The sequence below is a fragment of the Agelaius phoeniceus genome, chromosome W, assembly GCF_051311805.1.
Source record: "Agelaius phoeniceus isolate bAgePho1 chromosome W, bAgePho1.hap1, whole genome shotgun sequence".
In the NCBI taxonomy this organism is placed as follows: Eukaryota; Metazoa; Chordata; class Aves; order Passeriformes; family Icteridae; genus Agelaius; species Agelaius phoeniceus.
In genome coordinates this window covers 15,099,150-15,675,865 of record NC_135301.1, presented here as the reverse complement: position 1 = coordinate 15,675,865, position 576,716 = coordinate 15,099,150, and the positions used below count along the sequence as shown (strand labels likewise).

The 576,716-nt window shown below is 44.1% G+C and overlaps 1 protein-coding gene and 1 non-coding gene across 5 annotated transcripts; both read right to left on the bottom strand.

The window, feature by feature from the left end:
• Positions 1-127,898: 127,898 nt before the first annotated feature.
• LOC129132430 (protein FAM219A-like) lies at positions 127,899-388,512 on the bottom strand. Of its 4 annotated transcripts, none has more exons than XM_054651501.1 (7): positions 388,453-388,512; positions 283,084-283,120; positions 190,298-190,309; positions 152,078-152,180; positions 130,736-130,816; positions 130,307-130,361; positions 127,899-128,057 (listed from the first exon to the last, which is right to left on the bottom strand). In XM_054651501.1, the coding sequence occupies exons 1-7, from the start codon at positions 388,510-388,512 to the stop codon at positions 127,899-127,901; spliced, it is 507 nt and encodes a 168-aa protein (XP_054507476.1). The 4 variants fall into 4 exon arrangements, with proteins under 4 accessions (XP_054507476.1, XP_054507477.1, XP_054507474.1 ...); XM_054651502.1 differs by having other exon boundaries at positions 127,899-128,054; XM_054651499.1 differs by lacking the exon at positions 190,298-190,309 and having other exon boundaries at positions 283,024-283,120.
• Positions 388,513-454,532: 66,020 nt separating this feature from the next.
• Positions 454,533-454,605, bottom strand: TRNAK-CUU (transfer RNA lysine (anticodon CUU)). Its single transcript has one exon. It is a non-coding gene; the product is annotated as a tRNA-Lys (tRNA).
• Positions 454,606-576,716: the final 122,111 nt, after the last annotated feature.

Sequence of the window (576,716 nt, the reverse complement as noted above, 5' to 3'; positions counted from 1 at the left end):
CAGCTGAAGCCTCGTGTGTTTCCGTGTCACTCGTGGCACTGCCCGGAGTACATCTGCCGTCGTGACCTCTTCCTTTCACGTCTAGTGCTCTCACTACTGAACACGGACCAGAGCTGCTTCTAGGGTTGTCTTTTTAAGGATGCTTTGTCCCAATCTAAAAAAGGCAAAGTCTCTCCTTTGGGACACCTGTCCCCACAATCTCTCCTTTGGGACACCTGTCCCCCCCATATTTTTTCACCCCCTGGGGCCAAGTGGCACCAACACTGAACCCTCTTGGTTCTGAGGCATTGCCTCCCCCTAGATGCAGTCTCTGTATCACAAGGAACATGGTTCTGTCCATGGCTATACAAAAAGAGTCCAGCAAAAGCCACTCCATCCTCTCTTCCCACTAGGATTCTTCTCTATTCTTCCACTATCTCTCACTCACCCAGACCTCTCTCACACTTGCACATTTCCTTCCTCATCTTCCACTCTATCTTCTAGGAAAGGTCAATGTTCTGTAAAGTTCTCATTCTCCGAGAAGGGGTTAAAAGCTCTTACAAGCAGCCAGCTGCACCCCCTTCTTCTTCTCCTTCCCAGCCGTGGTGCCGGCACAGGCCTATGTTTATTAAGTTTCAAGGTTACAGTCTCAGGCACCGGCGCTCTCTCGCTCTCTCTCTCTCTCTCTGTGTCTCTCAGAGGGGGGCTGCCCAATGGCTCCCGGTGTCTCTCTCTCTCTCTCTTCCACCCTTCCATCCCCGGGGTCAAGCCTACCTCTCCCGGCCACATGGCTTTTCCCCTCCCCCTGCCCAGCCAGAAGCTGGGCCGGGGGAGAGACCTGAACTCTTTCCCGCCGGAAACCCAAGAGACCCTCCCAGGGGAGAGCTCTGCTTTTAACCCCGTGTTCTCAGAGGTGTGTCTAATGTCCTAATGGCCAGGTTAGATGCCAGTATTAAAATCTGAATATCTATTGGCCCAAACACAGCATCCTAAAAAACACATTTCCTGTCAAACCACCACACTCCCTTAATCTCTCTATCGCATTTTGCTGTGGTCATTCAATAAAGGTGCATTTGTTTTGATTATTACTGCAAATCCCCTGTGCCGTGTCAGTTTTTTGCACCCTGAGATCAATCCATGAACCATCATGAACCCCATTCGTAAGGACGGATCGTGACAGGTGGTCAATGTTTTCTTGGACTTGATAGTGTGTTCACATTTTTCACTGCATTCCACCTAGACTCTGTACCTGTTAGAATACAAGCAAACCTGTGCCCCTGCAGGGACTGGAGGATTTTCTCAAAATCCTGGAAGTGAAAAATGGGCCTTGATATGAGAAACAAAATATTTATTAATTCTGTTTTGCAAAATTGTATAGATATATGTAAGATAACAACATAAGTTGTCACTACTAACACCCTTTAATTATTAGCATGAGGAAACACTAGAGCAGAAAAATGTATGTAGAGAAGAAGAAACTGACAGCAATTAGGGATTAATCAGACAATACACCTAATCAATAACACATGTGAAATTATATAATTACTAAGCATTATAATACTGAACCATCATCCCAGAGTCTGCAACAGTTCATAAACCTCAAATCAATGGAAGATTGGATAATCATGTCCGGATAACAATTTTCCAAGCTCACTTTAAAAATAGGTTCAGTTTTCATTTAATAAGGTCAAATGGCCAAGCCAAAACTACTTAAATATAGTTTTGATGCAGAAAACATCTGGGTTTGTTGGCAAACATCCCTTCCAGGTAGAGTTAGGGGCCTGGCCACAGCCCAAACTCTAATTGGTGGATGTCACTTAAGACATTTTAAAACAAGGCTCTTGAGAATAACAGTTATGATTAAAGACCTTAATTGAATCCCTCCACAGTTTCCTTCAGGATAAAGATGCTTCAAACACAGCAAACCTCTTCTTCAAAGATCTGAAAGTAGTGGTCACAGACAGGACTGTGAATCTGGATCTGGACACCGAGAGTGCGAAGGTGGAGGAAATGCAGCTGCATGAGACTGATTACCCAGTACGAAACCCAGAAAATAAATTAATGTTGCAGTTGGACTCTATATGAAGTGCTTCTGTAATAATAACTGAGGAAAGCTACAAGACTAGCAGTCTGGAGAAGCCTTTCAATGAAGCTCAAATATCTTTTCTTAGAACTCTGAAAAATACTTATAATTATGAGACAGCATTAGATCAAACAATAGAGTTAGTGCAGGGACTAGCCAGAGAGTTAACCTGGTCTAAGAGATGCATAAGCAGCTAGAAAACAAAAAAAAAGGTAGGATCCTGAAATGACACGTGTCTTATAGGTGATCACACAAAGATATAGTAAAACATATGAATGACATCTGTAAATACTATGAGAATACCATATAAATAATTCTTATCACAAAAATCAGTGAATTCACATTATACAATCAATATATCAGCAGCAGGTGTTTGAGGAAGTTAGGACGACATTTTTTAAACATTCATGTAACATTAATAGCAGTTACTATTTATCAAAATCACCTATAAAAGACACAAACAGCAGAGAGTGTAATGAAGAATAGAACTTTAGATGAAATTGATGATATAACAAACTGTATCTTCCTCCACTCATGAACAGGTGTTTGTCAGCATCTCATCTCAGCTGTATTAATCAAAGCTGTCTAATCCCTCTAAGAAAATTAACTACATATCTTAGAGTTTAGACAAATAACTTTTAACAAAACTTAGGATAAGTTATATTAAACAACACTTAAACTTGGAATGAATGAATACTGATAGCAAGGAACAATAAACTTAATTTTAACAGAATATCAAAGTGAGAAGATGTAACTTAAGAGTAATTAGACTTAATGTAGTGAAACTTAACTTTGCTTGATCTTATCAACACTCAGCTTATTGAAGGTTATTATCTATAAACATTAAAGTTCCCTAAGTATTCTGTCTTCGGAGAAATTTCAGATGGTTGAGTCACTGGAAAATACTTCTCCCGGGAGATGATTTCCATCTATGCCATATTTAGAATGGCACTGATTTGCATGGTGTTTTCCCTTTTTGCATCTAGGACATCGATTAGGTTACTTTATATTTTTTGTGGGCTCAGAGCAATATTTGCCTATATGTCCAGGCTTCTTCATCTCTGAAGCATGTTTTGATGGCTTCTGCTCGCATTGCGGCAATGGCTTGGGTGAGGTGGTCTATGGATTAAATGAACGACTCAGATATCCCTTGTCTTATTTCTGTATCTGTGCCCTCTGGGCTTCCTGCTGGTTGGGTTGGCAGGATTGCTTCTTCTGAATGAGCACTTGATTGAAAATTCGAAAAGTCTCTGGTATCTGGAAGAAATAAATTGGGTTCTTTCTTTAGAGATGGTTGATCTGCATTCTATAGATTTGTTTCTTCTGCCTGGGCTCCTGTATAGAACTTTTTGTCTTCCCTTTTCCTTGCAATACATGAAGTGGCCAGAGGTGCTGCTGTAGTTGAAGGTCGGTAGTCTCAATGGTTACAAAATAGCATCTGCTGCACTGAGCATGCTTGGCACCAGGGGTCACCATCTTGTTGTACAGCAAATTCCTGTAGGGAGCGTCATTTTGTTGTACAGCAACTCCCTGTAAGGCACCACCATTTTATCCCAACGGAGCATACCCAATAGTGATGTAGGAGATATTGGAACAGCCTTCCGGGTTTTGGGACTGGGACACCCAGTTTTTTGCATGAATTTTCAGTTAAAAGTTATGGGGGGCTGCTACCTTCTTCAGGACTGCCACTCCCGATGCTGTAAAGTTTGCACACAAGGTCGAGGGAATCACCCGTGGGCTCGATATCACCCACAAGCTAACCTCCCCCCCCCTTTCTGGGCAGAGCTGCCCTTTCTATCTCGGTGTAATATTACAAGTGGCCGCAGGTGGCATGAACTCGACAGTGGGGGTCAAAGATGGCACCTGCTGCTATGCAGGAAAAATTCCAGAGATAAGTTTGCTGGCCATGCAGTTTGACAGAATCTCATTAATTACACAGCATGTTCGAAGGAAAACAGCTGCAACCTTATGTCTCTTAGTAGGAAGATAAAAAACCCAACACCAACAGAGTCCTAGAGTTCAGAGAAGTTCTTAATTGCCCAGAGTAGTAAATCTTCAAATCGAGAATTTAACCTTATCAGAGTCCTTATGATATAAAATTTCGATAACCAAACCAAATTTTATTTCTGTATCTTTTATTCTAAAGAAAGCAAGCAAGCAGCCCTGGGTGGACAGGGAGTCACCGCTCCACTCACAGCACACACCAATTACAAGTTCGGCAAAGTATATATACTGTTTTTAAGCCTACAAAGCATTTTCTAATGTGCTTGCTTAGTCCGAATCAGCAAATATCAATAAGCTGGGATCAGAAATTTCATAATCTTTCCAGGTGGTCATTGGCTTCCTGTCCTTCTTGTGGTCATCTGGAGGGAGGCCTTACACCAGTGTCTGCTACATGATTTTTGTCAAGTGCATCAAGCTTTTTATTATACATAAGCATTTAGTCACTTTGTTGCAATATCCCTTAGCTTTACCACAACTTCTTCTATTTTATTCTAAGCATCAGTCATTTTGCTACCTCATCTCTTTACTTCTTCTATTTCGATGCTATATTTGGCTATTTGGTCAGAAAGTTTCAAAACCATTCTTTGTAGTTATCCCAGGGAATGCATCCATTTTCGACACAGCAGATACAAGCATTTGCTGATTCCATTGCCAATTGACATGAATCACAAAAACAGGTTTCACAATCCTTCCCCTTTTTCTTTATGTTATTGATTTGTGTATTTGCTTCAAATCGAGCTAATACTTTTTGGGTCGCAGTTCTATTTGGTTCTGCTTTGGCCTTGACTATCATAAGGGAGTGAGTTTTTTCTCCCGTGGTTGTTATTTTAGGGTTTATATGCATTGCTGAAATCTGCATTCCCTGGATCACTGAATGTGTTAGCCTAATAAAGCATGGAATCGTGCATGGTATAAACAATAGACCTAATGCAGAACAAAGCAACATGAACCCCAACTTCTTTCACCAGGCTCCTTTAAACAAATTATTCTACCAATTGTCAGTTAATATGGAATTCCATTTCTGCACTGGAACATGTGCAACTTGTTTAATTTCGTCTGCCAAATTTGTAATAGCCTCTCCATTATCATCAATCTCTAAACAGCACTCAGAAGTATTACATTCTTAACAAAACCCCCCTTCTTCATCTAATAAATAATCTAGGGCTAGCCTATTCTGATATACTGCTGCTCTGGTCTGGGTTAGTTGTCTAGCTACAAGCTTCAATGCATCTGATGTTTGATTAGAAGTAATTTCTACAATGACCTGTAATCTAATAATTCGGTTAAGCATATAAATAGGGGTTCTATAACCCCAGCTGCCATCCTGAGCCCAGGAGGCAGGATCATAGTAATCTATGATCCGTTGGGAAGTCCATTCTTCATTATTCCGGGTCTGTTTTCCTCCTATTTCAGTTTGTTTTCTTCTGCGCAAAGTTTCATAAAGAGGTTGTCCTAAATATTCACCTTTGCTCTTCAGTAGCAAAAAGAATGCATGTTGTAAAATTCCAATTGTACAGGTACCTCTCCATCTCTTTGATAGTTCATTATAGGCCCTTTTACCACATATCCAAAATAATCCATCTGGAGCTTTCTAATTTTCAGCCGTCTGACCCGGATTTTCCCAATATCCCTTAAGATCTTTTACCTCCTTAAAAGGATTAGCATATGCTACACTTTTCTAGCAAACAGTTCCTTTGGTACAATTGATAGACTAATAACCTGTTGGTGGTTTCGGTCACCAGGTCGTAAAAGTGGAGTTGGTGGTATACATCATCTTGCAGAGCGTATGTCCTATGTATGTAGTAAAATTGTTTCCTTCCCTAGAAATACAAATTTGGCCTACTACTTCAGGACTCAATATCCACCCCTCAGGTCGAATTTCATTAGATCTATGTGCCCTGTTCCATAATATCAACTGATCAGGTCCTATCCCTTCTCCTCTCCATGGCCATTGCTCGGTCATTTGGGATCCCCCACAAATCCAACAGTTAGTCACATTCAATTCCTTAACTACTTTTTGCATCAGATCAATAAACAAATTTTTCCCTAACGTGGGGAGGTCCCAATCACTGAGTCTTTTCTTAATTTTTTCATACAGGTCACTTCCTGCTCATTCTCTTTTTTGGTTTGAATTTTCCCTAAATTCTTTGTGACGTTTTTCACTAATTCTTCCTTGAATTTATCTTGTACTCCCCCTTTATCCGAGTATCTCCACATTCCGCCTTTGGTAAAACAGAGGAATGGTTCTCCCCAGGGACAAAATTGATAGTTTTGAGGTGCCCATCCTCCCATTCCTAAATTTGTTGCCACCCAGTAACTCTTCTCTCCTATTGTACAGGTTTCAAGTTTTCCTGGGTCATAACATTCTGCATTAATACGAGTGTGTGCTGCAAAAGTTCAGGTCATGGTCCGATCATACTTCACATTTTGGTAGCACTTTAAGCCGAGATTGGTTATCCCATTCTGTGGAAGACTCAACAGTATCATAAGGCCCCACAGTTTTATTATCCCTCTGCCTCCCGGAATGCCCCCGGCAGCGAGGGGTACCATCTTCTCAGCAGCAAGGATATTCTTCAGGAGTTCCATGTGAGCTTTCCCAGATTTAGTGCCATTTTTTAAATACTTCCCAATTCTTTGCTTTGACTGGTTTGAATATGCAAGGGACTTGATTATATTTGTGACAGTCAATCTTTTTAATATTTGCCTCACTTGATAGTCCCCTTCTTAATCTGTATTTCCACAACATCCACCACTGATGAGAATCTAGTTCTAATGTTCCTTCCTCTATTGTCCTTTTTAAAATATATTTGGTTAAAATCTGTTCAATGTGTTTACACTCTGGACACAACCCACTTGGAGGATAACCCCTGCGACAATAATAATACCACCTCTCCTTACAATAGTTGCATTCAGTGCTTACAAAGGGATAGCAATTACAATCCTTTTCAATACAGGTTATTTTATCTCCCGGCATCTGATTTTTGTGTTATCTTCACCTTCAGTTCTCCTGGATGAGAGGTAATTTTCCAGTCTGCTTCCTTTGTTGTTATAGGTCCTTTTACTCAGCAGATGTGTGTCCACCCTTTCTCTGCTGTTGGGATTGCCATATCTGTGGTCAAGAGCACAAGGAAAGATCCATCCCAATGGGGAGTCAAGCTACTTTCTTTCCAACTATGGATTAATACTTGATCACCTGGTTTTATTTTATGAATTGCAAATCCTAGGGGAGGAGTTTGGTTCATTATTTCTTTCTTACAAAGTTCTTGAACATTTTTTTTCCCAAAGTCATGACATACCCTTGGATTGACATATCATCTACTATAGGATTTCCCACCGGCATCTCTTGAGAATATGGCATCCCATATAACATCTCATATGGGGAGATCCCATGCTCTGAGTTCATTGTTCAAATATTTAACAATGCCAATGGTAAGCACTTAATCCAAGATAGTTTTGTTTCAATCATTAGTTTTGCTAGCTCATGCTTTAGGGTCTGGTTCATTCTTTCTACTCTCCCCAAACTCTGAGGGTGCCAAGGGGTATCATATTCCCAAGAGATCCCTAGAGCTTTCATTACTTCTTTTAACACTTTCAAGGTAAAGTGGGAGCCCTGATCTGAATCAATCACTCTAATCATCCCAAATCATGGAATTATTTCTTCTAAAATAATCTTTGTAACAAAATGTGCTGTTGCTCGTGCCGCAGGGTAGGCCTCTACCCAATGAGTTAATTGGTCTATTATTACTAACAAATACTTACATCTTCCCACTTTTGGTAGTTCAGTAAAATCCACTTGTATCTTTTCAAAAGGCCTATACACAGTTTTTCTCCCTCCCTGCAGGGTCTGTCTAGATGTCTTCTTGTTAATTTTCTGGCAAATAATGCATCCTTGCGTCTCCTGTTTTGCTATATCAAAGATTCCTATACACCCAAAAATACTTTAAAAAGTGGTCTCTTAGTGCTTGTGTTCCGAATGAGTTCGTTGATGTAACAGATGAATTATTCTTCTAGCATAACTTTCAGATAGCATTTCTCTACCATCTGGTAAAAGCCACTTATCCCCTTCTAGCTTAGCCCCTAGTTTCTACATCTCTTGTATTTCCTTTGAGGTATAGCATTTTTGATACGTTATCTCATCCTCACTTTTACTCAAATTATTTAAAGACACGGGTAAGCATACTGCTGCCTTTTGTGCTTCTGCATCAGCCAAATTATTCCCACGAGTCTGATAGTCCATTCCCCTCTGATGTTCTCTTACATGGACAATAGCTGATGGACCTCTCAAAGCTTCTAATACGCTTACAGTCAATTCATGATGAACAAGTCCTCTCCCTCGGGTATTTACAAGTCCCCTTTCTTCCCAAAGGTATGTACTACTCCATAGGCGTACTTTGAATCAGTATACATAGTTCCTTTTTATCTTTTTAGTATTTCCAATCCTCTGTAGAGGGCATACAGTTTGCATGCTTGGGCCAACCTTGCTGTACTAAGTGGCCCGGATTCAACTATTTCCATCCTTTTCCCATCTACAATCACATATCCAGACTTTCTTTTTCCCTCTACCACTCTTGAGGATCCATCTATAAACAGTATTATGCCATCTTTTAATTCTTCTAAGTCAGGTCTGATCCTAGTCTGTAGCTCAATAACTTCTACACAATTATGCTCTATTTTCCTCATCAGGTCCCCAAACAAAAACTGGGCCGTATTTTGGGCTCTGGTCATTCTAATCTCTAAATCTTGTGAATTTATCAAAATTGTCTCATATTTCAATATTCTGCTATTGGTGAGCCATTTTTCTGCCTTTTGCTGCAATACTCCTTGCACATCGTGAGGAGTGTACACAGTTAGTGACCCGCCTTAGGTGACTTTTCTAGCCTCCTCTACTAATAAAGCTACTACGACTAAAGCTTGTAAACATGCCGGCCATCCCCTACTTACCGGGTCCAATAATTTAGAAAAGTATCCTATTGGTTTTTTGCTTCCTGCCCAATCCTGGGTCAATGCCCCATAAGCAGTTTGGTTCGACACATCCACAAATAATTGAAATGGCCTACTGACATCAGGCAAACTCAAAACTGGTGCTGTCATTAAGGCATCTTTCAGTTGTTCAAGCCATCTTTCATTGTCTAGGATCCATTTTAAAGAATTTAGTGTCAATTTTTTGTATAAAAACTTAGCTTTTTCACTGTATCCTTCTATCCACTGCCTACAACACCCCAATAGTCCCAATAGCTGCCTAATTTGTTTCTTTGTAGTTGGTGCAGGTAATGAAATAATACCTGATACTTGATCTGGGTCGAGTTTCTTTTTGCCTTTGCTAATCCAATGCCCCAATTACTTAACCTCTGGTTCTACAAATTGCAGTTTTGATCTTGATACTTTCAACACTTTTTCTCCAAGAAAGTTTAATCACTTAATGGTTCCTTCCCAGACAGTCTGCTCTGATTGTCCTGCTATTGATAAGTTGTCTACATACTGTAATAATTTAATTCCATCTGGAAGTTCAAAAGCTTGTAAAAGTTTCTCCAAGGCCTGTCCAAACAAATTTGGGGATTCTGTAAATCCTTGAGGGAGCACAGTCTACCTAAGTTGCTGTCTCCGTTTGGTTTCTGGATCCTCCTATTCAAATGCAAAGTAATCCCTACTTCCTACTTCCAAAGGACAGGCCGAAAAAGCATCTTTCAAATCAATTACACTATACCAGGTGTTCTTTGGGGATACTTGGTTTAATAATGTATAGGGGTTGCCTGCTTCTGGAAACCTTGTCATGGTTCGCTGATTTACAGCCCTTAGGTCCTGCACTAGCCGGTATGCGCCATCAGGTTTTCTTACTGGCAATATAGGAGTATTATGAGGCAATATGCAGGGTTCTAAGCTCCCTGGTTTTACCAGACCATCAATTATTGGCTTCAATCCCTTTCTTCCTTCCAAAGATACAGGGTATTGTCGTACTCTTATGGGAACAATTGGATTACTTATTTCTGTCCTAATGGGTTCAATTTCCAGCTTTCCTATTTCCCCTTTATGGTGCCACACCTTCAGATTAATTTTGTCTTCATCTTCTGATGTTAAAGCTGTACCTGTAGTTCTCCTTTTTTCACTTCTAAATTTACTCCGAAAGCTATAATTAAATCTCTTCCTAGCAAATTATTGTCTGCTTCTGGTACCAATAACAAATCATTCAAACAAATCTTATTTTCTGATTCAATTTCAACATTTTCAAGTATGGGTACTTTAAATGGTTCCCCTTTTGCTCCCACAACTAGAGCAGTTTATTTACTAATTTTACATCCTTTGGGGAGGTGCTGTATAGTTATCTTTCTGCTCTAGTGGCTACTAAAAAGGTAACTTCTTCCCCTTGGGGATCTATTTTTAGTTTTATCAAGGGCTCTTTCAATGTTCTGGTCCCCAAGATGTACAGCCCCTGACACCCCTATTTGTCCTCTTCAAACATTTTTTCATCTTTTTGTCATTGCTTACAGCTTTGCTTTGTGTGTCCTCTTCTCCCTCAGTAATAGCAATGATAATCTACAGGACCATCTCTGGGGTTTCTAATTTGGGGGGGTGCTTTGGTTCAGGGTAAATTTTGGAGAGAACTCTTAAAGGGGCTTTTTTAGGAAAGTAGATTAAATTGGTTTTTTTTATTGATCTGGGAGAAAGTATTTTTTGGAGAAAAGTGGAAAAGAACTTGTTTATTAAATAATAAAATTTAAATAATATTAAACAATAAAATTCTTTGTTGTTTTAAAAGAGATTACAAGATTACAAACTTAGAAAAGTTTTGTTTTTTTTTTTTTTCGGGTTGTAGCTTAGTTTATTTAGTTTATTATTTGTATTTTGGTGTTGGAAGTGTTGTGGCCCAGGCCTGGCCCGGGGGGCTACAGGTGCAAGTTGTTGGTGTTTTTTTGGTGTTTAGTTTAGAGCAGGTTTAAATAGGTTTAAAGAAAAGGGAAAAAGAAAAAATTATAGTCTAGGGAATTTTTTTGCTTCAGCTAGTTAAAATTAATTAAAAGCAAAGGAGAGCTTTGTCTTGTTGTCTGTTTATTTGTAGACCACATAGTTCAGGAGTAGAAATGTGGAGGAGTGAGTGCAGTGTTTGAAAATAGAGTTATATAATACATACATTATATATTCAATATACAGTTATATACAGACAATGGTAGGAATATTTGGTAAACAGTGATATTTACACAGAGTTTTCATTTAATAATCAAATTTTTTTGAGGTATACATTGTGTTCATCTATTTTTTGTATTATTTATTATGTGTAATTTGGTTTTTGAGTAAAAATAATTTTATGAATAGGTTTGTTTGTATTTGAGGCAGAATTAATGTAAATTGCTTTTTTAAATAAATTTTTGATATGTATTATTTGTGTTATGTTTTTATTTTATGTAAAGGTTTAGGTTAGGCAGGACTTATTCAGTTAGTAGAGTTTCGGGTGTTAACTAATTAGGTGGTTTTTGTTAGATGTTGTTTTTAATTTTTAAAAGATTTTTTATTTAATGTTTTTAAGGTGGTTTTTAATAGTCTGTTGTGTTTTATTTTTGTTTGTAGTTGGTGTATGGTAGGGGATATGGTATATTTATTAAATGTCATATTTTCTAGCTTAGGTGTTGATAAGGTTGTTTTTGAAATGAGTTTTGTTGTTTGACAATTTTTTTAGGGGTATTATGTTTTTATAGGACTTGTTTTTTAAGGTTCAGGATGGTGTTATGGGTCGTAGTATGAGGCACAGGGTAGATTTTTAATTATTTTGTGGTGGCTTCTATTATGGTTAGTATATAGTGTCTGTCTTGGTGTGTCTGGGGCAGTGTGATGTAGTCAATTTGTTAGGCTTCTTTATATTTGTATTTGGACTATCATTTATTATATTATAGGGGTTTTATTTGTTTGGTTTGTTTGATGGCAGTATACATTTTACAGGTGTGGATAATTTGAGAAATATTTTCTATGGTTAAATTTATTTTTTGGCTTTGTGTTTATTTATAGGTCATATTTTTATCTTGATGGTTTGAGGTATTATGGGCTTATTGAGTCAGGAATGATTTTTTTTATGTTGTTAAGTTTTTTTTTGACATTTTTATTTTTGTAGTTTGATTTATTTGTTCATAGTTTTGGTGGTTTTTATTGGTTTTATTTTTGGGAAAATGGGTATTTATATGGTGGATTTTTATAGGTAGCTTTCTATTTGTTTGGATTTTTTTCAGGCTGCTAATTTTATTTTTTTTTTGTTGGAGTATAGTTGGCTTCAGACTTGACATTTTTATTTTTATAGTTTAGTTTATTTGTTCATTGTTTTGGTGTTCTTTATTGGTTTTATTTTTTGGAAAATGGGTATTTATATGGTGGATTTTTATAGGTAGTTTTCTTATTTTGGTAGCAATGTTTTTTTATTTATCAGCAGTTTAAATTGGGGTTTTTTATGCTGTTAATTAGTGGGGTTTTTTTTAGTTATTTTTATAGAGCATTGGTTATTATTTATGAATTAGTGTAGAGGTAGAGTTCTGGTGGGGTTTTTTTGTAATGTCTGCGGTCAGTTGAATAGCTTTGAGTTCAGCAAGTTGGTTTGATTTATTTTTTTTTAGTGGCTTTTGTGACTTGTGGTGTGGGATTTTATATAGCTGTTTTTTATTTTTATTTCTATAATGTGGCAAGAATCATTTGTAAAAAGAGTGCAGTGTGGTTTTTTTGCTGGTACTTGGTTATATGGTGGCATTTTTTTAGCACGTGTTATTTTTTGTTTTCTTTATTAGTGAGATTAAAGTTTTTATTTTTTTCTTAGTTTCTAATTATTTTTAGAATTTTAGGACTTTAGTTTTTTAATATGGGCACGTTGTGTGATAAGAGCAATTCATTTGTTTCATGTAGTATTGGTGGCATGGTGGGTAGAGGTGATTTTTGTTTTGAACATTTACTTCAGTATTGGTAGTCAGGGTGTCAGGAGGACTTGTGTTTCAGTGCCTATTATTTTTGAGGTGGTTTGGATTTTTTTAATAGTCTGCTAAATTTTTTTTTTTTGTTGGAGTATAGTTGGCTTCAGACTTTCTGTAGCTTTGACTTCAAAATTTTGGTGGTCGGTTTTGAGGTTTTTTAGGCATTTTTTGTTAAAGGTTTTAGGATAAATTATGGGTTTTGGTTGCAGAGTAGAGTACGTTTTTTATATTTGGCTTTGTTTTGATTGGGTTAAAGGCTATTTTATGAGCAATTTTTTGTTGGATTTGGGTGAAGGTTTGTTGTTGTTCAGGGCCCCAGTGGAAAGTGGTTTTTTTACGGGTGACTAGGTAGAGAGGGTTTATAATTTGACTGTATTTAGGAATATGTATTTTTTAAAAACTTACGGCACTTAGGAAAGTTTGTGGGTTTTTTTTGTTGGATGGTGGAAATATTGTTGTGATCTTGTTGATGACATCGGTGGGAATCTGATGTCATCTATTTTGTTATTTTATTTTCAGAAATTGGATTTTTTTTGAGCAGGTTTTTTGACTTTGCTTTTTTTGATGGCGAAGTCAGCTTTCAGGAGAATTTGGATGATTTTTTTTTTTCCTCAAACACTTTTTCTGCCATTTTCCCCCACACAATGATATCATCAATATATTGTAGATGTTCTGGAGCTTTATTCTTTTTTAGTGTATTTTGGATCAGTCCATGGCAGATGGTAGGATTGTGTTTTTATTCCTGGAGTAGTCGGTTTTAGGTATACTAAACACTTCTTTAGGTGAAGATAAACTGAGGCTTGCATTCTGCTGCCAGAGGAATGGAGAAAAATGCGTTAGCAATGTCAATAGCGGCGTATTACTTCGCTGCTTTGGACTCTAGTTCATACTGGAGTTTTAGCATGTCTGGCACAGCAGCGTTCAGCAGTGGAGTTACTTTATTTAATGCATGGTAGTTCACAGTTAATCTTCATTTTTCTTCAGATTTATGTACAAGTCAAATGGGGCTGTTGAAGGGTGAGTGAGTCTTGTTGACCACTTCTTGGCTTTTCAGTTTACGGATCATTTTGTGGATGGGGATTATGGCATCTCGATTTTTTCGGTATTTTCGGCGGTGCACTGTCAAGGTGGCAATCAGCACTCGTTTGTTTAACTTTGTTTAACTTTGTTTAACTTTGGCTTTTGTATCAGTAATTGGTGTTGAGGGTCCTTCTCCCAGATCATCATCATCGGTCACTGGCCGATTGGTTTTGCTTGTGTGTTTCTTTTTTGCAGCAACTGCCAGTGGTTTAGGTTTACTGTTTGGTTTAGCTACAGCCTGAGTAGCTGGGGTGTTGTCTGCAGCCTGAGTGATTGGGGTAGCTGCTGATTTATGTCTCTGTCCCCCTGCCTCTATCTGTTGTCTTAGAGTATTTAGCAGTGTACAATAAGCATAGGCCAGGGCCCAGCTTATTGCAATGAGCTTTTTCTCTTTAGATTCATCATGGCACTTCTCTTTCAGGTATTTCCCTACTTCAGCTGGGTTCTGAATTTGTTTACGTGGAAAATCCCAGTCTACAGGATCTGAAAACTCTTTTAGGGTTTGGCCTATATTTTCCCATTCTCCACACTACTCAGGATTTTCCATGCCTGGGTCTACTTCTGGGTCAGGGGTCTTATCAGCTTCTCTGGATATCTTAGCTCTCATTCTAGAGAAGCTGCAGACCATATAGAGGAAGCTTACCAGATTAAATACCAGAAAGATGGTCTCTTTAACATTCAGGGGAAACTGAACATTCTCAAAAAGTGATCTAATAGATTCAAAGGAGAAGAAGGAAAGGAAAGGCTGGGAAGCCTCATTCTCTGCTCTTTTTCTTACAAACTGGGTGCAATTACTAATAAATTCCCAAATCATATTGCTGGAACTGGAACACAGGGTAGGATGAAGAAACCATAAACCATATATATCATAAACAGAATCCAGTATCTTTGTAAACGCCCTATAAATCATTATCACCAAGGCCAGCACAATAGTTATTCCAATCCGTGCCCCTCTACTGTAAAAATTACGTGTTATGGACAACAATCCTAGTGACCAGAAAGGTATTGAAACCTAAAAAAGGTCTAGAGACCAGAACCACATGAAGGCCTCTACCCCAAGAGACATTACGAATTCAAGCAACATGGCTACTGACTGTTTTAACCCACTGCAGAGCAAGCACAACTAACATGCAATCAATAAAGCCTTTTACCACTTTCTCGAGCCCTATGTTGGGCACCACTAGATGTATTTGTCCTGGTTAAGAGTAAATTTAGGAGAGAACCCCCAAAGGGGCTCCTCTAGGAAAGCAGATTCATTTGGCCCCTCTCTTTAACCAGTCTGGGAGAAAATACCTCCTTGGAGAAAAGTCGAAAAAAACCTGTTTATTAAACAATAAAACCTAAACAGTATTAAACAATAAAACCGCTTGCTGCTCCAAAAGAGATGACAAACTCAGAAAAGTCCCCTCCCCGGGTTGCAGCTCAGCTCACTCAGTCTCATATCAGTCTCTCCGGTGCTGGAAGTGCCGCGACCCAGGCCTGGCCCAGTGGGCCACAGGTGCAAGCTGCCAGTGCTCTTCTGGATGTTCAGTCCAGACCAGGTTTAAACAGGTCCAAAGAAAAGGGAAAAAAGGAAAAAAAACACAGTCCAGGGAACTTCTTTGCCTCAGCTAGCTAAAACTGACTAAAAGCAAAGGAGAGCTCTGTCCCGCTGACTGTTCATCCTCAGACAACACAGTCCAGGAGCAGGAATGTGGAGGAGTGAGTGCAGTGTCTCAAAACAAACTGTGTGCTTCTTCTCTCCCCCCTTTACTCTCTGGAATAAGTCTTGAAGGTGCAAAACTTATTATTCAGCATAAACAGAACACGATGATTGGGGATAAAAGCATCATATAGTCAACCTAGGACAGGAGGTTTATAATAATTTCCCCTAGGTTTTTGTCCTTCTGTTCTAAATGCTTTCTTTTTCCCCTTCTGACTCTCCCTCACAGCTGCTACAAATATCTTGGCTTTTGTATTTTGTTTTTCTTCATCTCTCCTCACATACACCTTTTGGGATTCCTGCTATAGCTCTTGGAGACCCTGGTCCTGCCAATCCTTTAATTTCTCTAGCTTTTTTTGTATGTCTCCCCATGATTTTGCCACAAATTGAGTTTTAAGCAATGCTGTTCCTACTGGGGAATCTGGGTCCACTCCCAAATACATTTGCAGGCTCTTTCTGAGCCTCTCAAGCCAATATGTAGGTGTTTCATCTTTTTCTTGGTGCACACTGAAGACCTTGTTAATATTTTGCCCTTGAGGTACAGCATTCTGTATCCCTTGTATAATGATATCTCTAAGGTCCCTCATATTTTGTCTGTCTTGCTCGTTCTGGTGATTCCAATTGAGTCTCTGATTAGGCCATTTTTGATCACCACGTGGACCCTGCTGGTGTCTCCTTTCCCAGTCTCTCATTCCTGCTTGCCTAATCATTTCCCTTTCCTCAGTAGTAAATAATATTCCTAATATAACTTGAAGCTCATCCCAAGTGTAGGTACTTGGGCCTAAAAATTAGTCTAACTTCTCAGAAACCCCTGAAGGGTCCTCAAGCAGCTGCCCCATTTCCTTTTTAAATTCTCTTACATCCCCAGTATTAAGTGGGACTGTTACAAACCTTATTCCCATTTTATTTCCTCCCAAAGGTACTTCTCTAAGGGAGAATAGTTTCTTCTTTTGATCTTCCTCGTCCCTACTAGAATTATTTTCCTCGCGTTGTTCTCTCCTCTTGCTATGAGTCCTACTAGATGGTGGTGATAATGGTGGAGCTGTCGGACTCCGGGGCCTCTCGGCGGAGGAGGGAGTTTTCTGTCCTTGATAGGGAGGGGGAAAATTGTCTAATGGTTCCCAAGGTTTTTCTTTTTCCTCCACCTTTCTCCCTTTTTTAGTTTTCAGGGAGTATAATGCTATCGCTGCAGAGGACCCCCTCCAAAGTGCCACATAATCACTTTTCTCCTGATGAAAGGGTTCCTTATTATTTACATAAATATTTAAAGCTTGACACATCCAATCATCAAAGGACCCACACACTGACCAATATAAATGATCAGGCCTAATTTCTTCCTTAGTCCATTCTACCATACAATAATGTACCATCTTTACTTTTTCCCTTCTGAGAGGGCATTGCATCTCAATGTGCAATCATTAACCCCAGGGGGCTGTCTAGGGGTATCTCTGGTAATTCACTCCCTTTCTTGTTTTTAGAGCCTCTCTGGGGGTCCCATAACCTTGAGCCTCTCTTGGGGCCCTTTGAGCCTCTCTGGGGGTTCATGGAACCTTTCTGGGGCTTCCTTGAGCCAGAGGTCTTATTATTCCCCTGACCCATTGTGACCAGTGTCTCACACCACTTGCTTCATCCCTTCACTGGCCAAGCCCCTCATGGGGTGATGGAACTGCAGATATAAGGACTCCTCAATAGTTTTGCAATAATATTGTGTCTCACTCACTTTCATTCAAACACTATCACGTCCACCCAACTGAACAATACTCACAGCCCGCTGTTCTCGTCCGGATCTTCGTGCACTAGAATTACAGGTGATTTAAACTGCAGTTCTCAGGGAGATCAATTCCTTGCTTGCTTTCTTTACCAGGTTCATGGTGCCGTTAGCTCTCCGGCTATTGGCTTCTATTGGCCACAAAAGTGGGGTGCCCCCCACAGTAACCTCAGTCCGAGAGATCCAAGGGCATCATCAGGTTGGTGTCACCAAATTGATATAAAATTTCAATAGCCAAACTGAATTTTATTTCTGTATCTTTTATTTTAAAGAAAGCAAGCAAGCAGTGCTAGGTGGACAGGGAGTCACCGCTCCACTCACAGCACACACCACTTACAATTTTGGCAAAGTATATATACTGTTTTTAATCCTACAAAGCATTTTCCAATGTGCTTGCTTAGTCCGAATCAGCAAATATCAATAAGCTGGGATCAGAAATTTCATAATCTTTCCAGGTGGTCATTGGCTTCCTGTTCTTCTTGTGGTCATCTGGAGGGAGGCCTTACACTGGTGTCTGCTACATGATTTTTGTCAAGTCCATCTGAAATGGAGGTTTTGGGGGTTTGCTTAAGTTAGCAATATGAATTAAGCATTTAAATTTTAGCTTATATAATTAAGTGTTGAATTTTAACCTTTTACTTCAGAAACCTCTGCCATGCTACAAAGGGCATAAGAAAATGCAAATTTCTGAAGCTTCTTGCAATAAAGGACAATAACAGGAGAAGACCAGGGAATGCAAGAAACATAGATAAAGGAGCTCCTCTGTCTCCAAGCTGATCAAAACTGACAGATGTACTCAGATAAGCACCAAAGGACCACAGTGCATGTGCAAAGGAGAAAAGTTCAAAAGTTCAGTCATGAAGAAGACCACAGCCTTTGGCCTCAGAGACCATCAAAGACTCCCGTGTGACCACCACAGCAAATAACGCATGCCTAGAAGGGCGTGGATCTAATTACCATGTGAGACGAGGACAGGTGGGGCCAGGGGTGGAATATGCATGGAAAAGTTGTGTAATGTAATGCATATGGAACATCTTCGTGAATAAAGATGTGGGTCAGACCAATGCTCTTGGGGCACAAGCTTTCACAAGAGTTATCTCGTCTGTGCTGGGCGCTGACATACATACCCACTTCATAACTACATGAGGTTGTGGAGTCTATTTATTCCACATATCGCTTCACATCAAGCTGTTTATCATACTTAAGTATGGCCACATTTCTCTTCACAGAGAAAAGCAAGGCACAATTCTTCCCCAGAATATTTCTGGGTTTCACATTCTCTGAACCTCAGAGAAAGGATAAACAATTCTTTTCTTACTTCCTGTGCCTGTGTTTGTGCAAAAGTAGAATGCAATATGGAGATTGTTTACCCAAAGTGATGGTATTTTGTTTCCTTGGCCTATCAGGGCCAAGTGTGTGTGTGTGTCGGGACTGTCAGCAGACAGTCACGAGATGCTGTGCAGTTGTCTGCAGTTGAGTGCTTGGCAGATTCAGTTTAGATGTAATGTAACATAGTGTAATATAGTATAAAATAACATAGTATAATAAAGTAATTATTAGCCTTCTGATAAGATGGAGTCAGATGCATCATTCCTCTCTTTCTTCGGGGCATTTCCCTGCAAATTCGATACATAAGTATTTAGTTGCTTTGTTGCAAAGCAATCTTTTCAAAACTTCAGGGTCATGTTTTACCTCTCTCCTAGAGAGAATATACTGGAGGACTTTTAGACCAGCCTGCTTTTCTTTTGAGAGCGCCTTCCCCGTCCTCCAGCCCCCGGTTGCTCATCTGTTCCAGTGCTACAGCTGCACCTCCAGTGAATTTTTTCTGGAGTCGTTTTCCTGGCTCTGTGGAGTCATCCTCTGACTGCTCCCCCCCCGCGATCACTCAGCAGAACCACCTTCAGAGTCCAAAGTGTTAGGAAAATTAATCCACAAATATCAGAGGTTTATGTCCAGAAAGGAGACAGAGGGGTCCTTTTACTTTGTTAGAATAAAGGGAGAGGCCATGGCGCATTCCCCTGGGATCTCTCAAATTTTTGGAGGACACAGCCTCCCTTTTTATCCTAATTTCCCGGCTGCATTTCCCTTCTCTCTTTCCCCATTGGCTGAGGTACTTGAGAGGTACAGACTTCCTGATACGCCTGATACCGAAGATTTGCCTCTAATGTATAACCCTCCCTTTTAATTTTTAATTTTTATGGAATTTAGGGGTTTTTCTTCCCCGTTGTGGAGGATCAGTAATGGGACATCATGCCATGATCAATATGATTGAGTAAAGCCAATTTATTGCAAAAGCAAGCTATATTTATACTGTTTTCTATTGTTCACGCCTCAAGCTTATACATGATTGGTTAAATCCTTCTATGCACGCATTTTAATATTTCAGTTAATTTTAGTTAGTCTTTCTTCTTCATGCATCTCACTGCGGTTTTCTTGTCTGCCTTTGCATCCTGAACCATCTGCTTCTGAGCGTGTTCTTCTTCTTTTGTGTCCTTCAAGGGCATTGCGACCTTACTCAGTTTCTACGAAGGCTGGATTGTGCATATGTTGCATATGTCCATTGTTCTGCAAAAAGCTCTCAACAATTCCCATCTTGTTCTTGCACAAGCCAGACTGAATTAATAGCACATTCAGTTATTCTTTGCACACACTGTAATAAGCAGGGTACCATAAGCAAAATCACTAAAATAATGCAAAAAACCATAATGCCAAAGCGAACTAAGTCTTTAAGCAAACCAGTAATGCCCCAAGATTTTAACCATTCATCAAAACAGTTATTAACAACTGTTTCTTCATGTTTTCTTTAAGTTGCGAAAATTTCTTGCGAATTGATTCAGAGTGATCAAAAAGGTTCATGCAGCACATCCCTTCAAAATCTTCACACCCGTGCCCTTGTGCTAGCAATAAAACATCTATGGCAGCCCTATTTTGTAACACAGCATGGCATATGCTATCAACATCAGTGGTGAGTTCATCTAGCACTGTGGACATGATGTTAATTTGTTTCCCTACCCAACATGCTAGTCGCCTTAATTGGGTGAGGGCCTGTGCTGAGGCTACTCCTGGCGTGAAAAACGATGCCAATATAACTGATGGTGAGTCTCATAATTGTGACTCATCTCTACATTCAGGGCCCAACTGATGCACACTATGTCTCAAGCATTGGGACTTGTGACTGATGTTAAGCATCAGTGGATGTTAGGGGTGAATAACAAACATAGCTTGCCAAAATAACATGGTCCTCCCAATGCTTTCTGGGGCACCGCAGGCCAGGGTCTATCCCCGCAAATGAGGAAAACCCCAGGAGGTAGCATTTTAGCTGCACCTTACTCTGTTGGTAAAGGCCTTATCCAATTGTTACAATAATCTGTGGTATTGTAGTACCATGAGGAGCCAGGGGATATCCAAGTGCTATCATTTTTTGGTCATCCCTCTTTTATGCCAAACAAATCTGAGCTTGTAAAATAATACCCAAAAAAATAGACAGTAATTGCCTGGCATAGAACTCAGGATGTCTAGCTCCTGTGGCTCCATGCTGGTGATATTCAATCCCTGGGCAATTGTAAAAGCTTGTGCTCCCAGGGGGTTCATTGGAATCCCAAAAGTGTCGCACCAATTTGCAGAGGTTGGTCCGCTCTGGATATTTCACCATTGGACCATGCACCAACTTTACCAAGCCTCATTCAAATTTTTGTGCACCATGGCTTTAGTCCAAGGTCCAAATTCTTCCATAGAATCTAATGGAACTTCAATTAAACAAGTACGAAAAGGATCAGAAGGCGTAGCCAATGATAAGCAAATTGATTCCTGCCCTGTTTGATTAGCCCATGTAACCCACATGTTTGTTCGCTGATCAATGTTATGCATTCCCTGCATTTTTCCTATTATCGTAATGATTATCATCAATATTATTTGCGGGACAATTGCCATTGTCGCCACCTTTGTTGATCACGTCTACGCTTTAGCCAATATTCTTTGGCCTCGTCCCACTGACTGTCAGAAACATGATGCTGTTGTGGCACTGTTATTCCTCTCCCACACTCTGCAGCTGTAATCTGACTTTGCAATACAATGTGATTTGCTATTGCCTGTTTTGCCAATTGAAATTGAATCCAAAGCAAACTTCGCTGATCCTGTGTTTCAATAAGGGCTAAATACTGGTTAAAATTCCAACGTTGTAAAAATATCCCTCTAAGAGGTTCGGGGGGAGGTTAACTTCTATGGCTAGGCCCTAAAAATATTTCTAGTGGGCTCTCAACATCAAGCGTATTAAGTACACTAAAACATCTATTGCAAGCTAAATTAGTAGATCTAAGTTTTTGCTTTTTCTTGCGAGTTATAAAGAGATTATTTTCCTGACGGACTTGTCGCCACCACTTCAACTTGCATTTAACACACAGGACCCTGATCCATGGTTTGCAAAAATAGCCATGAACAGAACAAGGTTGTTCAATTTGGTTTAAGACCCATATTGGAAGTGGTGGTAAGCTGTCGTTACTGGTTACCGTAACCCCAGGTCCAGCTAGTTGGCCTGCATCTGTTAATAGCTGTGGAAAAAAGTTCAATCGTTGTTCAACCGTCAGGTGCTGGAGTATCGGATTCAGCTGCGTCTGGAGTCAGTGTTGTTGCCGACGTTCTGCTTATGGACAGAGCATTAGCTGGCAGGTGTGACTTTAGGCAAGATTTTACCCACTTATCTGGAATCCAGGGAATTCCCTTATCTGTAAGTAAGCATATGTAACCTCTTCCTATTAATTTCACTGTGGCTGGCCCATCCCACATCCCCATTTCTGGGCTTTTAAACATGACTTGAATACCGTCAGGCAATTCCTCACTTGGCATGATGCACAAGAATAGGTGGTTTGTCCCTATCTCCTGTTGTTCTGAGATAATTAAGTACAAAGATAGCCTTAGCTGTCCTTTTTTCTGGGGATAACCCTATCATTCCTCCTTTTTGTTTTTGCAGCATGCTCTTGAACGTCTGATGGGCTTGCTCAATAATTGCCTGACCTGTAGGGTTGTGTGGAATACTGGTATCATGTTGAATACCCCATAAGTTGCAGAAACGTTGAAACTTTAAAGAACAATAAACAGGGCCATTATCCGTCTTGATGGCTAAAGGGACTCCCAACACTGCAAAGCAATTGTACAAATGTTTCTCAACATGACGTGCTGTCTCACCTGTTAAAGGGGTAGCCCATATAACACAAGAGTAAGTATCAAAGCAAACATGCACAAACTTCTTCTGGCCAAATTCTGCTACATGTGTTACATCCATTTGCCATAATTGCAAAGGTTGGGTACCTCTTGGGTAACACCAGTGCCTAAGCCAATGCCATCCCTTTGACAATCTGGGCAGGATCATACAATGCCAATGGCATCACTAAGAGGGATACCAAATTGCTTAACCAACATCTTTGCGTATTGATGTAAAAAGGCAGGAGAATTTTTTGCTTGTTGAAATTTATCAGAGGTTGGCATTGGCCAGACAGCGGCTACCAACCGATCAGCTCGAGCGTTACCTTCAGACAGACCAGGGAGATTCTGATGACTGCAAACATGAGTAATAAAATACTCCTGTCAGCGTTGGTTCAAGTTTCTCAGTAGTCAGCTTAAAAGTGAATACAAATGTTTGTTATTAACTTCCTTAACTACCACCCTTTCAAGGCGTTGTACACAGCCAACCACGTAAAGTGAATCAGAAACAATGTTAATAGCCTGATTGTTCCAATTCTCAAAGGCCCAAATAACTGCCTTCAACTCCAAGGTTTGCAATGTATCTTCTACTTCCCCAGGAATTATATGATGATTCCATGAACCCTTTTTCTGCCACGTACAAGCAGCCCTTTTAGACCGTTTGCCTGCATCTGTAAAGATTGTTAGTCCTAGTACTGGACACTCAGATTGCCACAATCTGTCCTCCAGCCACTGCTAAAAAGGCTGTGTAACAATTGTGACTTTCAGTTGACTTAACAAATCCCTGCCAATTAAACCTAACAAACTACCGGGAGTCTGCATGACATAGGGTCTTGTTGTTGAGCTCACTCCATCTGGTAAAGTAAGGGTAATTACGTCCCTGTTTAATCGAGTTGCTTGGGTTCCACCAATCCCTGCAATTCCCAAAACAGGATCAACTACTGGCCAATTTTTGGGCCATATAGTGCTTGAAATGATCATTATATCTGCTCTGGTATTGATTGTGAGTCTCTTGGTAATAGAATTACCATTGGGATGAGTCAAGGTTACCTGCTTATCTGATTTACCTCTTGTAATGTCCATTGCCCAATACACTTCTGGGTTACCTGTGGAACCAAAACTGCCAGTTCCCTTCTCCTTCAATCCTGTGCAGGGAACACAAGACTTAAAAGGAACAAGTTGAGCAATTTGTGATCCTTTAGGGATAGATACAGGAGGGAAAAATGTCCTAACCATAATTTTGATAACCCCTTGATACTCTGCATCAATAACCCCGGGAATTACATCCAATCCTCTTCTGCTAGCAGATGACCTTCCTAACAGGAAGGCACTAAGCCCAGCCCCCAGAGGTCCCTTTACATTAGTCTCTACCAGATGTACTTCAGAGTCAGTGATGGTAAGGTCTACTGTGGTTTCCACGTCCATTCTGGCGCTTCCAGGAGTTGCGGATTGGAGTGAGTAAAGTCCTCCAGAGGGGGTCAAGCCACCCATGCAACTCTTTTTGAAACGTGCCTAAAATCTGCCAAGTCTTGTCATTAGCATTGTCAAAGGCAAACATCTTAAACAGCTTCTTCTTTGTTTCCAGATGCAGATTGGGGTGATCATAAATAGCTCTATGCAAGCGGTCTATGAATTTATCAAAGTCCTAATTTCTGCCTTGACATATCTGTGTAAAAGCCTGAGTATGCAGCCCATCAGGCAATGCAAGGATCGAGTTGAATGCAAGTTGTTGGCTTAGATGCAAAACTTCATCGATACTTTGGGCTTGGGCAGTTGCTGTGGACCAGGGACCTTCTCCTAATAATTGTGCTGTAATTCCAAACAATGGGTCTCCCTGAGCCCGAGGTCTTGCTTCCTCTTCTTTACATGCCCCTTCCCAATTCCTATAAAACTGAATCTGCTGGTGAGGGAGCATGATTAATCTAACCAAAGTTTGAAGATCAGCTGGAATAAAGGTATCTGCTGTAAAAATGAATTGTAATAACGATTGTGCTAATTGAGATTTCAAGTCATATTGTGTAACAGTGCTTTTCAATTGTTCTAATATCTTCCAATCAAATGGCTCCCATCCTCACCCTGTGGCTTGGGTTGCCACAGGGAAGGCTTCTATAGTACTAGGGGAAAATGTCCCTTCAATTATTGCCTCAGTAATAACTCCTTTCCACTTTCTTTTCTGTGCTGTTTCTATTTCGGGATCTAGCTCTAACTCCCAAACTTCCATGGTCAAGGGGGGTATCCACCTCCCTCTTCGCTCGTTGAGAGCCCTTTCAGAGCTCAAAATAGCTGGCAGCGCCCTCCTTTCAAAAGAATAGTCCTTTTGGGGAGCAACTCAATCGCTTTGTTGAATTACTAACTGCTGCAAATTGTCTACCAAAGCTTTTAACTCCTCCTCTACTGAGGCAGATCCAAAATTGGTTTCTTCTTCAGCCTTATCTTCAGATGATGAGTGCGTTATTTCTAACACTTCACCACCAGCTGCTCCCTTTTCCTGAATACTTTTATTCTTGGGTCAGCAGCTGAAACCTCTGAGGGAGGCTGCTTCCTGACTCTGTTTCTCATCTGAGGGTCCTGAGGTTTTGAGTTCCTCTTTGGTTAGTAGAACCGGGCTACAGAGTCCTGGGCAGCACCAAGGAACATGTAACATAGTTGAAAATAACTTGCTAGCAGGAAATGCCTGTGGCTCAGGATCGGGGCTCAGGGAAAAAGCAACACAAGCTGCTGCTTTCTTTTCTGCCTTCATCGCCCGTAATACCTCTACAATGCTTTTCCACAGGGTAGCATATTTAGACGCCTCTTTAGCCTCACATACTCCCGAGGCAATACAGTCCCACAACATGCCGCCCACAGCTTCCCATGTCGATACCTCAAAAGCAACCTGCGCTCCTGGTATGAGGTTTTGTTCCCATGCCCAGTAAATAAGTCCCTTCAGAGTGGAAGCATCATATTTCTGCCCTCTCTTAGAGAGGATATGTTGGGGGAGTTTCTGAACCCCATCTCTCTCATGGTCCGACCCCATTCCTCCCCAGCCACTCACCTGATCAGGGTGAGATCAATTCTTCTTCAATTGGAACTCCTTTATCCACTTCTGCTTCTCGCCGGGGCAGCGAGGATACTTTCGACTGGCTTCTCTGCCTCCCAAAGGCTGTCACTGAACCTCATCACAGCAGTGAAATAGCCGTCTTCAGGTCCCTCATTCGGGCACCAAAAAATGCAGAGGATCAGTAACGGGACATCATGCCATGATCAATATGATCAAGTAAAGCAAATTTATTGCAAAAGCAAGCCATATTTATACTGTTTTCTATTGTTCACGCCTCAAGCTTATACATGATTGGTTAAATCCTTCTATGCACGCATTTTAATATTTCAGTTAATTTTAGTTAGTCTTTCTTCTTCATGCATCTCACTGCGGTTTTCTTGTCTGCCTTTGCATCCTGAACTGTCTGCTTCTGAGCGTGTTCTTCTTCTTTTGTGTCCTTCAAGGGCATTGCGACCTTACTCAGTTTCTATGAAGGCTGGATTGTGCATATGTTGCATATGTCCATTGTTCTGCAAAAAACTCTCAACACCCCATTGCTTCTTTCATCTTTCAATGTCTAATTTCATTTATCAGCAAACCTAAAGTTTATTTGTAAAAGCAAATATCTTTTTCCATTCATCAGTCAGTGGAATCCTTCCCATTGTTTCTTTATCTCTCAGTGCTAGTTTTATCTACCAGCAGACCCACAGCTTGTTTGTACAAGACAAATCCACTATTCCTCTCAAAAGGATTTAAGAACTCCCCTTTTAGAGTCCAAAAGTTTTAATCTACTTCATTAACACGTTCACTATTATATTGTGCATCACCAATATATTGCGGGAAATCCAGGACTGCTGTACAGCTGACCAGTATGATCAAGCAGAATCTGTTTATTGTTTACATTACATACATATTTATAGATTCTACAAACTACTAAGTACACACTTCTTGATCAGTGCATTTGTCTTGTTCACTCGTTTTCTGCCTGCATTTCTCGAAGTATATGATTGGTTGCAGTCCAGGTGTTTCACAGTCCTCTGTTATCTAGTTCTTGCGGTCTTGGTACCTGGTTTCTCAGCCTCTTCTTTCTTAACACAATTTATATTCCAAAAGCTTTGACGAATTCCTGAGGTTTTGATAACAAACTTAGAAGCAGGTTGACTAGTGCACACTATGGCCTAACCTTTGCTAATACATTGCAACATTTACTGAATACTAGTATATACTGAATTTCTCATGTAGGGGTCAGGATCATTATCGCTTTCTCTTCCCTGGACTCAGCTGCCTTTTTAGCTTCTAAGTCTGCTAAGTTGTTCCCTCTCATTTCTAAGGCAGTCCCTTTCTGATGCCCCCAAATATGCACAACAGCAATTTCCTCTGGCAACTGTATGGCTTCTAAAACTTGTGAGATAAGCCTTTCATGAATTAATCCTGTCCGTTTTGATTTTAGCAGTCCTCTTTCCTCCCAGATTTTCCCAAACATATGCACCATCCCAAAGGCATACTTGGAGTCAATACACACAGTCCCCCTCTCTTGTGTTAATATTTCAAGGGCTCATTTCTAAGCATACAATTCACATGCTTGAGCTGACCAATGGGGGGTAACCATCTCTTTTCTATGGTTACTAACCTTTAATCTACTATAGCATATTCTGACATTCGCTGCCCTCGAATCACCCTTGAGGATCCATCAATGTATAATTGTTCCCCCCCCCCCCCGCAGGCGTTGGTCTGTCAGATCCTCTCTCACTTTGGTTTGATAGTTTATGATTTCTAAGCAAGCATGCACTAGTTGTTCTACTGGTTCTCCATACAAAAACTGGGCAGGATTGAGGTGCTTATCTGAAATTAGTTCTAGATCACCTTTGTCTATTAGAATTGCTTTATATTCTAGTACTCAAGATTCAGTGAGCCACCTCTCAGCTTTCTGGTTCAGAATATTTCTAACTGTATGTGGGGTGTGCACTATTAATTTCCTCCCAAAAGTTAATTTTCTGCTTTCTTCTACTAGTAAGGCAGTGGCAGCTACTGCCTGGATACAGGTTGGCCACCCCCTACTAACAGGGTCTAACAATTTTGACAGATAAGCCACTGGTTTCTTGGATCCCCTCCATTCTTGGGCTAGGACTCCATGGGTGTTTTGGTTTGAAAAGATAGGTGTTTGCTAAGGAAGGCAGGAACTTCTCCTGAATTGGAAAATGTAAACCTCCTCCCTCTGAACTGTTATAATTTTGAAATTAGGGGGGTTCTCAGATAATGATATGGGAGCAGGAATAACAGTTTTTCATTAGGGAAGAAAATAAAAATAAAATAAACAATGCAGTAATACAAAACAACACTGACAGAGTCAGAATACAACCTGACACCCTGTTGGTCAGGATGTTGGTAGCAGTCTAATTGAAATGGTGGCTGCAGTCCTGTTGGAGTGGTATATGTGGTTTTGTTGAAGCAGTGATCTTGTAGATGGGCGTAGTCTTTCTCTGAAGATCTAGTGGTGGTGTAGATGGGCCTGGTCTTCTGGGAATCCAGTCGAAAAGGCTGTTCTGGTGTTTTAAAATCTCAGATTACATCTAGTTAAGAATGCTTGGCTCTTCCTTTTGGATGGAGCATCTCACAATGGGATGATGTAATTTTTATCAGTCATGCAGTGACACTCAATAGGTCATTAACAGCAGATGTCTCCCCAGCGGGAGGATTGGTTTGTGGAAGAGATAAAGAAAACTCCGCAATTAACAGAAGATAACTGCCACACCTATGACAGATGGCAAATAGAATACACACATTGCCTTGCAATCTAGGACATAATCTACTCTTTATTCTATTTCTATCTGCATTACAATGAAACCTTACATACAGTTCTCACTTAAGACTAGGCTTCTCTGTGGTACACAAAGGCTTTCTTTATCTTTCTGTATTACTTACTAAGCATAACTAGGTCCTTGAGCAAAAACAATCTCATGGATGGGTTTGTCTTTGCTTGAGGTGAGAATAATCTAAGCAGTCTTTCTTAAAATTCTTTTCATATATATTACAGGGACTTCATCTACTGTGTGGTGTGTAAGGGTTCAGATTGGGCGGGACCAGTTCAATTGATGGACCTTCGGGTGTTGACTATCTAGGTGGCTTTTGCTAAGTTCATTTCTCAATTTCTAGAAGTTCCCCCACTAAGTGCCTTCAGGGTAGTTTTAAGTAGTCTGTTGTACTGTTCAACTTTCCTGGTAGCTGGTGCATGATAAGGGATATGATATATCCATTCAATATCATGTTCTCTGGCCCAGGTGTTAATAAGGCTGTTTTTGAAATGGGTCCTGTTGTCTGACTTAATACTCTCAGGGGTGCCATGTCTCCACAGGACTTGTTTTTTTAGGCCCAAGATAATGTTCCGGGCAGTAGTGTGAGGTACAGGGTAGGTCTCTAACTATCCAGTGGTGGCTTCCACTATGGTCAGCACATAGTGCTTGCCTTGGCATGTCTGGGGCAGTGTGATGTAGTCAGTGAAAAATGCGTATTTTATGATTGGCTTTTCGCAAATATTAAAATGAATATTATATGTGTTATGTTAGAAAGTTATGCTGTATTAATTTTTTTAAGTAGTGTGTTAAATATAGTTTTAGGTTATAACATAATGTTAAAATAGAAAATATGCTATGTAAGACACTTTTTTTTTAGAGAGGACTTGCACCAAGATAGCAGCCACAGGACACATAAATCTTTCAGAGAAAAAGAATTTATTGCTCTCTTAGCAGAAGAAACTAACTTGTTCCTGCCTCGCTCAGCCCTGAAGATGCCATTAGGATTAAGAGGAAGAAGTTGACACTGACCAGACAGAATTCTGTGTTTGAATGGAATCTATGCATCATGTATGAGTTGTATGAATATGCAACAGGCTATTTTTTTTAAGGGTTAATCCTCTGTTTACGTGTGTCCTTTTTTGGGCATATTTTGCCTGGAAAGAGGTACCCAGACTGTCCGTAACTCTTTGTCTTTTATTGTCTCATATTGTCCTAATCCAAATTGTCCAAATTGTTATTACTCTAATTATATGACTATTTTTATAACCATTTTATTACTATTAAACTTTTAAAATTTAAAAACAAGTGATTGGTTTTTCACATAGTCAATCGGCCAGGCCTCCCCATATTTATATTTGGACTACCACCCACCATACTATAGGGGCTTCACTCGCTTGGCCTGCTTGATCATAGCACACGTCTCACAGTTATCCATAACTTGTGAAATACAGTCTATGGTTAAATCTACCCCTCAGTTTCGTATCCACGTAGAGGTGGCATTTTTGACCTTATGACCTGAGGCATCATGGGCCTATCGAGCTAGGAACAACTCTCCTTTCTGTTGCCAATTTAAGCATATCTTTGACATCTCTATCTTTGCTGCTTGATTTCCCTGCTCATTGTTTCGGTGTTCCTCATTAGTTCAATTTGTAGGGACATGGGCATCTACACGACGGACTTTCACAGGTAGCTTCTCTACCCGAGTGGCAATGTCTTTCTATTTATCAGCAGCCCAGATTGGCTTTCCTCTATGCTGTCAGTTGGCTTTTTTTCACCTTTCCAGCCAGCCCCACAGAGCATTGGCTACCATCTACGAATCAGTATAAAGGTAGAGCTTTGGCCACTTCTCTCTTTTAGCAATGTCCCGGGCAGGCTGAATAGCTTTGAGTTCAGCGACTTGATTTGATCTACATTTTCCTTCGGTAGCTTGTGCAACCTGTCGTGTGGAGCTCCATGCAGCTGCTTGCTACTTCCGGTTCATCCCTATGATGCGACAGGAACCATCAGTGGAAAGACCGTAGCGTGTTTCCTCTGCTGGTAGTTGGTTATATGGTGAAACTTCTTCAGCACATGTCACTTGCTCTTGTTTTTTTTCATCAATAAGACTAAAGTTTTCACTTTCTGGCTGATTTGTAATCATCTCTAAAATCCCAGGGTGATTCAGGTTTTTAATACAGGCGCGCTGCGTGATGAGAGAAATCTATTTGCTCCATGTGTCATCGGTGGCATGGTGGGCAGTGGGAACCTTTCTTTTAAATATCTACCCCAGCACTGGTAGCCAGGGTGCCAAAAGGAGTTGTGCTTCCATGCCAATCACCTCTGAGGTAGCTTGAACTCCTTCATAGGTGGCTAAGATTTCTTTCTCAGTGGGAGTGTAGTTGGCTTCGGACTCTCTGTAACTTCGGCTCCAGAATCCCAGTGGTTGGCCTCAAGTCTCCCTAGGCACTTTCTTCTAAAGGCTCCAGGACAAGCCATTGTTCCTGGCTGCAGAGTAGAGCACGTTCTTCACTTCTGGTCCTGTCCTGACAGGGCCAAGGGCAACCGCATGAGAGATCTCCTGCTTGATCTGGGCAAATGCTTGCTGCTGTTCAGGACTCCAGTGGAAATAATTCTTTTTGCTGCCTTGGACTCCAGCTCATACTGGAGTTCCAGCATGTCCGGCACAGCAGCACTCAGCAGGGGAGTCATTTTATTCAAGCCACAATAGTCTACAGTCAATCTCTATTCTCCGTTAGACTTGTGCACAGGCTAGATGGGGCTGTTGAAGGGTGAGTGAGTTTTGCTGACCACCCCTTGGCTCTCCAGTTCATGGATCATTTTGTGAATCGGGATCACGGCATCTCAAATCATTCGATACTGCTGGCAGTGCACCGTCGAGGTGGCAATCAGCACTCGTAGCTTTTCTACCTTCAGGAGTCCTACTGCAGATGGGTTTTGGATCTCTGGAAGGGTCTCATGGAGTGGAAAGGGGCATCCGTTTCCTGGAGCGATTTTGAAAGATTATTTCTGTGGGCCAGAGAGCAAGGGTTTTTTTACAGACCCTGCAGAGGCGTTCTCCAGGGAGGCGTGGTCTCTCGTGGGAGACCGTCTCATGGAAGCCCTGTTTGATGATTGTAGTATAGATGTGGGATCGTTGCTGGTGCAATGGAAAAAGTTTGACGTGGTTTGGCGGGGGTTTGGATTTTGTAGCTCTCGGAGTTCCCAGGGGGACCCTTCTGTCTCAGACGCGGACGAGAGGGAATTTGAATTTCTGCGCAAAGCAAAACCTTCCCCTCCCCCCTGGGACGATGAGCTGGGAGGCCGTTCCGTCTCGGATGGTGACGTTTGTTCCCCCGGGGTGGATTGGGCTCCCGGCCAACTGGTTCTGAGTGGCCAGCAAGTGGACAGAGCCCTGCGGGCTTCTGGGGGCCCTGTGGAGTTGGCTAAGCTGACCCCGCCCCCGCGGCACTGGGAGGGGCGGGGATGGGGAGAATCACTCTCCCTTTGTGCCTTCTCGGCGCTCGGGGACTGCAGGGAGCCCCTGGCTCAGCCTCCGCCTCTGCTTGAGTCTGATTCGGTGACAACACTTTGTCGGCATTGTGGCGTTTCCACGAGATACCCTCTGAGCACAGTGGGAGCGGATTTGTCCGGTTCAGCGTCGGTCTCGTCCTCGGGGGGGGGGGGGGGGGGGGGGAGTGGGGCGGTATCGACCGCCACGGAGTCTGCGCAGTCTGCCGGGCATGCGCAGGCGGTGGAAGCCACTGGAGGCAGGGCGTTGGTCGGTGTTCCGTCAGGCCCTGCCACGGTGGGCGGGAAGCCCGCCCTGCTCCGCTCCGGGGGGGCAGTGTCCACTGTGGGGTTTCGGGTCACGGGCGGGACCTTGATAGGGGCGGTCCCGGACACCCTCGTGCCGCCCCGCGTGGCCGGGGAGCGGGGCAGTGACGAGGCTCCGTAAGTCGCGTATCTCTCTGCGCCCCACCCCTCCCCCGCGCTAGGGGAGGGGGGCACCGCACAGGTCTCGCTCCAGTCCTCACCGGCTTTGTGAGCCCTGCTGGGACCTGCGTCCGCCGCGGCGTCCTCTGCCCATGCTGCAGCAGGCACCACTGCTGGGCTGCCGACGGGCACAGGTTCTGCTGGGGCTGGTTCGGCCCTGCCGCTCCTGCCTCCCGCGGATGCCGGGGCTGCGGCGGGAGCGGACGCTGAGGTGTTCACCTTTAGTGCGAATGCCGACGCAGCCGGCGGGAGACCAGTGGGTTCCCAGGGCCTTGGACCCTCCTCGTCAGCTTTGTGGACACTCCCCCCGTGTCAGGTGACCGTGCATCCAAAGGAACACGGGCGATTCGGGAGAGAAGTCCAAACTAAAGTTGAGGAGGTGGTTGAGTCTGCCTTCATGCAGCGTCTGCTGGATTGCGGAGAAGGCTCCTCTGGCCCTGCTAATGCTGCAGGGGGCACGGTGTCGGGTGGTGTTGAGCTGCCTCCCAGTCAGGCATCTTCCTCTGTTGCTGTGGGGCCCACGGGACGGGACTTGTCAGGTGCTGCAACCTTACCAGGGGGTCCCCAGGCCTTCCCTGTGCTTAGGGGTGTTACTCATAACACCTATCGACCTTTATCGTGGAAAGCTATGATGGAACTCTGTGATAAGGTTGGACAATATGGTCTGGGGTCTGTTGAAGTCATGCAGCTACTTTGAGTGCTTGCTGCTGCTTTGCTGACACCTTACGACATCCGCACTATGGTACATATTCTTTTTCTGCCTGTGGAATTCGACATTTTTGAGTCTAAATGGACTGAGTTGGCAGCCAGGGCAGTGGAGCGTGTGGAGAGTGAGGGATCTGCGTGCGGAAGATCTCGGGCTGTACGGGTAGATAAGCCCCCCCTCACCCTGCAGTCTGACTGTTGCTCCGTACCCAGCCACACCCAGCCGGACGTGAGCAGAGGGAAGTGACACAGACTGCCCAAGCCATAAATACCCCTGAGACCCCTCAATAAACGCCATTTGCTGTCCACCATATTGGTGTATGTAGCATTGGACTAAGTGACCCTGGGCTTTGGGTCACCATGCCGGACCTCCCGAACCAGGTCGCCACGCCGTAACGGCAACAGGAGCGGAATGCTACGCTGGGTCTGCAAGATCCCAGGTGTGTGATTGGCACTGATGTGCTGTTGGGCACAGGCAATTCTGCTGGTCCTAATGGGCAAGTTGGCTTCTATCCCCTCATGCTTGACCAGTTCCAGACAATAGGCATGGCAGCATTGGTTCAGACTATAGAACTGGCTGCTCCAAAGCAGTCATTTGCGACTGTTGCCCAGGGGGCTGATGAGTCTTTCCTACGATTTGCAGGGAGGCTGACTGCCTCTGTGGAGAAGCAGGTGGCAGATCCTGAGACAAGGAAGGACGTTCCAGTGTCCGCGTTGTTTTATTTCCTGTCCTATAGCGACACCAATACTGCTACTTCTCTTACCTGTTGGATCTCTTCCTCAAGGGGCTTCTAGCGTATTCTATGGTGGTGCTCCTGCATTCTCTCCCTGTGGACAAACATCTCTCTGACACTCATTAAAAGCTGCTCCCAGAGGGAAAGGCACTCTGGGTCCTTGACAAAAATCTGATTCATAACTTAGTCCTGGGTCAAGGGTCCCAAATTCCTTGCCTCACCACTATCCAGTTGGAAGCCTGTACTCATAAGGACCCAGACTGGAAGTAACCAGGTTGTATAAGCTTCCATGTCCCTGCCATACAATGTCTTTGTGCTGATTACGGAGACTTTCGTACGTCAGGGACTCAGTGATGGTTGCAATCTCTGGCTCCCCTGTGGGTTGTGAGGGCCCTCTATTCTTATCTTTGTCCGGGTCCTTTGATTTCATTTCAGATGTCTTTGTTTTTACAGGGTGTTGGAATCCTGGATGCTGCTGGCTGTGGCTGCCTTTGCAGTTCAGCTGGATCCTGGACAGTTGTAACATCTGTGGGTTCTACTGCTGCACTATTAGACTCTCCCTCTGAGGCAGGGGGAGGGCTTCTCACCAGCTCAGGAAATATGCTCCTTCAGCATCTGGCTTATCTCCTTTACTAGAACCCCCACCTAATCTGGGTAGTTCATATCTGAGGTGGGCTGTGGGGCAGGGTCAGGCGCTGGGGTGATATATGGTCTTCTTGAGCCAGGTCTCATAAGCTCTTGGAGATCTATATCACACCCAAGATAGCTCAGCTACCTTAGAAGGCATAAAATCAGCAGGATGGCTTCTGTGGTAGTGTTGGAAACAGAAAAGTTTTAATAAAAGGCAAAATAACAAAACTCTTTGCCGAGAAAAACCGAGCCAGGTGCAAGAAGTTCTTGCTTCTGGTAAAACACCTCACAAAAGCAATCAGTTCCTTTGTTCTCTTCTTTTTCTAGTAAATTGCTTAGGTGGGACTTTTTGGCTCCTGTCCAATTGGCTATTCTTAAGTTTGAGATGAAGTCCCCAAGGTTCTATGAGGTGTCTTTATACCTAATTGAGGAAAGAAACTTCTGGGCTTTTTACCTTTTTAAGGAGACAAAGGATAGTTTTGTCACTCCATCAACAGGGGGCACATTCCTATACTGGGGCAGCAGCATCCCTAGTCTCTGGTACCGTGTCAGGTTTTGTGGTAGCATCTCTAGCATTTAATCGTCAGCTCCCTTGGCTTATTATATGCCCTAAGTATTTTACTTCCTTCTCTACAAATCAGAGCTTTTCTTTCGATACCCAAAGCCCCTGGTTTCCCAAAGAATTTAGTAATGATATGGTGGATTCTTGGACTTTTTCCTCATCCTCTGTCACACGTCTCAGCTAGATGGTGACGGGGCGGGGCAACAGTCCCCCTCTTTCGGGCTCCGCAGAATCCCAGCTACCAGTGGAGGCGCAGCGCAGAACAAAAGAACAACAGCACAGACCTGGGGTGGCACTGGGGTTACTTTATTTGATGGTAAAATTCCCCGAGTCCAGGGTCCCAGGCCCCGAACTGGGGGCAAACAACAGCTTATAAACTGGGGGGAGGTCTCAGGGGAGGATACAATCTCTAGCTAATCAGAAAAGCTAGGGGTGAAATACAAGGCAGGGCATACAACATGTAAACCAATGAAGGATTTCAAGGGAGGGGAACAGCTTGGGATAGGAGGGGTTAACAACTGGATGGGGGGGGGAAGGGGGTTTGAAACTTGACAAGGAAGTAGCTAAGTAACGAACAGATAAACCAACACCTGGCTCAATTAAATAACAAAGGCAGGTCTGTGTCACTCTAAAAACAGGGGGAGAAAAAACCCAAAAGGACTACCAAACCACAAATCAAACAATAAAGATGCCAAATAAAAACACACTACAACAATCCTCTCCTGAGAGAAATAAGTCATCAACATGTTGAATAAGTTTTACCTCTGGTATTATGGGGAAACATTGTAGTACCTCTTCTAAGTCTTGTCCAAATAAATTAGGGGATTCGGTAAATCCTTGGGGTAATTTGGTCCATCTAAATTGTTGCTTTCTCCCTGTATCGGGATCTTCCCATTCAAAACCAAATATATCTCTGCTTTCTTCTGCAGAGAAGGGGCAGGGACAGGCCCCAAAGGCATCTTTCACACTAAACCACCAATGCCATGGGGGGATTTTACTTAATAGAATGTAGGGATTGGGTACCACTTAATATCGATCTATAGTTCATTTATTTATTTCTCTCAGGTCTTGGACAAGCTTGTATGCCCCATTTGATTTTCTCACTGGTAATATGGAGGTATTGTGGGGAGTCATGCATAGTTCTAAAGTTTGTAACCCTCTTCTCCCTTCTAAAGAGAGCAGGCATTGCCGTACTCAAATCAGCCAATCAGTATTAGTTATTTTGATTACTATAGAGGTTATGTTTAACTTGTCCCTATTTCCAGGCTTGGCCCAGACTACTCCTTCAATTTGCTTTTCATCCTCCTCTTTTAACTGGAAGAGTTTGACCACCATTTTATCCCCTTCTGGAAGCACCCCGATACCTAACTGTACTTCTAAGTCCCTCCCCAGAAAATTACATCTCGCCCCTGGTACAAACAAAATGTCCCCCATTCCTATCTTGTTTGTTCATTCAAATACCACGTTTTCTTACTGGTGCTCTAAATCCTTCCCCTTTTTCCCCCAGTATTTGAATTGTATTTTGGCTTTTCTTGCATCCTGTTGGAATTTTACAAACACATGTCCTCTCTGCCCCTGTATCTACTAAAAATTTAAATTCCTCCTGATAGTATAGGGATAAAATGTTTCTAAAATCATGAGATATTCAGGGGAGTTAGAAAGGAAGGATAGGCCTGGTAAGCCCTGGGAAAATGTTAGGCTTTACTGGATCATGCAAAACTGCACCTGTATAATCATTTAATGACTATGATAAATGATATGATTGTTAAATGCAATGATTGCATGGTAATTGGATATAGTTATTGTTTAATCGTAACAAGAATCATGAGAAACAATGTTTGGGGGGTTTGATGGAATTTACAAAATCCATGCTTAGATGAAATCAATGTATACAATAGAACAATGTGAGTTTAATAATTAATATGTAGTTATATAACGATAAGGGTACAAAAACATGTTTATCCCGAACCCATGTCGGAGTCAGATTTGGATCTGTACCCCTGACACCCAGAGCTCTACAATAAAAGCACCTGCATATAATCATTCTGTGATTGTGTTTCTGAACACTAACATTTTGGCGACCCAGATGGGACTCTGTGAGCGCTGCTGAGGACCCCGCGACCTGATCACGCTCCAGCTGGCACTGAGGGATTCTTGGGGAGGCCATTGGCACCGTGACCCCTGCGCTGCTTACAATGTCCCCTGGAGAGGTAAGGTGCTTTTCACTCTGGTCTGGTTGCCTGCCAATAAGTCACAGCAAAAGCTATACATGGTTGAGCTAAGGAATTCCTGGTATTGCCTAGGCGCCGTCCATTAGACAGTTGCGAAAGTGTTGCAGGTTCGTCATCTGTGGTGTATTGTAGCTGTAATATGGAGAAGCTTAAAGGGATTTTGGGTGGCAATGCCCCCATACCGTGTACGTCTCCTTTGGGGTGGTTATTAGCGCATTGGAAGCAGGGTAACTTTGGGGAAGAGTTGCGGAAGGCTAAGTTGATTGATTATTATAATACAGGGTGGGCAGAATATGTCCTGGAGAATGGGGAAAAGTGGCTGAGCAACGGGTCTTTGCAATATAACACCATCTTACAGTTGATGTTGTTTTGTAAGTGAGAGGGAAAATGGGATGAGGTTCCATATGTTGATTTGTTTTTCCATTTGTGAGATAAGCCAGAATGGCAGACTGAGTGTGGATTGATGGTGGTCAAGGCATTTGCAAGTGATAAGTGTGAGGTCTGTGTAAAAGGGAAGTGTCGTTTAGAACACCTGGCATTGAAAGAAAGTTTGTGTTGGGGAAACGATATGGATGTTGATTTACAAATAGTTCCAACAGGACCAAGAGCAGCTGGTCCTATTCCGCCTGCCCCTGCTCCACCCAGCCCACCTTCACCTAACCCTATTTCACCCTTCCCTCTCTACCCCCCTCTCCCGCCTTCACCTGATCCTTCTTCCCTGGGAGATGATCAAAATCTAACTGTGATACAAGGAAACGGGAGAAATGTGAGTGAGGAAGATAGCAGTAGTGGGGATGAATCAGCGACACCGGTATCTCATTGGTCTTGGTCAAAGATTGCCCCGATCCTGTCTAAAGCAGGAAAAGACTTGGACAGACAAAAGTGGACTGTGATTGCCCCCTTGAAACAAGGAATAGGAGTGGAGGGGCTGGTATTTGTAAAAGTACCTTTCTCTCCTGTGAACTTGGTAATTTGGAAACAATCAGCTGGGACTTATAGGGAGAATCCTGATAAAGTGGCAAGGATGGTAAAAATGATCATGAAAACTCAGAATCCGGACTGGGATGATATACAAGTAGTATTAGATACTTTAATGGATTCTACTGAGAAAGAGATGGTGCTTAGGGCAGCCAAGGAAAGAGTGAGAGAAGATATCAGAAATAGGCTGGTGACGGGGACCCTAGATGACATTTTTCCAGCCGAGGGTCCAGGGTAGGATCCTAATATGCCCGGGGGTATGCAGAAGCTAAAGAAATATCAGGAGTGGGTCCAGATAGGAGTTCAGAACGCTGTGCCTAAGACTATGAATTGGTCTAAATTGTATGAGGGATGGCAGGAAAAGAAAGAATCCCCTACTGTGTTTTTGGAAAGGCTTAAGGAAGCAGTGAGAAAATATGCAGACCTCCAAATTGATACAGAGCAAGCAAAAGTTCAGCTTGCTCTTATTTTCCTTGGCCAGGATGACATTAGGAAAAAGTTACAGAAACTAGAGGGAGGGGAATTAAAGAACCTAGATAAAATGCTTGAGGTGGCCTGGAAAGTTTATAATACCAGGGAGAAAGAGATTAACAAAGAACAGGTGCAAAGTCTTTTGGCAATATTACAAGGGAATTCAAGGGGACGTGGTAGAGACAGCCGAGGCAGCAGGACTATGGGGAGGGGTGGGTTTGGCAGGGGCTGCAGAGGACCAGTCATGCAAGGGTTAGGCTTAAATTAGTGTGCGTATTGCAAGCAGAAGGGACATTGGAAGAGCAAGTGCCCAGACCAGTTTAACCAGGGCAATCAGTTCCAGCAGGAAGACATTGCCAAGGTGATGGTGCTGGGAAATTATGGCAGCTGACTACAATCAGAACAGAAATCAATGCAGGAATCTGTAGTAACCATACAATTAAGGGATTAAGAAGTAGAATTCCTAGTGGATATGGGGGCCACGTATTCTGTACTAAATTATTTGAAAGGGGAATTTGGGGACAAAACAACGACAATAGTTGGAGCCACAGGGAAGGAGGAAAATCAGCCATTCTTGCAACCCTTAAATTTGTGTTTTGGGGACAAGGTTTTAACGCATGAATTCTTATATGTGCCTCAGTGTCCAATTCCACTTTTAGGAAGAGAGTTTTTGGCAAAACTTGATGCAGTAATAACCTTTGAGAACGGGGAACTTTTAATGAAAATACCGAAGTCAAAGACAGGATAAATTCTAATGATAAAAGAAAAACTGGTTCCTACCATCCCTAGGGATGTAGAAGATGCAGTGATCCCCTCTGTAAGGGAAACAGATATACCAGGAAAATCTAAATTGGCACAACCAGTACATGTGGAATTAAAAGAAGGGGTGAGGGCTGTACAGATCAAACAGTATCCCATAAAACCAGAAGCACGATGAGGAATAGCAAAAGACTATTGATAAATTCTTAAAGTATCAAATTCTAGAGGAATGTGAATCAGAATATAATACACCAATATTTCCAGTAAAGAAGCCAAATGGTGAGTATAGACTAGTGCAGGATTTGAGAGCAATAAATGAAATAACTAAAGATATTTATCCAGTGGTTGCCAATCCCTACACATTGTTGACATCCATAAAAGAGATCTATAAATGGTTTACTGTAATTGATCTAAAAGATGCCTTTTTCTGCATACCCCTTGACAAAGGAAGTAGGAAACTGTTTGCCTGTGAGTGGGAAAATCCAGGGAACGGAAGAAAAACCTGGTTCACCTGGACATGGCTTCCACAAGGATACAAGAACAGTCAAACCCTATTCGGAAACCAACTGGCAAAGGAGCTGGAGATTTGGACTGAGAATGGGCAAGTACCGAGAGACCAATACCTGTTGTTGCAGTATGTTGATGATATACTGATAGCTACAGTAGCAAAAGCAACCTGGATAAAGGTAACGATCGAGATTTTAAATTCACTGGGAATGGGAGGATGTAAAGTGTCCAGAGAAAAGGCACAAATTGCGCGACAGACTGTGATCTACCTGGGATGTGAAATTTCACAAGGGCAACGAAAACTAGGTACTAACCATATCCAAGCTATTTGTGCTATTCCAGAGCCCCAGAATCTGCATGAGCTGCGAGTCTTCCTCGGGATGGCAGGGTGGTGTCACCTGTGGATCATGGACTATGGATTAATTGTGAAACCCCTGTATGAAGCCCAGAAGACGCAGGCATTCACCTGGGGCAAACCACAGAAAGAAGCCTTCCTAAAATTAAAAGAAGCACTGACAACTGCTCCAGCATTAGGGTCACCTGATCTGTCTAAAGATTTTCAGCTGTTTGTACATGAAAGGCTGCGCCTAGCACTGGGAGTCCTGACCCAACTTTTGCAAAGTTGGAAAAGGCCCATGGGCTTTTTTTCCAAACAACTTGACAACGTAAGTGCCGGATGGCCCTCATGTCTGTGGGCAGTCACAGCCACTGTGATGCTTATACAAGAAGCCAGGAAGCTCACTATGGGAAGGCACATAGATGTCTATGTACTGCACATGGTAACCACTGTCTTAGAGCAGAAGGGGGGCCATTAGTTATCTCCAAGCAGGATGATAAAATTCCAGGTAATCCTGACTGAGCAGGACGATGTCACATTAAAGACAACCAACCTTTTGAATCCAGCCTTGTTTCTAGGTACCACAACTGAAGAAGGCCCATTAGAGCATGACTGTGTAGAAGTGATAGAGTACACCTATTCAGCGAGAGAAGACCTGAAAGACGTCCCGTTAGAGCAGCCAGAGTGGGAGTTATTCACAGATGGAAGCAGCTTTATGGAGAACGGAACCAGATATGCTTGATATGCGGTAACAACAATCAGCGCAGTAGTGGAGGCAAAAGCATTACCATCAAATACATCTGCCCAGAAGGCAGAACTGGTTGCCTTAACCAGAGCACTAGAATTGAATGAAGGGAAAAGGGTAAACATATGGACTGACTCAAAATATGCTTTTGGAGTAGTGCATGTACACGGAGTAGTGTGGAAAGAAGGAGGACTACTGTCTTCTCAAGGTACGCACATTAAACATCAAGATGCAGTCCTGTGATTGATAAAAGTGGTACAAAAACCTGAACAAGTGGCAATTACACTGTAAAGCACACCAATCAGGAAGCTCCAAAATTTGTGAGGGAAATCAAAAGGCAGACTGGGCAGCCCAACAGGCTGCTCGAGAAGTGCAAGCAACAATGGCATTAATACCTTTAAAACTTAATGTATCTCAATTCAATTTGCCTCCAAAACCAAAATATTCAGTAGAAGATGAGAAATTGGGATGCTTGCTAAATGCAGAAAAGAATTCAGAAGGGTGGTGGTATGTAACTATACAAGGGCAAATACTGTTACCCCCCTTGATAATGAGAGAAGTTCTACAAATTAAACATAAAAAATGCCATTGGGGTGCAGAGGCATTGGTAAAATTGCTAAAGTGAAATTTAATCTCGGTGCAGATGTTAACAATGGCAAAATCAGTAATGTCAAAATGTGAGGTCTGCTTGAAAAACAATCCAGTGGCTAGATGACAGGCACAGCTAGGAAGGATTCTGGTAGGAATAGAACCAGGAGACTATTGGCAGGTGGATTTTGTAGAATTGCCAACCACTCGAGGATACAAATATCTGTTAGTGGGGGTTGACACATTTTCTGGATGGCCAGAGGCCCTTCCCTGTCACACAAACCAAGCAAAGGAAACAGTTAAGTGGTTACTACAGGAGATCATTCCCAGGTTCAGAGTCCCTCTAGGGATATCATCAGATAGGGGCCTCCATTTTATAGCCACAGTAGTAAGAGAAGTAAGTAGATTGCTGGGAATAACTTGGGGCCTCCACACACTGTGGAGACCCCAGTCAAGTGGACAGGTAGAGAGGATGAATCAGACACTAAAGAGGAAAATCAGTAAAATATGCCAAGAAGCCAAACTGCAGTGGCCACAGGCTTTGCCAATAGCACTGTTGAGGATTTGGATAAAACCTAGGACTGGAATGACAATAAGCCCTTATGAGATATTGTATGGGAAACCAAATGAATCTCCTGAGTCTAACCCAAACGTACATGTCACAGGAAAGCAGGAAGTGTATAATTATGTTCTGTCTCTTGGGAAAACTTTCACTCGGCTTCGGAGCACTCTCATGTGGAATAGGCCACTGACTCTCGAGAATCCAGTTCATGACATATACCCAGGAGATGAAGTGTACATTAAGACTTGGAATGAAGAACCATTAAAAGAGAGGTGGAGTGGACCCTATCAGGTACTGTTGACCACTTTTACTGTAGTCAAAGTGGCTGGAGTGGATCCCTGGATACACTACACCCGAGTGAAGAAAGTCCGTCCTGGACAGTGGACTGCACAAACTGTAGGACCAACAAAGCTGCAGATAAGACGTGTTTAACTGTTTCAAATGTTATCAGTAGTTGTGCCAATGCTCACTTTATGGTTATTAATGTCTTTGGGATGTGGAATGCAAAAGATCAACTAACCACTCTTCATTCTTGAATGAAGAGGGAGGTACAGTCAGAAACACGGGTGATAAAGGTTTCCAACGCAATTAAGCTGATAATGTAATGATTGGATTAGTCAAAGACTTTGCCAAAATGCAAAACACCAGCAGAATAACTGCCTGTCTGCCAATACTGAAGGCAGCGGGAGACCCAATAAGTTGGGGAATTGTAATGTCAAAACTACCTGAAATACAAAAAACCAAAACAATTGCATGTAAACAGGTACCAGAGTCAAAGCAAGTAGTCAGAGAAACCTGGAAAGTAACAGGGGAGTGGATGAGGCCTCTGAGGAAACAGGACTGTATTTTAAGTCATGGCAAGGTAGGACAAATCATAGAGTGGTGGGTTGAAGATCAAGACATCGCAAATTGGTAAGGCTTCTTGCCACACTATAAAAAGATTAGAGAAAATATCACAGAGACCACTCTGGTGTGGAAGTGTGAGGAAAAACATTGGAAAGATCAAATGGAGCCCTGGGACAGTGTGTGGTCCATGAATATACTTCAGAAATTCCAATACATGGCAAACACCCTTTGGTGCATTAAATGGGAAGGCTCTGAGAACGAAACAGATCCAGCAGTAGCGAATACTGCCACTAGTAGTAGAATGAAGGCAGACAAAGTAAGTTGATGGTCATGTAATAAAACTTATGATTGCACTTCTGATGACATAGCGATAAAACAAATGCCACCACTGGCAGTAGCCTTACAAATTGGATGTGCCTGCAGAGGGATCAAACACAAACAAGGTAAAATAAATTATAAGATATTAGCGGGATGTACTTAAAGTACAATCTCAAGTCCAGGACAATTTGTATGGGCAACAAGTGATGGTACCTGGAGAGCACATCTGCCTGTAGACAGGAAAGTAAAAGAAATTACTTTGGGCCTCCCTACTTTATGTCCAATTTGGAAAAAGTCCCCATTCAATGGAAAACATGAACTTCTGCAGATAAGAACAAGACGAGAAGTTCTAGATAATGAAAATCAAGATGAAACTTGGCAAGAACCCTCTAGTGGAGTGAAATCTGGGTGGGCCCTAGAGTTTTTGTTCGGTCCTATAGCAAACTACCAGACTAGAGAAATGTTGCACAAACTTACAGGTCAAGTAGATAGACTGGCAAGAGTCACCCGGGAAGGATTTAAGGACCTAAATGTGCAATTACAAGCTACCACAAAAATGACTTTACAAAATCGATTGGCCTTAGATTTGTTACTCCTGAAAGAGCATGGAGTGTGTGGATTTTTAAAGGGATGGATTGATCACTGCTGCATCTACATCCCAAATGTAACTGCAGATGTAGAATATGATATCAATTAGTTGAAACAAATGGAGCATGAGGCACAAGAAGAACAAAAAGACTTGACTATGAGCTGGTTAGACAAAATCTTCAAAGGGTTAGGATGGGATGTGAGTTCATGGATTAAGTCTATCATTGAGAGTTTGATAATCATACTAATCATGTTCTTAGTAATTTGGTTAGTTTACAGTATCCTAAAAGGAGAAATACAGAAAAAGACGTCCTGGAGCCAAAAGATAATGAAGGCACTGACACAGGACAAGAATCCACATCCATCATCTTCAGGTCCTCCAGTCCGTGACAGCATCCATGACAACATTTATAACAACCACGGATTTGAAGACGAACATCAAATATTAACTCAGAAGCCAAAGGACTGTAACAAGTGAAAGCATTTACACTTATTATAGTGAAGTGAAAATACTTTCAAAGGGGGTGAAATTATAGTATAGGGATAAAATGTTTCTAAAATCATGAGATATTCAGGGGAGTTAGAAAGGAAGTATAGGCATGGTAGGCCCTGGGAAAATGTTAGGCTTTACTGGATCATGCAAAACTGCACCTGTATAATCATTTAATGACTATGATAAATGATATGATTGTTAAATGCGATGATTGCATGGTAATTGGATATAGTTATTGTTTAATCATAACAAGAATCATGAGAAACAATGTTTGGGGGGTTTGATGGAATTTACAAAATCCATGCTTGGATGAAATCAATGTATACAATAGAACAATATAAGTTTAATAATTAATATGTAGTTATATAACGATAAGGGTATAAAAACGTGTTCATCCCGAACCCATGTCAGAGTCAGATTTGGATCTGTACCCCTGACACCCAGAGCTCTTCAATAAAAGCACCTGCATATAATCATTCCATGATTATGTATTTCTGAATGCTAACATGTTGACAGCAGTGACAGCAAGTCAGAGTCTGATACAGAGGACATTGATCCATAGACTCTAATCAAAATGGAAGCAACTCAGGCAGGGGATTGGGAACTAGCTCAGAAAATATCTGCCTTCCCAGTAAATTATATAAAGGGAAGAAGAGGTGGTTCCACCACTAGAACAATGTGGGAACCTAACACAAATAAAGAACTTGTACAACTTCAAAATATAGCCAAAGAACACAGTTCACATATTTTTAGAAATTTCCTATAAGCTATTTTCTCAGCACATGTTTTAGTACCCCACGATGTTAAAAATATTGCCCACTGCCTTCTTTCCCTGGCAGAATATATGCTATGGGAAAGGCATTGGAAAAGACAATTAAAAACATTATCAGGCACCTATGCTGCAGATGCTGATAGGCCAGATTTTACAGTTGAACAGCTGGCTGGAGAAGGGGATTTACAGAAACCCTCTGACCAAGCAAACACCTTACCTAAGGCAGCACTACAAGACTTGGCTATTGCAGCAAAAACCTCCTTACTTCTTACCCCAGATGACTCTATTCCTACCCAACAGTTTTTTAATATTAAACAAGGAATAGATGAAAGCTTTATCAAATTTGTGCACAGAATTAAGGATGCGCTGGAAAAACAGATAGAGAGCACAGAGGCAAGAAAAGAACTCTTGTGCAAGCTTGACATGACTAACGCTAACGAATGGTGTAAAACAATTCTGAGGGCCCTACCCTTAGATACAGAAACTACCATAGAGCAAATGGTGGAAAGCTGTACATGTCATTTGTCCACTGAAAACACAGTGGCCCAAGCAGTTGCTAAGGGTATTGCAGAAGGAGTTTCTGGTGCATTTGCAGTAGTGGCTTCCAGAGACCAGGCCCACTGTTTTCACTGTGGAGAAGGTGAACATTTTATAAAGGACTGTCCAGACAGGTCACCTACCCGAAATTCTTGTAACACCTGCCAAAGACCCCAGAATCAGCGGCACTATGAACAGCGTTCAGGAAACTTCCAGCTGAGCGGGGTAGAGCCCTGTGCAAAGACAACAAATCAAAAGCCGTCCAGACCCAACCACCATCATCCCAGGAGATTCCAGATCACGTGAAGAGGATCCAACACACAGAACGATACAGATGGGAACCCGGCGCCAGCTGGTAACTGCTCTGTCCATTGACTTTAATAATGAAAATGTTTATCGTATCCCACAGGCAAACATGGGCCAAAAGGTGGTCCTTTTGACATCTTAATTATAGGTGACACTCTCCATTGCCCAGAGGAAATCTTTGTTGTTCCAGAAGTACAAACAGTGCACTTGGGACAAGAAATCTCTGTCCAGCTGTACTGCATGGACTTACCATTTTTCTTTTCACGGGGAACTCTGATCCCACAAGTCTTTCTCCTCCCAAAGAATCACAAGGAACAGCTTCCTCTCAACCCTAGAGCAATGTGGGAAGAAGTTGCAGGTCCAAGTAAGCCTACCATCAAGTGTGGTCTATCCTGCAGAGGAGAGAAGATCTACTGACCGGGGATGCTGGACACCAGTGCCAATGTGACCATCATCGCCCGCTCAGGATGGCCGGCACACTGGGAACTACAACTGGTAGCAGGGATGATTTCAGGGATTGGTGGAGCTACAGTTTCTATGTGAAGCAAGCACAACATCCTAGTTGAAGGGCCTGAAGGCAAGTTGTCAACCATCCGCCCATTTGCGGTAAGGGCCCCCATCACCCTTTGGGGCAGGGATGTTCTATCCCAATGGGGAGCTTCCCTACATATTCCCAGTTGGGATTTCTAATTGGGGCCACTGAGGAGCGCCCACTACCAGATACCCCTCGACTCACCTGGAAATGCCAAGACCCAATCTGGATTGAACAGTTGCCCCTTCTACAAGCCTTTGTGGAAGAACAGCTTGCCAAAGGCCACATCATCGAGACCACTAGCCCTTGGAACTCCCCAGTCTTCGTACTGCAAAAACCTGGAACGGACAGGTGGAGGTTCCTCCACAACCTTCACAAAAGCAGTAAGGTCATTGAGTACATGGGCCCCCTCCAGCCTGGCCTGCCTTCACCATCGATTCTATCTAGAGACTGGACACTTGCCATCGTAGATATTAAAGACTGTTTCTTCAGCATTCCGCTGCACCCCCAGGACGCTCCATGGTTTGCTTTCTCCATTCCCTCTCTTAACAGAGAGGCTCCACTCAAAAGATATCATTGGTGTTTTCTTCCTCAAGGAATGAAAACCTCGCCTATTATATGCCAGTGGTACATTGCTCACATTCTGTCCCCCATCCGAAACCAATTTCCAGATGCAATCATCTACCACTATATGGATGATATCCTGGTCTGTGCATCAGAAAAAGCTTACTTAGACAAAGCAGTTAAAAAGACCATTGAAACCATAGAAGAGGCAGGATTCGAGATCTGTGGGGACAAAATACAGTACACCAACCCATGGACTTATCTTGGATTCCAGACCCATGAAAGGACCATCGTACCCCAGCAGCTCGCCATCTGAGATGACCCAAAAACCCTGAGAAACTTACACAGTCTGTGCCAATCCATCAACTGGGTATGTCCCCTGCTAGGAATTACAACAGAGGACCTCGCTCCCCTGTTCAACCTTCTCTGTGGCAACGAAGACCTGGACTCTCCATGCACTCTCACAACAGAAGCCCAATGTGCCATCACCAAGGTCCAAGAAGCCCTGTCTTCACGCCAAGCCTATCGCTTTGAGGCCAACCTGCCTTTCCAGTTCGTTATTCTGGGAAAAGCACCCCAGTTCTACAGACTGATTTTCCAATGGAATACTCAGCTTTGAGACCCTTTATTGATACTGGAATGGATCTTTACAAACAACCAACCTTCAAAGATGATTCCCCCTTACAAGAATTCATGGCGCATCTATTATAAAAGGCCAGAACTCGCCTCCGCTCTCTTGCAAGGTGTGAGTTTACATGCATATACTTGCCACTGACCACTGGGGACCTAGAGCATTTGCTCCAGAACAATGAAAATCTCCAGTTCGCCCTAGATAGCTATACAGGCCAAATTTCAGTTCATATCCCAAAACATAAATTTTTTAATCCTGATGAAACCTTTCATCTGACCCTAAAATTAGTCCAAAATAAAACACCTCTCAAAGCTCTAACCATTTTTACAGACGGCTCAGGGTCATCCCACAAGTCTGGAATGACATGGAAAGACTCTAAGACCCAAAAATGGGAATCGGACACCCAAATAGTGGAGGGATCTCCAGAGATTGCAGAGTTAGCAGCTGTTGTCAGAGCCTTTGAGAAATTCAAAGACAAACCCTTTAATCTGGTCACAGATTCAGCTTATGTTGCTGGTATGGCTATGAGAGCAGAACATGCTCTTCTCAAAGAGGTTTCCAATCCAAAGTTGTACCAATTGATTTCTGCATTGATATGCTTAATCTCCAACAGAAAGCAACCTTACCATATAATGCATGTGAGGTCACACACCGACCTCCCAGGTATCATCACAGAAGGGAACAGGAAAGCAGATGCATTGGCCATGGCAACAGAGACTGCTAATGTCCCTAACATCTTTGCCCAGGCAAAGTTGTCACACGCATTTTTCCATCAAAATATACCTGCCCTTATTAGAATGTTCAAGATCTTGAAAGATCAAGCAAAATCTATTGTCGCCACATGCCCAAACTGTCAAAACTACCAGATACCATCTATGGGGACGGGAGTCAATCCCCAAGGCCTAAACAGCTGCCAGCTGTGGCAGACAGATGTAACTCACTTCCCACCTTTTGGAAGGTCAAAATATGTGCACATATTGGTCAACACGTTTTCTGGAGCAGTATTTGCATCAGCTCATCCAGGAGAAACTACACAGCACACCATTAAGCCTTTCCTCCTTGCCTTTGTGACCCTGGGAGTACAAAAACAGATCAAAACAGATTGTGAACCTGCCTATACCTGTTGTAGGTTAAGAGTTCTTCAGTGAGTGGGGAATAGAACACAAGAAAGGCATACCTGCAAATCCCACAGGACAATCCATTGTGGAAAGGACACATCAAACCCTCAAAAGAGTCCTCAATCAACAGTAAGGAGAAACAAAAATCATATCTCCAGTTGAAAGACTTTGCAAGGCTCTCTACATTATCAACTTCCTAAATTGTACAACATCAGAGCCTGACCTCCCAATACTTTGCCGTTTTGCAAATACCACCCAAGAAAAGCTCACCGAGAAACCACCTGTGCTAGTGAAGGACCCAGAAACACACCAAATTTCTGGACCTTTCCAGTTGATTACTTGGGGAAGAGGGTATGCATGTGTTCTACTACCATCTGGCCCAAGATGGTACCCAGGAAAAAACATAAAACCATACCAAGGCAATGCAAACACTACTCCCACAAACACTGACAGGAATTCCACTGAGTCAAATACAAGACCTCCTCAAAACCAGACCAGTTCTGCCTGGAGACGAAAGCGTCACCGAATGTCCGCATACAGAAGAAAAGACCGTCCCATCACGCGACAGCAGACAAAATAAAAAGCTGAACAACATTCTGCTGCATCAGTCAGGCCATAAGCCAGACACAGCCTGAACACAAACTATTCTCTGAATTACATGTCGTTACCCCTTTTTTTCCTAAAAGCCCTATTATTCCCCTTTCCCAACTCTTAGCAAAAACCCCTAACCTTATACCCACTCCCCCATCCTTAGCTTAAAGAAAAAGAAAAAAAAAGAGGGGGAAGGAATGGAGGAAAGGAACAAGGGAGAAAACCCTAACCCTCCCCTCCCACCATAAAGCCCCATTCCTGCCCAAAGATGAAAATTATCTCCATTGGTTCTGTCCTCACTACTGCCTGGATGTTCTTCACTGTCCTGTATGCCTTCGGCTGGATTAGCCCACAGCCTAGCCATTATGTTTGGGTAACCTTAGCAAAGACATTAAAACAGGATAACGTGCCTATCCATGAGAAGCCTTGATTACCCCCTTTCCACATGTCTGGTAGGGATTCCCTTCATAGCAGATGACTGGCCTGTCTATAATTCAGAGCTCCTCCACACCACAGGTAAGAGACCAAACCTGGTAGATACTTGGGACGAGTGGACAAAAATGTTGCCCAATGCTCTAGAGGAACCCCAAGAATTGGACCTGTTGGGGTCCTCCAAAGCAACATACTGTGTCAAATTTTACTTTAAACGTCCAAAGAATAATTGTCCAGAAATTGACCAGACAAAAAACACATATCGAAAAGAGATATCACCAATTAACAAAGCCTATAACTATCTCGATTGGAGTAATTACACCGTTCACGTGATCTCTGCATCCTCTCTTCACCCTAAAGTATTACCCAAGGGAACATTTCTCATCTGTGGTGACTGAGTATGGGCTGGGATCCCCTCGCAGCTCCAGGGAGGTCCCTGTACCCTTGGAAAACTTTCTACCCTCACTCCAAATATCACTTTGTTACATAATCAGAAAAAAGAAAGTGAATTAAAATGCCACAAAAGATCCTACATGGAATTTGATGAAAATTGCCATCCCAAATTATACGATTGGAACAAACCAAAAAAGATTGCTGTCTCCCTATTCCTACCATGGGTAGCTGCAGCTAAAGCCCTTGGTGAAATAAATCACCTCGGGTGCTGGTTCAGTAAGCAAGCCTATGCTACATCTGCTGCCCTGAGTGATCTTTTAAAGGAAGAAGAAACCACAAGACATGCATCACTTCAAAATCGAGCAGCGATTGACTTCCTACTGCTTGCCCATGGACACGGCGGCCAAGACTTTGAAGGGATGTGCTGCTTCAGTCTCTCTTCACACTTGGAATCTATTCACGCAAACATCCAGAAACTGAAGGAAGTTGTGAAGGATTTAAAAGTAGAAAACAACCCAGACTGGGTCAATGATCTTTTTGGTCAATGGGGATTAACAGGATGGGTTGCATTTTTGGTTAAGGGAATGTTGTGGATTTTCCTTGTAATTGTCATTGTATTAGCTATGATCTCATGCCTTTTCCATTGTTTTAAAAGAACTATTGGGAACGCCTTTTTACTAAATACAGAAAGTGGGGTTGTAGCAGGCACAGGGCCTGCAAGGCCTCCCTGGCAGTCAGCAACCTAAGATAAGAAATGCTTAGTCATGATGACTGGACCTAAGAAGCCCCTCCTCTGCCTTCTGACCCTTGTTATCTCTCTGTAAAACGATAGGTCATTTTCACCTTGACCCTTACTTTTGGACTGTTTCCCAAAACTCCTATACCCTATATAAACCCCTATTTCTGCCCAGTTCAGGAGAAGAGCTGTCACTGGGACCCTTCGCAGAAGATACAATAAAGACATCTCTGTGGAACCTCATATAGCACTTCTCCTTTCTCTCCCTGCATCTGCTGCTGAAGCAATTAGCAAGCAAAGAGCTGAAATCACTAATGAGCTGAAAATCACCAAAGAGCTGATCTCACTTCAAAGGTGAGCAGCTTGCTAAGATTGCCTGCGGCTTTGGAGCCTGCCTGAGGGGCCCAGACAGGTTGTGCTTAACTGGACTTTGCTCTCTGGGACACCTATGGCAGCTGGGGTTGGGGAGACCCCGAAAACCCCTGAGCTGCATTACAAGACAATCACGCAACAATGTTGTGCTGTCAGAGGCAATTAAAATATTGTTCACATACAATTACTCTCCTTAAAAGACATGCGTACTTCTGGGAACTTCAGGTCCCTTTTTATCCCCCTCTCAAATACATATGCATAGAATTTCACTATAGATTCATACATATTCATTTTTACGAATTTTGCATGACATTTGCTGCTAGTTCTTCTTTATCAGAAAGAATTCCTAGGTCAGGTTGACCTGCTTTCACAGCAGTCTCTCTGTCTCTCTTTATCACCCTCTGTCTCCCCCCCCCCCCCCCCCATTCCCCCCCCCCCCCCATCTCTGTCTTTCACTGAATCAGTTTCCCTGAGCCTAGGCTTTGCAGTCAGGCTACATAGCTATGTTTTCTAACCACAGATTCAAAGATGTACATTTCACATAAATCAAAATGGATTTCTACTCTGGAGAATTTCTACTCTGTCTCAGTGATACAGCAAAACAGATGGATATTTTTACTGTATTGGCTGTATTGCTGAATGACTGACAAATTGACAAATAGTTGAACTGTTTTTCATATCCTGGGGTAGGACAACCCAGTGGTATCATTCTGTGGGGGTTTGACGATTGACAGATGGTAAAGAAGAGGCTAATTTCAGTGCATTGTCAGGATGTAAAGGAATTTTTAAAAATGGTCTTTTAAATAAATTATTGCAAATTCCCAGTGTTCAGTAATCATAGTGTGGTTGGGTATTCCTGGTTGTAATGACCCCATAGGTGACATGACTGCATTGACTGCCCTGAGATCCTGTATAAGTCACCACTTTCCTGATTTCTTAAGAATAATGAAAATAGGTGTGTTCCATGGGCTAGTGGAGGGGACTATGTGACCCAGTTGTAGTTGTTCCTGTACAAGGATTCAGGCTTGGTGAAGCTGCTCGCTTCTTAAGGGCCACTGGTCTTTCCACACAGGCTTACCAGTAGGGTAAGTTTCAGGAGCAGCATTTTGTCAGTGGCCCGCAAATGTGTTGAAATTATCAAGCCCAATTGAGTCAGTAGATCTGGCCCCCACAAAGTGTCTGCACGCGGGAGTACATATGGTTGCAAGGTGGCAGTCTTGCCTTCTGGTTCAACAATGTGTAGTTCTTTGGATGATTGCCATGGTATCTGATGTCCACTGACTCCAGCAACAATCACTGTAGAGGGTGCCATGGGCCAATCAGGAGGCTACTCCTTCTGTGCTATGATGGATACTATGATAGTATCAACCAGTCCTGTAAAAGACTTAGAGTCTATTTGGCAGGTGAGTAATGGCTGTTGTGTTCCAATTACTTTGGACCAAAAGATCTGAGGAACACCTGTGCTCCCAAAGCTCCCATTGTTTCGTTGATGCTTCAATATTGGCACTGGATAAGGAATTGCTGGCAGTGGTATGAGTTGTACCAAGCATGTCCCTTCAGGCATGGTGCAAGGGAGGTTAGGAGTCCAAGCCATAATTTTGATTTCCCTTTATAATTGTCCTGGTTTAAGGCAAATTTGGGAGAAAACCTCCAAAAGGGGGCCCCTCCAGAAAGCAAACCCACACAGCCCCTCCCCCAACCGGTTGGGGAAAGATTCCTTGGAGACAAGTGGAAAGAACCTGTTTATTTAACTGGCAAAACACTCCCCAGCACACAAAATTAACAATACCACATGACAACACTCTTTCATCACTCTGAAAAAAGAGGACAAATTCAGAAAGTCTCTCCTGGGGGTGGTTGCTAGGTAATCAGTCCCTCCGGCCCCGGGAATGGCTGCTGCAGGCCACAAGGTGCAAACTCTTGGTGTTTCCCAGCTCCCAGTATGGAGCAGGTACGAGTAGTTCCAAAAAAGGAAAGGAAAAACAGTCCAGGGAAAAATTCGGACTGCTTAGCTAAACTAACTAATGGGCAGAAGCAAAAAGCAAGAGCAAAGCAGGAGCAAAGCAGAATCAAGAGCAAGAGCAAAGCAAAAAGCAAAGCAAAAAGCAAAAGCTGCATTATGTACTGCCCCGTCTCTGTGTCCCGCCAACCGTGGGGGAGCAGCTGATAACAAAACCAAAACAAAACATTCACTCTTCAGAGCCATACTTGAAGGCACAGAACATAATATCCAGCGTAAACAGAACAGACGACTGGGGATACAAGCATCATAATGTCACCCTAGGACAATAATCTGCATCAATAGTCCCCGGTAAAATAAACAATCCAGTTTGAGGGGTAGAAGAGAGACCCTCTAATAAAGCATGAGTTTGAAGTGGTAGCGGACCAAAATCAGCAGTGGGTAATAGATGAACAGAAGCATCTTTTAAGACTGTTGCAGAGATAATGGCCACGTCCAGGCTGGCAGAGCCTGGGGTGCCCCTTGCCAAACATGAGTTTGCATTGGGAGTTGGCTGAATTGGGCACTGTTGGGTTGAGGGGCCCCAGCCCATGTGCCCCTGTTCAAGTTTCCCTGCTTTTGAAGTGGCTTGCCATCCTTGTCAAATTTAAACGGGCATTGGCTACTCCAATGAAGGCCTTTTTTAGAGCGAGGACTGGCTTTATTTGGCTTTTTACTAGTTTTCTGCCCCTTTGGGCATTGTTTCTGAATATGTCCCTCATCTCTGCATGCAAGGCACTTAACAGTTGCTTTAGCTGCTTGCAATTGCTGGGAAATTGTAGTAGCGATTACTTCCACTTTATATTGTTCTGAGTCAATATTAGCACATACTTTGATATAATAAGCAAGTTCAACATCGGCATGGTTGTGTGTGGAATCTAGGGCTTTTTTACAGCCATTATTAGCAATTTTGTGAGTGAGGGATTTTAAACCAGCATCAGCTGCTGCTTGCATTTCAATTTGCCATCTGATCACTGATTGCAGATGGTCAGTAAAGGTGATATATGGTTCCTGGGCACCCGACAAATGGCCACAAATCCTGGCTCTAGGTTTTTTGTATCGGGTACTTTCTTTGGAGCATGCAAGGCAATAGCTGTGCTTTGGTCCCAGGCCTAGGGTTGTAATTGCAGCTCGGCACAGCCAGTGGCATACATGCCAGTTCCTGAGAGCTGGGGTGCTGTGATATTAAGTGGCGGATTTTAATGACCATTGTTCAATGCTTGGGTTTGAGCCAAATCGACAAATTCCATCCACCACACAGAGTATTGCCCCCCCCAGTAAAACTGTTTTATAAAGAGATTTCCAGTCCACCTGTAGCATGGTATGTGTTTCAGCTATAGCATCTATTAAATTCACAGTAAAAGAGGAATGCAAGCTTTTTTCCTTCAGAAATTTCCTTAGTTCTTTAACCATTTCATAGGACAACTGTTCATGATGTGGATTTTGATTACACTATATTACAGGCATAGATTGTAAAAATTCAGTATCTCCTTTTTGTAGAGCTCTCCTGTGGCAGCTATGTATGAATCTTTCTGGCTCAGGTTCAGTGGGTAACGTCTTCATCATCATTAGCAAGGTGACATGTGGCATAGGGAGGAGGACAAGTGGGTGAAAGGGTTGCAGCTGCCTTTCGGCATGCTGTCTGTAATATTTCTTTGGTGCTTGGAGCGGTGGCTGCTGTAATGTGTATTGGGGTCAGAGGAGGGTATAAATCTGGTTCTTGATCAGGATCAACTGGCCTCGGATCAAACAGATCTTGTCCTGGTTCAGGGCAAATTTGGCAGAGAACTCCCAAAGGGGCTTCTCTAGGAAAGCAGATTCAATGGGCTCCTCCCCCCAACCGGTCCGGGAGAAAATACCTCCTTGGAGAAAAGTGGAAAAAACTGTTTATTAAACAATAAAACCTAAACAATATTAAACAATAAAACCCCTTGCTGCTCCAAAAGAGATGACAAACTCAGAAAGTCCCCTCCCCGAGCTGCAGTTCAGCTCACTCAGTCTCATATCAGTCCCTCCAGTGCTGGAAATGCTGCGGCCCAGGCCTGACCCGGTGGGCCACAGGTGCGAGCTGCCGGTGGTCTTCTGGGTGTTCAGTCCAGACCAGGTTTAAACAGGTCCAAAGAAAGGGGAAAAAAGAACCACAGTCCAGGGAACTTCTTTGCCTCAGCTGGCTAAACTAACTAAAAGCAAAGAAGAGCTCTGTCCTCTGTCTGTCCATCTGCAGACAACACAGTCCAGGAGCAGGAATGTGGAGGAGTGAGTGCAGTGTCTCAAAACAAACTGTACACTTCTTCTCTCCCCCCTTCACTCTCTGGAACAAGTCTTAAAGGTGCAAAACTTATTATTCAGCATAAACAGAACACGATGATTGGGGATAAAAGCATCATATAGTCAACCTAGGACATGGATCATCCTCCTCAGGAGGAGAGGATAGTGGTTCGTCCAAGGGGACATGGTCCACTTCCTTAAATTGTTGCAAGGCAGAATAGATGACACGCCAAGTCACAATATCATCAGGGTGAATGTCATGGCAAGTAACCTGACGAGTCTGTAAACATTCCCCGACTTTTTGCCTATTGTGATTTATCAGTATTTAAACGCATTCACATTTTACTTTAAAATCACTATTTGTGTTTTTCCTTAAGTAGATGTTTAACTAGCCATTAGGAAGACGAATTCCTGCCAAAGTCCCTGCTACATCTGTCACAAAGCCCTTGGAAGCTGGACATGTATTAACAACAAATTCCAAAAGGGAACAGAAGATGAACTGGCAACATTTGAGGAAAAAAAAAAAAAGCAAACCTTTTAAAGAATGACATTGTCCTATATTGTTTTCTTCTGTGTGAAACACTGAACCCCAGTGAAGGCAGTTGACATTGCAAAGATTTTTGCAAATTCTACTGAGAAAGGCAAGATAACCCAGGAGGAACACATTGTCCTCTACATCTGTAATTTTTGCCAGCAATGAAGCAATCTGCCCTGAGACTTTGTTCCTCACTATCACCTCCGGATTTTTCTCAGCTTGCTCTGGTGCAGGAGCTGAGTTAGCAGCACTCCCTTGAAACACTGAGGAAAAGGGGAGAGGGATCACAACACTGCAGTACAGAAGGGTCTCCCTTGCACCTGTAAAATTTAGCAAGGGTATATTTTCTTGCAATGGGCCCTGACCAAATTCAGACTGAGGTGATGCTCAGAAAAATGAGGGCAGATAGGACTATCCTACAAAAATTGTTGGTCAGGTGTGGCGGGTTGAACTTAGCTGGCCACCAGATGACCACCAAACCATTCTATCATTCCCCTTCCTCAACAGGAAAGGGGGAGAGAATAAGATTAAAAACTCATGAGTCAAGATAAGGACAGGGAGACAACAATTATTGTAGGAGGCAAAACAGACTCATTTTGGGGAAATTAGTTTAATTTATCACCAAACAAATGAGAGTAGGATGATGAGAAATAAAACCAAATCTAAAAACACCTTCCCCCCCACCCCTCCCTTCTTCCCAGACATAACTTCACTCCCAACTCTTCCTCTTCTTCCCCCCAAGTGGCACAGGGAGATGGCAAATGAGTGTTATGGTCAGTTCATAATGCAGTCTCTGTTGCTCCTTCCTCCTCATCCTCTTTCCCTGCTCCAGCATGGGGTCCCACTCACAGGAGACAGCCCTTCATGAACTTCTCTAGCATCGATTCTTCCCATGGGATGCAGTTCTTCAAGACCTGCTCCAGAATGGGCCTTTTCCACAGGGTGTAGTCCTTCAAGAAATGGACTGCTTCAGCATGGGTCTTCCATATGGTCACAAGTCCTGCCAGAAAACATGCTCCTGCATAGACTCCTCTCCACAAGTCACAGTTCTTCCCAGGAGCCTGCTCTGGTGTGGGCTCTCCACAAGGTCACCGTTTCCTTCAGAGCACATCCACCTGCACATCTATTTCAGTTTAAGACAATTTAAGGGGTGACGCTATACAGGGGGACACTCTAAAATGAGTTACCTCCCCTTAGTTTTAACCAATCCCTTTCTACCAATAAGGAGAAATGAATACAAGTAGATATAAGTGAAAAAATAACAGTTTACTAAAAAAGCCAAAATACCAACAAGCTAAAATTGACTGCAAATAATCACTAGATACAAAATTGCTAGATCTCACCCCCCCCCCAGAACAAAGAGAAACTTAAAATGGTGGAGTGACCCCTTCCACAAGATGGCGCTCTCCACAGATAAGCGCATGGCTGAAAAGACAAAGGGAAAATGGCAGAAGCCCCTTCAGCAGTCCCATCTGGCCTGTGCGCAAGTCTGACAAAGAATGGAGATTGACTGTGGACTATTGTGGCTTGAATGAAGTGACTCCACTGCTGAGCACTGCTGTGCCGGACATGTTGGAACTCCAGTACGAGCTGGAGTCCAAGGCGGCAAAGCGATACACCACAATTGACATTGCTAATGTGTTTTTCTCCATTCCTCTGGCAGCAGAATGCAGGTCTCAGTTTGCTTTCACCTGGAGGGGCGTGCAGTACACCTGGAACCAACTGCCCCAAGGCTGGAAACACAGCCCCACTATTTGCCATGGACTGATCCAGACTGCACTGAAAAAGGGTGATGCTCCAGAACACTTGCAATACATTGATGACATCGTCATATGGGGGAACACAGAAGAGGTTTTTGAGAAAGAGGAGGAGATAATCCAAATCCTCCTGAAGGCCATTTTTGCTATAAAACTAAGTAAGGTCAAGGGATCTAACCAGGAAATTCAGTTTTTAGGCATAAAATGACAAGATAGACATTGTCAGATTCCAGTGGGTGTGGTCAACAAAATAGCAGCTATGTCCCCCACTAACCAGCAAGAATAAAACACAGGCTTTCCTAGGCACTGTGGCTACTTGAAGAAAGTATCTGCCAGAGTACAGTCAGATTGTAAATCCTCTCTATCATGTGACATGGAAGAAGAATGATTTTAAGTGGGGTCCTGAACAACAATAAGCTTTTGAACAAATTGAACAGGTGATTGTTCATGCAGTAGCCCTTGGGCCAGTTAGGACAGGACAAGATGTGTCAATGAGGATGGAATGCTCTAGTTATACCAGTCATGAACTCCTGATGTAGCTTGCAACCAGCCACCAATTACTCTCTCTTTTGTACACTTTTGTTATTAATATTTTTGCTGTTACTGTTTGTTTTATCTCATTGCTGTTCCCAGTAATTTTTTCTTATCTCAATCCATAATCTTTACCTTTTGTGCCTCCATTTCTCCTCTCCTGAGACCCACATGAGGGAAGGTGGGGAGGGAGCAAGCAGCAATGTGATTTAAAAAGTATCAGTTGTCGCAGACATCTTTCATGAAAAATCCTTTCTTAGGATTTTTCCCTTGTGAGAAGCTGCAGTTTCAGCAACCAAAAGTAAACAATGGTTATCTGCTGCTGTGGAATGCAACAGGTAGACCCGTGATTGGTCTCCTGTGGGTGTTTGGATTTCCTGACCACTCATGGCAGAGTTGGCTCTTGCTCTGTCTGAGACACAGATCTTTGTTATTCATTCTTGTCTATTCTTAGCTTAGCTAGCTTCTGAAGAAACCTTTTCCTTTCTATTTCTTTTTAGTATAGTCTTAATGTAACATATATCATAAAATAATAAATCAAGCCTTCTGATCATGGAGTCAACATTCTCGTCTCTTCTTCATCCTGAAAACCCTTGTGACCACGGTCACATATCAGTGGGAGCACTAAATCAGGGAGTACCATTCCTAAACCATGACAGACACCTAGAAGACTAATAATTTTGGACTCATGTCTTGTCCTAGAAAAGTTTCCTAGATTTTAAAGAATTACTAATTCAAAGCCAAAAGTCAGTATAGAATATTATTCTCAGAAAAATAGTTTAATCAAACATGTTTATAATATATTTCAGATTTTTTTTCAGTGTATAGTAACAAAAGAAACAACAGATTCAAAATAAGAAACCCTTCTGGATAAAAGCATTTTTAAAGAATCTCTTGATAATTTTAAAGCCCCAAATAAATATCTAAATATGACAATAACTGAATCTGATTCCTTGTCAACAGTTTTGATTTTAACAAATGGTGAATTTCAGAATTACATAAAATATTTCCAAATTTGCTTGACAATAAAACTTATGATTCCTTTTTTCCTAGATCTTATCTTTCCTTTCCTTTCCTTTCCTTTCCTTTCCTTTCCTTTCCTTTCCTTTTCCTTTTCCTTTTCCTTTTTCTTTTCACTTTTCTTTCCTTTCCTTCCTCTTCCTCTTCCTTTTCCTTTCTTTTTTTGCCTTTCTGGTCTGGCAGTTCTGCATAGAAACAAATTAAGAACTTCTGGTGGGGGGTGGGTTTAGACAACTAAAAAGACATATATTCTTTTGTAGGTAGTCAGATCACTCAGTGCAGATGTAAAATGCAATAACCATAAGTCTGTATTTGCTTTAGGTGTGTGGGAGGCAGGGAGACACAGCTGTGAATTTTGATAGCACTTTTACTCACTTTGATAGTTATAGAAAGCATGGAGAAACTACATAATTATTCTTTAATTTTGATGCACCTAAAGGGTTCTTTTATGTCTTTATTAGTCTCTTGTCAAAGACGATCTTTGGTCTTTATCCCTTTAACCCTATTCTTTAATTGCCTTTTTCTCATTTTCTGGAACACAGCACTGTGTTTTCAAAAGGTTTATGTTAGTGCCAAATTACTCATATAATCTTAGAAAAACCCATTCTTCTTTCCTGTACTATGTGTCCTTTTATTTTTAAGTAGTGAGGTAATTATTGAATTACATTTAATGTATTCATTTCTTCATTTATTTATTTACAATTATTTATTGTATTGCCTATTAAGATAGATTTGGACAGTGAGAAACAAAACCAAAATTAGAACAATAGCTGCCCCTCACCTCCCCCTTACTTCCCAGGCTCAACTTTGCTCCTTCAGTCCTGACTCCTTTAACTCCCCCCTCCCCCAAGTAGAATGAGGAAAAATGGCGAATGGTAGGTGGTCGCTGTGGTGCTCGATAAAGAAGGATGCAGGACACACTTTATGGCGTAAAAAAAAAGAAAAGGATCGACCCTGGTCCATTTTGCGTGTCTCTTTTTATAGAGTTTTTAAAGAACATCCCCTGTCCATCCCCAATTGGTCAGTAACAAGTTGCTGCCCTGTATTGATTGGTCACTCAAACCCCCAGTGTGTATGTCTTAGGTTGGAAATGGGGGTGTACATTCTATTCCTATCTGTTAGAGGGGGGGCAGTTATCTTCTGTTAATTGGGCAGTTTTCTTTATCTCTTCCAAAACCAATCCTCCCTCTGGGGAGATATTTTCTCTTAATGGGCCGTTGAGTCTCACTGCATGACTGATAAAATCACATCATCCCATTGTGAGAAGCTACATGCAGAGGGAGGAGCCAAACATTCCTACCTGGATATAATCTGAGATTTGGAACACCACAGCCAGCCTTTTCCCACTGGATTCCCCAGAGGAAGACTGTGGTATTCACATGTTCTTTGAACAGAGAGAGACATAATTCTCTCTCCCCGGCTTTTCCTGGGAAGCTGAAAGTCTGTGAGAAAGCTCAGACAAAGAAGGAAAACAATTCTTATCTCTACTTGCTGCTCCTGTTGTTTGGCACATGTGGAATGTGATATTGAGATTGTTTACCAAAAGTAATTTGTTAATTGGACACAGGTGATGGTTGTTTTGACTGATTGACCAATTAGGTCAAAGCTGTGTCGGGACTGTCTGGAAAGGGTCACGGGTTTTTTCTTGAGTATAGTTTAGTATAGCATTAGTATAGTATAGTGTAATATAGTATATAGTATAGTGTGTATTGTAATACAGTATAGCTTCATAAAGCATTTGTTCAGGCTTCTGAATCCTTGGAGTCACTGCACGTTATTCCTTGGCTAGGGGTTGTCCTGTATTGATAGAAGACCAGGCCCATCTACACTACCACTAGATCTTCAGAGGAAAACTACAGCCTTCAACAAGATCACTGCTTCAACAGAACCACATCTACCACTCCAGGAGGACTGCAGCCACCATTTCAATTGGACTGCTACCACCACCCTGACCACTACCACTAGATCTTCAGAGGAAAACTACAGCCTTCAACAAGATCACTGCTTCAACAGAACCACATCTACCACTCCAGGAGGACTGCAGCCACCATTTCAATTGGACTGCTACCACCACCCTGACCAACAGGGTGTCAGGTCGTGTTCTGACTGTCACTTTTGTTGGGTTGTTTTTTTGTTTGTGCTATTGCATTTGTATTTTTAGTTTTCCTAGTAAAGAACTGTTATTCCTATTCCCATATCTTTGCCTGAGAGCCTTTTAATTTCAAAATTATTATAATTTGGAGGGAGGGGGTTTACGTTTTCCATTTCAGGGTGTCCTAAGGTGACTTTATGATGCTTGTATCCCCAATCATGTGTTCTGTTTATGCTGGATATTCTATTCTGTGCCTTCAAGACTGGCTCTCAGAGTGAAGGTGGGGACAAGAAGAAGCACAGAGTTTTTTGTTATCAGCCTCAGTAGCTCACTCCTCCACATTCTGCTGGATTGTGTTGTCTGGGCACGGATGGGGGGAAAACACAGCACTCCTTTGCTTTTTAGTTAGTTTAGCTAGCTGAGGCAGAGAAGTTTCCCTGGACTGGTTTTCTTTCCCTTTTTTTTGGAACTGTTCAAACCTGCTCCGGACTGGGACATGGGGAAACACCAAGAGCTTGCACTTTGTGGCCTACCGGGACCTTCTCTGCAGCCTTTCCCAGCACCGGAGGGACTGATAACAGAGCAACTACCCACTGGAGAGATTTTCTGAGTTTGTCATCTCTTCAGAGCTTTGTCATCTGGTGTTGTTCATTTTGTGTGCTGGGGAGTGCTTTGCCTGTTAAATAAACGGGTTTTTCCACCTCTCTCTGAGGAAATTTTTTCCCGAACCGGTTGGGAGGAGGGGCCCCATGGGTTGTCTTTCTGGGACAGCCCCTTTGGAGGTTTTCTCCCAAATTTGCCCTAAACCAGAACACAGGGGAGGCTCCTGCCTTCCTTAGCAAACACCTGTCTTTTCAAACCAAGACAGTGTACGTGCAGGAAAAGTTGTTTGTGAGAGATCGTTTTCATTTTTCTATCTAATGGTGTAAAAACAGTTTATACAGGTGGCTAGTGTTTATCACAGTCCTAGAGCTCTTTCTCAGGGAAAGCAGGTTGGTTTTCACTGCTGCAGAACTGTGTTCTCACAAAGAGCTGTCAGCTTTCTCATGGCTTCTGTCCACTCGAGTCAGGATTCAGTTTGTAGGCCTTTGGCTTGCTGTTTCACCACCACAGTTTCCCCTTTCTGTTTAGCGAGTTCAAAGTTGATCTCCATTGTTCTCTGCAGGGCTCTGAAAACAGGACAACAGACATGGCACAGTGACTGAAACAATTATGGTGGCACAGAATAGCAACTTAGATACAATGAGGTTCTTTACCTGACTTCATAAACTTAATTTCTCTAGCTAATAATCTACTTAAAATCTTCTAGGAGCAAGCAAAAGAGAAGCAACAACAGTATGACAACGTAAAACAATGTATCACACACTACTTAGTTCTATAACTAAAACATTCAAAGTTAAGGAACCTTCATTCAGTCCTTTCATCACAAAACAACTTGGCTTATCCAAGTCACCTAACTTATCAGAATTAACACAACAATTTAACTTATTTAAACTGACAAAGAAACCTAACTTAACTAAATTGACAAAGGCCTTTGTTGTTACTAATAAAAGGTAGCAAAGATGTACTCTATAGGATTTCCAAAAAAGAAAGTGTGGCAGTGGGGGTTTGAAGATGTTTAGTCTCTCCCTGCCTGTGACAGTAGTTGTTTGAAGATGTTTAGTCTGTCTGAAGTTGTTTACCCCATGTCTCGCCGTGGCAGTTAGAATAATTCCAGATTCTTCCCTGTATATCCTCAAAAATACTGCCCCTTTGTCTAGAAGATTCTCTGTCAGTTATGATTTTTCCTTTTTGCCATTGGTCTGTGTCTTTCCCACTCCAGATTATGTTTACAGTTGTCACCCTAGACCCCTCCTAGCTAGCCAGACAGTCCCCTCCTGGATTTCTACCCCCCTCCTCAATAAAAGATGCTGTTTTCCTCTTTTTCCCACTCTCTGACACTGCCCCCTCTTCGGGCTGCATGGCACCCATGCCGTTCTGGCTCCCGCACCCCGCCGGCACTCGCACTGTGCAGCTCTTTTGCAGCCAGCCCTGCTCTCCACCGCGAGAAAGAAGAACGCCCTCGCGGCATCAGCTGCCCTGCTCCTGCTGCTCCTGCCCGTGCCCTGCTGGCACCCATGCCCCACGGCACCGATGCCACCGCCTGGGCAGCCACGACTCCTGCAGAGAGAGATTGCTCGTATGGCCGCTGCCACTTGAGCGGCCACTGCTGCTGCCATTGCTCGCGCGGCCCTCGCTGCATGGGGAAACACTGCCACTGCAGCCGCTGCAGCTGTCGCTGCCCATGGGTGTTGCATCATCTGCCTTGCTCTGGCACTGTTCCTGCCGTGGGAAAGAATAATTCCTGTGCCATGCTGCCGGTTCCAAGCAGCGCTGCTCTGGCACCACTTCTGTGTGGGAAAGAATTAAAGCAGCTCGAAGAAGCAAGCAGAGAGTCCTTCCTTTTTTCCTTCATCTCAATCCTTTGGTGTTTGGTCCATGTTTATCGACCACCTCGTCGGTTTAGGATCCCAGCCAGTGGCCGTACCGCGACCCTGCCTGCTGGAGGCTAAGGCAGGGTGTGGCCCCTCTTGGCGAGCGTGCCAATCTCCTCCTGCAATCGGGGCACAACATCAAGAAAGGAACTTCTTTAATCCACACAGTTAAAACTTACAATTGTTATCTATGTAAATGGTATGAATTAGCATCATTCAATAACGAGAGCAATGTTATTTAAAAATTGTTACTTATCTATGGCATCAGCTGCTGGGTTGTCAGGCGGGCATTGCTGGTTGCGACCCAGATCAGGGCATAGTGCAGGGTGTGCGCATCAGGCAGGCACCCATTGCACACCAGCATCTGTAGAAACAGAAGCATATCCATACCCCCAAGTGACAAGGTCCCATGGGCCTTCCCACTTGTTGGTAATGAGATCCCATACCAATACCTTAGGCTTGGAAATCACTAGAGGACTGTAATGACAGAAAATTATTCAAGATAACAGGATTTTGAGAGTCTGGCAACACTGTGAGATGATTCAACATGTATAGGGCTTTAGCTACTCTGTTTTGAGGAGTTTCACCATGCATTCCCCCTTTTTGTTTATCAAAGATGTATTTCAAAGTGCCATGGGCACACTCAACAATAGCTTGGCCTCTTGAGGAATGAAGAATACTAGTGACATGTGACACGTCCCATAATTGCAAGAACTGGTAAGCATGTTGAGAGATATACAGAGGGCCATTGTCAGTTTTAATAGTACAGGGAATGCCTAGGACGGCAAAGGCTAATTGCCACTGTGTGATAATATCATGACCCTTTTCTCCTGAATGAACTGAGGCCTATATAGTAGATGAAAAGGTGTCTATTGAAACATGAACATACTTTAGACAGCCAAATTCAGGAATATGAACTGACGTTTGTTTGCCAGATATGTAAAGCTTGCAGACCACAGGGATTTACACCCATCTGCAATGGTGCAGTGTGGCTTTGACAATCAGCACAGGTGTTAACAATATTGTGGGCCTCGGTATCTCTTAATGAAAACTGTCTTTGTAAGACTCAAACACCTTGGTGAAAAAAGGCATGTGATGCTCTCGCTTGTCCTAACATGTCTGGCTGTGGCACTGTCCAGGCAGGACTGGTTAGTAAATCAGCGCGGGCATTACCTTCTGCTATGAAACCAGGTAAATTGGTATGACTCCAAACATGTAACATATAATAAGGGTGATTTCTGGCTTGAATGACAAGCCACAAAGTTTTTAACAACTCAAACAGTGCTACATTATCAACTTCCTTCAGTAGTGCTTGGTCCAGTCACTGAGTGATGTCTACGACATAAGCAGAATCAGTTACAATATTCAAGGGATCATGAGGAAAGTGTTGGAATGTCATGATTACAGCACATAATTTGATCAACTGAGGTGACCTGCTATCGTGACCCTCTAGCGTGTGCCACCCATCATCACCTTTCCAGGTCACAATAGCTTTACCTGTTTTCTCAGACCCATCAGTAAAAACAGTAAGACCCTTTAAAGGTGTACAACTGCTTAGAGATTTTAAGGACAGCTCAGTGGTGTGACTTAATTGCAATAAGCGGTGACTGGGCAAATGGTAGTTGATTTGTCCTGTGTAATTTAGTAAAGTTCTCTGCAATGGTGTGCTGTTTATAAAGCTCCATTCAAAGTATTCCTGTCTCATAGGAATAATGATGTTAGAAGGATCTTTAGCATTCAACTGCAAGCGCCCGTGATGGTACTTAATTTGCAATTGTGCAACCAATTCAAAAATCGTAGGTGCTGTCTTTTTTGTCTGGTGGGGCAAAAAGACCCATTCCAGTATGTGAAGGGGGTCAGACCACTAAGCATGACACTGACCAATAATACCTGTAGGATGGAAATCTGTGTTGACAACAGATATTGTGATGGAAATTTCTGGACACATTTGATGAACTTGTCTGTTTTTGATAGCCCACTCTACCATCTCAAGTGTGGCCTTTTCTTCTGGGGTTAACCTTCTCTGGGAAGTTAACTCAGGGTCACCTTTAAGCATGTTAAACCAGGATGATAGTTATGATGTGGTCAACTCCAAATAGGATCTTACCCAAATGATGCTTCCCAAAAGTTTCTGTACATCATTCAGTGTCTGGATTTTAGTTGAAAATGGAATTGATTTGGGCCATATTGTTTGATCTAAAATTTTCACTCTGAGGTATTTCCATGGAGCTTCTTGCTGCACCTTTTCTGGGGCAATTTGCAGTCTGAATTCTTGCAATGCCTATATTAATTTTGACTGAATTTGCACAATGCCATCTTTGGTCAGGCTTGCTAATAAAATGTCATCCATGTAGTGATAGCAAAAGGCTCTGGGGAATTGTTCTCTGATTGAAGACAATGCCTGTGCAACATACCATTTGCAAATGGTTGGACTGTTTTTCATTCCTTATGGCAAAACTTTCCATTGGTATCATTTGGCTGGAACTGCATGATTGACAGAAGGCACTGTGAATGCAAACTTTGGGGTATCATCAGGGTGCAAAGGAATGGAAAAGAAACAATCTTTTAAATCAAAAACCAAAATGCCCCACGTGGGTGGTATCATGGTCGGGGATGGCATTCCAGGCTGTAAAGAGCCCATGCTCTTGATTACAGCACTGACCTTCTTTAAGTCATGGGGTAATCTCCACTTTCCGGATTTCTTTTTAATTACAAACACAGGAGTGTTCCAGGGACTGGTTGATGGCTCAATATGTCCTTGATCTAATTTTTCTTGAACTAGCATGTTAAGGGCGTCTAGTTTTTCCTTTTCTAGGGGCCACTGGTCCACCCACACAGGCCTCTCAGTGAGACACTTCAAAGCCAGGGTAGCATGCTTTACGCCCTTCATCACAGTGGCCCCCATTAAAAGTCTGTACTCAGCCAAACTCCCCATGCTGACAAGACATCCCTCCCCCATAAGTTGAGTGATGCAACAGTGATGTAGGGATGGCCTGTGGTTACCTGGCCCTCTGGATTTTTAGTTAACACTGAGTTTCTGCTTAAATGGCTTTTTGTGGAACCTCTTACACCAGAAATGAAAGATTCTGCAGCTGTGAGGGGTCATGATTGAGGCCATGCGTCGGCAGATATGATAGTAATATCTGCTCCAGTGTCTATCATTCCCTTAACTTCAATTTGGGGTGGGTTTGCTTGAGGCATGGTAAGAGTACAGACCATATTTGGTCTTCTATCAGACATGACCCGAGTTCAGTATATTTGAGGTTCTCCTGTTGATCTGGAGTCCTGATTTCCTAGCAGTTCTGAGTCAGTTTCTAAAACACAAGACTTAAAAGGCACAAGTTGAGCAATATGAGTTTTAGCTGGAATATTCACAGCAGTACTTGTCCATACCATAGCATATATCTGTCCAGTATAGTCCACATCTATAACTTCAGGGCAAACAAAACCACCTAATACTGCTGTCGCAGACATCTTTCATGAAAAATCCTTTCTTAGGATTTTTCCTTGTGAGAAGCTGCAGTTTCAGCAACCAAAAGTAAACAATGGTTATCCGCTGCTGTGGAATGCAACAGGTAGACCTGTGATTGGTCTCCTGTGGGTGTTTGGATTTCCTGACCACTCATGGCAGAGCTGGCTCTTGCTCTGTCTGAGACATAGATCTTTGTTATTCATTCTTTTCTATTCTTAGCTTAGCTAGCTTCTGAAGAAATCTTTTCCTTTCTATTTCTTTTTAGTATAGTCTTAATGTAACATATATCATAAAATAATAAATCAAGCCTTCTGATCATGGAGTCAACATTCTTGTCTCTTCTTCATCCTGAAAACCCTTGTGACCACAGTCACAACTGCAGCATTGTATTGTCCTAATAGTAATGCACTTTGTCCATTCCCTATAGGCCCGTAGGCGTCAAGGGGAACTTCATGTACCCGCAGTCAGTCTATAATGACGGAGGTGGCGGTGGAAACATCAATTCCAGCAGCCCCTCTTGCTGTCCTTGTGTGGATGCCGAGAGAGAGAAACGGATAGTTTCCCAGGCATCGTTCTGGGAAAAGCTGTGAGAAGCTCAGAGAAAAGAATTAAAACAATTCTTATCTTAAGGCTCTACAGCTGGTGTTTTGACCAGTTGTTTTTCATTAGATGTTTACCAAAGGGTGGTTCCACATTAACCAATGAGTGACAGGTGTTACTAAGAGCCAATCAGGTTCTGGGTGAACCATGTTGTTTATAAATATTGGGAGATTATAATAAAGTAAGATTTTATGCCTTCTGAAAATGCATGCAGTGTGTCACTCATTTATCCCTTCCTGACTCAACGGTGACATCCCTGTGAGTCGGTTGTACAGGCCTGTATCTGGGAATGGGAAGGTACTTGTGTCTTTGCTCTCCTTCCCTTCCTGCTCCTGTCACAGTTTCCCTGCTCACCAAGAAATTGACCATTAGCATGGAATTTAGACTTATATTGCTTGGCAAGATGACCAGGTTTTTCACATCAGCTGAAGTTTTCTACCATAGACGCAGGTTTGGGTCTCGGTCATGTCTCCAATGAATCAGAGCTGTTGGGGCAGTATGCTTTCATATGGCTTCACTGTCCACAATTAAAGTATTGAAGCAGCGCCTTCATTGCAGCTGCAATAGAATTGGCTAACAAAGCTAGGTTATGAGGTGCAGTCCCCACTTTAGAGTATGCATCAATTGTGGGAAATCCAGGACTCCGGTATGACTAAGCAATATGATTAAGCAGAAGCCATTTATTCTTTACATTATGCACTTATTTATAGATTCTACAACTACTGCACACGCTAGTCATGCATTTCTTATTGGTGCCTTTGTCTTGTCCATGCATTCTGCACGCACTTCTCAGAGTATGTGATTGATTACAGTCCAGGTGGTTCACAGTCCTCTGTTATCTAGTTCTTGTGGTCTTGGTATTCTGTTTCTCAGCCTCTTCTTTCTTATTTTACAACAGTTTATGTCTTAGTAACCTTGATGCATTCCAAAGGGCTCTGATAAGAAGAATTACAAGCGGTATGGCTGGTGCACAATGTGGTCTAAGTTGTTCAGATACATTGCTACAATCATTTTGTCTAAAGAATGGTTCTCTCCAGGCATTAGGTCAATAATTTTCCTGTATTCTTCATTAGTGTTATCTCTGGTTAATTGACGTATTATTTGTTCTTTGGCTTCTTTATTTACTATTTGTTTTTCTAATGCACCTTGCAATCGCTCTATGAACTGTAGATATGGCTCTGTAGCACCCTGTTTTATGGCTGTGTAGCTTTGAGATGATGTGAACATGTTATCAACTTTTAATATTGCTTGCAATCCCAGATCTTTGGCTTGCTCTAATATGAAAGGGTGGAGTCTTGCTTGTAACTGTGGATTCACTATGGGTGGCAAGCTCATGATCTGTGGAAGTCCAGAACCACATCGTGGGTCATCTATTGGCAAACTAGCATTAGGTAAGGCTCTCTCTCCTGATAGCCTTTGCCATGTAGATTCAAACATCATGTATTGAACTGGGTTACAAACCAGCTTTGCCAATTGCTTTACATCAAAAGGTATCATCTCCTCTGCAGTTAGAAATCCTAGTATGTTCTTTACAGCCAGAGATGCAAGTCCATGCTTTGCTACTAATTCCTGTAACTCAGAAAGCACCTTCCACTTAAAACCCACATGGGCATCAGGTGCTGTCCCGTTGTTCTGTATTATGGGACATGCTCCAGCTGTATTACTCATTGGTTCAGTGTCACCAGCTGGCATGGGCACAGTGATTTGCTGGGCACATTCTAAGTCTCAGTCAGTTACAGCCATCAATTTGGTTTGATTCCAGAAACTAATCAGATCCCGAACAGGGGTAGTAGCCGATCAGAAAGTAAAGGTACCAGCCTTATTAACAGGAGGGTGAAGGCTAGATTGCCCCAAATTCAGGTCTCTTAAGTCTATCAAAGAGGGAGTTTTACGCTCCTCTTTCTGTTGTGGCTGAGGGATTAACAAGTCAAGAAGTGGCCCGGCCGCTGTCGTTGGTACAGGTGCATTCTTAACATTCCCATCACTCATATGCAAAGAGGGATTAACCCATTTTGTAAGACTAGGAGATGCAGGAGAGGGTACAGTTGATGCCACCATTGCCGGGTTTTGTGTAGACATGAGCAAGCCCACCTCTCCCAGGCACCGGGGAGGGACAGACGGCACCACTGGTTCTGCAGACGTGGATGGCCCCCCCGCACCCACCCTTCCTGGGTGCTGGGGGAGAACAGGTGGCCCTGCCAGTTCTGGGCAGGGCGGAGGGGCAGATGGTCCCCCCACACCTGGGCACTGCACAGCTGCAGATATCACATCCATATCATGGCACCACGCATGCACGAAGATCGTGTCCATCAAACAACATGACACGTCCCTACAGGGGGACTGCGCATGCGCAGGGATGATGTCTGTACAGGCACTCTGCGCATGCTCAGATAGCACGCTCTGTTCCGCGACAGGCTCCGCACATGCCCCCAGCAGCTCCAAGTTCGCTTTTTCTTCCGGTGCCGCTCCACTGCTCCTGTCACTCCCCCCGGGTCCCCCTCCATCTTCCGGTTCTATGGGAACCCCCATTTCTGCATCCCTGTCTGCCTTTAACAGTTTCAAAGTGTCCAAAAGCAATCTCCAGGTAGTAAGGATGTGCCCCGCTGACTTGTCACCCCAAGAGGTGGAGTCCACATCTACTACTCCCGCCTTCTCCTAACAGGCTATGTTAAACGCATTTTCCAGATCGAGATATAAGCCTTGTTTCTTACACCATAATATCAGAGCTTGTAGCATACACTTATCACGTTTTTTGCCTTTTCTCCCCAGCATGCCAATCCAGATATTAACTATGGTTTTTTCTTGGGCTGAGACATGCTGACCCATTTTTCCTCCCCTGTATCACCCTCTATTCAACTTACAGTTTACACTTCTGCTGCTTGTCCTTTTCAAGGTTCGTCGACTGTACCCCCACACTCAGTGGCGTGATACCTTCTCCAGTTCATGACCTTTCTCCCCTGCCTCGGTGGACGGAATGCTGTCTCCGATCGGCGATCCCTTTTCCCCACCTCGATGGATGGAATCTCTTCTCCAGTCCGTGTCTTGTTCACTCACCATGGCTCTTGTCCACTGTTTTTCCATGTCTCAGAGAATGCGTGTAAAGTGACTATCTTTGTGTGTCATCTCCCTCTTGCCGAAGGCAAGCACTGTCCCGGCACTTCATGCCTGCTGCCCAGTGTTGTAGTGTGTTTTTACACCCAGGGTCCACACCACCCGCCTGCAGGTGGGTGTCTTTCCAAACCAAGACAGATTTTGGCACCCAGCGTGGGGCTCGAGGGCACAGAAACAAAAAGGGAATAACAGTTCTTGAGTAATCTAATTTTTTGTGTGCGACTATAGAAACCTTGATAAGTGACACCATGTGGTCCAGCTTACCCTGGTTTGGGTGGCACGTGATCATGGCTATATTTCTCCCATTTGTAGGCCCTTATCTAAACATGGGTCCTATAACCAAGGCTACTGTGGCTATTATCCGGTTTGTTTTATGGGTGAATAAGGTGAGGAATTCATGGATTTTTAACTTCCTCTGGAAAGCGGGCACATGGATTCCCAGCTATCACACACTAACTGTATGTTTTTGGGGTTACTTTGATAATGGCACTTGCTGTAAGGAAATGACACCGGGGGAAATTTTCTCCCAACCCTTTAACCATCTCTTTGGATCTGCCCAACCAGTTTTTGAAGGGTTCAGATCCACTCTAAATACTAATGATATCATACAGTGGCTGGTGTTGCTGATAGGCCTGCTCTATTTAGCATTTAGAGAGAAGGGGAGACTAACCTGGATAACTACCCTGACACCTACCCCAGAACCTAACAGACCACCAGAGCCTAGGGATGCTGCTGCCCTAGAGCCTGACCCTACCCCACAGCCCACCCCAGATACAAACTACCCAGACTGGGTGGAGGGTCTGGTGAAGGAGATAGGCCAGATGCTGAAGGAATACACTTCCCCAGCTGGTAAGAAGCCCTCCCCCTGCCTTGAAGAGGGAGAGTCTAATAGTGCAGCAGCGGAACCCACAGATGTTACAACTGTCCAGGTTCCAGCTGAACTGCAAAGGCAGTCACAGCCAGCAGCAGTTGCCCCTGTAGAAACAAGGAGATCTAAGATGAAAGCAGAGCACCCAGACAGGGGAGGGCCCTCACAAACCACAGGGGAGCCAAAGGTTGCGATCATCACTGAGTCCCTGATGTACGAAAGTCTCTGTAATCTGCACAAAGACATTGTACGACGGAGACGTGAGGCCTATACAACCTGGCTACTTCGGGTCTGGGATCTTATGGTTAAAGGTGTCCAGCTGGATGGTGGTGAGGCAAGGAATCTGGGACCCTTGACCCAGGACTCAGGTATGAATCAGATTTTTGTAAGGGAGCCAGGGTCCCTTTCCCTCTGGGAGCGGCTTTTAATAAGGGTCAGAGAGAGGTTTGTCCACAGGGAAAGAATGCAGGAGCACCACCATAGAATGCGCTGGAAGACTCTTGAAGAAGGGATCCAACAGCTGAGAGAAGTGGCAGTATTGGAGGTACTCTTTGGTAGGGAGGGGCAGCATGATAATGACCCTGACAAAGTCAGGTGCACAGGGCAAATGTTGGGGAGTCTGGCAAATCTAGGGCCATCTCAATGTACCACCTTCATTGCAATGATTAATGCTGATACCGAGAGACAGTGGGCTCTGTGGCCAACAAGCTTAGGAATTATGAAAGTATGATCAATGGCCCGATGCAGGCTCATGTCTCTGCTGTGGTCCAAGAACTCAGAGAGGAGATGAGGGAGATGAGGGAGGAGGCGAGGAGGAACAGTTCCCACATTGTACCAGTGCGAGTCACAGGCCCCAAAGTCAGAGCCCAACGTTCTCCAGCTAGAGAGAGAGGGTACACCCCACGGGCTGACCTGTGGTTCTTTCTGCATGACTGAGGGGAACACATGGGAAGGTGGGATGGAAAACCCACTTCTGTCCTGGCAGCATGGGTGCGTCAACTCAAGGAGGGAAACACTAACAGAGGGGACTCCAGTAAAGTGAAGGTAGCCTCAACCTCCCATGACTGAGCTGCTGAGTATGATCTGTCAGATCCCCTGGAAAGTACCTCTACCATGTATGCCCAGGAAAGAAATAATAACCAGGGTTAGCAGGGCCCTGCCTCTAGCCAGGGAGAGGCATGGGAAAACCGGATTTTGTGGACGGTGTGGATCCAATGGCCTGGCACATCAGAACCACAAAAGTACGATGCCTTAGTTGATACTGGTGGGCAGTGTACCCTAATACCATCAGGACATGTGGGGGCGGAACCTATTTCCATTGCTGGGGTGACGGAGGGATCACAGCAATTGACCTTGTTGGAAGCCGAGGTGAGCCTGACTGGGAAAGAGTGGAAAACATTCTATTTTGACTGGCCCAGAGGCCCCGTGTATTCTGATCATAGATTTCCTTCGGAATGGCTATTACAAAGACACAAAGGGACTCAGATGGGCTGTTGGCATAGCTGCTGTAGAGGCAGAAAACATTAAATAGTTTGACACTTTGCCTGGCCTATCTGCAGAAGGTCTCCTGAAGGTGGAAGAGCAACAAGTGCCGATTGCCACCTCGACAGTGCACCGCCGACAGTACCGAACGAATCGAGATGCCGTGATCCCCATCCACAAAATGACCCGTGAGCTGGAGAGCCAAGGGGTAGTCAGCAAAACCCACTCACCCTTCAACAGTCCCATCTGGCCTGTGCGCAAGTCTGACAAAGAATGGAGATTGACTGTGGACTATCATGGCTTGAATGAAGTGACTCCACTGCTGAGCGCTGCTGTGCCGGACATGCTGGAACTCCAGTACGAGCTGGAGTCCAAGGTGGCAAAGTGATATGCCACCATATACATTGCAAACGTGTTTTTCTCCATTCCTCTGGCAGCAGAATGCAGGTCTCAGTTTGCTTTCACCTGGAGAGGCGTGCAGTACACTTGGAACCAACTGCCCCATGGGTGGAAGCACAGCCCCAACATCTGCCATGGACTGATCCAGACTGCACTGGAAAAGGGTGAAGCTCCAGAACACCTGCAGTACGTAGATGACATCATTGTGTGGGGGAACAAGGCAATGGAAGTATTTGAGAAAGGAGAGAGGATCATCAGGATTCTGCTAGAAGCCGGCTTCGCTATCAAGAAGAGTAAAGTCAAGGGACCTGCCCGAGAGATCCAGTTCCTGGGAGTGAAGTGGCAAGACGGACGGTGTCAGCTTCCCACTGAGGTCATCAACAAAATCACCACGATGTCTCCACCAACTAGCAAGAAGGAAACACAAGCTTTCCTGGGTGCCATGGGTTTTGGAGGATGCACATTCCCGAATACAGTCAGATTGTGAGCCCTCTTTACCTGGTCATCCACAAGAACAAGTTCCACTGGGGCCCTGAGCAGCAACAAGCTTTTGCCCAGATCAAGCAGGAGATCGCTCATGCAGTAGCCCTTGGCCCAGTCAGGACACGACCAGAGGTGAAGAACGTGCTCTACTCTGCAGCCAGGAACAATGGCTTGTCCTGGAGCCTTTGGCAGAAGGTGCCTGGGGAGACTTGAGGTCGACCACTGGGATTTTGGAGTCGAAGCTACAGAGGGTCCGAAGCCCACAGAGAAGGAAATCTTTGCTGCCTATGAAGGAGTCCAGGCTACCTCAGAGGTGATTGGCATGGAAGCACAACTCCTCTTGGCACCCCAACTGCCGGTGCTGGGGTGGATATTTAAAGGAAAGGTGCCCACCACCCACCACGCCAGTGACACTACATGGAGTAAATGGATTGCTCTTATCACACAGCGCACCCGTATTGGAAACCTGAATCGCCCTGGGATTTTGGAGATAATTACAAACTGGCCAGAAGGTGAGAAATTTGCTCTCGCTGATGAAGAAGAACAAGAAGAAGTGACACATGCTGAAGAAGCTCCACCATATAACCATCTACCAGAAGAGGAAACACACTATGCTCTTTTCACTGACGGTTCCTGTCGCATTGTAGGGATGAACCAAAAGTGGAAAGCAGCCGTATGGACCCCCAGATGACAGGTTGCACAAGCTACCGAAGGAGAAGGTGGATCAAGTCAACTTGCTGAACTGAAAGCTGTTCAGCTGGCCCTGGACATTGCTGAGAGAGAGAAATGGCCAAAGCTCTACCTTTATACTGATTCGTAGATGGTAGCCAATGCTCTTTGGGGCTGGCTAGAAAGGTGGAAAAAGGCCAACTGGCAGTGTAGGGGAAAACCAATCTGGGCTGCTGTTGAATGAAAAGACATTGCTGCTCAGTTGGAGAAGCTACCTGTGAAAGTCCGCCATGTAGATGCCCATGTCCCCATGAGTCAGGCTAATGAGGAACACCGAAACAATGAACAGGTAGATCAGGCAGCAAAAATAGAGGTGTTGAAGACAGACTTAGATTGGCAACATAAGGGAGAGTTGTTCCTAGCTTGATGGGCCCATGATGCCTCAGGTCATCAGGGTAGAGATGCCACCTATAACTGGGCATGAGACTGAGGGGTGGATCTAACCATGGACAGTATTTCTCAGGTTATCCATGACTGTGAGACATGGGCTGGCATCAAGCTGGCCGAGTGAAGCCCCTATGATATGGTGGGCGGTGGTCCAAGTACAAGTATGGGGAGGCCTGGCAGATTGACTACATCACACTGCCCCAGACACACCAAGGCAAGTGCTACATGCTGACCATGCTGAAAGTGAGGCAAAGTGGAAATTTTCCAGGGTAGAAATCCATTTTGATTTAGATGAAATGTACATCTTTGAGTTAAGTCTGTAGTTTGAAACACAGCTATGTAGCCTGACTGCAAGGCCTAGGCTCAGGGATTCGGTGAAGGACAGAGATAAGCGGGGGGAGACAGAAGGTGATAAAGAGAGACAGAGAGACTGCTGTGAAAGCAGGTCAACCTGACCTAGGAATTCTTTCTGATAAAGAAGAACTAGCGGCGAATGTCTCGCGAAATTCATAAAAATGAATATGTATGAACCTATTGTGAAATTGTATGCATATGTACTTGAGAAGGGAATAAAAAGGGACCTGAAGTTCCCAGAGGTACGCATGCCTTTTAAGGAGAGTAATCTCCGCATGCGTCTGGCGCTGTAATAATAAACATACCGGCTTTACAACTTTCACAAAGTTGTGGAGTTTTTGGCTATCTCCGCAAAACAGAAGCCACCACTGGATGTTTGGAGACCTACTCTGTGCCTCACGCCACTGCCCGGAACACCATCCTGGGCCTGGAAAAGCAAATCCTGTGGAGACATGGAACCCCTGAGAGAATTGAGTCAGACAACAGGACCCATTTCAAGAATGGCCTTATCAACACCTGGGCCAGGGAACATGGTATTGAATGGATATATCATATACCCTATCATGCACCAGCTGCCGGGAAAGTTGAACGGTGCAATGGACTACTTAAAACTACCCTGAAGGCACTTGGGAGGGGGACTTTTAGAAATTGAGAAATGAACTTATCAAAAGCCACCTGGATGGTCAACCCCAGAGGGTCCATCAATCGAGCTGGTCCTGCCCAGTCTGAACCCTTACACACAGTGGATGGAGATAAAGTCCCTGTTGTACACATGAAAGGTATTTTAGGAAAGACTGTTTGGATTACTCCCACCTCAGGCAAAGACAAACCCATCCATGGAATTGTTTTCGCTCAAGGACCTGGTTACACTTGGTGGGTAATGCAGGAAGATGGAGAAAGCCATTGTGTACCACAGGGAAACCTAGTCTTAAGTGAGAACTGTGTGTAAGGTTTCATTGTGATGCAGATGGAAATAGAATAAGGGGTGGATAATGTTCCAGATTGCAAGGCAATGTGTGTATTCTATTACCATCTGTATGGCAGTTGTCTTTTGTCAAGTGGGCAGTTTGCCTTATCTCTCTCTCTGAGTGACCACAATCACTCCTCCCTCGGGAGGGGACATCTGCTGATAACAGGCTATTGAATGTCAGTGCATGACTGATAAGAACTATAACATCCCATTGTGAGATGCTCCGCCCAGAGGGAGGAGCCAAGCATTGCTACCCAGATATAATCCGGAGGTTCTGAAACACCAACATGGATTCTCCACTGGATCCCCCAGAGGAACAGCAGCTGCCTCTTCTTCCACTGGATCTTCAGAGGAAGAATACATCCTTTTCTACAGGACCCCCTGCTCCAACAGAACCACCCCTGACACTCCAGGAGGACTGCAGCCACATTACCAATTGGACTGCTACCAACACCCTGACCAAAAGGGTGTCAGGTTGAGTTCTGACTCAGTCAGTGTTGTTCTAGTGTACTGCATTGTTTATTTTTTCCTTTTATTTTTTTCTTCCCTATTAAAGAACTGTTATTTCCTGCTCCCATATTTTTTGCCCCTTAATTTAAAATTTATAGCAATTTGGAGGGGTGGGGGGGGTTTACATTCTCCATTTCAGGGGAGGCTCCTGCCTTCCTTAGCAGACTCCTGGCTTTCCAAACCAAGACAATTGGTCACTCAAACCCCCAGTGTGTACATGCAGGAAAAGTTGTTTGTGAGAGATCGTCTTCATTTTTCCATCTAACAGTGTAAAAACAGTTTATACAGGTGGCTAGTGTTTATCACAGTCCTAGAGCCCTTTCTCAGGGAAAGCAGGTTGGTTTTCACTGCTGCAGAACTGTGTTCTCACAAAGAGCTGTCAGCTTTCTCATGACTTCTATTGGCTCGAGTCAGGATGCAGTTTGCAGGCTTTTGGCCTGCTGTTTTACCACCACAGTAGGTTGCAGTCAGCGTGATGCCTTTTTCAACCTAGAAATGAAACAACACACACTGTCGAGATAATATTAGTATGGGAGGTGTAATATATGTTATAAAGTAATTCATGCTGAAAGAGAAAATGTATATTATAAATTTGTAAAATCCAACGAGTCTCTGACCACAAGCAGCCCAAGGACAGATAACTACTTTGGAATTTCAAAATTCCTGACGGCAGCAGGAGAACAATGCTCCATTAGCCCATGAATAGATGTGGCCAGCACGATTATGGGCTTCCTCTGGGGCCATCAGGAGACACCCAAGGGTGATCATCGCTTGATAGATACCATCAATCAAGATAACCAAAGTCACCAAGAAAGATACATCTGAATATGTGACTCCCCCTGACATGATCAGCGCCTGCCACTACTCAGGAAACAGCAATTGTCCAGCCCTGCACAGTGAAAGAAACTTTCATACATATGCAGGGTTACAAAAGAAATCGGGGCACCTCTGCCTCAGGCATAAAAAACTGTATAAAATAGCCTCACTGGAAACGGCATTTGTGAACAGAGGGAGATCTTGTGCGATAGAGGTTGGATCTAGGTTCACCCAGTGCCGATCCCAGGCTCGACGCTGTCTCTTTGGCTGTGGTTTTTGAGGACCATATTTTGGTCGGGAAAATAAAATCTTTCGCATTTATTAATTTGGAGTTCTGGCTGATCATTTATAACAGAGGTAATAAAAAGGTGGATCTTTATTGAAAGCCTTCAGGGGCAGTTATGGAAAAATTTCCACAAAAGCCTACCCCCCATGGGGGTGCGTACAGTTTTATAAGTTTGGTAAGTTAGCATAAATGACAAAAAAGCACCAATTAGTAGCACAATGGTGATGCAATTCCCCCCAGTCTAAGCCCCTTCTAAATTCTCCCCACCCTCAGATGGGTCTGGACTTTGTTGATGAAAATGTGTCTGAAGAGCTGTTTTTCAACCTTGGTAGCAAGGGAGAACCAAGATAGGATAGGGGCCCTTGGAATATGTTTTGTCTTTTTGCCTAGGGAAAGGGAATGGAAAACTACTGGGAAAACTAGCTAGAATACAATAATAGGCTACAGGGCTCCAAATATATGTGTAAAGAACACAGAGAATACATAAAAGAAAAAAGACAAAAATCAAAACGGCATCAAGCGCATAACACTTCCTCTCTTGCACTCCTTTCTCCTTACACTTTTAATCATCTCTAGAATGGGTCCTTTCCAAGGCCTGCTGCCTTTCAGGAAAATTCTTCTCCAGCATGGTTCCTCCACAGACTGCACTTCCTATCAGGAGCATCTGCTCTAGCATGGTCTCTCCATGGGCTGCAGTTCTTTCAGGAAATATTCACCAGCTCTGCCATGGGGTCCTCCACAGAATGCAATACAGGTATCTGCTCCAGCACTGTCCTCTCCACAGGCTGTATTTCTTTTTCTCTCTTCTTTCTGGAATTTTTGCCTTTTTTAAGATATGTTTTCTCAAAGGCACAACCATCTTTGCTGATTGTCTCAACTTTGGTGTGAGGTGTGTCTGTTTATGAGCTGGCTGGAACCAACTGTGTTCAGCACAAGGCACCCTCCGACCTCTTCTCACAGAAGTCACACCTGCAGGCTCCCTCCCCCTGCTGCCAAAACTTTGCATGTATACTCAATACAGCACAGAAGAACAGTCTGCTTTCATGTTTTATTCTTTATATATTTCCATTGCTGGATTCTCCTTTTATGTGTTCATGGTTATCCAAAGGTTAACAGAAATTCATTGGCTTGTATGTTACTTGAGGCAGATACCCAGTAAAAAAAATATCAACACGTATAAGAAATATTTTTAAAGTTAATATTCTTTGCTTATGATGGTTCAAACATGGAACAAGTCTCGGTTTTGGACAAATTAGGAGGAAACATCCTGAAATGAATGTGTCCTCTAATAAAAGGCAGATTCCCACAGCCCCTCCCCCACAGGTTTGGGGGGAAAAATCCTGTAAGAAAGTGAAAAAAACCCTAAACTGTTTACTTAACAAGCAGGGTGCTCACAGGCACGAAAATAATGTTAGATAATAAACCTTCTTGTTGTGGAGAAGAGCTGGTAGATTCTGAGTCCTTTCTTTGGGTGTGGCTCAGCTCCCTCTGAGGTCTGGAGCTGGCATCTGGGGGGCTGCAGTGTTGGGGGGGCCCTGGTAATGTTCTGGTGTTTCGGAGTGGAGAAAAGCTGAACAGTTCTAGAAGAAGCAGCCACAGTCCCAGGAAAAACTTCTTGCCTCAGCTAACAAGCGAGAAGCCAGCTAAAAAGCAAAGATGTCCTCCCTCTGTTGATGTTAGACAACACAGCCGAGAGAGAGCCTGGGGGAGGATGTGTGAAAAACTGAGCTGAAAGAATTCCACTGGTTCCCCCTCTTCCAGATCTTGCTTAAAGGTACAGGATCTGTGTCTGAGCATCAAGCAGATGATAGGGGATACAGTATCATTACATCACCCCAGGACATTCCATCCCTTATTCCATATTGTTGGCTTAATGCCCAAACTAATATATTTTAACACTAAACACACCCATTTATACATACATGCATACATATATACAGCTATATACAGGTAGTGGCAGCGGCATTCACTAAACAGTGGTATTTACGCATGGTTCTTACCCAACATCAAATCTCCCTGTGGTTCACAACGTGTTGCTCCATCCCTCTGCATTACCCACCATGTGCAACCTGGTCCCTGAACAAACACAATCCCATGGATGGGTTTGTCTGTACTCAAGGCAAATTAATCCAGTCTTTCCTAACAGTCCTCTGACATATACTACTGTGACCTTGTCTCCATCTACTGTATGCAGGGGCTCAAATTGGGCAGGGTCTGCTCGGTTGGCGGAGCCTCAGGTGTTAACTAACAAGCTGGCCTATGTGTGGTAGGCTAGGGACAGGCGTTCGGAAGATTTCGGGCTGTAACGGAAAATTACAGGAATCCTTCTACCCCCCTCCCCATAGATAAGGATCACCCTTGGAATGTAGCCAGACGTGTAGCCCCCCTAACCTATGCATGCCAGTAACTTTCCACTCCATACTAACCCTAGAAAGTATAGCCAAACCCCTGTCTGACGTAGAGAGACCCCTTAGTCCATAAATACCCTTGAGACCCCTCAATAAAGGCCTTTAACCATCCACCACATTGGTGTTAGCGTCCGTTATTGGCCACGAGGGATCCCACGGAGGAGATCGCAGTGCTGGACTCCGATACCAGGTCGCCGTCGCCTTCACAAGAAGGCAACATAGTGGTGCCGAAACCCGGGAGCGCAAGTCCGGGCGACGGGGGTACTCCTGGCCAGGGGACAGCACTCAACGCCGGAACGGCTATAGCGAAGAAGGGGGACGCCCCAGGACCCGCGATTCGTATGGAAGCGATAGCGAAGGTCGTAAGTTTGATACATATGCAATGGGGAATCAAATGTGAGCTCAAGAATTTTAATCTCGCATTGACGAGACTCTTAGAGCTTGGGGTTATTAGTCGACCCATAGATATATTGCACTCTGAAGTGTGGCAGAAATGTACTGTCGCGCTAGCAGAGGACACAAAAGCCACAGGCAGCAGCAAAAGCCTGAAAGCGTGGGGGAAGGCAGAAGCTGCCCTACGCAAAGCATTAGAAGAACGGGAGACGTGGAACACTGCGCGCTCCTGTCTGTTAATCACGCCACAGCTGGGGGAGGGGGCGACAACGCGAACCCCCCCCGGTGGCGACCCGATTGAAAACGGGGAAACGCGGGGGCCGGGCGCATCCCATCCCTCCTCGAGCCCGGAGCCCCCGGAGCCCCCGGGGGACCCCCTGACCCCTTTGGGGGACCTGCCGGGGCCCACACCACCTCCGGAGCCCCCCGGGGTGCCTGCAGACCCCTCGCCCATCCCTTCCCCGCCGATAGCCGACTTAGCGCAAGAAGCGGAGGGACTCGCACGGTCCTTTTGGGAGGGATTGGCAGCAGAAGCCCGAAATATCGAGAGGGCTGGCGCGTGGGCGAGCAGCGGAGGGGATCCGCCGCCCTACCCGTTTGAATATGGTGCGGGTGGCCGGGAAGAGGGGTGGAGCCCGCCGGCCCGCGGCGGGAAGAACCCAGAACCGCGGCCAGCCGCGAACACGCATGCGCGGGAAACCAGCGCTGAGCCCATGCCCGGCCGAGAGCCGTGGATCCCAGCAGACGCGCATGCGTGGGGGTGCGACAGAGGACGGGCACTCACTCGGGAGCCGCGCCCACTGATGCCACCATATATGGGAGAGATCCCTCCCTGCGGGAGGCAGGGCGAGCCCAGGGGGCGGGAGCGGCACTGGCACCGCCCCCGAGGGGAGGAGCGGGGCCGAAGCCGAACAAAACGGCAGCAGAAACCGGAAGTTCATTGGCAGTCGACTTCCGACTCTGAAGGGAGCCACAGCTCCCCAGATCGCTCTGTGGAGCCCACCGAGTCCAGCAGCGACTCAGAAGCAGAGAAAACAGAATCAATGCGGTTTCGGACGAAACCAATTAAAACTTTTAACACAGTCGGGAACCAGCCCCAATACGAACTCACCGACTGGGGTAAATCAAAATCGAATGTGCGGAATGGGCACCCGCAGCATCGGTGCATGCCTTCCCGGTGAGAATCACAGGACCCCAGGGGAACCAGCAAAGAACGTATACTCCCGTTAATTCCAAAGACGTTCAGACAATAGTAAAAGCTATTTCAGAAAAAGGAATTAACTCAGGGGTGGTTTCCACTCTCGTGGACGGTCTTTTTAGCAATGATGATTTACTCCCTTTCGATATAGTGCAAATAAGCCGTATGCTTTTTGATGGGGCGGGTTTGATAATATTTAAACAGGAATGGACAGACCGATGTACAGCCATGCTCGCTCAGACAGCGGGGGAAGGGCAGCCACTCCACGGGTTGAGTTTATCTAGGTTGTTGGGGAAACATGACGAAGTAGCCACACCCCAGCAACAAGCTGCACAGCTCCGGACTGAGGAAGTCAGGGCGACTTCCCGGACGGCCAGAGAAGCTATACGCGCCGCATCCAGGGTGGTGGACAGACCGACACCATGGTCGACCATCAAACAGGGGGAGAGTGAAGGCTTTACACAATTTGTTGACCGCCTTCAGGCTGTGGTGGACTCTTCTAACTTACCCGCTGTTGCAAAAGGCCCGGTGATAACTGACTGCCTTCGGCAGCAATGTAACACCGTAACCAAAGATATATTGCGTTCCCTGCCGGCCGGGGCCAGCCTGGCTGACATGATTAAGCATGTTGTGAGGGAAGAGCAGCTGACCCCACTTCAGGCAACCGTACACACCCTAACCAGTGTGATGGCCTGCTTCAAATGCGGTCAGTCAGGTCATGTCGCGGCTAACTGCCCCCAGCCAACACAGCCTCCCCAGGCAACACCCTCGCCCCAACAGCGTCCCAGAGGGGTCTGCTGGAACTGTGGGAAGAAAGGTCACCTCGCTAGGGACTGTAGATCCCGGCCCCGGGGAAACGGGAGGGGGGGGGGGCGTGCGGGCCATATTCAGCCCCCTCCCGCTATGGATGTGAGACGGCCCATCTATGTCAACCCACAGTGGGGCAGGGGACCTTCATACCCTATGCTCCCACAGGAGGCAGTCAGTATCGCACCCCCGCCAGTGATACAATGGCAGAGCTATGCAGTACCACCAACCGTACCCTCACACCCCCCATCATCACAAGCCACGCAAGCGCTACAGGACCAGCAGGGGACGCCCCAAACCGGGACCCCTGGGTGGCCCTGGCCATGAAAATAGGGAAGGAACCCCTGAGGGTGAGGGGGACATGCCGCCTCTATGGCAGTCAGGACCCCCACATCGTAGGACTTCAGTTTTGGGTAGACACGGGATCAGACTGCATGATTCTCCCCCAGCTGCATTGGCCCAGACATTGGCGGTTTAAGGAAGTCCCCCCAGTGAACGGGGTGGGGGGACAAACACGGGCGTGGAAAAGCACCCAGCTGGTGGCTATAACACTTCACACAAACAAGGGACCAGAACAGACAGTAGCAATTTACCCCTACATTTTGCAAAACTCTCCACCACTAATAGGAAGGGACGTCCTTGCTATGCTAGGAGTCAAGATTACAAATTTATCATGAGGGCCACTGCTGTACACCCTCAGCTGCCAATCAAATTGACTTGGAAATCATCAGATCCTATTTGGAGGGAGCAGTGGCCTTTGTCAGAGCCTCGAGTGGCAGCTTTGCTGGAACTGGTCAACCGTGAACTGCAAAAGGGTCACATAGAACCCTCCACCAGTCCCTGGAACACCCCTGTGTTTGTAATCCCCAAAAGGTCCGGAGAGGGTTATCGTCTCATCCACGACCTGAGAGAAGTGAACAAGACGATTTGACCCATGGGTCCAGTCCAGACACTGCTACCCATGAATTCAGCTATCCCTGAAGGACAGCCGTGTGCAGTACTGGACATCAAAGACTGTTTCTTCTCGATACCCCTGCATCCAGACGACAGAGAACGCTTTGCCTTTTCCATTGCGTTTCCAAACGGTAATCGGCCTAACCTCCGTTTCCAGTGGAGGGTGCTTCCACAGGGCCTAGTGGACAGTCCTGTTATCTGCCAGATCACCGTGGACAGAGCACTGATGCCAGTCCGACATTCCTACCCCGCCGCAACCATCATCCAATACATGGACGACATCCTAGTCGCTGCACCATCGACGAGCCAGGTGGACCACCTGGTGTCTGCGATCACAGAAACCCTCCGGGCCAACGGCTTCGAGATTGCAAGTGCAAAGGTCAAGAGAGGACCCTGCGTGACCTTCCTGGGAGTGGGAATCACAAGCTCCTACGTGACCCCTCCCAAGGTAAAGATCAACCGGGATATCAAGACACTTCACGATGTGCAATGCCTGGTGGGATCGCTGCAGTGGGTCTGCAATGTCGTCCTGATCCCCCCCGAGGTCATGGACCCCTTATATGACCTCCTGAAGGGACAACACCCCTGGGAACCCAAGGAGCTGACACCACAAGCGGCGAGCTCCCTCGATTTCATCGATCAGCAAATGTCCACTGGCACGCTAACCAGGTGGAACCCGGCCATGCCCCTGGACTTATACGTCCACTTCACGCCAAAGGGTGGAGTGGGGGCACTGGCACAAGGGCCTTCTGAAAAGGCCCGGCCGATCCAATGGGTGGTCCTCGGGAGACCTGCTCGTGCATTCTCCCCAGGAGTCGAATGCATCGCTAACCTCATCAGGAAAGGCAGGAAACTCGCCTTGAGACACCTAGGAACTGAGCCAACGAGAATACACCTTCCCTTTCGCAAGCAACCGTCTGCGGAGTCACCCGCAATTTCAGAGCACCTAGCCCTTGCTCTCACCGGCTTCAGAGGAGAAATCTCCTACTCTGCAAAACCACCCTGGACTCGGCTGCTAACCATCGTCGACATAGACATACCACTAAAGGTCAAGGACCGACCGCAGCCAGGACCAACGGTCTTCACGGACGCTTCCTCCACGACTTCTACGGCAACGGCAGTGTGGCAGGCAGGAGAGCAATGGCATTGCATCAAAGCATGTGACCCCACACTGTCAGTGCAGCAACTGGAAGCAGCAGCAGTGGTCTTAGCGTGCGGACTTTTCAAAGACGAACACCTCAATATAGTAACGGACTCTATATTCGTAGCGAGGCTTTGCCTAGCCATGGCAGGACCAGGTGTGTCAACATCTACAGCAGCCCTAATGCTGGAAGAAGCGCTCTCTTCACGACAGGGCACCGTATCCATCATTCACGCCAACAGCCACGACCCAATCAAAGGTTACTTCCAGACAGGCAACGACAAGGCGGACGCCGCAGCAAAAGGCGTATGGACGTTGCAGGAAGCTCGTCAGCTGCATGAATCACTCCATATCGGGGCCAAGGCCCTGGCGAAGAGGTGCGGGATTTCAACAGCGGACGCAAGGCATGTGGTGGCTACCTGTCCTCACTGCCAGAAGTCACCCCTGTGGACCAGTGGGATCAACCCGAGAGGTCTCAAGCCTTCACAAATCTGGCAGTTGGACTTCACCTTGTGTCAACTGCTGAAGCCCCGAGCGTGGCTTGCCGTGACGGTGGACACTTTCAGCGGAATGATCGTGGCCACACAGCACCCCAAAACTAACTCTAAAGCCACAATTCAGCACTGGCTGACAGCCATGGCGTGGCTTGGCATGCCCAAGCAGATAAAAACTGACAACGGTTCCAATTTCACCTCCAAACCAGTGCAAGAATTCGCCTCGAAATGGGGCATCACATTAGTACAGGGTATCCCGTATAACAGTACCGGGCAGGCCATAGTAGAGCGGGCGAATCAGACCCTGAAAACCAGGCTGGAGGTGTTGGCAAAAGTAGAGGGTTTTGCCAATTCTATTTCCCCGGGAGATCAGGCACGCATACTAGCAACCGCTTTGCTAGCGCTGAATCAATTTCCCAGGGGGGATGAAACAAACAGCCCCATCCAAAAACACTGGGCCACCAGAGCGCTAGAGGAAGGCCCACAGGTTGCAATTAGAAATGAGCTAGGTGAATGGGAACAGGGCTGGAGGTTGATGCTCATGGGACGAGGGTACGCAGCTGTCAAAAAGGACGGCGAAATTAGGTGGTGTCCACTTAGGTCAATCAAGCCCGACCTTCACAGTGGGCGGGACAAGACTGATGAGAACTGTGAGTTTCTATTTACAGGACATGCTTATGGGCCGTCCCCGGGATGCGTACGTTCCCCTCCCAGAGGAAAGTGACAGTCCACCGAGCCGCCGGACAGCACTCGAGAGACCCACACGGGCGAGACCCAAGCAACCACGGTGTTTCTGCGTGATTATGCTATTGGGGCTTGTCGCCGGAGGGCAAGCCAGCCCAGACTACTACCCTCATCAGCCCTTCAGGTGGGTCATGCAACATGTTGCTGGTGACAAGATGCTCAGAGTCATCACCACGCTGAACGCCCCATCCTTCGTGCTTCACATCACCGACCTGTTTCCAGAACAACAAAAGGTAGACCCCTATTCTTCGCATGCCACACACATGTACCTATCTTACTGGTGCCCAGCCTCAAACCCAGGAAAAGGCTATTGCAATCGCCCAGGGTGGGGATATTTTGGACACTGGGGCTGCGAAACAATAGTTACAGACGCCAGGCCGTCAGGACCTGGGTGGGACCCACAAGAGCCCGACAGATTCCTACAGTTCACCTGGGCACCCACAGGTTGCAAAACACCCGTCTTCCTTCAGGGAAGTTTCTATCGAAACCACCATAAAGTCCCCAAATTCCGGAAATGCACTCACTATAACATGACAGTTTTACAGCCAAATCACCCTAGCTGGGCCGTGGGCAAAGCATGGACAGTAGTCCTTCAAGGGTCAGGAAAGTGGGTGAATGTGCGAATTACCAGACTCCAACCGTCAGCACCCAGAGCAGTTGGGCCCAACAAAGTGATCAAAAGCACACAGAAAGGGAGAAACATGACCTACCCCAAACCCTTACCCACAAGGGTCACCGACGTCCCGACTGGCGATGAGGAAGCCTTCCAGATAGGCCAATCAGCCAGGTCAGGCTCGAACCCAATCCTTCGCATGTTAGAAGCTACCTTTTTATCCCTGAATGAATCTAACCCTAACCTAACAGATTCCTGCTGGCTTTGCTACGATGTTAAACCCCCCTTTTACGAAGGAGTCGCTTTAGATACCCCCTTCAGCTATTCCACAGCCGATGCCCCCCGCCAGTGCAGATGGGACACACCCCGCAAAGGAATTACCCTGAGTCAAGTCACAGGTCAGGGCAGATGCTTCGGCAATGCAACCCTAGCTAAGCGGAAAGGCGACGTCTGCACCGAAGTAGTTGAGCCCAACAGGAAGAATAATAAGTGGGTAGTCCCATCCACATCTGGGATGTGGGTTTGCCAGAGATCTGGAGTAAGTCCCTGTGTGTCTCTTGCCAAATTCGATAACTCTAACGACTTTTGTGTTCAAGTTCTGATCATCCCTAGGATCCTGTACCACTCAGACGAAGAGGTGTACCACCTTCTCGAAAATAACAACCGGCTCCACAAGAGAGAAATATTAACAGGTATAACTATCGCAATGCTGCTCGGCCTAGGAGCGGCTGGAACGGCAACAGGTGTCTCAGCCCTAGCAACTCAACACCAAGGACTGTCCCAGCTGCAGATGACCATCGATGAGGACCTGCAGAGGATTGAGAAATCCATTTCCTTTCTAGAAAAGTCAGTCTCTTCGCTCTCAGAAGTGGTCCTGCAGAACAGGCGAGGACTAGATCTCCTGTTCATGCAGCAAGGGGGCCTGTGTGCTGCCTTGAAAGAGGAATGCTGTTTCTACGCTGACCATACAGGAGTCGTTAGAGACTCCATGGCAGAACTCCGAAACAGACTGGCTCAGAGACAGAAAGACAGGGAAGCCCAACAGAGCTGGTTTGAATCTTGGTTCAATCAATCACCATGGCTAACTACCCTAATTTCTACCCTAATAGGTCCATTGGCAATGCTGCTTTTAGCTATTACCTTCGGGCCATGCCTGCTGAACAAGCTAGTCTCATTCGTTCAGGCCCGCCTAGAACGGGCTAGCATCCTGTTCGTGGGACAGCAACAATTCCTGTGAATTCAACAGGGAACGCTGCCAGTCACGAGAGACTTGCCTGGCAGAAACTTACTCAGGTTTCCCAAGACCCTTTTCCCTAGTCAGATCTCAACTTCCTACCTCATTTTAGTGCCTATGTATAAGACTACCTCGTTCATTTGTGAAAGAGGGGGGGGAAGTGTGGTAGGCTAGGGACAGGCATTCGGAAGATTTCGGGCTGTAACGGAAAATTACAGGAATCCTTCTACCCCCCTCCCCATAGATAAGGATCACCCTTGGAATGTAGCCAGACGTGTAGCCCCCCTAACCTATGCATGCCAGTAACTTTCCACTCCATACTAACCCTAGAAAGTATAGCCAAACCCCTGTCTGACGTAGAGAGACCCCTTAGTCCATAAATACCCTTGAGACCCCTCAATAAAGGCCTTTAACCATCCACCACATTGGTGTTAGCGTCCGTTATTGGCCACGAGGGATCCCACGGAGGAGATCGCAGTGCTGGACTCCGATACCAGGTCGCCGTCGCCTTCACAAGAAGGCAACACCTATGCTAGATGCAGCTCCCAATTTTTGAAAGATCCCCCACCCAGTGCCTTCAAGGCAGTTTTTAACAATCCATTGTATCTCTCCACTTTGCCTGCAGCTGGGGCATATTAAGGAATATGGTACACCCATTCAATTCCATGTTCTTTAGCCCAAGAATTTATAAGGCTATTATTGAAATGAATCCCGTTGTCGGATTCAATTCTCTCAGGGGTACAATGCCGCCAAAGGACTTGCTTTTCAAGGCTCTGGATGGTGTTACAGGCAGTAGTGTGAGGCAAAGGGTAGGTCTCCAGCAATCCACTAGTGGCTTCTACCATTGTGAGCACGTAGCACTTGCCTTGGCAGGTTTGAGGCAGTGTGATGTAATCAATTTGCCAGGCCTCCCCATATAGGAATAAATCACACAAGTCTCCATTTTCTTCATGGTGGAAAAAGCCTTGTCTTTATTCACATGACTCATTTTTATACAGTTTTACAGACCTCGTGTCTAACTCCAATTGGTTAGTAGCTTTCTTGCCAATCACTCTATTGGTTAGTAAAAGATATTTTACTTGTCCATCAAATCTCTCTACTCTTTAATGGTTTACATATTTTCTTTATTGGTTCTCATGGGATAGATTTAATGTTTATGCAGGTACTAGTTGTTTTTCACCCAGGAATAGATTGTTATGTTAACAAACTGTTCACACCAGGATTGCTTTCCCATGGGAACTTGCAAAGTGCTAGCTTGACAAGGCAAGCCACTGATTTAACAGAGCAGGCCTGATTTTGAGACCTTTCTTTATAATTTTTCTACCTTACTACATGTCATAGTTTGATGCTGGCACAATGCCAGTGCACCCATGAAAATATATTTTTCTCAAATAAGTGCTGTGAGATGCGACCAGACACAGAGCAGAGCAGGCTCAAGCTTAGGAATAAAGGAAGAAAAAACTTTATTAACCTACAATATAATCAGAAGAACACACAAAATTCAACATGAAAACCTTCCAAAACATTCCTCCTCCCCCCACCCAGTTTCCACCCAAGCACTGTGAGACATAACCTTAGATTCTCAGTCAAGTTACCACCCCTCAGACAATCAATTCTCAGTTCATCAAGGGAGAGAGGAGTCTCTCTTGTACCATAGTCTTCCCCAGGAAAACACAGTTGAAATCTCTTGTGTTTCCATGTCACACATGGCATCGCCCGGAGAAAATCTGCCATCATGACATCTTCCTCCCATGTACAGTGCTCTCACCACTGTTCATGGACCAAAACTGCTTATAGGGTTCCCCTTTTAAGGATACTTTGCCAAGTACCAAAGAACAACCATCTCTCATCTGGGAACAACAGTCCCCCACCATTTTCACTTCCCCTGGGTCAGAGGGTCTCGAGAACAGTGATCTTCTTCCCTGAAGCCAGAGGGCACCACCACACCCTCCTCATCTTTCTCTGTTCTCTTCACCCCTGCACTTGGCATCACTGCAGCAGGTAACTCTCTTGGCTCGAGCCATTGCATCCCCCTAAGTGCAGTCTCTAGGATTCTTCTCCATCTTCTTTTGACATCCTTCACTTGCTCAGACCTTCACCACACTTGCCCATTTCCTTCTATTTCATGTCTGTCTCTCTTCTCGTTCAAATCAAGGAGGACTCAACCCAGGCCACATGGCTTCCTCTTCCCCACCCAGCCCATGGCTGGGCAGGGGAGGCCTGACCTCTTTCACTGACCAGAACCAAGAGAATTTCCCTGGGAGTTCTCTGCTTTTTAACCCCCTGTGTTCTCAGAGGCGTATCCATGTCTTCCGTGATCACACCAGGTGCCAATATTCAAATCTGACCACTGATTGGTTTGACCACAATGTTCCGAAAAACCCACTTCCTTGTCAACCCAGGACACTACAACATCCCCATACTCCTATTTGGATCACCGTCCACCTTACCACAGGGACTTCACCCTCTTGACCTGTTTGATCGCAGCACGTCTCACAGTCATGGATAATCGGAGAGATACTGTCCATGGTGGTTAAATCCACCCCTTGGTCTCATGCCTACTTATAGGTGGCATCACTGCCTTGATGGCCTGAGGCATCATGGGCCCATTGAGCTAGGAAAAACTCTCCCTTGTATTGCTAATACAAGTCTATCTGTGACACCTCTATCTTTGCAGCCAGATCTACCTGATCATTGTTTTGGTGCTCCTCATTAGCCCTACATTTGGGGACATGGGTATCTACATGGCAAATCTTCACAGGTAGCTTTTCTACCCAGGCAGCAACGTCTTTCTACTCTTAGGCAGCCCAAATTGGTTTTCCTCTATGCTGCCAGTTAGCCTTTTTCCACTTTTCCAGCCATCCCCACAGAGCATTGGCTACCATCCATGAATCAGTGTAGAGGTAGAGCTTTGGCCACTTCTCACTTTCAGCAATGTCCAGGGCCAACTGAATGGCTTTGAGTTCTGCGAGTTGGCTTGATCCACCTTCTCCTTCAGTAGTTTCTGCAACCTATCATGTGGGGGTCCATATGGCTGCTTTCCACTTTTGGTTCATCCCTACAATTCGACAAGCACCGTCAGTGAAAAGAGCATATTGTGTTTCTTCTGCTGGCAGTTGGTTGTACGGCGGAGCTTCCTCAGCGTGTGTCACTTGTTCTTGTTCCTCTTCGTCAGTGAGACCAAAGTTTTCACCTTCAGGCAAATTTGTAATTATTTTTAAAATCCCAGGGCGATTCAGTTTTCCGATACGGGCGTGCTGTATGATGAGATCAATCCACTTGCTCCATGTGGGATTGGTGGTGCGGTGGATAGAGGGAACCTTTTCTTTGAACATCCACCCCAGCACCATTAGTAGGGGCACCAGTAGGAGTTGTGCTTCAATGCCAATTATCTCTGAGGCGGCTTGGACTCCTTTATAGGCTGCCAAGATTTCCTTCTCTGTTGGAGTGTAGTTGGCTTTGGACCCTCTGTAGCTTCGGCTCCAGATTCCCGGTGGTCAACCCCGAGTCTTGCCAGGCACCTTCTGCCAAAGGCTCCAGGACAGATCATGGCTCCCAGCTGGAGAGCAGAGCACCTTCTTCACTTCTGGTCCTGTCGTGACTGGGCCAAGGGCTACTGCATGAGTGATTTCCTCCTTGATCTGGGCGAAAGCTTATTGCTGGATATTGTTCTTTTTACAGGTGTAACCAGATAGAGAGGGCTCACAATCTGGCTGTACTCAGAAATATGCATTCTCCAAAAGCCTATGGTGATGCCTTGAGAAAGCTGACCTAGAACAGAGGCTAGACAGAGTTAAAGAATAAAGTAGGTATTTATTAAAAAGCCTTAATGGATACTCCTTGGGGAGTACAAGAGCCTGGCCAGGGCTACACCCAAGATGGACCCAAAATGGTCACAAAATGGATGACCAGTCATGAGGTCTCACACTTTTATAACTTTTGGTCCATTTGCATATTGGAGTTAATTGTCCAATTATAGCTTTATGTTATGAAGTTCCATACTCCTTGTTTTTCTCTCCTCAATTCACCTTTGCTTATACTTTGTGGCCTGGAGCTTGTAACAGTTGTCCTTGGTCTCAAGTTGGAAAAGGATTCTTTTGTCTACCAACCCTGTGAAGAGAACTTGCTAACACTTAATATGAAGCTCAGAGTTAGACACTAAAGAAGCACAGAATCTGAAAAATATGAAAGCTTAAACTTAAGGCACCTAGAAAAGCTTGTGTTTCCATCTTGTTGGTTGGTGGAGACATTGCTGTGATCTTATTGATGACCTCAGTGGGAATCTAATGCCATCCATCTTGCCACTTTACTCCCAGGAACTGGATCTCTCATGCAGGTCCTTTGACTTTGCTCTTCGTGATGGCAAAACTGACTTCCAGGAGAATATGGATGATTTTCTCTCCCTTCTCAAATACTGCTGCCATGCTCCCTCCCACAATGATGTTGTCAATGTACTGCACATGTTCTGGAGCCTCACCCTTTTCTAGTGCAGTCTAGATCAGTCCATGGCAGATGGTGGGGCTGTGTTTCCACCCTGGGAGCAACCAGTTCCAGGTATATTGCACACCCCTCCAGGTGAAGGCAAACTGAGGCCTGCACTCTGCTGCAAAAGGAATGGAGAAAACTGCATTGACAATGTCAAAAGTGGCATACCACTTGGTTGCCTTGGACTCTGGCTCATACTGGAGCTCCAACATGTCTGGCACAGCAGCACTCAGTGGTGGTCACTTCATTCAAGGCATGATAATCCGCAGTCAATCTCTATTCTCTGTTAGACTTGCACACAGGCCAGATGGGAAGGAAGGGTGAGTGGGTTTTGCTGACCACCCCTTGGGTCTCCAGCTCACGGATCATCTTGTGGATGGGGATCACAGAATTTTGAGTTGTTTTGTACTGCCAGTGGTGCGCTGTTGAGATGGCAATTGGTACTCGTTGTTCTTCCCCCTTCAGAAGTCCTACTGCAGATGGGTTCTCTGATAGTCCAGGCAAGGTGTTCAATTGCTTAATGCCCTCTGTCTCTACAGCCACTATCCCAAATGCCCACCTGAGTCTTTTTGGGTCTTTGAAATAGCAACTTTGGAGGAAGTCTATGCCCAAAATGCACAAGGTCTCTGGGCCAGTCACAATGGGATGTTTCTTCTGCTCATTTCCAGTCAGGCTCACCTCAGCTTCCACCAGAGTAAAATCCTGTGATCCCCCTGTGTCTCGGTTTACAAGACAGGTGTCTGCTAGGGAAGGCAGAAAGCCTCCCTTGAAATGGAGAATGTAAACCCCCTCCTTCTGAATTATTATAATTTTGAAATTAAGGGGCTCTCAGGCAAAGATATGGGAATAGGAATAACAGCTCTTTACTAGTATGTATAACAAGGCAAACAAAACAATAACTATGGCATTAACAGCAAACAGAACCAGGGACCCAGTAACAGTGCTCTTGACTGCAGGCACTCTCCCCTTTGGTACAGTTACCGTCACAGCCGGCAGGAATGAGCAAAAATCCTGGGCTGGTGGGCGAGATGTATCAGAAGTTTCGCGGTAGCTGAAAATGTGGGGACGTGCCGGCAAGGCAGCAGGGTGCGGGCTAAGGCGTGGAGAAACCCAGAGCAGTACCGAAGAAAACAGCGGGGGCGGGACAGAGGCGGCCCGGCTCCGAGCAGGGCAGGGAGAGGCAAAGTTCAGGATTCCTGGGGCACACGAGCAGATGGTGATAGGTCCCTCATGGCTGAGCTCCAGCGGTGCTGGTGAATTCTCCTCGCAGTAAGCGACAGCCTGGCCGTCGCCCTCCTCCGATGCCAAAGAGCGAGAGAGAGCGGCTGCCCCCAATCCCATCTCTTTTACCTGCCCCCCCATTCTCGCGGTATCTCTGCCCCCCTCCCCCGCTACCCCACCCCGAGAGAAACTCCCAAAAACCAAAGGAGTTCCCCCTCCCCGCCTTCTCAAGCACCTAGCCATCAGTGCTCCTTAGCAACTCAATGGGAAAAAATTCCGCAAGTAACAGGGAAAAAACAGAAAAAAAACCCATCCCCCAACACCGTGTCACACCAGCAATAGAAACAGGTTCACTGTGATTTGGGCTTGCCGGCTTGCTTCTCTGCCCCTCTGCCTCTTGGGAGCCCAGATCTCGTGCGTGCTATGCTGGGAGCCGGGAGCACTCCGTGTCGGGCCGCTCCCTCTGCACGGCAGCCCGACCCCGGGACCTGCCATCACCAGTGAGCTGTCCAAAGGAGCAATCCTCTACCCAGCTCCGCTGTTTTCTGCCGCTGCTTTAGGGCTTTTTGCTACATTTTAACTTGACACCCCGTGTCTGCCCAGACCCCCGCGGCTTCTGCCACGGCTTCAGAGTTTTTGCTACACTTTGCCAACCCGTGTGTGCTCGCCTCTGCTGTTCTACCCTGCTGCTCCGAGGTTCCTGCTACAGTCCATTCAGCTTCCTGAGTGGCACTGAGACTGGCTGCTTCTCGTGAGTTGGCAAAGGAAGCCCCTTTTCTCTCTCTTCCGCCATCTGAGCCGCCATTACCATGTGGAGAGCTTGGCTGAGCTCGCGCCACAGCGTCCCCTGTAGCCACGGGGGAATAATCGTACCTGTCCTGCCTAGCTGGGAGCCAACAGTCCCCCTGCTGGCTGTGGCCGTAACTGCACCAAAGGGGAAAGCGCTTGCCGGCCAAGAGAAGGCTGTTATTTGGTCTCTTTTTCTGTTTGTTCTTGCTGCCGTTGTTGTTTGTCTTGTTATACATACATACATACATACATACATATACATATATATATATATATGTATAAAAATAACTGTTATTCTTTTTCCCATATTTTTGCCTGAAAGCCCCATAGTTTCATAGTTCTAATAATTTGGAGGTAATGGGGTAATATTTTCCATTCCAAGAGAGGTTCCTGCCTTCCTTGGCAGACACCTGTCTTTCAAACAGGGCAAAAGAGGCTCAAATTAGAGATCTAAAGTGAATTTATCGCTAACAAAATCAGAGCAGGATAATGAGAAGTAAAATAAAACCTTAAAAATGCCTTGTCCCTACCCCTCACTCTTTCCCAGCCCTACCACCTACCTCAGTGGTGCAAGGAGACAGGGAATGGGGATTATGGTCAGTTCATCACCCATAGCTTCTCTCACTGCTCAGGGGGAGAAGTCCTTCCCCTGCTGAACCACGGAGTCTTTCCCACGGGAGACAGTTCTCCGCAAACATCTCTGACATGGCTCCATCTCACAAGCAGCAGTCCTCCCAAAACTGCTGCAATGTGAGTCCATCCCACGGGAAACAGTACCCCTCAAACTGCTGCAGCATGGATCACTGTTCCGTGGGGTGCAGTTCTCCAAGGTCAGGCAACTCCAGCCTGGGAGCAGGACCCCTCTCTCCACAGGTGCCCCACAGGATCACAGCCTCCTCCAGGAATCCATCCGCTCTGGTGTGGTGCTCCTCCATGGGCTGCAGGTGAATCTCTGCATCCCCATGGTCCTCCATGAGCTGCAGGGGCAGAGCCTGCTTCACCATGGTCCTCACCACAGCCTGCAGAGGAATCTCAGCTCTGATGGCTGAAGCACCTCCTCCCCCTCCTTCTTCACATACCTTGGCGTATGCATAGTTGTTTATCTCACATATGCTCACCCTGCTCTCTCTGGGTGCAATTAAAACTGCGTAACAACCTTTGTTTTGATTTCTTCTTAAATATGTTATTGATCCCTCAGGATTTTAACTTCTATATTTTTAAAATCCTATACTGCTTTAGTGTATAACTAAAACTCCATAGCCTGTCAGCTACTGTTGTCCCGTTTTATTCAGACAAAACAATCCCTCTAGGCCTGTAACTCAAGGACACTCTACTGCCTTAGGCCCTGAAAAGTATAAACAAAAGTGAGTTGCGGGGGAGCAAACTGGGGGTATATGGCTTCATTATCTGAAGCTGTAATTGGAGGATTAACACCTGATACGTAAATGGACCAAACTTATAATTGTCTGAAAAACTCATGACAGATGTCCATCTTGGGTGTAGCTTCTGGGAGGCTTCTGACTGCCCAAGGTGTACCTACTGAAGGCCTTTAATAAATCCCCACTTTATTCTCTTAAACTTGTCTAGCCTCTATTCTAGGTAGCCACTCCAAGGCATCATTATCACAGAGATATTACCACCATTTGTAATTGGCTCAGCCTTGGCCAGCGCCATGTACATCTTTGGACCCATCAGGGATTGGCTCTGCCAGACACGGTGGAAGCTTCTAGCAGCTTCTCACAGAAGCCATCCCCCACTACTGAAAATCAGGCCATGCAAAACCAATACACTTGTGATGTCAGGTGTTGTAATAAATCAGCCAGGACTCAGTTTTTTCATGCAGTAAAAGCCAAATCTTTATTGCATAGGTCATATTTTATATGATTATCAGAAGGCACCGTGTTGAACTTAATTGATCAGCAATACAGTAAAACTCAGTTCATTGGTTGAGAAGGGCTATTGTACATGTCTATCAAATTTTCTCCCTCTAGATATGTTTACATCTTTTCTTCACTGATTCTCATGGGACAGATCTATTGTTTGTGCAGGTGCAGACTTATTTTTCTCTCCAAGAAGAGGTTGTTATGCAAACAAATTCTCATTCCCCAGGTTGTTTCGCATGGGAACCTAGCTAACTGCACTTAGAAGAAGTGACAAGCTAGTTTGGCAATTCAGCAGAGCAAGGCCTGCTTTTATAAAGCATTTATTTTTTAACGTCTTTTACCAGTCTGTAACAGTCAGGGACGGGGGGGGGGGGGGGGATGGCCAGAGCTATTCCTCCTCTCCCCAAAATACAATTCCATGGGGCCAGAGGACATGTCAGACATGGTGCTTCCAGAGTCCTTGTTGGGAATTTGTGATAGGGATGATACCCACCACTTTCAGTCCATTGGTTGCTTATCCCTGCCCACGTGACCTTGGTCACTGGAGGCTGTGGTGTACCAGGAAAGTGTCCTGCAGGTAGTACTTACCACCAGGGGTCATTTAGGGGCCACTGGGTGAGTGAAACCTGGGGACTTGCAGACATCCCTAGGAACAGGACAGTCTCAGTGTGGGGATAGGAATGGGCAAAATCACAAGTGCCGGGGCTGGGGGAGGGTCTCTTCAGCACTGTGGGGAGGAACACAAAATGCAAAAGAGGGTATGAACAGAACCACTTCCACTACTCTCAGCCCCCCAACCTCATGGTTATGTGGCCTGTGTGATTCTGGGAGAGAAATAGTTGGGACCTCAGTGATACCCTTAGACCTGGCCAGCTGTTGCCACATATCACAGTACAATCTGGCTTGTACTAGGCAAATTAACCAGCCCCTGGGTTGACTGACAAGGGTTTCACCCAATCACATATTTCCTAAGGCTTCAGGCATATCACTGATCCAAGATTTGGGGGGCATAAAGATCAGACCAATAGGCTATCCAGACCAGGTTTTTCAAATGACCTTTATAAAGAAGGGCTTGAGAATAAATCTTCTCTGTTGTCCCATGAACATTGGGTGAGTGGTCTCTTTGTCTCCAACCCACTCCCCCATGCACTAACAGCCAGCCATCAGGGTCGATAACATTCCTGTATTACTCCTGCATCTCCACCTTAATCATTTGTTCAGGCTGACTTAAGCTTACCATATTTTGCACCGGGGGCATTTTTAGTCCCTAGAAACAGAAGCAAGTGGGGACAGATGCCCATGGCATGCGGCAGTGCATGTCTTCGTGAGAGTTGGGGCACATGGTGAAGTGGGTTACTGAGCAGGGTCTAATGCCAGAGACCTGCCACAAGTGCCAAGCCCCTCTTCTCTACAGTGGGTGGTCATGGGGATTGTAGCAGCATTGTGATTCCCCCCCCCCCCCCCCACCTCATAGCTTCACACTCACCCAAAACTGGGAGACAGAGGATGGCTTCTTTCCTGCTGCACCCAGGGTGTCTGTAGTCACCTGGGCTCTTTGCAGAGGAGGACACGGGATGGATGCACTGGGGCCACCAGGTATGGGGCCAGCAGAGGTTGAGAAAGGAGTTACAGGATGGAGCTAATCTACAGCTGACAAAGCCCGAGGGCTGGGGTCTTGAAGGGGAGAGGGGTTCCCTGGTTGCATGAGCCATTTCTGTCCCTGCACAGCAGTGACATCCCTCTCCATGCTTTCTACCAGCTCCCTTATTATAATGTACAGGCTAACAAGGCTGCAAGATATGAGCTGGTTTGCAGAGTGCTTTGCATCAGAGCCTGCATGCTTGCTAGCCCATGTGGGGACTACTGCATGTCCACAGCATACATGTGATGTACTACAGACACTCCTCCACAGTGAGGCCATGGTGCAGGGATTCCTTCAGGATCGGGTCTGGGAGAGGTGTTGAAGTGCTTAGATCTCCCCCCAGCCCGCACAGGGTCCCCCTGGCATGGAGCGCCCCTTCCTTCCCTCACCAAGTCAGAGCTGAACCAAGCCTGTGTACTGTGTGTTGGAGCTCTCAGGACCAGACAATCTGCTCCCCCATCATCATCATGTCATGCATCAGACCCAAGCTGAGCCTTGCCACTGCTTCAGTTTCATCTTCTGCAGCAAGATACTATCCTATGGAATATTAATCCAAATATTTCCGGGTGGGACGTGCCTGGCCTCGTCTGACCCTTGCTGCTGGACCAAAGGCGGCAGCTGTGATGTTTCACCTCAGAGATACCTTTGGCCGGCTGGATGCTGCAGCTAGGCACTTGGAACAAATCCAGGCATAGTAGAAACTCAGTTTACCTCTGGTGGAAAAGGTTCAGGCGACGGTGAAGAGAAACAGGAGAGGATTCTATCGTAGAGTTTTAATCCAGAGTTTTATTCCAGGATGATAGACCTCTGAATCTTGTAACAGCTCCCAACAGAATCCCAACCGCATGGTCCCGTCTCCTTTTAAGCCCGGGGACAGGGGGAGGGGAAAGGAGAGGTTCACACACCTGGGGGGTTGGGATAGGGGAAACAGGAAATGGCATCACACTGCAACATCTCCCCCTAGTTTTGTTTAAAAAGAAGAGGACTGGGTATGTGGTGCAGAATGCTTGCCAAACCATGGTTGGTAAATCAGTTCCTCCTCTACAGGAGGTTCAGTGCTTTCCACTGAGGCTTCCATGTCATTCATTGGAGCACTAAGGGCTTCCAAATGGTAAACTTCAGGAGGGGGAGATGAGCTTGAAATCAACTTGAGAACCATGCGTTTAACTAGTCCAAAAACAATGCTAACAACTACAACAATGATAACTAATATAAACAATACTAAAATTACAGTTTTCAGAAAAGATCTCAACCAGCCTGAGAGTCCCCAGCCTTTGAACAGTCCACTTAGCCAGTCGTCAGTTTCTCTCTTGATGTCCGAGGTCTTTTACCAAGGTAGTCCATATGTGCTTTGGGCTGAGGGACTATCCCGGAGATCGCTGGTGGGATGATCGCGAGTAGGACGAGGAGCAGGCTTGGTCTCATGGCGTCTTGAGGCTACGCACGAACCGTGGGATCTAAACTGGTACAAGGAACTTAAGACAAACATATATTATAAACTATTCCAGATAGGAGGCTTACATGGAATTTCCTCCAGAGAACGTGTGTGGCGTTTCCTTCTCCAGGCAGCCTTAGCAACCTGGAGCACTTCTGTAGATTTCTCTGAGACCTTGGGAACATAGGGCCTTATCCATTTGGAAGGAACCCACTTTAACCCAGAGGGGGTGGACACACAGGCATATCCATGTCCCCAAGTAACCAATTTGTAAGGTCCCACCGTCTTCCAAGTCTCAGGGTCCTTTACTAAAACTGGAGGCTTTTCTTTCATCAACGTATGACTGCTCCCCCCAAAGTGGCGTAGGATAGGTGGGTTCAGGCTGCCAAAGGAACAATTCAGAAATTTGATTGTGAACAGTGCCCTGGACAACTGGATGTGGGGAGGTTCCACCTTCAGAATCTGTTGTTGATGGTCCAGGACTCTTTTAATATCGCAGTGAGTCCTTTCTACAATGGCTTGACCTGTAGGGGAGTAGGGGATGCCAGTTTTGTGCTCTACTCCCCATTGCTGCAGGAAGCTCCCAAATTCCTTGGATTTGTAGGCAGGCCCATTATCAGTTTTCAACTCCTTGGGGATGCCCATGAAAGAAAAAGCCTGTAAGAGGTGCTTAATGGCATCATTAGATGATTCTCCTGTGTGGGCAGAAGCATAGACCACTCCAGAAAAGGTATCTACACTAACGTGAACGTATTTCTGCCGTCCAAATGACTGTATGTGTGTAACATCTGTTTGCCACAGTTCACAACTGTTCAACCCCCTTGGGTTTGCTCCCGTACTCACTGTAGGGAGTGCATGTTGTTGGCAATTTGGGCATGTGTCCACAATCGCTTTGGCCTGTTCTCGAGTGATGTGAAACTGACGAACTAGGCCAGGTGGGTTTTGGTGGAAAAGCTGGTGGCTGATTTTTGCCTGTTCAAAAACATTTGGGAGAGTGGCCATCACTGCAGGTGCAGCAAGAGCATCTGCCCTTCTGTTGCCTTCAGCGATAAACCCCGGCAAGTCGGTGTGTGACCTGATGGGCATCACATAAAATGGTTGCTCCCGGCGAGTGACTAACTTAACAAGTTTTGAGAGCAATTTGAAAAATGCGATGTTAGACACTTGTTGCAGTATTGCTTGATCTGCCCTGGATACTACTCCTGCCACATATGCAGAATCTGTAATCAGATTGAATGGTTCTGAGAACCTTTCAAAAGCCCTAACAACAGCAGCCAATTCAGCAACCTGAGGTGAACCTTCCATCTCAGCAATGTCCGTCTCCCACTGCTGGGTTTGAGGGTCCTTCCAAGTCATAACGGAATTGTGGGACCTCCGGGACGCATCTGTAAAGACAGTCAGAGCCTTTTTTAAAGGTCTCCTACTCTGAGCACTTCTCAATTTCAGAGTAAATTGAACATCATGTTCGAACATTTTGTGGGCAGGCCGCACTACAGAAATTTGTCCTGAGTAGGAATCCAGAGCAAACTGCAACACTTCATTTTCTCGAAACAATTGTTCCAATATTTGCATAGTATTTTGACCTGATTTTAACTCAATTGGAATGTGAATGCACTTAAAGTCACATCCTGCTAACTCCCTGATCCGGGTCCTTGCTTTCTGGATCAGTTCTGCTACCAGCTCCTGAGGCTTTGTCATTCTCTTGGACCTTTTGTGATTGAGGAAAACCCATTCTATGATCAAGAGAGGGTCCCTCTGGTCCCGGCCCGTTTTAGGTGTGCCCTTTGCCTTAGGAGTTTGTTTTTCCTCCCACTGGAAAATGATTCCATGGAGGTGTGGCAACTTACCTAAGATGATAAGTTTGAATGGCAGGTCAGGCCAACATCGGTGGGCCTGTCTTGTGGACATTGCAATCTGAACCTTTTCTAGAGCTTTCCGTGCCTCTGGGGTAATAGACCTAGGAGCACCCGGGTCCTCTCCCCCTTTCAATAAATTGAAAAGAGGGGCAAGGTCTTCGTTAGTCAGACCGAGCCATGGCCTTACCCAATTCAAAGACCCACACAACTTGTAGACATCCACAAGGGTCTTGATCCTTAGATTAATTTCTAGTTTTTGAGGAATAATGGTCCTATTTCCAATTTCTAAGCCCAAATATTTCCAAGGTTGCATCTTTTGAATTTTCTTTTCCTGGAGCTCGAACCCTGCAACAATCAATGCATGGATCGTTAGGTCAAGCACATGTGTGAGTAGATCATCATTGGGGGCACACACAAGGATATCATCTATATAATAATAGATGATGGCTTTCTCTGCAGCTGCACGCACTGGGGAAAGCAGGGAAGAGACATACCACTGGCAGATTGCTGGCGAGACCTTTTGTCCCTGAGGAAGAACTGTCCAATGGTACCTTTTCATAGGGGCTTCCATGTTGATGGTGGGGACCGAGAATGCGAAACGCGGTGCATGGTCAGGGTGTAGGGGAATATGGAAAAACCAATCTTTTATATCAATAACAGCTAATTTCCAGTCCTGGGGAAGCATTGCTGGGGATGGCATACCAGGTTGGGGAGAGCCCATATCTTCAGTGATATTATTAATTTGTCGGAGGTCGTGGAGGAGCCGCCATCTCTTTTTGTCAGTGTCCTAGGGTGATGTTATGATGCTTGTATCCCCATTCATGTGTTCTGTTAATGTTGGATATTATGTTCTGTACCTTTAAGACCGGCTCTGAAGTGGGAAAGTTTTGTTTTGGTTTTCTTATCAGCCTGGCGGGACACAGAGACTGCAGCTTTTGCTTTTGCTGCTTTTGCTTTTTGCTTTGGCTCTCTCGCTCTTGCTTGCTTTGCTTCTGCTTGCTTTTGCTCTTTAGCTAATTCAGCTAAACTGTCCAATTTCTTCCTGGACGGTTTCTCCTTTCCTTTTTCTGATCACTTCGAACCTGCTCCGGACTGGGACCTGAGAAACACCAAGATCCTGCACCTTCTGGCCTGCAGCAGCTGCCCCAGCGCCGGAGGGACTGAGAACAGAGTGACCACCCCCAGAGAGACTTTCTGAATTTGTCATCTTTTTTCAGAGCGGTGTCATCCGGTATTGTTCATTTTGTGTGCTGGGGGGTGCTGTGCTTGTTAAATAAACAGGTTCTTTCCACTCCTCTCCGAGAAATCCTTCCCGAGCCAGTTGGGGGGAGGGGCTGTGTGGGTTTGCTAACTGGAGGAGCCCTAATTTGGAAATTCTCCTCCAAATTTGCCCTAAACCTTGACAAAATCTTGGCGCCCAACGCTGGGCTCGAGAGAGTGAGTGGAAAAACCCTGTTTTGAGGGTATTTTGGTTGCCATTACTCTCTGTTTGAAGCAGTTAATAGCCATGCTTTTTGAATTCATGATGAGTGTTGGGGTGAAGGCTTGCATGTGCTTCTGGTCCCTAGGGTTTTTCGAGATTTTAATACCTCTGTGGTCCCTAGGTTTATTTTCCTATCCTGAAATAGTTCTAGTATTGTCCCTCATACGTAGTTTTTACAGTAGAGGGGCAGTGACCAGAATAGCTATCCTGCTGGGCTTGATGGCAATGATGTGCAAGAAGTTTATAAACATGTTGGGGCCTGCTCCAGGTATGAATGGTTCTTGGCTATGGTTATTCGTCCAGTTTGTTAGAGGAGGAGCAGCAGGGAATGAGGCTTTCCAGCCTTTGCTTTCCTTCTTCTCCTATGAATCTGTTGCATCAGTAGTAAAGGATGTTCAGTTTCCCCTGAATGTTAGAGAAACCATCTTTCTTGTATTCTATCTGGTAACCTTCCTCTATACAGTCTGCTGTCTCTCCAGAATGAGGGCTGAGATTTCTAGATGGGCTGATGAGACCCCTGACTTAGGAGTAGACCCAGGTGTGAAACATCCTGAGTGGTGTGGGAAATGGGAGGAAATGGGCCACATCCTGAAGGAATTCTCTGACCCTATAGTCTGGGATTTTCCCCATAAACAAATTCAGAACCCAGCTGAGGTGGGGAAATATCTGAAAGAGAAATACCAGGATGAGCCTAAGGAGAGAAAGGTCATTGCAGTGAGCTGGGCCCTGGCATATGCTTATCGCACTCTGTTGGAGACTGTAGGACAGCAGACGGAGGCAAGGGGGCAGGGAGATAAATCAGCTATCCCAGTCACTCAGGCTGCAGCCAACACCACAGGCTCAAAGCCAGCAGCCAAACCAGATAGTGAGCCTAAGCCAGCAGCTAAACCAATGGCTGTTGCTACCAGTACCAGAAGTGGGAAATGCACGGACAAGACCAATCGACCAGTGGATGATGATGATGATGATGATGCAGCAGAAGGAACCTCAATGCCTCCTGACATAAAATCAGGAGTCAAAGCAGCAGGTGCAAGACCAGATGCAAATATTGAGTCCTTTTCCCTGAAGGACCTTCGTGGCTTACGGAAGGATTACACCAGACGACCTGATGAATCTATAATTAGTTGGTTAGTCCGTCTCTGGGATGCTGCAGGCGAGGCTACAATTCTGGATGGCACAGAAGGGAGGCATTTGGGATCCCTGTCACATGATCCTGTCATTGACCAAGGAATGATGAGGGGGGCAAACCCTCAGAGCCTCTGGGCACGGGTCTTGGAAAGTGTTGCACAAAGATACCTGTGTGCAGATGATCTTTATATGCAACAGACACAGTGGAAGACCATAGAGCAAGGGATCCAACGCCTGAGAGAGATGGCAGTGGCAGAGATTATCTTCTCAGATGATGTGACAACTAGGAACCCAGACTTGGTGCCATGCACGTCTGTGATGTGGCGGAAACTTGTGCGACTTGGGCCACACGAATATGCTTCTGCCCTAGCCATAATGAAGCGGGATGAGAGGGACGAGACTGTGCTGGATATGGCAAGGAAGCTCCGAGCATATGCAGATGCTGTGCATGGCCCAACACATGCCAGAATTGCAGCGGTAGAAACATGTCTGCAGAACTTAGAGGATAAGATAGAGGAGAATCATAAGAAGCTCAGAGAGGAGATTAAAGAAGACCTTCTCCAAATCTCAGCAGTACAGATCAGAGGTTCTGGTATCCAAGGCAGACGTTCCCCAGATGGCCAGAGAAGGTACACCCCACGAACAGAGCTGTGGTTCTACCTGCGTGACTGTGGAGAAAATATGAGGAGGTGGGATGGAAAACCTACTGCTGTTCTGGCACGACGGGTGCGTGAATTGAAGGAAGCCACCAGGAAGAAAGCAGCTCCAGTTGCCCGTAGCCGAACCGCCAGGTATGATGCTGATGATGCCACGTCTGATCCCCTTGAAGGAACATCCAAGACATATGCCCAGGGAAAGAAGGATAACCAGGCTTAGAGGGGCCCTGCCTCTAGCCAGGTAAAGGCCAGGGAAAATCGTGTTTTCTGGTCTGTGTGGATTCGTTGGCCTGGCACATCGGAACCACAAGAGTATAAAGCTTTGGTTGATACTGGCGCGCAATGTACATTAATTCCATCGAGACATGTGGGGACAGAGTCTGTTTCTATTGCTGGTGTGACAGGGGGATCCCAGGATTTCACTTTGGTGGAAGCTGATGTGAGCCTGACTGGGAATGAGTGGAAGAAACATCCTATTGTGACTGGCCCAGAGGCCCCATGTATTTTGGGCATAGACTACCTTCGAAGTGGGTATTTCAAAGACCCAAAAGGACTCAAGTGGGCATTTGGGATAGCTGCTGTAGAGACAGAGGGCATCCAGCAATTGAACACCTTGCCTGGGCTGTCTGAGAATCCATCTGCAGTAGGATGTCTGATGGGAGAAGATCAATGAGTGCCAATTGCCACCTCCATAGTGCATCGACGACAGTATAGAACTACTCGAGATGCTGTGATCCCCATCCATAAGATGATCCGAGAGCTGGAGAGCCAAGGGGTGGTCAGCAAGACCCACTCACCCTTCAACAGCCCCATTTGGCCTGTGCGCAAATCTGAAGGAGAATGGAGATTGACTGTGGACTACCGTGCATTGAATGAGGTGACTCCACCACTGAGTGCTGCTGTGCCAGACATATTAGAGCTCCAGTACGAGCTTGAGTCCAAGGCAGCAAGGTGGTATGCCACTATAGACATTGCCAATGCATTTTTCTCCATTCCTCTGGCAGCAGAATGCAGACCTCAGTTTGCTTTCACGTGGAGGGGAGTGCAGTATACCTGGAACCGACTGCCCCAGGGGTGGAAGCACAGTCCTACCATCTGCCATGGACTGATCCAGACTGCACTAGAAAGGGGTGAGGCTCCAGAACATCTGCAATATATTGATGACATCATTGTGTGGGGGAACACAGCTGCGGAAGTGTTTGAGAAAGGAAAGGAAATCATCCAAATCCTCCTGGGAGCTGGTTTCGCCATTAAAAAGAGCAAAGTAAGGGGACCAGCTCGTGAGATTCAGTTCCTGGGAGTGAAGTGGCAAGATGGACGGCGTCAGATTCCTACAGACGTCATCAACAAGATCACAGCAATGTCTCCACCCACCAATAAGAAAGAGACACAGGCTTTCCTAGGTGCCATAGGCTTTTGGAGGATGCACATTCCTGAGTATAGTCAGATTGTGAGCCCTTTTTACCTGGTCACCCGCAAGAAGAACACTTTCCACTGGGGCCCTGAGCAGCAACAGGCTTTTGTCCAGATCAAGCAGGAGATCGCTCATGCAGTAGCTCTTGGCCCAGTTAGGACAGGACCAGATGTGAAGAACATGCTCTATTCTGCAGCCGGGAACCATGGCTTGTCCTGGAGCCTTTGGCAGAAGGTGCCTGGGGAGACTCGGGGTTGACCACTGGGATTTTGGAGTCGAGGCTACAGAGGCTCTGAGGCCAACTACACTCCCACAGAGAAGGAAATCTTGGCTGCCTATGAAGGAGTCCAAGCCGCCTCAGAGGTGATTGGTACAGAAGCGCAGCTCCTCCTGGCACCCCGACTACCGGTGCTGGGGTGGATGTTCAAAGGCAAGGTTCCTTCCACTCACCATGCCACCAGTCCCACATGGAGCAAGTGGATTGCTCTTATCACTCAGCGCGCCCATATAGGTAAACTGAATCGCCCTGGGATTTTGGAGGTAATTACAAATTGGCCCGAAGGTGAGAATTTTGGTGTCACAGATGAAGAACAAGAACCAGTGACACGGGCTGAAGAGGCTCCTCCATATAACCAACTGCCCCCAGAGGAAACACGCTATGCTCTTTTCACTGACGGTTCCTGTCGCATCTTAGGGATGAACCGGAAGTGGAAAGCAGCCGTATGGAGCCCCACACGACAGGTTGCACAAGCTACTGAAGGAGAAGGTGGATCAAGTCAACTTGCAGAACTCAAAGCCGTTCAACTGGCCCTGGACATTGCTGAAAGTGAGAAGTGGCCAAAGCTCTACCTCTACACTGATTCATGGATGGTAGCCAATGCTCTGTGGGGATGGCTGGAGAGGTGGAAAAAAGCTAACTGGCAGCGTAGAGGAAAACCAATTTGGGCTGCTGATGAGTGGAAAGATATTGCTACCAGGGTAGGGAGGCTACCTGTGAAAGTCCGCCATGTAGATGCCCATGTCCCCAAGAGTAGAGCCAATGAGGAGCACCAAAACAATGAGCAGGTAGACCAGGCAGCAAAGATAGGGGTGTCAAAGATAGACCTAGATTGGGAACACAAGGGAGAGTTATTCCTAGCTCGATGGGCCCATGATGCCTCAGGCCATCAGGGCAGAGATGCCACCTATAAGTGGGCAAGAGACCGAGGGGTGGATTTAACCATGGACAGTATTTCACAGGTTATCCATGACTGTGAGACGTGTGCTGCCATCAAGCAGGCCAAGCGAGTGAAGCCCCTATGGTACGGTGGGCGATGGTCCAAGTACAAGTATGGGGAGGCCTGGCAGATAGACTACATCACACTGCCCCAGACACGCCAGGGCAAGCGCTACGTGCTGACCATGGTGGAAGCCACCACTGGATGGTTGGAAACCTACCCTGTGTCTCATGCTACTGCCCGGAACACCATCCTGGGCCTGGAAAAGCAAATCCTGTGGAGACATGGTACCCCTGAGAGGATTGAGTCAGACAATGGGACTCATTTCAAGAACAGCCTTATCAACACCTGGGCTAGCGAACATGGCATTGAGTGGGTGTACCATATCCCCTACCATGCACCAGCTGCAGGCAAAGTGGAGAGGTACAATGGACTACTAAAAACCCAGCTAAAAGCTTTGGGTGGGGGATCTTTCAAAAACTGGGAGCAGCATTTAGCAAAGGCCACCTGGTTAGTTAACACCCGAGGTTCCACCAACCGAGCAGGTCCTCCCCAGTCTGAGTCCCTGAATGTAATAGATGGAGATAAAGTCCCAGTGGTACGTGTCAGAGGTTTGTTAGGGAAGAATGTGTGGGTCAATTCTGCCTTGAGTACAGACAAACCCATTCGTGGGGTTGTCTTTGCTCAGGGACCAGGTTGCACATGGTGGATAATGCAAAGAGATGGAACAACACGATGTGTACCTCAGGGAGATCTGATTGTGGGGTGAGAATGATATGCAATATCACTGTTCATTGGATGTTACTGCCATTGCCTGTACATTAAACCATACAGACATGAGATAGAAGGAAATGTGTAAGTGTTGAAGGTCTGGGCAAGTGGGAGATGGAGAAGGAGATGTGCAAGTGTCGAAGGTCTGAGCAAGTGATAGATGGAGCTTTGAGTGAGTAAGGTGAAAGGGGTGAAATCCTGCTGCTCTGTAGTATAGGGCATGGATTCAGTGGTCCAGTGTGGGGATGTGATGAGGACATAATGGGTGTTGCTTGTAAATTGTGGGGGAGCAGATGGAAATTTTGTATGAATAAATGCATGATGTGTGGTAGTATGTTGATGATATGGGGATAAGGGGTGGAATGTCCTAGGGTGACGTTATGATGCTTGTATCCCCATTCATGTGTTCTGTTAATGTTGGATATTATGTTCTGTACCTTTAAGACCGGCTCTGAAGCGGGAAAGTTTTGTTTTGGTTTTCTTATCAGCCTGGCGGGACACAGAGACTGCAGCTTTTGCTTTTGCTGCTTTTGCTTTTTGCTTTGGCTCTCTCTTGCTCTTTAGCTAATTCAGCTAAACTGTCCAATTTCTTCCTGGACGGTTTCTCCTTTCCTTTTTCTGATCACTTCGAACCTGCTCCGGACTGGGACCGGAGAAACACCAAGATCCTGCACCTTCTGGCCTGCAGCAGCTGCCCCAGCGCCGGAGGGACTGAGAACAGAGTGACCACCCCCAGAGAGACTTTCTGAATTTGTCATCTTTTTTCAGAGCGGTGTCATCCGGTATTGTTCATTTTGTGTGCTGGGGGGTGCTGTGCTTGTTAAATAAACAGGTTCTTTCCACTCCTCTCTGAGAAATCCTTCCCGAACCGGTTGGGGGGAGGGGCTGTGTGGGTTTGCTAACTGGAGGAGCCCTAATTTGGAAATTCTCCTCCAAATTTGCCCTAAACCTCGACAGTCAGCTTTCTGAATGACAAACACTGGAGAGTTCCACGGAGACGTGGTCTCCACAATGTGACCCTTTTTCAGTTGCTCTTCCACTAGCTCCTCAAGCGCCTTTATTTTTTGTTTACTGAGTGGCCACTGTTTCGCTTCAACTGGTTTGTCTGTTTTCCACTTCAGTTTTTGGGTGGGGCACTGTTGTTCAATGGCCGCTGTACAAAAATGCTGTGGAGAGTCTGGAATATCAATTGTGACACCCCACTGGTCCATTAAATCTCTCCCTTACAATGGTTCCAAATAATCTAACACAAATGGATGGATATTTGCCAATTGTCCGTTTGGTCCCTCAATTTGGATGATGCTTTTGGATTGTCTTGCCAATTGCAGGCCTCCTACACCTTGAACGTGAACGGCAACGTTTTGCAAAGGCCAATGTGCTGGCCAGTCTTGTACTGGGATCACTGTGCATTCTGCACCCGTGTCTACAAGCATCTCAATGCGTTTTGACTCCCCACCCCCACTGACATTACACCATAATTTGGGTTTGTCTTTCCCAATAACTTGGACCCGGGAGACTGTGGGCCCTTGTTTTTCGGTGCCTTCAGGCAAAAACGGCACAGGGATAGCTTGTGCAACAATTTGTCCTTTGGGAAGAAACAGGGGTGGGTGGAAACAGTGCAGCCCAAGAACGAATTGCTCAGGATCTGATGTTGTCATTCCTGAAGCAATTTCAATCTCATGTGGTGTGTGTTTGGTGTCCACAATGACGATGTACTTACAACGAATTTGGTGCCAAGTGCCCTTCTGTTCTGGACTGACAGAGACAAAATGCCAGTCTGTGTCTTTCAGGTGGAGTGATTCTGTCAGCTGCAACCTGTAAGGCTCATTGACAGAAGACGTGGTTAACATAGGTTCACCTAAATCATAACAAAGGTTATTTTATTTCACTTTCAACAGTGGACCAGCACCCGTGGTCTTTGAAGCATCTGCTTCACTTACAGAAATATTAATATTACTGCGTGCTTAGTTTGTTTTGCTTCCCTAATTCCCTTGGCTTGCTCTTTTTGTGTCTGCATGTCTGGCAGGCCGGCACTCCCCTTTCAGTTTTTTTGTTGTTGTTGACCCCCTGGGAGTGTTTGTAATTTCCCTCCTGTGCCATTTCTAAATTCATCAAATTGCCTTTTCAGGGGACACTGGCAACTCTAATGTCCAAGGTTATTGCAAGGCAGGCATGGCTTTGTGGGGTCAACCATTGCTGGTCGTTGCTGCTGCCCAGGGTACTGCTGTGCTGAGGGAATGGGTGCAGGACTGGCAACGGCGACACGCTGTGGTGGTCTTGGCAGCAGCTTTGGTCTGGTGTCTTCAGCAACACTCATCAGAGGCACTTTCCTGTTACAGACTAGAAGCATATCTTTTAGTGTAGGGGGAGGTTCTAGAGGGAGACTCAGAATTGCCGCTCACACTGTTCATTTGCATTTGTAAATGCCATTTCCTCTAAAACCTCTTCCCTTGCATTCTCTTTTTTAACTTGGATTTCAATGGCTCTAGTTAACCTTTCTACAAATTTCAGAAAAGGCTCTGATGGTAGCTGCTTAATCTTACTGTAGGGCTCAAAAGGCCCCTCAGGTTGGAGGGAAAAGAATGCTTTTTCAGCTGCTTCCTTTACTTTCTTGAGTGTTTCTACAGGAATTGCGGTAGCTTGGATTGAGGGTGAAGACCATTGGCCTTCCCCGGAGAGATGCTCAATGGTAATTGGCATGCCATTAGCATCTTTCGCTGTGTTTGGGTCAGCCTGCAAGCCTGGGAGAGCCTCTTTTAGCAGTTGTTTCCATGATAATTCCCATAATTTCAATTCTGTAGAGGTCATGAGGCACGAGAAAAGCTGCTTTAAATCATGTGGGACTACTACAGTTCTACTCAATTCAGAATTTAAAAGGCCACGGAAATATGGACTGTGAGGGCCATACTCCCGGTGAGATTTACAGATCTCTTTAATCAATTGTCGTCCAAAAGAGCTCCAATTAGCAGTTGGGGCTGCTCCTCCTTGTGCGGCAGGCTGATATGAAACAGGAGCGAATGACAAAGTGGGACCCTGTATTGAGTCTACAGCTTCCTGCCCTGTATCCTTTGAATTGGAAGCATTGAGATAACAGATACTGGTTTGGGGACATGCAGTGGGCGTGCCCCCACCATGGGAACCCGGGGAGGGGGCGGGGACAGGGGGAAGGCAGGGGGCGGGGACACCTGGTGACATCACATCAGCAGACGCCCCCTGGGAGGAGTAGAGGGGCGGAGCTGAGGGTACTGCAGGAAAGGGGGGAGGAGGGAAGGTGTCACGAGGAACAGGAGGAGAGGGGGATGGGGAAGGAATTTTGGGATGCTTAAGGGGATCTTGGGAAGAAGACGACCAGGTTTGGGATGGTGCCACGTGGCATCCTCCATCTTGTGTACCCCCTAGGCACTGGGGGCCATTTTGGGCATCACTGCTCTCAGAAAAGCTAACACATGCTCTGGGTTTCAGAGCAGGGGACACAGGGTTTTGGAAAATGTTCCACGTGGTCTGGCCAGGTCCTTGTGGACAAGGGAACTCAGGCATTTTAACATTCTGAGGGAATCGACTTCCAAGAACATGAGCAGAATTTGCTCTCTTTAAAATACCAAGTTTTGGGGTAAGAGGTTTAGGGCTGGAAGCGGGAGAAACAGGGAGAGCAGAAGTACATGGCTTGATATTTGGCTTTTTCTCGAATTCCCTTTGTTTGAGCAAGGCTGTTCGAATTTGTAAACTCCAGAACACAAATTTAGCTGAAGATGTATTCCCAGACTGTCCCAAGGTTATCAATTCATGTCCTACTTTATCCCAAAATTGAATATTGTGGACTTCCTCAGGAGAAGTTTGTGGGAAGTGTAGAAAAAGCCACCTTATAAACTGTTTCAATTTTCCTTTAGAGAACTTTACATTTACACTAACTAAAATTCCAACAATATGATAATACACTCCTTTTTGTGCTGTGCTTAACTTCGAGCCCATTTTAGATGTAAATGGCACAGAACAAAGTGCCGCCGACCGAATACAAAGCCAAAATCAGCTACGGATTTCTAAAAAGACAACGGATAGGAAAGCGATAACGATCAGACAAAAGCTTTTACAATACAGCTGTATATACTGGTTTTAAAAATGCCGCGGCAGCAGCAGCAGGGAATCGGGACCTGCTCTGCCGCGTGGAGAGACAGATAAAGCCTTCCCCGCCCGAGAATGCAGCCCCCCCTCGCCACATGTAGAGAGCAGCCCCCCCGCACCACGTGGCAAGCCGAAACCGGGACTGCTCCGCGCCGCGTGTAGAGAGCACCCCCTGCCCCCACACTGAGAGAGAGCAGCCCCCCCGCACCGAAAGAGCTTCCCCCCCTGCCAAGAGCCGAGCATGCTGCGCTGCCGAGCCGGGGGAGGGGCAGGCAGAGCTGTCCCGCTCCTCCAAGCCGGCGCCGCCAATTCTAAAAACGGCGAAAACACGCCACAGTGAGTTAAAGCTTTACAGGGTATTGCTTTCACTCAGCAGGGCTGCGCAGCCTAAATGCAAGAGCAAAAAAGAACAAGTCTCACGGCAGAGACGGAATTTGAGCTTCTACTCCCAAGGAGCAGAAATGCTCACCAAAATCGAAGCTGTTGCTGGCAAAGTCAGGCAGGAAGGTCTCTTCACTTGAATAGGACCCTTTGGGCAGGAGAGGCTCCCCTATTCTCCCCGGGAAAATTCGCTCACCAGAAAGGAGCTGCACTTTCCAGAGGCACCGAGCATTCCACGAAACTTCTTGTGAGATCAGTCCCAAAGTTTCTCTGGAGAGCTATACATCCACAGCTCTACCAGTGGACGCTAAGCTGCCTTAAAGCTTTTCCAAGGTTCTGAGATTCCTTCTGGGGCTTCAGGTTCATGCAGCCACACTTTTGGGCACCAATATATGGAATATTAATCCCAATATTTCCGGGTGGGACGTGCCTGGCCTCGTCTGACCCTTGCTGCTGGGCCAAAGGCGGCAGCTGTGATGTTTCACCTCAGAGATACCTTTGGCCGGCTGGATGCTGCAGCTAGGCACTTGGAACAAATCCAGGCATAGTAGAAACTCAGTTTACCTCTGGTGGAAAAGGTTCAGGCGACGGTGAAGAGAAACAGGAGAGGATTCTATCGTAGAGTTTTAATCCAGAGTTTTATTCCAGGATGATAGACCTCTGAATCTTGTAACAGCTCCCAACAGAATCCCAACCGCATGGTCCCGTCTCCTTTTAAGCCCGGGGACAGGGGGAGGGGAAAGGAGAGGTTCACACACCTGGGGGGTTGGGATAGGGGAAACAGGAAATGGCATCACACTGCAACACTATCCCCTGCTCACTCTGAAACCTATTGATGGACAGGGTTGACACATGAGAACTTATACTAGTGACTGCCTGCCCCGCAAGCCCAAAGCCAATGCAGGGTACAGTTCTAGCGGACAAGAAGACAGCAAGCACAGACCATGGGGTGTCAAATGCTTTGCTAACCAGGGAACATGACCCCTCTTTCCCCCTTCTCCCCATGCGACTTGCCCAGCAACGAGCATCCACAAACAAGTTAGTGTCACAGTACAGCTGGTCTGTAGCTGAACAAGATAAATCTGGCCATAACAAATCCAATTTGGCTGACCTGGCTAATTCTAGAAAAGAGGTAACAGAGACCTCAGTCAACCCTGTTGTAGTGGTTTTGGTTTGCTAACTTTAGATTTCTCTAATTTTGAGATTTCTTAATTCATTTGCTGATGAGTGTGGTGGGTTTCAGTGCTGGCTAATTACTGAGACAGAGTAGAAATTCTCCAGAGTAGAAATCCATTTTGATTTAGGTGAAATGTACATCTTAGAGTCTGTGGTTAGAAAACATAGCTATTTAGCCTGACTGCAAAGCCTAAGCTCAGAGAAACTGCTTCAGTGAAGGACAGAGATAAGGGGGGGGAGACAGAGGGTGATAAAGAGAGACAGAGAGACTGCTTTGAGAGCAGATCAACCTGAACTAGGAATTCTTTCTGATAAAGAAAAACTAGCAGCAAATGTCATGCGAAATTCATAAAAATGTATATGTATGAACCTAGTGTGAAGTTGTATGCATATGTATTTGAGAAGAAGATAAAAAGAGACCTGAAGTTCCCAGAAGTATGCATGTCTTTTAAGGAGAGTAATCTCCACATGCATCCGGCGCTGTAATAAACATACCGGCTTTACAACTTTCACAAAATTGTGGAGTTTTTGATTATCTCTGCAAAACATTCTGGTGAGCCAGGCAGGGGGAACCGTCTCTGTCTCCACAGAGGCAGGAGATAACAGACGGACTCCTAGGCACGCCCCGGGATTTTCCTGGAGGAGCTCCGCTCGTCTCGGCTTGCCTGCTGCAGAGACAGACAAGGACCTGCTGGTGTGCAGAGGATACGGTATGTATTGAGGGGCCCCCGGGGGAAAAGAGAGATAGGACAGCTGAATAAGTCACTAAGAGACGTCTGGGTGCTCAGCCTGCGCAACAGCCCAGTTGATAGAGCAACTGGGAGAGTTCACTGTCTGATAGAGCGGCTGCTAGCGACCCTGGAGGTGGGTTCGAGTGGACTCACGTGTGTGTGTGTGTATGTGTGTGGTGTCCGAACATTGTATCGTTGTGTAGTTAATGCATTGTGTTTTTAATCGTGCAAGTGCATGGTGTACAAAAGGGAGTATATCTACAGTGCGGGGGGGTTTCTACCTGTGACTGAAAGGGCCGAGTGAGGCCTGAAGCACCGGCTGGGGCAGGCTGTGAAGACAAGGAGCGCCCAGCAGAGAAGTAGAGCAAGTAGTGGAGAAGCGTGGGTGAGGACCTTCATTGAGGAAAGGTGGTGAATTGTGGTGTACATTGTGCATACTTTTACCGTGGCTAGAAGAACCCAAGGGCTTCCTCTGCCCCAGTGGTTTGGACTCGACCCCTGGGAATTTGTGAATCCTGTGAATTATTAGGTAGATAGAGGAGATGAACAAGTTCATTTAGAGGGGTGTCGCAGACATCTTTCATGAAAAATCCTTTCTTAGGATTTTTCCTTGTGAGAAGCTGCAGTTTCAGCAACCAAAAGTAAACAATGGTTATCTGCTGCTGTGGAATGCAACAGGTAGACCCGTGATTGGTCTCCTGTGGGTGTTTGGATTTCCTGACCACTCATGGCAGAGCTGGCTCTTGCTCTGTCTGGGACACAGATCTTTGTTATTTCATTCTTTTCTATTCTTAGCTTAGCTAGCTTCTGAAGAAACCTTTTCCTTTCTATTTCTTTTTAGTATAGTCTTAATGTAACATATATCATAAAATAATAAATCAAGCCTTCTGATCATGGAGTCAACATTCTCATCTCTTCTTCATCCTGAAAACCCTTGTGACCACGGTCACAGAGGGGCTTTACCAGACTTCAGCTGGTACTATAGTAAGTCTAGACTGGGAACAACCTGCTATAAAGGATTTAGAATTCTCTGTAATGAACGGAATAGCCTGCCTCTGCGAGCAATTCCTGAGAGCCTTTAGTGCATCAAGAGGCTGACACGCTGCGTGGGTATTATTGCAGTGCAGTTTGTGAAAGACGCTGGTATTGCTGTTCTAATAAGTGTCAAGGCACATGCCCCGAGTGTAAATTAAAGTTTCCTGATCAAGCTGATTCAGAACCTAAGATCTTAAAGCTTGCATGTGAGAAATGACATCTGATACCTGCCACCTGGAGCTGTGTGTGGGAGGAAGACTAGAAAACTACTGTGAAGCTCCGTGAAGAGAGGTTTAGTTAGAAGCAAGATAGAGCAAAGAGAAAGAGATAATAGGAACTAACCAGAGCAAAGAAGTTCCTCAGGCTAGCCCCTTGAGGTGCATCTTGGCCCACTGGAAGGAAGTCACTACTAGGGGGGGCTCTTGAGAATAAAAAAGATCTAATCCAATATTGCACACGCTGGTGGCCATTGCACAAGTTACAAGATGGAGCGAAGTGGCCACACACTGGAACTTTAGATTATAATACCTTACTGCAGTTAATGTTGTTTTTAAGACAAGAAAGTAAATAAAATGAAGTTTTGCATGCTGATATGTTTTTTGTTTTAAGAAATCACCAAGAATAGCAAAGAGACTGTAAGATCAGACCGCCCTCAGACCCACTGGTCTTAGCCCTTGAAAAGGAAAACAAGGCAAAGAGAGGGCAAATCAAATGTTGTTGTTCAGCATGCAGTATAAGACAACAGTGTATGAGATCAGACAAGGTTTATCATTCTGAAGAGCAAGAACGAAATACATTTGAGTAGATGAAAGCTCCTCCAAGGAGGAGGGAGGTTGAAGATGAAGAAGAAAGAGACTTCCCCAAAAAAGAAGAGGACTCAAGCTGAGAAGGCACATCCACTAAAATCCACCCCCCCCAACAGTCCAGTTGCATCTAGAACTAGAAGGCAAGCAGTGTTATAGGCCCCTCTGCAAGAGGCAGTGAGACCAGAAGGAGAAAGATTAATGATTAAAGTGCCATTTACCACTCTTGATTTAGAGGCATGAGAAAAGATTGCTAAAATTTATCATATTGATCCGATACTTACTGCCAAACGTCTACAATATGTTATCAAGCAACACAACCCAGATTGGGCTGTCATCCAGTTACTCCTAGATGCTTTCACTGAAACGGAAAAAAACCTGATCTTAAAGACAGCAGGCACTCCTTGCTGTGAGATAGGATTAGGAGAAAGGTAAAGCAGGTTCAAAACTTTTAAAGGGTATAAAGAAAATTTTATTAAAAGTAACTAAAAGGGGAAAAAAAGTACTAAGAATTAAAACAAACCCTTCAGACCACTTCTCCTCCCCCCACAACCTTTTCTATTGACAATGTAAAGAAACTAAACTTAAGATTTCTAGTCAGTTTACTACTTCTAAAATAGTCTTTCTTCGGTTGATTTAGGGAGAGAAGTTTTTTTTGTTAACGTGTCCTGGATTGCCAAGCAAATTGTATTCTATTTGCCATCTGTATGGCAGTTGTCTTCTGTTAAGTGGGCAGTTTTCTTTACCTCTTCCACAACCATTCCTTCCTGCGGGGAGACATCTGCTGATAATAGGCTATTGAATGTCACTGCATGACTGATAAGAACTATGTCATCCCATTGTGAGATGCTCCGCCCAGAGGGAGGAGCCAAGCATTCTTACCCAGATATAATCTTGAGATTCTGGAAGACCAACACGGCTTCTCCACTGGATTTCCCAGAGGAACAGCAGCTGCCTCTTCCACTGGATCTTCAGAGGAAGACTACACCCTTCTACAGGATCCCTGCTCCAACAGAACCACACCTGACACTCCAGGTGGACTGCAGCCACAATTCCAATTGGACTGCTACCAACACCCTGACCAACAGGGTGTCAGGTTGCGTTCTGACTCTGTCATTGTTGTTTTGGTTTACTGCATTGTTTATTTTATCTTTTTTTTTTTTCTTCCCCAATAAAGAGCTATTATTCCTGCTCCCATATTTTTGCCTGAGAGCCCCTTAATTTAAAATTTATAGCAATTCTGAGGGAGGGGGTTTACATTTTCCACTTAAGGGGAGGCTCCTGCCTTCCTTAACAGACACCTGTCTTTCCAAACTAAGCCATAAGGTTATGGAGACTTCTCTACAAGAAGAAAGAAAACAGTTCTTTCGTGGTTTTAAATTTTGTTACAAATAACAGCCGCCTGGGGAACCTTGCTATTGTGAAGTTTTTCTTATTTCTACAAGCTTTTTTACAGCTTGTTGATGGGCCATGTTGACTTGTGGGGTATTGTTTTAAAGATGCGCTGTTTAAAGGTAAAAGTTCCCATTATCTATGTCTAAAATTATCTTCATCCCTGGGAACAGAGATTTTATTTGTCTTCTTCTTGGGGGTATAGGGTTTCATCACTCTACTCTCTTTTTCTGTTCAAACTTTTCATGGGATCACAGTTACTTTAATATTTGCTTACTTTATTATGGAGGCCTTTACTTGATATGAATTTTAACATTTTCTCTATAGTTTCATGCAATATAAGGAAAAAGAGTATTTTCTCTATGGTTTATAGGAGGATTTCAGCTTTAAAAACAAGGTATCTCCTCACTTTTCTTATTTGGGACTTAACTTTTTCCCTACTGACTTTGAAGTCTTCATGTTGTTCCTTTATATGCTTGTATCTTGTTCCTTTCTCTCACTCAATCCTCCCTCAGAGGATTGAAGCACCGAAAGAGTTAACATTGTTTTGTATATAATTATAACTGTAGTCTTAGAGACTACCTCTATCCAAAGCAATGCTGATTGGTCTTGGTCCCAGGCTTTTAATCAGTATACTGGATCCATGGGAGAACCTTCTGAGAAAAATTTAAACCAATCCACTGTAGTAATCCACGGGAATCAGGTATATGAGGAGCAGGAGTGGCAGGAACGAGAGCTGTGCAAGGAATCAGAGGAGAAAGACTGCCTCCCATGAAAAATGAAAAAACTTAAACCGTTCATAAACGTCTCGCTGAGTGATGGTAGATCTCAGTTCCATCGCCCGGTCCCGGTAAGCTGGTGCCCTTACTGGGAATTCCCCTCTCTGTAAGCTTTTTACCCCATGTTCCTTTTAAGATAGGGATCCCGCAAGGTGTAGTTCAGCAGGTGACTTACGGGGTGCTGGTCGTGCTGTCCTAACTGGCTGCCCAGATTCTCCATTTTTTGCAGTGCTATGCAACTGAGTTCATCGTGTCCAAGGAGAGTGCAGCTGCTGTCCCCGCTTCCCCTGCTGTTTCGGCAGCGGGGATTCCCTTCCCCCCGCAGCCCCGGGTCTCTTTCCCACATCCCTGCGTCTCCCCACTCCCGTGGCTCCGGGTGTCCCCCCTACCCCAGCTCCAGGTGTCCCCCCGGTGGTAGCAGCCTCCGCCCCTTTCTACCGGCTGTCCCGGCAGTGGGGATTTCTTTTCTCCCCATCCCCTGCGGGACCCCCCCTCTGGGTCCTTCTCCTCCCCCGTCGGCTTTCCCCCCACCTCCGCTGGGTCCCACGGTTGCTCCCCTGGGTCTGCCCCCACACCCTACTGGGAGGGAAGCTAATCAGAAAAAGCCCTCCTATTTACACACCAAAGGCTCCAAGCATGAAGTGTACCCTGGCTGGGGCTCTAGTACTGATTCTAGAACATCTGTCTTTACCTCAGATAACAGTCAGACAGCGAATTTGAGGATCCCTGGGTTCAAATCAAAAGAGAAGCAACTTTGGATAAGAACGGGGAGTTCGCTGCAAAATTAAATGTCCTTGCCGCCCCAGTTAGATACAAAAGGGGGTTCCCCCCAAAATGAAAAACTATTCCTTATAAAGAGCTCAGAGAAATCTGCAGAATTTCCAAAGATTTTGGCCACTCTTCCCCATATTTCAAAAATCTCATACAAGTAACGTTCTCAACTCATGTGCTTGTCCCCTATGATCTCCAGCATGTTATGTCCCTCCTCCTATCACCTACAGAGCTACTTCTGTGGGAATCAATTTGGAAAAAACAATTAAAAACGTTAGTACAAAATTACCAATTGGAGGTTAGCCAAGCTTATCTCACTGTAGAGCATCTGAGTGGGGAAGGAAAATATGAAAATCCACAAGCGCAAGCCTGAAATTTATCCAAAGCTGTTTTAGAGGATATTAAAAATGCTGCCCAGAATGTTTTATTCCGAACACCTGATGGTACTACCCCACAACTAAATTTTGCTGACATTTGTCAAAGCACTGATGAAACATATATTAAATTCATTGACAGATTAAAAGATACTATTGATAAGCAGGTCGATTGCCCAAGGGCTAAAGAAGAGCGGCTCAATAAACTAGCAGTATCCGATGCAAATGAAAATTGCAAAAAAATCATAAGGGCACTCCCTCCAGACCCTGAACCCACCATTCATCAAATGGTGGAAACCTGTTCCCGCCTCACAACCACTGAACATATAGTAGCCATGGCAGCCAGCAAAGGAGTAGCTGAAGGCTTTGTAGCACAAAACAAACAAAATATGCAATGCTGTAAGTGTAATGAACTTGGTCACCTCAAGGTGGAATGTGATAAGGACTTTGTGCAGAGAAACCCTTCCACTGGTTGTCCGTCTGCAGCATGCTTAGACTGTAAAGAACATTTTAAACACTGTCCGCAGTCTCAGTATCACTAGCAGATCCAGCATCAGCCCTCTCAACAGCAGCACCAGGGAAACTTCCCGCGGAGAGCAGGGCGGCCCTGTGCGATGACATCAAATGCCAAGCCGTTCTGTACCCCTTTCCCCACCATCCCGGAAAGCCCGAGGACCAAGAGACTGTCTGTGATGATGAGGAAGAGATCCAACTCTCCGATGTCTACCAATACATTCAGGCAAGGACACGACGCACGCTGGTGAGCACCCTTTCCATCCAGATTGAGGATATGAAGATCTACAAAATTCCAACAGGTAAATTTGGACCCTCTGATGGACCAAGGGACATTTTAATCATAGGGGACTCTAGTATTGGACCAGACTATTTGCAAGTACTACCAGAAGTCCAAACTGTGGGACCAAGGGAGGAAATTACTGTGACTGTCTCATGTGTACACCCACCTTGGTAATTGTCTAAGGGTATACCCAGTGCCCAAGCTTTCCTCTTGCCCACCTGGACTGACATTTTGCCAGAAAACCCTACAGTCTCACAGGCTGAGACTGTGGGCTCAGACAGACCTATTATAGAGTGCAGTTTGTTTAACAAAGGGGACAAAGTTTATCTTCCAGGTGTAGCAGACACCAGCGCGGATGTGACCATCATTTCCCGCTCTGAGTGGCCACACGGTTGGGAACTAGTGCCAGCCAATGGAGTCATTTCTGGGATTGGAGGAGCTGCCACCTCTATGTGAAGCAAACAAACAATCCTTATCCAAGTGTAGCTATGATATTTTCTGAAAAATCCCTTTTCAGGATTTTTCTCCTGAGAAGCTGAGAGGCCTCAGAAACAAAATGTAAACAATAATTATCTGCTGTTGTGGAATGCAACAGGTGCATCTTTGATTGTTCTCATGTGGTTGTTTCTAATTAATGGCCAATCACAGTCCAGCTGTCTTGGACTGTCTGGTCAGTCACAAGATTTTATTATCATTCCATTGCTTGCTATTCCTTGCTAGCCTTCTGATTAAATCCTTTCTTCTATACTTTTAGCATAGTTTTAATATATCATTTTCTCTTAATATATATATATATATTAAAATAATAAATCAGCCTTCTGAAACATGGAGTCAGATTCTCATCTCTTCCCATGTCGGGATTGCCTGCAAACTTCCACATCCAAGGACCTGAGGGTCAGGTAGTCACAGTAAGATGTTTCGTGGTAAGGGCACCCATCACCTTATCGGGTAGAGACCTATTGTCCCAATGGGGAGCAAGGCTAGAAATCCCCTCACCTTATTTGTAGGAAAGGGGGGAATGAAACAGAGTGGAAATTTTCCAGGGTAGAAATCCATTTCGGATTTAAGTGAAATGTGCCGTTTTGAATTATTAAGTCTGTAGCTTGCTAGCATAAGTGAACCTGTTTAGTCTGCTAGCTTCGCTGTGCTCACAAAAACTGCCTCAGCTGAGGAAAAAGGAATGCAATTTCTAAGCTGAAGAGATAAGAAGGGCCCCTTGAACTTTGAATCAAAGACAAAAGCCTAAAGCTGAGGCTGCAAGAGACCAAGAGAGGGACAAGATGACCAGAGAGTTCTCTCTGTACAAGGACTGATAAGGACTAATTGCAAGTTGTAACGTGAAACCAGTAAAATTAATATGCATGAACCTATTGTGAAACTCTATGCATATGTACAACTAAGGGGGGATAAAAAAGGTTCAGGAATTCTCAAGGGTGAGTATGTCCTTTAGAGGGGTGTGATCCCCACATGTGTCCAGCCCTGTAATAAACATACCAGCTTTACAACTTTTACAAAGTTGTGGAGTTAGGGTTTTTTTTCTGCAAATCATTTCCCCTGATTTCAGTATCCATGATTGTTTGGGTCTCAGACGAGATGGTGTGGTTCGTACCCACTCACCACTGTTCACTCCAATGACAGTCTGGCAGGCTGGTTTTCATATGTATGCTTTTTAATATTAATTCTGTTACACTATACACAACCAGTAACAATGATAAATACTGCAATGGAAATGTTAAAAAAATATATACATAGTTCATGTTTTTGAAATCCCCCACTGTTTGAAATAAATTAAAGCATAAAATGGATGGTGGAAAAAAGAAAACCCAAAATAAACCACAACATGATTGATCTGTTTAATGCAGTACTCTACATGGATGGGAACAGAAGTACAGCAGTGTGCTACATGATCTGAACAGGAAAAAAGAAAGAAACACACCCCCTGCCCTATACAAGATGCAGATTGATGTTTCAAGAGTCAAAAATCTCCCAAACCTGGATAATAAAACCAATGGCCAAGTTAATGCAACATTAATGCACTCTGCATGTCAGATGATTTACAGGTTCCTTACATGAACTAAGGTCAAGCTACAACAAATTTATCTTCCTAATTAAAGGGTTATTCTGGTCAAACCCAATATTTAACTGTACTTTGCATTTGGATGTTTGAACAATGTTTCACTATGTGCAAGGACAACTGGAAATTAGTTTCCTGCTCTGAGATTTACACAAAAGTTGTGAGGTCTCCTCTCCTCCTGAAAGATATTTCCATTAAATACATCCAAAAAGGATCTTGCTTTTGGTGACCCCCAAATGCCTTCCACCATTGCCTCTCCTGAGGCACTAGACACCACATGGGGAAAGGAGACCTGGGAAGTATTTGGGTTGATTTTTATCCAAGCTAAGGGCATGAAATGAAAGTGCAGATTTGATCTGAACTCTGAGGAGTGCTGTCTGCCAGAAATGGCTATCTGGAGCCTGCTGAAAGCACTTTGCCAGCATGGGAGAAACCCAGCCTGTATCTAGGCTCTGGATAGAGATATGGTGTTTGCCATTAAGGTTGGTGTGAAGCTCCATACCTGTCTGGACAGTCAATTAACCCATTATTAATGCAGCCCAGAACTTGGCCACTGGAAGGTGGACAACAATCATAATACCAAAAAATCCCACTTTCTCTTAAAAAGGAAAAGAAAAGGGACAGTAGCTACTTCCTTCTGGTTTCTCCCAATGGATCCCAATCATTTGCCACCTATGCAAGATCAGCAGCACCAGATCTCACCATCATTGACAGAGTATATTCACAGTAAGGTTCATGTCTGTAAGGTGCTGCCAGGGGGAAAAGAAACTACTTGGGACATGGTTGGAGCCTCCTGTACTGCCCTGCTAGAGTGCGTGGGGAGGAAGCTATGGTACATGAGGAAAGAAACCCAAGCAGAGTTACTAAAAATTTAGACTTCTGATGGCTAACAACTGTCTGGGCTGCCTTGGGATTGGGTGGGAGAGGGGAGTGCAGAACTGGGCTGAGTCACTTTGGGTGCAACTGCCCCTGATGCTCATCACTAGTGCATAAGGGAGGGGGAAGATGATTGCTGCTTTGAGAAAAGAGGAGTGGAAAGAGGACGTCTGCAATATAACAAAGCTTGTGACTCTAGAACTATCCACTGGACATGGATACCAAAGTTTACCTGTGACAACTACCTATCTTTCTATGGTCACGACTGCTTTCCTTCCTTTCATGGTCTGATTCTTCTTCAGTTTGGAAAGCTGGGGCTGTTTGACATGATGGTCAGCACTGATTCTCCCATCCCAGTTCCCACAACACATGGTGACACAACTACAGTATGTACAATGAGGTCTGTAAGTCACATCTTAGGCACAGACCAACTGCATGCAAGTGGTGTCTGCTTTTAGAACCCTTCAGAAAGCTATTTAATGTTGGCTCATTTCCTTCTTTATTAAACTGAAGGTTCAATAACCCTTGTGGAAGGAGTAAAAATGGTTAAAAATGTGCAAAAAGGGGGAGAATAAATTTTTCTGAATTTTCTTCCCTGCAGACTTCATCCTTCATCTTTTTATCTGCACAACTACAGCCCTACCAGTGCACTCTGCCCCAGCATGGTGGGGACACAGCTGACTGGCTTTCCAACTGTGCCTCTGCTGTGGGTTTCCAGTCCATTTCACATGGGCTTATAGGCCTGGGACCTGGTGCTTGGGTCCCAGATCTCCCAGAGTGCTGAGCCTGGGAGGATGAAAGCAGCTGGCTCACACCAAGGTTTTACTTTAGCCTAGCTAACCCTCAGCCCCACTGCCTTCAGGTGGATGAAAAGAAACCCCAGTCTGCTCTCTGTCTCAACCACCATCACAGATGCTGGATGTCCTGCTGGTTTGATGGTTGCCTTATATTTGTCTCAGGACAGAGGCAGCTACAAGCCAAACACAGCTGCTATCCCAGCTTTTCCGTGAAAAAAAAATTACCCCAGAAATCAGTGAGCTGGGGATGGAGATGAAGGTGATAAAAACCAGAAGGGATGTTGTGAAGAGAGCTTGTCCAATTTTTACAGCTATCTCAGTGGGTCTATATTACATGCCCCAAAAAGCTTCACATTTCCTATATCATGTGAACTTGAGGAAGGTGAGTAACAGATGGAGAAGGTGGAGTTACAGCTCTTTTTGGACCAGTTCAGAAGGAAGAATGCAGCCCAGGTAGACAGCAGTTCTTCCTAGTGAACTCATCCAGGGCAGCTGGATGGGCAACTACAGAATGCTGCTCTGGGAGGACAAACATCTCGGCAGATAATAGCAGTTATCTCAGCATGGCCTTTTCTTTTCCTGGTGCTTACTCTGCTGGTTTCCAGTGACACATTTGAGACAGTCACATTTTAATGAGACTTCTTTTGCACCTTCCACTCCCCGATGCAACCCTACCACCTGTATCACCATTTGTTACTTGTAACGACTCCACAGTCCAGGCACAACTGGTGAGATGGGTTCCTTCCAGGAGCAAATCCATCTTTTACTGGAGCAGCTTTTTACAGAAAGAGAAAGGCTCAGTCACCACCAGTTTCTGCTGGCAACTGGGTCAGGAAAGCAATGGGAAGAGCTGCTATCCACAGGCATCAAGGAAAGATGCAACTTGTCCTGTTGCCCATGTTGCTCTACAACACTCAGAGTGCAACTGAGATAGTGAATGGTGATGGCAGGGAAGAGAGCATCGAATGGCTCCTTTGGGATATTCCCATGGCACTTTCATGCTCTTACTTTTAGCATCCATTTAATGATCTGAGGGTATAAACTGGCACTTTTGCCTGGGGTCTTCCTTTACTATTCTCCCTTAAAGCTCACACAGGGTATGGCCACTATTACCTAGAATGAAGTAGGCTTTATCACCTGGCTCCTGCTTGGCTCAGCAAGCACAGGCTACATGTGCCAATGTAAACATACCCTGGCTTTGACCTCTACCACCCTTCAGAGCTGACTCTTCACATGACCCTATTTCCACTTCTCACGTTTCAAAAGAACTATCTGAATAAATGGGTAGTGCCACAGGGCAAACTTGGCTAGGTTGAGCCTAAGGGGAAGGCATGGAAAAGTGCTCATTTTAAGGTGCTTTTCACCTTTAGAACATGGCATCCTTGTCACTTCCTTTCAAGGATTTCCTATGTAAGGGATCCTTCCAAACCTTGAACCACGTCTCATTATACAAACCCACATCTGTGACAGAGCTGCACAAGCCCTGTAGCAGAAGAGTCAGCAACTCAGCATAAAGGAAGAAGTTGTGATTTGGGATTACCTACACAAGATTAATGCCAGACTGACCAGGTGCATGTTTCTCACAGGGGCTGGCATCTGTATTTCAAGTCCTTGTTGGACTCCTAAGTTCCTTAACTTCATTAGCAGTGGATGGTGCTGTTGTGCCACCAAATCTTTTTATGCATTCTTTCTGGCATCATGTAGATTGAGAAGTCAGTTGTGCAAGTCAGCTGCCAAATGTGTGAGAAACACATCCTTCCCAAACATCTGCTCCCAAAGTTCTTTAATCTCTTTACTAACCTCCACTCTGCAGCCTTCTGATGCATGTAAACAACATCAGAAAATGGTAAAGAGAAGGAAAGCAGAATTATGCTGCTTTTCTTTGTAGTACTTTGAAAATACATGCAAAACTTCTACAGAATGCTTTTTGCATCTTACTTGCAGAACTATACTATCAATGGTGTCCACCACACACTTGGCAACATCCATGCAGATGGATGCAGAGTGGTGGTAGGATCTTGTGAAGCCAGCTTTCTCTCCTGTGCTGCAGAAAGGAATGGATGTCAAGAGGGAATGTGACTTGTCTGAGGTTAGAGCAAACGTAGTATGTGCCAACAGCAGTCTGACACCACCAAAGACACCTTTCAGCATTAATAAATCTCTCCCATGGGCACAAAGAGATGCCATGTCAAGACAATATCAACAGCCAAGCTCTGTGAAAATGTGCTTTCTTCAACTAGTTTTTCTGGCACTGACCTTCAGACTGAACAGTTCTAGTTCTGTCTTTTTTCTTAGCTGAACACACTTTAAGATTTCTGAAAGCACATGGGTCTCGCAGAAATGAAGTATTAGCTGAAGTCATTATACATGGCTGGTCTGAACTCAGGAGTATGGTATTCTTGGGCAAAGACTGAATCCCTGAACTGAAGAGCATAGATAGACTGCAGATTGAATCCAATGTGTTTGGTGATAATTTAATGTGGAGCTAAGGACAGAGTGCATTAGATATGTGACACAACAGCTCTAACTAGTATTGACTCACAGTGAAATATCACCTATTTGTCCCTTTTACAAGTAAATGAATTGCATCATGCTAATCCTGACTAGCCTTGCCATAAGAAAGGATGCCCTCCTCTGTTCCTATTTCTGTGTCCCAGTTACAGTATAAGTATAGTTATGCAAATGTATCAGGTTTAGTGAATCAATTAAGAACTGATCTTCTCCAACAGGTAAAATCCTCTGACACCTCAGACTCACCCCTGATCTTGTAGATGGACTGGTTTCAGTGGGCAGCAGTAACTGCAGCTCCATCTCACCCTTCCCATTCTGGAATAGACACCTTACAAAACATCTCCAGTGCCTACACAAACCAAGGAGGTATCTCTGGACCCTTCTGCATTTGCTCTCCAGACCAGTCCATTCTGCCAGGCAGTGCCTGGCACTTTGATCAACTTGTCTTTTGTTTTATCATAGTTTAAAATAACTTATTAACCAATCATAAATTTTTGAGTTTCTTCTGGCTCCATGAACACAAAGAGGTGCATGTCCTACCATAGGAGGAAGCGATGACTTAAGTTTTATAGTGGAAAGCACTGAAAGCACTGCTGGCCTCACTACTGGATGTGACAGGCGGTGGAAGAGGTGGCTTGGCAACACATGCAGGTAGGGTTCACAGATTTAGGGGGAATTAGGTCGAGGTCCTCATCATCTGGGATCTCATCTAACCGGTACCCATCCTTTAGGAGCTGGATGTTCAAGTCTTGGTTGATCTGCTACAGACAAACAGACAAACAGACAAACACTTGAGATTTCTTCCTTCTGATGGCTGGAAGAGGAAAGAAGTCCTTTATTCTGAAAAGATTTCCCTATCATTAGCAGCTGTCCCATCAATGAAAGAGTTCCAGTTTTTGACCACAGGTGAGGGCTGCTGTTGGGGTTTTAGTTCTCCTATTGTTTTTTGTGGGTTTTTTTTCCCTCATACATGTTGCTAGGAGACAATAACGACTGGCTACTTAAAAGGGACAAAAGAAGGTGTCACAGCTCAGGGGAGGGGTGCAGCTGGCTACTCTCTCTTTACATGGGGTTTCTCGTGAACAGCAGAGATACTGCAAGATTTAGACTGGGTAAACGGCATTGGGTGCAGCCCCTAACTCTCTTGTGCTCTCAGCATTCGGAGGGGAGAGACGCTGCGGTCGATGTGGAGAGAATTCGTCACCACTGCGGGATTCAGTCTCCTGCTGCCTGTCTTCTACCCTGAGTGGAGCTCTGTTCATAAGAGTAGCCGTTGTACTGGGACTTTTTCCTGCCCTGCTCAGAACTGGGTCTGCCGCTGCCCCGCCCCTGCCATTTCTTCTTCGTCACTGCTCCGAGCTTTCGCTATACTATAGCCCCGCACTCCCTGCCTGCCGAGAGGTCCCGCAGTTCCACCTACAGCCGTGGAGCTTCTGATACATCTCGTCCACCACCCCGGGATTTTTGCTCATTCCTGCCATTCCAGCTTGCTGCTTCCAAGAGTCCTGCTGGGGCACTGCAATCAGATGCCCCTGGGGTGTTTGTAAAGCAAGCCTTTCTTCCATGCCTTCTCATCTCGGTCAAGTCTGCCATTATCGCATGCTCCCCGAACTCGTGCCACAGCACCCCCTGCAGCCGTGGGGGAATCATCGCACCTGCCCTGCCCACCAAGAGCCACTAGCGCCCCTGCCGGCTGTGACCATCACTACACCACAGGGGAAAGAGCCTGCGGCTGGGAAGGCTGTTACTGGGTTTCTGGTTCTGTTTGTTGTTAATGCCATAGTTATTGTTGTTTGTTTGCCTTGTTATACATACTAGTAAAGAACTGTTTTTCCTATTCCCATATCTTTGCCTGAGAGCCCCTTAATTCCAAAATTATAATAATTCGGAAGGAAGGGTGTTATATTTTCCATTCCAAGGGAGGCTCCTGCCTTCCTTAGCAGAAACCTGTCTTTCAAACCAAGACACATGCCTTCTATTTTTTAAACTTCTTCCAGAATAGGAATATCTAGAGTAGCAAACTGATACAGTATTTTAATCTGGAATAATCTTTCCATAAAGATTAATCCCCATTTAAAGTAATGTAATAATAATGATAATAAACTGACTGGCAGCTGGGCAGTCCCTCCTTTCAGTCTGGGGCACTGTAGCAGTTGAAAGGTGGTAAAGCTTCTTGACTTTTTGTAATCTCAAATTCAAGTGCTGTCTAGCCAGATCTGGGTGAACAACACTTCATCAGGGCCCAGAGATGGTCCAGATCAGCTGATCTGGTCCCTGCTCTTGGACATTTCTCTGCATTTCAGAGGTATTTTGCCAAGGAAGAGATACAAATGGGAAGAGTTCCCAGTGGCTTGTGTGCATAATGGCTGTTCCACATCTTGGATGTAAAATCATATCCTGCAGAAGCAGTACCTGGAGCCTGAACAATTAATTCACAAGAGACCTTGGGAATATATTCAGAAACAATGCAAAGGGATTAATAAGCCAGAGCTTCCCTGCCTTTTCTATTTGAAAGTGCAGAAGTTCATATCTGCAAGTCCTCCCTAGAATTTCTGGTGCTCCAAATAAACATGCACTGGGTGACTCTGACTCCCACAAGAACTGGAAATCACAGCACACCCTCAGATCCTTTATTCGTGTCCTTGACATGCATACAGTTTCTTATCTGCTGTGACAGAAAAGTTGATGCATTTGCACCACATGGGCCAACACTGCACGACTGAGCAAAACTGGGAAAAGCTTGAGTGAATCCAAAGGTATCTGTGATAACAGCCGATGGGCAGATCTGTGTCTGTGCCATGGAAGTGTAGGGATGGAGCCAACTGGATCGCCAGGAAAGACAGAAATATGACACAGTTTCTGCCATGGCCCCTTCCAGGCTCATAGAGTCTACATCACTGGTAAATTCCTTGTGGAGCTGTTTCTGGCAGCACAAGGCCATTCTAAGTTGTTTCTGGCTGTTCAACTATTAGCATTCATGGCAAAGATTGCAGGAAAGAATGTAACTCACCTCAGCTAATGAGTATCCTGAGGAGGAATATCTGGACATGTCAAAGTCATCATCACTGCAGGGAATGACAAGATGCAGCAAAGAAGGAAACAACAGTTAGAGAGACCTGTATTCCCTGGTTAGCCCTATCTTTCTTGTGTCATGAAGCTGTACTTCATCCACAGAGGAATTACATCAAGGGAGTCTGGAGACCAACTTTCATCTGAAACCCAGAGACCTTTCCATCAAAGTATTCTTTACTCATGTCTCTTCCTACTTGTTTACACACACAGACTTGTTACAGCATGTGCTGAAGGGCACAGCAAGGAAGAGTGCAAGTGTCCCACAGGAGCAGTTTCAGCAGAAATTCGCTTCAGTGCTGCACTATAGCATGAAAACTTGCTTGCACTGTAATATATATACATAAAATCTTATTAACCCTTTGCATACCTGTCTGTATCCAGGGCTACCAGTGGCTTTTCATCTGGACTCTGATCTAATGACGAATAGCCTTTATTGGGAATGATGAGCCTGAAATAATTAAATGTTGCCCGTTAACCATACAGTAAAGCTCAGTACCACACATAGTTTAGAGCAAAGCCATATATTTTGCTTTCTCTGTTTCACTTATGTTTTGGGGAGGGCTCATAAGGTGTATCCCAGAATAATTTGTACCAGAAATTGTCACAGTTCCCCCTCGTTGTCGTCCCCACCCCCCCCCCCCTTTGTGGTTTGGGGGATATCGCAAGATATGTAAGCTTAACCAGGACCCTGCAGGGGGGATGGGGGCAGGGCTAGGTTGTCTCTTCCCTTCTGGTTCAGGGATCAAGGAGAGTGCCCACGTGGGTGGTGGAGTGTGTGTATCTGGCCAGGGGTACTACTACATTGTAACTTGGTACTAGGATTGGATCTGCCTGCCTTCACCACTCTTGCCTGCTGCCAGGGGTGGTACCTAAACTGATTACTGCCTGTGAGTTTACAAAAAGAGCAATTTCCTCTCTTCCCCTTCACCCAAACCTCCATCACCACATGATGGAGGTTGCCGAGCTCACATTGGAATGCTTCCTGAAGCCAGGCAGAATCATCACACCTTCCCTGCCTCACCAGAGACTGCTAGCACCCTCTGCTGGCTGCAAGGTAGTCACTGCAGCTGTTGTCTCACCATAGCCACCAGCACCCCCTGCCAGTTGTGGTCATAACTACACCAAAGGGGAAAGTGGTGCTTAACGTGTGGGAAAACTTTTGTTATTGGGGTTTTTTTGTTGTTTGTTCTGTTCTTATATACATATATATTTTCTGGTAAAGAACGTCTATTGCTTTTCCCATATTTTTGCCTGGAAGCCCTGTCATTTCAAAGTTATAATAATTTGGAGGGAGGGGGGATCATGTTTCCATTCTAGGAAGGTTCCTGCCTTCCTTAGCAGACATCTGATTTTTTTAAATCAAGACAACTTCCTTGCAAGTCCTCCCTTATCAGTGAAGACATTTAAATGGATGCAATTCAGAGGAAGCAGGCTGTGTGTCTGGGTAGTTCAGAGCAGTTTCACAGGGATGAACACTGGACATGCACTGAGAACACACTCCTCCCTGGAAGAAAAAACAGTTGGGACACTCCACACTTCATTCTGGTAAACCTGATCACTAGCATTGCTTGTTGTATCAAATTGCTCATTTTTTCCTCTAGAAATTCTTTTTTTCCCTCTAGCAATGAGTACATGACACTAGCAATAAATAAATGGGAGAAGGAAGCTGGGGAAATACAGAGGCTTGGTGCTCCTACTATTCTATTGAAAATCAAAGATTCAATCTTTCCTGCATGAGCTCCTACACAGACCTCCACAATACAACACTTTTGAGGTCTCACTCCTAAATTTAGTAATATGAGGAATATGAGCTGGTGGGTGCCGCACAAAAGTCCAGTCAGACTAGCTCTTTTAAAATTCTATTATTTTATAGACCTTTACTTCACCAGAAGTATAACAAAGGCTGATGATGACTCTGCACCTTTAATTACTTATTAGATTTTATGTGTTGAAAAACAGGCTTCAGAGCTGTTGTAATAAGGAAAATACATTAATTCAGTGCTACCTACTTCACAACAGTTCTTTCATGCACAAAACTGAACATGAGTAAACAAAACATCAAGGAATCTAAGAGAAGAGCCCTTTGTGGTGCTATTTAATCAAATTTAAAAAATCACTACATCTTTTTCTTGAGAAATGTCTTCATTCATAATAATACAGAACGTCAATTTTTCTGCAACAGACAAAAATTGTAATTGTGTCTTTGCCCTCAATCAAAATCTTTCTTTTGCATCCTGATTGTTTTTATGCTTGCTTTCCATTGTCCTTGGAAAAAAGCCAGATTGTAGTCAGAGCTGCTTTCATCTGCATGTGTCCTAGTATGAGATTCTTGTCTTGGTGGTTTTAATCACTTAATGTGAAATACGTTATGACAAAATCTGATTTTAGGTTATCCTCAGAGCAGGCTACAATATCTGTCTGTGCAGAAGTGGTGCAGATGGTGGTGTGGACTCTGCCTGTGTTACCAGATGATAAACGGCCTCTACCTGGTGAGCTAATACACTGCTTGTTCTCCAAAACTACTGGCCAATGGAAACTGCACAAGGCCCATTGTGTAAGAAGGAGAACTGGAAGTTCACCAGCCTCAGTGTCCCGCCACCTCAGCCAGGTCACCTGGAACATTGGGGTCTACTACCACCAAGGACGTCCAGAGAGACTCACAGGACAGAAGAACACATGTGTAAAGGGGAGGGGAAATATGTTAATGATTTCAGGGAAATGATTATCATGTGTATGTTTAGTCCAGGACAATCAATGAATATGTATGCAAAATACAGTATATAAACAGAAACTGTCCTGTACTCAGCATGCATGACTTTGGGAGGAGCTATCCCCCCATGTATCCAGCCAAATAAAGAATGCCTGCTTCTTAATGCTACACTGATGTTAAGGAGTTTTTTATTTTTTACCAAATTTTTGGTAACAGTTTTGGCAACCCAGGTGGAACATACTCCTGAATTTCAATGGATCCAAGGGATCACAGGACCTCCAGCCAGCACTGAGGGATTCTCAGGGAGAACCTTCGATCCCTAGTCTGAAGGAAATCGGAGCAAGACCCCTGGTAAGACAAAGGCATTCTTTACTTTAAAGGTGTTAACTTGCCTGTAAGGTGCAGCCAAAGCTTTGCAGGGCTGGATTTAAAGGTACCTAAGGTGGGAAAAGGGAAGGTTTAGAGTCCCTTCAAAAAGGGAAAGGTTAGAGTCCCTTCTAAGGAGCTCCTAAACAGTAATTGCTTATAATGGGAAAAAAAAACCTCGAAAGGGGTGTCACAGGTGTCACCGCTGGGATGCATCTTGAAACATTGGAAACAAATTGGGGGTGATCTCCTCACATGAAAAACTTACAGAAGTTTGTAATCAGTTGTGGCCACTTTACACTCTGTAAGATCAAGAGAAGTGGCCTAAAGATGGAACCTTACAGTAAAACACCATATTGCAATTAATGCTGTTTTGTAGAAGGGAAAATAACTGGGATAAAGTTCCTTATGTTGACTTGTTTTTCACTGTAAGAAATCATCTGGAGTGGCAATAGGAATGCTGGAGGATCCCACAAGATCCATTAATTTTAGCACTTGAAAAGGAAAAGAAAGGCAAAGGGTTTCAAAGAGGTGTTGTTCTGCATGCAGCATAGGGCAGAGGTGCTTAAAGTGTGGAAGAGAGGACGAGGATGATTTACAGCTGATGGTTGCTCTGAGGCAAAGAGCGGGTGGGGTGAATGATGAATTTCTGGGGAACATGGTTAGACGCATATGTAGGTCATGGGAGAGTGGACTGGAAATGGAGACAAGGCTTTAGGGGATCATTTGGAAATCAACTAGCAAAAGAATTAGAACAATGGAGGAAAAATAACACTGGATGAGCAGTTTTACAGTATGTGGATGACATTCTGCTGGCAGCAGAGACCCAAAAACAATGCCTACAAATGACCATGAGTGTATTGAACTTTCTGGGACAGAATGGTTACAGAGTAACTAAAAGAAAAGCTCAAATAGGAAAAACAACTGTGAACTATTTGGGCTTTGAGATCATTCAAGGGCAGAGAATTCTTGACCTTGACAGAAAGGAAGCAATCTGCCAAACTCCAGAACCGCAGAATATCTGAGAATTACCAGGCTTTCTGGGAGTGGTCAGGTGGTGCTGGTTGTGGATATTAAACTATGGACTTTTAGTCTTTTAGTGAAGCCCCTCTATGAAGCCCTAAAAAAAACAAAGGAAGGACAATTGGTGTGGACTCCTGAGTGCCAAACTGCCTTCTGAGAACTGAAGAAGGCATTAATGACAGCACCAGCTTCCTGACTAAACCAAGCCCTTTGAACTGTTTGTGCATGAGAGGCAGCATTTAGCCCTGGGAGTCCTAAAGGAAAAGCTGGGAACCTGGAGGAAACCTGTGGGCTATTTCTCCAAACAGCTGGACAACGTGAGCAAAGGATGGCCAGGATGCTTGTGAGCAGTTGCTGCAAACTTTTTACTGATCCAAGAGGCCAGGAAGCTCATGACTGGACAGCACATAACTGTTTTTGTCCCTTGTAATATATGTGAGAAATAATTAATGCTATAAAAGAATGTATTTTATAAAGATTATGAAATCCAAACGAGTCTCTGACCACAAGCAGCCTGAGAGGTGGATGTCTATTCAAACTCCAAAATTCCTGGAGTCGGCCAGATAATGATCGGCATTTAGCCCAAGAATAGACACACCCAGCGCAATGATCACTGTTACCCCGAGTCATCGGAAACTGCCTAAGAGCGATCATCGCCCTGTGGATAACATCGATCAAGATAGCTGAAGTAGCCAGAAAGATACATGTGAATACGCGACTTCCCGGGATTCAATCAATGCAGGCTATCAACCAGGAGACGGCAATTGTCCAGCTCTGCACAGTGAAAGAACCAACTATGAATGTGAAGAGTTACAAAAGAAACTGTGACTCCTTCTCCTCAGGCACAATAAACTGTATAAAACATCTCTGCTAGAAGTGACTCTCGTGAACGGGGGGGATTCAATGCGATAGAGGTCAGATCCAGGTTCACCCAGCACCAATCCTGGGCTCGACACTGTCTCTTTGGCTGTGGTGGTTTTGAGGACCGTATTTTGGTCGGGGAAAAAAATAAATAAATATTTTTGCATTTTTTTTGATAATTTGGCTTTTGATTGATCATTTATAACAATTCTGGTGACCCCGACATGATTTGAATTTGGGGTTCGGGGACCCCTCTCCGGTCAGGAGGCGCCCCGCTGATTTCAGTGGCCTGATGGGATTGGGAGTTCGCGAAACCAATCAAACACCGAACCGAAGCCAGAACTACAGCTAAAGAGGGATAAAACAGGCCTAGAGCTCTCAGAAACTTAAAATGATCCAAAGAGGGATCTCCAAGGCCACGATGCTTTTTTTTTCACTCAGAAAATTGGCGTGCATGAAGAATCCACGTGGGAAAGGAACCATGAGTACCGTGTGGTTGAGTGGGGTGTGATTGAGCATGTGTGTGAGACGTGATTCTATCACGAAGTGAGTGTGGACCCCACAATCGCAGTTCCAATCTCCTGTGAGGGAAGTGGTCGGTCACGGGGGAAGAGACTGTTTTTTCTTGTCACACGAGGGACCTGGGACTCATAGGGAGTTCAGGGGATCGATCACGGTTGGGTCAGGAGGGGAAAAAACGTTCCCAAAATAATGTGGGAGCCGGTCCACCTTCTGATCTGGAGAATCAGGTAAGAATGCTCCATACCAGTCAAAAGACCTGCGGAACGGTTCTCTGCGTGGCTGAGTAGACTGGTAGTGTTTCACAGACTTAGGAAATTGACATCAGACAGAGCCTTGGGACTTGTGTCGAGAATCCCAGCCAAAGGACACAAGGTGAGAAAATTAGCAAACGGGTTTTTTGGGAAAATGGCATTGAGAAAGAGTAAGTGCCAGAAAAAGCCCCAGGAAAAACCTCCCCAAGATCCCAAGAAGGTTCTGCCTGAAATTCCGAGGGGAAGCCCGTTGGGACGGATGTTAGAACACTAGGACGACAGCCACAGGAGGGTGGGAAAGTCCAAGGAAAAGGTGATACATTTTTGATGGGAAAATGGGGGGGAAAGGAGATTGCGAAATATGTGGTTTGGCCGGTGTTCGTCACTTTTGAGATATGGACATGCAAATCCCTGTACGGCCATGTAGTTGATCACTGCCCGTCCTAGGGTGACGTTATGATGCTTGTATCCCCATTTGTGTGTGCTGTTTATGCTGGATATTATGTTCTGTGCCTTCAAGACTGGCTCTGAAGAGTGAAAGTTTTGTTTGGGTTTCTTATCAGCTGCTCCCCCATGGCTGGCGGGACACAGAGACGGGGCAGTAGCTAGTGCGTCTTTTGCTTTTTTGCTTTTGCTTTTTGCTTTGCTCTGTCTCTTGCTTCTTTGCTTCTGCTTGCTCTTGCTTCTGCTCATTAGATAGTTTAGCTAAACAGTCCAAATTTCTTCCTGGACTGTTTCTCTGTTCCTTTTTTTGGACCTACTTGAACCCGCTCCAGACTGGGACCTGGGAACACCAAGAGTTTGCACCCTATGTCTGCAGCAGCTGCCCCAGTGCTGGAGGGACTGATAACAGAGCGAACACCCCCAAGAGAGACTTTCTGAATTTGTCATCTTTTTTCAGAGTGGTGAAAGAGTGGTGTCATCTGGTATTGTTCATTTTGTGCGCTGGGGGGTGCTGTGCCTGTTAAATTAACAGGTTCTTTCCACTTCTCTCCGAGGAATTCTTCCCAAACCAGTTGGGGGGAGGAGCCGTGTGGGTTTGCTTTCTGGAGGGCCCCCCCTTTGGAGATTCTCTCCCAAATTTGCCTTAAACCAGGACAGAGGAAATTGAGTACGCTGAGATGTGGAAATATGCTTGTTCGGGGTTATACCTGATCAGAGCTCTCAGATGCTCGGCAAACTGGGGCAAGGAGTGGGAACTGCTGGAAAACCTTTCATCTCCCTACCTTGTCCCTCCACCCCAGCCCACACCAGCCCAGGTACCTCCGCTGCCTGTGTTGCCTCCTGAGGCATCGATCCTGCAGGGACAGGCTTCAGCGTCGCCGCTCCCACCGGAGCTGGCCGCGGCACCTTCTCTCCCACGTGGGCAGGCAACGGCGCCTCCACTCCCATGCAAGCAACCCCAGCCACCGACCCTTCCCAAGACTGAGGAGAAACAGGTATTTTCCCCAAAGAAAGCAAACTCTCCTCCGGCCCATCGAATGAGGCGGAGAATGAGGAGGGCAACCACTGGAGACAGTGATGACGAGGAGGAAAAGCCCCGTCTCTTCCCTACTGATGGCTCTGGGAATTATTGGCTTCGTACATGCGCCGATCAACACCGGGGACGTGAGGGCTTTCAAGAAAGAGATGGGGAAACTGATGGACGATCCTTTGGGGGTGGCAGAAAGACTAGATGAATTTCTAGGAACCAGCACCTACATGTACGAGGATCTCAATGCGATCCTGAGGTCGCTGTTCAACAACGAGGAGAGAGAAATGATCAGACAAGCCGCAGTCAGGGATTGGGAGAACAGGAATCCCCAGGGGGAGCGAGGAGATCAGAGGTGGCCGGACCAAAAGCCATCTTGGAATGCCCAGACTGAGGAAGGGAGGCAGAAAATTATAAATTTGAGAAATATGATAATACAAGGTATCAGGGAGGCTGTGCCAAAGGGACAAAATATGAGTAAAGTACTCAGGGAATGTCAGGGAAAGGACGAAACCCCCACGGAATGGCTGGAAAGGCTCTGAAAGAGCCTGAGAATGTATTCCGGGATGGACCTTGATTCAAGGATTGGGGCGGTTTTGCTGAGAACCCAATTTCTGGCGAAATCATGGGAAGACATAAGGAAGAAATTGGAAAAGATAGATGGATGGCAAGACAGGGAACTGCAGGAATTGCTCCAGGAAGCCCAGAAGACCTACATGAGAAGAAACGAAGAAAAGCAAAAGATTCAGGTAAAAGTGCTAGTGGCTGCAGTGAGGGAAGCACAGAAACAGGAACAGGTCAGAGACTCAGCAAAAATGGCACTTGCAAAGAAGCAAAATCCTTCCCAGGGAAAGGGTTCAAACAACCAGAAGAAGGACATCGAGTGCTACCACTACAAGCAAAAGGGACACATTCGGAAGAATTGTCCCAACAAGGTCAAGGATCAAACTATGTTTCAGGAAGATTAGGGGTGTCAGGGGCTTTTCAGTTTGGGGTCCGGAACACAGAGGGAGCCCTTGATAAAATTGAGAGTGGGACGCCACAGACAGGATATTTGGTTTTTAGTAGATTCCGGGGCTGAACAGACCATGGTGCAGCAGTTACCACGAGGGTGCTCTCTGAGCGATGATGCAATGATGGCAATTGGAACAAAAGGGGAACCTTTTAAGGTTCTGATCATAAAGAATGTCGAAATAGAGACAGAAACTAAAAAGTGTATAGGAAATATGTTATTAATAAAAGATGCAGACTTTAATTTGCTGGGACGAGATTTGATGGTGGCATTAGAAATTGGTTTAGCAGTGGAAGATTCCCAGCTCAAGGTGAGATTGTATAAACTCACCACCCAGGATGAGGAGAAAATTAATCCAAAGGATTGGTATGTCCAAGGGGAGGCCGGGAGGTTGGACATAGAGCCAATCCACATTGAAATTGAAAGGACAGAAGACCCCATTCAGGTCAAACAGTACCCAATCCCCATTGAAGGAAGGAGGGGACTGAAACCAGTGATTGCTGAATTGATAAAGAAAGGAACGTTGGAGCCATGCATGTCCGGGCACAACACCCCGATTTTGGCAGTGCGAAAGATGAATGGTAGCTACAGGCTAGTGCAGGATTTAAGGGCTGTGAGTCAAAGGACTAAGACACTGTTCCCCACTGTAGTAAACCCCATAGATTTAGGAAAAGCACCATGGAGAATATGAACAATAGGAATGCTGAAACAGCAAAAGAAAATTCCTGTTTCCCTGTCCTCCGCCCTTAACCTATCTCTGTAACCCTATAAGGCAATGTCATGTTAACTCCTTACCATTAGTCAAGCTTGGATCCTTTCCAACCCTATAAAAGAAGCATACTGTACCCCATTAGGGGAGAAAGAAGAGCAGAGACCCTTCACAGACCTCCCCAAATAAAGCCATCTCCGTGGAACAGCCTGCGCCTTCTCCTTCTCCTCTCTCTCCGTCTGCTGCAGCCTCAAGCCCAGGGCACTATTACCTAGCAAGCAAAGCTGAAATCCTAAGAGCTTGCAATCACTATAGAGCTGATAATCACCATGCTTGCTAGATGGTAGCCCCGCGGCGTTGGCATGAGCGAGCTAGCCTCGGGCACCCGGTCCCTACTCAGGGACTGAGCTCCTGAGCCCTATTGCTCTGCTTTATAATAACGCCAATAAGAGGCTTTTTTACCCCACGGTCTCGAATCTTTATACCCTGCTAAATAACATCTCTCCCGAGGACACGTGGTACAGTGTGATCGATTTGAAGGATGCTTTTTGTACCTGTCCTTTAGCAGAGGACAGCAGACATTACTTTGCGTTTCAGTGGGAAGACCCAGAAACGAACAGGAAGCAGCAGCTCAGATGGATATTGTTGCCTCAGGGCTTTGTTGATTCCCCAAACCTTTTCGGGCAAGCACTCGAACAAGTGCTGAGTCACTTTGTACCAACGGAGGGAACAAAATTGCTACAATATGTAGATGATTTGTTGATTGCAGGCCCAATGGAGGAGGTTGTGAGGATGAGTACCATTGAACTTTTTGAACTTTTTAGGGGAAAAAGGATTGAAGGTGTCTAAGTCGAAGTTGCAGTTCACAGAGCCCGAGGTCAGATATTTGGGACATTGGTTAACCAAAAGGAAAAAGAAGTTGGATCCTGAAAGGGTGGCAGGGATTATTGCCCTGCCACCCCCACGGACAAAACTGGAAGTTAGGCAATTGCTGGGATTGTTGGGATATTTCCAGCAGTGGATTGAAGGATACAGCGAGAAGGTGAAGTTTTTGTATGAAAAACTCATGACAGACAGAATCAAATGGACAGAAAAGGACCAGGATGAATTCAGGGGGGGTCAAGGAAGCGCTCACAGCAGCACCAGTGCTGAGCCTCCCGGATGTGAGACGGCCATTCCAGTTGTTCGTGGATGTGAGCAATCACACAGCACATGGCATGCTGACACAGGACTGGGCAGGGGCCAGGAAACTGGTGGGTTACTTGTCTAGGCTTTTGGACCCTGTTAGCAGGGGCTGGCCCATGTGCTTGCAAGCGATTGTAGCTGTAGCACTGTTGGTGGAGGAAGCCAAGAAAGTAACTTTCGGAGCACCTTTGGTAGTATTTGCACCACACAATATGCGGGGCATACTACAGCAGAAGGCAGATAAATGGCTCACGCGTGCTAGATTGCTGAAGTATGAGGCCATTTTGATTCACTCACAGGATTTGGAATTGCGGACAACAACCGCACAAAACCCAGCTCAGTTCTTGTTTGGGGAAGCTTCGGAGGAACTCGTCCATGATTGTGTGGAAGCAGTCGAATTGCAGACAAAGATAAGAGTGGATTTGGAAGAGGAGGAATTTGAGGTAGGGGAAAAACGGTTTTTAGATGGCTCAAGCAGAGTGATCGAAGGGAAAAGGAAATCAGGATATGCAGTCGTGGATGGGCAAACAGGGAAAGTGATAGAAGCAGGCTCCCTGAACGCAGGTTGGTCTGAGAGCCTTGAAAGGACTGAAGGGAAAGAAGGGAACAATTCTTACAGACTCTAGGTATGCCTTTGGGGTGGTTCATATCTTTGGGAAAATTTGGGAAGAAAGGGGGTTGATCAACACACGGGGATGGGGACTGATGCACGGGGAATTGATCCGGCAAATTCTGGAAGCAATAAGGGATCCGGAGGAAATTTCGGTTGTCCATGTGAAGGGACATCAGGCAGGGATGCAGTTCTGGACCTGGGGAAACAACTTGGCAGACCAGGAGGCCAAGACCACGGCACTGATGACAGTAAGTACCCCGGAGATCGAAGGGATCAAGGTCCCCGACGACCCTCCTCAACCGTCCCCAAAGGAGATTGAAAGTTTTAGGAAGACTGGGGGAAAATTGGAAGAAGGTAAGTGGAAACTACCGGATGGGAGAGAATTAGTCTCTAAAGATTTTACCAGGAGAATTTTGAGGAGACTGCACCAGCGAACACATTGGGGGGCTCAGGCCCTGGCTGAACAGTTTTTGAAATTTTTTGGGTGCAGAGGAATCTATGAACTGGCCAAACAAGAGGTACAGGGATGCCTGATTTGCCAGAAAATTAACAAAACTAAGGCAAGACAGGCAATCTTGGGGAGTCGCCCCATTGTGTACCGACCTTTTGAAAGAATTCAAGTCGATTTTACTGAATTTCCCAAGGTGGGAAGGTTCAAATTTGTGCTTGTAATAGTAGACAAATTGACCCATGGGGTGGAAGCTTTCCCCAGTCCAAGGGCAACGGCTCAGACAGTGTCCAGGAAATTGCTGGAAGAAATTGTGCCCCAATATGGGGTGGTGAATTACATAGATCAAGGGACTCATTTTACTTTGGAGATTATTAAGCAGATGGCAAAGGCACTGGGCATTAGTTGGGAATACCACACCCCATGGCATCCCCAGAGCTCGGGACAGGTTGAAAGGATGAATCAGACTTTGAAGGCGCAGTTGTATAAATTAATTTTAGAAACCCGGATGTCCTGGCTGAAATGCCTCCCTCTTGCCTTGCTTAATATCAGGACAATGCCTCATTCAGAGACGGGGCTCTCACCCTTCGAAATGCTATATTGGATGCCATATAAGCACGGGATGCCAGTGGGACACCCCACATTGGAGGACAGCCAAATTCAAACATATTTGGTAGCGATAAACAGAAACTTACAGGAATTGAGAAAACAGGGGATAGTATCTCAGAGCACCCCTCTGGGATTTGCTATCCACAAAATTCAACCAGGTGAGAGAGTACTTGTGAACGTGTGGAAAGACTTACCCCTCTCCCCTCACTGGGAAGGCCCCTTTCTTGTCCTTCTGACAACAGACATGGCCATTCGGATGGTGGAAAAAGGTTGGACACACGCGTCCAGAGTGAAGAAGGTCGAGCATCAGGAAGAGGCTCCCGAGTGGAGGATCACCTCTTCTCCAGGAGAACTGAAGATCAAGCTCCAATGTCCTCGTAAATGACCGACGGTGAACATTTAGGTTGTATACTGTCAGATTGTGTATGCTATCCGTTTGTACACTTCAAGTGTGAATATTGTCAAGGGGATTTTGTTATACATTGCAGAAGGGGCAGAGGCCAAAGGGATTGTGCACCCAGTGTCTGGAAGAGGACCTTGAGCTGACTGACCGTATTCTAGCCTTAGCCACAAATTTAGGAATTATTGAATTACACTCACAAGAGTGGTTCCACATTTTTCAGAATGGGGTGCGTGGAAAACTCAAATCTAAGGCAGAGATTTTGGATGTGGAGTGTCGGAAGTCAATCAAAGTACTGTGTAGCTCAGATACTGTCAAGATCTCAAGGTGGGGCGCCTTTAAGAGGAGGTATGTGGCAAGGTCTGAGAATGTATTCCCTGAAGAATACTCCTGCTGCTGCGAAGATGGTCTTCCACGCCGCTGGTGGCACCCCAGGGGGTGGAGGCAAAGGCAGAGAAGTATGCCTGGTGGGAATCCTGATTGGCCTGAGCCTAGCCATGTGCGGGACGCAGAGTCTGCACATTGAGACCCCGATCCATGACAGAAATCAGAGCTCCGTGGATGAGTGATAGTAAGTGCACTCAGATGGTCCCATTGAGAAAAGGGACAGGGGGATCTCAGCATACCAAGCCCCGGAGGAGTGCATCAGGGAGTCTGGCAGGTACTGTTTGATAAACGGCACTCGGGTCAAATTGTGCAAATCAGGCAAAGAGATCTTGTGTTTGGATCTGAAGGCGGGGACGCAGAACGGGCAGTCAGACAAGCACCAACACCGAGTACTGAAAAGGAATGCAGAACCAATGTCAATCCCCATTTGCAGTCAATGTAACCGAACAATGTGGGTTGGGGGAAAGACAGAATCAATTTTTGTAGCATATCACCAGGTGAATCCATTGTGTTATGACAATTCAAAACTGGGAATGTGTGTGATGAATGGGAAAATGTATTGGGTGGAAAGAAATATAAAATTTGACAGCAAATTCACCCTGAACAGAGAGCCAACCATATTGGACTTAGCACAGGCAAACAATGATAGAGTCTGCCTGCAATATGATAGGGCTGTCTGTTTTGTGAGAAACAAAGATGGAACAGATCCTGAGGGAAAAATGAGAGAGATTGCTCAGGAGCTGAAAAGGAGGGAGTCAGAACTGAGAAAGAAAAGGGTGGAACAGGAAAGATTGAAAACTTTGGGGGAGCAGTACGAACTGCTCGAGAAACAATACGCTGACGGGAAACTACCTTCCCAGGACCGGAACTTATTCATTGATTTAATGCAGGAAATTGCCACAGAATTGGGATTGTTAAACTGTTGGATTTGCAGGGGGCTGAAATTGGCAGAGAAGTGGCCATGAAAAGGATGAAGGTTTGGCTCTGGAACAGCTTTTGAAATGGGACAACCAAGGGTCTCAAAATTGGCACAGAGACCTGAAGGATGGGTATTGGATCAACGAGTGATTGGGACAATCTGCATCAGTCGAGAAGGGAAAGAATATACCGAAATGGTGGGATACACTCTGTGTATAACCACTCTGACAGTAAATTCAAACAGCAAGAGCAAAGTTTGGCAACCAGAACCTCCTACAGGGTACTGGAGTCAGAAAAATGAAACAAATTGTGATTGGAATAGTCAAATAGGACTTTGCTGGGTCAAGAGTCGCGGAGCTAATCCTTACCAATCCTTGGCAGGCCTGAGAGGATATTGGGGAGACCCAGGGAAAACTAATATCAGATGGAAAGCCTCAGATGGAATTTATTTGATTTGTGGAAAGAAAGCATACAGTGAGTTACCTCCAAGGTGGAAAGGATCATGCACATTGGGCATAATCCGGCCAGTTTTCTTCACTCTCTCCCAAACAAAAAGTAACCTACTAGGGGCTCCTCTCTATGAAACCCTGAGGAGGGAGCAAAGAAGCTTGAAGAAAATACCTGTCATAAGTGGCAGGCAAACTTGGGGGGAGGAGGAGTGGCCAGCAGCAAGGATAATTGATTATTATGGGCCGGCCACATGGGCTCAGGACGAAAGCTATGGATATAGGACTCCAATCTATCTACTGAACCGGCTGATCGGGTTGCAGGCAGTGGTGGAAATTGTGTCAAATCACAACTCAGAGGCCCTGGATTTGTTGAGTCAGCAGCACACTCAGGTACGAGAATTTGTGTACCAGAATCGAATAGCTTTAGACTATTTGCTGTCCAAAGAAGAGGGAGTGTGTAGAAAATTCAATGAATCAGAATGTTGTATCGAAATTGATGATTATGGAGAAACCATAAGAAGATTGGCAGCTGAAATTAAGAAAGTGACCCATGTCCAAGTTCAGAAATGGAATTCGATCTTGCAGTCATCCTGGTGGGACAGATTATTTGATGGGGCCTGGTGGAACAAAATAATGTTTTTTGTGCTGTGTTCAGTACCAGGAATCCTATTCCTCCCATGTCTAATTCCTTGTTTTATTAGACTGATCCACTCTGTGGTACAGGGCATGGAGATAGCTGTAGTGCCCGTGGACCCAGAGTTGGCTTCCGGAAACAACATGTCCAAGATCATGAGCCTGGGAGAAGGGAAGTATGCAAGCAATGCTGCCGAGGTCTTGGCAAAATTTGAGAAACAGGTCAAAACAAATGGGAACAATTATAATGGTTATCAGGGAATCCCGCAAGGAGAGCATGGAATGAGAATTTAATAAAGCTTTCTCTTTGTAGGAGATCCTTAAAGGTGGAGGGTAGAAGTAGGAAGTAAATAGTAATTTGGGATATAGAGGGAGCATGAATTAATGGGTTGATATTAAAGGGGAGGGATTGTAATATATGTTAGAAATAATTGATGCGATAAAAGAATGTAATTTATAAAGATTGTGAAACCCAAAAGAGTCTCTGACCACAAGCAGCCTGAGAGGCGGGTCTATTCAAACTCCAAAATTCCTGGAGATGGCCAGATAACGATCGGCATTTAGCCCAAGAATAGACGCACCCAGTGCAATGATCACCGTTACCCCGAGTCATTGGAAACTGCCTAAGAGCGATCATCACCCTGTGGATAACATCGATCAAGATAGCTGAAGTAGCCAGAAAGATACATGTGAATACGCGACTTCCCGGGATTCAATCAATGCTGGCTATCAACCAGGAGGCAGCAATTGTCCAGCTCTGCACAGTGAAAGAACCAACTATGAATGTGAAGAGTTACAAAAGAAACTGTGACTCCTTCTCCTCAGGCACAATAAACTGTATAAAACATCCCCACTAGAAGCAGCTCTCGTGAACGGGGGAATTCGATGCGATAGAGGTCGGATCCAGGTTCACCCAGCGCCGATCCAAGGCTCGACGCTGTCTCTTTGGCTGTGGTGGTTTTGAGGACCGTATTTTGGTCGCGGAAAATGATAAATAAATCTTTTTGCATTTTTTTGATAATTTGGCTTTTGATTGATCATTTATAACATCCCTCACATGGTAATATCTGTATTAGAGCAAAAGGGGGGGCACTGACTATCTCCCAGCAGGATGCTTAAATACTAAGTTGTGCTTTTGGAACAGGATAATGTGGAATTGAAGACGACAGCAGCCACAAATCCAGCTGTGTTCCTTGATCCAAAGGCAGTGGATGAGGGAGCCCCAGCACATTATTCTCTCCAAACTGTCAAACAGGTATATTTCAGCAGAACTGATTTGAGAGATGAGCCAATAAAGAATCCTGATTTAGAATGATTCACAGATGGGAGCAGTTTTGTTAAGAAGGGAAAACAGATGGCAGGATATGCAGTGGTGACCATTACTGAAGTATTGGAAGCTTGATCTTTACCATGTCATCACAAAAGGCAGAAATAATAGCACTAAAACAAGCATTGCATTGGTCAGCAGGCAAAAGGGTGAATATTTGGATTGATTCTAGGTATGCATTTGGTGTAATTCATGGCCATGGAGCTATATGGAAGGAAAGAGGACTGCTATCAGGGCAACAATCAGCTATTAAACACAAAAAAGAAATTTTACAACTTTTGGAAGAAATTAAAAAACCAAAGGACGTGGCAGTGGTGAGTTGTAAAGCACATCAACCTGAACAAACTAATGTTATAGTGGGAAACTGATAGGCAGACAAAGCAGCTCAAGGACTAGCTTAAAAAGTCATCCTAGTGTTAGCATCAGAAATTGACCTATCTGAATTTAGGCTTAATTATGAAAGTGAGGATCAGTGCTTAGCAAACACATTAAAAGCCACTAAGAATCAGGAGGGATGGTGGCTAACAGATAGCCAACACATTATAGTTCCAACTTCTGTAATGAGAAAAATAATGGAAAAAAGAACACAACAAAACCTATTTGGGGAATTGCGTCCATGATACTAGTCTCCAAAGCTCTGTACTCAGCACAGGAAAGACTGAAATAGCCAAATCAATCCCAGTGAAATGTCCAATTTGTTTAAAAAACAATCCCATATATAGGAAGAGGCCACCTCCTGGAAATTTAAACAGGGAAATTTACCTGGAGATTATTGGCAAATAGATTTCTCTGAATTACCCAGGCAAAGTGGGTGTAAGTATCTTTTAGTATTGGTAGATACATTTTCTGGATGGTGAGAAGCCTTTCCCTGTCACACCAATAAAGCTAAGGAAGTGGTAAAAATCATGCTTAAAGAAATCATATCAAGATTTGGGGTGCCACTTGGGATGTCCACAGATAGAGGCCCACATGTCATAGCAGATGTGGTGCAACAGCTAAGCAAAACTCTAGATATAAAATGGGTCTTACACACACCTTGGCAACCACAATCAAGTGGGAAAGTGGAAAGGATGAATCAGACTTTGAAACGACAAATTAGCAAAATGTGTCAAGAAGCTTCCTTAAAATTGCCACAGACCTTCCCTCTGGCTCTTTTGTGAGTCAGAATTCAGCCAAGGTCAAAAACCAAACTAAGTCCCTATGAATTGCTGTACGGATGGCCGTATCAAACACCATCCATTCCCAGAGAAATACATTCAAAGGGACAAACAGATTTAAATCTATACTTAACTTCTTTAGGAAAAACTCTTGCTGTACTCCATTGGTTTATAACCATATCAGGACCAGTTGCTTTGAATGCACCCGTTCACCCATACCAACCTGAGGACTTTGTATATGTAAAGACCTGGAACTCTGAACCCTTGAAAGAAAAGAGGAAAGGACCCTTTCAAGTTCTCCTGGTAACCTACACAGCACTTAAGGTAGAAAGAATCGAACTCTGGGTCTATCACACGAGGGTAAAACCAGCAACCACACATTAAACACAGCAGAAACAAGATTAATTAACATTGTGCAAGGGTTTTTTTGTATATAAACCCTATTGTTTTAGGTATAAGATATGATTTTCTAGGGGGATATTATTTATTGGATCTAAATGAAGATGATAAATAATTGCATAATTATAATAATAATAGAAACTATGTTGGTAATCTCTGGGGAAGGGAAATGTGATCTTAAAGCTAGTGCAAGATTTTGGCAGATTACAGAATGTAACCTCTATAACAGCTTGTTTGCCAACACCAACCTCTGCAGAAAATCCAGTTCTGTGGGGAGCTTTAGTCAGCAATTTGACAAAAATTTGGGAATACGTGGAAAGGAAATAGCACCCATGCTAATTGGTCAGGGATGGAAGGAGAATATTCCTTATAATGGACACATAAGAATGATACTGTTGAGAATTGTAATATCTCAAAACCAGATCTGGAAATAACCTCAGGGAATATTTATTGGCTGACAGACTGCACTAATACCCCTTGGGGATGTCAAATACCAGAAATATGGAACATCCCTCAAATGGGACAAAGGGAAGATATTCATCCAGTTCAGTGGTGTCTAGACTGGGAAGAGAATTCAGGCCTCCCAGAAGACCCCTTACAGGTAGGTATAAAATATTCTGATTTAATAAGGTCAAGACAAAAGAATCCAAAGATAAAAAAAAAGTGTAATTGCACTCAAGTATACACTTGTACTAGTAATAATCCTGACATACAGTGACTCATGACTGTGGCTCAAGATCTAAGGTAAGGATGTGTTTGTAGAAATTATCCCACCTTTCTTAATGACACCTGGTGTCACCTAACAAACGAGACTTGGAAAGGTATAGACTGTCAACAAGACATGGCAAAATCATTAGGACCCACAGTATGGGTGGGAAGTAATGGAATCCGGCCCACACATTTGCCCCTGGGAGAATCAAGAGTACAATGGACACTGGGGGTATTAACGTGGTCCCTTGTGGAAGAAGTCACTACTGGGAACCCGACTACGGGGAAAAGTTAAACGTGATGGAACATGGAAATACCCTTGTACAGGAACCATAATGGGATGGATTCTAGAATCCATCTTCACTCCACAGATATCTACCTTCTGGAATAGACTAACCATACACAGTTTGACTCTGAAAATGGAAACTTTAGCAAATGCAACTCAGTTGGGGTTCACTGAAATAAAAGAACAATTGTAAGCCATAACTAAAATGACCGTACAAAACAGATTTGCCTTAGACTTAATGCTGCTACATGGAGTATGTGGATACTTGAATTTAAGCAACAATACTTGTGTCCACATTCCAAATGTGACTGCTGACTTGGATGATCAAATACAGAGGATAAAATCAGTTGATCCATCCAGCAGAGAATTAAGGGCAGGATTAGAAAGTAACTCATTAAACAAAATATTTAAAGGATTTGAATTTTCTCTAACTGGTTGTTGGCCTCTCTTTTCCAAAGTATAATTGTGATCATAGTAATAATTGTGATTATGATGCTTGCTTTAAACTACATAAAAACATGATTGCTAATGCAACATGAGGAACTTATATGATGTTAGTAAAAAGGCAAAGTGAGGCTTATGAAGGCTTGCAAAAGAAGACAAGCTTCACAAGCCTCAAAGGGGGGGAATGTTACCAGATGATAAACGGCCTCTACCTGGTGAGCTAATACACTGCTTGTTCTCCAAAACTACTGGCCAATGGAAACTGCACAAGGCCCATTGTGTAAGAAGGAGAACTGGAAGTTCACCAGCCTCAGTGTCCCGCCACCTCAGCCAGGTCACCTGGAACATTGGGGTCTACTACTACCAAGGACGTCCAGAGAGACTCACAGGGCAGAAGAACACATATGTAAAGGGGAGGGGAAATATGTTAATGATTTCAGGGAAATGATTATCATGTGTATGTTTAGTTCAGGACAATCAATGAATATGTATGCAAAATACAGTATATAAACAGAAACTGTCCTGTACTCAGCATGCATGACTTTGGGAGGAGCTATCCCCCCATGTATCCAGCCAAATAAAGAATGCCTGCTTCTTAATGCTACACTGATGTTAAGGAGTTTTTTATTTAGCCGAATTTTTTGCAAGACCAGTGCTCATAGTGAGTATGCCAGCAACACCCCAACCTTGTTCACATATTATTATTTGCTCTTAGGGAGACCAATTGTGTTATAGATTCAGAACATTTTACCTCTAAGGCTGGCTGTGCCCCTGACCCAGAAGACTGAATAGTGAACGCTACCTAGTACTAGAAGCTGAATGTAAGAAATTCATACAGAAAATACAGAACAAAAGCCTTAAGAAAGGAGGAAAAGGTGGAGTAGAGACTAGGAGAGGTAATGTGGTTTCCTTGAATGAAGGAAAACATTTGATGAGGAGAAGAGCAGAACTGTTAAAAATGTGGACATGGCTTGAGCTTATTCTCCTCCTGCAGAGACCAGAGGAAGTCAACAGTTTAGACTTTAAAGAACTACCATAACCTGATTGTTTTGCAGAGTATCCCACTGGAATATCTCCCATTGTACTGCAGTCATTATCCTGTGAAAAGTTGCTTGAACAAGCTTGTGGCATTTCTGCCTTCCTGGGGTTCCCTGTTTGTGGCACAACAGACAAAACTATTTTGAAGTATTACTAGGGCTATGCTTGTGGTGCTGCTTGGCTCTCAGAAAGCCAAGGGAGCTGGGAGATTAAGAGACATGGGCCAGTGAGACCCTGTGCCAGACATCTCCCAGCCATGTGGGAACAATGGAGCTTGGCTACATCTGCTGCTAAAACAATGGCTTCAAACCTCTGTTTTGCAGATCCCAAGGGATGCTTCTAAAAGCTGTGTGAAAAGTAACTAAGAAATGCAAGTCTACTGCCAACAGGCTCTGCTTGGCAGTGAAGGCATCCACATGTCCTCTGAACAGTGCTCAGGTGTACACAACTGACTGAACTGGCTGTTTAAAGCTTTTGTTGATGGGTGTCATTGCTCAGTCCTTTCCCACCTAAATCACTCTTCTTTTCATTGACAGCTCAGAAAGGGCAGCCTCTCCAAGGAGAAGTCACTAATTTTACAAGTAGGCACCTGTACATATCCCATCTTCTCTCCCTTAGCATCTTCCTTCACTAATTTCAGTGTTTCTAAACTTCTCAAGCAGCAAATCTTCTACCATTCCTCTTGGAAAACTAGCGTTCAGCCTATTGCCAAAAGAAACCATTTTTTTTCAGCTTGTATTTGGAAGACAAGAAGCATGGAAAAGCCAGTGGGAGCATCTGCCCAATTTCTTGCTGCCACTAAGGGTCTGCCTCCTTTGTATGATCTCAACAACCAAACAGAGCAGTGAGCAATGCAGTATGTTCCAACATCACAGGGGCTTACAAATAAAACTTGACAAAATCCTGGCATGATTTATGACTACTACTGTGGGGTTTGGGAATTAATTAATTAACAGAAAGGCTCTGATCTGCAGTTCCCTTTCTATGTAATATATGGTAATTCAAGCAACTTTATCATATTCTGCTGTTATTCTAAGTGAGGTCCTCCTCTAAAAACTGCAAAGCATATAATCCTGTGGACTCAGGGGAGGTTCCTTACTCCTGAATGCAGGTAAATGATACATTGGTGTACGGAAGCTTGCATGGAAACAATAGAAATATTCTAAATGAAAGTATTCATCCAATAACATCCTTTTTTACAGCAATTTGTGGCACTGTCTGATACTGTCATACAGAGATGTGCCAAAGTAGCTCCAGCAAAGTATGACCATGCTGTTTCAAATGAGGAGGAGGTATATGGCAAAGTACACAGAGATGGATTGTTAACAATCCTTTTTAAGTCAATAAGTATGGAGAAGGGGCCATCATCAAAAAGGAACAGGGGAACTACTGTAATAAAAGCAGCCAAAGCAGAATTAAGCTTTAAATCAGTTTGTGTTACATGAAGCAGCATCATACACTCTCCTGCTGTCAGGATTAGGTGTTATGTGAGACTACCCAGAACATGTAAAACAGTCATATCAAATCCCTAATTTCAACCAGGCTGGGCTTCCTCTGCCTCCTTCAGGCTGCATTGTCACCAGTCCTGAGCCCAGCTGTCCCTGCATCTCCCCAGGGGATGGAATGCAACACAGCATTTGGGCATGTCAGCACCAGGAAGGGTCATCACTGCTCTTGCAGTGTTTGGCAGTAGGCAAATAGCAATGACCATTATCCTTGCCCATCCTAAGATCATTAGGGATTGCAGCTTAAAGCACAGAGGAGTGCTTTTTCAGTCCTTTACCTTGTTCGTGCCATCACATTGTTCTTCTTGGGCTGCTGATTAACTGGGCTTCCCATGTTGCCATTCTTCAGGAAGCCCTTCTGAGCCAGCTCCCTCTGCTTCTCTGCATATGGGATACAAAGAGGGAAAGCAAAATTAGGGCAACAGCCTGGTTAGCCACCATACAGCTGCAGAAACTCAGATTTGATTGATGCTGTTGAGTCGGGGATGGATGAAATGACTCCATGGTTAAGAAGGTGAAAAAGAGGTACTTTATTAAGAGGTAGCATCCTTTTATAACCAGGATCGCTAAGGTGAAATCTGATTGGTCTCAAAGTAAAAACCTTTCACACTATTGGTGAACTATGGATAGCACACTCTGAAGGTACATATCTATAAACAACATGAACAGAAAGAGAGATAATCATTGTTTTCATTCTTCCTCTCTAAGTTTCCCAGGCCTGAAGCCTGGGAGAATTCTCTTCGACTGAACTGAGAATCTCCACATTTGATAGTGATAGTAAAAGATTTTAAAATCATAGAAAATTCCGGGAGTTAGAAAGAAAGTTAGGCTTAGTAGGCCCTGGGAAAATGTTAAAGGTAGGCCCTGGGAAATGTTAGGCCTTGTATTTGCTAGATCGTGTGAAACTGCACCTGTGTAGTCAGTAGATGATAAATGATATAATTGTTAGATGTGATTAGATATAATTATTGTTTAAAGAATAATGAGAAACTATATTAGGGGTTTCATGGGGATCATGAGAAATCCGTGCTTGGATGAAATCAATGTATACAGTAGAACAATGTAAGTTTAATAATTATTATGTAAGTTATATAACGATAGAATATAAAACATGTTCGGCTAGAAACCATGTTGGGTCAGATTTGGGTCTGTGTACCCCTGACGCCCAGAGCTCCTTAATAAAAGCACCTGCATATAATCATTCTGTGATTATGTGTTCCTGAACGCTCACAATAGCAGCAAAATTCATAGCAGAATTAATAGCAACAGACATTACCTCTCCATCTCTCAGGAAAGGACAGCTGGATGAGCCATGTCCCATTGTCTCCAAGGTCACCAAATGCTAAAGCTAACATACCCACTGTATTGGGTCTGACTGAGGTAAAGTTCACAGCCCTCATAGTGCTGTGCTTTGCGTTGGTAGCTGGACAGGTGTTGATAACAGACCATTGTTTTGGCTACTGTTGAGCAGTGCTGTCCCTCTGACATTCCTTCCCCCATCAAAGGGGGTGGGAGTGGGTAAGATCCTGGGAAGGGACACAGGGACACAACTGGGCCAGCTGACCCAAATTAGCCAAAGGGATATTCCATACCATATGATGTCAGCTCAGATATATAAAGCTAAGGGAGATGTGATGTGACTTGCGGGGGGGCAGGGGGGTGGGCAGGAGACAAAGACCACTCACCCCAGTGTTCATGTGGCAACAGAGAGAGTTTATTTCCCAAGCCCTTCCCTATACAGAGCATTTGAAAAACCCGGTCTGGATACTTTCATTGGTCAGATCTCTACATCCCTTCAGGTTCTGGCCAGTGAAATGCCTGCGGTCTTAGGAGAGATGTAATTGGACGAGGCCTCTGTCAGTCAACCCAGGGGCTCCTTAATTCACACAGTACAAGCCAGCCTGTGTAGCAGTGCGGGGGTTTAGATGGTGGTTGCTGCTACCTATTTCCCTAATAAGTATCTCCTGTGGAAATGCCACTTGGGTAAACATTCAGGCAAGGCAGTCAAGTCCACGCACACCACACTCACCACGGCAAGCTCAGCGAAGAGAGGCAGAAGGGCCTTTTATATAGTTAATTCCACTGAGGTTTATTTCTGCACACCAAAGGGGAAACCAGAGACAAAAGATCAACCATGTGCTCTCCACAAGGTTTAAGTAGGGGAGGCTATGGGGGCGGTACCAAGGAGCAGGGCAAAGGAGATTGGCTTTCAGGGAAGAAGGGGCTGGCCACCGTGGCACCACAAACAATGAGGAAACAGGGAAAGGAGAAACCAGGGGAAGTTGGGACATATGGAGAAAGGAACTGGGATGGATCAGTGTTGTGCAAGACTCCATAGGGAAGTCTTTTCTGTCTGCCCAGATGGGAAAACTCTATGGTAAGTCTCTCTAAGGGAGGCTCTGGGGAATTCCCTGAGGGGAAAAGATCCAGAGGATTCCACAATTCCCCTGTTTTTTCTTACTAAGAAGACTTCCCCAATGGACTTCTGCAGACACTTAACTAAACAGGGAAACATGAGTAAAACAATAAAAACAATGATTACAATTGAAAAAATTTCTTAAACAAAAGATGAATCCCATCCTGTCAACCCCCATTGTCCAAAAAGTTTATTAATCAAGAGAGAGTCTTATAATCTTTTGGAGCAGTAGAGAGTCATCTGCTTCTGTGACGAACATTTGTGTTTACAGTCTTTTTCCTTCTTCTGCTCCACACCACCCAAGCTTGACCTCTTTCCTGTCTCTGGGGTTCTGGGGAAGTGTCTCTGGGTGCTGTATTTGGCGACTTGATAAATGGCTTGACATTCTTGCCAGGAATCCACCTTGGGCCAGATTCTGTGGACATGCAAGCATAGCCTCTGCCCCAAGTTACTAATGGAATGGACCCATTATTTGCTTGAATTTGGGGTCTTTGATCAGCACAGGGGGTTTCTCTGTGAGCTGACCTCTGCTAGTGTTGGTGCAATGGGGGGTTTGGCTCCATAAATGAAGTATTAAGAAAATTGATGACATAAAGAGCGTTACATAATCTTTCTACATTTGGTAGTGTTTCAACTTCCCCCATGCTGCTGATCAAGGACTCTCTTGAGTGTACGGTGAACTCTCTACAATAGATTGCCCTTCTGGGGAGTGGGGTATGCCAGTGGTGTGCTTCACCCCCCATTGATCTAGGAACTGTTTGAAATTTTTGGAAGTGTAAGCTGGACCATTATCTGTTTTGGTGGCTTGGGGGATGCCTAGGGTGGAAAATGATAGAAGAAAATGCTTGATAATGTCTTTGGCCTTTTCCTCTGAGTGGGCAGATATGAATACAGCCCCAGAGAAGGCATCTATGGACACATGGATACATTTCTGTCTCCCAAAGGGTGCGTAGTGTGTGATATCTGTTTACCACAGCTGTAAACTTTTGAGGCCTTGGGGGTTAACCCCAGCCTCCATAGAGGGCAAAGCAAACTCCTGGCAATTGGGGCAGGACCCCACAATTGCTCTTGCTTGCTCCCTTGTGATTTTGAACATACGGACAAGGGCTGGTACATTTTGGTGAAAAAATTGATGGCTCAATTTGGCTTGATAAAAAATGTCTGGTAGGGTGGCCTGCACTGCCATAGCTAAAATATCTTCTCTCTGGTTCCCTTCTGTAATTGGTCCTGGGAGGTCAGTGTGTGACCTCACATGCATAATGTGATATGGTTGCTCTTGGTGGGAGAGGAGGTATGTTAACTTCGAAAGCAAGCTGTATAAATCTGGATTTGGCACTTCCTTTAATAAGGAATGTTCCGCTCTTTCCACTATCCCAGCAACATAAGCCGAATCAGTAACCAGATTCAAGGGTTGTCTGAACTTCTCAAGGGCTCTGACAAGAGCTGCTAATTCTGAAATTTGTGGGGATCCCTGAACAATTTGAACATCAGACTCCCACTCCTGAGTGTCAGGATTTTTCCAAGTCATAACTGACTTATGGGATTTTCTGGAGCCATCAGTTAAAACAGTCAGTGCCTTTAAAGGAGTTCAACTCTTAAATTATTTTGGAACCAAATTAAAACACCCATGTCCTGGATTGCCAAGCAAATTGTATTCTATTTGCCATCTGTATGGCAGTTGTCTTCTGTTTAGTGGGCAGTTTCTCTTATCTCTCACAACCACTCCTTCCTGCGGGGAGACATCTGCTGATAATAGGCTATTGAATGTCACTGCATGACTGATAAGAACTATGTCATCCCATTGTGAGATGCTCTGCCCAGAGGGAGGAGCCAAGCATTCTTACCCAGATATAATCTTGAGATTCTGGAAGACCAACACGGCTTCTCCAATGGATTTCCCAGAGGAACAGCTGCCTCTTCCACTGGATCTTCAGAGGAAGACTACACCCTTCTACAGGATCCCTGCCCAAACAGAACCACACCTGACACTCCAGGAGGAATGCAGCCACAATTCCAATTGGACTGCTACCAGCACCCTGACCAACAGGGTGTCAGGTTGTATTCTGACTCTGTCAGTGTTGTTTTGGTTTGCTTCATTGTTTATTTTATCTTTTTACTTTCTTCCCTAATAAAAAACTGTTATTCCTGCTCCCATATTTTTCCTGAGAGCCCCTTAATTTAAAATTTATAGCAATTCTGAGGGAGGGGGTTTGCATTTTTCCATTTAAGGGGAGGCTCCTGCCTTCCTTAGCAGACACCTGTCTTTCCAAACCTAGACAACTCATTAAATAGTTTATGTTTCTGTAGATGGACAGAGATTTGACCTGGGTATCTGCCAAGAGAGAACTGGAGGTGTTCATTGATCTGGAGCAAAGCTTCCAGATCACCTGATGTCAATGGAAGGTAAATACATGTGAACTCACACCCTGCTAAGGTTTTGAGGCGTGATCTGACTTCTATAATGAGCTAAGCCATCAACTCTGGGGTGTTCTGATAGTCTTATGTGGTTGGTGCAATTGGAACACCCACTCTATGATTAAAAGCTGGTCCCTCAGAGTGGGGTCCCACATGGATAATGAGCCCATGAAACCTGGATGACTTACCCAAGATGACAAATTGGAAAGGCAGGGTAGGATCAGCGCGGTGGGCTTGTCTTAAGCACAGTGCCTCTGATACATTTTGGATTCCTACCTGGGCTTCGGGTGTGATGGTTCATGGGGAGTCGAGGTCATCAGAGCCTCTCAGGAGGTTGAAAAGGGGTGCAAGGTACTCGGTCGTGATCCCTAGCAGTGAACAAACCTAGTTTATGCTTCCACGTAACTAATGTAGGTCCCTCAGAGTTCTCAGACTGTCCTTGATGGTGAGCTCCTGAGGTACAATGGTCCTTTCGCCAATTTGCAATCCAAGGTAGGTCCACGGGCAGGTGCGCTCAGTCTTCTCTGTAGCAATTTCAAATCCTGTTCCTTCAATGGCTTGCATAGTCTTTTTGAGAACCATCTCCAAATAATAGTCAGTCTCAGTGCATACTAAAATGTCATCCATATAGTGAAAAATAATGGCATGTGGGAATTTTTCTCGAATGGGCGAGACGACCATCATTGTGGAGTGCCCCTGTTCCTAAGTGGTGGGAATTTGATTGTACCCTCCTTGTGTTGCTAATAACTCCTCCCTTGACCCAAACCCTAACTCCACCCCCGTGATACCCTATAAAACCCCATGACCCTGCCTTTGCCTGGTGTTTTCATCTTTGTTCAGCCCCTCCTCCCCAGGGGTAATAAATGGATTCTTGAGCTTTATGAAACCAAGACCCATCTCGTTTGTTCCCATGCCCAGCACCAGCAGCTGCACCCTCCCTGGACACGATGAACTCAGTTGCAACGTAACGCAACAAACCTGCACTGTGATACATGGCAACAGGGAGAAAAGAGGAAGATGGGGCATTTGTGATTCTTCAGTGTTTGGCTCCTGGAGGAACCATTACGCATGCTGAAGCCCTGCTTCCCAGGAAGTGTCCGAACATTGCTACTGACTGACCTTTTTTTCTTTAGCTTATGCACACACAGGTTCTTGCTTATTACTGTCTTTTAATATTGGAAATATGTATGTTAATGAAAACTCAGAATTTTAGAAGCATATAATGTACTCAGGCAGGTGGAGGAAAACAGAAAGATATATATAACTTATTTAGCAAGTTTGCAAAATTACAGAACACAGTTTGTAACAGGAATGTAACTTGCTAGGTAGAAACAACTTGTAACAGAACACATAAGAATTTAGTTGCTAAGTAAAGGCCATAAAGATAAGAAAACTCAGTAAAGCAAGACTCAGGTATTGTTGAAACCCATAAAGCAGAACCTTTTGCTTAAGGAGCCAGCAAGAACCAGGCCCCTGCTTTTGGCCAGGACAAACTGACCTGGGAGAAAGCCAAACCTCCACTGCGCTTGCCCAGAAGAAAAGGTCAAGTGGCAAACACTGAAGAAGATGATGTTACTTCATCGAAGACCCCTACCCCTGACCACCAGGAGGCGTGCCACCACCAAAGACTAATTATAATATGAAGCGCAAGAAGGCGGAGAATGGGCGGGGAATGGGCTGGCAGGGAGGTGTGGGCTTGGGGGATCAATTTGCATTTAAACCTGAAACCTGTCTCACCAGGTACGCATGTATGGTGGAAATATCCCCTATGTGTCCCAGCTGGAATAATGCATACCTGCCTTACAATTTTAATTGTAAAGTCCTTATTTACTAACTCACTTTCACTGTGTTATAGATGGATAATGAGATGATTGGCTCTCGCAATTAAGAGATAACTATTGTGTGAATATTAGGAAAAGCTTTAGTGATGTATAGTTATGTTACTGTAGTTTAGATGTCCTCTGTTCTCCCTATAGTTCCCTTTACCCCCCCCTGTATTGTGACCATCAGACAGCTGGGGTTGTCTAGGGCAAGTTAAAGAAGGCGTGCACGAGTCCCTTACCTGGGGCAGTTGGGAATGGAAAAGCTTGTTGCTTAGGGGGCGCAGCATGACACCACCTGATCTCCAATCAAGTTACAAGAAAGATATCACTAAAAGAGAGGCAGGTAAAGAGATGAGGGCTGGAGAGTTGGGGACACGCTCTCTCTCTCCTATGCTGGGCTTCGGAGGAGGACGGTCAGACCTGCAACTTGGGGAAAGGAATTCCCTGCCATCACCATAACCCAGCAGGGAACTTTTCTTCTGCTGCTAGGCCCCACATACCCCTGCCCTACCAGGTCATCCCACAAGTTCCAGCTATTGCCGTGGAGTTCTGATACATCTCGTCCACCACCCTGAGATTTCTGCTCATCCCTGCTGTTCCAGCCTGCTGCTTCCAAGAGTCCTGCTTGGGGCACTGAGATTGACTGCTCCAAGGATTTGTGAAGCAAAGCCTCTGTTCCATCCCTTCCCGGCTGAGCCACTATTGCCATGCGCTGCGCGAACCCACGCCAGAGCTCCCCCTGCAGCCATGTGGGGATCACTGCACCTGCCCTGTCCACCAGGAGCCTGCCAGCGCCCCTACCAGCTGTGACCATAACTACACCAAAGAGGAAAGTGCTGCAGCCGAAAAGGCTGTCACTGGGTTCCTGGTTCTGTTTCTTACTTATGCTGTGGTTGTAATTGTTTTGTTTGCCTTGTTATATATACTAGTAAAGAACTGTTATTCCTATTCCCATATCTTTGCCTAAGAGGCCCTTAATTTCAAAATTCTAATAATTTGGGGGGAGGGGGTTTACATTCTCCATTCCAAGGGAGGCTTTCTGCCTTCCCTAGCAGACACCTGTCTTGTAAACCAAGACACACCACCATTTAGTGTTATCCCAGCCTAGCTTGACACCAGGCCTGAGTTATTACTGATTCCCTTTATGGCAACTCAACAGACTAACACACCTCACAACAGAAAATGTTGACCCTGCTTCTCTTCCTGGCAACCTGTGATGTCACCTGTGTGTCTTTCTCTTTTATCTCACATTGATTCTGGGAAGTGAAACATTCTGCAGCTGTATTTTTAAATAGTGTATTGTTTTCTTAGATTTTCAGAGTGTGAAAAATGCTTATTATATGATTGGCTCTTCACAAATATTAAAATGAATACTATATGTGTTATGTTGGAAAGTTATGTTGTATTAATCCCTTTAAGTAGTGTGGTACATATAGTTTTTAGGCTATAGCATAATATTAAAATAGAAACTATGTGATGTAAGATACTTTTTGTAACTGACCCAAGGAATGGAAAAGATAACCAAGAAATTCTTCTCATTATCCTCTCTGGATGGAGATACAACAGGATTCCAAGAGAAGAATTATTGCCTCCTTATTGGGAAGGCCCAGACTCCGAGGAACCAGAGAAGATTGATTTACAAGATGAGGGGGGAAGCTGAAGTTAAGCAGAAAACACCCTTTGTTTGAAAAGAATTTTTGAATCATATATGAGATATATGAATATGCAGCAGGCTACTGCTTTTAAGGGCTAATCCTTTGTTACCAAGCTATGCTTTTTGGGGCTTAATGCCCAAGAAGCATCCAGATGTCTGTAATTCTTTGTTTTTATTGTCCTTTATTGTCCTAACTCTGATTGTCCAAATTCTTATTCCTTTAATTTGTATTACTATTTTTATAACCATTTTATTACTATTAAACTTTTAAAATTTTAAAACAAGTGATTGGCATTTTTCACAAGAGCTTGTTCTACATGCTGCTGAAATGTACCTTAAAACTTTGACAGTACATCAAGATTTCTTTGTCTATTCAGTGCAAGAAGTATTTAAATCAACTTCTCATTTAGGAGAGACTGTTCTTAATAACTTCTCACCACAGATTAACAACTAGAATTCAGGTCCAAAATTTAAGCCTTCTGCAGATATGCAGTGTTTGTGATGCATTATTACATTCTTGCCTCCAGTAGGGATAGGAGCCCATGTACAATCAGTTATTATATAAACTGATATTCAGTTTTCTGGTTGAAAGTCCTTCCTTGTTTCTTGTGGGAAATCAGTTGGATTGAGCTAGCAATTAGTCACAAAAGTTGAGCTAACTGTTCCAATCTCATTCTGCAGTGCTAGACAAGGCTTGTAGGGAAAAGCCAAGCATGGAGCCAGTAAGGCAGGAAAGGGCCTAGTTAGAAACATTCTCCAGAGTGTGAAAAAATGTTGGGAACTATTTTTGTGTCATGCCTGAATAATAAGGGTTTACCAGACTGCTGGCTGGGTGTCTTGGGGATGATTTATTATCCCATACAATTTTTGGGGCTTTTGATCTGTTTTGTTTTGTTTGTGCCTGGAGTGGCTGCTGTCCCCACCCCACCCCCCATCCTCGCTGGCTCTGGGACTATGTTTGGGAGCCAAGTCAGGGTTTCTGGAGGGAGTTGGGGGCAGGGCGAAAGGCTGCCCTTCCTCTTTCAATGTGGTCTGTTCAACTGGACACATGCAGCTGGTATCTCTGACCAGGGATCCTGCTGTTTCTGTGAGTTTTGCCTGCTTCTTTTTGATTTTTTTGCTTCAGCCCTGTGACTGAGCTTGCTGGCTTGGCTTCTTTTGCTGCTCTGCTGTTGGGAAGCCCAGATCCAGTGCATGCCCCACCAAGACTTGGGAACACCCTTGTTTTCCCACCAGGGGCCTGCCCCCCTACCCTCCACACAGCCTGGACCTAGGGACCAACTAGTGCCGGTGACAAATCGCAAAGACCCTTTTCCCTACTGTGTTTGGGAGCCAGACTGTAAATGCCCAACCCCTGCCATACCTCTGCCACTGCTCTGGGTTTGTGCTACACTGCAACTTTTCACCCTGTGCCTTCCAGGAGGTCCTGCCATTCCAGCTTGCTTCTCCTGAGGTTCCTGCTACAGCTCCTTTTGCTATCCAGAGGGGGCACTGTGATCGGCTGCCCCTAGGGGTTGGTAAAAGAAGCCACTTCTCCCTCCCGTCCTGCTGACTGCATCCACCATTGTCCACGTGGGAGGGAGACGGCTGAAACTCCTGCCACAGGGCCCCCTGCAGCTGCAAGAGAATCATCAAACCTGCTCTGCCTGGCCGGGAGCCACCAGTGCCCCTGCCATCTGCAACCATAATTACACCAAAGGGGAAAGTGCTTGCAACCAAGAGAAGGCTGTTATGGGGTTTCTGGGGGAGGGGAGAGTAAGATTCCACAATTTCAATGTCTAACATTTATTCAATTTTTTAAATTTCTTTTTCTGTGCCTTATGAGCACCCTATTTTTGGTTAATAAACAGGGGTTTTTTTTCCTCTTTCACCCCCTGGTATCCATCTCTCTGATTAGCAAAATAAAATGGAGTTATTGAAGCCCTTTCTCCTTAGAGGAAACACTCATTCCAGTGCGTTTTCTCCTGAAATTTGTCTTGAAACTGAGACACTGGGGAACTGGTAGAGTTAATTTGTTTTGCTTCTGCTTCCCTGTAGTGTGTGAAATGTGCTGAAATAGTTTTTTTTTTTTTTCTTGTGGACTTTATTTCCTCTGGAGAGAAAAGCACCTTTTCTCACTTGTCTTGGGAAAGTGGCATGCCTACCAGGATGTATAAGTGTAAGATGTGCCAACTCATTCCTTTCCACATAGGTATAAGCAGGGGGACATATGTCCAAGGCCACCTTTTTGAGGCTCAAATAAACATCAGAGATGCCTAGAGATTGTGGTGATGAGCATGACTGAGGAACCTGAAAAGAAGACTACATACTCCTACAAATCTTGCCCAGCTTTCCTGCTGCCAATAGCTGCGTTGAACAAATGCTCATTGAACTTGGCAGGAAAAGGATCAGACTAATAACTCGCTGGCATGAGATACAAATTCAGACTAATTTTTTCACACTGACCACAAATACACAGCACTGAGACAAGCTGCCAATGCTTCAGGAGGCTGTATAATTCACAAAAGGCACTTGACTCAGAAAAAAGGTTACAGGTTTCATTTTCTGCCAAGACATTTAAGGCCTGATGAAGCCTTTTAAATGGACCATCACACTTTGCTTTCTGTTGAATGCTCAGTACAAGCACTAATGCCCTTTAACTCAGATTTCTCATTCGGTCAATGAATCTGGACTTTTATTAATTGTCTTTTTCCTCCAACAGATCTCCCCATGATTATTTCTATGCTCTTACTGAAGGCTATTGCAATGTGTGGATCTGAACAATATGAAATTTCTTATTAAACCCCTTCTTCCACTTGTAGGCTTGGAGTGAACATTCCTAAAGCAATGTAAGTGTGGTAGGAGCATCCATGCCAGTGTCCCCAGCTAAATATCTTAAGCATGAATCAACAGTTCATCTTCCCCTTGGATGCTATGAATCCTGAGTCACTGGTGGCCAAAATGTGAGGGCTACCAGGAGGAATGGAAGTCTCTCTGTATTGGATTTGCGGGCCAAGTTTTGGTAACGGGGGCTAGAAGGGTGGCTCCTCTGAGAAGCTGCCAGAAGCTTCCCTCATGTCTAATCCCTCCCTGTCTTTATCTCAACTTATGAGCCTTTTGCTTTATTTACTCTCCTGTCCACTTGAGGAGGGGAATGATAGAGCAACCTTAGTGGGCACCTGGCATCTAACCAGGGTCAACCCCACCACAGCCCTGGGATGTTGGGACAAGCTCCTAGAAGGTGGTAGAGATGCACATGATTAATTTCAGGCTTTGAAGCAAGGAAACCATCTTTCTGAGCCTTACAAATATTATGAACCACTACTACTTCCACCATCACTCAAAGAAGCTGTTTGGAAGACAATGTCCTGAAGTAATTCTGGGCTATAATTCCATCACACCAACCATCAGGTCCATCAGAATGGGGTAATGAAATTTTTAGTGCCCATTTTGTGCTCAGTGCTTCCTCCTGGCATAGCAGGTGGGGTTTGTGAACTCCATTTCTAGGTAGTGAGGTCGTTCCCAAGCTTCCAGCTCTTGGTTTTAGCCCCCAGATGTTTCTTTGAAGGCCAGGGCCCCAAACTCTAAGCACCTAAGTTCCTTCTAGAAATGTGACTGATTTAGGGACTTCTGAAGTTGTGACTTTTGGGGTCTGAGATTTTAACAAAAATCTGTGATTTCACAAATTCAAACAGTTCTCATATAAGCTGCAATCAAACACATAAACCAACACAGTGAATAGATGAAAGAAGGAACTAAAACCTAGCATTGATAAGTAAATGGCATTTTTCTTTGAAGTTTGCCCCATATTGGCTGATGATACACCCAAATGAGCATGAATCCCACGATCACAATTCTCCATTGACCCAACTGTGCTAACCTTTGTGTGAAACCTGGAAACTATGCACCTGGGGAATTCTTAGGGCATGAAAAGCTAAGATGCTCTTTCCTTCTCAGTAATTCCAGACACTCCAGTATGGTAATCAAGTATTCATCACTGGACTGCATTCCTACATGTCTTCCCCAGCCTTGAGGCCACTGTTTATTGGGGGCATGGCCCCATCAGAGAGAATAGGCAGTTTGCTCTCAGCCCTTGGCAGTTTCTGCCTCTGGCTATGAAAAGACTCTCCAGGTTCAGAACTGCCTGTGCTGCCTGCAGCATTCAGTATGTGCAATGAACTTCCAGGAAGGCTACACAGCTTGATGGAAAATTCTGTGTTGACCCTATTAAAATAGTTAACTCAGGGCAACTCTTGGGCACCAGAAGAATGAGGAAGGGTTGGTAACAGTCACTCCCAGCAAAATACGGGGGGAAAGGAACATACAAGAACAAATGAAGAAATAACAAATATCAGTGCTCAAATTATGCTATTTACATGGTATTTGCAAGTATTTGAAATAAGTTTTTTAGTTTCCATTTCACTTGGCTGTTCTACATTTTATCATTGTACCTAGCAAAATACACCCATGTGGTTTGTTGTCTTCCTTCCCATGAAGTGGCTATGGGTGACTATGCACACTGAGTACAGGTGTGATGGTTTGCAGAGCCAACAGGCAATCATTAGCAATGGCAGCAGGGCTGGTACAGTTTGGAGAGAGACAGCTTCCTGCTGGCTTTTCATGAATTTTCTCACCAGACATTTCTTTGAAGAAACAAGATAGAGCAGAGGAGGCTGAGAGGGCATGAAGTAGCCTGCATGTGCCTATGACATTGTCCTGCTTTAGGGCAAATTTGGGAGAAAACCTCCAAAAGGGCGCCCCTCCAGGAAGCAAACCCACACAGCCCCTCCCCTCAACCAGTTCAGGAAGGATTCCTCAGAGAGAAGTGGAACCTGTTTATTTAACAGGCAAAGCACTCCCCCAGCACACAAAATTAACAATACCGGATGACAACACTCTTTCACTGCTCTGAAAAAGATGACAAATTCAGAAAGTCTCTCCTGGGAGTGGTTGCTCTGTTATTGGTCCCTCTGGTGCTGGGAATAGCTACTGCAGGACACAAAGTGCAAACTCTTGGTGTTTCCCAGGTCCCAGTCTAGAGAAGTCTCGAGTGGTTCCAAGAAAGGGAAAGAAAAACAGTCCAGGGAAAATTCGGACTGCCTAGCTGTGACTGTGGTCACAAGGGTTTTCAGGATGAAGAAGAGACGAGAATGTTGACTCCATGATCAGAAGGCTTGATTTATTATTTTATATGTTACATTAAGACTATACTAAAAAGCAATAGAAAGGAAAAGGTTTCTTCAGAAGCTAGCTAAGCTAAGAATAGACAAGAATGAATAACAAAGATCTGTGTCTCAGACAGAGCAAGAGCCAGCTCTGCCATGAGTGGTCAAGAAATCCAAACACCCACAGGAGACCAATCATGGGTCTACCTGTTGCATTCCACAGCAGCAGATAACCATTGTTTACTTTGGTTGCTGAAACTGCAGCTTCTCACAAGGAAAAATCCTAAGAAAGGATTTTTCATTAAAGATGTCTGCGACACCTAGCTAAACTAACTAACAAGCAGAAGCAAAAGCAAACGCAAAATGCAAAAGCTGCCCTGTGTACTGCTCCCGTCTCTGTATCCCACCAACTGTTGGGGGACTGAGCAGACTGATAACAAAACAAAACAAAGTTTCGCTCTTCAGAGCCAGTCTTGAAGGTACAGAACATAATATCCAGCATAAACAAAACAACGACTGGGGATACAAGCATCATAACGTCACCCTAGGACAGACATGAAGAAGTATCCCTAATTTAGAGTCTGAAGATCTCATCTGGTCATTAGCAGCGTTGCTGTGTTGGGTAATCTACCTGGCTCTCCATGCTTGAGTGGAGCCAAGCAAGATTAGCTTTGGTTTCAGTGGAGAGCTCAGAGAACAGACAGCTGTGCTGCCAGCCTGATGCAATGGGGAATTTGGCTGACCAGTGTCATTTTAGAAAATCCTGGACATTGTATCAGAAGAGGAATATGTGGAGTGGCATGTGTGTGTTCATCTGTGTGTGTATGTGGGGAAGGGGTCCAGGATCCTTTCGATACCACTATACTACTCTGTACAGCATGAGGGACATGTCTTTGTCTGGATGTGCAAACCAACAGATCACATCTCACCCCTCCTTTCTTATCTATCTTGACACTTCATCTTTAAGGCACTTTATCCCCTTATGACATTAAAATAATTTAAAGAAAGAAGATAAATCCATTTAACAAGCTAGCTGCTAGCTTCACACTAGCCTGTTCTGCCTGCTGGCCCCATCTGGGCCATTTAGCATCTGCTCCAAGTGCTGCTTCAAGGTGAGTGCTACTGGTGACAAGACAACAGCCAAGGAAGCCCACAGAGCTTCCAATAAGACAGAAATAACACTGAAGTATATAGGAGCAAATACATGCTGCAGACACGATCAGGACCATAATCGGATCCTGTCTGGCAATGGTCTCATGATATAGCTGCACACAAAGGTCCTCAACAAGATGGTGCCCCAGCATGCTGAGCACTCAGCAAATCATTCCTGCCCTGGTGTGCTTTCACCTGCCTGATTCAGGATGTCAGAAAATGGGCAAGTAATAGAGAACACACTCCCATGGGGAACCTCAGAGAAAATTGCATGTAAGTCAAGAGGAGTTGAATTCCCCCCTTCCTACCAGGAACAGCTACAAACCTAATGAATTATTTCAATAAATACTGTATTACTCAGTGCAATTTAAAATGGTTAATTGTTTAACTTGCTGGATGTGTCTAGCTGCTTTATAATGAGCCAAGATAGTAATGGAGAATGGGAAGCAGAATGGACTTAATGTGAATGTTGTCTATGTTTAAAATCAGATTTAAATATATCCAAAAAATTATTCCCTGGTGTCATGGTTTGACACTGGCCAAACCCCAGGCACTCACTAAAGTCACTCACTCACCCTCCCCTGCCACAGCTGGGCAGAGGAAAGAGAAATTTAATGAAGGCTTCATGGAGTTGAGATAAGGACTGGGAGACAACACTCCAAGGGCAAAACAGGCTCAACTTAAAGTTGCAAAGCGAATTTATTACTAACAAAATCAGAGGAGGATAATGAGAAGTAAAAAAATCCCTTAAAAACACCTTGTCTTCCATCAGCCCCTTCCTTCTTCCCACCGACAGTGCAGAGAGATAGGGGGATGGGGGTTTTGGTCAGTTCATCACTCAAGGTTTTCTTTGGCTGCTCAGGGAGAGGAGTCCTTCCCCTGCTACGCTCTGGGGTCCCTCCCACTGGAGACAGTTCTCTGCGAACTTCTCCAACATGGTTCCAAATCTCACAAGCAGCAGTCTTCCCAAAACCGCTGTAATGTGAGTCCCTCCCACAGGCAGACAGTCCTCCCAAAACTCCTGTGGCGTGGCTCACTCTTCCATGGGATGCAGTTCTCCAAGGACAGGCTGCTTCAGTCTGGAAGCAGGGGCCCTCTCTCTCCACTGGGTCTCGCACTGGATCACAGCCTTCTCCAGGAATCCACCCACTCCAGCGTGAGCATCTCCCCCATGGGCTACCGGTGGATCCCTGCATCCCCTGTAGATCCCCATGGGCTGCAGGGGGACAGACTGATTCACCATGGTCACCACCACAGCCTGCAAAGGAATCTCAGCTCTGGCACCTGGAGCACCTCCTGCCCTGAAGCGATCAAGCTGGGGAAGGATTGTCCTTCTCGGACGTCCCGGCTAGCTATCCAGCACCGCTAGCAGTAGGGAGGCACTATCCCGATCTCCATGGTTTGGGACAGCACCTAAGGCAAACACCCTGTGCTATGACAGCAGCGCTACCTTGTGGTAGGACGTGGCTTGGCTTATGGCTACAGTCAGCAGAAAAAGAGAGCTCTCTCCAGCTGTGGTGAATCCAGGTTTATTGGGCCCCAGGGGAACTGACAGCTGAAGAGAAAAAGTGGGAGGTTGCAACAGCTTATAAGGAGGGACGGAGACGGGAAGAGTTGGTCCTCTGGCAGATAGAGTTTTAGAGGGGAGTGGGATACAAAAGATTGACTTAGGGAGAACACCAATGGGGATAACTTGAGGGTGGGGCCCCGGCCCCTGAACCAATCACTCGATGCTCTAGCTGGAAGTTTCTAGAGAGAAGGGTGGGAGCGCCAAGTGACGGACAGGGCACCGGGGAGGGATTTGAGAAAGGATACATTAGGCTACAAGGCAACTGGGGAGGGGTTGGGATAACTGGCAGCACAAGGGAGGGAAGAGAGAACCAGGGCAGAACCATTACATGATAGGGGGAACAGAACAGTCCAACTTATACAGACACAACACAACACTGCCCCTCCTTCTTCACTGACCTTGGTGTCTCCATGTTGTTTTCCCTCCTCCTCTTCTCTAGCTGGAATTCATATTGTAACCCCACTTTGCTTTGATTTTCTTCTTAAATATGTTATCACAGAGGTGTTACCACCATCGCTATTTGGCCCAGGCTTGGCCAGCGGCATGTCCATCTTCAGAGCCATTAGGGATTGACTCTGCCAGACATGGCAGAAGCTTCTAGCAGCTTCTCACAGAGGCCCCCTTCTGTGGCCCCCCCACTACCAAAAACCAGGCCATGCAAAACCAACACACTTGAGTTTCAGTCTTTAAATGAAATCATAGCCAGTTTTTATAATATTTTCCTCATTTTAAAAATGAAATTCTGAACAGCTTATTTGTTACATGTTGCTATGTGTGGCATTGATTTTGCCTACACACTGTCCAAAACCAGAAATGTCAAAAGTAGTCATATGCTTTGATCTCCTACAGAACTGCTCCTTTTATGATTTCAGGCAAAGCACATAAGCCAGGAAAATGGTGAACATCATGCATGTTATATGCTGAAGATCTACTTGGAGGGTCAGACCACCACCTAAATCCACAGTTTCCATTTGTCACAAGGTATTGAGATTTCAAGTGACTGACTATGGTTGGACAGTGGTAGGTGGAGAGTGGTTTGATGCCATCACCTCTCACTGCTTCTGTACTTGACCACTTACATCCTCCTCATCTGAGGCAGTTTGATCTGCATAAATGCCATTTGGTTGTAGACTAGGCTGATTTGCTTCCTTTGCACAGTGGGTTGGACTCATGCAGACTGACTGTTCCTGTCACTGCTGAGGGCCACTGCTGAGAGCCACTGGAGTCTGGGCCTTCCCGATAAGGAGGCAATAATTTTTCTCTTTGGGATTTTATTTTCTTGTTGCTGTTATCTCTGTGCAAAGAATTTTTTGATTATCTTATCCATTCCTTGAGCTAGTTATGAAAAGTATCTTACATCACATAGTTTCTATTTTAATATTATGCTATAGCCTAAAAACTATATTTACCACACTACTTAAAGGGATTAATACAACATAACTTTCTAACATAACACATATAGTATTCATTTTAATATTTGCGAAGAGCCAATCATATAATACGCATTTTTCACAACACATATATTTGTAGCTTTGTAGCTTCTTATTGTATCTCAGTTTCAATACTTTCCTAGGCAGAAAGACAAAAAAAATTCCAGGATCCCTATGTTATCTTGGTTCTAAGCAACCAAGTCTGAAAACAGCTTTTTGAGACATATTTTTGCAAACAGGGCCTGGATCTCATCCCAAGGGGGAAGAATCTAGAAGGTACTAGAGCTAGAGGGTTTACTTCACCAGGCAAGTTCCTAATTGGGGGGTTCTTGTCAGATATGCTAATTTGCAAAATCTATAAGAATTGTACACACGTCACTCACAAGGTGCTTCTTTGGCATTTTCCACCTGAAGGATTTGTGCACTTGAGGATCCTCATATAAAGGTATCCCTTTTTATCACCCTAACTGTGTCTAGCCCAAATTTTAGAACCAGAGAAAAGGGCATAATGGGGAAGCACCAGCACAGTCCCACACATCCTGAGGGTGTCATGTCTGCTAATGGGCCATAGTGAACTGAATGTTACCAGCAGAATAGGCAGCTGCAACAACCATCAAGGACTCAAAAAAATATCCTATGACTCAAAGGATTGCATCATTCCATTGTGAAACTCCTCTCCCTGGGGGAGGAAGTGAGCATTCCTGCCTGAATCTGAGCATATAAAATATCGAGGTTTGGGGACTGAGGACACCACCACCACTGGACAGATCAGAGGAGCAGAACTTCCACAGGACCACCACGTTTGACTGCAACCATCACTTCAACTAGACTGCAACCACCACTTGATAGGACTGTAACCATCACCCTGACCAACAGGGTTCCAGGTTGTACTCTGACATAGTGGGTTTAAGCCAGTTGTCTGTGTATCATTGCATTTATTGTAATCTTTCTTTTACAGAATCACAGAGTCGCAGAATAATGAGGCTGGAAGAGACCTCTAAGATCACTGAGTCCAACCTATGCCTTAACATCTCAACTAGACTATAGCACCAAGTGCCATGTCCAGTCTTTTTTTAAACACATCCAGAGATGGTGATTCTACCATCTCCCTGGGAAGAGTATTCCAGTACTTTATTATTCTTTTGGTGAAAAACTTTTTCCTAATGTCCAACCTATACCTTCCTGTGGAGACTCTGGGGGGGCATTTTCTGGTTTAGAGAGACATGAGAAGCTTCTCTCAAAAAGCTGTTAGACCCCATTGGCTCTTTTCCTTGTTCTTATGTCTGTTCTTATGTCCTTGAGCCACTCCTTCTTTATTCTTTGATTGGCCTTCATTTTTGTACTGCCTTGAGACTAGGGTCAGCCTTCGGGCTTTTGCAGAGAGAAAAGTCAGACTCTTTATGTATGTGTGTTTGGGATTTGATCATTTCACTGCGCAGCTGAATAAAACATTTGTGGATTTTTCTTCCTTACTTTGGACTATGCTAGTAGCAATTCAGACTACTATAAAAAAGAATAACACTAAGAAATATCTCTACAGTCTAGGAGATGGAGAAATTTGGAATTTAATATAATACAAAGAAGAAAATGCCCCCAAGCAGCCAATGTGACGACTTAGTAGAGTTCCAGTGCACAGTAGTAAATATGCACCAAACTGCAAACTTATGAAATATTACCCATGTCATAGAAGTCTTTTATGCACTTACCAAAGAAATAGAACCCAAAACCAACAACCATCAAGCCTTAGCAACAGCCTAAAAGCAAGAAGAGCACAGAACACCAATGAGTGGTCCTGCATTCAAAAGCCCATGTCGATAATGAAAGAACTTTCCAATCCGATAAGTCCCACTTCTTCTAATACCCTTCCCCAATTCCTGTGGCCTCCTTGCCCCTCTCCTACTTTCTCTTTTATTTTTCTATTGTCTTATTACCCCTTTTTTATGTTCCCACAAATTCCTCCCACCTTTTCCCCCTTTCCATAGCCTCCCTCCACTAATCCCTTCCCTCAAAGTTCCTTCATAATACCAGAGGGAGGGTGATTGGAAGTGAAAGAAAGTTTCCCTAATACTTTTCTTGAAGTTAATAATTTCTATTCAGAGTTTCCAACAGACACACCACCACCTACGCTACCTCATACAGAGCCAATTACAGCCAACAACACTGCCTCAAGTGGCAGAGAACCATTCCCTGCTAAAGGAACCTTCTCCTAACTCAGTTTCCTGATAAACCATACTAAGAAAACCCCGCATCCCTCCTACCAGCTCTAAGAAAATCTGTTTGGACATTAGGGACTCAGAATTGTTTGCATTTTGAAAATTGTCTTATGAGCGCTTTTGATTGTTTTTGTCATTTTGTGTTGATTCAGCTGATCCTTCAGGGCAGCTTTATTAATAATACAAAAAATGGGGAATTGTGGAGACCCTGGGGGTCATTCCATGGTCTAGGGAGACACAAGAAGCTTCCCTCAAAAAGCTGTTAGACCCCATTGGCTACTTCCCCTGTTCCTATGTCTGTTCCTATGTCCTTGAGCCACTCCTTCCCTATTCCCTGATTGGCCCTCATTTTTGTGCTGCCCCAAGACCAGGGTCAGCCCCCGGGCCCCGGCAGAGAGAAAAGCCGGACCCTCCATGTGCGTGTGTCTGGGATCTGATCATCTCACCACACAGCTGAATAAAATATCTGTGGATATTATGCAAAGGTCCTTTTTGCTTCCTTACCCTGGACTATGCTAGCAGCAATTCAGACTGCTACACTTTCCCTGACGTAGCTTGAGACTGTGTCCTCTTGTTCTGTCAGTTGCTTCCTGGTGGAAGACACTGACCCCCACCTGTCTACAACCTCCCTTCAGGAAGTTGTAGAGAGAAATAGGTTCACCTCTAAGCCTCCTCTTCTCCAGACTAAACAACCCAAGTTCCTTCAAACGTTCCTCATAGGGCTTGTGTTCCAAGCATCTCACCAGCCCTGTTGCCCTACTCTGGACGCGCTCAAGCATCTCAACATCCTTCCTAAACTGAGGGGCCCAGAACTGGACACAGTACTCAAGATGCGATCTCACCAGCGCCGAGTACAGGGGAAGAATGACCTCCCTGCTCCTGCTGGCCACACAATTCCTAATGCAGGCCAGGATGCCGTTGGCCTTCTTGGCCACCAAGGCACATTGCTGGCTCATATTCAACTGGTTGTCAACCAGCACCCCCAGGTCCCTTTCCACCTGAACACTGTCCAGCCACACTGTCCTCAGCTTGTAACATTGTAGGGGATTTTTGTGGCCAAAATGTAGAACTTGGCACTTAGACGTATTAAACTTCATCCTGTTGGACTCTGCCCATCCATCCAACTGATCTGTCTCTCTGAAGAGCCCTCCTTCCTTCCAATAGATCAACACAAGCTCCCAGCTTAGTGTCGTCTGCAAATTTACTAATGAAAGACTCAGTGCTCTCATCCATGCTGTCTATGAAAATATTAAATAGAACTGGTCCCAGTACAAACCCCTGAGGGACACCACTGGTGACTGGTCGCCAGCTGGATGCAGCACTGTTAACCACCACTCTCTGGGCCCGGCCATCCAGCCAGTTCCTAACCCAGCCAAGAGTGCTCCTGTCCAAGCCGTGGGCTGTCAGCTTCTCCAGGAGTATGCTGTGGGAGACAGTATCAAAGGCCTTGCTGAAGTCTAAATAGACAACATCCACAGCCTTTTCTGCATCCACCAGGTGGGTCACCTGGTCATAAAAGGAGACCAGGTTGGTCAGACATGACCTACCCTTCGTAAACCCATGCTGGCTGGGTCTGATACCCTGGCCATCCTGTAAGTGCTGTGTGATAGCAGTCAGTATGAACTGTTCCATTATCTTACCTGGTACTGGGGTCAGGCTAACTGGCCTGTAATTACAGGATCCTCCTTCCTACCTTTTTTGTAAATGGGTGTTACATTGGCCAGTTTCCAATCATCTGGAACTTCACCAGCGACCCACGACTCTTGATAAATGATGGAGAGCAGCTTCGCAAACTCATCTGCCAGCTCCCTCATCACCCTGGGATGGATCCAATCTGGTCCCATAGATTTATAAATATCCAAGTGTCTCAGCAGTTCTCTGACTGCCTCTTCTTGGATAACAAGAGGACCATTCTGCTCCCTGGCACCACCTACCAACCTCTGAGAACAGTTGTCTTGAGGACAAGCTGTCTTACCACTAAAGACTGAGGCCAAGAAGGCATTAAGCATTTCTGCCTTTTCCTCATCTTTAGTTACTAGGTTGCCTGCATCATCCAATAAGGAACAAAGGTCAGTTATACCCTTCCTTTTACCATTAATATATTTGTAAAAACTTTTTTTATTATTTTTAACAGAAGTTGCCAAGTTAAGTTCAAACTGAGCTTCGGCCTCCCTAAGTTTTTTTCTACATGCCCTAGCAGCTCCCTTAAATACTTCCTGAGTAATCAGACCCTCCTTCAAAAGATGATACATCTCTTTTTTTTATTTCTAAGTTCCTTCAAAACCTTGTTGCTTATCCAGACTGGATGTTTGCCTCGTCAACTCATTTTTCAGCACACAGGGACAGTCTGTTCCTGTGCCCTCAAGATCCCTGCTTTGAAGCACACCCATCTCTCCTGGACTCCTTTGTTTTCAAGGGCTGTTTCCCAAGGAACTCTCTGAATAAGTCTCTTAAATAGGCCAATGTTGCAGACATCTTTTTCACTAAAAATCCTTTCTTTAGGATTTTCCCTTCTGAGGAGCTGAGGCCTCAGAAAAAGAATGTAAACAATGGGTATCTGCTGCTGTGGAATGCAACAGGTGGATTTTTGATTGGGCCATCTTGAATGTTTATAATTAATGGCCAATCAAGACGGAGCTATCTCAGAGTCCGAGAGAGCTGCCTTTTGTTTTCATTCTTCTTATTCTATTCTTAGCTTAGCTAGCTTCTGAGGAAACCTGTTCTTCTATTTCTTTTTAGTATAGTTATAATGTAATATATATATATCATAAAATAATAAATCAAGCCTTCTGAACATGGAGTCAACATTCTCGTCTCTTCCCTCATCCAAGAACCCTTGTGACCACTGTCACAGGCCAAAGTCTGCCCTCCGGAAGTCCAACGTAGAGATCTTATTGATATTCTGCCTTATTTCACCAGTTATTGAGAATTCTATAATTTCATGATCACTGTGCCCCAAGTGGCCTCCAGCCTCCACATCACCCACCAGTCCATCTCTATTTGTGAACAACAGGTCTAACATAGTCCCTCCCCTGGTGGGCTCGCCCACCAGTTGTGACAAAAAGTTATCCTCCACACACTCTAAAACTTTCTAGACTGCCATTTTTCTGCTGTATTAAGTTCCCAGCAGATGTCTGGTAGGTTGAAGTCGCCTACAAGAACAAAGGCTGATGATCCTGAAACATTGTTCAGTTGCTTATAGAATAAGTTGTCCACCTCTTCATCCTGGTTGGGTGAACGATAGCAGACTCCCAGTAGGATGTCAGCCTTGTTGGCCTTCCCCTTAATACTTACCCATAGGCATTCATTTTCATTAGTTTAAATACCTATGACATCCAAAACCTCCACCTCTTCTTCCTTTTTGGTCTCTTCTGAAGAGCTTGTAGCCATCCAGAGCTGTGCTCCAACTATGTGAGTCATCCCACCACGTTTCTGTGATGGCGACTACATCATAGTTCTGCTGTTGTACCACGGCTTCCAACTCTTCCTGTTTGTTACCCATGCTACGTGCATTGGTATTCATGCACTTCAACTGGGCCACTGATTTCTCTCCTAACTCAGGCTTACCATCCTTGGGCCTGCTTCCAGACAGCCCAGATGCATCCCCTTCCCCCTTCAGACCTAGTTTAAAGCCCTCTCAACAAAGTCTGCCAGTTCATGAGCTAAAAACCTTCTGCCCTTAACAGAGAGATGTATCCCATCTGGTTCCAATAGCCCAGGTGCCATAAAAGTTGCCCCATGATCAAAGAATCCGAAATTTTGCTGATGACACCAACCTTTGAACCACTTGTTAATGATGTGAGGTCTCCTATTTCTTTCATCATTTTTCTCTGCCACCAAAGGGACTGAGCAGAACACTACCTGGGCCCCTGTCCTATCAACCACTTGACCCAGTGCCTTAAACTCCCTTTTAATTGCCTTGACACTCCTCTTTTCAATCTCATCACTGCCAGCCTGGAGTATCAGCAGTGGGTAATAATCAGAGGACTGAATCAACCTAGGAAGCCTCTCAGTGATATTTCGTACCTGGGCCCCAGGGAGGCAGCAGACCTCCCTGTGGGATGGGTCTGGTCGACATATGGGGCCCTCTGTTCCCCTAGTTAGCATTGGAGGCGATGAGATCTGTAACCAATAGGAAACCAAATACTGAGAACTGCATAACTTGGTACCAATGAACATTGAATGAATGAATTTCTATGAGTTTTGACTGTATAAGTATCTGAAAAATCTAGTAAAATTCATGTGTCATAGAATGATATTTTCTGCACACGTGGTCTATGAGTGGATGAAATTATTTCTGTTGCACATCCTGGCTAGAATAAAGTAATGCCTTGATTGTCTAAGAACTAAAAATGTTGTAGGAGGGATTTTGTTTTTCCCACAGTTTCAGTGGCAACTCCAACCGGAAATCTCTTTCAAGGTAATTGTGTGGGGTTAATTTCTCCTGCCGGTTTAGGTTTACTTTTTGTTATAGATACATATTATAATATTGGCTTTTTTCAAATATTAAAATGGATTCTATATGTGTGATGTTGAAGTAACTTTGCTATAAAGATACAGTTTTTATTTCTGTTGTTAATTAAGCTTAGACATAGTAGTGAAATAGCTGATATAAATATGCTTGTGTTAAAAATGCCTACTTGGATGGGATAACATCCAATGAACATATGAAGAGGACACCTACAACAGATATGCCAACTATCAGCACTCACCATCTGAAGACAGTGTGGGCCAGGGCTCAAAACTGAAGGTAATGATAAAAAAGGACTAAAACCACAACCAAGGAATATGCATGCTCTAAAAAGGTGGACCCAAGGAGGAGCCATGCTAAACAGTTCTTGGAACATATTAACTAGTTTGGGGAAATAGTTTACTATGCATAATTGTCTATGAATATGCAACAGGCTAATGTAAGGGAAAAGGTATTTAAGGAGTAGCCCCAAAGATAGCAATGTGGTCTTGGCTGAGTGCCAAGATGCACCGGGCCATAATAACCTTTGCTCTATGGTCCTTATCTCCTCTTGTCCTTTATTAAACTTTTAAATTTTCACAGGAGAGTGAATGTGTTTTTCACACTTTTCAAATCAGCACAGCAGAGAATTTAAATTCTACAATAAATAAAATTAATCTCTTTTCAAATCCTGATTAGCAATCAACAGAGTCTTGAGAAAACAGAGGAAGAAAGAACGAAGTGCTGACTACAACTTCCAATTTGAGACCAAGTCCCAGTTTCAGCTCACTTGCATCAGTTAGCTCAAGGACATTAGCCTGCTTCTAGTCAACGCTGAAATCATCACTACCTTCACCTCTGATAGAGAGTATTTGTCAGCAAGGACTGTGTTACTTCTTGGAGAGATTTCAAAGTATTTACATCATTAGGTGCTTTGCTTGCAGGCTATATAGAAAGGGAGATATAAAGAATGACATGTGCTGTGGCCATGCTGATCACAATAAGGACTGTGCTACCCAGGGAGATTTGGAGAGCCAAAATGCAACCACACAGGTGGGATTAGTGCAGCTGATGGCCATACCTCCATGTATTGTAAAGAAATGCAAAAGAAAAGTGCTTTTTACTAAACAGGGGTAGCAGAAATGAAAAGGATCTGCATGCTGCCAGCCCCCTCCTCTGAATATAGGAAATATGGTTTAAAGCTGATGTTATAGATGAGTAATGGGATGATTGGCTCTCGCAATTAAGGGATGAATATTGTGTGCATGTTAAGAGAAGCTTTATTGATGTATAGTTCTGTTACTGTGGTTTATTGTTTAGATGTCCTCTGTTCTCCCCATAGTCCCCTTTCCCCCGCTCTGTATTGTTGCAACTGGACAGCCTGGGTTGTCTAGGACAGGTAGAAAGAAGTCATGTACATGTGTTCCTTTCATGGGCCAGTTTGGAATGAGATAAGCTTGTTGCTAGGGGGATGTGGCACGACAACACCTGACCTCCAATCAAGGTGCAAGAAAGTAGCCTCCATCAATGAATGGCAAAGAAGAGTTGACTGACAGACTTCAGGAAGGGCCAGGATTGCCTGATGCAACCCCCAAGGGTATAAAAGGCAGAGCAGTCATTTTGTAGATGAGCTCATGGCTGCCGGGTCACCAATTTTCAGCACCCTGTCCTTTTTCCTTATTCAGTCCTTTGTTGTATTTTGTTAAGGTTTTTAATAAACCTCTGAAATTTTTAAAAGTGAGCATCGTTTCTCACACTGCTATGCGCTGGGTGCCAGCATTGATTATTCGGGACAGGTCTTATGAATCAAGATTTTTTTCACCCAGCTTCATAAAAGACTCTTCAGATAAGCAAGAGTGAGACAGCTAGGTCATCCAACTATCAACTTGAGCATGTTGTGCAAGACACTATTTTTAGCTCAAGTATGTTGTTTTGCTGACACAGCCAAACTTGGGGTAATTAGTGAACTGTGTCTGATTGTGAGAACTGGTTAGCAAAAACAGCTGTATAAATCTGTCTTCCAAGATCCCTCTTTGACAAAGTTTTAAGAGTCAAAATAGCTCAATTTTTGTGATAGATAAGTAATGTGATGATTTAGTCTCACAATTAACAAACAAATATCATGTATATAGGTTAAGAAAAGTTTTATAGATTTATAGTTATGTTTTACTCCCTGCGTTTTTATCAAGGAACAGCCAGGGTTGGGATATTTGGGAAGGTTGGCTTGTCACTATGGTGACATCTGACCTCCAATTAAGATTTGAGGAAGTAAACTCCACCACTGGACAGTGAAGAAGGAGTAGATGGACAGAATTTTGGGAGGGGTTAAAGGGTTAAATGGCAAAACCTCCATTGTGTGGATGAGCACATGGGGGGGAAAATCCTTTGCTCCTGGCACGGTAACATTTTCTCCATTCAGTCTTCTGTTGTATTTTTTATAAGGTTTTAATAAACCTTTCTAAATTTATGAAAAGTGAGTAGCCATTTCTCACAATTTTTGGGGACTCATCTGGGATAAACACCTCGCTCCTGTGGTGCTGGGAGTTTTCGAAAAGAGGTGTGCCCATGCCACAAATTTGGCGGAGTCTATCGGACACTCCCAGGGCCATGGGTGGTCGCAGGCTGAAGCCTGGAGACAACAGGAGGCTGGATAAAGAAAAGAGAAGGAGTGAGTCATAACTTTTTTTGGCCAGATAATTACTCTGTATTTCTGGTATAGGAAAGCAGACTCCATGCCAGTACTATACCAGACCCATCCTGGTCCATTGGAGTTTTAGGATATTGGGAGATTGGAGGGAACGGCGGGATGTGTGGTGAGGAGGAAAGTGAGAATTTTGAAGATTGAAGGGTTTATGAAGGGTTTCACAGCACAGAGCCAGCGGACACAAAGGGGGTCAAGCAGGGGCCCATGTGAGGTACCACCAGGCTCTGGTGCATGGCCGGTGCTGTGGTATTCTGGGCCGGCCAAGCAGCGGTAAGCAAGCGGCAGTTTCAGGGGAGGCACTGGCGAGCCAAGCGGTAACCGCGCCAGCAGTGACAGAGCCGGGGTGGGCCAGGGGCAGACCTTAGCCAAGCTGTGTCACAGCGAGTCAGGGCAGAGCTCCCAAACCAAGACAGGGCGGGCCAGGGGCGGACCTTAGCCAAGCTGTGCCACGGCGAGTTGGGGCGGAGATGCCAAACTGAGCCGGGACGGGGGCAGAAGCCCCCTGGAATGTAGGTGTTTTTTTTTGGAAGAGAGGTAAAGTTCCTTTTTTGGTTTTTTTCTCTCTCTTCCCCTTTTTTTTCCCTCCCTTTTTCCTCTCTCTCTTCCCTTTCTTTCTCCTTCCTCCTTTCCTGGTTTCTTTCTTTTCCCCCTTTCCCTCGCCTTTCTTAGGCAGGCAGGCCTTGCTGAGAGAGTGTGTAGTTGGCTGATTGGGGGAGGTGGGCTCTGTCAGAAGGGCTTGTGGTTATAAAGGAGGGCTCTGTTGGGGAAAGACCTGTGATCTGCTGGTCAGGATGGGATTATGGGTGAGTAGCAAATCCCCAAAGGAAGAAGCAGATATTGAAGAGGAACCAATGGGCATACCCCCAGATAGTCCACTGGGAAGGAAACTAGCCTTTTGGAAACATGATCCCAACACCAGAGATAAGGACGAGAGCAAAATGGTTCAGTACTGTGTATTGGAATGGACCAGAAGGGAAATTAGGAGTGATCACGTATACTGGCTGAGATATGGGTCAGAGGAGGGATGGATATGATGGGCATTAAATATGTATGTAAGAGCTAAGAAACAATTCAATCAGGAAGAGAGTGAATATGCTGCTTGCTGGGAAAGGGAAACCGCACCCTCGAAGATGTGAGAGACAACTGCTCACTTTAAAAATTTTAAAAGGTTTATTAAGCCTTAACAAAAATACAACAAAAGGACTAAATAAGGAAAAATTGCAGCGCTGGGAACTGCCTTCAAGGCTGTCTACCACATGGCTGGTTCATCTTCAAGATGGATGCTCAGTCTTTTATACCCCTGGGGGTTGCATCAACCAACCCTGGCCCCTCCCAAAGTCTGTCAGTGAACTCTTCTTTGTCATTTATTGGTGGAGACTGCTTTCTTGTAACTTGATTGGAGATCAGGTGTTGTCATGCTGCACCCCCTTAGCAACAAGCTTTTCCATTCCCAACTGTCCCATGGAAGGGGCACATGTGCATGCCTTCTTTCTACCTGTCCTAGACAACCCAGGCTGTCTGATGGCAACAATACTGGGGGGGGGGGGGGGGGGGGGCGGGGGCAGGGGAAGGGAACTATGGGGACTATGGGGAGAACAGATGACACCTAAACTACAATAAACTAACTATACATCAAAAAAGAAAAAGTTTGTCTTAATATTCACACAATATTCATTCTTTAATTTTGAGACCCTATCATCTCATTATCCATCTATAACAAAGGTGAGCGTGTTCAAGGTAGTGGAACATACAGAGTGGGACCCTATAGCAGGCACAGGGCCTGCAAGGCCTCCCTGGCGGTCAGTTGCCTAAGATAAGAAATGCCTAGTCATGATGACTGGACCTAAGAAGCCCCTCTTCTGCCTTTAGACCCTCGTTATCTCTCTGTAAGACAATAGGTCATAGTTGCCTCAACCCTTACTATTGGACTCTTTCCCAAAACCCCTATACCCTATATAAACACCCACTTCTGCCCAGTTCAGCAGAAGAGCTGTCACTGTCACCTTTCACAGAAGCTGCCAATAAAGACACCTCTGTGGCACCTCATACAGCCTTCTCCTCTCTCTCCCTGCGTCTGCCCAGGCACTTAGCAAGCAAAGAGCTGAAATCACCAGAGAGCTGAAATCACCAAAGAGCTGAATTCACCAAAGAGCTGATCTCAATTAAGAGCTGAGCTGCTTGCTAAGATTGACTGTGGCTGGAACCCTGCCTGAGGGACCCGGACAGATTGTGCTTAGCTGGATTTCGCTATCCCAACACGTACGACAGCCAGGGTCGGAGAGACCCCGAAAATCCCCGTTGTAATAAATACGACCCATTAGACCACTTGCCCCCCCCACCTCCAGTAGCTCCAACTCTACCTCCTCTACCCCCTGATGGGCCTAGCCACAACACCAGGGACAGGGTAGCACAAAGAGAGGAAAGGAGATCAGAGGATGGGAGCCAAGCGTTGGGGCTGTACCCCCTGAAGGAAGTACCCCTTGGGGGGGGTACAGGGAGGAATTGGATTTGTAACTGTACTTCTCAGTTCCTCTGATGTAAGAATGTTTAAAAAGGAACTAAAAGGACTATTAGAGGACCCCCTCGGGTTAGTGGAGCAGTTAGACCAGTTTCTGGGGCCCAATATTTATACATGGGAACAAATGCAATCAATAATGACTATGTTGTTTACACCAGAGGAAAGACAGATGGTCCGGGTGGCTGGGATATGGATATGGGAAAGGAAGCATGTGCAAGGACCTCCTGGGGATCTGAAAATCATCACTCATGCCTGGCCAGATATACGGAGAAAGTTAGAAAAGGTTGGCAAGAAAGGGGGTTAGAGGATCTTTTAAGAGAGGCACAAAAGGTGTATGTAAAGAGGGACGAAGAGAAGGCCAAGGCAAAAGCCAAGGTAATGGTAACTGACATTAGGGAAGGAAACCAGCGCGTAAAGAACTACCCATTTAAGGCAGGGGGACTCCGAGTACAAGAAGATAGAGTGAGGGGGGATGCAGCTACTTGGGACTGGGCACAAAAAGGAGTTTGGAAAACAGGGGAACCTAGGACCAGTTTGCTTTTACTGTAAAGAGAATAGACATATCAGAAAGAATTGCCCCCAGAGGGAAAAGGACCTGAGGGTCCATGAGACTGAGCAAAAAGGAGAAGTGGAAGATTAGGGGTGTCAGGGGATCTACCTCCGGGGGACAGAATACCATCAGGAGCCCTTGATAACTTTAAAAATAAGCCCCCAGGAGGAGGAATTTGAATTCCTAGTAGACACGAGGGCTGAAAGAACTTATGTTTGTAGAATCGCGAAGGGGTCCAAAAAGGCTCAAGATACCATACAAGCACTGGATGCAAAAGGGGAGGAGTTCAAGCTCTTAGTTATAAAGGAAGTAAAGTTTGAAGGGGCAAATACAGTAGGAATCAGGGATGTTCAATTAGTTCCAGAAGCAGGGTGCAATCTATTAGGGTGGGATTTACAGGTACAGTTAGACATTTAAGTACTCCCAGAGGAAGGAAAAATGGTAGTTAAGCTTCTCCAATAAAGGGATGAAGATGGGGACAAAATTCATGAGATAGTGCAGGCAAAACCTAAAAATCAGGGTAAATTTAACATGAAACCTATAGTAATAAAAATAGTTCATGAGAGCCATCCAGACTAGGTATGACAATATCCACTCTCCCTGGAGGGGAGACGAGGACTACGGCCAGTGATCCAGGACCTACTTGAGGACGGGACCTTAGAACCATGTATGTCCCCCCATAATACACCCATATTACCAGTAAAGAAGTCAGATGGGACTTATAGGCTTGTCCAAGATTTAAGAGAAATGAACAAAAGAACAGTGAATCAATACCCAGTAGTGCCTAACCCCTATCCACTACTAAGTAACCCCTCACACCAGTGGTTTAGTGTGATAGACCTAAAAGATGCTTTTTGGGCATGTCCACTGGCAGAGGACAGTAGGGATATATTTGCCTTTGAATGGGAGGACCCCAATTCCGGGAAGAAGCAACAGCTTTGGTGGACTAGATTACCCCAAGGGTTTTTCTAATCCCCAAACCTATTTGGTCAAGCCTAGGGAGAAGTACTACAACTCTTCTCCATCAAACGTGAGATAAAGCTCATCCAGTATGTAGATGATTTGCTTCTCTCAGGATGGGAAGAAAACGAAGTTTGGGAATGCACCAGAGCATTGTTAAATTTTCTAGGGAACCAAGGACTTCGAGTATCAAAAGGGAAAATCCAATTTGTAGAGAGGGAAGTAAAATACCTAGGACATGTGATTTGTCAAGGGAGCCGGCGGCTGAGCCCTGAGAAAATTAAGAGGGAAGTTAGAAGGTTTCTAGGCCTGTTGGGATATTGTAGGCTGTGGATTGATGGATACACACAGGTCATCAAGTTCTTGTATGAAAAGCTAGTAGAAGAAGACATTAGGTGGGAAGAAGACGATGAACAAAAGTTTGAAGCTTTAAAGCAAAAATCAGTCAGTGCACCAGCACTGAGTCTTCCTGCCTTAGACAAAGCTTTTTATCCGTTTGTAGATGTAGAAAGAGGGGTAGCTCATGGAGTACTAGCCCAGGACTGGGGAGGATCCAGGAAACCGGTGGCCTATTTATCAAAACTACTAGACCCTGTCAGCCAGGGATGGCCGACCTGCATTCAGGCGGTGGCAGCGACTGCTGTACTCATAGAGGAAAGCAAAAAATTAACCTTTGGGGGAAAATTGAAAGTATATACCCCTCACTCAGTTAGAAGTATCCTAAGCCAAAAGGCTGAGAAATGGCTCGCTGATTCCTGAGTGCTAAAGTATGAAGCCATCTTAATAAATAGTGATTTAGAGCTGATCGTGAGTAACCAACTCAACCCTGCCCAGTTTTTATATGGAGAACTAGGTGAGGAATTAATACGTGATTGTCTAGAAATTATAAACTATCAAAGTAGAGTAAGAGATGATCTAACGGATCAACCTCTCCAAGGAGGGAAATGATTGTACATCAATGGATCTTCAAGGGTAATCCAGGGGCACCGAGTATCAGGGTATGCTATAGTGGATGAAGGGTTGGTAGCCATAGAAAAGGGAAAGTTACCTTCCAACTGGTCAGCCCAAGTGTGTGAGCTATATGCCTTAAAACAAGCTCTGGAAATATTAGCACAGAAAAGGAGAACAATATATACAGACTCAAAATACGCTTTTGGCGTAGTGCATACCTTTGGAAAAATTTGGGAAGAAAGGGGGCGATTAAAATCAAAGGGAAAGGGACTGATTCATGAGAAACTTGTTTTAGAATTGTTAGAAACCTTACAATTACCAGAGGAAGTAGCAGTAGTATATGTTAAAGGACATCAAAAAGGAGTGACTCAAGAGGCGCGAGGGAACAATTTAGCGGATTTGGAAGCTAAAAATGCAGCGGAATCAGGGACAGAAAAACTAATGATGGTGTTAACCCCCATGGGAGAAATACAAGAAGTCCCGGTGTTTAGTAGGGCAGAAGAGGAAGAACTCCTCAGAATAGGAGCCAAGAAAGATAAAGAAGGGAAGTGGAGATTAGCGGATGGGAGGCAAATGTTGAATAAGCCCCTTGCCAGGAAAATGCTGGAAGGCATACATGGGACAACACATTGGGGTACACAAGTGCTAAGTGATCAATTTCTAAGGGATTGGGGATACATAGGAACTTTTGGGATAGCTAAGCAGGTGACTGAACGGTGTGTGATATGTCAACAAGTAAATAAGAAGGTCATGATGAAAACACCCAGGGGAGGGCAAGAACTAGCCTTAAGGCCCTTTCAAAACATCCAAGTAGACTTTACTGAGCTTCCCCAGGTACAAGGTGGAAGATTTTGCTAGTGATAGTAGATCACTTGACTTATTGCGTAGAGGCGGTACTCACTGTTAAAGCCAATGCCAATGCTGTGAGTAAAACACTCCTAGAATCAATCATTCCCCGATATGGCATGGTAAACAGGATTGATTCAGACCGGGGAACTCATTTCACATCAAAGATATTGCAAAAAGTGGTTCAAGCCCTGGGAATGAAATGGGAGTTACACACTCCATGGCATCCACAGAGTTCTGGTAGGGTTGAGAAAATGAATCAAACTCTTAAAAGAGCTCTAGTTAAGCTAATGACTGAAATCTGAATGCCATGGATAAAATGTCTCCCTTTGGCCTTATTAAGAATTAGGACCCAACCCCGGTCAGATTTGGGGGTGTTACCCTATGAAATGATGTTTGGGTTACCCTTCCTGACCTCATCCCAGAAGGCTGCCACATATGAGGAAGGGGAAACCAATGCCAAAAAAATATGTTTTGTCTATAGCACAAACCTTAGATGGGCTAAGACATAAAGGGGCAGTTCCTCAAACTACCACCCTGAATTTCAGAATCCATAATATTAATCCCAGGGATTGGGTTATGATTAAGTCATTAAGAGATCAGCCTCTAACTCCTCAGTGGGAAGGTCCCTTTCAGGTACTGCTCACCACCAAATCAGCCATGCAAACTGCAGAGCGGGGATGGACTCATGCCAAAAGAGTTAAAGGCCCAGTAGAAGAACCCAAAGAATGGACCGTAACATCCAGGCTGGGGGAAATGAGATTGACTCTCAAGCAGAGACCAAGCGACAACCAGAAAAACAACAGGATGCAAAAAAAATAGAGTCAAGTTTCCACGAGCCAGCCCAAGAACTGTTGTTTTTTTCATGTTTTAATGAGAAAGAATTATGAGCATCTCTTGAGGGGAAGTGCACAAGGGACCATAAAAGGTGATGGGGCAGCTTCCTTATGAAAATAAGACAAAGGAAGGAGGGCAAGACTGGGTTGGCCCCTTTGTTTGCTCCCAAGAAGACTCCATAGCCCTGCTGCAGGTAGCAACACCATAGGCATGGTAAGGTAGGGACAAAAGGCCATACTGGACCTCTGCAATTCCCCAACTGTCTTTGAATACAAAAGGGACTGGAGGGCAAGAATGAGTTGGCCTTTGTACTCATCACTAAGAGACACCTCCTATGGGTAGCAACTCCATAGGCAAGGTAGATGGGGGTAAAAGCCATACCAGACCTCTGTAATGTCCTTTTGATCATTCTGGTTAAGGGTATCTAGGGAAATTTTTGTTTCTTTTCCCTTTCGTTCCCTCTGTCCTTGCCCATATCAACAGATGCTAGTATGACTAATTGAGTTAAATTGTTTGAGCCAAATAATCTCTGGAAAAGGAAAAGGGGGGATTGTGATAGATGAGTAATGCGATGATTGACTCTCACAATTAACAAACAAATATCATGTATATAGGTTAAGAAAAGTTTTATAGATTTATATTTATGTTTTACCCCCTGTGTTGTTATCAAGGGACAGCCGGGATTGGGACATTTGGGAGGGTCAGCTTGTCACTATGGCGACATTTGACCTCCAATCAGGATTTGAGGAAGTAAACTCCACTACTGGACAGTGAAGAAGGAGTCGATGGAAAGAATTTTGGGAGGGGCTAAAGGGTTGTGAAAAGTACATATTACATGGTTGGCTCTTCACAGATATTAAAATTAATATTATATGTGTTATGTTAGAAAGTTATACTGTAATAATATTTTTAAAGTAGTTTTAGGTTATAACATAATGTTAAAATAGAAACTATGCAATGTAAGATACTTTTTTAAACTAGCTCAAGTAAGGGATGAGATGATCAAGAAATTCTTCACACAGAGATAACAGCAAACGACACCTAAATTCCCTAGAGAAAAATTATTGCCTGTCACCTTGTTTTTTCTAAGTTCTTCTGTCTTCTGATGTTTACATTCTTGTAATGAACTTTCTCACACACTTTATGTAAATAATTAATTGTTTTGCATTCTTTTATGGAGGAGGAGAAATTTGATGGACTGTTGGTTTGTCCAGTGTCATTGGAGAGGTGGCACTGTCATCCTCCAATCCACTGTCACTTTTGGAAATCCATAAATGTTGGAGTCAGAAATTAAACTGCCCCCTTTTTTACCTTGGACATTCCAGTGTTCACGTTGTTTTATTTTGTGTCCTAGAGTGACAATTGCCTCCTTCTCACCTTCAAGGAGCCAAGAGGATCAAGGGGGAGAAGTTGACAATAACCAGAGAAGACCCTTTGTTTAAAAATAATTTATGCATCATGTATGAGATATATGAATATGCAACAGGCTATTGCTTTAAAGCATTAATCCTTTGTTAGCGGGTGTGCCGTCGGGGCTTTATTGCCCAGGAAGGTACCCATACTGTCCGTATGTCTTTGCTTTTATTGTCTTTTATTGTCCTAACTCTTATTGCCCAAATTCTTATTACTTTAATTTGTATTACTATTTTCATAACCATTTTATTACTATTAAACTTTTAAAATTTTAAAACAAGTGATTGGCATTTTTCACAGGGTTAAAAGGTGAAACCTCCATTGTGTGGGTGAGCATATGGTGGGGAAAATCCTTTGCTCCTGGCACTGTAACATTTTCTCTATTAAGTCTTCTGTTGTATTTTTCATAAGGTTTAATAAACATTTCTAAATTTATGAAAAGTGAGTAGCCATTTCTCACATTTTCTTATGTTTTGCTGATCTGGCTGCTGCTCTGTCCCTTTGGCATGGATGAGAGTTGGCACAAAAACCAACAGGCTTTGAGTGGTTTTGTTGGAAAATGTACTAGTTTAAAAAATTTTGTATAACTTTAGTCAAGGGGTTTTGTTTGCCTTTGCCCTGGGGAAAAAGAATTTTAAATTTCGTTCCAGGACATTGTTCCACCAGGTGGAGTCTGATGAACTCAACATATCAACAGACTGGGAGTAGCCCAAAAGATCAAGGGCCATCAGAGGCCATCAACAAGCATCTACCCTCAGATGCTGCCTCTGGCAGAGTTGGAGACATCTGGTCTGGAAAGGACTGATAAGAAAATCAAAGAATGAAGATCTAATTAATCTTGGAGGGGAAGAGATTTGGATCCAATGGGAAACCGAATACTGGGGGTTGCTCAACTCTGGACCAATGAACTTTGAAACAGTCCATCTCTATAAGTTTTCACTGTATAAAGTTTGGGGGGAAATCCTGTAAAATTCATGTGTCATGGAATGATTCTCTCTGCACACCTGGGCTATGTGTGGATGAGGTGATTTCTGTGGTACATCCTGGCCAGAAAATAAAGTAATGCCTTGATTCTAACATTAAAAATGTTGTTGGAGAGTTTTTGTTTTTCCCACAGTTTTGGCGACAGTTTTAAGTTTCCCTGAAGGCCTGATCAGACACATAACTGAGGTGAAAAACGCCAAACACTTGTTTTAAAATTTTGAAAGTTTAATAGTAATAAAATAGTTATAAGAATAGTAATAAAAAATAGAGCAATAAGAATTTGGACAGTCAGAGTTAGGACAATAAAGGACAATAAAGAAAAAGCAAAGAATTACGGACGTCCGGATGCTTTGCTCAAAACAGTATGTCCGCTAACTAAGGATTAACCCTTAAAAGCAATAGCCTGTTGCATATTCATATATCTCATTGTCATGGTTTGACGCTGGCACAATGCCAGTGCCCCCATGAAAATACATTCTCCCGGTGTCTACTGTGAGATGTGACCAGGAAGAGCGAAGCAGGCTCCAGCTTAGGAATAGAAGGAAAAAAACTTTATAAACTTACGACATATAGAAGAAACACACAGAACTCGGGATGAAAACCTTCCAAACATTCCTCCTCCCCCCAAACAAGTTCCCAATACATCACAGTAAGACAAAACCTTGGACTCTCAATTCAGTTGCCATTCCTCAGATCACCAACTCTCAGTCCATCACCACCCTTCAGATAACCAATTCTCAGTTCATCAAGAGAAGAGGAGTCCTTCTTGTGCCATAGGCTTCCCCAGGAAACACAGTTGAAACTTTGTGTGTTTCCATGTCACACGTGGCACCACCCGGAGATCATTTGCCATCGTGACATCTTCCTTCCATGTCCAGTGCTCTCACCACTGCACATGGACCAGAGCTGCTTCTAGGGTTCCCCTTTTAAGGGTGCTTTGCCCAGTTCCAAAAAGAGAACAGTCTCTCACTTTCAGGACACCTGTCCCCCCCAAATTTCACCCCCTGGGGCCGAGGGGTCTCAAGAACAGAGATCTTTTCTTCCACTTAAGATTGAGGGCACCAACTGTAGTAAACCCCATAAGTTTGGGAAAAGCACCATGGAGAATATGAACAATAGGAATGCTGAAACAGCAAAAGAAAATTCCTGTTTCCCTGTCCTCCGCCCTTAACCTATCTCTGTAACCCTATAAGGCAATGTCATGTTAACTCCTTACCATTGGTCAAGCTTGGATCCTTTCCAACCCTATAAAAGAAGCATATTGTACCCCATTAGTTGAGAAAGAAGAAGAGCAGAGACCCTTCACGGACCTCCCCAAATAAAGCCATCTCCGTGGAACAGCCTGCGCCTTCTCCTTCTCCTTCTCCTCTCTCTCCGTCTGCTGCAGCCTCAAGCCCGGGGCACTATTACCTAGCAAGCAAAGCTGAAATCCTAAGAGCTTGCTAATCACTATAGAGCTGATAATCTCCATGCTTGCTAGATGGTAGACCCGCGGCGTTGGCATGAGCGAGCTAGCTTTGGGCACCCGGTCCCTACTCAGGGACTGAGCTCCTGAGCCCTATTGCTCTGCTTTATGATAAGGCCAAATCAGAGGCTTTATTAACCAACCACCCTCCTCACCCATCGTCTCTGTTCCCACACTCCTTCACATAACAACACTGAACTCTCTTGGCTCTGAGCCATTGCATCCCCCTAGATGCAGTCTCTATGTCACAGGAAAAAAAGGTTCTGTCCATGGCTATACAAGAAAAGTCCAGCCAAAGGCCACTCCGTCATCTCTTGCCACCTAGAATTCTTCTCAAGTTCTCTCAGACATCTTTCACTTGCACAAACCTGCATCACACTTGCCCATTTTCTGCTATTCATCCCTATCTCTCTTCTCATTCAACTCCAGGAGGATCAGCATTTGTAAGGTTTTCATCATCCAAGAAAAGGGTTAAAAAATCTAAGGCTCTGTCTGTCCAGAGCTACCACGCTGCCCTGCTGGGCACCTTCTAACTGCTACCCCCCCCTCCCCCTTCTCCTTCTCGCTGGCCATGCTATCAAATTTCATGGTGGCACAGGCACAGACACCGGCTCTCGCTGTCTCTCTCCTGGGGGGGGGTGGCTGCCCGATGTCTCTTGGTGCTCCTCCACCCTTCCATCCTCAGGGCCCAGGCCTACCTCACCTGGCCGCATGGCTTCCCCTCCCCTGCCCAGCCCACAGCAGCTGGGCAGGGGAGGTCTGACCTGTTTCACTGCCGGAACCCAAGAGAAAGTTTTCCTGGGAGTTCTCTGCTTTTAACCCCCCATGTTCTCAGAGGCGTATCCATGTCCTCAGTGGCCACACTAGGTGCCAATATTCAAATCTGAGCACCTATTGGTTTGACCACAGCATCCCAAAACACTCACTTCCTCTCAAACCACGACACTCATACATGATGCAAATATTCTTTTCAAACAAAGGGTGCTTCCTGGTTATTATCAACTCTCTCTCTCATCTTGTAAATCAATCGTCTTGGTCCCTCAAAGTCTGGTTCATCCCAATAAAGAGGCAATACTTCTTCTCTTGAGTTTTTGGTGTCTTGTTGCTGTTATCTCTCCTTGAGCTAGTTAGAAAAAGTATCTTACATCACATAGTTTCTGTAGCCTAAAACTATATTCACCTCACTGCTTAAAAAGATTAGTACAGCACTACAAAGAAGGATTAATACAACATAACTTTCCAACATAACACATCTAGTATTCATTTTAATATTTGCGAAAAGCCAATCATATAATATGCATTTTTCACAACTGATAAATTACCTAGGGACTATAAATACAATGTTTTCATCTTTTTTCTGAGGATACAGCTCTTAACTTCTCAGAGCTACTGCAACAAGAAGCCAGTTCATTGCATGCAGAGCAATGAAGGGCTCATTCTGGGGTAACACTCATCAAGTGTTGACTGCACAAGTTACAGAGAGGTTTCTGATGGCCAGGCTGATGTTAATTTTTGTGTTTCTCTTCAGAAAGCACACACCAAACAGAAGTGCCATGCTATTCCTCAGCACAGAGGAGGATAGGTAAATGACTGCTCTGGGCCTGACCAAAACTTAAACCATGAGTCTCCCAAAGTGGCTTTATTTTCCAGCAGTATGCACCAGTCTCAGTCCCAAAACTCATTTATCTGACCTTCATGTGATTATAGGAAGGAAGGACTTCTCTGTTTATATCCACTATTGGGCTTTGATGCATAGGAGAGCAGGGCATCCAGTGTAGTTAGCCAGTGAGCAAAGAAAACCTTATGGCTGTAACTTTAAGTAAAAATGTACTTCTTTAAACACAGAAAATATTGCTTCTTCATGGTATAGTATAATAATGAATCATCTTTGTGAAACAGTAAGCTGTATTTTACCGATGGGAGAAACTATTTAACTGATTTGCCTGAAAACCATGTTAAGCACCTGTGGCAGCATAGATCCTGAAATCCTACCTCATAGACACCTTCTGCCCCATAGATCCTGCCCTATAGATCCCCTGTGCCCCATAGACACCTTCTGCTCCATAGATCCTGCCCTATAGATCCCCTGTGCCCCATAGATCCTGTCCTCTGAGCTGTTATTGGGGCACACAAGGAGTACTTTGGACCTGATTAGCACAAGAGATTTGATAATGTCTTGGTTTAGGGCAAATTTGGTAGAGAATCTCCAAACCCACACAGCCCCTCCCCCCAACCGGTTCGGGAAGAATTCCTCAGAGAAGTGGAAAGAACCTGTTTATTTAACAGGCACAGCACCCCCCAGCACACAAAATGAACAATACTGGATGACACCACTCTGGAAAAGATGACAAATTCAGAAAGTCTCTCTTGGGGGTGTTCGCTCTGTTATCAGTCCCTATGGCACTGGGGCAGCTGCTGCAGGCCACAAGGTGCAAACTCTCGGTGTTCCCAGGTCCCAGTCTGGAGCAGGTTCAAGTCGGTTGAAAAAAAGGAAAGGAGAAACAGTCCAGGAAGAAATTTGGACTGTTTAGCTAAACTAGCTAATGAGCAGAAGCAAGAGCCAGAGAGCAAAGCGAAAAGCAAAAGCAAAAAAAGCAAAAGACGCACTAGCTACTGTCCTGTCTCTGTGTCTCGCCAGGCTGATAAGAAAACCCAAACAAAACTTTCCCTCTTCAGAGCAAGTCTTAAAGGCACAGAACATAATATCCAGCATAAACAGAATACATGAATGGGGATGCAAGCATCATAACCTCACCCTAGGACAGATAATCAGGATGCCTTGGCAAGAACAAACAGAGCTTTGAGGATTGAATCAAGGAAAGAAGATTGAATCAAGACTGGCTGACAGGAAAAGAAGATTAAATCAACTTCTGCAAGCAAGAGATGTTGCAAAATGTATGTTTGTTTATGTGATGATTAACCCAATCACTGTAGTAAAAAATTACTAGTCGTCCTAGAATAGTATATAAGCATATGTAGTCCACAATAAATTGGGATTCTGATCAACAGTCAAGTCTCCCTATCTCTCTCCATTGCCGATAATTGGTAGCCCCATGTGAGGAGCAAGGAAAAGCCTATCTGGCTGCAATCAGTGAGCCCCCCAGAACTGGAAGTGCTGGTGCAAGAACCAGGAGCAGGCCCGAAACAATCTCCCCACGGAGAAAGGAGGTGAGCCAGGGGGAACATAGAACAAAGTACATCTAAAGAAGAGAGAGGCGTTTTTGAACTAATGATTGCTTTGCTAGTGAAACATGGCAAATTTTTGCCAAAGCTGGACTCCTCTATTTTTACAGCTGCTGTTTGGGATGATGTGGGGGTTATGCTCTATGATTTAGCTGCTACAGGACATGAGCCAGCAATGTGTATGCTCCCATCCTGCAGAATAATTTTTGAGACATTGAATAAGCAGAAGCACTCTCAGGCTGTATCCTCTGTGGATAATACTGGCCCCCTACCCTGCTCTGTCTCTCCTCACGCTAACTCTCCCTGCCCACCTGAAACTGGCACCTCTGATACTGAAGTGCAGTGGCAGCCATCAACCTCACCCCTGCCCAGACAAAGGAGGGGAAGGCATCCTTTCTCATGGTCGTTAGCAGTTTATATTGCTGACCTCAGCTCTAGCAGTGAGGAGGAGGGGGAGCCCTTTGATCCAGGACCAATAGATTCAGATTATGAGACTGATCTATTCCTTCCTGACCCTCATGATAACTGGATGCAATTAAAGAAAAAGGCTCTTAAGGAGGGGGACCCCCGAACGTGCTTCAGGTGCAGGAAATCTGAGCATTTGAAAAATGACTGCTTCAAAAAGGGGGAGGCCAAATCCACAAGTCCCAGTATTTGCCCTTGGTGCCATAAGGGAAGGAATTATGCTAATCAATGGTGGTCCAAGTATGATTTTGAAGGGCGTCCAATATTGGGAAACCAGAGCCAAAGTGCAGAGCAGTACCATGCAAAGACACAAATGCCCCCGCTGATGCTTCAGAGCGGACCACCACAAGCTTCAGCCCAGCTGCCACCCCAAGCAGCCTTCGCCAGACCACAAGCAGCCTTCACCGGACCATCGCCAATTTACAGCCTGTCACACCAGGGAGTGACAGACTAGACCTAGCAACCTCCATCACAGTAACGTTTCTTGATTCATCTGTTCATTTGCTTCCCACAGGAGTTTTCAGACCACCTGAAAATGTTTTCAACACATGCATGCATTGCTTTTAGGTCAGTCATCTACCTCTTTGATGGGGCTGTTTGTTCTTAAACAGAGTGGAAATTTAACACGGTAGAAATCCATTTTGGATTTAGGTGAAATGTGCCACTTTGAATTATTAAGTCTGTAGCTTGCTAGCATAGGTAAAATATGCTGTTTTAACTTGTTTAATCTGTTAAACTCTGCTGCGCTTGCAAAAACTGCCTCAGCCAAGGAAAGAATGCGAATTTCCAAGCTGAAGAAATAGGAGGTGCCCCTTGAACTTTAAAACAAAGGCAAAGAGCCAAGACTGAGTCTGCAAGAGATGAACAAAATGACCAGAGAGTTCTCTGTACAAAGATTCATTGCAAGTTGTAACACAAAAACAGTAAAATAAATATGCATGAACCTATTGTGAAACTCTATGCATATGTACCAGTAAAGGGGAATAAACAAGGATCAGGAATTCTCAGGGGTGTGCATGTCCTTTAGGGAGAATGATCCCCACATGCATTCAGTGCTGTAATAAACATACCGGCTTTACAACTTTTACAAGTTGTAGAGTTAAGTTTTTTTCCCACAAATAATTTTGGTGAGCCAGGTAGGAGACTGTCTCATTCCTCATAAGGGCAGGAAGGGGGTCGGCCCTCCTAAGTGTGTGTCAGGATTTTCCCTGGAGGAACTCTACTCTGTCTCAGCTTGCCTCCTATGAGACAGACAACAGCCTACTAGTGTGCAGATAAACAGTATATATATCAAAGGGCCCCAGGAGAGAGAGAGATAGGACTACTGGTAGGCCACTCAGAAACGTCTGAGTGCAAAGCTTTGTCCCTGTGCATACAGGCAGCCATCGGCCAAGAACACAGTCAGCAACAGAAGTCCCCTGGTTGATAGAGCAAGTGGGAAGACTAGGGACAAATTCATTATTCGATAGAGCGACCACTAGTGACTCTAGGAGTAAGTCAAGTGAACCCAAACTTTGTGTACTTGTGGTGTCCAGACATTGTAATTAATGTTAATGTGTTTATAATCGTGTAAATGCGTAGTGTATGAAAAAGCAAGCAAATGAGTGCACCCATGATGTGCGGGGAAAAGTTCTACCCACATCTGAAGTGGCCAGGTGAAGCCCAGAGTGACGACTAGGGCAGGCTATGAGGGCAGGGAGCGCCCCACAGAAAAATGAAACAAGTAGAGAAGCGTGAGTGAAGACATTTATTGTGTTTAAAAGTAGTGATTTGTGTAAATTATACACATTTTAACTGTGGCTAGATGAACTCAAGGGGTTCCTCTACCCCAGTGGTTTAGACTTGATCCCTCAGAGTCTTTGAATCCTGTGAATTATTAGATAGATAAAGGAGACGAACAAGTTCATTTAAAGAGGCTTTATTTGGCTTCAGCTAGTAATATAGTAAGTCTAAACTAGGAACAACCCACTGTAAAAGATTTAAAAATCCCCGGAGTAATAAACGGAACAGCCTGCCTCTGCGGGCAGTTCCTGAGAGCCTTTAGTGCATCAAGAGGCTGACACCCTGCATGAGTACTATTACAATACAGGGTTTGTGAGAGGTGCTGGTATTGCTGTTCTAGTAGACAGCAAGGCACATGCCCCTAGTGTAAATTAAAGCTTCCTGATCAAGCTGATTCAGAACCTAAGATCTTACAACTTGTGTGTAGAAGATCACATCTAATACCTGCCACCTAGGGGTGTATGTGGGAGGAAAACTAGGAAAAGACTGTAAAGCTCTGTGAGGATAGGTTTAAGTAGAAAAAAATAGGACAAGGAGAAGGAGATAATGAGAACTAACCAGAGCAAAAAAGTTCCCCAGGCTAACCCCTTAGAGTATATCTTAACCTACTAAAAAGAAGTCGCCAGTAGAGGCGACTCAGACAATAAAAAAGATTTAATTCAATATTACACACACTAATAGCCATTATACAGGTTAGAGGATGGAGCGAAGTAGCCACCCACTAGAACTTTAGATTATAATACCTTATTACAGTTAATACTGTTTTTAAAACAGGAAAGTAAATAGAATAAAATTTTGTATGCTAATATATTTTTCACTTTAAAAAATCACCCAGAATAGCAGACGGACTGTGGGCTCAGAACTCCCTCTGACCCACTAGTGTTAACTCTTAAAAGGAAAACAAAGCAAAAAGAAAGCAAATCAAACATTGCTATTCAACATACAGTATAAAACAACGATGTATAAGATCAGACAAAGTTTATCATGCTGAGGCACAAGAACTAAATACATTTAATTTATTAAAAACTCCTCCTAGGAGAAGGGAGGAGAGGATAAAGATGAAAATAAAGAAGATTTTCCCAAAAAAGAGGAGAACTTCCCCAAAAGAGAGGAAGACTCAAACTTGGAAAACACATCCACTTAAACCCATCCGCCTCCTAACAATCCAATTTCATTCAGAACTAGGAAACAAGCAGTATTACAAGCCCCTCTGCAAGAGGCAGTGAGAACAGAAAAAGAGAAATTAATGATTAAAGTGCCATTTACCACTCTTAATTTAGAAGCATAGGAAAAGATTACTAGGAATTATCACATCAGTCTAATACTTACTACCAAATGTCTATGGTATGTTATCAAGCAACACAATCCAAATTAGGCTAACATCCAGTTACTACTGGATGCTTTCACTGAAACAAAAAAACAACTAATCTTAAAGACAACAACGACTTTAGCAGAGGATCATTACAAAAGCAAACAACTAGATGTAAAATAATATTTCCCCCTCCAAGACCCAAAATAGGATCCCAAAGAATCAACAGAAGTAAAGAAATTAGGAGATTATCAAAAGTAGATAACAACAAGAGTAGAAAGAGCTATTCCAAAGACCATAAATTAGTCTGCCCTATATTCCCTTAAGCAGGGGCTTTCCAAGACTCCGTCCGAGTTTCTAAAGTGTTTAAGGGATACTATACGTCACCATACATCATTGAATCCAGAGTCTGAAATAAGGATGAATCAGCTAGTTAATTCATTTCTGGACAGTCTACTAGAGATATTAGGTGTAAACTTCATAAATCCAGGGACCGGAAAGGAGAAACCTCAAAGTCTTACTAGAGGAAACATAGAGTATTTAGTAACCAGAAAAAAGGATATAAACAAAAAATAAAAAAGCTAGTGGCAGTAGTACAGGAGGAAAAGCAAAGAAAACACAAGCAGGAACCACCCAAACAAAATCCACCTCAGCTAGGCAGAAACCAGTGTACAATTGCTCTGGTTTAGGGCAAATTTGGGAGAAAACCTCCAAAATGGGGCCCCTCCAAAAAGCAAACCCATCTGCCCCCTCCCCCCACCTGGTTCGGTAAAAAATTTCCTCATAGAGAAGTGGAACCTGTTTATTTAACAGGCAAAGCCCTCCCCAGCACACAAAATGAACAATACTGGATGACAAAACTCATTCACTGCTCTGAAGAGATGACAAATTCAGAAAGTCTCTCCTGGGGGTGGTCACTGTGTTATCAGTCCCTCCGGTGCTGGGAAAGGCAGCAGAGTAGGCCCCAGCAGGCTACAAAGTACAAGCTCTTGGTGTTTCCCCAGGTCCCAGTCTGGAGCAGGTTTGAATGGTTCAAAGAAAAGGGAAAGAAAAACAGTCCAGGGAAAGCTCAGACTGCCTCAGCTAGCTAAACTAACTAACTCAAAAGCAAAAGGAGTGTGGTGTTCTGCCTTGTCCGTGCCCAGACAACAGTGTTCCAGCAGACTGTGGAGGAGTGAGTCTAGTTCTTGATAACAAAACTCTGTGCTTCTTTTTCTCCCTGCCTTCGCTCTCAGCCAGTCTTGAAGGCACAGAATATAATATCCAGCATAAACAGAACACACGATTGGGGATACAAGTATCATAACATCACCCTAGGACAACAATCTATAAAAACCTAATCACTAGAAAAACCAATACCCAGAACAAAGACAAGGTAACTGACAAGTGGTTGCACACATACAAAACAACTAAGGAGGACCAAGGGATTCCACCCCAGCGAATCCACTAGTTATAACAATAAGGCTAGGGAAAAAAAGGAAAAAAGGTAGAATTTTTAGTTAATACAAGGGCCACATATTCAGTTTTAAATAAAACTTTAATACCTGTAAAGAATAATTATATTTCAGTGTGAAGAACAACAAACCAGTCTAAGAAAACATACTTTTGCAAACCTTTAAAATAAAAATTAGAGAAACAATAGGGTATTCATAAGTTTTTGTATATACCCAATTCGCCAAAGGTGCTTTTAGGGAGAGACTTATTAGAACAGATACAAACAACCATTACATTCAAAAATGAGGAAGTTACTCTGGAAGTAAATAACCAAAAATACATTAAAGTTTAAAGTTTAACATTAACAACCATTAAATTAAGGAGGAAATTAGTGAAGAAATATTAAGACAAGTATTTCCCATAGTATAGGCCTCTGATGTACCAGGGAGGGCAAAAAATACCCCCCTCCCCCACAGTAATTAAACTTAAAGAAAGGATACAACCAATGAGAATTAAGCAGTACCCCCTAAAAAAGAAAACAGAGAAGGAATCAACCCAATAATTAAAAATTTTCTGCGGTTAGGGTTATTAAAAGAATGCCAATCTAATTTCAATACTCCTATTTTACCTGTTCAAAAACCTAATGAATCATATCAGATAATACAAGATTTGAGGACTGTCAATAAGATAACAGAAAATTTATATCCTGTGGTAACAAATCCATATACGTTACTAACTTGTTTAAAACCTAAACTAACCAAATGTACCATTTTAGATCTGAAAAATACCTTATTTTACCTCCCTATCCACAAAATCAGCCAGAAAATTTTTACATTCAAATGGGAAAACCCTAAAAGCGGACACAAAACCCAACTCACATAGGCCATATTGCCTCAAGGCTTCAAAAATTCCCCCACTCTGTTTGGAGAACAACTTGCAAAAAATCTAGGCCTAGGAAACTCCACAAGAAAAAGGAAAACTATTACAGTACGTGGATAATCTTCTAGTAACCACTCAGATGAAAGAAACATGTGTGACCTGGATGGTAAGCCTTTTAGATTTCCTAAGTCTCCAAGGATACAAAGTATCAAAAAAAGAGACACAGATAGAAAAAGAAAAAGTAATCTACCTGGAGTACGAAGTTAGTGCTAAGCAATGAACTTTAGAACAAACTCTCAAGGAAACAATATGCCAAACCCAGAAACCCCAGACAATAAAAGAACTCCGAACCTTCTTAAACATGACAGAGTAGTACCAGCTGTAAGTTTATAATTACAAACTACTCATCAAACCCCTCTATACTCTTATTACCAATAGAAATAAAGATCTCCGGGAGACAAAAGAAACCACACAAGCTTTTCACCAACTAAAAAGTACCCTCATATCAACTCGAGCTTTGAGACTTCCAGATGTAAGTAAACCATTCTTTCTATTTTCCCGTGAAAAACAGGGAATTACCCTGAAAATATTAACTCAGGACTTAGGTCCATATCAAAAGGCAGTTACTTACTTTTCCAAACAACTACATACAACAACCAAAGGATGACCAAGTTACCTCAGAACTATAGCAGCAGTTGTACTAAATATTCAAGAAACACACAAATTTACCCTAGGACTGAAAATGAGTATACTAGTGTCCCACACAGTGTCCACAGTACTAGAAGGGCAGCCACTGACTTTCACCACAGAAGTTCCTAAAATACCAAACCATCATAGTAGAACAAGATGATATAGAGATAATGATAACTAATATAATCAACCCAACTTCTTTTCTCAGTAGAAATCAAAGAAAACCAGTAAACCACAATTACCTAAAAACTATTGAAACTACTTACTCCAGCCACCCAGAATTAAAAAACACTTCTTTAAATGATGCAGAGACTTAATTCACTGACGGGAGTAGCTACGTTACCAATAGAAAACAACATACTAGATATACAGTCACTACCTGCAAAGAATAGAATCCAAACCTTTACCAACAGACACCTCTACACAAAAGGCCAAGATAATTACACTAACCCGTGCCTTAGAAATAACAAAAGGAAAAAGAATAAACATATATACAAACTCGAAGTATACATTCAGAATTGTACACACACATAGAACCATCTAGAGAGAGAAGAAACTACTAACCTCACAAGAAAAGCACATCAAACATACACAAAAAATAATTCGGCTACTAGAAGCAATTCAGCTACCTAAAAATATAACAATTATACATATTAAGGCACACCAGAAAGTGAACTCAGAATTAGAGAAAAGAAATAAACTAGCGGATAGAGAGGAAAAGGAAGCAATGAAAAGTAAAATAATTATTGAAGGAACTCTAATTCCAGATAAACAAATTTCCCTTGAAAGTAAACCAGAATATAATAAGAAAGACAGAAAACTAATCAAAGATCAAAAAAAGACATACAATCAAGAGGGTAGGCTACTATTGAAGAGAAACTAGTAATACCTTCCCATTTGTTATAGTCACTAATAAAAGAGGAGCACCAGAAAACACACTAAAAATAGAGACCTTGAACGCCTATTTGATTAAAAGAATCATTGCCAAGAATTTATATGTCACTATTACTCAAGTGACCCAACGATGCAATCTTTACCTCCAGACTAACCCCAAGAATACCCCCAGACCAAAACTTAATCAAATTAAGCAGGGCCATAAACCTGGACAGCAGTGGCAAATTGACTTTTCAAAACTCCCAAGGAAAAGGGGGTATCAGTATTTATTAGTACCGACAAATACATTTTCAGAGTGGCCAGAAGCGTTCCCCACCAGAACTGTCAAGACTTGAGAAGTAACCAAGGTAGTATTACAAGAAATGGTACCACACTTCAGAGTTCCAGCCACAATATCCTCAGACAGGATCACATTTCATTTCCAGAACAGTACAGCAAATTAGTAACCATCTGGACCTAAATTGAGAGCTTCATACTCCACACCACCCCCAATCGAACAGCCAAGTGGAGAAAATGAGTCATTCAATTAAACAAATTGTAAGACTGGGGCAAGAAATTAATCTACCCTAGCACCAAGCTCTTCCACTAACACTGTTGCGAATTCAAACTAAACCTAGAACTAAAAAAAAGCTAAGTCCCTTTAAAATACTTTATGGAAGACCATATAGAATACAAAAGGGAATATTCACCCACATTGGGAAAGTAATATTGGCCACCTATATGGTGGTTTTAAATAAACAACTCAGAAAATTTGAAAAACATGTAGCTGGAACTTGGAACAGAGAACTAGATAGACCAGTACGTAACATACAACCTAGAAATTATGTATATCTTAACTCTCTTACAGAAAAAACTTTGGAACCACAATAAGAAGGACCATTCCAGGTACTTTTCACCACCTTCACCATGATCAAAATCAAGGAGAAAAATGCCTAGATCTACCACTCTTAAGTGAAGAAGGCCCCAGAAACCCCTTAAAAAGTAACACCAGGAAACAATAAACTAAGACTAAAACTTACTGAAGCAAAATAAGTGTATTGTGACCAGGGGTAATTTGCAATTTCATTTACAGAATTTTTTTGTATATAATAATAATTAGAATCTTAGAATTAGAGAATAAGTTTAAAGTTATCTTTTATATTACTAATTTTTTTACTATTTACTAATTTGAGAATACTACAGCGAGTAACTATGCTAATCTCCTTATCAAATATACATGGTAAAACATTAAAGAACACATCGTAAGGATTTACATTAAGTAAAAGAATTTACTTATTTTCTAGGAAAGGGGGGAATGAAACAGTGGAAATTTAACACAGTAGAAATCCATTTTGGATTTAGGTGAAATGTGCCACTTTGAATTATTAAGTCTGTAGCTTGCTAGCATAGGTAAAGTATGCTGTTTTAACTTGTTTAATCTGTTAAACTCTGCTGCGCTCGCAAAAACTGCCTCAGCCAAGGAAAGAATGCGAATTTCCAAGCTGAAAAAATAAGAGGCACCCCTTGAACTTTAAAACAAAGAGCCAAGACTGAGTCTGCAAGAGACAAACAAAATGACCAGAGAGTTCTCTGTACAAAGACTCATTCCAAGTTATAACACAAAATCAGTAAAATAAATATGCATGAACCTATTGTGAAACTCTATGCATATGTACCAACAAAGGAGAATAAAGGATCAGAAATTCTCAGGGGTGTGCATGTCCTTTAGGAACAATGATCCCCACATGCGTCCAGCTCTGTAATAAACATACCGGCTTTACAACTTTTACAAGTTGTAGAATTAGGGTTTTTTCCCACAAATCAGTTCTCCCTGGGGTAATAGACTTTGACAATGAGATTATGATAATGGCCTGGACACCTCAACCTCCTTGCATTGTTCCCCAAGGGACTCAAATAGCTCAGTTGATTTTACTTCCCCAAACCACAAGCATACCCTTCACAGACCTAATGGGACAAGAGGGATTTAGGTTTACTGAGACACCCCAAGTATGCTGGGTACAACCTATATCAGAACAACGCCCCACATTCCAATGTACCCTGACATTAAAAAGACAAGAGATAACACTTGTCGGTCTTTTAGACACAGGAGCTGACATTACAGTTATCGCTCAACCCAAATGGCCCCCACAATGGTCCCTTGCTGAAGGTCCAAAGGTGCTCTCAGGCATTGGAGGGAGCAGCAGTAGCTATCAAGGCCAACACTTGATCCAGATCAAAGGCCCTGAGGGACACCTCACCTTAGTCAAACAGTTTGTTACCAGTTGCTTGCCTTTAACTCCAGTTTTAACAAAGCAATTTTATTGTGAACCTTTGGGTACAGTTATTTAGTATTATATAACTAAATTTTTATTGGTTTAGCCTTCAATGTTTATATCCCATTACTTTTATTAAGCCAAACTTGAATCTATCATACAAGTGTTATAGATACATATTATAATATTGGCTTTTCACAAATATTAAAATGGATTTTATATGTGTAGTGTTAAAGTAACTTTGCTATAAAGATATAGTTTTTATTTCTGTTGTTAATTAAGCTTAGACATAGAAGTGAAATAGCTGATATAAGTATGCTTGTGTTGAAATGCCTGCTTGGATGGGATAACATCCAATGAGCATAGGATGAGGACACCTGATACAGATATGCCAACTATCAGCACTCACTTTCTGAAGACAATGTGGAACAAGGCCCAAAAACTGGAGGTGATAAGAATGGACTAAAACCACAACCAAGGAATATGCATGCTCTAAAAGGGTGGACCCAAGAAGATATGCTAAACAGTTCTTGAAACTTGTAAGCTAGTTTGGGGAAAAGTTTACTATGCATAATTGTCTATGAATATGCAACAGGCTGATGTAATGGAAAAGGTATTTAAGGGGTATCTCCAAAGATAAGTGTGGTCTTTGAGTGCCAAGATGCACCCAGCCATAATAACCTTTGCTTTATGGTCCTTGTCTCCTATTGTAATTTATCAAATGTGAAAAACATGTTCACTCTCCTGTGAAAATTTAAAAAGTTTAATAAAGGACAGTAGGAGACACACATCCACATGTCCACACGTCCTTGCTCCAAACCATCCCCCTGACAGCTTGAACACCTTTCACTCTTCACAGCACAGGAAATCCTTCCTCTTCATTAGTATAATAAAATCTACCTTCCTCCACAAAATAAACTTTAAATCAACAATCTATATCACATATACTTTCCTTCATTCACACTCACTCACTTTTATTTCTTTAATATCTCACTCATTCTCACTCACAACAAGACAACAACAAGGTACCTTTAACTTTCAAGTCACTTGTTAATATTCACCCATGGGTATTGCAAAATCTCAAAATGTTGTTGGACAACCCTGGATTTTCTTGGGTACCCCTCAATCCAGCAGTGTTGTCCAAACCTGGATGCTTTTAGGCATCCTATTCCTCAATCCAGTAACTTTGTGGGGCACACGCTTTTGTCCCATTTTCCCAGTGGATTGTGCCAGGAAAACGCTCAGCTCCCTTCCTCCAAGGGGTACAACCTCTCCCTGAGACCCAGTCCCAGTTACCCCAAGGGTATCTCTCACTCTTTTTATCTCTCACTTAGTCTCCTCTCTGGTCGTCTGTCAGGACCCAGGACATTCCTCTGGCTGTCCTGAGCAGCCAAGACCCCTGCCAGGGGTCTCAGAGACCCTGGCACAGAGCCAAAAAATGCCTGTGGTTTTGATTATGACCCGTGGAGCAAGTTACCAACCTTAGATGAAGATCTGCAAGCCACGACAAATTAAGTAGAATGACAGTGAATTTATCACGGGGTGAAAAAGTAGATTTTCGGGTTTCTAGAATGGAGGTTCAGGGGGCAAGATGGAGGGATCTGGGCATGTCCAGTCTTTCTCCTTCTTCTTCTTGGCCTCCATCTTCTGCTGTGATGTTAGCACTTTTAGATTGGTTTAGAGTAGAAGCTCACTGTCTAACATAGGTGATAGGTATTGGAAAGTAATTGTAAACATTGTATATGTAGTTTTTAGTATAAAGACATAACACCACCCTGGGGGCAGGCAGAATGCCTCTGACTGTCCTGCTGAATGGACCTCAGCAGGACAGGAGAAAGAATTTTATAGATAAGATAAAATAAACAACCTTGAGACCGAGAAATGAAGAGCCCTGACTCCTTCTTCAATCTCCAGGCTGGGAAAAGAGACTTTCTAACATTTCTCTGGGTCACTCTGACCAGTTAGAGACCCCGACAATTGTCTTTCTCACAAAAGATTGGAAATGCAGCCCTCAGAGACCCCCCCCCATCAATTTGAAGGTCTGGAATAACCAGCCCAGGTCTCGTTCATACACATTCATCCCCTGTGGTTTCTGACAGTCTGGTCAGAGAGAAAGTCAGATAAACTTTCCCAGGCATTGCTCTGGGGAGTTATGAGAAAACTCAAAGAATTAAAATAATCCTTAATCTTTGCAGCTGGTGTTTTGAACGGGTTGTTTACTTGTAAGATGTTTACAATAAGGGTGTTGTTCCTAATTAGCCAATGATGTGAGGGGTGGTGATTGAGGACCAATAAGGTCCAGCTTCTTGGAACAATCTATAAAAGAATGGGAAGTCCAATAAACTTCGCATTTGTCTTCTGACAAAATAGGAGTCTATGTTGCTTCATTCAGTCGTCCCTAATACAACAGACACAATCCCCCATATTTGCCCCACCAAAAGAATACTCTACGGGAACTGGGTGGTAATGAACTAGGAAGACCCAAATGATCCTAGGAATGTACAAAGAATCACACCTAATTGGGAAATAAGGCCATGCTTATATCATTGCTTTCAAGTGCTGCCTGGACAAGTCCTGAGACACCTCTTACACTCCCCTTGGAGAGGAATACTTCCACTTCAAACTGGAGGATCAGGACTGGTTCGGTCAGAGAGTTCTCATATTCTGGCCTTAGCCTGTGACTTATACAAAGAAGAGGAGGAATTAAAATTTCCATCAGTGCCATACTGTATACTTTGTTTTATTTGTCCCAATACTGGACACACTAGCTGGGTTATATGCAAATGTTTAAATTGTGGGAAAGATTGGTATTGTAGTTCACAAAATCGACGGTCTCGTTGCAGGAAGTGTCGAGCACCAAATCTATCCCCTATCCAGATAGAACTCAAAACAAATAAAATAGTAACTTTGTTTTGTGGATGGGAATTATTTCTGCCTGTTGAATGGGAGATACCTGAGGAATGGTGGGAAACAACAGTTAAGGAGTGTCAAAAACGATTTGTCTAGAAATTAGTAAAAAGGAAGTGACAAGGGAAAAAGAGGGCAAGCCTGGGTTGACCACTGTACTTGCTACCGAGAAGATCATATACATCTGCTATGGGTTGCAACCCCACAGGCAGGGAAGGTGGGGGTATAAGCCATACCAGACCTCTGTTATTCCTTTTTCTTTTACTCATTTGTTGTCTTTTCCCTTTCGGGATACCAGCAAGATCGTGTCACATATGCTACCAAAAGCATTACATGGAAAAAAACCAAAGTTCCTTTTTTATTGCACATACCCATGTCAACAGTCACTGTTATAACCCATCCAAATTAAGTACTTGTAGGCAAAACATGGAAAAATATTGGATTGCAAGAAACTTAGGAAAAAGCGGTAATAGACAGGGAATTGAATGTCCAAAAGGAGAGAGATGGATTTGTTTCACATTTGACCTTAGGGATATAGTCCAAGATTTGGTAAAAGAGCAAGTAGTAAACAAAAAGGTAAAACCAGCACAGCAATCTAACTCTGTATTGGCCCCAAATTATATGCTGAATCATATTTTATAAGAGTCCAAGCAGTTATAGTGATGAAAACAAGCAAAGCTGCTTGGGCACTGGAATTAATATAAAGTCACCAAAGCCAAACAAAAACCGTAGTGTCTCAGAATAGGTTGACTTTAGACTATTTATTGGCTAAAGAAAGGGGTGTTTATGGAAAGTTTAATAAATCAGATTGTTGAAAATAGATGACAATGGGGATGTCACCCTTGAAAAAGCAAAAGATATCAGAAAAATAACCCAGGTACCGGTCCAAAATTGGGAAACAATGTTAAAAACTAGCTGGAGAGGTAATGTATTTGGGATAGAATGGTAGAAGAAATTAGGCTTCTACCTTTTATGTGTTACAACTGTCTTGATATTTCTTCCTTGTTTAATCCCGTTTTATTTGATTAATTACCAGCACAGTCTAAAGAATGCAAGTGGACAAGAAATATTGCTCAAGCCAAATATTTATAAAGAATAAGAGGGGGGATTGTTATAGATACATATTATAAGATTGGCTTTTTGCAAATATTAAAATGGATTCTATATGTGTGATGTTGAAGTAACTTTGTTATAAAGATACAGTTTTTATTTCTGTTGTTAATTTAGACATAGTAATGAAATAGCTGATATAAGTATGCTTGTGTTAAAATGCCTGCTTGGATGGGATAACATCCAATGAACATATGAAGAGGACACCTGCTGCAGATATGCCAACTATCAGCACTCACTGTCTGAAGACAGTGTGGGCTGGGGCCAAAACTGAAGGCAATGATAAAAAAGGACTAAAAGCACAACCAAGGAATATGCATGCTCTAAAAAGGCAGATCTGAAGAGGAGATACTTAAACAATTCTTGGAACATGTAAACTAGTTTGGGGGAAAATTTACTATGCATAATTGTCTATGAATATGGAACAGGCTGCTGTAATGGAAAAGGTATTTAAGGGATATCTCCGAAGATAAGTGTGGTCTTGGCTGAGTGAGCCATAACGTTTGCTCTATGGTCCTTGTCTCCTATTGTCCTTTATTAAACTTTTTAAATTTTCACAGGAGAGTGAACGTGTTTTTCACAGCTGTTTGGTTGGTGTGTGGGGCTGATAAAAACAGTAGAACAGAACAGCATTTTACTCTGATGAGGACAGTAGATCAGAACAGCACAGCCTTGTAGAAATCGAAAAAGGATGTAACTTAGGCAAACAGAAGTTATGCAAAACACAAACAATGCCAGCTCACCTCTACAAGGTTGACAATGTAGAAGTTATGCAAAACAACAATATTTCTCTTTCTCAAAAGTGGGGGTCAAGAACAGCCACCTCAAAAGGACACAGGACACTGAAGACAGATCCCAAAGAACCATATAAGGACTTCCAATAAGGGATGTGACTATGTAAAATAATACATATACATCAAGTAAGAGGGGATAGCTAAAGCATATGTAATCATTATGCATGATAAAAACTCTATTTACCCAATGCTCGAGGCACTCGATTAGAGGAAGGATCCTCCAAGTGACCAGCATGCTGTAATAAAGAATGCCTGCTTTCTAATACTCTCAACTGTATTTGAAAGTTTCCATCTGACTGCTGCCAGGTGGCCCCTGGAGACAGCTCAGCATTACAGCCCAGTCCTTATACCTGGTGCACCTCAAAGACTCCTCTCTTCTGAAATCTCTCCAGATGGTGTGGAGGGAGGCAGGCAGGGTTTTATGCAGTGCAGCTTGTGACCTCACAAGTACAGTTTCAAAAGGCCTAGCCTCTCATTTTGGTATCCACACTTCTCACATGGATTCAGGTGGCTGGCCCACCACAGGGGAGGAGCAATAATGTAGGAATGTGCTCCCTGTTGACAGAATGACCAAATTATTCTTTGTCTGCTTTAAAAGCCAAAAAGCCCAGAAGTTTCTCTCCTCAATTTGGAAAAAGACACCTCATAGGACCTTTGGGACTTCACCTCAAACCTGAGGCTGCCCAATTGGACAGAGGCCAAAAGGTTAATTCACTAGAAAAAGAAGAGAACAAAGAAAATTATTGCTTTTGTGGAGTGTTTTAGCAAGAACCTCTTGCCCCTGGCTTGGTTTTTCTCTGAAAGAGCTTTGTTATTTTGCCTTTTATTAAAACTTTTTCTGTTTCCAAAACTATCTCAGAAGCCATCCTGCTAATTTTATGCCATTTGGGGTAGCAGAGCTATCTCAGGTATGATAAGTTCTCTGAGAGCTCATAAGACCTGGATCGAGGAGAAACATATCACAATAATTCCTTTTTTCTTTCTTTTTGAAGAGGACTCAGAGAAAGCTCATGGCTTCATCTGTGACTTTCTGTCCTATGCAATGTGCTCTGAATGACAGAGTCCACTGAGTGATGTGATCTGTTTCTCATAAGGTACACCTGTACATAGGGACAGGATGCTGCCATCTTTCTCCTCCAACTTGCACCCTGCTTTGGCAAAGAAATAAGAACTAGGCTCAGGAATTAGTCCCAAACTATCATAATTATTGAATCTTCCCATCCTGTGGTGGGTTGACCCTGGCTGGATGCCAGGTACCCACCAAAGCCTCTCTATCACTGCCCTTCTCAACTGGACAGGAGAGAGAAAATATAACAAAAGACTCATGAGTTAAAGACAGGGAGAGATCAGTCACTGATTATTGTCATGGGCAAAACAGACATAATTTGGAGATATTAATTGAATTTATTACCAATTAAAATCAGAGCAGGATAATGATAATGAGAAGTAAAACAAATCTTAAAAACACCTTCGCCCCACCTCTCCATTCTTCCCAGGCTCTACTGCCTTCCCCTCTGTTACCAGATGATAAATGGCCTACACCTGGTGAGCTAATACACTGCTTGTTCTACCAAAACCACTGGCCTGTGGAAACCGCACAATGCCCATTGTGTAAGGAGAACTGGAAGTTCACCAGTCTCAGTGTCCTGCCACCTCAGCCAGGTCACCTGAAACACTGGGGTCTACTACCACCAGGGACCACCAGAGAGACCCCCCAGGACAGAAGAATGCATTCATAAAGGGGAGGGGAAATATGTTAATGATTTCAGGGAAATTATTATCATGTGTATGTTTAATCCAGGACAATCAATGAATATGTATGCAAAGTACAGTGTATAAACAGAAACTGTCCTGTACTCAGCATGCATGACTTTGGGAGGAGCTTTATCTCCCCCCTCCCCTCCGTGCATCTGACCAAATAAAGAATACCTGCTTCTTAATGCTGCATTGGTGTTAAGGAGTTTTTAATTTACCAAATTTTTGGTAAGAGTTTTGGCGACCTGTAGCAATGTGTCTGAACAACTTAGGCCTCAGTGTGCACGAGCCATACCACTTGCAACTGTTCTTATCAGAATTTTCTCAGGGCACAGTGAAATTCATCAAGGTTAATGTGGTGGTTTGACAGGAAATGTGTTTTTTGGGATGCTGTGTTTTTGGCCAATGGATATTCAGACTTTAATATTGGCATTTAACCTGGCCATTGGGACATGGACAAGCCTCTGAGAACACGGGGTTAAAAGCAGAGCTCTCCCCTGGGAGGGCCTCTTGGGTTTCCGGCGGGAAAGAGTTCGGGTCTCTCCCCCGGCCCAGCTGCTGGCTGGGGAGGGGAAAAGCCATGTGGCCGAGAGAGGTAGGCCTGAGCCCCGGGGTGGAAGGGTGCAAGAGAGAGAGAGAGACACCGGGAGCCATCGGGCAGCCCCCCCTGAGAGACACACAGAGAGAGAGAGAGAGAGAGCCGCTGCCTGAGACTGTAACCTTGAAACTGGATAAACATGGGCCTGTGCCGGCAGCACGGCTGGGATGGAGAAGAAGGGGGGGGTTCATCCGGCTGCTTGTAGGAGCTTTTAACCCCTTTTTGGAGAATGAGAACTTTACAGAACATTGACCTTTCCTAGAAGATAGAGTGGAAGATAAGGAAGGAAATGGGCCAGTGTGAGAGAGGTCTGGGCGAGTGAGAGATAGTAGAAGAATAGAGAAGAATCCTAGTGGGAAGAGATGATGGAGTGGCTTTTGCTGGACTCTTTTTGTATAGCCATGGACAGAACCATGTTCCTTGTGATACAGATTCTGCATTCTAGGGGGAGGCAACGGCCTCAGAACCAAGAGGGTTCAGTGTTGATGCCCCTCGGCCCCAGGGGGTGAAAAAATGTGGGGGGGACAGGTGTCCCAAAGGAGAGATTGTGGGGACAGGTGTCCCAAAAGAGAGATGGACAGACCCAAGTTCCTTGTGATACAGAGACTGCATTCTAGGGGGAGGCAATGGCCTCAGAGCCAAGAGGGTTCAGTGTTGATGCCCCTCGGCCCCAGGGGGTGAAAAAATATGGGGGGGACAGGTGTCCCAAAGGAGAGATTGTGGGGACAGGTGTCCCAAAGGAGAGACTGTGCCTTTTTTTGGATCGGGACAGAGCATCCTTAAAAGACAACCCTAGAAGCAGTTCTGGTCCGTGTTCAGTGGTGAGAGCACTGGACATGAAAAGGAAGAGGTCACGACAGCAGATGTACTCCGGGCGGTGCCACGAGTGACACGGAAACACACGAGGCTTCAGCTGTGTTTCCAGAGGAAGCCCATGGTACAAGAAGGACTCCTCTCCTCTTGATGAACTGAGGATTGATTGTCTAAAAGGTGCTGCTGGACCGAGAGTTGGTGATTTGAGGAACAAATGTATTGTGTTGGAAATTTGGTGGGGGGAGGAAGAAATGCATTTGTGAGGTTTTCATTTTCCCTGTGTGTGTGTTCCTTTTTATCTGTAGTTGTAGAGTAGTTAATAAAGTTCTGGTTCGTTTTTCCCTAAGTAGGAGCCTGCTTTGCTTATTCCTGGTCACATCTCACAGCAGAAACCAGGGAGAAGGTATCTTCATGGGGGCACTGGCATTGTGCCAGTGTTAAACCATGACAGTTACTAAAACATAATCTGTGCTAAAATAAGAGCAAAGAAGCTGAGAAACCAAATACCAGGATCGCAAAACTAGATAACAGAGGACTGTAGAACACCTGCATGGTAACCAATCACAGACCCTGAGAAATGAAGGCAGAGAATGAGGGAGCAAGACAAAGGCACCAGTCAAGAAGTGTGTACTTAGTAGTGTGTAGAATCTATAAAAGTGTGTTTAATGTAAACAAGAAACGGCTTCTGCTTGATCATATTGTTCAGTTGTACAGGAGTCCTGGATTTCCCGCAATAGCGACCCAGGTGGAACATACTCCTGAATTTCAACAGATCCGAGGGATCACAGGACCTCCAGCCAGCACTGAGGGATTCTCAGGGAGAACCTTCGATCCCTAGTCTGAAGGAAATCGGAGCAAGACCCCTGGTAAGACAAAGGCATTCTTTACTTTAAAGGTGTTAACTGTTAACCTGCCTGTAAGGTGCAGCAAAAGCTTTGCAGGGTTGGATTTAAAGGTACCTAAGGTGGGAAAAGGGAAGGTTTAGAGTCCCTTCAAAAAGGGAAAGGTTAGAGTCCCTTCTAAGGAGCTCCTAAACAGTAATTGCTTATAATGGGAAACAAAACCTTGAAAGGGGTGTCACAGGTGTCACCGCTGGGATGCATCTTGAAACATTGGAAACAAATTGGGGGTGATCTCCTCACATGAAAAACTTACAGAAGTTTGTAATCAGTTGTGGCCACTTTACACTCTGTAAGATCAAGAGAAGTGGCCTAAAGATGGAACCTTACAGTAAAACACCATATTGCAATTAATGCTGTTTTGTAGAAGGGAAAATAACTGGGATAAAGTTCCTTATGTTGACTTGTTTTTCACTGTAAGAAATCATCTGGAGTGGCAATAGGAAAGCTGGAGGACCCCACAAGATCCATTAATTTTAGCACTTCAAAAGGAAAAGAAGGAAAACAAAGGCAAAGGGTTTCAAAGAGGTGTTCTTCTGTGTGCAGCATAGGACAGAGGTGCCTAAAGTGCAAGCAGGAAGAGGAGGAGAGGAGGATTTAGATCTGATGGTTGCTCCACAGCAAAGAATGGGGGGGGGGGGGGGATGAATGATGAATTGCCGGGGAATACAGCTATATGCATGAGTAAGTTGGTAAGTTGTGGGAAATTGGACTGGAACAGAAAGAACGTTTTAGGGGATCGGTGGAGAGGATGCTGGGGGAGATGCCAGGGAAGTTCTTATGGCTTCCCTCCAGCAGGCAATCAGGAATCATGGTGCAGTAACCCCGTTTTCAATACTGGTTTTAATATCATGGAGAAAGGTGGCAGGAGTTTATATGGAAAATCCAGACAGACTTGCTAAAGTATTTGAAACCGTTTGAAACCGTAATTAGGACTCAGGACCCCTCTCACTTAGAAACAATTGGCTAACTGTTATAATAATTGGTGACTAAAGTATACTTTACTTTAGTAATGTGAAAAACAAGGTTCACTCTCCTGGTAAAATTTAAAAGTTTAATAAAGGACAAAAGGAGACAAAGCAAAGATATAAGGGTGTATCTTGGCACTCAGCCAAGAGCACACCTGCTATTTTGGAAACACCCTTTATATACCATTTATATTGCATCAGCCTGTTACATATTCATAGACAATTATGCATAGTAAACTTTTCCCCAAACTAGTTTACATGTTCCACGAATTGTTTAGCATATCTCCTTCTCAGGTCCACCTTTTTAGAGCATGCATATTTCTTGGCTGTGGTTTTTAGTCCATTCTTATCATCACCTCTAGTTTTGGGCTTTGGTCCATACTTTCTTCAGATGGTGAATGTTGATAGTTGGCATATCTGTAGCAGGTGTCCTCATAATATTTTCATTGGATGTTATCCCATCCAAGCAGGCCTTTTAACACAAGCATACTATATCAGCTATTTCTAAGTTTTAGTTAACAACAGAAATAAAAACTATATCTTTATAGCAAAGTTACTTTAACACCACACATATAGAAACTATTTTAATATTTGTGAAAAGCCAATATTATAATATGTATCTATAACAGTAATTTGTATTAATTAGTGGCTGAAGTATATCTGGCAATTTGTATTGTGATATTTAGTGGCTAAAGTGCATTTAGCAGTTTGTGTTGTGATAGTTGGTAGCTGAAATGTGTTTGGCAATTTGTAAAGAATGGGGACATTGGAAAAGGGAGTGTCCCCAATCCAGGAGAAATTGAACAAAGAACATAAACCAGGCTCTTCAAGCCAGCAAGATCAAGATCTTAAGTAAAAATTAAACCCCCCCCCCTGAAGGAACCAGGGGAATCATCCTCAGCTGAGCCCTGCTTACATTATTGCTGGGAATGAAAAGGTAAATTTATTAATTAATACAGGAACAACTTATTTAGTACTGAATATGTGCAGAGGAAAACTTAGCTTGGAACTTGTAAGTGTTGTGGGTGAGATAAAGAGGAAAGAGAACAGGCCTTTTTTTACAACTATTACTATTTAAATTAAGAAAACAGTGGAGGAAACACCAATTTGTACATGCCTGAATACCCAATCCCTTTGTTGGGGAGAGATTTATTGGGAAAATTTGTTCAAATAGCTTTCTAGGATGGGAAAATACAAATTCAAACACCAGAATCAAAAACCATCGAGGCAAAGACTTTATGTTACAGGACTCAGAAGAGTTGGAAGAAATCCCAGAGGAGGCAGAGACTGCTGTAACCCTGTTGGTATGGGCAACTGAGCTGCCTGGATGATCAAAGGTGGCCAGATCAGTGAGGATTACTCTCAAACCTGAAGCCAGACTGGTAAAGCAAAAACAATATCCTATTAAGTGTGAGGCAAGAAAAAAGTTGGAAAAATTCATAAAAACTTATAAAATAATTTTAGCATATGGGTTTTTGAAAGAATATGAATCAGAGTATATAACACACTGTCCTAGGGTGACTTTATGATGCTGTATCCTTGTATCCCCAATCGTCTGCTTTGCTTTACTGCCAAATATGAGCTCTGTGCCTTTAAGATCAGATCCAAGAGAGAAGCCTGGGAGAAGAGGTAGCGCGCAGTTTGTGTGCAGAAACTTCACTTCCTCCCCTGGATTCCTCTCTCCGGTGTGTTGTCTGCTGCACGGCCAGCAGGAGAGAGGCTTTCTTTGCTGCCTTTTTTTTTTTTTTCTAGCTTCTCCATTTGTTAGCTAAGACAGAACGTTTTTTCCCGGGACTGTAGCTTCTTCCTCTGGAACTGTTTAGCAGAGAGACTGAGCATACCTACAGAAAGTACTTTGGACTCTGAATCTCTGAATCTACCATCTCTTCAGAGCCGCGAAAGGTTAATTATTTAATATTATTCATTTTTTTCTCTTGTAAAATAAACAGTTATTTTTTTCCACTTTGTCCAAGGAAATCTTTCTCAAACTGGTTGGAGGAGGGGCTGCTGGAATCTGCCTTTTTAGAGGAGACCCCTTCAGGATGTTTCCTCCTAAATTTGTCTCAAACCAGGACACACACCAATATTACCAGTTATAGATTAGTAGAAAATTTAGGGGACATTAATTAAAATACCTGATATTCATCCAGTAGTAGCTAATCTGTACACACTCTTGACAGCACATTAAAGGGAATTACAAATGGTTCACGGTGCTTGATCTTAAGGATGCCTTTTTCTGTAATACCTCTTGACTCAAATAATTTGAAAGATTGCTTTTCAGTGGGGGAATCCCAACACAGGGTGAAATGCACAGCTAACATGAATTGTGAAAAAAAATTAATAATACCAGGAAAATCCCCTGGAAAATATTCTGCCAGCAATCAGGACTGAAAGTAAATGCCTCAATTCTCCAGTAAGTGTTACATTTCTTATGATAATCTAGATACAAAGTGTCAAAGAAATGACACAAATGGGCAAAGAAGAAATAATATATTCTAGTTTTGAGATCTCGCAGGAAAAAAGAACCTTGGGAAGCAGCTGAAAATAAGCTGTTTCCAGACTCCCGAGGCAAAGACTACAAGCTGCCTTGGGTGTGGCCGGGTAGTGTCGTTTATGGATTGCCAATTATCAAGTACTAGCAAAACCCTTGCACCAAAATTACTTGGTATGGGCTCCTGAGAGTTGGAGGGCCTTTGAAGCCCTAAAAGGAACTTAAAAAAACATTGGGACTCTCACACTTAACCAAACCATTTGAGTTATCTGTGCATGAAAGGAGGCACCTGGCACTGGGGGTACTGGCTAGTGTTTGGGGTCATGAAAGCATCCTGTCCAAACAATTGGACAATACAATTGAAGAATGACCTGAATGCCTGAGAGCAGTGGTAGCTGCAGAGAAGCACAAAAGCCAATATGTAACCCACATAGTAATCGATGGTTTTGGAACAAAAAAGAAAACATTGGACCAGGTTACTCAATTGGAGCAGGACAATGTTGAACTTAAGGTAACCACTACTTTAAACCCCAGCCATGTTTTCTCCAGGCTTCAGAAGAAACCCAGAGACCTTTGTGCCATGACTGCCTGGTAACCATGGAACAAGTGTGTTCTAGCAGACTGGATCTCAAGAGTGATCCCATCCAGGACCTGGAACTGAACTCAGCATGCATGGCTTTGGGAGGAGCTACTCCCCCATGCATACAGCCAAATAAAGAATGCCTGTTTTTGATGCTACATTGGTGTTAAGGAGTTTTTTTTTATTTTACCGAATTTTTGGTAACACCCCCAGCGGCACAGGGAGACAGGGAAAGGGGTTTATGGTCAGTTCATTACAAGTTGTTTCTGCGTCCTTCTCAGTGAGGAGTCCTTCCCTTGCTCCAGCTTTGGGTCCCTCCCACAGGAGACAGTTCTCCACAAACTTCTCCAATGTGGGTTTCTTTTTATACAGGCTGCAGTCTTCAGGAACAGGCTGTTCCAGCATGGGTCCCCCACAGTGTCAAAAGTCCTACCAGGAAACCTGCTTTAGCATGAGCTCCTCTCTCTATGGGTCCCTGCCAGGAACCTGTTCCAGTGCAGGCTTCCCATGGGGTCACAACCTTCTTTTGAGCATCCAGCCACTCTTTCTTGGGGCTTCTCCATGAGCTGCAGGTGGATTTCTCCATCCCCGTGGACCTCCATGGGCTGCATTGGCACAGCTGCTTCACCATGGTCTTCACTATGGGCTGCAGGGGAATCACAGCTCTGGCACCTGAAGCAACGCCTCACCTTCTTTCTTGGTGTCTGCATAGCTGCTCCTCTCATGTATTTTCACTCATCTCTTTTCTGAGCACAATTACATCTGCACAATAACTTTTAATCCTTCTTAAATATGTAATCACAGAGGTACTACCACCATCTGTTTGGCTCAGCCTTGGCCAGTGGCAGATCTGTCTTGAAGCCGGCTAGCATTGGCTTTGTTGGACATGGGGGAAGCTTCTCACAGAAGCCACTCCTGTAGCCCTCTCTACTACCAAAATCTGTCCACACAAACCCAATACACCTCCTCAAGGGATCCCCTGCCTCCTTTCTCAGGTAGGGCTTCTATCTACCAGTGTCAGGCAGTAGAGGAATGGCTGAGGGAAAGGTAGGCTGCTACTGCCAGCTATTTCATGTTCCTTAGTGTCTTCTTCCTTCCAGGGATGAGATACAAGGCTGAGTTTGGCAGCTGCCTTTTCCTTCCACTCTCAAGGAGTCTGGTGGCAAAACACAGCCATGCCTCAAATGGCACAGGGAAACAGGACTGGACAGAGAAAGTTTATATCCCTGATTAAACCCCTGAGAAAGGGGCTTGAAAGACAAGATGAAAGGGACTTTTTGAGTTCCAGGTTTCTGAATGCATCTGATTTGAGTGCTGAAGGAGGGAAAGCAGGTCTAGGGTGTGAGGGATGTCATCCCAAACCACAGATCACTGCACTGGAAATCAGACATGTGCACTGATGAGCTGAAGCATCTGTCAAAGGAGTGGAAGTTCTAGTCACACAGAGAGTTCAGAGACTCATGGAAGAGTTTAACATGCTGAAGGTAACAGTAATGTACAGATAAAGATGATGACAGTTCTTAGTATGAAACTCTGATGTCAATTAAATGGGATTTAGTATTTTAATGCTGATGTATTTTACATCTTTCTTACCTGTCAGGACAGTGCATGGGGCAACAATGCTCAGAAGCAGTTTGCTAACACAAGGTGTCATGTGCTGGTGTGCCCATTCAGGACTGTGGTTATAACACTGCCTTCCCAATGTCTCTCACTGCTGGACCACAGTCTCAATGGAGAAAGGATGGGTGCTAAAGCACTGCTGGCCCGAGCAAAGTTTAACATTGCCTTTTGGAAGGACTGTAAAAGGGAGCCTGGGTGGAAGGGAGGAAAGGTCAACCTAGATTTTGAATGTCAAACCCCATGTCTCACTCCACACATTACTAATCTTTTTGCAGACTCCTGCTTTTCTGTCTTGCCACAGCTCTGTTGCCATTAGTTAAGAATGGCTGAAGAAAGGTGACATTGACTCCATGCTCAGAAGGCATAAAGCGAGATTTATTAGGAACTTCACATATTTTATAGACAGGATTGTCCACCCAGAACCTGATTGGTTCTTAACAACACCCCTCACACCATTGGTTAATTAGGAAAAATACCTTCTGGTAAAATATCTTTCCATAAACATCACATACAAAGATTCCACATGTTCACAAACACCAGGTGCAGAGATTAGGATAAGAATTGTTTTAATTCTTTCTCTGAGCATTCTCACAACTTCCCTAGGACGATGCCTGGGAAAGTTATGTTTCTTTCTCTGACTAAACTGTCACATCCACACAGCTCAAGCCATCCTGAGATCCCATTGATTGGAAATTGAGCCCACCTCCCCCAAACAGCAGGCAGGGGATATTTCTGACTCTGTCTCCCAGCTGCCTGCTCTCACCACTGTGGCATTAAATGAGATTGATGACAACACTGCAACTGCAGAGTCCCAGATATCTGACCCACTCTCGTAAATGACCCAGTGAGGCAGAAATTCTGGCAGAACAACATTTTTACCTTCTTCCCATATGGCCAGCTATATGCACCAAAGGGAGGAAAAATCCTACCTTAAATTTGCTTATTGGAAGACCATTAGCTAAAGATTTCCTACAGCACTTTTAAGACAAAAAGGAGAAGACAAGAAAAAGAAATACAAGAATTATTGTAATTTCTGTGCCCCGTGAATGCCTGGGTCAAATTTTAGTTGGGGCACAGTGCACACATTTTCAGTTTCACTTGGCACATACATTTTTGTGAGCTAAAATCACCAACTACATACAAACATAAGGTTTATTGTGGTAGTTACCTGTTTGGATGCCCGACTGAAGCTGAAGGTGAGATGAAAGGAACAGAAGAGTTGTAAGAGTAGAAGAAAAGAGGAGAGAAACAGCCTGAGGGTCTCAGCAAGCAAGGCTGTATTGCAGTAGCACTAAGGGACTAGTGAGTGTGTATAGAAGATTTGTCTGAAGAAATAAAGACAGAAACCAGACAGTGCATAAGGAGTACAGACAGCTAAAATGGTAGATATTTTAGCAATCTATGGTTCCTTGTAATTTCAACTTCAGTTTGAATTATATTTCAATAATTAAAATTTACAACAGGTTTTAACTTGCACACACACAGATATTTAAGTACAGTGAAAGTGTGTTGTATTTAATGATGAAAAAATTGGAGTGAGGAGGGTCAGGGCTTTTCCCTGATAAAAACTTTGCCAAAGTCTGTGCTAATTCCAATCTCTTTTAAAGGACTTTGTAAGAAATTACCTGCCTGCCCCTCAGCCAGGTGGTGCTGCTGGCTGGACAGGCGGGGGAGGGAAGAGATGCCAGCAGCAAGAAGATCTCACATTTGCTGCTGGAATGGGCAGCAGGATGTGCAAGGAACAAACCCCTACAGACTGTAATTTAGAGGAAAAAACATGAGTCAGGGGTTGTTGTCACAGAATCACAGAATAAGCTGAGTTGGAAGGGACCCTCAAGGATCACTGACCCCAACTCCTGATCCTGCACAGCACTATTGTAAATCAAAGGCGACTCGGACAAAGGGGAGAGAGAATGATGCATCTGACTCCATCATCAGAAGGCTAATTAATTACTTTATTATACTATACTATGTACATTGTATCTAAACTGAATCTGCCATGCACTCACTCTTGCTCACAACTGCACTAATCTCTCATTCCCTCGTGACTGTCCCGTGACAGTCCGACACACACACACTTCTTGGCCCTAATAGGCCAAGGGAAGAAAACATCCTCACTTTGGGTAAACAATCTCCATATTGCATTCTACTTTAGCACAACACAGGCACAGCAAGCAAGATAAGAACTGTGTTTTCCTCCTTCTCTGCTTGTCTCACAGCTTCTCTCTGTTCAGAGGGCATGTGAATACCACACAGCACCATCCCCAAGAATCTCACCATGTGCCTCAAAGCATTATCCAAATGCTTCTTGAACTCTGTCAGACTGCTGTGACCACTTTTCTGGGGAGCCTGTTCCAGTGCCCAACCACCCTCTGGGTGAAGAACCTTTTTCTAATCCAACCTAAACCTCCCCTTACACAAGGCATGGTGCAATTTCAGAGATCCTTTGGAGATGCAGAGATGGAAGTCTGTTTTGTTTTTCTTTTTGCTACACATTTTTGTAAAGAAATGAACTTTGCTGTTTATAATCTATTTTGAATGAAAAAAAAAAAGCAGATTACCATTACTAACTGCATGACTGCATGCAGGGTTAGTAGTATCAACTGTTCTTTTTTCCCCCATTATTTGTCTCTGTACAAGCATCAGGTCACACTGCATCTTAAATCACCCAGGGGACAGAAAGTAAGGATGATGGGATTATCTGTCCCAGAGACAATTCCAGTTTGAAGCAACATCAGAAACCCTTTTTGAATACACAAGTTGAGACATCTGTAGTGTCTGAACCCAAGACATTGCTCTGACTGCCCTGGAGGACTCAAGACCCTGGCAGGGGGCTCAGAGACCTTGGTACAAAGTCAAAGACACCTGTGCCTTCGATATTAACCCATAGAAACAATTACCAACTTCGTGCAAAGAGTTACAAAACACAAGAGTTTGAATAGAATGATAGTGAATTTATCACAAGGTGAAAAAGTAGAATTTGGGGGTTTTAGAATGGGGGTTCAGGAGGCAAGATGAAGGGATTTGGGCGTGTCCTGTCCTTCCTCCTGTTTCTTCTTAGCCTCTATCTTCTGCTGTGATGGTGGCACTTTTAGATTGGTTTACAGTAGAGACAAACTGTCTAACAGAGGTGATAGGTATTGGAAAATTATTGTAAATAAAGTACACATAGTTTTTAGTATAAAAAGATAACACTGTCCTGAGGGCAGTCAGTGTGCTGCAAACCGACCTGCCAGACAGACCTTGGCGGGTCAGAAAAAGAATGTTATAGATAAGAAAAAATAAACAACCTTGAGAATGAGAGCCAAGAAATCCTGTCTTCTTCTTTGGTCTCAGGGCTAGGGAAAAGAGACTTTTGAACACCTCAAAGTCATCCCGACCTCAGAGACCCCATCACTGTAGGACACAGGGAGCAGAAGTGATGCACCAGTTCCCCCAAGGCAAGAAGTTTAAGCAAGGGCAGGGAGGATGAAAAAACTGTGGTGTGTGTACACACACAATCAATAACACTCTTAAGCCTGAAATCTCTTTCTCATGCACAATATGCTGGAAAGACCCTGGGTTTTGCCAAGACCCAATGTCTTAGGTTGCACTGCAAGATGTAACCAAATGTATTCTATTATCACCTGTTAAAACTAGGTGGAGGAGTGTTCTTTATCTCTTCCACTCCTCCCTCCAGGGGGATATCTTCTCTTAATGGGCCATTAAGTCTCACTGCATGACTGATAAAATTACATCATCCCATTGTAAAATGCTCCACCCAGGGGGAGGAGTCAAGCATTTCTACCTAAATATAAAGTGAGATTTAGAACACCACAGTCAGTCTTTTTCCACTGAATTCCCAAAAGAAGAGCAGACCCATCTACACCACCACTGGACCTTCAGAAGAAAACTACAACCTTCTACAGGATTACTGCTTCAACAAAACCACATCTGTCATTTCAGGAGGACTGCAGCCACTATTTAATCAGACTGCTACCAACACCCTGACCCACAGGGTGTCAGGTCGTCTTCTGACTCTGTCAGTGTTTTTGTACTACTGCATTTTATTTTAATTTTCCTATTAAGTTGTAAGGGGGGAAGTTGGTTTGGTGTTTTTTGTTTTTTTAAAAATTTATGCATACTAGTAAAGATCTATTATTCCTATTCTCATATCTTTCCCTGAGACCCACTTAATTTCACGATTATAATAATTCAAAGGGAGGGGGTTTACATTTTCCATTCCAAGGGAGGCTCCTACCTTCCTTAGCAGACACCTGTCTTTCAAACCAAGACAGATTTTGGCACTCAATGATGGGCAAAAAGGCATTGAGAGAAAAAGGGTGAAAAAAACCCAAAAACGAGTTCTTGAGTAACCTAATTTTTGTGTGCTGATATAGAAACCTCATTAAGTGTCACCATGTGGTCTAGCTTTACCTGGTTTGGGTGGCACATGGTCATGGCTATATTTCTCCCATTCACAGACTCTTATCTAAACATAAGTCCTGTAACTAAGGCTACTGTGGCTATTATCCAGTTTGCTTTATGGGTTAACAAGGTGAAGAATTCGTGGATTTTTAACTTCCTTTAGAAGGCAGGCACATAGATTCAGGGCTATCACACACTAACTATGTTTTTGGGGTTACCTTAATAATGGTACCTACCGTGAGGAAATGACATTGGGGGAAATTTTCTCCCAACCCTTCACCCAGCTCTTTGGGCCTACCCCAGCAGTTTTTGAAAAGTTCAAATCTTCTCTAAATGCTAATGATATCGTACAGTGGCTGGTGTTGCTGACAGGCCCATTCTATTTAGCATTCAGAGATAAGGGGAGATTGACTTAGATAACCACCCTGATACCTGCCCCAGAGAACAAGGATGCTGCCTCAGAAGCTGATGTGGCCCCAGAGACTAGGAATGCTGGCACAAAGCCTGATCCTGCCCCACAGTCCACCTCAGAAATGAACCACATGGATTAGATAGGGGTAATGGAGGAGAAGATATGCCAGGTGGTGAAAAAATAACTTCCCCAGCTAGTGGGAAACCCCCCCCGCCTTCAAGAGGGAGAGTCTATTAATAGTGCAGCAGTGGAACCCACAGATGTTACAAGCATCCAGGTTCCAGAAGAGCTGAAAGGGCAGTCACAGCAAGCAGCAGTCACCCCTGTGGAAAAAAAGAAGTCTAAGATCAAATCAGCACACCCAGTGAATAATGATGGGAAACAAGGACACTTACAACCCACAGGGGAGCTGGAGGCTGAGATTATCACCAAGTCCCTGTTGTACGACAGTCTCCGTAATCTGCACAAAGACATTGTGCAATGGGGGCGTGAGGCTTATACAACCTAGTTACTTTGGGTCTGGGACCTGAAGGGTACAGGCGTGCAACTAGATAGTGGTAAGGCAAGGTATTTGGGATCCTTGACCCAGGACCCAGGTGTAGATCAGGTATTCGTAAGGGAGCCAGGGCCCCTTTCCCTCTGGGAGCGGCTTTTAACGAGTGTAAGAGAGAGGTTTGTCCACAGAGAAAGAATGCAGCAGTACCATCATAGAATGCAATAGAAGACCCTTGAGGAAGTGATCCAACAGCTGAGAGAAGTGGCAGTATTGGAAATACTCTTTGAGAGAGACGGACTGCATAATAATGACCCCGACAAGGTCAGGTGCACAAGGCAGATGTTGTAGACCCTGGCAAAGCTAGGGCCATGTCAATACACCACCTTCATTGCAACGATTAATGCCGAGGACAACCGAGAGACAGCGGGTTCTGTCACCAACAGGCTCAGAAATTATGAGAATATGGTCAATGGCCCAATGCAGGCTCATGTCTCTACTGTGGTTAAGGACCTCAAAGAGGAGATGAGGAAGATCAGTGCGGCACCAGTGCAAGTCACAGGCCCCAGAGTAAGAGCCCAACTTCCCCCAGCTAAAGAGAGAGAGTACACTCCACGAGCTGACCTGTAGCTCTTCCCACACGACCATAAAAAAAAAACATGAGAAGGTGGGATGGGAAACTCACTTCTGTCTTGGCAGCATGGGTGTGTCAACTTAAGGAGAGAAACACTCACCAAGGGAGTTCCACTAAAGTGAAGATAGCCTCAGCCTCCCATGACCAATCTGCCAGGTATGATCTGTCAGAACCCCTTGAAGAAACTTGTAATATATATGCCCAAGAAAGAAATAATAATCAGGGCTAGAGGGGCCCTGCCTCTAGACAGGAAGAGGCACGGGAAAAATCAGATCTTTTGGACCGTGTGGATCTGATGGCCTGGCACATCAGATCCTCAAAAATATGAAGCATTAGCTGATACTAGTGCACTGTGTATCCTAATGCCATCAGGACATGTGGGGGCAGAACCTGTTTCCATTGCTGGGGTGATCGGGGGATCGCAGCAATTGACCTTGTTGGAAGCCGAGGTGTGCCTGACTGGGAAGGAGTGGAAGAAACATCCTATTGTGACTAGCCCAGAGGCCCCGGGTATTCTAGGCATAGACTTCCTCCGAAACGGCTATTACAAAGACCCAAAAGTACTCAGGTGGGCTTTTAGAATAGCTGCCGTAGAGGCAGAGGGCATTAAGCAATTGAAAACCTTGCCGATGACGGTATACCACTGGCAGTATCAGGCGAATCAAGATACCATTATCCCCATCCACAAAATGGTTCCATGAGCTGGAAAGCCAAGGGGTGGTCAGTAAGGCCTACTCACCCTTCAACAGTCCCATTTGGCTTGTGCACAAGTCTGACAGAGAATGGACAATGACTGTGGACTATTGTAGCTTAAATAAAGTGACTCCACCTCTGAGCGCTGCCATGCCAGACATGCTGGAACTCCAGTATGAGCTGGAGTCCAAGGCAGCAAAGTGGTACGCCACTATTGACATTGATAACGTGTTTTTCTCCATTCCTCTGGTAACAGAATGCAGGCCTCAGTTTGCTTTCACCTGGAGGGGCGTGCAGTACACCTGGAACTGACTGCCCCAGGGGTGAAAACACAGCCCCACCATCTGCCATGGACTGATCCAAGCTGCACTAGAAAAGAGTGAAGCCCCAGAACACCTGCAGTATATTGATGACATCATTGTGGGGGGGAACATGGCAATAAAAGTATTTGAGAAAAGAGAGAAGATCATACAGATTCTCCTAGAAGCCAGCTTTGCCACTAAAAAGAGCAAAGTCAAAGGACCTGCTCGAGAGATCCAGTTCCTGGGGGTAAATTGGCAAGACAGACAGCTTCAGATTCCCACTGAAGTTATCAATAAAATCACAGCAATGTCTCCACCAACTAGCAAGAAGGAAACACAAGCTTTCCTAGGCGCCATAGGTTTTTGGAGAATGCACATTCCTGAGTACAGCCAGATTGTGAGCCCTCTCTACCAGGTTACCCGCAAGAAGAATGATTTCCACTGGGGCCCTGAACAGCAACAAGCTTTTGCCCAGATCAAGCAGGAGATCGCTCATGCAGTAGCCCTTGGCCCAGTCAGGACAGGACCAGAGGTGAGGGATGTGCCTTACTCTGCAGCCGGAAACAATAGCTTGTCCTAGAGCCTTTGACAGAAATTGCCTGGGGAGACTCGAGGCCAACCACTAGGATTCTGAGGCCGAAGTTACAGAGGGTCCAAAGCCAACTACAGTGCAACAGAGAAGGAAATCTTGGCCACCTTTAAAGGAGTTCAAGCTGCCTCAGAAGTGATTAACATGGAAGCACAATTCCTCCCAGCATCCCAACTACCAATGCTTGGGTGGATGTTTAAAGCAAAGGTTCCCTCTACCCACCATGCCACTGATGCCACATGGAGCAAATAGATTGCCCTCATCACACAGCACGCCCATATTGGAAATCCAAATCGCCCTAGGATTTTGGAAATAATTATAATTTAGCCGGAAGGTAAAAACTTTAGTCTCACTAACAAAGAAGAGCAGGAACAAGTGACAGGGTGAAGAAGCTCCACTGTACAACCAACTGCCAGCAGAAGAAACGCTACACTCTTTTCACTGACAGTTCCTGTTGCATCGTAGGGATTAAACGAAAGTGGAAAGCAGACATATGGAGCCCCACATGACAGGTCACAGAAACTACTAAAGGAGAGGGTGCATCAAGTCAACTTGCTGAACTCAAAGCTGTTTGGCTGGCCCGAGACATTGCTGAATGAGAGAAGTGGCCAAAGCTATACCTTTATACAGATTCATAGATGGTAGCCAATGCTCTGTAGGGTTGGCTGGAAAGAAAGGTAGAAAAAGGCCAACTGGCAATGTAGGGGGAAAACCAATCTGGACTGCTGAAGAGTGGAAAGACATCACTACCAGGGTAGAGAAACTACTTGTGTAAGCTTGCCATGTAGATTCCCATGTCCCCAAGAGTAGAGCCAACGAGGAGCATTGAAATAACAAGCAGGTAGATCAGGCTGCAAAGATAGAGGTGTCAAAGATAGACTTGGATTGGCAACATAAGGAGGAGGTGTTCCTAGCTAGATGGGCTCATGATGCCTCAGGCCATCAGGGTAGAGATGCCACCTATAACTGGGTACAAGACCAAGGGGTGGATCTAACCGTGGACAGTATTTCTCAGGTTATCCATGACTGCGAGACGTGTGCTACAATCAAGCAGGCCAAGCAGGTGAAACCCCTATGATACCATGAGCGATGGTCCAAATATAAGTATGGAGAGGCCTGTCAGATTGACTAAATCACACAGCCCCAGACACACCAAGGAGAGTACTATCTGCTCACAGTGGCAGAAGCCACCACTGGATGGTTGGAAACTTACCCTGTGCCTCACGCTACAGCCTGTAACACCATCCTAGGCCTTGAAAAGCAAGTCCTTTGGAGGCATGGTGTTGTCATTATATTGCAAAGGTTCTATATTGTTGTCTCCTTATTGCAAATATTTCATACTGCCTTGATGTTTCTTATAGGCATCTCCTCTAAGCACTGACTCTTCCTTCTTTTTGCAGTAACCGACTCCAGTTCCCCTCTTAACTAACCAACCCACTCTTTTATAGCACTCTTCTCATTGTCTACAGCTGTGGCCTGTTAAAGTCAGGCCCGTTCCTAATCTCTAATAATTGGCTCAGCTGCAACTCCTTAGGGGTAAGATTACTTTCTATACTACCATTATTTTTCTTGTATTCTATCCCCCTACAGCATGGTACCCCTGAGAGGATTGAGTCAGACAACAGGGCTCATTTCAAGAACAGCCTTATCAACACCTGAGCTAGGGAACATGGCATTGAGTGGGTGTACCATATCCCATACCATGCACCCACTGCAGGCAAAGTAGAGAGGTACAATGGACTGTTAAAGACCACCTTGAAAGCATTGGGTGGGGGATATTTCAAACATTGGTAGTAGCATCTAGCAAAGGCCACCTGGTTAGTTAACACCTGAGGCTCCACCAACTGAGCAGGCCCTGCCCAATCTGATCCCCGGCATACAGGAGATGAAGTCCCAGTGGTGCTGAGACAGAGTAGAAATTCTCCAGAGTAGAAATCCATTTTGATTTAAGTGAAATGTACATCTTAGAGTCTGTGGTTAGAAAACATAGCTATGTAGCCTGACTGCAAAGCCTAGGCACAGAGAAACTGATTCAGTGAAAGACAGAGATAAGAGGGGGGGAGACAGGGTGATAAAAAGAGACAGACTGCTATGAAAGCAAGTCAACCTGACCCAAGAGTTCTTTCTGATAAAGAACTAGCAGCAAATGTCACGCGAAATTCGTAAAAATGAATATGTATGAACCTATTGTAAAATTGTATGCATATGTATTTGAGAGGGAGATAAAAAAGAACCTGAAGTTCCCAGAAGTACGCATGTCTTTTAAAGAGAGTAATCTCCGCATGCGTCCGGTGCTGTAATAATAAACATACCAGCTTTACAACTTTCACAAAGTTGTAGAGTTTTTGGCTATCTCCGCAAAACATTCTGGCAAAGCCAGCCAGGAGGAACCGTCTCTGTCCCCGTGGAGGCAGGGGAGAACAGACTCCTAGGCGCGCCCCAGGATTTTCCTGGAGGAGCTCCGCTTGTCTCGGCTTGCCTCCTGCAGAGACAGACAAGGACCTGCTGGGGTGTGGAAGATATGGTATGTATTGAGGGACCCCCGGGAGAAAATAGAAGATAGGACAGCTGAGTAAGTCACTCAGAGACGTCTGAGTGCTTGGCCTGTGGTTGCATCCGATAGAGCGGCTAAACTAGAGACGGGGGTTCACTGTCTGATAGAGCAGACCGCTAGGAACCCTGGGGGTGGTTCAAATAAACTTGTGGTGTGTGTGTGGTGTCCGGACACTGTATCATTGTATGGTTAATGCATTGTGTGGTTAATGCATTGTGTTTGTAATCGTGCAAGTGCATGATGTACAAAAGGGAGTATATCTACAGTGCAGGGGGGTTTCTACCCGCGACTGAAGGGGCCGAGTGAGGCCTGAAGCACCGGTCAGGGCAGGCTGTGAGGGCAGGGAGCGCCCGGCAGAGAAGTAGAGCAAGTAGTAGAGAAGCGTAAGGACGTTCATTGAGTAAAGGTGGTGAATTGTGGTGTAGATTGTGCACACTTTTACCGTAGCTAGATGAACCCAAGGGGTTCCTCTGCCCCGGTGGTTTGGACTTGACCCCTGAGAGTTTGTGAATCCTGTGAATTATTAGGTAGATAGAGGAGATGAACAAGTTCATTTAGAGGGGCTTTACCAGACTTCAGGTAGTACTATAGTAAGTCTAGACTGGGAACAACCTGCTGTAAAGGATTTAGAGTTCCCTGTAATAAACAGAATAGCCTGCCTCTGCGAGCAATTCCTGAGAGCCTTTAGTGCATCAAGAGGTTGACACGCTGCGTGAGTACTATTGCAGTGCGGTGTTTGTGAAAGACGCTGGTATTGCTGTTCTAATAAGCGTCAAGGCACATGCCCCCAGTGTAAATTAAAGTTTCCTGATCAAGCTGATTCAGAACCTAAGATCTTAAAGCTTGCATGTGAGAAATCACATCTGATACCTGCCACCTGGAGCTGTGTGTGGGAGGAAGACTAGAAAACTACTGTGAAGCTCTGTGAAGAGAGGTTTAGGTAGAAGCAAGATAGAGCAAAGAGAAAGAGATAATAGGAACTAACCAGAGCAAAGAAGTTCCTCAGGCTAGCCCCTTGAGGTGCATCTTGGCCCACTGGAAGGAAGTCACTACTAGGGGGGGCTCTGAGAATAAAAAAGATCTAATCCAATATTGCACACGCTGGTGGCCATTGTACAAGTTACAAGATGGAGCGAAGTGGCCACCCACTGGAACTTTAGATTATAATACCTTACTGCAGTTAATGTTGTTTTTAAGATGGGAAGGTAAATGAGATGAGGTTTCGTATGCTGATATGATTTTTGTTTTAAGAAATCACCAAGAACAGCAAAAGGACTGTGAGATCAGACCGCCCTCGGACCCACTGGTCTTGGCCCTTGAAAAAGAAAACAAGGCAAAGAGAAAGCAAATCAAATGTTGTTGTTCAGCATGCAGTATAAGACAACAGTGTATGAGATCAGACAAGGTTTATCATTCTGAAGAGCAAGAACGAGATACATTTGAGCAGATGAAAGCTCCTCCTAGGAGGAGGGAAGTTGAAGATGAGGATGAAGAGGAAAGAGACTTCCCCAAAAAGGAGGAGGACTCAGGCTGGGAAGGCACATCCACTAAAATCCACCCCCCCCAACAGTCCAGTTGCATCTAGAACTAAGAAGCATGCAGTGTTACAAGCCCCTCTGCGAGAGGCAGTGAGACCAGAAAGACAAAGATTAAAGAGCCATTTACCACTCTTGATTTAGAGGCATGAGAAAAGATTGCTAAGAATTATCATATCTACCCGATACTTACTGCCAAACGTCTACGATATGTTATCAAACAACACAATCCAGATTGGGCTGACATCCAGTTACTACTGGATGCTTTCACTGAAACGGAAAAACAGCTGATCTTAAAGACAGCAAGGACTTTGGCAGAAGATTACTGCAAGAGCATGCAGCTAGATGTAAAAGAATATTTCCCCCTCCAAGACCCAGAATGCGATCCTAATGTATCAGCAGAGGTAAAGAAATTAGAAGATTATCAAGAGTAGATAGCAACAAAAGTAGAAAGAGCTATCCCAAAACCCATAAATTGGTCTGCCTTATATTCCCTTAAGCAGGGGCCTTGAGACTCCATCTGAGTTTCTAGAGCGTTTAAGGGATGCTATGCGTCATCATACATCATTGGATCCAGGGTCTGAGATAGGGATGAATCAACTAGTTAATTCATTTTTGAGGCAGTCTGCTAGAGATATTAGACGTAAACTTCAGAAAATTCAAAGACCGGAAGGGAGAAATCTCCAAGTCTTGCTAGAAGAGGCCTAGAGGGTATTTAGTAACCAGGAAAACGGATATAAACAAAGAATGAAAAAGTTGGTGGCAGAAGAACAAGAAGAAAAGCAAAGAAAACACAACCAGAGACCACCCAGACAAGGACCACCTTGGCTGGGCAGGAACCAGTGTGCAATCTGCAAAAGAACTGGTCACTAGAAAGATCAATGCCCAGAATGGAGACGAGGTGACCAACAAGTGGCTGCACACATACAAAACAACTGAAGAAGACCAGGAGATTCTGCCCCAGCAGATCCACTGGTTATAACAATGAGGCTGGAAAAAGAAAGGAAAAAAGTAGAATTTTTAGTTGATGCAAGAACTACATATTCAGTTTTAAATAAAGCTTTAGTACCTGTAGAAAATGATTATGTTGTAGTGCAAGGGGCAACTAGCCAGTCTGAAAGAGCATATTTTTGCAAACCTTTAGGGTATAAATTGTGAAAACAATTGAGTATTCATAAATTCTTGTACATGCCCAATTCACCAAAGGCACTTTTAGGCAGAGATTTATTACAAGCAACCATTACATTCAAAAATAGAGAAGTTACTCTAGAAGTGATTGTTCAAAAGTACATAGAAGTATTAAGTTTAACCTTAACAGCTACTGAAATCAAAGAAGAAATTGATGAAGAGATACTAAGTCAAGTATTTCCCGAAGTATAGGCCTCTGATGTACCAGGGAGGGCGAAAAACACATCCCCTATAGTAATTAAACTCAAAGAAGAGACACAACCAGTGAGAATTAAGCAGTATCCCCTAAAGAAAGAAGACAAGAAAAGAATCAGCCCAGTAATTGAAAATTTTCTGCAGTTAAGGTTACTGAAAGAATGCAAATCTGATTTCAATACTCCCATTTTACCTGTTCAAAAATCTGATGAGTCATACCCGATAGTACAAGATTTGAAGGCTGTCAATAAAGTAACAGAAGATTTGTATCCAGTGGTAGCCAATCCATATACTTTATTAACTTGTCTAACACCTGAGCTAACCTAGTTTACTGTTTTAGACCTAAAAGATGCCTTCTTTTGCCTCCCCATCCACAAAGCCAGCCAGAAAATTTTTGCATTCAAATGAGAAAGCCCTAAAAGTAGGCGCAAAACTCAGCTCACATGGTCGAGATTGCCCCAAAGCTTCAAAAATCCCCCCACTCTGTTTAGAGAGCAACTTGCAAAAGATCCAGAGTCCTGATAAGCTCCACAAGAAGAAGGAAATATTTTGCAGTAGGTAGATGATCTTCTAGTAGCCACTCAGATGAAAGAAGCCTGTGTAGCCTAGACGGTAAGCCTTTTAAATTTCCTAAGACTCCAAAGATACAGAGTATCAAAGAAAAAGGCACAAGTAGTGAAACAGAAAGTAATCTACCTGAAGTACTAGGTGAGTGCTGAGCAACAGACTTTAAGGCAAGCTCGCAAAGAAGTCATATGCCAAACCCCAAAACCCCAGACAATAAAGGAACTCCGAACCTTCTTAGGCATGGCAGGGCGGTGCTGGCTGTGGGTTTATAATTATGGACTGCTCATCAGACCCCTCTATGCTCTTATTGCCGATAAAAACAGACATCTCCAGTAAACAAAGGAAGCCACATAGGCCTTTCACCAGCTAAAGAGTGCCCTCATGTCAGCTCCAGCTTTGAGACTTCCAGATGTAAGTAGGCCATTCTTTTTATTTTCCCATGAAAGACAGGGAATTGCCCTGAGAATACTAGCTCAGGACTTGGGTCCATACCGGAGGGCAGTTGCTTACTTCTCCAAGCAACTAGATGCAACAGCCAAAGGATGGCCAGGTTGCCTCAGAGCTGTAGTAGCAGTCGTGCTGAATATTCCAGAAGCACGCAAGTTTACCTTGGAACAAAAAATAACTGTGCTAGTGTCCCATACAGTATCTGCGGTACTAGAAGTAAAGAGTAGCCACTAGCTTTCACCGCAGAAGTTTCTGAAATACCAGGCCATCATAGTAGAGCAAGATGATGTAGAGATAGTGGTGACTAATATTATCAACCCAGCTTCCTTTCTCAGTAGTAATCAAAGAGAAGCAATATACCACGATTGCCTGGAGACCATTGAAGCTACCTACTCCAGCCGCCCAGACTTAAAAAACACTCCTTTAGACGATGCAGACCTAGTTCACTGACAAGAGTAGCTACGTTGCCAATAGAAAGCGACATGCTGAGTATGCAGTGACCACCTGCAGAGAAGGAATAGAATCTAGACCCTTACCAACAAGTACCTCTGTGCAGAAGGCCGAGATAATTGCCCTGACCCGTGCCTTAGAAATAGCAAAAAGAAAGAGAATAAACATCTATACAGACTCAAAGTATGCATTCAGAGTTGTACGTGCACATAGAGCCATCTAGAAAGAGAGGGGACTGCTGACCTCACAGAGAAAGAACATCAAACACACACAAGAGATAATCCAGCTGCTAGAAGCAGTTCAGCTGCCTGAAAAAGTAGCAATTATGCATATTAAAGCACACCAAAGAATGAGCTCAGAATTAGAAGAAGGAAATGAGCTAGCAAATAGAGAAGCAAAAGAAGCAGCAAAAAGTGAAGTAACTACTGAAAGAGCCCTAATTCCAGATAGACAAATTTCCCTGGAAAGTAAGCCAGAATATAACAAGAGAGATAGAAAATTAATTGAAGATCAAAGAAGGACGTATAACCAAGAAAGGTAGGCTACTGTTGAAAAGAAGCTAGTAATCCCTTCCCATTTATTGTAGTCACTAGTAAGAGAAGAACACCAGAAAGCACACTGAATATAAGATGCCCTATACATCTACTTGATTGAAAGAATCGTTGCTAAGGATTTATATGCCACTATTACTCAAGTAACCCGACAGTGTGATCTTTGCCTCCAGACTAACCCCAAAAATACCCCCAGGCCAAAACTTGGTCAGATTGGGAGAGGCCATGGGCCTGGACAGCAGTGGCAAATTGACTTTTCAGAACTCCCAAGGAAAGGGGGGTATCAGTATTTATTGGTATTGACAGATACATTTTCAGAGTGGCCAGAAGCATTCTCCACCAGAACTGTCAAAGATCGAGAGGTGACCAGGGTATTATTACAAGAAATAATACCACGCTTCAGAGTTCCAGCCACAATATCCTCAGATAGAAGATCACATTTCATTTCCAAAATAGTGCAACAGATTAGTAGCCACCTGGGCATAGATTGGGAACTTCACACTGCATACCGCCCCAAATCAAGCGGCCAAGTAGAGAAAATGAATCATTCAATTAAGCAGCAAATTGTAAGACTGAAGCAGAAAGTTAATCTACCCTGGCCCCAAGCTCTTCCAGTAGCACTATTGCGAATTCGAACTAAACCTCAAGTTAAAGAAAAGTTAAGTCCTTTTGAAATACTTTATAGAAGACTATATAGAATACAAAAAGAAATGTCCACCCACATTAAAGAAGTAACACTAGCCACCTACAGGGTGGCTTTAAGCAAACAGCTCAAAGAAATTGAGAAACACGTGGCTGGAACTCAGAGCAGAGAGTTAGATGAGCCAGTACATAACATACAGCCTAGAGATTATGTATATGTTAAGTCTCTTACAGAAAAGACTTTAGAATCACAGTAAGAAAGACCATTCCAAGTGCTTCTCACCACCTTCACTGCAATCAAAATCAAAGAGCAGAATGCCTAAATCCATCACTCTTGAGTGAAGAAGGCCCCAGAAGCCCCTTAGAGAGTGACACCAAGAGACAATGAACTGAGATTACAACTTACTCGGGCAAAATGAGTATATTGCAGTCAAGAGTAGTTCATACTTTCATTTACAGAATTGTTTTGTATGTAATTATAACTGAAGTTTTAGAGCTAGAGAGTACCTCTATCCAAAGCGATGCTAAATAGCCTTAGTCCCAAGCTATTAATCAGTATACTGAATCCATAAGAGAACTTTCTGAGATTTAAGATTTAAACCTATCCACTATAGGAATCCACCAGAATCAAGTATATGAAGAGCAAGAATGGCAAGAACAAAAACTGTAGACACTTCAAAAGATCAGAAGAGAAGAAATCAAAGTAAAGTGCCAAGTAGTCAATGAGACAGCTTATGAGAGACCAGATGCAATTAGTGTCTCAACCTCTCCTGGTGTATACAAACACCAGGAAGTTTGTGATAGCCTAAGTGATTCAGACTGTTAGTGTAATTTCACCTTGATACAACCTGTAAAAGTGACTTGCCTTTAGGCTCGAGATGCTATCAGACTTTCATTTAAATTTAAAGTAGACACTGCACATTTTACAACAGCAAGACTTTATACAACCCACACAAAGACTCAAATAGTTCAAACTCAATCCAAACTTGAACCTGAAGTGTATGAAATAGACCCCTATGTAGTGAAAAATGTGAGTGAACAAAAACTGTTGTTCAATCCAGAATGGTCTCTCAAGTGTGTTGAGTTGCTAATGCAAATTAACATCTCAAAAATCCAACCAGCCTGCTCCTCTTTCCTAAGAACATCCTTTGAGAGCTGAACAACGTAGTTACAAAGACAAGTATACCTCAAGAGCAGAATAAGAAAAGATATAACTGAGATATTAGAGACAAGATTAAGAGTTTTAAATAGAATTGATTCAAAAATACTGATGAATAAACTAGCCACTGCAGCAAGTAGCCTAACAAAATTTAAGCAGCCTTTACAGTCATCTCTATTAGCATTAAGAACTAGCCAGTAGCAGATTTCAAAAGTACTGCCAAAGTGAGAAAAAGCCAAAGACCAAGACCACAAGTTAATAATAGAAGCACTTAGCACAGTTCAAGATAATGTGTCTTTAGCTTTCAGTTGTATACAAGCACAGTTATGGATGCAAGCAACAGCAGCTCTGATCATACGGGAAGGGGGTGAAGGTAATTTTCCAACTGAAATTCAGAAAATTGTCTGAGATAATGCAATTGATTTTGAAAAGAAGTTTCAATCCTAGTAGACTATGGTAAATTTCACCTATGATCCTGCTTGTAATATGGCCACTGCCTTTGTGCTTACCATATGTAATGCCACTGTTTACATTATCCACCCCATCATTGCACTAAGATTAAACCATGAAAAAACAGTGCTCTACCCTTCAGAACATAGAGTGTAAGCACAAAAAGTGAATGAAAAGTATCAAACAGTAAACTTCGACTCCTGCATTACTAGAGAACAAATGAGATTCATTTGTAAAAGCAATACTATTAATGCCCAAGATGTGTGTCTAGAAACTGAACAGAGCATTTGCCACTTCGAAGTTCATCCAGTCACTGACCAGAAAACTGTGCTCGTATATACTAGAAAAGAGTGTATGTGCTTGAGAACTGCTTGTGCTGCTGTAAAAATTGATAGCAATGATGTTATTTTTTTCTAGTAGAAATCATTCTAATTTTTGTATTTGTAATTTTGTAAATATTATTGGGTGTGGTTTTTTGTACTTGGCCCCAGTGACATCCCACCAGTTGATTAAAACCAATTATACAATGCATCACAAACTATCACCTACCCCTATTGAGATAGACCTTACATTAGTAAAACAATTAATTAAGCACCAAGACCTACTAGAGATCTTGAAAGAAATCCAATAAAGCAGAAAGAAAACCTTAATTACTGTCCAACATGATACAAAAAAAATAACCAGATTCTACAAAAAATAAAACAAAATGCAGATCATCACTAGTAAAATGTGATCTTTAAGTAGTCACCAACTGCAAATAGAATCTTTAATAAGTTGTGTCATCCCATTGTAGTTTTGTTAATATTAGTTAGAATAAGTTTAAGATTATCCATTATATTGCTAATTTGGAATTAGAGAATACTACAGCAAGTAGCTGTGTTAACCTCCTTATCAAACGTACATAGTAAATCATTAAGAGACACTTATTGTCGTAAAGGTTTGCATTAAGTAAAAGAATTTATTTATTTTCTAGAAAAAGGATGAAATGAGACAAAGTAGAAATTCTCCAGAGTAGAAATCCATTTTGATTTAAGTGAAATGTACATCTTTGAGACTGTAGTTAGAAAACATAGCTATGTAGCCTGACTGCAAAGCCTAAGCTCAGAGAAACTAATTCAGTGAAAGACAGAGATAAGAGGGGAGAGACAAAGAGTGATAAAAAGAGACAGAGAGACAGCTATGAAAGCAAGTAAACCTGACCCAAGAATTCTTTCTGATAAAGAAAAACTAGCAGCAAATGTCACGCGAAATTCGTAAAAATGAATATGTATGAACCTATTGTAAAATTGTATGCATATGTATTTGAGAGGGAGATAAAAAAGAACCTGAAGTTCCCAGAAGTACGCATGTCTTTTAAAGAGAGTAATCTCCGCATGCGTCCGGTGCTGTAATAATAAACATACCAGCTTTACAACTTTCACAAAGTTGTAGAGTTTTTGGCTATCTCCACAAAACAGTGCATGTCAGAGGTTTGTAAGGAAAAACTGTTTGGATCAATTCTGCCTCCAGTACAGACAAACCCATTTGAGCGGTTGTCTTTGCTCAGGGACCAGGTTGCACATGGTGGATAATGCAGAAAGCTGGAACAACACGATGTGTATCTTAGGGAGATCTGATTGTTGGGTGAGAACTATGTGTAAATATCACTGTTTGTTGAATGTTACTGCCATTGTCTGTATACAGCTGTATACTGTATATATATGTATGTATAATGTATGTGTTTGTAGAGTTAGAATATATATTAGTTTTGATAGTAAGCTGATGATATGGGGATAAGGGGTGGAATGTCCTGGGGTGGCTTATTGATGCTGAATTATATTCCCATTCATTTGTTTAGTCCAGAAATAAGTTTTGCACCTTTATGACTGGTTCTGAGAGCGAAGGGGGAGGGAGACAAGAAGTGCACAGTTTGTTTTCAGAAACTGCACTTGCTCCCCCACATTCCTGCTCCTGGACTTGTGTTGTCTGTGGATGGACAGACAGCGGGATAGAGCTCTCCTTTGTTTTTTAGTTAGTTTTTAACTAGCTGAGGCAGAGAAGTTCCCTGGACTGTAGTTTTTCTTTCTCTTGGAACTGTTTAAACCTACTCTGGACTGAAAACTCAGAAGAGCACTGTGAGCTCACACCTGTGGCCCACTGGGCTGGGCCTGGGCCGCTGCATTTCCAACACCGGAGGGACTGATAAGAGACTGGGTGAGCCGAGCTGCAACCCACAAAAAGGACTTTCTGAGTTTGTCATTTCTTCAGATTGGGAAGAGGTTTTATTGTTTAATATTGTTCTTTTTTTTTTTTTTTTTTTTTTTTTTTTTTTTTTTTTTTTTTTTGTTCTGGTGAATGCTTTGTCTGTGAAATAAAGTTTTTTTCCACTTTTCTCCAAGGAAACATTTTCCCGAACCAATTGGGGGAGGGGCCACTTGAATTTGCTTTCTAGAAGAACACCTTTGGAGGTTTTCTCCCAAATTTGCCTTAAACCAGGGCAATTGATAAGGGTAAATAATTTGGTGAGGTGAAGTACCACAAAAAATGTACTCACAAATCTTCATTTTTAGATACCCAAATATTCTCTCCTTAATTGTTCACAATTCTGTGGTTCTGCCACTGTGTATTGGGTCTGACTGAGTGCTGTGCTTTGCATAAGTAGCTGGATAAGTGTTGATAACAGACCAGTGTTTTGGCTACTGCTGAGCAGTGCTGTCCCTCTGACATTCCTTCCCCCATCAAAGGGGATGGGAGTGGGCAAGATCCTGGGAGAGGGCACAACCAGGCTAGGTGACCCAAATTGGCCAAAGAGATATTCCATACCATATGATGTCAGCTCAGATATATAAAGGGGGGGAAGGAAGGGGAGGAAGGGGGGGCATTAATGATTCTTCAGTGTTTGCCTTCTGGAAGAACCATTACACATGCTGAAGCCCTGCTTCCCAAGAAGTGTCCAAAAATTGTTGCTGATAGGAAGTAGAGATTGACTTTTTTTTTTTCTGTAGCTTATGGGTACACAGATTCTTGCTTATTTCTTTCCTTTCACTGTAATAAAACTGCCTTTTCTCATCCGCTGGTTGTTCCCCATCTTATTCTCTCCTTATGGAAAAGGGAGTAATAGAGCAACTTAGTTAACACGTGGCACCGAGCCAAGCTCAACCTGCTACAGTCATTTTGGTGCCCAAAGAGGGACTTGAACCATAGACCCTCAGAAAAGGTGTGGCACATGCATTTTTTTCTAGCCAGAGAAGAGGAGGAGGTGAGAACATGTGAGGGAAAACAACATGGCAACACCAAAATCAGTGAAGAAGGAGGGGCAGGAGGTGCTCCAGGCGCCAGAGCTGAGATTCCTTTGCAGGCTGTGGTGATGACCATGGTGAAGCAGGCTGTCCCCCTGTAGCCCACAGGGGATGCAGAGATCAACCCACAGCCCATGGGGGAGATTCTTACACTGGAGCAGGTGGATGCCTGGAGGAGGCTGTGATCCAGTGCGAGACCCAGTGGAGAGAGGGGGCCCCTGCTTCCAGACTGAAGCAGTCTGTCCTTGGAGAACTGCACCCCATGGAAGAGTGACCCATGCTGCAGGAGTTTTGGGAGGACTCACGTTACAGCAGTTTTGGGAAGACTGCTGCTTGTGAGATTTGGAACCATGTTGGAGAAGTTTGCAGAGAACTGTCTCCCGTGGGAAATGACCCCACAGGGTAGGAGGGGAAGGACTCCTCTCCATGAGCAGCAGAAAACCTTGAGTGATGAACTGACTAAAACTCCCATCCCCCTGTCTCCCTGCACTGTCAGTGGGAAGGAGGGAGGGGTAGGGGGAAGAAAAGGTGTTTTTAAAGGATTTTTTTACTTCTCATTATCCTCTGTTGTATTGCACTAAATAGTTTATTTAGCTGTTGTTTTGCACTGGGTTGGTAATTTGCACTGAATAGTATGTTTGTATCCTCATGGGATTCCCCTCTTATATCACATGGTCTTTCCTTCCCCAAAGCCCCGGTGGTGGTGTCTCCCCAGGTTACTCCCTCCCCTCTCCCCTCCCATCACTTGTATCCCATTGGCTGTGTTCCCTCTTCTCCGCCCCCATTTCCCTGGGTTTAAAATCTCCCGCCATGAGAGATTCAGCCTCTTTTCCCCCAGGGACACTGCTCAGGCAGCTCCTATCCATGAATAAAGTGGGACTCAGGTCCCGAGAGGAAAAAGTGCCTCAAGTCTTTTACTTTTGTTCTTGTAAGGCTGCGAGGGGCCAGGGTCCAAAGCTAGCCAGATTGGACCTGAATGGCCCCAGAGATCAGCTTTACAATCTTCCTCTGATTTTATTAGTGATAAATTCATTTTGTACCTTTAGGTCGGGCCTGTTTTGCCCTTTGAGTATTTTCTCCTGGTCCTTAACTCCACAAAGCCTTCATTAAATTTTTCTCTCCTCTGCCCAGCTGTGGCAGGGGAGGGTGAGTGAGCAACTTTAGTGAGTGCCTCGCATTTGGCCAGTGTCAAACCACGACACTATTATAGAGCTGGTCTGTTGTTGGTATGTTGAGGGGCACAAGACACATGATGGACTTTGGACCTGGTTAACATAAGAGATTTGATAACAGGATGCTTTGGCAAAAGCAAATGGAATTTTGAAAATTAGACCTAGATTGCGAGAAGATTAAATCAGACAGGTTTACCAGAAAAAGAAAATCTCATTAAACTCTGCAAGCAAGAAACCTTGTTATATGCATACGTTTGTGTATGCGATTGTAACCTAATCATTGTAGTACACATTAGTAGTCTCCTGTTATAGATGCATATTATAATATTGGCTTTTCACAAATATTGAAATGGATTTTATATGTTATAAAGATATAGTTTTTATTTTTGTTGTTAATTAAGCTTAGACATAGTAGTGAAATAGCTATGCTTGTGTTAAAATGTCTGCTTGGATGAGATAACATCCAATGAACATAGGATGAGGACACCTGCTACAGACATGCCAACTACCAGCACTCACTTTCTCAAGACAGTGTGGACCAAGGCCCAAACTGGAAGTGATAAGGAGAAGGGGCCAAAACCACAGCCAAGAAACACGCATGCTCTAAAAAGGCGGATCCCAAGCAGGGATACATGTAAAATAGTTCCTGGAGAATGTGAACGAGTTTATGGATATGCATAAGGGTCTATGACTATGCAACAGGCTGATGTAAGGGAAAAGGTATTTAAGGGCTATTCCTGAAGGTGAAGGTGTGCTCTTGGGTGAGTGCCAAGATGCACCCAGCCGTAATAACCTTTGCTCTATGGTCCTTGTCTCTTATTATCCTTTATTAAACTTTTAAATTTTCACAGGAGAGTGAATGTGCTTTTCACACTCCCTAAAATAGTATATAAGCATTTGTATCCCACAATAAAATCGGATTGTGATCACTGAATCAGCCTCCCCATCTCTCTCCATTGCCGACAATTGGTGCCCCGTGTGAGGAAAAAGACCCAGCCTGACTAGCAGGCAGTCGGCACACCCCTGGAACTGATTGTGACAGTGAGAGAACTGCATCTGGGCCCACAATCACCTGTCTGCTGCAACTGACAGGTGAGCCAGGGGAACTAAAAATGGGAAAGGATATGTCCAAAGAGAGAGGCATCTATGAAACCATGCTTGCCCTTCTGGGCAAGCATGACTCTCCCATCTTAAAGCAGGACCTTAAGTCACTTTTACTCCCATCCTGGAGGATACTTTTTAAGACACTGAAAAGGTGAGAGCGGTCGGATGCCGCCGGCCCCCTACCCCTCTCTGTCTTTCCTTGCTGTGACTCTCCCTACCCACTTGAAACTGGCACCTCTGATACTGAAGTGCGGTGGCAGCCATCAACCTCACCCCTGCCCAGACAAAGGAGGTGAAAGCATCCTTTCTCACAGTCGTTAGAAGTTTATATCGCTGACCTCATCTCTAGTAGTGAGGAGGAGGGGGAGCCCTTCGATCCAGGGCAGATAGATTCAGATTATGACTGATCTATTCCCACCTGACCCTCATGATAACTGGATGCAACTAAAGAAAAAGGCCCTTAAGGAGGCAGACCCCCAAACTTGTGGGAAATCTCAGCATTTGAAAAAGGACTGTTTCGAAAAGGGGGAGACCAGATCCAAAACTCCCAGTATTTGCCTTTGGTGTCATAATCAATGCCAAGTATGATTTTAAAGGGCGTCCCGATATTGGGAAACCAGAGCCAAAGTGCAAAGCACGGCACCACGCAAAGACACAGATGCCCCAGCCAATGCCTCAGAGGGACCACTGCAAGCCTCAGCCTTTGCCGGACCACAGGCAGCCCTGGCCAGACCACAGTCGCTGACCTACATGGAGCCACCCCAGGGAGCGGTGGACTGGGCATATCAAACAATACCACAGTAACATTACTTCATTCATCTGTTCGTTTGGTTTCCACAGGAGTTTTTTCAGACCACCTGGACAGTGTATGCATACTTTGTTTGTTCTCCTTGGAGCTATTGACTCTGACTCATGGCATGGACTCCCCAGCTGCCCTGTGTTGTCCCGGCTGGGAGACATACAGCCCAACTCATATTTTTTTCCAGCAGCACCCCTATCTGCACCCTTGATAACTGAACAGAGGGAGGGAGATTTTTGCTTCTACAGGGGTCTCACAGATTTTTTGCTTCCACAGGTCTCAGCGTCCAACGTGCCAATGCAAAGTGACATTGAAAGGTAAAGACATACTCCTAACAGGACTTATTGGTACAGGAGCCGATATGACTGTTATCTCAAAAAGCCAATGGCCCAGTGATTGGCCATTATCTTTGTCTTCAGCGTGGGTGGAAATAGTGAAAGCCTGCAAAGCCAACACTTGGTGCAAATAACAGAGCCTGACGAGCGGATCGTCATAGTTAAACTTTTTGTGCTGTCTGTCCCCCTGGTTTTGTGGGGGAGGGATGTGTTAACACAGTGGGGAATTTTTATGCATTCAAATTTTGTACAGGAGTCATTGGGGACACTCAACACCCCCACAATGGTCCCTGGCTAAACTGCCCCAGGCGCTTTCAAGCATTGGAAGGAGCAGCAGCTACCAAAGGGACACTTGATACAGAACTAAAGCCCTGAGGGACACCTAACCCTGGTCAAACTGGTTATATTACCAGTCGCTTGTGGGGTTTTTTTAACAATGTATTTTGTTGCGAATTTTTTGGTACAGCTATTTAGTACTATATAACTAAATCTCTTTTATTGTTTTAGCCTTCAATGTTTATATCCCATTACTCTTATTAAGCCAAACTTAAATCTATCCTACAAGCAATTTTTAAAAGCTACTGCAGGGGGTGTAGCACCCCTGCCTGGCATCAGCCAGTGTTAAAATTTACCTTCTACTCTTAGTAACTTGTGGATTGTGATTTTTAACAGGATTGCTACTCGAAAAAATTCAAAGATGTTTGTATAGAGGTGGTGTCTTTTTACATATTAGTAATATAGCAAACCTGTACAGTTCACTGAGAGTAATGAGATATAAATTCAAGATTCTTTAGCTCACATTCAAGACAGACCTTGAACTTTATCTGCAGTAGTTATTTGAGACTTAACTATAATTAATATATAAACTCCACTGTCAGCTTTATTAGGTGCTTGCTTTTTACTCCATAGTTCTAACAAGGTAATTTTATTGTAAATATTTCAGTACAGTTCTTTACTTGCATAATTATCTTTATGTTTAACTGTTATATGACAATTTTTCAGTAACCTTTTTGTAATAATAGAGTATAAATAAGTTAATTCTTGTTAAGATTAATTTTTATTTAGTCTCAGTGATGTTAACTTTAAGTTCTTTTCAATATATTTTAAGGTTAAGTTTTAGTGAAGTTGATTTTACGTTTTGTTGAAGTATACCTGTTTGAATTATAATTCCTTTCCCATACAAATGAATGACATAAAGCCTAAATTAATTTTGTCCAAAATTGCTCATTTAAATTACAAGCTACAGCTATTTGTCAATGTTTAGCTGTTTAACTAACAATAAATGACAAAGCCAGCTACTTTAGAAACCTTCACGTATTGTTGTATAGCTATATAAGACATATTATTTTTCTAACTACTATTACTAAGAGGTTTTTGAAATATATTAAAGAGACACCTCCAGTTAAAAGCCTGGACCGTGGCCAAGTCCCAGCCTTAACTAGTAGAGAAATTTTTCTGCATCAAAATCCAAAATTATATTCAAGTAATTCTGACTTGCCAAATTTGGACTTATAATACCTAAACCTCCTTTTAAAGTGAATTTGGGAATCTTAGCCGGGAATGATTTTCCAAGCCCTCACTTTAAAAAAGAAGCTTGCCAATTGCTACAGACTCTAAGTAATAGTTCAATATTAAAGAAATTGATAATGCATTATTTTAAATCACCATTCTATTTTTCATGTGTGTGAAAAGTGCATATTATATGATTGGCTCTTCACAGATATTAAAAGGAATACTATATGTGTTATGTTGTATTAATTAGTAGTACTGTATTAATCTTTTTTAAGTAGTGTGGTAAATATAGTTTTAGGTTATAACATAATGTTAAAAAAGAAACTATGCAATGTAAAATACTTTTTCTAACTAGCTCAAGAACTGGATAAGATAATCAAGAAATTCTTCGCACAGAGATAACAGCAACAAGAAAATAAGATCCCAAAGAGAAGAATTATTGCCTCCTTATCGGGAAGAATGAGGCTCCTTCTACCTCCTTCCAGAATTTCACGGAGCCAAACCATGATTTGCAAGATGAAGGGAGGGGGAAGTTGACAATAAACAGAAAAATCCCTAGTTTGAAAGGAATGTTTGCATCATGTATGAGATATATGAATATGCAACAGGCTATTGCTTTTAAGGGTTAATCCTATGTTAGCAGACATGCTTTTCTGAGGAAAGCATCCAGACGTCTGTATTTCTTTGCTTTTTTATTGTCCTAACTCTGACTGTCCAAATTCTTATTGCTCTAATTTGTATAACTATTTTTATAACCATTTTATTACTATTAAACTTTTAAAATTTTAAAACAAGTGATTGGTGTTTTTCACAATGTGCTACTAATTGCATCTATTATGGCAGGGGTTTTCAGGGTCTGTCAAACCTTGGCTGCCATAGGTGTCTGGATGGCGAAGTCCCACTAAGCACAACCTGTCCAGATCCCTCAGGCAGGCTCCCAGCCGCAGGCAATCTTAGCAAGCAGCTCAGCTCTTAAGTGAGATCAGCTCTTTGGTGAACTCAGCTCTTTGGTGATTTCAGCTCTTTCTTTAAGGGCCTCAGCAGATGCAGGGAGAGAGAGGAGAAGGCTGTATGAGGTGCCACAGAGGTGTCTTTATTGGCAGCTTCTGTGAAGGGTGACAGTGACAGCTCTTCTGCTGAACAGTGTAGAAATAGATGTTTTATTTAGGTTATAGGGGTTTTGGGAAACAGACCAATAGTAAGGGTTGAGGTGAATATGACCTATCATCTTACAGAGAGATAACGAGGGTCCGAAGGCGGAAGAGGAGCTTCTTTGGTCCAGTCATCATGACTAGGCATTTCTTATCTTAGGCAACTGACCGCCAGGGAGGCCTTGCAGGCCCTGTGGCTGCTACAACTCCACTTTCTGTATATAGTAAAAAGGCATTCCCAATAGTTCTTTTAAAACAATAGGAAAGGCATGAGATCATAGCTAATACAATGACAATTACAATGAAAATCCACAACATTTCCTTAACCAAAGATGCAACCCATCTTGTTAATCCCCACTGACCAAAAAGGTCATTGACCTAGTCTGGATTGTTCTCTCTACTTATAAGTCCTTCACAAGTTCCTTCAGTTTCTGGATGTTTGCATGGATGGATTCTGAGCATGAAGAGAGATTGAAGCAGCACATCCCTTCGAAGTCTTCACAGCCATGTCAGTGGGCAAGCAGTAGGAAGGCAATTGCTGCTCGATTTTGAAGTGATGCATGTCTTGTGGTTTCTTCTTCCTTTAAAAGATCACTCAGGGCAGCAGATGTAGCATTGGCTTGCTTACTGAGCCAGCACCTGAGGTGATTTATTTCACGGAGGGCTTTAGCTGCAGCTACCCATGGATAGGAAAAGGGAGACAGCAATCTTTTTTGGTTTGTTCCAATTGTATAATTTGGGATCGCAATTTTCATCAAATTCCGTGTAGGATCTTTTGTGGCATTTTAATTTGCTTTCTTTTTTCCAATTATGTAATAGGGTGATGTTTGGAGTAAGGGTAGAAAGTTTTCCAAGGGTACAGGGACCTCCCTGGAGCTGCGAGGGGATCCCAGCCCATACTCGCTCACCACAGATGAGAAACATTCCCTTGGGTAATACTTTGGGGTGAAGAGAGGATGCAGAGATCACACGAGCGGTGTAATTACACCAATCGGGATATTTATAGGCTTTGTTAATGGGTGATATGTCTTTTTGGTATGTGTTTTTTGTCTGGTCAATTTCTAGACAATTATTCTTTGGACGTTTAAAGTAAAATTTGACACAGTATGTTGCTTTGGAGGACCCCAACAGGTCCAATTCTTGGAGTTCCTCTAGAGCATTGGGCAACATTTTTGTCCACTCATCCCAAGTATCTACCAGGTTTGGTCTCTTACCTGTGGTGTGGAGGAGCTCTGAATTATAGACAGGCCAGTCATCTGCTATGAAGGGAATCCCTACCAGACGTGGAAAGTGGGTTATCAAGGCTTCTCATGGATAAGCACATGTTATCCTGTTTTAATGTCCTTGCTAAGGTTACTCAAACATTATGGCTAGGCTGAGGGCTAATCCAGCTGAAGACATACGGTAGGGCGAAGAACATCCAGGCAGCAGTGAGGACATAACCAATGGAGATAATTTTCATCTTTGGACAGAAATGGGGCCTCTGATAGGGAATATAATGAAAATTTGTTATCTTTATGGTGGGAGGGGAGGGTTACGGTTTTCTCCCTTGTTCCTTTCCTCCATTCCTTCCCCCTCTTTTTTTTTTTTTCTTTCTTTAAGCTAAGGATGGAGGAGTGGGTATAAGGTTAGGGGTTTTGGGTAAGAGTTGAGAAAGGGGAATAATAAGGTTTTTTAGGGAAAAAAGGGGTAATGACATGTAATTCAGAGAATAGTTTGTGTTCAGGCTGTGTCTGGCTTATGGCTTGACTGATGCAGCAGAATGTTGTTCAGCTTTCTGTTTTGCTTGCTGTCGCGTGATGGGATGGTCTTTTCATCTGTATGTGGACATTCGGTGACGCCTTCGTCTCCAGGCAGAACTGGTCTGGTTTTGAGGAGGTCTTGTGTTTGACTCAGGAGAATTCTTGTCAGTGTTTGTGGGAGTAGTGTTTGCAGTACCTTGGTATGGTTTTATGTTTTTTCCTGGGTACCATCTTGGGCCAGATGGTAGTAGAACACACGCATACACTCTTCCCCAAGTAATCAGCTGGAAAGGCCCAGAAATTTGGTGTGTTTCTGGGTCCTTCACTAGCACAGGTGGTTTCTCGGTGAGCTTTGCTTGGGTGGTATTAGTGAAACGGCAAAGTATTGGGAGGTCAGGCTCTGATGTTGTACAATTTAGGAAGTTGACGTAGAGAGCCTTGCAAAGTCTTTCTACTGGAGATATTATTTTTGTTTCTCTTTGCTGATGATTGAGGACACTTTTGAGGGTTTGATGTGTCCTTTCTACAATGGATTGTCCTGTGGGATTTGCAGGTATGCCTTTCTTGTGTTCTATTCCCCACTCACTGAAGAACTCTTAACCTACAACAGGTATAGGCAGGTTCACAATCTGTTTTGATCTGTTTTTGTACTCCCAGGGTCACAAAGGCAAGGAGGAAAGGCTTAATGGTGTGCTGTGTAGTTTCTCCTGGATGAGCTGATGCAAATACTGCTCCAGAAAACGTGTTGACCAATATGTGCACATATTTTGACCTTCCAAAAGGTGGGAAGTGAGTTACATCTGTCTGCCACAGCTGGCAGCTGTTTAGGCCTCGGGGATTGACTCCCGTCCCCATAGACGATATCTCGTAGTTTTGGCAGTTCAGACGTGGCAACAAGAGCTTTTTCTTGATCTTTCGAGATCTTGAACATTCTAAAAAGGGCAGGTACATTTTGATGGAAAAATGCATGTGACAACTTTGCCTGGGCAAAGATGTTAGGGACATTAGCAGTCTCTATTGCTATGGCTTATGCATCTGCTTTCCTGTTCCCTTCTGTGATGATACCTGGGAGGTCGGTGTGTGACCTCACATGCATTATACGGTAAGGTTGCTTTCTGTTGGAGATTAGGCATGTTAATGCAGAAATCAATTGGTGTAACTTTGGATTGGAAACCTCTTTGAGAAGAGCATGTTCTGCTCTCATAGCCATACCAGCAACATAAGCTGAATCTGTGACCAGATTAAAGGGTTTGTCTTTGAATTTCTCAAAGGCTCTGACAACAGCTGCTAACTCTGCAATCTGTGGAGATCCCTCCACTATTTGGATGTCAGATTCCCATTTTTGGGTCTTAGGGTCTTTCCATGTCATTCCAGACTTGTGGGATGACCCTGAGCCATCTGTAAAAATGGTTAGAGCTTTGAGAGGTGTTTTACTATGGACTAATTTTGGGGTCAGATGAAAGGGTCATGATTAAAAAGTTTATGTTTTGGGATATGGATAGAAATTTGGCCTGTATAGCTATCTAGAGCAAACTGGAGATTTTCATTGGTCTGGAGCAAATGCTCCAGGTCCCCAGTGGTCAGTGGCAAGTATATGCATGCGAACTCACACCCTGCAAGAGAGTGGAGGCGAGTTCTGGCCTTTTTTATTAGATGTCCCATGATTTCTTGGAAGGTGGTAATTGTCTTTGAAGGTTGGTTGTTTGTAAAGATCCATTCCATTATCAATAAAAGGTCTCGAAGTTGAGTATCCCATTGGAAAATCAGTTTGTAGAACCGGGGCGCTTTTCCCAGAATACCGAACTGGAAAGGCAGGTTGGGCTCAAAGTGATGGGCTTGGTGTGAAGACAGGGCTTCTTGGACCTTGGTGATGGCATCTCTGGCTTCTGTTGTGAGAGTGCATGGAGAGTCTAGGTCTTCGTTGCCACGGAGAAGGTTGAACAGGGGAGCGAGGTCCTCTGTTGTAATTCCTAGCAGGGGACATACCCAGTTGATGGATTGGCACAGACTGTGTAAGTCTCTCAGGGTTTTTGGGTCATCTCAGATGGCGAGCTGCTGGGGTATGATGGTCCTTTCATGGGTCTGGAATCCAAGATAAGTCCATGGGTTAGTGTACTGTATTTTGTCCTCACGGATCTCGAATCTTTCTTTTTCTATGGTTTCAATGGTCTTTTAAACTGCTTTGTCTAAATAAGCTTTTTCTGATACACAGACCAGGATATCATCCATATAGTGGTAGATGATTGCATCTGGAAATTGGTTCCAGATGGGGGACAGAATGTGAGCAATGTACCACTGGCATATAATAGGCAAGTTTTTCATTCCTTGAGGAAGAAAACACCAATGATATCTTTTGAGTGGAGCCTCTCTGTTAAGAGAGGGAAGGGAGAAAGCAAACCATGGAGCATCCTGGGGGTGCAGCGGAATGCTGAAGAAACAGTCTTTAATATCTATGATGGCAAGCGTCCAGTCTCTAGGCAGCATTGATGGTGAAGACAGGCCAGGCTGGAGGGGGCCCATGTCCTTGATGACCTTATTGATTTTACAAAGGTCGTGGAGCAGCCTCCACCTGTCCATTCCAGGTTTTTGCAGTACGAAGACTGGGGAGTTCCAAGGGCTGGTGGTCTCGACAATGTGGCCTTTGGCAAGCTGTTCTTCCACAAAGGCTTGCAGAAGGGGCCACTCTTCAATCCAGATCGGGTCTTGGCATTTCCAGGTGAGCCAAGGGGTATCTGGTAGTGCATGCTCCTCAGTGGCCCCAATTAGAGATCCCAACTGGGAATATGTAGGGAAGCTCCCCATTGGGATAGGACATCCCTGCCCCAAAGGGTGATGGGGCCCTTTACCACAAATGAGCAGACGGTTGCCAACCTGCCTTCAGGCCCTTCAATGAGGATGTTGTTCTTGCTTCACATATAAAATGTAGCTCCACCAATCCCTGAAATCATCCCTGCTACCGGTTGTAGTTCCCAGTGTTCCGGCCATCCTGAGCGGGCGATGATGGTCACGTCAGCACTGGTGTCCAGCATCCCTGGTCAGTAGATCTTCTCTCCTCTGCAGGAAAGACCACACTAAATGGTAGGCTTACTTGGACCTACAACTCGTGCCCACATTGCTGTAGGGTTGAGAGGAATCTGTTCCCTGTGATTCTTCGGGAGTAGAAAGGCTTGTGCGATCGGGGTTCCCTGTGAACTGTAAAATGGTAAGTCCGTGCAGCACAGCTAGACAGAGGTTTCTTGTCCCAGGTGCACTGTTTGTACTTCTGGAACAACAAAGATTTCCTCTGGGCCATGGAGAGTGTCACCTATAATTAAAATGTCAAAAGGACCACCTTTTGGCCCATGCTTGCCTGTGGGAACACGATAAACATCCTTATTGTTAGTCAATGGACAGAGCAGTTACCATCTTGTGCCGGGTTCCCATCTGTATTGCTCCGTGTGTTGGATCCTCTTCATGTGATCTGGAATCTCCTGGGATGATGTGTGGCTGGGTCTGGATGGCTTTTGACTTGTTGTCTTTGCGCGGGGCCTGACTGGGCTCCGATGGACCGTTTCCCAAACTCTGCTGGTAGCAGTGCTGATTCTGGGGTTTTTGGTAGGTGTTACAGGGGTTTCGGGTAGGTGACCTGTCTGGGCAGTTGTTTATAAAATGTCCAAAGTCTCCACAGTGAAAGCAACGGGCCTGGTCTCTGGAAGCCACTACTGCAAATGCACCAGAAACTCCTTCAGCAATACCCTTAGCAACTGCTTGGGCCACTGTGTTTTCAGTGGATAAATGACGTGTACAGCTTTCCACCATTTTCTCTACGGTAGGTTCTGTATCCAAGGGTAGGGCCCTCAGAATTGTTTTACACCGTTCGTTAGTATTACTCATAGTAAGCTTGCACAACAGTTCTTTTCTTGCCTCTGTGCTCTCTATCTGTTTTTCCAGAGCATCCTTAATTCTGTCCACAAACTTGATAAAGCTTTCATCTACTCCTTGTTTAATATTAGACAAATGTTGGGTAGGAATAGAGTCATCTGGGATAAGAAGTAAGGAGGTTTTTGCTGCAATAGCCAAGTCTTGTAGTGCTGCCTTAGGTAAGGTGTTTGCTTGGTCAGAGGGTTTCTGTAAATCCCCTTCTCCAGCCAGCTGTTCGACTGTAAAATCTGGCCTATCAGCATCTGTAGCACAGGTGTCTGATAATGTTTTAATTGTCTTTTCCAATGCCTTTCCCATAGCATATATTCTGCCGGGGAAAGAAGGCAGTGGGCAATATTTTTAACATCGTGGGGTACAAAAACATGTGCCGAGAAGATAACTTCTAGGAAATTTCTAAAAATATGTGAACTTCTACTGTGTTCTTTGGCTATATTTTGAAGTTGTACAAGTTCTTAATTTGTGTTAGGTTCCCACATTGTTTTAGTAGTGGCGCCACTTTTTATTTTCCTTTATATAAATTACTGGGAAGGCAGAAATTCCCTTAACCAGTTCCCAATCCCTTGCCCGAGTCGCTTCCATTTTGATTAGAGCCCATGGATCAATGTCCTCTGGATCAGAATCAGACTTGCTGTTGCTACTGTCCTTAGTGGCGGAGTGAGAGTGAGCAGGCGGTGCAGTATGCTATTTTGGGCGTGTTGGAGTGAGAGTTTGCAGGGGTGTAGGGGACTGAAGAGGGTGTGAGGAGGTACCTGGCAGAGCTTGGCTAGAGGGAGGCAGAAGTGGAGAGTTAATGGCAGCGCCACATGTGGTGCAGACTGCACAGGACTGAGGTGCGTGGAGAAGTGGGGTGCCACCATGGGGGGTCTTGGAGGTGTGTTCAGGGGATCCGGAGGGTGGGTGGGTGGTTGCAAAGCCTGGGAATGCAGGCAAGGGAGAAGTAGGGGAGAGGAGGCAGTGGGATTGGCAGGGGCTGTTGCTGTCACAATGGGCACGACGGGGTGTGCGGCGTGGTTTGCCAGAGCTGTGGCAGGCAGGCAGGGAGAAGACCGTCTGCTGCAGCAGGAATGGTAGCGGGGGTAGGGAGACAGACAGTGGGGGTGAGAGGCACGGCGGCAGGGATGGGGGGGTAGCGGCATGGCTGGGGGGGGGGGGGGTTTTGGCGGGCTGCGTGGTGAGGTTGGAGTGAGGGGGGGCAAACCCGATAGGGACCAGCACAGTTACACCCTAAGGTAGCACGGGGGGAGGGGTGCAAGAATCATGCTGTGGATTGTGCAATAGGTGGAGTGGAATCCGCGCTTGCTGCGTCCGGAGGAGAAACCGAAGGATGGGCGGGTCCTGCGGAGTCTGTGGGCGTGGAGGGGGTGGGTGGGCGCAGTGTGAATTTCGTGTTCCCAATCTCAGGAAGTGGGCCCAAGGGTGGAGCGGCCCCAGAGACAGCGTTTGGACCCAGAGAAAGTGGAGGATAGGATTCAGAGGCTGAAAGGGGAGGAATGTTATTTGCATTTGAAGAGAGAGTCTCTGGTGGGAGAGATAAGGTCAGAATGCCCTCAGCAGGGAAAGGTTGCAAAGAAATTGAACTCTTTATATTTGTCTTTTCAATCGATTTGGATATAGAATGAAAAAGAGGTAAAAACCAAGTTACAGAAAAATCTTCATTAGTTTGGAGAGAATATATTCTTGTCCCTACTGTGTCCCAAAAAGAATCTAGAGCAATAATGTGTGTGTTAGTATCTGGAAACTGGGAAAGAATGCATTTTATAAATTTTTTCAAGTTAGTTTTTGAGACATTGCCTTTCGAGAAAGAAAAGCTGTTAGCGGATAGGATTTCTAGGATTTGTAAATATAAGCCTCTCTTGTTCTGGGATCGTTTTAATTTACTAGATTTTGATCCCATTCCCTTTTCCCCTCCAGCAGCAGAAAGAGAAAAAAAAAAAAAAAAAAAGAAAAAAGTACCCAAGGTAAAAGCACGCAAAAAAAGGCTGTTTTAAAACTTACACTTCTTCAGCCGAATGTGGGTCAAAAACTGCTGGTTGGTGGTCTGCCGTGTCCGACTCCTCAGGATCTCATCCCAGATGTCGATATGGAGAGTCGTCGGACGCCTTTTCAGATAACTTCTTCTATAACAGAGAACTTATCTTCAGGAGGTTGTAACAACCCGAGGCAGTGCCAATTCAAGAAGAATGCTTCTCTCTGCTGTGCTAGGGTGGAAGCACGCAGTTCAGTGCCCCTAATTTATTATGGCAGGGGTTTTCGGGGTCTGTCCGACCCTGGCTTCTGTAGGTGTCCAGATAGCGAAGTCCCGCTAAGCACAACCTGTCCAGGTCCCTCAGGCAGGCTCCCAGCCGCAGGCAATCTTAGCAAGCAGCTCAGCTCTTAAGTGAGATCAGCTCTTTGGTGATTTCAGCTCTTTGCTTGCTAAGTGCCTCGGCAGATGCAGGGAGAGAGAGGAGAAGGCTGTATGAGGTGCCACAGAGGTGTCTTTATTGGCAGCTTCTGCGAAGGGTGACAGTGACAGCTCTTCTGCTGAACAGCGCAGGAATAGGTGTTTTATTTAGGGTATAGGGGTTTTGGGAAACAGACCAATAGTGAGGGTTGAGGCGAATATGACCTATCATCTTACAGAGAGATAACGGGGCCCGAAGGCAGAAGAGGAGCTTCTTTGGTCCAGTCATCATGACTAGGCATTTCTTATCTTAGGCAACTGACCGCCAGGGAGGCCTTGCAAGCCCTGTGGCTGCTACATGCATCTATTATCTGATTTATTTTTACTTAATATAAGTTTATTGTTATGTTACATGTTGTTTTGCTTTTATGTTACCTTCATGTTCATAATGCAAAACACATGTTATTAAAAACCAAAATAAAAAAAATTAGGGGGGAATATAGGCCCTCCAGAATTTTACACTAATATTTACACTAAAAATTTTGAAAGCAAATCAAATCACTTCAAATTGGATCCCTTAGCCTCCTGAAACACCCTTGGAACTTCAAGAATTAGAGTTCTTGGGTTCTGTGAAATTGGATTTTTGTGTTAATTTTAGATACACATGAAGGAGTCAATCTAAAATGTTTCTCCCTTTCACCCTGTGTATAAGAATCAAACCTTTTGGTACAATTACACTTCTGGCAGTCTTTCTAAATACAGTAATGCGGCTGCCATCAAGAATGTTTTTAGTTTATAAAGATCAAGCCTGAGCCTTTTAGTGGCTGAAGTTTTTAACTAAAAGATTCTTTTTAACATAGGTATATATGTGATAATTTTGATAATAATTGAATTAATCATGATACCTTTCAATGTGTGCAGAGATTAATTAATAAGGCCATTAAAAGAGTGGTTTTGGTTGAAAGTAAAGGGGGAGATGTTGGTATGTTGGGGGACACAAGACACATGATGGACTTTGGAGCTGGTTAACATAAGAGATTTGATAACAGGATGCTTTGGCAAAAGCAAATGGAACTTTAAAAATTAGACCTAGATTGCAAGAAGATTAAATCAGACAGGTTTACCAGAAAATATCATTAAGCTCTGCAAGCAAGAGATGTTGTTATATGCATGTTTGTGTATGTGATTTTAACCTAATCATTGTAGTACACATTAGTAGTCTCCCTAAAATAGTATATAAGTGTTTGTATCCCACAATAAAATCGGATTCTGATCACTGAATCAGCCTCCCCCTCTCTCTCCATTGTTGACAGTCTGTGAGGTCTGACAAGTTGTTTTTCTTTTGTATCCTGCATTTGAAAAGTTTTAATATTTTTCTGTAACCACGTGTTCTGCTTTCATCTGGGATTGTTAATTTTCTTGTTAGTAGGTGGTACAGTGCTGCATTTTGTATTCAGTATAATGTTATCAGAATTTTATAGTCAGAATAATGCTGATAACACACTGATGTTTTGGTTGTTGCTGAGCATTGCTTACCCTGAGTCAAAGGCTTCTCAGTGTCTCATGTTCTGCTAGGGAGGAGGTGCACAAAAAGTTGGGAGGGAGCATAGCCAGGACAGGGGACCTGAACTGACCAAAGGGATATTCCATACCATAGGACATCATGCCCAGTATATAAACTGGGGAGAGGTGACTGGGAGGAACCAATCGCTGTGGGGGGGACACACTGGACATCAGTTAATGGGTAGTGAGACATATTGTGCAATACTTGCTTTTCTTGGATTTTCTCTCTGTCTCCCTCTCCCCCTCCTTTACATTACGATCATTATTATTGTTATTAATATAATTTGTATTATTATAATGTTTTACTTTGTTTGAATTTTAGAACTGTTCTTATCTTAACCCACAAGTTTTACTTTTTTCTGATTCTCCTCCCCCTCCCACTGGGGAGTGGAAGAAAGTGAGTGGCTGCATGGTACTTACTTGCCAGCTGGGGTTAAACCACAGCAGTAAGTTTTGGTACCCAATGTGAGGCACAGAGGGTTGAAGTAACAACAGATCTGACCAGAGAGTTGTAAAAGAATTTTTTTAGAAGTATTCATCGTATTGGTTTAATAGTAGATGGTCATGCATGATGATGTTTGCTCTCGGAGTTGTTGCGCTTGTTCTCAGGGTTGTGTTATCTAATACCATACTTGCAATATGTGTTTCCCATGGTGATGTTTATCTTCCATGGGGCCTGGACTGATTATCCTTGTGGTGTACTTTGTAGTATTGGCTTATGATATGATAGAATTGCTGGTCATGAAACTAATCTGGTTTGTGTACTCTGCGTTGTCATAATATCTGTATTTTGGGAGCCATCTATTGGTAATTATTAACAATTAAATTTTTTGCCTTTTCTTCTTGGAGAGCCTACCTATTGAGGATCCTTCCTTTCTCCCTTCCTCCCTTCCTTCTTCCCTCCCTCCCTCTTCTTTATCCTCCAGTCTGATTACAGGACCACTTGAGAATTTTAAAGATTTTTTAATATCCTTTGAACACCCTTGAAACCAACCTGCTCCTTTTGCTAGGAGCCAGCCTGTTGCTAAATATGGTTCAGGTCCTATTTGAGGTTAAACAGCTGTTTAAGAACATTGTGGGAGCAGTGCCAAACACTTGGCATCCTGACCAAGATTAGAACAAGAATATGTTAACTCCTAAGGGCCCTGCTAAATTGTGTGCTTGCTGAAGGATGCTATGGAATCTCATTTCTTGGCAGAACACTGCTGTGTGGCTTATTGTGATTGAAAAGAATCACATGCATGGAAAGCTTGAGTCATGTTTTGTGTGTTACAAAATTAACAGGACGCCCTAGGGACCAATGAGAAGATGATTGTTTATCTGTAATGAGATTTAATTAAAGGGGGCTCGCCTGAGAAGTGAGGGGATTGAGGAGAGAAACAGTACCTGTCAAGCCCAACACCACTATAACACTGTATCAGTGTGGTTTTTTATCATCACCAGGGCATGTGTATGTATGTGTGTGTGTGTATATATATATATATATATATATAATATTTAGGTTTTTCTTTGGATTTAAACTTGGTCATCAACAAACATCACCCAGAGATCTGTCTCTAGGTCAGATAGTTAGGAGTGGCAGGGTGTGAGAAATAGTATGGGCCTAGGACAGTGGCCACCTCCAACATTTTGTAATTTCATCCCCAAACAAGTGCAGAATCCAGAAAAAGAACAAGACCAAGAGGTAACCACTCAATCCTTTTCCTTGAGTAAGCTGCAGGATATACTAAAATATTTGAGCCATTATCCAGGTGAGCACATTTTGAACTGGGAGCTTTGATGCTGGGATAACAGGACTAACAGTTTGGAATAAGAGAGTAGGGAAGCCAAGCAGCTGGGATCAGTTTCTAAGGAAACAGGTATTGACAAGGCAATTAAAAGAGGGACATGAGTCCTTAGCCTCTGGAAGTGACATCTGTCAAATGTGAAGGAAATGTACCCCTCCAAGGGAGATGTTATATGTCACCCAGGCAAGTGGATTACAGTAGGGAAAGGTAGCCAGTACCTGACAGAATTAGCCATGCAAGAGATTATTTGACTTTAACAAAGTGCAGTTACCCACAAATCAAGATGTAGTCCATTGGCCATGACCTATGTGACAGAAATTTGCATAGAGTGGAGAGGACATGAGGAAGTGGGATGGAAAACCTACCTTGACCCTAGAGGCATGGGTATGTCAATTGAAGGGAAAAGCAATCACAAATGGGGGTTCTTCCAGGAAAGTTGCCGCTCCAATCTCCAGTAGCCAGTTCCACAGGCAAAGTAGAAGGGCTAATTTTACTCTTGATCCTATGAGAAGAAATCTCAGGAGAGGGTATTTCAAGGATCCAAAAGTGTACCGGTAGGCTTTCAGTATAGCTGCCCTGGAAATTGAGGAGATTAAGCAGCTGTCTGCCTTGCCTGGTCTCTCAGAGGACCCTTCTGTTGTGGGGTTGCTGAAGGTCAAAGAATAATGGGTGACAATGGCTACCACAGTGGTGCACCAGTGGCAATATCGCACCAACCAAGACTCCTTGTTTCCCATCCATAAGCTGATTTGTCAACTGTGGAGCCAAGGAGTGACCAGCAGGACCTGCTCACCCTTTAATAGTCTCATATGGGCAGTGTAAAACTCTAATGGAGAATGGAGACTAAGAATAGATTATTGTGGCCTGAATTAAGTCATGCCACCACTGAATACTGCTGTACTGGACATACTAGAGTTTCAGTATGAACTGGAGTCAAAGATAGCCAAGTGATGCCACAATGGATATCACTAACGTGCTTTTCTCAGTCTCTTTGGCAGCAGAGTGCAGGCCACAGTTTGCTTTCATTTGGAGGGGCATCCAGTACACCTGGAACCGCCTGCCCTGGGGGGGAAAACACAGCCCTAACATCTGCCATGGACTGATCCAGACTGCACTGGAACAGGATGAAGCTCCAGAACACCTGAAATAAATTGATGACATCATTGTGTGGGGCAATACAGAAGAAGACTTTTTTGAGAAAGGGAAGAAAATAATCCAAATCCTTCTAAAAGCTGGTTTTGCCATAAAACAAAGTAAGGTCAAGAGACCTACAGAGGAGATTTAGTTTATAGGAATTAAATGGCAAGCAATGTCTCCACAAACTAACAAGAAAGAAACACAAGATTTTTTAGGTGTTGTGGGATTTTTGAGAAATCACATTCCAAATTGCAGTCTGATTGTCAACCCTCTCTATCAAGTGACTCTGAAGAATTATTCCAAATGGGGCCCTGAGCAATGATAAGCCTTTGAACAAATTCAGCGGGAGATAGTTCATGCAGTGGGCCAGTTTGGACAAGGCAAGATGTAAAAAATGTGCTCTACATGGCTGCTGGGTGAGAATGGTCCTACCTGGAGCCTCTGTCAGAAAGCACCAGGGGACACTCAAGGTCAATGCCCAGGCTTTTGGAGTCAGGGATACAGAGGATCCGAAGCCTGCTCTACTCCATGAGAAAGAGAGATACTGGCAGCTTATGAAGGGATTTGAGCTTCTTTGGAAATAATTGGTACTGAAGCAGAGCTCTTCCTGGCACCCCAGTTACCTGTATTGGGCTGGATGTTCAAGGGAAGGGTCTCTATGCATCATGCAACTGATGTTACATGGAGTAAGTGTATCACAGTGATTGAAGCTCTAATAGGAAAACCAAGTAATTAAAGAATCTTGGAAGTGATCATGGACTGCCCAGACAGCAAAGATTTCAAAATGTTACCAGAGGAGGAACTGACACATGCTGAAGGAGATCCACTGTATAAGAAATTACCAAAAAGTGGGGAGTAAAATGCCTTCTTTACTGATGGGCCCTGTCAAATTGTAGGAAAGCCATTCACTTAAGAGATGGACTAGATCCTTATGGGTCCCTTTCAACTCAGAATATTCTGTGATTCTGTGAAAGCATCAGAGATGGAAGGTAGCTATATGGAGTCCCGTATGACAAGTCACAGAAACTGCTGAAGGAGGTGAATCCAGTCAGTTTGCAGAGTTGAAAGCCATCCAGTTGGCATTAAACATTGCTGAATGAGAGAAATTATCAATACTTTACCTCTGTACTGACTCGTGGATGGTAGCACATGCCCTGTGGGGGTGATTGAAGCAATGGAAGCAGAATAACTGGCAGCACAGTAGTAAACCCATCTGGGCTGCTGCATCGTTAGCAAGATATTGCTGCCCAGGTTGAGAACCTGGTTGTGAAGGTACATCATGTAAATGCTCATGTACCCAAGAGCCAGGCCACTGAAGAACATCAGAACAAACAGCAGGTGGATCTGGCTGATAAAACTGAAATGGCTCAAGTGGATTTAGATTGCCAACATATGGGTGAATTATTTCTGTCTTGGTGGGCCCATGACACCTCAGGCCATCAAGGAATAGATGCAACATACAGATGGGCTCACGATCAAGGGGTGGACTTAACCATGGACACTAGTGCACAGGTCATCCATTAATATGAAACACGTGCTGCAATTATTCTGGCCAAGTGGTAAAAGTCTCTCTAGGATGGAGGACGATGGCTGAAATATAAATATGGGCAGGCCTGGCAGATTGAATATATCACACTTCCACAAACCCACCAAGGTAAGTGCCATGTTAATACGATAATGGAAGCAACCACTGTATGGGTGGAAACATATCTCATGCCCCATGTATCTGCTAAGAACACTATCCCACAAGTTTTTAATTATTTTAGATTCTCCTCCCCATCCCACTGGGGCAGAGGGAGTGAGCAAGTAGCTTCATGGTTTTTATTTGCTGTCTGAGGTTGAACCATGACACCTTGTTGAATGTAACAATCAGGTTTTCATAAGTATTTCTTACTTCTGAACTCCTAAAGCATGAAAGAAAATTTCTTTATTTTCACCTATGGGCAACACATTGGTTTCTTCTAGAACAGCATTCATTTTTTCTCAAGGCAACCTCCACTTTTAACAGATTTGAACATTTATCTACTGCCTCCACTCCTCTCCTAAATTCCTTATAAGAAGATTTTCTGGTCAACCTAAAGGGCAAGAAGGAAACACACTGGCAGTGGAAGCAAGGACAGGTACCCTTGGGAGAGTACAACAATGCAGTTCAATTGTGTCAGGATAGGGTGAGGAAGATCAAAGCAAAGCTGGAGTGGAACTTGGCAAGGAATGCAAAGAATAACAAGATGGGCTTCTACAGGTATTTCAGCCAGAAAAAGAAGGTCAAAGAAGGTGTACCCCCCAATAAACAATGCTGGAAAACTGGTAACTACAGACAAGGAGATGGATGAGTAACTCAACAACTTTTTTACCTCAGTCTTCACTGGCAACCTCTCCTCCCACCCTTCTTGAGTGGATGGACTGCAAGATGGGCACTGGGGGGAGCAAAGTCCTTCCCACTGTAAGAGAAGATCAGGTTCATGACCACCTGAGGAACCTGAATGTACATAAGTCTACGGGACCTGACAAGATGCATTCCTGAGTCCTGAGGAAATTGGCTGATGTAGTTGCCAAGCCATTCTCCATATTTGAAAAGTCATAGCAGTCAGGTGAAGACCCATGTGGCTGGAAAAGGGGAATCATTGTACCCATCTTTTAAAAGGGTAGAAAGGAGGACCCTGGGAACTATTGCCCTGTCAGCCTCACCTCTGTGCCTGGGAAGATCATGGAACAGATCCTCTTAGAAACTGCTCAAAGGCACATGGAGGACAAGGAGATGATTTGAGATAGCCAGCATGGCTTCTCCAAGTGCAACTTCTGCCTGACCAACCTAGTGGCCTTCTATGATGGAGTGACTCCATCAGTGGAGAAGGGAAGGGCTACAGATGTCACTTATCTGGAGTTTTGAAAAGTCTTTGACATGGTCCCCTACAATATCCTCTCAAAATTGGAGAGAAATAGATTTGATGAGTGGACTGTTAAATTAATAAGAAAGTGGTTGGATGGTTGCATTCATATGGCAGTGGCCAACAGCTCAGTGTCCTGATGGACCTCAGTGACAAGTGGTGTTCCTCAGGGGTTCATACTGGGACCAGTGTTATTTCATATCTTCATTAATGGCATAGACAAAGGGATTGAGTGCACTTTTAGCAAGTTTGCATATGGCATCAAGCTGAGCGGTGCGGTTGACACACCTGAAGGACAGGATGCTATCCAGAAGACCTGGACAAGCTTGAGTTAAAAAGGTTAAAAAGGTTTTCCTTAACATAATTAAGGTGAGAAAACAAACAGGTTGGAAATGAAGCACCCACTAAATACTGCAGACATTTTACTGCCAATTCAGCCTTATTCATATAATTCCTCACTAGCACAGAGGAGGTTTCATATGAAGGCTTTCCACTTATCTTACAACTCTCTAGATTATCCTGGTCATCTCTCATCTGATGATCATTACCAGGCAAATGCAGACAGCTAGCACTTTTTCCTCTTTATTCCTGTCCTTTTCCCTTTCTCCATCTTGCCTTGCCCTGAAGCAGAGATTACATCCTGGTTCTAGTTCAGATTAATGTCCTGGAGACCCCTTGGAGATAATTCACTTCATCTAGTCAATGAGACCCAAAGCAGCCATAGCCTTTTCTAACATGGCCATGACACCACTTTCTAGGGAGGTGGAAACTCCCAGGTACCTATGAATTGCAGTTAGAAAGAAGAACATTGGCAACAAAGGAACCAAAATTACTTCTTTGTGTTACTGATCATCCCCTTCCCACAAAGTACAGTAAAACTCAAAGGACTCAAGCCAAATCCAAGGACTTCAAGTGTATCGTTGCTCTTCTGCACATAGTCAGGAGTCAGCTATGTGATCTGGGAAGCACTAAAAACATAACATTTGCCTGCATAGAAATATCTATGTCAAAGTTTTGTTTTCATATTTTGCAATTGCTTCATGCCCTGCTCCACAGATCAGAGGCTGCATAAAGCCACATTTCAGCTTAGCAGTTAAAGAATTTAGGCAGAAAAAGTAATCAGACTTGAGTCTTCCATGTTCTGTCTGAAAATCTATAGCTAAAAAAAGGCACAGCTGTTTTGTGACTTGAGCCTCCCAAACTTTTTATAGCCAAAATCACCTTGAAAATCAGACATTAATTTTGTGAATAGTTTTGAAATTACCAATTACATATTCTTTATGTGAAGTTAAAAAAAATAGTTATGGGGTTTACTAGAGACTTTAATCCCAAGATACCTGTTGATTGTTTGGCGGGTTTTTAATTGTAAGCAAAACCTGAAAATCTTGATTTTAAAAATTGGCCTCAATTCTGGACTTAAACTACCCATGCCTGAAAGCATCACTTTAAAAATTAAATATGCTAGCCTTGTCAAGACATTTTAGCACAGTGTCATTTAATGTCAAAAACTGCTTTTCAGATCAACTTATACCATTATCTCACTTTTAATATTTATTTGTTCTCCCAAATTTCTAGTCCTACAATCAGTATTTAAAATAAACCATATAAAATCTTTCTTTTTTGAAAATCTGTTCTTACTTTAAGGCTGGGTAGTGATGGGGGAACTGAGAGAGGCTGTATTCTGTCATGGTGTAGAGTTGCAGTGTAATGCCATTTCCTGTTTCACCTATCCCAACCCCTCAGGTGTGCCAACCTTTCCTTTCCCTTTTGCCCTCCTGCTAAGAGCTGTCCATCAATCTTAACATTACAGCAAGGGCGTCGTGTGGTTGGCAGAAGTTCAAAAGATGCCCCTCAGGTCCAGGCTCATTGGCCTGTCCAAGCGTCTATATCCCTTGAGCCTTCCCCTCCTCCCACCTGGTTGGTCCTCACCTGTCCTTTCCCCTCCCCCTGTCCCCGGGGCTTAAAAGGAGACGAGCCCATACAGTCAGATTCTATTGGGAGCTGTTTCAGAGGTCTACCATCCTGCAATAAAACTCTGGATTAAGACTCTACGATAGAATCCTCTCCTTTCTCTCCACCTTCGCCTGAACCTTTTCCACCAGAGGTAAACTGAGTTCCTACTATGCCTGGATTTGTTCCAAGTGCCTAGCTGCAGCATCTAGCCGGCCAAGGGTATCTCTGAGGTGAAACACCACAGCTGCTGCCTTTGGTCCAGCAGCAAGGGTCAGACGAGGCCAGGTGCGTCCCACCCAGAAATATTTGGATTAATATTGCATAGTGTAGCTGGTGTTGCTTGTGAGCTCTATAGCAGTGGAGAGACTGCCAGCAGCCTGTAGCTTTGAAACACACGGTGTGATTAAACTCTCTTCTTTTAGCCAGCTGGACATTTATTCATGGCAGAAAGCACTTTTAAGCTCTTGAACTTGAGGCTATTGACCTAGATGGGAGAACTGCATAATTCCTTTAAGAGATATCAACACCTGCTGTCTTGATTGTACCAGTTTCATAGAAGAGAGCAAAGAAGAGGGTATTTTGTTGTTTGGAAAACGCAGGGGTTATCTTGCATTCAGAGCAGAAGGTAGAAAAATTTGAAGTTACAGCAAACATAACATGATGGGTTTGGATTTATGGTAGAATTGCCTTAAAACCCTAATTCTGTCTTGGTAGTTATGAATCACTGTTATATCCTTTGTGTGGAAGGTAAACCGAAACCAATGGGCATGATGAAGTCTGTGCTAAGTGGAAAAAATAAAAAACTTAGTTTGTTGCTGCTGCTGCTTCTATCCAACTTCCTCACTGTTTAATGCTGTACATCTCCCTGACATTAAGAATTAGCTGTATCACTTACTGTACTTTGCACACTAGGGCTCTGCTGTACATAGCTGGGTGTAACACTGTGTCATGGTTTAACTCCAGACAGCAACTAAGAACCACAGAGCCACTCACTCACTTGCCCCTTCCCCTACCTCCCCAGTGGGATGTGGAGGAGAATCAGAAAAAAACAAAACAAACTCCTGGGTTGAGATAAGTACAATTTAATAATTGAAAAAAAGTAAAATATAGCACTAATGATAATAATAGTAACAGTTGTAATGAAAAGGCTACTGAACTCCAGTGAAGTCCTCTGTTCCAGTTTCTCTTAACGGCTTTGCTGTTTATCTGAGCCTGTGTCAGCTACAATGTACTAGCTCTTCCCTTCTTACCCCTCTATTTCTCCTCTAACTAATCTGCAATAATATCACAACTGTTTTTCCTTCCTCTAAGTGCCATGTCTACACATCTTTTAAATATGTCTAGGGATGGTGACTCAACAATTTCTGTGGGCAGCTGTCACAGACATCTTTTTGTGAAAATCTTTTCTTAGGATTTTTTCTCTTCTGAGAAGCTGAGGCCTCAGAAACAAAATGTAAACAATGGTTATCTGCTGCTGTGGAATGCAACAGGTGGATCCGTGATTGGTCTCCTGTGGATGTTTGGATTTACTGACCAGTCACGGCAGAGCTGGCTCTCTCTCTGTCCGAGCCACATATCTTTGTTATTCATTCTTTTCTATTCTATTCTTAGCTAGCCTTCTGAGAGACGAAACCTTTCCTTCTATTTCTTTTTAGTATAGTTATAATGTAATATATATATATATCATAAAACAATAAATCAAGCCTTCTGAACATGGAGTCAACATTCTCATCTCTAGCCTCATCCAAGAACCCCTATGAACACTGTCACAGATGGTGACTCCAAGTGACTGAAGAGGAAATTCATCACTTGGTGAGACCCTCAGAGGAGCATTGCTACATTTGGGTAAACCCCGAGTATGTGGCATTGATGGTCACCTCACAAGTGACCACAGAAGTGGATTCTAGCCAGGAGCTGAAGAACTGAAGATCCTGATTTAGACGGAGTACGCAGCAAGGCTGACCACAAAGAGAACCTTTTGAAAAGCCTCCAGGAAGATGTTCGGAAAGCTCAGCAGCACCATGCAGCTGGCCAGAGAGTGCTGGACACTGTCACAAGGTACTGTTAGCTTTTCCCTTCTGGACGATGCTGCCCTTTGCAGATTGTGGCTGCACATGTGGGGGGCCTCTCCCACAGAGGCAGAGGTTCCATTCTCCCCTTCAGAGGAGAAACTTATTGCCCTCTGGCAAAAATGGGGTGAAGAGGATGAAATTCTCCTGTTGGAGAGACATCTCTATGAGTTTTTTCGATTGGCAAAGTTCTTTGGGTTTTTTATGAATGTGCTCTATGCCCTTGATATGTTTGTATGGGAATGCATGGAATCCATTTTCCAAGACATTTTGAACTGTGGATTGGGGTAACCCCGCATTTATCCAGTGTTCAGGGCACTCTTCCCAGTTTTGAAACGGAGAGCGGCTGCCTTTCAGTGGATTGCTGACTGCAGGAGGCAAGCCCCATTCCCCCCAATTCCCACGGGAGAAGACCCTTTGGAGTGAGACGATCTGCTGCTTCCCAGCCCCCCTGAATTGCAGCGGGGGGGGGGGGGGGGGGGGGCGAGATTTTGCCCGCAGCCGAAGTTTTCTTTCCTGCGTTTTCGGAGCATGCTCAGACGGAGCCATCTTTCCACCCCCCTCGTCTCTCTCTGGGGGATGCTGAGTGGGCTGCGCCGCCCCTGGCAGCCCTGCAGGCCCCGCCCCGGCCGGGCCCCTGGACCCCACCCCGCTCAGAGCTGAGGGCAGCACTGGTCTCCGAGGTCCTGCCTTCCGGGCCCACGGGGCCGCCTCCCGAGTCTGTAGGGCCGCCCCAACTCTCCCCGTGGCCGCCTCTCCGGGCAGCCCCGCCCGCGGCTCCGCCGTCTTCTGTGCGATCTCAGAAACACCATTTCCTGCAGCTGCGCTGGTGTTGCTAGGCAACGCACTCGGCGGCTACAGTGATCGGCAAGCGGCACCGCCCCTGCCGCTTCCCGCAGCTGCGCCTGTGTTGCTAGGCGATGCACTCGGCGACGACACGGCTGCTGCTTCCGGCCCAGCCGGAGATGCATTCCCTCCGGCCTCGCCGCCCCCACCAGCCCCTCCGGCGGCCTTGCTGCCTTCCGCCGAACCAGTCCCAGTTCAGGATGCTGCTGAAAATGGCGCTGAGCCCGCGGGATCGTCTTCGGAGCTGCCCGTGGTCCTGCCACCCCCAGCGGCAGCTGCCGCGGCGCCTCCTGCAATCGGCGTGACTTCCCCCCCGAGTTTTTCGGGCTGTCCCAAGGCTGCCCCTGCGGGGGGAGCTGGGACAGGGGAAGAGGGCATCAGCCTCTCCTTCCGTGGAGGAGGCATGGCCTGACAGCTGGTTGCGGGCACAACCTGGCTGCCTGCTTTCAAGCTCAGCATTCTTGGCGGGTTGGGGGGTGTTTGGTCGGTTGTTTCCCCTTGGGGGGTGCGAATCTTTCTGCCGCCCCTCGCGTGCCCCAGCGGCAAGGGGGAGGGGGCTCCCGAAAGTTCTGCCTTTGGCCCCCAGCCCAGAGGGGGTGGTACCGGGAGGCAGATGGGAGGAACACATTTTGCATTTGCATTGCAGAGGCAGAGGGAACGGCGGAAAACCATCATTGCTTGTTTGCTGTGGGGAAAAAACATTCCCAGACCCGAGATGAAGATCCTTGGAACAGCTTCTGTCACCCCACTGCCGGCATGCCTTGGTGATTTTGGGGAAAGGAAGCGTTTGGTCACTCGTGCTGCCATTGTACTGGCAGCAGGGTGCAGGTCTGTGACAACGCAGAGCCTGCCACGTGGGCAAGGTCTGGAGTTCCTGATCTTTCCAAGGGAGCCAGGGTGCCCCAGGACCTCTCTGGCTCCTCTGCTGCTGCTGCTCTTTCCGACAAAAAAAAAAAAAAAAAAAAAAAAAAAAAAAAAAAAAAAATTAATTAAATAAAAAGAGTTGAAAGAGCTAGCAGCAGCTCAAAAGCATTGAAGGGCCAAAAATCAAAAATTAGCTTCAGCCCAAGTTGTTCAATAAAGGGCTGTGGCCAAGACATTCCAGAAATTTTCTCAAAATTGTTTGACATTGTTTGATGACTGTCAATGGATTTTTGATAACTATTGGTGGATTTTTCTGTAGCAATTTGTTGTTTCAGGATTCTGCAAGCCTGTTTCAGGACCAAAAGGAACTTTCAGAGATGTCAAAGAGGAACATCTTCAGTCCATGGACTTTTCCTGAAACTCAGCTGTTTGGACTTGAATTTCTTTGCATTGTTTTTGCATTTTCTTATATTGTAAAATTGTTTTAATGATATGATAGAGTTTTATGTTCTACATTCCACATCAGCACTTGACTGAAGTTTTGATTGGCGACAGATAACCTGTCAAGTGTTTGTTCTTTCCTCTGCATGAGCCCAGCAGAGAAAATTACAAACACTTTTCTTTTTAATTTAACTAAATAAAAAAAGGTGACATGTCACAGACATCTTTTTGTGAAAATCTTTTCTTAGGATTTTTTCTCTTCTGAGAAGCTGAGGCCTCAGAAACAAAATGTAAACAATGGTTATCTGCTGCTGTGGAATGCAACAGGTGGATCCGTGATTGGTCTCCTGTGGATGTTTGGATTTACTGACCAGTCACGGCAGAGCTGGCTCTCTCTCTGTCTGAGCCACATATCTTTGTTATTCATTCTTTTCTATTCTATTCTTAGCTAGCCTTCTGAGAGACGAAACCTTTCCTTCTATTTCTTTTTAGTATAGTTATAATGTAATATATATATATATATATCATAAAACAATAAATCAAGCCTTCTGAACATGGAGTCAACATTCTCATCTCTAGCCTCATCCAAGAACCCCTATGAACACTGTCACAGGCAGCCTCTTTCAATGCTTGATAACCCTTTCAGTGAGGAAATTCTTCCTAATATACAGTCTAAACCTCCTCTGGCACCACTTGAGGCCATTTCCTCTTGTCCTATCCCTGGTGAATTAAAGAACTCAAATCCAACAGCAAAATTCCATTAGATCAAACATTCCTTTATTACAGCGCTGGAGACATGCTGGGAATTTTTGCCATGAGCCTGTCCAATGAGACACAGTTTCCTGGGGTTTAAATACATTGCAACACTTAAAATTTCCTCACAGTCCCTCCCAGGGTCTGCCCAGTCCATTACATCAGAGGTGCTGTTTCCAATGTTGTCTTGCTGTTCTTTCATGGAGCAAGGCTGATATCTAGTGTCTTTTTCCCTGTATTATGTTAAGTAGGGGGCTCTGTTATTTCATCAGTGTCTTCATTATGGTCTTCATCACCTGTCCTCTGGATGACTCTTCCATGTTGGCAGCTCCCAGTTCATGCATAATTTACTTCTGCTGACCTCTAGTTTCTTATCTTATTGTTCTGTCACTACTAAGATACTACATTTATCTTTAATTAAACACAACCCAAAACTCCTCTTACCTAAACAATTCTTTATTGAATTTGCTTCCTTAGCTGAACAACCCTCTATTGATTAAGTTTTCTGAGGTGTATAGGTCTCTCGAGTTATTTCCTGCAGGTGCAAGCTCAGCTGTTCCTTAATTTTCTCAGGTACTTTATCTTGTTCTACTGACACTAAGTTAAACACACATTTAAGCAAAAATGGCTAAAATTTAAAAGCCCCAAAAGCCATAAATTCCTTAGTCAACTAGGGCACAGCTCCTTACAAAGTTCAGGGGACCACAGGATTCTCGGCTGAGATAAAACTCCTTTTCACTCATTTGGGAGAAGAGATAGACCCCCACCTTTCTGCAACCTCCTTTCAGACAGAGTGATAAGGTCTCCCCAGAGCCTCCTTTTCTCCAGGCTAAACAACTCAAGTTCCCTCAGCTGCCTTTCCTAAGTCTTGCTCTCCAGACCCTCCACCAGTTTCATTGCCCTTCTTTGGACATGCTCAAGCACCTCAATGTCACTACTTATTGTAGTGATGGTCAAAAACTGAACACAGTATTTGAGGTGCAGCCTCACCAGTGCTGAATACAGGGAGACAATCACTTATTTGAGGTGCAGCCTCACCAGTGCTGAATACAGGGAGACAATCACTTGCCTCCTCCTGCTGGTCACACATACAATCCAATACAGTCTAATACAATCCAGGATGCCATTTGATTTCTTGGCCTTCTTGGTCACATGGGCATACTGCTGGCTCATATTCAGCCAGCTGCCATCCAACATGCCCATGTCCTTTTCAGACAGGCAGCTTTTGAGCCACTCTTCCCCAAGTCTGTAGAGCTGCATGGGGTTGTTGTGATCCAAGTGCAGGATCTAACACTTCACCTTGTTGAATCTCATACAAGTGGCCTTGGCCCATGTCTTGGTTTTGTATTGGAGCTACCCATGATTTATTTTTTAAGAGAAACTGCTGAGAGCTTCTTCTGTGCTTAGCAAAATTAACTGTTGGTTAGTTTTAAGAACAGGCATGTTAATAGCTAATTAAAAACTAGATCTGCCTCTGTGAGATTCACATTTTAAAACAAAAAGAAATTAGGAATGTTATTTTTTTTCTTCTGACTTGGGAATAGGTAACAAGGCCGGTCCAGCCCCCCGGTCTTGGCTGGGTGAGATCTGCCAGGGGGCTGGGCTTTTTTCTGGGGAGCCTGCTCGGCTCCATCCCAGCCAGGCTGGGCCCCAGTGGCTGAAAGGCAGGGAGAGGGGAGGCTGCAGCTGTTAAGATCTTGCCGCTAGGTTGCTAGGTCTCCCCCTCCCCCCCCTCAACATGCCAGCACGGCCGCCACACAAAATTATGCGGCTGTGGCCAGAGGCGGCCCTGCTGCCCACACAGAGAGTGGCTCTGTTGCTGGAATTGAACGCAGCAGGGGCGGGCGACACAGCCCCCCAGTGCGGCCTCACTGCAACTGCTTCGGCTGCCACCTGGCAGGGATCACGTAACTATTTGTAGGCCCCAAGTGAGATATTATTGTTTCAGTGCACAGATAAGACTTACAGACTTCCAATCCTCCCTCGGGTGAGAGAAAGGGACAGAGTAAAGGCATGTAGAAGAACAACATGAAGACACCAAGGTCAGTAAAGAAAGAGTTCAGACCAAGATAAAAAAAGAATGAGGAGATGTCAATCTTGGGCTGAAATCTTCTTATAAGGCTATGGAGAAGAATGTAATTGATTCATCAGACTCTTTTTCTCTGTAAATCATTGAAAAGTATGGGGAGATGAAGCATTCAAATTGCAGATATGAGCAAAGGCATCTATGCTGAAGCAAGTAGATGTTAAAGTACCTGTGATCTTATGAGAAGTTTGAACAGAAAGAGAGAAGAGTGATGAAGACACTTTACCCCAGGGAAAGAAGAAGACAACCTCTATTCCCAGAGATAAAGATGATCTCAGAGATAGATAGCAAAGAAAACCTTTGCTCTTGAACAACTCATCCTTAAAATAGTACCCCATAAGTTGACATAGCCCATAAACGCAGCTGTTGGAAAGCTGTGAAAAATGAGAAAGACTTCACAACTACAGATTCCTGGATGGCTGCTATTCGTGGAAATTAAAAGTCACGAGAGAACTGTTTTCTTGTGGAGAAGTCTCCATAACATAAGAGAGACTCCTCTCCTTAAGTAAACTGAAAAAAAACTATTCTAGAAGTGATAAACTGACTAAATTGTTTCTGTATCTTGTTAGTAAGAAAGAAAAGATTGTAGGGGGATGAGAAGTGTTCTAAAAGTTTTATTCTAATTCTTATTATTCTTTCTTTTAGTCGTATTAATAAAGTTTTCTTTACACCCTTTTAAAGTTTTAAGCCTACTTTGCCTTCCTCCTAATCCTATCTCACAGCAAAAGATAAGTAAATAATTCTAAAAAGTACATAAGCATTTAGCCAGCACTGAACCCATCACATTAATTAGTGCATTAACCAAAAAAACTCAAATTAGCAAACCAAAATCACTACACGAAATTATTATTTCCACTCAAAACCAAACTAGAACCACCACAGCCCATCAATCCAGCCTGTCCAGATCCCTCTGTAGAGCCTTCCTACCCTCGATCAGTTCAACACTCCCACCCAACTCGGTGTCATCTGCAAACTTACTAAAGGTGCACTCAATCCTCTCATCCAGGTCCTTGATAGATATTAAAAATAATTGGCCCCAATATGGAGCCCTTGGGAACACCACTTGTGATCATCTGCTATCTGCATTTGACTCCTTTCACCACAACACTTTTGGCCTGGCCATCCAGCCAGTTTTTTACCCAGCAAAGAGTATGCCCACCCAAGCCACGAGTAGACAGTTTCTCCAGGAGAAAGCTGTGTGAGACACTGACAGAGGCTTTACTAAAAGTCCAGGTAAACAAAGTCCGCGGGTTTTCCCTCATCCACTAAATGGGTCACCCTGTCATAGAAGAAGATCAAGTTGGTCAAGCAGGACTTGACTTTCCTCAAACCATGCTGACTGGGCTTGATCACCTGGCTGTCTTGTATGTGCTGCATTATGGTATTCAGGATGATCTGTTCCATGATCTTCCCTGGCACCGAGGTCAGGCTGACAGGGCTGTAGTTCTCTGGATCCTTCTTCTGGCCCTTCTTTAGATAGGCATCACATTGGCCAACCTCCAATCAACTGGGGCCTCCCTGTTCACTCAGGACTTGTTGCGTATAGGTAAAAAATCACAAAATAAGAGCCTTGCTACCCTTGTAAAATCATGGCTCAGGCCTGTTACTTTGGCTAAGTGGAAAAGGACTATGGGAAAGTGACTGAGCTGAATTGGAAGTAGAAAAACAAGTTATATAACCACTACATGTTCACATCATAGTTTATGGTGTTGGTTGAATTATATTTGTTGTGCTGAAATGGAATGTAACTGATAACAAGCTAATTGCTTAGATAGTCCTGGTCTTTGCAATAAAGAGCTTTCTCTTGCACCTGCCTGGGGACTCTGTGTCACTCTGCTTCCTAACATTTGGCGCCCAACAATGGGAGATCAGATTGCAGTGAAGTGGTGGACTGCGGCACACAACACAGCCCCTCAGACCCAGAACACTGGGATACCAGACTGCAATAAAGAGATGGACTGCAACTCACCTAGGCAGCCCTTACGATCCTGGACCTTCAGATTGCAAGCAGAAAGCAGAGCTCAGACCCTTCTATAATTGTGGTGGTGTTCACAGGGGTCCCAGGATGAGGGAAGAGACAAGAATCTTGACTCCATGTTTCAGAAAGCTGATTTATTAGAAGAAAGGATTTCATCAGAAGGCTAGCAAGGAATAGAAAGGAATGGAATGATAATAAAATCTTGTGACTGACCAGAGTCCAAGACAGCTGGACTGTGATTGGCCATTAATTAAAAACAACCACATGAGACCAATCAAAGATGCACCTGTTTCATTCCACAGCAGCAGATAATTATTGTTTTTCTTTTCCTCTGAGGCCTCTGCTTCTCAGGAGAAAAAAATCCTAGCAAAAGGATTTTTCATAAAATATGTCTGTGACAATAATGACAGGGGACTTTCTTTGTAAACCACAATCCGACGGAGAGCAAAATGCCTATAAGGTTAGGTCAGAGGTATTCACTGGATGAAGAACCACAGGACTGTGAGTATCCTGGGACTTGGGAGGAGTCCCAGTAGTGTTGATGCAGCTTAAAGATATTGCAGCACATTCTCCACATTGAAGCAACTTTTATTATGGGTTGAATAACCCTGTAACTATTTCCTAAATGAGAGAGGCTTTGATGTTAAAAACTCCTGTGCATAGCTGCACCAGGGACTGCTGGAAAGGCTACTGATAATTAACCTGGGCACAGATCCAGGGCACGGATCCAGGGAACGGATCCAAGGAATGAATCAATCCTCAGTTTAGTGTGCAGTGTTGTGGGCACTAGCAAAGCCCGCCCGGAGCTCCCTCCGGAGCAGAACGCTCCCCCCAAAGCAGGATGCCCCCTCCCCCCTGCCACCACCGCTCTGCTGGGTCCCTCCCATGCAAGCGGCTTCTCAGCTGCCAGCTCCCCCACAGTGGCTCCTTCTCCAGCCGTCCCCCCAACGCCAGACCCCTCGCAGCTGCTCCCTTGGCCCTTGTAGGGCTCCCAGCCTCTGTTTGCCCCCCAGGCCTCTGTCGGCTCCCTTGGCACTTGTAGGCCCCCTTGGCCCTTGTAGGCCCCCTTGGCCCCCTCCAGCCCTGCCAGCAGCAGCTTCCCATGGTGAGACCTCTTTGCATACTGCCTCCCCCACAGTGGCTGTTCTCCATGGTGCCCCTCCTGCTGCGGCTCCTCCAGTGCCTGCCCCTCTGACCATGGCTTCTTTGCTCCCCACTCCTCTCATAGTCACTCCAGCCTCTGCAGCCCCCACTCACCTAGAGGCAGTTGGCCCTCAATAGCTACCCTGGCTCAGTCTACTCTTCCTACCCAGGAACCATAAATCATGGCACATGGCAGATTCACAGCTTACACAAAATGCTGGTGCTGCTGCACATTACTGTCAAAATGCCAAGAGGACACATTGCAACATGGAGATCTGGCAGTTATTACTGCGTGCCCACCCGCTTACAAAGACTTAGGCTACTCTATTATCAGAGACCTGTGGAAATTGGTACAGGAGAGTTTGTTGTTCAGTTAACAAGTGATGCTGCGTACTCAAACTCCAGAACGCAGACAGGCTATCCTGGCGATATTTGTGATATCATTACCCAGAACTCTGTTAAAACTAACCTTGTATTTTCAGTGAGCTGTGGATTTTGACAGGAGTGTTTATTGGAGAGATTCAAGGCTAGCTGTGTGGATGTAGTGTCTTTCCGCATGTGCTGAGGCTGCTTAGCGCAGTCTAAATTCTTCAACAGAAATGCTGATATACTGCATGATTGGTAACACTTGCCATGTGGGATGTATACTGCCTTTTCAGGAATTTTTATTTAAAAGTCTGATTGGACTGAATTAATATCAATTCTTTGCTCAGTTATAATGATGTTAGCTGTTACCATGAAAATTAGAAACTTATATACCTGGAAAAACATTTGCAAACTCAGTACCCTTAGAGCATCACTTATTGTTATGTGGCCCTTTAGAAAATTCGGTAGATCCCTCCTTGGAAATATTTCAAGTGGATATTAATGCAAAAGCAGTTAATGTTCAAGCCCAATGTCAAAACAAGTCATGATTTACATGGGTGAGGCCCATGCCACTCATAAATCAGGCATTCCTTTGCTCACTTGAAGGCAAACCCTGAATGTTATCTGCAGAGGCTATTCAAGAATTAGACATAATTAGCTCTTGACTCTCCACTGTAAAGGTAGGCAGAACTGTGCTGGCTTTGCCTGTTTGCTTGCTTTTTATCCCACAGTTTTAACAGGGTAATTTTATTGAGACTCTGTGACTGTGGTCACAAGGGTTTTCAGGGTGAAGAAGAGACGAGAATGTTGACTCCATGATCAGAAGGCTTGATTTATTATGTTATGATATATGTTACATTAGACTATACTAAAAAGCAATAGAAAGGAAAAGGTTTCTTCAGCAGCTAGCTAAGCTAAGAATAGAAAAAGAATGAATAACAAAGATCTGTGTCTCAGACAGAGCAAGAGCCAGCTCTGCCATGAGTGGTCAAGAAATCCAAACACCCACAGGAGACCAATCACCTGTTGCATTCCACAGCAGCAGATAACCATTGTTTACTTTGGTTGCTGGAAACTGCAGCTTCTCACAAGGAAAAATCCTAAGAAAGGATTTTTCATGAAAGATGTCTGCGACATGTCACCTTTTTTTATTTAATTAAATTAAAAGGAAAAAGTGTTTGTAATTTTCTCTGCTGTACTCATGCCGAAGAAAAAGACAAACACTTGACAGGTTATCTGTTGCCAATCAAACTCCACTCAAGTGCTCCTGTGGAATGAACTGGGAATTTCTTCACCTGTAGGACATAAAAGTCTATCATATCACTAAAACGATTTTACAATATAAGAAAATGCAAAAACAATGCAAAGAAAATTCAAGTCCAAGCAGCTGAGTTTCAGGAAAAGTTCATGGTCTGAAGATGTTCCTCTTTGCCATATCTGAAAGTTTCTTTTGGTCCTGAAACAGGCTTGCTACAGAAAAAGTCCATCAATAGTTATCAAAAGTCCCATTGACAGTCTTCAAAGAATTTTGAGAAAATTTCTGAAATGTCTTGCCACAGCCCTTTATTGAACAACTTGGGCTGAAGCCAATCCCTGGCTCCTCAATGCCTCTGCTCAATGCCTCTGAGCTGCTGCCAGCTCTTTCACCCTTTTTTATTCAATTAATTTTTTTTTTTTTCTTTTTTTTCTTGTCGGAAAGAGCAGCAGCAACAGAGGAGCCAGAGAGAGGCCCTTGGGGGCCCTGGCCCATGTGGAAGGATCAGGAACCCCAGACCTGGCCCACAGAAAGGTGGCCCAGGACCAGAAGGGGGAAGCAAAGCCCCCAAACCCAACAGGAGGCCGGGAGGTGGCCCTGCCCCAAGCAACCAAGCCAGACAGCCCAAGCCCAGCCCCCGAGGCAGGCTCTGCATTGGCACAGACCCGCACCCTGCTGCCAGTACAATGGCAGAAGGGGTGACCAAACGCTTCCTTTCCCCAAAATCACCGAGGCATGCCAGCAATGGGAAGACAGAAGCTGTCCCGAGAAACTTCGTCTCAGGTCTGAGGATGTCCTTTCCCCACAGCAGACAAGCGATGCTCGCTTCCTGCTGTGCCCTCTGCCTCTGCGATGCAAATGCAACAGGTGTTCCTCCCATCTGCCTCAGGGCACCACCTCCACCCCCTCTGGGCTGGGGACCAGGGGCAGAACTTTCGGGACCCACCTCCCCCTCGCCGCTGGGGCGCGCGAGGGGCGGCAGAGAGATTCGCATCCCCCAGGGGGAAACCCCGGACCAAACACCCCCCAACCCGCCAAAAATGCTGATCTTGAAAACAGGCAGCCGCGCTGCGCCCACAGCCAGCTGTCGGGCCATGCCTCCTCCACGGAAGGACAGGCTGACGCCCTCTTCCCCTGTCCCAGCTCCCGCTGTAGGGGCAGCCCCGGGACAACCCGAAAAACTCGGGGAGGAAGTCACGCTGGATGCAGGAGGCGCCGCTGCAGCTGCCGCCGGCTCCAGGACAGCCTCTGACGCAGACACGGAGGACAGAGTCCCCGCAGGGGCGGGCAGCGGGGCCGCCTGGGGAGGCGGCGGGGGCGGCGGGGGCGGCACGGGGTCGGCAGCTTCTTCTGCGCTGGGCTCTGACATCGGCCGCGGAACCGCGGAACCGCTGGGCTCTGACATCGGCGGGACGGCCGGGGGGAGCGGTGGATCGCTGTTGCCCAGCAACATCGGCGCAGCCGCGGGAGGCGGTGTCTCTGAGATAGATGCAGGCAGGGAAGCCGGCAGAACCGCGGCCGGAGCCCCCACAGGCTCTGCCGGAGGGGCGGCCGCGGGAGGGGCCGCGCGGGGAACCGTCCGCACCTGCGGGGCAGGTTGAGGCGGCGCTCGCGGCGCTGGCCGGGGCGGTGCCCGTGGCGCTGGCCGGGGCGGTGCTCGTGGCGCTGGCCGGGGCGGCACCGCCCACTCCCATCCCCCCTGAGAGCAACGGGAGGGGGGAGAAACCGGCTCCGTCTGAGCATGCTCCGAAGACGCAGTAAAAAAAACTTTGGTTGAGGGCGAAACTTTGCCCCCCCACTGTGGTTCAGGGGGGCTGGAAAGCAGCAGATCGTCTCCTTCCAAAGGGTCCTCCCCCGGAATCGGGGGGAACGGGGCTTAGCCCTTGCAGTTAGCAATCCAGGGAAAAACAGCTGCTCTCCGTTTCAAGACTAGAAAGAGCTTCAAAAAGGTTGAATAAATCGAGGGGCATCCGAACCCCCGGTATAAAAAGAAATGGAAAATGGAGCCCATACACTCCCAGACAAACACATCGAGGGCATATAGCACGTCCGTAAAAAAACCAAAGAGCTTCGCCCATCGAAAAAACTCATACAAATCTGTCTCCAACAGGAGAATTCTGTCCTCTTCACCCCATTTTTGCCAGAGGGCAATAAGTTTCTCCTCTGAAGGGGAGAATGGAACCTCATCCTCTAGGGGAGAAGTCCTCCAGATGAGCAGCCACAAACTGCGAATGGCCTCATCTTCAGGAGGGCAAAACCCAACAGTACCTTGTGACAGTGTCCAGGACTCTCTGGCTATCTGCACGGTGCTGCTGAGCTTTCTGAACATCTTCCTGGAGGCTTTTCAGAAGGTTCTCTCTGTGGTCAGCCTTGCTGTGAACTCTCTCCAAATTCGGATCTTCAGTTCTTCAGCTCCTGGCTAGAATCCACTTCTGTGGTCACTTGTGAAGCAACCATCAATGCCACACATACAGGGATTACCCAGTGCAGCAATGCTCCTCTGGTGGTCTCACCAAGTGATGATTGTCCTCCTCAGTCGAGGGTCACCAATTGTGACTGTGGTCACAAGGGTTTTCAGGGTGAAGAAGAGACGAGAATGTTGACTCCATGATCAGAAGGCTTGATTTATTATGTTATGATATATGTTACATTAGACTATACTAAAAAGCAATAGAAAGGAAAAGGTTTCTTCAGCAGCTAGCTAAGCTAAGAATAGAAAAAGAATGAATAACAAAGATCTGTGTCTCAGACAGAGCAAGAGCCAGCTCTGCCATGAGTGGTCAAGAAATCCAAACACCCACAGGAGACCAATCACCTGTTGCATTCCACAGCAGCAGATAACCATTGTTTACTTTGGTTGCTGGAAACTGCAGCTTCTCACAAGGAAAAATCCTAAGAAAGGATTTTTCATGAAAGATGTCTGCGACAAGACTCTTTAGCCATGAAGAAACATGTGACATCATTTCAGATAGGTACAGTTATTTAGTGATTCTATTGTAGTTATTATTCCTTGCCACGTATAAATTGAAATTGAACTTGATATCAAAACAGTGTAAGTACATTGATGGACCACAAGTGCAGTAAACAGTAGCTCACTCCTTTAGAATCATCCATACCATGACTTTGTAGCTGTTTATATACATGCGCCAGTCTTAGACACCCACTGACCTGAGTTACATGTGAAAAACTCATGGCAGTATTATATAACTAGGTCCTTGATGATTTATCCTTAAATGTTTATATCCCATTACCTTCAATAGTCCAAGCTCAAATCTATTGTACAGGCAATCTTGAAAAGCTGTCTTACCATCTGCAAACTGAGCAGGTCTGAAGTGCAATTTGCCAAGATATACAATGATGTCTTTTTCCTGAGGAAAGCTGCACTTTAAAAAACCCTAGCAAACTTATACTAGAACAGTACTGACCATGACCAAGCATTTTCAATAATATTTGCACTTACCATGAGCTATTCCCAAAAATAAATTATGTAAAATCATAACATATTTGCCACATCTTTATAATCTCTCCAGTAAATCCATGTTGCTGGAATTTCATTTCATCAAATCAGTCCTTTGCTTGCATATTGATCATTGATGTTTAACTGTGGTATGACAAATTTCCAGTAGCTTTTTTGTAAGGATGGAGTCAAAATGAGTTAAATTCTGTTGTATCTGAAACCTTTAAAGGAACACTCTCAACTCTGACTTTAGTTTTATTACATTTAAGTGATGTTAATTTTCAGTTCTGTTATGTTTCTGTTCTGTACAGTTTAAGTGATGTTAAGGTTCAGTTCTGTAAAGTTTAAGTGTTGTTAAATTTAAGTGATGTTAGGTTTACATTCTGTTAATTTGAAGTTCTGTTAAGTTTAATTTCTGTCAAGTTTAATTTCTGTCAAGTTTAAGTGTTCTTAAGTTTAAGCAAAGTTAAATTTAAGTGTTATTCAGTTTAAGTTCTGTTATTTTAAGTTCTGTTAAGTTTAAGTAAGTTCTATTACGATCAATTTCTGTTCAGTTTCAGTAATGTTAACTAAGTTCTGTTAGGTTCATTTTCTGTTGTGTTTAGGTGACGTTAGGTTTGAGTGAGTATAAGTTCAAGTTCTGTTGAAATCTGCTCCTTTAAATTACAAGATACAGTTCTTTTGTTATAGAGATAAGATGGAACTGACTGAAACAATTATGATGAAGAATTGGTAAGCAACTGTTTAAGAATATAAGTTGTGTAAAAGTATGTGAAGATGCAGATTATTAGATACTTAATTTCATTGAAGATTCTATGGGTAGAAATGTTCTGCATTGCTCAATTAGGATAATTATTCACAACAATCTTTGCTGTTTTATCTCCCATAAGTAGCACAGAGGAATGAGTAACAATTCCAAATTATGGCTGTTATTAATTGTAAACTGTTTAGTGCTTTCTTTCTTGCTTTTATTTTACTTTATTGTCATATATGCATAGATGTGTGGAAAAATATAATCACTTCTTAGGACAGTTACTGTTGCTATATTAATGATTCTGAATATGTTGTTAATGTCATAGCGCGAAATCACTGACTTCATAATGGGCATTATCCATAAGATATTATTTGAGGTTTCACAAATGCATTCCTTTGGTTGTTTGCAGTTTGTTCATCGTACCATTGACTACTTAGCTAAAGATAAATTACAAAGCCAGCTGCTTTACAAACTTTCCCATACCATTGTGTAGCTATCTGCAAGACATGTATGATTTTAATAGACTTTCCCAACTGCTATTCATAGAGGCTTGTTTGAAGGATATGTTAGGGAGACCCTTCTAGTTAAGGCCTTGGCTCTGGCCAAGCCCTGGCCCTAGCTGGTCAGAAGTATGCCAACAGACCCAGGTGTTTTCTGCAATAAAATTGTACTCAGGTTACTTTGACTTGCCAATTTGGGCTTATAACAGCTGGATCCTCTTTTGAGGTAAGCTTGGAAGCCTTTCCCAGGGATGGTTCTCCAGGTCCTCATTGTGAAACAGGGCTTGCCAGATATTGCAAACTCTGGGTGACGGTACAGTATTTAGGCAATCGATGATGTATCATTCCAAATCACTATCCTTTCTCTTGTGTGCTAATGATTACATGTATTACCTTGCTTATTTTTTCTTGATGTGAGTTTATTGCTTTGTTACATGTATTGCTTTACTTTCATGTTGCCTTCACGTTCATAGTGAGAAACGTGCACATTGTCAAAAAAAAACAAAGAAGAGGGGAATATGGCTCCTCAAGAACATTTAGATAATGCAATATTTACACTAGAAATTTTGAAAGCAGATCATCAATTTTGATCCCTGGCACAGCAATATTGCTCTGAAATTTGCGTGTGTAGAACCAGTTTCTGAAAGTTTTACATAAAGATCCACAATTGGGTGTGCAATGGCAAGGTCTAGCTGATTTACTAACCTAGGAGAGAAGGTACACGTGTTTTATTGCCAACAGGTCTAAAGTGGTTACCTTCTTGTCTGGACAAATATAGATTGCCTCCAAGAAGACGAGGCCCAGTGAGAGGAAAAATGCCCTAATCACCATCCAGCCCTTGTAGCCAAGGCAGGAGCAGGGGTAGGACTGCCAGGACATGGCTGTGTCTGGAGGCTTACAGAGGCAGCCTGCTGCCTTCCTTGTGTCCCACTATACCCACCACCATGTTATTGTGTTCCTGCTGACCTTCTTCAGTTATTCCCTGTTCCATACTTCCAGAAAGACACCCAGTAATAGCAAAGTCAGCATTTCCAGCTAATGGACTCCCTCCTGCCTAAACAGCATGGCCCCTGAGCTCCAGCCATATGAACTTTGGAACAGTAGCCATTTACTTCCACTTCCTGGGGACATTGGACACTATCTTTTTGTTTTCCTATGCTGCAGGTCTCTTTGTCAGTGTCATGGTTGTTTTTGATGGGGTTTTGTTGATTGTGATCTGTATTCCATGTATCTTATCCTGTGTCCAGCAGATGACCAGTAATAGTATTAATAAGATAATGGCCTTACAGGTGCAGACTGTTTTGACATTAGAGTACATGAACCCTTTGCACAAAAAACAAAGAAAGGGGGTTATGTTGCGTATAGGTAAAACCTTACAAAATAAGAGCCTTGTTACCCTTGTAAAGCCATGGCTCAGGCCTGTTACTTCAGCTAAGGAGAAAAGGACTATGGGAAAGCTGGACTCAGCTGAATTAGAGGCAGAAAAACAAGTTATATAACTATTACGTGTTCACATCGTGGTTTATGGTGGTTGGTTGAATTACATTTGTTGTGCTTAAATGGAATGGAACTGATAACAGCCTAATTGCTTTGAAAGGCCTGGTTTTTGCAATAAAGAGCTTTCTCTTGCACCTGCCTGGGGACTCTGTGTTGCTCTGCTTCGTAACAAGGACTGCTGGGAAATTATTGAAAGGGGCTTGGTGAGCACTTCTGCCAGCTTTGTCAGTACTCTTGGGTGGATCCCATCTGGCCCCATAGACTTGTGTGGGTCTAAGTGGTGTAGCAGGTCACTGACCATTTTTCCCTTAGATTATAGAGGCTTCATTCTGCTCCCTCTCTCTCTCTTTCAGCTCAGCAGGCTAGATACTCACAATTAGTCTTACTATTAAAGACTGAGGCAAAGAAGGCATAAATATCTCAGCCTTCTCCTCATCCTTTGTCACTATGTTTCCCCCGGCATCCAATAAAAGATGGAGAGTCTCCTTAGCCCTCTTTTTCTTGTGAATACATTTATAGAAACAATTTTAATTGTCTTTCATTGTAGTGGTGCAATTAAGTTATTGTTGGGCTTTGTCCCTGCATAATTCAATGATAACTTTGTAGTCCTCCTGAGTTGCCTGTCCCTTCTTCCAGAGGTCATAAACTCTCTTCCATCCCTCCTGTGTTCCAGCCAAAATGCTATGTCCAGCCATGTTGATCTTCTTCCCTGCAGGTTTGTCTTTCAGCATAAGGACAGCCTGGTCCTGAGTTTTTAAGATTTCCTGCTTGAAGAATGTCCAGCCTTCCTGGACTCCTTTGCCCTTCAGGACTGCCTCACAAAGGATTCTGCCAACCAGGCTCCTAAACAGGCCAAAGTCTGCCCTCCAAAATCCAAGGTAGCAGTTTTGCTGACTCCTTTTCTTACTTCTCTGAGAATTGAAAACTAGATCATTTCATTCTCACTGTGCCCAAGATGACCTCCAGCCATCACATTACCCACATTCTTCTCTGTTCACAAACAGCAGGTCCAGTGGGGCACCTTCCTTAGTTACCAGCTGTCACAAACTTATCTTCCACACGTTCTAAGAGACTGTTTCCTCTCTCCTGTATTGTATTCCATCAGACATCTGGTAGGTTGAAGTCCCCACTGAGAATAAGGGCTACTGATTGTGAGACTCCTCCCAGCTGCTTATAGAATATTTCTGTCTCCAGTAGGCCTGGTATTATGTAGACCAACCCATGACCAAAAAACACAAATTCTGCTGGTGACAGCAGTCACATAGCTAGGTATTGATCAGCTGAGTCTTTCTGTTTCTTCCAACATCATTCCTTGCAACTGAAAGGATAGAGGCAAAAAAAACCTTGTGCTCCTGATCCCTTAACCAGCTGTCCGAAGGCCTTGAACTCTCTTTTGATTGCCTGTGGACTTCTTACTACAACTTTATCATTGCTGTTATGATTAAATTTTCTTTCCCAACTTGTTTTTTGTGTCAAAGTCATTAACGAACATATAAATGAAATGGCTGTTGGACAATTCCATTAGCAATGTCCTTTTTTCCTGATACTTTCTCCTTCAACACCACCTGATGTGTTTGAGTTCCTGGGCTTTTTAATTTCCTGACTCTGCTTGAACTCTTAATTTATAAAACTTATTTTTGTTATAGATCTACTTCAAATTATCTTTTCATTTAATTTGCGTGGATTGTACTTGTTGTCCTTGAATCCAAAACTATTTCCTATGATCAGGTCTTCTATATCATCTTTGTGACTTACCAAAGCCAAGTCTATAATAGCACCATTTCCTGACATGTTAGTGAATTTCTGGAGAATATTTTTATTTTTAGTGCCTAGAAATACAAGAACATCTCAGACTTACCAGTCATAGAATTAATTGCTTTCCAACCTGATTCCTGATGTTAAATTATACAAAACAACTGCTGCAGTCGCAATTATCTCTCTAAAAATATTACAGAACTCTTTTGGCAGTGAAAAAGGATCATGGTGGCATATGGCATGCTGGAAGTGATAATCTTTTACTAAACTGCGAGTTGTGCTGTTATTAATACACACTGCTGCTCCCTGCATTTTCCTGAAAAGCAGCCACTGGTTTTCAGAGTGTTCATCACTGAGATTGCAGGAAAGATCTACTGTCCCAATGCATTCACTCATATCCTGTATCAGTAGCTCAAGGTCCTGCACTTTGCTGCATAATCTTGCTACATTTACATATTCATCTTTCTGACTTCTCCTCCCTAGCCACTCTTCCAGCAAGATCTTGCTTATTCAGCCACTTTATTTTCCTTTGCTGTCCATGGGCCTACTCTGTGACATTCTTTTCTGCACTGTGATGACCAGATTTGTGTGATTATTCAATTTATACTCAGTCAGAGCCTTGAGATTTCACAAGCACTTCCCAGCTTTTTCCTGGTGTTTCTTTAAGGTTTCTCTTAGAAATGAGGCCAACACCAGTGTTTGCAGGAGTACTCCAGGCCCTCAGGTGAAACCTATCTATCAGAGAACATGTCTTCATAATTATACACCAATGCCCAAACTTCCCCATATCTTCAAACCTTCGCTGTTTGCTGACCTTACCTGTGGTGGCTGAACAGCAGGCCTGTAAAAGCCTCACAGACTGAATTCTAACTTGAATCAACTGTACCAGTGAGAAATCTGTCAACCTTTCCTGAGAATGGAATCCTGTAATGGTAAAAACCAGCTTGTTTGCCTGAGAAAGAATTCTAGGACTGGGACTGTTACTTGCACCTGTATAAACTATTCTGAACCGTCCAAGAGAAAAAATGCAAACAATATCTAAAAACAGACACTTGCCAGCACGTAGGCATCTTTGGTGAACTGACCAATCCTTACAGGGTAACATCTAGTTATTGACCTATTAGAAGTTGGCATGATATGTTTGTAAAACTCTATAGAATGGGATGTGTGAGTAAACCGGGACCTTTTTTCACTGCATGAACAAGAGTGTGTCTTGTCTCTCTAATGCAAGGTCACAGAGACACTTCCCTGTCACTCATTTGGTAGTGGTCAGAGCTATTCCACTGAACATCTGGGCACCCACTTCTTTCAGAGCCTTACCTAGCATGGCATACAATCATAGAATGGTTTGGGTTGGAAGGGACCTTTAAAGGTCATCTAATTCAAACCTCCTGCAATAAGCAGGCACATCTTCAACTAGACTAGGTTGCTCAGAGCCCCATCCAATCTGACCTTGAATGTTTCCAGGAATGGGGCATTTACAACCTCTCTTGGAAACCTGTTCTAGTGGTTCACCACCCTCATAATAAAAAAAAATTCATCCTTATACCTAGTATGAATCTACCCTCTTTAAAACCATTATCCTGGGTTCTGTTGCTAAAGGCCTTATTAAAAAGTCTGTCCCAATCTTTCTTATAAGCCCCCTTTTTAGTATTGAAAGGCTGCAATAAGGTCTCCCCAAAGTCTTTTGTTCTCTAGGCTAAACAACCCCAACTCTCTCAACCTTTCCTGATAGAAGAGGTGTTCCATCCCTGTGACCATTTTTGTGGCTCTCCTCTGGACCCACTCTAACAGGTCAACCTCAACCAGCTCCAGCAGCATCCTGTCAGTGTCATTTGTTCTGATATGAAGGATAACCAGGGGACTGCTTCCTGCTCCTATGTGAAATTTTCAAGACTTAGATTCCCATTTTTTTATTCATGCTCAGAGCAAAATGTACACTTCCTTTGATCTCTCCCCTGTCAGGTCTTTGAGTCTGGTGGCACAATAGAGGCTCAGATTTTGGAGACTGGACAGTCATGTGTGGATTGCTGTCCTCTTGTAAGCATTAGCTTTGTGAGGAAGTAGACTATTGTGCTAATATAATTCTGCTTCCAGAAATTCAAAAATATTGCTCAGAAATAGCATGAGTATTTCTATGTGAACCTTTACAAACCTTCAAACCCTCCAGCTTGCAGTAACACTGCTCTTCCTGGTAGTCCAAGTCTCTGATCCTCTCCCTTTTGTTTGCAGTTATCCTGTCTTCTCTTCTATACACTCCCTCTATATTATATTCTTTCTTTTCCTACCCAAACCCTTGATAAAAATCTGTAGGTTTAAAAAGCTATATCTTCCTTTCAAGGCATAGTTTTCTTCCTCTACCACAGCCTGTGATAAAGTGCCCTTGCATATTTGCAGAAGAATCACACTGATAAAGTTCTCTGGACTTGTCTGAGCTGAGCTGGCATGCTCAGCCATATACATGAAGATCTCCATATGGTCCCACAAGCACCTCACCATATTTCAGACCTTGGATTCGGCCTTTTTACTCTCCATCAGCAAAGACTCACCTAATTTCACTTGAAGTGGGGATGGCTTACAGTTCATGGCTACAGTCTCTCCTCTCATACCACAATCTCTGTCCAAAATAGATGCAGCTGTTGGATCCTGTTGAGAAAGAAAATGAAACAAAACAATAATTAAACTAAAAGATCTGCAGACTGTTCTCTGACTGTTAGGTGAGTCCATTCCCACCCACATTCAGAGGGAATAGAGAACATGCCAGTGTTTTGAATGGCTGAAACCTAGGGAAACCTAGACAAAACTTTGGAAGCATGTTTAGTGTGCTATGTTTAGTTTCCGGGGTACTGTAAGTACCCCAGAAAACACCAGATTTCAACATCTGGCTTATATGATAGATAATACTGAGAATATAATATAGAGGGTGGGTTGCCAGTTCAAATTCAGCCTGCTCTCGCAGTAGTCCAAAACAATTTCCATGTGATGACTTTGGGGTGTTGTATGAAACACATTTGCAGTTTCAGCTGAGTTCCAAGTGGACCAGTCTGCCTCATGAGTAAAACTAAAAAACTCATGACCAGCTGTGTTAAAGTCCATCTCAGAAGAAATAAGGACTAAATGAGTAAGAGAATTCAATCTCCAGTCCCTCTTGGAGAGGATTAAAGAAGTCTGTAGTTCCCAACCTGGATCTATTTGGTTTTGACTAACTAGAAAGATTTAATTTCAGTATCTGTCAGCACAGCATTTTTCACTGCCACTGAAATCCCCCTGAAAACCAAAGTTCCTCAAACACTGAGTCCACCCCATTATGCCTACTTGTAGGCAGCCTAATTCAGTTAGTTTTGTACTCTATGGTACAGCATAGCAGAGGATTTAGATATACAAAGTGCCAATTCAGGCAACTCCAGCACTGATGAAAATATGATTTTTGAGTAGTCTTGGGAATCCAGAGAGGTGCCAGATGACTGGAAGCTAGCTAATGTTGTCCTGATTTTCAAGAAGGGCAAGAAGGAGGACCTTGGAAACTACAGGTCTGTGAGTCTCAGTTCAGTGACCAGTAAAATAATGGAAAAGATTATTCTGGGAGGTATTGACAAATGGAGGACAACACAGCACTGGTCACAGCCAGCATTGCTTCATAAGGAGAAAGTCCAGCTTGTCGAACCTGATTTCCTTCTACAACAGGATAACACACCTAGCTGATCAAGGGAAGCCAGTAGATGCAATCTCTTTTTATTTCAGAAAAGCTTTTAGTATTGTGTCGCATAATATCCTTCTGGACAAAATGTCCAGCACACAGCTGGATAACCATGTTACGTGATGGGTGAACAACTGGCTCAGCAGTTGGGCACAGAGAGTCAATGGGGTTAAATCAGACTAGAGTTTGGTCACTAGTAGGTTTCCACAGGGCTGCATCCTATGCCCAGTTGTCTTTGATATCTTCATTAATGACTAGGATGCAGGACTGTCTTCAGTTGGAAATAGGTGTGTGTATTCTATTCCTATCTGTGGAGCTTTCTTTATCTCTTCCACAACCAATCCTCCCTCCAGACAGATATCTTCTGCTAATGGGCCATTGAGTCTCACTGCATGACTGGTAGAATTACATCATCCCATTGTGAGATGCTCTGCCCAGAGGGAAGAGCCAAGCATTCCTACCTAAATATAATCTGAGATTTGGAACACCACAGGCAGCCTATTCCCACTGGATTCCTAGAGGAGCAGCTTTTTTCTCTACTGGATTCCCAGAGGAAGACCAGGCCCATCTACACCACCACTGGATCTTCAGAGGAAAACTACACCCTTCTACATGATCACTGCTTCAACAAAACCACATCTGTCACTCCAGGAGGACTGCAGCCACCATTTAATCGGACTGCTACCAACACCCTGACCAACAGGGTGTCAGGTCGTATTCTGACTCTGTCAGTGCTGGTTTTTTTGTTTGTACTATTGCATTTGTATTTTTAGTTTTTCCTAGTAAAGAACTGTTATTCCTATTCCCATATCTTTGCCTGAGAGCCTTTTAATTTCAAAACCATAATAATTCAGAGGGAGAGGGTTTATATTTTCCAATTCAGGGGAGGCTTCTGCCTTCCTTAAGCAGATGCCTGTTATTTCAAACCAAGACAAGGACTCAAAGGAATACTAAGTAAGTTTGCTGTCGACTCCCTTAAGGACAGAGAGGACCTGCAGAGAGACCTCAACAAATCACCAACCATATAAAGTTTAACAAGGACAAGTGTGGTATTTTCTGAGACCCCCGTTGAAGGGAGGAAATGATGAATCTGACTCCATGTTCTTAGAAGGCTAATTTATTATTTTATGATCTATATTATATTAAAGAATGCTATACTAAACTACACTAAAGAATAGAGAAAGGATACAGATAGAAGGCTAAAAGAGACTAATGAAAAACTCGTGACTCCTTCCAGAGTCCTGACACAGCTGGACGGTGATTGGTCATTAAGTAAAAACAATTCACATGAAACCAATGAAGCAAGCACCTGTTGGTAAACAATGTCCAAACCACATTACAAAGCAGCAAAACAGAGGAGAAGCGAATCAGATAATTATTGTTTTCATTTTTGTTTGAGGCTTCTCAGCTTCCCAGGAGAAGAATCCCGGGCAAAGCGATTTTTCAGAAAATATGACAGTGACAAACAAGTGCTGAATTCTGCAACCAGGATAGGGCAACCCTGGATGTGTCTATAGACTAAGCAACAAGAGGCTGGAAAGCAGCACAGGGCAAAGGGACCTTGGGGTTGATGCCTTAAGTTTTAGCTTTTTATATTTTTCAGATTCTGTGCTGCCTAGGTATGTAGCTCTGAGCTTCATATTAAGTGTTTGTAAGCTCTCTTTACAGGGTACTTAGACAAAACAATCCTTTTCCAGCTTGAGAACCAAGAACAACTGTTACAAGCTTCAGGCCCAAAAAGCATAAACAACGGGGAACTGAAGAGAGCAAACAAGGAGGATGGAACTTCATAACCTGAAGCTATAATTGGACAATTACCCCAATATGAAAATGGACCAAAACTTATAAAAGTGTAAAACTTCGTAACTGGTCATCCATTTTGTGACCATTTTGGGTCTATCTTGGGTGTAGCCCTGGCCAGGCTCTTGTACTGCCCAAGGTGTATCCTTTTAGGCCTTTTAATAAACACCTACTTTATTATTTTCACTCTGTTTAGTCTCTGTTCCAGGTCAGCCTTCTCAAGACATCAGGGTCCTGGTCGATGGCAAGTTGAATATGAGTCAGCAGTGCCCTGTCAGCCAGGAGGGCCAACTGTGTCCTGGGGTACATCAAGCACAGCATCATCAGCCAAAGGAGGTGATTGTCCCCCTCTGCACTGGTAAGGCCTCACCTCGAGTACTGTGTGCAGTTTTGGGCACAACAATATAAAAGACATTAATCTATTGAAGAGCATCCAAAGGAGGGCCACAAGGATGGAGAAGGGTCTACAGGGGAAGCCTTATGAAGAGTGGCTGAGATCACTTGGTTTGTTCAGCCTAGAGAAGAGAAGACTGAGGGGAGACCTCATGGTGGTCTTCAGCATCCTCACAATGGGAAGTGGAGGGGCAGGCACTGATCTCTTCTCTCTGGTGATCAGTGACAGGACTCGAGAGAATGGCCTGAAATTGTTTCAAGGGAGGCTTATGTTAGATATGAAGAAAAAGTTTTTCACCCAGAGGGTGGTTGAGCACTGAAACAGGCTCCCCAGGGAAGTGGTCACAGCACCAAGCCTGACAGAGTTCAAGAAGCATTTGGACAAAGCTCTCAGGCACATGGTGTCATTCTTGGGTTGTTCTGTGTGCGCCAGGAGTTGGACTAGATGATCCTGATGGGTCCCTTCCAACTCAGCATATTCTATAATTCTGTTTTATGATTCTATGATATTCAAACTCCTTTCATGGCAAACATCAAACTTCTTGTAACTGTCTCTATTTAGCACCATATTAAATAAAATTGGTTTTCAAACACATTCACTTCTTCCCACTAGAAGCTAGAAACTAAATTAAACATGGATATATATATATATATATATATACAGGATGTGTAAGTTGGTAAGTGGCAGGCCACCACCTGTGTCCAGGCTTCCCAGATAAGAACCTTTTCTCTAACAGTCTGGGAAGAGGAAATATACAGCTGCTTTTCAAAAACATGACTCCAAGAGCTGGATGCTTCCTAGTAGTACTGAAGAAAACTAAGTCCTTGGAGACTGTAGGAAAATGACTGAGGACCCTGTGGACAGGTAACTGGGGATACAATTAGAAGAAACTGAAGAGTTGTATTGGCATCTTAACAGGAGTTATAACAGTACAGAAATTATACAGTAAATCACTTGTTGCTCCCTGGATGGAATGTGGTTGGCATGACTTGAAACCTATTCCATGATGATTCCCCATACACACACATCTGCAAAGGGTGATGGAATGGAGGGTTGGAGCAGAGTGGAGAAACCATGGCCAGACTCTGGAAATCCTTGCAGGGTAGGGAACTCAATGATACTTTACAACTGATAAACCACATAACACCTGTCAGTCAGGGGCAATAGGGGAAGACATCCTACTGCTGAGCCAGCAACTGTGGGGAAATTCCTCTCCTTAAATGAACTTGCTTTATTAACGCCTAATAATAATGCACACCTCCATCCCAAAGTTACCTGCCTCCAAGGTATGACCACCCCTCACTGGGCATGCGCTCTATATTCTTTTTGACTGTATCTTTAAAAGCGAAGCTAAAGAATTTTACACCAATCAGTAACAAAGGTATGCCTGACTAGAGTCACTCAAGACTCATCTAAACACAATAAACACAAAGAAATAGTATAAAAATCAGTTGAGAATGGGGGAAAAGTTAGGGAAGACTCCATTATAACTACTGGGATCAGTTGATGGGCTGAACCTGTCTTCTCCCCCATATGGATGCCTATTGGGTAAGAATCATACTCTATGCGTGTGCTAAACATTTTATTGAAAATAAGAGCTTGCCTCTTGTGTTGGTTTTGCATGGCTTGGTTTTTTGTAGCGGGGGGCCACAGAGGTGGCTTCTGTGAGAAGCTGCTAGAAGCTTGCACCATGTCTGGCAGAGTCAATCCCTGATGGCTCTGAAGATGGACATGCTGCTGGCCAAAGCTGGGCCAATTAGAAAGGTTGGTAACACCTCTGTGATAAACATATTTAAGACGAAAATCAAAACAAAGTGGGCCACATGCAATTTTTTCTTCTAGTCAGAGAAGAGGAGGAGGTGAGAACATGTGAGGGAAAACAACATGGAGACACCAAGGTCAGTGAAGAAGGAGGGGCAGGAAGTTCTCCAGGTGTCAGAGCCGAGATTCTTCTGCAGGTCATGGTGATGACCATGGTGAAGCAGGCTGTCCCCCTGCAGCCCATGGGGATCCATGGAGGATGCAGAGATCTACACGCAGCCCATGGGGGAGATGCTCATGCTGGAATGGGTAGATGTCTGGAGGAGGCTGTGATCCAGTGGGAGACCCGGTGGAGAGAGAGGGCCCTTGCTTCCAGACTGAAGCAGCCTGTCCTTGGAGGACTGCACCGATTGGAAGAGTGACCCATGCCACAGCAGTTTTGGGAGGACTGTGTGCCCGTGGGAGGGACTCGCATTGCAGCAGTTTTGGGAAGACTGCTGCTTGTGAGATTGGAGCCGCACTGGAGAAGTTCGCAGAGAACACTCTCCTGTGGGAGGGACCTCACAGTGTAGCAGGGGAAGGACTCCTCTCCGTGAGCAGCGGAAGAAAACCTCGTGTGATGACCTGACCAAACCCACGTACCCTGTCTCCCTGCCCTGTCAGTGGGAAGGAGAGAGCAGGCTGGGGGAAGAAAAGATGTTTTAAGGGCCTATTTTACTTCTCATTATCCTACTCTGACTTTGTTAGTAATAAATTCACTTTGCAACTTTAAGTTGAGCCTGGTTGAAATATTTTCTCACGGTCCTTAGCTCATGAACTCTTCTTTAATTTTTTTTTCTCCTCTGACCAGCTGTGGCAGGGAAGGGTGAGTGAGCAGCTTTCGTGGATGCCTGGCATTGTGCCAGTGTCAAACCACGACACCTGCATATTTCTTCAAGTATATTTTTGCAGTCAGCCACTATCACCAACAACCTTTGAACCTTAACCTGTCATGATTTTATATTAATAGAGTGTTATTACATAAACTGTTTGTGTGAATCCTTTGTGGACACTGGCAGTTGCCAGCAGCAGGTAACACTAATAAAGACCTGCTGAGGGGTCTCCCTTATGCTGTTGATGTGTTACTCTAATTAAGTCAGTCAAACCACACTCCTATCTAATAGGACAGCTCAGTGAAGGATCCCTCTAACGGGACGCTGACAAACTGGTCAGGCACAAGGGTCTCAACTTTCCTGGGATGCTGACAGACAAATTAAACACTAAGGGTTGAGTAAATCTTCCCACACTAAGGGTCAAGGAAGCCTCCCCTTGTCAGACCACAGACCCTCAATCTGCTGGCTGCAGGAAGGCATGGGATTAGACATGTTATGTTAAATGATGGTGCAATGGCCAGATATTGCCTTCTGTGGTGGTGCAGTCTAGGACTGGAACATATGAGGTCCCACATGGAAGGAACACACAACCAGCAGTTCACGTCAGGGAAAGGGCCAAGCCACCTGGACTAGCTCAGGCTCAAACGGTTAAAATTCTACTTAAACTCTTTAAATGAAAACCAGACCCTATTTTTCTTACAAGTTGATATACTGACTGTAGCTTATCCTTGTGGGTAACCTTCCAGTGACATTAGACATTCATGTGCATGAACAGCAGGAGGTGAGAAATGTTCTGAGGTGCCTTTGAGGATCTGGACTCTGGTCCTGGACCAGAGGACTCTGCTAGAACAATGTCAAAGCTGGGCTCTAGAGCAAACAAATAGAAAGGGCTTCCTAGACCACCAGAGAAGAGGAAGGTGATTTTCAAAGAGTGATTTATTCCATTCTGGGTTAGACATTCATCTTAAAAGGAGACAAGTCCATCCCTGGAGATGTGTCTTCCTTTCCCCCTAGTGACTAGAAAGGTCTGGAAACTGGTAGAGACTGCATCTCTGCCCCTGCCCCTGGAGATGGGGATGATTAAAGACATACCAGCATGATAGTGGAGCCCTGGAAAATGTTAAAAATAGTCTTTGAAAATATTGGGCTTTGTGTTTTCTCAGATCACTGCACCTGCGTAAGCAGTATGATAAAAGATATAATTGTTAGATGTGGTGATTGTTTAGTAATTAAATATAATTATTATATAACCATAAGAAGAATAGTGAGAAACTATGTTGGAAATTTAAAGGGGGGCTATGTTTAGCTGAAATCTGTGTATACAATAGAACAATATAAGTTTAATAATTAACATGAAAGTTATGTAATTGTCATGGTTTGACACTGGCACAATGCCAGTGCCCCCATGAAGATACCCTCTCCCTGGTTTCTGCTGTGAGATGTGACCAGGAATAAGCAAAGCAGGCTCCTACTTAGGGAAGAAAAAAACCCAAAACTTTATTAACTACACTACAACTACAGATAAAAAGGAACACACACAGGGAAAATGAAAACCTTACAAATACATTTCCTCCTCCCCCCACCAAATTTCCAACACAATACATCTATTTCCCAAATCACCAACTCTTAGTCCAGCACCACTCTTCAAACAATCAATCCTCAGTTCATCAAGAGGAGAGGAGTCCTTCTTGTACCATGGGCTTCCTCTGGAAACACAGCTGAAGCCTCATGTGTTTCCATGTCACTCGTGGCACTGCCCGGAGTACATCTGCCATCGTGACCTCTTCCTTTCATATCCAGTGCTCTCACCACTGAACACGGACCAGAGCTGCTTCTAGGGTTGTCTTTTTAAGGATGCACTGTCCCGATCCAAAAAAGGCACAGTCTCTCCTTTGGGACACCTGTCCCTCCCCATATTTTTTCACCCCCTGGGGCCGAGGGGCACCAACACTGAACCCTCTTGGTTCTGAGGCATTTCCTCCCCCTAGAATGCAGTCTCTGTATCACAAGGAACATGAGTCTGTCCATGGCTGTACAAAAAGAGTCCAGCAAAAGCCACTCCATCATCTCTTCCCACTAGGATTCTTCTCTACTCTTCCACTATTTCTCACTCGCCCAGACCTCTCTCACACTTGCACATTTCCTTCCTCATCTTCCACTCTATCTTCCAGGAAAAGTCAATGTTCTTTAAAGTTCTCATTCTCCGAGAAGGGGTTAAAAGCTCCTGCAAGCGGCCGGCTGCACCCCCCCCATCTTCTCCTTCTCAGCCGTGCTGCCGGCACAGGCCCATGTTTATCAAGTTTCAAGGTAAAAGTCTCAGGCAGCGGCTCTCTTTTTCTCTCTCTCTGTGTCTCTCAGGGGGGGCTGCCCGATGGCTCCCAGTATCTCTCTCTCTCTCTCTCTTCCACCCTTCCACCCCCGGGGTCAGGCCTACCTCTCCCAGCCACATGGCTTTTCCCCTCCCCCTGCCCAGCCAGCAGCTGGGCTGGGGGAGAGACCTGAACTCTTTCCTGCAGGAAACCCAAAAGGACCCTCCCAGGGGAGAGCTCTGCTTTTAACCCCGTGTTCTCAGAGGCATGTCCAATGTCCTAATGGCCAGGTTAAATGCCAATATTAAAGTCTGAATATCCATTGGCCAAAACACAGCATCCCAAAAAACACATTTCCTGTGAAACCATCACAGTAATGATAGAGTATAAAACACGTTCACCTCGAATGTATGGTCGGAATCAGATTTGGGTGGAAATTACCCAGATTCCCAGAGCTCTTGAATAAAAAGCACCGCGTATAATCGCTTATGTGATTATGTGTTTTTGAACGCTAACAAGCAGAGTCCTTAACAATGCCTGTCCACACCAGGAATTCATTTCCAAGGTTTGGAATTATGCTTTTCTGCCTCAGCAGCACTGCTCCTCTACAACAGAACCCACAGAGGAACATGCTATTATCACTGCAAAAGAGACTCACAACTAGGGTAGAGGGATCACAAAGAACCATCAGTCTGGGCAATCACCACTGTATACATCGGCCAGGTCCATTTCCTCCAAAGAGTAAAATGGAACCAAAAGGAAACTGAACTAGGCCAGAGACAGCATCTGCAGTGCCAGCATGTATCTATCCCTGGTCTGTGACTGTGGTCACAAGGGTTTTCAGGGTGAAGAAGAGACGAGAATGTTGACTCCATGATCAGAAGGCTTGATTTATTATTTTATGATATATGTTACATTAGACTATACTAAAAGCAATAGAAAGGAAAAGTTTCTTCAGCAGCTAGCTAAGCTAAGAATAGAAAAGGAATGAATAACAAAGATCTGTGTCTCAGACAGAGCAAGAGCCAGCTCTGCCATGAGTGGTCAAGAAATCCAAACACCCACCGGAGACCAATCACCTGTTGCATTCCACAGCAGCAGATAACCATTGTTTACTTTGGTTGCTGAAAACTGCAGCTTCTCACAAGGAAAAATCCTAAGAAAGGATTTTTCATGAAAGATGTCTGCGACATGTCACCTTTTTTTATTTAATTAAATTAAAAGGAAAAAGCGTTTGTAATTTTCTCTGCTGTACTCATGCCGAAGAAAAAGACAAACACTTGACAGGTTATCTGTTGCCAATCAACCTCCACTCAAGTGCTCCTGTGGAATGCACTGGGAATTTCTTCACCTGTAGAACATAAAATTCTATCATATCACTAAAACGATTTTACAATATAAGAAAATGCAAAAACAATGCAAAGAAAATTCAAGTCCAAGCAGCTGAGTTTCAGGAAAAGTCCATGGCTTGAAGATGTTCCTCTTTGCCATATCTGAAAGTTTCTTTTGGTCCTGAAACAGGCTTGCTACAGAAAAGTCCATCAATAGTTATCAAATGTCCATTGACAGTCTTCAAAGAATTTCGAGAAAATTTCTGAAATGTCTTGCCACAGCCCTTTATTGAACAACTTGGGCTGAAGCCAATCCCTGGCTCCTCAATGCCTCTGCTCAATGCCTCTGAGCTGCTGCCAGCTCTTTCACCCTTTTTTATTCAATTAAATTTTTTTTTTTTTTTTTTTTTCTTGTCGGAAAGAGCAGCAGCAGAGGAGCCAGAGAGAGGCCCTTGGGGGCCCTGGCCCATGTGGAAGGATCAGGAACCCCAGACCTGGCCCACAGAAAGGTGGCCCAGGACCAGAAGGGGGAAGCAAAGCCCCCAAACCCAACAGGAGGCCGGGAGGTGGCCCTGCCCCAAGCAACCAAGCCAGACAGCCCAAGCTCAGCCCCCGAGGCAGGCTCTGCATTGGCACAGACCCGCACCCTGCCGCCAGTACAATGGCAGAAGGGGTGACCAAACGCTTCCTTTCCCCAAAATCACCGAGGCATGCCGGCAATGGGAAGACAGAAGCTGTCCCGAGAAACTTCGTCTCGGGTCTGGGGATGTCCTTTCCCCACAGCAGACAAGCGATGCTCGCTTCCTGCTGTGCCCTCTGCCTCTGCGATGCAAATGCACCAGGTGTTCCTCCCATCTGCCTCACAGCCCCACCGCCACCCCCTCTGGGCTGGGGACCAGGGGCAGAACTTTCGGGACCCACCTCCCCCTCGCCACTGGGGCGCGCGAGGGGCGGCAGAGAGATCCGCATCCCCCAGGGGGAAACCCCGGACCAAACACCCCCCAACCCGCCAAAAATGCTGATCTTGAAAACAGGCAGCCGCGCTGCGCCCACAGCCAGCTGTCGGGCCATGCCTCCTCCACGGAAGGACAGGCTGACGCCCTCTTCCCCTGTCCCAGCTCCCCCTGTAGGGGCAGCCCCAGGACAACCCGAAAAACTCGGGGAGGAAGTCACGCTGGATGCAGGAGGCGCCGCTGCAGCTGCCGCCGCCGGCTCCAGGGCAGCCTCTGACGCAGACACGGAGGACGGAGTCCCCACAGGCGGCAGAACTGCTGGGGAGGGCAGCGGGGCCGCCTGGGGAGGCGGCGGGGGCGACGGGGGCGGCACGGGGTCGGCAGCATCTTCTGCGCCGGGCTCTGAAATCGGCCGCGGAACCGCAGTCGCAGAAGGCGGCGTGACGGCCGGGGGGAGCGGTGGATCGCTGTTGCCCAGCAACATCGGCGCTGCCGCGGGAAGCGGTGTCTCTGAGACCTCAGATGCAGGCAGGAAAGCTGGCGGAACCGCGGCCGGAGTGCACACAGGCTCCCCGGCAGGGGCGGCCGCGGGAGGGGCCGCGCGGGGAAGTGCCCGCACCCGCGGGGCGGGTTGAGGCGGCGCTGGCGGCGCTGGCCGGGGCGGTGCTCGCGGCGCTGGCCGGGGCGGCACCGCCCACTCCCATCCCCCCTGAGAGCAACGGGAGGGGGGAGAAACCGGCTCCGTCTGAGCATGCTCCGAAGACACAGTAAAAAAAACTTTGGTTGCGGGCGAAACTTCGCCCCCCCACTGCGGTTCAGGGGGGCTGGAAAACAGCAGAGCGTCCCCCTCCAAAGGGTCCTCCCCCGGAATCGGAGGGAACGGGGCTTTGCCCTTGCAGTTAGCAATCCAGGGAAAAACAGCTGCTCTCCGTTTCAAGACTAGAAAGAGCAACAAAAAGGTCGAATAAATTGAGGGGCATCCGAACCCACGGCCCAAAAAGAATTGGAAAATGGAGTCCATACATTCCCAGACAAACACATCAAGGGCATATAGCACATTCGTAAAAAACCCAAAGAGCTTTGCCCATCGAAAGAACTCATAGAAATCTGTCTCCAACAGGAGAATTCCATCCTCTTCACCCCATTTTTGCCAGAGGGCAATAAGTTTCTCCTCTGAAGGGGAGAATGGAACCTCATCCTCTAGGGGAGGAGTCCTCCAGATGAGCAGCCACAAACTGCGAATGGCCTCATCTTCAGGAGGGCAAAACCCAACAGTACCTTGTGACAGTGTCCAGGACTCTCTGGCTATCTGCACGGTGCTGCTGAGCTTTCTGAACATCTTCCTGGAGGCTTTTCAGAAGGTTCTCTTCGTGGTCAGCCTTGCTGTGAACTCTGTCCAAATTCGGATCTTCAGTTCTTCAGCTCCTGGCTAGAATCCACTTCTGTGGTCACTTGTGAAGCAACCATCAATGCCACACATACAGGGGTTACCCAGTGCAGCAATGCTCCTCTGGTGGTCTCACCAAGTGATGAGTGTCCTCCTCAGTCGGGGGTCACCAATTGTGACTGTGGTCACAAGGGTTTTCAGGGTGAAGAAGAGACGAGAATGTTGACTCCATGATCAGAAGGCTTGATTTATTATTTTATGATATATGTTACATTAGACTATACTAAAAGCAATAGAAAGGAAAAGTTTCTTCAGCAGCTAGCTAAGCTAAGAATAGAAAAGGAATGAATAACAAAGATCTGTGTCTCAGACAGAGCAAGAGCCAGCTCTGCCATGAGTGGTCAAGAAATCCAAACACCCACCGGAGACCAATCACCTGTTGCATTCCACAGCAGCAGATAACCATTGTTTACTTTGGTTGCTGAAAACTGCAGCTTCTCACAAGGAAAAATCCTAAGAAAGGATTTTTCATGAAAGATGTCTGCGACACTGGTCCAGGAGCATCAAGGCAATGTCTTATTTCCCATCACTTCATATGCATTCTGTAGCAATGAACAATCCCTGGCTGTGGGAAGACAACTTGGCTGGAGTGCCCTCTTTGAATGAACATGCTCTGCTTCTGTGCATCCTGAATGGATGCATTTCCCTCTCTATAGCTCGTCCACCCAGAAAAACATTTACTTGACTAATTAGCCCCTTGCTTATGAAAGCCTACGAACACACTGAGACACCACAGGCTTTTGTTATTGAAATTCACTTGGCAATTCTGACAGTTTTTACAAGCTTCCCTAGACTGATGCTTTCAGTTCTGACCCCAACATCAAAATCTCAGCTTTGTGGTGTGACCAGCCCTGAGCCAGATGATGAAAATAGACTAGACTAGAATAGAATAGAATAAAATAGAATATTTCAGTTGGAAGAGATCTACAGTGACCATCTGGTGCAACTACATGACCAATTCAGGCCTGATCAAAAGTTAAAGCATGTCATTAAGGGCATTGTCTAAATGCCTTAAACACTGACAGGCTTGGTGCATCAACTACCTCTCTAGGAAACCTTTTCCAGTGTTTGACCACCCTTTTGGCAAAGAAATGCTTCTTAACATCCAGTCTAAACCTCTCCTGGCACAGCTCTGAACCATTCCCATGCATCCTCTCAGTGGACACCAGGGAGGAGAGATCAGCACCTGTAATGAGTTGACTCAGGCTGGATGCCAGGTATCCAACAAAGCCTTTCTATCACTCCCTTCCACAGCTGGACAAAGGAGAGAAAATATAATGAAGGGTTCATGAGTTAAAGACTGGGAAACATCACTCACCAAATGCTGTCAGGCAAAACAGACTCAAATTAAAGATATTGATTGAATTTATTACTAAAAAAAAAACAGAGCAGGATAATGAGAAGTAAAACAAGATCTTAAAAACACCTTCCTCCCCCCTCCTTCCCTCCTTCCTCAAGCTCCACCCTCCTCCCCCAGTGGTACAGGAAGACAGTGAATGGGGGTTATGGTCAGTTCATCACACATTGTTTCTCCCACTGCTCAGGGACAGTTCTTCCCCTGCTCCAGTGTGGGGTTCCTCCCATGGGAGACAATTCTCTGTGAACTTCTCCAACATGAGTCCATCTCATGAGCAACAGTCCTCTGCAAACTGCTGCAGCATGGGTCACTCTTCCATGGGGTGCAGTCCTTCAAGGACAGGATGCTCCAGCATGGGCTCCTCTCTCCATGGGCCTCCCAGAGGTTCACAGCCTCCTCTCAGGAATTCATCTGCTCTGGTGTGGGCCTCCTCCATGTGCTGCAGGTGGATCTCTGCCCCTGCACCGATCTCACAGAAGTCAACCTGGTTGCCAAAACCTGGCCATGCAAACTGAATGCCGCACCTCCCTCTCCACTTCCCCTCCTCAGGAAGATGGAGAGAGGAATGACATCACCCCTCAGCATCTTTATTTCTGAACTAGATGAGCCAAAAATCCTTGGCCACTCCTCTCAGGACATCCCTTCCAGCCCTTTGACCAGTTTTGTTGCCCTCCTTTGGATGTATTCAAGGACCTTAACATCCTACTTAAATTGTAGGACCCAGAACTACACACACGACTCAAGGTATGGCTGCACCAACCCTGAATACATCGGGATAATCACCTCTTTTGACTGACTGGTTATATTGTGTTGGATGCACCCCATGATGCAGTTTGCCCTCTTGGCCACCAGGGCTCACTGCTAACTTTTACTGAGCTTGCTATTGACCTGCACTACCAGTTTCCTTTCTACAGGGCTGGTCTCCAGCCACTCCTCTCCCACGTCATATTTGTGCCCAGCATTACTCCATCCCAGGTGCAGAATCTGGCATTTTGACTTGTTAAATTTCATCCCATTAATCATAATCTAATGCTCCAATCTATCTAGAGCAAGATATCTTGTCCCTTAAGGGAGTCAACAGCAACTCCCAGTTTGGTATCTGCAAACTTGCTAATGGTGCATTCAACTCCTGCATCCAGATCATTGATAAAGATATTGAACAGAACTGGCCCTAGAATTGAGCCCCAAGGAACACTGCTGGTGACTGGTTGACAGTCAGATTCGCTACAAACAATACAAACAATTGACAGTCCATTCACTACAAACCTTTGAGCTCTGCCCTTCAGCCAGCTCTTCACCCAGTGCACTATAAACCTGCTCATCCCACAGTTGGACAACTTGTCCAGAAGGATGCTGTAAGGGACAGTATCAATGGCCTTACTAAAATCAAGAAAACTACATCCATTGCCTTCCTTTCATCCACTAGGCAATTGACATTATCATAGAAAAATATAAAATTAGTTAATAGGACTTTCCCTTTGTGAACCCATTAATTGTGCCCGATGATTGCATTGTTCTTTAAATACCTTTCAATAGCACCCAGTATGATCTTCTCCATAATTTTTCCGGGTACCGAAGCTAGACTAACCAGTCTGTAGTTCGCTGAGGCTTCCTTCATGCCCCTCTTATAGATTGGAATAATATTGCCTAGCTTCCAGTCAGCAGGCACCTCCCCAGACTCCCACGACCTTTAGTAGATGATTGAGAGGGGTCCTGCCATAACATCCTCTAGCTCCTTCAGAACTCTAGGATGAATCCCATCAGGCCCCATATACTTATGAACATTCAGATGATACAGCTGGTAATTTACAGTTTTAGTGTCCTCAAAGGAAGGCAATGTTCCTGCAGTCATGGCTCTCCAACTCAGAGGATGGGGCAGCCCAAGGTCTATCAGTATCATTAAAGACTGAAGCAAAAAAACCCCATTTAATGCCTCTGCTTTTTGTTCATCTCTATCATTCAGATGACCATCTTTAACAAGTGCAGTCCAATGTTTTCTTTACACCTCCTCCTGTTATCAACACACTTTAAAAAAGCTTTCTTGTTGTCTGACCTAACACTGGCCAGTTTCAACTCTAATTGAGCTTTGGCCTTTTGTGTCTTCTCCCTACATATACTAACCACAGCTCTGTAATCTTCCTGAGAAGCCTGACCTCGCTTTCTGGGATCATACCATTTCTTTTTCTCTTTGAGCTCCAGGAGTTTCCTGTTCAACCAAGCTGGTCCTCTGCTCTGCTTACTTGACTTAGGACACAATGAGATTGCTTACTCCTGTACATTTAAAAGGTGGTTCCTAAAGATTGACCAGCACTCATGGACTCTTTGGTACTAAAAAGCAGATTCCTGGGGTACTCTGCTAAATAGCTCCCTGAGTAGCTTAAAGTTTGCTCTCTCGAAATCCAGGGTATCAACTCTTTTGACTTTTTTCTCGTTACACTGAAAATTTTAACCTCAACCATTTTGTAATCACTGTGGCCAAGACAACCACCATCACATCTCCCATGATTCCTTCTCTAGTCACAAAGAAGTCTAGGAGGGCATCTTTCCTAATTGGTTCACTGAGTACCTGTGACAAGAAGTTATCTTCCACAAACTTCAGGAATTTTACAGACTTGCTTGTCACAGAAGAATGGTATTCCCTGTTGATGCCTGGAAAATTGAAATCTCCCATAAGGACAAGGGCTACCAATCCAGAGACTTCTCCTAATTGCCTGTAGACTAACTCCTCAGTGTCATTGCCTTGGCTGGTTGATCAATAGTAGACACTCACCATGACAGCTGCTTTGTTTTCCATCCCCCTAATCCTCACCCAGAGGCTCTCAACCACATCAACCCAAACTGTAAATGGACATACAGTTATACCTCTCACATACAGTGCAACTCCTCCACCTCGCTTGCCCTGCCTAGCCTTCCTGAACAGCCTGTAGTCCTCCATCCTGGCATTTCAGTTGTGGGACTTATTAGACCAAGTCTCACTAACATCAATGACATCATAACTCTGGGAACTGACCAACGCTTCTTGTTCATCCTGTTTGTTTCTCATACTGCACGTGTTGGTGTACAATGAGTTCAGGTGTGCTTCTGAGCCCTCCATGCTCCCAGGAGCAGCATAAATGTTCCCACTAGCATTTCTACCCTCAGGCAATGCCATGAAAACCCTTGTCTTACCTTCAACTCTCCTGTTGGTATCCCCTTTCCCATCAATTCAAGTTCTTTATCAGCCCCATCATCTTATGTCCAAAAATGTGCTTTCTCCATCTGGACATCAAGACCCAGAATACTTTGCCTCTTGAAGGCTATTCCATTGCTTAAAACCCCAACATTTCGGTGCAGGCACCAGTCCTGCAGCCAGGTATTGATATTCTAGGCTCACCTGTTTCTTCCAAAGTTTCTCCCTATTATTGAGGAAAATCCCCCAGAATTGAGGAAAACACTACCTGTGCTCCTGCATATTTTATCATTCTTCCCAGGACTCTGATGTCACTCTTGCACTGAGAATGACACAGGAATAGGCAGGAGGCAATATTTTAGAGAGAGCAAAGAAGGTTTTATTAAAGAGAACTGCGCAGTTTTTATAGAGTGATACGATAGATTTTATTTCATTGGCTAACTAACAAAAATATCTTCTTCACACACTGTCTTTGAGAAGAACAGACAGATGAAGTAGAAAAACACTACTTGTAGATTGTTTATACTTAACAAGTTATCACATCCTTACAACTCCCTAAAAGTTCTTACAAGCCACTGTGAGAAATGCTTGCCGTTTCTCTCTCTGTCCAATGGCATCCACACTCTGAAGTTTATTTTGATTGATATTAGACTTTTTGTTGTGACATCATTTGTACCAACGTCAAAGTGCAGAAATGGATGGTAAATCGTCTGTGATTTCTCTCTACTCAGTGGGAGCAGAACACAACCTTCCCAATCAAAAGGCAGGTGCTGAGATGTGGCTGTAAAGGCTCTAAAGGGCTCTAGGTTCACATACATTTAAGGGGCTTTTTGTTCCTGAGGCCTCCTTATGTCTTCATTCTTAGGGAGAAAAATACATTCCATCAGGCCACTGTATAACAGTTGGCTGAGGCCAGAGTTTAATCAGTTTTGTCCCCACATACTCAGAGCTTAATTTTGTATGGTTGCTGCAGCATTCAAATGGTGGGGTGGTTCCTTATTTGGTTTTTCTATAGGCTTGACATGATGGGCCTTGAAAACTCTGCCCTCCTGCTAGGTACAGCTGTGTCGTACAGTGTGTACAATGTGTCATTTCTGAACATCAGAAAATAGTTCCAGTGAGCCTTCATGGAGCAGGAGTGCTGTGAATCCTCAGTATGCAGGGGCACAGAGAAGCTGAAATCACTTTAAACTGAAATCAGGGATTTAAGGAACATGGCATGCTCAGTAGAGTTTTTAGTCTTTGTTTAAAACAACCCATGGAAATACCTTCTTTCCTTTTGGCAGTACTGAGCAAGAAACACAAAATCTGCCATAATGCATCAGGTCAACAGTCTTTTTACACCCATCACCTGCCCACACTCTCTGTGGTGGGAAATAGCTCCAGACAACAGTGTGCACTTACACTCTGAGCAATGGATCTGGGTGCTGAGTACAAATACACCCTTGGTAGAACCTTAGAAAATGTAGCTTCCTTTGACACAGTAAACACCTCTGACATCTGGAAAGTTTGGGAAGTCTCTGCTTTCCACCCTGTAACTACTTTGGGAACCCAGTGCATGCAGAAAGGAATGGGAACACAGATTCTGTGGCCTTCAGATGCCCCTTAAAAGCATGGCTGGGAACTGGGATGTTGTTACGTGGGGTCATTGGTTGGAGACAGGGATGGCACAAACTCTCAGAGATCCATGTGACAACAGCGACAGTTTATTATGGACTCCTGCTTATCATATAGGTGGTTTGAAACTCCTGGGTTTAAGCAGCTGATTGCTCTGGTCTTAACACCACCCAGTTCCTTGACCAGTGAGATGTCTGCAGCTTAGGGTGGAACAGGATTGGGTGAAGTCCCTGTTTGGGTTTGAATGTATCCTATCATTGTTCACCCAGGGATCGGTTTATCAAACCAGGCTAGCTGAACTGGGTTTCTCATTTATGGCCAAATTATTGCCCAGTCACCGGCCAGCTGTGCTGTGACAGGATGTGTCTATTTGCCCACCCTTCCCAATTAATTTTTACAGCCCTGAGAAAATATTCTCCACTCTGGTGTCTGTGGGAAATTTTTTGATCATTAAAACAGATCTGCTCTTTGATAAAGAAGAAGAGGAAGATTTTCCTACCCTCCAATCTCAAGGAAAGACCCAATATACAGGGATTTACCCACCACTTCCCTCCAGAGTTCAGAGGCTTTGGTATGATCATCATCAGCTGAATTATTTTGAGCTGACTGCTCAGGAATACCAGTCATAGAATCATCAAGGTTGGAAGAGACCTTCAAGATCATCTAGTCCAACTGGCAACCCAGCACCACCATAATCAGCTCTAAACCATATCCCCAAGTGCCACATCCAGACATGTCTTGAACGCTTCCAGAGACAGTGACTCCACCACCTCCCTGGGCAACTTATTCCCATGTCTAACTACACTTTCTGTGCATTTTCTGTTCTAATATCTATTACAAACCCACTCTGACACAACTTAAGGCCATTTCCTCTCATCTTTTCACTTGAGACATGGCAGAAGGGACTGACTCCCACCGCACTACAACCTCCTTTCAGGTAGTTGTAGAGAGTAATGAGGACCCCCTGAGCCTTTTCTTCTCCAGACATAACAACCACAGTTCCTTCAGCTTCTCCTCATGCAATATGCTTTGTATACCCTTCAATAGCTTCATTGCCCTTCTTTGGAAACACTCCAGCACCTCAATGCCCTTTTTGAAGTCAGGGGCCCTAATTGAACATAGTATTCAATGTATGGCCCCACCAGTGCCAACTACAGGGGGACAATCACTTGTCTAGTCCTGCTGGCCACACTATTCTTGATATAGGCCAAGATGCCATTGGTCTTCTTGGCCACTTGGGCACACTGCTGGCTCATATCCAGCCCGCTGTCAACCAGCACACCCAGGTCCATTTCTAGTGGAAATCCATCAGGTAGAATCCTATCAATGCATATGTAATAATGGCCCATGCATTCTGATTCCAGTTGGTTCTCATCAACAATAACATTTCTAATAGATATGGGAGCACATCATTCAATATTAACACAGCGAGATGCTGAGAAGCTGGGTGTATGACCCTGTATTGGGTTTGCATGGCCTGGTTTTGTTAGTGGGGAGCTACAGGGATGGCTTCTGTGAGAAGCTGCTAGAAGCTTCCACCATATCTGGCAGAGCAAATCCCTGGTAGCTCTAAAAATTGACATGCTGCAGGCCAAGGCTGGGCCAATTAGAAATTGTGGTAACACCTCTCCGATAACATATTTAAGAAGAAAGAAAAATGAAAAGCTATTGCAAAGCTGTAATTGCGGTCAGAGAAGAGCAGCACGGGAACATGTGAGAGAATCAACTCTGCAGACACCAAGGTCAGTGAAGAAGGAGGGAGAGGAGGTGCTCCAGGCACCGGAGCCGGGATTCCCCTGCAGCTCATGATGAAGACCATGGTGAAGCAGCTGTACTCCTGCAGCACGTGGAGATCCACAGGGATGCAGAGATTCACCTGAAGCACATGGATGATGCCCATGCCAGAGCAGATGAATGCCTGAGAGAAGGCTGTGAACCAGTAGGAGGCCCATGGAAAGAGGACCCCTCTCTGGAGCATCCTGTCCTTGAAGGACTGCACCCTGTGGAAGAGTGACCCATGCTGCAGCAGTTTGAGGAGGACTGTTGCCCCTGGGATGGACTTACATTGGAGAAGTTTGTGGAGAACTGTTGTCCTGGTTAAAGGAGTAGAGCACCATTTTAACACTGTGGTTGTAACCCAAACTGTGTATTCTACTCTCCTCTATGTAATTTCTGACAAACTGTTAATAATGGGCTGTTTGCAGTAGCTGCCCAGTGCACACCAAACACCTCAGTCTACAAACTGGGTGTTAAATGAAATACAGAAAAAGAGGCAAACCCTGTGAGGCAGGGTAGTGTTTCTTTTTCCTCACAAATAACTCAGCTGTGATAACTCCCTCTGGGGAAGCACCAGCACAGTCCCACACATCCTGAGGGGGTCATCTCTGTTAATGGGCCACAATGAACTGAATGTCACCAGCAGAATAGGCAACTGAAATGACTCACAGGATTACATAATTCCATTGTGAAACTCTCCACCCTGGGGGAGGTACTGAGCCACCTGAACCTGGCCATACATAATCTTGGGGTTTAGGAACTTGGTATACCACCACTACTGGACGGATCCAGAAGGGGAACAGAACTTCCACAGGACCACCACTTTTGGCTGCAACCATCACTTCAACAGGACTGCAATCACCACTTGATAGGACTGCGACCATCACCCTGACCAACAGGGTGCCAGGTTGTACTCTGACTTTGTGGGTTTAAGCCAGTTTTCTGTGTATCATTGCATTTACTGTAATCGTTCTATTAAATTATAACTCCGACCTGAAATCTCTCTTAAGCTAATTGAGTGAGGTTCATTTCCCCCCTGGTTTACTTTCAAACCAGCATAACTGTCTCCCATGGGAGGTACCCCACGGTGGAACATGGGAATGACTCCTCTCACTGAGCAGTGGGAGACAACTGGTGATGAATTGACTGTAACCCCCATTCCCTGTCTTCTTGTGCCGCTGGGGTAGGAGGTAGAGCTGGGAAGAAGGGAGGGGTGGGGGAAGGTGTTTTTAAGGGTTTATTTTACTTCTCATTATCCTGCTCTGATTTTGTTTACTAGTAAATTTAATATCTCTAAGCTGAACCTGTTTTGCCCATGACAGTATTTGGTGAATGATCTCCCCCAGTCCTTCTCTGTCGGAACCCAGGACATCCCTCTTACTGTCCTGAGCAGCCAAGACCCCTGCCAGGAGGCTCAGAGACCCTGGCACAGAGCCCAAGATGCCTGTGGTTTTGATTATGACCTGTGGAGCAAGTTACCAACCTTAGATGAAGATCTGCAAGCCAAGACAGTTTAAGCAGAATGATAGTGAATTTATCACAGGGTGAAAAAGTAGATTTTGGGGTTTTTAGAATGGAGGTTCAGGGGGCAAGATGGAGGGATCTGGGCGTGTCCAGCCTTTCTCCTTCTTCTTCTCGGCCTCCATCTTCTGCTGTGATGTTGGCACTTTTATATTGGTTTAGAGTAGAAGCTCACTGTCTAACATAGCTGATAGGTATTGGAAAGTAATTGTAAACATTTTATACGTAGTTTTTAGTATAAAGACATAACACCACCCCAGGGGCAGGCAGAGTGCCCTGGATTGTCTAGCTGAACGGACCTCAGCTGGACAGGAGAAAATATTTTATAGATAAGGAACAATAAACAACCTTGAGACCAAAACCTGAAGAGCTCTGACTCCTTCTTCAAGCGCTGGGCTGGGAAAAGAGACTTTCTAACATTTCTCAGGGTCACTCTGACCAGCAAGAGGCCCCGAGACACTTTTCTCAACCCATGAACCCTTCATTTCATAAATTTCATAAATTTTCTCTCCTCTGTCCAATTGCAGAGAGGAGTGAGAGTGGCTTTGGTGGGTGCCTGGCATCTGGCCAGGGTCAACCTACTACAGACCTAGATAACAAAGAGCTAAAATCACTGGAGTAAGTGGAGGAAGTGTTACCTTACCACAGAACTGCTGAGGTTAATTTATGGGTCCTGGGTGAGAAGTGGATGCCAGCTACTCACTTTGAAATTAATGATCACAATTAAAACATTTTGGGTTTCAATGTTCTGAATGGTGGAACCTGGTGTCTGCTGGAAAGCAGCATGTGGTCCTTTGGTTTGAATGTTAACCCTAACCCTAAAATAAATCTGAGAATACAGTGCACTTACTCCATGCAGCACCTGCATTCCCAGATTCAAAAATTAGTAATGTACCACAATATCAAATTTCTGCTGCAGCACAAAATGGAATTTCTGAAGTCATAGCTGATTTGGCCCCATTAACAGCTGCAGTACCCAATATTGCAAACCTATCAGCCACAATACAAGCACCCTCATGCTTTGATGCCTAAAGATTTTTGACATTTATATACTTTATATATATTTGTAGCTTTGTAGATTTTTAATATATAGCTGTATAGTTTTTAACACTTCCACACGCTTTAGAATAGCAGATTACCCTTTCTCACACATTTGTGCCACCTTCTTGAATTTCTCTTATTTTCAAGAAAAAAATTTCTAACAAGGACACCCTGTTTTGCACCAGCACTTGGGAGACATAACAAAATAAGGGGCTAAGAACTCTTGGATATACTTCAAGAGCAGACCCAAGGGTGGGTTACGAGGGCAACTGGCCAACCCAGGACAGCAGGACAGGTGCGATTGATTCCCCCACAGCTGCAAGGGGGCGCTCTGGTGGAGTTCGGGGACCATGTGGTAACGGCAGCTTGACTGAGATGGGAAAGGATGGAAAAAGGGCTTGCTTTAGAAACCACCCAGGGGCCCCAGCAGGACTCTCAGAAGCAGCAAGCTGGAACAGCAGGAATGAGCAAAAAAAAAAAAAAAAAAAAAAGCTGGGGTAGTAGACAAGATGTAACAGAAGCTCTGCAGCTGTAGCTGGAATCGAAGGGTGTCTGGGCAGGGCTGGAACTGCGGGGCATCCCACGTCCCAGCAAGGCAGGGGGTTCAGAGCCACAAAGTAGTGAAAACTCAGACCAGTAGCAAAAGAACTGTGGGGGCGGGGCCGCAGCAGCCTAGTTCCCGAGCAGATGGTGAGAGTTCTTTTTTTTTTAGTGAGGTAGGTGTTAATAAGGCCCCAGTTAGATGGCTGCTCTCACAAGGAGAGGCTCACCCCATGGCAGAAGAAGCAGGACTAGGCTGGGCTACAGCAGCAGCAGCAAATTCCATCCCCCAAGCAGCAACTCCTCCGAAGCCAAGAGAGAGAGAGGGAGACAGACAGACAAAGACAGAATGGGGGCTGCAGTCCAATTCTCCCGGTATCTCTACCCTCCACAAGAAACCCCCAGGTAAAAAAAAAAAGAGTACCCAGCTGGACCCCTCCCCTGAGCTGTGGCCACTTTCTTTTGTCTCTCTTAAGTACCCAGTCATTATTGTCTCCTAGCAACACATATGGGGAAAAATTCTTTAAGACAAAGAAACAAAAGAAAGACTCTTAAACAGCAACAAGTACCTCAGCCTTCTCCTCATCCATTGTTACCAGTTTTCCAGCATTTTTTTCTCATATGTGGTACACCTTCTTTGACCTCAATGCATGTGTTGTGAGGGAATAACAAAGATTTATTTGGGAAAGTAACACCATTAAAGCCTGAGACATTTGTTTTGTCACTGAACATCATGTTTATCATTTTGAAAAACATCCTGATGAAAGCCCTTGTAATATATGTTATAAAGTAATTCATGCTTAAAGAGAGAATGTATGTTATAGAATTATAAAATCCAACGAGTCTCTGACCACAAGCAGCCCAGGGAAAGATAACCACTCTGGAATTTCAAAACTCCTGAAGGCAGCAGGAGAATAATGCCTTGTTTACCAATGAAAGAATGTGGCCAGCAGCGATGATTGGATGATTGGCCGCCTCCGGGCCATCAGGGAACACCCAAGGGTGACCATAGCGGTAGATACCATCAATCAAGATAACCAGAGTCACCAGAAAGATCCATCTGAATACACAACTTCCCCTGACATGATCATCACTGGCTGCTACTCAGGAAACAGCAATTGTCCAGCCCTGCACAGTGAAAGAAACCGTCATACATATGCGGACGGAGTTACAAAAGAAATCAGGGCATCTCTGCCTCAGGCATAAAAACCTGTATAAAACAGCCCCACTGGAAACGGCATTCATGAACAGAAGGGAATCCCATGCGATAGACGTCGGATATAGGTTCACCCAGCGCCTATCTCGGGCTCCACGCTGTCTCTTTGGCTGTGGGTTTTTGAGGACCGTATTTTGGTCGTGAAAATAAAATTTGTCGCATTTATAATTTGGATTTTTGGCTGATCATTTATAACAATTCTGGTGACCCTGACATGATCTGAATTTGGGGTCCGGGGACGCCCTGTCCGGTCAGGAGGCACCCTGCTGATTTCAGCAGCCTGACAGGATTGGGGACCAGTGGAACCAATCAGACACCAAACCAGAGCCAGAACCACAGCCAAAGAGAGGATAAAAATGGGCCCAGAGCTCTCGGGAACTCGGAGTGATCCAAAGAGGGATCTCTGGGGCTGTGGTGCTTTTCACTCGGAAAATCTACGTGCATGAAGAATCCTTGCAGGAAAAGGAACCGTGAGTACCATGTGGTTGTTGAGTGGGGTGTCATCAAGCATGTGTGAGTGAGATGTGATTCTATCACGAAGCGAGTGTGGACCCCAAGATCGCAGTTCCACTCTCCCGTGAAGGAAGTGGTCGGTCATGGGGGAAACAGACGCTTTTGCTTATCAAACACGTGAAGCCTGAAGCTCAGGGAGTTCAGGGGTTCAATCACAGGTTTGGGTCAGGAGGGAAGGGCCATTCCCAAAGGGTTTGGGAGCTGGTAAACCTTCTGATCCAGAAAATCAGGTAAGAGAGCTCGTTACCAGTGAAAAAGCCCGTGAAATGGTTCTCCATGAGGCTAAGTAAGCTGTTAGTTTGTTTCATAGACAAAAACCAGTACCAAACAGAGACTCAGAGTTCACGTCGAGAATCCCAGCCAAAAAGGACTTAAGGTAAGAAAGATCAAGAAAAGGGGTTTCCAAAGGATGGGACAGAAAAGAGCAAGTGTCAGAGAAAATCCCAGGAAAAATCCTCACAGGTTCCCAAAAAGGTTTTGCCTGAAATCCCAAGGGAAAGCCCATTGGGATGGATGCTAGAACATTGGGAGGCCAACCCCAGGAGGGTGGAAAGATCTAAGGAAAAGATGGTCCATTTTTGCATTGAAAAATGGGGAGGAAAGGAGATCAGGAGGTACGTGGTCTGGCCAGTTTTTGGCACCTTCGAGATGTGGACGTGCCAAACCTTGTACGACCATGTGGTCGACCAGTACCCACAAGACAGAAGAAATAGAGTACACTGGAATGTGGAAAAATGCTTGTTTAGGATTGTACCCAATAAGAGCCCACAGACGTTCCGCAACTTGGGCAGGGAATGGGAGCCGCTGGAGAACTTTCCACCTCCCTATTTGGTCCCTCTGCTCCAGCCTGCACAAGTGCAGGTGCCTCCAGTGCCCACGCCACTTCCAGAAGCGTTGCTCCCACAGGAGCAGGCTTCGGCGCCTCAGCTCCCATGTGAGCAGGCTTTGGCACCTCCACTCCCATGTGAGCAGCCCCAGCCCTCGCCACCTCCCAAATCAGAAGAGAAGCAAGTCCTCCCCATGAGTGGAGTAGACTCTCCCCCAGCCCGTCGAACAAGGCGAAGGACGAGGAGAATTACCACGGACCATAGCGAGGACGAGGAGGAAAAGCCCAACCTCTTCCCTTTACGGGAAGTGCCGACAGATCCAGAAATTATCGGCTTCGTAATGTCCCGATCAATACCGGGGATGTCAGGGCTTTCAAGAAAGAAATTGGAAAAGATAGAGGGATGGCAAGACAGAGAGTTACAGGACTTGCTTCGGGAAGCTCAGAAAGTCTACATGAGGAGAGATGAGGAAAGGCAGAAAATTCAGGCGAAAGTGTTAGTAGTTTCAGTAAGGGAGCCTCAGAAGCAGGAGCAGGTCCGAGACTCGGCAAAACCAGGGCCACCAAAGAAACAGAACCCTTCCCAAGGTAAGGGCTCAAACCATCAGAAAAAGGACATTGAGTGTTATTACTGCAAGCAAAAGGGACGCATTTGGAGGAATTACCTGAAGAAAGACAAGGATGAGAAAATGTTTCAGGAAAATTAGAGGTGTCAGGGGCTTTTCAGTTTGGGGTCTGGGACATCTAAGGATGCCTTGACAAAATTGAGACTAGGACCCCACAGGCAGGAGGTATTGTTTTTAGTGGACTCTGGAGTTGAACAAACCACAGTGCAGCAATTACCACGAGAATGTTCTATAAGTGACAATACTATGATGGTAATTGGGGCAAAAGGGGAACCTTTTAAGGTCCCAATTATAAAAGATGTTGAAATAGAATCAGAATATAAGCCTTGTATTGGAAATATGTTGTTGGTCGAGGAAGCAGAATATAATCTGCTGGGAAGGGATTTGATGGTGACACTAGAAATTAGCCTAGTGGTGCAGAATTCCCAGCTCATGGTGAAGTTATACCAACTCACTGCCAAGGATGAGGAGAAAATACACCCTAAGGTTTGGTACAACCAAGGGGAGGCTGGGAGGTTGGACATTGAACCAATTCACATTGAAACTGAGAGACCAGAAGACCCTATTAGGGTCGAACAATACCACATTCCCATGGAAGGGAGGAAGGGGCTGAAACCAGTGATCGAAGAATTAGTGAAGAAAGGAACATTGGAGCTGTGCATGTCCAGATATAATACCCCTGTCGCAGACAACTTTTATAAAAAATCCTTTCCTTAGGATTTTTTCCTCCTGAGAAGCTGAGAGGCCTCAGGAACAAAATGTAAACAATGGTTATCTGCTGCTGTGGAATGCAACAGGTGGATTTTTGATTGGCCCATCTTGGATGTTTATAATTAATGGTCAATCACAACCCAGCTGGCTCAGACTCTCAGCCGGAGCCACAAACCTTTATTATTCATTCTTTTCTATTCTTAGCTTAGCTAGCCTTCTGAGAGGAAACCTTTTCTTCTATTCTTTTAGTATAGTTTTAATGTAATATATATCTTAAAATAATAAATCAAGCCTTCTGTAACATGGAGTCAGATCTACGTCTCTTCCCTCATCCTAATACCCCTGTGACCACCATCACATACCCCCGATACTGGCAGTGCGAAAAACAGATGGTAGTTATAGGTTAGTGCAAGATTTAAGGGCTGTGAATCAAAGGACTAAGGCACTGTTCCCCACAGTTTCAAATCCCCACAGTTTCAAATCCTAAAACAGCAATTCAGATGGACATCTTTGCCTCAGGGGTTTCTGGACTCACCAAATTTGTTTGGGCAAGCACTCGAGCAAGTGCTGAGTCACTTTGTACCAGTGGAAGGAACAAAATTATTACAGTATGTGGACGATTTACTGATTGCTGGTCCAAGGGAAGAGGATGTAAGGATGAGCACTATAGCACTCTTGAATTTCTTAGGGGAGTGTCATGGTTTGAGAGGAAGTGAGTTTTTGGGATGCTGTGGTCAAACCAATAGGTGCTCAGATTTGGATATTGGCACCTGGTGTGGCCACTGGGGACATGGATACGCTTCTGAGAACACGGGGGTTAAAAGCAGAGAACGCCCAGGAAAACCTCTCTTGGGTTCTGGTCGGGAAACAGTTTGAACCTCTCCCCTGCCCAGCTGCTGCGGCTGGGCGGGGGAGGGGAAGCCGGGTGAGGTAGGCCTGGGCCCTGAGGATGGAAGGGTGGAGGAGCACCAAGGGACATCAGGCAACCACACCCCCCCCACCCCCCAGGAGAGAGAGAGAGAGAGACGGTGTCTGTGCCACCTTGAAATTTGATAGCATGCCGGCTGAGAAGGAGAAGGGGGTGCGGCGAGAAGGTGCCCGGCAAGGCAGCCATGGGAGTTCTGGACAGGCAGAGCCTGAGATTTTTAACCCTTTTCTTGGATGATGGAAACCTTACAAATGCTGATCCTCCTCCTGAATGAGAAGAGAGATAGGGATGAATAGCAGGAAATGGGCAAGTGTGATGCAAGTTTGTGCAAGTGAAAGATGTCCGAGGAAAGTTTAGAAGAATTCTAGGTGGCAGGAGATGATGGAGTGGCCTTTGGCTGGACCTTTCTTGTATAGCCATAGACAGAACCATTTTTTCCTGTGACACAGAGACTGCATCTAGGGGGACGCAATGGCTCGGAGCCAAGAGGGTTCAGTGTTGGTACCCCTCGGCCCCAGGGGGTGAAATTTGGGGGGGACAGGTGTCCTGAAAGTGAGAGACTGTGTTCTTTTTGGAACTGGACAAAGCACCCTTAAAAGGAAAACCCTAGAAGCAGCTCTGGTCCATGTGCAGTGGTGAGAGCCCTAGACATGGAAGGAAGATGTCACGATGGCAAATGTTCTCGGGGCGGTTCCACGAGTGACATGGAAACACACGAAATTTCAACTGTGTTTCCTGGGGAAGCCTATGGCACAAGACGAACTCCTCTCCTCTTGATAAACTGAGAATTGATTATCTGAAGAGTGGTGATGGACTGAGAGTTGGTGATCTGAGGGATGGCAACTGAATTGAGAATCCAAGGTTTTGTCTTATTGTGATGTATTGGGAACTTGGTTGGGGGGAGGAGGAATGGTTTTGGAAGGTTTTCATCCCGAGTTCTGTGTGTTTCTTTTATATATTGTAAGTTAATAAAGTTTTTTTTTTCCTTCTATTCCTAAGCTGCAGCCTGCCTTGCTCTATTCCTGGTCCCATCTCACAGTAGACACCAGGGAGAAGGTATTTTCATGGGGGCACTGGCATTGTGCCAGCGTCAAACCGTGACAGGGACAAAGGATTGAAAGTGTCTAAGTCGAAACTGCAGTTCACAGAGCCCGAAGTCAGATATTTGGGACATTGGTTAACAAAAGGTAAGAAGAAATTAGACCCCAGGAGGGTGGCAGGGATCATTGCCCTGCCTCCTCCATGGACAGAGAGAAGTGAGACAATTATTGGGGCTTTTGGGATATTGCTGGCAATGGATTGAAGGGTACAGTGAGAAGGTAAAGTTTTTATATGAAAAGCTCACCACTGACAGATTGAAATGGACAGAAAATGACGAGGATAAATTTAAGGGATTAAAGGAAGCACTCGTGGCAGCACCAGTGCTGAGCCTCCCCGATGTGAAATGGCCATTCCAGTTGTTCGTAGATGTCAGCAGTCACACCGCCCATGGCGTGTTGATGCAGGACTAGGCGGGAGCCAGGAAACCGGTAGCTTCTGGACCCTTCAAGCAGGGGCTGGCTCACATGTTTGCAGGCAATTGTAGCTGTGGCATCGTTGGTGGAAGAAGCCAAGAAAGTAACCTTTGGGGCTCTGTTGGTGGTATATGTGCCGCATAATGTGTGGAGTATACTACAGGAAAAAGCAGACAAATGGCTCACTGACGCTAGGTTGCTAAAGTATGAAGCCATTTTGATTCATTTGCCCGACTTGGAGCTACGAACAACGACTGTACAAAATCCAGCCCAATTTTTGTTCAGGGAGGTCTCAGAGAAGTTTGTACATAACTGGGCAGAAGTGGTGGAGCTGCAGACCAAGATAAGACCGGATTTGGAGGAGGAGGAATTAGAAGAAGGGGAAAAATGGTTTGTGGATGGATCAGCGAGAGTGATAGAAGGCAAAAGGAAATCAGGATATGCAGTCGTGGATGGCAGGAGAGGAGAAGTGATAGAAGCAGGTCCTCTGAATGCGGGATGGTCGGCTCAGGCATGCGAACTGTACGCAGTCTTTAGGGCTTTGAAAAGGCTGAAAGGAAAAAGGGGACAATTTTACAGACTCCAAATATGCTTTTGGGGTGGTCCACACATTCGGGAAGATCTGGGAAGAGAGAGGGCTGATCAACACTCGAGGACAGGGACTGGTGCATGGAGAGTTAATAAGGCAAATTTTGGAGGCGATAAGGGAGCCAGAGGAAATTTCAACAGTACATGTAAAAGGGTATCAGATGGGAATGCAGTTTCAAATCCGTGGAAACAAAGAGGCCAAAAATGCAGCGTTACTGATGGTAAGTACCCCGGAGGTCAAAGGATCCGAGGCTCCAGAATATCCTCCATATCCCTCCCAAAAGAAGATTGAAGGGTACGAGAAAATTGGGGGAAGATTGGAGGAAGGTAAGTGGAAATTACCAGAAGGGAGAGAATTAGTGTCAAAAGGTTATACCCGGAGAATTTTAAGGAGATTGCACCAACAAACTCACTGGGGGGCACAGGCCCTTGCAGAACAGTTTTTGAAATTTTTCAGGTGCAGAAGAATCTATGAATTGGCAAAACAGGAGGTACAAGGATGCCTAATCTGCCAGAAAGTTAACCAAGCTAAGGCAGGACAGGCAATCCTGGGGAGCTGACCCATAGCGTACCGAACATTTGAAAGAATTCAAGTTGATTTTACCAAACTGCCTAAGGTGGGAAGGTACAAATTCTTGTTAGTAATAGTAGATAAACTGACCCATTGGGTGGAAGCCTTTCCGAGCTCGAGGGTGACAGCTCAAACAGTATCTAAGATACTTTTGGAGGAAACTGTACCCCGATATGGGGTAGTGAACTACATAGATTGGTGTGGGAGCTCAGCACATCACTCCGGATGTCCAGAGTTACCAAGAGAACCCTTGGGGGGGGGGGCCTTGGAAATCCTGGAATGTTGCCAGGAGTGTTTGGTGGCTTGATTTTGATCCTTCTACGGAAGTGACACCTGTTTGAGGACGTGAGAATCACTTGGGAGTGAAGGGTGCAAGAAAGACACATTTATAGGGTGAAATATAGATTTTGGGGTTTTTGGTACAGGGGGGTTATGGAGACAAGATGGAGGGATCAGGGCGTGTCTCGTCCTTCTTTCTTCTTCTTGTCGTCCATTTTCTGTGGTGATGTTGGCACTTGGGGATTGGTTCATGGTGAAAGTGCACTTACTAATATGTGAAAGGTATTGGGAAATAAAGGTAAATATCATGTACGTAGGTTTTAGTATAAAAAGACACGACCGCCCCGTGGGTGGTCAGAGTGCCTTTGGCTGCCTTGCAGGTCAGACCTCTGTTGGGCAGACAGAAAATTCTGTAGATAAGAAATAATAAAAAATCTGAAGATCAAAAAACTGAAGAGTCCAGACTCATCCTTTGAAGCGCAGGCCGCCCAAGAACCACCCTACCCGTGTCCGGGCAGAGACAGACAGCCGAACCGGACAATTCGGACCAGGGAACTCATTTCACTTCAAAGATTATTAAGCAATTGGCTGAGGCTCTAGGCATCGGGTGGGAATACGACACTCCGTGGCATCCCCAGAGTTCGGGACAGGTCGAAAGAATGAATCAGACTTTAAAGGCGCAATTATCAATATTAATATTAGAAACCTGGATGCCCTGTCTGAGGCAGAGTAAGAATTTTCCAGGGTAGAAATCCATTTTGATTTAGGTGAAATGTACATCTTTGAGTTAAGTCTGTAGCTTGCTGTTTAGTCTGACTGCCTGTTCTCTCGAAAGGCCTGTGCTTAGAAGGACTGCTTCAGCCAAAGGACAAGAGATAAGGGGAGAGGAGGGAGGCAGACAGAGCAGGGCAACCTGACCCAGGAGTTCTTTCTGAAGAATAAGTAGCAAGTGTCACGTGAAATCAGTAGAATGAATATGTATGAACCTATAGTGAAATTGCATGCATATGTATTTGAGAGAGAGATAAAAGGAAATCTGGAGTTCCCAGAGGTACGCATGAAGTGCCACCCCCTTGCCTTGCTTAATATCAGGACTATGCCTCACTCAGAGACGGGGCTCTCAGGGTTTGAAATGTTATATGGAATGCCATATGAACATAGAATGCCGGTGCGACACCCTAGGTTAGAGGATAGTCAGATTCAACCTTACTTAATAGCGATAAATAGGAATTTACAGGAACTCAGGAAACATGGGATAGTATCCCAGAGTGCTCCTCTGGGGTTTGCTATCCACAAAATACGACCGGGAGACAAAGTGCTTGTGAAAGTGTGGAAAGAAGTTCCCCTCTCCTCTCACTGAGAAGGTCCCTTTCTTGTCCTTCTGACGACAGACACGGCCATTCAGACGGCGGAAAAAGGCTGGACACACGCATGGCAGGTGTAAAAGGTCGAGCATGAGGAGGAGGGTCCCAAGTGGAGGATCATCTCTTCCCCTGGAAATCTAAAGATAAAGCTATGCCGTCCAAGTAAATGACCGACGCTGGGCGAATAAGTTGTATACTGTCAAATTGTGTTTGTTATCCGTTCGTGCACTTCAAGTGTGAGTACTGTCTGGAAGTCTTTGTTGTACATTGTTGAAGGGGACAGTGGGCCAAAGGGGTTGTGTACTCAGTGTTTGGAGGAGGAACTTGAACTGACTGACCATGTTTTAACTCTTGCCACAGATTTAGGAATAATAGAATTGGACTTTAGAGAGTGGTATCACATATTCCAGAATGGTGTAAGAGGGAAGCTAGATTCCAACACTGAAATCTTGGAGGTTGAGTGTCAGAAGTTGATCAGAGTACCTTGCAGCTCAGATGCCATCAAGGTATCCAGGTGGGGCACCTTTAAGAGGAGGTATGCAGCTCGGTCCGAGAGTGAGATCCTGGAAGAATACTCTTGCTGCCAAGAAGATGGTCTTCCTCACCGCTGGTGGCACCCCAGGGGGCAGAGGCAAAGGCAGAGGAGTACACCTATGGGAAATCCTGATGGGCCTGAGCCTAGTCTTGTGCAGAACAACCAGTTTGCACACTGAGATCCCGTCTCAGACAGGAGGACAGAGTCCTGTTGAAGACTGCAGGCAATGCACTCGGATTGTCCAAGAGGGACAAGAAGGAGAGGGAGTCTCGGCATACCAAGCCCTGAAAGATTGCACCATGCAGCAAGGCAGGTACTGCATCATGAACGGCACTCAATTGAAATTATGCAGATTGGGTGAGGAAACATTTTGTTTCAGTCAAAAGGCGAGAGTTAAGGGCAGGCTGTCAGAAGGGTTCAATCACAAAAGACAAAAGAGGGATGTGGGAAAGACCTTGGTCCCTGTTTGTAACCAATGCAATCGAACTCTGTGGGTTGGGGGAAAAACTGAATCGGTTTTTGTAGCGTATTATCAAGTTAACCCATTGAGTTATGATAATACCTGATTTGAAATGTGTATAATGAACAGGAAAACGTACTGGATTGGGAAAAATTTTAAATATGAGAATAAGCTCCCCCTGAACAGCGAGCCTGTCATCTTGGACCTCCTTGAGGCAAATGATGACAGGGCCTGTCTGCAATATGACAGGGCTTTCTGCTTCTCGAAAAAAAAGAAGGGATAGATCCCGCAAACAAAATGAAACATATGGCTCAGGAGTTGAAGAGACAAGAGTCAGAGTTGAGGAAAAGGAGGGTGGAGCAAGAAAGGCTGAAAACTCTGAGTGAGCAATATGAGCAACTCGAGAGACAATATACCGACTGGGGACTACCTGCTCCAGATTGAAATTTATTCATTGACCTTGTTCAGGAAATTGCCACGGAACTGGGATTGTCAAATTGTTGGATTTGTCGGGGGCTGAAATCTGCCGAGAAGTGGCCTTGGAAAAGTGAGAGTTTAACCCCAGAGCAGTTGTTGAAATGGGATAACACCCAGGTCTCCAGGATGACACAGAGACCTGAGGGTTGGGTGTTGGACCAAAGGGTGATTGGAAATATTTGTATCAGCAGGGAAGGAAAAGAATACACCAAGGTGGTTGAGTATACCCCGTGTATATCCACATTGGCAGTAAATTTAAGTAGTAGGAGCAAAGTCTGGCAACCAGAGCCTCCTACAGGATATTTGAGTCAGAGAGACAAATTATGAATGGAATGATAAGATTGGACTTTGTTGGGTCAAAGGCTCCAGAGTTAACCCTTACCAATCCTTGGAGGAATTAAGAGAATATTGGAAAGAACCAGGCAAAACAAACATCAGGTGGAAAGCCCCTGACGGAATTTACTGGATCTGTGGGAAGAAAGCATACAGTGAGTTGCCCCCAAAGTGGAAAGGGTCGTGCACTTTAGGCATGATACGACCTGTGTTCTTCACTCTCCCCTGATTGAAAAGTGACCTGTTAGGAGCTCCCTTGTATGAGACTCTGAACAGGGGAAAGAGAAGTTTCAGAAAGAAATTCCCTACCATGGGAGGCAGTCAGACATGGGGAGAAGAAAAATGGCTGTCCAAGAGGATAATTGAATATTATGGGCCGGCCACATGGGCACAAGATGGGAGCTGGGGATATAGGACCCCAATTTACCTACTGAACAGACTGATTAGGCTACAGGCAGTGGTAGAAATAGTCTCGAACCACAACTCAGAGGCCCTTGAGTTTTTAAGCTGGCAGCACTCTCAAGTGCAGGCTTTCGTGTACCAAAACAGAACAGCATTAGACTATTTGTTGGCCGAGGAAGGGGGAGTGTGTGGAAAATTCAATGAGTCCCAGTGCTGCATTGAGATTGACGATTATGGAGAAACCATCAGAGGTTTAGCAGCAGAGATCAAAAAGGTGGCTCATGTCCCAGTCCAAAAATGGAATTCCATTTTGCAGGCAACTTGGTGGGACCGACTATTCAATGGGGCCTGGTGGAAGAAGATAATATTCTTTGTGATGTGTTCAGAAGCAGGGGTCATATTCCTACCATGCCTAATACCGTGCTTTATTAGGCTGATACACTCTATGGTACAGGGCATGCAAATAGCGGCCATGCCAATGGACCCAGAGCTGGCTTCCAAAAATAACAAAATATCTAAATCATGAACTTGGGGGAAGGAGAACAGGAAAGTAAGGCTGCTGAAGTCCTATCAAAATTTGAAAAACAAATCAAAGGTGATGGAAACACTTACAAATTATACCAAGGGGTCCCACAAGGAGAACAGAACACAGAAAGAATCTGAAAAGTTCCCCCTCTCCTTGTAGGAAGCCCTAAGAGGTGAAGGGTAGATTTAACCAAAATGTAGATAATAGATATAAGGGTTGTAGTGGGAGCATGAATTAATGTGTTTATATAGAAGGGGAGGGATTGTAATATATGTTATAAAATAATTCATGCTTAAGGGGAGAATATATACTATTAAAAATTGTAAAATCCAATGAGTCTCTGACCACAAACAGCCCGGAGACAGATAACTACTCTGGAATTTCGAAACTCCTGGAGGCAGCAGAATAATGCCTCGTTTACCAATGAAAGAACATGGCCAGCGCGAAGATGGGCTTCATCCGGAGCCATCAGGGAACACCCAAGGGTGATCATTGCTTGGTAGATACCATCAATCAAGATAACCAAAGTTGCCAAGGAACATACATCTGAATACGCGACTTCCCCTGACATGATCAGCACCTGCCACTACTCAGGAAACAGCAATTGTCCAGCCCTGCACAGTGAAAGAAACCTTCATACATATGCGGGGTTACAAAAGAAATGGGGGCACCTCTGCCTCAGGCATAAAAAACTGTATAAAACAGCCCCGCTGGAAATGGCATTTGTGAACAGAGGGGAATCCAACGCGATAGAGGTCAGATCTAGGTTCACCCAGGGCCGATCCCAGACTCGATGCTGTCTCTTTGACTGTGGTTTTTGAGGACCGTATTTTGGTTGCAAAAATAAAATCTTTCACATTTATTAATTCGGATTTCTGGCTGATCATTTATAACACCCCCCTTCTTTTCATACACGTCCCACCCTGCTTCCAACCATCCAGTATCCTGAAGCTTCAACAGACCAGGATGGATCTGTATATTACTACTGTGAAGCTCACGTTCATATACTGGAATTACAGAACTATATTCTGGCTAAAATAATTATGAGGATTTTTTTCTGTAAGCACAGTCCCAAAACTACTTCACTCACACTTATACTCACAATCTTCTAGATCCTTCTCCTTCTTCTTTTTCATTTTATAGTCCTTTGTAGTCCCCAGGTTTACCTGCAAACACTGATGGTCCCAAGAGAAGTCGTTCGATCTGCTAAAATCAGCAGCAGCGCCATTCGTCTGAAATCTCCTGGGCCACAGGCAAAGAGGCTTTATATCCCAGTTCTACGAGGCCCCATTGTGAGAAACAACTGATCACTTTGAAAATTTTAAAAGGTTTACTAAACGTTAACAAAAATACAACAAAGGACTAAATAAGGAAAAAGCTGCAGCCCTGGGAACTGCCCCTTGTGCATACCACACAGCCAGTTTGTCTTCAAGATGGATGCTTGGTCTTTTATACCCCTGGGGGTTGCCTCAGCCAGCCCTGGCCCCTCCCAAAGTCTCAGTCAGCTCTTCTTTGCCATTTATCAGTGGAAACTGCTTTCTTGTAACTTGATTGGAGGTCAGGTGTTGCTATGCCGCACCCTCTAAGCAACAAGCTTTTCCATTCCCAACTGCCCCAGGTAAGGGACACATGCATGCCTTCTTTTTACCTGTCCTTGACCACCCCAGCTGTCTGATGGTAACAATATAGGGGGGAAAAGGGAACTATGGGGAGAACAGAGGACATCTAAACTACAATAACATAACTATACATCACTAAAGTTTTTCTTAATATTCACACAATAGTTATCTTTTAATTGCAAGAGCCAATCATCTCATTATCCATCAACAACAATACATATGTGTATTGGGTTTACATAGCCAAGCTTTGGTAGCTGGAGGGCTAAAGGGATGGCTTCTGTGAAAAGCTGCTGGAAGCTTCCTCAATTTCTGGCAGAGCCAATCCATGGCAGCTTCAAAGATGAATGTGCCTCTGGTAAAGGCTGGGTGAATTAGAAATTGTAGTAATTCTTCTGTGATAACATATTTTTCCCATGTACTCAGCATAGGTTCAGCCGCACAGTGAGTACTGTGTCCAGTTCTGAGCCCCCTAAATTAGGAAGGATGTTGAGATGCTCGAACATGCCCAGAGAAGGGCAACAAGGTTGATGAAGGGTCTAGAACACAAGCCCTATGAGGAGCTGTGAGAGACAAGAAAAGTCTTATAAAATAAGTAAAAGGCCTTTGCTCACTTTTGTTCATTATTCACGAAAAGCACTTTGGGAAAAGTACAGCCGTCATGAAGACAAGAACAAGTTATGTAAGCTTTGCGTGGACAACACCGGATCAGAGTTCTAACTGGTCAGAGGAACGTGTGGACAGCAACAGAGGAGGTAGCATGCGGCAAATGCGTGTTTGTTTTCGTTAACAAGAATGCTAGCAAGTATAATTTTAGCCAGAGTATTTTTAGCATAGTATAAAAGCCTAGCATAGTCGTACGGTATATAAGGCCTTGCATGACGGTAATAAATTATTGTCTTAGTAAGAAACAAGGAAGTCCATGTCTTTATCATCACTACAAGGAACAGCTGAGGGAGCTGGGGCTGTTTAGTCTGGAGAAGAGGAGGCTTAGGGGAGACCCTATCACTCTCTAAAACTCCCTGAAAGGAGGGAGTAGCCAGGTGGGGGTCGTTCTCTTCTCCCAGGCAACCAGTGACAGGACAAGAGGAGAAAGCCTTAAGCTACACCAGGGGAAGTTTAGACTGGACATTAGTATCCTGGTTCAAAAGGACAAGTGCCTGCCAAGGAAGGTAGGAACCTTCCTGGGATGGAAACTATTAAACCCTTCTCTCCAAATTATTATTATTATAACTTTGAAATTACAGGGCTTTCAAGCAAAGATATGGGAAAAGGAATAACAGTTCTTTACTGATATATATATGTATAACAAGGCAAGCCAACAACAACAACAGCAACAACAACAAACCAAACCAGAAACCCAATAACAGCCTTCTCTTGACTGTCAAGCAGTTTCCCCTTTGGTGTAGTTATGGTCACAGCTGGCAGGGGCACTGTTGGCTCCTGGCCAGGCAAGGCAGGTTGCAATGATTCCCCCATGGCTGCAGGGGGCACTGTGGCACAAGCTCAGCTGCCTCTCCATGTGGTAATAGCAGCTCAGCTACCAGGAGAGGGAGAAAAAAAGGGGTTTCCTTTGCAAACTCACGGGGAGCAGCCAGTCTCAGTGCCACTCAGGAAGCTGAATGGACTGTAGCAGGAACCTCAGAGCAGCAGGCTGGAACAGCAAAGGTGAGCACACCCAGGGTGTCAAACAAAGTGTAGCAAAACCTCCAAAGCCATGGCAGGAGCCACGGGGGTCTGGGCGGACATGTCAAGTTAAAGTGTAGAAAAAGCCCGAAGCAGTGGCAGAAAAACAGCAGGGCTGGGCAGTAGCAGACAGGCTTCTGCAAGCAGCTGGGTGACGCTCCCTCTGGGGGAGGGAGGGGGTCAGGGTTCCCTTCCCAGTGAGGTTGGGTGTTGAAAAGGTCCCAGTTAAACAGCTGCTCTCGCAAGCAGAGGCTCACTCAGGTTAAGGACAAGCAGTGCAGGACAAAAACTCCGCAGGTGGCAGCAAATCCCCTGGGCAGCAAGTCTGGCACCAAAACCACAACTTTCTCTACTCTGATCCCAAGACCAAGTGTGTGAGGGAGGGCTGAGCCCATCCCCTCACCCTCCAGCCAAAATCTCGAGGTATCTCTGCACTTCACAAAAGAAAGTCCCCCATCAATAAATGGTAGCAAACTGCACCCTTCCCCCTTCTCCTCCTTCCAGCCACATCTTTTGCCTCTTAAGTATCGTCATTATCATCTCTTAGGCAACAAATGGGAGAAAATTCCCTGAGATAAAGAAAAAAAAGGAAAAATCCTAACCTCCAACAATTAGGAAAAAGTTCTTCACAGAAAAATTGGGCAATGGAATGGACTGCCCAGGGAGATGCTGGAGTCACCATCCCTGGAGGTGTTAAAAAAAGGACTGGATGTGGCACTTAGTGCCATGGTCTTGATGCCAAATGATTTTTGCCTTGTTCTTTTATATAGTCTTGTTATAGATACATATTATAAGATTGTTTGCTGTGGAAGAATGGCTACGTGACAGGGGCCACGTTCTGGACCAAGAATCGGGAGGATGCAGCTAATCTGGGTCCCTGCACTTGCAAAACACTGTCCTTGAGCTTAGCTGTGGTACAATAACAAGTAGTGAGAGAGACATGAGAAAAGAAAGATGTAACCCCTAAGGTATGAGGAAGAGCTGATATTGTAGTATAGCCAATAGATTGCTTAGCTTGCAGAATATGTATGAGCTTATTACTTGTGCATAAAAGTCTGATGGTCACTTCAATAAACGAAGTTTGCTAAACACTCATATTGAGCGTCCAAGTTTCCCTCACCGCGACAGTTTGCAAATATTAAAATTAATTTTATATGTGTGATGTTGAAGTAACTTTGTTATAAAGATATAGTTTTTATTTCTGTTGTAAATTAAGCTTAGACATAGTAATGAAATAGCTGATATAAGTATGCTTGTGTTAAAATGCCTGCTTGGATGGGATAACATCCAATGAACATATAAAAAGGACACCTGCTACAGATATGCCAACTATCAGCACTCACCATCTGAAGACAGTGTGGGTCAAGGCCAAAACTGAAGGTGATGATAAAAAATGGACTAAAACTACAACCAAGGAATACGCATGCTCTAACGAGGTGGACCCGACGAGGGGCCATGCTAAACAATTCTTGGAACATGTAAAATAGTTTGGGGAAAAGTTTACTATGCATAATTGTTTATGAATATGTAACAGGCTGATGCAATACAAATGGTACATAAACGGTGTTTCCAAAATAGCAGGTGCGGTCTTGACTGAGTGCCAAGACGCACCCAGCTGTAACATCTTTTGCTCTATGGTCTTTGTCTCCTATTTTCCTTTATTAAACTTTTTTAATTTTCACAGGAGAGTGAACGTGTGTTTCATAGTCTCTATATTCTTTACACATATATTTGTATAAAAAGTTTAGTTTCCATCTGAGGGGAGACAATTTAAAAGGAGCTTGAACCAGGGGAAATTGCATCACCATTTGTGCTCCTAATTGGTGCTTTTTGTCAATTATGCTAATTTGCTAAACTTATAAAACTGTATTCATCCTGTGCGGCAGGAGAGGCGCAGTTTGTGCACATTTTCCATATCTGCTCCTGGAGGCCTCCAATAAAGACCAGCATTTATATTGCCTCCTATACTAATATTATCTTGAAAGTGTGTAGTTTTATTTCTAGGTTCTTTAAGGCATCAGTTTAGTTGACAAGGTGGTGGTCGGTCACAGGTTGGGCTTGATGACCACAAAGGTCTTTTCCAACCTAGTTAATTCTGTGATTCTGTGATAATTAATAAGAAAAAAATAAGTTATTGTGCAGTTGCAATTGCATCTAAAGAAGAGCAGGGTGAGAATATGTGAGAAGAATAATTCTGCAGTCACCAAGGTCAGTGGAGAAGGAGGGGGAGAAAGTGCTCCAGGCACCAGAGCAGAAATTCTTCTGTAGCTTGTAGTGAAGACCACGATGAAGCAGGCTGTCCCCCTGCAGCACATTGAGATCCACAGGGATGCAGAGATACACCTGCAACCTGTGGATGAGTCCCACACCAGAGCAGATAGATGCCTGAAAGGAGGCTCTAATCCAGTGGGAGGCCCATGGAGAGAGAAGCTCATGCTGGAGCAGCCTGTCCTTGAAGGATTGCACCTTGTGGAAGAATGACCCATGCTGCAGCAGTTTGGGGAGGACTGTTGCCCATAGGATGTACTCATGTTGCAGCAGTTTGCCGAGAAGTGTTGTTCATGAAATGGACTCACACTGGAAAACTTCATGGAGAATTGTCTCCTGTGGGAGGGACACCACACTGGAGCAGGGGAAGAACTCCTGTCCCTGAGTAGTGGGAAAAACAATGTGCGATAAACTGACCATAACCCCCATTCCCTGTCTCCCTGTGCCACTGGGGAAGGAGGTAGAGCTAGGAAGGAGGGAGGGGTGGGGGGGAAGGTGGGTTTTTTTAAAGATCTTGTTGCCATGGGATTGATGCTTTCAGCTGACAGTAAACATCTTGCTGTGGAAGCAGATGTGGGGAGAGAAGCTGTAATTTCCAACCAACAGACACTTCACAAACTATAAAAGCTACACTATACTTTCACAAAGCAGAAGTCTTCTGCAAATTCCTCGGAATGTGTGGGGTCTTTTCCCCAAAGTCAGGATGCCTACTTTGTGGTTACTCTCCCGGAGGCTGAGTGAAAGGACTCTATGTGTACCCTATCATCAATTGGTGGTAAGTTACATGGGCTCCTAACCTACAATATCTCTTTGCTGGCTATAATATAGGTACCTTTTATGTTGTGCACTGTTTTATGTAATCTACTTGTAGTTCTTTGGTTTATCTTGTATAGTAAGTAACTCTGTTTAAGGCCTTTTGTCTGTTAATCTCCTGCCTATTCAATAAATAACTCATTTTATAATAGACCTGATCTGCCATTCTTGAGAACTTGCGAGCCAGAGCGATTTAGGTGCAGGTCACCTGAATAAAGCTGCTGCTAAAAATTTGAACCTAAGGCAGGGCTGGTCTAAAGTTTTCACTCGATCCATAATAGGCTATCACGGAAATGAGTCCTGTTGTCCAACTCCATGTCACCACAGGACTTGTGTTGCCACATTATATCACAGTACAAGCTGCCTTGTACTGAGCAAATTAATTCAGTTACCCTGCCGGCTCCATAAACCAGACCCTGTGTTGACTGACAGGGGCCTCACCCAATAACATCCTTCCCAAGGATCTAGCATATCACCAGTCCAGGACCTGGGGGGCGTAAAGATCAGACCAATGAGCTGTCTAGACCCGGGAGTTTTGAACTGTCTATAAAAGTAAGCTCCAAACAATAAAACACACTGTTTGCTGATGACCAACTGGTGTTTAGTTGTGTGTCTGTCTCCGACGCTCGACCACCGCGGTAACAGACTTTCTTTTCAAGGTCCAAGATGGCGTTCCAGGCAGTGGTGTGAGGCACAGGGTACGACTCCAGCCATCCAGTTTCCACCATTGTAAATACGTAGCACTTGCCTTGGTGGGTTTGCAGCAGTGTGTCGCAGACATCTTTCATGAAAAATCCTTTCTTAGGATTTTTCCTTGTGAGAAGCTGCAGTTTCAGGAACCAAAGTAAACAATGGTTATCTGCTGCTGTGGAATGCAACGGGTCGACCCGTGATTGGTCTCCTGTGGGTGTTTGGATTTCTTGACCACTCATGGCAGAGCTGGCTCTTGCTCTCTGTCTGAGACACAGATCTTTGTTATTCATTCTTTTTCTATTCTTAGCTTAGCTAGCTGCTGAAGAAACCTTTTCCTTTCTATTTCTTTTTAGTATAGTCTTAATGTAACATATATCATAAAATAATAAATCAAGCCTTCTGATCATGGAGTCAACATTCTCGTCTCTTCTTCATCCTGAAAACCCTTGTGACCACAGTCACAGCAGTGTGATGTGATCCATCAGCCAGGCCTCCCCATGTTTATATTTTGACCATCATCTCTCATACCACAGGGACTTTACCTGCTTTTCCTGCTTGATTGCAGCATGTTTCACAGTTATGGATAACCTGGGACATATGTTCATGGTTAAGTCCACCCCTCTATCATGAGCCCATTGGTATGTTGCATCCCTTCCCTGATGACTTCAGGCATCATATACCCACCAAGACAGTAATAATTCACCCCTGTGTTGCCAGTCCAAATCTACCTGAGACACTTTAAACTTGGCAGCTGGATCCACCTGTCCGTTGTTGTGATATTATTCAGTAACCTGACTCTTAGACATATGTGCATTAAGGTGACACACTTTTACAGCCAACTTCTCTACCCAGGCAGCGATGTCTTGCCCCACTTTGGCAGCCCAGATGGGTTTCCTTCTGCACTGCCAATTGTTCTTTTTCCATCAGTCTAGCCATGCTCACAGAGCATTTGCTACCATCCATGAGTCAGTGTAGAGGGAAAGCACTGGCCATTTCTCTCGTTCAGCCATATCTAAAGCCAGATGGAAAGCTTTCAGCTCTGCAACTTGACTCTATCCACCTTGTCCCTCAATAGCTTCTGCAACTCAACACGTAGGACTCGATACAGGAGATTTCCATTTTCGATGCATCCATGTGATTCTCCAAGAACACACAAATTTTACAATTTCACAAATTTTAAAATAACCAAGAGGATCCAACAAGCTAAACATATTTCTGCCTGTTCCACTAAATGAGTCACAGCAGATGTACGTGCTGGTGAAAAAAGTAAGATATCTGGGGCTTTTCCACAGAATGCTGTTGTCAGCTCTCCCTCCTGCAGTGTCTATGCCCAGTGCTCCCTGGATGCAGGGTATTTCAGATCACATTCTCCCAACAGCAAGGGCTTTAAAACAAATGAGACTTTATGTATTATAAAATACTCTCATGTGTGGCAGGACTTCTCCCTACCACAAAAAAGCTTATCTGTTATGTTGATCAGGTGGTGTGATAGTTCCAGGCATTCTTCCCCTCACATGAATGGTTGAGATAACCCAGGCCCGATAGGCATCTGCTAAAGGAGTTATCTCTGACTCCAGAGGGGTGAAATCCCTGCTGACAAGGAACAGCTTGCCTTGAGAACAAGATGTAGGGAGATAGATAAGCTGAATTTCTCACCGATAGACACTTCACAAAGTATAAAAGTGTCGTGGTTTGAAAGAGAGGTGTCTGCCGAGGGAAACAGGAACATCCCTTGGAATGGAAAATTTTACCCACTTCTCTCCAAATTATTATAACTGAAATTAAGGGGCTTTCAGGCAAAGATGTAGGGAAAAGGAATAACAGTTGTTTACTAGCATGTATATGTACAACAAGACAAACAAACCACAACAACGGCAGCAAAAACAAACAAAACCAGAAACCCAGCATCAGCCTTTTCTTGGCTGTCAGGCACTTTCCCCTTTAGTGTAGTCACAGTCGCAGCCAGCAGGGGTGCTGTTGGCTCCCAGCTGGGCAGGTGCGATGATTCCCTCGCAGCTGCAGGGGGCGCTGTGGCACAAGCTCTGCTGCCTTGCCCATGCCGTTAAATGGCAGGAGAGATAGACAAGGGGCTTCCTTTACAATCTCAAAGGGGTAGCCGATCTTGGTGCCTCTCCGTATGGCGAAATGGGCTGTAGCAGGAACCTCAGAGGCAGCTGGAATGGCAGAGGTGGCCACAGCCACACACCCAGGGTAGCAAGGAGTAGCAGAAACTCCTGTAGCAAGAGCTTCAGGGTGTCCTGGCAGGCACGGGGTGTTGAGTTACAGTGTAGCAAAAAAACTGGATCAGTGGCAGAAAAACAGCAGGGCTGGGCAGCAGCAGCTGGGCTCCTGAATGCATCCCCAAGAGGCTCCCTCAGAGGGGAAAGGGGCTTGGGGTCCCGGGTTTTCCCCTGAGGCACCCAAGCAGATGGTGAGGGTCCTTTTCACTAAGGTAGGGTGTTAATAAGGTCCCAGTTCAACAGCTGCTCTTATGAGCAAAGGCTCACCCATGATAGAAGCAGTGGAAAGACAAAAGCTCCACAGGGGCAGTGAATCCTCAGGGCAGCAATGGTCTGTTCCCCTTGGATCCTGAGAGAGAGAGAGAAGAGAGAGCGGAGGCCCAGCCCCTTGAGCCCCAGAAAAAATCTCTGCTCTTACAAAAGAAAGCCCCTCAGCTACAAGAGTGCAGCTGCACCCTTCCCCATACATTGGCGACTTCAAGTACCAGTCCTTATTGTCTCTTAGCAACAAATGAGACAAAATTTCCTTAGAGAAAGGAAAAAAAAGAAAAAATCCAAACTTTCAACAAAAAGCTACACAAATGTTCAGGGCAGCAGAAGTCCTACACACAGCCTGGAAACCTGTGGGGCTTTTCCCTGAAGTTTGGATGTGAATTTTGTGGTTACTTTTCCAGGAACTGAGGGAAAGGACTCTATGTGTACTCCATCATCAGTTTGGTAGTAAGTTACATTGAGTCCTAATCTATACTTTTTCTGTTCTAGCTGTAATATAGGTACCTTTTATTGTGCACTGTATTTTTATCTACTAGTAGTTCTTTTTGTTTTATCCTGTTTAGTAAGTAGTCTGTTTAAAGTCTTATGTCTGGTAATCTTGTGTCTATTCAATAAATAATTCATTTTGAAATAGACCTAATTGGCCATTCTTAAGAACTTGTGAGCGAGAACCATTTGGAGTGCAGGCCACCTCAAACAGAGCTACTGCCAGAAAACTGAGTCAAAGGCAGGACTTGTCTAAGCTCTTGTCTTCATTTGTAACAATACGCTATAGCCATGTGATGAAAACTACATTCCATATAACTTGCTGTATTCATATCTGCTTTAACACAGCTCTACCCTCAGCAGGTACTGGTAGCATGTACTGTAAGATCCACCTACAGAATGGAGGTGCTTAGATCAAACCTTAAGCTTAGATACATGTTACAGATACATATTATAAGATTGGCTTTTCGCAAATATTAAAATGGATTTTATATGTGTAATGTTAAAGTAACTTTGTTATGAAGATATAGTTTGTATTTCTACTGTTAATTAAGCTCAGACATAGTAGTGAAATAGCTATGATTGTGTTAAAATGCCTGCTTTGATGGGATAACATCCAATGAACACAGGATGAGGACACCTGCTACAGATATGCCTACTATCAGCACTCACCATCTGAAGAAAGCATGGACCAAGGCCCAAACTGGAAGTGATAAGGAGAAGGAGCCAAAACCACAGCCAAGAAACATGTATACTCTAAAAAGGCAGACCTGAGGACCATGTAAAATAGTTCCTGGAAAATGTAAAGCAGTTTATGGATATGCATATGGGTCTATGAATATGCAATAGGCTGATGTAATGGAAAAGGTATTTAGGGGTAGCCCCAAAGGTAACAGTGTGGTCTTGGCTCAGTGCCAAGATGCACCCGGCCTTAATAACCTTTGCTCTATGGTCCTTATCTCCTATTGTCCTTTATTAAAGTTTTTAAATTTTCACAGGAGACTGAACATGTTTTTCACAATGCACAATACTGTTACATTTAGAACAGTAACTGACTAACTTGCATCTTCCCAGTAATATTCTGCAGAGAGGAGGATTTTGTTTATTATATCTATGCAGCACAATTTGGTCTCAGTGTTCAAACTCAGTTATGAGAAGTTCCTCCTGCGTTATCAGCTGGCCATGGTCTTTTTAAGGTTCAGCACCTCTCTGCCATACAAATCACCTCTGCAGGATCAGCTACATGTCCCAAGATGGATGTCTTTGCTCTGAAGTAGTTTATTTTATACACCTGTCAAGTTAAAAACTTTCTGCAAGATACCCTGAAGCAGGAGCAGATTGTCTCTAGAGTTATGTTCTTCAGGAGTTAGCATTGCCTGGCATGTCAGCTAACACTGGGGCAATTTTATGCCTGAGGTGCTCTTGTCCTCCTTTCTGTCCAAGGCTCCGACAATCTTCCTACCTCCAGACTGGCCATGGTGCTGCATCATCATGGCAGAGGCTTTCAGCTCATCAGCCAGAAGAAACTGAGGGTTTTCTGAGGCCACTATTCAGGTTCTTCCTGAGCTTATCTCTGAGTCCAAGGGATAAAAGAGAAGACTTTTTTAAAGTCAGAGTAAAATGCTTGCAGATAGCACAGTTGTGGTAGCAGACTCCAGATGATGGAGATGCAAGGATAACTCTAAGCCATTCTGATACCAAAAGGGTTAATTAAAATTTTACTGTGCCTGTGAACTTTTAGCAGAAAAACAAGGCATGCAAAAACTGCTTTCCCAGAAAGGACAGTAGGAAGATAAGAAGGCATCTGGCTCAAGAATATACTGATAGACAAAACAAGAACCGAATCTGGGAACTCGGAGTAGATTTTATGGTAATGTGTAAATTGTAATATGCATGTAACCACTGTATATAGGCAGCACGCTTGTAAAATCATGTACCTGTGTAAGATTAGGAGTATCCCCCATTGGACCTCAAGCTTGAATAAATGATGCCCTCTTGAACACAACATTAGTGTTGTCTTATTCCGATATTTCGGAGATTTGGTGACAGTAATTGGCACCCCAGATGGGACCTCAGCCTTGGGCCTTGGCATATACATGGTGAATAGTCCAGCTGGCTCCAAGGGATTCTTGGGGAGACTGTAACTTCTGACCATCCGGACCTTGGGGCAAGATCTCTGGGTAAGTAAAGGCATAATTTAAATTATTTATCTTGGGGTTATTGACAAGGGGTATGAATCCCCACATGGAGTTACTGGTAAGGGGGTTCAATTCCCCCAGAAAAGGGTTTGAAACCCTGGGTAAGCTTATCAATGGGGGGGGGGGGGGGGGAATTCCCTCCCCTTAGGGAGTACTGAAAAAGTATTAGGGGTTCAAGACCCCTGGAGAAGAAAAAAAAAAAATTGAGGTCCAAGTTCCCTGGTAATATCAGAAGTTGCCCCCAGGAGGTAACATAAAACAGCTCGTAGTTTTGCTGTCCCACAGTGTGCTGCTGCAATCTTGACTTGGGCAGAGAGAAAAAACACCAGGCTCAGTATACAACTGGAGCCTGTTCCCAGCCTAGGCAGGAGTCTCTTTTGTCATTAAATGTGTTCAATTCCTTTGCATTCTTGAACTGTGAGGGTGTTTGTGTGAGAGTGGTGTGTTAATTTGAGTCTTCGGGGCATATGGCTGTGGGCATGCCCGTGATATAAATATTTGTTTACCGAGAGAGTGTTGATTGAATGTTTTCTGGGGTTTTGGACTATTGTTGGATGTTGCTTTATTTTTGTGTGTGCAGTCAAAATCGTGTTTGTGGGTGAAGTCATGTTTGTGGACTTGGGAGCATCCGCTTGTGTTGGTCTTAGTGATTGCAGGTTTGGTGGTCCCCCTTCTCTCCCCCCTTCCCCGTAACAAATCTGTGAACCCCATTACGCCATTTTGAAATATTAGCTTGTGTACTTGTAATTATTGAATATGGGGGAGGCTTCTTCTAAAACTGAGGCATGATATTCCAAATTCTCCATTGCATGTATATTGAACCACTGAAAAATGATAGGAGGAGACCCACTAAGTAAACCTAAACCTAAACTAATCCAGTATTGTAATCAGTGGTGGCCAGTATATAAACTTGACCACCAAGCTAAATGACCAGAAAATGTACCCTAAATCACAACACCATTTTACAATTGATACTGTTTTATAGAAGAAAGGGTAAGCAGAAAGAGAATGAGCAGGAGATAAGAATGAGAGAGTAGGAAGAGGGTAAGCAGAAAGTAAAAAGCAGAAAGAAGATGAACAGGAGAGGGGTAAACAAGGTGATAGCTATCAAGGAGATGGAAAAAGAAAGGGAGGAAAGAAAAGTAGCTGGAAAGATGAAGTGATGCAATGCTAATAGTCGCCCTGCAGAGGGTGGCATCTAAGTGCAGAGCAGGGAGAGGTCCTGCCCTGGGAGGATTGAAGCCAAATCAGCATGCATATTGTAAAGGTTTTGGGCACTGAAAACACAAATATCCCTGTAAGTTGAAGGGGGGCATCCCCTAGTTACCATAGAGCTAGGGAAAGAGAAAACTGACTTTTAATAGACACTGAAGCTTCTTACTCAGTATTAAATACAAACCAAGGAAAAGTAGGCTAAGAAACTGTAAATGTTGGTGCAACAGGGAAAGCCGAAAAACAACCCCATTATTTTTAAATATGGCAAAAGATGAATAGCACATCAATTTTTATATATGCCGGAGTGTTTGATTCCTCTTTTGGGAAGAGACCTGGTCTCAGATTATATTTAAAGATGGAGAAGTACATTTATTTGTATATAAGACTAAAAAACTATTGAGGCAAGAATTTTTATGTTGCAGGGAATACCAGAACTAGACAATTCTGGAGGAATACTGAAAGCCATAGAAAATGCAGTAACACCCTTGGTTTGGGCCAGAGGAACTCCAGGACATTCCCGATGAGCTCAGCCTGTAAGCGTTACCCTAAAATCTGGATCGAAACTGGTAAGGCAGAAACAATATATTCTAAAATTAGAAGCTAGATGGGGAATAGAGAGTTTAATAGAGAACTTCAGGGAATTTGGATTAGTGATAGAATGTGAATCAGAATATAACACTCCCATTTTGCCAGTTAAAAAGCCTGAGAGAGACAAATACAGATTAGTACAAGACCTACAAGCAATTAATAAATAGTTCAGGATATCCACTCTGTTGTAGCCAATCTTTATACCTCGGTAACAACCCTTATGGAATATCATCAATGGTTTAAAGTAATAGATTTGAAGGATGCCTTCTTTTGCATACCTATTGATGAGCAAAGTTAGAGCATTTTTGCCTTTGAATGGGAAAATCCCCAAACCAGATGAAAGACTCAGCTTACCTGGACTATATTACCACAAGGATTTAAAAATAGACCAACATTTTTTGGGAATCAATTGGCAAAAAAATTAGAGACCTGGAAGAAGGGTTGGTCCTGCAGTATATGGATGACATCTTACTAGCAACTGAAACTAACGAAAACTGTATGGAATTGACTATGACTCTTTAAATATCCTAGGCCAAGGAGGCTACAAAGTATCTCAGAAAAAAGTTTAAATCATGAGGAAGCACGTTACCTACCTAGGGTTTGAAATTATTCCCGAACAACAGAAATGGGAAACAGACAGAAAAGAAGCCATCTGCCAGGTACCCCAACCTGCGACTGCCCTAGATTTCAGAGCATTCTTGGGTGGGATGGTGTAGATTGTGGGTCTCAAACTAAAGAGGCCCTGGAAGGCCTGAGAGTGAACACGCAATCTGTAACTTAAAGATGGCCCTGATGTCCAACAAAGCCTTTTGAGCTTTTTGTGCATGAATGACAGCACCTAGCCCTTGGAGTTCTGGCTCAGAAGGTAGAAGATTTCAAGAGGCCAGAAGAGTACTTTTCAAAACAACTCAACAACATTAGCCAGCAAGGGCCTGGATGCCTGCAAGCTGTAGCAGCAACTGTTCTCCTCATCTAAGAGGCCAGGAAATTGACTTTGGGACAAAAGATAATAGTATATGCTTTGCACATAGTAACCACTGTATTAGGCCAAAAAGGGGAGGCACTGGCTTTCCCTGAGCTGTATGCTGAAATATCTGTTTTAATGGAGCAAGAAGATGTGGAGTTGAAAGTAACCCCAGTGGTAAATCCAACCCAATTCCTAAATACCCCGATGCAAGAAGAGTGGCTAACCTATGATTGCTTACAGATGTAAGTTGACTAGACCTACAAGATGCAACCATTAAAGATCCAGAGATAGATGGAAGTAGCTTGGTGCAAGATGGAAAATAAAGACCTGGCTATGCAGTAGTCATGGCAACCAAGATAATAGAAACTGCACCCCTGCCCACAGACACCTCAGCACAAAGGACAGAGCTCATAGCTCCGCAAAGATCCCTGGAATCGGCAGCAGGAAAAAGAGTAAGCATATGGACCGACTCAAAATATTATTTTAGCATTGTTTATGCCCATGGAGCTATATGGAAAGAGGTTTATTAACAGCACAGGGATCTCCAATTAAATATAAACAAGGAATATTTCCCTTCTCAATGCTATCCAACTGCCTAGAGAAGTGGCTGTACTACACTGCAAAGTACACCAACGTGGGGTTTCCGGAATTCATGTAGGAAATAGACTTGCAGATAAAGCTGCACGAAAGGTTGTGCAACAAGGCATCCTGGCATTATTACCTGAGAAGACTATTTCACTCCCAGAAGTTAGCCCTGGATATAGTCAAGCAGATTTAAAATTAGCTACTTATCTAAAAATCCAGAAAAAAGAGGGTGGATGACTAGTGATTCCCAACAATCAGGTTATAGTCCCACAACTGATATTACAAATTGTAAGGAAGAAACACCAGCAAACTCACTGGGGAATCAATGGTATGGCGATTGGTCTATGGACTTAGATGCTCAGTGTCTATATGACAAAAATTGTCAAGTCTGTTACAGAAAAATGTCCAATATGTCTTAAAAGAGGAAACATTCCCAGAGATTACTGGTAAATTGATTTTTCTGAGTTACTGCACCAACAAGGATAGACGTATATCCTAGCGTTAGTGGCTTTTCTGGGTGGCCAGAAGCTTTTGCCTGCTGCACCAACAAGACTAGAAAAGTCACCAAGGTACTCTTCAAAAAAATCATACCCAGGTTTGGAGTGCCTATAGGTATGTCATCTGATAGAGGACCTCATTTTGTATCTGAAGTGTTACAGCAGCTTAGGGAGTAGTTCGGTATTAGTTGGGATTTGCATACTCCATGGAGACTGCAATCTAGCAGAAGGGTTGAGTGAATGAATCAAACTTTAAAGACACAAATTAGTAAAACGTGTAAGGAAACTTGTTTGAAATGGCCACAGGTGTTACCACTAGCTTTGTTATGAATTAGAATGCAACCTCGAACTAACCTGAAGGTGAGACCATATGAGTTGATGTTTGGGAGACCATATTCTGTTGCAACTTTCCCTGAATCCAACCCTGTATCTGAAGAACAAATTTGGAATCACGAAACAGAGCAATATTTAGTTTTGTTAGGGAAATCCTAGAATGAATAAAAAAGTTTGTCATTCTCTCAGAACTTCTTACCCCAGATAGCCTAGTTCGTTCATTTCAGCCCGAGGATCAAGTATACATCAAGACCTGGAATTTGGAACCACTTCAGGAGCGGTAGAAAGAACTTTATGTAGTTCTGTTAACTACAAGAACAGCATTGAAATTAAAAGGACTTAGCTCTTGGATTCACTGCACCTGAATTAAGATGGCTCTCGACTCAGAGTGGACAGTGGAAAACACCGGACCTCTGTGGCTGAAAATTTCAAAGATATCTGTAGACAACTAGTGAAATGTATAGGCTAATGTTTATGGGAATATTTTTTATCTTTAGGTGCAGGTGTGGAAGAAAATTTAATATTGTCTTTAATCCAAGGGTTTGGTAAAATGCACTATCTGTCCATCATTACAGCCTGCCTCCCTATCCCTGGTTCAGCAGCAGAACCTATTCCTTGGGGAATTATCCCTATAGATCTGTCAATGGTAATTCAATAAGACAATCTAAGGCAATAGCAAAAGCAAGCAATGCACACTATTTGGATGACAGAGTTGTAGGTGATGGGGAGATGGCCTTCTTGAGGATCCAATAGCTTGGAGGCCAGGAGATAATAGAATTATTTTTGGAAAGGAAAAAGGTAAGGATGGCCCAACAGGGTCTCATAGTCTTGACCAACATTTTGTGGATTCCACCTTAGCAGCCTCAGGAAGCCAAGCAGCCAGGCTTTTAGATTTATGTGTTACTAAGAATTACACCCAAAATGTTTCAGACTGGCCAGAATGTCAAACCCTCCAAAGCAAGCCTCGTACTTGGAGAAAGCCCTTAGAAGGATGATGGAAATACTTATGAAAGGTAAAATGATGTCTGAATTGGGGAATCACACCTATGTATAATTAAGTGAAAATCAATGGAGGAGAAAAACAAAACCATGAAAGTTGTTCCAGCACCATAAGCTGAATGGCCAAATTAGTTCAAAATTGTAATAATAAACCTTTAGATTGTGTTAAATCTTTGAAAATTCCTTCCCCAGGTTACACTGTTTGGGCTACTTCGGATGGATACCGGACCACTCACCTCATGCTTGACCCAACCACCATGCAAGTTGCCTTACATTTATTAACCTTATGTCCATCTTGGAAAAGAAGCCCCATAAAAGCCCAATACTGGAATAAGGTAAAATAAGACAGAAATGGATGGACAGGGCCTTCACCTTCTACACAGTTTGAATGGGCTCTACAGAGTTTTCTCTTACCAGGAATGTACTAGTTTGAAAGCAAAACAGTGAGAAATTCCAAGTCAGAACTACAGTTTAATAGGAAAATTAAAATACAGGCAGAAAACACTGGCTTAAACCAACAGAGTCAGGATACAACCTGACACCCTGTTTGTCAGGGTTGTGGTAGCAGTTCGATTAAATGGTGGCTGCAGTCCTGATGGAGTGGTTTTGTTGAAGTAGTGATCCTGTCTGGTCTTCAACTGCAGGTCCAGTGACAGCTCTTGTTCTCTGGGAATCCAGTAGGTAGTGCTGCTCATGCTGTTCCAAACCTCATATTATATCCAGGTGGGAGTGCTTGGTTCCTCCCCCTGGGTGGAGCATCTCACAATGGGATTATGTAATTTAATGAGTCATACAGTGAGATCTTGATGGCCCATTAATGGAGATAGCTCCCCCAGAGGGAGTTATCAGGGATGAGTCATGGAGAGAAAGAACACTGCCCCACCTGTTTTAACAGTTTATGAAGATGGTAATAGAATACATAGTTTTGGTTACATCTTACATTGTAACCTAAGACAAGGAGCCATGGCTCTAGAAAACAGAATTTTGTTAGATAATATAACTAGGCGAGTAAGGAAACTATCTGAAGCCACAATAAGGGGATTTCAAATTATGAATAAGCAAATATGGGAAAATACTAAACTCACATTACAAAATAGACTGGCCTTAGACCTATTGCTGACCAAAGAACAAGGGTTTTGTGGGTATTTAAAATTAGATAGAGAACATATAGGTGTGTGCCCCCTGTTGACAGAGTGACAAAACTATCCTTTGTCCCCTCAAAAAGGAAAGAAGCCCAGAAGTTTCTCTCCTCGATTAGGTGGAAAAGACACCTCATAGGCCTAGGGGACTTCACCCTAAACTTAAGGATAACTAATTGGACAGAAGCAAAAAAGTCCCGCCTGGGCAATTTAGTAGAAAAAGAATTGAACAAAGAAACTAATTGCTTTTGTGAGGTGCTTTACCAGGGGCAGGAGGGCCTTTTGCACATGGATAGGTTTTTCTCTGTAAAGAGTTTGTTATTTTGCCTTTTATTAAACCTTTTTTTTTCCAACACTGCAACAGAAGCCATCCTGCTGATTTTTATGCCTCCAAGGGTAGCTGAGCTGTCTTGGGTGTGTTATAGGCCTCCGAGAGCTTATTAGACCTGGCTCGAGGAGGCTACTATATCAAGAACACTGTTGTGTACACATCCCAAATGTAAAACAAGATCCCCAAAAACAACTTAACAAAACGTGGCAAATTGTTGAAGATAGAAATGCTATCTAAAAGGCCTCTGAAACAAATTGGCTCAATAAAATTCTTCAAGGAATAGGGAGATGGCCCCTGAGAGGATGGTTGGCTGGAATACTGAAAACCATCATAACTGCAATTGTAGTAATTATTGTAGTAATTACTGGTTGTTAGTTGTGTTTGTAAAATAACTGATGGGGGTGTCATGAGAATGTATATGACTATAGATAGAAATTGAATTGAAAATTATCAAATGGCCTTGAGGAATTTGAAAAGTTTCAAAGGGGGTAATTGATACCAAAAGAGTTAATTTAATTTTTACTGCACTTGTGAGCTTTTAGCAGAAAAATAAGGCATGCAAAAACTGCTTTCCAACAAGGACTGTTGGGAGATAAGAAGACATGTGTCTCAACAATACAGTAATAGACAAAACAAAGGACTGAATCTGGGAACTTGGTGTGGGATTTATGGTAATGGGTAAATTGTAATGAGTATGTAGCGACTGTATATAAGTAACACACTTTTAGAATCACGTGTCCGCATAAGGTTAGGAGTATCTCCCATTGGATCTCAGGCCTAAATAAATGATGCCTTCTTTAACACCAAATTAGTGTTAAGGAGTCTTATTCCAATATTTCAGAGATTTGGTGACAAGTTCAGCAGTTTTAAGATAAATCAAATTTTAGGCCCTATTTTTTAAACAGACACTTGTGCCTTTCTTTCCATGATGCCTCCCCTGTAGAGTTATCTACAAAACACATCCTTTAGGACTCACATAAAACTCAAGTCAAATAAGTGAGCATCAAAAGAATCTCCCGTCCGGATTAATTTTCATAAGTAACCTCACTGGAAGCAACTTGAATACATTAGTAGGTGAAGACATATAACCATGAGGCAATACAACCTCTGCATGACTTGCACGCACCCTTGCATAACTTAGAGGCACATCTCTTCTATGTGGCTGAAAAGGTTCAGTGCTCTGAGGCACTCACTGCTATCTGAGTTACTGTAGCACAGCTGAAAGATAACTTCACTTTGCTTTAAAGAAGTTACCTGAGGTATATTTTCATCAGAAAAGCATGAAGCTTACTGAAGGCTAATTTACCTGCCTTCTGGGACAGATCTCACAGTCCTGTTGGGCTCCATGATAGGATGCAGGAACAGACATTTTTATTTTAACAATAAATTCAGGCATCTCTACACTATGATGGAGTTGTTGATGTGGTTACAGCACAAATGCACCTTCGGATGTTCCTGAGAATGGAGAACAGTACTGCACACTCACTAATTTTCCCACACAGTTGTAACAGCCATTACCACTGTGAAGCCAGGGACTACCTATGTAATACCCTGTTCCATACTGGACAGGAGGTACCTTCCGTGAAAGCGACTTAAGAAACCGATTAAAAGATAACGGTATGTTGCTCATAAGCAGAGAGTTACATCCCATGCCAGTTAGCTGAAAAATGCAGCCAAGTCATTTAATTGTAAAACACAAACATTGCTATAGAAATATTTTCTATTTCTGGTACAGACACATTCATATATTTCTGGTCTATATAAAAGGAAAACTGTGGCATTCACATTCTCTGAACAGAGAGAGACAATCCTCTCTCAGGGTTTTTCCTGGAGAAGCAGAGAAAAGAATGATCAAAACAATTCTTATCTCTTGCTGCTCCTGTGTTTGTGCGCAAGTGGAATGTATTCTGGAGATTGTTAACCTGAGGTGACCAATGGCATCCACATGTGTGTGTCAGGACTGTCAGCTGACAGTCACAAGTTTTCAGTAGTAGTAAGTAGTAGTTAGAAGAAGTTAGAAGTAAGTATGATGTAGTATAGTATGTATCTCTTTAATATAGTATAATGTAATATAATATCGTTTTAATAAAGCGAACATTCAGCATTCCAAGGCCGTGGAGTCAGATGACAATCATTTCCCTTCGTTGGGGGATCGCCTGATTTTACAATAGAAAACCATTCCAAAACTGTCGGTCCTACATTAATGCAGCTTGCAACATCTGTCTGTATAACCAGGAAGAGTGGTGATTATTCAGGGAGAACAGACATGACACTGATATACCAAAAGGTTCTTTCTTGCCTAAGATGGCTGCTGACTACCAACTGACTGAGGTGAGAACAACCAGATGGTATGAAGACAAAAATTAATGCTGTAATATCCTATTAGAGATTGTCTGTGGGACATAAGTGTCTAGCACTCTGGAGTTGTGATTTGGTTTGCTTGGCAAGACGGACCCACAGCTGGCCAAGACTGAACCAATCAGCAATGGTAGTAACACCTCTGCTATAACATATTTAAGAAGGGAAAAAAAGTTATTACCTAGATGTGGAGAAGCCCCACACCAGAGCAGGTGGATGCCCAAAAGAAGGCTGTGACCCCATGGGAAGCCCTTGCTGGAGCAGGCTTCTGGCAGGGACCCATGAACCCATGGAGAGAGTAGCCCAGGCTAGAGCAGGTTGCTTGGTAGGACTTGCAATCCTGTGGGGGAGCCATGTTGGAGCAGGCTATTCTTGAAGGATTGCACCCTGTGGAAGGGACTAATGCTGGAGCAGTTCATTAAGAACTGTAGCCCACGGGAAAGACTCAGGATGAAGAAATCTGTGGAGAACTGTCTCTAGAAGGTGGGACCCCATACTGGAGCAGGGGAAGGACATCTTCATTAACAACTTGGACGCAGGACTCAAAGGAATACTAAGTAAGTTTGCTGTCTACTCCCTCGAGGGCAAAGAGGCCCTGTAGAGAGACCTCAACAAATCACCAACCATATGAAGTTGAGCAAGGGCAAGTTCTGGATTCTGCACCTGGGATGAAGCAACCCTGGATGTGTGTACAGACTGAGCAACAAGAGGCTGGAAAGCAGCACTGGGGAAAGGAACCTGGGGGTCCTGGTTAATGGCAAGTTGAATATGAGTCAGTAGTGTCCCAGCAGCCAGGAGGGCCAACTGTGTCCTTGGGTGCATCAAGCACAGTTTCACCTCCCTGTCAAAGGAGGTGATTGTCCAGCTCTACTCTGCACTGGTGTGTCCTCATCTTGAGTACTGTGTACAGTTCTGGGCATGGCAATATAAAAAAGACATTAATCTATTGGAGAGCATCCAAAGGAAGGTCACAAGGATGGTGAAGGGTCTGGAGGGGAAGCTTTATGAGGAATGGCTGAGGGCACTTGGTTTCTTCAGCATGGAAAAGAGGTGATGGAGGGGAGACCTCATTACAGTCCTCAACTTCCTCATGAGGGGAAGCAGAGATGCAGGTACTGATCTCTTCACTCTTGTGGCCACTAACAGGATTCGAGGAAATGGCATGAAATTGTGACAGGGGAGGTTTATGTTGGTGTCATGGTTCTGTAAACCCCCCGCCCCCGAGACTCCAAAACCACATGCCGCTCACTCACTTCCCATCCCCTCCTTGTCCACTTGTGGGTGGCTGAAGAGGAGAGTTAGAGGCACAAATGGCAAAAATCACAGGCTGAGATAAGAACAATTTACTGCAAGCAGCCATGAGACAAGAAAAATTAACAGCAACAGCAACAATATTAATTAAAAAACATATAAGACAAAGGAACGATTTACACATAAAATAATACCAAACTGTTTCTCCCACTATGCTTTCTCCCACTGGAAGGGAATGCCCCCCTCTCCCAGAAGCAAGTCTCCCTTACTTCCATCCCCGAGCGATGACATGAGGTGGTATACAATAACAACCTATACACACTCACGTGGCTGCAAGCTACACCCCCTCACAGCTACTGCAAAAATAATTTACTCTCTCCTAGTCAAAACCAGGACAGTTGGATATAAGGAAAAGCTTTTTTACCCAGAGGGTGGATGAGCCCTGGAACAGGCTCCCCAGGGAAGTGGTCAAAGCACCAAGCCTGACTGAGTACAAGAAGCATTTCGACAACATTTTCAGGCACATGATGGGATTTTTGGAGTGTTGTATGCAGGGCCAAGAGTTGGACTCGATGATCCTGATTGGTCCTTTGAAACACAGTATATTTTATGATTCTATGACTCCTGTCCCTGAGCAGTGGCAGGAACAACATGTGATGAAATGACCATAACCCACATTTCCTGTCTCTCTGTGCCACTGGGGGGAGGAAGTAAGGCCCAGGAAAGAGGGATGGGTGAGGGGAAGGTGTTTTTAAGATTTGGTTTACTTCTCATTATTCTGCTCTTATTTTGTTTGGTAATGAACTCAATTAATTTCCCCAAATTGAGTCTGTTTTGACTGTGATGGTAATCCACAAATGATCTCTCTTGGTCCTTATCTCAACTCCTAAGCCTTTCATAATTTTTTTTCTCCCCTGTCCAGTTGCAGAGAGGGGTGATAGAGAGGCTTTGGTGGGTACCTGGCATCCAGCCAGGGTCAACCTACCACAAGCTGCAAGGTTCCCTACATTAAATAAAGTCTAATATTCAGTAAGTTTACAACATGGTTGCCTATAGCAACACAAAGGCACTATCACCAGACTCTACTTAATTGAGACTGCAGTTTTAATCAATATTAACCAAGTGCACATTCAATTAAAGGTTTTGGACTGACACAGAGCTGGCATTTAAGTACAGTTATCTGGTTAAGGAGCTATTTTTATAACAACCAGAGCTGGTTAATTAGATGAGCATACTTAAAGATACAGTATAGCACCACAAAATTATCATGTTCTTAATCATGTTATGTGATTCTGTGATCAACACTGAATATAAAAAATTTGAATCTTACAAAGCACGATAATATATTCTAGAGAAGAGAGTTTAAATTTTTGTTTTCTATGGTTTTCCACGTCTTCCTCTGGAAAACAGAAGTCACTACCCAGAAGTCATTACTTAGTTTCTTACATAGAACTCTTTCAAGAGAGAGCAGGGACCACAAAAGCCCAGCATGCCACTGTGGAGGGCTACAGCAGGGCTTTCCCAATACATCAACATGGTAACAGTTTTCACAATATGGGGGCATGTCCTGGGTATGGAGAGAAGGGGGTGGAGTTTTCAGCGCTGTTTATTCGAATACCATTCACATCATAGCCATGGGTGTGGTTTCAGCAAGTAAAAGACCATGGCCACAACTGGAAGGTGGTCCATTTTGTCTGGCTCACTGAAGCAATCAGCAGACCCTGGCACTGTACGACCCATGGGTGTCTTCCCATTTATGAGCCCTCCAGGACACTTCTGCAGGACAAGGGGTCTGAGAAGAGGAAGCAGGGCAGCTCCCAAGTCAACAGTGCTGAAGTGACATCTCCGAAACTGCAGCTGGGACAGGTGGGGCCAGGACCACAGTTTTCGGTGCCTGGCAGGACCATTTCTGCTCCCCCCCCCCCCCCCCCCCCGCCACCACCCACCATGGGGCTGAGACCTGAGACAGTGGCACCAACACCATCTGAGTCCAGCCGAGCTGAAAGGGAGTCCAGCAGGTGGCAGGAAGAGGCATATAACCTTAAGTGGGCCATAAACCTCTTTCCTGGAAATTTGGGCAAAGTCTCTTCCACTGAACATAAAATTTTACTGCTTTTGGCTCATCAGGAAACTTTTGTGACTCGTAACAAATTCCTAGACATTTTGGAACAGAACTAAATCCTTTCACCACCAGTTGTCCAGGTTTGTCCCTTTTTCAAGAGATCTCTTGTAGAGAAAAGGTCACAGATAGGATAAATTCAAACAAATTGCAGAAGAAATATTTTCTTTTTCTTTTAAAAATTCTTCCCCTCCAGCAGACCACAGTGGATGGAGCTTGGGTGCAATTTTTCCTTAACCAGGGAAGAACCTTTCCTTAGGGCAAGGCCAAAGGGGTAAAGCAATTTGACAGCCAACAGCAATGCAGGCAAAGGGGTTATAGCAGATGACATGAGCAGGTATCATAAGCTTAGTTGGTGGCCACAGATCAAACACACACTGCCTACACACCAAGTCCTACGCATGTGTTTTTGGAGTGGCCCAAAACACAATTTTTGATTCCTTTGTACAGCTATGCCAAACCAGCATGTCCTAGGGTGACATTATGATGCTTGTATCCCCATTCATGTGTTCTGTTAATGTTGGATATTATGTTCTGTACCTTTAAGACTGGCTCTGAAGAGGGAAAGTTTTGTTTTGGTTTTCTTATCAGCCTGGCGAGACACAGAGACTGCAGCTTTTGCTTTTTCTGCTTTTGCTTTTCGCTTTGCTCTCTTTTACTCTTGCTTGCTTCGCTTCTGCTTGCTTTTGCTCATTAGCTAGTTTAGCTAAACTGTCCAAATTTCTTCCTGGACTGATTCTCCTTTCCTTTTTCCGACCATTTCAAACATGCTCCGGACTGGGACCTGGGAACACCAAGAGTTTGCACCTTGTGGCCTGCAGCAGCTGCCCCAGCGCCGGAGGGACTGAGAACAGAGCGACCACCCCCAAGAGAGACTTTCTGAATTTGTCATCTTTTTCAGAGTGGTGCCATCCGGTATTGTTCATTTTGTGTGCTGGGGGGTGCTGTGCCTGTTAAATAAACAGGTTCTTTCCACTTGTCTCCGAGGAATTCTTCCCGAACCGGTTGGGGGGAGGGGCCATGTGGGTTTGCTTTCTGGGGGCCCTCCTTTGGAAATTCTCTACCAAATTTGCCCTAAACCAGGACACAGCAGTTAACAGGAAGACTACCTTGCAAGCCCTGAAGTATTCCAACTTACCTAAATTTGTCAGAGGCCTACAGGCAGCAAAGAAACCACCACAAATGCCTCCCTCCATCCACTGGATAATAGATCCCAAAAGGGTTAATTCAATTTTTACTGTGCCTGTGAAACTTTTAGCAGAGAAACAAGGCATGTGAAAGCTGCTTTCAGCAAGGATGGCTGGGAGACAAGAAGAAGACATCTGGCCCAAGAATGCAGTGATAGACAAAACAAAGGATTTAATGTCTAGGAACTTGGGGTGGAATTTATGGTAATGGATAAATTGTAATATTCATGTAGCAACTGTATATAAGCAACACACTTCTAAAATCACAGGTCCATGTTAGGTTAAAATCTCCTACATGCACCTTCAGGCCTGAATAAATTATGCCCTTTTTAACACAATTTTAGAGTTGGAGACACTCATTCTGATATTTTGGACATCTGGTAACATAATTAGCCAGATGGCAAGTCTGCAACAAAACCACCATGAGATAGTCAATACTGTTAACTGGACCTTGTAAAGCAGCTTAATTTATCCAATCTAAATACCAAGTTCTAAAAGCTCCTTCTCTTGCTCATTTTCCAGACAACAGTAGGATGAACCTGCTTTAGCAAGGGGGTTGGACTAGGTGATCTCCAGAGGTCCTGTCAAACCTCAGTCATTCTGTGATTCCAGAAGGGAGCTGTTAGCATTAAAAATAGGATCTGTCACATTAAGACATCAGTGCATTCTGTAAAAGCTGAGGAAAAGATTTGATGTAAACACTACTGTCTTGGGGTGATTTTATGATGATACTCTATTCCTGATCGTCTGCTTAATGTCCAGAAATGGCTGCTGTAGCTTTAAGCTGGGTCCAGGGGAGGGGCGGGAGTCTTGGAGCTTCTGCACGGGATTTGTTCAATGACTCACTCTGGAGCACGCTGGGCATGGCGCAGACCGTAGTTACTTTGCTGCTTAGGTAGGTTAGTTTTTTGCTAGCTGTCCTAGGGTGACTTTACGATGCTGTATTGTATTTGTATCCCCATCCATCTGTTTAGCCCAGAAATAAGTTCTGCGCCTTTAAAGCTAGATCCGAGAGCAAAGAGGGGGAGAAGGAGAAACGGTGGAATGTCTGAGGTGCTGTCTTCAAAACATAGAGATAAGCAATGCAGCTCTCTCAGAGCTGGCGGCAGTGCTCTCCAAGTTTCTCGGCTTCTGTGGAGAGAAAGAAACAAAGAGGGGTTTTTTCCTTCTTTGCTCTATTTTTTTGCTGGTTTTCCTTGTTAGCTAGGATAATAAAAGTTTTGTCAAGACTGGGGCTTTTTTTCTGGAACTGTTTGTCTTCTCTCCAGTCCAAAACATCAAGACAGTCACCTGCTCCCCCCCCCCCAAGCTGCTCTGCAGCCTGGAAACTGTGTCTGAGCCCCGAGGGACTGAAAGAGACTGAGCGAGCCGAGCCACACCCCACAAAAAGACTCTCTGAATTTGCCATCTCTTCAGAGCAACAAGAGGTTTTATGGTTTAATATTACTCCTTTTTCATGTTTTTGAGTACTTTGCTTGTTAAATAAACACTTTTTCCCATTTTTCTCCAAGGAAATTCTTCTCCCAAATGGATAGAGAAAGGGGCTGCTGAAATTTGTTTTTTAGAAGAGACCCCTTTGGGAAGTTTCCTCCTAAATCTGTCTTAAACCAAGACAACTAGCTTAAGCAAGAAGATTTTCTTTCTTTCTTCCCCTGGCCTGGAGAGGCTGCAGCAGCAATCTTTTGTTGGCTTCTATTTTGCTTTGTCTTGAACTGTTCAGCTTAGTTTTTGGTCCAAGATCAGACAATCGTTGAGACAGTAGACTGGGACCTGCAAGAGACTGGCGGGGGCTGCTCTGGCCAGCCTGAGACCTTGGAAAAAGCTGAACCAGCAAGAGAAAGGACACCAAAATCCATCATCTTCATCTACTGTGAGGAGGAGAACAACGCCGGAGGTTCAACAGGTTCCCATCTGTTTTGCCTGAGCTGCTGTGTGAACTCCTTTTTCCCTTCCCTGAGACAAAGCCAGCCACCATTTTTCCTTCCCTGCCATGCAGCCAGCCAGCATGTTTTCTTCTTCAGGCATTTTTGGGGTTTTTGTTCTGCTGTGGGTGGTGGGGTGTGTGTAGGTGGGGGGGGTAAGGTTCTGAAAGTTCAATATCTAGCATTTATTCAATTTTTTTCCCCATACCGTGCAGGCACTTTGGTTTTTCAATAAATAGTTTGGGTTTTTTTCACTTTCACCCACTGGCATTCATTTTTCCCATTGGCAAAAGGGATTACTGAAGCCCTCTTCTTAGAGGAAACACTCATTCCAGAGCATTTTCTCCTAAATTTGTCTCTAAACCGAGACAACTACAAATTTTACTAGTTTTTCCTCTTTCTGTTACTTGGCCTTTGCATTCAAGGGGTATTCAGCACAGTGAAAGCTGCCCTGTGATTGAGTTCCAGCAAGGAAAGTCTTGACCTAGCACCACAACCATAGCTAAATCTGTAGAAACTCTTCTCTGAGCTATGATTCTATGATATAAACTTGAAACAGCAGCTCCTCTGGAGATCAAAAAGAACCCCTTCTAGTTGCTTTACCATCAGCTTTTCACCAATGATTTGTTTTTGAAAGTATTAGCAAAAGAGTTACTTAATATTCAGCATGAACCAGCTGGGGCTGGTCAGTGTCCTGTGATATTTCCTGGCATTTATGGCCACAAACTCATCTCTGACTTGTGATGGTGTGCTTGCCAGCTTGCTTCCTTCCTTTGTCTCCCCGCCCCACTGTTTAAGTCATAACCACCAGTGGGAGTTATGATGACTGTATTTAGCTTACTCTGGAGTTTAGGGGATGAATAGCAACATGGTAGCCAAAGGCTGTGACCTAGGCATCTTTCCAGTATGCAAGTATAAGTCAATGACCTTTATTAAATAGTGGACAGCCCAGGGCCTGGTGAGCTTTCCTGCACAGCAGCAGGCTGCATGCCAGGATCTCCCCTTGAGTGGGGACAACTCCTAAAGTTATTCCTCAAGGTTGAGAAATCCCTTGCTGCAACAGATTAATAGCATACTAAACTTTGAAATTTCAACTAAGTCATGTAAAGGATTGATTGTGCTCATATAATCCTTCAGACATAAACTGTTGACCAAGTCTGGGACCAGGCTTGGATCCAGCTGCAATTAGACTCCTCTCTGAGAAAGCATTGAAAAAGCAAGGGGGTACTTTCTGCACCTCATGACCCATGGGGAGGGACTCCCTGAAAGTTTTTCCTGACCCTGTCTTCTATTTAGTAAATAATCAACTGTACCTTGTCATTGAATTTTCTTAAACCACTGTCACAGTTACCACTGAATTTTGCTAACTCACTATTTTATGTAAATTAACTATATTGTTGCTTTTCTCACGAGTGAACTGCATCACTCCATTTGCAACAAATTGGAGTAGTCAGCAGGATGGCAAGTGTCTTGGTTTGAAAAGACAGGTGTCTGCTTAAGGAAGACTGAAGCCTTCCTTGAAATGAAAAATGTAAACCCCCTCCCTCCAAATTATTATGATTTTGAGACTAAGAGGCCCTCAGGCAAAGATATGGAAATAGGAATAACAGTTTTTTACTAGGAAAATTAAAATACAAATGCAATAGTACAAACAAACAAACAAAAAAACCAAACAAAAAAACCCACTGATAAGAGTCAGAATATGACCTGACACCCTGTTGGTCAGGGCATTGATAGCGGTCCGATTAAATGGTGGCTGCAGTCCCCCTGGAGTGACAAATGTGGTTCTGTTGAAGCAGTGATCCTGTAGAAGGGTGTAGTCTTCCTCTGAATGTTCAGTGGTGGTGTAGATGGGCCTGGTCTTTCTTCTGGGAATCCAGTGGAGAAAAAAGCTGCTCCTCTAGGAATCCAGTGGAAATAGGCTGCCTGTGGTGTTCCAAATCTCAGATTATATTTAGGTAGGAATGCTTGGCTCCTCCCCCTGGGCAGAGCATCTCACAATGAGATGATGTAATATTATCAGTCATGCAGTGAGACTCAATGGCCCATTAGCAGAAGATATTTTCCCAGGGAGGATTGGTTTGTGGAAGAGATAAAGAAAACTGCCCAACTAACAGAAGATATAACTGCCCCACCGCTGACAGATGGCAAATAGAATACACACATATCTTACAACCCAGGACAGCAAGCAATAATATTTATAGAGGCTGAGACAGAGTGGAAATTATCCAGAGTAGAAATCCATTCTGATTTAGGTAAAAAGTACATATTTGGATTAAGTCTGTATCTTGTTAACATAGCTGTTTAGTCTGACTGCCTGTTCTCGTAAAAAAACCCCTATGTTCGAAGAAACTGCTTCAGCCAAAGGACAGAGATAAGGAGAGACAGAGAGGCTGCAGGAGGCAGGGCAGGATGACCCAGGAGTTCTTTCTGTACTTAATGATAAAAAAACCTAGCTGCAAGTGTAACTCGAAATCAGTAAAATGAATGTTTATGAACTTATTGTGAAAATCCATGCATATGGATTAGTAAGGGAGATAAAAAGAGATCTGGAGTTCCCAGAGGTACGCATGTCCTTTTAAGGGGAGCAATCCCCACATGTGTCCAGCGCTGTAATAAACATACTGGCTTTACAACTTTCACAAAAGATGAGTAGTTTGTTTCCTTTTCTGAAATTCAAGGCATAGAGTGAATGAATTCCAAATTCTCAGAAGAACAGGCTCGTAACAATTGGCATAATTAAGTTGTTGAAGACCACTTAAAGGCAATTAGGGGTCATATAAAGTATGGAAAAGGGAAAGGAGATGCTAGATACTGGTTTACAAGAGGCATATCAAGAAAGGGAGAGAAGACAAAGGAAGGAACGGGACCTAGAAAAGGAAATAGAAGATGTATATAGTGCTCTTTTTAAAAATGGAACTGCTGCAAAAACAATTAGAGGAAGATACCTTGCAGTGCTGTGCAATTCTTCAATAGGACCTGAACAGGTTGGAGAGTTGAGCAGAGAAGAATCTTCTGAAATTCACCAAAGGCAAGTGCAGAGTCCTGCACCTGGGGAAGAATACCCTCATGCACAGGCTGGGGGTGACCAGCTTGTAAGGAAACAGCAAAGCCTGGCACTGCAGAAAATTCCTGGGAAGCATGGAAGAACCAAGATTACACACTGAGAACAGGAAAGGCATCCTGCTTCTTCAAAGCCTGCAAACCTTGAGGAAACTAACAAACTGTCAGGATGATGGATTTATTACAGGCCTGCAACCAGGTTGCATGGGAAGGACTGAACAAAGATTCACTAAGTGTATAGGTACTGTCTTAACTCTGCAATAAACAAATTCATTTTGCTCTCAGTTTATGAGTGTCACATTCATACGCCACAAATGGCTCCAAAGTTTACAGGGACTTCATTACTACTGACCTGATCCAGTCCAGTGGCGTACCCCAACCGAATTAGTATGTTTGTGTTCAGCTGATCACGAAGGAGCTCCTCTCATAACTGGCTATAGAAGAGGTTAGCCTTTTGTGAATGGTCGGGCAGCATTTTTATAATGAGGCAAGGCGCAACTTAATCCCAAAAACTGCATAAAGACTGTCTGTTTTGCATCACCAGGGAACAGGGTTATAAACTGCAACCCCAAAGCCTCATCCAATTGCTTATATGGGTCAAAAAATTTTGTCCCTGGTATCTATTAGATGGTTCCTATGATCTTACTCACGGGCAAAAGGTTGGTGAAAGTTTACAAACCTGCCACATTTCTCATCACGATGTCCACCCTGATGACATTATTACTTGGCGTGTGGTATACTTGGCTTTGTAACAATTTAAGGAAGCAGATCACGTCCTTGTGGATGGTCCGCATGAATCACTGTCATATTCTGTTATTTTTATTAATGAAACATCACCTGAGGATAGTGATCCGGAGAAAAAGATCTGTTTGATCCCAGTCCTATTGATTCTGGACAAGAACCAGATTTATATCCTCCTTTAGCCCCAGTATGTGCTATGGTGGCAGGTGCTCCTAGCGCGGAAGAAATACTAAAAACAGCATGCAAAAAGGCTGCAGCAAATATTTCACAAATTCAACCACTGTCTTATACCTCGTCCCATTCCTCTAGCAACTATGATGAGGAAAGAATACCACCTATAGGACCTGAACCAGAAAGGTTTATACAGAAATGCCAGAGGTGAGCGTTGGAAGAGGGTAATAATGCATTTTTTCAAACAATGCCTGTTGTATATTGTAATCAAAACCCACATCATGAACAATTGTCATATGAGATGGTAAAGGAACTGAGGAGATCGGTGAAAGATAATGGTTTACATTCCTCCTTTACTATGAATTTATTGGATGCAATTGCAGAAGGACATACTATGTTACCAGTGGATTGGAAATCTCTTTTTAAGACAATTTTGACAGGAGGACAATACTCTGTCTGGTGAACGAAATGTGTAGATTTGGCTCAAACTCAGGCATTGAATAATGGTAATCAGCAACTACCCATTAATATCACTGCGCCACAGCTCTCTGGCACAAATGCACATGCACTGCTCAAGCTCAACTAAGACTCCCCCCCCAAGCATGGGATCAGTCTACTGTTATTGCCATGAGGGCCCTGCAAAAGTGGCAGGCAAGGCTCAATACTCACTACTGCCAGAAGGAGGCAGTGTAGGAGCATTTCACAAAGCTTCATTGGAATTACAGGGAAACTAAATTTCCATTTACTTCCAGTGAGCTTTTTAGGATATTTGAATTTGCCATGCTCTCACAGCCCACTTTTTAGAGGTGGTGCTGAGAGTTTCTTTTCTCGGCCTTGATCCTTAAATTTTGCAATAAATAACCATAACATAGGAGAAGGCCGATGGGGCATCAGCTGTTTCTTATGCACTGGTTGGAATGCTGCTGCGTCCCAGTCTCCCGGTAGTTTTAGCACATGTTAGAGTGGGGAGAGGGATGGGTTCTTCCCCCTCTAACGAGTCCAAATTTTTCACACAACAGGTTGCTTCCTGGGCAAAAGACCAGGACACTCTGTTATGTGCTTCCTCTTCGAAAAGCTTTATTTCATTCCTCCCATTAGTAAAATTTTTCAAAACATTGTCAAATTAATTTTCTTTGGGTCTATTGCAAGTGTTCCCTTGCGTAATATATGGTAGGGATAATTCATGCTATTAAAGAATGTATGTTATAAAAGATTGTAAAAATATAAACACATGTCTCTGACCACCTCAGCCCAAGAGCAGATGTCTATTCAGATTACAACGAATTCCCGCACACAGCTAAGATAATGATCGACACTTTAACGCAAAAATGGATGCTTCCAGGGTGATGATCACGATTATCGCCTTGCGGATTGCATCAATAAAGATAGTCAGCGACCCCAAACTTATATATCTGAATACACATACACGGCTTCCCTGGAGCCCATCAACGCTGACTGCACACCTGGATCCGACCTTTGTCCAGCTCTGCACATTGAAAAGAACAGCGATGAATGTGAAGAGTTACAAAAGAAATTTGGACACCTTTGCCTCGGGCACAATAAACTGTATAAAACCTCGCCACAAGAAGCAGCATTTGTGAACGGGGGAGACTCTGACGCGCTAGAGGTCAGGTCCAGGTTCACCCAGTGCCGATCCCGGGCTCGACGCTGCCTCTTTGGCTGTGGTGGTCTCAGGGACCGAAATTCGGTCACTCAGATAGTTTAATAAATCTTTTCGAAATTTTTGATAATTTGGCTCACGATTGATCATTTATAACACTTGCAATTTAACTGCTTCTATTGCAGAGTGAGATAACATTAGCGTAGGCTGTGCCTGCTGATAAGCAAATTCTGTCTACAAGAGGGCAGAGCTTGGGGTGAGGGGCAGAGGGGATTGGTTTTGCGGAGTCAAACCCCTCCTCCAGGGAGTGGAGAGAGGTGACATCATGCTCAGGGAGTCCCACCTCCCTCTCTGCCTCCTCATTTTTTACAGGCAGGCAGAGTTTAGGGGGAGGGGAGGGGTTTGACTGCGTCCAACTCCTCACAAAGGCTGAAGGGGTGACATGTTCAGGGAAGCCCAGCTCCTCCCCCAAGGCTGGAAAACCCTGGTTCATCCTCCACACCTCCCCCAGCAGTGTTAATTTGCAATTCTTTAGAGCTCTTTGGCTCTGGACAATCTTGTTAGACTGGTTTCTCAGGTTCTGAGCTATCTTCTTCTGGGATTTAAATTCTCACTGCCCTGAGGGGTCCTATTGTTTCAGCCTCTAAAGCAATTTGCAACTAAACCAGCTTTTTCTGTTTGCACTCCACAACATATTTCTCTCTGAGTTGGGCCTCCACTCATGTAGATTCCAGGCCTTGGCCCTTACAGGTTTTTTTCTTTCTTTCTTTTGCCAAAGTTCCGATTTTCTCAGCAAATAACTGCGGATTTTGCCAGTGTTTCTCAACCCACATCTCTCTGTCTGGGTCTGGACAAGCTTTTAACAATTCTATTAGCAGAGAGCAGTTCAGGTTAGGCTTTATACCCGGGGTTCCATAACCTTTTTGCCAGAGAATATCAGTTTCAACCGAAAATTATTTTTCTCCTTTATTCTTTGATGAGCAGTTAACTCCAAATAAAATACCTCTTCATCAACTCAATAATATCCTGCCGACTACACCATTTTAAAAATGTAAGGCCCCAAACAACATTGCTCGATGAGACACTTAAAAGGGCTTACAGTTGTTCATGTACTCTGAGTTAGATGAATGGGAGAAATACCAATTAGATATTCTCAAGAGGTCAAAACAACAAAAAGAGCTTTATTGGCAACTTTAGAAAATCAGAGGACTTTGGCAAAAGGATTAGAGTGGCATTCAATCAACATGAAACACTTCCCAAAGCATTAACTTAACCCATTTAACTTAGAAAACTTTAGGCCTGTTCACTTTTAAGTTACTCAAAAATTCCAAGGAGAGGGAATAAGAAGAAGGAAAGACAGAAAAGATGGAGAAAGGCACATATAGCTACTGTGAAAAACAACTGCTCACTTTGAAAATTTTAAAAGGTTTATTAAACCTTAACAAAAATACAACAAAAGGACTAAATAAGGAAAAACTGCAGTGCTGGGAACTGCCTTCATGGCTGCCTACCTCGTGGCTGCCTACCACATGGCCAATTCGTCTTCAAGATGGATGCTCAGTTTTTTATACACCTGGGGGGTTTCATCAGCCAACCCTGGCCCCTCCCAAAGTCTGTCAGTTAACTCTTCTTTGCCGTTTATTGGTGAAGACTGCTTTCTTGTAACTTGATTGGAGGGTCAGGTGTTTTCATGCCACACCCCCTTAGCAACAAGCTTTTCCATTCCCAACTGCCCCATGCAAGGGGCATATGTGCATGCCTTCTCTCTACCTGTCCTAGACAACCCAGGCTGTCTGATGATAACAATACAGGGGGGAGGAAAGGGGAACTATGGGGAGAACAGAGGACATCTAAACTACAATAACATAACTATACATCACTAAAGTTTTTCTTAATATTCACACAATAATTATCTTTTAATTGCGAGAGCCAATCATCTCATTATCCATCAATAACACTACCAACTCCTGGGTTCCAGCAGTGTTCACTCAGATAGAAATTCCAAGAGGAGGTAGGATCAAGACATTTGCTTGCTTTGTGTTTGGCCTTAAATACCCCTTGGCCTTCCTGCTTCAAGTTGTGTTAGAAAGTATGTTTCCTAGCTGATTTCGGTCTCAATACAAAAATTGGCAGACCTACTGTTTGTCTTAAAGTCATCGGTATCAGTAGCAGAGTATGCCTCTGAGACCAGCCCACAATAGGCACTACCCATATGCTCCTTATTTTGATCTCTATTCTCTTTATCTGTCCCTACCTTGATGTTATATGGGGGTGAAAAGAAGGAAACTAACATTCACACATGTTCAGGTTCATCCCCTCCACAACATACAATCCCCTTGCTTTACACCTCCTTCTCAATAAATGGTTGTGCTCTGATTTTTTAAGATTTTCTAAGCCTTCTGATGTTGACATTCTTGTAGCAAACTTTCTCACACACTTTCTGTAAATAACCCATTGTTTTGCATTCTTTTATGGAGGAGGAGAAATTTGATGGACTGTTGGTTTGTCCAGTGTCATTGGAGAGGTGGCACTTTCAACCTCCAATCCACTGTCACTTTTGGAAAACAATAAATGTTGGAGTCAGAAAATAAACTTCCCTTTTCTTCTTCACCTTGAGAGCAACGGTGTGCGCTTGTGTTTTTTCATGTCCTATAGTGACATCTGGTGACCGCCGAAGTGACTGCAGCCTAGGCTGAGACGCAGAGTCCGGATCGCCGGTGAGGTCGTGTCGTTCCCCTCCCCTGTTTGGTGCTTTGCCTGTTTTGGACCTCTGGAGGGAGGTCCTGGAGTGGAAACAGGTTTCCGTTTCCTGGAGTGATTTTGAGAGGCTGTTTCTGTGGGCCAGAGAGCAGGGGTTCTTTTCAGACCCTGCAGAGGCGTTCTCCAGGGAGGCGTGGTCTCTCGTGGGGGTCCGCCTCATGGAGGCCCTCTTTGATGATTGCACCATAGATGTGGGATTGCTGCCGGTGCAGTGGAAAAAGCGTGAGGAGATTTGGCGGGGGTCTGGTTCTTGTAGCCCTCAGAATTCCCAGGGGGGCCCTTCTGTCTCGGACGTGGACGATGGGGGGTTTGGGTTTCTGTGCGATATGAAGCCCTCACCCCCACCCCAGGACGGTGTGCTGGGGTACGGATCCGACTCGGGGGATGGCGATTGTTCCCCCGGGGTGGATTGGGCTCCTGGCCAGCTGGTCCCGAGTCCGGGGGGGCAGAGCCCCGTGGGCTTCTGGAGGCTCTGTGTAGCCGGCAGGCCGTCCTCGCCCCACCCCGCGCAGGCGGCGGGGCGGGGGGTGTGCCGCCTTCTCTTTGTGCCTTCCCGGCGCTTGGGGGCGGCGGGGAGTCTCTGGATCAGCCTCCGCCTCTGACTGAGTCTGATTCGGTGACGACTCTTTGTCTGAATTGTGGTGTTTCCATGACATTCCCCCTGAGTGCGGCGGGGGCAGCTTCGCCCGTCTCTGGGCCTGTGCAGCCTGCTGGGCATGCACAGTCGGTTGAAGCAGCCAGGGGCAGAGTGTCGGTCGGTGTTCTGTCAGGCCCCGCTCCAGTGGGCAGGCAGCCCACCCCGCTCCTCTCGGCAGGAGCGGTGCCCGCTGTGGAGTCTCGCGTCTCAGGTTGGACGCTCATAAGGGGTGTGCCGGGCTCCCTTGTGCCGCCCTGCAGTGATGTGGCTCCGCGGGCCGCACCTCTCTCGACGCCCCGCCCCACTTCCCTGTCGGGGGACGAGGGCCCCACGCTGGTCTTGTTCCGGTCCGCACCGGGTTTGCGCGCCGTGCTGGAACCTGCGTCTGCTGCGGCACCCCCTGCTAGGGCTGCAGCGTGACAGGGCGCTGAGGTATTTACCTTTAGCGCGACTGCTGATATGACCCGGATCAGCAGGTGTGGATGTCTGCACAGCAGCAACAGTTGTCTTAGAATCTTGTAAAATACACAAGGTTCCCCTGGATGCCTTTGGTCCCTTGGGTGGGGGCATGAGTGGTTTCCTGATGGGGAGGTCTAGTGCCACCCTTCAGGGCATCATTGTGCACCTGGGGCTCATTGATGCAGATTTCACAGGGCAGATTTCTGCCACGGTCTCCACACCCACCCCCCTCCCCCCCCCCCCCCCCCCCCCCGTCACGATCCGGAAAGGGACGCGACTTGCTCAACTTGTGCCTTTTAAGTCCTCTGTTCGCAGGACAGCTGACCGGTCGAGTGAAGCTGGCAGCTTGGTCCTGACCAAGGACCGTCCCGAGATGCTGTGTACCCTGTCCATCCCTGGTGCGACGCCGTCGGAGATCTGCCTCTGCGGGCTTCTTGACAGCGGTGCTGACGTCACGGTTCTCTCCCTTCCTGCCTGGCCCCCGAGTGGCCCCTGAATCCGGTGGAGACGTCTGTTGCGGGCCTGGGAGGGACGGTGCAATGCTACGTGAGCCAGCAGCCCGTGCTGGTCGTGAACCCAGAGACACAGAAGGCCTGGGTTAGGCCTCATGTTACTTCTACTCCTGCCAACCTCTGGGGGAGGGATGTTCTGTCCGTCTGGGGGTGCACATCGGGACGGGTTTTTGATGGGGGCCACTGCAGTGAAGGGCGCAGAGTGTCCTATGCCTCCTATATGGTGGCTGGTGGACAAACCTGTCTGGGAGAACCAGTGGCCCCTCCCTCAAGATAAATTGGTTGCCCTTTGAAATCTGGTGCAGGAGCAGTTGGACCAGGGTCATCTGGAGCCTTCTACCAGTCCCTGGAACACTCCTGTCTTCTGCATCAAAAAGAAATCTGGGAAATGGAGGTTGTTGCAAGACCTTTGAAAGGTTAATGCCGTGATGGAAAGCATGGGAACATCGCAGGCAGGCATGCCATCGCCTACCATGCTTCCCGCAGACTGGCCGGTCCTCATTTTGGATATGAAGGATTGTTTCTTTATGATTCCTTTGCATCCCAATGACAGACTGAAGTTTGCCTTCTCGGTGCCAGCGATTAACGATTAACAATGCTGAGCCCGCACAGAGATATCAATGGAGGACGTTGCCCCAGGGCATGCGGAATTCTCCTGCCATATGCCAGTGGTATGTGGCCTGTGCCTTGTCTGGAGTTCTCAAGCAGTTTCCTGATGCACGTCTGTATCATTATATGGACAACATTTTGGTGGCCGCGTCCACCCAGGATGAGCTGCTGAGGATTCAGCCTTGGTTGCTCAATGCTCTGCATGCTCATGGGCTGCAGGTGGCTCCAGAAAAGGTTAAACAACAACCACCTTGGAAGTATTTGGGGGTCAAAATTCTGGAACGGACAATCCATCACCAGGAGGTGCAATTTGTGCATTTTATGGAGACACTGAATGATGCTCAGAAGTTGGTAGGTGTCATCATTTGGTTACGTCCGTACTTGGGACTAACCGACACACAGCTGTCTCCTCTGTATGATTTGTTGAAAGGAGACTCTGATCTAAAGTCGCCTCGTACATTGACCCCTGAGGCGTGTAAGGCGCTGGAGGTGGTTCAGCAAGCTGTTTCAGCTTGCCAAGTTCATCACACTGATCCCTCTGTTGATGTCACTGTGTTCATTACCACTCCAGATTCGCATCCCACAGGCATCATTGGCCAATGGAGTGACAAATGGTCTGATTCCTTCCACATCCTGGAATGGGTTTTCCTGCCCCATCAGCCGCAGAAGACTGCAACCGCATTGTTTGAGCTGATTGCTCTCTTGATAATCAAATGCCGGCAACGGTGTTTGCAATTGATGGGTGCGGATCCTGCAAAGATCATACTCCCGGTGCAACGGGAGGATTTTGACTGGAGCTTTGCAAACAGTGTGTCCCTGCAGAGTGCTCTGGAAAACTTTTCAGGGCAGATCACTTATCATCTGCCCAGCCATAGGCTACTGCATATGGCAAAGTTCACACAAATCTCTTTGCGGCCCAAAAATAGCCAGGAACCCGTGCAAGGACCCACTGTCTTCACTGATGGTTCAGGGAGGACTGGGAAGGCCATTGTTACCTGGAGGGATGGATCTGAGTGGCAGGTTCTGGAAGGCCACAAGGATGGGTCAGCCCAGTTGGTTGAACTGAGGGCTGCTGTCATGGCATTTGAGAAATTTTCCCAGGAACCTTTCAACATGGTCACGGATTCCGCCTATGTGGCCGACATCGCGCAGCGGTTGGGTAATTCGGTTTTGAAGGAGGTCAGTAATCCTGCCTTGTTTCATTTACTGAAGACCTTGTGGTGTGCCATTCAGGCCCGACTTCATCCATTCTATGTTCTGCATGTGAGGAGTCACACCAATTTGCCAGGCTTTATAGTGGACGGTAACGCAAGGGCTGACAAGTTGGCTAACCCAGCATGGGTAGCGCCTCAGCCTGATAGACTCGCGCAGGCCAATGGGTTTTTCCACCATGGGTTTTTCCACCAAAACGCACATACCCTGCAGAAGCAGTTTCAGCTGACGCCAACTGAGGCTCGTGACATTGTTGAGTCATGTGATGACTGCCACGCACTTGCTCCGTCTTTGCCAGCAGGGGTGAACCCCAGAGGCCTTCGGGCCTTGGAGCTTTGGCAGACCAATGTCACCCAGATTGCCGAGTTTGGCCGGCTCAAGTATGTGCACATCATTATGGACACGTTCTCCTCTGCGATGTGGGCTTCTGCTCACACTGGAGAAAAGGCCCGCAATGTCCTTGCCCACTGGAGGCAGGCCTTTGCTGTTCTGGGCATACCTTCTGCTGTGAAAACCGACAATGGTCCTGCTTACGCATCGCAAAAGGTGCGGCAGTTCCTGCAGTTGTGGGGTGTCTCACACAAGTTTGGTATCCCTCATTCTCCGACTGGTCAAGCTATTGTAGAACATGGTCATGGTACTCTGAAGCGGGTTCTTCAAAAACAAAAATGGGGAATGCAAGGTGAAACCCCACACAGTCGGTTGGCAAAAGCTTTGTGCACAATCAATCATCTCACTGTGCCACAGAACTCAAATAATCCTGTCATTTTGAATCACCATCTCTCATTGCAGGCTGCGGACAAGGCACATCAGCCTCGAGTGAAGGTTCGGGTGTGGAATTTAGTCACCAAACAGTAGGAAGGTCCCTATGACCTTATCGCTTCGGGGCACGGGTATGCTTGTGTATCCACAGATACTGGGGTACGCTGGGTACCTTTGAAGTGTGTTCCCCCTGACCTGCAACTGCAGAGACAGAATCCGGCCGACAGGCAAAATGGAAACAGTGACCAAACTGAAAGGTATCAAGCAGGTGAATCATTGAGTGGTGACTCGGATGCAGACGACGCGAGTGATCACTCCGATGATTCCTCCGCAAATGGACACTGAACATTGTTCATGTTTTTCTTTTCACATTGTTCATTTTCTTTTCTCTTTTTCTTTTTTTGAACAAAAAAGGGTGAGATGTCACCCTTATTTTTTAAGATTTTCTAAGCCTTCTGATGTTGACATTCTTGTAGCAAACTTTCTCACACACTTTCTGTAAATAACCCATTGTTTTGCATTCTTTTATGGAGGAGGAGAAATTTGATGGACTGTTGGTTTGTCCAGTGTCATTGGAGAGGTGGCACTTTCACCCTCCAATCCACTGTCACTTTTGGAAAACGATAAATGTTGGGAGTCAGAAAATAAACTTCCCTTTTTTTCTTCACCTTGAGAGCAGCGGTGTGCACTTGTGTTCTTTCGTGTCCTATAGTGACACATGGTATCAGCATATTCCCCCCCCAATTTACACTTTTTCTGAATACCTGGATCTCTATACAATGTCATAAAAGCATCAACATAAAAAACATCCCATTTACGAAGTCAGTGCAAAGCAACATCAACTGTAAGATTTATATTAAACTGCAATAACACGTTCCCCATCGTCTGATTTATTAGGTGGTCATCATTGATAACAACAGCTCTTCATTTTATCTTTAGTCATTGGGTTAGCCCCAAACTTATTCTAATTTTTCAAAATACAACCCACAGGACTACAGAGAGCAATTATGGACTGTCTTGATACTATACTTAATAAGGCCTTTTCTGCTTCTCACACAACCCCACCAGCAAGTAGGCTGGGGGTGCACAAGAAGTTGGGAGGGTATAGCCAGGACAGCTAACCCAAACTGACCAAAGGAATATTCCACACCATATGGTGTCATGCTCAGTATATAAAGAGGGGAGGGAAGGAGGAGGGAGGGGAAGACATTTGGAGTGATGGTGTCTGCTTCCCAAGTAACCGCTACATGTGATTAAGCCCTGCTTTCCCAGAGATGGCTAAACACCTGCCTGCCCATGGGAAGCAGTGAATTAATTCCTTGTTTTCCTTTGCTTGCATGCATGGCTTTGGCTTTACCTGTCTTGTATGAGAACAACAAGGATTTATTTGTGAAAGTAACACCATTAAGGCGCAAGACATTTGTCTTGACAATGAACGAACTGTTTGTCAGTTTTAAATACATCCTGATGAAACCCTTGATACTATACTTGTATATATTGGAAAAGGATGTGCTTGTATGAAAACCGCTTGTTTTACTTGGAGAAACTGGTTGCTCATGGCTTGGATGGGCATACTCTGCTGTGTAAAAAACTAGCTGGATGTCCAGGCCCAAAGAGCAGTGATGAATGGAGTTAAATTCAGTTGGTGGCTGGTCACAAGGGATGATTCCAAGGGCTCAATATTGGAGACAGTTCTGTTTAATATCTCTATTGATGGTCAGGACGAGGGGATTGAGTGCACCCTGAGTAAATTTGCAGATGACACAAAGTTGGGTGGGAGTGTTGATCTGCTGGAGAGTAGGAAGGGTCTGCAGAGAGATGTATGTAGATAGGCTGATTGATGGGCCAAGGCCAATTGTATGAGATTTAACAAGGCAAAGTGCTGAATCCTGTACTTGGGTCACAACAAACCCCATGTGTTGGGAAGGATGAAAGTTTGACAAGAAAGTCTCACAGATATGTATGCTTGGCAGAAAGATTTTTGAATGTAGAATCTGAAGAAGGAATAGAAATGGAAGCAAGTTTTGATATAGAAGAAAAGAATTGCTGAGCCAGTCTTACTGGATAACCAAGAAGGCAAAGGGTATGTTAGTTAGAAGGGGTTTTTATGACTTAGAGCAAAGGATAAACCCACTTCAAAGAAGAAGATGTTTTTACCAAGCAGAAAGATAGCACAGGCAAACAAGACTGCCAATGCTGCAAGTAGAAAAAAGGTCTCAGAATTTTCCACTGCAAGAAAACTGAAAGACAACTTCTAGCTTAAACTGTAATGTACTAACTTTTAGTGATTGGAGAATAGTAACATGAATATGGTAATTATAGTAGTTTTGATAGGCTATAGGTAAAAGTTAAGGTATAGATTGGTTCTTCTGTATTAAGATGCTCAGCAAAGAAAAGTATATAATGCATTGTAACCAAAACTAAAGGATCTCCAGGCTTGCCTGCAGCTGGAGCTGACAGCTGTAGGCACAGGCTCTGTCACCCACGACCTTGGACTGCTGTAACATCTTGGATGTAATAAACTGCATTTTAAAGAGCTGCCTGGAGTCTCACATCTCTCATTCAGGCTCTTAATCCCATGGAATGCTAAAGGATTGGGTAAGAGTGGCTCAAAAGCTGCCTGGTAGAAAAGGACCTAGGGATGCTGGTTGACAGCCAGCTGAACATGACCTAGCAGTGTGCCCATGTGGCCAAGAAGGCCAGTGGCATCCTGGCTTGTATCAGAAATAGCATGGCCATCAGAGCTAGGGAGGTGATTGTCTCCCTGTGCTCGGCACTGGTGAGGCCACACCTCAAATACTGTGTTTGGTTTTGTGTCCCTCACTACAAGAAAGACATTGAAGCACTAAAGCATGTCCAATGAACAGCAACAAAGCTGATGAAGGGTCTGAAGAACATGTCTTATGAAGAGAGGCTGAGGGAACTGGAGTTGTTAAGTCTGGAAAAAAGGAGGATGAGGGGACACCTTATTGCACTCTACAACTACCTGAAAGGATGTTGTAGACAGGTGGGTGTCAGTCTCCTTTCCCAAGTAGCAAGTGATAGGACAAGAGGAAAGTGGTTGAGTCATCATCCCTGGAGGTATTTAAAAGAAGTGTAGATGTGGCACTCTGGGACATGGTTTAGTGGTGGACTTTGTAGCATTAGGTTAGTAGTTGGACTCAATGATCTTAAAGGTCTTTTTCAACCTAAATGATTCTATTCTATGAAAGAGTCAATTCTTGACAGTTAAACTTCAGTACAGATGTATTTATAAGGCATTTTCAAGAAGAGTTGGATGTCCTGTAACTCCTTTACCATACTGTTCCAGATTGCAAGGCAAGACGTATTCTATTACCAACTGTATGGCAGTTGTCTTTTGCCAAGTGGGCAGTTTGCCTTATCTCTCTCTCTGAGTGCTCACAATCACTCCTCCCTCGGGAGGGGACATCTGCTGATAACAGGATATTGAATGTCAGTGCATGACTGATAAGAACTATAGCATCCCATTGTGAGATGCTCCGCCCAGAGGGAGGAGCCAAGCGTTGCTACCCGGATATAATCTGGAGACTGGAATAACTGCACGGCTTCTCCACTGGCTTCCCCAGAGAAAAAGCAGCTGCCTCTTTCTTCCACTGGATCTTCGGAGGAAGACTACACCCTTTTCTACAGGATCTCTGCTCCAGCAGAACCACACCTGACACTCCAGGAGGACTGCAGCCACATTTCCAATTGGACTGCTACCAACACCCTGAGCAACAGGGTGTCAGGTCGTGTTCTGACTCTGTCAGTGTTGGTTTGGTTTACTGCATTGTTTATTCTATCCTTTTATTTTCTTCCCTATTAAAGAACTGTTATTTCGTGCTCCCATATTTTTGCCTGAGAGCCCCTTAATTTAAAATTTATAGCAATTCAGAGGGGTGGGGAGGGTTTACATTCTCCATTTCAGGGGAGGCTCCTGCCTTCCTTAGTAGACTCCTGTCTTTCCAACCGAGACACATAACCATTCCCTTTTATCCTAGAGTATGATTTAGATTCTGGTTTTGATCAATGTTTTCACACACACAGATTTAGAGAAACTGAATCACTAGCTAGCAGTTTCTCCTCAGCTTATAAACTGCCAAAAATCCAGTGTGAAGCACATTCTTCTGTGAAGACTACAGCACTTCTTCACTTTGAGGGGAAAAAAGGAATTTGCAGTACCTTAAATCTGAGAACACCCTCACAGAGGTACACACAGAAACATAAAAAATCCCAAGTTAGACAACTGTGCGTAGGAGTGAAATAAAGAACTGATGAAAACATAAAAATAACTCCATTTAAGGAAGATAAAGATATTCAGTCCACCAAGAAAAAAAAAAAAAGATCATTTATTTGCCAACCATAAAAGAGATTTGTTTGAAGGCAAGAAGCAGGAGAGGCCACCACCAAAGCAAGCCATTTCATACGAACTCAAAAGCTCCTCCAGTGCCTGTAGCAAACTTAGTGAAAAAACAAACATCATTCCCCTCCCCGCCATCCTTCAGCTTTACTGCCGAAAATAACATTTCTTGGTCCCTAACTAAGAGGACTTTACATCTCACTTAGTAAAAGCAGTTTGGATATAGTCAGTATACTTGGCATGCATTTAAGAGAACATTTCTTCCCAGAGAAGCAATAAACTGTTATTCTGTGAATAAATAGTGGCTATTTCCAAAAGCAGGTACTCTTTGAAGCTGAAGAAAACATCTACATAGAATTTAATTCTCTCCACCTTGCTAGCCTCAGAGTCAAAGGAAAGAAGCAAATGCTTGCTTTCTATTACATATTCCAAAATGGACACCAATCTGTTGTACAAGATTACTTTAAACCTGTTATGGTTTAAACCCAGCTGACAACTAAGCACCATGCAGCTGCTCACTCACCCCCCACACACCAGCAGAACAGGAAAGAGAATCAAAACTTGTAGGTTGAGATAAGAATAGTTTAATGATTGAAATAAAATTAAAATATAATAATAATAATAGTAAATATGTTTAAAAATAAGATTAGAAAAACCCAAGAAAAAACAAGTTATGCACAATACAATTTCTCACCACCTGCTGACTGATGCCAAACCCCATCCCTGAACCCTGATCGGCCCCTCTTCCAGGCAACTCCCTTTAGTATATATACTGGGCATGATGCTCTATGGTGTAGATTTTTTTGACCATTTCAGGTCAACTGTCCCAGGTGTGCTCCCTTCTAGTTTCTTGTGCACCTGCTCACTGGCAGAGCATGAGACACTGCAAAGTCCTTGACTCAGGGTAAGCACTACTTAGCAACAACTAAAACATGTGTTTATCAACATTATTCTCATACTGAATCCAAAACATAGCACTGTACCAGCTACTTAGAAGAAATTAACTCTATCACAGACAAAACCAGGACAAAACCTCAGAAAGGAGAATAACAGTCAGGGAGACCACACACGGCTAGAGCTGGAACTGACAGATTTACTAGTTGCAAGTGGCTGCATCACTACAATGTCAATTTTATAGTGACAGAATAACCTCACAAGGACCTTATTTTCAGAATGGCACAAGACTTCACTAAAGATGCATGCTGTGAGTGTATGAGGAAAGAGGTGCATTTCTACAGACTGTGAAAAGCAACAGATCTGCACAGAAGCCCAAAGACAACTACTCCAGACAAGGTCTTAAGATGTCTGGAAAAAACAGGTACACCTTCATGACTGACTCCAAGTCCTGCCATTAGCCAGCTCCATTCTTAATCTCCAACTCCACAGATCAAATCAGTGATGAGGTCCAGTCTTCTTCTCTTACCACATTCAATTTCACAGCAAGGATGATACAACTCAAGAGTGAAAGAGATATATTAATGTCCTGAGTTGGGTATATGATGCTTGTATCCCCAAAAATCTGTTCTGTTTATGCTGAATAATAAGTTTTGCACTTTTAAGACTTGTTCTGAGAGAGAAGGGGGGAGAGAAGAAGTGTGTTTCTTAGCTAAGAAACTTAATGATCTTGAATTTTATAAGGAACTATATTGAAAATAGTTAAGAAATTTGTTTCTGTGACTTTGCTATCTTAGTTTTTATAATCTTGTTGCTTTAGCTGTTCTTAGTTTTAGTGAATGGATAACTTTGTTCTAATAAAATAAGGATGTTGTGGGAAAGAACAGGGAGTAACTCAGGCTTAGACTGATGAATGTGTTATACCTGTGGTAAGGAAAAGTAGCTATACATCACAAGTTTTAGTCAAAAGAGAATTGTTTTAGCTAGAGGAGCCTTGGAGTTATTTTATAACTAGAGATGAATTAGATGTCTAAATAAGAAATTAGAACAATAAAATAATAAATGGGACATCACAAGAAGAAAAAGCACATGTGTGAGGCTTGAAAGGCCATGTGGAGGATGGCATGACAAAGATGATGGTGATGAAGTAAGAGATCTCCCCCCGACTCCTCCTCAAAATTACCAGAAAAGAACGTTAGATGGCAATACTGCTTCACAGAAAAACAGCGAGAAGAAACATGATACATCTGTATCTGACAAAATAGTGGGCTGAACTCAGCAGAAGGGGGATAAAAGTTGCAGTGTATATAAACCCCTCTCAGTCTTTGTTTCGTCAGTCACCCTTGGTGAATAAATGACTGCTTGTCCCCGATACTGGCCAGCGTTGTTGTTAGGGACATTACTTCAACAACTCATAAGTTGTTGAAGTTTTAACCTTTTGGTTCTCTCTGATTCAAGAGGCTGCATATACCTTACAGTCCATGTAGGTAAGCTGAGGGCTTTCCCTGAATGAAAGCTTTCAGAATTAAAAAGCACATGTTCCCCTCTCTCATCCTGGCATTCTGCTCACTTTGTCTGACCCCAGTGATAGGTAATGCAGCTAAATCAGAGAACCAACCCATACCATCATCAGTTGCCCCTATACACAAGAAGAAATGGACATGAAAGACAGGTCATTTAGTAAAGGAGGATGAAGCAGTGCCATCACAGGAACAGGAGGAAGAGGCAGAACCAGAAGAAGAGGTAACCACTCAATCCTTATCCTTGAATGAGCTGCAAGACATACTAAAATATTTCAGCCATCATCCAGGTACACATATCATCCCTGCATGAGAGCAGACAGGTGATAACAGTGCTAACAGTTTGGAATTAGAGGATAGAGAAGCCAAGCATCTGGGATCACTTTCTAGACAAAAAGGCATTGACAAGATGATTGGAAGAAGGACAGGAGTCCTTAGCTTCTGGAAGCAACTCCTATCAAGCATTAAAGGAAGATGTTATATGTCATCCAGGCAAGTAGAATGCAGTAAAGCAAGGTAGCCAGTACCTGAGAGAATTAGTGTCATGGTTTGGAATGGAAGGAAAATTTGGGGAAATAATGCAAAAGCTTTTTGTGTAACTGACAGTCTGTTGAACCACTGAGAAGCTGGACACACCTCTGTGAAAAAGACATGTAAAGACGAAAAAAAACGGGAACCTGTTCTCTCTTTTCCGGTTGGCAAGGAGGTGGCAGGCCCCGGCCCTGGCCCCCATCTTGCCCAGGCCGGGCCGGCTGGCCCTGCCGCGGGCCGGGCCCTTTCCTCCTTCCCGGACCGCCCGCCGGCCCCCCCATCAGCCCCGTTCTGGCTGGGCCGGGGCCCCAGCAGCTGCAGGGCAGGAAGGTGGAGGGGAGGCTGCGGAGCCCAGGCCGGAGCAGGGCTGACTGCGGCTGTTAAGATCTTGCCGTCAGGCCTCCTCCCCCCAGAGCGGCTGAGACCAGAGACCCCTGCAGCCCGTGCAGAGTGGCCCTGCGGAGGGAATTGAACACAGAGAAAAACAAAGACCAACCATGAGGCCGATCCTGACACAGTCCCAGCCGCGGCTCCTGCCACAAGTTACCAGCAGGTCGGGTAGGCCCTAGGCAGGATGTTAACCCTTTCAGTGCTTCAAGCCTCCCTCGAGAGCAAGAAAGGAACAAGATGCAAGCATGTAAAGGAACAACATGAAGACATAAAGGTCAGTGAGTGTGAAAAATGTGTATTTTATGATTGGCTTTTCGCAAATATTAAAATGAATATTATATGTGTTGTGTTAGAAAGTAATGCTGTATTAATTCTCTTAAGTAGTGTGGTAAATATAGTTTTAGGTTATAACAAAATGTTAAAATAGATACTATGCTATGTATGATACTTTTTTTTCTAAAGAGAGGAGGACTCACACTGAGATAGCAATCACAGGACACCTAAATCTTTCAGAGAAAGGGAATTTATTGCTCCCTTATCAGGAGAAACTAACTTCTTCCCGCCTCGCACAGCCAGGATGACACCGTTAGGCTTATGAGGAAGAAGTTGACAATGACCAGACAGAATCCTGTATTTGAATGGAATTTATGCATCATGTATGAGGTGTGTGAATATGCAACAGGCTATTGTTTTTAAGGGTTAATCCTTTCTTAATGGGTGTCCTTTTTCAGGCTTATGAAAAAGGTACCCGGATGTCTGTAACTCTTTGTGTCTATTGTCTATTGTCTCATATTGTCCTAATTCAAATTGTCCAAATTATTATTACTCTAATTGTATTACTATTTTTATAACCATTTTCTCACTATTAAACTTTTAAAATTTTAAAAACAAGTGATTAGTGTTTTTCACAGTGAGGAAGAAGTTAAGTCCCAGATGGGAGGGAGGAGAAGATGCCTTGGTCTTGGGGATGAAATCCTCTTGTAAGCTATGGAGAAAAGACTCTTTTTTTCCTATAATCCATTAAACTATGGGGAGATGAAAGTGTTCAAATTAATATCGAGCAAAGGCCTCCATGCTAAGATAAGCAGATGTTGAAATAGCTGTGATCCTATGAGAAGTTTGAACAGAGAAAGAGAGTAGTCCTGTGCTTCCAGGAGAAGAAGAAGATTTCTGTTCCCAGGCATGAAGATGATTTTAGAAATAGATAATGAGAACTTTTGCCTTTGAACAGCTCATCTTTAAAACGATACCCCATAAGTCAACATGGCCCATCAACAAGCTGTGGGAAGGCTTGTGGAAATGGGAAGGATTTCATGATGGCAGGGTTCCCCAGGCAGCTGTTATTCGTGACAAAACTGAGAGCCACGAGAGAACTGTTTTCTTTCCTCTTGTGGAGAAATCTCCATAACCTTAACAAGAGGGACTTCTCTCCCTAAGTGAACTGAAGAAAGACTATTCTAGAGGTGGTAAACTGACTGGAAATTTTAGGTTTGGTTTCTTTACATTGTCAGTGGGAAAGAAAAGGTTGTGGGAGGAGAAGTGGTCTGAAGGCTTTGTTTTGATTCTTACTACTTTTTTTCTTTTAGTTACTTTTAATAAAAATTTCTTTATACCCTTTCAAAGTTTTGAGCCTGCTTTGCCTTTCTCCTAATCCTATCTCACAGCAGGAAGTGAGCGCCTTGGTGATTGGCCAGCACTGAAGCCCACCACACTCATCAGCACATTGGTTGGGAAATCTCAAAATTGGGGAAATCTGATATTGGTGAACCAAAACCACTACATGAAATTGGTGTTTCTGCCCAGTTTTGAACTGAAACCACCACAATTAGCCATGCAAGAGATTATTTATTTTGACTCAAAAAATGTGCAGTTACCCACAGACCCAAAGTCCAATGACCCATGTGGTGGAAATTTTATGGGAGTGCACCATTGTTGCACACCAAACCACTGGCAACAACAGTAACAATGGGCCACCAACGGTGGATGAAGTGGGTCACCAGCTCCAGGAATACAATGACAATCTCTCTTCCTCCTTTGTCTTGGCTGTGGAGAAACTGGTCCAGCAACTCAAGAGGATAGATCCTACTCCCTCCCTACCTGTATGGACCAGCATCACAGCCATGAACACTAAGTGTCCTCCCACTCATGAGGAAGGATATGGAAAGTACACACCACAGGGTACTCTGTGGTTTTACCTGCGGGACCATGGAGAGGACATGAGTAAGTGGGATAGAAAACCTACTTTGACCCTAGAGGCATGAGTATGTTAATTGCAGGGTGGTAGAAAGGCTGATTTTACTCCTGACCCTCTGGAAAGGAATTCTACTGCTACAGGAAATGGAGAATCCTATGACCAGTAGGAGAGGAACCCTGCCTCAGGCCAGGTAGAGGAGAGGGACAACTGGGTTTACTGGACTCTATAAATCAGAGGGCCTGGAAAATCAGACCCACGGGGTATCCTTATCCTGTGGATCTCTGGTAGATACTGGTGTATTTACTGCCCATCTACTGCACAGTGTACCATAATGCCATCAAGCTATGCAGAAGCAGAATCCACTAGCATTTCTGGAGTGACAGGAGTATCCCAACAGCTGACTGTTACCTAGCCTCATGGAGGACCCTTCTGTTGTGGGGTTGCTGAAAGCTGAAGAACAATAGGTGCCCATCTCTACCATAATGGTTTACTGGTAGCACACCAACTGGGATTCTGTCATTCCCATCCTTAAGCTGATTCATCAACTGGAGAGCCAAGGAGTGATCAGCAGGACCTGCTCGCCCTTTAATAGTCCCATACAGCCAGCGTGAAAGTCAAATGGAGAATGTAGACTAAGAGTAGATTATTGTTGCCTTAATGAAGTCACACCACTGCCAAGCACTGACATACCAGACATGCTGGAACTTCCATATGAGCTGGAGTCAAAGGCAGCCAAGTGGTATGCCATGATTGATATTGCTAATGCACTTTTCTCCATCCCTTTGGCAGCAGAGGGTTATCCACTACACCTGGAATTGATTGCCCAGAAGTGGAAACAGAGGCCTACCTTCTGCCATGGACTGATCCAGACTGCACTGAAACAGGGCAAACCTCCAGAATATCTGCAAAACATTGATGATAATATCGTATGAGGCAATACAGCAGAAGAAAATTTTGAGAAAGGGAAGAAAATAGTCCCAATCATTCTGAAAGCCAGTTTTGCCATAAAACAAAGTAAGGTCAAAGGACTTTCACAAGAGATTCAAGTTTTTAGCAATAAAATGGCAAGATGGACGTCATCAGATCCCAATGGATTTGATTAACAAGATACTAGTTGTTGGAGACTGTGAGGAGGAAAGGGTTAAAAAAGGAAGATTGGTAAAGAGAGTTGTGCTCAAGATGACCTTGCAGCTGGGGGGTACTAAGAATATTAAGGCTGGGAAAATTCACTGTTGTTTCTGTCTATCTTGAGAAGTCAGATAACATAATGCTATAAAAAGACCTAAAAAGCATTCTTCACAGGCCTAGGCCTACTGTGAAGGCAGGGGGGAAGGGAAATAAGAAGCTTGTAGATTGTAAAACACAGCCTTGTGAAAAATTGTGCCTGTGTCAGGCCTTTGATATGTGAGACCAGGAACAGCCTGAGTGCTTTTTGCCCCTGCTAAAATGACATAAGCTTAGCAGTGTATTGGTCCCTGTTTTGCCAGCAAAATAATGGAATAAATCCTTTCTTCACACTTCACCTGTGGATCTGGCTGGACAGCAGCCAGGCAGAGAGGGGCCTGGGGATACTGACAGCAGACTGAACACGAGTCAGCAATGTGTCCACACAGCCAAGAAGGCCAATGGCATCCTGGCCTGTATCAGGAACAGTGTGGCCAGCAAGACTAGAGAAGTGATTCTTCCCCCGTATTCTACATTGGTGAGGCCACACCTTGAGTACTGTGTCCAGTTTTGGGTTCCCCAATTTATGAAGGATGTTGAGACCCTGGAGGGTGTCCAGAGAAGGGCATCAAGACTGGTGAAGGGACTAGAACACAAGTCCTATGAGGAGTGGCTGAGGGAGCTGGGGTTGTTCAGCCTAGAGAAGAAGACGTTCAGGGGAGACCATATCACTCTCTACAACTACCTGAAAGAAGGTTGCAGCCAGGTGGGGGTTGGCAGTTTCTCCCAGGCAACCAGAGACAATACAAGAAGACAGAGTCTTAAGCTGTGCCAGGGGAAGCTTAGGTTGGACATTAGAAAAAAGTTCTTCACAGAAAGAGTGACTGGGCCCTGGAATGGGCTGCTATCTTAGGTTGCAAATGCAAGATGTGGCTGGGGAGTGTGTATTCTATTGCCATCTGTTAGATGTTGCAGTAGTATTAATCAAGTTATAATAAGCAGCTCAGATAGTCTGGTACCCTGGGGGCAGAAAGAATCGAGTCTACCCGAAGAGATGGGGTCGGTCACATGGGATAACTGTCTCAAAGCAACTAAAACCAACATGTCCTCTCATCCAACCCAGCAAGGAGCCAGCCTTTCCCTATAAATGGATGATGAAGAAGAAAACAGACACCAATTTTCCACCCCTCAAGAGTCTCACAACCACTTTACCCCCTGATAAATCACAGTTGTCATGTTCCAAAAACTTTAATGGAAGCACTAAGGGGTTACCATACAAAAGTTAAAAAATGCGCAACTGTTTGTGAGATATGCCCTGGAACTCATAGTACAATATTCATTGTGGATATTTGGGATTGTTAAGACCAAAATCAATAACCCTACAGTCAGTAAAGTGTTGCATTTCTGACTCAGGCAATTACTATTATGCATCAAGGAAGCTTTAGTGTATGTGTTGCTATGTATCTTTTCAGTACTCTTGGTGATTACTGTTGCATTGTTTTGAGAAGGATGGGTAAGATCCAGGGGATATCCACTGAGATACTCATAACAAAATTAATTTGTCATAGGCAAATTTCAGTTGTGGGGTTCTTCAGCTAAAGTTCTGCCACTTGTCATCATTTTAAAAGATAAAAGTCATCTATTCTGGGTGTTAGATTTTTCTTTCAGGGATAAATGGGTTGCACTATCATTCTTGTGAAAATTCTTCTTACACTAGATGTCAATAAAGGCTTACTTAGGGGGGAAAAAGGGGTTGGGGTGAGGGTACACGCCCCTCTTTGAGGCTTAAGTAAACCATATAACAGTACAATGATCCTATGATAATTCAGCTGCCTAAAACCAAGATAAATGCATTACAATGAACATTTGAAACCACAGACACCAGTCGATGTCCCTTCATCAGACATCATGAAGCCATGTAACCAAAACAACTGATAACTACCTCATAGAAATCTGGGACTCTTAAAGTAACAGTTCATATAAAGACTCTATTTATTTACGAATTGCTTTATCTGTTAAGTTTGTTTTTTCTCACAGTTCTAAAGCTGAATATTTCAAAGTTATAAATTCAGCTTAGAGTTAAGATTTAACTTGCAACTTTGTTTACAAATTAATTTTCCTGTTTACAAACTGTTTTTCTGTTTACAGATTGTTTTTTCTAGTAGTTAGACTTTTCTTTAACAGTTTTAAGACTTGAGTGGTTTATTGTTTTTAGAGCTAAGTTGTAACTTGTAACCTAAACACTAAGAAATTCTTGCCTACAGACTCTAAACCAATATACTGCACCTTTACTGTATATAAGTCATACAAATTAAAACCATGCTGTTTTTCTGTCACCCTGTTTGATTGGGATTCCTGCAAATAGGTTACAGAGAACAGATCACAATTTTTAGTAAAAACAAAACGGTGAGATGTTGCAGTTGTATTAATCAAGTTATAATAAGCAGCTCAGCTCAGCTCCATGGAGCAGCCTCTGGGCTGACTGACAGAAGCTCACAACCAATGGGAGCTTTCCTAGGATGCAGACATTGTATTGGTTCAGAGTCTAGGGGCACAGGAATAGACCAATGAGATGTCCTGACCTGGGAGTTTTGAATAGGCTATAAAAGGTGCTAGACACAATAAACGATGCTGTTTTCTGATGACCAAAAGGGAGTTCTGTCCTGTGTTATGTCTCAGACATATGAACATCACGGATTCAGCTGTAATAGTTAGAGGTGGGACAGTTATCTTCTATTAATTGGGCCACCTGTTAAAACCAGGTGGGGCAGTTTTCTCTATCTCTTCCACAACCCATCCTCCCTCTGGGGAGATAGCTTCTGTTAATAGGCCATTGAGTCTCACTGCATGACTGATAAAAGTACATTATCAGCGAAGGGGTGTCAGGGACAGATAAAGGTGATACAGAGACTATCATCAGAAGGCATGAAAAGGCACTTTACTATTAGAAATTCACAGTTCTTATAGAAACAATGGTGGACCTAAGACCTGATTGGCCTTTAGAAATCTTCTCTCACCTATTGGTCAAGAAGGGACAATTCCTTCTTGTAAACATCTTTGACAGAGATTGCTTGCCAGGTGCAGAGACTGAGATAATAATTCTTTTAATTCTTTCTCTGAGCTTTCTCACAGCTTCTCAGGAAAATCCTGGGAGAACTATGTCTCTCTCTTGTTCAGAGGATATGTGATTACCACAGTACATCATCTCATTGTGAGATTCTCAGCCCAGGGGGAGGATCCAACCATTCCTACCTGGATATAATCTGAGATTTGGAACACCACAAGCAGCCTTTTCCCACTGGATTCCCAGAGGAACAGCTGTCTTCTCCACTGGATTCCCAGAGGAAAGACCAGGCCCATCTACACTACCACTGGACCTTCAGAGGAAAACTACACCCTTCTACAGGACCACTGCTTCAACAGAACCACATTTGTCACTCCAGGAATACTGCAGCCACCATTCAATCAGACTGCTATCAACACCCGGACCAAATGGGTGTCAGGTCATATTCTGACTCTATCAGTGTTGTTTTGTATTACTGCATTTTTATTTTCTTCCCTAATAAAGAACTGTTATTCCTACTCCTGTATCTTTGCCTGAGAGCCCCTTAATTTCAAAATTGTAATAATTCAGAGAGAAAGGGTTTACATTTTCCATTTCAAGAGAGGCTGCTGCCTTCCTTAGCAGACACCTGTCTTTTCAAAGTAAGACAGCTGCCCAGGGAGGTGGTGGAGTCACTGTTCCTGGAGGTGTTTCAGCAAAGACTGGATGTGGCACTAAGTGCCATGGTCTAGTTGACAAGGTGGTGTTAGGTCATAGGTTGAACTTGATGATCTCAAAGGTCTTTTCCAACCTAGTTGATTCTGTGGTCATGGCCATCTTGATGTTACATCCACATATTCAATTCACACAGAGATATTGCTGTTAAGTAAGACACTCAAGCTTTTTTAGGCATTGTGAGTTTCTGGAGATAGCATATTCTAAAGTACAGTCTCATTGTGAGTCTTTGTCCTGGTTTGAAAAGGAAGTGAGTTTTTTGGGAGTTTGGCGGTCAAACCAATAGGTGCTCAGATTTGAATATTGGCACCTGGTGTGGCCACTGAGGACATGGATACGCCTCTGAGAACACAGGGGGTTAAAAGTAGAGAACTCCCAGGAAAACTTTCTCTTGGTTCTGGTGAGTGAAAGAGGTCAGACCTCCCCTGCCCAGCTGTGGGCTGGGCGGGGGAGGGGAAGCCATACAGCCAGGTGAGGTAGGCCGGGGCCTTGGACAGAGAAGGGAGGCCAAGGCCCCTGCCGGATGGAAGGGTGGAGGAGCACTGAGAGGCATTGGGCAGCCCCCCCGGGAGAGAGAGAGAGAGCCTGTGCCTGTGCTTGTGCCACCTTGAAATCTGATATCATGTGCTGACAGCACGGCCGAGAAGGAGAAGGGGGGGATGCGGCAAGGAGGTGCCCAGCAGTCCTGGGAGAGTTCTGGGCAGGCAGAGCCCGAGATTTTAACACTTTTCTTGGATGATGGAAACCTTAAAATGCTGATCCACCTGGAGCTGAATGAGAAGAGAGAGATGAAATAGGAGGAAATGGGCCAGTGTGATGCAAGTTTGTGCAAGGGAAAGATGTCCGAAGAAGTTGAGAAGAATCCTAGGTGGGAGGAGATGATGGAGTGGCCTTTGGCTGGACTTTTCTTGTATAGCCATAGACAGAACCAGTTTTTTTCCTGTGACACAGAGACTGCATTTAGGGGGAGGCAATGGCTTGGAGCCAAGAGAGTGCAGTGATGTTATGTGAAGGAGTGGCATGAATAGAGACGATGGGTGAGGAGGGTGGTGGTGCCCTCAATCTTCAGAGAAGAAGATCTCTGTTCTTGAGACCCCTCGGCCCCAGGGGGTGAATTTGGGGGGGACAGGTGTCCCGAAAGTGAGAGCCTGTGCTTTTTTTTGGAACTGGGCAAAGCATCCTTAAAAGGGGAACCCTAGAAGCAGCCCTGGTCCATGCGCAGTGGTGAGAGCACTGGACATGGAGCAAAGAGGTCATGATGGCAAATGTTCTCCGGGTGGTGCCACGTGTGACATGGAAACACAAGAGGTTTCAACTGTGTTTCCTGGGGAAGCCTATGGTACAAAAGGGACTCCTCTCTCCTAGATGAACTGAGAATTTATTATCTGCAGGGTGGTGATGGACTGAGAGTTGGTGATCTGAGGGGTGGTAACTGAATTGAGAATCCAAGGTTTTGTCTTACTGTGATGTATTGGAAATTTGGTGGGGGGAGGAGGAATGTTTTTGGAAGGTTTTCATTCTGAGTTCTGTGTGTGTTTCTTTTTACATATAGTTGTAGGTTAATAAAGTTTTTTTTTTTTTCTTTATTCCTAAGTTGGAGCCCGCTTTGCTCTATTCCTGGTCACATCTCACAGCAGACACTAGGGAAAATATATTTTCATGGGGGCATTGGCATTGTGCCAGCATCTAACCATGACAGTCTTCTTTATCAAGTGATCCAGAAGAAGAATTATTTCAAATGAGGCCCTGAGCAACAAAAAGCATTTGAACAATTTTAACAGGAGATAGTTCATGCAGTAGCCCTCAGGCCAGTCCAAACAGGGAGAGATGAAAAAAACCCTGTGCTCTACACTGCAGCTGGGGAGAATTACCCCACTTAGGGCCTCTGGTACTTGAGGTCAACCCCCAGGCTTTTGGACTAAGGGATGCGGAGGATCCAAAGCCTGGTATACAGTCCAACTGAAAAAGAGATACTGGCATCTTATGAAGGGTTTTGAGCTGCTTCAGAAGTGATTGGTACTGAAGCACAGTTCCTCTTGGTATGCCAACTGCCAGTGCTGGGCTGGATGATCAAAGGAAGGGTCTCCTCTATACTCCATGTAGCATAAGTTGCATGATGTATGTGGGTCACACTGATCAAAGCTCAAACAGGAAACCCCAGTCATCCAGGAATCTTGGAAATGATCATGGACAGTCCAGAAAGCAAAGATTTTGGAATGTTATCAGAGAAATACATAATGTGCTGTATTGGGTCTGACTGAGATAGAGCTCATTTTTCCTTAGCAGCCTTCACAGTGTTGTGCTTTGCATTGGTAGCTGAAAGGGTATTGATAACACACCAGTGTTTTGGCTACTACTAAACAGCACTGTCCCTCTAACACTCCTTTCCCCCATCAAGGGGCTGGGAGGGGACTGATGCCTTAAGTTCTAGCTTTTATATTTTTCAGATTCTGTGCTGTTTTAATGTGTAGTTCTGAGTTTCATATTAAGTGTTGGTAAGCTCTCGTCACAGAGTAGGTAGACAAAATAATTCCTTTTCGAGCCTGGGACCAAGGACAACTGTGACAGTGGGGGTTTGGAGATGATATGTTTGGTCTCTGTCTGGAGTTGTTTGCCACCTGTCTTCCCACTTTTTCTCCGTGGCAGTTATGATAATTCCAGATTTTTCCCTGTCTATCCTCAAAAATCCTGCCCCTGCAGCTTGTCTGTCATAATTTGTTACACCCATTTATCCAGAAAATTCGCTGTCAGTTATGATATTTCCTTTCTGCCACTGGTATGTAACTTGCCTGCTCCACGTTATGTTTACATTTGTCCCCCCAGACCCCTCCTATCTAGCCATTGATTCATTAGACGATCTTCTCCCAGGAATCCACCCCCCTTCATAAAAGCTGCTGTTTTTCTCTGTTTCCCGCTCTTTGCCACTGCCCCCTCTTCGAGCCACACAGCTTCCGCGCCCCGCCTGCACCCGCACGGCGCAACGGTTTGCAGCCTCGGCACCGCTCTCCACCGCGAGAAAGAACACCCACGCGGTGTGGCATCAGCTACCCCACTTCGGCGCCGCTCCTGCCATGGGAAAGAATGCCTGTGCAGTGCTGCCGCTGCCTGTGCAGCTCTGCCACTGCCCGCGTGGCACTGCCACTGCCCGCATGGTGCCGCGTCACCTGCCTCACTTCGGTGCTGCTCCTGTGTGGGAAAGAAATAAAGCAGCTTGGAGAAGCAAGCAAAGAGTCCTTCCTTTTCCATTACTCTGATCTTTTGACATGGGTCCGCGTTTATTGGCCGCTCCCTGGTGGTCCGGGACCCCAGCCAGTGGCCGAACCGCGATCCTGCCTGTCGGTGGCTTAGGCGGAGTGCGGCCATTCCTGGCGTGCATGCTGATTGTCCTTCCCACAATCAGGATGCAACGTCAGAAAACCAATACAAATTTCCAGCCCAAGAGCATAAACAACAGTGAATTGAAGAGAGAAAAACAAAGAGGATGGAACTTCATAACCTGAAGCTATAATTGGACAATTAACTGAAATACGCTAATGGACCAAAACCTATAAAAGTGTGAGACCTCGTGACTGGTTGTCCATTTTGTGACCATTTTGGGTTCATCTTGGGTGTAGCCCTGGCCGGGCTCTTGTACTGTCCAAAGTGTATCCATTGAGGGCCTTTTATTAAATACCTACTTTATTCTTTAGCTCTGTCTAGCCTCTGTTCTAGGTCAGCCTTTTCAAGGCATCAGGACAAGATCCTGGGAGAGGAAACAACCAGGCTAGCTGACCCAAATTAACCAAAGAGATGTTCCATACCATATGATGTCAGCTCAGATATAAAAGCTAAGGGAGAGAGGAGGAACAGGGGGCATTTGTTATTCAACAATGTTTGCCTTCCAGAGCAACCACTATGCATGCTGAAGCCCTGCTTCCCAGGAAGTGTCTGAACATCGCTTGCTGATAGGAAGTAGAGATTAATTTTTCCCTTTGCTTATGCATGCACAAACTTTTGCTTGTTTTTTTCTTTGCTTTAGTAAACTGCCTTATTTCAACTTACGAGTTGTTTTCCATCTTATTCTCTCTGCCCTGGCCCACTGGGAAAGGGAAGGATAGAATGGCTTAATGGGCACCTGGCACCCAGCCAAAGTCAAACCAATACGTGCTGAAGAAACCCCATTGTATAAGAAATTACCAGAAAGTAGGAAACAATATTCCTAGTTTACTGATGAGCTCTGCCATATTGTGGGAAAAGATGGAAAGTAAACAGCAGCTGTACAGAGTCCCCTATGACAAGTTGTGAAAACTGCTGGAGGTGAAGGTGTGTTGACTCAGTTTGCAGAGCTGAAAGCTCTCCAGCTGGCTTTAGACGTTGCTGAATGAGAAAAATGGCCAATACTTTCTCTCTACACTGACTCATGGATGGTAGCAAATGCCCCATCCCCATGGGGTGGCTGCAGCAATGAAAGCAGAATAACTGGCAGCATAGGGGTAATCCCATATGGGCTGCTGCATTGTGGAACGATATTGCTGCCCAGGTGACGGTCACTGTGGTGGTGCATCTCCCCCCCCCCCCTCAGCCCACACTATGATCTGAGAAATGCTCCTTAAGCCTTGACCTTGATGAACAGCATCTGGACTAAGCTCCTCTTGAGCTTATCAACACTGTCTGCTCCCAGGAACTTTGGCTAACAAGCTCATGTTTTTTAAGGAACAGCCTTGGAAACTTATTTTTCTTGCCTGAATAACAATCCAAGTGGAATAATATTTTTGTTATAGAACTTTCAAAGGAAGTTACCAACCTAAAATGTGACCAGGATGGGAAATTACTATGACTAAAGCCCACTCCTGCAACTCTATAAACAGCGGTCCAAAGTGAGATCCTTTGAGCTCTCCTGGACTGCAGCGGGCTGTGACCAGCAACCTCCTTCTGAGTGGGGCCTCTCAGAGCCACCGAACACTCAAGTTTGTCACACTGGGAGAATCGCTGAACAATGCCGATGGATCCTGGGCTGATACCCCCCACTCCTCAAGGCTCAACCTTTCTCCTGCTGAAGAGATGCAAGTGCATCTGAAGTGAGTATTTCACTGAACTTAAGGGGAATTTTTCACAAGTACTTTGTACAAACACTAGGTTTGTGTGCATGCAAGTGTGCATATGCTATAGCAAATGTGCTAGGAATGCTGCTCTACTAGATTCTTAAGTACTTTAGATTTGTAAGTTAGGCCTGTAAGTAAGCTACTTTGTGGTATAATAAATTCTATATGAATCCTTTACTAAATTGTTTAACTTATCAATTAAGTTTTATGTTAAGTGCTGTTGGGCCTTTAGGCATAAACTGTTGATCAAATCCTGGCTCAGTTTAGCATGGGGATCTACCCTGAAGCTTGTGACTCAACAAGAGGGTCTTCTGTATTCCTTTTTATCCTTACCCTTTCATAGCCTTTTGTCTACCCCCCTCCAAGCCTCCACATAGATAGTTTTGGATTTATTTCAATTTGAGTTGATTGATTTTGGATTTCTGTTTGGTTTTTTCTTAGTGTGCTTTAACCATCTAGTTTTTGCAGATACTGTTGCCAGTGATTCTTTAGGTGACCTTTAAACATTCACTCACGACAGTCACGTAGATGCTTATGTATCCAAGAGTCAGGCCACTGAAGAATATCAGAATGACTAACAGGTGAATCAGGCCACCAAGATGGAATTATTTCTAGCTTAGCAGGCCCATGACACCTCAGGCCATCAAGGAAGAGATGCAACATACCAAAGGACTTGTGATCTAGGGGTGGACTTTACCATGGACACTATCACACAGGGTATCCATGAATGTGAAATATGCACTGTAATCAAGCAGGCCAAGCAGTTAAAAGCCCCTGTGGTATAGAGGACAATGGCTGAAATATAAATATGGGGAGACTTGGCAGATTGACTATATCACACTCCCACAAACCTGCCAAGGCAAGCACCATGTGCTTGCAGTGGTGGAAACAAGAACCAGATAGCTGGAAACTTAACCTGTGCCCCATGACACTGCCCAGAACACTATCCTGGGCCTTGGAAAGCAAGACTTATGGCAATGTGGTACTCCAGAAAGAATTGAGTCAGACAATGGGGCTCATTTTTGAAACAACCTCATAGACCCTTTGGCCCAAGAACATGGCACTGAGTAGGTATATCACATTCCCTATCACGCACCAGCCTCTGGAAAGATGGAATGATGTAATGGACTGTTAAAGACTACACTGAGAGCAATGGGTGGTGGTACCTTCAAACATTGGGATACACATTGAGCAAAGGCCACAGGGTTAGTCAACACCAGAGGATCTTCTAATTTGGGCTGTCCCTGCCCAATCAAAACTTTTACATACTGCAGAAGGAGATAAAGTTCCTGTAGCACACAATACAAATATGCTGGGGAAAACAGTCTGGGTCATTCCTGCCTCAGGCAAAGGCAAATCCATCCATGCGATTGCTTTTGCTCAAGGACCCACGGGCACTTGGTGGGTAATGCGAGAGGATGGGGAAGTCCAGTTGATAGTAAGAGGTTTTAAAATCATAACATTCGGGGAATTAGAAAGAAGCTAGACTTAGTGGGGCCCTGGAAAAATGTTAAAAATAGACTCTGAAAATGTTAGGCTTTGTGTTAGCCAGATCATGTGAAATTGCACCTGCATAAGCAGTATATGATAAATGATATAATTGTTAGATGTGATGATTGTTTAGTAATTAAATATAATTATTGTTTAATCGTAGGAAGAATCATGAGAAACTATGTTAGAAGTTTGAGGGGGGCCACGAGGAGCCCATGCTTGGATGAAATCTATGTATACAATAGAACAACATAAGTTTAATAATTAACATGAAAATTATATAACGATAGAATATAAAAACATGTTCATCCTGAACCCATGTCGGAGTCAGATTTGGGTTTGTACCCCTGACACCCAGAGCTCTTCAATAAAAGCACCTACATATAATCATTCTCGTGATTATGTGTTTCTGAACACTAACACAGTGTGTGCCTCAAAAGGATTTAATTTTGGATGAGAAGAGACAATGAATTTAACTATATGATGTTAATAACTATATAAACACTATTATCACTTCTATGGCAGCTATATGCCCATCTGTGCCACTCTAGATTTGGTGATCCGAACACGACTCCCCTTCAGTCACCACATTAATGATGAATGAATTGTGATGAAACTAAACAAGGGCAGCCTTGATGGAATCAGAACTGGCTTCAACATGTGATAAGACCACACACTGGTTTTCCTGCCTAAAAGACTGTTATGATAGAAGGATTCCAAGGTCATGGACTAAATGAACTCAACAGACTTTTATAGGGATGGCCCATCAACTGACGAAATTAAATTATATCTGTGTGTATATCTATCAAAAGACAGGAAAGGCAATGGTGTAGTGGACAGCCAGGCATCTGGCATGATGTAAATGGTGTGGAATAAGGGGTGGATACAGTCCCCATAGCAGCTGGGATAGAGTTAATTTTTTTCTTGGCTGCTGCTACAGTGCTCTGTTTTAGATTCAGTTTGAGAATAATGTTGATAACAGACTGTAGAAGCCCAGAAGGGGCTAATGTGAGCATTCTGGCCACAAGCCAGGCAAAACTGAAATCCAGCAAGTGGAATCCTATCAATGCATATATAAAAATGGCCCAGACATTTGGATTCCAGTTGGTTCTCATCAGCAATTAATAAAGTTTCTAATAGGTATGGGAGCACAACATTCAATATTAATGCAGTGGGATGCTGAGAAGCTGGATGTATGACCCGGGTAACAGAATTAAAATCACTGGAGTAAACAAAGCAAGTGTTATCTGCCAAGCTGCTACGGTTAATTTACGGCTCCTGGGTGAGAAGCAGATGTTGGCTACTCACTTTGCAATTAAAGATCATAATGAAAACATTTTTTGATGTTCTGAACGATTGAACCTGACATCTGGACAGCAGCATATGGTCCTTTGGTTCAAATGTTAACCCAAACCAGAGACTGCAGTGCACTCCATGCAGCACCTGCAGTCCCTGATCCAAGGACTGCCAGTGCATCACAGTGCCAGATTTTTGCTGTGGCACAAGGTGGAATTTCTGAAGTTCTAGTTGATTTGGCCCCACTAACAGCTGTGGTACTCAGTACCACAAACCTAACAGCCACACTACCAGCAGAAGGGTGGTAACAGATTTGGAGAAGAGAGGTATTATCACTGACTCACATTCCCCTTCTGATTCTCCTGTCTGGCTGGTGAGAGACAGACAGTTGTGGTTTACAGTTCATTACAGGCAATTAAATACCGATACTATGCCTTTAACTGCTGCTGTGCTGACTTTTGCAGAACTGGTAACTCAAATTCAGAGAACATCCTACTTATGGATGGCAACCGTAGATGTAAAAAATGGTTTTTATGATTCCACATCGGGAACATGACAAGGCTCAAATTGCACTTAACTGGAAAGGAGTGCAATACACCTTTCAAGAAACTCCTGCAGGGGTATAGGCATTCACCTATGATTGCACATGCTGTGCTTGCTGAACTTTTACAGACAGTCTCACTCCCTCTAGACATGAAATTATGTACTACTCTAATTGCAGGAGACTACCCTGAAAAGGTGGTGGAAGTAGCAACAGCAGTGCAGAAAGCACTTCATGAAGTGTAAGCTGAGATTCTACCTGAGGAATGTTAAGGCCAAACTGGCCCTGTCAGAACAAAAATATCTTTACTGTTCAACTCAACTGCATTTAAAGAGACAGAACAGAGATAGTCTGAGTGGGAAAAATTAACTTTGTCATTAGTCCAAGCTGTCAGACAACTTGAGCCACTAAGGGGTAACCTGTTCAGACTAACCCTGCCAAGACTTGTATTGTTTTCTCTTTCCAGGAATGATGCCAGCACACCCCCACTGAAGATGAAGCTAACCATCAAAGGACTGCTTATCCTTCTTGCAGGAACAATCATTGCCGGCATGAACTAAATCTGGTTCACACATCAACAAGCTCAACCCTGAGGGTGGAGACCCTCAGTTCTTATGCTAATAAGTATGGTAACTATAGTACATTCTACATCCCACATGCTTCTCAGTTGTGGGTGCAATTTACTGTGGCAGCAATTAAAAAGGAAGAAGATAAAAGCTATTTGTCCGCTGACATTCAGAAGATAACCTGGGCAAATGCAACAAAATTTGAAAGGGAATTCCACTCTTGGTGGTAATTAGCTAATTTCCCTTGTGACTTCACCAAGAGTAAAGCCACAGTTGTTGTTTTAACAATACAACAGTGCTTTGGTATATACTATATATTCAGTCATTATGTCAGACTTAAATCACAGTGGAGCTGTATTCTATCCCCTGGAACAGAGTACAGGCCAATGGAATGGATGAGCCTGTATGATAACCCCTTGTGATTTTGTACTTGTAGACAACTTTATTGTAGATACAAGTAATCACTCTAATATTTGTGTCTGTAATTTTTTTAACATTATGGGATGCAATTTTATTTACTCAGCTCCTGTTATATCTTATTGATTGTTATGATTTAATTATATACTGATTTAAAGCATACAGCCTATCCCTATTGGAACAAATCTCACCTTGATACGGACAAAAGACTTTGATTATCATTCATAATGATGTGGAAAAAATCCAACAAGCATTGCAACAAGAAAAACAGGGAACACCATTAGTAGGACATTTTATTTGGATGGTCACCAACAGCAATGGGAATTCTTAACAAGATGTTACACCCTGTGATTGTTCTTTTAATGTTAACCTCTCTGCTTTTTATTTTGGTAATCTAATTACACCTTAAGATGTAGGGGATTAAAATGAGATTATCCCCAAAATTTAGAGACTGCTTATAGAATGCATTTGCCCCTTTCTGTCTCTCCTTCTCGCTTCTTTTCTCTTTTCAATGGATCACCAAGTCTATATTGGTGTTTGAGCCATGGAGTGGTGTAGAATCCCAGAAAATAAGGGGCTAATGTGTATGTCTCAAACACCGATAGCCAGATAGCTGTGGAGCCAAGCAAGGATTGCTAGTAATAACAGTCGAGGATTGTTGGTAATAACACACCATGAGAAAGAACAGGTTGTGGCTGAACAAGGGGTCCATGTGGAGGTAGGGCAGCACTTTTCTGGGACAAACATCCTTGTTCTAGTTTCTGGAGGTAAGCACAACACAATACACCACAAATGCAAGAATAAAGTCAAGAAGCAGGCATGGACTGTGGGAGGGGGGAAATCAAGACCACCAAAGACCCCTGAAGCCATCCAACACACTTCCATAAAGGTCCAGAACAGATTGCACATGAGAACTAACTTGCATAGAAAGCAAGAAACTTATCTCTGGGGTGGGGAAAACCTATATATAAAAAGGTACTTCCACAAAGCCCAGATGGCACACCCAGGACCCTGGACACCCCAGCTGTATTGATGCTGGGACCAGAACAGGTGATCTCTTTTTCTTTTCCTCTCCCCTTCTTCAATTAATCTCTCACTTTCTCTCTTCCCTTTGCCCTACCCCTTTATTCAAAACCCACTGTCATGTACTTATATAGTAGGTCAGGGACTAGCATACCAATTCCCATGCTAAGTGTGTAGTTTACTAATAAAATTGTGAGGTTTTGTGGACCCTCTGACTTTTGTCATTCCTTTCAACCATGACCATCTGCAAATCTTGGGTGCTCCCTTCCCCTTAAGGGTAGGACATCATACACACTGATGTTTTGGTTGTTGCTAAGCAGTGCTTACTCTAAATCAAGGACTTTTCAGTATACCGTGCTCTGCCAGTGAGCAGGTGCATAAGGAGAGGGGGAGGGGGGGGGAAGCATAGCCAGGAGTGGGAGCCTATGCTGGAATCACTTCTGGAATTTATCCCTAGCCTGGGGGGTATAATAAAAATGCTCCTGTACCTCTGCACCTAAGACCTGATACAGGGCAGAGAAGGAACAAGACAATCCCAATGACAAAAATGAAACATGCAGGGAGGTAATTTTTAGGTTACTGCAATAAATGACACAGCAGCACATCAAAACAAGCTGTATAACTAAAAGCAGCACTTTCTGAATTATTTTAATTTCAGAACTCATAGTGCTATAGGCACTTACAAAACATATAGCTGTGTAACCCATGGGCTACATTAAAATTAATATACATAGGGATGACATTTTCATTTTAGAAACTTTTTTCCACCTAGAAAGGAATTTCTTGTGTATCTACGCTAGACCTAATGTTATATTAGCATACTCATTCTAAGCCCTACAGGTAGGCTTTTATTTTTGCTTCTTCATTACTCTTACTTTCTCATTTTAGGTTTTCCCCTCTCTTTCAGGTATGCATCAGACAAAACAAAAAGGTCTCAACGCATAGCACAACTTCCCTAGGATGAAACAGTCAATATGTTCCACAAATAATGAATATGGATTTGATAAGCATGCTGAACACTGATACTGTCCACTGACTAAAATGATAGTTTTGTTTTTAAAAGCTAAGCATACAGTAGATAGCTTAGTTTTTTTCTCTTCTAATGTTCAAAGAAAGCTGTATAGAAAAGCATCTTCTGTATCCTTCAAAGTTTCAGAAAATTTTGTACCTCCAGGAGCAGCACATATTTGGCATCTCAGCTAGAAAACCAACAACCTCACTGTGGGATGCAGCTAAGCAAAATCCTTGGATCAGCTGCAGTCATAGCAACTAGAGCTACCAGCCCAAGGTCCTACAGCCTGGCAAACATCTGCAAGGAAGCAGCGTGGCCACAATACTTCAGAACAAGATCTAAGAACTATTAATTCAATTTCTCCAGAAAGAGCTCCCACTTTTCATGTGGGCAGATAACTGACAAACTAAAATACTCTGTTACACATGTCGCTTTCAGAAAGCAAGCCAAAGTCTCATAAGTTTCTAGCAAAGCTCCTCTGAAGCTGCTGCACTTTGACAGGTGCTTTTTATTCAGAAAAGTCATACTGGTGCTGTGTGGGCAAGAGCATGTTTACTTCCATTTTTTTGCTAAGAACAGAGACTGTCTGCATCAGTGTATGGGAGCAACATGTGGTCCAACACCATCATTTGTCAATTTGCCATCATATGCCAGTCAGTGCTTGGTGTATGCTAGAGATACAGGCTCAGAAGGATTTCAGACAGCTGATCAATAGTGCCAGTATCGATGGCAGGTTTGGAGGCTGAAGGGCTCAGAAAAGCTTCAGACTACTTTCTAAGAATGGCTTCCCTTCAGCATTTAATAACATACCTATTGCTTCATTTTGAACATTAGCAGAGCAGCAGGCCTGCCTGTCACATTGTTTCTAGGCAGATCTCCGACAGTTATCCTGGAGTTCAGCATGTAGACATCAAAAGGTAAGATGACACTTTACCTACACAGATGAACGGACATTAAAAAGTATGCATGCTCGTCAAGAACACAAATTTTTAAGGATTTTGAGAAAAGCCTAGCTTTACAAACCTCACTTCAGGACCCTTCTCACACTGCCATGTACTGGCCAGACTCAGAAGAAACAGTGCTCTCTTAGGATACCCTCCAGCCTAAACAGGATGAAAAAATATTTCTTATAGCGTATGCACTTCAGACTGGTCAAGGGACCTTCCATTCTCTATTTGCTTTCAGCAAGGGATCATGTTTCAAAACAGGTTTTGATAGCTTTAATAGTAGTTATAACAGCTCTCAGGTTTTGCCTGGAAAACAAATTTCTACCTCAGCCCTTTGGATGGGGAAAATATTGCCAGACTCCTTTGGCCTTCAACACTGGACAACTCATCTGTCCCCAAGACCACGTGAAACTGAACACTTTTATACTGGGAAGAGAAAAAAGTCCTGAAATGCTAAGGTTATTCTCTACTTATAAGCATGTGATGGAGGAGAGAGAGAAGGGTCAAACGGTTACTGTAACAGAATAAAGCAGTAATATGGGACAGAACTGTGTGGCAAATCAGTATGATAAACCTCAGTCACCTTCCAAACTGCAGCGATTCTTACAAGCATCCAGTCCCTACTTGCAAAATACAAACCAGGAGCTACACAAAGTAGACAAAGCCCCTGGAAGCATTGTACCAGACTTGTTCTGTCCCACTTCTGAGCCCAATGCCAGCATTTCTAGGAACACAGAAAAATCACATATATCCAGTCATAGCAACAGCCTTCAACATAGACAAGCTTGTACTATGCATTCCATTAGTTAAAAATGAACTGAAACCCTGAAACAAAGTTTCAGAATATTCTTTTAATGCAAGTGTTAAATCTCTTTGTGAAAAATTCTTAATTATTGGCTGCTGAAGAAGAAGGAAACCTATTTCCAAATCTTACTATGACAGCTGCATAATATACCATCCTACCCTGCAACAGCAGGGCTGGACCAGACCATCGCTTTGGGTTCTGATCACTCCATGACCATGCAAACGTGCATGTACAAGCCAATTCCATCCCTCTACTATTACCATGAGGTTTCTAAGAAATACTTATGTGTATTTTTTTTTCATCTGCCAACAACTTTTCCAAACTTCCTAATCTCACTACCATGCCTACCGCTCTCAACACGAATAAAGAGGGTCAGCCTTGTGATGCCGGCTGTCTCTGCTTGACAAAACACACACACACCAAGTAAGGCATGCAACGAGTCTACATCAGCTTTTATGGATGGTTTTCTTCCCCACCACAAAGGTTAGAAGCTGAAAATATAAACAGGAAAACACCACCACCCAGCTTAAAATATTTTCACAATTTTTCAACACTCCCACCATAAGAAAAGTGGTTTTCCTGCCACTGAGGGGTAATTTAAATTTGTAAACTGTCTTTCTGTTCACAAGACAATTATTTTGTTCTCAACTTTTTTGCAAACACTAGCTGCAACAAGAAACTAAGGACTGGTACATGAACACTAAATTATGTAGTTTGATATACTGGAAATCTCAGTAGTATCTTCAGTGCTAACGTGAACCAGTCAATAACCTATCCTCACCTGCGGTCAAAAGGATCTGTACACGTACTTTATTAAAGTTATTTCCACTTCTCCAAATATTTCATATCATTGTCTCACGCAATCGGATGCCAAGATGGAATTTGCTTACTCCAGATGCCACAGGGAATCAGCATCTTGAATCAGCTCATATCCAGCTTTCACTTTAATGCCAAGGTGAACTGTATTTCAACAAGTCCCAGGTTGCACATAATAATGCACCTTCAAGTGAAGAGTGAGGCAGACTGAATTTAGTGGAGAGGAACACACAAAGGAACCTTTTCCGGTTAGGAAACAAATACATAACCACATTCAAGTGTTCTGCAGAATGCAGCTGGGGCACAACACACACAAGCAAGCCTGTAGCATCAAAGCAAAGCAACTACACACTCATAAGAAATCATCACCAAGACTACTTGGTGATGATCTAGCATCTCCCATGACTACCAGCCAGCTGGCCTTCCTTCATAAGCATCACTTCAGAAGATACCAAGAGCCCAGGACCACTACCTGCCCAGTTGTGCAGCTAGAAAGTCCCACAAGCCTGTATACTTCCTTCTCTGCAAAGATTCCTCAGGGTCCCATGTAGTAGTGTAACCTTTATGTGAACTTCCTCAGAGCTCATTAACTGGGTATAATTGTGGCCATGAAGTGGAAAAATAAAACAAAATGAAAAACATATGCCCTGGCGTGGGGGAAAAAATCCAACACCTTACAAATTGCTTTTTTATGTAAAGAATTTTACATGAGCAAAACTGTAATTTGACACAGATGTTTCTTTGCAGAACACCTGGATTTTTCACACGAGTATCTAATAGCATTTTTCCTCTAGAGCAATGGCTATAAAATCAGCCACAGAGAGTGTCCCACAGCTTCATACAACTCACGCCAGATAGGCGTATTTAACGCCCATCCCGTGCGGATATCTCGGTCCTAGGGAGAACCTCTCAGACCGGACTGCGCATAAGCATCGCTCAATTGTACCCCAGACCTCACCTATATTGTAAAAATCAACTAAAACCCCACCAATTCTTTACGCCTCCAGCTGCTCTGGCTGCCCGTCCTTACTTGGACGGGCTCCTCAATCTTTCCGCCGCTCCCCACTCCCCCGGAGCACTCCCCTCCCCTGCACTGGAGCCCACTGGCCGAGGCGGCGCGAAACACTCACCTCATGCACTAGCCAGGCCAGGGCGTTTCGAGACGTTACTGCGTTTGCAGAAGCGACGTTTCAACCGACGCAGGGGCAGAGCCCCTTTTGCCCACCCCCTTCCCTTCTACCCCCCTTCGCGGGCGGCTTCTGCCCTTGCCACCGACAACACCCAGGGAGATGACGGCCATTACACGACAATCGCGGCGCACAGGCACAGGGAGCACACACCCCCATGGCAAGGGAGCAGCTCCCGGAAACAGCGCGGCCTCTCTCACCAGCGGCTGCATCTCGGCCCGAACGGCTGGCACCTGGAAGCGGTCTATCTCCTCCATCATGATGGTAGAGACAAGGCGGAAAGAAAGAAGACCGAACACAGGGAGACTCCTCAAACGTCGAAAGATTACGACAACGCCGCCGCCTACCGCGGGTTCTGCCTTATCATCGTCGCCGCCGAAGTGACTCAGCCGCGCCGCTTCCGGGCCCGGCCCCCACCGCCCCGCCCTATATTTGCATATTCATGAAAGGCGGGAGTTCTGGCAATAATTCCGGGGTCCAGATGCTCGGTTCTCTGCAGCCCTCGCCTCACTGCCGCAGGGACGTACACTTTCCTCTCTCGGGAGGCGCGGGGACACTTCAGGGAGAGGTGGAGAGAAAAAGAATAGCCAACGCCGACAGCGTTCTGCGCCCGGATTAGTTGCCATGGTTGCTACTATCGACTTCCGTTGGCCGGAAGGGTGTGGGGCTGGTGTGAGGAGCAGCTGGTGACGGGGAGCCGCTGCGGTAGCTGTCATGTCAGTCAAGGTGGGCGACAGGCACCGGTAGTTAGAGGGTTTGACATCAGCGGGCATCGTAGCAGGGCTGTGTCGCCCTCTCGTGTGACAGCGCCGGGGTTGAGCTCACCACCTGTGCTTCGTTTTTCGGGGGAATAGTGATTCATACCAGGGAGCATCACTATGAGGCCCTGCTGTCTCTGCTGCCCTCAGCTCCTGCTCTGAGCGCGTGCCTCAGTGTCACTGGTGTGACACCAGGCCCACAATGAGATCACCATTCCCACTGTCACCACATGTTACATTGGCATGCACAGCCCAGCTCCTTTCCCTCTGGAGTGCCACATAGAGCTGTAATCCCCCAGGGCTGGGTGGGACATGGGGGCTTGGTACAGTCCCTCTTTGGCACTGCTTGCTGTGTTGATACTTCATGTTGCATCACTCTGTTCCTGCACTGAGGTATGTCATCACTCTGCCACTGATACCCTGCATGTTCCATGGCACTTCTATGTGTTGCCACCCTACTCAGGCAAACCAACATGTCCCAAAGCTGCAGCACCCCACACTGTTGCAGTACTGTTGCATCCCTATGAAACTACAAGAGTCTCTGGTCATCACTATATTATGCATTTTTGTCACTGTTACAGTGTATGACACTTCCAGTACAAGTTTTAATGCACTTGAGATATCCTTAGTCTGTCAGAAAACCTTTAAGGCTGCTAAATAAATAGGTTGAAATCCTGTTGTAGTTGAGCCGGTCATAGTTGAGACAGAGACAATACAAAACAACACACTCCATTTTCAGAAGGCTTCAAACCCCATTTTATTATAGCATGCATGCTTTTTATACATTCTTACAAGACTCATAAGTTTACACTTTACTCATTGGTCATGAAAGACCAAAAAAGTGCTTATTGGAATAGACAGTTGCAGTTTTCTCTTATTTATCCTTCTCTCTTGCTTGGTTTCTATGTCAACAACCTAGGTAGGAAATTCTTTCAGGGGTAAACATGGATCCTCTTATCAAACTTCTCTCTGGCTCACAGAAGTCGCTGTAAAACCTCTTCCACCATTCCCCCTTTTTTTTTGTATTTGAACCACAAACACAACTGCTAAGGACTTTTGCAGGGCTCTTGCAAAAATCTAAGCAGACAAGGGTGACCCAAAATGTGGGGACCCTGAGAGGCATTCCCTGGGTTAGGGAGACATGAGAAGCTTCCCTCAAAGCTGTTAAGACCCCATTGGCTGCTTCCCTTGTTCCTATGTCCCTCAGCCACTCCCTCCCAATTCCCCCATTGGCCCTTATCGTTGTACTGACCCGATACCACTGCTTAGCCCCTACCTCCGGACTCTCCCCATGAGTGTACCCTTGGACCCTGAACATCTCACCGCGTGGCTGAATTTAACATCTGCGGATATTATGCAAAGGCCCTTTTTGCTTCCTTACCCTGGACTTTATTAGCAGCTATTCCGGCTGCTACAACAAAACAATGACAACCACCAGCAAAATTAAGAGTCCACCTTCCAACAATACCCCAAGCCATTCAGCAATATCCCAACATACAAGGAAACTACTCAAACATTTCCATCCTTCATTCACCTGCTAATTACTGACTTCTTCCTTCAAATCCAAAACTCACATGAACTGATCCACTATGATCTAACAAGCCCATACAACACATACCCTCAAAATCCTGATGTTCATAACCATGCACCAACAATAAAGATGTACCAACAAGGCACATAGAAAATGAATTTTCAAATGCTGTTACAGATCCTGCAGTCCCTTAAAGACACATTTATGGCAGGATGACACTTTCACTTTTAGTTGAAAACATTTTTCTCCACACAGAATTCGAGACCAAGTCATCTGCCTAGTCACCACTTAGAACTAAGTAGCATCCACTTAACTTACAACTGGTTGCTGCTATCAGAATGGGCAGCTAACCTAGTTGTTCAACGTGTGAAACCTTAGCTACTATTTCAACACCCCTATGCAAAGGCAACACTTCTCCTCTAGGTACATTAAATTCCCCTATTTTGGGAACGTCAGTGCCATGCAAAGGGAAATGGTACCAGACACATTACTCAGCACTACCAACCTCTCTGTAGAAAAATACTAAGAACTAAAGTAAAGGTAACATCCACCAATTTAAATTCGAGTTTTCAGCGGGAGTCAATATACCCATTTGCTCTGCCTTGAATTATCATCTTCACAGCATGTTCTTTGAGGGTCCATGCTTCAATCCACCTAGTGGCCAGTGTCACCCACTCATTCTACTTCAGCTGCGGAACCACCCATCCTGTTCCTTCCTATATACTCCAAATAAGACTTAGCACAATGAGCAAAAACCCAACGAGGGCCATTCTCTGTCGGAACACACATGTCCCTTCCTTCACGTTATTAATTCCACTGAGCCAGTCCACCTTCCAGTAATCAAATCTTTAACCCATACCTTAATATTTTTACAAACATTTGACTATTTAGAATTCAAAGAAGAAAAATTATAGAATACAGGAGACAATTGTAAATCAAGTAAAGGACTGTCCTGGTTTAGGGCAAATTTGGGAGAAAACCTCCAAAAGGGGGCCTCCCCAGAAAGTAAACCCACATGGCCCCTCCCCCCAACCAGTTCGGGAAAAATTTCCTCGGAGAGAAGTGGAATAAAACTTGTTTATTCAACAGGCAAAGCACTCCCCAGCACAAAAAATGAACAATACCAGATGACAAAACTTGTTTGCCGCTCTGAAGAGATGACGAATTCAGAACATCTCTCTGGTGGGTGGTTGCTCTGTTATCAGTCCCTCCGGTGCTGGGAAAAGCTGCTGCCCAGAGTAGGCCCCGGTGGGCCACAAAATGCAAGCACTCGGTGCTTGCCCGGGTCCCCAGTTCTCAGAATCTCTGCTGGTCAGAGTGACTCTGAGATACATACAAGTCTCTTTTCCCAGCCCAGCAGTCGAAGAAGGAGTCAGGATTCCTCTGTTCTCGTTCTCAAGGTTGTTTATTATTTCTTATCCATAACATTCTTTCTCCGACCCGCCGAGGTCTGTCTGGCAGGTTGGGTTGAGGCACACTGACCACCTTCAGGGCGGTGTTATCTTTTTATACTAAAAACTACGTGTATATTATTTACCATAACTTCCCAATACCTATCACCTATGTTAGACAGTGAGTTTCTACCTTAAACCAATCCAAAAGTGCAAGCATCACCCGGAACATGGAGGCTAGGAAGAAGAAAGAAGAAGGACAGGGTACGCCCAAATTCCTCCATCTTGGGACCCCAAGCTCCCATTCAAAAAAACTCAAAAATCTATTTTTCACCCCATGACAAACTAACTATTATTCTACTTAAACTCTCTTGACTTGAAATTCTTCATATAAAGGTGGTAATTTGCTCCATGGGTCAAAATCAAAGTCACAGGTATCTTGGGCTCTGTGCCAAGGTCTCTGAGCCCTCTGACAGGGGCTTGAGCCATCCAGGACAGCCAGAGAGATGTCCTGGCTTCTGACATCCAGTCTAGAGCAGGTTCGAACAGTTCCAAGAAAAGGGAAAGTAAAACAGTCCAGGGAAAACTTCTCTACCTCAGTTAGCTAAACTAACTAAAAAGCAAAGGACAGCTCTGTTCTGCCCCATCCATGCCCAGACAACACAGTCCAGTGCAGAATGTGGAGGAGTGAGTGCAGTCTCTGATAAAAAACTCTGTGCTTCTTCTTCTCCCGGCCTTTGCTCTCAGAACCAGTCTTGAAGGCACAGAATATAATATCCAGCATAAACAGAACAGATGACTGGGGATACAAGCATCATAACATCACCCTAGGACAAGGACATGAAAGTTTAACACATAAACATCTTTATCTAATCTCACTTAAGGTAACTCCCTATACATTCTCCCTTTTTATTTTTAAACCTGGCACTTCAAAACACCATGACCATGTTCAAAAATTACTTGCCTTATTGAAATATGGGGAATGATCAACACCCCAGGGATGAAAAAATGTCTGCCATTTTTGTGAAACATATGCTGGGCCATTATCCGTCTTTTTTACGATGAAACACCTAAAATAGAAAAGGCATGGCAAAAATGATGAATAACACCCCAAGCTGCTTCACCTGCCAATACTAATGCAACCATGGCATGAGCAAAGATGTCAATTGTAGCATAAACAGACTTTAAATGGCCAAACTAAGGCATTTTATAACATCTGTTTGCCATTCTTACAAAGGCAGTAGGTGTCTAGGATTGGTACCATAATATTATGAAATATGAGTCATATGCCAGTCAGAACAAGAAGAAGTAATTGATTTTGTTTCACTTTGTGACAACTTAAATTATTGCTGTAGTGCCTAAGCACCTTGGTGAAAAAATTTATGAGATAACACATTAGGTACCGTTTTTACTGCCAAAGCAGCCACAAGGGAATCCACATCAACCAAATAAGGAGACCCTTGTTGAATCATAAATTCATATTCCCAATGACCATCCTTTTTCCAGGCTACAGCTGCTTTTCCAGTTTTCCTTGATCCATCTGTAAAAACTGTCGCACTTTCCAGTGGAACAGGAGAACAAATTTGTTTCCCCTAACAAGGAATATCCCAAGTCAAAGTCAAAATAGAACGAGAAGGTAAATTATACGTTATTTAACCTGTAAAATAAAATAAAGCAGATTGCAATTCATGATTATTTTGAAAACACCATTCAAAATACTATTGTTATACACATATCACAATAGTTACAGGATCATGGTCTAAGATTTTATGACACCTGTGACCCTTGATAATGATATCTGCAAAAAACTCATAAAGTCCTGAAGCTGTTTTTCAAGATCTGAAAGATAAATATATCCATTCCAAAGTATACAATTTATCTTCCCAATCATCATTCCATTGACACAATAGTCCACATGGTATTTTTGTTCTTTCAAAAGAAATAATTACACACAAACAAAAGCATTTATCCTGTTAACAAGTTTGCATGTCAAAGCTAATTCAACTTCTTCCATGGCCTTTTTTTTTTTTTACTGCATCAAATATCTCCCATCAGTAGAAGTAATCCCTGACAATAATTCAAACAAAGATTGCGTTTGATTAGTTATCCCCAAATGTGACCTAATCCAACCTATTGCATCAACCAATTTTTATACATCAGTAACAGTTTTAACTTCAATATCTAAGTTTACAGATTGAGACATAATTCGAGTATTGGTTATTATCAACCCCAAATATTTCCAAGGCATCTATTTTTGTACTTTCTCTGGGGCAATAACTAAACCCAAAAGTTTTCAAATTTGTTATAGAACATTGTTCAAGATCTGCCAACTGTTGTTTATTATCAGAAGCCAACAAGATTTCATCCATGTAATGATAGCAATAGTAATTACTAAATTGCTCTCACACGTTTGATAAGGCCTGTACCACAAACCATTAACAAATAGTAGGTAAATTTCTCACTCCTTGAAGAACTCTCCACTGATATGTTTTATTAGGTTCAGCATGATTTAAAGAGGGCACAGTAAAAGCAAATTTTTTCCTTATCTTGTTCAGCCAATGGAATGGTAAAAAGCAATCTTTTAAATCAATGATAATTATCCCCCATACCCGTGGAATCATTATAAGTGTTGAAAGACCTAGTTGTAAAGGTCCCATTGTAGCCATTACAGCATTTATCTGCTGTAGATCATGCAAAAGTCTCCATCTTCCTGATTTCTTTTTTATCACCAAAACAGGGGTATCCCATTAGCTAAATGACTCTTCATTATGTCCAGCTTACAGCTGTTGTGCTACTAATGCTTGCAGGGCAGTAAGCTTTTCAATAGGAAGGAGGCACTGGTCAATCCAGACAGGTTTATCTGTCAACCATGTCAGGGTTACAACTGGAAGCTTAAGGACTTGCATCACAGTGGTCCCTACTAAAATTCCATAGTAATTTTAACACCCCATTGGGATAAACAATCTCATCTCCACAAATTATGTAAGGCATTGGTAACATAAGGCCTGATGTTAGCTTGTTGGCCATCAGCTCTTTTTACATTAATCAGAATCGCAGACAGACCACCTGTAGTAGAGCTGCCCAGCCCCATGATTCCAAAACCTGCCTGACTGAAAGGCCATGACTGAAGCCAAAAAAAGATGTGAAGTTATAGTTACATCTGCTGTCATGTTAATCAAACCTGTTATTATTATGGTCTCTGGATGATGTCCCTTGGCTGTAATAATGCATTCCTTTTCTGGGCGTTGATCTTTCACTTTTTGAGTTCAAAATACTTGAGGTGGTCCTGTAGATCCAAGACCTCCTGTACCACGACTCCGATTCACTGCAACTGGAACATAACTCACAAAAAGAACAAGTTGAACAATACAAATTCCTTTTTGAATAGTAACAGGGGATTCACTAACAGATACCATAGAATGAATTTGTCCCAAATAATCAGAATCAATAATGCCTAAATGTACATTAATACCTTAAATAATATACAAATATCAAATACAATACATCACACACATTGATGATATAGGTTTTTAAACTAAGCAATTTCATTGTTACAATATTCAGTAATGTTCCCTTTAGATTTTTTTTTCTACTGTTTTTTATCAGACTCTAGAATCTAAAGATTGTTTCTTATAAATTTCTAAACTTTTCGACACATCAAAACTTGGTGACAGTAGACTAAGTACTGATTTTAAGCAAATATCTCTAGCTATAGGAAAGTTCACATCAGGGCCTCGGTGAGGGAGGGGTCCAGGTTCCTCTAGGTGGAGCAGCAACAGAGCTCTGAGCAGCTCCCAACACTTTCCGAAGTCCTGAGAGGGGCCCAGCGCAGCCATCAGCCGAAGGGGGGATAGAGAGATGGCACAGGACGGCTCCAGCCCTGCCCCCACGGAGTTCCTCCAACTGCAGCAGACACAGCCCCCACCATCAGGGCGCAGCTCCCGCCCCACCCTTGCACAGCCTCCGAAAGAGCAGCAAGGGCGGGGGTGGTCCCGGGGCGCTCGAGGGGGGCCCCGAACAGTCACGTCCCTCCCCCACACCCGCAGCACCCTGTCCTGGGTGCCGGCAGCCGCTCGGCGCAGGGTGGGGAGGGGGAAGGTCAAAGGCTCCTCCAGGAGATCTTATCACCGGCTTGTCGGGAAACGGAAGAATACAGAGTTAATGAATCCATTCATCTGTTCAGTTCGGGAGGGAGTGGAGGGACAGACGACTCGGGGGGGAGTGGGGGGATAAACAGCTCGGCTTGTTCTTCAAATTGTCTCTTCTGCGAATGCATTTCGGTAGAAGTAATATATTTTAACTTAGCATTCAGTTCTGTGAAAAACGCCAATCACTTGTTTTTAAAATTTTAAAAGTTTAATAGTAATAAAATCGTTATTAAAATAGTAATACAATTAGAGTAATAATAATTTGGACAATTTGGATTAGGACAATATGAGATAACAGAAACAAAGAGTTACAGTCCTACGGGTACCTTTTTCTGGGGAACATAAGCTCGAAAAGGGACACCCGTTAACAAAGGATTAACCCTTAAAAGCAATAGCCCGTTGAATATTCATACATCTCATACATGATGCATAAATTCCATTCAAACAAAGGATTCAGTCTGGTCAGTGTCAACTTCTTCCTCTTAATCCTAACGGGGCATCTTCATGGCTGAGCAAGGCGGGAAGAAGTTAGTTTCTTCTGATAAGAGAGCAATAAATTCTCCTTCTCTGAAAGATTTAGGTGTCCTGTGGCTGCTATCTCGGTGCAAGTACCTCATTCCTTTCTTAAAAAAATATCTCACATACATAGGTCCTATTTTAACTACAAAAGTTACCTTTTAACTACAAAACTACATTTACCATACTATTAAAATGTTAATACAGCACTACTAATCAGTACAACATAATACATATAGTAAATATCTGCGTAGAGCCATATAATATGCACTTTTCACAGTTCGATCAATTGCTGTGCCAAAGCAAGGCACACAGGCTGTTATAGATACATATTATAAAATTGGCTTTTCGCAAATACTAAAATGGATTTTATATGTGTGATGTTAAAGTAACTTTGCTATAAAGTTATAGTTTTTATTTCTGCTGTTAATTAAGCTTAGACATAGTAGTGAAATAGCTATGCTTGTGTTAAAATGACTGCTTGGATGAGATAACATCCAGTGAACATAGGATGAGGACACCTACTACAGATATGTCAAATATCAGGACTCACTGTCTGACGAAAGTGTGGACCAAGGCCCAAACTGGAAGTGATAAGGAGAAGGAGCCAAAACCACAGCCAAGAAACACGCATGCTCTAAAAAGGCGGACCTGAGGAGGGGCCATGTAAACTAGCTAATGGATGTGCATAAGGGTCTATGAATATGCAACAGGCTGATGTAATGGAAAAGGTATTTAAGGGGTAGCTCCAAAGGTAACAGTGTGCTCTTGGCACTTTGCTTTACTGTCTTTTGTCTCCTATTGTCCTTTATTAAACTGTTTAAATTTTCACAGGGGAATGAATTCGTTTTTCACAAATGGGCGCTGGACCTGGGATGTAACACCTCTCCTCTGAGACCACCAGGAGATCCCGAGTGGGGAAGGTGCGCCCTGCCAGGTTTAGGCAGCCTCGCTCTGTCTCTCATGGCATGATCGGTGGTTGCAGGTAGAACACCCGGTGGACAAGAGGAGACACATAAAGCAAAGGAAAGGGGGGGAAAAAAGGCTCTCTAAGAACTGTGGTAGCCCCATAAATTCTTGTGCAAATACTTGGTAAAGTATTCTTTCAGGGGGGGAAAATTTGGGGGATGAATGTGCGTGTGAATGAGAGGCAGGCTGGTTATCCCAGACATGCCAAGTCAGTGATGGGGTCTCCCACACTGCGGTTCTGTTCTTTCACGAGAAAAATGGCCAGTAAAGAGACAAAGTGAAAGATAAAAGGAGTGAGAGAATGTCCCGGGGTAACTGGGACTGGGTCTCAGGGAAGGGGTTGGACCCCTTGGAGGAAGGGACCCAAGGGTTTTTCTTGCATAATCCACTGAGAAAGTGGGATGAAAAGTGGAGAGGGCTGTGACGGTGTTCACAGGGGTTCTTGGATGAGGGAAGAGATGGAGATCTGACTCAATGTTTCAGAAGGCTTGATTTATTATTTTATGATATATATTACATTTAAAACTATACTTAAAGAATAGAAGAAAAGGTTCTCATCAGAAGGCTAGCTAATAATAGAAACAGAAAGAATGATAACAAAAGCTTCTGTCTCGGACAGAGAGTCCAAGCCAGCTGACTGTGATTGGCCATTAACTAGAAACAACTCTATGAGACCAATCACAGATGGACCTGTTGCATTCCACAGCAGCAGATAACCATTGTTTACATTTTGTTCCTGAGGCCTCTCAGCTTCTCAGGAGGAAAAATCCTAAGGAAATGATTTTTCATGAAAAGATGTCTGCGACAGAGGGCCCCTAAAAATTCTGCTGGACTGAGGGCTAAATATGCCCAAGAGCATCCAGGATTGAACCTGATGGGTTGAAGGATAAATATGCCCAAGAGCATCCAGGGTTGAACAAAATTCTGCTGGGTTGAGGGATAAATATGCCCAAGAGCATCCAGGATTGTGAATCGTTAAAACCTAAAATCACGGACAAAGACTAACTAGTCAAGTTCGAAAGTGGTATGTTTATTACGCCGGCGGGCGGCACCGTGGGGATCATCCCTGAAATGCGTGACCGCACTGCATAAGCATTTTTACCTTCTATTTATTTCCCAAAATAATACATATGCATAACCCCAGCACCGCCTATCCCCGCTTTGTATTAAAATGAAGTTATCAGTCTTTCACACATGCACAACTCTTCTCTTGAGTTGGGTCGGTGGTCTCGAATTGGGTCAGGGGTCCCAGGGGTGAAGTCAGGAAAGTCTTTGTCAGGTCTCTGTGACCCTCTGGCACGATCCAAGAGGCCCCCTGCTTCATGATGGATGAACATAGAGTCCAGGTGCTGGGCATTGTTCCACTGGTTTCAATATGTTCCTATAATGGTTCACTTGTTCCCCTTCCTTCTACAAATGAGCTCATAATATAACAATTAGATTATCTTAAGCATCTAATAATCATTAACCTATATAACCTATATCTAACTTCAATATGAATTGGTTTTAACCCTCAGCTAAAATCTTAAACCTTTAAAATCATTATTCATTTGAACCTGCTGGGTTGAGGGATAAATATGCCCAAGAGCATCCAGGGTTGAACAAAATTCTGCTGGAATGAGGATATGCCCAAGAGCATCCAGGATTGAACAACACAGCTGGACTGAGGGATGCCCAAGAGCATCCAGGGTTGGCCAATAACATTTTGAGATTTTATAATACCCATGGGTGGATATTAACAAATTACTTGAGAGCAAAGGTACCTTATTTTTGTGTTGTCCTGCTGCGGAGTGGGAGTGCGTGAGACATATTAAAGAAATAAAAGTGAGTGAGTGTAAATGAATGAAAGTATATGTGATTTGGATTGTTGATTTAAAGTTTAACTTTTCTGGAAGAAGGCGGATTGTATTTTTCTGTGCTATGAAGAATGGGAGGTTTTCAAGTTGACAGGGGAATGGATTTCTCATGGGGAAATGAGATGGGGAGTCAGAGAAAGGGGCTGGGACCCCTGGAAATGGTGCCTCTTCCTGTCTCCAGTTTCTCTGCTCATGCCAGGAGCTCCAGTCTCCCTACCCATATCAGTTTCTCTGCCTGTGTCAGGAGTTTCAGCCCTCCCCACCTGTACTGACTGTGATCACTTCCTTCCCCGCTGTGACTGGAACCATCTGCTCCTACCTCTGTTTCTTTGTTGATTCCGGCTTTCCTGTTGACTTCTGCTCCTAACTCTGTGCCTTTATTGGTTCCAGCCTCACTGCAGACCTCAGCTCTTGTCTCTGCTCCCTCAGTGATTCCAGCTCCTGCTGTTTCTATGAGAGGGGTTCAGAGCCCCAGTGTGGTCAGGGTCCCGGGAAGGGACTAGGGATGCCTGTTTCTGCTGTAGCGGGGGAGGGCACCCTCACTTAGAGGGAGACTTGGAGTTGCTTCAGGGAAGTGCCTAGTGAAGGAGTGGGAAGATCATGGGCTCTGTTTTCTGGGGGATAAATGCTGTCTGGAGCCTTTGATAACTTGGGAAGCAGGCCCCCAAGAGGATGTATTGGAATTTGTAGTTGATTCTGGGGCAGAGAGAATTTGTGTGGTAGAGATTCCAGGGAGATGTGATATGGGTGGTGACACGGTGGAAGTGGCAGGGGCAGAAGGAGAAAGGTTTAAAATCCCTGTCTTACCTGTCTTAGAGTAATTAGGAGAGAGACTGGCATGAATATAGGAGATGTCTTGTTGGTTCCTGGGGCAGGCATCAGCTTGTTGGGGAGAGACTTGCAGATGCAACTGGAAATGGGGGTTGTATTAGAAGATAAAAGGGCTGTGGACTTACTTTTAGAGATAAACTAGTTGTGTGTACACCTCATGCAGTCCAAAGTGTGTTAAATCAGAGGCAAAAAGAGGAAAAAAGAGGAAAAAAATGGAAAAAAGAAGAAAAAGAGAGGTTGAAAAAGAAAAAGAAGAAGGGTGGTTAACAGACTAAGATGTTGGAATGTGGAATGATGATAACTTGATAGTGGAGGAGGACGGGTTTGAATACAATTTCTGTATGAACAGCAAGGAGGTGCCTTAAACATGTTTGTTTAGAGGTTGTTCAGTGCTGAACTGGGGCTTGTCAAGAAAATTAATCCACAAACATCAGAGGTTTATGTCCAAAAAGGGGACAGAGGAGTCCTTTTTACTTTATTCGAATAAAGGGAGAGGCCAGACCATGGGGCATTCCCCTGGGATCTCTCAAATTTTTCGAGGACACAGCCTCCTTTTTATCCTAATTTCCCTGCCGCATTTCCCTTCTCTTTCCCCATTGGCTGAGGGACTTGAGAGGTACAGACTTATCACCAAAGGGGTGTCGGGGACGGACAAAGGTCATACAGAGACTCCATCATCAGAAGGCATGAAAAGGGACTTTATTATTAGAAATCCACAGTTCTTATAGAAGCAATGGTGGACCTAAGACCTGACTGGCCTTTAGGAATTTTCTCTCACCTATTGGTCAAGAAGGGACAATTCCTTCTTGTAAACATCTTTGACAAACAGAGATTGCCTGCCAGGTGCAGAGATTGAGATAATAATTATTTTAATTCTTTCTCTGAGCTTTCTCACAGCTTCTCACAGCTTCCGAGGAAAATCCTGGGAGAGCTATGTCTCTCTTTGTTCAGAGGATATGTGATTACCACACAGACTTCCCGACATGCTTGATACCAAAGATTTCCCTCTAATGTATAACCCTCCCTTTTAATTTTTAATTCTTATGGAATTTAGGGTTTTTCCCCATTGTTTCTTTCATCTTTAAATATCCAATTTCATTTATCAGCAAACCAAAAGTTTATTTTTAAAAGCAAATATCCTTTTCCATTCATCAATCAGTGGAATCCTTCACATTGTTTCTTTTATCTATCAGTGCTAGTTTTATCTACCAGCAGACCCACAGCTTGTTTGTAAAGACAAATCCATCATTCCTCTCAGGTTCGGGAAGATCTAGCAGGACAAGCCCTCCTAGAAGGGGAAAGAAAATATGTTAATGGTTTGTCCAAATGCCTACAAAAGAAAAAAGAATGATAAGTGTGAAAAATGCATATTATATCATTGGCTCTTCGCAAAGGTTAAAATGAATACTATATGTGTTATGTTGGAAAGTTATGCTGAAGTGTTGTATTAATCTTTTTAAGTAGTGCGGTAAATATATTTTTGGGCTATAACATAATATTAAAATAGAAACTATGTGATGTAAGATACTTTTTGTAACAGGCTCAAGGAATAGATAACCAAGAAATTCTTTGCATAAAGATAACAGCAACAAGACACCAAGTCTCTAAGAGAAGAATTATTGCCTCCTTATTGGGACAATACAGACTTCTTCCAGACTTCGAGGAGCCAAAACATTGATTTACAAGATGGGGGGGGGGGGGAGCAGAAATTAAGGAGAAGACACCCTTTGTTTGAAAAGAATGTTTGAATCATGTATGCGATATATGAATATGCAAAAAGGCTATTGCTTCTAAGGGTTAATCCTTTGTTAGCAAGGTGTGCTTTTGTGACAGAGTGCAAAAGCATCCGGATGTCTGTAATTCTTTGCTTTTTATTGTCTTTTATTGTCCTAACTTCAATTGTCCAAATTCTTATTGTCCTAATTTTTATTACTATTTTATTACTATTAAAATTTTTAAAATTTTAACACAAGTGAATGGCGTTTTTCACAATAAGAGCACCTGTGGACACCAGGTTAAAGGTTGTCAAGGTTAGGAGGTGTTTGGCCACTCTCAAGCGAGCAGCAAGGTCTCGGAGGCTGGGGTAGGGGCTGATTTATGGGGGTGACCCGGTGCGGCAACTCCCAGTGTTCTCCCACCTGGTGGAGGCGGCGCAAGAAGCGATTAGTATGGGGCACCGCTGGGGGTTGGGAGCTGGCTTGGTTGTGCCAGGGTCCCCAAGGGCGAGGTGTTGCTGAATGTGCTCGCCAGCCTGGCGGTGGTGCTGGGTGCGGATCGTGTGGGCTTGCCGCTGAGGAGCAGGCTGGCTCAGCGGCAGAGCTGCCGGGGCGGCTCCCAGCCTGCCGAGGTCCCGAGTCCAGGATGGTAGCCTTGGCCCCGGCAAGTGGGTTGAGGGAGAGAGAGAGAGAAAGAGGGGTGGAAGGGAGGCGAGGCACAGCCCCAGGGTCCCTGAGCAGGTGGCTGTCTGCGAGTTTCTTCCTGCTCCTGGAGCGAGCCGGGGCCACTGCAGTGCAGTGGCGGCAGCGGAGGAAGGGAGAGGCATGGCGTTGAAGGCACTGCTGTGAAAATAGGGAGAGGCACCAGCACGAGAGATAAGATCAAGGCAGAGATAGCCTTAATCTCTCACTGGCTCTTCAACCCTCACAAAGTTGTTTATGTTAAAGCAAGATTTCTTTTTTCTTTCTGTTTCTTTCTTTTGTTTTTTCTTGCTGTTTGGTGGTGGTGGAGGGGGGGGAGGGGGGTGGTCTTTTGTTTTGAGGAATGGGTCTGTGATGCTAAAACAGTTATATGTTGCCCAGAGGGTAAAAAGCAATACTTGTGATTCATCTTGTGAAGAACACATTCACTCTCCTGTGAAATTTTTAAAAGGTTTAATAAAGGACAATAGGAGACAAAAGACAGTAAAGCAAAGATTATTTTCATTACATCAGCCTGTTGCATATTCATAGACCCTTATGCATATCCATAAACTAGTTTACATTTTCCAGGAACTATTTTACATGGCCCCTATTGTGGCTGGGTGTCCCCAATGCAGGAAATAAAGAGCCTTGACTCCGTAATTGCAAGAAGGCTGAACAAATGCTTTATTAAGCTATACTATACTATACTATACTATACTATACTATACTATACTATACTATACTATACCATACCATACCATACTATACTACTACTATACTAAAGAAAAACCGGTGACCCTTTCAGACAGTCACGACACAGCTTTGACCTAATTGGTCAATCAATCCAAACACCATCACCAGTGTCCAATTAAGAAATCCCTTTTGGTAAACAATCTCCATAACACATTCCACATGTGCCAAACAAGAGATGCAGCAAGTGAAGATGAGAGTTGTTTTTCTTCTTTCTCTGAGCTTTCTCACAGCCTTCCCCAGGAAAATCCTGGGAAAGTTGTGCCTGCTGCTCTCTGTGAAGCAAGCTGTGGCCACAGGCCCCTCCTTGGGTCCACCTTTTTAGAGCATGCGTGTTTCTTGGCTGTGGTTTTGGCTCCTTCTCCTTATAAAATACTTTCAATTATACTTATTTGTAACTGTTATCACTTTCCTTTTGTTTTACTATTTGGTCTTCTCTCAGTTCAGACAATTAACGGAGATTATCTGCTAGCCTTTGTGGCCATAACCCTACTCTGGGAGCAGTGGTGTGGGTGGATGTATGTCTGTGAGACCTCACTGTCTACCATGTGCTCTGCATGGGCATCTCTGTATGCATCCTCTTACAGGATGAAGGGCTCAGATTCATTCCTGGATCTCATCTACTACTGGAGTATCAAAATATTTGCTTTAAAAGTAGAGGTTGACCTGGTAGATAAAACCTTTTTCATAGCAGGTTTAGGTCAATCTCAATGTATTTGATCTTTGGGTTGGGGAAAAGAGGGTTAGCATAGGCGGCCCAGAAATGACAGAACAAAGCAGCCTACTTCCTCAATCTAGAACATGTGCCAGAAATCCATAACTAACCAAGTGTGGCATCCCATCCTTAAGGGAAGGGACCACCCAAACTTTGTAAATGCCTGTGGTCAAAAGGAATGACGAAAGTCAGAGGGACTGCAAAAACTCACAAAGTTTTATTAGTAAATTACACACTTGGCATGGGAATTGGTATGTGAGGCCCTGACCTGCTATATAAGCACATGGCAGTGGAGTTTGGATAAAGGAGTAAAATGAAAAGGAAGAGATAAAAAAAAGAGATTAATTAAAGAGGAAGAGAGAGAAAGAGAGAAAAAGACATCACCAGTCCTAGTTCCAGCATTGATCCAGCTGATGGGATGTCTAGAGTGCTGGGGATGCTGCCCAGGGTTGGTGGAGCTACCTTTTTATGTATAGGTTTCCCCATCCTGAAGATAGGTTTCTCAATTTCTATGCAAATTAGTCATCATGCGTAGTCTGTTCTTTCGGACCTTTCTGAAAATGGGTCAGAGGGCTTTGGGGATGTCATGAATGAGTGTTTCAGGGTTGCATTAAGAATCATCAGCAAAGGTATTGGCAAAAACATGTTTAATATAAAAGTGAAAGCACGACAAAGTTCCTTGGTAAGGTTCACTCTACTTCTTACTAGATGGTTAAAGCACACAGAAAAACAGCAAACAGAAGTCCAAAATCAATCCAAATTGAAATAAACCCAAAACTATGTAGGTGGAGGCAGCGGGGGCAAGAAAAGGATAGGAAAGGATAAGGATAAAAAGGAATATGGAAGACCCTCCTGTTGAGTCACAAGGTTCAGAGTAGACCCCCATGCTAAACTGAGCCCTGGACTGGACTTCACCAACAGTTTATGCCTAAAGGCCCAACAGCACTGCTTAGCCTTAACACTTAAACTCGAAAGAACTTAACAGTACTTAATTGATAACTTAAGTGTCCTGGTTTTAGCCAGGACAAGATTAGTTTTTTGCAGTAGCTGGGAGAGGATGTGGCTAGAACACAGACTTTATTCTATACCACTCACATCATTGCTGGGGGTGGGGGCCAAAGGGACTCTCTCTCTTCTGGGGAGAAGGGGTTCTTTCTGGTCAAGAAAACATGAGCTCTACTGTGAGAATTTTGCATCACCCTCTCTTTTGTATACTTTTGTTATTACTGTTGCTTTTACTGTTTGTTTTCTTATCTCTTTGCTATTTCCGGGAAATTGTTTTTATCTGAACCTGTGATCTTTATCTTTTGTTCCTCCAACTGTATTGAGGGGGGAGGGGAAGCAGTACATGGTTTTAGCAGGAGTACTAAATTGGGGAATACCATTCCTAAACCTTGTCACTTAAATTAAATAGCTTAGCAAAGGATTCATATAGACTTTACTATACCACAACAATAAGTCACAGGCCTAACTTACTTAAAAATATGAAGTACTTTAGAATCTAGGAGAGCAGCATTCCTGATTATCCTGGTTTTAAAGACAGGTATCTACCAAGGAAGGTGGGAACTCTCCCAAAATGGAAAAGATTACCCCCTCCCTCCAAATTATTATAACTTTGAAATTATGGGGCTTTCAGGCAAACATATGGGAAAATGAAGAGCAGTTCTTGACTAGAAAATATATATACATATCTATATAAATACAAACACACAACAACAATGGCAAAACCAAAAAACCAGAAAACCCAACAACCTTTTACTGCCAGTCAAGCAATTTCCCCTTTGGTGTAGTTACAATCACAACCGGGAGGGGGCGCTGTTGGCCAGGGTGGGTGCAGAAAGGCTGTGGTGCAGGGGCACACTGATGCAAGATCAGGACCTCCCTGGTGGAGATGGCTGCTCAGAGAGAGAGAGAGAAGGGTTGATTCTTGCAGCCACCCACGTGGGTGGTGATCAGTCTTCGGCACCGCTAACAGCAGCCAAAACATGCTGGGAAGGGAGGCAGGGCTTTATTGCGACATTGCACTACTGTACAGAGAAGAGGTCTGACAGGGTGTTGGTCCGGCTTTAGGCAGCCCTCCATGCAGCGGCTCTGGGTGTCACCAAAAATCGGGGAGAAAATAAAACTCTCTGGAACTATATTTGAAGTGATAAAGAATCAGGCATTACTTTATTTTCTGGCCATGATGGGACAATGAAAATATTCCAAACACACATGTTTTTGCAGGATTTTCCCTAAACTTTATTCAGTCAAAACCCAGAGATGCACTGTTTCAAAGTTCATTGGTCCAGAGTTGAGCAACCCCCAGAATTTAGTTTCCCATTGGATCTAAAGCTCCTCGCCTCTGATGCTAATTAGATCTTCATTCTTAGATTTTCTTCTAAGTCCTTTCCCGACTAGATGTTTTCAACTCTGCCAGAGGCGACATCTGAGGGTAGATGCACTTAGATGGCCGCTGGTGTTCCATTGATGTTCCGTTGATGGTCTTTTATCTTTCTGGGTATCTTTGGGCTACTCCTAGTCTGTTGCTATGTTAAGCCCATCTCCTTAGAGTGATGCTTCATCTCCTAAAAAAAACTAAAGAAAATTCTTTTCCCCAAGGCAAAGTCAAGTCAAGCCTAACTAGAGAGAAAAAAAAAAAAAATTAAAGTTATATTGTTTCCAACACGGGGAGAAGGGGATAAGGGACAACTCCTCCAGGCACCCAAATGGATTGCATTTGTCTCTCAGTGCTTCTCTCTTGTGAGCAATGGGCTCACAAGCTGACAGCAGGCAGAGCTCCACCCCAACATTGGAAAAAAAAATCCCTGCACAGGAGAGATCCAAGAAGAAGAAGAAGCACCACACAACCATCTCTGCTCCAGACCAGGCAAAGACTGCCCAAGCCCCAGCTAAGAAACTGCCAAAACCACTCGCTTCCCCCTCAGTCATCACTCCTAAACTCTTGTTTCTCTGGCTGGGCCGATAGCGTGGTATGTGGGAACATGGGGCCATTTTCTTTTGTTTCCTAATTGCTCCTATTTGTCCCTTGGGCAACCCCCTTTCCCGCATAGTCTTTCTTTCCAGTAGAAGATGGAAGAAAAGATTCCCTGAGGAAAAAAAATCAAAAATCCTGACCCCCAACACTGGTATGTTTGCTATAGCATATTCACACTCACATGCACACAGACATAAAAAGTCTGTACAAGGTACCTGTGAAAAATTCCCCTTAAGTTTAGTGAAATACTCACTTCGGATGCCTTTGCATCTTCTCAGCAGGAAAAGGGCTGAGCCTTGAGGAGTGGGGGGTATCAGACCAGGATCCATCAGTGTTGTCTAGGAATCCTGAGTATAGCAAACTTGACTGTTCACTGTCTCTGAGAGGCTGCACTCAGAAGGAGGTTGCTGGTCTCAGTCTGCTGCAGTCCAGGAGAGCTCAAAGGGTCTCACTTTGTACTGCTGTTTATAGGCTTACAAGACAGTTGGCTTTAGTTGGTAATTTTCCATCTGAGAGGAAAGATGTGTGCTAATGTCTTTATAAATAATTTGATGGGTGAAGGTATGAGTGTTAATGTCTTTGAAATGGGTCTTAATGGTTCTACTGACTTTAGGCAGCAGGTTTGTTGCAGAGGCCAGATAGCTTACTGCCTGAAACTAACAAGGGTCTTCACAAACCGGAGTTTCTGATCTTTGGGGTAAAGTGGCAGGTTCAAGGGGGAAAATGGGGTAGGCAGTCCGGGAACACTGTACCTTCCTAGTACCTCAGCCAATGGGGAAAGGAAGAGGGCAATGTGCATCTGGGAGTTTAGGATAAAAGGAGACTGCATTCTCAGAAACCTCAAGTGAGAAAACCCCATGGGTGTGTGCACCAGTAGATTCTCCCCCTATTCTCGAATAAAGTTGAAGGACTCCTCTGTCTCCTTTTTGGACATAAACCTCTGGCATAAGTGGATTTTTCTGACAACTGGGGGTACGGTCCGGGATCTTTCCACCATTAGGGGATGGCACATGGCAAGAGGAGCTGGAGGTGCGCCTCACCCAGTTTCAGTGACCAGCTCCTTTCAGTGCTGGCTGGCACTGGGTGATTGATTGGATACCTAAGACTGTCAAGGAGACACATGAGAGGAGGACCGGGGGGTCCGTGAAGGGGTCCGCGGGGAGAGGTGGACCAGGGGGTTCCATGAAGAGTCCATAGGAAAGGACTACTGGACATGGATTCCCAGAGGGGGCAGCAAAGTGTTATAAAGAACTATTGTTAAAAAAGAGGACTGCAATATGATATTGGCTTTCGCATTTATACATATTCATTTTTGCATTGATCATAAGTATTCAGATATCATATAATGTATACTTTTATTTAGCTGTTTGTCAGTATAACAAAATCTATAAGTTTAAGTACGTATAGTAGTGGGGTGAATATACTATATATTATAGGCCTTAGCTGAACACTAGGTGTTAAAATACCTCTATGTAACTAAACAAATGGTGTAAAGTGATCTTGTTGTTCCCCTTTCCATTGACTGAATCCTCCAAGTGATAAGATAATCATGGCACAAACCAGAGCACTGGAGGACAATTAGAGAATACCATGTTAAATTTAAGGAGGACATACTAAATACTTATCAGAGGATGTGAAACGGCAGGATTGCTATAGATACATATTATAATATTGGCTTTTTGCAAATATTAAAATTGATTGATATGTGAATTGTTAAAGTAACTGTTATAAAGATACAGTTTTCATTTCTGTTAATTAAGCTTAGTGAAATAGCTATGCTTGTGTTAAATCAGCACTCACCATCTGAAGACAGTGTGAACTGTGAAAAATGCATATTATATGGTTGGCTCTTCGCAAATATTAAAAGGAATACTATATGTGTTATGTTGGAAAGTTATGTTGTATTAACTTTGTAGTACTGTATTGATCCTTTTTAAGTAGTGTGGTAAATATAGTTTTAGGCTATAATATAATATTAAAATAGAAACTATGCGATGTAAGATACTTTTTCTAACTAGCTCAAGGAATGGATAATTAAGGAATTCTTCGCATAGAGATAACAGCAACAAGACACCAAAATCCCCAAGAGAGGAATTACTGCCTCCTTACCCGGAAGAACCAGACTACTTCCAAACTTTGAGGAGCCAAAACACTGATTTACAAGATGAGGGGGGAGCAGAAATTAAGGAGAAGACACCCTTTGTTTGAAAAGAATGTTTGAATCATGTATGAGATATATGAATATGCAAGAGGCTATTGCTTTTAAGGGTTAATCCTTTGTTAGCAAGGTGTGCTTTTGTGTGGCAGAGAGCAAAACTCACCTAGACATCTGTAATTCTTTGCTTTTTATTGTCTTAACTCTGATTGTCCAAATTCTTATTGCTCTAAATTTTATTATTATTTTTATAACTATTTTATTACTATTAAACTTTTAAAATTTTAAAACAAGTGATAGGTGTTTTTCACAGGACCAAGGCCCAAAAATTGGAGGTGATAAGAATGGACTAAAACAACGACCAAGGAATATGCATGCTCTAAAAAGGCAGACCCAAAGAAGAACCATGCTAAACAATTCTTGGAACATGTAAACTAGTTTCAGGTAAAAGTTTACGATGCATAAGGGTCTATGAATATGCAACAGGCTGATGTAATGGAAAAGGTATTTAAGGGCTAGCCCCGAAAAGAAGTGTGGTCTTGGCTGAGTGCCAAGATGCACCCAGCCATAATACCCTTTGCTTTATGGTCCTTGTCTCCTATTCTCCTTTATTAAACTTTTAAATTTTCACAGAATGGAGACACAAGAAAAAATAAAATATATTGACGTGACACACAGGATGTCATGCAGATAAGCCAGAGTGTGAAGAAGCCAAAAAAAGGAGTTCTCAAAACATCAGAACTCCACAAGAATGTTTGAATAATATATGAAACACATGAATATGCATGTACCTTAGCAATGTAAGGATGATAACACTGCCTGTATATACCAGCCTGTTCTTTGGCTGTTCGCCAGGAGCATGCCAGCACTGGACTTTTTGCCTCTTATTTTATCCCTTACTAAACTTTACAAAAATTCTTCAACTCCATTTTTCACACTATATAGTTTTTGGCTTTCACTATTATGTATTGGCTTTTGCAAATTATTATTAATCACAACGATTTTGATATAGTACAGTTTGTAATCACTTTTACATGCTTTTGATATAGTGTGATTTGTCACATTTTTGTGGCCAATGCCCTGGTCCCTGTGTAGCTCATAATTTCAGAACATCATTTATGGATGATATTTTAGCTTGTGGACATCCTGATTGTAAGAGCGTCGGGGGATTGCACAGTCGGGACAGACAGAGATGAGAGATCTCTGAAGCCAGGTCATGGAACTTGCGGTTTATTGCAAAGGGCGTGGGTGCAGGGCCCGGCTGGGAGCTGCCAGCCGCAGCTCGGAGCAAGCCCGAGAGAAGAGAGGGGTAGAGAGGATGAGAGGGTAAGAGTGCAAAAGCATAAGAGAGTAAAAGGGGTAAGAGAGTAAAAGGCAAGAGCTAAGAGGGGCAAGAAGGGCAAGAGCTAAGAGAGCGAAGTTCCCGTTACAATACAATAAATCATCTTCTGCGTTGAATATTCTGATTCTCACTAACCAATCTAGTACAATATACAAATTCTATTGCATTTCCATACAGTCTATAAGAATCACTACATTACCATACTGTGCTACAGTTTAAACCCTAAAAACTACTCTTTGGACCCCTTCTGCCAAGCTGGCAGGGTCTGCTCGGACCCTTGGACCTGCCTGCAAGCAGAGGGTCTTGTTTCATTAAAAGGGGATTACCTTCAGCCAGCCACACCATTGTTTTCCCGTTATTCAGTAACAAAGGGATCTCAAAGTTTGCTTTAATTTCAATCTCGCTTATAGTTTCCATATTCTCAAAATCTTTTGCCAGGCAATCATATTTATAAGGCTTTCCTGTTTCATCTTCCCCAACACCTGATAAACATTGATTTGGTTTGAAAAGAGAGGTGTCTTCTAAGGAAGGCAGGACCCTCCCCTGAAATGGAAAATGTAAACCCCCTCCCTCTGAATTGTTTTAATTTTGAAATTAAGGGGCTCTCAGGCCAAGATATGGGAGCAGGAATAATAGTTGTTTATTAGGGAAGAAAAAAAATAAAATAAACAATGCAGTAATTCAAAACAACACTGACAGAGTCAGAATACAACCTGACACCCTGTTGGTCAGGGTGTTGGTAGCAGTCCAATTGAAATGGTGGCTGCAGTCCTCCTGGAGTGAGAGATGTGGTTCTGTTGAAGCAGTAATCCTGTAGAAGGGTGTAGTCTTCCTCTGAATGTCCAGTGGTGGTGTAGATGCACCTGGTCTTCCTCTGGGAATCCAGTGGGAAAGGGCTGCTCCTCTGTGAACCCACTGGGAAAAGGCTGGCTGTGGTCTTCCAAATCTCAGATTATATCCAGGTAGGAATGTTTGGCTCCTCCCCCTGGGTGGAGCATCTCACAATGGGATGATGTAATTTTATTAGTCATGCAATGAGACTCAATGGCCCATTAACAGCAGATGTCTCCCCGGAGGGAGGATTGGTTTGTGGAAGAGATAAAGCAAGCTGCCCAATTAACAGAATATAACTGCTGCACAGATAGGAATAGAATACACACACCCATTTCCAACCTAAGACAACATATATTATAGTTTTGGCTTTCACAAAATATTAAAGTGGATGCTATGTGTTGTGCATTATAATGTTAACTTTTGCCCAAGTTGCTGTAGTTGTGAAATAATAACTAATGCTTTTATCCTTGTAACTAACTGACAATTATGAGAATAATGCAGATATGTTTGTGAAATAGCTAATTTTGATTTAAAGTACTTGTGGAAACAGCTAAAACTATTTTCATGGTCAGATAACATTTAAGGAACAGATGTGATGAGGACCCCTGCCACTGACGTTTTTGACTGTCAATAACTTATGCCTGCTGAAACCATGGAACAGGGGGCCATTGTGAGGAAGTGACACACGACCCTCAAAACAACAATCCACGATTACTGAACGTACTCTAAAAAGGCCGGTGAGGGGTCTGAGACAAAGTAGAAATTCTCCAGAGTAGAAATCCATTTTGATTGAGGTGAAATGTACATCTTTGAGTTAAGTCTGTAGTTTGAAAACATAGCTATTTAGTCTGACTGCCTGTTCTCATAAAAAGCCTAGGCTCAGAGAAACTGCTTCAGTGAAAGACAGAGATAAGGGGAGGAAGATAGAGAGACTGCTGTGAAAGCAGGTCAACCTGACCTAGGAATTCTTTCTCATAAAGAAGAACTAGCGGCAAATGTCATGCAAAATTTGTAAAAAATGAATATGTATGAACCTATTGTGAAATTGTATGCATATAGATTTGAGAGGAAGATAAAAAGAGACCTGAAGTTCCCAGAAGTATGCATGTCTTTTAAGGAGAGTAATCTCCACATGTCGTCCAGCACTGTAATAAACATACCAGCTTTACAACTTTCACAAAGTTGTAGAGTTTTGTTTATCTCCGCAAAACATTCTGGCGAAGCCAGCCAGGAGGAACCGTCTTTGTCCCCGTGGAGGCAGGGGAGAAGAAGCCAGCCAGGAGGAACCGTCTTTGTCCCCATGGAGGCAGGGGAGAATAGACGGACTCCAAGGTGCACTCCAGGATTTTCCTGGAGGAGCTCCGCTTGTCTCGGCTTGCCTCCTGCAGAGACAGACAAGGACCTGCTGCTGTGCAGAGGATACGGTATGTATTAAGGGGCCCCCGGGGGAAAAGAGAGATAGGACGGCTGAATAAGTCACTCAGGGACGTCTGGGTGCTCAGCCTCGTTCCTGTGCCTGCAGGCAGACCGGTTGATAGAGCGACTGGGAGATGGGGGTTCACTTTACAATAGAGCGGCCGCTAACGACTCTGGGGGTGGGTTCGAGTGAACCTATGTGTGTGTGGTGTCTGGACACTGTATTGTTGTATAGTTATTGCATTGTGTGGTTAATGTTAGTGTGTTTGTAATCGTGCGAGTGCATGGTGTACAAAAGAGAGTGAGCCAGTGAGTATATTTACAGTGCGGAGGGGTTTCTACCCACGACTGAAGGGGCCGAGTGAGGCCTGAGGCGTTGGCCAGGGCAGGCTGTGGGGGCAGGGAGTGCCCGGCAGAGAAGTAGAGCAAGTAGTAGAGAAGTGTGGGTGAAGATGTCCATTGAGTAAAGGTGGTGAATTGTGGCGTAGATTGTGCACACTTTTACCGTGGCTAGATGAACTCAAGGAGTTCCTCTGCCCCAGTGGTTTGGACTTGACCCCTGGGAGTTTGTGAATCCTGTGAGTTATTGGATAGATAGAGGAGACGAACGAGTTCATTTAGAGGGGCTTTATCAGGCTTCAGCTGGTACTATAGTAAGTCTGGACTGGGAACAACCTGCCGTAGATTTAGAGTTCCCTCTAATAAACGGAATAGCCTGCCTCTGTGGGCAATTCCTGAGAGCCTTTGGTGCATCAAGAGGCTGGCACGCTGCGTGGGTATTATTGCAGTGCAGAGTTTGTGATAGACGCTGGTATTGCTGTTCTAATAAGCATCAGGGCATGTGCCCCGAGTGTAAATTAAAGTTTCCTGGTCAAGCTGATTCAGAACCTAAGATCTTAAAGCTTGTGTGTGGGAAATCACATCTGATAACTGCCACCTGGAGTTGTGTGTGAGAGGAAGACTAGGAAACAACTGTGAAGCTCTGTGAAGAGAGATTTGGGTGGAAGCGAGATAGGGCAAGGAGAAGGAGATAATGAGAACTAAACAGAGCAAAGAAGTTCCTCGAGCTAGCCCCTTGAGGTGCATCTTGGCCCACTGGAAGGACGTCACCAGTAGGGGGGGCTCTATACAGGTTAGATGACAGAGTGAAGTGCCACCCACTAGAACTTTAGATTATAATACCTTATTGCAGTTAATGTTGTTAAGACGGGAAGGTAAATGGGATGAAGTTTCATATGCTGATATGTTTTTTGTTTTAAGAAATCACCAAGAATGTCAAAGAGACTGTGGGCTCAGAGCCCCCTCTGACCCACTGGTGTTATCCCTAGAAAAGGAAAACAAAGCAAAGAGGCGGCAAATCAAATGTTGTTCAGCATGCAGTATAGGACAACGGTGTATGAGATTAGACAAGGTTTATAATTCTGAGGAGCAAGAACGAGATACATTTGAGTGGATGAAAACTCCTCCTAGGAGGAGGGAAGTTGAAGATGAAGAGGAAGAGGAAGAGGACTTCCCCAAAAAGGAGGAGGACTCAGGCTGGGAAGGCACATCCACTAGAACCCATCCCCCCTCGACATTTCAGTTGCATCCAGAACTAGAAGGTAAGCAGTGTTACAAGCCCCTCTGCGAGAGGCAGTAGGACCAGAAGGAGGGAGATTAAAGATTAAAGTGCCATTTACCACTCTTGATTTAGAGGCATGAGAAAAGATTGCTAAGAATTATCGTATCGATCTGATACTTACTGCCAAAAGTCTACGATATGTTATCAAGCAATACAATCCAGATTGGGCTGACATCCAGTTACTACTAGATGTTTTCACTGAAGCAAAAAAAAACATCTGATCTTAAAGACAGCAGGGACTTTGGCAGAGGATCACTGCAAGAGCAAGCAGCTAGATGTAAAACAATATTTCCCCCTCCAAGACTCAGAATGGGATCCTAATGTATCAGCCGAGGTAAAGACATTAGCAGATTATCAAGAGTGGATATCAACAGGGGTAGAAAGAGCTATTCCAAAAACCATAAATTGGTCTGCCTTATATTCCCTTAAGCGGGAGCCTTCTGAGACTCCATCTGAGTTTCTAGAGCGTTTAAGGGATGCTATGCGTCATCATACATCATTGGATCCAGGGTCTGAGATAGGGATGAATCAACTAGTTAATTCATTTTTGGGGCAGTCTGCTAGAGATATTAGACATAAACTTCAGAAAATTCGGGGACCAGAAGGGAGAAATCTTGAAGTCTTGCTAGAGGAGGCCTAGAGGGTGTTTAGTAGCCAGGAAGAAGGATATAAACAAAGAATGAAAAAGTTGGTGGCAGTGGTACAGGAGTAAAGGCAAAGAAAACGCAATCAGGGACCACCCAGACAAGGACCACCTTGGCTGGGCAGGAACCAGTGTGCAATCTGCAAAAGAACTGGTCACTGGAAAGATCAATGCCCAGAACGGAGACGAGGTGACCAACAAGTGGCTGCACATGTACAAAACAACTGAGGAGGACCGGGGGATTCTGCCCCAGCAGATCCACTGGTATAACAATGAGGCTGGGGGAAGAAAGGAAAAGGGTAGAAATTTTGGTTGATACAGGGGCCACATATTCAGTTTTAAATAAACCTTTAGTACCTGTGGAAAATGATTATGTTGTAGTGCAGGGGGCAACTAGCCAGTCTGAAAAGGCATATTATTGCAAACCTTTGAGGTATAAATTAAGAAAACAATGAAGTATTCATACATTTTTGTACATGCCCAATTCATCAAAAGCACTTTTAAGCAGAGATTTATTGGAGCAGTTACAAGCAACCATTACATTCAAAAATGGATAGCTTACTCTGGAAGTGATTGATCAAAAGTACATAGAGGTATTAAGTTTAACCTTAACAGCTATTGAAATTGAGGAGGAAATTGATGAAGAGATACTAAGTCAAGTATTTCCCGGGGTATGGGCCTCTGATGTACCAGGGAGGGCGAAAAATACCTCCCCCATAGTAATTAAGCTCAAGGAAGGGACACAACCAGTGAGAATTAAGCAGTACCCCCTAAAGAAAGAAGACAGGGAAGGAATCAGCCCAATAATTGAAAATTTTCTGCAGTTAGGGTTACTGAAAGAATGCCAGTCTGATTTCAATACTCCCATTTTACCTGTTCGGAAATCTAATGGGTCATACCAGATAGTACAAGATTTAAGGGCTGTCAATAAAGTAACAGAAGATTTGTATCCTGTGGTAGCCAATCCATATACTTTATTAACTTGTCTGACACCTGAGCTAACCTGGTTTACAGTTTTAGACCTAAAAAATGCCTTCTTTGCCTCCCTATCCACGAAGCCAGCCAGAAAATTTTTGCATTTGAATGAGAAAGCCCTAAAAGTGGGCGCAAAACCAAGCTCACATGGTCCGTGCTTCCTCAAGGCTTCAAAAATCCCCCATTCTGTTTGGGGAACCACTTGCAAAAGATCTGGAGTCCTGGGAAGCTCCACACGAAGAAGGGAGGCTGTTGCAGTACGTGAATGATCTTCTAGTAGCCACTTGGACGAGAGAAGCATGTGTGGCCTAGACGGTAAGCCTTTTGAATTTCCTAGGACTCCAAGGATACAGAGTATCAAAGAAAAAGGCACAGGTAGTGAAACAGAAAGTAATCTACCTGGAGTACAAGGTGAGTGCTGGGCAACGGACTTTAGGGCAGGCTCGCAAAGAAGCCATATGCCAAACCCCGAAACCCCAGACAATAAAGGAACTCCGAACCTTCTTAGGCATGGAAAAGTGGTGCTGGCTGTAGGTTTATAATTATGGACTGCTTGTCAGACCCCTCTCTGCTCTTATTGCCAATAGAAACAGAGATCTCCAGTAAACAAAGGAAGCCACACGGGCCTTTCACCAGCTAAAGAGCGCCCTCATGTCAGCTCCAGCATTGACACTTCCAGATGTAAGTAAACCATTCTTTCTATCTTCCCATGAAAGACAGAGAATTGCCCTGGAAATATTGGCTCAGGACATAGGTCCATACCAGAGGGCAGTTGCTTACTTCTCCAAGCAACTAGATGCAACAGCCAAAGGATGGCCAGGTTGCCTCAGAGCTGTAGCAGCAGTCGTGCTGAATATTCCAGAAGCACGCAAGTTTACCTTGGAACAAAAAATAGCTGTGCTAGTGTCCCACACAGTGTCCGCAGTACTGGAAGTAAAGGGTGGACACTGGCTTTCACCGCAGAAGTTTCTGAAATACCAGGCCATCATGGTAGAGCAAGATGATGTAGAGGTAGTGGTGACTAATATTGTCAACCCAGCTTCCTTTCTCAGTAGAAATCAAGGAGAAGCAGTACACCATGATTGCCTGGAGACCATTGAAGCTACCTACTCCAGCCACCCAGACTTAAAGGACACTCCTTTAGACAATGCAGAGACCTGGTTCACTGACGAGAGTAGCTAGGTTGCCAACAGAAAGCAACATGCTAAGTACGCAGTGACTACCTGCAGAGAGGTAATAGAATCTAGACCCTTACCAACAAGCACCTCTGCGCAGAAGGCCGAGATAATTGCCCTGGCCGGTGCCGTGGAAATGGCAAAAAAAAAGAGAATAAACATCTACACAGACTCGAGGTATGCATTCGGAGTCGTGCATGCACATGGAGCCATCTGGAAAGAGAGGGGACTGCTGACCTCACAGGGAAAGAACATCAAACATGCACAAGAGATAATCTGGCTGCTAGAAGCATTTCAGCTGCCTGAAAAGGTAGAAATTATGCATATTAAGGCACACCAAAGAATGATCTCAGAATTGGAAGAAGGAAATGAGCTGGTTGATAAAGAGGCAAAAGAAACAGCGAAAAGTGAGGTAACTGTTGAAGGAGCCCTAATTCCAGATGGACAAATTTCTATTGAAGGTAAGACGGAATATAATAAGAGAGATAGAAAATTAACTGAAGATCAAAGAAAGACATATAACCATGAAAGGTGAGCTACCATTGAAAAGAAGCTAGTAATCCCTTCCCATTTATTGTAGCCACTAGTAAGGGAAGAACACCAGAAAGCACACTGGGGAATAGATGCCCTATACACCTACTTGATTGAAAAAATCATTGCTAGGAATTTATATGCCACTATTACTCAAGTGAACCAACAGTGTGATCTTTGCCTCCAGACTAACCCCAAAAATACCCCCGGGCCAAAACTCGGTCAGATTACGAGAGGCCATGAGCCTGGACAGCAGTGGCAAATTGACTTTTCAGAACTCCCAAGGAAAGGGGGGTATCAGTATTTATTGGTATTGACAGATACATTTTCAGGGTAGCCAGAAGCATTCCTCACCAGAACTGTCAAAGCTCGAGAAGTGACCAGGGTATTATTATAAGAAATAATACCAAGCTTCGGAGTTCCAGCCACAATATCCTCAGATAGAAGATCACATTTCATTTCCAAAATAGTGCAACAGATTAGTAGCCACCTGGGCATAGATTGGGAACTTCACACTGCATACTGCCCCAAATCAAGCGGCCAGGTAGAGAAAATGAATCATTTGATTAAGCAGCAGATTGTAAGACTGGGGCAAGAAGTTAATCTACCCTGGCCCCAATCTCTTCCACTGGCACTATTGCGAATTGGAACTAAACCTCGGGCTAAAGAAAAGCTGAGTCCTTTTGAAATGCTTTATGGAAGATCATATAAAATACAAAAGAGAATGTCCACCCACATTGAGGAGGTAACATTGGCCACTTACCTGGTGGCTTTAGGCAAACAGCTCAGAGAAACTGAGAAGCATGTTGCTGGAACTCAGAGCAAGGAGTTAGATGAGCCAGTACATAACATACAGCCTGGGGATTATGTATATGTTAAGTCTCTTACAGAGAAAACTTTAGAACCACAGTAAGAAAGACCATTCCAGGTGCTTCTCACCACCTTCACCGCAATCAAGATCAAAGAGCAGAATGCCTAGATCCACCACTCTTGAGTGAAGAAGGCCCCAGAAGCCCCTTGGAGAGTGACACCAAGAGACAATGAACTGAGACTAAAACTTACTCGGGCAAAATGAGTATGAGTATATTGCGGTCGGGGGTAGTTCATACTTTCACTTACAGAATTGTTTTGTATATATTTATAACTGAAGCCTTAGAATTAGAGAGTACCTCTATCCAAAGCGATGCTGAACGGCCTTGGTCCCAGGCTTTTAATCAGTATACTAGATCCATGGGAGAACTTTCTGAGATAAAAGATTTAAACCTATCCACTGTAGTAATTCACGGGAATCAGGTATATGAGGAGCAGGAGTGGCAAGAACAGGAACTGAAGACACTTCGAGAGATCAGAAGAGAAGAAATCAAGGTAGCGTGCCGGGTGGTCAATGGGACGGCTTATGAGAGACCAGATGCAATTAGCGTCTCAACCTCTCCCATATACAGACACCAGGAAGTTTGTGATAGCTCAAGTGAATCAGACTGTTGGTGTAATTTCACCTTGATACAGCCTGTAGAAGTGACTTGCCTGTAGGCTCAAGATGCTATTGGGCTCTCATTTAAATTTAAAATAGATACTGCACTTTTTACAACAGCAGGACCTTATACAACCCACACTAGTACTCAAGCAGTTCAGACTCAACCCAAACTTGAACCTGAAGAGTATGAAATAGGCCCCTAAGTAGTTAAGAATGTGGGTGAACAACAACTGTTGTTCAATCCAGAATGGTCTCTCAAGTGTGTTAAGTTGCTAATGCAAACTAACATCTCAAAAATCCAACCAGCCTGCTCCTCTTTCCTAAGGACATCCTTTGAGGGCTGGACAACATGGTTAAAAAGACAGGTATACCTCAAGAGCAGAATAAGAAAAGATCTAACTAAGATATTAGAGACAAGATTGGGAGTTTTAAATGGAATTGATTCAGAAATACTGATGAATAAGCTGGCCCCTGCAGCAGGTAGTCTAACAAAATTGAAGCAGCCTTTACCGTCATCTCCATTGGCATTAGGAACTAGCCAGTGGCAGATTTCAAAAGTACTGCCAAAGTGAGAAAAGGCCAGGGACCAAGACCATAAATTAATAGTAGAAGCACTTAGTACAGTTCAAGATAATGTGTCTTTAGCTTTCAGTTGTATACAAGCACAGTTATGGATGCAGGCAACAGCAGCTTTGATCATACAGGAAGGCGTGAAGGTAATTTTCCAGATGAAATTTGGAAGGTTGTCTGGGATAATGCGATTGCTTTTGAAAGGAAACTTCAATCCTGGTGGACTATGGTAAATTTCACCTATGATTCTGCTTTTAATGTGGCCACTGCCTTTGTGCTTACCATACGTAATGCCACTGTTTACGTTATCCACCCACCCCATCATTGTACTAGGATTAAATAATGAAAAAACAGTGCTCTACCCTTCAGAACATAGGGTGTGGGCACGAAAGGTGAATGAAAAGTGCAAACAGTAAACTTAGAATCCTGCATTACTAGAGAACAGCTAGGATTCATTTGTGAAAGCAATACTATTAATGCTCAAGATGTGTGTCTAGACACTGAACAGAGTATTTGCCACTTTGAGATTCATCCAGTCACTGATCAGAAAACTGTGCTGGTAAAGGTTGTGTATGCTTGAGAACTGCTTGTGCTGCTGTAAAAATTGATAACAACTATGTTATTTTGTCTAGTAGAAATCATTCTAATTTCTGTATTTGTCATTTTTTTAAGATTATCGGGTGTGATTTTTCGTACTTGGCCCCAGTGACATCCCACCAGTTGATTAAAACCAATTACACAATGTATCACAGACTATCACCTACTCCTATTGAGACGGACCTTACATTAGTAAAACAATTAATTAAGCACCAAGACCTACTAGAGATCTTGAAAGAAATCCAATAAAGCAGAAAGAAAACCTTAATTACTGTCCAACATGATACAAAAGAAATAACCAGAATTCTACAAAGAATAAAACAAAATGCAGATCATCACTACTGAGATGTGATCTTTAGATGGTCGCCAACTGCAAATGGAATCTTTAATAAGTTGTGTCATCCCATTGTAGTTTTGTTAATCTTAGTTAGAATAAGTTTAAGATTATCCATTATATTGCTAATTTAGAATTAGAGAATACTACAATGAGTAGCTGTGTTAACCTCCTTATCAAACGTACATGGTAAAGCATTGAGACACTTATTGTTGTAGGAGTTTGCATTAAGTAAAAGAATTTACTTATTTTCTAGAAAAGGGGGAAATGAGACAGAGTAGAAATCCATTTTGATTGAGGTGAAATGTACATCTTTGAGTTAAGTCTGTAGTTTGAAAACATAGCTATTTAGTCTGACTGCCTGTTCTCATAAAAACCCTAAGCTCAGAGAAACTGCTTCAGTAAAAGACAGAGATAAGGGGAGGGAGACAGAGAGACTGCTGTGAAAGCAGGTCAACCTGACCTAGGAATTCTTTCTCATAAAGAAGAACTAGCGGCAAATGTCATGCAAAATTTGTAAAAAATGAATATGTATGAACCTATTGTGAAATTGTATGCATATAGATTTGAGAGGAAGATAAAAAGAGACCTGAAGTTCCCAGAAGTATGCATGTCTTTTAAGGAGAGTAATCTCCACATGTCGTCCAGCACTGTAATAAACATACCAGCTTTACAACTTTCACAAAGTTGTAGAGTTTTGTTTATCTCCACATGTCGTCCAGCACTGTAATAAACATACCAGCTTTACAACTTTCACAAAGTTGTAGAGTTTTGTTTATCTCCGCAAAACAGGTCAAACCAAGCTAAAGAATTCCTGGAACATGTAAATGAGTTCAAAGAAATGTTAGAATATGTATAATCTGAATGAATATGTATTTGACCAGTGCAATGGAAAAAGTATATCAGAAGAGTTGTTATGGTTAACCGGTATGCCTCTGGCTACGGCTACACACTTAGCGCTGTTATTGTCCCTTTCATCCCTTTTAAAAATTTTAAAGAGCGAGCTTTGTTTCTCACAAAGGGAAAGTAGGGAAGGGTCTCTGCAAATCTCACCAGTGAGTACAACTTTGGGGAGTAAAACATGGCAAGACGCCCAGTGTAGGCAACAAAGAAAAGTCGACAAAAGGGTCTCGACTATAGGGAAGACTATCCCAAAATACCTCCAAAGGGTCCTTTAGGAGAATGTTGAGATGGTTTGTACGTTCTCCTAGAAGTAGTAAAAAGGACATGGGCGCACAGAGCAGGCAATATGGGGAACGTGGATGCACAAAGGTGGCAATTAGAAGCACTGAGAAAGGGTCTCGGTCACCTACACCCAGAGGGGGCAATATGATGTTGGTTTGGGAAAGGATTGGTTGAAAGGGAGTGTGGAGAAATATGGTGAAGGCAAATAGCAGTGGGAGGCTATGTGATAAGGAAAGATGGGAAGTTCTCTGCCTTATCTTCAAAATCTGCAGTCTAATGCAGGGCTGGCTGCAAGTCTTTTGTATTCCTGGCTTCCAGGATAGGGAAAACAGGGAAGTACTGCTCCTACACACCCACCCCTCCCCAGGTCATTATGGAGCCATGGTGGAGGATTTGGGTTTGTCCACTTGCTATTCAGGACTTAAGGGCTTCTATTCAGGACTTCTGTCTGAGGCCAGGTGTGGGATCAGCAGCACGGGCTGGGGACCTCTGGGGGAGGTGCGGGACCAAGTTGAGGCTGTGGGACAGCTGGAGTTCAACTCCGGGAGGTTCCTGACTACTGCCACTCCCCCAGACAGGGGCTGCAGTGGGTCCCCTGTCCCATGAGGCTGTGGGACCTTCTGTCCGCCAGCCTGTTCCTGTGGCACCATCTGCTGTACTTGCTCATTGGGACCTGGTGCTTTACAGAGCTTGTGGTGCAGTGAGAGTGGCCCAGGGGCCTGAACAGGTGTGCTGCAGGGGGGTGTGGACACTGCTTTGGTGTGCAGTGTAAGGTACAGCGAGTGGTTTTGGTATATGATATAAGAGAAAATGTGTCACCAAAGCCTGTCCTGATACACTAAGAGATTTTGTTTGGATCACTGGAGAAATGAGTGATTTTGGGCTGTGGGAGAATGAATATTCTGAGGCAGTAGCAGGGGACTAGAGGAAGGACAGAATAAGCCCCTGGATTAATTGTTTAAGAGGTGTACATAAGAAGAGATGAGAAAAAGGCAAAAGCAAAGGCAAAAGTGATGGCAGAGCTTTTACAACCACCGACAGGAAAAAGTGCAGAGAGACCCTGGGACCAAAGGGAAGGGGGCAGTGTGGGTAATGTGATGATTTGCTCTCACAATTAAGAGATGAATATTATGTGTATGTTAAGAGAAGTTTTATTGATGTATGGTTATGTTATTGTAGTTTGTTGTTTGGACATCCTCTGTTCTCCTCATAGTCCCCTTCTCCCCTCAGTATTGTTGCCACCAAACAGCCTGGGTTGTCTGGGACATGTAGAAAGAAGGCGTGTGCAGCGGTGGCCGGTGGAAAGTAAAACGCCCAGGCTAGATAAGTGTCCAGCCAACCTCCAGCCAGTAAGGCACTTCCCCAACCCGAAGTCAGGGCCTTGCGCCTAAGGCGATGTCAAGCCTTGCGGACGTGTGGCCGCAGTAGAGAGCTCTGAAGTCGCAGGATGAAATGAAGAGGCGACTCTCAGTTTCTTCGGGGGGGGGGGTGGTTTTATTGGTAGGGAAACGTGGAGGTTTAGGTAGAAGGAGCTGAGGGCCCCGAGGCAGGGAAAGCCTCGGTTTTACAGAGGGTGGGAGGGGTGAAAGATAGCAAATCAGAGAAGGATACATTGAGGATTGGCATAATCGGAGAACCCATCAAACACAGTTGTGGGAGGGACCCTGGCCCCTAACCCAATCACCCGACACCCTGGCCCGAACTCTCTAGAAAAAGAGGCAGGGGTGTCGAGTGACAGGCAGGCTGCCAGGGGTGGGGAACAAGAAAGATAACCAAGACAACTGGGGAGGGGTTTGGGGATTGACACAAACTGGTAACAGGGCAGGACCTTTTGAGAGAACAATGGGGGGAAAACTGAACAAACATAAAACACACCACAACAGGCGTGTACATGTGCCCCTTGCATGGGGCAGTTGGAAATAGGGAAGGCTTGTTGCTAGGGAGGCATGGTATGACAATACCTGACCTCCAATCAAGTTGCAAGAAAGTAGTCTCGACCAATGGATGGCAAAGAAGAGTTGACTTACAGACTTTCGGAGGGGCCAGGGTTGGCTGATGAAACACCAGGGCTATAAAAGCCATTTTGTGAGCAAGCTCGTGGCAGATGGCCACACTCTCAGTGCACTGTAATTTTTTCCTTATCCAGTCCTTTGTTGTATTTGTTGAGGTTTAATAAACCTTTGAAAATTTTAAAAGTGAGGGGTCATTTCTCACAAATGGGGACTCATCTGGGATGAAAACCTCATCTCCGTGGCGTTATGATATTTTGAATGGGAGGCACACCGCACTGAATTTGGCGGCTCGAATAACTTCTCCTGAGATCATTGGTTGACATGTGGGGCTGAGTGTCTGAGATGGAACACTCGTTCATCAGCAAAACAGCCTTGTTTATTATCCGGAGCTTACTTTTATAGGCAATTCAAACCTCCCGGCTCTAGACAGCCATTGGTCTAATCTCCACGACCCCTAGACTCTGAACCAGTCAAATGCTTGCACTTTAGGAGAGTGGTTATTGGTTGAAACCTCTGTCAGTCAGTCCACAGGCTGGTTTATGGAATTGGACTGGGTTTCTTATTTATAACTGGATTAATGCTCAGTACAAATCAGCTTGCACTGCAACAATCAGTGACTTGCAGGTCGACACTCCGAGGACAACAAAGGAGTAAATAATGAAAAAGAAGAGGGGGAGGAAGGGAAAAAAGCCCCCTGAAAAAAACTGCAGACCAAAAGATCTGGAGGACTGCTGTTGCACTGCATGTTTTTGATTGTAATTTGGTCCTAGTAGTCAGTTTTATAAACCCTTCCCTCCCATTTTCTATTGTTATGGCATATTTTATTATCAGTGGATTGTTCCTTTTCCCTCTGTATTGTTAGTTTTGCCCTAGTTATCCATCTCCCCAAAGACCTGTCCTTTTGTTGCCTGTTCCTCCTTCCATTGAATGTCAATCCCTTCCCATGCCTGCCCGTTTCTCTAGAAACTTCCCTATCGATTTTGTATCCTTTGAGGCCCCATTGGTTTGTTTAAGTTGTTCTCCTCCCCTGTAATCCCCTATTGGTTTATACATTGTCTCCCCCGCCTTGTGTTCCACTCCCAGTTTCTCCCAAATGGTTAAAGATTGTATCCTCCCCTGGGACCTCCCCTGTATATAAGTTGATGTATGCCTTTGTTCAGTGTCTTTCTGTCCCTGACCCTCCTGAGAATAAACACCTTTGGAAAACATACAGAAGACCTCTCCCTGTTCCTTGTCCCTGCCCTCAAGGCAGTCCACCCATGCCGTAGAGCAGCTATGCCCTACAGCCGCACCCTGGATTCAACAGCTTTCTGGGGGGGGCCCACTCCCGCTGATGGTGTCGGGAGCTAGTTGGGCTGAAGAAATCTAGCACTGCAGCAGATTGTGAGTATTGTGCTTGTGGGAAACGGAGTCCTGGAGTGTGCTTGGGGTGTGATTGAGACTTGGGAGAATTGATTTGAAAAGGCACCATCACCATCCTCATAATTGGTCTGGCCAAGTTGCCCATAATGCGAGTGCACGAGCCCAGCTCCAGGCAGTGCTGTGCAGGATCCATACCAGAGTACGTTGGAACTAAAGGATATAGGACGGTTGGGAGGGACCCGGGAGTGGAGAGAACTGCAAGTGGGGGAGGAACTCAAGACCACCTGGGAAAGCCAGGTTGACAGTTACTGGGTTTAAGGGGTGTTAGATTGTCAGCGAGGACTGCCGATCAGCGGGGACCACGATTGCCAGGGACCAGTAGCAGTGGGGACTGCGGGCAGGGGCAGGTCCCCATGGGTGGCAGTGAACATGTGGTGGAGCTGACCCAGTTGTACAGGAGTCCCCGGACTGAGGGCAGGGGTGGGTCCACATGGGCGGCGGGCAGCAGGCCGTGCTCATAGAAGACTGGACAGCTCCGGGGCGCAGGGCTGCGGCCACTCCCCTGTGGTGCCTGCCAACACAAGGGAAGGTATGGGCCCCTCCAGTCTCTGTTGCCGCACGCACATTCTATCTGCCTCCGTGCACTCAGGTGCAAGTGCAGCGCACAGAGGCAGCTCCTGGCCTGCTGTGGTCCCAGGCACTTAGCAGTGGTTGCAGCACCTGGTAAGGGGGGGTTGAGAAGGGCAGAGAGGGAGAGAATGAAGTGAGGCATGGGCCTCACCCCCGAATTTCCCCTCATGCGGACAGCGTGGGCAGCTGGGGGGAGAGCTTTTCTTTGACAAAGCCGCACCGTGGTGAGGTGGCAGTGGCCGGGCAAAGCGAGGGACGGCATTGAAGGTGCCACCATGGGTCGAGAGAGAGAGAGACCTGGCACCAGCAGTGAGTGATGATGCCAGGGTGATAGGGTTATCCCTGGAAGAAAGGACAGCTAAGTCTATCTTTGCACTTAAATTATCTCAGAACAACAGGAGATAGGGACAAACCACCTATTCTTGTGCATCATGCCCTCATACGGAGGTCAAGTGAGGAATTACCTGACGGTATTCAAGTCATTAATTCTAGCATGTCAACAACCTCTGGTCCCTTTTGCAATGTGCCTAAAATCTGCCAAGTGTTGTCATTAGCATTGTCAAAGGCAAGCATCTTAAACAGCTTCTGCTTTGTTTCCAGATCCAGATCGGGGTTATCATAAATATCTCTATGCAAGCGGTCTACGAATTTATCAAAGTCCTCATTTCCCTCTTGATGTATCTGTGTAAAAGCCTGAGTATGCAGCCCATCAGGCAATGCAAGGATGGAGTTGTATGCAAGTTGTTGGCTTAGATGCAAAACTTCATTAATACTTTGGGCTTGGGCAGTTGCTGTGGACCAGGGACCTTCTTCTAATAACTGTTGTGCTGTAATTCCAAACAATGGCTACCCCTGAGCCTGAGGTCTTGCTTCCTCTTTTTTACATGCCCCTTCCCAATTCTTATAAAACTGAATCTGTTGATCAGGGGGCATGATTAATCTAACCAGAGTTTGAACATCAGCTGGAATGAAGGTATCTGCTGTAAAAATGAATTGTAATAACGATTGTGCTAATTGAGATTTCAAGCCATATAGTTTAACGGTGCTTTTCAATTTTTCTAATATCTTCCAATCAAATGGCTCCCATCCTCTCCCTGTGGCTTGGGTTAACACAGGGAAGGCTTCTATAGTACTAGGGGAGAATGTCCCCTCAATTATTGCTTCAGTAATAACTCCTTTCCACTTTCTTTTTTGTGCTGTTTCTATTTTGGGGTCTAGTTCTAACTCCCAAACTTCCATGGTCGAGGGGGGTATCCCCATCCCCCTCTGCTCATTGAGAGCTCTTTCAGAGCGCAAAATAGCTGGCAGCGCCCTCCTTTCAAAAGAATAGTCCTTTTGGGGAGCAACTCAATTGCTTTGTTGAATTACTAACTTCTGCAAATTGTCTACCAAAGCTTTTAATTCCTCCTCTACTGAGGTAGATCCCAAATTGGTTTCTTCTTCAGCCTCATCTTCAGATGATGAGTGCGTTATTTATAACACCACCACCAGCTGCTCCCTTTTCCTGAATACTTTTATTCTTGGGTCGGCAGCTGAAACCTCTGAGGGAGGCTGCTTCCTGACTCTGTTTCTCATCTGAGGGTCCTGAGGTTTTGAGTTCCTCTTTGGTTAGTGGAACCGGGCTACAGGGTCCTGGGCAGCGCGAAGGAACATCTAACATAGTTGAAAATAACTTGCTAGCAGGAAATGCCTGTGGCTCAGGATCGGGGCTTGGGTAAAAAGCAACGCAAGCTGCTGCAGTGGCTTTCTTTTCCCCCTTCATCGCCCATAATACCTCTACGATGTTTTTTCACAGGGTAGCATATTTAGATGCCTCTTTAGCCTCACGTCCTCCCGAGGCAATACAGTCCCACAACATGCCGCCCACGGCTTCCCATGTTGATACCTCAAAAGCGACCTGCGCTCCTGGTATGAGGTTTTGTTCCCATGCCCAGCAAATAAGTCCCTTCAGAGTGGAAACATCATATTTCTGCCCTCTCTTAGAGAGGATATGTTGGAGGAGTTTCTGGACCCCATCTCTCTCATGGTCCGACCCCATTCCTCCCCGGCCGCTCACCTGATCAGGGCGAGATCAATTCTTCTTCAATTGGAGCTCCTTTAACCATCTCTGCTTCTTGCCAGGGCAGCGAGGATACTTTTGACCGGCTTCTCCACCTCCCAAAGGCTGTCACTGAACCTCGGCACAGCAGTGAAATAGCCATCTTCGGGTCCCTTGTTCAGGCACCAAAAATGCAGAGGACCAGTGACGGGACATCACACCATGATCAATATGATCAAGTGAAGCTGATTTATAACAAAAAGCAGGCTATATTTATACTGTTTTCTATTGTTCACGCCTCAAGCTAATACATGTTTGGTTAGATCCTTTTACGCACGCATTTTAATATTTCAGTTAATTTTAGCTAGTCTTTCTTCTTCATGCGTCTCGCTGCGGTTTTCTTGTCTGCCTTTGCATCTTGAACTGTACGCTTCTGAGCGTGTTCTTCTCCTTTCATGTCCTTCAAGGGCATGGTGACCTTACTCGGTTTCTATGAAGGGTGGATTGGGCACGTGTTGCATATGCCCATTATCCTGCAAAAAACTCTCAACACCAGGGCAGAGATAGCTCTGCTGAAGCTCGTTCAGTCACGCTCATTGGCTCCCACTGTGACGGAGACAGTGAGTCAGTCTCTCATTAGTTCTCGGACCTCACCAGGCTTGAGAGAAATAGCTACTCACTTTTCATAAATTTAGAAAGATTTATTAAACCTTATCAAAAATACAACAGAAGACTGAATAGAGAAAATGTTACAGAGCCAGGAGCAAAGGATTTTCCCCACCATGTGCTCACCCACAAAATGGAGGTTTCACCTTTTAACCCTTTAGCCCCTCTCAAAGTTCTGTCCTTCGACTCCTCCTTCACTGTCCAGTGGTGGAGTTTACTTCCTCAAAGCTTGATTGGAGGTCAGATGTCACCATAGTGACAAGCCGACCCTCCCAAATATCCCAACCCCAGCTGTCCCTTGATAACAACGCAGGGGGTAAAACATAACTATAAATCTATAAAATTTTTCTTAACCTATATACATGACATTTGTCTGTTAATTGTGAGATTCAATCATGGCATTACTCATCTATCACAGGCTGTTTATTTGCTTTTGCTTTCCTGGAGGAAGGCAGAGGTTTCCCTTCCCTTCCCTTCCCTTCCCTTCCCTTCCCTTCCCTTCCCTTCCCTTCCCTTCCCTTCCCTTCCCTTCCCTTCCCTTCCCTTCCCTTCCCTTTCATGAAAAATGCATATTATATGATTGGCTTTTTGTAAATATTAAAATAAATATTATATGTGTTATGTTAGAAAGGTATACTGTATTAATCCTTTTCAGTAGTGTGTTAAATATAGTTTTAGGCTATAATATAATAATAAAATAATAGAAACTATGTGATGTAAAATACTTTTTCTAACTAGCTCAAGAAATTCTTCACACAGGGATAACAGCAACAAGACACCAAAATCCCCAAGAGAAGAATTATTGCCTCCTTATCAGGAAGACCCAGACTTAGTGGGGACCGAGATGACTGATTTACAAGATGAGAGGGGGTTGATAATAACCAGAGAACACCCTTTATTTGAAAAGAATTTATGCATCATGTATGAGATATATGAATATGCAACAGGCTATTGCTTTTAAGGGTTAATCCATTGTTAGCGTGTGTGTTTTCGGGGCTTAATTGCCCAGTAGGTACCCAGGCTGTCCGTATGCCTTTTTTTTATTGCCTTTTATTGTCCTAACTCTGATTGTCCAAATTCTTATTACTCTAATTTGTATTACTATTTTTATAACCATTTGATTACTATTAAACTTTTAAAATTTTAAAACAAGTGATTGGTGGTTTTCACCCTTTCCTTTCCTTTCCTTTCCTTTCCTTTCCTTTCCTTTCCTTTCCTTTCCTTTCCTTTCCTTTCCTTTCCTTTCCTTTCCTTTCCTTTCCTTTCCTTTCCTTTCCTTTCCTTTCCTTTCCTTTCCTTTCCTTTCCTTTCCTTTCCTTTCCTTTCCTTTCCTTTCCTTTCCTTTCCTTCTCATGGCTGTTGGAAAGGCAGGCTTTTCTTGTGAAGACCTCTAATTGGCTCTTGGAAAGGTGGGCTTTTGTGGCAACAACCTGTGATTGACTGTTAGAAAGGTGGACTTTTGTTGCAAAGGGCTGCTAGAAAGATGGGACTAGGAGTAAATAAAGAATCCCCAAAGGGAGGGAGAGATGAAAGGATACCCCTAGACAACCCCCTGAGAACAGGACTAGCCTGGTGGAGATGTGACCCCAACACCAAGGGTGAAGATAAGGTTATGCAGTATTTTGTGATAGAGTGGACTGAGAGGGAGATTGGGTCTGACCATTTGTACTGGCCGTGGTATGAGTCGAATGAGAAATGGATGTGTCAGGTTTTAAACATCCATATAAAAACTAAAGAACAACCTCAGTACAGATCAGAGAGAAGGGATTTCTCACTGAAAAACCCTTCTAACTCTGGCCTCTCAGTCATGAATCAAAAAGGAAAGCTATTCCGCACACCGCTCCATCCAAACAGAAAATCCTGTATTCGAGCAAAGCACTGGTTTGGGGTATGCTTTGTTTTCCTCCTTCCTTTTGCCACGTCCTACCTTTTTCTCCATGAACACTAATTTTGGTCAAGTGTAACACAGAACAGTTGTTCTCCTCTCAAATTTAACGCTATTTTTTTTCATGCATATACACTGATTTCAAAATAAATTACCTTTTCCTCTTTCAATCCGAGATGAAATCTTGAGGAACTGTTTCAAGGTCACTGTCACCCCTGCAGAGAGGCCTGGAGCTTTCCTTACCATGTGTGCCTGATCCCCAAGAGACGGTGAGCTGTCCTCCACAGTAATAGGGACCCCAGGTACCCTCCCCCCGCTTCAGTTAAAGGGTAAGAGGTGCCCCTTGACAAAACACAACAGTTAGGCTACTGCATTTCCCCTTCCCTTCCTCTCCTGAACCATAAAACAGCCCCACTGGGATAGCAAGACCTGGGGCTGGGAACTGCAGCCTTTGGAGTTGCATCTCCTCCTCTGGCAGCCAGTGCTCAAAGCCCAGAGGAGGTGCTCTGTGAACTTTAAGGTCCACCAGCAGGGTAAGAGCCTGCATGGGAGGAGGAGGGGTTCACCAGAGCCCTTCTGTGGCCATGCTGGCTCCAGGGCAAGGACTGAAATAGAAGCCAACCAAGGCATAAACCCCATCTGCTCTGCCAGTTCCTGTAAGAATAGACTGCTGCAGAGGAGCAGATTGGGGTGAGAATATGCCTCTCTAAGAAGGCCAGAACTAGATGCTTCCACAGAGATTTCAGCTTCTGGAGCAGTGGGGTAGGGCTGTTGTTGGTTCCTACCTCAGCATCCCATGATGATGTAAGGGGTGAGGAATGCCATATGTGCTATGCACTGGCAGTGATCCACAATAAATCCTTCTAATCCTCTCTTTCGTGTTGGTCAAGCTCCTGGGGAAGACAGGACAGAAAAAACGTGCTCAGTTTGTGCCCTCCTGCCCTTGTGCAGTGTCCTGGTTTAGGGAAAATTTGTGAGAAAACCTCTAAAAGCATTCCTCTAGAAAGCAGATTTAAGCTGCCCCTCCCCAAACTGGTCCAGGAAAAAGATTTCTTTGGAGAAAAGTGGGAAAAGACTGTTTATTTAACAGGCAAAGCATTCACTAGCACAAAAAATGAACAATATTAAGCAATAAAACTTCTTGCCAATCTGAAGAGATGACAAACTCAGAAAATCCTTTTTGTGGGTTGCAGCTTGACTCACCCAGTCTGTTATCAGTACCTCCGGTGCTGGAAATGTTGTGGCCCAGGCCCAGCCTGGTGGACCACAGGTGTGAGCTCCTGGTGTTCTTCTGGGGTTTCAGTCTAGAGCAGGGTTAAACAGTTCTAAGAAAAAGAAAAACTACAGTCCAGGGAACTGCTCTGTCTAAGCTAGTTAAAAACTAACTACAAAACAAAGGAGAGGTCTGTCTCACTGTCTTTTTGCAGACAACACAGTCCAGGAGCAGGAATGTGGAGGAGTGAGTGCAGTTTCTGAAAACAAACGGCACTTCTCTCCCCTCCCATTTGCTCTCGGAACGAGTCTTAAAGGTGCAAAATTTATTTCTGGACTAAGCAGAGGAATGGGGATACAATTTAGCATCATTAAGTCACTCCAGGACATTTCACCCTTTATCCCCATATTGTCATCTTACTGCCAAAACTAATCTATATATTCTAACTCTATAAACACATACATTATACATACATATATGTATATACAGTACATAGCTATATTCAGGCAATGTCAGTAACATTTAGCAAACAGTGATATTTACACATAGTTGTCACCCAACAATCAGATCTCCCTGAGGTACACATCGTGTTGTTCCATCTCTCTGCATTATCCACTACGTGCAACTTGGTCCCTGAGCAAAGACAACCCCATGAATGGGTGTGTCTGCATTCGAGGCAGAATTGATCTAAACAGTTTTTCCTAACAAATTTCTGACATGTATCACTGGGACTTTGTCTACTGTATGGAGAGGCTTAGATTGGGCAGGGCCTGCTTGGTTGGTGGAGCCTCAGGTGTTAACTAATCAGGTGGTTTTTGCTAGATGCTGCTCTCAAATTTTGAAAGATCCCCCACCCAATGCTTTTAAGATGGTTTTTAACAGTCTATTGTACCTCTCCACTTTGCCTGCAGCTGATGCATGGTAGGGGATATGGTACACCCACTTAATGCCATGTTCTCTAGTTTAGGCATTGATAAGGCTGTTCTTGAAATGAGTCCCATTGTCTGACTCAACCTTCTTAGGGGTACCATGCCTCTAAAGGACTTGCTTTTCAAGGCTTAGGATGGTGTTATGGCTGTAGCAAGGTACAAGGTAGGTTTCTGTGAGAGACAACTGCTCACTTTGAAAATTTTAAAAGGTTTATTAAACCTTAACAAAAATACAACAAAAGGACTAAATAAGGAAAAACTGCAGCGCTGGAAACTGCCTTCATGGCTGCCTACCACATGGCCAGTTCATCTTCGAGATGGATGCTCAGTTTTTTATACACCTGGGGGTTCCATCAGCCAACCCTGGCCCCTCCCAAAGTCTGTCAGTTAACTCTTCTTTGCTGTTTATTGGTGAAGACTGCTTTCTTGTAACTTGATTGGAGGGTCGGGTGTTGTCATGCCACACCCCCTTAGCAACAAGCTTTTCCATTCCCAACTGCCCCATGCAAGGGGCACATGTGCATGCCTTCTTTCTACCTGTCCTAGACAACCCATGCTGTCTGATGATAACAATACGGGGGAGGGGGGGCAGAGAGGGGAGGGGGAAGGGAACTATGGGGAGAACAGAGGACATCTAAACTACAGTAACATAACTATGCACCACTAAACCTTGTCTTAATATTCACACAATATTCATCCCTTAATTGTGAGAGCCAACCATCTCATTATCCATCTATAACAGTTTCCAACCATCCTGTGGTGGCTTTTACTATTGTGAGCACTTAGTGCTTGCCTTGGCAGGTTAGAGGTAGTGTGATGTAGTCAAAGTTCCAGGCCTCCCTATACCTATATTTGGACCATTGCCCACTACACCATAGGGGTTTCACCTACTTAGCTTGCTTGATGGCAGCACACGTCTCACAGTCATGGATAACCTGAAAAATACTATCCATGGTTAGATCTACCCCTCAGTCTTGTGCCCACTTATAGGTGGCATCTCTACCTTAATGACCTGAGGCATTATGAGCCATTTAGCTGGGAACAACTTCCCCTTATGTTGCCAATCTAAATCTATCTTTGACACCTCTGTCTTTGCAACCTGATTTACTTGCTTGTTATTTCGGTGCTCCTCATTGGCTCTATTCTTGAGGACATGGGCATGTACATGGCAGACTTTCATATGTAGTTTTTCTACCCTGGTAGAAACTACTCTTCAGCAGCCCAAATTGGTTTTTCTCTATGCTGCCAATTAGCCTCTTCCCACTTCTTCAGCCATCCCCACAGAGCATTGACTACCATCCATGAATCAGTGTAGAGGTAGAGCTTTGGCCACTTCTCTTGGACAGTGTCTTAGGTTGCAAATGCAAAGATGTGGCCAGGGGTGTGTATTCTATTGCTATCTGTTAGTGGTGGGGCAGTTATCTTCTGTTAATTGGGCCACCTGTTAAAACCAGGTGGGGCAGTTTTCTTTCTCTCTTCCATGACCAATCCTCCCTCTGGGGAGATAGCCTCTGTTAATGGGCCATTGAGTGCCACAGCATGACTGATAAAATTACATCATCCTATTGTGAGATTCTCAGCCCAGGGGGAGGATCCAAGCATTCCTACCTGGATATAATCTGAGATTTGGAACACCACAAGCAGCCTTTTCCCACTGGATTCCCAGAGGAACAGTTTTCTTCTCCACCGGATTCCCAGAGGAAGACCAGGCTCATCTACACCACCACTGGACATTCAGAGGAAGACTACACCCTTCTACAGGATCACTGCTTCAACAGAACCACATCTGTCACTCCAGGAGGACTGCAGCCTCCATTTAAACAGATTGCTACCAACACCCTGACCAACAGGGTGTCAGGTCATATTCTGACTCTGTCAGTGATGTTTTGTATTACTGCATTTTTATTTTTATTTCTTCTAATAAAGCACTGTTACTCCTACTCCCATATCTTTGCCTGAGAGCCCCTTAATTTCAAAATTATAATAAATTGGAGGGAGGGGGTTTACACCTTCCATTTCAAGAGAGGCTGCTGCCTTCCTTAGCAGACGTCTGTCCTTTCAAACCAATACATTCAGCAATGTCTAGGGCCAGTTGAATGGCGTTGAGTTGATCTACCTTCTCCTTCAGTAGCTCCTGCGACCTGTTGTCTGGGGCTCTATATGGCTGCTTTCTACTTTTATTTCATCTCTACAATGTGGTAAGAACTATCAGTAAAAAGGGCGTAATGTGTTTCTTCTGCTGGCAGTTGGTTGTATGGTGGATCTTTTTCAACACGTCACTTGCTCTTGTTCCTCTTTGTCCATGAGACTAAAGTTTTCACCTTTGGGCCAATTTGTAATTATCTCCAAAATCCCAGGGCGATTCAGTTTTCTAATACAGGCATGCTGTGTGATGAGAGCAATCCACTTGCTCTGTATGTGGCATTGGTGGCATGGTGGGTAGTGAGAACCTTTGCTTTGAACATCAACCCCAGCACTGGTAGTCAGGGTGCCAGGAGGAGTTATGCCTCTGTGCTGATTGCCTCTGAGGCAGCTTGGACTCCTTCATAGGCAGCCAAGATTTCCTTCTCTGTTGGGGTGTAGTTGGCTTCAGACCCTCTGTAGCTTTGACTCCAAAATCCCAGTGGTTGACCTCAAGTCTCACCAGGCACTTTCTGCCAAATGCTCCAGTACAGACCATGGCTCCTGGCTGCAGAGTAGAGCATGTTCTTCACCTCTGGTCCTGTCCTGACTGAGCCAAGGGCTACCGCATGAGCGATCTCCTGCTTAATCCGGGCAAAGGCTTGTTGCTGTTCAGGGCCCTACTGGAAATTGTTCTTCTTGTGGGTGACCAAGTAGAGAGGGCTCACAATCTGGCTGTACTTAGGAATATGCATTCTACAAAAGCCTATGGTGCCTAGGAAAGCTTGTGTTTCCGTCTTATTGGTTGGTGGAGTCATTGCTGTGATCTTGTTGATGACATTGTTGGGAATCTGACACCATCTATTTTGCCACTTTACTCCCAAGAACTGGATCTCTCGGGCAGGTCCCTTAACTTTGCTCTTCTTGATGGTGAAACTGGCTTTCAGGAGAATCTGGATGATTTTCTCTCTTTTCTCAAACACTTCTGCTGCTGTGTTCCCCTACACAATGATGTCATTGATGTACTGCAGATGTTCTGGTGAGTTGTTAAAACTGAATATCACAGACAAAGACTCTCTAACTAATCAAATTTAGAAAGTGGTATGTTTATTAACACTAGCGAGTGGCACGGGGGGTTGTCCCCGAAAAGCATGACCGTGGTCTACAAGGTTCTTTGCCCTCTATTTATTTCCCAAGATCTTACATACAATACATATGCTTAACCCCAGCACCTCCTATCCTCGCTCTGTATTAAAATGAGGTTATTAGTCCTTCACGCATGCACAGTTCTTCTCTTGAATTGGGTTGGTGGTCTCGAATTGGGTCAGTGGTCTTAAGGGGTGAAGTCAGGAATATCTTCATCAGGTCTCTGTGACCCTCTGGCACGATCCAAGGCCCCCTGCTTCATGACTGATTGACATAAAGCCCAGGTGCTAACCATTGTTCTACTTGTTTCAATATGTTCTTATAACGGTTCACTTACTCCACTTCCTTCTCCAAACAAGCTCATGATGGCAAACAATATAACAATTAGCTCTTGCTTAAGCATCAAATAATAATTAACCTATCGTCTACTTACCTAACTTACATTCTAATCACTATGAATTGCCTCTAACCCTCAGCTGAAATCTTAACTTTTTAAAATCATGCTTCATTTCCCCACTTCTTCTTCAAGGTTAGGAAATTCTTTTACTAATATATAGATTCTTCATCTAGCAAAATTGTGTGGTGGGTGTCTCTTAAAACCATATGCTCTTGATAGTGAAGTTAAAGCTGCTACTCATTGCAACATTTTCTAATTCCAAACAAGTATTATTACAGACAAAATCAAACTTATACCAACTAAAACAAGCAAAACAATAATTGGATGAACCAAGGTATTGAGCAAGTTGGTTGCTGTTGGTGACCACCCAAAAAGCACATCCCACCAGTGATGGGATGGGCCTACGTCTCATCTTTTGAACACTCTTCGTATAGTCTGTGTCATGGTGTACTGTAATCAAAGTTCTCTTTCCTTGATCTTTAATTTCTTTAAGAATTTTCTTTAGTTCATTATGTTTCAACAATTGGGTAACCAAAGTTAACTTCATTCCTATAGGCATGGGCAATATTTCTTGGACAGTAGTCAAATTTGCCTACATATGTTGGTACGATACAACAGGTGCCCTGACGCAACTACTGGAGTCTTTAGCTAGCTCCTTTAGAACACCAGCAGCCACACCAAGGTGTGTGGAACAATTCCAGGACAAATTCACCAGGAGCTGAACTTCTGGGCTGTGGCTGTACAGTGGGATTAGCTTTACCAGTGTCAGGGAGAAAAGTAAAAGATTCTACAGATGCTGTCCACCTGCTATTCCAGAAAGTCTTTAATCCAGAGATTCAGAAGTGAAAGAGGAAGAGCACAGCTCTGCAGTGGTTTATATACAGGCCAAAACCGGTGGGGGGGGAGGGGGGGGGTACAAACAGCCAGCCAATGGGATAACCTTAGGGGAGGAGTAAGGGGAGTGGTTTACAGAACCAGTTCCAATGAGAGCAAAGGGGAGGAGAAAGGGGAGGGGTTTACATCAGGGGTGGATACAAGTTAGGGAGAAACCAACTTGGAACAACATAGGGAGGGCTTTGGAAGCAACCATTATCAGCGAACCCAGATTATGAAACTGAAAACTGGGGTAACACAAACATTAACCACAACATCTCTTCCTATTTTTTTCAAAAAGAGGCAGGATCGGGGTTATACTCTGATTTTGGGCATAACTCTTGCAACCATTGATGTGGGAGGCTGTCATCAGGAGAATCCTTAGTATTGGGGTTATTGGCATGGGGGTTTTCAGAGTCAGAAGCATCAGGGGTCTCTATAACATTAATTTTAGGAGGGGAAAAGGTGAGGTATGTGGCAGTGGAAAGGCAATATCTTATTAAAATAGCAAAGGATATTACAATAAGGAAAACAGTTACAATAAACCAAACTATGGATTTAACAGTGGAAGAAAGCCACCCAGTCAACCTCCACCCTGAGAAACTGTTCCCCAGCCAGTCCTCTGATTCTTTTTCTATTTCAGTTATTAGTTCTTGCATTTTTGCAGGGATGGGTGGACATCTGGTGCCATTGATGTTAGGTTGAGGCAGCAGAGACCTTTGAACTCTTGACATTCCTGTCTGTGCAGCACCAGCAGGAAGTCAATAGCTGCCTGATTTTGTAGGGTAGCTTTCTTAGTGATTTTTTCGTCTGCTAGGAGGTCACTGATTGTGGTTGTTGTTAAATTGGCTTGTTTCAGTACCCAACACTCGAGGCAGCCCAATTCACCTAGTGCTTTAGCAGTTGCAACCCATGGTAAAAATAAAGAGACTGCAGCTCTTTTTAGCCTAGACCAATGTATTATTTCTAATTCACGGTGTTCGTCTAAATTATCAATGCTTTGCTTTTGGATTCTTACATTGTTTTTCTGTTGCCAATCCATAATTTGGGTTTGGTTGGGTGTGAACAGCGACAACCACTGAAATGCGCACGGACCTCCAAGCAGGCAAGAGGGGATACCTGCCTAAGCTCTATCCCCACAAATGAGAAAAGTACCTTTTTCTAGTCTCTTTGGTTGGTGGTCCTCTGTGGACACTATCTTAACATGCTCAATCTTATCGCACCCCCTGTTAGCCTGGTAATCTTTTTAATACTGGAGGACATTGGTGTACTGTTCTATGTGGTACCTTGGTTCATAGACAAACTGAATGCAATAGGCTGCACTCGAAGACCCTAAAATTTCAAGTTTTTGTGGTACATTGTTCATGTCGAGCAGCTTGCCTACCCACTCTCGCCAGAGCATGAGGGGGTTGTTAACAGGCAATTTACATTCATAGGTCATGCTAGGTGTTTGGTAAACTATGTGGGTGTTTTGTTTGCTATTTATGTTTTTTTTATGTTCTTTCAGGCTTTCAGGGCACTCCTTGGGTTTAAATGGGACTCTCACTAGTCAGGTTTACATAGGATTTTCTGCTGTTGTAGACAAGCATATATGGTCTTGCTTAAGGGCCTCTGCCAACATAACCTAGACATTTTTCCTGGTTTGCGGGATGATCCATGGATCAGAGGATTAGTTTAGGGCGAACAGGATGAAGCAAATTCCAGTGAGGGCTGGCCTGGGGAAAATGGCTTTTTTCTAAAATAATATAAAATTTAACAAAGGTTATTTAGCATTTCATAATCATCAGTGAACATATTAAGTGACGGAAAGTCAGGATAGAAGGAGGAATTTGGGTGTCCTTTTCCACCTAACAGACTTTTCCTCTTTTTAGCTGCTACTGCAATGTCTTTTTTAGCGTCAGCAGGCCTGTTAGGGTGTTTGGTAACATAGGGTTTAATCAATTTTTGTGGGATCCACTGCAGGCCTAGCAGAGTAGACACACAGGCATACCCACGTCCCCATGTTACCAGTTTATAGGGTCCTTCGATTTTGGATGTTTGTGGGTCCCAGATAAGGATGGGCGGATGTTCTTTGTATCTGTGAGCTCTGTGCGGTATTAAGTGTCTTACCACTGGGGGATTCAGGTTTTCAAAAGAACAGTTTAAGAAGTTAATAGAGAAGATAGTTTTGCAAAGTTTTTCCTGAGGTGTTCGTTTCTTGGTGCCCTCCTGTTGACATTCTAGAACCTGTTTGAGCGACTGGTGTGCTCCCTCAACCACGCTTTGACCTGTGGGGGAGTGAGAGGTGCCTGTCTTATGTTCAACTCCCCATACCTGCAGGAATTTGTTAAATCCCTTGGAAGTGTAGGCCGGGCCATTGTCTGTCTTAATTGCTTTAGGGACCCCTAACACTGAGAAAGCCTGCAGCAGGTGTTTCTTTGCATGCTCAGCCTTCTCTCCTGCGTGGGTGGAGGCATAGGTTGCCCCAGAGAAAGTGTCAATAGAGACATGCACATATTTCAGCCTGCCAAATTCAGATATGTGGGTGACATCAGTCTGCCACAATTCGCAACTGCCCAGCCTCCTGGGGTTAACCCCCTCTCCTAATGTTGGAATGGTGGTTGACTGGCAGTTTGGACAGGTTGCCACAATGGCCCGGGCCTGATCTCGCTTCAGGTGGAATTGTCAGACCAGCCTTGGCACATTCTGAAGGAACATCTGATGGCTCATCTCTGCTTGCTGGAAAATGTCAGGAAGCCTTGCTAGATCTACAGGGGCTGCAGCCAGGGAATCTGCTCTTTGATTTCCCTCAGCCACTGGTCCTGGCAGGTTGATTTGCGATCTCATATGCGTGATGTAAAATGGATGCTCTCGGTGGGAAACAGCATAAATTAATTTTGAGAGCATTTCAAAGAGAGTCTGGTTCAAGACCTCTTTCAGAATTGCATTCTCTGCCCTAGCTACTATTCCTGCTACATAAGCTGAGGCGGTAACTAAATTTAATGGCCCAGAAAACCTCTCAAAAGCTCTAAGGACAGTAGCCAATCAGCTATCGGCAGAGACCCCTCCACGTATTCTACATCTGTTTCCCACTGCTGAGTTTGAGGATCCTTCCAGGTCATTACTGACCTATGGGATGCTCCAGACGCATCAGTGAAAACTGTCAGAGCCTTGAGTGGCCTCTGGCTCCTTTTCTCTCTAAGGATCAAATTAAACTTTTCATGAAAAATTTGTGGGCAGGAGCTTGGACAGAAATCTGTCCTGCATAGCTATCCAATGCAATTTGAAGGGTCTCATTTTCTCTTAATAGTTGTTCGAATATATCTACCGTCAACCTCCCTGGGGATGCTGTATCTTCAGAGAGGTTGACTGGCAGATAAATGCACGCAAAATGGCATCCAGCCAGTTCCAGGATCCTTACTCGTGCTTTCCTGACCAGCTGAGTCATCAGCTCTCGTGGCCTTGTTATATTCTTGGATCAATGGTGACTGAGGAAAACCCACTCTGTGATCAAGAGAGGGTCCCTCTGGTCCTGGTCCCATTGGAATATTAAAACGTGTAAGTATGGCAATTTTCCCCAAACGATAAATTTGAATGGCAGGTCTGTTTTACAGCGGTGGGACTGTCTCTCTGTCAGAGCTTTCTCCACTTTCTCTAAGGCAAGCTTTGCCTCTGGAGTCAGGGTCCTGTGAGAACTTAGCTCCTCTCCTCCTTTCAATAAACTGAAGAGGGGGGGCTAGGTCTTCTGTTGTGATACCCAGCCAAGGCCTGATCCAATTCAAAGACCCGCACAAGGAGTGGAGGTCCTCTAAAGTTTTGGGATCACTGTCAATAGCCAATTTTTGAGGAACAATGGTCCTCACAGCAATCTGAAGCCCCAGATACTTCCAAGGGGGCACCCTTTGAACTTTTTCCTCCTGTAATTCAAAACCTGCAGTTATCAAAACATTGACCACTTGGTCAAGTGTGTGTTGGAGCACATTGTCACTGGGGGCACACAGAAGCACATCATCCATATAGTGCAGGATGATGGCTTCCCCCACCATGGTACGCACAGGAGACAGCAATGACGTGATGTACCATTGGCAGACAGTAGGAGAAGCTTTCATTCCTTGTGGCAACACTTTCCAATGGAATCGCCTCATGGGAGCTTCCCGGTTTTTGGTTGGGACCGAGAATGCAAAACACAGGGCGTCAGCTGGGTCAAGAGGAATTCTGAAAAAACAGTCTTTTATATCATTAACTGGCAGGTTCCAATTTTGGGGAAGCATCGCTGGGGAGGGCATCCTTGGTTGAAGGGGTCCCATGTTGACAGTGACTTAATTTATTTTTCTGAGATCATGGAGGAGCCGCCACTTGTCCTTCCCCAGCTTTCTAATCACAAAAATCGGGGAGTTCCAAGTGCTGAATGTTGGCTCAATGTTACCTTGGGCCAAATGCTCCTACACGAGTTCATTGAGCGCCTGCAATTTTTCATTGCTGAGCGGCCACTGAGCTATCCATACTGGCTCATTAGTGGTCCAATTCAGCTTCTGGGTAGGATGCTCCACAGTGGCCACTCTTAAAAATCCCAGTGGGTTTTCAGGATTTCAATGCATACCCCTCATTGTGACATGAGGTCCCTTCCCCTCAAGGGAACCCTGTAATCTGCAACAAACGGGCATATATGAGCCAATTGCCCGTCCGGCCCCTCAAATTGTACGACGCTTATTGATATTCTTGCCAATTGGGCACCCCCTATTGTCAGTGTCATATTTTCTGAAAAATCCCTTTGCCAGGATTTTTTCTCCTGGAAAGCTGAGAAGCTTCAGAGAATTATCTGATTGCTTCTCCTGTGTTTTACTGCTTTGGAATGTGGTATGGAGATTGTTTATCCCACATGTGAATTGTTTTTACTTAATGACCAATCATGCTCCAGCTGTGTTGGGATGCTGGAAGCAGTCACACGTTTTCATTATCATTCTTTGTAACCTTCTGTCTGTATCCTTTCTCTATTCTTTAGTGTAGTTTTAGTATAGCTTTCTTTAATATAAATACATAAAATAATAAATTAGCCTTCCGAGAACATGGAGTCAGATTCATCAATTCCTCCTTCATCCTGGGGACCCAGCAAATACCACACCCTATGCCCTGTATTTTGCCTGCTACGTTTTGCAGTTCCCAATGTGACTGCCATGCCCTTTCGGGTATGATCGTCACATCTGCTCCTGTGTCTAACAAGCCTTTCATCCCTATCCCATCCAGGCCTTGCCAAATGTGGCAGGGAATCATAAGCTTGTCTTCCCCCACCACTTCTGCCACCACTTCTGCCCAGTAGACTTCTGGTGCTTGATCGTCTACTGGGATCTTTGCTGGAATAGGAATAGCCTGGGAGATGACCTGACTAGGTAAAATGGTGGGTGGATAAACATGCCAAGAGAACAAGACTGCTTGGATTTGCTAAAAGCGTCACCGGAACAATCTCGATCTCAAGTGGTGTGTGGTTGGCATCACTCATGACAATATACTTACCACCATGTTCTAGAGGCATCAGTGTTTCCCCCAGTGGTTTGACATCTATCAGCATCCAGCTTTGGGACCTGAAAAGCTTTTTGTCAGATGTAAGAAGTAGCAGTGGTGGCTGAGGCAGCCACACTTTACTACAACTGTCAATATCAGCGGAGTGTGTGTCACGTCTTGTGTGGGTGTCATGTCCAGTAACGTTATGTAGTTCAGGTTTTATTTGTCCCACTCCCCCTTGCCCCTGGGACCCTGCTCTATTTATTTTTACATGTGAAGCAGGATCGCACTGCCACACTAGTTTTTGTAGTGGGTGCCCCTCCCCCATGGTTCTCTTTTGGTTCTGCCTGAGGGGGGTGGGGTGCTGGACAGGATTTGGCCGTGTGCCTGATTTGCCCGCAATGGTAACAGGTTAGTGGTCCCTGTCAAAAGGGTGGTGGGTCAACAGAGGCAGTGGTGGTTGCTGCAACAGTCCTGCCCAACGGTTGTGCTCTATTCCAGTCGGCTGCTATGATGTTCTCGGTGCAGGCCTTGATAACAGAGGGTAGAGGGTCTAGCAGCATCCCTCTGATGATTTTCTGGCAGGCCTCATTGGCCTTGACCTTTGCCATTTCCAGTAGAATCACTGGGTGTGAGTCTGGGTCCTCTACCTGTCTTTTGACTTGCACTTTCAATTTATTAATAAAATCTATAAAAGGTTCATTGGGCTGCTGCCTGACATGGGACCCATGGGAGAGAATTTGATAGAATGCTCTCTCAGCAGCTCCCTGGATTAAATCTAAAGTCAGCACAGCCAGCACGTTGGCTTGTAGCCTAGGCTCAGCCCATTCCCCCTTGCTACACAGGTGGTTCGTAGTAATAACATTTCTAATTGCGTCATGGGAATGATTTGGAATCTGCAAAAGGTCAGAAAAAATTCCCTGCAATGATCTCTTCCATGCCCCCTCCCACAGGAAGTATTCTGCTGGAGAGACAAGGCACGAAATCAAATCCTTGAGATCATGTGGCACTATTAGAGGAGAAGGTAGTTCTAAGCAAGCCTTTAAAATACTCACTCCCCCTCCCAAATTCGTTTTGTGCCTTGCAGATTTCTTTTTTACTTTGGTAGGACAGAGGCTCCCCTTCTTGGAGCAAACCTTCTTGGCCATCACTAAAGGTCACTGGTGCAACAAGAGGAAGAGCCTCTTGTTTTGTGTTGAGGGATTTTGGCTTGTAGCTTTCGGTTTTCATATTGTGGGAACTGGAAGGAGGAGCCTGGGATCTGGGAGGAGGGGCATGGGAACCGAAATTAAGAAGAGGGTGGTTACCGTGGAAGCTGACGGAGGAGGAGAAGAGGGGGTTAAGGGCAGGGCTAGGGGCAGAGCAGCAACATGAAGGGGTGAGGACTTTAGGAGAAGGGGTCAAGATGGGGGAGGAGAGACCCGAGGGAGGAGAAAGGGGAGGGGTTGGTGAAACAGAGTGGAAATTTACCAGGGTGGAAATCCATTTCGGATTTAGGTGAAATGTGCTGTTTTAAATTATTAAATCTGTAGCTTGCTTGTGCCCAAGACTGCCTGTTCTCGCAAAAAAACCTATGTTCAAAAAACTGCCTCGGCCGAAGGAAAAATGCGAGAGAGATACGAGGGACCCCTTGAACTTTGAAACAGACAAAAAACAAAGCCGAGGCTGCAGGAGACAGGGCAAGATGACCCGGGAGTTCTTTCTGTACTTTCTGATAAAAAAAACTAGCTGCAAGTGTAACGGGAAACCAGTAAAATGAATATTATGAACCTTTTGTGAAATTCTATGCATACGTACCAGTAAGGGGGATAAAAAAAGGATAGGGAGTTCTCAGGGGTGTGCATGTTCTTTATGGGGAACGATCCCTACATGTGTCCAGTGCTGTAATAAACATACCAGCTTTACAACTTGTACAAAGCTGTGGAGTTTTTTTCCTCTCCACAAATCATTTGGGAGGGAAGGATATTGGGAAAGGCTGGAAGAAAGGGGTTCTGGGGAAGGGACACACATGACTGAGACCCAACCACATGGTCGCCGCCATTTTGGCACCCGACCACGTGGTAGCCACCATTTTGGGACCTGGCCACGTGCTTGCTGCCATTTTGAATCAGGGAAGGGAGGGGATTGGGGAAGGCAGGACGAAAAGGATTGTAGGAAAGAGGAGCACATGTCTGAAAAATGACCATGCGGTCATCACCATTTTGTGTTCTTCGGGGGCCATTTTGAGGAGCAGAGAAAGGGTTAGGTTTTTGTGGGGAAGGGGAATAAGCTGGGGGAACTTCAAAATGAACAATTTTCTGGGTTTGAACTGGGGCAGAGGGTTTAGGAGAAGGAGCCCTTGCAGTTAGGCCGTTTCTGCCAGAGCTGGGGTGCTGAAGGAGATGCGGAGAGCTGGGGGAGTGAGGCTTGCTTGGCCACCCTTCTTGTCTGCTTTCCATCATTCCCCTGGGGTAGGACAAAGAGGCCAGGGAGGGGGGGGAGAGGATAACCGAGGGAGATAGCTGTGGCTGTTTCTCCCCTTCCATTTTCTCAACTAAAGCAAGTTGAATTAAACCAAAGAGTGGGATCAATTTGGATGCAGAGGTGTACCCCTGGTTCATCAAATCAGTCAATTTTCTTCCAACCTTGTCACCAAAGGGGATGGAGGTTATATTCATGGGGGACAGCCAGGGGGAGTGAAGGAACAGCCAGCAGACCAATCTTTGTAAAAACCCTTGAGAAAAATGCTTTTACCTAGCCGTCAAGGTTCCTGCAAGCTGGGTAAGAATCCCTCTCTGCTGTGCTGACAACTTAGCACTCATGATAAGATATTTACTTGGGTTAGCTCAGAAAACACTACCCTTGACTACAGCAAAAATATTAAATCAAAGAAAATAATATAAAAAAAAGGTCCAGAAGCAGCCCGGGGACAGGACACCACCCTCCCATGCTTCTAGGGGGTTCAGGACACAAAGTAAAAATGTCCCTCCCAGTCTCACCCAATTTCCCCCCTGGGGAATACTTACCACTGCTGCCTGGACAAGGGAAGTTGTAGCCAAGGTCCCTCTCCCGAAGATGGCCCCTGGTGCTTTGGGAGTTGTCATCTCTGTCCCTGGGGATGCAACTGGACAGAAATCAGCCTGCTTCTCACCAGGGTAGCTAACGACAAAGTCCTTAATTGCAGTCACCCGCAAGTGACTGCACAGGTTCTTCCATGAGGTCTCAGACCTATCAGGAGGCCTCACGTTTGGGCACCAGCTGGCACAACCACTGGAGTCTTTAGCTAGCTCTTTTAGAACACCAGCAGCCGCACCAAGGTGTATGGAACAACTCCAGGACAAATTCACCAGGAGCTGAACTTCAGAGCTGTGGCTCTATAGTGGGATTAGCTTTACCAGCGTCAGGGAGAAAAGTAAAAGAGTCTACAGATGTTCTCTGCCTGATATTCCAGAAAGTCTTTAATCCAGAGATTCAGAAGCTAAAGAGAAAAAGCACAGCTCTGCAGTAGTTTATATACAGGCCAAAACCAGTGGGTGGGTACAAACAGCCAGCCAATGGGATAACCTTAGGGGAGGAGTGAGGGGAGTGGTTTACATCAGGGATGGATACAACTTAGGGAGAAATCAACTTGGAACAACATAGGGAGGGCTTTGGAAGCAACCTTTATCAGAGAACCCGGATTACAAAACTGAAAACTGGGGTGACACAAACACTAACTGCCACAATCTACTTCTATGGTGGGGCATGCTGCTCTTAGGCATATACAACCTTGGCCTATATACACAAGCATAGTTGTCTGGTTAAGCAGATGAACCTCAAAATGACAGCTACTCTGGTTGATATCTAGACAAATATCTTGTTCATCTATCATGCTACTTTCACAAATGAATTCTAGCTGTTCCCTCGCAATACAAGATTCTATATTTACAGTTTGCCACTTCTCCTCAGTTTTTTGTCCCCAAGTTCTATGTTCAGAAGGATATAACACAGCTTTGTCATGGTTTAATCCTAAGGCAATGATGGGGTGGATCATGTGTATTGAGGCAGTATGTATGGCCAACACAAAAACAGTCACTATACTAGTGACAGGCTCATAAGTGAAATTTACTATCCACCAGGATTGATACTCTCTCTCTAACTCAGTAGCATTGTCCCAAACAACCCTTTGGATCTCAGTGGGGAAGGTGCTCTCCCCTCCCTCTCGTATAATTGAGGCAGCCACTGATTGCATCCATAATTGTGCCTGTATACAGCTAAGGGCTAAAGAAACATTGTTTTGAACTGTACTTAGTGCGGTTATTGTTAATTCATGATCCGGTTCCTCCGTATTTTCCCACCCTGGTAATACTTTAGATTGTTTCCATTGACTAGCACCTAATGCTAGTAAGAAAGACTGTAGAGGTTTTTGTAATTTAGCTTGATTGCTGCCTGTCACAGCTAATCTGTTCATTAGTACTTCTGAATCTATTGCATTTAAAACCCCTAGTCCTGTTCCCAGTGCCCCTGTAAGGTCTCTCTTCCTTCGAGTTTTGTGGGGCATAAGTTTCTGTAGCAAATTTATCCATTCTATGAAGGATGTCTTAAGGAACGGAGCACAGTCTTACTGGATGTTAGAAGCATTCACTTGCACTGCCATTTTGACTCGCCTCAGGGACCATTATGGGTTAATCAATAGGTTTTGAATTCTCATATTTTTTAATGGCATATGGCCCTATTTTGGAAATTACAGGTTGGAGCTCCTCCTTATGTTGGGGCTTTTCTTTTCTTGTTATGTTTTTATCAAGATCCTTGTCTTAATTTAAACAAATTTGTGTTATTGTATAGGAACTGCGTTGCCCCTGGTTCTCTGCTTTCAATGAGATTTCAGAAACTGTACAGTTAATTAGGCATTTGTTGCCAATCTCTGTTGAACGCATGGGCCCATATTTTGTCATATTGTAAAACATTTTCCCTGACCAGTTTGTTGTGTTCCCAGTAATACCCATACGTATAGACTTGTACAAGTCTGCCTACAACTTATCAACAGTGGCGGTGCCATTGCAGGTGCATGTGGGTAATATATTTTTTGTTTCTCCCGCATTCTGGCATCCTTTGATTAAAATTAAGATCATGAAAAGAGCAATTTTCCAGGATGTACTTGCGTGACCTTCCAGGAAGACTGTGGAACCTTTTTGATTCTGGTGTGATGTACCCATGATGCTTGTTCCTTGATCTTGACTGCTGTGAAGGAAGTGAGGAATACTTGGAATGGCCCCTCCCACTGTGGCTCCAGAGTTTTTTCTGCAAGAGACTTTACATACACATTATCTCCAGGTTGGATGTTATGCACAGGCCCATCCAAACCCCTACTTTGAATCCCAACCAGATTTCTCAGTTTTGTTGAGTTGTTTGCCTAATGCCACCATGTAGGAGGTCATAATTTTATCCCCAGCTTGTGCAGACATCCCTTTTTGTATTCCATAAGATCTCCCATACAAGATTTCAAAAGGGCTCAGTCCTTCTTTTCCCTTGGCCTAGTTCGTATGTACAAGAGTGCTAGAGGAAGAGACCGAGGCCAGGCTGACACTGTTGAGTCAAGGACGGACGAAATGACTCCATGGTTCAGAAGGCAAAAAAGAGAGATCCTTTATTAAGAGGTAAGCATCCTTTTATAACCAGGATCGCTAAGGTGAAATCTGATTGGTCTCAAAGTAAAAACCTTTCACACTATTGGTGAACTATCAATAGCATACTCTGAAGGTACATATTTATAAACAGCATGAACAGAGAGATAATAGCTGTTTTCATTCTTCCTCTCTAAGTTTCCCAGGCCTGAAGCCTGGGAGAATTCTCTTCGACTGAACTGAGAATCTCTACACCAGGCCAAGTTAGTTTCTTGTCCTAATTTCACAATCTGCTGTTTGATCAAGTGGTTAATCTTTTCTACTTGTCCACTTGACTGAGGGCAATGTGGGGTATGAAGTTGCCAATCAATATCCAAATGGCAGCTGATTTGCTGCACTATTTTTGAGATAAAATATGGTCCTCTGTCAGAAGACATAGTTGCTGGAACTCCAAAGCGCGGTATTATTTCTTGTATTAGTATTCTAATTACCTCCAGAGCCTTGGCTGTTCTGGTAGGGAATGCTTCTGGCCAACCTGAAAAGGTATCAGTACTAGTAAATATCTGTACCCCCCTTTTCTTAGGAGTTCCATAAAATTAATCTGCCACTGGTGCCCAGGCCTGTTGCCTTTCCCAATTTGGCCCATTTCTGGTTTGGGAGTATTTTTGGGATTAGTCTGGAGGCAAAGGCATTGCTGAGTCACCTGTTTCACAGTAGTGTATAAGTTTCTAGCTATAATTTCTCTAAGAAGGTGCTGCTATAAGGCTTCTACCCCCCAGTGCCTTTTGTAGTGTTCTTCCTTCCCTAACTAAAGGCCATATTAAATAGGAGGGAATGATCACTTGCCCTTGTGGGGTGAGAGCCCACCCTCCTTTATTTTATGACCCCTCTAGCTCTGTAGTAAGGCTTTGATCCTCTTTGGTATATTTTAGCTCACCTTCTAGGGAGATTTGCCCATCAGGGGTCAAAGCTCCTTCTGTTTTTACCTCTCCTTTTGTGGCCTGTTTCATGTGTCTGTTCACCAGCTCATTTCCTTTTTCTAATTCTGAGCTTCCTTTGTAGTATGCTTTGATGTGCATGATTGCCACTTTCTCAGGGAGCTGGACTGACTCCAACAGTTTCAGGATCTCTTCTGCATGTTTAATGTTTTTGCCTTGTGAATTTAATAGTCCTCTTTCTATCCATATTGCTCCATGTGCATGTATGACTCCAAAGGTATATTTTGAGCCTGTATAGATATTTACAGTTTGGCCTTGGGCCAGTTCCAAGGCGCGAGTTACAGCAATTATCTCTGCCTTTTGTGCAGAGGTATTGATGGGCAAAGGTCCTGACTCTATTATTTCTTGGCTGGTGGTGATGGCGTATTCAGCATGTCTTTTACTGCTTAGGACATAACTGCTTCCATCCATGAACCAGTTTTCCATGTTCTCCACAGGACTATCTTTCAAGTACAGACAGCTTGAATATGTCGCTTTGATGGTTTCCAGACAGTCACGATGCTCTGGTTCCCCTGTATTTCTGCTGAGAAAAGAAGCTGGATTGACAATGTTAATTATTATGATTTCCACATCATCTTGTTCTACTATTGTCGCCTGATTTTTCAAAAATCTCTGTGGGGAAAGCCAATGCCTACCTTTCATTTCTAGTACTGCAGATACTGTATGGGACACTAGCACAGCCATTTTCTGGCCCAGGATAAATTTTTGGGCCTCCTGGATGTTTAGTACTGCAGCTGTGACCGCTTGCAAACATCCGAGCCAACCTTTCACAGTTGCGTCCAGTTGTTTGGAAAAGTAAGCCACTGCTCAGCGATACGGGCCCAGATCCTATGCTAATATTCCTAGAGCAATCCCCTGCTTCTCGTGGGAAAAGAGAAAAAATGGTTTACTCACATCTGGGAGTCTCAAGGCTGGAGCCGATATCAGGGCCTTTTTTAGTGACTCAAAGGCTTATATAGCTCCTTTATTCCATTGAAGGTTTTTTTGTTCAGTGGTTGTGAGCGCATATAGGGGTTTAACCAGCAGTCCATAGTTGTAGATCCACAGCCTGCACCACCCAATCATCCCCAAAAAGGTTTATAACTCTTTCACTGTTCGTGGCCTTGGGGTTTGGCATATTGCCTCTTTTCTGGCTTGTCCCAGAGTTTTTTGTCCAGCACTGATCTCATATCCCAGATAAATTACCTCCCACTGCATTACTTGGGCCTTTTTCTTAGATACCGGGTATCCCTAGAGCCCCAAGAAATTTAGCAGACTCACAATCCAGGTCCTTTGTCTTGGTGGCAATTAGGATATCATCCACATATTGTAACAGCTTCCCTTCTTCAGATGGGGGCCTCCCAGGACACAAGATCTTTTGCTAGTTGATTGCCGAATATAGTGGGGCTGTTCTTGAATCCTTGGGGTTACACAGTCCAAGTAATCTGGGTTTTATGCCCGCTTTTGGAGTTTTCCCATTCAAATGCAAATATTTTCTGGCTGGCTTTATGGAGAGGGAGGCAAAAGAAGTCCTCCTTCAGGTCTAAAACAGTAAACCAGGTTAGTTCAGGTGTCAATACAGTCAACAAGGTGTAAGGGTTTGCCACCACTGGATAGAGGTCCTCAGTTATTTTGTTTACAGCTCAAAAGTCCTGGACTACTGAATATGACCCGTCAGGTTTATGGACAGGTAATATGGGGGTATTAAAATCCGACTCACACTCCTTTAACAATCCCAGTTGTAAAAATTTTTCTATCACTGGCTTAATTCCTTCCCTGTCTTCCCTCTTCAGGGGATACTGTTTGATTCTTACCGGCCACCGTTCCTCTTTGAGTTTGACCTTGATGGGCAGAGCATTCTTTGCTCTCCTGGGCACATCAGTGGCCCATACCCCAGGATATACCTGGTCTGTGATTTCTTTGCTGATTTTTTCCTCTGTAGGAACACTAGCTAGGGATAAGCTCATTATTTGTATATACTGCTGGTCATTTACCTCCAGAGTAATCTCCCTTTTCCAAATTTAATTACTGCCCCCAATTGCACTAATAAATCTTTTCCCAAAAGTGCCTTCGAGGAATTAGGCATATACAAAAATTTGTGAATGCCCCATTGTTTTCCCAGTTTGTATCTCAGAGGTTCACGAAAGTACGCCTTTTCACTTTGTCCAGTTGCACCTTTCACCATGATATAATAATTTCGCAGGGGCATCAAAGCTTGGTTCAAAACCAAATACATTGCCCCCGTGTCGACCAAAAGTTCTGCTTTCTTTTGCTCTTTCCCTAGCTTCATTATAACCAGTGGATCCGCTAGGGTGGATTCCTCAGGTCCCTGTCAGTCTTCTACAGGGGCCACTATCCTCATTTTCTGGTTATTCCATCCTGTCTCCTTATCCTTTGGTTTTTCCAGACATTCGTTTTTCCAGTGGCCAAACCTTCTGCATAACACACATCGGTCCCTACCTAGTCAGGGCGGTCCTCATCTGGGTTTTCTTTCTCCCCCCTCCCCGGCAACTGCCAGCACCCTTCCTTGTCCCCACTTGTGATTTTCTTCCCTGTCACTAAACACTCTCCATGCTTCATCCAGCAACACTTCCAGGTTCCTGCTCTTTGTAGAACACAGCTTTTGAAGCTTCTGCCTAATATCTCCTGTAGACTGGCCCAGAAACAAAGAAACTAGTTGTTGTATTCCTACCTCTGACCCAGTGGTGTGTTATGGTGCATCACGTCCCTCAGTTGATCCAAGAATTCGGATGGTGACTCAGATGGACTTAGTTTAATTGCACATAGCGCTGACCAATTTATGGTTTTGGGAATGGCCCTTTCCATTCCTTTTGAGATCCATCCCTGATATGCCTGTAATTTTTCCATATGTGCAGACCTGTACGCATGCCATTTTGGGTCTTGGAGGGGGAGATATTCTTTAATGTCTTCCCCCGTGGTTTTATAATAATCCTCAGCCAAATCCCCTGCAGTTTTTAGAATTAATTGCTTTTCGGTTTCAGTCATATATTCTAATAATAGCTGTATGTCATTCCAATCAGGATTGTGTTGTTTTACTATAAACTGTGTTTGGATACACTTACCGGGTTGTTCCAGTAATCCCTGGCAACTCTCTTCCATGCCTCTAAATCGGTGGTAGAAAAAGGTACCTTAATTAGCATCATCCCTCCCTCAGGTCCTACTGCCTCCCAGAGAGGTGCCTGCATGACCACTGGAGCTGACTTTTTTCTGGTGCAGGAAGACAAAGGCCTATTCAGGCGAGTGATGGTTCCATCTGAGTCTGCACCTTGTTCCTGTGATCGAGGGGGAAGCTTTAACAAATCAGTTAGATCCTGTTCTGGTACCTGGTGAATTTTATCTGTTCTAGTGCACCATTGGCCAATACTGCACGCCGAGCAACACTGCTTCAATGTACCTTTAAGGCTTTTGTTATTTTCCTTCTTGAGGGCGAGTGCAAGAGGGTCACGTGGTGGCACAATCCCACAGTCCCTCTGCCATTCCAGGTGGTTTCGGAGTGTGAAAAATGTATCTGCATATGATGCTTCATCCCATTTTCCCTCCCTCCTTAAGAACAACATTAACTGCAAAATAGCGTTATCATCAATTTTTCCATTAAGCAGCCATTTTGCCTCATTCCCTAATTTGTACAATGGCCACCAATGGTTGCAATATTTAATGAGAGTCCTTTTATTTTCTGTACCTCCTGAGCCAACTATATCTTTCCAGTGCATTAATATGCAACCTAAAGGGCTTTTTTGTGGGACCTCTTTACTCTGGTTTTTCCCCATCCTCTTTGTTCCTGAGCAGCCTGTCAAATACACAAATACACATTCTCTAGTTTCAAAGCCAGCTTAATATATTGTTGTTTACGGCTTGGATCCATGGTTTCCCGATGTTATAGGTATACAAACTGTTTACGGTACCAGACAAAAAATTTTTAAGCACTCTCACTTCGCAGTGATGCTGTGTTTCAAACACACACACGCACGCACACAAAAACAAGAAACATTGAAGTATTTAACGTAAAATACCCAGGCATTTACAAATTAAACATCCAATTATTATTCCAGTTAGTACTCCTCCAACAGCTGCAAATACTATCCAAGTAATCATTTAAAAGTGTCTGCTTACCCTTCTCCTGCTTCTTATACAATCATTAGCAGGTCTGTCCTGGCTCTCAATGCTAGGATGTAGCTGTAGCACCAGGTTTACTTGATCTACCCTCAAGATCACTAGTGGCCACTCTATCGGTCAGCAAACCCCTGACCAACCAACATACAGGGTACCCCTGTCCTATACAAGGACTATGCCATATGCCAGAAATCTCTGAGAAGTTTACCAGCAGCCCCGGCCAAGCACGGGCATCCCCTATAACTTACTGGCCCTTTTTGTTAAACATACCGTTTGTCCACAGCTACAGGAAGTTGTTCTCTGCTCCTGCAGTGAGCAGCTGGGAGTTCCTCTGAGAAAAGGGCTTGGGGTGTGCCTAGGATGTACGCTCCACAGTCGATCCTGCAGCCAAGCAGAGACTCTCCTGCCTGGCTCGCCAACTGACAACGTGGAATAGAGACTCCACAACCAGCGGGTTTGTGAAGTAGGTATGTTTATTCAGCACTGGGCGCATGGGGGATCACTCAACCACAAACATGAACACCAAAAAGAGCAGATGCTCTATTTATATACACTGAAGATCATACATATTTATGAAAGTTTCAGCATTGCCTATACATATTCATGACCTATCCCTGTAGTAAACCCCATAGATTTAGGAAAAGCACCATGGAGAATATGAACAATAGGAATGCTGAAACAGCAAAAGAAAATTCCTGTTTCCCTGTCCTCTGCCCTTAACCTATCTCTGTAACCCTATAAGGCAATGTCAGGTTAACCCCTTACCCATTGGTCAAGCTTGGATCCTTTCCAACCCTATAAAAGAAGCATACTGTACCCCATTAGTTGAGAAAGAAGAAGAGCAGAGACCCTTCACGGACCTCCCCAAATAAAGCCATCTTCGTGGAACAGCCTGCACCTTCTCAACTCCTCTCTCTCTGTCTGCTGCAGCCTCAAGCCCGGGACACCACTACCTAGCAAGAAAAGCTGAAATCCTAAGAGCTTGCAATCACTATAGAGCTGATAATCACCATGCTTGCTAGATGGTAGCCCCGCGGCGTTGGCATGAGCGAGCTAGCCTCGGGCACCCGGTCCCTACTCAGGGATTGAGTTCCTGAGCCCTATTGCTCTGCTTTATAATAACACCAATGAGAGGTTATTAAAGTGGTGCCCAACATGGGGCTCAAACCCACAACCCTGAGATTAAGAGTCTCATGCTCTACCGACTGAGCTAGCCGGGCTGGTCGGAGCCACTCCTTCTGTGAAGGGACTTTTCGTTTTAGAAAATCCTTTCCCCAGGAGGGTCAGTTCGACACTCAAAACTTACATCTGAACGAAAGTTCCGAGGAGAATTGACGCAGCAGACCCCTTCCACAGATCTTGGACCCCAGGAACTGTAAGTATTAGCTAATATTGCACGCATAACTTCGGGGCTCTAAAATTTTTTTCTTTTTTTTTTTTCCTTTTTTTTCGCATTTTTTCTGCTGGAAGGGCTAACCATTGACATGGGTACAATTTTTAGTACATTAAAACTAAGTAAAACCGAGAGAGAGATATATTTAACTATTTTAGAAATCTTATCTGCTAACAACTTCTCCTTTTCTAAAGGCAAGCTCTCAAAAACTAACCTTAAAAAATTTGTAACTTGGATTATTTCACAATACCCTGATACTGATAAGAAAGCAGTCATTAAAAACTCGTTTTGGGATATGATCGGGAACACAATATATATCTCCCAAACAAACCAGGATTTCTCTGTAACTAATTATTTGCCTTTATTCCATATAATAACTAAAACCGTTGAAAGATTTAACAGAGAAAAGATTTTGCAGTCGGTAACAGACACTTCCTCTTCAAATACTAAGATTGATAAGGACTCAGAGGAAAGTCACTTGCATATCTCACATCAGCCCCTAGGTCCTAAAGTCCCTCTCGCCTCCGTTACTCCTAAAGCAGAGGTTACGCTGCCCACCACGGTTCCCCCCCCCCCACATCCTCCACCCCTGCGGGACCTGCGCTGCCTGTCTTATCTATAACTCCACACATCCCCCCTACCCCCGGCTCAGCTTCCTCCTTGCTTCCGGTCCCAGGTGTCCCTTTTCCTGCCTCTGCCGCCCCCTCGACCCCTGCGTCGGCTCTGCCCCCCTCCGCTGCGGTCCCCCCCACCCCCACGCTGGTGTCCCCCACCATCCCTCCCGTCGCCGCGCCCACTGCCCCCGCTCCCCCCGCCCCAGCTCCGACCGGCCCGGCCCCTCCCGACGGCTCCCTGAGCCACACCCCCGCCACTCCCGAGCTCGTGTCCATCCCCGCCCCCTCCCCCTGCTCCCTGCCTGCCACAGCAGGGGGACCTCACACAAGCGTAGTCCCATCACACCACCCCGTAACCGTGGCACCCCGGACCGGTACCACCGCCTGCTCACCCCCGCCCCCCCCATGCCCGCACCTCCACCCCGCCCAGCCCCCCTGCCCCCACCATGCGTCCCCCCAACCCCCCGCCCACCCTCAATGCCACCCGAACGGAATCCCAGAGACCCCCCAAGGTGCTACCCCCGCCACCCGGTCCTGTGCGTGCTGTACTGCCATCCCAGCTCCATTGGCACCTCCCCCCGACCAGGTCATGCCATGTCTCCCCCCCCCAGCCACTGAAACCTTTGAAAAACGCTTCTAAACGAAAAAAGCATAAGTCACAGATAGCAAACCCCCCCAGTCCTCCTCAGAGGACCAGAGCTCTTGCAGTGAATCTGATTCTGATACGATCCACACAGATCCATGGGCTCTTATTAAAATAGAAGCGACAAAAGTTGGGGACTGGGAGCTGGCACAGAAAATAATTGCTTTCCCAGTAGAATATAAGCAAGGACGGAATGGTGGCGAATCCACTATAAAGATGTGGAAAGCTAACTCGAATAAGGAACTAGTGCAATTAAGAAATATAGCCAAAGAACATGGGTGAAGCTCACATATTTTTAGAAATTTCTTAGAAGCCATGTTCTCAGCACATGTCTTACTTCCCCACGATATAAAAAATATTTCACACTGCCTCCTGTCCCCAGCAGAATATTTGTTATGGGACAGGCATTGGAAAAGACATTTAAAAACATTATCAGATTCATATTCTGCGGATGCTAATAAGACAAATTTTACGGTAGTCCAACTAGCTGGTGAAGGTGACTTACAGAAACCAGCAGACCAACTGGAAACCTTGAATAAAGAGGCACTGCAGGACGTCGCTCTCACAGCAAAAACCTCTTTACTTCTCGTGCATGACGATTCAATGCCGACAATGCATTTTTCTACTATTAAACAAGGGATAGATGAAAGTTTTATCAAATTTGTGGACAGACTTAGAGATGCTCTGGAGAAACAGATAAAGAGCACAGAGGCAAGGAAGGAACTCTTATGTAAACTTGCCTTGAGTAACTCTAATGAAAAATGCAAAGCCATTTTGAGGTCTCTACCCATGGACACAGACCCCACCATAGAGCAAATGCTAGAATGCTGTACACGCCACATGTCCACTGAAAATACAGTGGCCCAAGCAGTTGCTAAAGGTATTGCTGAAGGAGTTTCTGGTGCATATGCAGTAATAGCTTCTAAAGACCAAGCTAAATGCTATCACTGTGGGGATCTTGGACATTATATAAAGGATTTCCCAGAGAGATCACACCCCCGATACCACCGCAACAATTACCAAAGACCCCAGAATCAGCAGCGCTACCAGCAGCGTCCAGGAAACTTCTTGCGCCGCCCGGTCGAGCCCCGGGCGCTGACAACAAATCAAAGGCCACCCAGACCCAACCACGCACCAACCCAGGACGTTCTGGACCACAAGAAGAGGATCCAACCCACGGGGCAACCCAGATGGGAACCCGCCGTCAACTGGTAACTGCTTTGTCCATTGACTTTAATAATGAGAATGTTCACCGTGTTCCCACAGGCAAATATGGGCCAAAAGGTGGTCCTTTGGACATTTTAATTATAGGTGACTCTCTTAATAGCCCAAAGGAGATCTTCATTGTTCCAGAAGTGCTGACAGTGCAGCCAGGACAAGAGATTCTCGTCCAGGTATACTGCATAGACTTAGCATTTTTTCTTTCAAAGGGAACTCCAATAGCACAAGCCTTTTTACTCCCAAAGGATCACAGGGAACAGATTCCTCTCAACCCTACAGCTATGTGGGCACAAGTTGAGGGACCATCCAAGCCTACCATCGAGTGCGGCCTCACCTGCAAAGGCGAGAAGACCCACCTACCAGGGATGCTGGACACCGGTGCTGAGGTGACCATCATCGCCCGCTCAGAATGGCCAGCACACTGGGATCTACAACCTGTTGCAGGCATGATTTCAGGGATTGGCGGAGCTACAGTGTCCATGAGAAGCAAGAACAACATCCTCGTGGAAGGGCCTGAAGGCAAGCTGGCAACCATTCGTCCATTTGTGGTAAGAGCCCCCATCACCCTTTGGGGCAGAGACGTTCTATCCCAGTGGGGAGCTTCCCTACATATTCCCACTCAGGATTTCTAATCGGGGCCACTGAGCTAAGCGCGCTGCCAGAAACACCTCGTCTCACCTGGAAAAGTCACAAGCCAATATGGATTGAACAGTGGCCCCTTAATAAAGCCAAGCTGCGCGCCCTAAACACCCTCGTGGAAGAACAGCTCGGAAAAGGCCACATAGTGGAGTCCGACAGCCCTTGGAACTCTACAGTCTTCATTCTACCAAAGCCTGGGACAAACAGGTGGAGGCTCCTCCACGACCTTCGCAGAATCAACGAGGTCATCAAGGACATGGGCCCCCTCCAGCCTGGCCTGCCCTCCCCATCAATGCTGCCTAGAGACTGGACACTTGCTATCATAGACATTAAGGACTGTTTCTTCAGCATTCCTCTGCACCCTGAGGATGCTCCATGGTTTGCTTTTTCCGTTCCCTCTCTTAACAAGGAGGCCCCGCTCAAAAGATATCATTGGCATTATCTTCCTCAAGGCCTGAAAATCTCACCCACTATTTGCCAGTGGTACGTGGCTCACATCCTGTCTCCCATTCGGAAATCATTCCCCGATGCTATCATCCATCACTATATGGATGACATCCTGGTGTGTGCTTCAGACAAAGCTTACTTGGACAATACAGTTAAAAAGACTATTGAAACCATAGAAAAGGCAGGAATGGAGATTCATGAGGACAAAATCCAGTACACCAAGCCATGGACTTACCTTGGAGTCCAGATCCAGGAAAGGACCATCGTACCCCAGAAGATCACCATAGATGACGACCCAAAAACCCTCAGGGACTTAGACAGCCTTTGCGGATCCATCAACTGGGTACGTCCACTGCTAGGAATTACAACAGACGACCTTGCTCCCTTGTTCAACCTTCTTCATGGACCTAAGGACCTGGACTCTCCCTGCACTCTCACAGAAGAAGCCAGAAGTGCCATCACCAAAGTCCAGGAAGCCCTGTCTTCACACAAAGCCCATCGCTTCGAGCCCAGCCTGCCTTTCCAGTTCATCATCCTGGGAAAAGCACCTCGATTCCATGGACTGATTTTCCAATGGGACTCCCAGCTTCGAGACCCTTTGTTGATACTGGAATGGGTCTTTACAAGTAGCCAGCCCACAAAGACACCACCTACCAGGAGGTCATAGCACATTTAATAAAAAAGGCAAGGACTCGCCTTTGCTCTCTTTCAGGTTGTGAGTTCAAATGCATATACTTACCAATAACTCTTACAGACTTTGAGGATTTGATCCAGACCAATGAAAGCCTCCAGTTTGCCCTGGATAGCTACATGGGCCAAACTTCAGTTAAGATCCCAAAACACAAACTTTTTAACCCTGATGTAACCTTCCATTTGATTCCAAAACAAATCCAAAGTAGAAAACCTCTCAAGGCTCTAACCCTCTTTACAGATGGCTCAGGGTCTTCCCACAAGTCAGTGGTTACATGGAGAGACTCCCAAACACAAGATTGGCACTCTGACATAGAAATAGTGGAGGGATCTCCACAGATCGCAGAATTAGCAGCTGTTGTCAGAGCCTTTGAAAAATTTAAAAACGAGCCTTTCAATCTGGTTACAGATTCAGCTTATGTCGCTGGGATAGCGATGAGAGCAAAACATGCTCTTCTCAAAGAGGTCTCTAATCCAAAGTTGTACCAACTGCTCTCTAAATTAATACACCTAATCTCCCACAGACAGCAACCTTACCATATAATGCATGTGAGGTCACACACAGACCTCCCAGGTTTTGTTGCAGAAGGCAACAGAAAAGCCATTAGCAATGGCGGCAGAAACTGCTAATGTTCCTAACATCTTTGCCCAAGCAAAGTTGTCACACGCGTTTTTTCATCAAAATATACCTGCCCTTATGATAATGTTTAACCTCTCAAAGGATCAGGCAAAGACTATCGTTGCTACATGTCCGAACTGTCAGAACTATAAGATACCATCTATGGGGATGGGAGTCAATCCCCGAGGTCTGAATAGCTGTCAGCTGTGGCAGACAGATATAACTCACTTCGCACCTTTTGGAAGGTCAAAATACGTGCATGTATCGGTCGACACATTTTCAGGAGCAGTATTTGCATCATCACACACAGGAGAAAATACCATGCACACAATAAAACACTTTCTCCTCGCTTTTGCTGCCCTGGGTGTACCAAAAGAGATTAAAACAGATAATGGACCAGCCTACACTTCCCGCAAGTTAACGGAGTTCTTCAATGAATGGGGAATAGCACACAAGACCGGCATACCTGTAAACCCCACAGGACAATCCATCGTGGAAAGGACACATCAAACCCTCAAAAGAGTCCTCGATCAACAGAACAGAGACACAAGAATCACATCTCCAGTGGAAAGACTTTGCAAGGCTCTCTACGTCATCAACTTCCTGAACTGTACAGCATCAGAGCCTGACCCACCAATACTTCGCCACTTTGCAAATACCACCCAAGCAAAGCTCACTGAGAAACCACCTGTGCTCATGAAGCACCCTGAAACACACCAAATTTCTGGGCCTCACCAGTTGATTACCTGGGGTAGAGGATATGCATGCGTGCTACTACCATCCGGTCTGAGGTGGTACCCAGGAAAAAACATAAAGCCATACCTAGGCACTGCGAACACTACTCCTGCAAACGGGGACAAGAACTCTCCTGAGGCAAACACAAGACCACCTCAAAACCAAACCAGCTCTGCCTGGAGATGAAGACGTCGCCGAATACCCACAAACTCAAGAACAGACCGCCCCATTACAAGACAGCAGACAAAACTGAAAGCTAAACAACAGTCTGCTGCCTCAGACCTTGGATAGCCTTAACACAAAAGTGTTCTCTGAACTATATGTTGTTACACTGGTTTTTTTTGTATTTAAATAAATAAAAAAAACCAAAAAACTGTTATTCCCTCTCCCTAACCTTTTAAAACCCCTTAACCTTCTACCCACTCCTCCTCACTTAGTGTAGCTTAGAAGTTAAAAGAAAAAGGGGGGGAGGAAGGGAACACAGAAAAGAACAAGGCAGAAAACCCTCTCATCATAAAGATAACAAATTCTGCTTATATTCCCTATCAGAAGCCCTATTCCTGCCCAAAGATGAAAAATATCTCCGTTGCTGCTGTCCTCACTGCTGCCTGGATGTTCTTCACCATACCACATGCCTTCGGCTGGATTAGCCCACAGCCTAGCCATAATGTTTGGGTAACCTTAGCAAAAATATTAAAACAGGACAACATGTGCTTGTCCATGGGAAGCATTGATAATCCACTTTCTACATGTCTAGTAGGAATTCCCTTTGTAGCAGATGACTGGCCTGTCTATAACTCAGAGCTTCTCCGCACCACAGGGAAGAGACCCAACCTGGCAGATACTTGGGACGAGTGGACAAAAATGCTGCACACTGCTCTAGAGGAACCCCAAGAATTAGATCTGTTGGGGTCCTCCAAGGCCACATACTGTGTCAAATTTTACTTTAGATGTCAAAAAAACAATTGGCCAGAAATTGACCAGAACAAAAACACATATCGAAAAGACATATCACCAATTAACAAAGCCTATAACTCTCACGATTGGTGCAATTACGCGGCTCGTGTGATTTCTGTGTCCTCTCTCCACCCCAAAGTATTACCCAAGGGAATGTTTCTCATCTGTGGTGACAGAGTATGGGCTGGGATCCCCTCCCGACTCCAGGGAGGTCCCTGTACCCTTGGAAAACTTTCTACCCTTACTCCAAACATCACCCTGTTACATAATTGGAAAAAAGAAAGCAAATCAAAATGACAAAAAAGGTCCTATACTGAATTTGATGAAAATTGCGATCCTAAATTATACGATTGGAACAAACCAAAAAAGATTTCTGTCTCCCTGTTCTTACTCTGGGTAGCTGCAGCCAAAGCCCTCGGTGAAATCAATCACCTTGGGTGCTGGCTCAGTAAACAAGCTAACGCTACATCTGCAGCCTTGAGTGATCTCTTAAAGGAAGAAGAAACCACAAGACAGGCTTCGCTCCAAAATCGAGCAGCAATTGACTTCCTGCTGCTTGCCCATGGACACAGCTGTGAAGACTTCGAAGGGATGTGCTGCTTCAATCTCTCTTCCTGCTCAGAATCCATCCATGCTAACATCCAGAAACTAAAAGATCTTGTGAAGGACTTGAAAGTAGAAAGAATCCCAGACTGGGTCAATGAACTTTTCGGGCAATGGGGATTAACAGGATGGGCTGCATCCTTGGTTAAGGGAATGTTGTGGATTCTCCTTGTAGTTGTTATTGTGTTAGCTATGTTCTCGTGCCTTGTTCACTGTTTCAAAAGAACTATAACGAACGCCTTTTTTGTAAAAACAGAAAGTGGAGTTGTAGTAAACCCCATAGATTTAGGAAAAGCACCATGGAGAATATGAACAATAGGAGTGCTGAAACAGCAAAAGAAAATTCCTGTTTCCCTGTCCTCTGCCCTTAACCTATCTCTGTAACCCTATAAGGCAATGTCAGGTTAACCCCTTACCCATTGGTCAAGCTTGGATCCTTTCCAACCCTATAAAAGAAGCATACTGTACCCCATTAGTTGAGAAAGAAGAAGAGCAGAGACCCTTCACGGACCTCCCCAAATAAAGCCATCTTCATGGAACAGCCTGCACCTTCTCCTTCTCCTCTCTCTCCGTCTGCTGCAGCCTCCAGCCCAGGGCACCACTACCTAGCAAGCAGAGCTGAAATCCTAAGAGCTTGCAATCACTATAGAGCTGATAATCACCATGCTTGCTAGATGGTAGCCCCGTGGTGTTGGCATGAGCGAGCTAGCCTCGGGCACCCGGTCCCTACCCAGGGACTGAGCTCCTGAGCCCTATTGCTCTGCTTTATAATAACGCCAATGAGAGGTCATTATATCCCCACCTACTCTCGCTTCGTATGTTAATCAGCCTTTCATTGTTCTACGCTTGCGCACTATCTTCTGGTAGTCTCAGGCAGGGGCCACTGGATGAAGTAAGAAGTCATCCTCATGATGTCCTCTGGATTAACCTGGTCCCTGCACAGGGTCTCTTGGTGTCTGGTAGTCCTTTAAGGCTTTTGGCCAGAGTCCAAACTAATGACCCAGTTTTTACTGGTTTTTAGTGCACTAGTTCCTGCTTTATCAGTGTTAAATAATAGGCAAAATCCTGTTGTTGCATAGCAAAGGATTATCTGTTCTTAACACACTTGATTACACAGCAAACTATAGTCGCATAAGCTTAGTTATAAGTTCCCTATATCACCCTGCTCTGCCTCTCGTCTGTCTCCTGGACAGTCTTGGGTATCCAATCAATTGCCCAGTGCCGGACATTGCCAAAGGGAGCTGGTCACCGAAACTCTTGCCGCACACCAGACCCAGACAATGGAAGGATTCCGGATGAACTCCCAATTGTCAGGAAAGTCCACAAATGCCAGAGATTTATGTCCAAAAATGAGAGAGGAGTCCTTCAACTTTCTTCGAATAAAGGGAAAGAGTCCACTGGGCCACATGCCCACGGGGTTTTCTCTCTTGGGCCTTCGGAGGGCGCAGCCTCCCTTTTATCCTTAATTCCCAGCCACATGTTGCCATCTCCCTTTCCCCATTGGCTGAGGTACTTGGAAGGTACAGCCTTCCCAAACTGCCTACCCCATATTCTGCCTTGAACCTGTCTGTGGTGGTTTTGCAGCTAGCAAAACTGAACCCACCACACTGTCATTTCCCCCCAAAGTTCAGAAGTTCAGGCTTGTGCAGACACCTGTCTGTTTCAGGAGCCAAACTGTCTGGGCCTGGTAACAAACCTGCCGCCCAAAGTCAGTAGAAACATGACGACCCATTTCAAACAGTTAACACACATCAGATTGTTTGTAAAGACATTAGCATACATCTTCCCTCTCACTATTTGTGGCAGGAAGTGTCCTCCCCCCTCTACCACAGATGGTTGGTGCATGTTAAAAAGAGGACTGCTATATGATATTGGCTTTCGCATTTATATGTTAGTTTTTTGCATTGATCATAAGTATTCAAATATAATATCATGTATGCCTTTATTTAGCTGTTTGTCAGTATAACAAAATCTGTAAGTTTAAGTATGTACTGCATAGTTTATACAAATAGTAGTGGGATGAATATACTATATTATAGGCCTTAGCTGAACACTAGGTGTTAAAATACCTCTATGTAACCAAACAAATGGTGTAAAGTGATCTTGTTGTTCCCCTTTCCATTGACTGAATCCTCCAAGTGATAAGATAATCATGACACAAACCAGAGCACCAGAGGATAATTAGAGAATACCATGTTAAATTTAAGGAGGACATACTAAATCCTTATCAGAGGATGTGAAACAGCAGGATGGAGACACAAGAAGAAATAAAATATATTGACCTTATACACGGGATATCATGCAGATAAGCCAGAGTGTGAAGAAGCCAAACAAAGGAGTTCCCAAAACATCAAGGTTCACAAGAATGTTTGAATAATGTATGAAAAACATGAATATGCATGTATGTCAGCAATAAAGATAACACTGTCTGTATATACCAGCCTGTTCTTTGGCTGTTTGCCACTAGCACCCCAGCGCTGGACTTTTGTCTCTTATTTTTAATCCCGTATTAAACTTTACAAAAATTCTTTATCTTGCACTCCATTTTTCACAGTGCATGTGGAAGACATAACCCAGGTGGCTGAAAGGCCCAGCAAGGGGTCATCTCTGATGCCAAAAGGTCTCAGGCCCCAGCTAAGAATCAACATCATCTGGAGAGCAAATGTGGGAAGAGATAAAAGAAAAATAACTATTATTGACTAAGAGAAACTCTTTTACAAAGACTTCAAAAGACACACAAATTATCACAGAGGCACAAGCCTCCTACACACATACCCTGACAAGGTTCATGACTTCTCCCAGGAGTTTGGATGCAGATTCTGCAGCTATTCTCCTGAGAATTGAGGGAAAGGATTTCGATTTGTACTCCATCACAAATTGGTTGGTAAGAAACACTGGATCCTAAGTTATATTATTTCCTTGCTAGCTGTAAAATTAATAGGTACCTTTAACCTTGCACTGTATATACCTACTAGTAGTCCCTTTTGTCCTTATTCCTGTGTAGTAGTTTGTTTTACATCTTATGTCTGTTAGTTTTGTGACTATTAAATAAATAATTCATTCTATAATAGACCAAATCAGCCATTATTAAAAACTTGTGAATGAGAGTGGATTTTGGGGGGCTGGTCACTTCAATAAAACTACTGCCAGCTGCTGGAGGCCTGGGCAAAAGGCAGGGACTTAACCCACACATCTAATCATAATGTCTTCACGTAGTCGAAGCAGGATTATGGCACGGTGTTAATCCTCTTCCAGCAGATGGCTGGTTTGAGTGGGAAAAAAATCCAAGATGTGAAAAATGCAATTCATTTTTGTTAAAATTTTAGAAGTTTAATAGTATTTAAAATAGTAATGAAAATAGTAATGACAATTAGAACAATAAGAGACAATAAAAAGCAAATAATTACAGACATCCTGGTGCCTGGCACTCTGCCACAAAGCAGCCTTGCTAACAAAGGATTACCCCTTAAAAGCAATAGCCTATTGCATATTCATACATCTCATATATGATTCAAACATTCCTTTCAAACTAAGGTGTTTCTGATTAATTTTAGCTTCCCCCCCTCCATCTTGTAAATCAATCTTCTTGGTTCCTTGAAGTCTGAGCTTTCCCGATAAGGAGGCAAAAATTCTTCTCTTGGAATCTTGTTCTCTGTTGCTGTTACCTCTATCCAGTTAGGATAATGTGAAGAATTTCTTGATTATCTTTTCCATTCCTTGAGCTAGTTACAAAAAGTATCTTACATCACATAATTTCTGTGAAAAATGCCAATCACTTGTTCTTAGAATTTTAAAAGTTTAATAGTAATAAAATGGTTATAAAAATAGTAATATAATTAAAGTAATAAAAATTTGGAGAATTAGGATTTAGGACAATATGAGGCAATAAAAACAAAGAGTTACTGATGGTCCGGGTACCTCTTTCTGGGCAAAATAAGCCCGAAAAAGGACACACGTTAACAGAGTATTTACCCTTAAAAACAATAGCCTGTTGCATATTCATACAACTCATACATGATGCATAAATTCCATTCAAACAAAGGATTCTGTCTGGTCAGTGTCAACTTCTTCCTCTTAATCCTAATGGCATCTTCAGAGCTGAATGAGGCAGGAAGAAGTTAGTTTCTTCTGATAAGAGGGCAATAAATTCTTTTTCTCTGAAAGATTTAGGTGTCCTGGGGCTGCTATCTTGGTGCAAGTTCTCTCTTTAAAAAAGTATCTTACATAGCATAGTTTCTATTTTAACATTATGTTATAACCTAAAACTATATTTAACACACTACTTAAAAAAATTAATACAGCATAACTTTCTAACATAATACATATAATATTCATTTTAATATTTGCAAAAAGCCAATCATAAAATACGCGTTTTTCACATTGTAGTTTAGATGTCCTCTGTTCTTCCCATAGTGTAGCCATGATATTTTCTGAAAAATCCTTTCCTTAGGATTTTTTCTCCTGAGAAGCTAAGAGACCTCAGAAACAAAATGTAAACAATGATTATCTGCTGCTGTGGAATGCAACAGGTGGATCTGTGATTGGTCTCATGTGTTTGTTTCTAATTAATGGCCTATCATGGTCCAGCTGTCCGGACTGTCTCGGTCAGTCACAAACCTATGTTATAATTCCTTTTCTATTCTTAGCTAGCCTTCTGATGAAATCCTTTCTTCTATTCTTTTAGTATAGTTTTAATATAATATATATCATAAAATAATAAATCAAGCCTTCTGAAACATGGAGTCAGTCTCTTCCCTCATCCTAAGACCCCTGTGAACACCATCACACCATAGTTCCCTTTTTCCCCCCATATTGTTACCATCAGACAGCTGGGGTTATCTAGGGCAAGTAAAAGAAGGTGTGCACGTGTCCCTTACCTGGGGCAGTGGGGAATGGGAAAGTGTGGGAACTCAGCACATCGTTCCCGATGTCCAGAGATGCCAGGAGAACCCTTGGGGGGTCTTGGAAATCCTGGAATGTTGCCAAGAGTGTTTGGTGGCTTGATTTTGATCCATCCACAGAAGTGACAGCAGTTTGAGGACATGAGAATCACTTTAGAGTGAAGGGTGTAAAAGGGACACATTTAGAGGGTGAAATATAAACTTTAAGGTTTTTGGTACAGGGGGGTTATGGAGACAAGATGGAGGGATCAGGGCGTGTCTCATCCTTCTTCTTTCTTCTTCTTGTCTTCCATCTCCTGTGGTGATGTTGGCACTTGGGGATTGGTTTATGGTGAAAGTGCACTTGCTAACATGGGTGAAAAGTATTGGAAAATAAAAGTAAATATTATGTACGTAGATTTTAGTATAAAAAGACATGACCGCCTCGTGGGTGGTCAGAGTGCCCTTGGCTGCCTTGCAGATCAGACCTCTGTTGGGCAGACAGAAAATTTTGTAGATAAGAAACAATAAACAATCTGAAGAACAAAAAGCTGAAGAGTCCAGACTCGTCCTTTGAAACGCGTGCCACCCAAGAACCACCCTACCCGTGTCGGGGCAGAGACAGACAGCCGGACCCGACATTTGGCGTCCCTGGGTGGGCACCCGGTGGGCAATCCGGGGGGCTACTCGGCAGCGACCGGCGACCCAGCAGCATCCGGCGAGCACTCGCTGAGCCACGGTGAGCTCTGGTGTGTACCTCTTGCACAGGGGCAGCCTTGAAGCACCGAGTGGGCAGCTCCTGAGCTGGACTCATTCCCAGGAGAGCACTGATAACTCCTTGGGAAAACAGCCAGAAAGCAGCCAGGAGAGTTTGGAGACGCAGCAGCCACTGAGAACATCGCACTCCACTTCGGCCGAAGAAAGTTCGTAGCAGGACAGCCCGGATCGGAATCGGAAAGGCGCCTCCGAATCCATCTCCTGTGACCTGCAGGCCAGAGACCAGGAGCCTTCAGACTGCTCTGACGACAAAATTCGGTGAGAAGGTCAAGAATTAAGAACATGGGGGGTACACTTTCCCAGGAACAAATAGAGATTCTGTCCGACCTACAGGGCGTGGCAGACACACACACTAAGGGTATTCCAAAGAAAAAATTTAGAGAGTTATTGTTGTGGGTGCGGTGTAATTACCCGTACTCAGAGACACGTTTGTTATTTGAAGTAGGTTTTTGGCAAGAAGTTAATAGACACCTATATTTTTTAGCCACCAATGATGATAAGACAGCCTTGAAATTGCTGTCTTCAGCAAGAATTATGTTAGAGGCGACCTCGACTCAATTTAGAGGGTCAGCCAGGCAACAACTTGTTGCGAGTCCCACAGGGGCAGAGGGAGCAGAGCAAGGCTCGAAACAGAGGTTGGCTCTGATCCCGATTGGCCCGGGGGAAAAAGTGCCCGAGAAAGGGGGACAAGGAAAAATGTCATTGCCTTCAGTCCCACCATCCCGAAGACCCAAGGGGACCCCAAAGCATCCTGAGACCCCAGAGAGTGCAGGGGTTTCAGACTCCGACTCAGACACAGATGATACTATTCCACTCCCTGATGAAACAAGGTTTTCTCCCAGCGACATCGAGGAGACAGGTCACTCTTTGGGAGCATACCGCCCCGATTCGCAGGAGTCAGAGGGAGAGGAGGTGGAAAAAGTGGTGGAGTCGGGGAGGGGGGGTTCAAAGGGAACAAGAGGGGAGGGGGGATGCGCTCTCTCGCGGCAGGCGCGGCAGCGCAGCGGCGGTGGCTGGCGGGGGGGGCATGGAGGCGATGGGGGACACGGGTTCTGGTGCGGCTTTTGCGAGCGCAACGCCGAGAGCGGCGGCAGCCTCAGCTGGCACGGTGCCAAAAGTGCGCATGACGAGCAAGGCTCCCGAGAGAGCGGGGGAGGGCTGTCAAGCCGACGCGGCAGCGTCAGACACGGGCAGTAAGGGCGGGGCAGCTGCAGGGCTCCGGCAGGCTACTGTGGGGGGACGCAGGGGACGCACGGTGGTGACGTCAGACCCGGAAATCTGGACCCGGAGATCGGCTCAAATTGCGGCGCCAAAGAGGGTGCCCCCAGGGGGACGGCTGCGCGCTTTGGCAGGGGGGTGTGGATACAGCGTCAGAGGAGGAGGAGAGAGGGACAGGAACAGACAATAGGGAGGAGACTTCGGAGGTAGAGCGGGACGGAGACAGTGACGTCAGTACGGGGGAGGCAGGGGGCGTTCCCGAAGGCGCGCATGTGCGGGAAGTGCGTGCGGAGCGAGGACGGGGGCAGGTCCGATCCCCTGTGACGTCTCGGGCAAAGAGGAGGGGCCACGCTCGGGGTTTGACATCCCGGGGCTCCACCCCCTCTCCGGTCTCGATGCCTTTAGTCTCAATCCCTATGGCTCAAACCTCTTCCACTCAAAAGAAACATTCAAGTATTCAACCCTCAATGCCAGCTCAGTTAACAGCCATGCAAACTCGGTCTCAAACACGATTGCAAGCGTTGCAGTCTGCTGAGCAGGAACCGATTGAGGTCTGTGTCGTCATCACGGTCGTCCAGGCAGGCGACAGCGCCACCTCGTGGAGGGACGACCACACTGCAGGACATGTCAGACCTGCTCAACAGCGCCACCACATCACCTGCTGGCCAAACTGCAACAATGCAACAATTTTTTCCAATGATTTATAAAAAGAAAACCACATTAAAGAAAACAAAAACAACAACAACACAACAAAAGGATAATTTTCCATCAACTTCAGGATTATATGAAGTTGAAGACAGCTCAGATGAAGCACAGCCTCAAGGAGAAGAAATGATACACATTACAGCAAGAGAGGGAATTCCAGCATGGATGCTTTCAGCAGCAGAAGCAGCAAGAAATCTTCTGCAGTCTTTTGATGCAGCAAAAAGAACGCATTCAAGAGAACCTCAAGTTTCTTTTTCAGATTTAGGAGCAAGACCGAAAACCTCAAGTCAAAGAACATGGAGCGAAGGACCACCAAGAGCCTCCACGATTCCATTGTGCAGGCAATGGCCAATGGAGTTTCCAGAGGAGGAAGAAGAACGACCGATAGAACCAATAGACTGGAAGGAAATTAGAAATGAATTATCAAAAGAAAAGGGTCTGATCAGAGGATCAGGAGACATAATAATGCCAGTGACATATGATGCACAAGGTCAAAATCCAAGGTGGGAAAGGTTGGGTCATGAAGTGATCAAAGACTTATCAAAGACCATTCAGAACAATGGGCTGAATTCACAATTCTTCAAACAGCTCCTGAAGGGGAAATTCAATACGTATGATTTCACGCCATTTGACATTCGATGTCTTGTGTCAATGATTCTCACTGACACACAAAGTCTTATCTGGGACAGAAGATGGCGAAGATATCTCACAGAGTTGAGAGCCAGCTATCAAGGTGGGCCAAACGCAAACCTCACAGAAGCACATTTGGCAGGAGATCCTCCAGATGACAATCCAGTGGAGCAAGCAGCACGGCTTCCACGACGGGTGTTGAATGACATCAAAGAAGCAGCACGCAAAGCGATCTTGCAGATTGCTCCGGCGGGAGTTCCGGACGTCCCATTCTCATGCGTCAGGCAAGGTCCCACAGAACCATTCTCATCTTTCATAGATCGACTCTCGAAAGCTGTGGATCGACAGGTGACGATTGACGAGGCGAAGCAACCTCTCATGGAAAGTCTAGCTTTCGGCAATGCCAACCCGGATTGTCAACGGGTCATCAGCGCAATGCCAGGATGGCCATCCTTGGCAGAGATGGTGGAGGCATGCAGCAGAGTGGGAACACCTCAGCACGTCGCGTCGATCATGAGGGATGAGCTGAGAGGAGAATGGGGAGAACAGATAAGAAGAAACCCGGAGAGGCAGTCAGAAGATAAGGACAAGGTAGTTGAAAAGATGCTGGAAAAGGTACTCCAACAACAGAATGAAAACATAAATAAAGTTCTTGCAACCATCCAGAAGAAGAACAATCTCATCGGGAGGACAATGCTACAAATGTGGAGCGTTTGGACATTTGAAGAAGAATTGTCCACATGCACACGCACAAGTGCAGACACAAAAGCCTGCAAAGCCACTCTGTGCGCGGTGCGGAAGAGGAAGACACTCTGTGAAGGAATGTTATTCCCAGACAGACGTGGAAGGGAATCCTTTACCACTTCCGGGAAACGGGAGAAGGAGCGCGCCCGCAAACCGTCAGCATGCGTCGACACAAGTGATGGCGGTGACACAACAACCAACAGGACAATCATCGGGGATCATCAAGCAGACACCCTCAGCAAACTCCTCAGTCGATTCTCAAGCGACCCAGAGTTCCTTCCACCAGGAGCACAGTGCACACTGGCAACTTCCAAATTAATTTGCTTTCTGGATGAAAGTCATGCGGAGGTTCCAACAGGGATCCGCGGAGATTCATACAAAAAACAAGATTTCTTAATAATAGGACAGGACAGGAGCAGAATCCTTGGACTTATTGTTTATCCATCAGTTGTTTCCGCAGACAAAAGTACGGAACTGACAGTTCTGGCAAAAGCACTTCGTCCACCATTGACCATGGCGGAAAACACTCAGATCGCGAGAGCTTTTGCTCTGCCACCACACGCCATTGAAATCATGTCAATCTTCGATGAAGAAGGGCTTCCTTTGAGGGAACATGTCGAAATACATACCACATGGGTAAAACACATAGGTTGAGATCAACCCACGCTCACATGACAATTAACTTGTGGAGACAGAACAATAGAGGTCAGAGGCATGCTCGACACAGGGGCAGATGTCACAGTAATATCCTACATCTTTTGGCCTCGCAATTGGAGCTTGATTGCGCCCTTGGGATCTCTCTCAGGCATAGGGGGAGTTTCTCTGTGTCTGCAGAGTGAGAATGCCATCGTTGTCGAAACAAGACGGCGATCATTCGTCCTTTCGTTGTGCAGAAGCCAATCACAGTTTGGGGACGAGATCTCTTGGCACAATGGGGCACGAAGATCGAGGTGGATTTTTAGTTGGGGTCACTGTGGCACTCGCCACATTGAAGTTGACTTGGAAAACGGATGATCCAGTCTGGGTGGATCAGTGGCCCCTGGAGCGAAAAAGGTTGAGTGCATTGAAAACCCTGGTCCAAGAACAGTTGCAGAAGGGACACATCAAGCCAACAAACAGCCCTTGGAATTCTCCAGTGTTCGTCATCAAAAAGAAGCTGTCAGGCAAATGGAGGCTGTTGCACGATCTCAGGAAGATCAATGAAGTTCTCAAAGACATGGGACCGCTTCAGCTGGGTCTTCCATCTGTTTCGATGATTCCCAGAGATTGGCCGCTTGTGGTCATTGACCTCAAGGACTGTTTCTTCAGCATTCCGCTTCATCCGGATGATGCTCCGAGGCTTGCCTTTTCAGTTCCAAGTATCAACAAGGAAACGCCTCTGCAGCGGTACCATTGGGTGGTCCTTCCTCAAGGCCTCAAAAACTCGCCGACAATCTGCCAATGGTACATGGAAAGAGCTTTGTCACCAGCGCGGAAGAAATTCCCGAAGGTGAGCATCATTCACTATATGGATGATTTGCTCATTGGGGCATCAATACAACAAGAGCGGCAAAAGGCTCATGACTGTGTGATTGCAGAAGTGCAAAAGGCAGGTCTGGAAATCAGTGTTTCAAAGATTCAGGAGGTCGCGCCTTGGAAATATCTAGGGTGGAAGATCTTGGAGAAAACAATAAGGCCTCAAAAGATGGAAGTCAGCACAAAAGTCAACAATCTGCATGATTTACAGCAACTTCTAGGGGAAATCAATTGGATGAGGTCGATTTTGGGAATCACAAACAGCGACATTCCAGCGTTACTTGATCTCTTGAGAGGAGATGCAGACATTCGATCTCCCAGGACGCTCACAGAGGAAGCGAAGAAGGAGTTGGAAAAAGTTACAGATGCCATTCAGAAGAGACAGGCACATCGATTCGTTGAATCGTTGCCTTTCCAATTAGCAGTGTTGGGAAAGAAAGCACAATTCCATGGTTTAATCTTCCAATGGGATGCGTCTCAGAGAGATCCTTTGATAATCATAGAGTGGATTTTCTTACCATATAGGCCTTCAAAGACAATTCTGACAGATTTGGAGATGGCAGCACAGATCATCATAAAGGGAAGAACAAGATTGCTGACAATGGCGGGACGAGAATTTTCAAAGATTTATCTGCCTTTGAAGAAAGATTATTTTGATTGGGCGATGCAGAAATCAAAAGATTTGTTAATTGCGTTGTTAGCTTTTCCAGGAGCTTGCACCATCAACTTTCCGCAACATAGAATGTTGCAGTCGCAAATATGCTACAGAGCAAAGCCAAAAATAAGTGAAGAACCTCTGGACGGGATCACAGTGTTCACTGATGGCTCAGGAAAGGCACACAAGTCAGTGATCACATGGATGAACTCAATGACAGGGGAATGGGAATCAAACGTGAAGACGGTTCAAGGCTCTCCACAAATTGTGGAGTTGGCAGCTGTTGTCCGAGCATTTCAGTTGTTCCAACAACCGCTCAATTTGGTCACGGACTCTGCATATGTTGCAGGTGTGGTCAAACGATTGGAAGGTTCGCTCTTGAAAGAAGTCAGCAACGAAGTTTTATATTCCTATCTAGCGAGCATGAAAACAGTGCTAGAAAGCAGGGAAGAAGAATATTTCATCACTCACATCAGAGCACACACAACACTTCCAGGATTTCTAGCGGAAGGGAATGCTCAAGCAGACAGATTGACAATGCCCATTTCACAAACACTTCCGGACATTTTTGAGCAAGCACGACTGAGTCATGCATTTTTTCATCAGAATGCGCAGGCGCTGATGGAATCCTTTCGTCTCACAAAAACTCATGCGAGGGAAATCATTAGTGCTTGTCCAGATTGTCAACTCTTGCAGCCACCTGCTTCAACAGGAGCAGTCAACCGACGAGGACTGCAAAGTCTTCAGCTGTGGCAAACAGATGTCACAAAATATCCATCATTTGGGAGACTCAAAAATGTTCATGTTTCAGTAGATACATTCTCAGGGGCAGTCTTTGCTTCAGCATATGCAGGGGAAACAGCAGAACATGCTTGTCGACATTTTTTACAAGCGTTTGCATCATTAGGTGTACCTCAAGAAATAAAAACAGATAATGGTCCAACATATACAGGCAGGGTGCTTGACAGATTCCTGAAAAGATGGGGTGTCAGACACACATTTGGCATTCCACATTCACCCACAGGTCAGGCAATCATTGAAAGAACACACCACACCCTGAAATCCCTTTTGGACAGGCAGAAAAGGGGGGAGCCAGAGGCGACACCACACATGAAGTTAAACAAAGCATTGTATGTGTTGAATTTTCTTAACAGTTCATCTTCAGAACCCAATCCACCAATCGTGAGGCATTTTTCAAACAGCTCTCAGGCAAAACTAAGGGAGAATCCTTTGGTTTTGATGAGAAACCCAGAGACAGGACAAATAGAGGGTCCTTTCAAACTAATCACTTGGGGCAAGGGTTTCGCTTGTGTTTCCACAGGGCGAGGGCTGAAGTGGGTGTCAGCGCGACACGTGAAGCCATTTCGGACAGGAGAGCAAGAGAGCACTGATCCCAGAAGCAGAGAAACGAGCACGCAGATGGAGGAAGAAACTCAAGTTGTGAGCAACGACTCAGAAGAGGGACAAAAAGAATAAAAACTTTGGGGGTTTTTCCTTTGTGGCTTTGAGTGAGAGCATGACAATGATTTTTCATAAGGATGAAGTCATGGGCTTCATGATGCTCATGCTTACATCTGTTGCTTTAAGCAATGGAGCAAATCTACCCATCAATCAACCAAAACAAAATGTTTGGGAAATGTTAGCCCAGGCAGCAAATTTAGAAAGCATCTGCCTGACACATTCGAAACCAGGGAAACCATTCACAGCATGCATGGTTGGGTTGCCAGTGGACGAATGGCCAATTCCAGGGCAATCTCCAATGGAGCTTTCGCAGGTCATCAAAGATCCTGTGAATGAATGGTGTGCTTGGACACATCTTTTACCTGTGGCTTCTACCGAACCGCAGGAATTGGAAATTTTCGGGTCCACAACAATGAAACTATGCATGAAATTCGAAATTTCGAATGTGTCAAGGACAAACAAAAGCATTGATGTCACTCCAAATCACAAATTTTATAGAAACGCGTCAGCTTGGTGCAATCACACCCAGACGACGGCCAAAGGATCAATCCAGGTCCCAGTGCAATTGCCACGTGGGTTGTTTTTAATTTGTGGGGACAGAATTTGGCACGGCATTCCTGCAAATGCCAAGGGAGGTCCATGCAGCATTGGGAGGATTTCAATGTTATCACCAGATTTGAAAGTATTGAGAAAGCAAAAACATAAAGAGAAAAGGTCCTTGAAACATTACAGTGCAGACTGTGATGATGAAGTATACACCTGGGACAAGGCAAGGAGAATTGCGGCAGCAATTTTCTCACCTCAGACAGCGTCGGGGGTGGCCTTGACTCAACTGGACCACATGGGTTGTTGGTTGAGCAAGCATGCTCAATCAGTCTCTCTCGCTTTGAGTGATATGTTAAAAGACATAAGCAGTGTGAGAGAGGCAACTCTTCAAAATAGAGCAGCAATCAATTATCTATTGCTTGCTCATGGACATGGATGTGAAGAGTTTGAGGGAATGTGCTGCATGAATCTCTCGGATCATTCAAGATCAATTCATGAAAGTATTCAAAATATAAAAGACAGTATAAAGAAACTAGGTGAAATCACTGGGTCATGGATTGATGATGTGGCAGGATTTTTTGATCTTTCTCCCTTATGGAGAGGGTTTTTAAAAATGGGATTTTATATTTTAATGGTACTCTTAGTCCTCATGCTCATCGTCCCATGCATCTTTTTATGTGTGCGACGTGTCATGAGTCAAGTTGCCAAAGAAGTCTTCTTGGTGCAAACAGAAGGGGGAGATGTGGGAACTCAGCACATCGTTCCTGATGTCCAGAGATGCCAGGAGAACCCTTGGGGGGTCTTGGAAATCTTGGAATGTTGCCAAGAGTGTTTGGTGGCTTGATTTTGATCCATCCACAGAAGTGACAGCAGTTTGAGGACATGAGAATCACTTTAGAGTGAAGGGTGTAAAAGGGACACATTTAGAGGGTGAAATATAAACTTTAAGGTTTTTGGTACAGGGGGGTTATGGAGACAAGATGGAGGGATCAGGGCGTGTCTCGTCCTTCTTTCTTCTTCTTGTCCTCCATCTCCTGTGATGATGTTAGCACTTGGGGATTGGTTTATGGTGAAAGTGCACTTGCTAACATGGGTGAAAAGTATTGGAAAATAAAGGTAAATATTATGTACGTAGATTTTAGTATAAAAAGACATGACCGCCTCGTGGGTGGTCAGAGTGCCCTTGGCTGCCTTGCAGATCAGACCTCTGTTGGGCAGACAGAAAATTTTGTAGATAAGACACAATAAACAATCTGAAGACCGAAAAGCTGAAGAGTCCAGACTCGTCCTTTGAAACGCGTGCCACCCAAGAACCACCCTACCCGTGTCGGGGCAGAGACAGACAGCCGGACCCGACAGGAAAGCTTGTTGCTTAGGGGGTGCGGCATGGCAACACCTGATCTCCAATCAAGTTACAAGAAATCAGTCTCCACTGATAAATGGCAAAGAAGAGCTGACTGACAGACTTTAGGAGGGGCCAGGGCTGGCTGATGGAACCCCCAGGGGTATAAAAGACTGAGCATCCATGTTGAAGACAAACTGGCCACGTGGTATCCACACAGGCAGTTCCTAGCACTGCGAATTTTTCCTTATATAGTCCTTTTGTTGGATTTTTGTCAAGGTTTAATAAATCTCTTTAAATTTTCAAAGTGAGCAGTTGTTTCTCACATGCATAAGCTAATACATAAATGTGAAAGCCAATATTATCTGGTAATTTTTCATACTTTCAAGTATAACTTTGGAGATTTTGTGTCAAATTAACACTGCTGAAGAGTGGACAATATACTAAAATCCTCTTGCCTGGGGGAGAGGTTAGACCAGTTTCCTCTGTCTCTCAACCCCTCCATACTGCCTGCTTCCAAAGATTTACATAACTAAAGTCAAAGCTGATGTTGGTAATATCTCACTCTACAGCAAAATTAGTTAATGAATACCCCTGCATTTATAGACATACAGAGCAATAGCTCTAAATATTGAAATAAGAGTACAAGTGATTAAAAAAAAGACTGGGAAATTTACCCATAGAAGAATTAAAAGTGGTAATACTGGTAGTAAAAAAAGACAAAGACTGTATGATTGGTTTCGTATTTTTATCTGGGCTGGTGCCACATGGTGATTGTGTAAGAAGAAGTGTTAGATTGGCAAGTCAATAGAAAGAAATTTAACAAAAGACAAATTTGAATAGTTGTTTTTACAGGCTCAGTACTGACAAATCCATACAGGTTGAGTTAAGACTCATGCAAAAAACCGAAATATTACAAGCCTGTTATAACAAAGTAAATTAGCTGACAAAAATCAGAAAGATAAAAATTAATCCACAATGCTGATATCAATTTAGTAAATAATTGCTTTATAAATTAGGCATACTAGAAACCTTATTTTTGCAGCACAAACCATAGTCTGGCCAATAATAGGAAGATGTATAAAAATGTTCTCACACAGTGTCCTCAGTGTCAGCTGAGTCTTGAACAGAATCACAGAATCACCCAGACCTGGCACCACCTTTACGCATCAAAAGTAAGAAGACACTGTGGTCAACCTGGCAAGTAGATGATATTGGACCTCTGAAAGCATCTAAAGGTTACAAGTACATACAGGTATAGAAGTTATATCTGGGCTATTAAGGGCCACAGAGAGCGGGCATGATCAATGCAGAAACTGTGTCAGGGCCCAGCAACTGGTTTTCCAACCTCCCTATCCTAGACTATACAGAGTGAACATGGATCACACCTCACCAGCATGGTGGTACAGGATTGGGCTGGGAAGGAAAGTGTCAAATGGATTTTCCATACACCCTATTATCCCCAGGCAAATGCGATTGTGGAGCCTGCCAATGGTTTGCTAAAACGCTACCTTAAGCCACGCAAGGCTGGGTGGGATAAAAGACTGCCTTCTGCACTGTACCAAATAAACAACCGATATGGGCTGATGGGCAGCCCAGTTTCATGAGCTTTCCTGAGTTCTAGGTCTTTTGAAACAACTCCAAATAACAAAATTGAAACTTTTCAGAATAATTTGACCATGGGCCAACCAGTCATGGTAAAGTTGCCTCAAATTGGAATTGTACCTATGACTCTGACAGACACTCGAGGGCCAATGGCCTTGGTGGCTACTGATTCTAATGGCCACCAAAACAAGATTAATTCCCGATGGGTATTCCCCATATTCTAAACTGTCCCTGTTTCCGTAATAAACCTGGGTTTGTTCTGAACAAAACCAATTTCCCAATGAAGCCTCGCAAACCTTTCCTACACTGCCCCCGTGTGGCAGCAGTGAGCATAGCGACATGCTTGCAACTAGAGGCCAGAAAGGGAACCACTACCATAACTCTTTATAAAAAGCATAACTCTTATTGCTTCAGTTCTGTTGTTTTGATTTCCTCTAATAACCTTGAATGTTAAAGCATACCCTCACTAGACAAAAGCTAGGTGTGTATCCAGACATGGAACAAAAAAACATTCAAGCAGCAGTGAAAAGTGTCCACTACCTGCACAGCTGTGAAAACTACCTAAATTCCTGGATTCTTGTAAGCAAATAAAACCAGCTTTGGACCCAGAGAAGCAATAATGGGCTGCACAGTAACTAATGAATCAGCTGTAACCAGAAATGTTAATTGTCTGCATTTTTATACTTACAAGTCAATGTTTGCAACAATGCCGCATAGCTAATTAGCCATCCCAACAAAAACTAACAATGTTGTTTTTCCTAAAGACATATACAACAAATGTTACCTGACCCTTGGAAAGGGTAGTTTACATGTAAAGTTAATGCAAGATGTGACACTGATCACAAATTACAATTATTTGTTTGTTCTCAGGCCTCCATATATTTCATGGAAATATTAAAATAGTGAGAACTCCATACCAAACATATTTTCTAAAAGCCTTCTTCCAACTAGTGACTTTATCAGACATTGTTTTGCCTTCTTGTGCTAGCTGCTGCCAGATACTGAGGTCTGGGTGCCTTGGTGGAAAGGCTTGTGAGAAGTGTTGAGGCAGAGCCAAACCTGGTGGTTGTGCTTTGAGGCAGAGACCCCCTGAGCTGCCTCCTGATGGTTCTGGACAGCAGGAGCTTGGTAACGGTTCTGATGCTCAAGAGCCATCAATCATCCACATGGCAGCTGAGAGCTCCCACTCTGCATAAGGCTGGAGATTTGGTGGGCTGAGGTGTGCTGCTGTGGTTGTTGCCTTGTTTTGAGGGTGACTTTGTTTAGGGATCCTACAGTCTGTCAGAAAATGGAAGCATGCCTCAAGGCTTTCTTCAGCTGGCCTTGTGTCTCCTACAGCAGCTAGAATACCCCTGGTCAGTGCAGGTTGCCAACCCTAGAGCCGGTGTCAGCAGCTTTCTGCACCGTATGTAGCTAGGCAGCTCTCCATGCTGGGGAGACTGCAGACTTCTGCCAGCAATACAGCAAAACCTGTTGCAAGGGTCATTTTGCTGCTGCCACAGGCTGTTTAGGTCAGCTACATGTGGCTGGGGGTTGGAGGACAGCTTCTGAAATACCAGCTATGTCATCAGGCCAGGTGTGAAGGGGATCTTGTACTGATTCCCAGCCACAGTTAATCTTTTCCAATCAAACCTTTTTACAGGTATTTTGAAAATATTTACTTTAAAACAAATGTTACCCGACTTCAGTAGTAAATTGAATTTTAAATTATGTCAATTATTCAAATAAAGTATCAAGCATCTGCCATGAGCATTACTAGTCTTTGTTTCACCTGAATACAAAACCCATTTTAGTTTGATATTTATTTGATTGTACATGGCCAGTCTCTTTAAAGCTCTCAGACTGCTGTAATCACACACTTTGACATACGTTCCTCAAGTTGAAATGAAAACCTTTCATATAAGGTGTCAGTATGATATCAAACAACAGAAAGGGGATGACTCTTTTAAGATGCTTATTTAGCAGATTTTCACACAAGAGTTAAAGTAGCATCTAGGTAAGAACCTTAAGAGTGGAGAGGAGAACACTACATTTTTGACAACAGCTTTGGTAGTTTCTGTTGCATACTGGGAGCCCACATTTGGTATCTCTTGGGTATGCAACACTTCAAGTATGTCTGTAGTCCTTTTATTACAAAGAATGGGTGGATTTTCACATACAGGGATGCTTAATCTTATTCTTTTTTTTTTTCAGTCAAGTCTCACATTCAGTAGGGAAAAATTAAATTCTGAGAACAGACTGATTGTAAAACCTCACATTTAATATGGTAGAGTCTCATGCATTGGCTGGATGGCTCCAGTTTAAAAAATATTATCACACCTTGGAAAACTGCTCTTTTGTTTTCTTGTTTTCTTTATGTGAGGGTGGTTTTTTTTTTGTTTCTTGGCATTCCTGGACATTCCTCCAGAGAGCAAATAGTTCCTGCTCAGAGAACTTGCATTGGAACTCAAATGTGCCAGACAGTCTTGCCTTTTTCACAGTAGACTGAATAGGAATCACAGGGGGCTTAAATCTGACATGTGACTTAAATCTTGTCTAATTTCCTTATGGAAATTTTTGGTCACTCATCTGTCTTGTCACGACTACCTCTGAAAATACCAAGGTTAGTGTTATAAATAGGTAATGAGATGGTTGACTAACAATTAAGAGATTAATATTATGTGTAATGTTAAGAGAGGTTTTATAGATGTATAGTTATGTTATTTGTATATGTTCTCCCCATAGTCCTCTTTCCCTTCTCCCCTTGTATTGTCACTAGTCAGAGCATTTAGGGGAGGGAGAGCTTGTTAATAGGAGGCACGGCATGGCAACACCTGACCTCCAATCAAATTGTAAGAAAGTGATCTCCACCAATAGACGTCAGAGAAGGAGTTGACTGACAAGACTTTGGGAGGGGCCAAGAGTATAAAAAGCAGAGCATTCATTTTATAGATGAGCATGTGGCTATTGATTACAGAGACTATCAGTGCTGTAGTTTTTCCTCATTCAGTCTTCTATTGTATTTTTGTTAAAGTTTAATAAATCTTCGACATTTTAAAAGTGAGCATCGTTTCTCACAGTTAGGACACAGCACTATTGGTTGTGTGAATGGTTCTTCCTTATGTGTTGTTTTAGAAATGGCCAGCTTAGAAAAGAGACTGAAAATGCCTGCGAATGTACTTTGCTAAGCTGCTCTTTAAAAAACCCTGAAATTATTATCAACCAACACTCATCTCCCAAATATCAGCATATTTAGAGGGAAAATTTTCCTCCCTTTCACTGCATTGCTGGCTGGGCATCTCATTTTCCTGTGACCTGTGCACATGTCCTACAGTCTGACATTTTTCTCAGCTCCAAACTAAGTTGCAAAACTCCTCAGCAGCTCCCTGATAGCCCTGTTTTCTGTATGCTCACTAAAAAAGTGCTGGGAAAAATACTTTAAGTATTCACATCCATTTATGATTTCAGAAGATATAAGGGCTACCATATATTCTCTTCACCTTATGCACAGAAAAGCTCTCCCTTCTCCCAGGAGGTGAAGGGCACTTTCTAAGAGTTGCTTGTTTTAATTGAGAGCTTGGTCTAATGTCTGTTCTTCCCTCTATGGTATAACAAGATGCTGGGTGTGCCACTACTTTATCTCTCTTGGCTGTCAAGCACCACTCCTCTGCATTGTGTACAAATGCCACTGACACTAGGAGTCCTCCCCTTGCACTTCTGTTCCTCAGAACTATTGTCAAAAATAGGATCAGACTCCCAGTACTAAAAGTGATTTCGGCATTTATTATAATAAATAAGGAAGGCCTAAAGCATGGGGGCCTGTGGCCTAAGCAGGAGTGTTCCTGTCGAGGATGCTGCAGTGCCGGTGCTGGGTCTTCTTCAGCAGCAATGTCCCCAGTGTTCCAGGTGGAGCGGCACAGATTCAGTGGGTCAGATGCCCCTTTTTATCCTGATTTTGTCATTTTGAATTGGTTTATTTTTGGATCCTTCATTTACATGAAGGTTTAAGGCACTTGATTGGCCCATTACAGTTCTGTCCAGGCTGGCTCATTTTGCTGGGGGGTTGTCACTGTCATATTTTCTGAAAAATCCCTTTGCCAGGATTTCTTCTCCTGGGAAGCTGAGAAGCTTCAGAGAAAATTGAAAACAATAATTTTCTGATTGCTTCTCCTGTGTTTTGCTGCTTTGGAATGTGGTGTGGAGATTGTTTATCCAACATGTGAATTGTTTTTACTTAATGACCAATCACGGTCCAGCTGTGTCGGGATGCTGGAAGCAGTCACGCATTTTTAATTAGTATCTTGTTAAGCCTTCTGTAAGGATCCTTTCTCTATTCTTTAGTATAGTTTTAGTATAGCATTCTTTAATATAATATAAGTACATAAAATAATAAATTAGCTTTCTAAAAACATGGAGTCAGATTCTCAATTCCTCCTTCGTCCTGGGGACCCAGCAAATACCACAGGGGGAGGTGCTGAGAAAGAGTGGAAATTATCCAGAGTAGAAATCCATTCCAATTTAGGTTAAAAGTACATATTTGAATTAAGTCTGTAGCTTGTGAGCATAGCTGTTTAGTCTGACTGCCTGTTCTCACAAAAAAAACCCTATGTTCAAAGAAACTGCTTCAGCCAAAGGACAGAGATAAGGAGAGACAGAGAGGCTGTGGGAGACAGGGCAGGGTGACCCAGGAGTTCTTTTTTGCTTTCTGATTAAAAAACTAGCTGCAAGTGTAACTTCGAAATCAGTGAATGAATATGTATGAACCTGTTGTGCAATTTCATGCATATGAATTAGTAAGGAAGATAAAAAGGGATCTGGAGTTCCCAGAGGTACACGTCCTTTTAAGGGGAGCTATCCCCACATGCATCCAGTGCTGTAATAAACATACCGACTTTACAACTTTCACCAAAGTTGTGGAGTTTGTTTCCTTTTCTGCAATTCATTGTGCTTTACTTAGGTGTATTATGGTACATTGAGTACCATATTTCTTATAACTACCCTTTTAAACCCTTTTACCATAGCCAAACTAACAGTACATGCTTAACAATCTATCAACTATTTTACAACAGCTTCTAACCTTTTAACACTATGCTATGTGACTTTTTTTGGAGTGTTTGCACCAAATATGCAACCCAGATTACTGAATGTCACTGTGATTATTCACTCAGCCAAACCTGGGCTCCTTGGGGTTGCTAGAGAAGCAGGCAGTAAAATCCACAGCTAGTCAGACAGCAATGTTCCATTACCCTTGGCATTTTTGCCTACTGAGCGGGCTTTGATAGGGCTACTACAGGCATTACTGAGGAGACACTGAGACTGATGAATGTGCTGGGACAGCCCTAATTTTGGAGTGGGAGAACTCACACAGCATGTTATCAGTGAGCATGTTTCAAGGTCACTTGTGCCTTCAGCAAGTGGACTCACTTTGTGGTTCACATGTAGTGCATGCAGCAGCAGAGATTTTGCAAGGCTCCCCAGCTGATTATTCTGTAGTTCTTGATCCAAATATGTCTTGGTTTGAAAGACAGGCATCTGCCAAAGAAGGTGGGAACCTCCCTTGGAATGGAAAAAATGTGACCCCCCCCCCCAAATTATTATAACTTTGAAATTAAGGGGTTTTCGGGCAAAGATATGGGAAATAGTAATAACAGTTCTTTACTAGTATGTATATGGATAACAAGGCAAACAAACAACAACAGCAGCAACAACAAACAAAACCAGAAACCCAAACACAGCTTTCCCTCAGCTGCCAGGCACTTTCCCCTTTGGTGTAGTTACAGTTACAGCCAGCAGGGGCGCTGGTGGTTTCCTGGCTGGGCAGGGCGAGTGTGCTGATTCCCCCATGGCTGCAGGGGGCGCAAGTTCAGTTGTATCTCCCTTGGTAATGGCAGATGGGCTGGATGGCGAAAACAGGCTGCAGCAGGAACCTCGGAGCAGCGGCTGGGACAGCAAGGACGAGCAGATTCCAGAGTAGCAAATGAAATATATCAGAAACTCTGCAGCTGTAGCAGGAGCTGTGGGGTGTGCTGGCAGCCAGGGGGTGCGAGGCTACAGTGTAGCAAAAAACCTGGAGCAGTGGAAGAGAAGCAGCAGGGCTGGGCAGTGGCAGCCTGGCTCCCAGACACAGCCAGGAGATGCTCCCTCAGAGGGGGAAGGGGTTCCCGGGTTTCCCCTGAGGCACCCGAGTAGAGGGTGAGGGTGGGACCTTTCTAGTGAGGTAGAATGTTAATAAGGTCCCAGTGCAACAGCTGCTCCTATGAGCAGAGCTTCACTCATGGTAGGAGAAGACAGTGGGAGACAGAGCCTTGCAGTGGTGGCGAATTCTCCCCACAGCAACTGCAACCTGTCTCCCCTCCAATGCGGACCGCTAGAGGGCAAGAGGAGCCAAGCCCTCTCACCACCTGGCCAAAAATCTCACGCTATCTTTGCCCTTCCAAGAAGAAAACCCCCCAGGTAAAGAGAGTAGCCAGCTGCACCCTTCCCTTCCCTCCTCCTCCCAGCCACATCTTTTGTTCTCTTAAGTATCAGTAGTTATTGTTTCTTAGCAACAGATGGGACAAAATTCCATGAGAGAAGGAAGCAAAAGGAAAAATCCTAACCCCCAACAAAATACCAGCTTCACATAACAGCTCTGTTAACAGCTTCTGAAAGCCCACTGCCTCTAAGCAGACCCTTTTTTGATGTGAAAATCAATTCTCTAAATCCAGATGATGACCGCTCTACAGCTGTTAGACTGCCGTCAGACATCGTTTGCAGCAGGTAAGCTGTTGGTTTTGCACTGTTATCAGCAGTATGAAACCTACATGCTTATTAACACACTGAATGAATCTTTAGTACAAAGTCCCTGCTAACCCACTTGTTGCCCATTACTTAAGCCACCTCTTTCAGGAGTATTCGTCCCAAACACAAAATTAATGCAATGATAACCTTCCTCCTCCTGAAAGTGACAGCACTTCTTGTCCTGCCTTGGCTTCCATTTACTTATGGTCTAGTTATGTTAGTGTACATAACAAACAGTGGCTCTTCTGTCTTTCCTGGCTTCTGTTTCCAAACACTGTTCTGGATAGCTATTGAGTATTTCTGTTCAGATCTGTCTCTTCAAAGTGTTTTTCCTTTCCTTTTCATTTTCTTAGCAGCAGAGAAGTGCCTTTAATATGTGAGAAGCTGCTATGATACATGAAAAAGACCGCCTGCTGCTTGGTGAGATATTTAAAGACTGCTGAATCATTATTCTTAATGTGAAAAATGCCAATCACTTGTTTTAAAATTTTAAGTTTAATAGTAATAAAATGGTTATAAAAATAGTCATACAAATTAGAGCAATAAGAATTTGGACAATCAGAGTTAGGACAATAAAGGACAATAAAAAAGCAAAGAATTACAAACGTTTGGATGCTTTATTTAAAAAATGCACATCCGCTAACTAAGGATTAACCCTTAAAAGCAATAGCTTGTTGCATATTCATATATCTCATACATGATGCATAAATTCTTTTCAAACAAAGGGTGTTCTCTGGTTATTGTCAACTTCCCCCCCTTAACCTTGTTGGCTCCTCAAGTCTGGAAGGAGGTGGAAAAAATTTGGTCTTTTCCAATAAGGAGGCAATAATTCTTTAGGTGTTGTGTTGCTGTTATCTCTGTTATAGGTAATAAATTATAAAGCCGAATTAATAATCAAAAAATAGGTTTTTATTTTGAGACTAAGATTTGGTCTCCGATGGCCACAATCAAAGGGACAACGTCGAGCCTGGGATCCACGCTGGGTGAACACTGATCTGAACTCTACCGCTTCGGATCCCCTCTGTTCACGAATGTTGTCTCTGCCGGGTTAGTTTTATACAGTTTTTTTCGCCTGGGGCGAGTTTCTCCTATTCTTCTCGTGGTCGCTTCACATATTAATGTAGTTTCCTTTTTTCTGTGCTGGGCTGGACAAAACCGTTTCTGGGGAGCGATGAATGCTGATGTCAAGTTATGGGAACCTGGTATTGGGATGCACGCCCTTGACTACTCTATCTTGATTGTAGATACTTATTTAGTATTCAGTAGATACTTATTGAGTATTCATCGCTTGGGTGTTTTCTGGACTGTCCCAGGAAAGGGCCCATCTCCGCACAGAGCCATGTCTTTTCGTTTGCTAATTAGGTCTTTCTCTCCACTGGCCATCTGTGGTTTCGCGGCTTGTGGTTTTAAATCTTTAAAGATTTTTTTGTACAAGCCCAAGTTATTTCATGTATATTTTACACAAGCACGAATTATTCCATAACATGTATCACATCTCTATGCAAAGAATTTATTTATTATCTTGTTAGGAAAATGAATCCACAGACACCAGAGGTTCATGTCCAAAAAGGAGACAGAGGAGTCCTTTTACTTTATTTGAATAAAGGGAGAGGCCATGGGGCATTCCCCTGGGGTCTCTCAAATTTTTGGAGGATGCAGCCTCCCTTTTTATCCTAATTTCCTGGCTGCATTTCCCTTCTCTCTCCCCCCATTGGCTGAGGTACTTGAGAGGTACAGACTTCCTGATACGCCTGATACCGAAGATTTCCCTCTAATGTATAACCCTCCCTTTTAATTTTTAATTCTTACAGAATTTAGGGGTTTTTCTTCCCCATTGTTTCTTTCATCTTTCAATGTCTAATTTCATTTATCAGCAAACCTAAAGTTTATTTGTAAAGGGAAATATCTTTTTCCATTCATCAATCAGTGGAATCCTTCCCATTGTTTCTTTTATCTATCAGTGCTAGTTTTATCTACCAGCAGACCCACAGCTTGCTTGTAAAGACAAATCCGCTATTTGTCTCAATCTCATCCCTTTCTTGAGCCAGATAAAAAAAGATCTTACATCACATAGTTTCTATTTTAACATTATGTTATAACCTAAAACTATATTTACCACACTACTTAAAAAATACAGTACTACTAATTAATACAACATAACACATATAGTATTCCTTTTGATATATGCAAAGACCAATCATGTAATATGCACTTTTCACATTAACTGAAAACTCTCCTCATCCACACTCTGCAGCATCATGTGTGGCAAAATGCTGGCTGTTGTTTTCTGTAGTTGTTCTTGTGCATGTGCTCGAGAATAAAGGTTTAAACTTGTTATAAAAAACTATGTAGTCATTGGGTTTCACTATTATGTATTAGTTTTTGCAAATTGTTATTAATCATGACATTTTTCATATAGTACAATTTGTAATCACTTTTCATTGCTTTAATATAGTATAACCTGTTAGCTTTTGTAGCCAATGCCCTGTGCAGCATATATATACATCGGCAATGAAGAGAGAGACGGGGAGTAAGTGAGACGGTCAAAAAAATCCAACTTTATTGTTGTGATAGATGAGTAATGTGATGGTTGACTCTCACAATTAAAAGGCAAATATCATGTATATACATTAGGAGAAGTTTTATAGACTTACAGTTATGTTTTACCCCACCTTGTGTTGTTATCGGGGGTGGGGGGGGGGGGGTGGCCTGGGTTTGAGACATTTGGGAGGCTTGGCTTGTTACTATGGCAACATATGACCTCCAATGAAGGTTTAAGGAAGTAAACTCTACCACTGGACAGTGACGAAGGAGTCGATGGACAGAACTTGGGGAGGGGCTAAAGGGTTAAAAGGCAAAACCTCCATTGTGTGGACAAGCACATGGTGGGAAAAATCCTTTGCATCCAGTGCTGTAATATTTTCTCTATTCAGTGTTCTGTTGTATTTTTGATAAGGTTTTAATAAACCTTCTAAATTTTTTAAAACTGAGTATCCTTTCTCACAATGGGGCTCTTGTCCGGGATTTACACCTCGCCCTGGTGGTATTAGGAGTTTTCGAAAGAGGTGCCCCCTGCCACATATTTGGCAGAATCTATGGGACTCTCCCAGGACTACCGGCTGTTGCAGGTTGAATGCCCGAAGACACCAGGAGACTGGATAAAGAAAAAAGGGGAAGGGGGCTGAGTACCATCCTCATAACTGTTTTGTGGCCAGACCATATTTCCGTAATTCCGATATATGAACGTGAGCTTCACATCAGTAATATATACGGATCCGTCCTGGTCAGTTGAAGCTTCAGGATAATGGACGGTTGGAAGCAGGGCGGGATGTGTGGGTGAGAAAGGCGGGGGGGTTTGGGGGCCCGTGACGGAGACACCGTGGCCGGCGGGATGCATGAGATTGAAGGATTTGTTGGGACTCGGAGTGGGAGCGGCTTCTGGGTGCAGACAGTGCTATAATTTGCAGAGCCAGACGAGACCGGGCTGGGGAGCAGGGTGACCGCTGAGGGGTTGAGGGGTCGCCCAGGAGTAGATGTAACACTACACATGGTACGGCGGCTCACGCACCCCCGAGCCAAAGGGGGTCGGGGCGGGCTGGCCATGGAGCTGAGTCGCAGCGGGCCAGGGGGCGGACCCGCGGCCACTGAGTCGAATCGGGGTGGGCAGAGCCACCAAAGCTGAGCTGAGCTGAGTGCGATCGTGGGAGGGAAGCCCCTTGGATTGTAGGTGTTTTTCGGAAGAAAGGTAGAGGTTTTTTTACCTTTTTTCTTTTTTCTCCTTTTCTTTCTTTTCTCTCCTCCTTCCTCCTTTCCTGGTTTCTTTCTTCTCCTCCTTTCCCTCTCCTTTCTTAGGGAGGTGGGCCTTGCTGGGAGAGTGTGTAGTTGGCTGATTGGGGGAGGCAGGCTCTGTTGGGAGGGCCTGTGGTTGGAAAGGCGGGCTCTGTGGGGGAAAACCTGTGATCTGCTGGTCAGGATGGGCTAATGGGTGAGTAGCGAATCCCCAAAGGAAGAAGCAGAGACTGAGGAGGTACCAATGGGCGTACCCCCAGATAGCCCACTTGGTAGGAAACTAACCGGGTGGAAATATAACCCCAACGTCAGAGATAAGAACAAGCTTAAAATGATTCAGTAATGCACGGTAGAATGGACCAGAAGGGAAATCAGGGGCGATCATGTATACTGGCCGAGATATGGATCAGACAAGAGATGGATATGCCGGGCATTAAACATGCATGTAAGAACTAAGAAGCCATTCAGTTAGGAAGAGAGTGACTACGCTGCTTGCCGGGAAGGGGAAACCGCACTCTCGAAGGTGAACGTGTTTAAGGTAACAGAACATAAAGAATGGGACCCGTTAGACCACTTACCTCCCCTACCCCCTGATGGGCCTAGCCAAAATACCAGAAACAGAGTAGCACAACGAGAGGAAAGCAGATCAGAGGATGGGAGCCAAGCCAAGCATCAGGATTGTACCCCCTGAGGGAAGTACCACTGGGAGAGGTGCAGGGAGGTATTGGAATCAATAGAATATATAGGATGTGACAGACCACAATTGACTAATAATGAGCTTTTTTGCTTTTGAGTTGTTGAGAGGGAACTGTGATATTACTTCTCTGAGATTTTTAATACCTCAAAGGGCTCCTCTGGATTGCAGCAGGCTGAGGCCAGCACTTCTTTCTGAGTGGGGCCTCTTAGTGCAAAAGAGCTCTCAACTTTACTGTTCTTGTAGGACCAACACCAAATCACCAGGACCAACACCAAACCACAGCAACAAAGCCTGGGACAGCTCAGATTATAATCAGAGCAAGAAAAAGATTGTTATCCATAAATCAAATCTCATTTATATTTTCTTTAGCAAAATAGTTTTCTTTTAAATATAGGTTGCTTAGATTTTTAATATCTTTTGTGTCAATAATATAGAAATAAGTTAAAACATTTCTAGATAATGACCTTTGATAAGTTAAGTATTCATAAGATTAAGTAAAATTTCACTATGTTTAAGTACTCTTAAGTTATATTTTACCATTTTGATATTCTGTTAATATTATTATTCTTTGTTATTAGAGCTCATTTATTCTAAGTTTGTGTTGTTTAATATAAAGCATTTTAAGTTTTGTTAAAAGCTATTTATTTAAACTCTAAGATATGTAGTTAAGTTTTTAGAGAGATAAGACAGCTTTGATCAAAACAGCTGAGATGAAACATTGATACACCTGTTTGTGAATGGAAGAAAATGCAGTTCATTATGTCATCAATTTCATCAAAAGTTCTATTCTTCATTACAGTCTCTGCTGTTTTTGTTTTCCAGAGGTAACATCAAAAGATAGTGATTGTCATAGGTATCAAATTGTTTAAAGCTTTTGCTTTGTCTTTTTGATACATGAATGTTTATAAGATGTTGTCTTAACTTTCTTAAACACTTACTGTTGATATATTGCATAATGTGAATTTATTGATTTTTTAGAATAAGAATGATTTATAGAGTATTTTTATTTCAGCTAGATTTCATCTGTTTTACCATCTTATGTGATCACTTATAAGACACGTATTGTTTTCAGGATCCTTCTTTTTATTCTCTGCTAACATCTTATAATTGCTATTATGAGAAGACTTATTTTTTAAAAATATTTCAGGTAAGCCCCTCCAGGTAGAGCTTGGGCTGTGGCCAGGTCCTGGTTTTATCTAAATGGGATGCTTGATGCCAACAAACCCAGATATTTTCTGCATCAAAATAATATTCAATTTGCTTTGGCTTGGTAATTTGATCCTCTATATATGACAGCTGAATCTACTTTTAAAGTGAGCTTGGACAATCATTATTCGGACATGATTATCCAACCTTCCACTGGTTTGAAGTTTATCAGCTGTTGCAGATTCTGGGATGATAGTTCAGTGTTATAGTGTTTAATAATTATCTAATTCCACATGTGTTATTGATTGTGTATAACATTTGAATAATTCCCAATTGCTACAGCTGATTTCCAGGATTTCTAGCAGAACGTAATGCAAGAGCTGATGAACTGACAGTGGCTGTTGCTAGTACTCTGCCCAACATCTTTGAACAAGTAAAACTAAGTCATGCCTTTTTTTCATCAAAATGTATAAGCACTTATGCGAACATTCCATCTTTCTGGAGATCAGGTAAAGGCAATTATAAGTGCTTGCCATAGTTGTCAGCTTGTGCAACCTCCTGTTTTGACAGGAGTGGTCAATCCTCAAGGATTGCAAAGCCTGGAATTATGGCAAACAGATAGCACCAAATACTCATCGTTTGGGAAACGTAAAAACATCCATGGGTCAGTGGACACTTTTTCAGGTGCAGTCTATACCTCCCTACATACGGGGGAAACAGCCAGTCATGTATGTCAGCATTTTCTGCAAGCATTTGCTTCATTAGGGGTGCCTCAAGAGATAAAAACAGATAATAGCCCTGCATACACAGCCAAGAAATTGACTGAATTTTTAATGGATTGAGGTGTTCAGCATACTTTTGGTATTCCATACTCTCCCACAGGTCAAGCAATTGTTGGAAGAACACATCGCTCTTTAAAACATATTTTAGATCAACAAAAGGGAGGGTTGACACAGGTAACACCACAAATGAGATTGAGTAAAGATTTGTAAGTTTATAATTTTCGAACAGTCCTTTTACAGAACCCGATCCGTCAATTCTCAGACATTTTTCCAACAGCACAAGGGCAAATTGAAGGTCCATTTCCTCTAATAACGTGGGGAAAAGAATTTGTTTGTATTTCAACAGGTACAGAATTCAAGTGGACTCCAGGAGGAGATGTGAAATCCTATCTAGTGCAAGAAAACGCTGATCACTCCACAACCAAAGAAGTGGGGACACAGACATGAATTACTCAGGGATTCCAACTTGCACCTGATGTCGTTTGCTTCACCCACAGAAGACTGTGAACTTTGGGTTCCTTTTTAAATGTGGGAATCAGTAGTGTTATAGAATTTTTGTTAGATAATAGCTTAAGGGAAATATGGGGCTCAATCAAGTATGCTTTTGCCTTTTTACTTTACTTGCTTTTAGTAGTACAGATTTGCCAATTAGCCAACCTAGAATAAATGTTTGGGTGACTTTAGCTAATGTATCAGGTCTGTCTAACACAACCCTGGAAAAAACATTTTTCACCTGTTTGGTTGGTGTGCCAGTGGATGCTTGGCCAATCCCAAAAGAAGTTGATGAAGCCATGCAAGGTACATTTGCAGGGTCATCCACATGGGATCTTTGGTCCCCAGTAGATGTGTGGGATTGGTGGGTTACTCACCATCCCAAGGCATCTTTTGAACATCAAGAATTGGAGATCCTTAGTTCTGTAAAAATGCCCTTTTGTGCCAAATTTAATTATCCAGGGAAAAATCAAGCTTAAGTCATAGATGTTTCTCCTTATTATGCTACATATAAAAATCAGACCTTTTTGTGTAATCATACTTCTTTAGTTCAATCTGCATTTAATAATATCTCTTTTCAATTACCACAGGGAATGTTTTTCATTTGTGGAGATAGAGTTTGGCCTGCCATCCTGATAGTGGAGCCCTGGAAAATTCTAAAGATAGACTTTGAAAATGTTAGGCTTTGTGTTTTCTCAGATCACTGCACCTGCGTAAGCAGTATGATAAATGATATAATTGTTAGATGTGGTGATTGTTTAGTAACTAAATATAATTATTGTATAATCATAAGAAGAATCATGAGAAACTATGTTAGAAATTTAAGGGGGGAACCATGAGAAGCTATGTTTAGCTGAAATCTGTGTATACAATAGAACAATATAAGTTTAATAATTAACATGAAAGTTATATAACGATAGAGTATAAAACACGTTCACCTCGAATGTATAGTCGGAATCAGATTTGGGTGGAAACTACCCCGATTCCCAGAGCTCTTAATAAAAAGCACCACATATAATCGCTTATGTGATTATGTGTTTTTGAACGCTAACATTTTGGCGACCCAGATGGGACCCTGCGGGTGCTGCTGAAGTGAGTTTTGTGACTCAACCACGATCCAGCCGGCACCAAGGGATTTCTCGGGGAGCTCGATCGGCCACGACCGCTTCTGCCGCTCCCAACGTCCCCGGGAGAAAGGTAAGGTGCTTTTTACTTTGGTTTGGGTGCCTGCCAATAAGACGCAGCGAAAGCTACGCTTGGTTGGGCTAAAGGAATTCCTGGTGGTACAAGCCTAGGCACCGTTCCATAAGACAATCGCGAAAGCGTTGCGGGTTCAGCAATTTGTGGTATATTTGGAATGGAGAAACTTAAAGGGATTTTGGGCGGCAACACCTCTATCCCGCAAACTTCTCCCTTGGGGTGCTTATTAGCACATTGGAAACGGTAATTTTGGGGAAGAATTACGTAAAGCTAAGTTGATTGATTATTGTAATTCATGGTGGCCAGGATATGCCTTGGAGAATGGCGAAAAATGGCCAAAATACGGTACTCTGCAATATATTTCGCAGTTAATGTCGTTTTGTAAACAAGAAGGAAAATGGGATGAGGTTCCGTATGTTGATTTGTTTTTCTATTTATGGGGAAAGCCAGAAAGCTTGCCCCAGTTGTGGATAGAAAAGACATAAACAGACAAAAATGGACTGTAATTGCCCCCTTGCGACAAGGTTTAGGAGTGGAAGGGCCAGTATTTGTAAGAATGCCTTTCTCTCCTGCAGATTTAGTTATTTGGAAACAATCAGCCGGAACTTATAGAGAAAATCCTGATAAAATGGCATGAGTATTAAAAATGGTTATAAAAACTCAAAATCTTGAGTTTTGATGACATACAAGTAATATTAGATACTTTGATGGATTCTACTGAGAAAGAGATGGTACTTAAGGCAGCCAAAGAAAGGGCAATACAGGACATCAGAAACGGACTCGTAACAGGGAATTTAGATGAGAATTTCCCAATTGAGGATCCAAATTTGGACCCTAATTTATTTTGCGATATGGGGAGACTACAGAAATATCAAGAGTGGATCCAAATAGGAGTTCAGAATGCTGTGCCCAAAACTATAAATTGGTCTAAACTATATGAAGTTCGGAGGAAAAGAAAGAATCTCCAACTGCGTTTTTGGAGAGGCTTAAGGAGGCAGCAAGAAAATATACAGATCTCCAAATGGACACAGAACAAGCAAAGGTTCAGCTCGCTCTCATATTCTTGGGCCAGTCCCAGGACGATATTTGTAGAAAATTGCAAAAATTAGAAGGGGAAGAACTAAGGAATTTGGATAAGCTACTTGAGGTAGCCTGGAAGGTATATAACAATCGCGAAAGAGAAGCTAATAAAAGGCAGCAGCAGAATCTTTTGGCAGTAATACAAGGAAAAGGGAACCCAAATTTCAGGGGACATAACAGGAATGGTCGAGGTAGGAGACCAGTTACGCAGGGGTTAAACCTAAATCAATGTGCGTATTGCAAGCAGGAGGGCCATTGGAAGAGACAATGTCCAGACTTGAACAACCAGTTTCACCAGGGCAATCAGTTCCAGCCGGTTACCAAGGAGATGGTTTTGGGCGAGTATAGCAGCTGACTAGGCAAGGAACCGGTAAAACAGGTTCAAGAGCCTGTCATAAATATACAATTAGCACATAAAGAGGTCAAATTTCTAATAGATACAGGAGCTACTTACTCGGTATTGAATGATTTGCAAGGACAAATTGGGGACAAGGAAACAACAATAGTTGGTGCTACAGGGAAAGAGGAAAAACAGCCATTCTTGCAACCCCTAGATTTGTGTTTTGGGAACAAAGTTATAACACATGAATTTCTATATGCACCTGAGTGTCCAATTCCATTTTTAGGGAGAGATTTGCTAGCGAAACTTGATGCGGTAATAACCTTTGAAAATGGAGAGCTTATAATGAAAATACCTGAATCAAAGACGGGACAGATATTAATGATCAAAGGAAAACCTGTTCCCTCTATCCCTAGGGAGGTAGAAGATGCAGTGATTCCCTCTGTATGGGAGACAGATATACCAGGGAAATCTAAATTGGCACAACCAGTGCATGTAGAGTTAAAGAAGGGGCGAGGGCTGTACAAGTCAAAGAGTATCCCATAAAACCAGAAGCATGGCAAGGAATAGTAAAGATTATTGAGAAATTCTTGAAATACCGAATTTTAGAAGAATGTGAATCAGAATTTAATACACCAATATTTCCAGTAAAGAAGCCAAATGGTGAATATAGATTAGTGCAAGATTTGAGAGCAATAAATAAAATAACAAAGGACATTTATCCAGTGGTAACAAATCCCTACACATTGCTGACATCCGTAAAGGAGATATATAAATGGTTTTCTGTAATTGATTTAAAAGATGCCTTTTTCTGCATCCCCCTTGACAAAGAAAGGAGGAAACTGTTTGCCTGTGAGTGGGAAAACCCAGGGAACGGGAGAAAGACCCAGCTCACCTAGACACGATATAAGAACTCGCCGACCCTATTCGGAAACCAACTGGCAAAGGAACTGGAGATTTGGACCGAGAATGGGCAAGTACCAAGAGACCATCACCTGTTGTTGCAGTATGTTGATGATATACTAATAGCTACAGAAGAAAAGCAACCTGTATAAAGGTAACCATTGAGATTTTAAATTCCTTGGGAATGGGAGGTTATAAAGTATCCAGAGGAAAGGCACAAATTGCCCAACAGACTGTGATCTACCTGGGATGTGAAATTTCACAAGGGCAACGAAAACTAGGTACTAACCATATCCAAGGTATTTGTGCTATTCCAGAGCCCCAGAATCTACATGAGCTGCGAGTCTTCCTCGGGATGGCAGGATGGTGTCGCCTGTGGATCATGGACTATGAACTGATTGCGAAGCCCCTGTATGAAGCTCAGAAGACGCAGCCATTCACCTGGGGCAAGCCACAGAAAGAAGCCTTCCTACAATTAAAGGAAGCACTGACAACTGCTCCAGCATTAGGGTTACCTGATCTGTCTAAAGATTTTCAGCTGTTTGTACATGAGAGGCTGCGCCTAGCACTAGGAGTCCTGACCCAACGTCTGGGGAGCTGGAAAAGGCCGGTGGGCTACTTTTCCAAAAAACTTGATAGCATAAGTGCCAGGCGGCCTTCATGTCTGCGGGCAGTCACAGCCACTGTGCTTCTGATACAAGAAGCCGGGAAGCTTACTATGGGAAGGCACATATATGTCTGTGTACCACACATGGTAACCACTTTCTTAGAGCAGAAGGGGGGCCATTGGCTATCCCCAAGCAGGATGATGAAATTCCAGGGAGTCTTGACTGAACAGGATGATGTCACATTAAAAACAACTAAGCTTTTGAATCCAGCTTTGTTCCTAGGTACCACAACTGAAGAAGGCCCATTAGAGCATGACTGTGTAGAGGTAATAGAGTACACCTATTCAGCAAGAGAAGACCTGAAAGATGTCCCACTAGAGCAACTGGAGTGAGAGCTGTTTACAGATGGGAGCAGCTTCGTGGAAAACAGAACCGGATATGCAGTAACAACAGTCAATACAGTAGTGGAGGCAAAGGCATTACCACCAAATACATCCGCCCAGAAGGCAGAACTGGTTGCTTTAACTAGGGCACTAGAATTAAGTGAAGGGAAAAAGGTAAATATCTGGACTGATTCAAATATGCTTTTGGAGTGGTGCATGTACATGGAGCACTGTGGAAAGAAAGAGGATTACTATCTTCTCGGGGTACGCACATTAAACATCAAGATGCAGTCCTGCAATTGATAAAAGCAGTACAAAAACCTGAACAAGTGGCAATTATACACTGTAAAGCACACCAATCAGGAAACTCTAAAATCTGTGAGGGAAATCAAAAGGCAGACTGGGCAACCCAACAGGTTGCTCGAAAGGTGCAAACAACAATGGCATTGATACCTTTAAAGCTTAATGTATGCCAATTCAATTTGCCTCCAGAACCAAAATATTCAGTAGAAGATGAGAGACTAGCACGTTTGCTAAATGCACAAAAGAATTCAGAGGGAAGGTATGTGACTGCACAAGGACAAATAGTGGTACCCCCCTTGATAATGAGAGAAGTTCTACAAATTAAACATAACGAATGTCACTGGGGAGCAGAGGCATTGGTAAAATTGCTAAAGCAGAGTTTACTTTCAGTAGGGATGTTAACAATGGCAAAATCAGTAATGTCAAAATGTGATGTCTGCTTGAAAACAACCCAGTGGCTAGGCGACAATCACAGCTAGGAAGAATTCAGATAGGAATAGAGCCAGGAGACTATCGGCAGGTAGATTTTGTAGAACTGCCAAGAACTCGAGGATACAAATACCTGTTAGTGGGGGTTGACACATTTTCTGGGTGGCCAGAAGCCCTTCCCTGTCGCACGAACCAAGCAAAGGAAACAGTTAAGTGGTTACTACAGGAGATTATTCCCAGGTTGGGGGTACCCCTAGGGGTATCATCAGATAGGGGGCCCCATTTCATAGCTACTGTAGTAAAAAGGTGAGTAGATTTCTGGGGATAACTTGGGACCTCCACACACTGTGGCGACCCCAGTCAAGTGGACAGGTAGAAAAGATTAATCAGACACTAAAAAGGAAAATCAGTAAAATATGCCAAGAAGCCAAATTGCAGTGGCCCCAGGCTTTGCGAATAGCACTGTTGAGGATTCAGATAAAGCCTAGGAGTGGGATGTCAGTAAGTCCTTATGAGATAATTTATGGGAAACCATATGAATTTCCTGAGCCTAACCCTAATGTACACGTCACAGGAAAGCAGGAAGTGTATAATTATGTTCTGTCAATCGGGAAAACTTTAGCTCGGCTCTGGAGCATCCTCGTGTGGAATAGACCACTAACTCTCGAGAACCCAGTTCAAACCATACATCCAGGAGACGAGGTGTACATCAAGAACTGGAACGAAGAACCCCTGAAAGAAAAGTGGAGTGGACCCCATCAGGTACTGCTGTCCACCTTTACAGCAGTCAAAGTAGCCAGCGTGGACCCCTGGATTCATTACACCCGAGTGAAGAAAATCCATCCTGGATCACCAACTGTATAAACTGTGGAACCAACAAGGCTGCAGATAAGATGTGTTTAATTGCTTTAAGAATGCTATCAGTAGTTGTGCTAACGTTATGGTCATTAATGTCTTTGGGATGTGGAATGCAAAATGATCAACTAACTACTCTTCATTCTAGAATGAAAAGAGAGGTACAAGCAGAAACACAGGTGATAAAGGTTTCTAATGCAGTTCGTGCTGAGAATGTAATGATTGGATTAGTCAAAGATTTTGCCAAAATGCAAAACACCAGTAGAATAACTGCCTGTCTTCCAATACCAAAGGCAGCAGGAGACCCAGTAAATTGGGGAATCATAACATCAAAACTACCTGAAATACAAAAGAACAAAACAATTGCATGTAAACAGGTACCCAAATCGAGGCAAGTAATCAAGGAACCTTGGGAGAAAATAGGAACATGGATGATACCCATGGGCCAGAAAGACTGTATTCTAAGTGATGGCATACTAGGAACCCCTATGGGAGAATCAGGAGGCATCACACAATGGCAATGCTATTTACCACACTATAAAAAGATTATAGAAAATGTTACAGAAACCACTCTGGCATGGAAGTGTGAGGCCAAGGATCGGAAAAATCACATAGAGCCTTGGGACAGTGCGTGTTCTGTGAGTATTCTTCAAAGATTCCAATATATGGCAAACACCCCTTGGTGTATTAAGTGGGAAGGCCCCGAGAATGAAACAGATCCAGCAGTAACGTACACTGCCACCAGTAGCAGAACGAGGGCAGACAAAGTAAGTTGGTGGGCATGTAATAAAACTTATGAGTGCACTTCTGATGATGTAGAGATAAAACAGATGCCACCCCTGGCAATAGCCCTACAAATTGGTTGTGCTTGCAGAGGGATCAAACATAAACAAGGCAGAGTGAATTATAAAGCAGTTATAGGATGTACCAGGAGTACAGTCTGAAGTCCAGGACAATTTGTATGGGCAACAAGCGATGGCACCTGGACAACACATCTGCCTGTAGATGGGAAAGTAAAGGAGATTACTTTAGGCCTCCCAACCTTATGTCCAATTTGGAAAAAGTCCCCATTTAACAGAAAACATGAACTTCTGCAGATAAGAGCAAGATGGGAAGTTCTAGACAATGAGAATCCAGATGACACTTGGCAAGAACCCTCTAGTGGAGTGAAATTTGGGTGGGCCCTAGATTCATTACTTGGTCCTATAGCAAACTATCAGAATAGGGAGATGCTGTACAAACCTACAGGTCAGGTAGATAGACTGGCAAGAGTCGCCCAGGAAGGATTTAAACATACAATTACAAGCCACCACAAAGATGATTTTACAAAATCGATTAGCCTTAGATTTGCTACTCCTGAAAGAGCATGGAGTATGTGGATTTTTAAAGGGACAAGTTGATCATTGCTGCGTTCATATCCCAAATGTAACTGCAGATGTAGAATATGACATCAATCAGTTGAAACAAATAGAGCGTGAAGCACAAGAAGAGAAAAAGGACTTGACTACAAGCTGGTTAGGAAAAATCTTTAAAGGGTTAGGGTGGAATGTGAGTTCATGGATTAAATCTATCATTGAGAGTGTGATAATCTTACTAATTGTATTCTTAGCAATTTGGTTAGTTTACAGCATTTTAAAGGGAGAGATACAGAAGAAAATGTCCTGGAACCAGAAAATAATAAAGGCACTGACACGAGATCCACGCCCACCATCTTCTGGTTCTCCAGTTCCTGATAGCATCCACATCAACCCTGGATTCGAAGAACGTCAAGTATAAATTGAGGAATAAAGGACTGTATCAAGTGAAAACATTTACACCTATAGTGAAGTGAAAATGCTTTCAGAGGGGGGAGAATGATAGTGGAGCCCTGGAAAATGCTAAAGATAGACTTTGAAAATGTTAGGCTTTGTGTTTTCTCAGATCACTGCACCTGCGTAAGCAGTATGATAAATGATATAATTGTTAGATGTGGTGATTGTTTAGTAACTAAATATAATTATTGTATAATCATAAGAAGAATCATGAGAAACTATGTTAGAAATTTAAGGGGGGAACCATGAGAAGCTATGTTTAGCTGAAATCTGTGTATACAATAGAACAATATAAGTTTAATAATTAACATGAAAGTTATATAACGATAGAGTATAAAACACGTTCACCTCGAATGTATGGTCGGAATCAGATTTGGGTGGAAACTACCCCGATTCCCAGAGCTCTTAATAAAAAGCACCACATATAATCACTTGTGTAACAGTCCCACCACACATCAAAGGTGGACCATGTAGCATTGGGAAACTTACTCTGCTAACACCCAGTGTAAAAACAAAATATAAAAGAAAAAGGTCTATCAGTCAGTATAAGCCAGGCTGCAAAGATGACTTTGAACCTTGGGGGTTTGGAAAAAGGTTCTTGGCATCCCTTCTTTTGCCATAACTCAGCTCAGCAGTGGCACTGAAACAATTAGATCGATTAGGGTGTTGGCTGAGTAAGGAGTTCAATTCTACTTCTCTTGCATTGAGTGATATGCTAACAGATGTCAACAGCGTTAGACATGCAACCTTGCAAAACAGGGCTGCAATTGATTTTCTCTTATCAGCACATGGACATGGATGCGAGGATTTTGAAGGAATGTGTTGTATGAATCTATCTGATCACTCAGAATCTATTTACAAAAGTATACAACTCAAGGAAGATGTGTCAAAGATTAGAGTTGATGATGGGACTTGGTTAGATAGTCTGTTTAATAGATGGAATTTAACATCATGGGTGAAAGAGCTTCTAAAAATGGGTTTATATATTTTAGTCATCATAGTAGTTGTGCTAATCATGCTGCCTTGTTTTCTCCAATGCATTCAACAGATGATTAATAAAGTAATTAAGGGAATCTACATGGTTCAAAGAGGAGCGGGAAATGTTGGAATGCAAGCCTCTCTGAGTTCCTCAGAGAAGGAGAGGAATGCAGGGGTTGAAATAAAGCCTTTAGAAAAACTAAGATATATTAAGCCACATAGATATGAAGTAGAAGTGTAAGTTTAAGTAAATAGAAGTGTAAGTTATAGTTTTAAGTAAGCTTAAGTTTTAGGTTTTAAGTGAGTAGAAATACATTCTTAGTGCCTTAAAAACTGTATTAACTAGCAAAGGCCCTAAGGCCTAGTTAAAAGTTCAGCAACTTAGCCCTAGACATAACAAAAACATAGCAGAACCTTGCCACTAGAACAGATAGAATTATTCACGTAAAATACTTAAAACTACATGCATAAATAGATAGAACTCTTCATGTAAATAGATAAACTTATCCACATAAATTTTAAGTAAGAAAGCATAATACATTTACGTAAATAGATAATATTATATGCATAGTTTTTTAGGTAAGAACTGACACTACTTCCGTATTACCATCGCACATTAGAATCAAGTTCAGATTGGTTTAGAAAGAATGTTTTCGAATCATGTTTTTAGCTGATTGGATGTTTTATAGATAAAAAGTCCCGTAGTGGGGTACAAGGATCATCATTATCGGCAACATCTTCTTCAGCATCAGCTTCACCATCATCATCATCATCATCATCGCCCACCACAGCATCAACAAATCAGCAACCACAAGAAGAGGACAACAGAAGAAGAAGAAAGAAGAAAAGCTGTGGCCCCTGCTGCTGCTGCTGCCTGGAACAGCAGACTCTCTTACTGCTGCCACTGCCCAGGACATCGGACTCTATGCCCGAGAACAACTGTTGCTGCTGCCGTTGTTCCTGCACGGAACCTGGGACTCTATACCAGAAAGCAGTCTTGCAGCTGCTGCTCCAGCTTGGGACTTTATGCCAGAAAGCTTTAACACAGACTCTAACACCTTGAACTCTTTGCCTTAGAGATTAATGCCTTCATGCAATAAACAACCTTATAGCAACCCGGAACTGCTAGTGTCTCTTTGAAGACCCTAGATCCAGGAACAACCTCAACAACTGTACCTCTCAGTTCCTCTGAGGTAAGAATGTTTAAAAAGGAATTAAAAGGACTATTAGAGGACCTGATTGGATTAGCAGAGCAGTTAGACCAGTTTCTGGGCCCCAATATTTATACATGGGAAGAAATGCAATCAATAATGACCATGTTGTTCACACCAGAGGAAAGACAGATGATCCAGGTGGCTGGGATATGGATATGGGAAAGGGAGCATGTGCAAGGACCTCCTGGGGAGCTGAAAATGCCCATAGTGCGCCCCAATTGAGACCACAACAGCACTGGGGGGAGGCAAGACATGGAGGAATATAGAACATTGATTATAAGGGGTATCAAAGAGGCAGCTCCGCATAATCAAAATGCCCGTAAGGCTTTTGATGAGCAGCAAAAGAGGGAAGAAACCCCAACAGAGTGGTTAGAAAGATTGAGGAAAAATATGAGGCAGTATTCAGGGGTTGACCCTGACACAGTGGCCAGACAGATCTTTTTAAAGATAAATTTTGTCACTCACACCTGGCCAGATATACAGAGAAAGTTAGAAAAATTAGATAATTGGCAAGAAAGGAGGTTAGAGGATCTTCTAAGGGAGGCACAGAAGGTGTATGTAAAGACGAATGAAGAGAAGGCCAAGGCGAAAGCCAAGGTAATGGTAACTGCCATTAGGGAAGGAAACCAGCATGTAAAGAACTACCCAGGTAAGGGAGGGGGACTCCGAATGTGGGAAGGTAGACAGAGGGGGGATGCAGCCCCATGGGACTGGACACAAAAAGGAGAGTTTGAGAGATGGGGGAACCAAGGACCAGTTTGTTTTTACTGTAAAGAGAATGGCCATATCAGAAAGAATTGCCCCCAGAGGGAAAAGGACCTGAGGGTCCATGAGACTGAGCAAAAAGGAGAAGTGGAAGACTAGGAGTGTCAAGGGCTCTACCTCCTGGGGACAGAATACCATCAGGAGCCCTTGATAACTTTAAAAATAGGCCCCCAGGAGGAAGAATTTGAATTCCTAGTAGACACGGGGGCTGAAGGAACTTGTGTTTGTAGAATCCCAACAGGGTGCAGAAAGGCTCAAGATACCATGCAAGTAGTAGGTGCAAAAGGGGAAGGGTTCAAAGTCTCAGTTATAAAAGAGGTAAAGTTTGAAGGGGCAAATAAAATAGGAATTGGGAATGTTTTATTAGTTCCAGAAGCAGGGTGCAATTTATTAGGACGGGATTTACAGGTTCAACTAGACATTGGAGTACTCCCAGAGGAAGGGAAAATGGTGGTTAAGCTTCTCCAATTAAGGGAAGATGATGTGGAGGAAATTAATGAGATGGTGTGGGCAAAACTGAGAAATCGAGGTAAATTGAACATGAAACTCATAGTAACAAAAATAGTTAATGGGAACCATCCAGTCCAGGTATGACAATATCCACTCTCCTTGGAGGGGAGATGAGGACTGCAGCCAGTGATTCAGGACCTACTTGAGGACGGGACCTTAGAACCATGTATGTCCACCCATAATACACCCATATTACCAGTAGTCAGATGGGACTTACAGGCTTGTCCAAGATTTAAGTGAAATGAACAAAAGAACGGTGAATCGATATCCAGCAGTGCCTAACCCCTGTCGTGAACGGCGGGAGAAATGCGACACACCATATGCGTGAATAGCAAATCCCGAAGTTTATTGAAAACCCACACATATTTATATTGGTGTTAATGAAGCTTATACATATTGCAAAAGCTGAGCTCATTATTGGTTAAAGCACACTTAGATCAACCACACCTACTTCTATCTTCTAGTAATTGTTTTGCTTCTATGTTTGCATTCTTCTAGCTTCTCTACCTGCGATATCTACATTTTCTGGCAAGCGATCTTCTCCCCTGTCTTCCCGTTTCAGAGAAGGTCACTGTGACATTTGTCAGTGATTGGACACTGGTTGCTCAGTTCCCAGCTTGTTTCCCCTATCCTTATCCATCGGTATCACATCAAAATGTCCTTTCTCAGCTAACCAATTATCCAAAAAGCTCTCTACAAACCCCTATACACTACTGAGTAATATCCCCCCAGCACACCAGTGGTTTAGTGTGATAGACCTAAAAGACACTTTTTGGGCGTGTCCACTGGCAGAGAAAAGTAGGGATATATTTGCCTTTGAATGGGAGTACCCCGATTTCAGGAGGAATCAACAGATTTGGTGGACTAGATTACCCCAAGGGTTTCCCGAATCCCCAAACCTATTCGGTCAAGCCTTGGGAGAAGTGCTACAACTCTTCCCCATCAAACCTGAGATAAAGCTCATCCAATATGTAGATGTCTTGGTTTGGAAAGACAGGTGTCTGCTAAGGAAGGCAAGAGCCTCCCCTGAAATGGAAAAATGTAAAACCCCCTCCCTCAGAATTGTTATAAATTTGAAATTAAAGGGGGGCTCTCAGGCAATGATAACCCTACACCCTTTCTACAGGATCCCTGCTCCAACAGAACCACACCTGACACTCCAGGAGGACTACAGCCACAATTCCAATTGGACTGCTACCAACACCCTGACCCACAGGGTATCAGGTTGTATTCTGACTCTGTCAGTGTTGTTTTGATTTACTGCATTGTTTATTTTATCTTTTTATTTTCTTCCCTAATAAAGAACTGTTATTTCTGCTCCCATATCTTTACCTGAGAGCCCCCTTTAATTTCAAATTTATAACAATTCTGAGGGAGGGGGTTTTACATTTTTCCATTTCAGGGGAGGCTCTTGCCTTCCTTAGCAGACACCTGTCTTTCCAAACCAAAACAATATAGAAAAAGGTGTAGCTCATGGAGTACTAGCCCAGGACTGGGGAGGATCCAGGAAACCAGTGGCCTATTTATCAAAACTGCTAGACCCTGTCAGCTGGGGGTGGCCAACCTGCATTCAGGTGATGGCAGCAACTGCCGTACTCATAGAGGAAAGCAAAAATTTAACCTTTGGGGCAAAATTGAAAATATCTACCCCACACTCAGAAGTATCCTAAGCCAAAAGGCTGAGAAATGGTTCACTGATTCCCGAGTGCTAAAGTATGATACCATCTTAATAGATAATGATTTAGAGGTAATCATGAGTAACTAACTCAACTCTGCCCAGTTTTTATATGGAGAACTAGGTGAGGAATTAATACATAATTGCCTAGATGTTATAAACTATCAAACTAGAGTAAGAGAGGACCTAATGGATCAACTACTCCAAGGAGGGAAATGATTGTACATTAATGGATCTTCACGGGTAATCCAGGGGCACTGGGTATCGGGGTACTCTGTAGTGGATGAAGGATTAGTAGCCATAGAAAAGGGAAAGTTACCTTACAACTGGTCAGCTCAAGCATGCTAATTATGTTCCCTAAAATGAGCTCTGGAAATATTAGCACAGAAAAGGGGAACAATATATACAGACTCAAAATACGCTTTTGGCATAGTGCATACTTTTGGAAAAATTTGGGAAGAGAGTGGGCTATTAAATTCAAAGGGAAAGGGACTGATTCATGAAAAACTTGTTTTAGAAGTGCTAGAAACCTTACAATTACCAGAGGAAATAGCAGTGGTATATGTTAAAGGGCATCAAAAAGGGGTGACTCAAGACGCATGAGGGAACAATTTAGCGGATTTAAAAGTGAAAAATGCAGCTGAATCAGGGACAGAAAAACTAATGATGGTGTTAACCCCCATGAGAGAAATGCAAGAAGTCCTGGTGTTTAGTGGGCCAGAAAAGGAAGAACTTAAAATAGGAACCAGGAAAGATATTGAAGGGAGTTGAAGATTAGCAGATGGGAGGCAAATGTTGAATAAATCCTTGCCAAGAAAATGCTAGAAGACATACATGGGATAACACAAATGCTAAGTGATCAATTTCTAAGGGACTAGGGCTGCATAGGAATTTTCGGGATAGCTAAGCAGATGACTGAATGGTATGTGATATGTCAACAAGTGAATAGGAAGGTCATGAGGAAAACACCCAGGGGAGGGCGAGAACTAGCCTTAAGGCCCTTTCAAAATATCCAAGTAGACTACTGAGCTTCCCCAGGTACAAGGTGGAAGTTTTTGCTAGTGACAGTCCATCACTTGACTCATTGGGTAGAGGCAGTACCCACTGTTAAAGCCAATGCCATCGTTGTGAGTAAAACACTCCTAGAATCAATCATTCCCCAATATGGGATGGTAAACAGGTTTGATTCAGACCAGGGAACTCATTCCACATCTAAGATATTGCAGAAAGTTGTTCAAGCCCTGGGAGTAAAATGGGAATTATACACTCCATGGCATCCACAGAGTTCCGGTTGGGTTGAGAGAATAAATCAAATAATGGGTTTTTCTTCCAGCCAGGTCTTATGAGCTCTCAGAGAAACCAATCACACTGGAGATAGCTCAGCTACTGCGAATGGCATAAAATTAGCAGGATGGCTTCTGAGGTAGTGCTGGAAACAGAAGGTCTAATAAAAGGCAAAATAACAAAGCTCTTACTGAGAAAAACCAAGACAGGGGCAAGAGGTCCTTGCTCCTGCTAAAACACCCCACTGTCTTAGGTTGGAAATGGGGGGGTGTATTCTATTCCTACCTGATGGGGCAGTTATCTTCTGATAATTGGGCAGTTTTCTTTATCTCTTCCACAAGCTATCCTCCCTCCCAGAGTGATATCTTCTGTTAATGGGCCATTGAGTGCCACAGCATGACTGATAAAATTACATCATCCCATTGTGAGATGCTCTGCCCAGAGGGAGGAGCCAAACATTCCTAACTGGATATAATCAGAGATGTGGAAGACTACAGGCAGCCTTTTCCACTGGATTCCCAGAGGAATACCAGGCCCATCTACACCACCACTGGATCTTCAGAGGAAGACTACACCCTTTCTACAGGATCACTGCTTCAACAGAACCACACCTTACACTCCAGGAGGACTGCAGCCACCATTTCAATTGGACTGCTACCAACACCCTGACCAACAGGGTGTCAGGTCGTATTCTGACTCTGACAGTGTTGTTTTGTATTACTGCATTGTTTATTTTATCTTTTTATTTTCTTCCCTAATAAAGAACTGTTATTCCTGCTCCCATATCATTGCCTGAGAGACCCCTTAATTTCAAAATTATAACAATTCAGAGGGAGAGGGTTTACATTTTCCATTTCAGGGGAGGCTCTTGCCTTCCTTAGCAGACACCTGTCTTTTCAAACCGACACCCAAAAAAGCAATTATTGCCTTTGTTCTCTTCCTTTTCTTGTGAATTACCTAGGTGGGACCTCTTGGCCTCTGTCCAATTGGACAGCCCCAGATCTGAGGTGAAGTCCCAAGGGTCCTATGAGGTGTCTTTGTCCCAAATTCGGAGAGAAACTTCTGGGCTTTTTGCCTTTTTAAGCAGACTAAGAATAATTTAGTCACTTCATCAACAGGGAGCACATTCCTACAATCAAACTCGTAAAAGAGCTCTAGTTAAGCTAACGATTGAAACCCAGATGTCATGGATAAAATGTCTCCCTTTAGCTTTGTTAAGAATTAGAACCCAACCCTGGTCAGATCTGGGGGTCTCACCCTATGAAATCATGTTTGGGTTACCCTTCTTGACCTTGCCCCAGAAGGTTGCCACCTATGAGGAAGGGAAAACCAGTGCCAAGAAATATGTCTATAGCACAAACCTTAGATGGGCTAAGACATAAAGGGGCAATTCCTCAAACTACCACCCTGGATTTCAGAATCCATAATACTAATCCTGGAGACTGGGTGATGATCAAGTAATGGAGAAATCAACCTCTAACTCAGTGGGAAGGTCCCTTTCAAGTACTGCTCACCACTGAATTGGCTGTGTGAACTGCAGAGCAGAGATGAACTCATACTAATAGAGTCAAAGGCCCAGTAGAAGAACCCAAAGAATGGAGTATAACATCCAGGCCAGGTGAAATGAGATTGACTCTCAAGCAGAAACCGAGTGACAACCAGAAAAACAGCGAGACGCAAAAAAAGTAGAGTCAATTTTCCACCAGCCAGCTCAAGAACTGTTTCCCTGTTTTAATGGGCAAGAATTACAAGCATCTGTTGAGGGGAAGTACACAAGTGACCATAGAAGGTGATGGGGCAGCATCCTTAAGAAAATAATACAAAGGAAGGAGGTCAAGACTGGGTTGGCCCCTTTGTTCGCTACCAAGAAGACTCCATAGCCCTTCTGTGGGTAGCAATCCCCTAGGCATGGAAAAGTAGGGGCAAAAAGGCCATGCCGGACCTCTATAATTCCCCAAATGTCTTTTAATACAAAAGAGACTGGAGGGCAAGACTGAGTTGGCCTCTGGACTCACCACTAACGGACACCTCATATAGGTAGCAACCCCATAGGCAAGGTAGACAGGGGTAAAAGCCATACCGGACCTCTGTAATGTCCTTTTGTTCATTCCAAATAAGGGTGTCTAAGGAAAACTGGGGATTTCTTTTTCCCCTTGGGTTCCCTCTGTCCTTGCCCACATCAACAGATGCTAGTATGACTCATTGAGTTAAATTGCTTGAGCCAAAAAACTTGTGGAAAAAGAAAAGGGGGGATTGTGATAGATGAATAATGTGATGGTTGACTCTCACAATTAAAAGGCAAATATCATGTATATATGTTAAGAGAAGTTTTATAGACTTATAGTTATGTTTTACCTTCCCCCCCCCCCCCCCCCCCCTTGCATTGTTATCAGGAGCTGGCCTGGGTAGTCGGGACATTTGGGAGGGTCAGCTTGTTACTATGGCAACATCTGACCTCCAATCAAGATGTTAGGAAGTAAACTCCACCACTGGACAATGACGAAGGAGTTGCTGGACAGAACTTTGGGAGAGGCTAAAGGGTTAAAAGGCAAAACCTCCATTGTGTGGACGAGCACATGGTGGGAAAAATCCTTTGCATCCGGTGCCGTAATATTTTCTCTATTCAGTGTTCTGTTGTATTTTTGATAAGGTTTTAAAAAACCTTCTAAATTTTTTAAAAGTGAGTATCCTTTCTCACATTGTGGAATATCTATACTTATATACTATTTTAGGAAGGCTAGTAATGTTTTGCTACAATGATTGGGTTAATCATCACATAAACAAACTTATGCATTTTACAATATCTCTTGCTTGCAGAACTTGATGTAATTTTCTTTTTCTGCTAAGTCAGTCTGATTTAATCTTCTTGCAATCTTCAAAGCTGTTTGTTCTTGCCAAGGCCTCCTGATTGTCAAATCTCTTATGCTAACCAGAACCAAAGTCTATCACCTCTCTTGTGTGTCCCAATATATATATATAGTAGTGTGATATATATATTATAGCTTAGGCCTTCACAAAATATTAAAATAGAGACTGTGTTGTGCCTTTATTTATATAACTAACTGACAATAGTGAGAATAACTCAGATAATGGTGATTTAATGTACTTGTGGAGTATCTTATCTGAATGACAAGATAACATTGAAAAGAACCAGGAAAATAAACACCAAGAGAAAAAAATGCAAGGAGGGATTTACTACTGACCCTCCAGTAATGAAGAACTGTCAAACAACAGAAAAGAACCTCGAGAAGAAATAAAATATATGAATATCATCTACAGGATGGCATGAAGACAAGTCAAAAGTCAAACCAAGGAAAAGAATTCCCAGAATATGTAAACTCAAGTATGTTTGAATGTGTATAATCCTCATGAATATGCATTTAACCAATGTAATGAAAAAGTATATAAGAAAATTGTTTTAAGCTAACTGGTGTGCCCCTGACAGTTTGCCAAGACCCCAAGGCTGTGTACTGTCCGTTTTAACCCTTATTAAACTTTAAAAAATTTTAAAAAGTGAACCTTGTTTCTCACAAACTGATGGTGAGACATGGGGTTAGGAATTAGAAGGGTATTGATTAGAAATAGATATTTAGATGATATTGTTTAATATTTGCTGCATGTTACTGTGCTAACTGCCTGTAAAGGGAAGACAGGGTGTACGTGGGACACAGGGTGTACGTGCGAGAGCAATATGAAAAAATGCAAGGATGTGTGATCAGGGAAGGATGATGTTCAATCAAAACAAGACAAAGTTACAAGGCTACCAAGATAACAAGGCTCCTCAGACCCCTGAACCAGATTAGACCATCCTCATGGTTTGGACTGTGACCAAAGGATCAGTAAACATGAGCAAGAAGACGGGTTAAGAAGGTCAACTTTGATGAAGACCACTTACTTCATCCCCCTGCGACCCCCAAGATGACCACCAGGGACAAGTACGCAGGCGCAAGGGACTGATAAGTTAATTAGCATACGAAGCAGGACAAGGTGGAGGCAGGAAATGAATATGCATAGATGTATTGCAAATCCTAATGTAGATGCAACATTTTAGAGGATGAAAACGAACACTAAGATGCGCATGCTTTTTCGGAAGTATCTCGCATGCGCCCGGCTGAAAAAATACATACCTACTTTATAACTCACTTTATCTTTGAGTTTTAGAGTCTTTCCATTTATCATTTCTGGTGACTCTGGTGGGACGTTCTCTGCCAGCCATAGGATCGACTGAGTGGCGGACTTCCTAAGGCACGCCCCTGGATTTTCCCTGGAAGGGATTGCACTTCTTGGATCGCTCACTGTGGGGACAGACAACAACCTCCTGAGCAGCGAGGAAACAGTATGTATTTGTTTTTAAAAAGGGGGACTCTGTAGGGACCACTGATATGCCACTTAGAGATGTCTGAGCACACAGAAAGGGTCCTGGTGGGTTTGGGCTTGCAAGCAATATTGTATTTGCATTTCCCCCAGAAAAAGGAAGGAATGATAAATCTGACTCCATGTTCTCAGAAGGCTAATTTATTATTTTTTGTTACTATATTATATAAAAGAATACAAAACTATATTAAAGAATACAGAAAGAATACTTACAGAATGCTAAAAGATAATAATGAAAACTTGTGACTCTCGCCAGAGTCCTGACACAGCTGGGCACTGATTGGCCAATGAGTCAAAATAATTCACACCAGAAACCAATGAAAAAATCACCTGTAGGTAAACAATCTCCAAACACATTCCACGTGTGAGCAAAACAGAGGAGAAGCAAATGAGATGAAATTGTTTTCCTTTTTCTCTGAGGCTTCTCAGCTTCCCAGGAGAAAAATCCTGGGCGAAGGGATTTTTCCAGGGAATGTGAATATGACACAAGCAATCATTGGTTAGATGTGCAGCTACCGGGGGAAGGGGTTCACTGACCAGTGGAGCGGTCGCTACCGGTTCTGGGGGTGAAGCGAGTGAATTCCTCTTTTATTGCTGATATATTGATTGCGTGTGAGTTCTAAAAGTTCGGATGTGTGTTTTGTTTGGTTGTGTGCATGCCTGATACCCACCTTTGGTGAAAAGTGAAGCTGTGGAGTTAACTTGTGTGAGGGTGACCATTGTTTCGGGAGCTGTGGTGCATTTATGAGGTAATACTGCCATTTTGTGTCAAAAGTCATAATTGCAGCAAACTGCCATCTAGATATTCTCTTTTACCGTGTGCTGTCTTTAGGGCTTTTTTGGTGTTGCTTGCCAGGAGTACTGTTTCTTTAAGGGTTTTGTGCTTTACTTTGGTGAAGTGTTGTCTGTAAGGTTTGTTTGGCTTTGCTTGCTGTCAGTATTGTTTTAGGGTTTGCCGTGAGGTGTGTTTTAAGGAAAGAGCAAAGGCATATGGGAGGGTTGCAGAGTTGCAGTTGTCCCAACTGCAGCGAGATGTGTGGAAGGAGTCCCTCTCTCCCAGTGGCTTGGACTCCATTCCTTGGAATTCGTAACTCCTGAGAGTAATTGGGTGATAAGTGGAAATGAGCGGGTTTATTTAGAGGGACTATATAGAACCTCTGCAGGGAAAATAGTTGCATTAGACTGGAACAGCCAGCACCAAAGGATTTGAATATCTAGACAAATAGGAGAGGTGGAATAATCTGTTTCTGCAGGTAAGGGCAACATCTTGCATGGGTGTTGGTTAAGTGCAGGTCCTGCAGAGAGCATTGGTACTGTTCTTCTGGTAGAAGACACATTGCATGTCCTCAGTGTTAGCTGCAGGGTCAGGGGGACCCTGAACCAGAAATTTTAGAGTATTTCTCTGGAAGATTGCATTTAGTCCTAGAGATTTGGAGTGCAAGGGAAGAGGATTGGGAAGGATTGACTGTGCGAGAGTGTGAGAAGAGATTTGGGTGGAAGCGAAACAGGACAAGGAGGAGAAAATAATGGGATCAGGAGAGAGTAAAGAAATCCCTAGGGCAAGTCCTCTGGGCTGTATTTTAATCAACTCGAAAGGAAATTGCAAGCCCGGCAGGCATAGAGTCCAAATGCACATCTGTGAAGTACTGCACACAGTGGTGGCCCTTATACAGACTGGAAACTGGAGCTAAATGGCCACAGACTGGGACCTTAGAATATAACACCTTGTTGCAGCTTATGCTTTTTCTCAGGTGTGAGGTTTCATATGCAGACATTCTTCTCCCTCCAAAATAATCCTGAATGTCAGAGGGATTGTGGAATTAGAGCCTCCTCTGATCCCCTAGTATTAACCCTTGAAAAGTAAAACAAAGCTAATAGAGGGAAACCTAAACGATGCTGCAGTACATGCTCAATCACCCAGCGCTGCAAGCATCATGACAAGGTTTATCAAGCAGAGACACAAAAAAAGAGTCACTGGGCCAATTTGGGCCACCCCCTGAGGAGCAAGGGAGACTAAGGGGAAAAGCAGATTCAGCTCCCTTGGAAGGAAGACAAACTGGGCTTTCTGCTCCTCCACTTACTTCCAAATTACAAAAAACGCTTGTATTCCCCATTGCCTGATAGTGATGATGAGGAACCTTCCAGCGAGCGGTCCCATAGCATCCTGGACTAGAAAACAAACAAGGGAAATAATACAAGCCCCTTTACAAGAGGCAGTAGGATCTGGGAACCAAAGGATATTAGTGAAAATTCCTTTTTCTACAATTGACTTAGAGGGCTGGGAAAGAATTGTCAAGAACTATAGAAGTGATTCGATAGGAACAGCCAAAAGGTTAAGATATATGATTAAGCAACATAAACCTGCCTGGTCTGACCTACAGTTATTGTTGGAGGCGTTAAAGGAGACAGAAAAACAGTTAGTTCTGAAAACAGCGGGGGACTTAGCAAAGAATGCTTGTAGAACAACACAAGAGGATCTTAAGGATGTTTCCCCTCTCCAGGATCCAAATTGGAATCCAAATGAACCAGGGCAATTGGTAAAAATACAAAACTATCAAGAATGGGTAGCAAAGGGGATGGAACAGGCCATCCCCATAACTATAAATTGGTCAGCTTTGTATGCCATTAAGCAGACCCCCTCCGAAACGCCTTCTGAGTTTTTAGATCGCCTGAGAGATGCGATACACTGCCATACACCATTGGATCCTGGATCCGAGGTAAGGATACAGCAGCTAGTAAGTTTATTTTTAGGGCAGTCTACGGGAGACATCAGAAGAAAACTTCAGAAGCCCCAGGGACCAGAAGGAAGGAATTTAGAGGCCTTGTTAGATGAGGCATGGAGGGGTTTTATCAACCAAGAAGAAGGATATAAGCAAGGGATGAGAAAGTTAGTAGCAGTAGTAAAAGAAGAAGGGAAAGGAAAACGTGGATGGGAACCATCTAGGCAAGGACCTCCCCTACTGGACAAGAATCAGTGCATGATTTGCAGAAAATTTGGACACTGGCAGAATGGATGCCCTGAACAGAGAAGAAATGGGAAAGGGAACCGAGGAAGGGAGGTGGTGGTTGCTCATGAGAAAAATGACTGAGGGGGACCAGGGGGATCTTACCCCAGGAGATCCACTGGTTATAAAAATGGAACTGGGGATGGAGGGAAAAAAGGTGGAACTTATGGCAGACACAGGAGCAACATTTTCAGTTTTAAATAAAGCTTTGGTACCAGTGGGGAACAATTATGCTAGGGTGAGGGGGGCAACTGGCCAATCTGCAATAGCATATTTTTGCAAGCCACTGAAATATAAATATGGAAAACAATGGGGCATCCATAAGTTTCTATATATGCCCAACTCTCTGGAGTCACTCCAAGGGAGAGAATTGCTGGAGAAATTACAGGCAACCATTTCATTTAAAAATGGGGAGGTTACTCTGGAGGTGAATAAGCAAAATGTGTAGAAGTGTTGAGTTTAATATTGACAGCTATTGAGGTTTAAGAGGAAATTAGCGAGGAGATACTGAACCAAGTGTTTCCAGGAGTATGGGCTTCCAGTGTACCAGGAAGGGCAAAAAATGCACCCCCAATACAAATTAGCTTAAGGAAGGAAAACAACCAGTTAAAATTAAACAGTAACCTTTGATAAAGGAAGATAGAGAAGGGAATAGCCTGATAATTGAAAATTTCTTACAACTGGAGTTGCTGAAGGAATGCCAATCTGATTTCAACACTCCATCTGTCCAGAAACCTGATGTGCCATACCGAGTTGTACAGAATTTACAAGCTGTTAACAAGATAAATGAGGATCTCTACTCTGTGGTGGCTAACCTGTACACTTTGTTAACGTGTTTAACACCAGAGCTAACTTGGTTTACTGCTTTAGATTTGAAGGATGCCTTCTTTTGCCTCCCTCTCCATGAAGCCAGCCAGAAAATTTTTGCATTCGAATGGGAAAATCCCACAAGCAGACACAAAACTAAGCTCACATGGTTGGTCCTTCCCCAAGGGTTCAAAAACTTGTCCACGCCGTTTGGAGAACCACTTGCAAAGGATTTGGAATCCTGAGAAGCTCCACCAGGAGAAGGGAAACTGTTGCAGCATGTGGATGACATCCTAATAGCTACCCCAACAGAAGAAGGATGTGTGGCTTGGACGGTAAGCCTTTTAAACTTTTTGGGGCTTCAGGGGTATAGAGTGTCAAAGAAAAAGGCTCAGGTGTTAAAGCAGAAGGTGATCTACCTGGGTTATGAGGTCACTGCTGGACAACGGACTTTGGGGAAAGAGCACATAGAATCGATATGCCAAACCCCGAAACCCCAGACCATAAAAGATCTAAGGACCTTTTTAGGAATGGCGGGATGGTGCAGATTATAGATTCATCATTATGGATTACTTGCAAAACCTCTGTATTCACTCATTGCAAACGGGAACAGAGACCTCCAGTGGACAAAAGAAGCGACACAGGCCTTTGATCAACTGAAAAAGGCCCTTATTGTCAGCTCCAGCTCTAGGACTTCCAGATGTGAGTAAACCATTCTTTCTCTTCTCCCATGAGAAACAGGGACTATCCCTGGGGATACTAGCACAGGACCTGGGCCCATATAGAAGGGCAGTTGCTTATCTCTCTAAGCAGCTGAATGCATCAGCTAAAGAATGGCCAGGCTGCCTCAGAGCCATTGCTGCCGTTGTACTGAACATTCAAGAAGCCCACAAGTTCACCCTGGGCCAGAAAATGACTGTGCTAGTGTCCCATACAGTATCTGCAGTACTGGAAACAAAGTGAGGCCATTGGCTTTCCCCACAACGGTTGCTAAAATATCAAGCAATCATGGTTGAGCAAGATGATGTTGAAGAGTGGTTACTAACACTGTCAACCCAGCTTCTTTCCTTAGTGGAAATCAAGGAGAGCCGGTACATCACGACTGCCTGGAAACCATTTGTCCTGGGTTGACTATATGCTGCTTTTATCCCCAATCGTCTCATTCTGTTTTATGCTGAATAATAAGTTTTGCACCTTTAAGACGTGTTCCAGAGAGTGAAGGGGAGAGAGAAGAAGTGCGCAGTTTGTTTTCAGACACTACACTCACTCCTCTGCATTCCTTCTCCTGACTGTGTTGTCTGCAGATGGACAGACAGCGGGACAGAGTTCTCCTTTGCTTTTAGTTAGTTTAGCTAGCTGAAGCAAAGAAGTTTCCTGGACTGTGGTTTTTTTTCCCTTTTCTTTGGACCTCTTGAAACCTGCTCTGGACTGAACACCCAGGGGAGCACCGGCAGCTAGCACCTGTGGCCCACTGGGCCGGGCCTGGCCTGCGACATTTCCAGCACCGGACAGACTGATCAGAGACTGAGTGAGCTCAGCTGCAACCTGGGGATGGGGTTTTCTCAGTTTGTCATCTCTTTTGGAGCAGCAAGTGGTTTTATTGTTTAATATTGTTTAGGTTTTATTGTTTAATAAATAGGTTTTTTTCCACTTTTCTTCAAGGAGTTAGTTTCTCCCAGACCGGTTGGGGGGAGGGGCCAATTGAATCTGCTTTACTAAAAGAGCCCCTTTGGGGGTTCTCTCCCAAATTTGCTCTGAACCAGGACACCATTGAAGCCACTTACTCCTGCTGCCCAGATCGGAAGGATACTGCCAGTTTTTGGCTTCTTTTCTGCCTCTGTCAAGGTTGGGATTGAAGCTCTCGAGACCATATTTTGTGTTCAGACTCAGGTGTTTATTATTTCTCATCTATATCACAGTCTCACAAGGTGTGACTTCTGCAGTATTTCACTAACAAGGCACAAAATGGCTAACTATCTTTCTCTACAAGGTCTTTTAAGGCTAAACTATCTATTTAAGAAATGACACCTAAATTATTTTTACTTTTACCCCAATAACTAACCACTTGTGTCTCACAATGTGGACTTTTCTGTCCAATTACAAAATACCACCCAAACCCATGAAGAATAAGGTGTAGAAGAACAACCAGCCACTGCCCTAAAACCTCCATCTTGCTTCATATATATTACTGTATTCTAAAATCTTAAACTCTAAGATTTCCACTACTTGCTATTACACACTTCTAATCAAACTACACACCCATAATCCCAGTTCTATCATTCAAATCTAGAAGCCTTCTCCACGGCCTCAGGTCAAATGCAGTGCTCTCCTGGGGTCAGAGTCTGTCAGCACAGAAAGTCTAAAATTCTCAGCATCCAGAGTTCCAACAAGATACCCATCTGGATGATGCAGAAACCTGGTTCACAGATGGAAGCAGCTACGTCATCAATGGAAAATGACATACTGGGTATGCGGTTACCACATCCAGAGACCTAATTGAAAGAGGACCTTTTCCAGCAGGTAGTTCTGTGCAAAATGCAGAAATAATTGTCCTAACCCCTGCCTTAGTGTTATCAAAAGGGAAGAGAATAAACATTTACACAGATTCAAGATATGCATTTGGGGTGGTGCCTGCTCATGGAGCAATCTGGAAAGAAAGAGGACTGTTAAACTCGCAAGGGAAGAACATTAAACACGCACAAGAAAGAATACAACTGCTGGAAGCAGTCCAACTGCCCTCGAAGGTAGCAATCATGCACATTAAGGCACATCAGAAGGTGAGCTCAGAATTGGAAGAGGGAAACAAGCTGGCAGACAGAGACAAAAGAAGCAGCAAAAGGTGAGGTGACAGTAGAAGGAGCCTTGATTCCCGATGGCCAAATCTCCCTAGAAGGTAAGCCAGTGTATAATAAGAAGGACAGAAGGCTAATTGAGGATCAAAAGGGAATGTATAACCAGGAGGGATGGACTGTTACTGCAGAGGGAAAACTGATTATCCCCTCCCATTTACTATGGCCATTAGTAAGAGAGGAACATCAGAAAACACACTGGGGAATTGACGCTTTGTATAGTTTTTTGATTGGAAAAATCACTGCCAGGAACTTATATGCCACTACCACTCAAAGTGGCCTGGCAGTGTAAACTTTGCTTCCAGATTAACCCTAAGAATACCCCTAAACCAAAACTTGGCCAAACTGGAAAGGGCCATGGTTCTGGCCAGCAGTGGCAAATTGATTTTTCAGAATTACCAAGAAAAGGGGTGTACTGATATTTGTTAGTACTAACAGATACCTTTTCAGGATGGCCAGAGGCTTTCCCCACCAGGACTGCCAAAGCCCGGGAGGTAACCAAAGTGCTGTTGCAAGAAATAATACCACGCTTTAGAGTTCCAGCCACAATATCCTCAGACAGGGGACCACATTTTATTTCAAAAATAGTACAGCAGGTCAGTCAGCTTCTGGGCATAGATTGGGAATTTCACATGCCATACCATCTCCAGCCAAGCGGCCAAGTTGAGAAAATGAATCATTTGATCAAACAACAAATTGTGAGACTAGGGCAGGAGGTGAATTTGCCTTGGCCCCAGTCCCTCCTGCTAGCATTGCTACGACTCCGGACTAAGCCCGGAACTAAAGAAAAGCTGAGCCCCTTTGAAATGCTCTATGGGAGACCATATGGTGTGCAGAAACGGATATCCACCAAAATTGGAGAGGAAAGGCTGAATGCCTATATGGTGGCCTTAGGTAAACAACTTAGAAAAATTGAAAAACGTGGCTGGAACTCAGAGCAGAGGCCTACACGTACCAGTGCATGACATACAGCCTGGGGATTATGTGTATGTCAAGTCTTTTGCAGAGAAGACCTTAGAGCCACAGTGGGAAGGACTATTCCAAGTGCTTCTCACCACTTTCACTGCAATTAAGATCAAGGAACAGAACACCTGGATTCACCATTCTCTAGTGAAGAAAGCTCCAGAGACCCCTTGGATGGCAACACGGGGTGATAATGAACTGAAACTAAAACTCACTCAAACAAAATGAATACATTTCGGTTGGGAATGTTTAGTAATCTAGATTGCAGGAATTTAATCAAGAAAATTGTTTTGTTTGTAATCATAATTGCAATCCAAGAATTGGAAAATACCTCTAGTCAGAACAAAGCTGAGTGGTCTTGGTCCCAAGCTTTTATTCAGTACACTGGATCCATGGGATGATCTGATATGAAAGATTTAAACCTATCAACTGTAGTAATGCACGAAAACCAAGTATATGAAAGGCAAGAAAGGCAAAAACAAAGGTTATGGTCACTTCAAGGGACTGTAGGAGAGGAAATTAGAATAGGATGTCAGATGATTAATGGAGCCACTCATAAGAAAGCAATCCAAATTTGTGTTTCAACCGCTCCCACAGACAAACACCGGGAGGTTTGTAGTTGTTCAAGTGAATTAGACTGTTGGTATAACTTTACGTTAATACAGACCATTGAGGTGGTTTGTCTTTGGACCCATGATACTATTGGGCTCTCCTTCAAATTTAAAATAAATGCCACAACTGAGCCCGTTACAACTTATGCCAGCACTCCAGCCCAAACCCAAATCACGCCACCTAGGTTTGAACCTAAAATTTATGAAATTGGCCCATATGTAATAAGGGACACGGGCCAACAGCAGTTGTTTAATCCAGAATCGTTGCAGACACAAGACCTGCAATGCCTCCGTGGCGTTCAGCAGCCTAAGATAGGAAATGCCTAGTCATGATGACTGGACCTAAGAAGCCCCTCTTCTGCCTTTGGACCCTTGCTTATCTCTCTGTAAGAGGATAGGTCACTTTTGCCTCGACCCTTACTATTGGACTGTTTCCAAAAACTCCTATACCCTATAAAAACCCCTACTTTTACCCAGCTTGTCAGAAAAAGCTGTCACTGGGAACCTTTGCAGAAGCTGCCAATAAAGGACATCTCTGTGGAACCTCACACAGTGCTTCTCTCTCTCCCAGCGTCTGCCAAAGGCACTTAGCAAGCTAAAGAGCTGAAATCACTAATGAACTGATAATCACCAAGAGCTGATCTCACTTAAGAGCTGAGCTTGCTAAGACTGCCTTCGGCTCTGGAGCCTGCCTGAGTGGCCAGGACAGGTCGTGCTTAACTGGACTTCTCTGTCTTGGACACCCATGGCAGCTGGGGTCGGGAGACCCCGAAAGCCCTAAGAGCTGTCTCGCAGAGTGGTCTTTCAAGCGTGTTGAATAACTAATGCAAACTAACATCTCTCGAGTCCAACCAGACTGCTCTTCTTTCCTAAAGACATCCTTTGAGGGTTAGACGACATGGTTGCAAAGGCAAGTATGCACGAGGGGCAGAATGCAAAGGGATCTGACAGAAATATTAGGGACAGGGCTGGGAGTTCTAAACAGAATTGATTCAGAATTATTAATGAATAAATTTGCCACTGCAACAAGTGATCTAAGAAAATTAAAACAACCCTTACAGTCATCTTTGCTGGCATTAGGAACCAGTCAGTGGCAGGTTTCAAAAGTGTTACCAAGTTGGGAAAAAGCAGAGGACCAAGACCATAGGTTAATCATAGATGCACTTGCTATGGCTCAGAGTAATGTCTTTGGCTTTTAGCTGTATACAGGCACAATTATGGTTGTGTCCTGGTTCAGGGCAAATTTGGGAGAGAACCCCCAAAGGGCTTCCTCTAGAAAAGCAGATTCAATTGGCCCCTGCCCTCAACCGGTTCGGGAGATAATACCTCCTTGGAGAAAAGTGGAAAGAACTGTTTATTAAACAATAAAACCTAAACAATATTAAACAATAAAACCACTTGCTGCTCCAAAAGAGATGACAAACTCAGAAAAGTCCCCTCCCCAGGTTGTAGCTTGGCTCACTCAGTCTCTTATCAGTCCCTCCGGCACTGGAAATGTCGCAGCCAGGCCCGGCCCAGTGGGCCACAGATGCAAGCTGCCGGTGCTCTTCTGGGTGTTCAGTCCAGAGCAGGTTTCAAGAGGTCCAAAGAAAAGGGAAAAAAACCCACAGTCCAGGGAACTTCTTTGCCTCAGCTAGATTAAACTAATTAAAACAAAGGAGAGCTCTGTCCCACTGTCTGTCCATCCACAGACAGCAACAGTCCAGGAGAAGGAATGTGGAGGAGTGAGTGCAGTGTCTGAAAACAAACTGCCTGCTTCTTCTCTGCCCCCCGTCACTCTCTGGAACAAGTCTTAAAGGTGCAAAACTTATTATTCAGCATAAACAGAACAAGACTATTGGGGATAAAAGCAGCATATAGTCAACCCAGGACAGGTTGCAATCAACAGCTGCCTTAATTATAAGAGAAGGAAGTGAAGGAGCCTTTCCAATTGAAATTCAAAAAGCTGCCTGGGACAATGCTACTGATTTTGAAAAGAAATTTCAGTCTTGGTGGACTTTGGTAAATTTTACCTATGATCCTACTGCTAACATGGCTACTGCCTTTGTACTCACTAAACGCAATGCCACAGCGTCATGGTTTGACACTGGTGTAATGCCAGTGCCCCAATGAAAATATAGTCTTCCCAGTGGCTGCTGTGAGATGTGACCAGAAATAGACCAAAGCAGGCTCCAGCTTAGGAATAAAGGAAAAAACTTTATTAACTTACAATATGTAAAAAGGAACACACACAGAACTCAGAATGAAAACCTTCCAAAACATTCCTCCTCCTCTCCCCAATTTCCACCACAGCACAATGAGATAAAACATTAGATTCTCAATCCAGTTGCCATCCCTCAGATAATCAACTCTCAGTTCATCACCATCCCTCAGATAATCAACTCTCAGTTCATCAAGGAGAGAGGAGTCCCTCTTGTACCACAGGCTTCCCCAGGAAACACAGTTGAAACCTCTTGTTTTTCCATGTCACACGTGGCACCCCCTGGAGAACATTTGCCTTCGTGACCTCTTCCTTCCATGTCCAGTGCTCTCACCACTGCGCATGGATCAGAACTGCTTCTAGGGTTTTCCTTTTAAGGATGCTTTGCCCAGTTCCAAAAAAAGCACAGTCTCTCACTTTCGGGACACCAGTCCCCCCGCAATTCACCCCCTGGGGCCGAGGGGTCTCGAGAACGGAGATCTTTTTCACTGAAGACAGAGGGCACCACCACACCCTCTTCATCTGCCTCTGTTCATGCCACTCCACATAACATCAGTGCACTGTCTTGGCTCCAAGCCATTGCCTCCCCCTAAATGCAGTCTCTGTGTTACAGGAAAAATGGTTTTGTCCATGGCTATACAAGAAAAGAGTCCAGCCAAAGGCCACTCCATCATCTCCTCCCACCTAGGATTCTTCTCAACTTCTTCTGACATCTTTCACTTGCTCAGACCTTCACCACACTTGCCCAATTTCCTTCTATTTCATGTCTGTCTTTCTTCTAGGAAGGTTAATGTTCCGCAAAGTTTTCATTGTCCAAGAAAAGGGTTAAAATCTTGGGCTCTGCCTGCCCAGAACTCCCATGGCGGCCAGGCATCTTCTCGCTCCACCTCCCCCCTCTTTCTCCTTCTTGGCTGGCCGTGCTGCCAGCACATGATATCAAATTTCAAGCTAGCAAGTTCTCTCTCTCTGGGATGGGGGGGGGCTCTGTCTGGGGCTGTCCAGGACATCTCAGTGGTTCCCCACCCCTCCGTCCTGCAGGGGCCTTTACCCCCCTTCTCTGTCCAAGGCTCTGGCCTACTTCAGCCGAGGCCGCATGGCTTCCCCTCCCCCACCCAGCCTGTGGCTGGGCAGGGGAAATCCGACCTCTTCAACTGACCAGAACCAAGAGTGAGTCCCCCTGGGAGTTCTCTGCTTTGTAACCCCCTGTGTTCTCAGAGGCGTCTCTATGTCTTCGGTGGCCACACCAGGTGCCAATATTCAAATCTGACCACTGATTGGTTTGACCACAACTTCCTAAAAAACTCACTTCCTTATCAACCCAGGACACTCAGTTTATGTTATTCACCCCATTGTAGCATTAGGATTAAATAATGAGAGATCAGTGCTCTATCCTTTGGAATACAGAACATGGACACGGAGAGTGGATGAGAAATGGTAAACTGTGAATCTAGAATCCCGTGTTACCCAGGAACAACAAGGGTTTATTTTTGAAAGCAACACAACTGATGCTCAAGACATATGTCTTGATACTGAGCAAAGTGTTTGTCACTTCAAGATTCACCCAGATACTAGTCAAAGAACCGTACTTGTATATATTGGTCAGGGCTGTGTATGTTTGAGGACTTAGTGTGCTTTTGTAGATATAGACAAAGATAATGTATCTTTACTCAGTAATAATCATTCCAACTTTTGTATTTGCAATTTTGTTAAGATTGTAGGATGTGACTTTCAGTATTTGGCACCAGCTGTATCCCACCAGCTAATTAGGTCTAACCACACAATGTATCACAAGTTGTCACCTACACCTATTGGAATGAACCTCACCTCAGTGAAACAATTAATTAAGCATCGGGACCTTGTCAAAATTCTAAAAGATATTCAAGAAACTGGGAAGAAAACTCTAATCACCGTCCATCATGACACAAAAGAAATAAACAAGGTCCTGCAAAGGGTCAAACAGGACGTGAGTCACAACTGGTGGGATTCACTTTTTTGATGGTCTCTGACTGCGACTGGGATTCTAAATACATTATGTCACCCCACTATTTTTTTATTGATATTATTTGGTATAAGTTTAGCACTGTCTTTTGCAATACTTATCTGGAATTGGAAGATGCTGCAACGAGTAGCGATATTAACCTCTTTATTCTGAGTACATGGCAAGGCATTGAGAGACATATCATAGAGATTGGAAAGAAGAATTTATGTACTAAGTAAAACAATTTATTGCCTTATAGAAAAAGGAATTGAGACATGGGGTTAGGAATTAGAAGGGTATTGATTAGAAATAGATATTTAGATGATATATATATTGTTTAATATTTGCTGCATTTTACTGTGCTAACTGCCTGTAAAGGGAAGACAGGGTGTACATGGGACACAGGGTGTACGTGCGAGAGCAATATGAAAAAATGCAAGGATGTGTGATCAGGGAAGGATGATGTTCAATCAAAACAAGACAAAGTTACAAGGCTACCAAGATAACAAGGCTCCTCAGACCCCTGAACCAGATTAGACCATCCTCATGGTTTGGACTGTGACCAAAGGATCAGTAAACATGAGCAAGAAGACGGGTTAAGAAGGTCAACTTTGATGAAGACCACTTACTTCATCCCCCTGCGACCCCCAAGATGACCACCAGGGACAAGTACGCAGGCACAAGGGACTGATAAGTTAATTAGCATACGAAGCAGGACAAGGTGGAGGCAGGAAATGAATATGCATAGATGTATTGCAAATCCTAATGTAGATGCAACATTTTAGAGGATGAAAAAGAATACTGAGAGTGAGTAGATGCGCATGCTTTTGCGGAAGTATCTCGCATGCGCCTGGCTGAAAAAATACATACCTACTTTATAACTCACTTTATCTTTCAGTTTTAGAGTCTTTCTGCATATCAATGGAAGCATTTGCAGGGACATATCAGTGCCAGGAGAGGCTAAATAAAGCTGAAGCTGGGAACGCATCATTTGGATACGCTTTGACTTCAGTACCAAGATTTCATCCAACTTGATAATGAAATTCTAAAAATCCTGGTGAGGAAGTGAAAGGAATAAGAGAGATTTGTCTATACAAACAAACTGTGGGTCTGCTGATTTTCAGAGACTGAAATATTATAGTTTATAACTTAAACATTTTCATGAAGGACTTTTGCCTATTATAGCAGAACTGTATTACAAAATCTGCTAAGAATACCACCCCAGCCTGAATAGGTCATCAGGGTGAGGCTCTTGCCAGTTCGCTGATGAAGATAAAGTAACAAATTCATTCTTTCTTTTTCTTTCTTTCTTTCTTTCTTTCTTTCTTTCTTTCTTTCTTTCTTTCTTTCTTTCTTTCTTTCTTTCTTTCTTTCTTTCTTTCTTTCTCTCTCTCTCTCTCTCTCTCTCTTCTTTCTTTCTTTCTTTCTTTCTCTCTTTGCCTCTTTTAATATTAAATAAAAGATATAAATTTTTTGGCACCAACATCTAACCTTGTTTGGTTTTAATCTTGTTTTTGGGTATATTTTGAACCTTCTAAGTTCTTTCCAGTTTATACACTGAAACTTAGCTTTCTTTGCTTTTCTGGATTTAAATGATATCATAATACTGATAAATAAAGTTAGATACTGAGACATGAAAGAAACAATAGGAAGAATCATAAATTCCATAGGAATTCCACTGATCAACACAAGGAAAAGAACAAGGGGGGTATGCATTAGAAGGGGGTCTTAAGTATGAGATGATTCATGAAGTTTGTACCTCTCAAGTACCTCAGGCAATGGGGAAAGAGAGAGGGAAATGTGGCCGGGAAATTAGGATAAAAAGGAGGCTGTGTTCTCTAACAGTTTGAGAGACCCCATGGGAAATGCCCATGATCTCTCCCTTTATTTGAATAAAGTAACAGGACTTCTCTATCTCTGTTTTGGACATAAACCTCTGAGTGTTTGTGGATTAATTTTCCTGACAGGAAGGCAAAATGAAAGTTTTGGGAACAACAATAGCAGCAGGTTGGAGAAAACCAGCATATTTTATGCACTGCAGAAGTACATAAAAGCATGTTTTTCATTCTTCAGTCTAGTAAATAACTTCTAGATATCGAACTGCTAAATCTCACAACCCTATGGGAACAAAGAGAGACACAAAATGCTGGAAATACCTGTTCCCAAAATGGTGCCAGCCAGAGGTGGCCACATGGCTGAAGGACAACGGGAAGATGATGTCACACCCTGCTCTTCCAAGATGGATCCTCCCATGCAACTGTGTTCCCAGGAATAAAGAGACAAGATGGTGTCAACTCCTCCCAGGAAGGCAGGAGCCTACAGAGCAATTCTAGAGACATGAAAAACTTGCCAGCTCATGTAAGGTCTGCCCTGCTGCTGCCACTTCCTCTTGCCAGTCATGGGCAGAAAGAAAAGGACTTCCCACGGTTTCTGTTTCTTAAATGTGTTATCATAGAGGCTCTTCCAGCTTTTCCAATTGGCCTAGCAGTGTGTCAGTTCTCAGAGCTAGCCAGTTATTGGTTTTGCCAGGCACGGAACAAGCTGTAAACCCGCCTGCCTGGTGGTCTGATCTTGCCCCCAAGCAGGCAGCATGAGCTGGATAGCTCAATCCCTCCCGGGGACAGAGTGTCCGAATACCCAGGCCGCTCGTAGCCGTGGCTATCTTAGCAAGCTTAGTGGATATCAGCTCTTTAGTGATTATCAGCTCTCTTAGGATTCCAGCTCTTTGCTTGCAAAGGTACCTGGCAGGCTAGTGGGGAAGCAGACGCGAGAGAGAAGAGAAATCATCCTGGGGTTCCACAGCGATGGTTTTATTGAGGGGTCTGTGAAGGGTTCCAGCGATGGCTCTTCTTCTGCCGAATGGGCTAAAACAGCCCCTTTTTATAGGGTATAAGGGGATCCAAACTTGTCCAATAGTAGGGGTTAGGGGAAAGTGACCTATGGGGTTACAGAAATAAGCTAGGGTCTGAAAGGTGGAAGACAGGAGCTTATTTTGCTATTTCATCATGACTCAGCAATTCCCATCGTTAAGCCTCAGCCCTCCATGGGCCCCTAGCCAACTCCATGAAGCCTGCTACAAAGCTGTTAGCAGCTCCTTACAGAGAATCATTTCCATGGCTGAATTTTTCTATCTTCACCAAAGACCAATTAAATGCAAAACCAGCACAACGTATTTAGCCAGGAATCTTGTAGCCCTCTCATTTTTTACAAGGAGCTCTATCGTAGTTAGCTAAAGAATTTATGTTTTGTTATTTTAGTTGTTTTAGGTTTAAATCTGTGTTTAGTTTAGCTTTTATAGAACATGATAAAGCGTCCTGAGAAAATTTGGAGTATCCTTGCTTCACCTGCAGTGGGGAGTCACTCCATGGACCTATACACCTCAGAAAGCTTAATCGATAGGAATTGTTTATCTAGGGAAGCAAATTTAATAAAGTATTATTTAGTTAGAGGAACTATGAGTTCTCATTTAACCAAAGATAGATGGAGTGTCTAATAGTAATTAAAACAATATGATTAAAAATTGGGACTCAGCAGAAATATACCATGCATGAGTCAGAAGTTGCCAGCATAAAAGGTCAACTAAAGGATAAAATGATGATGACTCTGATGAAGTAATGAGAAGCCCTCCTACACAAAATAACCAAAAAAGGATGCTAGACGGTAGTCTAACTCCACAAAAGAATAGCAAAATGAAATTAGAGAAGGAATTTTATCGTGATGAATCATGCAAGATTCCATTTTATTCATGCAGGAAAAAGCCCATTCTTTATTCACACAACTTGTTTTTATACAGTTTTCACAGACCTCGTGTCTGACTCCAGTTGGTTAGTAGCTTTCTTGCCAATTACTTTATTGGTTAGTAAAAGGTATTTTACTTGTCCATCAAATCTCTCTATTCTAAATTGTTTACATATTTTCTTCACTGATTCTCATGGGATAGATCTATTGTTTATGCAGGTGCCACTCATTTTTCTCCCCAAGAATAGATTGTTGTGCAAACGGATTTTTCTTCTCAAGATATTTTCACATGGGAACTTAGCTAGCTGCTTAGCTGTGCTTAGAGGAAGTGACAGGCTAGCTGGTAATTTAGCAGAACGAGGCCTAGTTTTATGAGGCGTATCTTTTATAGTTCTTTTACCTATCACAACAAAATTTTATGTCATAATGGACTAAGGTGGAATTCGGAGGCTGGGGGGAGTGTGTTTCTGGGTGTTGTAGTGTATTTAAACCTCTGGAAGTCATCTTTCGTCAGACATATTTTGACAAATAAATTCCCATGAGTCCCCAACCTTGGTCAATGTTGTTATTAGGAATGTTCGGTCCACTAACCTTTGTTGTTGGATTTAAAGTTATTTGTTTCAATTACCAGTACTATCTTTAACATCAGCATCACACTCTCGGCCACCTCAGCATTCTTTGTATGTTGATTTACTGAGAAACAAACCACACTCTCTCTCTTCCCTGATGTCATGGTTTAATCCCAGCTGGCATCCAATCCCCACACAGCTGCTTGCTCACTCCTCCCCTGTAGCAATGTATCTGAACAACTTAGGCCTCAGTGTGCACCAACAATACTATCTGCAACTGTTCTAATCAGAATTTTCTCAGGGCACTGTGGAATTCATCAAGGTTACTAAGACATAATCTGTGCTAAAATAAGAACAAAGAAGCTGAGAAACTGCATACCAGGATTGCAAGAACTAGATAACAGAGGACTGTAGAACATCTGCATGGTAACCAATCACAGACACTGAGAAATGGAGGCAGAGAACAAGGGAACAAGACAAAGGCACCAATCAAGAAGTGTGATCTTAGTAGTTTGCAGAATCTATAAAAGTGTGTGTAATGTAAACAATAAACGGCTTCTGCTTGATCATATTGGTCAGTTGTTCAGGAGTCCTGGATTTCCCGCAATACTCCCCAGTGGGATGGGGGAAAGAATCTGGAGGGTAAAAGCAAAAAAAAATCTCGTGGGTTGAGATATAGACAGTTTAATGGGAAAAGCAAAAGCCATGCACACAAGCAAAGCAAAGCAAAGCAAGGAATTCATTCACTACTTCCCATGGACAAGCAGGTGTTCAGCCATCGCCAGGGGAGAAGGGCTTCATCATGTGTAGCGTTTACTTGGGAACCCAAATGCCATAACTTGGAACATCTCCTTCCTTCTTCTTCCCCCCAGCTTATATACTGAGCATGATGTCATATGGTCTGGAATATCCCTTTGGTCTGTTTGGGTCACTTGTCCAGGCTGTGTCTCTTCCCAAATTCCCATGCACCCCCAGCCTTCTCGCCAGCGTGGCAGTAAGAGAAGCAGTAATGGCCTTGGCTCTGTGCAAGTGCTGCTCAGCAATAACAAAAACATCTCAATATTATCAACCCTGTGTTCAGCACAAATCCAAAACACAGCCTCATACCAGCCACTGGGAAGCAAATTAACTCTATTCTAGCCAAAACCAGCACACCTGGAGCCGGTGAATTCAGCTGCAGCTATTTCTGTCAGGTCATATCCAACAAATGGACTGTGAATGACTCCTTACGTTTATGAACCCAAGCCCAGAAGGCAGCAGCATAGCTTTACATCACAGCAGGTGGGTGAAAGTCATCTGACCCTTGTTTGTGAGAAATGCAGAAGAGTGCAGTGTGTTCCTCCACAATGCATTTATTTCCCCAGGTCCAGCATGCTGTTCAACAGAGCTCTGCTTCTCATACACTGCCAATTTTCTTCCTCAAACCTTTTCTGGGAACCATGTATGTTCTTGTCCACAGGGCAGCGTCTCTCGTTTAGAAGACATTTTCTCTGTATCACTTGTTTCCTCGTAGTCAAGAAGGGACACCATGAGAGGAGCCATTAGCTCAGAAGTTAATTCTGAGGAACAACTGGATAATCTGGAATGGTTAACTCCATTTTTTCAAGCTTTCCATTTTACATCTCCTGCAAGGGCAACTTGTGTATCCAAAGTGCATTCTTCCTTCTCTTCATGCTGGAGGTGTCTGCCCTCTGGAGTTCCTGATTTCAGTACAGGAGAAACACATAGATTTGAAGCATCCTTTTCTGGAGTCAAAGTGGCTTCACTGGAGTAAATGAGACATCTGTGTTTGGATTTGTACTGTTTGTGATCAGCTAGGAAATATTTGTCATTTTTTCCAGTTACAAGCAGGATCTTGCAGGCAGTAAGGTTTTTCTGCAGTATTGCTTGTAGAGGACTCAATAGTTAAGTCATAGCTCCAGTCTGATGGAGTTTTGCGGCAGCCTGCATTTTTAATGGATTCCTCTGTCTTTGGGCTGCCCTCACTACAATCCCAGCTGTCATCTAGTTCATGTTCTTGAATGGGTATTGCATATTTAAAAAATAAATCCCATTGATTTTGGCCTTTTTGCTTTTCCTCATTTCCTTGTTCTCTTTGATGAAGGAAAAAAATTAATGCTATCTGCATTTGTTGGTATTTCTTCTTTTCACACTCTTTTGACTACAGGCAGATAAGAAAGAATTTTCACTGAAATCACAGTCATCCAGATCTTCCAACTGCATCCCCTCTTCATACTTCTGTGGGAGTAAGGCTCAGCTCCTGCTTCATTTGAATCTCCTTTGACTTGTATTTAATTAGAAACCTCTCAAGAGTTTGATAATTCAATTTTTGCTGTAGAATAGGTGTCTGCTGAAACTGCTGGTGATAAAGACATGAATTTTCTTCCCTTTCCTTCTGAAATGGAGGCAGAACTGTCCAGATTTCAACACACTGTTTAGCACAGTGTCCTGGTTTAAGTCAAATTTGGGAGAAAACCTCCAAAGGGGTTCCTCTGGAAAGCAAATTCAAGCGGCCTCTCCCCCAACTGGTTTGGGAAAATATTTCCTTGGAGAAAAGTGGAAAAAAACTGTGTATTTAACAGGCAAAGCATTCACCAGCACAAAAAAAAAAAGTACAATATGAAACAATAAAACCTCTCACCACTCCAAAGAGATGACAAACTCAGAAAGTCCCCTTCGTGGGCTGTAGCTCAGCTCACTCAGTCTGTTATTAGTCCCTCGTGCGCTGGAAAATGCCGCGGCCCAGGCCAGGCCCCGGTGGGCCACGGGTGTGAGCTGCCAGTGCTCTTCTGGATTTTCAGTCCAGAGCAGGTTCAAACAGTTCCAACAGAAAGAAAAACTACAGTCCAGGGAACTTCTCTGCCTCAGCTAGCTAAAAACTAACTAAAAAGCAAAGGAGAGCTCTGTCCCGTTGTCTGTCTGTCCGCAGACAACACAGTCCAGGACAAGAATGTGTGGGAGCAAGTGCAGTTTCTGAAAACAAACTCTGCACTTCTTTTCTCCCCCCCTTCGCTCTCAGAACCAGTCTTAAAGGTGCAAAAGTTATTTCCAGGCTAATGTGGCTCCAGGGTTTTTGGGAACTCCCTGAAAATGGCTCCCATGGATGTTCCAGACAGCGAAGTCCAGTTAAGCACAACCTGTCCCGGCCCCTCAGGCAGGCAATCTTAGCAAGCTCAGCTCTTAAGTGAGATCAGCTCTTTAGTGATTCTCAGCTCATTAGTGATTTTCAGCTCTTAGCTTGCTAAGTGCCTCAGCGGCAGACTCCGGGAGAGAGAGGAGAAGAGCTGTATGAGGTTCTACAGAGATGTCTTTATTGGTATCTTCTGCAAAGGGTCTCAGTGACAGCTCTTCTCCCAAACTGGTCAGAAATAGGGGTTTATATAGGGTGTAGGAGTTTTAAGAAACAGTCCAATAGTAAGGGTCAAGGTGAAAATGACCTATCGTCTTACGGAGAGATAACAAGGGTCCGAAGGCAGAAGAGGGGCTTCTTAGGTCCAGTCATCATGACTAAGCATTTCTTATCTTAGGCAACTGACTGCCAGGGAGGCCTTGCAGGCCTTGTGCCTGCTACACTGGGCTAAACAGATGAATGGGGATACAAGCATCATATAGTCACCCCAGGACACAAAGGCATTTCCCCATTCCTGTGTGCTGTCAGAAGACAGATTTAGATCTTCAAAAGAAAATATGTCTTAGAAACAAGCTGTTTCTGAACAGGCTGCACTGTCTGGACTTTCAGGCACTGGACAGGTGGTCTGTGTTGTGTATACTTGTATCTCTGGCCACTCTCTTTTGTTTCTGCCATGGCAGCATTTTTGATGAAATCTTTTGCAGTGGGATTCTTTTCAGAGTGGGGAGACAGATCATCAGTTTTCTTCTTCAGGGGATGTGCTAGCTGTAGGGCTAGTGTGTTGGAGCTATGGTGAGCTGGGATTTCCTCTGTAGACGTGCACTTTGTTGATTCCCCTAGGGACAGAGGTAAAAGGAGCACTCGGTGGCTGGAGTGCTCCAGTCCCCTAATCATCTTTGTAGTACTCTGCTGAACCTGCTCCAGGAGCTCCATGTCTTTCTTGTACTGGGGAGCCCAGAACTGGACACAGAACTCCAGATGTGCCTCACCAGAGCTGAGTAGAGGGGCAGGATCACCTCCCTTGACCTGCTGGCAATAGTCTTCCTAATGTACCCCAGGATCCCATTGGCCTTCTTGGCCACAAGGGCACACTTCTGGCTCAGGGACAACTTATTGTCCACCAGGACCCTCAGGTCCCTCTCCACAGAGCTGCCTTCCAGCAGGTCATCTCCCACCGTGTGCTGGTACACGGGGTTATTCCTTCCCAGGTGCAGGACCCTGCACTTGCCTTTGTTGAATTTCAGATGGTTCCTCTCTGCCCATCTCTCCAACCTGTCGAGGTTCTTCTGAAGGGCTGCACAACACTCTGCAGTATTGGCCACTCCTCTCAGCTTTGTGTAATCAGAAAACTTGCTGAGGAGTCATCTGCCCCTTTGTCCAAGTCATTCATGAATAAGTTAAACAATACTGGGCCCAGTATTGAACTCTGGGGGACACCACTAGTGACAGGCCTCCAACCCTGTGCCACTGATCATGACCCTCTGGGATCTGCCACTCAGCCAGTTCTCAACCTACTTCACTGTCCACTGATCCAGTCCACACTTCCAGAGCTTGCCTATGAAGATGTGAGAGACAGTGTCAAAAGCCTTGCTGAAGTCCAGGTAGACAATATCCACGGCTCTCCCCTCATCCATTCAGGTAGTTGTTTCATTGTAGAAGGCAATCAGGCTGGTCAAACATGATTTCCCTTTAGTGAATCCATGATGACTGCTCCAGATCACCTTCTTGTCCTCCATATGGGTAGAGATGGCCTCCAGAATGAGGGGTCTATCCCCTTCCCAGGGATTGAGGTGAGGCTGACTGGCTGGTAGCTCCCTGGGTCCTCCTTCTTGCCCTTTTTGAAGACCAGGGTGACATTTACTTTCTTCTAATCCTTAGGAACCTCTCCTGATCTCCATGACCTTTCAAAGATGATCTTGAGTGGCCTTGCTATGGTGTCTGCCAGCTCTCTCAGCACTCCTGGATGCATCCTGTCAGGGCCCATGGACTTGTGGATGACAAGTTTGCCTAGGTATTCTCTGACCCAATCCTCCTTGACCAAGGGAATGTCCTCCTCCCACCATTCCTTTACCCGGGTCTCCTGGGTCAGAGATCCCTGAGGGCTGGTCTTGTAGGTGCAGACCAATACAAAGGCGTTGTTCAATAACTGCCTTCTTTGAGTCCTCTGTCACCAGGGTCCCTGCGGATTTAGTAACGGGTCCATAGTATCCTTAGTTTTCCTTTTGTTATTGTATTTGAAGGAACTCTTCTTGTTGTTTTTAACATCCACGGCCAGATTTAATTCCAGATAGGCCTTGGTCTTCCTTTTCTCATTTCTACTTACTCTGACAACCTCTCTATATTTATTCCAAGAGGTCTGACCCTACTTCTATCTTGTCTGTCTCCTGCTTATGCTTGAATAATGACAGGAGTTCTTTATTCATCCATGTAGGTCTCTTGCCCCCCTGTGCCCAATTTCTTACTCATTGGGATGCGTTGCTCTTGACCCTGGGGGAAGTGGTGCTTGAAAATGCTGGGATGGACAAGGAGGAACTTAAGAATAAAAAGAGGATGTATCATCTTTGGAAGGAGGGTCAGGTTTCTCAGGAAATATTCAAGGGGGCTGCTAGAACATGTAGGAAAAAAAAAATAGGGAGGCCAAAGCTCAGTTTGAACTTAAAATGGTGACTTTTGTAAAGGATAATAAAATATGTTTTTACAAATATATTAATGGTAAAAGGAAGGGTAAGACCAGCCTTTGTTCTTTATTAGATGTAAGAGGGAACTTAGTAACTGCAGATGAGGAGAAGGCAGAGGTGCTTAAGGCCTTCTTTGCCTCAGTTTTTAGTGGGAAGGCAACTTGCTTTCAGGCCAACTGTCCTCTTGGGTTGGTAGATGGTATCAGGGAGCAGAATGGTCCCCCCGTTATCCAAGAGGAGGCAGTTGGAGAACTGCTGAGATGCTTGGATATTCATAAATCTATGGGACCAGACGGGATCCATCCCAGGGTGATGAGGGAGCTGGTAGATGAGCTTGTGAAACCGCTCTCCATCATTTACCAACAGTCTTGGCTCACTGGTGAGGTTCCAGATGACTGGAAGCTGGCCAATGTGACACCCATTCATAAAAAGGGTGGGAAGGAGAATCCTAGTAATTATAGACCAGTCAGCCTGATCTCAGTACTCGGTAAGATTATGGAACAGTTTATACTGAGTGACATCACATGGAACTTACAGGATGGCCAGGGTATCTGACCCAACCAGCATGGGTTTAGGAGGGATAGGTCGTGTTTGACCAACCTGATCTCCTTTTATGACCAAGTGACCACCTGGTGGATACAGGAATGCCTGTGAATGTTGTGTACCTGGACTTCAGCAAGGCCTTTGAAACTGTCTCCGTCCTAGATTGCAAGATAATGTGTGTATTCTATTTACCATCTGTTAGAGGTGTGGCAGTGTCCTGGTTTGGAATGGGAGGAAATTCAGGGAAGTGATGCAAAGCTTTTTGTGTAACTGACAGTCTGTCAAACCACTGAGAAGCTGGACACATCTCTGTGAAACACACATGTTAAAGATGAGAAAACCTGGGAGCTCTCTCTTTCCTTTCTGGTTGGTGGGCCAGGCTGGGCGGTTCTGCTGCGGGCCGGGCCCCTTCCCCCTCCCTGCCCCCCCCCTCCCCCATCCGCTCCAGTCTGGCCAGGCTGGGCTCCAGCAGCTGCTGGGCAGGAAGGCAGGGGAGGCTGCAGATCCTGGGCGGGAGCAGGTCTGGCCGCGGCTGTGAAGATCTTATCATCAAATCCCCCTCCTCCAGCATGGCTGAGACCAGACACCCCTGCAGCCCATGCAGAAAAGCAAAGACCAACCATGAGGCTGCTCAGCCATAGCTCCCCACCACAAGTTGTAGCTTCCTGCCACAAGTTACCGGCAGGTCAGGTAGGCCTCAGGCGTGATGTTAACCCTTTCAGTGCTTCAATCCTCCCTCGAGTGAGAGAAAGTAACAAGATGCAAGTACATAAAGGAACAACATGAAGACATCGAGGTCAGTGAGGAAGAAGTCCCAGATGGGAGGGGGAGGAGATGCCTTGTTTTTGGAGCTGAAATCCTCTTGTAAGCTATGGAGAAAGGACACTTTTTCCTTATAACACAGGAAACTATGGGGAGATGAAAGTGTTCAAATTGATATCGAGCAAAAGCCTCCATGATAAGTAAAGCAGATGTTGAAATAGCTGTGATCCCATGAGAAGTTTGAACAGAGGAAGAGAGAAGAGTAGTCCTGTGCTTCCAGGAGAAGATTTCTGTTCCCAGGGATGAAGATGATTTTAGAAATAGATAATGAGAACTTTTGCCTTTGAACAGCTCATCTTTAAAACAATACCCCATAAGTCAACATGGCCCATCAACAAGCTGTGGGAAGGCTTGTGAAAATGGGAAGAATTTCATGATGGCAGGGTTCCCTGGGCAGCTGCTACTCGTGATGAAATTGAGAACCACGAGAGAACTGTTTTTCCTCTTGTGGAGAAGTCTCCATAACCTTAACAAAAGGGACTTCTCTCCCTCAGTGAACTGAAGAAAGACTATTTTAGAGGTGGTAAACTGACTGGAAATCTTGGGTGTGGTTTCTTTACATTGTCAGTGGGAAAGAAAAGATTGTGGGGGGAGGAGAAGTGTTCTGGAGGGTTTGTTTTGATTCTTACTACTTTTTTTCCTTCTAGTTACTTTTAAAAAAATATTCTTTATACTCTTAAAGTTTTGAGCCTACTTTGCCTTTCTCCTGATTCTATCTCACAGCAGTAAGTGAGTGTATTGGTGATTGGCCAGCACCAAACCTGCCACAGGCAGTTATCTTCTGTTAATTGGGCAGTTTTCTTTATCTCTTCCACAAACCAATCCTCCCTCCGGGGAGACATCTGCTGTTAATGGACCATTGAGTGTCACTGCATGACTGATAAAAATTACAGCATCCCATTGTGAGATGCTCTGCCCAGGGGGAGGAGCCAAGCATTCCATCCTGGATATAATCTGAGATTTTAGGACACCAGGGCTATCGGAAATCAAGCCAACCCCGATGAAGGGAAGAAATGATGCATCTGACTCCATTGATATCAGAAGGCTAATTAATTACTTTATTATACTATATTATTCTATATTGTATTACACTGAATCTGCACAAGCACTCAACTCTGCTCAACTGCCCAGAATCTCGTGACTGTCAGCCGACAGTCCTGACGCACACACGTGGATTCAATTAGTCAATGAATCAAAACACTCACACCAGAATCCAATTACCAAGTCCCTTCAGGTAAACAATCTTCCACAATGCATTCCACTTGTGAACAAGAGGAGCAGCAATAACATAAGAATTGTTTTTTCTTTCTCTGAGGTTCCTCACTGTGATTCCCAGAAATATCCTTGGGAAGTTGTGCCTTGCTTTTTTCTGTGAAGAGAAATGCAGCCACACAGGGCAGCCTTTTTTCCCACTGGATTCCCAGAGGAGTAGCTGTCTTCTCCACTGGATTCCCAGAGGAAGACCAGGCCCATCTACACCACCACTAGAGGAAAACTCTACCCTTCTACAGGATCACTGCTCCAACAGAACCACACCTGTCACTGCAAGAGGACTGAAGCCACCATCCAATCAGAGTGCTACCAACACCCTGACCCACAGGGTGTCAGGTTGTATTCTGACTCTGTCAGTGGTTATTTGTTGATGTTTGTACTATTACATTTGCATTTTTTTAGTTTTTCCTAGTAAAGAAGTGTTATTCCTATTCCCATATCTTTGCCTGAGATCCTTTTAATTTCAAAATTATAATAATTTGGAGGGAAGGGGTTTACATTTTCCATTTCAGGGGAGGCTTCTGCCTTCCTTAGCAAACACCTGTCTTTTCAATCCAAGACAGTCTCCTACATCATACTCCTGGAAAAGCTGGCAGCCCAAGCTTGGACAGGAGCACTCTTTGCTGGGTTAAGAACTGGCTGGATAGCTGAGCCCAGAGAGTGGTGGTGAACAGTACTGCATCTGGCTGGTGGCCAGTTACCAGTGGTGTCCCTCAGGGATCTGTGCTGCGGCCTCTTCTGTTCAATATCTTTATTGATGACATGGATGAGGGTATTGAGTCTTTCATTAGTAAATTTTCTGATGACACTAAGCTGGGAGCATGTGTCAATCTATTGGAAGGGAGAAGGGCTCTGCAGAGAGACTTGGAACAGTTGGATGGATGGGCAAAGTCCAATAGGATGAAGTTTAATAAATCCAAGTGCTGAGTCCTGCATTTTGGCCACAATAACCCCCTGCAGCACTATAGTCTGGGGATGGTGTGGCTGGACAGTGCCCAGGCAGAAAGGGACCTAGGGGTACTGGTCAACAGTTGACTGAACTTGAGCTAGCAGTGTGCTGTGGTGGCCAAGAAGGGCAACAGCATCCTGGCCTGTATCAGAAATAGTGTGGCCAGCAGGACCAGGGAGGTCATTCTTCCCCTTGGCACTGGTGAGGCCACACCTAGAGTACTGTGCCCAGTTCTGGACCCCTCACTTTAGGAAGGATGTTGAGACACCTGAGCATGTCCAGAGGAGGGCAACAAGGCTGGTGAGGGGCTTGGAACACAAGCCCTATGAGGAATAACTGAGGGAGTGGAGGTTGTTTAGCCTGGAGAAAAGGAGACTCAGAGGTGACCTTATGTTCCAGATTGCAAGGCAAGACGTATTCTATTACCATCTCTATGGCAGTTGTCTTTTGTCAAGTGGGCAGTTTGCCTTATCTCTCTCTCTGAGTGACCACAATCACTCCTCCCTCGGGAGGGGATATCTGCTGATAAAAGACTATTGAATGTCACTGCATGACTGATAAGAACTATAGCATCCCATTGTGAGATACTCCACCCAGAGGGAGGGGCCAAGCATTGCTACCCCAATATAATCCGGAGGTTCTGAAACACCAGCATGGCTTCTCCACTGGATTTCCCAGAGGAACAGCAGCTGCCTCTTCTTCCACTGGATCTTCAGAGGAAAACTACACCCTTTTCTACAGGACCCCCTGCTCCAACAGAACCACACCTGACACTCCAGGAGGACTGCAGCCACGTTACCAATCGGACTGCTACCAACACCCTCACCAACAGGGTGTCAGGTTGAGTTCTGACTCTGTCAGTGTTGTTTTAGCGTACTGCATTGTTTATTTTATCTTTTTATTTTTTCTTCCCTATTTAAAGAACTGTTATTTCCTGCTCCCATATTTTTTGCCTGAGAGCCCCTTAATTTAAAATTTATAGCAATTTAGAGGGGTGGGGAGGGTTTATATTCTCCATTTCAGGGGAGGCTCCTGCCTTCCTTAGCAGACTCCTGTCTTTCCAAACCAAGATAGATTTTGGCGCCCAATTTGGGGCTCGAGGGCACAGAAACAAAAAGGGAATAACAGTTCTTGAGTAATATAATTTTTTGTGTGCGGCTATAGAAACCTTGATAAGTGACACCATGTGGTCCAGCTTACCCTGGTTTGGGTGGCATGTGATCATGGCTATATTTCTCCCATTTGTAGGCCCTTATCTAAACATGGGTCCTATAACCAAGGCTACTGTGGCTATTATCCGGTTTGTTTTATGGGTGAATAAGGTGAGGAATTCATGGATTTTTAACTTCCTCTGGAAAGTGGGCACATGGATTCCCAGCTATCACACACTAACTGTATGTTTTTGGGGTTACTTTAATAATGGCACTTGTTGTAAGGAAATGACACCGGGGGAAATTTTCTCCCAGCTCTTTAACCATCTCTTTGGGTCTGCCTAACCAGTTTTTGAAGGGTTCAGATCCACTCTAAATGCTAATGATATCATACAGTGGCTGGTGTTGCTGATAGGCCTGTTCTACTTAGCATTTAGAGAGAAGAGGAGACTAACCTGGATAACTACCCTGACACCTACCCCAGAACCTAACATGCCACCAGAGCCTAGGGATACTGCTGCCCCAGAGCCTGACCATACCCCACAGCCCACCCCAGACGTGAACTACCCAGATTGGGTGGAGGGTCTGATGAAGGAGATAGGCTGGATGCTGAAGGAATACACTTCCCCAGCTGGTGAGAAGCCCTCCCCCTGCCTTGAAGAGGGAGAGTCTAATAGTGCAGCAGCGGAACCCACAGATGTTACAACTGTCCAGGTTCCGACTGAACTGCAAAGGCAGTCACAGCCAGCAACAGTTGCCCCTGTAGAAACAAGGAGATCTAAGATGAAAACAGAGCACCCAGACAGGGGAGGGCCCTCACAAACCACAGGGGAGCCAAAGGTTGAGATCATCACTGAGTCCCTGACGTACGAAAGTCTCTGTAATCTGCACAAAGACATTGTACGACGGGGACGTGAGGCTTATACAACCTGGCTACTTCGGGTCTGGGATCTTATGGGTACAGGTGTCCAGATGGATGGTGGTGAGGCAAGGAATCTGGGACCCTTGACCCAGGACTCAGGTATGAATCAGATTTTTGTAAGGGAGCCATGGTCCCTCTCCCTCTGAGACCAGCTTTTAATAAGTGTCAGAGAGAGGTTTGTCCACAGGGAAAGAATGCAGGAGCACCACCATAGAATGCGCTGGAAGACTCTTGAAGAAGGGATCCAACAGCTGAGAGAAGTGGCAGTATTGGAGGTACTCTTTGGGAGGGATGGACAGCATGATAATGACCCAGACAAGGTCGGGTGCACAGGGCAAATGTTGTGGAGTCCGGCAAATCTAGGGCCATCTCAATATACCACCTTCATTGCAACAATTAATGCTGATACCAACTGAGAGACAGTGGGTTCTGTTGCCAACAAGCTTAGGAATTATGAAAGTATGATCAATGGCCCGATGCAGGCTCATGTCTCTGCCGTGGTCCAAGAACTCAGAGAGGAGATGAGGGAGGAGGCGAGGAGGAACAGTTCCCACATTGCACCAGTGCGAGTCACAGGCCCCAAAGTCAGAGCCCAACGTTCCCTAGCTAGAGAGAGAGGGTACACCCCACGGGCTGACCTGTGGTTCTTTCTGCGTGACCATGGGGAAGACATGGGAAGGTGGGATGGAAAACCCACTTCTGTCCTGGCAGCACGGGTGTGTCAACTCAAGGAGGGAAACGCTAATCGAGGGAACTCCAGTAAAGTGAAGGTAGCCTCAACCTCCCATGACCGAGCTGCTAAGTATGATCTGTCAGATCCCTTGGAAGGTACCTCTACCATGTATGCCCAGGAAAGAAATAATAACCGGGGTTAGAGGGGCCCTGCCTCTAGCCAGGGAGAGGCACGGGAAAACCGGATTTAGTGGACGGTGTGGATCCAATGGCCTGGCACATCCGAACCACAAAAGTACGATGCCTTAGTTGATACTGGTGCGCAGTGTACCCTAATACCATCGGGACATGTGGGGGCGGAACCTGTTTCCATTGCCGGGGTGACGGGGGGATCACAGCAATTGACCCTGTTGGAAGCTGAGGTGAGCCTGACTGAGAAAGAGTGGAAAAAACATTCTATTGTGACTGGCCCAGAGGCCCCGTGTATTCTGGGCATAGATTTTCTCCAGAACAGCTATTACAAAGACCCAACGGGACTCAGATGGGCTTTTGGCATAGCTACTGTAGAGGCAGAAAATATTAAGCAGTTGAACACTTTGCCTGGACTATCAGAAAGGACATCTGCAGTAGGTCTCCTGAAGGCGGAAGAGCAACAAGTGCTGATTGCCACCTCGACAGTGCACCGCTGACAGTATCAGACAAATCGAGATGCCATGGTCCCCATCCACAAAATGATCCGTGAGCTGGAGAGCCAAGGGGTGGTCAGCAAAACCCACTCACCCTTCAACAGCTCCATCTGGCCTGTGCGCAAGTCTGACAAAGAATGGAGATTGACTGTGGACTATCGTGGCTTGAATGAAGTGACTCCACTGCTGAGCGCTGCTGTGCCAGACATGCTGGAACTCCAGTACGAGCTGGCGTCCAAGGCAGCAAAGTGGTACACCACTGTTGACATTGCTAACGCGTTTTTCTCCATTCTTCTGGCAGCGGAATGCAGGCCTGTTTGCTTTCACCTGGAGGGGCGTGCAGTACACTTATTTTATCCTTTTATTTTTTCGTCCCTATTAAAGAACTGTTATTTCCTGCTCCCATATTTTTTGCCTGAGAGCCCCTTAATTTAAAATTTATAGCAATTTGGAGGGGTGGGGAGGATTTACATTCTCCATTTCAGGGGAGGCTCCTGCCTTCCTTAGCAGACTCCTGTCTTTCCAAACCGAGACACCTTATCACTTTCTACAACTTCCTAAAAGGTGGTTTTAGTCAGGTGGGGGTTGGTCTCTTTCACCTGGCAGCAACTGACAGAACCAGAGGGGACAGTCTCAGTGTCACTATAGGACACGAAAGAACACAAGCACACACTACTGTTCTCAAGGTGAGGAAAAAAGGGAAGTTTATTTTCTGACTCTAACATTTATAGTTTTCTAAAAGTGACAGCGCATTGGAGGGTGACAGTGACACCTCTCCAATGACACTGGTCAAACTAACAGTTTATCAACTCTCTTCTATAAAGGAATGCAAAACAATAAGTTATTTACAGAAAATGTGTGAGAAAGTTCACTACAAGAATGTCAACATCGGAAGGCTTAGAAAATCTTAAAAAACCAGGGTGACAGTCTCAGGCTGCGTCAAGAGAAATATATGTTGAATATTAGGAAAATGTTTTAACTGAAAGACTGATAAAGTACTGGAATGGCCTGCCCAGGGAGGTGGTGGAGTCACCATTGCTGGATGTGTTTAAAAAAAGACTGGATATGGCACTTGGTGCCATGGTTTAGTTGAGGTGTTAGGGCATGGGTTGGACTCAATGATCTTTAAGGTCTCTTCCAACCTAGTCATTCTGTGAATAGTGACCAGCTCTCTTGGACCTCCCTTCCCTGCTGTGTCCCTTCCCATTGGATTCTTCCAAGAAGATCCCTGATGATACATGGGGTTAGAAATTAACTTGTGGTAGAAATCAATTTTGAATTTAGAGGAAGTGTTCTGTTTTGAATTGTTTAGTCTGTAGCTTGCTCACATAGATGAAATGTGTTGTTTTAGCTTGTTTAGTCTGTTGACTTCCTGTGCTTGCAAAAGCCTGTAGCTTGCAAAACTGCCCCAAAAAAGTGGAAGGAATGTGAGCTTCCAAGCTGGAAGGAGATAAGAGAGGCTCCTTGGACCTTGAAAGAAGAAGCAAACCAAAACTGAGGCTGCCAAGATACTGAGGAGAGTTCAGACCAGAGAGCTGTCTGCACAAGGACAGATAAGGCCTAATTGTAATGTGAAGCAGGGCTAGTAAATGAATATGCATGGACCCTTTACGACAATTAATGCATATGCAACAGGTTAGGGGACAAAGGGGGATCTGGACTCTCAAGGAGTGCATGTTCTTTGAGGAGCAATCCTGCATGCGCCTGGCGCTGAATAAAAATACATACCTACTTCACGACTTTTAAGAGTTGTGAAGTTTTTTCCATAAATCATTTTTCTGGTGAGCCAGCCAGGAGATTGTCTCTGTCTCCCACAAAAGGAGAGTGGGGAGGTGAACCTCCAAAGGCACACCCCGGGGGACTTTCCCTGGAGGAGCTCTGCATCTTGGCTCGCCCCACCTGTTGAGACAGACAATGGCCTGCTAGTGTGTGGATAAATGGTATGTACCAAGCTTAAAAAGGGGCCTTGGCCAAAAGGTCTGCTGGTAAGCTGCTCAGAGACATCTGGCATACAGCGCAGTCCCTGTGTTAGTAAAGGTTTGGGGCTTGCAAGCAGCCACCGGCCAAGCATGGCTGGCAGGAGGGGGAAGGGTCCACTTGCTGATGGAACTGCTAGTGAAGGGATTCAGTGCTCGACTGTGTGATCCCTAGCGGCTCTGGGGGTGAGTCAAGTGAATCTGGATCTTAGTGCTGCTATTCTACTTACTGCTATTGTGTGGTTGTGGTGTCCGGACATTGTGGTTAATGTTAGTGGGTTTTTGTGATTGTGTGAGTGAGTGGCTTTGTGGGCTCAGTTATATAAAAGAGGGGGCAAGTGAGTGAATGTACCCATGGTGTGGGGGGAGACTCTACCCACGACTGAGGCGGCCGAGTGAGGCCCAGGGTGGCAGCTGGGGTGCACCGGCTAAGAGGTTGTGGGGGCAGATAGCATCTCGTGGGGTCCCAGCTGGGGAGAAGCAGAGCAAGCAAAGAAGTGTGGGTGAGGACACGTATTGGTTTTAAATGGGTTTGAGTAGATCGTGTATATTTTAACCGTGGCTAGATGAACTGAGGAGATTCCACTGCCTCAGTGGTTTGAGCTTGACCCCTGGGAGTTTGTGAATCCAGTAAATCACTGGATAGATAGAGGGGATGAATGGGTTTATTTAGAGGGGCTTTACGGGACTTCAGCTAGTAATATTGTTTCTCTGGATTGGGAACAATCCACTGTAGAGAATTTAGAAATTCATGAAGAAGTAAATGGAATACCCTGTCTTTGCAGGCAATTCTTAGGAGCCTTGGGCACATCGAGAGGCTAGCACCCTGCATGGGTACTATTGCAGTGCGGAGTTTGTGAGAGGCGTTGGTATTGCTGTTCCAGTAGGAAGAGGGGCATATGCCCTAAGTGTGGATTGAGGTTTCCTAATCAAGCCAATTTTGAACCTCAGGTTTTAAAGGTTGTGTGTGGAAAATCACATCTGGTAACTGTAACCTGGGGTTAACTGTGGAAAGAGAATTGGGAAAGGACTGTGAGGCTTTGTAAAGAGAGGTTTGGGTGGAAGCGCGATAGGACAAGGAGAAAGAGATTATGGGAACTAACCAGAGCAAAGAAGTTCCCCAAGCTAACCCTTTAGGGTATATCTTAACCCACTGGAAAGAAGTCGCCAGTAGGGGCGGATCTGAGAACAAGAAAGATTTAATCCAGTACTGCATGCGGTAGTGGCCATTATACAGGCTGGAAGATGGAGCAAAGTGGCCACCTGCTGGAACTTTAGATTATAACACCTTATTGCAGTTAATGCTGTTTTTAATATGGGAAGGGAAGTAGGATGAGGTCTCTTACGCCGATATATTTTTCGCCTTACAAAATCATCCAGAATGGCAGAGGGACTGTGGACTCAGAGCTCCCTCAGACCCACTGGTATTAGCCTTTGAGAAGGAAAACAAAGCCAAGAGAGGGCAAATTAAGTGAGGTTGCTCAGCATGTAGTATAGGACAGTGATATACCATATCAGATAAGGTTTATCATGCTGCAGCTCAAGAACAAGAAACAATAGATTGCTGAAAGCTCCTCCCAGGAGATGGGAGAATGAGGATGAGGTGGACTTTCCTAAAAAAGAGGACACAGGCTTGGAAGGCACATCTGCTCAAACCTACTCCCCTTCTTGCAGTCCAGTTTCGTCCAGAACCAAGAGGCAAGCAATGTTACAGGCCCCTCTGTGAGAGGCAGTGGGACCAGAAGGAGGGAGACTAATGATTAACGTACCATTCTCCACCCTTGATCTAGAGGCATGGGAAAGGATTGCTAAAAATTATCTCATCAATCCAATACTTACTGCCAAACGTTTATGAAATGTTATCAAACAACACAAGCCGGATTGGGGAGACATCCAGTTATTACTGGATGCTTTCACTAAAATGGAAAATCAGTTGATCTTGAAAACAGCTGGGACTTTGGCAGAAGATTACTGTAAAAGCAGGCGATTAGATGTAAGAGAATTTTTCCTCTCCAAGACCCAAAATGGGATCCAAATGTATCAACAAAATGAAAGAAATTAGCAAATTTTCAAGATTAGATAACAACAAAAGTGGAGAGAGCTATTCCTAAGACCATAAATTGGTCTGCCCTATATTCTATTAAGCAGGGACCTTCCAAGACTCCGTCTAAGTTTCTAGAGTGTCTGAGGGATGCTATGCATGGCCATACATCATTAGATCCATGGTCTGAGATAGGAATGAATCAGCTAGTTAATTCATTTTTAGGACAGTTTACTAGAGATATCAGGCGTAAGCTTCAGAAAATCTGAGGGCTGGAAGGGAGAAACCTTGAGGCCTTGCTTAAAGAGGCATGAAGAGTATTTAGTAACCGAGAAGAAAGATACAAATGGGGAATGAAAAAGCTAGTGGTAGTGGTACAGGAGGAAAAGCAAGAGAAACACAAGCAGGGTCCACCTCAGTTGGGCAGAGACCAGCGTGCAATTTGCAGGAAGACCAGTGTGAAAAATGCCATTTACTTGTGTTAAAATTTTAGAAGTTTAATAGTATTGAAAATAATAATAAAAATAGTAATAAAAATTAGGACAATAAGAATTTGGACAATCAAAGTTAGGACAATAAGAGACAATAAAAAGCGAAGAATTATGGATGTCCGGGTGCCTTTGCTCTCTGCTACAAAAGCACATTTTGGTAACAAAGGATTAACCCTTAAAAGCAATAGCCTATTGCATATTCATATATCTCATACATGATTCAAACATTCTTTTCAAACTAAGGGTGTTTCTGCTTAATGTCAACTTTCCCCCTTCATCTTGTAAATTAATCTCTTGGTCCCTCAAAGTCTGGTTTGTCCCGATAAGGAGGCAATAATTCTTCTCTTTGGGATTTTATTTTCCTGTTGCTGTTATCTCTATGTGAAGAATTTCTTGACTATCTTATCCATTCCTTGAGCTAGTTACAAAAAGTATCTTACATCACATAGTTTCTATTTTAATATTATGCTGTAGCCTAAAAACTATATTTACCACACTACTTAAAAGAGATTAATACAGCATAACTTTCCAACATAACACATATAGTATTCATTTTAATATTTGCGAAGAGCCAATCATATAATATGCATTTTTCACACCAGTCACTAGAAAAACCAATACCCAGAGCAGAGACGAGGTGACCGTCAGGAGTAGAGAGTGGTGGTCACTCATGTGCAGGATGACTGAGGAAGACCAAGAGACTCTACCCCAGAAGATCCACTAGTTATTACAATGAGGATGAGAGAAGAGGAGAAGAAGATGAAATTTTTGGTTGACGCAAGAGCAACATATTCAGTTTTAAATAAAGCTTTAGTGCCTGTGGGGAATGATTATGTTGTGGTGCAGGGGGCAACTGGCCAATCTGAAATGGCATATTTTTGCAAACCTCTAAAATATAGACTGGGGAAACAGTGGGGCATCCACAAGTTTTTATACCTGCCCAATTTTCCAAAGGCGCTTTTAGGGAGAGACTTATTGGAACAATTACAAGCAACCATCACATTCAAGAATGGGGAGGTTATTCTAGAAGTAAATGATCAAAAGTACATAGAGGTGTTAAGTTTAATACTGACAACTATTGAACCCGAAGAAGAAATTAGTGAAAAGATATTGAGCCAAGTGTCTCCTAGAGTATGAGCCTCCAATGTACCAGGGAGGGTGAAAAATGCCCCTCCCATCGTTATCAAACTTAAAGAAGGGAAACAACCAGTTAAAATCAAACAGTACCTCCTGAAAAAAGAAGACAAGGAAGGGATCAGCCTGATAACAGAGAACTTTTTGCAGTTAGGATTGCTAAAGGAATGCCAATCTAATTTCAATACTCCCATTTTACCTGTTTGAAAGCCTAATGAGTCATATAGAATAGTACAAGATTTAAGGGTTGCCTAAAAGATAACAGAGGATTTATATCCTGTAGTGGCAAATACATATACTTTGCTAATCCACTTAATGCCTGAGCTAACCTGGTTTACCATTTTAGATCTAAAAGATGCCTTCTTTTGCCTCCCCATCCATGAAGCCAACCAGAAAATCTTTGCATTTGGATGGGAAAACCCTAAAAATGGGCACAAACCTCAGCTCACCTGGACTGTATTGAATCAAGGTTTTAAAAATTCTCCCACTCTGTTTGGAGAACAACTTACAAAAGACCTAGAGTCCTAGGAAGCTCCACTGGAAGAAGGAAGGCTATTGCAGTATGTGGATGATATTTTAATAACCACACAGATGAAAGAAGTGTGTGTGGCCTAGACTATAAACCTTTTAAATTTCCTAAGACTCTAAAGATAAAGAGTATCAAAAAAAAGGGCACAGATAGTGAAATAGAAGGTAATCTACCTGAGATACGAAATTAGTGCTAGACAACAGACTTTAAGGCAAGATCACAAGGAAGTGATATGCCAAACCCCGAAACCTCAAAAAATAATGGAACTCTGAGTCTTTCTAAGAATGACAAGGTAGTGCCAGCTATGGATTTATAACTATAGGCTGCTTGTAAAACACATATATGCTCTTATTGCTAATAGAAATAGAGATTTCCAGTGGACAAAGGAGGCCACACAAGCCTTTCATCAGCTAAAGAGTGCCCTCATGTCAGCTCTAGCTTTGAGACTTCCAGACACGAGTAAACCATTCTTTCTATTTTTCCATGAGAAACAAGGGATTACCTTGGGAATATTGGCTCAATATTTGGGTTCATATTGAAGGGCAGTTGCCTACTTTTCCAAGCAACTAGATGCAACAGCCAAAGGATGGCCAGGTTACCTCAGAGCTGTGGCAGCAGTTGTGCTAAATATCCAAGAAGCACGCAAATTTACCCTAAGACAAAAAAATGACTGTGCTAGTGTCACATACAGTGTCTGCAGTACTAGAAGTAAAAGGCAAGCTCTAGCTTTCACCACAAAGGTTTTTGAAATACCAAGCCATCATGGTAGAACAAGATGATGTCTAAATAGCGGTAACTAATATTATCAGTCCAGCTTCTTTTCTCAGCAGAACCCAAGGAGAAGCAGGACACCATGACTGCCTGGAGACTATTGAAGCTACTTACTCCAGCCACCCAGACTTAAAGGACACTCTTTTTGACAATGCAGGGACCTGGTTCACTGATGGGAACAGCTACATCGTCAGTGGAAAACGACATGCTGGGTATGCGGTCACTACCTGCAGAGAAGTAATAGAATCTAGACCGTTGCCAACAGGGACCTCTGCACAAAAGGCCGAGATAATTACTATGATTAGTGCCTTAGAAATAGCAGAAAATAAGAAAATAAACATATACACAGACTCAAGATATGCATTTAGGGTTGATTTAGGGTTGTGCATGCACATGGAGCCATTTAGAGAGAGAGAGAGGACTGCTGACCTCACAAGGGAAAAACATTAAACACGCACAAGAGATAATCTGACTATTAGAAGCAGTTCAGCTGCCTGAGAAAGTAGCAATTATACACATTAAGGCACACCAGAAAGTGAGCTCAGAATTGGAATAAAGAAATGAGCTAGCGGAAAGAGAGGCAAAAGAAGCAGCAAAAGGTGAGATTCCCACTGAGACAACCCCAATTCCAAATGGACAAATTTCTCTTAAAAGTAAGCCAGAATATACTAAAAAAGACAGAAAGTTAATCCAAGATCAGGAAGAGATATATGACAAAGAAGAGTGGACTACTATTAACTAGGCTTGGGCAGCAGTGGCAAATTGACTTTACAGAACTCCCAAGAAAAGGGGGGTATTGCTATTTATTGGTATTGACAGATACATTTTAAGGGTAGCCAGAAGCCTTTCCTGCTAAGACTGCCAAAGCTCGGGAAGTAACCAAAATATTGTTACAAGAAATAATACCACGCTTCAGAGTTCCAGCCACAATATCTTCAGACAGAGGATCACATTTTATTTCAAAAATAGTGCAGCAGATTAGCAACCACCTAGGCATAGACTGGGAACTTCATACCCCATACCACCTCCAATCGAGTGGCCAAGTAGAGAAAATGAATCATTTGATAAAGCAGCAAATTGTAAGGCTGGGGCAAGAAGCAAATTTACCCTGGCCCCAAGCTCTTCCACTGGCACTGTTGCAGATTCAGATTAAACCTAGAGCCAAAAAAAAGTTGAGTCCCTTTGAAATGCTTTATGGAAGACCATATAGGGTGCAAAAGGGAATGTCAATGTCTACCCACATTGGAGAAGTGACATTAGCCACATACATAGTAGCTTTAAGTAAACAACTCAAGGAAATTGAAAAACATGTAGCTGGAACTTGGAGCAGGGGGACTGAATAGACCAATACATAACATATAGCCTAGAGATTATGTATATGTTAAGTCTTGAGACAGAGTAGAAATTATCTAGAGTAGAAATCCATTCCGATTTAGGTAGAGTACATCTTTGAACTAAGTCTGTAGCTTGTGAACATAGCTGTTTAGTCTGACTGCCTGTTCTCGCAAAAAAAACCTATGTTCGAAGAAACTGCTTCAGCCAAAGGAGAGAGATAAGGAGAGGCAGACAGAGAGGCTGCGGGAGGCAGGGCAGGGTGACCCAGGAGTTCTTTCTGTACTTAATGATAAAAAAAAAACTAGCTGCAAGTGTAATGCGAAATCAGTAAAATGAATATTTATGAACCATGCATATGGATTAGTAAAGAAAATAAAAAGAGATCTGGAGTTCCCAGAGGTACGCGTGTCCTTTTAAGGGGAGCTATCCCCACATGTGTCCAGCGCTGTAATAAACATACTGACTTTACAACTTTAACAAAAGTTGTGGAGTTTGTTTCCTTTTCTGCAATTCAATCTCTTACAGAAAAGCCTTTAGAACCGCAGTGGGAAGGACCATTCTAGGTGTTATGTTGCTCATGGGGGGGGAAGGGGCAAGGAGACAGAGACACCTCACCTCCAGATGTTCGTGTGGCACAGAGGAAGTTTATTCCGTAGGCTACCATTTATAAAGACTTTTGAAAGACCTGGTCTGGATATTCTCATTGGTCTAAACTCCACACCCCCTCGGGATCTGGCCAGTGAAATGCTTGCAGCTTCATATGACATCTGATTGGAAGAAGCCCCTGTCAGTCAATCCCAGGGCTTAGTAGCTAGCTATCCGGTAACATCCAGGTGCTTCTTACTACTTTCACTGCGATTAAGATCAAGGAGCAAGGCGCCTAGATCCACCACTCTTGAATGAAGAAAGCCCCAGAAACAGAAGACACTTAGAGAGTGACACCAAGAAACGATGAATTGAAATTAAAACTTACTCGAGCAAAATGAGTATATTGTGGCCAAGAATAGTTCATAGCTTTATTTGCAAGAGTTTAATTAAGAGAATTGTTTTGTGTGTAATTGCAATTAAAATCCTAGAATTAGAGGGTACCTCTATCCAGATCAATGCTAAATGGCCTTAGTCCCAAGCTTTTATTCAGTACACTAGATCCATGAGAAAACATTCTGATATAAAAAATTTAAACCTGTCAACTGTGGTCATGCACAGAAACCAAATATATGAGAAGCAAGAGTAGCGAAAACGGAGACTATAGTCACTTCAAGGGATTTTAGGAGAAGAGATCAGAGTAAGATGTTGGATGATTACTGAGACTACTCATAAGAAACCAAATCAAATTAGTGTTTCTGCCTTTCCTACATACAAGCACCGTGAGGTTCGTTATAGCCCAAGTGAATCAGGCTGTTGGTATAATTTCACATTAGTACAGCCTGTAGAGGTGACTTGTCTTTAGGCTCATGATGCTATCAAGCTCTCATTTAAATTTAAAATAGATGCTGCACCTCTTGCAACAGCAAAGCCTCATACAACTTATGCCAGTACTCAAGCAGCCCAAACCCAAACTAAACTTGAACCTCAAGTCTATGAAGTAAGCCCATACGTAGTGAGGAATATGAGCCAACAGCAACTGTTGTTTAATCCAGAGTAGTCTCTCAAATGTGTTGAATTGCTAATGCAAATCAACATATCAGAAATCCAACCAGCCTGCTCCTCTTTCCTAAAGACATCCTTCAAGGGCTCGACAACATGGTTACAAAGACAAGTACACCTCAGAAGCAGAACAAGAAGAGATTTAAGTAGGATATTAGAGACAAGATTGAGAGTTTTAAATGGAATCAATTCAGAAATATTAATGAACAAGCTGTCCACTGCAGCAAGTGATTTATCAAAACTAAAATGGCCCCTACAGTCATCTTTATTAGCATTAAGAACTAGCCAGTGGCAAGTTTCAAAAGTGTTACCAAAATGGGAAAAGGCTGGAGACCAAGACCACAAGTTAATAATAGATACACTTAGTATGGTTCAAGATAATGTGTCTTTAGCTTTCAGTTGTATACAAGCACAGTTATAGATGCAAGCAACAACAGCTTTGATCATACGAGAAAGAGGTAAAGGTGAATTTCCAGGTAAAATTCAAAAAGTTGTTTGAGACAATGCGATTAACTCTAAAAGAAAATTTCAGTCTTAGTAGACTATAGTAAATATTTACTATGATCCTGCTTCTGATGTAGCCACTGCCTTTGTGCTTACTATAGGTAAAACCACTGTTTGTTATCCACCCCATCATTGAACTAGTACTAAACCACGAGAGGACAGTACTCTACCCCTCAGAACCTAGAGCATGGGCACAAGTAGTGAATGAGAAGTAGCAAACAGTAAACTTAGAATCTTGTGTTACCTGGGAACAACTAAGGTTCATTTGTGAAAATAATACTACTGATGCTCAAGATGTGTGTCTTGATACTGAACAAGGTATTTGCCACTTCGAAATTCATCCAGTCACTAGTCAGAAAACTATGCTTGTGTATACTAGCCAAGGTTGTGTATGCTTAAGAACTACTTGTACTTTTTTAGAAATAGATAACAAAGATGTAGCTTCATCATTCTAATTTTTGTATTTGTAATTTCATTAAGATCGAGTATAATTTTTCATATTTAGTACCAGTAACATCTCACCAGCTGATCAAAACCAATTATGCAATGTATCGAAGGTTATCACCTACTCCTATTGGAATGGACCTTACATTAGTAAGACAATTAATTAAACACCAAGACCTATTTAAAATTTTGAAGAAAATCCAGAAAAATAGAGAGAAAACTCTAATTACTGTCCATGATAATACAAAGGAGGTAAGCCAAGTTCTGCAAAGATTAAAACAAGATGCAGATCATCACTAGTAAAATATAATCTTTAGATAGTCGTCAACTGCAACTAGGATTTTTAATATGTTGTGTCACCCCATTGTAGTTTTACTGATATTAGTTAAGTTTAAGGTTATTTTTTATAGTACTTATTTAGAATTAAAGAATACTACAGCAAGTGGCAGTGTTAACCTCCTTGTCAAATGTACATTGTAAAGCATTAAGGGATACATATTATCATAGAGATTTGCATTAAGTAAAAGAATTTACTCATTTTCTAGAAAAGGGGGGAATGAGACATGGGGTTAGAAATTAACTTGGGGTAGAAATCAATTTCTGATTTAGATGAAGTGTGCTGTTTTGAATTGTTTAGTCTGTAGCTTGCTCACATAGATGAAGTGTGTTGTTTTAACTTGTTTAGTCTGTTAACTTGCTGTGCTCGCAAAAGCCTGTAGATCACAAAACTGCCCCAAACAAGGTGGAAGGAATGTGAGCTTCCAAGCTGGAAGGAGATAAGAGAGGCTCCTTGGACCTTGAAAGAAGAAGCAAACCAAAACTGAGGCTGCCAAGATACTGGGGAGAGGAATGGATGACCAGAGAGCTCTCTGCAAGGACTGATAAGGCCTAATTGTAATGCAAAGCAGGGCTAGTAAATGAATATGCATAGACCTATTATGAAACTTAATGCATATGCAACAGGTTAGGGGACAAAGGGGGGGTCTAGACTCTCTCGAGGAGTGGGCATGTTATTTAAAGAGGGATCCTGCATGTACCCAGCGCTGAATAAAAATACATACCTACTTTACAACTTTTATGAGTTGCAGTGTTTTTTCCGCAAATTGCTGAGGAGGCTAAAATCAGCTCTCTTGAAGTCCATGGTTGTGATCTTACATGCTGTCCTTGTCACAGACATCTTTTATGAAAAATCCTTTCCCTTAGGATTTTTCCTCCTGAGAAGCTGAGAGGCCTCAGGAACAAAATGTAAACATTGATTATCTGCTGCTGTGGAATGCAACAGGTGGATCTTTGATTGGTCCATGGTGGATGTTTCTAATTAATGGCCAATTACAGCCCAGCTGGCTCGGGCAGAAAGTCCGAGACAGAGCCTTTGTTATCATTCCATTCTATTCTATTCTTAGCTACCCTTCTGAGGAAATCCTTTCTTCTATTCTTTTAGTATCGTTTTAATGTAATATATATCATAAAATAATAAATCAAGCCTTCTGAAACATGGAGTCAAATCCTTGTCTCTTCCCTCAACCTGAGACCCCTGTGAACACTGTCACAGCCCTGCTACCTCTTTGCCTGATACTGAACTCCACAATCTCGTGGTCACTGCAGCCAAGGCTGTCCCCAACCTTCACATCTCCAACAAGTCCTTCCCTCTTTCTTAGTATAAGATTGAGCAGCACACTATTCTTCATTGGTTCCTCCACCACCTCTGACAGGAAGTTGTCATCAATGCTTTTCAGGAACTTCCTGGACTGTTTGTGCTTTGCTATGTTGTTTCTTCAGCAGATGTCATGCTTTCAGATATTTAGCTGTCCTGGTTTAGGGCAAATTTGGAGAAAATCTCCAAAGGTGTTCCTCTAGAAAGCAGATTTAAGCAGTCCCTCCCCCAACTGGTTCGGGAAAAAGATTTCCTTGGAGAAAAGTGGAAAAACCTGTTTATTTTACAGGCAAAACATTCACCAGCACAAAAGAAATGAACAATATTAAACAATAAAACCTCTTGCCAATCTGAAGAAATGACAAACTCAGAAAGTCCTTTTTGTGGGTTGTAGCTTGGCTCACTCAGTCTGTTATCAGTCTCTCCAGTGCTGGAAATGCCGTAGCCCAGGCCAGGCCCTGGTGGGCCACAGGTGTGAGCTCCCAGTGCTCTTCTGGGTTTTCAGTCCAGAGTAGGTTTAAACAGTTCTAACAAAAAGTAAAACCACAGTTCAGGGAACTTCTCTGCCTCAGCTAGCTAAAAACTAACTAAAAAACCAGAGGAGAGCTCTGTCCCGCTGTCTGTCCATCCGCAGACAACACAGTCCAGGAGCAGGAATGTGGAGGAGTGGGTGCAGTTTCTGAAAACAAACTCCGCGCTTCTTCTCTCCCCAGCTTTGCTCTCGGAACCTGTCTTAAAGGTGCAAAAGTTATTTCCAGACTAAACAGACAAATGGGGATACAAGCATCATAATGTCACCCCAGGACATTAGGCTAAATAATAAATTCAGTGTTGTGATTTCTATTTTAATTGTCAGTGATCTACACAAGTATCAAAACCCTTCTGCCGAAATGCTTGCATTTCTGGAAAGGTCTTTTGAAATGCTTACTTGAACAATGTGGAACAGGTCAAATGAGTGAAGAAGGCCTCTCTTTCAGTGCAAGGGGGTTGCATTTCCACACTTTGTAATGCAGCATGGCACAGCGCCAGCTCAAGACATGCCTAGTACTCTCCGCAGTACATCATTGACACAAAGTAGGGCTTTTGGAGTACTTGCAGAGGGGCTCATTGGCTCAGGTCATATGTGTATGGGGCTACATTGCTCTTAGATCAGACTCAGCAACTGTGAAGAGCTTCTTACCTGGTATCACCCTATCCCCTATATTGTCTCCTTTATCCCTCTTCCCCTTAAGCATCCCTTATCCTCTTAACCTCAGCATTGAACAGCCTATAATTAACAGCCTCCTGTGTAGGAGGGACAGACTTGCACACATTATAGACAGAACTACAATAGAAAATTAAACCAAAACTTTTAATTGCTGAGGTTAATAATCTGGCAGTTAGAGGGAGCACAGTGATATTTTCATCACTGAAAGCTACCATCTGAAAAGATTTGCAAGACCCAGAGAATTTCAAGACCAAGTACAAGAGTTGGAACAGATAAGGATGTTATTTGCATTGTGAAAATTGCATTTTCTTGCCTAAATAAACATTTCCAATGCGACCAAAATAAAATGTAATGACAAACTTTTTTCTTTGTGTTTTTTTGCCTTGACAAGAGTGTGCTTCATCACCTACCTGTCAGCATATCATAAAGCCTTCAGGATATGGTCTGTAGCTATGTGGCTAGGTGATACATTGGCTATTAAACATGTCTTGGATTTGCCAAACATAGAATCCATTAGCATCTAGGGTTGGAAGGAAAAAATGAAATTCTTAGCAATTCCTATATTTCTTTTTAAACATGTTCTTGTCCTTATTTTACACACACACACACACACACACACACACAAAAGTGATTTAATTTGCTCAGAATTTTTGAAAAGTTACCTTGCATTTCCTCTACGTTAGCAATGCGTACAGAGGCAGTTTAACATGAGTCAGGTAATGCACAGCTAGTCTCTTTTTAAAAAAAATACAGTCATCTTTTCTTAATTTGTCTTGTAATTCTTTGTTTACAATTTAAAATGAATACAAGCATTAATCAGGGCTCTGAACAAGCCCTTGCACTGGGGGCCACAAGGACGTCCATATGTTTTGAAGAATAAAGCATATGTTACAACTGGAGTTGTAGAATTGTTGATGAAAACTCCCATGAGTGTTAATGCACTGTGGCGTATGAATGCGAGACTCACAAGCTGAGAGCAAAATGAATCTGTTTATTGCAGAGTTAAGACAGTACTTATACACTTAGTGTGAGACTCTTTGTTCAGTCCTTTGCATGCAACCCAGTTGCAGGTCTGTAATAAATCCATCGGCCTGACAGATTGTTAGTTTCCTCAAAATTTGCCGGCTTCAAAGAAACAGGATGCCTTTCCTGTTCTCACATAGTGCATAATCTACTTTTTTTTCATGCTTCCCAGGAGTTTTCTGCAGTGCCAGGCTTTGCTGTTTCCTTACATCTCCCCCTCCCTTTTGTTTTTTATCTAATTTTTATTTTTATTAGGGTCCTAGATAAGGCTAAGGTAACCATTACTTGTTTTTGCATGCTTTTAACAGCTCTGATTTTGTTAAAAAGGACAAGACAGAACATTAGAAAGAATATCATTGCCAGACAGCTCAGTTCAATGAAAACCCAAACTCGTAAATTTATCCCAGAAAACCAAATTTTTGGATTTAGCCAAGGAAGATCATTTTTCAGATCTGTCAACACATTTTGTTCCTGTAGAGTTTGTAAAGTTCTGAGTTGATCCTTTAATTGAGTGTGAAGCAACTGTATATTCTGTTGTAAGGATTTATCAAAGGCCCCTTGGAGGTGGTTTTTCACTGTCTTGCAGTTCTGTTCTGTGTCATTCCATGGAAGGGGAGTGACACATAAGGAATTATGGATATGTTCCAAATCACAGTGCAGGGATAGATGAGTTTTTTGGGCCTCAACTCTCTCACCTACCCATATAAGAGCACTTTCCAAGGCATTTAATCTAGCCATTATTTCTTTATCAATGTTTTCCTGTGTTTGTAATACTTTTGTGATGTTAGTTAAAGCCTGTCCCACAGTATGGGTAGTTTGAATGGAATGGGTTAAGGCAGCAATGGGCACAGAAGCTGTGGTTAATACTATTATGGCAGAAACAATAGCAAAAATTAGCCAAACCAGAAATTTGTGAACCCATTTCTTAGTTGTTTGGATTTCCTCTTGGACTAGTCAAGCCAATTGTGAAAGACCATTTTGTCTTTCCCAAGTCTGAGTCAGATTTACAGGTACCCAAATTTCAGGTCTTCTTTTAAATGGAAGAAGGACAGAATAGTTACACATATCTTCATAAGTTTTACATGATTTGAAAACAAAAGAATCAGCGGATAAAAAATACGAACTATTTCTATAATCTATTGAAAAATCATTAGCTAAAGCAAAAACATACAGGTGTGAGGTACGAGTCGTTAGCAATTTGTCCTTCAGCAACATTAAATTGGCAATTGTAGCATTCCCATACCATTTTACTTGGTATATCCTATTGCCAAAAGCAGGTAACAATATTTTCCACAAATGTTTATACACGCCGGATTGATTATTACCTAAAAAATATTGAATTAAGGATGCACTTAGGACCTGATAAACATAAGAGATTTGATAATCAGGATGCCTTGGCAAGAACAAACAGAGATGAAGATTAAATCATACTGACCTACCAGAAAAGAAAATGACATCAAGTTCTGCAAGCAAGGGATGTTGTAAAATGTATAAGTTTGTTTATGTGATGATTAACCCAATCACTGTAGTAAAAAATTACTAGCCTTCCTAGAATAGTATATAAGCACATGTAGTCCACAATAAATTTAGAGTCTGACCACCAGAACTCAGTCTTCCCTGCCTATCTCCATTGCCGATAAATTAATGATCCGACCATCCCACCATCATGCCAAACAATACTGTGGTTTGCCTTTTGGGACTGAAGAATGGTTATCTTGGTCCCAGTTTCTCTAAGAATACCTTGTGGTCCCCAATCGATTACCCTCCCATACTGTAAGAATTGTTATTGTGGTCGTTGTCCTATGCATGATGTCTATTCCAAACGCCATATATTGGAGATGGGTGTAAAACAACATTTGGGGAAATGAGGTGGAGTGGCATCCACAGATTTGTTGGAGGTAGACAGAATGGACAGCAATATAATAGCAGTCAAATTTCTTGCAGTCTCTGAGTGTACATATACTAAATGCGATTGCATAGAAAAGTTAGCACAAGGTAAAGGTAAAGAGGTACTTGTTTGATTCCATGTTAAGCATATTGTTACAATAGGACACAAAATGAACAACGCATGCTGAAACTTCCAAGGTAAAAAGAAGAAAGTTTATTTCTTGACCGCGATATATATAGAATTCCAAAAGTGACCATGGATTGGAGGATGAAATTGCCACCTCTCCAACAACACTGGTCAAACCAACAGTCCATCAAATCTCTCCTCCTCCAGAAAAGAATGCAAAACAATCATTATTTACATAAAAGTGTGTGAGAAACTATTACAAAAATGTAAACATCAGAAGGCTTAGAAGAACTTAGAAGAACAGGGCAACACATATAGGTGATAAATCAGTAACATAAGCAGCATTGCTAATATACATATCTACAATGTCTTGATCTAAGGGAGGAAACCAAGTTCCTCCTACCCATTCTGTTCCATTGTTGCTGAGGGCAGGCTCTGGATCCCATCAGGTCAGAAGGCGGAACAGCAGATGTTGAATGATGTGGGCCCAGTAGATTGTCTTTTCTACCATTTGATGGCAGTATAGCATCAAAAAGATGACAAGGTTCATGGTTGTCGCCCTTGACTGGTTTTGATGTATCTTGCTGGAAGCCAATATGGTCCTGTAGGTAAAGAAACACACCCATAGCCTCTTCCCCAAGCTAACAATGGAACTGGACCTTTCCACTTACCACTGTGTACATCCTTGTATATAACTTTTGGGTGAACTCCATCTCCATCAGCAGTCTGACACAGGAGCCTTTTATGTGCAGTTACATCATCTCTAGTGGAGACATTAAAAAAATTAAAACATAGGTTGCTTTGTCAAGCTGCTCTTGAGGGAGCATGCCTATTGTATTTCTCTTCTTTTGTTTTTGTAGCATGTTTTTCAATGTGTAATGTGCCCTTTCCATAATGGCTTGCCCTGTTGGGGAATGGGCAATACCTGTGACATGCTTGATACCCCAAGTGTGGAAGTATTCTTGTGTTTTATGAGATGTATATGCAGGTCCATTATCTGTTTTTATCTGTTGAGGGACATGCATTGTGCTGAAGGCACAGATTCAGTGTTGGGTGGCATCTCTTGATTTCTCACCCTTGTGTGCTTTTGCTACTATGAAACCTGAAAAGATATCAGTAGGAGCATGGACATATTTAAAAGTCCCTAAGCCTGATATGTGTGTTACCTCTGTTTGCCAAATGTCATTAGGTTTCAACCCTCGTGTGTTTGTACCTAACGTTTCTGGCAAAGAGTCTGCTGACACTGTGAGCAAGTATTCACTACATCCCATGCTTGTGGAAAAGTCAGATCAAATTGTTTTGCCAGTGCTTGGGCATTTTGATGGCAAAAATCATGAGAAAGTTTTGCCTGCCCTAACTTTTGTAGTATAGTGACTGTCATGGTGAGGGTATCTGCCCTCTCATTACCTTCCACTATAGGTCCGGGCAGAGTGGTATGTGACCTAAAGTGCAGGATGTAATATTCATGAGACCTGTGAAGTAAAAAGTTGTACAGACTGGTTAATAACACAAAAATATCTTTGTTAGATACTTCCTTCAGGAATGAATGATCAATCCTCTTGACAATTCCTGTAACATAAAGAGAATCGCAAACAATGCTAATAGGTTCTTGTGAAAAAAGACTAAATGCTTCTACCACAGCTGCCAGTTTGACTAGCTAGTTAGATCCAGGTTGAAAGGTTACTGAATGTTCCTATTGTCCCTTATAATTTCTCCACAGGGTGACAGCTTTGTATGTCTTTCCTGATCCATAAGTGAAAAGTCTTTGCCTCAGGGATAGGCATCTTTGACTGTAATCGTCACAGTTGGAAGGGAAGTTCTTTGAAGGATTGCACAACAGAGCATGTCAAGGTATCGACTGAATAAACTGTCCATCATAGTCAGCAAGGGCAATTTGAAATGACAGTGAGTCCCTGAATAGTCTCCAATTCTGCTGTAGTAACAGGGAGATTTATTACTGCCAGATCATGTCCTGTCAGGCTCTGGCATGGGAGTCGTCCCATCAACAGCAGTCAAATAAGCATCTCAAGTTGAGTGTGATGCCTTGAGAGGCTACCTGGAACAGAGGCTAGAGAGTGTTAAAGGAATAAAGTAGGTATTTATTAGAAAGGCCTTCAAAAGATACACCTTGGGCAGTACAAGAGCCTGGCCATGGCTCTACGCAAGATGGACAACCGTTCACAAGTTTTCACACTTCTATAAGTTTTGGTCCATTTCCATATTGAGGTTAATTGTCCAATTCCAGCTTCAGGTTATGAAGTCCCATCCTCCCAGATTGCTCTCCTCAATTCACCATTGTTTATACTTTTTGGGCCTGAAGTTGCAACAGTATCCTTGGTTCTCAGGCTGGAAAAGGATTGTTTAGTCAAACTAAACTGTGAAGAGAACTTGCTATCACTTTATATGAAGTTCAGAGTTACATACTAATGCAGTACAGAATCTGGTAAATATGAAAGCTAAAACTTAAGGCATCAAATGGTTATAGTTTTTGCAAAAGTATGTGGCAGGAAAATCCATTCTAATAGCTAGAGATGGTATTCCTGTACATCACATTGACCAATAAGAGCATAAGATTGAAAGGATTGAAGAATTATGAACAACTGCAAAGGCAAATTCAGCACTGGCAAAGGATTTATTAATCTTGTCACTTACATCTGCCAAAGCCTCTCAGGCAGTCTTTGTTAGGTGCCTAAGGGAAGAAGGATCTGGGTCACCTTTTAACAATTGAAATAGAAAGGATAATTATTCTGTGGTGATTCCCAATAAAGGGTGAATCCAACTAATAGTGCCTAATAGCTTTTGCAAATCATTAAATGTGCATATCTCACACATTAAAGTTACTGACTGTGGGCTGTGAGGTGACTTGTTTCCAATAATTTCAAGCCCAGGTATTTCCAAGGAGGTTCTGTTTGAATTTTTTCTTTGGCTATGTACAAGCCTCAGCTGGCAAGCATTATTTTTAAAGCAGCAAGGAAATCATGTTACAATGAAGAGCTGTTGGAAACAATTAAAATGTTGTCCATGTAGTGATACAGCAAAACAGATGGATATTTTTGCCATACTGGTTGTATCACTGAGTGAATGATGAATTCACAGATTGTAGGACTGGTTTTTATACCCTGAGGTAGCACAACACACAGGTATCGTTCCATGAGGGTCTCATGATTGACAGAAGGTAAAGAAAAGGCAAATTTAGGTGCATCATGAGGATGTAAAGGAATTGTAAAAAAGCAGAATTTTAAGTCGATTATCACTAATTCCCAGTGTTCTGGAATCATTGTGGGGTTAGGTATTCCTGGTTGCAATGCCCCTTCCCAGGGGAGCCCCCTGGTCCCTTTCTTTTTTTGTCAGCACTGCTGGGCCATGCTGGCCGGGGATATACCAGTGCTGGGAGCAACCATGCAGCCAGGACCAGCGCTGGGAGTAGTCCTGTGGTCAGTGCTGGGGGCAGCCATGAAGCCAGGAGTGGCTGGGGCTGGGAATGGCTGCCACCAGGCCGGTCTGGGAGTGGCCATGCAGCTGGGACTGCTTGGCCAAAATCCACGCGGCCAGGGCAGCACCGTGCGGCTGTGGCTATCTCGGCATGGCACCCAATGAACTTTGTTTGCTTAGCCACTTTAAGCCAGCTATGCTGCAAACAGAACGACAAAAGCAGTGGCAGCAGGTTTTTTCTTTTTCTGTCTCCCCACATGAAGGAAAGGCGCAGGGGTGGCCCCGGCAGGCAGCGCGATGTACACGGTGCCAGCAGAGACCACGCGATCAGCAGCGAGAGACACAGTGATTCCTCGATTGCGGAACCTGGACAAGATCAACCTTTCAGTGCTGCAAAACTCTATAAAAACTGTTTCAATTGATAAAGCTTGAGAAAAAATGAACATGCAAACACCAATTCTCTCCCTAATCAGGAAAAAGGAAAGGGTGAAGACACGTAGAGAAAACAACATGGGACACTAAGTTCAGTGAACAAGGAGTCAAATTCTAGATGGGAGGGGATTGAGGAGATGCCTTCATTTTGGGCTGAAGTTCTTTTGTAAGGCTATGGTGAATATATATTTTATATATATCAGACTTTGTTTTTTCCCTGTAATTCATTAAATGTATTGGGGGGATGTAGCATTCTAACCACAGCGGTGAGCAGAAGCACCAGTGTTGGAATAAGCAGATGTTGCAGTAGCTATAATCCAATGAGAAGCTTGAACAGAGAGACATGAGAGAGATGAGAAACTTTGCCCCAGGAATAGAAGAAAACTGCTGTTCCCAGAGATAGATGAAGAGAACTTTTTGGTTTTATGCTAAAACAGCTTATCCTTAAAATAGCACCTGAATAAATTGACGTGGCCCATAAACACAGCTGTGGGAAGGCTGCAAGAGATGGGAGGGACTTCACGATTGCGGATTTCCGGGCGGCTGCTATTTGTGGAAATTAAAAACCAAGAGAGAACTGTTTCTTGTGGAGAAGTCTCCATGGCATGGCAAGAGACACTCCTCTCCCTTTCAAGAACTGAAGAATGACTATTTTAGAGGTGGTAAACTGACTGAAAGTCCCAGGTTTTGTCTCTTTATGTTGTCAGTGGGAAAGAAAAGAGGGTATGGGGGGAGGAGAAGTGTTCTGAAGATTTTATTCTTATTTCTTTTTTTTTTTTTAGTTCTGCTAATAAAGCTTTCTTTATACCCTTTAAAGTTTTGAGCCTGTTTTGCCCTCCTCCTAATCCATATCTCACAGCAGAAAAAGGAGTAAATATATTCTAGTGGGTGCACTGGCGTTTGGCCAGCACTAAACCCACTACAAAGACTTAGATTCTATTTGACAAGTAAGTAATGGTTGTTGTACCCCTATGATTTTTGACCAAAATATTTGCGCAATACCTGTGCTCCCAAATCCTCCTACATTTTGTTGTTGCTCTAAGATCAGTGCTGAACAGCGAACTGCTGGCCGTGGTATTAATTGTGCCAATCAGCTTCCCTGTGCCACTGTACAGGGAGGATTGGGCATCCAAGCCCTGATTTTAATTTCAGCTTTATAGTCAGCATCAATGATTCCTGGTAATATAATTATTCCAGTGCAGGTGGTAGACGAATGTCCCAGGACTAAAGCATGTGTTTGAAATGGCAATGGCCTGCACACAGGGGTGGGCAACAGAACAGAGGTATCATTTAGGACTGTTATAGCACTGATGACCAGGTCCAAGCTGGCACTCCTGGGGTGCCCCTTGCAAGGTTTGTGCTTGTATTGTTTGACTGGGGTTTTGTTGGATTGGAGGTCACTGGACCTTTGGCCCCGTTTCGAGTTTCCCTGATTTGGGAGAGGGTTGCCATCTTTGTCATATTTAGACCGGCATTGATTGCTCCAATGAAAACCGTTTTGGCAGCAAGGACAAGGTTTATTGGGCTTTTTATTGCCTTTTTGTCCTTTTGGGCATTGTTTTCTAATGTGGCACTCTTCCCTGCATTCAAAGCACCTAACAGCTGCTCTGGTCACTTGCAGTTGTTAGGCTATTGCAGTAGCAATCAGTTCTGCTTTAAATTGTTCTGAGCTAATATTAGCGCATGCCTTGATATAATCAGAAAATTCAACATCAGCATGGTTACGAATCATGTCCGGGGCTTTTTAACAGTCATTGTTAGCATTTTGATAAGCAAGAGATTTTAAGACAGCATCAGCTGCCTCCTGCATATCAATTTGCTCCCTAACAGCTGATTGCAATCAGTCAGTAAAAGGGATATATGGTTCCTGAGGGCCCTGCCAAAAAGCAGCAAAACCGGGCTCTAATTTTTTTGTATCAGGTACTTTTCATAGTGCTTGCAGGGCAATAACAGTAGCTTGTTCCCATGCTTGTGGGAGAATTTGTAATTGTGAATGGGCGGTAGCATATATGCCTGTCCCAGAAAGCTGGGGGGCCGTTATATTGATTGGTGGTTGTTGATTACAATTATTCAATGCCTGAGTTTGAGCCAAATCTACAAATTCCGTCCAGCAGGCAGAGTATTGTCCTCCTGTTAATACTGTTTTAAAAAGAGATTTCCAATCCACTGGTAATATAGTATGTGCTTCTGCAATTTTATCTAGTAAATTCATTGTAAAGGAGGAATGTAAATCATTTTCTTTCACAGATTTTCTCAGTTCCTTTACCATTTCATTTGACAGTTGTTCATGATGTGGGTTTTTGTGGGTTCTCTGCTTCCTTTTTCTACCTCTATTGGGGTCAGGATTGAAAGCACTTGAGATGATAGTTGGCATTCAGACTCAGGTGTTCATTGTTTCTTATGAATGTAACAGCATCACAGCAGTGAGTTCTGCAGTCTTTCATTAGCAAGGCACAAGATGGCTAACTATCTCTTGTTAGAAGGTCTTTTAAGGCTAAACCATCCAATCAAGAAATGACACCCAAATTATTTTTCCCTTCAACCCAATAACTGATCACTCGAAGTCTGCAATGCAGACCTTTCCATCCAATTACAAAATACCATCCTGTCCTAGGGTGACGTTAGGATGCTTGTATCCCCATTTGTGTGTGCTGTTTATGCTGGATATTATGTTCTGTGCCTTCAAGACTGGCTCTGAAGAGTGAATGTTTTGTTTTGTTTTCTTATCAGCCGTTCCCCCACAGCTGGCGGGACACAGAGACAGGGCAGTACATAGTGCTGCTTTTGCTTTTTTGCTTTTGCTTTTCACTTTGCTCTCTCGGTCTTGCTTCTGCTTTGCTTCTGCTTGCTCTTGCTTCTGCTCGTTAGCTAGTTTAGCTAAACAGTCCAAATTTCTTCCTGGACTGTTTCTCCTTTCTTTTTTTTTTGGACCAACTTGAACCTGCTCCGGACTGGGACCTGGGAACACCGAGAGTTTGCACCCTGTGGCCTGCAGCAGCTGCCCCAGCGCTGGAGGGACTGATAACAGAGCGACCACTCCCAAGAGAGACTTTCTGAATTTGTCATCTTTTTCAGAGCGGTGAAAGAGTGGTGTCATCCGGTATTGTTCATTTTGTGTGCTGGGGGGTGCTGTGCCTGTTAAATAAACAGGTTCTTTCCACTTCTCCCTGAGGAATTCTTCCCGAACCGGTTGGGGGGAGGGGCCGTGTGGGTTTGCTTTCTGGAGGGGCCTCCCTTTGGAGATTCTCTCCCAAATTTGCCCTAAACCAGGACACACCCAAACCTATGAAGAAGAAGGAAGAGGAAGGTAAAGAAGAACAACCTGTCTCTGCCCTAAAACCTCCATCTTGCTTCATATCTGTTACTATATTCCCAAACTTTAAGTTTTCCACCCTGTGATATTACACACTCCTAACCAACTACACACCCGTAATCTCAGTGCCATAAATAAACTTTGGAAGCCTTCTCCACAGCCCCAGGTCAAATTCAGTGCTTCCTTAGGGGTCTGCGCCTCTCAGCACAGAAAGTTCAAAATTCTTCAGCATCCAGGGTTCCAACAGGTTTTGATTACGATACACAACAGGCATTGCTTAAAAAATTCAATATCACCCTCCTCCAAAGTCCATCTTCAACATTTCTGTATAAACCTTTCTGATTCAGGTCCTATAGGTGGCATTGTTTCCTCATCATAATTGCTAGAGAAATAAGATGTGGCATAAGGCAGTGGTTCAGTTTGTGAAACAGTTGCCGCAGTTTTTTTGCATGCAGTTTGTAATATTTCTTCCACGCTAGGAGCAACAGCTGCCATGGCACGTACTGGGGCTAAAGGAGGATATAGATCTGGTTCTTGTTCAGGGTCAACAGGGCTAGGATCAAAAAGATCCTCTCTCTCCAGATCATCTTCCTCATGTGAAGTCTCATTAACAAAAATGACAGTATCTGACGGGGGTGCAGGTGGAGCATCCACAAGGATGCCATCTGCTTCCTTAAATTGTTGCAAAGCCAAGTATACCACATGCCAAGTAATAATATCATCAGGGTGGACATCGTGATGAGTTATTTGGTGGGTTTGCAAACATTCACCAATCTTTTGCCAGTGAGTAAGTTCATAGGAGCCATGCAATGTGTACCAGGGACAAAATTGTCTGACCCATATAAGTAGCTGTATAAATCTTTGGGGTTAGATTTTATATCCTTGTTCTCTGGAAATATGCAAAAAGCCATCTTTATGCAGTTTTTGGGATTTCGTTGTGCTTTGCCCCATTATAAGAAATGCTTCCTGACCGCTCGCAAAGCCTAACCTGTTCTATAGCCAGCAATGAAAGGAGCTGTTTGGTGATCAGCTGAACACACCCATGGTTGGTTCAGTCAGGGTACACTACTGGACTGGATTATGTCAACAGTAATGAAGTCCCTGTTGTTCGGGGGTCATTTGTAGTGTATGAAGGCAAGACACAACCTGAAGCAAGTGAATCTCGTTTATTGTAAAGTTAACATTTATACTTTTTAATGTGAGAAGCTATTTTTAGTTGCCTACCTAAAGCAGGTTACAGTTCCTCAACAAACTCATCATCTTGACAGTTTATTATTCTTTTCTCAGGACCACAGGCTAGCAAAAAGGACGCCTTTCCTGTTTTCAGATGTTGTGTGGTCAGCATTCTTCCACATTTCTCAGCATTCTTGCCGGCGCAGCCTTCCATCCAGGCACATGATGCAGTGGTGTCTTCCTCTGTAACTCCACATATGTGTATGTTCCTGATCCAACACCTGAATGTATTCCTTTAACTACCAAAAGAAAAGAAAACAACAGAGGAAGGGAAAACATATCAATCACACACCAGTGAGGAACTGAAGTACATCAAACCAAACCTACAAATTTGCTATTTCCTTCATGCACCTTTGACTCCTACTGTGTGATGTCCCTGTTGCCTTTTTCAAGCTAGAAAGGAAACTCAAGATAGTTTTAGTATAGGAGGTAATAAAAAGTGGATCTTAATTTGGAGGCCTCCACTGGCAGTTATGGAGAATGTTCACAAAAGTCCACCCCCCCCCCCCCCCCAAGGGTGAGTACATTTTTTATAGGGTTTAGGAAATTAGCATAATTGATAAAAAGCACCAATTAGGAGGACAAAGTCGTGATGCAATTCCCCCCCCCCCCCCCCCAGTCAAGCCCCTTCTCTGGAGCCCTCTCACTCAGCACTAGCTGTACTTAGTCTGTGAAAATGTATCTTGAAGAGTTGTTCTCAACCTTGGTAGCAAGGAAGAACCAAGATAGCACTAGGGGCCTTGTATCCCCTGGGGCTTGGAGCTCTGGAATTTGTTTTGTCTTTCTGCCTAGGGAAAGGGCATGTGAAAAATGCATATTTTATGATTGGCTTTTCTCAAATATTAAAACGACTATTATATGTGTTATTTTAGATAGTTATGTCGTATTAATTTTTTTAAGTAGTGTGTTAAATATAGTTTTAGGTTATAACATAATGTTAAAATAGAAACTATGCTATGTAAGATACTTTTTTTAAGAGAGGACTCGCACAGAGATAGCAGCCACAGGACACCTAAATCTTTCAGAGAAAAAGAATTTATTGCTCCCTTATCAGAAGAAACTAACTTCTTCCCACCTCACTCAGTCCTAAAGATTCGTCAGGATTAAGAAGAAGAAGTTGACACTGACCAGACAGACTCCTTTGTTTGAATGGAATTTATGCATCATGTATGAGGTTTATGAATATGCAACAGGCTATTGTTTTTAAGGGTTAATCCTCTGTTAACATGTGTCCTTTTTCAGGCTTCTTTTGCCCAGAAAGAGGTACCCGGACTGTCCATAACTCCTTGTTTTTACTGTCTCGTATTGTCCTAAATCCTAATCGTCCAAATTTTTATTACTGTAATTATATTACTATTATTATGACCATTTTATTACTATTAACATTTTAATATTATAAGAACAAGTGATTAGTGTTTTTCACAAAAAATTACTGGGAAAACTAGCCACTAATACAATAGGCTACAGAGCTACAAATATAGAGAAAAAAGCAAAAATCAAAATGGCATCATCTCTTGCAAGCAGAGTTTGTTGCTGCCACAGCCATGAATAGCATGGGAGACATGCAAGAGCACATGAGAGCAAACAGGATAGAGAGCATGCAAAAGAGACAGAGAGTGAGACATGGGGTTAGGAATTGACTTGGGTTAGAAATCCATTTCAGATTTAGATGAATTGTGCTGCTTTGAATTGTTTAGTCTGTAGAGTCTTTTAATTTGCTGTACTCATAAAAAAAGGCTATGCTCACAAAAGCCTGTAGCTCACAAAACTGCTTCAAACAAGGTGAAAGGAATGTGAACTTCCAAGCTAGAGGAAGATAAGAGGGGACCCTTGAACCCTGAAACAAGAAGCAAACCAAAACTGAGGATGCAGGAGAGGACAACCAGAGAGCTCTCTGCACAAGGACTGATAAGAAATGAATATGCATGAACTATTTGCAAAACTTAATTCATATGCAACAGATTAGGGGACAAAGGGGAAGTTTGGACTCTTGAAGGGTGCACATGCCTTTGGAAATTATTCTGCTTGTGCCCCCCCCCCCCCCCCCAGCGCTGTAGTAAACATACCACTTTTCAACTTTAATTAGTTGAATAGTTGTCTGAGGGTGCATCAAGAGCATGCAGGAGAGAGCATGTAAGACAGCAGAAACTCATGCAAGAGAGCTAGCACATGCAAAGTGGGGGAAAGAGGAAGAAAGAGATGAGAGATGGAACAGTCAGCACATGCAAGGAAGCATGTGTGTGAAAATAGGAGAGAGGGAGCAGGAGACACTATGCAAAATAGTACATTTGAGAAAGAGCATGCATGTAAGAGAGCATGAGAGTACATGTGAGAATGCATGTGAGACGACACGTAAGAGAGAGGCATGGAAGAGCATGCAAGAGAGAGCACATGTGAGAGAGCACATGCAAGAGAACACATGAAAGAGAGAAAGCTAAGCTAGCACGGGAGGGGGTGAACACTAAAGAAAGGAAGTATGTGCAGGTACTGGGTTTGTCTGGGATAGAGTGAATTTTCTTCAGAGCAGCTCACATGGTGCTTTGTTTTAGATTTGTGGCTGAAACACATTAATGTTTTAGCTATTGCTGAATTGTCAAAAATAGGTTAGAAACTGTTGTAAAATAGTTGATAATTGTTAAGCATGTACTGTTAGTTTGTTTATTATATTGTAAAAGGGGTTAAAAGGGTAGTTATAAGAAATACGGTACTCAGTATACCGTATTACACCAAAGTAAAATGCACCCCCCCCCAAGCGAAACAAGCCAGCCTGGACAGAATTGTAATGGGCCAATCAAGCACCTACAACCTTCATGCAAATGAAGGATCCAAAAATAAACCAATCCAAAGGAACAAAAAACAGTATAAAAGGGGGCATCTGACCCAGTGAATTTGTGCCGCTCCACCTGGAACATCGGAGACATCGCTGCTCAAGAAAGGAAGAAGACCCAGCACCAGCGCTGCAGCATCCTCGACGGGAATGCTCCTGCTCGACCCACGGGCCCTCATGCTTTAGGCCTTATTATAACAAATGCTGAAATCACTTTTAGTACCAGGAGCGTCGTCCTGTTTTTAACAGAATGGTGTTTGCAAAGCATCAAGGCCTTCTCTGGTTCTCACTCTGTCCCCTCAGTGAATAGAGTAGGGGGTTGTACAAAAGGTTGGGAGTGGACACAACCAAGAAGATGACCCAAAGTAACCAAAGGGATATTCCATGCCTTAAAACATCATGCTCAGCAATAAAAAGGGGAAAGAGGGGATTTAGGGAGGTTATTTATCTTTTGCTTTGGAACTGGCTGGGCATTGGTCTTCCTCTGGAAGGTGGTGACGCCTTTGTAGCACTTATTTTTTTTTCTTCGACTTTTTCTTCACTTCTTAAATAATTATGTCAACCTCCAAGTTTTCTCTCTTTTTTCTAAACCCACGTGTTGTGGTTTAGGAATGGTATTCTCCAATGTAGTGCTCCCACTGAAATCATATGCCACTCTCTCACTCCCATGCTCCTCCTCTGCTGCAGCAGCTGGAGAGGAGATCTAGAGGCACAAAAGGCAAAAATCAAGGGTTGAGATTGTTTTGCGGAGATATAGCCAAAAACTCCACAACTTGGTGAAAGTTGTAAAGCCTGTATGTTTATTATTACAGCGCTGGACGCATGCGGAGATTACTCTCCTTAAAAGGCATGCATACTTCTGGGAACTTCAGGTCTCTTTTTATCCCTCTCTCAGATACATATGCATACAATTTCACAATAGGATCATACATATTCATTTTTATGAATTTCCCGTGACATTTGCTGCTAGTTCTTCTTTATCAGAAAGAATTCCTAGGTCAGGTTGACTTGGTCTCACAACAGTCTCTGTCTCTCTTTATCACCCTCTGTCTCCCCCCTTCTTCCCCCCCCCCCCCCCCCCCCCATCTCTGTCCTTCATTGAAGCAGTTTCCCTTGAGCCTAGGCCTTGCAGTCAGGCTACACAGACATTAAGATGTACATTTCACCTAAATCAAAATGGATTTCTACTCTGGAGAATTTCTACTCTGTCTCAAGATAAGAACAATTTACTGGAAACAGCAATAAGATAAGAAAACAAACAGTAACAGCAACAGCAAAAATATTAATGACAGAAGTGTACAAAACAGAGAGTGATTCCCATGCAAAAATGCTCATCCTGGAACTTGACCTGACTGCAGCCACACCACCCTGACCGCTCCTTCTGGCTTGGAACTGGCACCACACTTGCTCAACCAGAAGGAATCCCTTCTCTGCAGAAGAGACTCCTTTCCACACATCCCCCCCTCCCAGGCAATAACTTGAGGTGGTAGAGAATAACCTCTGGGTCTTGCCCATGCCCCTTCTTGGCTACTGCAAAAATTAACCCTGTCCTGGCTGAAACCAGGACATTATCCACCCCTTATTCTATAACATGTAGTTCATGCCCAGATCCTACACCTTCAACTATACACACACACATGCACATATATAACTACACATATATACAAGCACAGATATCATTTCCATAGTTAATGGCCATTCCTCCAAGATGTCTGTTGATTTAATTTAGTCCATGACTATGGGTTCTATCTGTCCTGGATGCCTTCCAGGGGAGGAGGGCTGCTGTGCTGTTGGCTAGTTTCAAGCTGCATCAGGAGCTCATGACTGGTGTATCTGGAGCAATCAATCCTCATTGTCCATGGTAGTTATGGCACATAGTGGCAGCATCATTCAGCAACCAATATTATACAATTCAACATTACAGGCTGTTCTCACCCAAAAATCAAATCCCCTTGAGGTACACATCATGTTTCCCTATCCCTCTGTATTACCCACCAAGTACACCCAGGTCCTAGAACAAAAACAATCCCACAGATGGGTTTGCCTTTCCTTGAGGCAGGACTAATCCAAACTGTCTTCCCTAACACATTTCTCATATGCACCACAGGGACTTTATCCCCTTCTATAGTATGTGAAGGTTTTGATAGGGTAGAGCCAACTTGATTGGTAGAGTGTCTAGAGTAAACTAAGCAGGTGGCCTTTGCTATATGTAGATCCCAATGTTTGAATATCCTACCCCCCTTTGCTTTCAATGTGGTTTTTGCTAGTTCATTATACAGTTCAATTTTCCCAGAGGCTGGTGCATGATATGGAATATGATACACCCACTCAATCCTGAGCTCTTCCATCCAGGTGTCTGGAGGCTGTTTTTGAAATGAGTCCAACTGTCTGAGTCAATTTTTTCTGGGGTGCCATGTCTCCACAGGACTTGCTTTTCAAGGCCCAAGAGGGTGTTCCAGGCAGTGGTGTGAGGCACAGAGTATGTCTCCATCCATCAATTGGTTGTTTCCACCATTGTCAGCATGTAGTGCTTGCCTTTGCGGGTTTGTGGCAGTGTGATGCAATCCATCTGCCAGGCCTCTCCATATTTATATTTTTACCATCGTCCCCCATAGCACAGAGGCTTTACCTGCTTTACCTGCTTGATTGCAGCACATTTCACAGTTATTGATAATCTGAGACATAGTGCCCATGGTTAAGTCCACCTCTTGATCACAAGCCCATCTATTAGTTGTATCTCTTCTCTGATGACCTGAGGCATCATGGGCTCACCAAGCCAGAAATAACTCACCCTTATGTTATCAGTCCAGATTCACTTTAATCTTGGCAGCTTAATCCACCTGTCTGTTGTTGTGATGTTCTTCAGTAGACTGATTTTTGGGTAAGTGTGCATCTACATGATGTACTTTTACAACCAACTTCTCTACCCAGGAAGTTATGTCTTGCAAGAATTCAGCAGACCAGATGAGTTTCCCTCTACACTGAAAATTGCTCTTTTTTTCCGTCAGTCCAGCCACCCCCACAAAGCATTTACTACCACACACGAGTCAGTGTCGAGGCAGATTGCTGGCCATTTCTCTCATTCAGCAATATCTAAAGTCAACTGGACCACTTTCAGCTCTGCACTCTGACTTGATCCACCTTCTCCCTAGGCTGCTTCCGTGACTTGCTGTGTAGGGCTTCATATGGCTGCTTTCCATTTTTTATTTGTCCCTACAGTACATCAGGAACTATTAGTGAAGAGAGTATATCACTTCTCATTTTCTAGTAGCTGATTATATGGTGGTGCCTTCTTAGCATGTGTTACCTTTTCCTCCACTGATGATGATGACAGTCCAAAATCTTTGCCTTTGGGCCAGTTTGTGATGACTTCCAAGATCCCTGGGTGATTGCAGTTTCCTACCTGAGCTCACTGCGTGATCGATGCAATCTTCTTACTTCAAGCAGCATCAGTGGCATGATGGAACTTCCCCTCTGAACATCCAGCCCCACATTGGCAGCTGGGGTGACAGGAGGAGGTGTGCTTTGGTGCCAGTCACTTCTGAAGCAGCTCAAACCCTTTCTTAAGCTTACAGTATGTCTTTTTCAGTTGGAGTGTAAAAGGTCTTGAATCCTTTATATCCCCTACTCCAGAACTCAAGGGGTCATCCTTAGGTGTCCTAGGGTAATTTTTGTCAGAGGCTCCAGGAAGGACCATTCTCCTCAGCTGTTGTGTAAACCATATTTTTCACATCCTATCCTGTTCTGACTGGCCCAAGGGCTACTGCATGAACTATCTGTTGCTTAATTTGTTCAAAGGTTGTTGCTGCTAAGGATCCCACTTGAAATCATTCTTCCATGTCACACAGTAGAGAGGGCTGACAATCTGACATTAGTCTGGAATATGCATGCTCCAAAAACCCAGGGTGTCCAGCAAAGTCTGCATTTCCTTCTTGCTGGTTGGTGGGTGTGGCTATAGAGCCCCAGTCAGTGCAAAGCACCAGGACTCCATCAGATGGCTGTATAGATCTATTTATTAAAGCAACATGTTGCGTTTATGGTTTTACAAGATATTTACATTTACTTAGCAAACACATACACTGCCCATTGGCCATAAAAAAGAAACAAAACTCTCAATAGGTGAAAAGGAGCCATGTCACTCTGTGAGCCAACCAAAGTCCATATCTTTTTACTTTCCTTCTTTCTTCACATTGTCATGGTGATAGCCTTGGTACCTTCCTTGAGAGAGATATGAGGCTTTCTTTATCTTCAGGAAGCCTTCTCTAGCTCACAAGAACATAAATGTCTTTTCTACAATTCCCTCTTTTTGTATTTGACCCGCAAACAAAACTGCTAAGGACTTCTGCAGGGCCCTTGCAAAAAAATCCTAGCAGACAGAGGATCCATTCTTCATTCACTTACAGATAACCAACTTCTACCAAATCCACAACACACACCCTCACAATCTTAACATTCATATACAAACAAGGCACATAAAAAATAGATATTTAAGTACTGTTATAGACCTTGCAATTTCCAGATGACACATTTGTAGCAGTGTGGAAACCCAGGGCGCCGGGAATATTTCTCTGTCTGTTCTGGGGTGCCCTGATCCCCAGGGGAGCACTGACTTTGACCCTCATTCATGGAGAAAGTTTCCTAGACTTCAAGACAGACTAGAATCCACAAAAGTGTGAAATAGATTATAGAGAGTAGTGTAGGTATATCACTTGGTGAGAAATTTAGGTTTTGGGATTTTTAGCATGTTGTGGATGGAAGCAAGATGGAGGGCACAGGGTGTTGTCCTGGGTTTCTTCTTCATGCTTCTTTTTCCTTCTTCTTCATGGGTTTGGGTGGCATTTTGTAATTAGGCAGGAAAGTCTATATTGCGAGCTCTTTGGGATCAGTTATTGGGTTAAAAAGGAAAATAATCTAGGTGTCAGTTCTTAATTGGATAGTTTAGTCTTAAAAGACCTTGTAACAAGAGATTGTTAGCCCTTTTGTGCCTTCTAAAGAAAAGCTGCCGAACTCACAGTAGTAAGACTTTTTCACTGATAAGAAATAATAAACACTTGAGTCTGAACATGAACTACCGTCTCAAGTGCCTTCAATCCAGACGCAGAGAAACTGACAACTGGTACCCCCACATAGCAGAATGACACCTTCATCTCTACTCAAATAAATTTCTCCTGCACAGAGTCAGAGACCAAGTCATCTGCCTCATCACCACTTAGAACAAAGTAGCATCCACTTAACTTCACAACTGGTTGCTGCTATCATAATGGGCAACCAACCTAGTTGCTCAAAGTGTGGACTTCAGCTACTAATTCAACTCCTATGCAAAGACAACACTTCTCCCTTAGGTACATCAAATTCCCCTATTTTGGGACTGTCTGTGCCCTGCAAAAGGAAATGGTATGACACTGCGTTACTGCGGTCATAGGGAGATGTTCTCTGGCCGCTCATTCCCCAAGACTGATGCAGTCTTGAGAGGGGCCACCCCAGGATCAGTGCGGAGACTCTCTTGGGTGGCCGTGTGTACGGGGGCTCGCAGCTCCCTGCAGCTGTCGGCTGTGGCATGGGTGGCACAGCAGCAGCACAGTACAAAGAACCAAGGCAAAGGAATAGGGAGTCATCACTTGTTTGAGTTTGAAGGAAGTTTATTTCCCCAGGGGAGTCAAGGACAAGTGACATTAACTGAGGGCAAAAGAACTGCTTTTAAGGAAGGGAGGAAATAAGGGGAGGACTCAACCTTTCACCAATAGGAAGGCATTAAGGCAGGGGTGCAGGGTAAGGGCTATCCAATAGAAGCCAACAGGGGGAAGGAACAAACCTTACAATCCAATCTTACTTCGAGGAAGGGATGAAGGACAGGGAACATTCCAGAGGAAAAAGGGTGTGCTATCTTTGACAGACAAGGGTAAGACAAGGGAACAAGGGAGGTACAAGGAGACTGACAGGGGGATTGACATACACTTGGCAGGAAAATCTTGTGGTAAACATCTCAGGACTGAACCTTCAGGGAAGCCAAATGGGGTACATGGAATGAACCATTACAAACTTATAACAAGGACTATTGCAGAAGAACAAACTGTAAAATAATAGACTACCACATCTCCTCCTTATTTGTTTTAAAATGTTGAAAAAGAAGCAGGAGAGGGGTAGGAACTTAGTTTTTAAACTCAGTCTCTCAGACTTTGGTGCTTTCAGGCGCGTCTTCTTCCCACCATTGTTATTCCGTAGTGGCTGCTGCCACTACGACTTTGGAAGAAGATGACCCGTTGGTAGCATTCGAGATAACGCTCTTTAAAATTCCAAACACTAAAGAGACTAAAAATATGACAACTAGAAAATAGCCTATATCTTTTGGAAATAGAAATGGAAAGCATCCAACCCGACAACCCCCAGTTCTTAAACAAGTCTCTGAACCAATCCTCATTTTCTTGTTTCACATCCCCGATTGGAGCGGTGGCCGGTGGAAAGTAAAACGCCCAGGCTAGATAAGTGTCCAGCCAACCTCCAGCCAGTAAGGCACTTCCCCAACCCGAAGTCAGGGCCTTGTGCCCAAGGCGATGTCAAGCCTTGCGGACGTGTGGCCGCAGTAGAGAGCTCTGAAGTCGCAGGATGAAATGAAGAGGCGACTCTCAGTTTCTTCAGGGAGGGTGGTTTTATTGGTAGGGAAACGTGGAGGTTCAGGTAGAAGGAGCTGAGAGCCCCGAGGCAGGGAAAGCCTCGGGTTTTACAGAGGGTGGGAGGGGTGAAAGATAGCAAATCAGAGAAGGATACATTAAGGATTGGCATAATCGGAGAACCCATCAAACACAGTTGTGGGAGGGACCCTGGCCCCTAACCCAATCACCCGACATCCTGGCCCGAACTTTCTAGAAAAAGAGGCAGGAGTGTCGAGTGACAGGCAGGCCGTCAGGGGTGGGGAACAAGAAAGATAACCAAGACAACTGGGGAGGGGTTTGGGGATTGACACAAACTGGTAACAGGGCAGGACCTTCTGAGAGAACAATGGGGGGAAAACTGAACAGACATAAAACACACCACAACACCCGATCATGTCCTTCGTCTCATCGATGGAAGCATGGATGCTTTGGTTAAAACAACAGTTTTGAGGTTGGGGAATCATCCATGCTTTGCAGGATTGGCAGAGGGAGGTTATGAGCCACAAGTGTTGGACTCTCAGGCTTGGTCAGGTGGATGCCTAGAACAAAGGAAACATTAACTCAAGGTTAAACATGACACACATTAGGGTTTTCAATAGGAAGTTAGAGTTCCCCTCTTTCTTTGTGGCACTTCCGATTTGAGGCAACTGTGTCATTTGTAGGGTTGTTTAGAGGGTTCGGAGGGGTTGTAGTTGGTTGGTCTTTTCTGTTAACTGGAATATACGGCTTGACCCACTTCCGGGGGATCCATCTCACCCTGGAGGGCATAGACACACACGTGTACCCACGCCCCCAGGTTACCAGTTGAAAGGGTCCTTGGATTTCCCCAGATTCTGGGTCTCTGACCAGAACCGGCAGTTTTTCTTCCAACGGAAGCTGGCGGTGTTGATGAAAATGCTTCAGAACGGGTGGATTCAGGTCCTCTTAGGAACAATTGAGAAAGTTGATTGTGAACAGTGCTTTATATAACCTTTGCTGTGGTGCAGCAATCTGGGTGTCTCCTCTTTGGCGGTTGAGGACTTTTTTAAGAGTCTGATGAGTCCTTTCTATCACTGCCTGGCCGGTGGGGGAGTGCGGTATCCCTGTCAGATGTTGGACCCCCCATTCTTGTAAACACGCCCTGGAAGTATAGGTTGGGCAGTTGTCAGTTTTGATGGTATTGGGGACCTCTAAAGTTGCAAAAGCCTGCACCAGATGCCTTTGTGCATCTGCGGCTTTTTCCTCTGTGTGGGCTGAGGCAAAGACTGCTCCTGAGAAGGTGTCAACTGAGACATGTACATATTTTAATCTTCCAAACTCTGGTAAATGAGTGATATCTGTCTGCCACACTTCACAACTGTGGCGTCCTCTTGGGTTCACTCCTGAACCCAATGATGGTAAGGAGGACTCCTGACAGTTTGAGCATGTGGCCACAATTGCCTTGGCCTGATAACGCCTTAGATGGAATTGACGGATCAGACCAGGAACGTTCTGGTGGAATTGCTAATGGCTGAGTTTGGCCTGCTGGAAGATGTTGGGTAGGCCAGCTAGTTGTAATGGAGTGGCTAGGGCGTCTGCTTTACTGTTCCCCTCAGCGATGAATCTGGGGAGGTCAGTGTGTGACCTCACATGCATCACAAAAAAGAATTGCTCCCGGTGAGAAACTAGATATATAAGCTTCGAGAGCAAGCTGAAAATAACTGCATTGGAGACCTCCTTTAAAATGGCATGTTCTGCTCTGGACACTACTCCAGCTACATAAGCCAAATCGGTAACAATGTTAATTGCTTCTGGGAATTTCTTGAAGGCCCTAGCAACTGCATCCAACTCAGCAACTTGAGGAGAGCCTTCTATGACCTTAATGTCGGCTTGTTTTGCAGAGATAAACAAAACTCCACAACTTTTGTGAAAGTTGTAAAGCCAGTATGTTTATTACAACACTGGACATATGTGGGAATCGTTCCCATAAAATGACATGAGTACCTCTGGGAACTCTAGATCTCCTTTTATCTCCCTCTCAAATACATATGCATGCAATTTCACAATAGGTTCATACATATTCATTCCACTGATTATGTGTGACACTTGCCACTAATTCTTCAGAAAGAACTCTTGGGTCAGGTTGCTCTGCTCT

What these genes read in the sequence shown, in the direction of transcription:
- LOC129132430 (XM_054651499.1), bottom strand. Translation starts at nt 388,512, where the DNA reads ATGATGGAGGAGATAGACCGCTTCCAGGTGCCAGCCGTTCGGGCCGAG. An exon ending in AATGTGATGGCACGAACAAG is followed by an intron (nt 130,817 to 152,077) that starts GTAAAGGACTGA and finishes TAATTATTTCAG; the next exon opens with GCTCATCATTCCCAATAAAG. An exon ending in GTAGCCCTGGATACAGACAG is followed by an intron (nt 130,362 to 130,735) that starts GTATGCAAAGGG and finishes CATTCCCTGCAG; the next exon opens with TGATGATGACTTTGACATGT.